At 40.0% G+C, this 501439-nt stretch overlaps 2 protein-coding genes and 1 pseudogene across 15 annotated transcripts; all 3 read right to left on the minus strand.

Moving 5' to 3' along the window:
* Positions 1 to 3921: 3921 nt before the first annotated feature.
* On the minus strand, positions 3922 to 156524 carry ITGB6 (integrin subunit beta 6). 5 transcript variants are annotated; one of them, XM_053655166.1, is made up of 18 exons: positions 156230 to 156523; positions 90015 to 90066; positions 89608 to 89673; positions 89424 to 89499; positions 88627 to 88706; positions 85751 to 85955; positions 84682 to 84928; positions 73321 to 73483; positions 68698 to 68859; positions 65644 to 65739; positions 45847 to 45936; positions 38322 to 38456; positions 37695 to 38112; positions 28900 to 29122; positions 26155 to 26252; positions 20289 to 20408; positions 11636 to 11802; positions 3922 to 6026 (listed from the first exon to the last, which is right to left on the minus strand). In XM_053655166.1, the coding sequence occupies exons 2-18, from the start codon at positions 90027 to 90029 to the stop codon at positions 5928 to 5930; spliced, it is 2460 nt and encodes an 819-aa protein (XP_053511141.1). In that variant the 5' UTR covers positions 90030 to 90066; positions 156230 to 156523; the 3' UTR covers positions 3922 to 5927. The 5 variants fall into 5 exon arrangements, with proteins under 5 accessions (XP_053511141.1, XP_053511140.1, XP_053511142.1 ...); XM_053655165.1 differs by having other exon boundaries at positions 73321 to 73486; positions 156230 to 156522; XM_053655167.1 differs by lacking the exon at positions 45847 to 45936 and having other exon boundaries at positions 73321 to 73486; positions 156230 to 156524.
* Positions 156525 to 177047: 20523 nt separating this feature from the next.
* Positions 177048 to 384912, minus strand: RBMS1 (RNA binding motif single stranded interacting protein 1). Of its 10 annotated transcripts, none has more exons than XM_053655158.1 (15): positions 384426 to 384911; positions 268651 to 268823; positions 221821 to 221879; positions 215105 to 215196; positions 206846 to 207003; positions 204801 to 204880; positions 190567 to 190682; positions 189735 to 189784; positions 189515 to 189608; positions 187056 to 187103; positions 186108 to 186158; positions 183145 to 183255; positions 181924 to 182004; positions 180456 to 180540; positions 177048 to 179724 (listed from the first exon to the last, which is right to left on the minus strand). In XM_053655158.1, exons 1-14 carry the CDS (start codon positions 384498 to 384500, stop codon positions 180463 to 180465), a joined length of 1266 nt encoding a protein of 421 aa, XP_053511133.1. In that variant the 5' UTR covers positions 384501 to 384911; the 3' UTR covers positions 177048 to 179724; positions 180456 to 180462. The 10 variants fall into 10 exon arrangements, with proteins under 10 accessions (XP_053511133.1, XP_053511132.1, XP_053511134.1 ...); XM_053655157.1 differs by having other exon boundaries at positions 268651 to 268826; XM_053655159.1 differs by having other exon boundaries at positions 190576 to 190682; positions 268651 to 268826; positions 384426 to 384910.
* Positions 384913 to 454664: 69752 nt separating this feature from the next.
* On the minus strand, positions 454665 to 455738 carry LOC119045666 (proton-coupled zinc antiporter SLC30A2-like; annotated as a pseudogene).
* Positions 455739 to 501439: the final 45701 nt, after the last annotated feature.

The following is a 501439-nucleotide window of genomic DNA, read 5'->3' on the forward strand; positions in this document are numbered from 1 at the left end:
TCAACATAGTGCTGAAAGTCCTAGCCACAGCAATCAGACAAGAAGAAATAAAAGGCATCCAAATTGGAAAGAAAGATGTAAAACTGTCTTTATTTGCAGATAGCCATCTGTACACATTGATACTGTGTATAGAATAGTATACTGTATAGTGTATATATATACTATATATGTACACCTGTATAGTATATATCAATATATATATATTTGTATAGTATATGTTGATAGTGTGTATAGAGAACCCCAAAGATTCCACCAAGAAACTATGAGAACTGATAAATGAATTCATCAAAGTAGCAGGATACAAAATTAATATCTAGAAATCAGTGGCATTTTTATACACCAATGACAAACTAACAGAAAGTGAAATTAAGAAAATAATCCCATTCACAATTTCTTCAAAAATAATAAAATACATAGGAATAAACCTAACCAAGGATGTAAAAGACCTGTATAATTCAGAAAATTATAAGACACTAAAGAAAGAAATTGAAGAAGATACAAATATGTGGAAGTTCATACCGTGTTCATGGATTGGAAGAATTGTTAGCATTAAAATGTTCATATTCCCCAAAGCAATCTATTGATTCAATACAATTCCTATCACTATTCCAATTATGTATTTCACAGAACTAGAACAAATATTTCAAAAATTTACATGGAACCACAAAATGATCCTGAGAAAGAAGAACAAAGTTGGAGGACTCACACTACCCAATATCAAACTCTACTACAAGGTCATAGTAATCAAAACAGCATGGTACTGGCATAAAAGCAGACATATGGATCAGTGGAACGGAATAGAGAGCCCAGAAATAGATCCACACCGTTATAATCAATTAATATTTGACAGAGAAAGCAGGCACACACAATGGGCTAAAGATAGTTTATTCAATAAATAGTGTTGGGAAATGGACAGATACACGCAGAAAAATGAAACTAGACCACCTTCTTATGCCACACAGAAATAAAAACAAAATGGATCTTTCAAATGATGCTAGGTGTGTGATTAGGACAAGTTACTAACACTTCTGTGCCTTAGTCTTCTCATCTGTAAAACAGGAGATAATAATGCCATCCCACTGGATGGTTGTGAGCTCTAAATGCGTTAGATTATATAAAATACTTGGAACAATAGGTATTACCTATTTTTACTAACAATGTAAGCTATTTAATGCCAGTAAAATAAATACATGTATATAAAAAGATACATTTATTTCATAGTAATAGATACAAATAAATAACAAGTAATAGATGGAAATAAATCTAGTAATATACACGTTAAAACAAGGAATATGAGTGTGTGCTTGTGGGTGCTCAATACATAACTGTACGAAGTATAACAAAGCCAATTAGATGAAAAAAATGAATACAGTGATGTGTGACTCAGTAAGTTATTGACAAACAATAAAGTATCATGATATACTATCTTTATTCTTTAATCTTTAAAAATCATAAAATCTTTTTAAAAAGATTATCCTTTTTTAAATAATTTGTGTGTGTATTTTTAGACAGAGGAGAAGGGAGGGAGAAAGGAAGAGAAATATCAACTGGCTGCCTCTCTCACCCACCCCTAGCCCTCAACTGGGGACTGGCCTGCAACCCAGGCATGTGCCCTGTCTGAGAATCAAACTGGTGACCTTTTGGTTCAGACTGTGGCACAATCCACTGAGTGACACCAGCCAGGGTGTGTTGTACTATCTTTAGATGTTGACTTGGAACAGGATTGGCTGTTATGCAAAGACCATGAATATAAATACACCGCTGGCTGAAAGAGCGAATATTATTGAAGCAGTAACATATACCTAGGAATTACAAAGGTCAAATTAAAATTTCAAATGGAGCTAGAACCACTTGCAAAGTCTTGAAGTTATTAATGGCTCTAGGTGATGTGTGTGGGTAGAGTCTGCATTTTCTGGTACCCAATTTCTCCTAGAACCTGGCTCCAGGACAAGCTTATGTGATGAAAAACTTCTGGGGTGCCCATGCTGCTCTCTCTTTATTGGTTGTGCAGCCAAGTGGGAGAGAACAGATCACATGTTCTACCTTCGCTCAGCCTATGGTGATTCACTTTTAGATGTCTCCAAAGCATAGAGAAGCAGTGTTTAACACCCCAGGATCCAAAGCCCAAAGAATTAGTGTTTTGGCCCGAGTTGCGTGCCCACCCTCCTGGGTGCAGCGGCCTCGCCCAGAACTGCAGGCATGTAGTGCTAGAGCACTAGCCTGAAGTCCAAACTCCAATATCCTGACCTCTTTAAAGAGCCATTGGACAGTTAAGGTGTTTTTGTTGTTATTTTTGTTTTTGCTTTTTAGCTGTATGGGCTCCAGTCTGTTGCACTGTAATGAAATTTAACAGAAGTGAACATTTTTATTTATCATATTTAATCCAATCTGTTTCTCATTCCCTTTGAAAAAGGATTTTTCCCCATTTATATTCCCATAAGATGAGGAGGATATAAAACCATAATGAAGCATGAACATTTAAATAAGTTTGCTCTTTTGGGAGGTCAGCTTTCTCTTATAGTTAAAAAATTATTATTGGTGAGATTGCTGCTCAAATACCATGTCCCTTCAAGAAGTATTAGAAGGAATGGGTGTGGAAAGGTGAAGGAGGGAGCAAATTGGAGAACTCTGAGCTGCTTTGGGAGGATTCGGAATCTGCCATTTGGGTGGTTCCACACGAGTATTTCAGGGCACAACTATTTTTGGTGTTGAAGAATCTTAAAGGGGAATCCAGACCAAGTTTAATCTACCATGTGGACACTCAGATGAAACCCCCATGGAGCTTGGCCTTCTCACTCTTGTTTTGAAGGCCTCAGGGTGCAGGCACGAAGGAGAACATTTGAATGAATAGCCAACCACCCCCATCCCATATAGCTCATTCTCAGTAACACCCATACATAGTCGTACCCCAAAGTCTTTCTTTTTAGATTTTATTTATTTATTTTTGGAGAGAGGAGAAGGGAGGGAGAGGAGGAAGGGAAAGAAACATCTCTCAGTTGTTTCTCCCATGGCACCCACCCTGGCACAACCCAGGCACAGGCCCTGACTGGGAATCAACCTTCCAGTCTGCAGAGAAACATCGATTGGTTGCCTCTCGCGTGCCCTGGCCCAAAACCGGGGACCTGGCATGCAACCCAGGCATGTGCCTTGACTGGCAACATTTTGGTTCTTAGGTCAGCACTCAGTCCACTGAGCCACACCAGCCAGGGCTAAAATATGTGTTTATAACCCAGATCCAGCCACCACTCTGGACTTGGGCACAGAACTTGCTGTGGCCACCCAACCCCTGGGGCTGCTATGCAAAGTGCCACAGACTATGTGGCTTAAACAACAGAAATTTAGTTTCTTACAATTCCAGACACTGGAAATCCCAGATCAAGGTATTGGAAGTGTCGGCTTCTGCTGAGGCCTCTTCCCTTGGCTTGTCATTGGCTGTCTTCTCGCTATGTCTCTACATGGTCTTCCCTCTCTCCATGTGTTTATGTTCTAATTTCTTTCTATAAGGGTACCAACCATAATGGGTTAGGGACCAATCTAATGAGCTCATTTTAACTTAATTACCTCTTTAAATACCTTATCTCCAAATGCAGCCATATCCTGAGGTACTGGGGGTTAGGACTTCAGTACATGAATTTCAGGGTGGAACCACAATTCAACCCAAAACACTGTTTTCACAAAATATGGGGTAATGTCCAGGTCTGTTTTAAAAGGCTTCGTAATGTGGGTATTATAACCATACAGCAAATTACAGCTCATTTTCTGCTGTCTCTTGCGTTCTGGGGCTGCCTCTTTCTGCTCTTCTCCTTGGCCCCAGACTGAGAGCAGCAAGGTGGTCAGAGCAGGTCACACAGGGATCCAGAAATCCAAGAAGAGGGTTTTGTACCAAGTAAATAAAAGGAATTATCACCCATCTAAGGCTCATTGCTTAAATTACCATGTTTATTTATGTCAACACGAAATACAATAAAACAACTTACAAAACCCATTTTATCTTCATGTAACATAACTCTTCAGTGAACAGAAGTACTACTGTTAATGTTTTGGCCTTTTCAAGGTCCAGCCTTGGGTCAAAACCATATTTAGACAAATAGCAAATTCTTCTCTATATATACACAAGAGGAAAACTTATATTTTCTAAGATCCTATTCCAGTAATAATACACAATATCATATGTCAAGGTGAATACTACTGTTGTGTCATCAGAATTGCAACCTCCTTGTTGCTCTTGATTTTCCCCAGAACTTGGGCTTCAGTAAGGAAGTAGAGAGTATGTCAGCCCCTCAGGTTTCCAAGGTGATTGCTTAGTAATTCTTTTAATATAGCTGTGTCCTCCACAAGTGTTTGATTTACCTGAGTTATTGAGAAACCAGAAAAAAGGATCTACAAGTGATTAAGGTCTATAAGACTGATGAACTTATCATAGATTACTCTGTGCCAATGCAGTGGATAAGCATGAAGCCTCTATCACAAAGTCAACTCCTCACCTAGTAAAAGTCATTACATTACAATTTACTCAAAGGTAATAATCATGGCACACAAGTACAAGATTTTGCCTGTATTCCAGTAGTCTAAATGCTATATGTTCAGTCAAGCAAATGATAGTTACTGCTTAACTCACAAAATCTTTGTATCATCTACTCACAAAGGAGCCAGCCTTGTGCTGTGGGGAGACAACATGGTTTGGAGCTAGACGATCTAGATTCTGGACCACTTCTACTTACCCTCTGAACCCTAGATTCCTTACAAGCATTGAAGGAGAAGAAAGTGCTTTGTAAAGTAGTATTTACTTTAAGAAATATTATTCTACAGAGTTCATTTCTTTAGTCTATGGATTCCTAATGATCCATATGTATTTTGCAAGTAAAATCTTACTTTTTAAAATTAATATATGACACATATTTACCATATGCTGCTGAAATGTCAAGTTAGGTTATATACACAGGAAAAGAATATAGGTCAAAAAGCCTATTACTCGTGAGGAACTTTTGTACTCTTGATGTGCTTGATTAGAAACCACTTAAAATTTTGTTTCTTTTTATAATATTGGAGCTCTTCTTAAATAAACTAACCACTTAAAGTGATTCTTTAACAAGAAATTAAAACTTTCACATGATAATAATAGGGGCTAGACTGTGAAACTAAGTAAAATGGATCGAGAAATATGGGAGAAGCTATAATTTAAAAATTCAGAATCAGGGGGAAAGGAGTATAGAGGCATATTTTGGGTAATCAAAAATAATCTACATGATAGGCTTGTTATTTTTATTTTTTACTGGTGACTTTCTACTTTATAAATAACTTCTTCTTCATCTGTAAAACAAGCTATACTTATTTGTGTGCCTGAATTTTAGGTTCAGACAAAGCCATAGAAATCAATACTTCATTTTTATTCTTACATTTGGGACATCTTTAGAAGAGCTGCATTCTTTCAGCTGAAGTAAAATCAGAACCTCACTTTCCGTAAACTAAAAAAAAAATCATCCTTTAATAAAGGGCATTTTTACTAGAAGTTTGGAATAAATCGGCAAGTGTGAGAATTTAATGTGAGCGTATGGACTCATGACTTTGCTGAGACAAAGACTTCAGGTGTTTCAGCAACAAATGAGACCGTAATTTCAAACAGTTTTCCAATGCAAATCAGGCCCCAACAAATAATTTTGATGATTATTTTGAGGCATTAATGCAACAGAATTAGAGTACCTCAAATAATCCCCGAAGTCACCCCTTTGCTAAGCATATTTCTCTTCTTGATTATTTTGAACCTGCCAACATAGTCTCTAACCTTCCTAAAGAGAATGACTGATCTCCAAATGACCTATTATTATCTTAAACCAACCTCATTTTGAAGCAACAAAGAAATAAAAATTAAATAGTACATTAACATTTCATATCAGCAAAACAGACTTTTTTCCATGCGTAAAGTAGTTCTATCCATCTGTGAAAAGGTCCACCTTTTGTTTTTCTCTGTGTTTGTAGGTTACATTTTTAAAGGTGCTGGTGGAGCCTCTGTACAGTGGATTGGTTCCCTAAAAAGTAAAAAAAAAGAGGTTCAAATGAAATTATGTACATTTAGTTATTACACTGTTTTAAAATATCTAAATTTCATGGTACATTACCAATCAGATGAAGAGAGTCAGTCTTGAAAGCCATTTGAATAACTTTGATTAATTTGATGTCAGACTGTTAGTACTTTGAAGTTTATACATCCTCATTTTGTTTTTTTGGTAATGCAGAACTAGTCCCGTATGTTAACCTTTTTGGAAATGTACTAATTTATTGACAGAAAACAAGACTTTAGCTTTTTAATTCACTGTTATTTTACCAGCACTAAAAACAGTGCTTAGCCCATAGTAGGCACTCAGTTATTTAGTGGATGAATAGAATGAACCAATAGGTAACTTAAAAGTGAAATGTAAAATAAAAAAGTAAAAAACAGGAAAAGTGAACAAGTAGAAGCATACAAAGACAAATGACACAGTAGTACATGCCTTTAAGAAACACATTTCTGTTGAGAGGCACTTAACAATGGCACAAATAATTTTGCTAAATATGAGATCAAAATTCACTGTCCCCCCGTTAGACCAGAGGGGAGAGGGGAGGGAATTTCAGGGGGGAAAAGGGGAGGGACTTAGAGGAGCTAGTATAAAGGACACATGGACAACAGCTATGGGGGGTGAAAATGGGAGGGAGGTAAAAAAAAAAGAAAAGAAAAAAAATTCAGAGAGAGGATCAAATAGCTGCTTTGGAGAAACAGGAAAAATGAACACTTGCTCTGGATGGTAAGAGAACTTGGTGGCTTTTGCTTACTAGTGTGTGAATCAGAGAGTCACAAGAATCTGGTGCTTGGTACACTGGGCTCATGAAGGAGCACAGGTCCCAGGGAAGGTGGGGCAAGATGGCTTTGCCCTTGGGGTGGTGTGGAGGTTGTGTGCTGATGCCTGGATAATTCCGCTGCGTGCTCGGGCTGTAGATGTGTTTGCAGAAGGACCAAGGCTCTCTATGTGTTTGGAGAGGTGCCAAGCTTGATCCTTCTATTTCTCTCCTTTGGTTTAACTTCCAGGCAGGCACAAAACATCTGGGTAAGACACAGTTTCTTCTCTCCCTTTTCCCAAGGTTGACCATAGATGCTTTGGTGTTAGACACGCAGTAGCACTATGCTCTGTGACTTAAGTAACTCCAGACTTCCGTGTCCTCATCTATAAGAGGGACCACCAAGGTGCCCACCTTCTCTACAAGGTAATGTACTTTAGCACAGTGCCTGGCACTTAGTCAGTTTTCAATACTGCCTCCTTTTACTGGCTCTTACTTCTAGCTCATCTTCATATTGGGAACTTCCTTTTCTTTTATGTCCTGGAGAGTATAATAAAGATATTTACCTCCAGCTTTTGTACTATTAACATTTCCAAGCCTATTTCTCAGTATGCATGGAGTCTATATAATACCTCAGACCCTCCAAAGTACTAAATCTTGTACATTGGTCTCCTTCTTCCATGAATTGTAGAGATAGTAGCGATTTCTAAGCATGGGTCTGAAAATATACATGATTGTATTGGCTTCCTCAGCACATTTCTCTCATCTCTCAGGAAACCTGAATTAAATTAAAGCCATTCCCTGGCCTTTCCCACCTGTTGCCCTTGGATTCACCACAGTATCTTCACTTTGAGGAGAAATGACATCTGCACCTGTTTCTATGTTTCATAGAGCCAGTGGCCTGACCTCAGACTGAGTAACACAATATCTTTCTTCACGTGCCTCTGGAGAGAGATGCTATCTCAGCCTGAGGCCCAATGGAAAAGAGGCTCCTTGGTGGTGGATAATGAGTGAAGGCCAAATTACTGCATTGTCTATACTCCTGAGGTCAGCCCGCATAATCCTGACAGCCCTCCAGTACTTATTTAGTCCTGCTGTCATGAGAACCTGGGGTTTGAAGGGTGAAGGGCATACTGAGGGGGTCATAGATGCAGGTAGAGTATTATTTGCAAACAAAAATCATATATGGAATTATATTGTTTAAGAGACTCTATGCTATTAAATTTAAGTCGGTTACAGAAGAATAAGGCACTCAGTTGGAGAGGATAGATGGAAAAAAATAAGTGCAGGGTGAGGATAATGAATAGGGCCACTGTCCCAGAGGAAGAGGGTGGCTTAGGGAACAAACAAGACACCCTGAAATTCAGTGTAAACGGCTGTGATGAGGGCCAGCTTACATCTGCCTGCATAGGGCCAGGAACTCTTTTCTAAGCCTCATCCCACTTCACGTTAAACATAGTAAAATCCACCTCCATCTTACTCTAAATATCACTTACGTGCACTATAAAGGAGGTGACTTAAGTTGCAATTGACCGATCGATTGCACTATGTTATTTTGTAGACATTTAGTTGAGTGTTTAATTTTGATTATTGTGGCTTGCATCCTGTATTTCAAAGCAACTTCATTTATTTAGGCCTACAATATTTTGGGGGTGTCTTGCAAAGCTAGTTATAGGGCCTGGGCATGCTAATAGAGGGTAATGGATAAAGCAGACCCCACTGTACTAGGAGGGTAAGTATATACTGGGGAGTGGCAGAAGTATTTGATGATCAGAGCTCAGGAGACTGAGCTCAAAGTGGGCTTTGTTGACAGTGGCAAGTGTCACAATGTCTGATACTGTCTCCTCTGTGCCATGTAGGTGGCATCCTCCCACAGAGGATTTTCAGCTCAGGCGCTGGCTTGTGTCCAACTCCATTTCAGGTCTGTCTACGCTCCTTCACTGTTTAGACAAGGTTGGGTTTTCCCCAACCATCTGGGGTAACCAAGCTAATTCCCCCAGGGAACTGGGGGTACCAATGTAGGTGGAGGATTCTGCAAATGCAATGGCACATTTTTAGAGCTTGAAAAAGTGGTGATAAGGAAGCTCTGTCCTGACCTGCAGCTCACTTAATGATTGCCTAACTGCCCGATGCAGACCTGGTTTGCTCAGCACAGTCCAAAATCAATCCGTGACTGTTAGAAATGTCAGAGTGAACATTTTTTGCCTCTACGTAATGACTTGTCATCCTAGAAAAAATGCCTAATCAAAAATGCATTTAAATATCTTCCCTTTCAGTTTTCGTAACGAATGTGGATGGGGAGATTATTTTTTTAAGTAATAAAGGGCGACCTTTCTTTATGGCTATGAGGAAATGTTTTAGGAGGCAAGAATGAAACTCTTTCACCCTCAGCTCTGTCACCTTTGGAATCCAACAGAGACCCATGGGCGGGGAGACCCTTCTACCGCTACCATCTGTAGAGGTCTCTTGTGTTTTAAAGTCCAGTCGAATTCAGTTCTTCAAGAAGAAATAGATTTTAGGTAAAAACAGAATCAAGTTGAAGACCTCAAAATGGATACACTGAGCAACATTTTAAAATAAGCTATATTAGTGAAATTTGAATTCAATTATTTGAATTAAACCTCTTTTGCATCCAAGTGAATAGTTATTACCCAGTCATTATCTAGTCGAGAACATCAAACATTTGTTATTCAAAGAGACTCAGTTTAACAAGAGAATATCATTTTTCATTCATGCTTTTATCTGTTTAATGCATATTTTTATTCCATTTTAGATGTAGAAACAGCAAAAATTTAGTATTTGAATTTCAGTCATGTTCTACATCCTGAGGGAAACCATTCTTCATGTTTTAGAGAAATTAACTGTTAATTAAAATGTTATTTTAAAGATATTAATCACTAGTCAGTAATCATGTTTTTGTATGAGAACATTAAAATGTGCTGGTTGGTAGATACACATCACATAATTGCCCGAGTGCTTGTTTGTGGAACACCTGCTCGCTATTTCTAGGAGGGTCAAGGCTGTGCTTGGAAGAAGAGGCTGCAGCGGGGACTGCAGTTCCCCCGTGGACCAACAGGGTGAGAAATCTGACTCCTCAGACCCTCCGTTTCCTTCCACTCATATTGTGACAACCAAGGCGACTTCAGAGGGCTGGTGGTCGTTCAACCAACTTCTGCTAGTGGGGTTTTTTGTGCCAGCTTAACCATATTCTTTTGCCTGGTCACCCTTCTGACCACGGCCAGGCATGTGCTTGACAGCTGGTGAGAGCTGCAACAGCCATGGCCAGGGATCAGGTAAAACTGACTGCTCAGCACTTTGGCCTCCTGACTCTGTGTTCTAAGTCGCCAGACTAACCTGTCAAGTTACGTGTGACCTTGTTAGGGATGAATAACTTATATACTTAATGCAAATCCACAATAGACTTTCCTAAAGCATTTTTTTAAATTATAAAAAACCTGTACATACACAAAAAAGAGAAAAGCTGTCTAATGAACCTCTGTAGACCTATCACCCAGATTCAATAATTATTACAATTTTGCCACACTTACTTTACCTATTGCTGTCTCTTTTTTGGCTGAATGATTTCAAATGAGACTCAGCCTTAGTTTTCTTTCACCCCCAAATATGGATTTTTAAACAAAGCTATCATAACATTATACACCTAATTAAATTAACCATAATACATTGCCATAATTTTAATACCCAGTCTACATTAACCTTTTTCCAGTTGTTAAAAAAATGTACTTTTTTTGGCTCTTCAAATCAGGATCAACAGTAGATCCACACATTGTATCTGGTTGTTGTGTCTGGAGGTATCTTTAGTGGGAAGACAGAGGAGATGAAAGTTTTTATTGTCCTTTGTCCTGTACCATATATATGATTATTTCAAAAGAGCTATATAAGACATAAGCATCCCTTATCAAGGTAAATTTATCCAAAACAGAAAATTCCATTTGCTTTAGGAATTGAAGATATCACTGAAGACAGAGAAAAAAATGTTATCATCCATATATTCGGGCAGTAAACCCCAAAGGACCATTGTGTTTCCTTGTATTTTCTCCTGTGATATTGCTTGTTTTAGAATCAGCAATTTAGGATAAATGCTATTAGCTAGCTGGATGCACGATTAGAGATAGAGAGATGAAATTAAAACCATGAAATTGTTTCTATGGGCCTCTACAAATGTAACTGTCTCTCCTGCAGAAAAGAGACACAGAATATTAGAGTCCTGTTTTGTGTTTGCTTACTTTAAAGAGGAGACACATAAATTATATTTGTTGAGTACACGTATTTAAAGGTTGATACCTTTGGGGTTTTTTTTAGGTAGCTATTTGAAATGTATGCTATTCAGAAAAACTGGATGTCATTTTAAAACTCTTCTCAACTGTGCTTTGTAATCTAGTATGAGTAATACCTATTTCCATGGTAATTGGCATGAACTGTCTAGTACTCATGGACCTTATTCCATTATCTATAACATAAATGTTTATAGCTTATCAACAGGGCCTGAGGGGTCCTCCTGGTGGTGAGAAATAAAATACATGCCCCTGATGTCCCTAAGTAACTAACCAAAAAGTTTCATGAGACTCTAGAATGGGGCAAACCCCCTCATTGTGCTGAGAGACAAATGTGAGCTGTGAGGGCTACCCGGGACCCAAGTAACAGACAAAAGCAGAAATCAAAGCTCTTGGGGATCTGGTGAGAGCAGCAGAGTAAGAACATGACATTCTAACTCGCTCTTAGAGAAGAAGAAAGCTGACTTTCCGCTTCTTCTACAAGGCACTTTTTCCTCTAGACACAAAGTCACCCCTAAGAGTTCACATACCGTTTGCCACTTGGCTTTTGACCTTTCTGCTTCAAATTTGGCAACTTCCTTCCGATCATGAAATGACACAAGCAGCTTCCAGATGCACAGTAGGACAACCCCAATGAGCAGAATAGCCAGTGAGACACCCAGCATGATCATGGGGATGTTTGGAGGTTTTGGACACTCTGGAAGCAAAGAAAGTTGTATTAAAATCATGATACAATTAACATTTCAATGAGCATTTCTCATTAAATTTTCCAACTATGGTTTTTCTCCAGTAGAGGGAAAACAGTAACATCTTTTGTTTTGCTGATTTTTAAAAAATGAGTTACTTGTTGTGGGATAGCCCTGTTTTTTCAAAGTAGAACAGATGATAAAGTAAGAGTTCGGTTATTTAAAGCAAATTGGATATCCCCTTGAATGAATGACTCAAAAAGATTTAGAGTGCAAAAGAGTGAAAATTAATACACATGGAATATCTAAAGGGCCATAGACAAGACTGTAGTTTAGTCACTAAAGATGGTCTTTTCTGGGTGTATGATGAAGTGGAAACAGATAAGTGTGCACACACACACTATTTAATGGATTGTTTTGAAACTGTCTAAGAGATTATATTCAAAATTATATAAAACCTGCCCCCTGAAAAAGTTACTTAAATAAATAAGCTGCTGCTTATTTGTTTGTTTGTTTATTATTTTTTAATGGACAGAAGAGAATCATGGCTTTCAGTTTTATTGTACCTCTAATGCCGAGGTCCTGGAACATTCCTGGGCTGGAGTCAGGAAATGTGGGTTCCATTCCCATATGATGTACAGCAACTGTCTAAACCCATCAAGTCCTTCGATCTCTCTGAGGCCCAGGCCCCTCATTCGTAAAACAAAGGTGTGGGGCTTCGGCGTGTCCTTAACTTTCCGGCAATAAGATTAAGCTGGGGGCTCATGCTTATGCAACCCACAGCTTCCTAGACCTCTTTCCCAAGAGTCTGATTCAGTGGGTCACCGATTTTTTATTAGTCAAAGTACCCCAAGGGATTGTTATATTCAGGGAAGTTTGGGGAATTAGGTGTTTTGTATTGTCTGTTTAACTTGAACATTCTATGAAATGTTATTTTGACTATTGATATTAATGTAATTTTGCAATCATAGACAAGAGAATGAGTAATAATCCTTGCAATATGCCTGGGAGATGATACATTTTTTAATGAAACGTTATAATTAGCTCTTCCCTTGCTTTCCTGAGGAAAATTTCATATAAAAATTATCATTAAATATCTGCTTCCCTCTGCAAGAAGTAACTCAAATCCATGATATCTGGGGAGAAAAATAAATCATGCTTACTTTACTTTAACTCTTAGTGCTTTTGGATATTTAACAAGGAGAATTATAGACCCAGGACTACTCAGGCTACTTTCAAGGTAAGAATCTATTGCTGATCTGAATGTGAGCAGGACTAATGACCTCCTAACAGTGTGATGCCTGGTCTCACCCACCTTTGTTTCTTGGCAAAAATACCATGTAAGGAGATTATGCAGAAAGAAGTAAAGGAGCTAATGAAATAGCAACTACAGTATGAAGATCTAAAGACTGTTTCTAGCATAGCAAATGAACCATAGCTGCTTCTAATAGGTTAGCAACACTGCTGCAAAGAAAGCAGAGGGTTCCTGTCAATGAGGATATATACTGGCTACATCTTCGACCACAAACTGTCTGGGGAAGGGCATAGCATGCTCTTTGCTTAAAGCAAGGTGAGTTAGGGCCATGAGCCAGAACGTGAATTAGGAAGGCTCTCCACTAGGGAATAAAAAAGGAGGAGCAGGCATGGCTTGGCAGAGATAATTATTTTAAGAATTTAGAGTCATTGGGAATTATACATTTCTCCAGACAGGATCTTGGCCCAAGTACCAAATCAGGTATTACAAGATAGAAAATCCTGGTAAGTGCTCACCTAATTCTAAGGTCCTGATTTTTTAATGCTGCCAGTCTGGTATCTGCCACATGTGGCTATTGAACACTAGACATGTGACTTTTCTGAACTGTATTGTGTGCTAAATGCAAAATATACACTAATTTTGAAGACTTGTTATGAAAAAATGTAAACCCTCTTATCAATAAGTTTTTATATTGATTATACATTGAAATGACAATATTTTGGATATAGTAGATTAAATAAAACATTATTAAAATTCACCTTTTTAACATTTTCATGCAGGGAGTTGAAAATTTAAAATTATATATATGGTTTGTATTAACATTTCCATCTGATCTAACATACTGATCTAACATGCTAATATAAGATACTGATAGTATTTGGGGGATTCAAATATTTATGATTGTACAGCCAGTAGGAGGCAGTATAGCCCAGTAGTTAACAGCATGGATTCAAAGTAGCTCTCCAGTTCCATAACCAGCACTGGGACATAATTGCAGCATTAAACCTAGCAAATTATTTAAACTCTCTATGCCTCAATTTCATTACCTGTAGAGTGGAAATAATAACAATACCTTCTTTACAGGGCCATTGAGGGTATTAAATGAACTAATGCATGCAAAGCATCTAAAATACTACTACTACTACTACAACAAATTCACTCTACTCCCTTTTCTAACCTCAAGACCTCAAGGGCTTGGAACCTCCAAGCTGGAAGTCATGGGTGTAGCATCCACATACACATCCATGCCAGGAAGGCTCCCCAACTTTTATTCTTTGTTTTAAAGATTTTATTTATTTATTTTTAGAGACAGAAAGGGAGGGAGGAGAGGGAGAGAAACATCCATGTGCAGTTGTCTCTCATGTGCCCCCCACCAGGGACCTGGGCGCAACCCAGGCACGTGCCCTAGACTGGGAGTCAAACCAGCAACCTTTTGGTTTGCAGGTCAGCAGTCGACCCACTGAGCTACACCAGCCAGGGCCCAACTTTCATTCTTAACTGCACCCTTATGATTGCAGCTCTTATACTCTGAAAGTTTTCCCAAATGTAATAAAAAAAAGGTGAGTAAACCTATCCCTACCCCTGATGACCCTTCGCTTTTTCAATTTGTTTGGAGGACCCTGGGAATTCTTAAGCTCCACCTCCTCCTTTTCCATTTTGCCTCTTTTCTATCCAGTCCTCCCACTAGTGACCCCGGGAGTCTCCAGTCTTTAAGCTGTGAGAGGCAACTATGGACTCCTGATTCTGCCCTCAGGCCCTGGGAGCTCCGGCCTGCGTGGGAACGGCAGCACTTGCCAGGAAGGCAGCCGCCTTGGAGCTGTCAGATGACTCCTGTTAAGCCTCAAGAAGGTAACTTGTTCCTCACTTTTCCCTACTACAAAAAAAAAAGCACAGGTAGAATAAAAAGGCATTAGGGCATCTGAGTGCTCTTGGAAAGATGGCATTTTGATATGCCACTTGTGTTGTGTGGAAGAATAAAAGACAAAAATCCAACAGTTCAGTACTGAAGAGGCATTTAACAGCCAAAGATGTCTTTCTCTCTCTCTCTCTCTCTCTCTCTCTCTCTCTCTCTCTCTCACACACACACACACACACACACATACACACACATACAGAAATAAATAACATAAAAATGAAACCAGCTATGTACAAATACCATGAATTAAAAACAGACCCTATTCTGGAAATTTGTTTTTTGGAACTTGTTTTTCCAATAAAATTAATATTATAAGGAATGGTTTTGATTTCAGAAAAACTTGCCAAGGCCCCTGCCATGGTAACAAACACAGGATGAGGGTATAAGCTGAAGAATTTGACTTTATAAAACAGACAATGAGAAAGCAGGATTTTTTTGTGTGTGCCAAAAAGAAATTATTCCTTGTAAAGCAGGATTTGCCTTAACTTTTCTTAACTAATGGCCTCTGTGATGCATTTTATACATTGATTTGAAAGAAGTTGATTTAAATGAGATTCTCAAGAACAAGTCTCTAGGTATGATCTGCTCACCTGAGCTTCAAGGTCATGGCCTTGCATCTTACATTGTGACCACCTCCACCACTCCCTGACCCTTAGCCCTGCAATGTAATGTTTTTCTAATAATGTTCTCTTGGTTGGTTTGCAGTGTCTTTAACTTACCTTTTGGTTACTTTGGGATGCTTTGGTTTTTACACTGGGAGGTGATGGCAGTTTGATACTCTTGGTTTCGAATTCAGGAAAATATTTTCTTAGGACACTGATGAGCAAGCACGCACAACAAAGCATGTGTGCCTTCTAGCCTTCCCTTGCTGCTATTGTCTGGAGCCAGAACTTAGGCTCTGAGCTTTATGGGGGAGGAGAAGGAGGTTGATGTCTAGAAAAGTATAATTTAATGCAGCCATCATTTCTGCTGGGAAAGGTTACGACACATTCTTAACTGAAGATAGAAAAGGCAAGGCACCTGTGAGTATCAAAGAGTGAGGCCAGGGCTGTTAGGGTACAGTCGCTCAAAGGAGGTCTTGAAGCTATTGGTGTCAGAGTTGCCTGAGCTGCACTTTAGGCCTGCTGATTCAGAATGCAGGCTAGCACCTGCCTCCCAGGTGAGTCTCATTCTCACTAAAGTTTAAGAACTTTTCAACAAAAGTACCTTTCCCACTGTTCTATTTTCTCTATGTAAACTTCTAATATAAACTTCTCTCTCCTCTTCACTGAAGAGGTCACTTTTACTTGATGGCTTACTGAGTCCCAAGCTGACTCCATGAGCTGGTGCAGATGAAAAGCTGCAGAAGCAATGCCCGCAGATCACTTCCTTCCTCATTTTCTGCTTCATGTCTTTTTCAATTCAGCAATATCATTTAATGACCCATGACTAAGTTATGAACTGGTATATGTTTTATATGCATACTCCATTTAACCCTTGAGTCAATCCTTATTAGAAAGTATTATTCTTTTTCCCACTTTACGGATGAGGAAATAGAGACTCAGAGAGGCACCTATCTGCCAGAAGGTCAAGCAGCTATTCAGTGGTAGAGCAAGATTTGAGCTTTGCCTCAGAACTCATCCTTGCAGACTGTTATGCTCCTTCTTGTTAGTCTTTTCTAAATATATACCTTTTGCTTACATTGAACTTCACATTTCTATAATTCACCAGCAAGTTTTCTGGGAGAGGATGATTGGTACAAATACATCCATATTGTTATCTGGCCTTAATAAAAGATATTGGACGTAACAAACTCCTTCAGGTTTTTCTTGTCTGGGAAGCTCTTTATTTCTCCTTTAATTTTAAATGATAGCCTTATTAGGTAAAGTAGTCTTAGTTACAGGTCCATGATTTGTATCTCTTTGAATATTTCATGCCAATGCCCTGGAATGTTTCTGTTGAGAAATCAGCTGACAGTCTTATAGGAGCTCCCTTGTAGGTAACTGTTTTTCTCTTGTGGCTTTTAAGATTCTCTCTTTGTCTTTAACCTTTGCCATTTCAATTATGATATGTCTTGGTGCGGGCCTCTTTGTGTTCATCTTGTTTGGGACTCTGTACTTCCTAGAATTGGGTGTCTTTTTCCTTTACTAGGTTAGGGAAGTTTTCGGACATTATTTTTCTTTTATTTAATCTTTATTGGAATTTTTTTCATTCCCTTTTGGTCTCCTCATACCCCACCCCTATCAATTACCACATAGTCGTCCATGTCCATGAGTACTTTTTCCCTTTTGCTTAATCCCTCTACCCGCTAACATCCCCTTTTACCTAGCTGCCATTCTGCTTTTTAGTCATTATTTCTTCAAATAGGTTATTGATTCCTTGCCCTCTCTCTTCTCCTTCTGGTACTTCTATAATGAGGATGTTATTATGCTTCATGTTGCCCCAAAGGTTCCCTTGAACAATTCTCATTTTTTAAATTCTTTTTTCTATTTGCTGCTCTGATTTGGTGTTTTATGCTACCTTGTCTTTCAAATTGCTGATTCAGTCCTCTGCTTCATCCAATCTACTGTTTATTCCTTCCAGTGTATTCTTCATTTCTGACTGGTCCTCTTTTATACCTTCTATATCCTTTTACATGCTGTTGAGCATCCTCATAACCATTACTTTGAACTTTATATTTGATAAATTGCTTGCTTCCATTTCATTTAGCTCTTTTTCTACAGATTTCTCCTGCTGTTTTTTTCACTTGGGGCTATATTTTTGTCTCCCCATTTTGGCTGACTCTTTGCGTTTGTTCCTAAGTATTAGACAGATCTGCTATGACTCCCAGTCTTCATGGGGTGGACTTATGTACTAGGTATCATGTGGGGTGCAGTGGTGCAGTCTCCTTGATCACCTGAGCTGGGTGCTCTAAGAATGTTCCTTGTGTGGGTTATGTGGGCCTTCCTGTTGTAACTGAGCCTTGATTACTATTGGCCCATTCATGCATAGGGTCAACCCCCAGGCTGGCTAACTGTTAGGCTCAATCCAAACCATGGCGTGTGAGCTGCCATGTAAATGTGGACCACATGAAGTGGTCCTTATGAAGTGGAATTTGCCTTATGAAGGTCTGGTGCCTGCCAAAATTGTCCTTTGGGTATGCCGCTTGTGAACTTGCTTTAAAATTTAAAATTAATGTTCTAAATTTTATAAACACTTATTGGGTCCTACTCTGATGTTGTCTAAAGCTGGCCACTGGGTGTATTCATTCTGGGCCTCTTGGGAAGGACTCTGGTGCAAGACGATGTAGATGTTGACTATGGCTTGTTCTCAGCAACCTGTTTGGAGCTACAAGCAATCCACAGTTTGTGACAGCCTATCCTGGGACTTGGTGTGCAGGGGAAGGGCCAAACTGTGCATCAAAGTTGACTTTTACCAACGCCGGGACCGGGGACAGGACAGCAAAAGTCCCAAGGCACAGCATGGTACTGGCATAAAAAAGACATATAGATCAATGGAACAGAATAGAGAACCCAGAAATAAATCCACACCTTTATAGTCAATTAATATTTGATAAAGGAGACAAGAACATACAATGGGGTAAAGCTAATCTATTTAATAATGGTATTGGGAAGACTGAACAGATACAAGAAGAAAAATAAAGAAGAAACTTGACCATCTTCTTACACCACACACAAGAATGAATTCAAAATGGATTAAAGACTTAAAAGTTCAACCTGAAACCATAAAATCCTAGTAGAAAACTTAGGCAGTAAAATTTCAGACATTGCTCATAGCAATATTCTTTCTGACATATTACCTCAGGCAAGGGAAGCAAAAGAAAAACAAACAAATGGGACTATATCAAACTAAAAAGTTTTACACAGCAAAGGAAACCATCAACAAAATGAAATGACAACCCACAGAATGGGAGAACATATTTGCCCGTACATCTGGTAAGGGGTTAATATCCAAAATTTAAAAACACCTTACAAGACTTAATACCAAGAAAACAAACACTCCAATTAAAAAATGGGCAAAGGACCTGAATAGACAAATGAATATGTCCAACAAGGACATACAGATGGCCAATAGACATAGGAAGAGATGCTCAATGTCACTAATCATCAGAGAAATGCAAGTTAAAACCACAATGTGATATCACCTCACACCTGTCAGTATGGCTGGCATCAGTGAATTAACAAAAAACAAGTGCTGACAAGGGTGTGGAGAAAGGGGAACCCCTTTGCACTGTTGGTGAGAATGCAGACTGGTGCAGCCACTGTGGAAAGCAGTATGGAATTACCTCAAAAAATTAAAAAATGAAACTGTCTTATGGTCCAGCAATTCCTCTTCTGGAAATATATCCAAAGAACCCTAAAACACTAATTCTGAAGAACACAAGCACCCCTATGTTCAGCTGAGTTATTTACAATAGCCAAGATTTAGAAGCAGCACAAGTGTCCATCAGGACATGAGTGCATAAAAAAGCTGTGGTACAGTTACACAGTGGAATACTACTCAACCCTGGCCAGGTGGCTCAGTTGGTTAGAGTATTGCCCCCCATACACAAAGGTTGGAGTTTCAATTCCCAGTCAGGGCAGATATAAGAAACAACCAATGAATTCATAAGTAAGTGAAACAACAACTTGTTGTTTCTCTATCTCTTTAAAATCAGTCAATAATTTTTATTAGAAGTTATAAAATGTTGACAAGTACCCCCATCCCCCAAAAGAAAGAAATATTACCCTTTGCAATAGAAGGACCTGGAGAGCATTTTGCTGAGTGAAATAAGCCAGTCAGAGAAAGACAAATAACACATGATTGATTTCACTCATATGTGGAATATAATGAACAAAATGAGCTAACAAGCAAAACAGAGATAGACCTATTGATAGCAGGCTGACAACTGTGGGTGGGGGCATTTGGGGGCTAGCTGGGGTCTGGAAGGAGTGAGCACCAAAAAATAAAAGTGATAAAATACTTATGGACACAGACAATAGCATAGTGATTGCTGGATAGAGAGGGGTGAGGAGAGATCAGGGAGCATATAGTGGGGATAAATGGTGATGGAAGGAGACTTGACTTGGGGTGGTGAACACATAACACGGTGTACAAATGATGTATTGTGAAATAGTGCAACTGAAACCTGTATAATTTTGCTAACTAGTGTCACCACCAAAAATTTAATTAAAAAAAAAGAGAGATTGGAACATATCAAAACTTTCAGTCATTGGGAAAGTAGAGGCACTCATCATAAATTTGGAAATGTCTTTCCTGGCAAGCCTCCAAAGTGTCTTTCTGGTGGTTTTCTCCTCTCTCATGTAGTATTATTACTTACCGTCGACAATGGAAGGCATGCCACTCACCTTTCTCGTTAATGCTGTGAATGATGGTTTTTCCTTCGTTATCTGTGCTTATTAGGAAGGTAATAAGACATTCATTTTCTCCTTGCAGAGAACAGGAAACAGAACTATCCTTTGAGAAATCTATGGATAAAAGAATCATTCATTAGGTTAAATGAGTTTTCAAAAGAGATTATTTTTAAAGCTAAGTAGTATTGAGTTTTAATATGCAAATAGGAAATTTCAACATTGCAGAATAAGAACAGAAAAGACATAGGATTTTTCCCCCCACGAATTGAGGTTTAGTTTCTACTCATATTCCAGAAAAATAGTTCTAGGTGCGATCAATCAGGGCTGACCATCAAATGCACCCATCAAAATAATGGGGGCAGATTTCAATAGAGTGAAATACTTCAAGGCAGGTATGCCTAGCTGTCTTGGGAACAGAATGGTCCTGACTATGGTAATGAGGGGGCTATATGTCCTTTTTGGCTGCAAGCATCTGGGAGGAAGGCTGGATTACATTTCAGAAAGAAACTACGCAGTCCAAGCAGATAATGATACTTCTACGGGGGCCTTTCCCAAAATGGCATAGCCAAGATTGCTGGGCTTGTAAGTCACAACAGTAAATATAAATTAACATTAGGGAATGAAGACTGAAGTATTGTGTAGCTCAGGGACCAGCGGGATAAAGGTAAACCTCAGATAAAAGAAACCTGGGATGGCAGTTGCTTAACATTCAGCATAGCCTCTTTCTTAATAAAAAAAAATAACAATCCAGTTTTCCTTAAATCTTTTCCAAATAGAAATTATTTTCTTACTGAGCTTATTCAAGAGGCAGAAAATGAATGTCATATCAGGAATTAAAAAATAGTAAAGTGGTCAATCTGAGATATTAACACTATTTATCAAAGATTCTAGTGGTCTGGTACTGATGCCAAAACTAGGTAGCATTTTCCCAGTTTAAAAACAATTTACTTAAAGTTCTCCTATCTTATAAGTTAGAAACTTTTCATGATACAGTTACATGCATTTTTACTGAAACCTGTAAATAGAATGATGTTTGTTATTAACCTGAAATTTAAAACACATCCGATCTAAGTGTACTATGGGTCAGAATATTAAAACTGTGACTGTCCCAGATAATCTTGGACATACTCTTGCTAAACTTACAAGTTTTCTCATTAGCTTCAATATTAAAAAGTTTTAATAAAAGAGAATCTATGTGTTACTCTGAATCTAACAAAAAAAGTAGGCTGCTTTTTGGTTCAACAATGTCATAGCCATAGAAAGATAGAAATTTTAAGTAGGTTTGCCTTTAATGTCCAAGATAAAAACTTTATGTCAGGGTTTGTGAGAAATATGCCTATATTATCTATGAAAACAGGGACTAGTAAAATACTTAGTATTATTAATAAAATTTCAGATGATTCATAAACACTTCATTTTAAGTGTTTATGAATCTGTTAGAAGCACTTGTGTACATAGGAGTATTGAGCAATCAAATTACAAATCATTCTAATCTGGTCATTCCCAAATGTTTATGCAGAGTAAAGGAAATAATCAATAAAATAAAAAGACAGCTCACAGAATGGGAGAACATATTCACTGATATATCCGATAAGTGGTTAATATCCAACATTTATGAAGAACATATAAAACTCAACACCAGAAAAAAAAAGCCAAAAAAAAAACCCCTAAATAATCCAATTTTAAAAAGGGCAAAGGCCTTGAATAGACACTTATCCAAAGAGGACATACAGATGGCCAATAGACATGAAAAAAATGCTCAGTGTCACTAATCATCAGAGAAATGCAAATTAAAACCACAACGAGATACCATCTCACATCCGTCAGAATGGCTGTCATCAATCAATCAACAAACAAGTGCTGGTGAGGTTGTGGAGAAAGGGGAACCCTTTTGCTCTGTTGATGGGAATGCAGACTGGTGCAGCCAATGTGGAAAGCAGTATGGACATGCCTCAAAACGTTAAAAATGAATCTGCTTTTTGACCCAGTGATCCCACTTCTGAGAATATATGCCAAGGAACTTAAAACACTAATTAGAAAAAACACAAGCACTCCTACGTTCATTGCAATGTTATTCACAATCACCAAGATACGGAAGCAGCCCCAGTGTCCATCAGTAGATGAGTGGATAAAACAACTATGGGACATTTACACAATGGAATACTACTGGGCCATAGAAAAGAAGAGAATTTTACCCTTTGCAATAGTATAGATGGACCTGGAGAATATGCTACGTGAAATAAGCTTGTAAGAGAAAGACAAATACTTTATAATTTCACTCATACGTGGAATCTGGTGAACAAACTGAATTCACAAGGAAAATGGGGACAGACTCACAGATGGAGAACAGGATGACAGCTAGTGGGGAGCAGAGGGTTGGAAGGATCGAGCAGAAAGGAAAAAGGACTCATGGACATGGACAACAACAGTGTGGTGATTGCCGGGGAAGGGGGTTTAGCGGGGCTAAATGGTAATGAAAAATACAATAAAGATTAAAAAAGTCCCCTTCGCAAAAAAGAAAAAAGAAATCTAACTAAAAACCATTCTCATTTGGCCATTCCCAAATGTCTATGATCTAAATAACCTGGAAGCTCTGAAAATATGGATTGCAGAGATCCACCCCTGGGCATTCTATCTGAGAGATCAGTAGTATGCACAGGTGTTTGTATTTTAGTGAGTTGTTTAATAGTATTTTTAATAAGGTGGTTCTGATAAAGAGGTTCGGGAACCTCTAGGCAACAGTTGATTAATGAAATTTGTGTTATTTCGCATGTTTGATAGCAACAGATCTGCATATATATAATCCATACTTCAGTCATTTTTTTAGATGGCCTTCAACACATGTCCTCCTGCCACGGCCCTCCAATGAACTGAGATTCATCAGGTCTTGGGGATATGCCTTTTCCCGTTTGGCTTATTTTTTCCTTCCCTCCTTCTCTCCACCGTGACAGTGCACACCCACTCTGTTCCTCTCGAACTTACTTAATGGAACATTTTATTGTCAGGTAGAAAATATGTGGAGAGCTTATAACACTCTTTTCAGTAATATTAATCCTGCTTTTTTATTCTGTTTTAAATAGGTACACTGAAGCACAGGAAGGCTTAGTTGACTTGGCCAGGATTATTTAAGTTTTAATGGAACTGCTAATATGACCTTTAAGTCATGACTCCCTTCTTACTTTAATTAATTCACCACTCCTTTTCATGATGCTGACGACTCGAGACTTGGCCTGTTTTACAGTGTTTGGGTATTAAAATGGTATTATTGAATGTGTAATGAAAGGGTCCAGCTTGGGCTGGAGATTTGCATAATTAAGCTGCTAAGGTTTTCTTTTGTTGTTCCTAAGAAATGAAACTTTCTTTTCTACCCACCTTTATGAGCGCCAGCAGTGCTGTTCTAGAATAATACAATGAAAATAAGATCTCAGGCAGTCGGGAAATCACACTTAGATAGAAAGGAAGAAATGTGAGAATGGGGGTGAGGGGGCCTGGATCTAGGAAGGTCCAGGAAAAATGGGAAAAATAGAAATCATCTGTACCAGTGAACCAAGATAACTACGTGTTTGAGACCTTTGCTCCCAGGGCCAAGTCAGTAGTTTTCAGAGAAAATGGTTTCACAAGGAGAAGAAAGAAGGGTTTCTGTGGTCAGATAACATTGAGTACTTAGAAAACTGTGTATTTATCACAGCAACTTCTCTTTGCCTCTCCTGAAAATTTGCAATGCACATGCAAATTACTCTGCATAAGAACTCAAAGGAGTCCTTCAAGAAAACAAAAGGCTTAGCTTCCCATCTCCAAAATGTATATGACCATGGAGATTTGTTTGTTTAGCACTTTTAGAATTAGCTTTAAATGGAACACATGGAATGCACTGTGAGCAACAATGCCCTGAGTACATAGATGTTGGAGTAAATTGATGATGTCTCTTCTAGTAAAATGAATTGGATAAAATTAAACCACACGTCCTCGGAAATGCTCTCACACATCATCACTGAGCAGTTTGGGAGCAATTTATTCAGATTATAAAGTTATACTCATTTTACTCTCCATCCTTGTTGGGGAGGGTGAGCTGATAAAAGACCATGGAAGAGCAAATATGTCGTGATAATTTCAAGGAGATCTGATCAATAGCATAACTGGGCAAGTAACTTGAAATAGGACTTATAAATAGGCTCATTACAAAAGTGACTTTCCAATTCACAGGCTGACAATTATATATCTTTCCCAAATCCATCAAGTTTAGTGCTTTTAAATGGTATTAGTAATCCAATTATTATTTTCAACTTCTGAGTTAGAAATAGTTGCATTCCCCGTTTTTGAAGATAATTTAGTCAATTACACACAAAAAATAATGCAAATATTTTAAATGCCACTTGAGACCTAGTTTTTATCTCAAATCCAAGCATTTACAACAATGTACTGAGAAAACTATGTATTTAAATATAGTAATTCCCTGCTCATGATTTACATGTTTCCAAGAGTCACTCCTTTTTTCCCCTCACATGTTAGATGTCCCACGCTGCTACTGAACTGAGTTCTAGTGATTTGCAGGGCATTTCCTACAATTTTTAGTCAGTTCTTGGACACACCTGGTAAATACCCCAGACGTTTGCTGTAAAATGAAGCCAGAAGGATATGCCAAGACCGTGTACTAGTTATAACGTGGACAGCCCACGAATGCCACTTTACTCAGTGCTTTGGGGCATCGTACCTTCGTTATTAGTATGAGGTATCCACCATTTTATCCAATTTTTCTTTAGTCAACAGAAAAAACACAGATGAGGGGTTTTATGAGCACTGGTCATGCCCTCTCCCTATGGGGTTACTCCACTCTGCACAGTCAGAAATCTCAATTTTGAAACAATGTAGGTAATTTTCAAAACAATATGAATGTCACTTATTTCTCCTTGAAAATGGATTAATTTTGGTATTCTAATTCCATCTATTCCAGACACATATCCTAGAGGGTCGTGAATTAGTGTCCTGATTACACCACTCCACCTGAGGTGTATCTCGGTGGCCCTCTGAAGCCGGCAGAGCAGCTGCTCCCTGAGCAGCATAATAACGCGGAGGGTTTGCGATGATGGGAAAACCAGTTCCCCCAGACTGTCCCTTTAGGAGGAGTTAGTCATCTTCTTGGTTTTAATGTTCACAAATTATCGTTTAAATGGCCTTACCAGCTAAAATACAACCCATTTAAATATTTGAGATGTTAATTTGCCAGTAGGAAAAACCTGCTTTTAAGTAATTACATTTCAAAATGACAGGCAAAAAGCAAGAGCGGGGGACTGCTAAGCAGTTAAAGGTAGCAGGCTCTTCTCGTATTTGGGAGTGAGACAATGGGGAGTTAAGGGTGGCCATGCAATGCTCATGTTTGGAAAGTTGGGAGTGAAAGCACTCAGAGGGGAGGGGAGGAAAAATGGTCCCTAACCAGCAGCTACCTGGTGTCTGAGGACTTATCAGGAAACTCATGTTACACCCTGCACTGTTCTATTTTGAAATAAAGCAATCAGATGATAGAGGATGATTTCAGGCTTGGGGGGTTAACATTAGACATTTCTTCAATGTTCTTTCTAATTCGAAGAATATAGCATTCTGGAGATCTCTACAGTTGCATTTGTTAAGCAGAGGTGAACTTGCAAACAGAGCTGAAGTCAAATGAAATAGTCTTGACTTTAAAATTCTTGTATCCCCAACCATCAAGATTTAGCCTTATAGAATACATTTCCCTTTAATAACTAGAATGAGTGAACTAACACTGTGCTACAAATGCAGTCAAGCTAACAAAAACCCTAGCACAGAGTTTCTGCCTCTCAGGAACTATGTAAAGAAAAGGAAAATGATTTAAGACAAGGAGAACCTTCTTCTTCATTGATGGTCACGCCAGCTAGTTTGCATTTGTCAGCACATTCTTCTCCGGCCTGGACATCTTCAGACAGGTGGCATTCAATGCAGCTCCTGTGAACATCATTCAACAGAGTTTATCAGTTCACGGAGGCAGCTGGGATATTGCTTTAATGCTGCAGCAGCGATTCATGCTATAGGAGTGTCTCATACAGGATGGTGCCTTTTGTACTTTCAGAAGATAGTTGGGTGATGTCCAAGAGGAAGCAGCTTTATTCTGATTTCCACTCAGTAATCAATGTTCCCTGAGCCAGCCTTGATAATAATTACTAACCTCATTTATCTCTAATGATTGCTTAAGTTTAAAAAAAAAAGTCAATTAAAAAGCCTCCTAATTATTTCGGTATTTGATTTAGCTACGTTTTCTTTTTGGATTTTCCTGGGAAGGGTTTAGGCTGGTAAAATGTAATTATAGATTAGACAAAGTTTGAATTTCTTAACAGAAGTGGTCCATATTTTCACAAGAATTCATATATGTCATGAATGACTATTAAAAAAGAAGATTCACTTTTCTGTAACTCTTTTAAGTTAATCCAAACATCGATAGGGGTATTTTCAAAAGCTGGGGATTACAGCCTTGATCCTCATTAACAAAGCAGGCTGTTTAATAAAAGATTGCTACTTACAGAAAAGTGTATTTTAAGCCCAGAAATTAAGTTACCGTAATGATGTCTATATAACAAAGTAAAACTTGGGCTCTGAATTAACCTTATGCTGAAAATCACTTCACAAACAGATTGTATGTGGAGTAAGCCAACACAGCAAAAGTTTTCTTACTGTGGACATACATCATGGTGCCTCTTTCTTCAGCTGGCCATGGAAACATACACTCTTCACAGTGTATGTTCCCCACCCTCACCCATGCCTTGTCACATCTCAGCTGAAACCTCACTTTCTTGGGCAAGTCTTCCACGACTCTTACCAGTTAGTTCCCTTACCGTGGACGCCTCTGAGTTCCTCTGAAGGAAGGGCTTAAGAGCAGCAATCTATGGGAGTGGGGACAGAAGCCTTGTCTGAAAGCTTCCCTGTGTTGTATGCATACGGCATTTATCTAAGTTCTATATTTATTTGGAGTGGCTTTTGCAGGGTGTTGCTGAAAATAGTGGAGGCTCTTAGACCCTCTGCCCCTTTGTGCATCTCACTGATGGCTGCCCAGGCTAGTCTGGCTGGCCTGTCTCCTGCCATACATGTAGTTTCTGCCGTAAAGCACTTTGTGTATCTCCAATTGGAACTGTCAGCCTAGGAATCATCATAATTACTTTTGTTTTTTTTTAAATTTTATTGGTCAATTACTGTTTATATATAATATTATTTTGTATTAGTGTCAGGCGTATAGTATAATGGTTAGACAATCACATACTTTCACAAAGTGTTCCCCCTGATATTTCCAGTACCCTAATCATGATTACTTTTAAAAATATGTGCTTTTTCCCCGCTAGATTCTCAGCACCAGTGAAGGCAGGAGCTATGACAGTTTTAGTCATCACTCCATGCCCATGGCCTAACATGGTCCCTGGCACACTACTTGCACCACCTTGGTGAATGAAAGCATGGACTCGTTTCAGAACTAACATAAGCACCACAGAGATCACTGCGATCAACCTGATTCCTCAAATTTAAACTACTTTGACTATTAATTACTTATCTTATAAACCAGATTTGAGATTGAATCATGTTAACGTGATAACATGTTAACACAGAAAACAAAATAGAAAAATAATAGAAGAAACAACTTAAAAGGACATCTTACATTAAATTCTACTCAGATAAGTCTATGTCCCCATCCTCTTGGCATTTGTCCAGGCACAGTGACAGAGAAGTTTTAACACCTGAATGGTGAGCAACCACTGAGCAAATATGGGTTTTCTTCATTCACATTGGAAATGAAAATGCAAATTTCATTTGGGTACCAGAGTTAATGAAAACATGACCTGTTTAAACATCTTGGCTGCACAATGCATCGCACACTAACATCATAACACAGCCAATTTGGAGACTTGTGTCATTTAACTTACAAGTGTTGTCCCACTTCTACTAAAAACTTAGCTGCCAACCAAAGAAATATTTCTTTTCTGGATAATAAAAAAGTGTGCTTTGTTTTTGTTGTTGTTGTTCATATGGTATAAAAGGAAATACGATCCCCAATAGTTGTACCGAACGACAACCAAAGGAAGGTGCCAAAGAGCTTGAGTGGTAAAAGAAGAGGGAAGAAACTGAAAGCCAAGATTGTCTTTCTGCCTCTGTGCCTCCAAGGGTCTGTAGATAAGAATGAATCAGTAAGGTCAGCCTTATAAACTTGTAGATAAGAAAGAAGCTTATCTGTTTCCCCTGAAGAAGTACTGAATGCAGGTGTCCTCCGTCTACCCCCAGGGTATTCCATAGGTGTGAATGGCTTTGTGACTGAGAGGCTATCTGATGTTATCGGCGTGGGACATCAGCTCAGCTTCCCTTGCTGGTCTTTTGCAGGAACCTGATTTTGTGGTCCTGGGTAATCAGGACTGAGAGAGAGGAAAGTGAAGGACTGGCATTCCAGGCTGACAGTCATGAGGCCTTATGGGCTTATATATTTTGATGGACGCTTGGAGACCAAACCCAACAAAAGCAAGCTGACATCATCTGAGTTCATCAAACGTTATTATTTATGACTTTGATCATCATGAAATATATGGACAAAAGGGACTGAAGAAAGTAGAGACATTACCGTTTAGAGTTGCAGAGATCACCACAAGTAGGACAACGTTCACAGATCAGCCCTGAGGCTCCGGGGTGTGTGCAAACACATCTGCCACAAACGCAGTCCCCTCGCCCACTGCAGAGCGCCCCGTCTTCAGAAGTGCACGAGTCCATACTGGTTGTGCAGTTACAGTACTCGCCGGTCCAGCCAGCCCTGCACACGCATTCACCACAGTCGCAGTCGCCGTTATCTGTAAAACAAAACGCCCCGCATTTCTTAGGGTCAAAACCTCTTTCAGATTTTTGGAACTATCTTTTCTGTTTGCCTTTAAACATCGTCAAAATGACTGAAGAAAAAAAATGAGTGTGTATGGGGAGAAAAAGGCAGTGAGAAGAGATATTTTATGGAATATGTTCTGCTAATTGTGTATATTTACTGATCTGGCCTCTTAACTGAAGACGAACTTGATTACCTGATGTTATATCACAGAGAATTCACAGCCAGATGAAAACAGATGATTGCTTTCACAATATTTTTTTTAGTTAAGGTGCCATAGGATAGAGATATAAGACAGACCTGGATAATACCCCATCTCTATAACACTCAAGCTTAATAATCATGAAAACCTCATCTATAAAATAGAAAGAATAAGATCTATCTCCAATGGTCAGATGAGAAGCTGTGTCCATCTCCTAGCTCTGCATCCACTCGTTAGATGTCCTACAGACCTCTAGTGAGTGCTCAACAAACTCGTTTACTTAACAAACTTTAATTGAACATATATCATGTTCCAAAGATGGTATTAGGCATAAAGACACAAAAATAAATAGACAAGGTCGCTGAGCTTATAGTTTGGGGTTAGGAGACAGACAAATAAATAGTACTATTAATAAGTACAATACAGTGCGATAACTATTATACTCACAGGGGAAGAGTTTCCAAATTAAACTAGAGATTTGAGGGAAGTTTCCAGAAGAAACTCAGCTCAGCTTGAGCTGAGTTTGGAAAATAAAGAGAAGATAGAAGAGGATTATGTGCATTTTAAGCAGAGAAAAAAAGTATAGGTTTACACCCGAAGTTTTTCATTGTGTGATCTGCTTAATACTCATGGTAGTTTCAGGTGGATATGGCCAAGGGTAGGGCAGGAGGGGAGGAGAGAAAGTCTGCAAAAAGTCAGAAATCACATCATGTAAAGCTTTATGGACTGAAGTAAGAACTTTTGTCCTGAAAATTATGGGATTTTAAGCAGGGGAAAGACCTGAACAGATAGTTACGTATCTAGAAATATCCTGGCATCAGTAGAGAGGGTCAAACTAGAGACAGGAAAACCAGTTAGGGAAATTTAAGGGCTTTGGGAATGGAGAAGAAAGGGTATGCCCTCAGGTGAGGAGCTGCTCCGGGTGTGGGTGTGATTGGTGCTGGGTGGAAGGGGAGAGGAAGCGATAGAGGGATAGAACCCTCCCCAGGCGACCAGACTGGGCTGCTAAGTGGGTGGTGCAGCTTTTCACTGACCTAGAATGAAAGATATCTCACACTCTGCCTTATCCCTAGTGCCAGGCGTGGAGTAGTGCTTAATTATTGAATGAATAGACTGTTCTGAAGCAGGGGAGGAAGAGAAGCCTTGAGAGGGGACAAAACGAGGTCACTTCTGGTTCTGTTGAGTTTGAGGGACATGCAGGACATCCTACTAGGCAGTTAAATACAGTTAAACTTTGAACAACATAGAGGTTGGGGATGCCAACCATACCCTTTCCCCCCCCACACAGGTGAAAATCTGCATATAATTTTTGACTTCCATAAAACTTAACTACTAATAGCCTACTGTTGACTAGAAAGAAACCTTATTGATAGCACAAGTAGTTGATCAACACATGTTGTGTATGTTATGTGTATTCATACAATAAAGTAAGGTAGAGAATATAAAATATTATTAAGAAAGTCATATGGAAGAGAAAATACATTTACAGTATTTAGTGAAAAATATCTACATATAAATGAAACCACGTGGTTCAAGCATGTGTTGTTTAAGGGTCAACTGTATATATAGGGTGGGGCAAAAGTAGGTTTATAGTTGTGAGTATGCAAATCACAGGGTTTATTCTTGTATTATTATTTATTAACTATTGTATTATTTTCCATACAAACAACTTTTCCCCCATCCTGTATATGAACCTAAAACGTGCAGTTCGGGATCTACTAAAAATAGATGGCAGTTGAAATTGCTGTGAATCAGGTCATAGGGGATACAGATACAGATAGTCTGAAAAATCCCTGCAGAGCACTAAAATGTGATCAGAGAAAGGGATCCTTGCAAAGGGCCTGAGAGGTAAGAGGGGAAAGAGGGATGTTGCGGAAGCCCAGGGCAGAGGCAGCTTGAAGAAGGAGGAGCATGGAGACTTGCTACAGGCAAGTATCTCATCCAGTCCTGAAAAACTCCTTGTGGATCTGGCCACATAATACTGCAAGAAATACTATGAAATGATAAACAAAGTATTTAATATAATGGCTTGTGTGTTTTCATAATATTTTGGGGGGGTTCTTACCATGCCCAAGATACTAAAATAGGCATTTACCATTCCAAACAAATAACATTTAGTCACAGATTTTATAACTGGTACTTTTCTGCAAGAAAAAAAATGTGTACCAGGCATTGCCTCATAGGTTTTGCTCTTCCAGCAACTTTCCGAAGGCACATAGGAGTGGTGGTGGGGGGTGAGTGCGCAGATCTGGAGCCGGATGGCCAGAATCCTGGCCCAAGTCCTTCCTGGCTAAGTGAACTTGGGGAAATCACTTGACTTTTCTGTGCCTTAGTTTCCATCATCAATAAGGAGGAATTATTAATATCTATTTGATAGGATTATTATTAAGATTACATAAGATAATATATAACAGTATTTGCAATATAGTTTACAGCCCATAAAAGCAGTAAGTAGATGTAAGTTAGTATCATTATTCCTACAAACTATTCAATAGGAAGAACTTGAAAACAAGATTATCCATCAGTAATAAAACTCCTATAATTGTACTGAAAACTAAAATATGTAAAAGAAATCATAAGTGAGACAGGTTTTTACTGATAGAAGACACTACTATGTTCACTGTATAAAGAAGGGTTCTGGGTTTTCTCTTGTAAACTTTCACTTAGTGGGTACTGACTTTCCTGCATTTATGACCTGGCTTTATGCTCAAGAGCTTTGAGGCAGGAAATCATAGTGAGGCAGGAGATAGGAAGGGGGAAACTCTGGAGGTGCCCCAGGGCTAAAATAAAGGACATAAACTCAGGACAGAGATGCTGTTCCAAGACTGGTTGTTCCTGCTTTTTGGAAAAGCACTAAATCATGGTGAATCATGAATGCACCGGCACAGAAGACGCTACATGATCCCTGCTTCATTACAATAGCATAATAATAAATTAACATTGTGGGACTCCCTTCCCTGGTGGCCAGTCAGGGAAAATCATGGGAGACCACATGCGCAGTAGCTTTAAAGTAATATAACTACTTGAACATGTACAATAAAACCCCACCAAAACTGCTGGGAAATATCCTTCCTGTAAGAATAGAATCTCTCTAGCCCCTGAGGTCAGTCTCTGCTCAGAGATGGTCCACTCCCATGTTCTGTGGAGTGTACTATTGCTTAATAAATCTGTTCTCTTCCTGCTATACACTCTCTATGTGATTGGTTCAATTCTTTGTCCATAATCACCAAGAACCTGGTTAACTGTGCCTGCCTGTGATAATAGAACAAAGGAGAAAGCCACAAAGATTTCAAAGTTGGATTCTGATATATGCAAAAATACATATGTAAGACTTCTAGCCAAGATGGAGGGATAGGTAGATATGCTGTGCCTCCTCGTACAACCAAAAGAAGGACAACAAGTTTAAAAACAAAAAGCAACCAGAGCTGACAGAAAATTGAACTGTATTGAAGTCCAACAACCAAGGAGTTAAAGAAGAAACATTCATCCCAATCGGTAGGAGGGTCAGAGCCAGGCAGCTGAGAGGACTCTCAGCAAGGTGGTGCCTGACAGAATGGGAGGTCCCACATTAGTTTAGTGTGTGCATAAGCCAAGAGGAAAAACTGGGGAGCAAGACAAACCACGCAACCCAGGATTCCAGTGCATCAGTACAGAGAAACAAAGCCTCAAGACCTCTGATTGAAAAAACTTGTGGGGGTTGAGGCGGCAGGAGAAACTCCCAGCCTCATAGGAGAATTTGTTGGAGAGACCCTAGTGGTCCTAGAACTTACTCAAACCCACCCACGCAGGAATCAGCACCAGAAGGACCCAATTTGCTTGTGGGTGGTGGAGGCAGTGACTGAAAGCTGGCCGAGGAGGGCCCAGCAAGTGACATTGTTCCCTCTTGGACCCATCCCCAACATATAGCACCACAATGTAGCAATGTGGGTTGCCTCGCCCTAGCAAATATCTAAGGCTCTGCTCCATACTAGTAATAGGTGTGCTGAGACAAAAAAAAAAATGCCCCAAATGAAAGAACTTTGAAATGAAAGTTCAAAGCTCCAGAAAAAATACAACTAAGCAATGATGAATTAGCCAATCTATCAGATGCACAATTTAAAACACTGTTAATCAGGATGCCCAGAGAATTGGTTGAGTATGGTCGCAAAATAGAGGGAAAAGGAAAGGCTATGAAAAGTGAAAAAAGGGAAATACACACGGAACCAACAGTAAAGGGAAGGAAACCAAGACTCAGATCAATGGTTTGAACTGGAAGGAAGAAATAAACACTCAACCAGAACAGAATCAAGAAACAAGAATTCAAAAAAGTGAGGAAAGGCTTAAGAACCCCTGGGAGAACTTTAAACATTCCAACATCTGAGTCATAGGGGTACCAGAAGGAGAAGAGGGAGAGCAAGAAATTGAAAATTTATTTGAAAACATAGTGAAGGAGAACTTCCCCAAAGTGATAAAGGAAATAGACCTCCAGAAAGTCGAGGAAGCTCAGAGAGTCCCAAAGAAGTTGAACCCAAGGAAGCACACACCAAGGCACATCATAATTACATTACCAAAATTTACAGATAAGGAGAGAATCTTAAAAGCAGCAAGAGAAAAGGAGACAGTTACCTACAAAGGAGTTCCCATTAGGCTATCAGCTGATTTCTCAAAAGAAAACTTGCAGGCAAGAAGGGGCTGGAAAGAAATATTCAAAGTCATGAAAAACAAGGACCTACATCCAAGATTACTCTACCCAGCAAAGCTATCATTTAGAATGGAAGGGCAGATAAAGTGCTTCCAGATAAGGTCAAGTTGAAGGAGTTCATCATCACCAAACCCTTATTATATGAAATGTTAAAGGGACTTATCTAAGAAAAAGAAGATCAAAACTCTGAACAGTAAAATAACAATAAACTCACAACTATCAACAACCGAACCTAAAAAAACAAAAACCAACTAAGCAAACAACCAGAACAGGCACAGAAACAGAAATGGAGATCACATTGAGAGTTATTATCAGGGAGGTGGAGGGGCGAGTATGGGGGAAAAGGCACAGAAAATAAGAAGCATAAATTGTAGGTACAAAATAGACAGGGGGTGGTTAAGAATAGTATGGGAAATATAGAAGCTAAAGAACTTGTATGTATGACTCATGGACATGAACTAATGGGGGGAATGTGGGTGGGATGTGGAGTGCAGGGCAGAGGAGATTAAGGGGGAAAATGGGACAACTGTAATAGCATAATCAATAAAATATATTTAAAGGGAAAAATCCATGTATACACTGAAGGCATATATCTCTGTAATGAAAGATAAGAGTTGGAATTTATATGTAATATATATGAGCATAAATATATGTTTACACACACTAAAATGACATATAGTTTGTTAATGAAAGATAAGAGCTGAAATTTATCTGGATGTATAACATTAAGACATATTCCAACTGCATTTTGTAACCTATTTAATTCATAATTGAACTAATTATTTCAAAGCTAAGAATAGGTAGGTGATTTAGGTCAAACCATTATTATATGTAAGTTATCCTCTAAACTACAATTGCTTTTTGTTCTTCCTCAGCAAAGGAGAAAATTTATTTGCATGATAGGGAGTGATTACTGTAGTAAAATTTATCCTTAAATATAAATACGATTTATGAATATTGTCAAGTGAAATGTGCATCTCCAGATGCTTTGGGAATGCCCAAGTGTGTCATTGCATAAGAATTAGTTGGCAGAAATCTAGAAAATCTTTCATGAGCTTTGTTCAGAATTAAGAAACCTTTCTTTCTTTTTCTTTTTTCTTAGCAATTTTTATTTTATTTTTAAAATTTAAATATTTTACTTATGCTATTATAGTCCCAACTTTCCCTCTTTGCCCCCCTCCACCCCGCCTGTCCCTGACTCCCACGGTCAGTTCCCACACTGTGGTCCATGTCCATGGGTCATTCATATATATTCTTTGACTAATCCTGTGGACTTGTTGAAAAAAAGTTGAAGAAACCCTCCCTTCTGTGGGCTGTCTAGAACCATCAGCCTAGTCATAAAAGTTGCTAATTAATATCCACAAGCAGCTAATTATCTTAAATACCTGTTCATAAGATCACCACAACAGAACCTTTATAATGGCTTCATGTAGAAGCAAGATGAAAAGTAAAAATCAAGAAAAAAGCATCAGGCTCTTTCAGAGGAAAGGGTCTTTCTGGAATGCCACTGACCGATAACTCTAAGTGCACACTGGCAGGAAGATTTTATTTGCCTGTTAGAGTTTCTAGCCTCTTACAATCAAAATATAAGAGACTAATGGAATCTGGGCAGGAAATAAAAGGGGTGGAGTCCTGTATCTGTGAGTGCTTGCAGATGGAGAGGAGCACTGTGATGACGGCCCTTTGGAGGAGTGGCACACAGTTCTGAAGTAAGTGAGGTCTACGCACGATCTGAAGCTGTAGCATACTCGGGGCTCTGCTGTGAACAACAGAGTGTCCATTCACGAGGCACATAGTAGGTATTCCATAAGTGTTCATTGAGTTTGGATAATTGTACTTAATTTTATCATACCTTCTAATAAGGGACATTACTAATAATAGAGTAACATCCTGTGCAATGTTAGCAAAAAAACAAAACAACTTTGAGAAACAGTAATGGTTCAGTATCGTAAATTACCCCAAAGAATGAAGGCAATTGGCACTGGTGAAGTTTTGAGTCCAACTGAAGTAATCATTGCATTTTCTAAATAGAATTTCTTTAGCAATCATTGCATCTGCTACAAAATGGCATTACTGTCAGACCTTGTGAACTACAGTGCACAGATCAAGTCCCGGTTTTTTTAGTGTATTTCTGTTTGCACGCATGGTATAAAACAAAATGCAAAGACCATAAAAAAAACTGTAAGAACTGTGTTGCTGAACACAGTTCAGCAATTTGTACTACTCTAGATCTCTTTGATCTAAGATTTAAAGGGTGAAATATAGGTGGAGTTAGTATTGCTATTATATTGTATTAGATTACCCTTAAGATGTTTTGAAAGGTAATTTCAAATGTTTGGAGCACATATATTATCAAAAGATCTTTATTAGAAATGCAATCTGGGGTTCTGCTGAAAATATGCTTTCCAGGATGTGGCAGTAGTCTTTGGCTTTAGATTTTGTCCTGTGTTCATACTGTGAAAAGACTTATGTAGGTTTGGAAACACACCCATTAAATAAAGAAATACACCTTGCAGTGAAAAGGGAGAAAAATGTGTCTCATTCTGGACAGACCCTAAATTTTTCATTCTCTGGGGGAAGAGAGAAGGAGGCCTCAGAGGAACCTATTGCTAGCAACAGCAGCAGCAGGGAAATGAAATGTAAGTACACTTCTAAGGGTATCCTAGGGTTTTCAAAGAGCATGGGATACTTTGTGTGTTCTTTTCTCAGGCCCCCTTTCCTGAAAATCACTCTCTTTCATATGTTCCTGACACTGTGGTTTGGAAAACACAACTTGCTTAGTTTTCTCTGAAGATAATAGCTTTCTGTTTTGAAAAGCTGCCTGCCCACACAATGTGTAAAGGGAAGTCATAAGAGCTTAAATTCAGCACTTACTATTTGGACTGTAATCATTTTAGAGTGTATGAACACATTTCTAAGTCTTGTCTTAACAGATAATCTTTAAATATATACACACGTATCCAAATGATGACATACTAGTCACGATATACATATATATATATTATATTCTGTAAAGTGGTTTTACATCTACAAAGAATACTAGAACATGAGCATTTCTATTTAAAAATTTTCTCAATTTCAAAAAATTTGACAATTCTCATTTTTATCCTATCAAAACCATCTTTATTATACTCAGTTTTTAACTTAGTACCTATCACATAACAGATGTTAAAAAAACATTTGTGAAAATAAAGGCTCTGAAAATCCCTTAAGGTTTTTTATATCCTTTGTTCTTGACATTATGCCCCTTAAAAAGCTTGTTTTCCAAAGTAATAGGCATTTAAGAGTTGGGTCTGATACCCAGTAGACTGATCCAGAAAAGTCTGAAACATAATGAAATTCAAATTATATCCAGTTTTGTGGAGTCTGTGTAATAACCAAAGGGAAGGCATTTCCATCTTTTACCTGTTTACTATTTGGGAAATAATAATAGAGATGCAAATTGAATTGGCAGTGATCTCACTACAAATGAATGCAAGAACCAGAAAAAAATACAAGAAAAGACCAGTTACCTTAGGTCTAAAGATTAACCCACCTCATCTAATTAGCAAATATTTATTGAGCATCTACTATGCCCAAGCAATTGTGGAAGTTCAAAAGATGAGGAGCCCCTTCTTGACACTTGCCTATTAGCAGAATAAGGTGGATTTAGACGTAGCCTACCTCCGCAGAGCAGCCCTTTGTGTCTCACGCAGGAGAAATTGTCACACTGGCAGTAAGGCCCATAAATGTTTCCATAGGGAGACAAGTGGCAGATGCACTGCCCACAGTAGCAATCGCCTCTTCCACTGCATGAGGGGTAATCCGGGGCCTCCTTGCAGGCATTTGTGCTCATAACGTCCTCCCCACACTCGCAGCGAGGACCCATGTGGCCAGGGTTGCAGGCACACACGCCACACTGGAAGGAGCCGTTCCCATTGTGGCATTTGGAGCTGTTCACTTCCACTTCTTTCTGACAGTCACAGATGCATTCTGGAGTGACAAGTATTTCTAGGGCATCCCCCAGCCCTACAGGCTTTATGATAATGTTCCTGCTTCTTTTCTCACAGTTTGGTATACTCACAGTCACGTTGAATGAAGCCTGGAAAAGAAAACGCGAATTATCTCCTATCCACCAAAATGCATGGGAGGAAACCAAGCCACATGGGGATCTGCTTTGCCAAAGGCGTTTACGTGTTAGGAAATCTTTATTAGAAAATTCTTGAAGGGAAAAGTCCAGCTTCAGTGCACTAAGGTAACTCCTGACTTATCCTGATATTTTTTCGGACCACCCATGGGCCATCTACTTACTGTGTCTCCCACCTTCATGTGAGAACATTTCTTTTGGTGTGGGAAGAAGGTGCTGTTGTTACAGATCGCTGTGAATGACAGGTTGAGTCCTTCTGTGTCTCCTAATACTTCCAGCTCCACCTCGGACCGTAGTTCCTTTCATTAAGACATAAAGAGTTAAATTAGGTCACAACTGGAAAACGCAGCCAGAAGAAGAATCTGCAAATCATGTTTATTGAACTACAGAAGAATAAAATTAAACTATACATAAAGGAAATTCACAATACCATCCGTCAAGCAAGCAAGATACACACACACAACTGTATTTTATTAAATCTAAGATGCTGGTAATGATAAGATTCACCATTATTTTATAACAAACTATGACCAAATACCTCAAAGCCATTTTGTACAACATATGAATTAATGTCATAAGTCTGTCATTGCTTTGAAAGTTATTTTACCTATTTTGAAACATCTGGAAAATTCTCCGGCCCTGAGTTGCATCGTTTGGCATATAAGAGGCAATTCTTTCACTTGTACTGAGCAACAAAGTGTAACATCTTTTTCTTATAAGTACCATCATTTTTCAGTTCCCATAAAACAGCTGGTTGTTACTTTGCAAGGAATACAGAACTGCAGTCATTCCTCCAATAATGAATACTCTATTTGCTTCCCCAATATCAAGTGTATACCCTGCAGCTCTGTTTTGGTAAATTTCTGCCATATATAATAACTTCTTATTTTAATATCAAATCAAAGTGTATACTTTTTAAGATATTTTACAATGACAATTATTCTCAACATTTATAGTACAAAGAATAGTCTTAAAATTGGAGTAACAATATATATAGTTATGCCCAAGTACATATATATACATGTACAGGAAATGAAAACTACAGCATGACTTCCACCTACTACCAGCATTTGTGAGACACCATTAATTATATAAAATGTATCCCAGTTTTAGAGATGTTAAAATGTGGGAGAAACTGTGCCTTGAATTCATTGAGTACCTATTTTATATTTAGTGTCGAGTCAGGTCTGGGGAAATGAGTCTAAGTCCAGATTTCTTCAAGTTCATCTGCCTTCAAGATGATCATCATCTTACTCAAAAAAACAAGATGGATAGATGGTCAATCAATGTGCCATTAAACTGAAAAACATTATACAATACAGATGAGAGTTTAAGACAGCCCAAAGCAGTGAAGGCTGAAGTTTTAGAGGACTAGTCCTTGGCAGCTGTTGGATTTAGATGTGTGGAAGGGATGACAATGGTGTCCCAGGGGAGGAGATCAGAAGAGAGAAAGATCAGTGCCAGGAGTGGTACAGAATGAAGACAAAGGGGTTCAGACCAAGCTAACACTCCAGCTGTCCTGGGAGACAACAGAAAACAAAAAGGCCTGCAGTTTAGAGAGATGAGTTTAGACCCATGGTAAACATCATTGACAGCTTTGAAGCAGGGGCTGGATCCACTGAAGATACAGTGAGAAGGTAGTTTTCCAGAAGGTGAGTGCAGAACAGACTAGTGGAGGGGATTGGAAGACTTGAATCAAGAAAGCTGAGATATTGTTGCATTCACCCTGGCCTGAGGCATGCGGATCAGGGACTGAGGCTGCTTGGTATGGATGATGTAGATTGAAAAAAGGAAGACTAAATATGAGGCATATAGGTTACAGGAAAGGGGGAGATAAAGGCAAGGTTTTTCAGGAGAAAGAATGTCAAAGAAAGCAGAGGGAGGGCTCGTTTTGGGGGGGGAGTTAGTATTACTGTTCAGACTTTCTCTGTTCTTCTTTCTCTTAAAAATAAGTATGTTGATATTGATATTAGTAATTTTTTAATATATCTACTTGGGCAATAGAAACGAAAGAAAAAATAAACAAATTGGTCTACTCTACATCAAACTAAAAAGTTTTTGCACAGCAAAAGAAGCCATCAACAAAATGGAAGGCAGCCTTCCAAATGGAAAAACATATTTGCTAATGATATATCTGATAAGGTGTTAATAGCCAAAATATTATATATCAAGAACACATACAAATTAACACCAAAAAACCCAGCAATCCTATTAAAAATGGGCAGAGGACCTGAATAGACATGTCTCTAAAGAGGATGCACAGATGGCTAATAGACATATAAACAGATGCTCAACATCACTAATATTTATAGAAATGCAAATCAAAACCATGAGATATGGCTTCATACCTATTGGAATAGCCATCATCAACAAATCAACAAACAATAACTGCTGGTGAGGATGTAGAGAAAAGGGAACCCTTGTGTACTGTAGGTGTGATAGCAAATTGGTACAGTCACTGTGGAAAGCAATATGGAGTTTCCTCAAATAATTAAAATAGATCTAACTATGACCCAAGAATTCCACTTCTGAATATTTATCTGAAGAAATCTAAAATACTAGTCTGAAAAGGTGTACACATCCTTATGTTCCCTGCAACATTATTTACAGTAGTCGAGATATGGAAGCAACCTAAGCATCTGTCAATAGATGAATGGGCAAAGAAGTCATGCATAGGTACAATGAAATATTACTCACTTATAAGAAGAATGAAATATTACCATTTGTGACAACATAGTTGGACCTAGACAGTATCATCCTCAGTAAAATAAGTCAGACAGAGAAAGACAAATACATATGATTTCACTTGTATGTGGAATCCGAAAAGACAAAGTAAATGAACAATCACCTCTGAATAAGGCAATTCAGACACAGAGAACTAACTGATGGTCCTCAGATGGAAGGAGGGTTGTGGGGTTGCGTGAGGAAGATGAAGGTAACAAGAAGTACAAGTTGGCAGTTACAAAATAGTCCTGGGAATGTGAAACACAGCATAGGGGGCATAATCAATAATATTGTAATAATTATGTGTGGTGTCAGTTGGGTAGTAGACTTATTGGGGGAATCACTTTAAGTTACATGCCTGTGTATAAGTTAAATGTCTTACTATGCTGTATACCTGAAGTTAATATAATACTGAATGTCAGTTGTGGCTGAATTTTTTAATTAAAAAAATAAATAAAAGTGTGTACTTGGGGGGACAAAGCCCAATTATTAAAAATAAAAATAAAACTATAAGTTATGAAATATGAATTGCTATACCTGAATTCATCTAAAAAGATTTGAATTCTTATACTCACTTCATTGCTGGAATTTTGAAAGCATATTCAGCTTCAAATTTTCCTTATGTATAATTTTGCCACCTGTGCAGTAAGATTACTTTCCTCCAAATTCTTAATTGTTGACTGAGTCGTTCCTCTTCCCTCCCTGTTTATTTTCTCATATTGTTACTCCTTCAGCAGATGAACATACGCTAACTTTTCAGAATACGCACAGAGATTGAAGTGGCATTTCTCAGTCATAAAGATTATTTCTATCATGTCTTTTGGATTTTAAATTCTGCTAGTATAGCAATAAAGTTTACTCTTTGAATCTGTTTCATTTCAACTAATTACAGTTTAAGTTTATTCATTCAGAAAATATGTATTGAGTGCCAGACACTGATTTAGGTTCTTAGAAAACACAACCGCTAAAATTGCTGACCTTTTGTAGTTTATATGCCAGAGTGGGAAGACAAGAAAGAAGAAAAGCATAATAAATAAGAAAATTATATAGCATGCTAGCAGGTGATAAACGCTATAGAATAACCAAGGGGGAATGAAGAGTAGGAAAGCGTGTGCAGAGGTGGTAGGCTGCGATTTAAAAAAACTAGCCAGGAGAGGATTCATTAAGAAGGTGGCATTTGAGGGAAGTAAAAAGAAATTAGCCATTCCGATACTGTAAAAAGAGTGTTCCAGGAACAGGGTACAACCAATGCAAGACCCTAAGACATGAGTATGTCTGGTTTGCTCTGGGAACAGTATAGCAAGCAGACTTGGGCTGCTACACTGGAGCAGATAGTTGGAGGCGGGTAACAGGAGGTGAAGTCAGAGAGGTAATGGGGTTCAGGGAAACAGATCTGGGAGGGTCCTCGTGGGCTGTAATAAAGAATTCAGTGTTTATTCAACATGAAATGAGAAAACGGTTAAGGTTATGTACAGAAGAGTGATATGATAGACTTTGTATTTTAAAAAGAAAACTCTAGCTGTTTTGCGAAAACAGAATACAGGAAACTGAAGGTGGAAATGGGAAGTAGTCTTTAGGAGGTTTCTCGATAACTGCAGTGAATGAGGATGGTGGCTCTGACCAGCATGAGAGCAGTGGGGTCAGGGACTGGATCAAGCTCTAAACAATTCTGAAGACAAAGCCAACAAGATTTTCTGATGAGTGAAATTTGTGGTGTAAGGGAAAGAGGGGGTCAAGACTGATTTCAAGCTTTTTGGCCCGAGCAAGGAGAAGGATGAAATTACTATCAATTTAGGAGTAAAGTAAAGTATTAGTGAAGTATGTTTGGGAGAGTTCAGGTTACTTTCCTGATTGTCAACTCACATATCAACTGACTCCTAGAAATCCCTACTTGGGTATACACTACAGAAATACTGTCTGATTGCTGGGACTCGCTTAAGGTCCATCCATGATCATGAATTTTAAGTGAGACTCGTTAGCATGATTCCATGTGTTTTCCATTCCCATTCAGCTGTGCAGAGTGAGTGGACAGTAGGATTTAACCAGCACCATGTTTGGCCAAGGAACTTCAAAGGAGCAATGAGGGGCAGGGGAGTTGACGGCTTGTCTAAGGAGTGAACATAATGATTAAATCTAAGCTGGGGTTCCTGGCAAGAGAAACATGAAGGGGATGAGGAAATATAAAGGGTGGGGGGGGCACCAATTAATTGGAGATCCTGATGAGTTGAAAGAAATATTAAGAGTGAGCTGGAAAGAAGTAGTAGGAGTGAGTTGAAAAGATAGGAAGTGGTGATCAGGAATGGGTTGCATGCAGTTGAGATCATGGAGTTTATTGGCAATGAGAAGGTTTAAAGTAGGACAAAACACTGAAGATACGAGAATGTAATTAAGTGATAAGTGGACAAGATTGTTGTTGGAACAGAGTTCAAGAAACTGAGAGGGCAGTATAGGAAAGATTTCACACACAAATATATACACACACAGGCTGAAATCCTTGAGACAGGAGTAGTGCTGAAGACAGTGAGTAGCACAGTGAGTCAGGAGCTAAATGAGAAATGATAGATATGTCTACAAGTCTGTAGATGACAGAAATCTGGGGTAGGGGGTGACATAATCTGACCAAAATGAAATTCTCATCACTGTATAATTAAAATATCATACCGCAAATTTTACCAGGAATATTTTAATGTGAGTTTCCCAAAGAAAGGACATAAACATTTATTTGTATATATCATCATATTCTTCATCCATTTACTGGACATCTACCATGAACCAAGCAAAACAAAACAAACCAAGTCACTTCCTTTCTGGAGCTTAAATATCAGCAGAGAACTTAGCCTTGGGAGCATTAATATTTCAGTAGCCTTTATTATGTGCTTAGGGAAAGAAGGAAATTAGTGAATGATAGTCAGATGAATGCACATCTGGTATTTAAGGTTTTTTATGTCAATACAGCACTAAAATATTGAGCTGAAGTTCGTCATCATTGGTTATAAACCACAAATACCTCTCCTCTACTAGAAGTCAGTCAGAAGCATTTCCTGTTTTCTTTCAGTATAGTCTCATTCTTTTTCTTTTATAAACTGGAAAGAAATTCAGTCTATGGATGTCACATTTTAATGTCTTTTCAGAATACCTTCAAAAACAACAGAATAGAAAAATAATTTGAACTGGTGCCGAGATCTGTTGCATACTGGATCCAGTGAATCTTGAAGTCTCCATTATAACTCCAGAGCAAGATCGAGACAGTAAAACAAGGACAGGAGATTCACTTCAGACATGTGGTACCTTGATTTCAGTAGTCCTGTAAGTTATGTAAGTGAGTTGTAACCACAGAGCGAGACGTGTCTCTGACCGAGCAAGCAGGGACATAGACCAGGCTAGTCAGATAGGAGAGGGAAATAGTTTGACAATTCACTGTTTTCTAATTTGCTTAATTTCTTTGAAGATCTTAGTGGCCAACACTTTTGAGAGAGCTGGGTTAGGGAAAATAGTGTGTTCTAATTCAGTGAAGGATTGCTATGTGATTTTCTTTTATTCTACACGTTAAAACTTCTAATTACTGCATAAAGGCAGGAGAAGCTTTTCGTATGTTGTTGACAAGCTTTCCTGCCTGGAAGAATTTCAAGCATGAGCTAACGTGGTGATTAATTTTTGATGTGAACTAAGAAAACTGAAGTTTCTGAGAACAGAAGTGAAAAAAAAACCATATTATAATTTTGATGGACATATCTATATTTTATTCTCTGGGGAAGTGTATTTGAGCAGGAATACTTTGCTTTTCCCACTTAAGGTAGGTTTCAAAATTGATGAGGCAATATCAAAATTATTGGGGAATTTTTGCAAGATATGTTGCTCTTGTTCCCTTAAAGTTCTGAGACAGCTGTGAGAGGAATCTGGACACACCTGTTTTTACAAAGCTTCCCAGATTCTTCCCCCAAATTCTGAAATGTCATGTAGTTAAGGACAACTGGTCAGGATATGCTAAATATTGGGATAGAGTGCATATGAGAGTTAAGTGTAATTTTAAAATATCAAAAATTAGAATTTTATTCATTAGGTATTATGTGACTGTCTCTAGAGCAAATATTAAAGCTTAGTTCTTTATAAAAATGTACTTTTTTCATTCTTGTCCTAATTTAGACCTTCCTCACTGTCTTTGTGTGTATGTGTGTGTGTGTGTATGTACTTTTACTTTGAAAGTAAATGCAAGAAAGGATAATATTTCAGATGCAAAATTACAAAGAGTTGGCAATTGTCCATCTACTGCTGATGATCCAAGTTATGAAATGGGACAAAGAAAGGAAACAAAGCAACTCTGTAGGTGTGTACGTCATTTTAAGGGAGGAATTCTGTCCTCAGGTTCAAAGCTAATAAACAAAGTTGAGGCAACAAATACATATGTGTATATATATTATAAAACTATACATATCTATTATATATACAAATATAACATATATAAAATGGAAAATTTCCTTGGTTTTGATAGCAGAGACTCTACAAAGTGTACAAAGTGGTGTTGCTCCTGGTATGCTTTGTGTGTGGGTTTGATTTTGTTTTGTTTTGTTTTTGAGTTATGTTGTAGTCTCATTAAACTTGTGGAGCTGGCAATTGAAACTTGTTTTTTCCCTTTTCTTTTTTCAGGCAAGAAAGAGGGGAGCTTAATTGTATGAGTCATGGATCCTTTTCAGTAGACTTAAAACTTTGCTGTTGCTTATAAAAACATCCTCAACTTTATGATCAGATGTATTATCTTTCTACCTTTGGCCCCACCTCTCAGGAAGACTATCTGCAAATAAAATGAACAAAATTCATATTTAGGCTGCAGTAATGCAGAGATTTTTCTCTGAAAAAGCATTCTCTCTACCAACAAACTAAAGTGCAGTTAACTGCCTAAAACACACCTTAGTTTTTTGAATATCAAAGAAATACAAAAAAACAGAAGCCAACTGTAAAACATCATACTTCATAAGCGGAGATGATCAGCTGCAGAATGTTTCCAGAGTCTTTCTGAAGTAGCCCTACTGTAGCTCCAGGAATAAGTTTTGCATAATTCTGTAAACAGAAAAGAATAAGTCAATCTTTGCTCACTGTAATTGAGAAATGTCGAGTGTGGGGTTCCGCCTGCTGGTTGAGAGCGCCTTTACTTAACCTGCTGGGGGCAACAGGCTCCTTGAGGGTCAACAGGCCTTACTCTGCCACGGTAGCCCTGCCTCCTGCGTGCTGCGTCTGGCAGGGGCGCTGCTGGGGAAATCGAGTGTCAGTGATCGCTTTAGTCTACGGATGTGATTTATTTCACGACTGGAGGCAAGTCTCAAATAATAGTAACACGTATGTCCTCTGTCCAGAAAATCCTGGGCATACTACCAGGAACTATCTTCCCTTTGTTTGAAATGTTGCAAAAACCAAGATTTGGTACACATGGGCCCCTCACCGCCATCAGGTCGCTTTGTAAGTCATTTAGTCCACGGGTGTTAATTGTCAATCACTTGGCGGGGGAAAAAAAGTGAATTATTAGCTGCTTGCTGTAAATTCCCTCCTTCCTAGCGGTAATGGGCGCTCTTCTGGGATGTCAGTAGGCTGCTGTGGTTCTGCACTCATCACCACTGACCAAGTCAGAGCCCAGCTCTAAAGCGGCAGCATTGTCCGCCTACACTGCTTCTCCTGAGATGTGGTTCCCACCTGAGTAGAGCTCACAGTATGAGTTCTTCAGCACTCCAGGTATTGATCTTGGTCAGGGAATAAAGCGTTGCAAAGAAGGGAATTTTCCAGATAGCTGAAAATTAACCCTCCCTTAAGTTTTATGTTTAAAACTATTTTCAGACAAAAAGGTTTCTGAAGTATACTGTATATATGTTATATTCTTAAATAAGGAGTCCAATGCATACTTTGACTTTTTTCTTGGAGAAATAAGAGTCACACTTCTCATATTGACTATAGCTCTATAATCATCAAAGGCTTCTAAAATCCATGACAGATCACTCCCATGCTGAGTGGGTCCCAACCGCTATGCTTTTGCTTCTTTGATTTGTTTTTGAACAGTTTCTATGTTCTTGTTATGCTGTAGGAACCACTTGCCTACCAATTTCCTCTTTTACTATTGTACCACCATCTATTAAGTAGGCTTAATACGCTGTGTGACATCAAGAAGAGACAGTCACTCTTTTTGTCAGATGAGGTCTTCTAAGTTGCTGTGTGCTGTGAAATCAGATAGCTGAATTTATTAAGATTGTACATAGAAAATACAAATAAGCTTTGAGTGAAGGATTCAGAGCATCTCCTGGATAAGCACAATATCCAATCTTGTTCCACAGAAGATTTAAGTAGCTTAGGAAATACATAAAGCTTATTTAGAATTAATAATTATCCTTAGTTATAATTGTGATACTAAGTGAATAAATCAGGACAAGGAGAACCAAGGAGAGGAACCAATACAGCCAGGGTGATGTTGGAATAGGTCCTGTGCACTGGCTAGAGGTGGGCGCCTGGGTTAATCCAAACTTTCTACATCTCTTGTATTTAAAAAGGGGGCTTTTGTTTTAATTTATGGGTTTTGTAATATTCCTCTTATTTTATTGTTCATGATTGGGTTTCAATTTGAATTTGATGGAAATCTGAACCCTTGAGAGTGTCAGCTCTTGCTGTGCCTTGATGCTGTGTTTTATTACTGAAGGAGCTGTGGGCAGTAATCCAGGTAACGTTCTTCCTGTTACCCTGTGCCCTGTATTGCTGCCCGTTGGAGGTGGGCCCCACTCTGTTTCCCTGAGTCAGGTAGAACTTGTCAAATACAAGGAAGGCCCTGTTTTATCAACTTACCTTTTTGAATAAACACATGTCAAAAGGTCCATGAAGCATGAGGCTTGTGGTTAACAGCAAATACCTAAACAGGAACTTGAGTTTTACTCAAGTGGAGCTGGAATGTGTATAAATTAGACTAGTTCCAGAAGAGAAAGCAGAGGGAATCTTCAGAGTTTGACAAGGAAATGTTTAGATCCTTGTGAAAAAGAATGTCAAGGCTCCTAGCTTTGCATAAAATTGCTATCCTTGAAAAATTCTGGTACCCAGAGGCTGAGGTGTGATGGGTATTTTCCATAAGCACTAACTCAAGTGGCCTCCAGATTTTGGGTTAATTCTTGGTTAACAAAGCCAAATCCACCTTCTTCCTAAAGCATAATTATGATCCTGCATGTGCTATGACACTGGGCATTTGGCTATTAGGACAAGTGCTTTAGCACTAATTGTATTTGCTGATTGCCACTAGAGCCAGGGCAGAAAGGAGTTGGCAGCCAGCAGCAGTGCACGGTGATAACACTGACAACTGTGCAGAGGAAAACTGTTAATTAATTTCTGGACCCTTATCCCCATCCCCCAAGCATTGCAAATAACTAACTGGAAACATGGACAATTTGGCTTCCTGATCTAACACTGTAAAAAATTATACTTTAAATCTTGTAGTGTTATGATTACTGTAAATATCATGTGTCGGATGCCTTTCTTTCATTAAATCCCTAAAGTGCTATTATAAATTGTCCTGATTAAACATGTTTAATGTTAGAAAAAGGGTGCTTTTGCATGCCTGGATGGGGTAAATTATAGCACTGGAACTATAAAAGATGATTGTTGGATATTAAAACTGGTGTACTCGAAAAACACGATGTTACATGAGCTGATGAGAAATGCAGACTCTTATGCTTGGGCTTGAATTTCTTGGGTTTGAATCCCCTGTTATCTGTCCAAGGCTTATGCTAATTATGAATTTTCTCCCCTCCTTCCCACCATGCCACCCAGGAGTTTCTGAGGTTGCTTTTTTTACCCATGTTTGCAAGGTTGTTTTTTTTTTTTTTCCTGATTGCCTTAGTCTTTTTAACTTCCTTTGTCAAACCCTATTTATTTGTTCACTCTGCCCTCATCTTGAAAAAGATTTCTCTTTTGTCCAAAAAAAAGTCTACATTTGCTCCCTTGAAATCTCCGGTCAAGGCCAGGTGTTAAGAAATAGGGGGTCACAGAACAGGCAGGCATCCAAGGATAGATACTTAAGGAAGTGCCTGAATTCACACTGCGAGTTCCTCTCAGATGCTGTCTCCAAGTCTCCGTGTCTGGCTGTCAGAACCAGCTGTCAGGCTTGTGTACCTGCTCAGCTGAGGGCGGAGAACCATGCAGACACACTCGCTCCACCAGCTAGCCATGGACAGGCTGTTGGTTAGCTTTTTCCTAACTAAAAACAGACAAACAAACCAACAAACCCCAGGCTGAAGACCTTGGCACACCCTTGGCTGCTTTTGGTGCTCCCTTGGCATTCTTGCCTATGGAAGGGATGGCTCCTGACAGTGACCTTCCTTCCTGCTTTGACCATACTTCCTGTTGGGTTAGCTCTCATCTTCAGTTTCACATGCTGGCTGTGTTCAGGGATATGGTTTAATATTAACTATATCCTTGCCTAGTACTGTTATTGGGTTTCTGCCTTGGATGGTGACTCTGCTGGACCGCTTTGTCTTACTCTTGTGACCTCTCTGCTATTGTCTCAAAAACTTCTCACCACCTCAGACTCATTCATCTTTATTTTATACAGACCTCACTACTCATGCTCCTCATCAAAGGGCAGGAAACAGAATCAGACTTCCCATATGTCTGCAAGAAACATCCTAATAAAGAACTTGTAAAACCAAATATTTAGAGCAATCTGCTCCTTCTCTTTAGGCTGCTTGCTTAACTTTTTCTGTGATGCCTCACTAATATTGAGGGATTTTATGCTCAGCTCTGTTTGTTTTCAGCATTATATTATTAACAAACATCAGTGCTCTGGTCTTAAACTATACTTACTAAGTGTATTTTGAAAAACATGTTTACTAAAAGGTTGGCTTGTCAAGACTCATAATCTATGATACTAAATGATCTGTTTACAAATATTCCTTTAATCTCTCAAAATACTTCTTTTTTTGTCATCATGTTGTACTTCTCTAGTTAGTGGCTCCTGTTTGTGCATTCTTGTTCTCTCTCACAATTTTAAAAGTAGTATATAACATATGCACAGTGTTATAAGCAATAAGTATATAGTCCAATGAATACTTAAAAAGAAAACAAGCACATTTTACTCACCAAGATTAAGAAATAGCACATAATTAGTGCCTTGGAACCCTCCCTTCCTTCCAGTGTCCTTGCCTCCCCCTCATTATCACTTCCCTAAAACCCTAACCACTGTTTTGACATTTATCACTATAGAAGTGGGGGGGGGTATCTTTGTTGCCTGAGGGGAAACAAAAATGAGTTAAGTAGGACACCAAAAGCACTACCTATAAAGGAAGAGATCGATAAATAGGACATAAAATTAAGAATTCCTGTTCTGAAAAGCTGCCTCAAAGAGAGTGAAAAAAGAGCCACTAAGTGGTAGAAAATACCTGTAATACTTGCATTTGATTTGGTACCAGAATAAATAACTTATGTGAGGGCTCAGAGACATATGAAAAGATGCTCAGCATCACTAGCCATCAGAGAGATGCAAGTTAAGACCACAATGAGATATTACTTCACACTAGTCAGAATGGCCATCATAAACAAATCAACAAACAACAAGTGTTGGCGAGGTTGTGAAGAAAAAGGAACCCTAGTGCACTGTTGGTGGGAATGCAGACTGGTTCAGCCACTGTGGAAAACAGTATGGAATTTCCTCAAAAAACTAAAAGTGGAACTGCCTTTTGACCCAGTAATTCCACTGTTAGGATTATACCCTAAGAATCCTGAGACACCAGTTCAAAAGACACCTATGCACCCCAATGTTTGGAGTAGCACAATTTACAATAGCCAAGGGCTGGAAGCAACCTAAGTGCCCATCAGTAAATGAGTGGACCAAAAAACTGTGGTACGTTTACACAATGGAATACTATGCAGCAGAAAGAAAGAAGGAGCCCCTACCCTTTGTGACAGCATGGATGGAACTGAGAGCATTATGCTAAGTGAAATAAGCCAAGCAGTGAAAGACAAATACCTTTAAGTGAACCCTAATCAACAAAACAAACAAGCAAGCAAAATATAACCAGAGACATTGAAATAAAGAACAAACTGACAGTAATCAGAGGGAATGGAAGAGGTAGATAACGAGGGAAAGAGAGAAAGGGTCATCAAGCAACCTGTTTAAAGGACCCAAGGACAAAGCCAAAGAGGGGTAGGACTGAGGGTGGGAGGTGGTGAGGGGGTGGAGAGGGGAAAGGGGTGATGGGCAAATGGAGACGATTGTGTTCAAACAACAATAAAAATGATTAACAAAAGAAAACAACTTCTACATATCAACAAGGAAAAACCATCTCCATAATAGACATGCAAGTGGCAAAAGAATATGTGAAAATGAAGCCTGACAGATAGGAAAATTCCTGGCAAATAGAATAGGGAAACCGAGACATGTGGCTGGGAACAATTTACAGCCAAATACAAAATGTCACCCCCCTAGAGATAACATCCAGGCCTCATCCAGGCCCAGAAAAGCAGAAAACCAGGTGGGAAAGCCAGAACCAGCTTCAGTGACTGAACTGCCTGCCCTGTCACTGACCAATCAATGGAGACCATGACCATGAAAGAGCACACCTGAAAACTGATATTCTGCTGAAACTCTCTTCTGAGACCAGCCCAAAGATCCCCACCTGCAAGAGAGATAAAAGCCTCAAGACAAAGGATCCAGTGCTCACGCTCTCCCTCTGGGGAGCAGCCCCTGACATGCCCTTTCCCTTCTGCTTCCCCCACTTCTTTCTTCATAGGCATGCATCTCCTTAACTCTGCCCTAAACTCTAAGACAATGGGTAGCTGGCAGCTTGACCAAGGATAATCCTCTGACCAAAGCCCCTTTTCTCTGACTTCCCAGTGAGCTAAGGCAGCCCTGCCCAGATTCTTCTGTTCCTTCTTCCATGCTAAGTCCTTCCTTGTTTCACTGACCCCAGCTTTAATAAATGTATCCTCATAGTCATCTGACTCAGGCTGTGAAATCTTTCCTACATGAAGTCAAGAACCCGCACACTACAACTGGCCCTAGGCAGACCCTCGCAGGGCCAGTCCCTGTCTGGCAAGACCAGAACCAAGTCCTCATGAGCAGGTGCCACAGTTACTAATTTAGAGAGCCTCACAACAGGATGCAGAGGTCCTCACAGGCCTCCTGACACTCCCAAGCATCTCTTGCCTTTGGGCACATCCTCAGAAACCTAAGCTCCCAGAGGATATGTTGTCATGGGGACTCAGACCCTGCCTTGGGGAAGTAGCAGGAATGCCTGGGAAAGGGAACCTGTTGTTCTTTATCTCCTCAGTTCCATGTAGCTTGCTGCTCTGGTGCAGTGAGCCCACGCTACTGGTAGGGCTAAAGATACCCAGAACTCTCCTCTTACCATCAGCTGGGAAAGAATAACTCACAATTAGCAGTGTCATCTCTTTCATTCTTCAAAGAAGAATATTATTTAGTTATCATTATATCCTTGTTTTACTGACAAGCTACTGAGGCCCAAAGAATTTTGTTAACTTGCTTGTGGTCATCTAGCCAGGAAGTAGTAAGCTGGACCCACCTGTCAGGCCCTAGAGCCAGGCCTCTTAACCAGGCCACTGATGGGAGATGCCTAATATGGGCAATGGGTGTCATGGTCTGGTGATGTCATAGGTGAGCCTGAGAGAGGTTAACGAGTAAGCCTAAGTTAACTGGGTGTATTTGTTTCTGACAGCTGCTGTAACTAAGTACCACAAACTGGGAGGCTTAAAACAGCACAAATGATCATCTCAAAGTTCGGCAGCCCAGAAGTCAGATTCAGGTGTCAGGGGGGCCTTGCTCCCTCTGAAACCTGAAGAGAGAATCTGCTCTTGCTTCTTCCTAACTTCTTGACTTGACTACACATCACTCTGGTCTCTGCCTCCAGTCACATGGTGTTCTTCCCTGTGTCTCTGTCTCTGAGCCTCTTCTCTTCCAAGTTCATCAGTTAGTCACGTTGGAGTAAGGGGCTGTTCTGCCCAACTGTGACCTCATCTTAACTAATTACATCCAAAAGGCCCTATTTCCAAGTAAAGTCACATTCTGAGATGCTAGGTGTTAAAATTTTAACATACATTTTTCGGGGGTCACAATTCAATCCCTAACACTCTGCTTGAGTTCTTTTGACATTTTAACCTCTAAACCCTTAGTGTGAGCTGGTGAAGTGAGTACCTTGCACCGTCTCAGAGCTAATAAGTGGTAGAAACAGTGCTCGCCCTGCTCCACCAGGCCCTGCCAGAACCTGGTGCAAATGCCAACAGCCATCGAGGGTGAGTCTCATTAAAAGTCACAACCATAATGCCTTGCGTTTATAAGGAGGGACTTAGAGATTATAGAATACCTTCATATCCAAAGCAAAAAGAAAAGAAGTAAAAAGGTGGCCATAATCACTTTCAAAATGAAAGGCTACCTTTTGAAAGAAATGTAGCAAATAATGAAACCATAAAGGTAAAAAAGATTTTTTTCCTGGGGGACTATATTGTGCTGTTTATGTGGTCAAAGGAAAATAGCTCTTTGCTGGTGAAACCTTGTGTTTGTCAAGCAGTGTGCTTCTTTCAGAGCTAGGGACAGGCTGGGCTGGGTTTGCTGAAATAAGCCCTTCTTCTGAAAGCAATCAGAGGGCTTTCTTCCCCTGAGGTCTTTCATTCTTGTGAGGTTTTATTCGGTTGATTCTCACGTTCATTGTTGGTAAATGGGGGGCTTCCAGTATTATGCAAAAGTTTACCCCCAGGCTCGGCAGTGTTACTAGGACACTCAAGATTCCAAAAAGAATATGTAATTGTTTCTGGCATGAGGTATCGGGAATGTCTGTCTCTAGGTTGCCTGATATTTGCTTTGCCTTCAGGCTTTCAATTGTCAGCATTCCGCAGTCAGGCAGGCAGTGATGGGAGTGTGCTAATTAGATCAGGTGCTTGATCTTGAAGCCTGCACCGGCAATGACTAGTAGTCGGCTTCAGCTTTGGAACTTTTGAGCACTACCTGTTTTTTCTCCTAGTCTGCCAGGGAATGTAATTATCTTGTCAGCCAAGAAGCTGTAGTACAGAGCTGAACGAGTGCTCAAGCACTCAGCTGCAGTAACAGAGTGATAAGAAAAGACAAATGGACCCACCGTGTGTGACTGTTCTGAGACAAACAAGTACAGAGAGGCATTGGAGAATAGAGACTTAAAGAACAAAGAGGCTACCTGGAATATTTGTTACTAAGGATTCCACAGATCATCTCTTAATAAGATTACCTGGCCTTTTGAGAGGAATTGCAGACCTTTGTTGGTGAAGGCAAATCCCAAACCTTTAGGAAGCTCTTTTAAAATGGAAGCCATGTTGTGTTCATTGGCATGCTTTTTTACTTTGCAGACCAAATGGCAGGAAATAAAAGTTTGAAAGATGACTACTAGGAATGCAATAAAGGGGAGCAGAAAAGAGAAAACAGGTGTATGTACAAGGACTGCTAATGAGGTACTGGCCCTCCTACTTAAAGTATGGTGGGTGGACTAGCAGCCTCACCATCAGCATCATCAGGGGGCTTGTGAGAAACGCAGAATCTCAGACCCTAGTCCAGACCTGAATCAGTCTGCATTTCAACAAGCTTTACAGGTGACTGGATACACCAGGGGACATTTTGAAGAACTTAATGCCTGGGTCTCACACCCAGAGATGCCAATTTAATAGTTCAGGGTGTGGCCTGGCCATTGGGTTTTTTAGAAAGCGTCACAGGCAATTCTGAACAGCACCAAAGTTTAAGAATTGCTGGTATAGTATGGTCTCTTCAGGAAGGGCCAAAGCTATTTGAAAAATAAAGGTGTTATGTTTTTAAACCTGTATATCCATAATTCAGAATATGTTCTCAATTATAATGTAGTTCAATATTTTGTTGACACCTAAGACATTTATTTTCTATTCACCAATAAAAGTGGTGTTTTTGAATGCCTGTTGCCCACAGAATAGCACCATACTTACTACCCTTGGTCTTCAGGACTGATGGTCTGGTTTCAGCCTACCTCTCTCACTTCCTCTTGCTTTACCCCAGTTCACATCAACTGACTAGCCTTTTTCAGTTTCTCAGACACACTAAACGTTGAGTCCTTTACTCCTTCAGGGCTTTTGCATATACCTTCTCCTCTTGAAAACTCAACCTTCAGCTTTATAATTGTAACAATAATATGCTTGCTTTCTCTGACTCTATCTTAATTCTAGCCTGAATTTCTTACATGGCTGCCAGGCTAACAGGTTCTGATACAGATTTGCTAATTAACTAGAGGAATTCTGCTCAAGACTTAAGTTTTTGGAAGAACAGCTTCTTGCCAGAAGGTGTCCTTTCTAAAGAACTAGGGAAATATGTATAAAATAATGACTGTTTATCGAAGACTTACAGCAGCTTCCAGACTGAACTCTAAGGTGAACTATAAAGGTCCTTGCATTAGAATAAGGAGAAATTAGTTATACAACAAAATAAGCTAAAGATAATTGTGGTTTTTATAACTTTTTGTTGAAAAATATTACTAATTTTTAATCAGTTGTTTTTCAGACATGAGAAAACATTGTTTCTTAAAACGATTTGGTAAAATATACTTTTATAATCAATATTGAGTATTGAGGCATTTATATTTTTCTCCTTACATGATCCCTCTGGAATTTGAAGCTCTTAACAAGTGAGTATTATTCTTTCCATAGGAATATGTTTGCATAAATCCAATAGAAATCTGATTTCTTTATAACAGGACACATAAAGCCAGTTGCCAAAGGTGATTTTATCAACAAAGTCTTCGTCTGTTATGTTATGATCTCAGAAGTCTTGCCTCAACTCTGGATGCCATAAGAAAGCTGTAAGGAGTTAAATTGACTTTGAAGACAATAAAAGCTGCTTGGAGAAATGGCCTGGTACCTTGATTAGTCATGTGGTTTGTAAAAGTCTTTCCAGGTAAGGAGCAAAGGTTACTTTCTTGAAAGGTGGCATGGTAAGAACTTCAAGACATTTTGGGGACCTCAAGAACTTGAAAAACTCACCCAAACCTGCAGGTAGTGTAGGCAAAGCCTGATGGCAGCTGTGTGGCTTGGCTTCCCAGTCCTGAGGGGCTAATTAAAATTCAATCTAGGAATTCCTTATAGCTTTCCAGCAAAGTAAATTTAAGAAAGCCTATATGATCAATTGCTATTCCTGTTGTGTTTATACAAATAACCAGGCCAAACTGAAACTGGACTTAATACAGTGAATGAATTGGGCTTTATTTGGCTCTTTGATAAAAAACAAGGGTGATATTAGGAGAAAATTATGTTTCAATAAAATCTGTTATACGTAATTATGGAAAGTATAATTTAATTAGTGAATTGTCTGTAAAATTTTATTTCTCACCTACAAATTAGACTGGATCCTGAATTTCTCCAGTTTTCTTTCAAACTAGTGTTTAATTTTTCCTTCATCCTTTGGTTTTGCATTATTGAGAAATACTGATGCAGTATCAACCATACAGAATTTACCAGAGCACCTGATGATATCACCAGAGATATTTACACTACAGATAAAGAGAATATATCAGATTGTCACTGCTTAATTTCATTTCATCAAAAGCCTGCATATGGAATTCTCATCTCATACTTTTGCAGACTTAGAAACTGGTTTATGGTTTGCTGTGTTCATTAACCTTTGTGTTCTTTCTGTTTTCATAGAATGTATACTATGACCTTGTTTACTTGGTTTATTTGTCAAGTTCTTGGGGATTGTCTGGTTGGATTCTGCATTGGGGGAATACCTTCCCCCAATGGATGGGAATGCTGGCTGCTAAGAACAACTGCTTAGACTGTTGGGTCTTGTACAGAGTTCCTGACCACAGCCTCTGCCAGCCTGTTATGGTGGATCCACCCTATGAACCAGACATGCTGGGACTGGCTGCAAAGCTTGAAAATTTCTTACCCCCTCTTCAAACAGATGCATGAAAAGGTGTTTTACCTCATGAGAGAGTAGGCTAACCACACCAAGCCATAGGTCACGTATGCAGTTTGGGATGGTGCAGGGTGGCTGTCAGAATTACAGGTAGAATTATGATAGCCCATATGTACTGAATGCAGAAATGAGACTGAAAATGCAACTGCAACTCATGGGGTGGATACCAGCAACCCTTCACAAGAATATTATGGTACTGACTGCTACAGACTGTTGGTGGCATTCCTTCCTCTTGGGTCTCTTTGGCTTCTGTATTCCACTTTTAGTCTTAGGGTATAGACTTTACTGTATCTGTGGTATGTAAATGCAATGTGACAGCATGCTTACCACACAGGTCCCCTATTAGAAGAATTAACAGAAGAATATGTGGTAGAATAGGAATGTTGGGGTAGAGTGTGGTGTCAATGAATATGGCCCTTCCTCCTCCTGTGACTGAGGGCTAATTATGGGGCCCCTGGCCAGAGGAATATGCATTGTTTTGGAAATGGACTATAACTCTCTTCTGATCCCCTTTTGGGAATGGCTTCCTGTCTTGTGACTGCTTCTTGATCTTTTTCTTCTGTATGTGCACACCGACATTATGAAGCTCTGGACCATACATAGTTTTGTGCAACCTGGACCCATACTGCTTTTGTCTGGGATCCCTTATAATGAGCCTCAGACTGGAGGAAGTGCAGTCTCTCTTGCACTGACCTATATCAGTGCACTTTCCTGTTATGTGAGGAATGGCATGTCCACATCTACTAGCCCTTTGGGTGGGTTTTTTAAGGGATATTGCAAACATTAGGCAGCTCCCTAGTTTGGAGCTCCTATGTCATACACACAAACCTTGAATGGCAACATAATCATTTCTTGAAAGGAGTCTTCCCTGAAGATCCAATTGAAGTAAGATCTCCATCTCACCTTTTTCACTATTCTCCATCTCTACCCACTGTTTTTTTTTTCCCAGTTTTCAGTAAAATTTTCAAGTTTTTAGTAAGTATGTCTCAAATATTGCATGGGACATACTTATACTAAATAATTATTTGTTGCTTATTCAAAATTCAAATTTAACTGGGCATCTTGTATTTTTCTGTGCCCAATGTGGCAATTCTATAGAGAAAAATATGCCAACCCTGAATTAGTGAATGAGGTGTGCCCAAATTATTCAAGCTGAATAATATTTTCTTTTTCTAAAATTTTCTCTTTACTTTTTGAACATTGAATATACAGGGGCAACAGAATATTGAGCAATTAAGTAATTAATTAATTACTACTATCCCCTTTGTAGCATATTTCAGGCTCTTTCAGATAATTAGGCACAAAATTAAAATATATAATACTCCCAAACTCTTCTTATGTCCAGGGGGCTATCACTTTAACTTGTCTGTCATGCCTTGATGCCATATGTAACTATTTGGTAGCTTCTGCCATGTGGAGAATGCTTGCTAGACTTCTGCAGTTAGACTTCTGCAGGGTAATCTCACAGAGTGAGCCTCAAGCATAGCTGTAATTTGGGGTGGCCAGAGTGGCCAACTGCAACCCCAGGAGGGGCTTCAGGGAGCATATGAGTATTTGAATCAAATAGGAATGTCTGCATCCTGTGGGGCTCTGAGCACAGAGAAGGGAAACTACACAGCTCTGAAGCCTGTGCAGTACAGAGAGGGGCCTTTGGAGAAACTGAGTCTATTCACAGGTGTTGGAGTCCTCACGAAGCAGGATATGAAAACATATACCAAAAATAATCTGTTGGTCCTATTAAAGTTGCCACATAAAGGTATAAAAAGTAACCGAGTATCATGGGAATATGTAAAAAAAGTAACCTGGTAAGTAAAAATGTAGTAATCATGATGTTCGGGAGCTGCTGGTGGGAGGAGAGCAAGTTTGCTTTTATTTTAAAGCAGCCATCCTGTAAGTACAGCAAACACAATTCTGAATTTGGTGGAATGACCTTGATTTCATTCAGAGTTATTCTTGTCAATAAAAGTGATTGTTTGACATATAATTAAATGCAATTTTTATGCCTTTGTAAAAATGTAAATATATAAACTCATTCAAAAAATGTGAAAATACTTAATATGTACAGTATGATGGCAATTATGTTAAAACATGTAAATGCATGCAAAGAAAAATGAGAAGACTTATTCTAAAATGTCAAGAATGGTTGGCTATGTCTGAGTGGTGAGTTTTGAGTGATCTTTATTTTCTTCTTTGTGCTTTTCTGTATCCCTACTCTTTTCTTTCCTTCAAACAATGTGTTAGTTTTACTGTCAGAAAAAGTCATCTAAAATGTGTGGTGAGTTTCGGGGGGGTGTCACAATCCCACCTTGTCAGTAGGAAAATAACTGAGACAACCACTTTGGAGAGCCACTTGGACACACCCAGGAGACTTGAGGATGCCATTCCCTGTGACCTGGGGACTTCACTTCCACAAATGGATCCTGAGTAGAGAACATGTGAGCAAGTATGTGCATGGCTGCACATTTGTAATGTTGCCCAGTAGAAGAGGTCAGATGCCCTCAGATAGAGAATTAACACATTGCAACAAATACACTTAATGGAAATGCACAGCCATGGAAAGAGTAAATGGGAGCCACGTGTGTCTCCATGGATAAGCCTAAAAAACATAACACTAAGTACAACAATGTGCATGTACTTACTGTCACTTAAACATGGTTAAAATGGTCAATTTTGTTTGTATATTTTACCATAATTAAAAAACATAACATCAAACTGTAGAGATCATATGAAATTAAACTTGTAAGAGTAAAAGGCGGAAGACTGTACTTGAACAACAATTAAAATAAAAAAATTCTACAAAGAAAAAAAGAAATTAAACTTGTAAACCAAAAGGATGTAATTATTTATGGATATACATATAATTTGGTAGCACAAAAAATAAACATGAGAATAGTTAACACTTGAGTTTAGGAACATGGAACTTATTTCTATGGAAAGAAAGAGAGGGTGGGGTCAGATGGAGCTGGACACATTATACAGCAGAGAAGTGCATCTGAAATGCTTTACTTCTTTAAAAAATCTGAAGCAAACATGGAGGCAAAATGTTAAACTTTGAGAAATCTGGGTAGTAGACATATGGATGTATATTGCATTACTCTATTTTTCTCTGTGCTTGAATTGTATCATAATGAACCTACAGCCCTTGTCAGGTCACATGTCTCCTTCCCCTCCTTTGGTTGGAACTGTGGGTAGTGATTACCATAGACAGTAGCTGTTTTAGATGGTTGACCAATGACATCATACTTCCTGGCCTGTTCTTACCAACCAGAGTTTAAATAATCCACAAGGCAGAATCCAAATGTTTCTCTTTTTTTCCACACATTTAAAAATTCTTGTATTTATCTAAATTAACAGCAACATCAAAGGACCCTAGTGTTTACTGGCCTTGAAGGACTCTACTATTTATAAGAATTTCACCTTTCTGTTCACCTGTCAGACAGCTCTGCTCTACCCTTAGGCCCCGGGCCTTCACTGCTCAATGACTTTCAAAGTCAGTTACTTTATTTAAAAGGCTACTTTATATAAAAGTCTAGTGGCTATAAACTACCATGTTCTTTCACTGCAGCAGTTCAGGTCCAATTGTTCCTTAAGCTCCGTGGTTGAACCTGTGGACTCTAACTGCCTAGGTTCAAATCCTAGCTCTCCCATGTAACTTGCTTTGTTATTTTGGGTTCTACAGCCATCAGATGGAGATTAAATGATAAAATGAGTTAAGATACCCCCTTGCTGCCACACAATGAGTCCTCAGCAAACCTGCCCTTTTATTCTTATAATCACAGTTGCATAGCATCTCTGGCCCTCAGTTTCCACTGATGCAAAGTGAAGGAGTGCTTAGTACAACACTGTGGAACTATTAGCATCAAAGGTAGTTTATAATTGCCACTTAACTTGCTGCCCCGTTTAACAAATAGAAAATAGTAAAAATAGAGGCAGATACAAAAACTCTAGCTCCTTGGCAAAATTCTGCCTTAGGTCTCTTTTCAGAATGCAACTTCTAAAATGCCCTTATCCTGTTTATTGGTCTATAAGTCTGTTAATGTTCTATGAGACTTGCGGGGGAGACTCTGTGTCTTATGCTCCTCTATAGTCAGAAACCCTGGTTCTTGAAAGGAGCTCATAAAATGTTGGCTGAATGGATGAATAAATGAATGGATGCAATCAATAGTGTCTTGGTTCCAACCATATGCTAGACATTCTGGGTATTCTGTAAATCTTGATATATGTAGGTCTTGTATTGCTGAAATGCCATGTTGTATTTCTGCATAGGTTGGCTTAGTAGGGCATCAATTAGTATTTTTTTCTGTGTTTCCTGTCTGGATTATGAGCCTTTACATTCTTTGTAAGAAGAAAAGTACTACATGGAATCTAAGGGGTAGCTACCAATGAATTTCATGATTGCAATTTAATAATCAGACTGGAAATACTGCTGAGAACCTTGCCTTGGTAATCTGAAGACATGAGTCTTATGTCAAAATCGTCCCTCCCTGAGAGAGGTTTTGGTTAATAAGGAAAAGTATAGGCAGCTGGCTCGCCTCAGTCTTTGTTCCCACATACCTCAATTAAAGAGAGCTCAAAATCCTTCTCCATTATACCTGAATTAAGAACAATTTATTAACTCCACAGATATTTCTCACAATCCACAATTTTCTTTATATTCTTAGATGATTTTATTTTTTCTAAAAGCATAAATTTGGAATAGTCTATTATAGGATGGAGTTAATGGGATAAAACATAATAATTCTCTACACCATGCCCTAAAATGAACTGCATCAGAGCTAACTCCATGCTATCTGTGCAGAGATCACTGGAATTCGTGGTGATGTTCCCCTCCAGACCAAGTCACTGACCACTAAAGCTGGAAGGAAGTCATTCTGTGTGTGTGTGTGTGTGTGGTAAAAACTGGGGCCAGAGATGAAGGGATTTTCATCTGATCGAAACTGTTTTGATCTTTTCCAACAGTGAACATTATAAAACAAAATAATAACAAAACAGCTAACAAATAGTAAAAGGATCCAATTTTTGTTTTATCTTCCTCCCTAATTTCTCTGCCTCCTTTCAACTCTCTTGCTGCAGTGAAAAGCTCAAAAGATGAGCAAAAAAAAAAAAAAGGAAAGAAGGGGTGAAATAAAAACTGGCTTATTGATTCCTGAAAAATTGAAATTCCTATACGGTCGATACTTTTTGCAAGCTACAACAGAGCATCCGGCTCAGAGCGTACTGTGGCTACTCTCTATGCTTGTTTTTTAGATATAATGACCGTCAGGAGGGTAGTTGCTCAGGGGTTTTCCTTTCATGGCCTAGTAAGGAGGCTCTGAAGCTTTTCCAACCAGTTGGTCCTCAGGCTGATGGCAGAGCATTTGTTTCCTCTCCGGTGCCACCTGTGTCAAAGTTGAAGGGAAGGGAGGGCCTGGGACGGCCAGGGCTGCGGGGGTGGTAGGAGCAGCACTGGGTCAGGCACCCACACCTGTTTCTGCACATGGGCTCCCTCAACCTTAGTAGGCATTTGTCACCCAAAACTCCAAGTCCCTATTTAAAAACTTTCACTCAATTTGAGAGAGATGAGGTACTTACATTATAATTTTTAAAGAATTCATTCAACAAATACTTATTATATATGGAGAATTGCATTTCTGGAGAAGTACACATACTGTCTATGTGCATCTACTGTATATGGAGAATTGGCCTAAACAGAAAGATGAGCAAGACTCACCATTCTCCTCCACGAGTGATAATTGAGGACTTTTTACCTCCACAGAGAGGGGTCCTGCCTGTGGTAACATAAACACCTCCTTGGGTCCCTTGCCCCCATGCTTTGGACACATGACACTGTCCTAATAATTATAGGGACATCAATTAGTGGTCATAGATGTTAGTGACTAAACAGGATGTGTCTATTACCAATATATCTTATTTACTTTCTAAGTGCTGTGTTTCAATATTATATCATAAATACCAAGTCATATAATAATTATTGTTATTAACTTCACAAAACTCATTTTTTCCAGGCAGTTGTAGACATTTCGAAATATATAGGATATTTTAAAGTCTTGCAAATAATCCCAGGTGATAAATAATATGATTTGACAATGTAGTAAAGGACACTGATTTAATTGCTTTTTATCTCAGTATCTCATTTAGAAGGAAAGACTAGTCAAATCAGATACTTGGGGTTTAGTAGCCTGATACGATCTTAATGTAAATTCACAATAAACTTTGAAAACAACAGAAGAGATTAAAAAAATTTTTTAACTTGGATAATTGAATCCTGAATCAAAATGGTATTTAGCACTAGAATATAATAAATATACTATCTGCTTCTCAGTGCATTATCTATCATTATCTTTTGAACCCTGTAATTGAACAAACTGGAAACTATTCATAATAATAAGTTTGTTCAAAATTATCTGTTTGCTGGAGTCTGGGGTGCACGCTCTAGTCAGATTGAACTGAGGGCAAATCATCCTTTTGGTTGTTTACTCATCTCTTATTACCACAAAGTACAGCAATGCCACACACCTGGGCAGTCCAAAAGCATCTTACAAAAATCACTGAAAAAAACAGTCATTTCCCCTGCATTCTGTGAATGGGCAAAATAAATCTTATTGGCTTTGCAAGACGAGATCCATCCCCTGCCTTGGGAATACGCACCTAACACAACCTGCACTTAACACAGAACTGGCACAAGCAATTTGCCCCCTGGAATTTCCGTTACAGTCAACCACTTGGTTGCTTTATTAATCCTAACGCTGGTTTTATTTTCCAGTGATTCTTTGGTAGTTATGTTCTTCTATCACCGCTATCCAGACATCAGTTTGCACAGTTCCTGTATACATAGCGATCCTTCTAAAAGATTTAAGTGGAAAAGCAACACAAGCCATTATTGGTCTATTTTCAGTTTTCATTATCAATAAGGCAAGAGATCAGCATTTTCATGCTGTGTGAAGCCTTCAGGGAAGTGCAATGTCATTGTCATTATTTTTAGACCTGGCTGCACCTGCCCCCACAAATGCAAATGGAATGGAGAGTCCAACAAACTAAAAATAAAATAATGAAAGAAGGGCAGTCATAGAGTGGGCTGCTGACCTGGTCCCGATCTGAGGGGCTCCCGATCTGAGTGAAGCCTGGATGGCGAAGACCACAGATCATAACAGAACATAAATTTGCTTTGTAATGAGATTAGTAGGCAGGCAAAATAAATATCCTGCTGTTACTTTAGAGGCAGGCTGTAATCTGTGTTTTCCATGGAAATGATCATTTTCTTTGCAAAATGGGAGCTGTGGATACAACAAGCTTAAATCCGACAGGCTCTGTTTCACCATGTAGTTATTTTTCACCTTCCTCTGTCTTTTAAATAACAGTTTTGAAGAGGTGTATAAATGAGTTGTGAGTCTTAAAGACTATTACCAATGTGAGTTATAGTTGTCTATGTTCATGATCGTCAGTCATGTTTCTCTGACTCTCCTTTTAAGAAAAGTTCTGTGCAACCCCTCTTCCCACTTCTAAACAGGAGCCCTGGTGAGGAGGAGGTGTTGAGACCCCCAGGGTCCTCTCAAGCTGGCCTTAAGGATCAAAGGCAGAATAGACTCACTATTGTATGTGCAGTATATTGCAGCCCTACTACTTAAAACTACTGGAAACAAGTATCACATACTAAAGAGCCTTAAGAAAATGCCCAGATCAGGTGAACCCACATGGTCTCGGAGTAGAACAAAGGGTTCAAGTATGCAGCTTTATTTCAAGGGACTTCCTTGGTTTTCAGCAGATGGCAATCTCACCTGGAGAACAATACCCTCCTCTCATTAAAAATGCAAGATAGGATCTCCTCCTGAATCCTTTCTACAGAACCTGATGCAAGTTCATGGGCGGCACCGTCCATAGCAGTGAGTGGCATTTAATCAAAGCCTCTGTGAAATAATGTCAGAGTTTCCCCGAGCCCTGTAAATTCAGCAAGCTTGTTAAGAGGTCCTTTCAAAAGGAATAGGAGATCAGAGAGAATTTAGACGTATTTGAAGTTTCTGCATGGAAGTCAAAGACTTTAATATACACCTATTTCTCTACATTATCTAAGGCCCAGGCTAGAGACTCCTTACGTCTCTGTAACATTGCCCATTAGGAGTAGACCATTTGCTAGCAACTCATTTCATGGTATTTTGACATATCGTTTTTCTTAGGCTCAAAAGAAACCACAGAAATCTTTTGTGTATGCATGGGTATCTTACAGTTTAGGCATTGGTGATCAGACATTATTTCATCTAATGAAACCATTCTCTTTCTGCAGTTGGTGCTTCCATTCCAAAACTTGAACTGCAAATTCAGCTGCTTTAAGTGGGAAATTATTTTTTGGCCCAATTTAACAAGCTTTTCACTTCTCAATAGCTGCTTGAATTGTGTCTCTATCTATACATTTTTTATGTATCTAATTTGCAAATGTCTGGGAATTTAAAGTCAATTCTCCCCCAATCCTCATAATTTTTTCTACTTTCTGTTGACTCCTTCCTCATCAGATGAAATAGTTCAAGGAAAGATGGACTACTTTGCCATTAGGCAGGTGGTCCTATGTTTATTGGTAGTCTCTTTCAACTCACCTTTTCATTTCCATAACTTCATCTCCCTGGTCCCACCATATCTGTCCCCCATTCTTCTCTGCACATCCATGTTTATAATTTAAATTGTAAACAGTAACTGACTCCACTTTGCCAAGTGTCCAGTATATTTGGCACATGTTAATGATTTTCTAATGGTTTTCTCATGCATTAAACTCACAGAGTTAATGTTCAAGTTTCCCGTTGAATAATCTCCCTAAAGGAATTTCCTGAATGATGTTTGCTTACCTCATATAAATGAACTTGCTCTCTGGTGACGGCAAAGATCAGTAGTACATTATTTTGCACCAGTTTATCAATGAGTTGTCCAATTGTGGGATATTCCTAAAATTAACATAAAGATTTTAAGTATCATCTTAACAGAAACATGCAAAATAAAGAAAAGAATGTTTCTTTCAAAGATATCTTAATAAGTTTGGCATTTCAATGCTCATAGGCTTTATTGTATCTATTACTCTAATTGTAAACAAATATACTATTAGCATTATTTACTTAATTAGTTTAATAATTGTTTCCTCAGTTTTGTAAATCCCCTTAATTCCTAAGAGTCAGTGCCTATCAACCTGGTGTATTTATGTTCTGGTCTTCTAAGGAGATTACTTGAAATTTATTTAACGACCGGTAGTGTGCCATATTTTCACATTTCCTCTTCTAAGCAACATTTGCCAGCAGGCTCAAGTTAGAGGGAATGTCAGAGTGGAGGAAGGAGTAGTTAGACTGCGATGCATATGACTGGGTGACTCTCGTTGCTCTGAAACGGGTCCTGGAACTGAATGAGGAGGCATGAGGGCTGAGAAAGGGGCAGCCTGCTCATGAATGACACACTGCAATTCCTATCTGATTAAGGACATTCCTGCCCTGGTTCTTGGGTTTGGTCTTATTGCTTCTTTGAAGTCACTAATCAGTTTTACACGATCCTGCAATAGTTTTACAGGACAGTTGAAAACACATTGTACTTCTGTCCCATTGACATGTCATTCCCAAGTGATACAGATACTTTGAAAAATAAAGAAGTCACTTATTATCAAATCTGAAGATGACCTTTATTTTCCAAGGCTGAAAATCATGCAGCAGCTTTGCCTCTTACATGAATCCAAATGTGGATGACATACAAAGAGGAAGCTCAAATGAAAGATTAGCTTGCAAACAACTGAACTAAGACATTGTTGACAATGTCTGAAATCAGCCCAACTGGAGGGACACTGTACACTCATGTGGCGTGTTCACATATTTTCAGCACTTCAGGCAAAGGACCTGACTGCAAATCTGGCTGTGTAATACGCACTTTCCAGGCCATTTGGATTTTTATTAGTAGGTACTGGTAAAATCCAGGTAATATAAATCTTCCTCAGTCTGACATTTTCAATCCCCTCTGCTGTTCAGGTGCCCAAACACTAAGCATCCTTCATCCTTAAGCATGAGTTCCTCCAGTGCTGACCCCTCCTTATCTTCACATGTTCTCAAACCATTCAACTTGTGTGCATATATAGTCAGAATCATGCCATGTAGCCCTCCATAAGTGGGCAAAAATAATTTTCTATTTGATCCACATCAATTGGTTTAGTTCCCACAATGATCTTATAAGTTCCTCAAGGTCCCCAGGGACTATGTCTTATTATTTTGTGGCCCCAGGAACCTGGCCCAGTGTTGAGTGCATAGAAAATGCTTAGAAAACCCAGAGGGCTGTTATAGGCAGGCATGGAAATGGCTCCCAGCTTCTGTGCACGTGTAGAAACTCAGTGAGGATGAATTAAATATTTATTAGATGAGATGGTCATATTAAACAATAGGTAGTGTTTGCTTCTATAGTCCTACTTTTCTGAGATATCTATTAAGGAGCATTTGAATAATTACAAAAAAGAGGAGGTTCATTTCTCACAATTTCTTGTTCCTTGTTGGCCAAAAGACAATATGTGGCTACCGTCATTGATCTTATAATATGGAAAGGCAATTTATATAATTAAATAAGTTTGGGAAATACTATTAATCAAAGTTATAGGAAAATATTCATGTTCATATTTAGAAATTTAGGCAAGAGATGGTGGATAATTTGTGAACCATTAGATTTTTAAAAACTAGCTGGCAACACTGTATTAAGCATTTATACACATTACCTCACTGAATTCTTTTTTTTAGAGAATAGTTTTTTCCAATCCAATATTAGAACTCTCTTTTTCTTTTTATCTTTGTCTTTCTCTTTCTCCTCTTTCCCTCCCTTCCTTTCTTCCCCTACATACACTTTTATAGCATTGTCATTTTAAGAAGTCACATAAAAATCTCTGTACCATATTTTTTCAGATATTAAATGGCGATAATATAACTTTCCCATGTTGCTACCTCATAATTCAACTCTATTTCATTGAGTAGCCAGTGTCCAGTGTGTTCCAGGGACTCCTGACCCTCAGGAACACATATTAGAGAAATAGAGACAGACATGAGCAAACACATTTCTGCACAGCGACGGGCAAGAGACATGAACGTGTGAGAGCGAGGGGAGAGGTGATCACTACCAGGCCCAGCAGAGATCCAAAACGGCTGCTGGGAACAGTCACGATTGAGCTGGGTTTTGAAGGATAATTAAGAGTTTCTCAGCAATCCAGAAGGGAAGGGCATTCTGGAGAGAGGGAATAACACATGCCCAAACATTACGGTCTGCTTAAAGAGAGCAGTTACATACACAAGATTCTGGTGAGAACTGAATGAAATAATGTACATTCAAAGAGCTCTGAAAATTTTACCTTGTTTAAAAAAGTCAAGTGTTTTTTCCTTGCACGTTGGCAGCATTTTTTGAAGGACAAAAAATACACCAAATGTTAATATGCACCAACCAAGCAGTACTTGACTCATCATTTCCTGCATGACCCAACTGTCCATGAAAACATGGCATTATTTAAGAAGCATGCTCTGGAACCATCATTCACAGCAACTCCTAGGTGACTGTGGTTTCGCTCTGAGCCCTCCTTTTTGGGGCTGTGGTCAAGAACAGGACGAGCTAACTGTTCTGCTTTTTGCTGGCCTTTGGCTCTTTGAAAAATTGGGAGGTTATGGGATCCTATGTGCTGCACCAGATCCAGACTTCTCACGTAGCCGCACCATCTACCTGTACTCCTGTGGGAACTTCTCAGGGTGATGAGGATTGAGACAGGGCAATTTGTTAACCTCAAATCAGAAAAGATACACTGTTTTCACCAAGTGTGGGTTATTCTGCTATCTACTACAGCAATCATTGCTTCATTTGCCTTCTTATAGCCCTGAAAACAGTGTAGAGTGCAGATTACACACCAAGACAGTTGACATGGAGTATTCATTCTTGCTGTCCAAGTGGCAAAGCCCATCGTTAGGAATGACAATGCCTGCCAGTTTGCTGTCCATTCCAAAATGAGAATCAGCATCACTCACGAAGACCAGGAGATGGAGGGAGTCATTCCGCCAGCCAATTTTTTCCTACAATGAGAAACACTTGGATTGTATTGGATAGAGGTAAGCATTTATGGAGAGTGAATCAATTATGACTGTACACATTCAGATTATAAAATTATATTGCTGGTCTATTTTAGCCTTTTTCATCTATTGGGAGTTCATACTATTAATGTAGTAAACACACAACATTCTTTTTGTTTATTCATTTTTATTTTTATTGTTGTTCAAGTACAGTCGTCTCCATTTTCCTGCCACCACTTTCCCTCACCCCACCCACTACCACATCCCAGCCTCAATCCTATCCCCCTTTGGCTTTGTCCATAGGTCTTTTACAGATGTTCCTTGAGTAGATCTTTTCCCTTCTTTCACCTGTTATCCTTCTTCCCCTCCCCTCTGGTTACTGTCCATTTTTAATTTCAATGTTTTTGGTTATATTTTGCTTGCTTATTTCTTTTGTTGATTGGGTTCCGCTTATAGGTGAGATCATATGGCATTTGTCTTTCCTGCCTGGCTTATTTCACTTAGCATAATGCTCTGCAGTTCAATCTATGCTGTTGCGAAGGGTAGAAGCTCCTTCTTTCTTTCTGCTGCATAGTATTCCATTATGTAAATGTACCATAGATTTTAAAGTATATTTTATTGATTATGCTATTACAGTTGCCCCATTTTTTCTCTTTATTCCCCTCCACCCTGCACTCCCTCTCCCACCATTATTCCACCCCTTAGTTCATGTGCACAGGTCATACATATAAGTTCTTTGTCTTCTCCACTTCCTATACTATTCTTAACCTTCCTCTGTCAATTTTGTACCTAACAATTATGCTTCTTATTCCCTGTATCTTTTCCCTCATTCTTTCCCCTGCCCTTCTTCACTAATAATCCTCCATGTGATTTCCACTTCTGTGATTCTGTTCCTGCTCTATTGTTTGCTTTGTTTTTTTTTTTCTTTTTTAGGTTCAGTTGTTAATAGTTGTGAATTTGTGGTCATTTTTTGTTCAGAGTTTTGATTATCTTCTTTTTCTTAGATAAATCCCTTTAAGATTTCATATAATAAGGGCTTGGTGATGATGAACTCCTTTAACTTGACCTTATTTGGGAAGAACTTTATATGCCCTTCCACTCTAAATGATAGCTTTGCTGGATAGAGTAATCTTGGGTGTAGGTCCTTGCCTTTCCTGACTTCAAATACTTCTTTTCAGACCCTTCTTGCCTGCGAGGTTTCTTTTGAGACATCAGCTGATAGCCTAATGGGAACTCCTTTGTAGGTAACTGTCTCCTTTTCTCTTGCTGCTTTTAAGATTCTCTCCTTATCTTTAATCTTGGCTAACTTAATTATGATATGTCTTGCTGTGTTTCTTGCTGCTTGCTTGGCTCTTGACTGGTTTCCAGTCACTTCCCTCACTACCCACAAGTAAATTGGGCCCTTCTGGTGCTGATTCCTGGCCGGGTGCACTCGTGTACGTTCTAGGCCCCTGTGGGCCTCTCCAACAGACTCTCCTGTGAGGCTGGGAGTTTCTCCTGCTACTGAAACTCCCAACAAGTTTTTATAGTCAGATGTTTTGAGGTTTATTTCCCTGCACTGGAACCCTGGGTTGTGTGGTATGTCTTGCTCCCCAATTGTTCCTCTTGGTTTATCTGCATGCAAATGTGGGACCACCAGCCACCACATTGCCACACATCCTACACGTGGACTGCCCATCTCAGCCCCTCCTACCAGTCTGGATGAATGTCTCTTCTTTAACTCCTTGGTTGTCTGACTCCCATACAGTTCCATTTCTGGCAGTTCTGGTTGTTTTTTGTTTTAAAATTAGTTGTTGTCCTTTTGGTTGTGTGAGTAGGAAAAGTATATCTACCTATGCCCCCATATTGGCCAGAAGTTCCTGAATCTGTACCAGAGTTTTTGATCCACTCACTTACTGACAGGCACTGAGGCTGCTTCTAGCACTTGGCTATTGTAAATTGTGCTGCTATGAACACTGGGGTGCACAGGTTCTTTTGGATTGGTGTTTCAGGATTCTGAGTATATAATCCCAGCAGTGGGATTGCCAGATCAAAAGGCAGTTCCAGCCCTGGCTGGTGTAGCTCAGTGGATTGAGCATGGGCCTGTAAAGCAAAGGGTCACCGGTTCAATTCCTAGTCAGGGCATATGAATTGATCACAGGTTGCAGGCCAGGTCCCCAGTGGGGGACACATGAGAGGCAACCACACACTGATGTTTCTCCTTCTCTTTCTACCTCCCTTCCCTTCTCTCCAAAAATAAATAAATAAAATCTTTAAAAAAACCTCACAGTTCCATTTTTAGTTTTTTGAGGAAATTCCATATTGTTTTTTACAGTGGCTATACCAGTCTGCAATCCCACCAACAGTGCACTAGGGTTCCCTTTTCTCCACAACCTGGCTAGCACTTATTTGTTTATTTGTTTATCATGGCCTTTCTGACAAGTGTGAAGTGTTTCCTCATTGTGGTTTGAATTTGCATCTCTCTGATGATTAGTGATATTGATCATCCTTTCATAGGTCTCTGGGCCCTCTGTACATCCTCCTTGAAGAAGTGTCTAGACGTTCAGGTCCTTTGCCCATTTTTTAATTGGATTGTTCGTCTTTTGGGGTGGAGTCTTGTGAGTTCTTTATATATTTTGGAGATCAAACCCTTGTCTGAAGTATCATTTGCAAATATATATTTCCCATATGGTTGGTTCCCTTTTCATTTTGCTGATGTTTTCTTTGGCCATGCAGGTTTTTATTTTGATGAAGTCCCATTTGTTTTTTGTTTCCTTTATGTCCCTTGCTCTAGGGGACATATAAGTGAAAATATTGCTGCATGGTATATCTGTGATTTTCCTGCATATGTTCTCCTCTAGAACTTTTATGGTGTCATGACCTATATTTGAGTGTTTTATCTACCTAGAGTGTATCTTTGTGTATTATATAAATTGATGGCCAAGTTTCATTATTTTGCATGTCATTGTCCCTATCACCCAATATCATTTGGTGGGGAGGCTATTTTTACTCCATTTTATATTTTTCCCCCTTTGTCAAATATTAACTGACTGAGTTTATTTCTGGGCTCTCTGTTCTGTTCTGTTGATCTATGTGTCTGTTCCTATGCCAGTACCAGACTGTTTTGATTACAGTAGCCTTTTAATATAGTTTGATGTCAGGTATGTGATCCCTCTTATTTTGTTCTTCTTTCTCAAAATTGCTGATACTGTTCAGGTTGTTTATGGTTCCATATACATTTTTGAAATATTGGTTCTATATCTGTGAAATATGTTGCTGGTATTTTAATAGGGATTGCATTGAATCTACAAATTGCTTTGGGTCATATGGATATTCTGATGATGGTAATTATTCTAATCCATGAACACGGCATATGCTTCCATTTATTTGTGTCTTTCCTAATTTCTTCAGTAAACACACAAAATTCTGTGATGTTTGCTTTTTCCTGGATAACATTTTTAGATAATTAATGCTTCAGGAAAAATAATTTTACTAAAATCAGTATCTACTTGATCTCAACTTTTACATAGTTTTACTGTCCATTTTCTATTTACCAGAAAAATGAAGGGAGGGATGTCATAGATTATCCTAAATCCAGGCTGAAGCAAAACTAGTCAGAAGGCAGCACAAAATGGACTCTGAGTAAGCTTGTTTTATTAAACTGTCACCTAACATTTAGGCACATATTTATCTTTTTTACTGTATCATTCAAAATTTATAAATGTAATAAAAGGAAAAGAATTGCGTATCAAAGTATCACTCCATACTATTGCTAATTAAGATGGTCCATTGGCTGTTCCCTAGCAGAGCTCTCCCATTTAATTAACATTAGTCCAGAACTAGTTGGGCAAAAACTCATCCTGGTTGTACATCCCACCTTATCCTTTTCTTTCTTTCCCTTATTCCTTGGCCCTCCCACCTTCTAGGAGCTTTAGCCTTGTCTATTTCTTGGCATTTTTCATGAAGAGCTGTCAACTGAGGGTAAGAATCATTCCTGTGGGTGGATAAGTGTCAGATTATCAAGGAGGAGGCGTGTTCCTCCACTGCTGCGTGGACAGTGTGGCTTCAGATGCTTATTTGGTTAGTTCCTAACAATGGACATCTAATCATATGTAGAAATTTATACTGATTCAGGGCATTTTTACTTTTTAAATTATTTCTGCCTTTGATATTGTTTATCATGATTAAATAAAAATCCAATTAATCTGATTTAATTTTTTAAAAATTAATCACACATGACTTGTAGTAAAATTTCCCCAATACTTCTAAAATTTTATTAGGATATTCAAATATTAAGAATAAAGCTGTCCCATTATAATATGACTTAATTAAAAATTTTAAAGAAATTCTGCTTTAAGAAAAATATCAATGTAGAAATATGACAATTAAAGAAAAGATAAAGTTAGCCAAGTCCTTCAAAGTAGATGTGGTAATAAGAGATGAAACTTGTGTTATCAGAGTAAAACACTCTTCCCCTCAGCATACCTTACACACAGCAGCTTGCATAATTGCATCAAATCCACCTTCAGGTGTGTCGATATTAGCAGAAATTTTCTGATTCTTTACAATTTCATTGAATCTTTCAGCATCATTTGTCAATGGCAAAATGTGCTTGAATCCAAATGTAGGTAAGCAGAAATATGGAATACTACTGCAAAGGTGAAATATGAAAAGATTCTTGATGAAATATTGGCAGATCCAATAGTTTGGCAACATTTTCTTAAATGAAAATAAATTTTTCTGAAGTGCCTGACTCTGTGACCTGGTTATGAGTCTCACTGCTAAGATTGTTTTTATTATCTCCCACACACCCCTTCCAAATTAACTATATTAGCTAACACTTAGAGCTCACAGTGTCTTACACTGACTCGAGCTCAGGTAGCAGATAATCAGGTGAGCAGACTCCCCACTCCTCTGTGCGTGTGTACGTGTGCGTGTAATCACTACCTTTATTGCCTCTCAACCAAAATCCACCGTTAAGTTTACATGACAACATCAATTTCTTTGTGTTCCGATATCCTAAGCTGTCATCAAGTATGAGTCACTGTGTAGCAAAAACGAGAGTGGAATCTCTCTTTTTCCTCCTCTACTCCCTCCTGCACTCCCAGCACTGCCTGCCAAGGACCCAGAAAACCAGAACAGGGCTCTTGGTTCTAGATCCCTGCTCTACTATGACTGAACAGACTGTTGTGGACCAGTCCAGGAATAAAACAACCACTTAAAACCATTTACATATGGGAAAAATGTCATGTTAGGATATTCACCCCCCAAAATATTGCAGTGGAACAGAAAGAGCCGATCATCAATTCAGCCACATGTTATTCTGAAAGCCAGTTAGTAGCTTTGCATAAGACTTGGCACAGGTTACTCAACCCACTGAATTTTGTAAAATAGAGCAGAGGTTCTCAAAGTGTAGTCCCTAGACCAGTAGCATGATCATCGCTTGTTATAAATGCAATATCTGGGGCACTACTCCAGGCCTACTCAGTCAGAAATGATAGGGCTGGGCTCAGCAATCTGTGTTGTTCTAAAGCTTGAGAAACACTGGTGTAGAAGTAGCGCCCAAATTTGTAGCTCCAAGTGAGGATGTGCTTCCTGGCGAGAGCTGGTTGACCCTTCTAAGAGCAGCTTTGCGGGGACAGAAGCCTGACTTGTCAACACAGAAAAAAAACAGTACATCTTTCAGGGTCAGGCTCCTGTTTATCTGCTTGAGGTATACAGTCGATCCTCATTATTCATGATTCCACATCTGCAAACTCACCTACTTGCTAAAATTGCTTTGTAACCCCCAAATCGATACTTTCAATACTTTCTCAGTCATTTATATAAATGCACAGTGTGGCAGAAAAAAATGAGTCACTTGATACACATGTTCCCAGCTGAGGTCAAACAAGGTTTTGCCTTCTTGCTTTAGCTTTCATTCTGTAAACAGGTATCCTTTTCATGGTCTTTTGGTACCATGTTTGTTACATCCTTATGTCTTTTGTTGGTGGTTGTGCTGTTTAGAATGTCCCTCAAGTGTGGTGCTGAAGGGCTGCCTAGTGTTCCTAAGTGCAAGAAGGCAGTGATGTGCCTATGGAAAACACAATTGTATTTGATATGCTTTGTTCTGGTGTGAGTTATACTGGCTGTCATCTATGAGTTCAATGGTAATGACTTAGCAATATATATTAAATAAGATGTTTTTAAACAGAATTACATATTAATCAGCTGGTGAAAACATGACCAGAGGCTCACAGAAAACTAACCCTGTGTTTCTCTTAGGAGCAACGGTTCAGCATTGGCTAATGCAGGGAGTGCTCAAGGAGACTATACAATGAGACTCTTGTGAATAATGAAAATCAACTGTGCGTACAAATTAGAATGACTATGGATTCACTGACACAGAATAATAGAGCTCCACTGGGACCAGAATGCTACTGTCTGCCAGGGTAGTCATTTTTATACTATCAGTAGACTTTCACAGAAAGCAAGTCATAATCTGATGTGTCCTGGGGGCTCAGAACAAAGGGTATTGGAGGACCCCAGCACTGACTGATGCAGTTTGAGATGTCCCTGTAACAGCCATCTCCAGAATGGATGCTCCTGGTCACACCTGGCTTTACCCCAATCTGTAGTCACTAACAAAAGTTTGGGAAGCTATGAAAGTTCATGAGATTAGAAACTGTAAGTGCCTTGGCTGAAGCCCTTGGATGAATGTGGCCCATACTTGCATCTGCACCCCTTGTTTCTTCACACTCTTCTAACCTCTCAGGCCTGTTCATTCTTTTAGCTCCAACAGGTTACCTAGTCTGGTGGGCCCAGGAGCCAGTCTGTCACTTCCAGAGAACTTTTCATATTTCCTTTCTGATTCATATGTTAAACTTTAGCTCTCAGAAAGCAATCTTATCCCCTCATTTTTAATATCTTACATGGGCTTTCATTGGAACTCTGAAGAGTTGGCCACGGATAACATCTACCTAGCAGAATAGTGGAGAGTCTTGAATGAGATAAAACGTGCAAAATACACAGCACAAATGAGCTTTTCTGGGTATGTGCTTACTAAACGTTGGTGTTGCTTCTTACATAAATCACTTCACACAGAGTCTAGAACTAGCCTAAGGGCAGATCATATATTTGGCTAATGATATTTCTAGAATCAGATGGTTTTCTCCTGATTAAAATAATAATGCCTGTTAACTGAAGAAAATTTGGGTTTTATATAAAAGTGTAAATAAGGAAATTAAAATATAAATTTTAATGTTTGTGAGATGTAGCATAGTTTGACAATCTATTACTGAAAATTTATTTCAGAAAATTTTCTGTAATTAAATAATGTAGTGATCCTTCTACATACATCTTTGCAAACTCCAAAACACATTACAGATTAAATTAAAAAAGGTTTTACAAGTGTAGTGCACAGGCCCATAGAGGTCCATCCCTAAGACCTTTTCAGAGTCCTTAAGGTCAAACCTTTTTCACAATAATAAAAGACATTATGTGTCTTTTTCTTTTTTTTACTGTGTTGACATTTACACCGATGATGCAAAAACCACAGTGAGCAAAACTGCCTGTGCCTTAGCATGGATCAAAGCACAAAACTGTATAGTTGTCCTTATATATATATTTTTACCAGCAAGCATTTACCATAACAATTTTTAAAATGTAAATTTTACTTGATTGTCCTTGATGGAGCAGTAAAAGCTATTAATTTTATTAAGTATACACCCTTGAAAACATGTTTTTAAGAAATATTTCCGTGTGACTCCATTGGAAATATGCATGCGACACTTCTACTGCACAGCCAAGTACAGTGTTTATAGTGGGAAAGCACTTTGTGATTGAGCTGAACTGGCCCTTTCTTCATAGAGTACCATTTTCACCTGAAAGAACGCTCAACAGTCAAGCTGTTATTCAAACTTAGGTATTTGGCAGACATGTTCTTAAAAATGAGTGAAGTGAGCCCTGACTGGTGTGGCTCCAGTGGTTGTTCATTGTCCTACAAAGTGAAAGGTTGCAAGTTTCGTTTCTGGTCAAGGCACATGCCTTGGTTGTGGGTTTGATTTCCGGATGGGATCCATACAAGAGGCAGCCAATCAATGTTTCTTTCCCTTTCTCCTCCCCTTTCCCTCTCTCTAAAAATAAGCAAACAACATCTTTACAAATAAATGAGGAAAGTGAGCCTGCCACTTCAAGGAAAACAATGCTCAGTATTTGTCACCAAAGGTAAAATCTGAGGTAGCTAAAAATTTAGGGTTTTGCAAAACTTTCATCTGCCACCTATGAGATTAATAGTTGCCCAATACATCAAGAATTATCTGATGATATCTATGGTGATATTAACAAATACCATGTTTATAATAATGCATTGTGAAATTTGGGAGATCTGCATAACTCAGTGAAACAATATTTTCCAAAGGGCCAAAGCATTGTACTACAAAATTACGCACATTAGTAAAAGTCATTCAAAGAGCAAGACAGAACAATGGCTTTCAATGTTAACAGAATATGAAGAGTTCATTGATATTGTTTAAGATTCCATACTGAAGCTACATTTTACCTCTTGTTTCGTTTGAATGTAGTGTCAAAGAACATCCACAGCCATGAGAAAAAACTGTTAAGTGCATCTCCCTTTCCTAACTATATATGTGAGGTTTGACTTTCCTCATGGAATTCACACAAAACAAAATATTGCAGCAGATTGAATACTGAAGCAAGTGTAAAAATCTAGTCATCATCTATTAAACCAGATGTTAGGAGATTTGCAAACATGTGAAAACAGTTATTCTTTTAGCAATTTTTGTTTTAGAAAAATATGGTTATTTTTAATAAAGATGTGCTGTAGTAATATACAGTGCATTTCTAGTTGTAATTATTAAATAATCAATAACCAATGATGTTTAAATTTTGTTTTATTTTTATATGATGAATACTGATAAATGTAACCCACACAGATTAAAACTCTTGGGAGGAAGTTTTAATTTTTAAGAGTGTAAGAGAGTTCTGATATCTACAAGTTTGAGAACCACTAGATTAAAATAATTATAGATAATAAGTGTTGATGAGAGGAAGAAAATTAATACTTATTTTGAGTGTTTGTTATGTTCTGAGCTCATTCAATTCTCATGAATGCCCTAAAAGGTAGATATTATTATCTCCATTTATAGGTGGATAGAGTGAGTTCAAAGAGAGCAAGTTTTTGTCCAAGGTTATAATTTAAACCCAGGTCTGAAAAACTCCATGCTCTTTCCTCTTACGTCTTATTGCCTTTCTACTAAATAACATTTTTATTCCATAATTACAAGGTTTAGATTGATCAAAGGATTGACTTCTGTGTTCAGTGTCTGAGTTCTTGGTGTATATTTGTGTGGGGAGAGGTATGTGGACAAAGAAACCAGGAGAATTAAGGATGTAATAGGAGTAAAAAAATACAATGTTGCAGTAAAAAATAACTTTATATGTAGGTTTAACTAATGGTAGTTTTGCAAACAAAAATAAAAGAAACACTTTAGAAAATAGGAAAATATTGAGAGGTCAAATATATAATCTTTTGGGCCCCCATTCACTGTACTCTTGTTAATACTAGCTACCATTTATTTAGAACTTCAAGTTCAAGCCCAATACCAAATGCTTCCATTTATCACCTCATCCAAACCTTACACCCACTCTGTATGATCAGTACTGTTATTCCAAACTGAAGCTTTGAGAGGTGAAATGATTCACCTCGGTTGACAGTGGGAGTGAGTCGGTGAACCAGGACTTATTCCAGGGCTGACTCAGAAGCTCATGATCTGTCTACTACTCCATAAGTCTGATCCTCAAAGAATTTTAGCTCCTTGAGGACTGGGCCCTGATTTTTTTCTTCCAGAGACTCCATGCCTAACACAATACCTGGAGCTCAGCAAGTTTTTATTGAATGGATGAACGAGTAAATGAATGCCATAAAAAGCCAGACTGCTTTTCTTTTCTGGAAGCTGATTAAGGACAGGGTCATATTATTAATTCAAGATGCTGGAATGCCAACTTAGCTGAGCCACCCAAGTTTGTTCATTTTTTTCTGGTAATATTTCATATTTATTGTTTCCCATGGTCATTTTGTATTTTATCTTAGAACATCTTATCTGTCCTGTGATAAAAGGAATGATTTTAAGCAAACCCATTGGGGCAGCTTTCACTTTGTAATGCTAGGTAGAATTGCTCTACTAGACTCTCTACTGAAGTTTGCTGCAGGAGAAAGACACATAATACATACAAATTTCAGACTGGTACGATATTCTCTGATTTTTTTTAAAAAGGCCAGAAGCATTAGAAATGCTTTTATATTAAACAGTTAGGAGTCTCTTAACACCAAGCTTATTTCCCTTACAAGCAAATCAAACAATTAATAACAATAATCACAACTTACTATCTATTATATATAATTTTTGAAGGTACAGTCATTAAATTTCTATAGAAATCTGTTTGGTGTTGCAGGAATTGATAGATGTTACCCAGTACCCATTCTTTATTTTTTCTTCTCTACTGACAGAATTCTGATTTTATTTGAGGTAGCAATGTGCTTCCTTTGCAGCTAGCTTTGGCCATGTTACTAAATCCAATGAGACACTAATATAAGAGGTTGTGTAAATTTTGGGGCAAAAATCTTTAAATTGAGGAAATAAAATTCAACATCCATTTATAATTTTTTTAAAGAAATCTTACCAAACAAAGAATAGAAGGAAATCTTCCTGATATGATCAAAGAAATAAAAAAAACTAATAGCTGACAACATAGTTAACGGCAAAATGTTGAAACTTTCTTCCTAAGATCACAAGCACGAAAAAGTGCCAGCTCTATCCACTTCTATTTAAAACTGTACTAGGTGTCCTAGCCAACATGATAATGTAAGAAAAAGAAGAAGAAGAACAAATATTGGAGAGAAAGAAGTTGTTATTAAAAGATGACATGATTATACATATGGAAAATCCTGAGGAATCTATAAAAAAATTAGACTAGAACTAATGAGAAAATTTCTCAAGTTTGCAGGATACAAAGTAAATATGCAAAATTAATTGCATGTCTATATGTTATTAACAATTAGAAAATAAAATTAAAAAATAACAATAACAGCATTCAAATGTTCATTGCAAGAAATTAAACAAAAGATGCATAGGCTCTCTACCCTGAAAACAATAAAACATTGTTAACAGAAATGAGACTATCTAAATAAATTAAAATATATGTCACGTGTAATTATTGGAATATTCAATATTTTTAAGATGTCTATTCTGACCAAATTGACCTGCAGTTTTAATGCAATTCTAATGAAAATCTCAGGATATTTTTGAATAAATTGACAAGCTGATTCTAAAATTACTATGAAAATGCAAAAAATCTAGGATAGCCAAAATAAAAGAACAACAAAGCTGGACCTACACTCCAGATTTCAAGATTTTTTTATAAAACTATAATAATAAAGATTATAAGGCATTATGGTTACATGACTATACTGGAAGGAACAGAATAGAGTGCCCAGATTAGACTCCAAAATACTCAGTTTATTGCTTTTTATAAAAGGTATCAAAAGAATTCAATGAGAAAAGAAAAATCTTGCTTAACAAGTAGTGCTGGATATTTTCATGGAAACCAAAGTTGAACCTAGGTCTTTTCCCTCATTCAAATACAAAAAACTATTTTGACGTTATAGTCATTACTGTAAGAGCTTCAACCACAAAGCTTCTAAAAAATACATAGCAAAAAGCTTTGTGATGACAGGGTATGCAAAGATATTTTAGGACAAATAAATGAACTAACCATAACATAAAAAATTGATAAATTGAATTTTATCCAAACTAAAATCTTTTGTTTGATCAAAGTCATTGTTAGAAAAATAAAAATGCAATCCACAGACTGAATGAAAATATTTGCAAAATATATTTGTCAAAGAATATCCAGAATATATAAAGAATACTAGAATGTTAAGAAGACAATTTAATTTTAGAAAGTAGACAAAATATTTGAAAAGATAGTTTAGAAAATAAGATATAAGAATTACAAATAAACACATGAAAAGATTCTCAACATTATTTGTCATTAAGGAATGCAAATTAAAGCTATAATGAGATACATACTTATTAGAATGGCTAGAACTAAGGAGACTGACAATACCAAGTATTAGCAAGAATATTGAGTAACTAAAACCCTTACACATTGCTGATAGAAATGCAAAACAGGAACTTCCAGCCTAGAGGGAGGCATAGGTAGATACACTTTGCCTCCTCACACAACCAAAAAAGGACAACAACAAATTTAAAAACAAAACCCACCATAACTACCAGAAAATTGAACTATATGGAAGTCTGACAACCAAGGAGTTAAAAGAAGAAACATTCATCTAGAACAGTAAGAGGGGTGGAGACAGGAAGCTGGGGTGGGGAGGACTCACAGGCAAGCCTGCAGCTGAAGAACCAGGTGAGGCAGCAGCTGGCAGAGTGGGCAGTTCCACATTTGCATTCAGATAAAACAGGAGGAATGACTAGGGAGGAAGACAGACCATGAAACCCAGGGTTCCAGCACAGGGAAATAAAGCCTCAAAACCTCTGACTGAAAAAACCTGGGGGGTTGAGGCAGCAGGAGAAAGTCCTAGCCTCACAGGAGAGTTCACTGGAGAGACCCACAGGGTCCTAGAACACACACAAACCCACCCACCTGGGAATCAGCACCAGAAGAAGAACCCAATTTGCTTGTGGGTAGTGGCGGAAGTGACTGAAAGGTGGCAGAGAGCTGAGCAAGCTCCATTGTTTCCTTTTTGACGCCTCCCCCACATACAGTGCCACCAGCAGTGACCTGGGTTGCCCCTCCCTGCTGAATACCTAAGGCTCCACCCTTTGCTATGTAACAGGAGCACAGAGATAAAAAAAATGGCCTAAGTGAAACAACAGATCAAACCTCCAGGAAAAATACAACTATGTGTTGAAGAGATAGCCAATCTATCAGATGCACAGTTCAAAACACTGGTAATCAGGATGCTCACAGAATTGGTTGAGTATGGTCACAAAATAGAGGAAAAAGTGAGGGCTATGAAAAGTGAAATAAAGAAAAATGCAAAGAGAACCAACAGTGAAGGGAAGGAAACCAAGACTCAAACCAATGGTTTGGAGGAGAAGGAAGAAAGAAACTTTCAACCAGAACAGAATGAAAAAACAAGAATTCAAAACAATGAGGAGAGGCTTAGGAATTTCTAGGACAACTCTAAACGTTCCAACATGCAAATCATAAGGGTGCCAGAAGGAAAAGAGGAAGAGCAAGAAATTGAAAACTTATTTGAAAACATAATGAGTACTTCCCCAACCTTGCAAAGGAAATAGACTTCCAGGAAGTCCAGAAAGCTCAAGAGTCCCAAAGAAGTTGGACCCAAGGAGGAACACACTAAGGCACATAAAAATTACATTACCAAAGATTATAGATAAGGAAGAATCTTAAAAGCAGCAAAAGGATGCAGTTACCTACAAAGGAATTCCCATAAGACTATGAGCTGATTTCTCAAAAGAGACCTTACAGGCAAGAAGGGACTGTAAAGAAATATTCAAAGTCATAAAATGCAAGGACCTATACCCAAGATTACTCTATGCAGTAAACCTGTCATTTAGATAAAATGCCTTGAAGATAAGGAGTTCATTATCACCAAGCCCTTATTATATGAAAGTTAAAGGGACTTAACTGAGAAAAAGAAGATCAAAAATACAAACAGTAAAATGACAACAAACTCACAACTATCAACAACTGAACCTAAAAATAAAAACAAACTAAGCAAACAACAATAGAAACGAATTCACAGAAATGGAGCTCTCCTGGAGGGTTATCATTAGGGATAGAGAGCCAGGAGAATGAGGGAAAAGGTACAAGAAATAAGAAGCATAAATGGTAGGTAGAAAGTAGACAGGGGGATGGTAAGAATAGTAGAAAATATAGAAGCCAAAGAACTTATTTGTATGACCTTGGACATGAACTAAGGTGAGCGAATGATGGTGAGGGGGGTACAGGGCAGAGGGGAATAAAGGGGAGAAAACTGGACAACTGTAATAGCATAATCAATAAAATATATTTTAAAATTTTTAAAAAGATGCAAAATGGTACTTCCTCTTCAGAAAATAATTTGATAGTTTCGTAAAAAATTAAAACTATATATATATATATATACATAATTCAACAATTCCAGTTCTAGGTGTCTATTCAATAGAAATATAAAATTTATTCATCCACACAAAGATTTATATGTAAGTGATCATAACAAAATTTTTCATGGTAGCCAAAAAAATATGGAACAACCTAAATGTCCATCAATGGAAAAATGAATAAACAAAGTGTAGTAAATCCATATAATGGACTATTACTTAAAACAAAAAGGAACAAACTGCAGATAAACACAAAATCATAGATGACTCTCAAAAACATTATTTGGAGCAAAAGAAGGCAGACACAGAAGGTATTATATACTACATTATTCCATTTATTTGAAATCTGAAAATAAGCAAAATCTATCTAAATTATAGAAATAAAAAAGTGGCTATCTCTGAAGTAGAACTGACAGTAATGAGGCCTGAGGGAAAATTTTTGAGGTGATTAAAACATTCTATATCATGTTTTAGGTGGTAATTACATTGGTATATTCAATTGTCAAAACTCATCAAAATGGACATTTCTTATGTGTGCATTGTAGTACATTTCAATTACACCTCAAAAAGGCAGTGGGGGGACAGACACTATCTCTGACACTTGAATGGGAACACAATTCCTAAGAGTTATAATCAGTGATGGGTTCAATTCCTTTCATGGCCAAAGTAGTTTTGGTTATGTCACTGAAATGTCTTAAAATGATATTATAAAACTTGTTTGTCTACACATAGGTTGATGCCTTGGGTGTGTATAAGTATTAAAAGTCCATGGAGGTTTGGAAAGTCATTTCATATATACTAGATTTATAGTAGTAAAAGGCTTGGTTTTGAACCAACCCAGATCTCAGTACAGATCGCTAATTAGTCATGTGGCCGTGGGCAAATTCCTAACCTCTCAGAGCCTCTCTTACTTCCCTTCCATGTAGAAATAACATAATCTGCTTTGACTTGCTGTTATTATAAAGACTGAATGAAGTCATGTATATAAAACCTTCAGCATAAGGCCTGGCACTAAGTAAATGATAGCTCTTTTTCATTACAAGGATATTAAATAATTTTATTTAGGACATGTCATTGACCATACAGTTAAACCATCACAATGCAGCTTGCCTTCAACCATCATTACTGAATGCTACATGATTTTAATAGCTGATTACAGCATATTATAATGGGGTTACTGTCTAATTTCTTACTGAATTAGGTAGAAGTGAAAAGGTTACAAAGGCCTTCTCCAAGCAGTAAAAGAAATCCTATTTCCCAAAGTGTGTCAGAGGAAGCTTCGAAAAGTGTTATTTTGGCAGAAGTCTTTGTAGTGGAAGAAGATATTTTGAGAAAGTGTGGGTTACTGTCAAATTGCCACAGAAAGTGCTGGTCATTTAGAATAGATGGTCTCAAAGGGGCTGGAGATGGGCACAGGTCAGCGGAACCTATAGTAAAAGACTAGGTCCCCTGGTCTGCAGAACATGGAACCAAGTTTGTCATATCTTGACCTACACAGGGCAACAGGTGCTGCAAGGACCCAATGCTAGAACCATGTACTAAGATGACTTCCCCTTGGTTCTGAATAACCCAGGCAACTGAGAAAGCTACTGAGATCCAACCAGGCAGGAGGGAAATGCCGGGGAGTGAGCAAGCTCCTGCCAAGTGCAGCTCAGAGAGGGGCTATCTCTATAGAAAATCAGTGTTCAAAGATGCCAGAGAATCATTTACTTACCTGCAAGGGTTGGCAATTTCTTCTGGTGTTGTTTTTATGAAAGGGGAGACAGGTTTTTCCACAAAAGAGCCGAAGCCCAGTCTAAAGTTGCTCGTTAATTTAGACATCTCCTTGGAAAGCAGGGAACCCAGCTCTTTGATTGTGTTGAGGTCATCATCCATGGAGGCCGAGAGGTCCATGAGGTAATACAAGTCCACAGGATAGTCCTCGGTCTGGCGGACTTGCACTTGCAGAGTCTGTTCACCACCTGCAAATACCCCACAAGAAAAGCAAATCCATAAATATGCATTGAGACTTGTTTGTGCCTGGGCCAGCTGGCTAGTTCATTTCAATAAGAATTTTCTGAAGACACTAATGATTTCATAAACTATGTGGCAAGGTTTATGAATGAATGAGCCCATGAAAATCTTTCAGCAGTGTGTTTAGAGCTACTGAAAGGAGTAAGAGTTAAGGTATTTTATATCTCCTTAGGAGAGCTGGCATCCATTTAGATGGGAGATAAGCTGAATTTTTTGTATGCGGTTTTAGAAAAGGAGAGCAAAATACAAAGGAGTTTAAAGCTACATTAAACTCTTGAAGAAATGTGAGGTAAACCTTAACAACACTGGAGAGATTCAAATGGTTACTATTAGATAAGGCTTTTTTAGTGACACGTCTGGAGTGCAAGTGACTAATACAAATAAAGAAAAGCAATTTTCTTTAAGATGAATGTGAACACATCTTTTTTTTAAACTTATTTTTCCCAAGGTGGGGGTAGAATTGAGGGTGGAAGGTGGGGGTGGGTGGGGCAGGGGAAAGTGGTGGCGGGAAAATGGAGACGACTGTACTTGAACACATCTTAAGAGTGCTTTCAGTTTCTTTGTAAAATAAATAGCCCTGGTAAGAAGTGTTCTGGAAAAAAAAAAGAAAAGAAAAGCAATTTTCTGTTTCCTAAAGAATGAGAAATCTGAGTGATTATAATCAATGATATTGTAATATGTGGGACAAGGTATATTAGCAGAACAGTGATATAACCACGGGACACTAGAATTATTTACATGATCCAGTGCACATGTAAATGATAACATACCTGGTCTCAGTTTAAGAATCAAGCTTTGAGGTGCAATCTGAACAATGTCGGAACTATTTTTCTGTCTGCCTACACTGAGAGGCTTGTTTATAAGTATTTCTACTTGAGAGACAGGGTTTTCGATGAAGTTCAGTTGACATCCTTTTGCAAGAAGATTTGCTGGGGTATCACACCTTTCACCAACTCCAGAAGGCTGGGTAAAATTCTAAAAAAGAAAAGCAATAAAAAGAAAAAAAAGACAAATCTTTATTTCTTCATAAGGTAAAATTTTATTCTGCCTGCTTTTCTAGTTAGGCAGCTTGTCATACTCAGAATATCATATCCCCCAATAAAAAATTTTAAAAAAGAATATCATATCCCTCACAGTAGAATAACCGGTGGAGTCTGCCATTAAAATCCTGAGAAAAACTGCATTCTTCTTTTAATTACATCTAGTTGAATTTACCTAACAGTTTTGTGGTTTTTAAAAAATCCTAGGACTGCCCAAGTGCTCAGTTTGTCTATTACCAAATCCAGCCTTTTCTGTGGATTTCTGCATCGCCTTATCTAGCTCTCCATCCTGGTTTAACTCATGGATGTGTCACCCTTAAGTTACAGCATAACTACATTGATGTTCACCTCTTGGAGACTTTAAACTCGGTGTCTTAAAGTGTTCTGTTTAAGGTCTTTTAGAACTTTCTCTAAGATCTGGAAGTGGGACACAAAATGAAAGAAAATATGGTGTAGGGGATTGCTTTTTGGTGTAAGACTTGGGAGTTGCTCAGTCCCCCTCTGATTCATGTGGGTAGAATGAGACGGAGAGATGAGTATTTCCAGGCAGAAATGTGGCCATTCCAAACTTGCAGTTCCTGGGGACAAGGGAAGTGGAGTGGAGAGAGACATACTTGTCTTACCTCATATCAAAGGCTGCTCTAGGGTTTGTGAACAGGCTCTAGCTAAGCAAGGTCAAACAAAGCCCATCGATTCTCATGTTTGGAAAGAGGCAAGCCAATGCTCCTATTGTTTGTCTCATTCCTTAGGATTCTAAGCCCTTGTTGCTATTTTCACTAACTGGGAAAGTTATATATCTTCTGAAATTGATTTTTGAGACTATAATTTGTTATATATCAGTCAGGCCTGTGCCTATTTGAGACACCAGGCTAGGCGTAGCCAACTACCTTTCATGATGTGTCTAAAGTAAACAGTGATTGGACGAGGCCTCAGAATCCTTCTCAACATGTCACTGCTACCACCTGTAGTTACCAACTCTGCCTAAAGATGAGTTGGTGTTACTCATAGGAGCTGGTTTTCTATCTGCTCAAAGTGGAAGGCTAATTTCTTTTTACTTCGACAGCCTCAACTGATACTACTACTACCAGTGGAGTAACTTTTTAGAATAATCTGGCTTTAAAATTTGACATTAACTGACTACCAGGTATCATCCACAACTAAAGCTATCAGTAGTAACTTAAGAAGCTCTCTTAAATGAATGCTAAAAGATGCATTAAAATAAAAATTCTAGAGGTGAACATTTTGTTAGACTTATTTCTTGTTTTATGTCTCTGACATGAAACTAATATTATCTTTTCCAGGGAGTCAATGTAAAAAATGTGGGTTTCCCCCTTTTTGTATATTCTCAAATCCACTTTTGATACATGCACTCAGAAAAGCATAACTGTCCAGGGGCTGAGTGAAAAAGTGAAGGGATTAAGAAAAGAAAAGGAGCCTCATAGATAGACAACAGTATGGCGATGACCAGAGGAAGGGGGTCGGGAGGTAGAAGAGGGTAAAGGGAGGATGAGGGGTGATGGAAGGATATTTGACTTGGGGTGGTGAGCACACAACACAATATACAGATGATGTATTATAGAATTGTTCACCTGAGACCTATATAATTTTATTAACTAAAGTCACTCCAATAAATTAAATTAAAAAGGATAAAAAAGCATAATTCCCTTGCACTGCACTTTTGTTTGTGCCTCATCAGCCAAAGCCCCTGGGGAGGGAGCTGGGTTTTCGTTCTGTGAGGTCCTCCTCCACAAACACACATTCAACTTGGGAGGCAGGTTTTAACAGTTCTAACCCAGTGAGCTGGGCATCCAGGTCTGTTCCCCTTGAGCACGCTGCCAGTCTTTGCTGAACTTGGCAGTGGCATGTCTTGATTTTTGTTTAGGTTCTACTTATGAGATTTGGTAGAGAAGTATTCTAAATCCATATAAAGCTAAACAGCTTTTTCTTACCAAGAATCATTTACAGGTTGCTCTCTAGTGTCCCAGGGGGCAGTGACTCAGGCTGCTTTGTAACACATTCCCTAGTCCCTCTTACATGACTTCCACATACTTGCCCCTTTGATGATGTAAGGAATGTCTATTCTGGGCTTTCTCACTGTGGTACAGTCACCAAGTTCATGGAAACGTAATATGTAACAGAACTGGATAATGTCTGACCAGTAAAGTTTACCCCAAACTTACAATTTTTCTCTTAGAACATGGCAGTGATTCCAAATGAATCCTGGTTCCCAGATTGAATACAACTATGGCACCAAAATCAAATATGAGTTTAACTTTAGAAAATACCATCTCCATGACCTCTGATGGCATTTGACATATAAGCAGCTAGAAAGGGCTGTAATGTGAGAGGAGGAATCAGCTTAAATAAAATATTCCGAGTTAAATATTTTTTCAGAACAATTTGACATTCACTGCCTCCTCAAATTGCCTTGGAAGGTAATCCTGTCAGTCACTACTTTGATCTCCTAATGCAAACATTTCTCCTTCTCTATTTGTTTCACTTCTATAACCCCATAGTAAACAGGATACTATCAGAACAATCACCAATGAAATCAGCATAAATGTAACTGCAGTTTTTAAAAAACACGTCGAGGTCATTTGTCTTACCTCCTGAGAACACCAGGCACACTGAGGTCCCATGAGTAAGCAGTCTTCACAGGTTTCTGCCCCTCCCATGGCACAGCCACCTGCATGTAAACCCAGCAAGATACGAGGGGTTCAGCACACTCTCAGTCACTGCATTTCTGAGACTTACGGCTCTTAAAATACTTGAGTGAAGCAATATCAAAGTTTATTTGTCTTCAAAGATCAGTCCTCAAAATGTGAGCAATTCATAAAGTTTACATTTGATGTCAAAGTTTATATTTGAAAATATATGTCTTATGAACCAAAATGATCAGTCTCTTTCTTCTTAAAATATGAAAATATTTCAATGTTCACAAATATAGGATTGTCATATTTATTGTCCTCATTCATTCTGATCCACTTTAATTTTTAAAACTTACACACATTTAAAAATACTTCTCTCTTAAATATAGTATAATTTTATTTTTAAAGTAAATCCCCATGCCCTCTCAAGGTTATTACTCTTGTACAAAAAAAAGTTAGTAAAGTTACAAAATGATTGCCACAATTGTATTCAGAACTTCTATTGCATAGTAATGCTATTTAATTCTTCTCATTAAAATGCACATGCAACCTTTGTATTTATTTACCTTAAGCCTAGCGCATTTGCTATGGGAACAGCCCTGTGTCTGCCTGTAATTTGTTAAAGCGTTCACTCAATGGCAAGAAAACAATCAAACAGATCAAATAAAAAGTGACTTCAGATCTAGTTTCTGAACCAAATGACAGGTTTGTCAAGCATACCACGAAAGCAACATGTTGCCGAGCTCAGGTCTTACCTTGTACGTGATCATTCCTTCCTAGAAATAGAAAGAACAGGCAAAGCAGTTCAATCCCCATTCGTTTCAGTTCTCGCTGTGCCGACAGATTAAAAAATGAATTAGCTTCAGCATTACAAGACCAAAGCTGAACATCGTTAAAAGTCTTTCTTTCTCGAAGTGTAAAATTTTAAATACTACTTACACTGTTTTGAAAAGAAACTTGAGATGTAAATAAAAAAGTTGAGACTGAAATGAAAACAGAGGCTACCTGGACAGGTAAAAAAGAAAAGCTGTGTTTAAAAGCAACTTCAACATGATTTACTTCCTTGTTCTCCTTATAAGGAAGGCAGGTGTACAATCACCAAGAAGGTGGAGAAATTCATTCAGTAGAAATTTTTGTGTAAATTCTACTAGTCTGTCTGCATCCTAGAGAGAGTCAGTACCTTTAGTGAAATATTGATCAGTGAAATTTCAAAAGAGGATTGAAATGATTTTAAGTTGTTTCTAAAATAATTTTAATTAAGCAAAAACAGTAAAGTTGATAAATAAAACACAAATATGTAAGTTATAGGTAAGGAGAATTTTTTTAAGTGAACAAAAGAAAAATACCTGAGATTTTTGCATTCCATTTTAAATCCTTTGCAGAGAATTGAAATGAGCTCTGAAAAATATAAATCATTATTTTACAGTCAATTTAGAAGGCAGGCTAGGGAAAGCAGAACATTATGTTCCCTTGTTTCTCAGATTAGATGAAAGATATTTTTCTATCAGTATATAAAATTCTGTATAAGTATATAGAATTCTTATTTTTAAAGTAATATTGGAAATAAATATGATAGATTAAGACTGAATAATGATGCCCAAGATTCTGAGTCCCTCTTCACAGGTACCAAGCGCCCTTTTTAATGGACTGTCCCAGCTCTTAGCTCGCCACTTGGAACATAGGAGGTGCTTATTTGTTGAACGGAAGAGTGACAAATTTAAAAGCTATACAATGTATTGCTAAATTCATTAGGTTGATTACATATATTTTCCTAATGTATTCAAGAAGATATTTTGGGATTTATGAGGACTACAAACAGATAGGAATAAAATATTCACTTTTCTACTCTCCAGACTGAAGTTAGGTGAGCTTTTTTTGTGTCTGGGCTTACATCCTGGGAGATTATCTTTTAAACATGTGTTTCTAAGGAAGCATATGAAACCCATGAGTAAAAGGAAAACTAATTATAAGTTCTTCTCAGAAGGCTATGTTCAATTTTGAACTCTATCATACAGAAGAACCTGGAAGAACATGGTAAGAATCCTGTAGAGAGAAAGCAGAATTATTAAAGAGTTGAAAGTATGCCTTTTGGGAGAAAAACACAGTTATATGAAATAAATTGATTTACTTTGAAGAAAAAGATTGATGCACAAATTATCTGTGTCCCTGATGCCACCTTGATTTTTGTATCCAGTATTAGTTTTTATTCATTTATTCATCCAACAAATATTTATGGAACATCTGCTTTGAGTCAAGTATTGTTCTAGAAGAGAGTATGTTAGTGAACAAACCCAAGCTCTTGCCATGTGAAACACTTGTATATTGTAGGATGGAGAGCAGTGGCAGAGAGACCAGGTCCTTAAAATCAGGCAGTGATAAGGGTTATGAAAAATTATAAAGCTAGGTGAAAGGAAGAGGGAGAGGAATGCTGTGTTATTTTATTTAGGACAGTCAGGGAGGACTTCTCTGCTGAACTGACATCTAACAGAGTCCATATATCCTGGGCAACAAAGTGCAAAGGCCCTCAGGCAGCTTCATGCTGAACATTTTTAAGGACAGTAGAGGATAAGGCAGGAGACAGAGGGTGATGGAAAATGAGGTCAGATCGAGAGGCAGAGGTTACGTTGTATGTAGTCTTGACCTTGAATTTTATTTTAAGTGTGTTGGAATGTTATTGGAAGGTTGAAAATAGTGGGATGATATTATTTCATTTACATTTTAAACAAATGATTCTGGCTGCCACTGAGGTTAAGATTGGAAGGAATTTATGGCTGTTCTCTAGGACAAAAAGGTAGGTAGTTACTACAAGGTAGTTAGGACTAGGATGTTGGTAATGTAGAAAGACAGGGGTGGTCAGATAAAATATAATTTGAAAACAGGATGTGCCTGTGGAAGAAAAAGAGATTTTTAACTTGAGTAACTGAGTATATGATACTTTTTCTTGAGAGAGGTTACTCTGGGGAATGATCAGTTCTCCTGTGGAGGACAGGGCTCAAGAACTTGTCAATTTTGAGATGTCTAGATAACCAAGTGAAGATGTCCTATGGGTAGTGTAATATTGAGTCTACAAATGGGGTGACACAGGTGTCAACTGTAAACTTAGTGTCATCAGCATGGGTTCAAAGATATGAGGCTGATGGCATTTAAATATATAAGGCTGAATGAGACGCTTAGGTAAGGGAATGGCTCTATGGACAGAACCCTGGGGCCAGCTAGTGTCTAGAGGTCAAGAGGAGAAAGATCAAAAAGAAAACTGCTATTTAAAGAACACTCTTATTAAAAAGGAGCCTACCTTTGTTGGAAGACGATTCTCCAAATATCTCTCACATTTCTGCCCATCTTGTAAGCAAAGGCAGTGACTGCCTGTTTTCTGGGTTATCTTTTTAAGCGTGTTTGTAAAGTGAACAGCTTTTGAAGGTAGAGATGATGTCTCTCTTCGGATTAAGGGGCAGATTTGCTTACACATCAGGAAGATAGAGCGTCACCCTCCGGAACCAGAAGCAGCACAATCAGTGCCTATATTATAAAAGATTCAGCTTCCCTAGAATTGGGGTTTCTAGTTTCTCTCTTGTAACACAACTCACCACAAGTGCAGGTGTCACCTCTTCCCATTTGGATCACCCTCTGGGAATTCGCCTTAGGAAACTGGTGAAAGAAAATGCTGCCCCTCAGGCCACTGATATTGCTGTGAATCCTTCGTATCTGACCCAGGAATCTCCTAACTCTGCTAGCATCTATGAATCTGTGATTATCTAACTTGTCTGGCTAAGCAAGTAAAATCTCAAGCCCTTCACAGTTCTTGACAATGTCCTACGTAAAACTTCTCTTTTTCTATAGACTAAATATTCAATTTTCTAATCTCATTTTGGAAGACAGGAAGTCCTAAGACTGCCTGAAGTGCCTTGGTGTGAACAGCACTGTCCTGAGCTCCTTCCTCAGGTCCTGGGTTGCTGGCTGCTCACCACCCCTTCTTACAGCTACTGTCAGACAGTTTGGATGAGCTGGGACCAGGGAGGTCTACATGCCTCTCCATCTGTCCACTCCCTAGAACCTTCTCTGAGGTTCCTGCTGCCATCGAAAGCTCTTCCTCCTGGTAATATGGTTACACTGCCTCTTCCAACCTGTATTGCAGTTAAGAGAACCTCAGTGACTTAGCTCTTGCCAATGGAATGTGAGTGGGAGTGACATATACCACTGTCTGACCATCTCCATGCCCCTCTGCTAACCAACCGGATGCAGGTAGCAACAACAATATGTCACTCAATGTGACCTTCAGTTTAAATCAGGACCTTGTACTGTCCCAAGTGCAGAATTCCACCCTGTTCCTAAAATTATAATTGCACTGCTTTATTTGCTCTCCCTCCCCGTTTGCAGCCACTTCCTTATTTCTAAGCCTTTGCACCCATTGGTGGGCCTAGGGGCCCTTGCCTCCTCCTGATTCCTCTCAGTTGGCTTACTCACTATCTAGGTCTCAGTGTAGACATTCACTGGAACTTTCCAGAAGAGGACCTTTATGGTTTCTCCAGGCTTCTCTTCTGAGACTTCCCCCAAGATAGCTCCTTTCCCTTTCCTTGCAATTGCCTAATCCTAATCCTTCCCTTGAGAGAGGGATTTCTCCACAAGACTGCATTTATTGAATTCTTTGTAGGTATTAGGCACAGACTGTCTTAGCTGTCCTTATACATATGTCTTTTAATATTTGAAAGGGGGTAAGGGATGGAGAAAGAGAGGGAAAGAAACATCAACCTGTGAGAGACATTGAGGAGTTGCGTCTCACATGCCCCCAACAGGGACCTAGCCCACAGCCCAGGCACGTGCCCTGACCAGGAATCGAACTGGTGACATTTTGGTTCACAGGCCAGCACTCAATCCACTGAGCCACACCTCCTTATATTCCCAGCAAGCAGCATAATGCTTGGTACTTTGTATTTAAGTATTCAATTGATGTTTCCCAAGTAAATGGATCAATTTTGTCTTCATTGTCTAGTATTTTACCTGTTACAAAACAAGTACTCCATGAATATTTAGTGTATAGATGGTTAAAAGAATAAATGGTTTCAGAAGGTATATAATGCATTTAGGGGAGAGAAAAGGTGTTCCTCACTCGGGTTGCAATGAGAGCTGAAAAAAGTCTTAAAATGCAGTGTGGAGAAAGGCAGCTGAATTCAAGAGAAAACACAAAGTAGAACAATGCTACAATTAAACATCCACCCACTCTGTTTTCCCGTTGGCACCGTGCTGGATAATTTGCACCAGACTAAATGGCAGAGGGAAACGGTCTATCTCCAGAAGCTGTGGTGCCTGGTGCCCTCTCCTGGAAAGTACCTGTCCATGCCTCTTTTGTTCTATGAGCTGATCAGCACCCGATAAAGCACCCGAATAAAAACTGTATCCCCTTATCCAAGCCAACCAGATTAATTACCTCTGCGTGTGTGTGTGTGTGTGTGTGTGTGTGTACACATACATAACTTGAAACCAGAAATACAGATCAAAATCAGGGTTTGGGTCATTGGGTCTGAAACTGGCCTCGAAAGAGGACATGAGCTCAGAGGGAACATGATGCTTTGTGAGTGAACCTGTGTTAGGAGGAATCTGTAGCTACGAGGATTCAGAAGCCCAGGCTCAGGGAAACGATGATGAGTAGATGAGGTGGTGGATGGAGAGCACCCACAACAAAAGCAGCAGAGAAGGAAGGGGCTCTGAGCCACTTGAACTGAGGAATGCTAGAGTCAGACCCACAAACTCACTCCGTTGACGTGACAGAACATGGCCCAGGCTGAGGGCTGCCTTGGACCCTCAAATACCCTTCCAGATCAGATCTTTCTGAGGCTGGCTCTTTCCGAGTTTCCCCAGCATCCTGTCTTTTTTAGAGCAATATGTATTCTTGCAACAAATTGCCATCACTTGTGGGTCATTGAAGGGGTCTCTATACGCCTTAAAACCAAGAGATCCCAAGTCATACAATCTATATTTTTAGGTAGGCTGCTGAGGCCCAGAGGATAGAATGCTGCCTTCTATATGAGGGTCTGACTCTTCTCAGAGAGGCTGACTTTTTTTCAAAGCGTCTGACCTGGGGGCAGGTGAACTCAGAGTACCTCACAGCTGGGAAAGCTGCACCTCCTGCACTCTGACTTTCAACTGGCCTTCACTTCTGAGATGTAGAAATGTAAAATGACAACAAACTCACAACTATCAACAACCAAACCTGAAAACAAAAACGAACTAAGCAAACAACTAGAATCGGAACAGAATCACAGAAATGGAGATCACATGGAGGGTTATCAGTGGGGATGGGGAGGGAGGATGGGGGAAAAGGTACAGGGAATAAACAGCATAAATGGTAGGTACAAAATAGACAGGGGGAGGTTCAGAATAGTATAGGAAATGGAGAAGCCAGAGAACTTATATGTACAACCCATGGACATGAACTAAGCAGGGGAAGGGGTGGGGGAATATAGGTGGGAGTGAGTATGCAGGACAGAGGGGAATAAAGAGGGGAAATGAGACAAATATAATAGCATAATCAATAAAATATATTTTAAAAATGGCAAAAAAAGAAAAAGAAAGAAAGAAAAAGAAAGGAAGAAAGGAAGGAGGAAAGGAAGAAAGAAAGAAAAAAAGAAAGAAAGAAAGAAAGAAAGAAAGAAAGAAAGAAAGAAAGAAAGAAAGAAAGGAAGGAAGGAAGGAAGGAAGGAAGGAAGGAAGGAAGAAAGAAAGAAAGAAAGAAAGAAAGAAAGAAAGAAAGAAAGAAAGAAAGAAAGAAAGAAAGAAAGAAAGAAAGAAAGAAAGAAAGAAAGAAAGTGGGCTTTCCTCAGTGAAGTCCTGACTTCAGGAAGCCGTGTGAACCCATCTGACTCACTGTGTTTGACTTGGTCTTTCCAGGACCCAGCCACTCATCCACATCAGAGAATGACAACTAGGATCCAGCTGAGCCAGCCCTGGGGCACCTCAGAAGACACCTAGGAGAGTAAGTACTGAGTCAACCAGGTTGGGAGCCGATTCAAACCCTGAGGACTTTAGTAATGACTGCCAGTTCTTGGGATGGCCTTGCTGTGTTTACCTGCTTTATTTCAAGTCCTGGTGACAAGTCTATCTCCTATTGTCTTTCCATAAAAGTGTCTCAGAATGAGTAGCTAAAAAAAGATAGTGGTAATAGGTGCTTTGTGTTTGGGTTTGGCTCTGATGTAACTGAGTGTGTGATGCACTGCACAGTGGGCTGTTTGCAGATGCTATGGCTGACTTGCTGGTGTCACCAGGGAAGCATGGAATCTGGAAGTGGTACCTTTGTTTCACATTTCACTACCTTCAGAAAAAATTCTCTTTACGAAGGCTGCAGAGCAGTTTCCTGTCATCCTGCTGTACGATGCCAACAATGTGCTGCATGCTGGAGAAATTTTTTGTGGCTCAAGTCTCACATTCTGGCCTGGAGTTTACTTTTATTTATTGTGGTAAAACATGCATAACAAAATTTATTGTTGTAACCATTTTAAGTTGTAGTTTATTGGCACTAAGTACATTCACACAGCTATGCAATTTTTACCACTATCTCCCTTCAGAACTTTTCTTCATCACAAAATGAACCTTTGTAACCACAAAACAGTAACTTCCCATTTCCCTGACCACTGGCAATCACTATTCATTCTGTTTTCTATCTCTATGAATTTGACTATTCTAGGTAACTCAGTAAGTAGAATCACACGATAAACCCTTCTGTGTCTGACTTATTTCACTAAGTATCATGTTTTCGAGGTTCCTCCAAATTGTAGCATGTATCAGAATTCCATTCTTTTTTAAGGCTGAATAGTATTCTATTGTGTAAATACACCACATTTTGTTTATCTATTCATCTACTGTTGGTCATTTGGGTTGTTTCTACCTTTTGACTATTGTGTGTGGCATGAAATATTCAAGGTGATGAAAAGTGAGGACCTACAACCAAGATTACTCTATCTAGCAAGGCTATCATTTAAAAGGACATACAGATTTTCCAAGAGAAGAAAAAGCTAAAGGAGTTTATCATGACCAAATCAGTATTACAAGAAATATTAGAAGTGCCAGAGATGATCAAGGCTTGGACAAGGAAGAGAGCGAAAAGTGGTTGGATTCTGAATACTCTTCAAAAATAGACAGAGTTTACAGTTGGAGTGCTTACAGGGAAAGAGTATGCACAATATTCATAGCAGCATAACTTACAACAGCCAAGAGCTGGAAGCAACCTAGGCGCCCATCGGTAAATGAATGGATCAAAAAACTGTGGTACATATACACAATGGAATTCTATGCAGCAGAGAGAAAGAAGGAACTACTACCCTTTGCAACAACGTGGATGGAACTGGAAAGCATTATGCTGAGTGAAATAAGCCAGGGGTTGAAAGACAAATACCATATGATCTCACCTTTAACAGGAAGCTAAACAACAAAACAGACAAGCAAGCAAAATAAAAACAAATACACTGAAATAGAGAACAAGGGGACAGTGACCAGAGGGGAAAGGGGAGGGAATTTAAGGAGAAAAACGGGAGGGATTTAGAGGTACAAGTATAAAGGACACAGGGACAATAACTAAGGGGGGCGGAAATGGGAGGGAGGTGGGGTGCATGGGGGAGGGGAGAGCTGGGATGGGAGAAATAAACAGAAAACTGTACTTGAAAAATAACTAAATAAAAATTAAAAAAAAGAAATGATTCCAAGAGTAACGGAGACTCCTACTTGAGATAGCCCCACCATCACTCACAGGTTTCTCCAGGCACATTAGAGAGACATCATACAACATCTGTCCCTCAAGAGCATGACAGTGAGATCGAGGCAACTCTGATGACTGGCAGAGTCTGGTGGAATCGTAAGTATAAAAGGTATTCTGTGGCAGAACTGGAAATGTCAAAAGTCCATAGGCAACTGCTCTGTGATAAGACTATCTACATACTTCTGTTAACATTCCTCCAGTCTAGTAAAAGACCAGTCAGATGATATCTCTTTTCTGGGATTCCCCATGACTTGGCATTTGGAGAGCAAAGGAAGACATGGAAAATCCCCATGGTCCTATGGTTCCCTCTAGATGTGCTGGGTCAGTTTCAACAGCAAAGGGTCTCCCCTAAAATATATTTTTAAGTGTATTCCTCATTGGGCCACTGCAAGAAAGTACAAGAAATGGGTATATTGTATTTTTTTAATCCTTGCAAAATAGAAGGATTTGAGATTTTTTTTTTTACCTTAGAGATGTAACAGTAGGGAAGGTTGTTATTCTTTAAAAAGCTGGGAAAAATGGTAGTCAATAATTATGTCTGAGGGATACCTTTGAGGAGTTATGTAGAGAATTTATTACTTTCAACTGCCATTTTATGGACTTTTCCTATTGCTGCTGATGGCCACTCACTGAATGCTATCAGTCAGTTTACACAAAATGAAAAAGGGGAAGGGACTGAGTGTGATGCAAACACTTTGTTAAAAAGGCTAAACAATAAATTATTCTAACAAGCTATTGAAATGTCATTGACCTGGTGATATCTCAAGAACTGGAAGAAGAGAAAGAAGAAACGCCTTTCAAAGCAAATTTAGATGTCATCTAATTAAAGATGATATGTTGGATTTTATACAACAGAAGTAATGAATCTGTATATAATTGGGCATAATTTCTGTCACATGAGAAGCAGCTCCAATGAGCTGTGGGATGTGAGAGGCTTGTTTGATGGAGTATGAAAACGACCACCTCTCTTGCAACTCCTAATCTCAGAACTACTTGGGGTGAAGCTGTGCTTGCAGATGGTCCCCTTCTGGCACCAGGTAGCTGTGGAAAGTGTAACGGGGCTTCTTCACCCATTGCACAGTGCCTCTAATGGCTCAGTAGTAGTTTAAAGTTTTAAAATTCCAACCAAAACATATGTAGTTAAATTTTGGACAGAAAAATTGCTTTTACATTGGTGAAACTATGATACCTTGGGCATCAATAGAGTAATGCCCAATAGCATGGAAAATGCAATTGTCAGCCCTGGTCTTGTTACCGAACAAGAGGAGGTCCGAGGGAGGGGCAATACAATATTTGGCCCACCTAGGGATGCCCAAAACTGCTCTACAACAGGGGCCCCTCCCGAAAACCAAAATACTAAAATCTACTGGGCCCTTCTGTCCGCCGCCAATTGGAAAGACATCTCTTAAAGCCAGAGATTTGTGAAAAGGAAACAAAATGTTTATTTAATGCTATTCAGGCCTAATGCCACCACTAAAATATCAAAGTCCTTTAGGGTATACTCCTACACCCACACAGCGCTCCCTTCTCCCACTGTCCCAACTCCGGGTACCGTAAATCAGGAAAAGAGCACACGTCTGTATTGCAGGCTGCTGGCACCGTCAGCTGTGTCACCATGCAGGCAGGATCTCGAGTTAATCCAAAGTACTGTGGTACCCTCTCACGGTCCACTGGCAAGAGTCCTTTGTACCCAGTTCCAGTCAAAGTCTCTTCTGCTTTTCAGGCCCCGCAGCCAAAGGGGGGGGGCACCCCAAAGCCGCGTGGGCCTCCCCCACCAAAGCTACAGGAGTCCGCACTCTACCAAAAGCACGCGGCCTTTCTCTTCACCTGGCTGCAGGGATCTCTATTCTGGCAAAGCTGCGTGGTTCTTCCCTTTTCACCTGGGAAAGAGGGGGTCCGCACCCTGCCAAAACCACGTGGCTCTCTCTTTCACCTCACCAAGAGGGGGTCCTCACTCTGCTGAAACCGCGTGGCTCTCTCTCTTATCTGGCCAAGCGGGGACCCTTCATGTCTCGGAGCCAGTCTTTTCCAAGCTCCCACCCAGGCCATCTCACTCAGGAGTGCAGCTCCTAGTTTCCATCTTGAGTCCTCCTAGTTCCATCCTCAGTCCCTGCTAGTTCCATCTTGAGTCCCTACTAGTTCCATCCTCAGACCCCGTTACTCTCCTTCGGCCCCAAACTTGGGCACTGCTATTTAACATATCTATGAAACCAGTTAAAGTTTATAGATATGTTAAATAACCATTCCTCCAGAGGTTAGCTCCAAAACTGTTGCTATGCAAAATAGCTCTCAATGGCCTGGCTCCATTCATCCCTTCCCCCTGGGGGGGGGGTGGTGAGGACATCTTATATGTCTCTCCAATATTTCTATACACTTTGAATTCTAGACACCATTCCAAATCTTTTTTTGGGGGGCCCCCCTGGCTGCACCCGGTATCAGTCTCACTCCAAACCTTGGTAGATTATTGGACATTCATTGCCTAGCATAAATTAGTTTTAAAATGGTTTAGAGACTAAACTTTAGGCAATCAGGAGTAGGAAGACAAAATCAAAATATTGTCTCTACCAATGGAATGATATATTTTCATGTATGTTATTGGGGGAAGAGTGCTGAATAAAATATGGGCTTTAGATAATAATAATGTATCAATATTATTTCCCAAACTTTGTTCTGAAGAGAACTGTTAATCCCTGTCCTGGTAATGAAATGCTCCCACGTTGTTATAGGGAACCTATCCACATGGCATGCTGAATGTAGCTCAGCTCCTGGTTCAGAAAACTGGCTGGGAGCAAGTCGGCACACAGGACTCAAGCCCATGGATCAGTTTTTCTGGTGGGGAACCAGGCCTGCATTATATCTAGGCTGCTTTGAGACTTGCTTTTTGCTAAAACTCCCTCAGTCTGAATTGAGGCAGAAAATGTTTACTGCATATCTTTAAAATAACTTCCTAAAATCTATGTTAAATCTCCCAAGGAGGGAGTGTAACAAGATCAACTACTTTTTCCTTTGCATTTGCAAATATCCTTTTTCTTTGTGGTAATTAGCAACTTCCTCTCCTTTGTTATCTGTAAAAGGTAACCACTTAAAGCAAACCCCTGCTTAGTAAATGAGGACCATCCTGGATGCAATGGCCCAGAAAAGCAATAAAAGCCTGTCCGGGTAGGGATCAGGGTGCTGTCCCACTCAGAGAGTGGCCATGCTATCTGTCTTTCTCCACAGCACTTCCATAGTCCATGTGAATTTGTTGCAGCCACAACACATGGACCCTGCTGGCCAGAGTCCACACCATGGTGTAGTTAATATAGACTATTAATCTCCCCCATCAGAAATTCATGATGCACATTAACCTATTAAACACTTCAAGCAGCTTCACAGTAAAGAAGATTTGCGTACCTTTGTTTAACAATTAAAAAAGCAAGTATTTGCTTAGGGAAAACCTTTTATTTTTTTCATGTACTTTTTAGCATCCCCAAATCCATTCCCATTAACATAGTTTCAGAAGTGCTGTAGGACAGGTCTAACAAAGGTTTAATGCCCAGAATATATAAAGATCTCACACGACTGAACACTAAACAAACAATCCCGTTAAAAAATGAGCAGAGGACATCTCCCAAGAAGGCATACAAATGGCAAGTGGATATATGAAAAGATGTTCAACCTCACCAGCTATTAAGGAAATGCAAATGAAAACTACAATGAGATACCATCTCATACCCATTAGAATGGCTATAATCAACAAGGCAAATAATAAGTGTTGGAATGGTTGTGGAGAAAAATGAACTTCCATTCACTGCTGGTGGGAATGTAGACTGGTACAGCCACCATGGAAAACAGTCTAGTGGTTTCCCAAAAAATTAAGAATAGAGTTACCATAATACCCAGCAATCCCTCTCCTGGGTATCTAAAAGAAAAACTTGAAAACATGTATTTGCAAAGACATGTACACCCTCATGTTCATTGCAGCATTATTCCCGGTGGACAAGGTAGGGAGACAACCAAAATGTCCTTCAATAGAGGATTATATAAAGACGTGGCATATATATATATATATATATATATATATATATATATATATATATATTATGCAGCCATAAAGAGACAAAACACTGCCATTTGCAACAACATAGATGGACCTTGAGAATATTATGCTAAGTGAAATAAGTCAGTCAGAAAAAGCTAAGAACCATATGATTTCACTCATATGTGGGATGTAAAACTGAAACTCATGGACACAGACAGCAATGTAGTTGTTACCAGAGGGAAAGGGGTTGGGGGTGGGGTGACAGAAAATGATTTGACTGTAGGTGGTCAGCATACAGTGCAATATACCTTATCTAGTGTCATAGAAATGAATGCTTGAAACATATCAGCCTGTTAAGCAATGTCACCCCAATAAATTTAATTAAAAATTTTTTTAAATGAAGTGCTAAAAGGGAGAATAGATACACAGTAAAACCTCAGGTCTCAAACTTAATTGATTCCGGAAGGCTGTTTGAGAATCAACTTGTGTGAGATGGGAGACGTTTGAGAACTGAGGTCTGAATGTACTGAAAGCTTTATGCAATTTGACCTAGCCTGCTGTCAAAAAGACCAAGAATCAAATTTAAAAATTGTTAACAGATTTTTAAAGAAAATCCAAATGTGAATCCATTTGTTTTCTGATGCATTTTGAAGTCATTGTCCAAAGTATTTTCCTAGAGAAAATAGTTTTTCTAAGGGAAGTCAAGAGGGCAGCTCTGTTTAGATAATAGTTCAGATAAAGCACTTGGGGGAAAGGATGACTCATTATAAATCTCTAAACTCAGACCCACCTCTTGACCTTGGTTATTTAAAAAGCCCACATATTACAGTCTTAGTACTGAATGACCCAGGCTGCTTTGCCTTGTGAAATGGATTCCAAGGACAGCTGTACATCGCTCTGACATACTCTTCCCTGGGCAGAGGACCTGGTTGCTGCTTTAGTCTGTCTTTTCCTTGTTCCTTATTATTAAAACAGCCCACCCTGAAGCTCTCATTTGTTTATCAATCAATCAATCTGTTTTGCCTCCAGGAAGTCTGGAGGAGTAGTCCCCTTATGACAGCAGTTCTCTTCTTTGGGTAGGAAGCATCTCTTCAGGTGAGGAGATGTGCAACATTTTGTTCCAAACTTGTTTTTTTATCCCCCTGTTTTCTCAAGCCTTTAGGAAGCACAATTCAGGCAAGGAGGGAATAATATGCTTGAATCTGGATCTCCTCTCTTATAAAACCTCACCTCTTACAATGAACAGTTTTGTGTCATTCTCTAGCAGTACAAGTGTTATTTCTTCATTGGGATGAGAATCAAATGACCATATGAAATAGGTCATTTGTCTACCTTGTAAAATGGCAAGATAGAAAAGAAAGAGTCCTGTAATTCATTTACTTGATTTCCAAGAAAAGAGTAAAATATGATACAGTTATTTAAAAAAAATTAAACCCAGTAGCAAATAAAAAAAGAAGTTATGTTTCAAAGCTACATTTGCAAGCTTTCTCCATGTTTTAACTGTATGCAAGTAGTGAAATGGATCAGAAATTACATTTGAAAAAGTCCATAAAATGGGAGTTGAAAGAAATAAATTCTCCACATAGCTCCTCAGAGGTATTTCTCTGACCTAATTATTAGCCACCATATTCCCCAGTTCACATTCAATATTATTTTGTATTAGTTTCAGGTGTACAACATGGTAGTTAGATGATCATATAGTTTATAAATGTTCCCTTGGTATTTCCAGCACCACACATAGTAATTATACTATTATTGACTGTATTTCCTATGCTGTAACCCTTTGACTATTTTATAACTACCAATCCGTACTGCTCAATCCCTTCACCTTTTTCACCCACTTCCCTAAACCTCCTCCCCTCTGCTAATCTTCAGTCTGTTCCCTGTATCTATGAGTCTATTTCTGTTTTGTTTTTTCATTTATATTGTTTTTGAGATTCTACATATAAGTGAAATCTATGATATTTGTCTTTTTCTGACTGATTTATTTCACTTAGCATAATACCCTCTAGGTCCATCCATGCCATTTTAAATGGTAAGATAGTATTCTTTTTTAATGGCCATCTGTTACCATACTTTCAATCTTTTTCTTCTTATTCTTAAAGGAGATCACTTAACATTTCTTATAATATTGGTTTAGTGGTAATAAACTTCTTTAGCTTTCTCATCTGGGAAGTTCTTTGTCCTTCAATTATAAATAATAGCTTGCTGGGTAGAGTAGTCTTGGTCGTAGGTCTTTGCCTTCCATCGCTGAATATTTCATGCCAATTCCTCCTGGTCTGCAAAGTTTCTGTTGAGAAATCATCTGATATACTTATGGGAGCCCCCTTGTAGGTAACTAACTGCTTTTCTCTTGGTGCTTTTAAGATTCTCTCTTTATCTTTAAGCCTTCTTGTTTTAATTTTGATGTGTCTTGATGTGGGCTTTTTTGGGGTGATCTTGTTTGGGACTCTTTTGCACTTCCTGGACTGGTATGTATATTTCCTTCACTAGGTTAGGTAAGGTTTCCATCATTATGTTTTAAAAATAGGTTTTCAATTTTTTCCTCTGTCTCTTTTCTTTCAGGCACCCCCAGGCTGTGAATATTGGTTAACTTGAAGTAGTCCCAGAAGCTATTTACATTGTACTTATTTTTTTAGATTCCTTTTCTTTTCGCTGTTCTGATTGGGTGTTTTTTACTTCTTTATATTCCAAATCACTAATTTGACTCTTGTCTTCATCTACTCTACTGTTGATTCCCTGCAAATTATTGTTCATTTCAGTTACTGTATTCTTTATTTCTGACTGGTTGTTTTTTATGGTTTCCATTTCCTGTTTTTTTTTTTTTATACTGTCCAAGTTCTCACTGAGTTCATTGAGCATCCTTATAACCAGTGTTTTGAACTCTGCATCTACTAGATTTCTTGTCTCCATTTTGTTTAGTTATTTTTTCCTGGAGTTTTGTTTTGTTTTTTCATTTGGGACATGTTTCTGTGTCTCCTCCTTTTGGCAACCTCCTGAGTTTTTTCTATGTATTGCATCTCCCAGGCTTGGTAGAGTTGCCTAATAGAGTAGGTATCTTTTAGGGTCCAGTGGCACAGCCTCCCTATTCACCTAAGCTGGGTACTCCAGATGCCCTCCCTCATTGTGTGGGCTGTATACATTCTCCTGTTGTAGTTGAGCTTTAATTGCTGTTGGCACATCAATGGGAGGGATTTGCCCCAAGACCAATCAGCTATAAGGACTGGCTGTGACAACCATGAAGGATCAGCTGTGAAGGGGCCTACTCAACAGAATGGGACTTACTTCAGTAAAGCTCTGGTACCTGCTGCATCTACCCTTCACTGTGTCCAATGTGGAGGATGTTGGGTAGTGCTTTGATGTGGTCTAAAGCTGTCCACCAGGTTTACTGGCTGTGGAGCCTACAGAGAGGTGCAGGCCAAGGTCAGCTGCTGCCTGTGTTCTGCCTGGGGCCACCCAGCATTAGCTACACAGTGATTTAATGGCTGCTATTTGTGAGAGGCTTGTGGTGCCCAGGAGAGACCAAGTTGCAAACAAAGGCTGGTTGCCACTAGTTTCAGGCTTGGGGCCATTTAGCAAGAGATATGGGTCATATCAAGGACAGATGTTTCTTCAGAGATTTTAGGAAAGTATGAAGCATGAGCCAAGACAGGCTATTTGTATGGGAAAACTACTAGAAACAGGTTGGGTGGGCTTGCAAATTGGTGAGGAGGGGTCCTGTAGAATCACAATGGCGGAGCAAATTGTGTGAGCTAAGTTGATGGAAACTTAGATATGGCCTCTGCCTACTTGCTCTGTGGGAGAAGAGCTCAGAAAAGGAACAATGGCCTCTGCCAGCAGTTCTGTTGGGGATAAAAACTGCCCCTCCAGGTCTTGACCTGATGCCAGACACTTCAGTTCCTCCCCATATGTCCCTGTTGCCTTTCCAGCAGCTTCCCCAGTACTGGAACTCAGAGCAAGTGAGTCCAAGTAAGTCCATGCACAGGCCCTTTAAAAGAAAATGCCTGAACTCCAGCAGCCATCTGTCTCATTCAGCCACAATCCCCTCTGGCTTTTATAACCATAAATTATGGGGACTTACTTTTCCAGCAATGGAATCCTGGACTAGGGATCTGGAATGGAGCTGGAACTCTTACTCCTCAGGGGGGACCTCTGCAGCCAAAACAACCATCCTAATTTTTATCTGCCACACTAAACCAACCAATTCTACATCTCTGCCTCTCCTATAAGTCCTGATGTGTCCTTTTTTTCTATCCTTAGTGGTAGGGCTTTTGTTCAACTAGATTTTAGGCAATTCTGAATGATGGTTGTTCTGTAGGTTAGTTGTGTTTTTGATGTGGTTGTGGGAGGATATGAGTACTGCATTTACTTACACCACCTTTTTGTTCAAGAATCCCATCTAGGAAACCGCATTACATTTGTTGTTACATCTTCTTGAGTTCCTTTTGAATTCTCCCCAGTACACAAGAGAAAAAAAATGTGGCACAGAGAGAGGTAAATAACTTGCCTATGGTCTCATAGTTACTATGTGGAAAAGTTGGCATCAACCATGCAGTCTGACTCCAGGTGTGTGGTTAACTCTTGTACTACATTATTGTTACACTAATAATATTATTTCAAGTTGAATTACTTATTTGTCAGTTCAGGCAGCAGAGTAGCAGAATAACGAGCATACCTGACCCAGGTTCCTGCTACTCCATTCCCTAGTCAGTGACTGGCCATAGTCATGTGGGTTGTTTTCAATAATAGAGCACTAGGTCCCTGACTCTCATAGTTTTGAGTAGATTCTTGATGGAACTGGGCAGTTTAAAACAATAGAAATTAATTCTCTCACAATTCAGGAGGCCAGAAGTTGAAAATGAAGGTATTGGCAGGTATCTGAAGGCTCTGAAGGAAAATACCTTCCATGTCTCCTTCCTAGCCATTGCAGGCTGCCAATCTTTGGTGTTCAAATATACTTCAAGGGTACTGACTTGTAGACACATCACTCCAGTGCTTTATCTTCATGTGGCCTTCTCTGTGTTTTCTTCCTATCTGCTTGTGTCTTCTCCTTTCTTACAAGGATACATTATTGGATTTAAGGCCCACCCAAATAATTTAGCAGGATGATCTCATCTCAAAATTCCTAACTTATTACATCTGCAAAGACCCTTTTCCAAATAAGATCACATTCACTCACATGTTCTAGGTGAACATATCTTTTGGTGGGACACCATTCAACTCACTACAGGGGCTAGTAATGCACCCAGGGTTATTGTGAGGATTTAATGAGATAAAATAACATATGTACCTAATGCATGGTAAGCATGTTTAAAAAATGGTAGCCATTTTTGTTACTACTATTTTGTACTAAATGAGCTTCTCTCCCTCCATACAAAAGGATTGACTTGTGTAAATGCCTCTGCAGGCATTTATCTGTGTCTACTTCGTACAACTGTTATTCACATAACAATTGTTTTCTATTACAGTCTGAGTTTCTAACACTTAGTCTTGCCAGGAACTTCACAAGGTTGTGTGAATTCCATCCCCCTTATTTCTTTTTTAGATGGTAGGGATGAAGGGATATCCTCAGTGAACACTTTCAGCCAGTGACACTTGTCAGAAACACGAAATGATTTTAAGTTCATAAATGATCTCCTCATCAAGAGAGCTATGAGCCAGGGTCCTGATGAATGAATCTCCTGTTCATTGACCATGCTGATAGACATGGAACTGAAAAAACAGCTGGGCAGCCTCAGCTGTTTCTCTGCCCCTTAGTTATCCTCTGTGGTCACCAGATGGAGTATCCCCATTATCTGTTCTGGATGCTTATCTCAGGGACAGAGTTACAACTCAGGGCTGAGCATTCAAACCCCACCCCACTCCACACCCACTGAGTTGCATGGATACTCTACCCCCTGCCTGCAGTGTTTCCTGTGGTCACTTCCCAGTGGCCACAGAACTCTGAGCTGGCTTCAGTGAATTCCTTTGACATTGATCAGAAAGGCATTGGGTCTCAAAATGTAAGAGCAGCAAGAAGAGCCTTTAGTAAGCTGGGTCCAAATCCACTCCATTTTCTTTCCAACCCTTTCTTCATATAGTCGATCAATAGATATTCACTGAACATCTACTCTTGGTAAGGCATGATGTTAGATGGAACTTATAACAGAAAGCAAGCTTGCTGGGTAGCTTCCCAGAGTGACAGTGAGTCACCTCCACAAGGCCTGAGTGGGTGTGTCTGTATGATCTCTGGTGAGTACTCATAGGTTGTATTTTACTTAGAAACAATTGTTTAATATTTATTCTTAACCTGAGGTCTATCTATTAACAGAACCTAGAGGAGAAAAAAGGGCCTGTGTCCTTGGAAGGGAAGAACAAATTCATCTTTGTTTGCACTAATCCCAGACTGAAATCAAACTTTTCCTTCTATTGATAATGTACACAACAAACCAGGGTTATAGTAACAGGGCATGTAACTCTCCCTATAAGAAATGATGCATATTTTTCACACCACTTTATAGATGGTAAAGATATCTCAAAATATTCTCAGTACTTATCAAAATCACAGTTAATTAGATCTGCCATTGGACTTTGATATTTAAAGGGTTATTAAGAGAGATGGCTTAAAAAAATCAGCTTCAGACCTGGCTGGTGCAGCTCTATTGGTTGGAGCATTGTCCCATAGACTAAAATGTCACAGGTTCAATTCTTGGTCAGGGCACATGCGTAGACTGTGGGTTTGGTCCCATGTCAGCATATGTAAGAGAGGCAACCAATCAATGTTTCTTTCACATTGATGTTTCTCTCCCTCTTTTGTCAACCTTCCCCTCCCTCTAAAATAATAAGCATGCTCTTCAGTGGGTAAAAAAGAAAAAAACAGCATCAGCCACTGGGTGGAATTTTGTTTCTCCAGGGATGTTTGCTTTTATTTTATTTTATTTTTTAAGCATTTTTTAAAGATTATTTTTTATTTATTTATCTTTAGAGGGGAAGGGAAGGAGAGAGGGAGAGAAACATCAATGTATGGTTGCCTTTCATGCATCTCCTGCAGGGAACTGGCTTGCAGGGAACTGGCCTGCAGGGAACTGGCCTGCAACCCAGGCATGTGCCCTGACTGGGAATCGAACCGCGATTGTCTGGTTCGCAGGCCCGCGCTCAATCCACTAAGCTACACCAGCCAGGGCTTGGGATGTTTGCTTTTAAATAGTACTTGGTCCTAGGAGATCAAAAATAGCAGCGAAGTAGGTGGAAGGTACACTTACCTCCTCCCAGGACCAAACTGGAATTACAAGTAAAGTACAGAATAATTAAACTGAATAACCAGCTAAAGAATAACTAAACAGAAGTCTTATAACCAAGGATTTATAGAAGGAAATGCATTGAGACTAGTAGGAAGGGTGAGACACTACAAGGGTCGGCCCTGCTCACACAGGCTGTGGCTGAGATTCCAGAAGGATATCTCAACTGCTAAGGTTCCCCATGAGGAGCATGGAGACTCAACTCCATGCCTGGCTCCACAGCCAGGGATACCAAAGCTGATAAGATGTGCTCACATAACATCTGGCTTTGAAAATCAGCAGGGATTCTGTCTACCAGGGAGAAAAAAGGAGGCTGCTAGGGACACAGGTGGCCTCTTGTAGACACATCACTTCATGTCTTGAGAGCAATGCCCCAAACCTCATTTGCAGACATTCACCCTGGGTTCTGATGGATGGAGGTTGGAGCAGACTGAAGTTGTGTGAGGAGAGACTGGGGCTTGTGGCTCTGGGGAAAGAGTCGAAGGAACAGCTGCCAGGGTCCCTGCACTGAGTCCCTCTCTCACACTGCAGACACTATCTTTCTCCCTCCCTATGACATCAGCCTGGGGTGATTAATGGCCTACCCTCTAGACTTTCTGTCATCCCACCATGTGGATGTACCACCCTGCTAAGTAGTGAACTGCCTGGGCCAGGGTGTAGAGGTCTGAGAAGACTCAGGGGGTGTCAGTGACTGTTTTGTGTGAGGGGTCATTACCCTCAGTTTCCTGTGAACCTGACCAGCATTTCTCCATCATGGGAGACATTCTAGCCCTAATCTCCCAACTCTCAGTGGTCCTGCCCTGCTGAGCTTGAGCTCTTGGCAGAATGTGGGACAGACTGAGTTGAGTGGCTCTAGGACAGGGACCACATTGCCCTCACACGCCAACTGGTGCAGGGCCTTTTCTTTATGTGGCCAAATCTTGGTCTGCCTGGGCCTGAAGAACCCTGCTGGCCTCACTTTTTTTTTTTAAGATTTTATTTATTTATCTTTAGAGGGGAAGGAAAGAAGAGAGGGAGAGAAATATCAGTCAATGTATGGTTGCTCTTCGTGTGTCCCCTGCTGGGAACTGGCCTGCAACCCAGGTATGTGCCCTGACCGGGAATCAAACCATGATCCTTTGCTTCGCAGGCCCGCACTCAATCCACTGAGCTACGCCAGCCAGGGCTTTGGCCTCACCCTTGGGACTCCCTGAGACGCAACCCCACCACAAAGTCTGTGAGCACAAAGTGGTTAGTAGCAGCTATGTTGGTATACCCAGTGACATTTTCTAGTTGGACTCAGACCCATCACTGGCACCAAATTTGAACCTGTATCAATCTGCCCCTTGCCCCTACCTTATGACTCACTGAGAACATACTTCATGCAATTTGAATTCCAGCTGAAATTGATTCAGTGACTGAGCCTTTGCAGGATTTTTTGCAAAATTCTCAGCAATACTTTGTTTTTGTTCTTAAGACCTCCTCTCATCTTACCTGGACTTTATCACCATCATGGCCTTTATAAGTGCTTTGAAATTGTTTTAACAAAATTATGTTTTAGCTAACCAAATCATCTCCCATGAGTTACCTCACTTAATCCCCACTGAAATACTTCTGGTGGGTAATTGTTATTAAGCACAGACTCTGGGGTCAGACTGCCTAGGTTTAAAGCTGGCTGTTACACTCCTATGCTGAGAAAGTGTAAAAAAAAAGTTGTTTAGATGATTAAATGAGTTAATATTGGTAAGGCATTTAAAATAGTGCTTGGCACATAGTAAGCACTGTAAAAGTATTAATAATTATTAGTTATTTTATGTATAAAAACAAGACTCAGAGATAGTCAATACTTGGCCTAAGATAGTTCTTTATGATAAGTTAAAAATTTAAAGCAAAACCCAAGACTTCTGATAGTAAAGGCCGTATATATTTAATAGTGTATAGTACTACTCTCCTATTTAGATCGAATTTCCTTTAAGACTCCTTTCCTCCTCTTTTTTCTCCCTTTCATCCCTTTCTTTCTTTCACCTCTTTCTCACCCTTCATCTTCTCTTTCCTCTCCTCTCCTTCCTTCTCCCAGCCCTACCGTCACCCTTACCACCTCTTCCACTACTGCTGCCACTGACATCACCCCTAGAAACACCAGCAACAATGAAGTAAATTGCCAGCAAATTTGAAAAGAACTTATGTTGTAAAACTTGTTTTTAATGGATGATGAAGAAGAAAGGAAGAAAGAAAGAAAAGTGTACAATAGCATGAATGAGGCACATTTTAGCTGAAAACCACACTATGTTGTATATTCAACTTACAGTAATGTTCTGTGCTTATTTACATGTAAAAAAAAAAAGCTTGGAGAAAACAACCGCATTCACAATAGCTTCAGAAAGAATAAAATACCTAGGAGTAAATTGAACCAAGGATATAAAAGAACTGTACTTGGAAAATTATAAAACGCTAAAGAAAGAAATTGAAAAAGATACAAATAAGTGGAAGCGTATACCATGTTCATGGATAGGAAGAATTAACATCATTAAAATGTCCATTCTATTCAAAGCAATCTATAGATTCAACACAATTCCTATAAAGAGACCAATATCATATATCACAGAACTAGAGAAAATATTCTAAAAATTTATATGGAACCACAAATGATCCTGAATAGCAACAGCAGTCTTAAGAAAAAAGAACAAAGTTGGAAGAATCATGCTACCTGATAGCAAACTATACTACAGAGCCATAGTATCAAAACATAATGGTGCTTGCATAAAAACAGTCATAGTGATCAATGAAACAGAATAGGGATTCCAGAAATAAACCCACACTGTTATAATGAATATTTGACAAAGGGAACCAGAACATGCAATTGGATAGACAGTTTATTCAATAAATGGTGTTGAATAAATTGGACAAATATGTGTAAAAATGAAATTAGGCCACCTTCTCACACCATACACAAGAAGAAACTCAAAATAAGTCAAAGACTTAAATGTAAGACTCAATACCATAAACATCCTAGAAGAAAATATATGCAGTGAAATCTTGGACATTTCTTTCAGACATGTCCTGAAATCTTGGACATATTGCAAAAAAATATGTTGCAATATTTTTTCTGATATATCTCCTTGAGCAAGAAAAACAAAAGAAAAATAATCAAATGAGTCTATATCAAACTAAAAAAATTTGCACAGCAAAAGAAACAATCAACTAAATGAAAACACAATGCAATAAATCAGAGAATATATTTGCCAATGATATATCTGACAAAAGGTTAATATCAAATTTATAAAGAACTTATAAACTCAACACCAAAAAACAAACAATCCAACTTAAAAATGGGCAATGGACCTAAATAGACAATTCTCCAAAGTGGACATACAGATGGCTAATAGACATATAAAAATATGCTCATCAAAGAAATACAAATTAAAACCACAATGAGATATCACCTCATGCTTGTCAGAATGGCTACCATCAATAAATCAACAAACAAGTGCTGGCAAAAGATGCGAAGGGAACCTTTGTGCACTGTTGCTGAGAATGCAGAATGGTGCAGTCTGTGGAAAACAGTATGAAGTTTCCTCAAAAAAATAAAAGTGGAACTGCCTTATGACTCAGTGATTCCATTTCTTGGCATATGTCTAAAGAAATCTGAAACACTAATTTGAAAGAATATATGTGCCCCCACATTCATTGCAGTGTTATTTAGAATAGCCAAGATTTGGAAGCAGCCTAAGTGCCTATCAGTAGACAAAGGGATAAAAAAGCTGTGATACATTCACACAGTGGAATACTACTTGGCTGTAAAAAAGAAAATCTTACCCTTTGTGACAGCATGGTTGAACCTGTAGAGTATTACGCTAAGCGAAATACCATATAATTTCACTTATATGTGGAATCTAATGAACAAAACCAACTATCAACAAAATAGAAACAGACTTATAGATACAGAGCACAGACTGACAACTGTCAGGGGAGGAGTTTTGGGGGGCTGAGTGAAAGAGGTGAAGGTATCAATTTAAAATACTCAAAGACACAGACAACAATATGGTGATTACCTCTAGTACAGAGGTACAGGGAATTTGGGGGGAGGTAGAAGAGGGTAAAGGGGCGGTAAATGGTGGTGGAAAGGGACTTAACTCTGGGTGGTGAACACACAATACAATATACAGATGTCATAGTACAGAACTATACACTGGAAACCTATATAATTTTTATTAACCAATGTCACCCTAATAAATTCAATAAAAATTAAAAAAAATAATTAAGTGTTAATAAAGATATATTGTATTTTATAACATAAATATGTTTTCAGTGTGTTTCCATCCCATGCACTTTCTTTCTAATCATAGGTTATTTTGTTTAATGAAATTAAAACACTTTTTCTGAAAAAGAAACCATAGGCTTCATTAGACTGACAAAGGTGTCCATGACATACCCCAAAAGTTTACAGTCTTGACGTAAGGAAAGGACACTAGTCATGCAGCTTGGAGATCATTTTTCTAGATCTTCCAAGATCCAATGAAATCATCTTTGAATTCTGTCTCTGAAATGAGATCAAAACATTAGATATAGAGAAGTAGGCCACATAACTGTTTCTGGATCACGTACTTAAATGTACAAGTTGGCCCCATGGAAAGTAAAATGTGCATGATTTGTGGTTTCCAGAATCAGGTATAGTATTTACTTATGAAAAAAGGACAAAATTAAAGAATATATTAACTATACCACTGAACACCATGTAAAGGGTAGGATGGAATTAGGGGTATATAGCTCTTTAACTCTCTGGAAACAGAATCTCCCTCACCCCATCTCAATTCTGATTAGCTTTTATACCCTTAACTTCCATACATGTGTTCAGGAAAATGGGACTGTCTGTTTTTGGTCAAGCAACTTGAAAAATTTAGATTTCACTTTCCCAACTCCCACCTCCACAAACAACAGTAATAATTCTTATACTAATAACAACATTTTCATCATCCCCAAAACATTTCCACACCAGGCCAGGCTTCTCGGTTCAAGAATAGATGAGTAAAACAGTCTTTGACCCACTTTGTGAGGTTGTTTAAGTGGCTGTCTCCTCTCAGTTCTTTATTCTCCACTCACATATTACACATAAAACATACTTTTACAGGTGAGCCATTTTTGGTGATTCCCTATAAGCTACAGAATAAAATTAAAAATACTTTAACCCCACATTTAAAGCTTTCCATAATATTGCCCCAATCTATTGTTATAATTTATTGTGCATGGCTGTCCTATAAAATGTAGCTTTTGCCAACTGAGATTTCCCCCATTTCCCAATAACCTACTGTTACCAGACTTTGCTCACTCCTTTGTCCTTGTTGGAAACACCTAAGCTCACCCTCCATGTCTGCTTAGACTGTACAGATCTTGTGCGTCCTTAATTGCCACATTCAATCCTTTCCCAGTACCTTGGCTACAATACCTTTCCCACTTGACATGGATTTCCATGGCCCTGAAAATAATATTCATTAAGAATTTATTATGAACTTCATCGAAGTTATCACATTTAATTTTTAAGTAAATTGTATTTTAATTTTTTTGAGAAACAGCACAATTTCATGCAAACAGTAAGCATTCAATGAACCTGGCTTTGCCATTTATCGATTATTTGGTCTTGGGTCTTTAACTTGACTTATAAAATCCTTAGTCTTCTTACTGATAAAATAAGAAAAATTGTTACCTTACAAGCTTGTTGTTAAAATGAGAAATAATATATGTCAAGGATCTTATAGCATAATATAACAAGGCATCTCCACCCTAAAGCAGATTATCATCTACATTGAGAAACAGATATAAATTAAAAGAAGCATCAAATAATACAGAGGAAGAATAGTAACAAGGAGCTAAAAGACTTAATTTTCCTACCAACTTAGCCTCTCCATAGTGACTTTTCTGTGCATTTTTTCCCTAGGTCTCAATTTCCTCATATCTAAATTCAAAGGATGTGGTATATGTGGAATAGAAAATCCCCAAGGTTTTTCTCCACAGCAATACACAACAATTCTAGAAGAAGAAAATAAAAACAAGAGCATAGAACTGTAATTTGAACTTTGAAAAGTGTAGAAAGTGGAGGAAAGTTATTCAAGGATGTTTTTTGAGGATAAGGTTTGAGACAACTCAAAGAAAATGAATGACATAAACCGGTTGGAAAAGAGAGAGGGAAGGGCCAAGAAGAAACACAAAGAAACATTAACATCAATCAAAATCTTGGAGTAGTTATGAAGACAAGCCTCAGACCCCTGGCTACATCTGAGGAGTTGGGACTAAGTTGGACTTGAAATGAAGGACCAGTTGATGGAAGCATTGAACACCTGGCTGTAGAACTTAGGTTTGAACTGATTGGCAACAAGGAGCTGCTGAAGGGCCTGGGCTGGAGGATGACAAGATGATAGAAGCATTTAGAAAATAACGTCTTGGCAGCTACTTCACTCTTGATGTAATATAGAGACACTAGTGGCAGGGACGCAAAAAAGGATCTGTGGGAATACTTCCTTTGAGGCCAGATTAGATTAGAATTCATCATCCCTGGGATTTAATAATCCAGCTATGAGATGATAGGATCCTTGGCTAGGCTGGTGTGGTATATTGTTTCATTGATCAAAATACTCATTTTATGCATTCAAGACCACTGATGTCAAAGCTTGGTCATATGACTTGCAATTCCCTTAATGTAATGAATATCATACATCTCATCCTACTGAACTCAAAATAAGGTATCCATCTTATCCTATGAAACTCAGAAAAACCATGTGACTTTCTTAGGCCAGTAAATTATGGTAGAAATAATATATGGTATCTCCAAACAGAAGTTTCTAGAGCCACTGTGAGGTCCCACTATATTCTCTTTTCTCTCTGTCATGAAACTAGTAATGTTCTTCAGAGGAGTTGCTTTAAAAGCTTAAATATTGGAGTGAAAAGGGAGGTGAGTAGAGCTGCCCTCGACTCAGAGCCGACACTCACAGATTTGGGAATAAAAATTGTCATTGTAACCCACTGAGATTTTGGAGTTATTCGATACTTGTTACCACAGTTTTATTTTAACCTGAGCTGACTAATGGAGGTAACTCTAAACGAAGACTCCATCAAAGAGAATAAAGAGGGAGAAGGGAGTTTTTGCTAATTTAATGAGGAACAGGAGAGCAGCACCTCCTAAGGTCAGGGCATCAGGACATTACCTTGGCACTGATGAAGACCTCATTAAATATTTAGAGGTAGGTGAGAAGCAAGGGGATCATTAATACTGCTCTTGACATTCTGAATTAGAGCTGACATTAGGTGTCAGGCTTACCCTGACCTCCCTCCCCGCTCTCATTTTTCTAATTTGACCCTAGTATGGGGAGGGCGGTGCCAGATCCGATGGAAAGGAGCATTTCTGCAGCTCCCAAACCAGATCACCGAGTGCGTTGAATGTTAGTCACAGGAAGTTGGTTTTTAACTCGTAAGTGATGGAAGTCTAATGAGATGACAGCAGTCAGTAGGAATGACTGTGGACTCCTAGCAGTGACTTAGATGGACTGAAGGTGTAAGAATGGATCTAGGCCAGAGGCAAAGAGGATCTGATCTACTGCAGGGCCGTGGGAATGAAGGATAGATGTTTTAGAGATTAAATTCATGCGACTAATGTACCAACTTGCTACTCTTTGAGTGCATTTTCTTCCTTTATATTTTACCTGAAATCAGTGAAACTGCCAAAAAGAAATCCAGGAATTAATGTCCAGTCTCATAATCAACCCCTCACAGAGTCTGCCTTATCCTCCATCTAATTGCCAAGCCCACTTATCTATCATAATGATGACAGTGATAATGATAATAAAATAATACTACCAACAATAACAATAATACAATATTTATTCCACCTCCACTATGTGCCTGGCACCGTGCTGAGTATTTTGCACACATTTTTTCATTCATTCCTAACTGCGAATAGGACATTTGTTAAGTTAATGTCTCTGACTTTGTGTCTCCAGCCCCCAGACTTTGTGATGCTGAAACGGAGACTCTGCAAACCACATTTCTGCTTTGCCAGATGGTTCATGTTTGGCTCTGCCAGAGGGAGGCTGCAAGGCTCAGGGAGGGAGAAGGGACCTGCTGCTTCTTGTCTGCTTCCTGTTCCCTGCGTCTCCTGAGCAATACCTCCTGGCCCTGGTAGTGGAACTAATTCCAGCAGCAGAGTGAATCCAGTTTGCTGTTTTGTCAGCACTGATGGAACGGGCCTCGTCATACCCATGCAGAGACCTGAGGGCCAGCCCAGCAGTGCCCTCCTCGGAGGTCTGAGTCCCAACCATGTGCCAACCCTCCTTCAGTTTCTAAATTTCAATAATTCAGATTCTTCTCTTTTTTTCCTCCCAGCCCCAAGGGTGGTAGCCACCTTCCCCAGTGGCTACCTCAGTGGCAGCTTACACAGATCTTTTTACCCTTTCACTTGCCTAGTTAACAACTTCCTACGAAGTCAACAACCTTTTATTGAATTCCTGTCGAAATGACTGGTGTCATTTCTGTCTTCTGCTGGGACCCTGACTGGTACGGCGAGGTAAGTATTATTCTTTCTTTTTCATAAGCAAGGTAACTCACAATTCATATTAAGAGAGATTAAGTAACTAGCACAAAGTCATGCTGATAATAATTGGATTCAAGTCAGAATTTAAATCCCCTTTTTACTCCAGAGCCCTGGTGGTAACTGGTTCCGTCTCTGCTTCGACTCTCGGAATCTCTCTCACTCTGATCGTCTTCTCTCCTTCGCATCTCAGTGTGCGTCATCCCTGGGCTCACTGCTTTTTTCTGTCCTTTCTGGGTGCAGATGGAAGGCCAGGGGCGGTGGTGGAGACATCATCGGCGTGGCCAGGCCTGGGACCAGAGAGATGGCTCAACCGGTGCTGCTGGTGCCCGCACCTGCTGTCATGAGTTCAGGCCTTGGTATCTCAGGAATCACTTTCAAACCTCAGCTGGAAGTTCAGCTGCTCCTAAGCAGAGCGCCAGGGGTGGTGACAGCCGAGTGGCCTGGGGCAAGAACAAGCCTGGCTGGGGTGAGCAGGCGGTGGGATCTGCCTGGAGGGCCCGGTGTTTGGTCTTTTTGGGACAGAAGCAGAGGCTTTAAATCTTGGTCTTCCATTAATAAAGTCTTCCCAGGATAATGTAGTTTTGCTTAGCACCGTCACTGGACTGCCCTTCTTTAAACAAAACAAACAGAACAGTGCAAACAGTTCATCCTCTCAGCCACCTGTACCCGTATCTAACCCTGCGAGTCTCCTGCAGGTCTGAAGTGGCTTCTGCTATGGGTGAGGCCTAGTGGAATGAGAGAGGAGGTGAGTCGGGGGCCAGCTGCTCCCTCTCTGGCTCCAGACAGCATGATCTAAACCTTCCTTGCTGGCTCCTCAGTAGAAAATGCCAGTGTCAGCACCAGGTACACCCCGGCCCGCCCTCTGCCTCACACCCCTCCATTTCACCACAACTGGCCCTGGGTGAGGTGATCTGCTGGCTTGTGAAAGGTGACTGGGAGTGGTGGGGAGCCAGGCCGGACCCTCTTGTCTTTCACAATGGCCTTGCTTCTATTTCATAGATTGAGAGAGAGAGGGTGGGAAGAAGGATCATCTATCTGCAAATGACTAGGAACTGTGGGGAGGGCCAGACTATTCATTCTGCTTCTGATGCTGATGGGCAGTATTCACTGAACAAGCCAAAGTTGCCTATAGTGTGCCAGGCACTATCCCAATTCGGATAACTTGCACAGTAGGGCATTTGTGTGAACACAACTCACATTGTTGGTTGTAGATTTGTCTATTTATTATGATGATCTTCTAGGAGATGGAGGCAAAGTGTGTTGAGGAAAGGGCACCTTCTTTTCCAATTTGTATAAAGGCACCACATGGGCACTATTAATCCACTCAGACCACCTTGTTTCCTCACACGTGCACCCCTGCTCTTGATATCTGTTTGCATCTATAGGTATCTATACATACTAGATGCACAAGGGCTTTCTTTCCTTTTGGAGAGAGAATCGAGGAAGAAGCTGCTGGAGGAGGGAAGAAGGTAGGGAAGACGGAAGGACTGCCATGTTCTTCTCTCTTCATCAAGCCTGGAGGACTCTGAACTGTCAAGGAGCAGATGGCTGAAGCAGATGAAAACTCAGTAAATCTTGGGGAGACGAGACCTATTTAGTGAACTGCTGCAGGGTCCAGTGACAAGACCCCAGGAAAAGACCTCTTTCCCTCTCTGCATGGCACAAGGGACTCTACTGGCCCCTGAGAACTGCAGGCCTCGAAGGCACGCAGCCTGCACCCTTGCTGCAGGAACTCTGCCCCCCAAAGATTGGTGGCTGCAGACAGGTTCCCCACAGCTTTGTAACACGGACTAGTGGGCACCCCAATGACTGATGCTGTGTTTGTGGGCACAACTGCAAACCTCACAGACTTTGGAGACAACCACCTGGCAACAGTAGGGAGACCCATGGGGGGAAGCTGAGAATCTGCTGTTTTTCATTCACCAAATATTCAAGGAGTGCTGGGGGAAGTGTCATTGGCTGTTCTATCCAGTGTTATCAGGGTGGTCCTCTCTGAGGAGGTGATATGGTCTCTCAAGTGACTCTAAAGGAGAAGCTTGACATGGGGGGAGGAGGCATTTCAGGAGAAGGGAACAAGTTCAAAGGCCTTGAGGCTGAAGTGTGGCAGGCTGCTCTGTGTGCCAGGGTAGGGCCAGAGCCTTGGGTACGGGGAGAGTGGTGGAGGTAAGACAGCTAACTAGGAACCAGGACCTTGAAGGTCCTAGAGAGCACTTGGGTTTTCCTCTAATTGAGATTGAAAGTCATGAGAGGGTTTGGAACAGAGAAACACTGTGGTTTGATGGATGCCGACAGGCTCTTAAACCAGCAGCCATTTGAGGTTTGCTTATGGCAACCTCTGATGAAAGTATGATTATTATCCTTGCTCTAAAAGCAGGAAAAAATTGCTTAAAGAATTCAAGAAACCTATCTACGGTCAGCCAGTGTGGATCAGGAGCTGGGATTTGAGTGTAAGCAGAAGAAACCATGCTTTTTATTGCTAACGTCTACTGACTTACCATTGCTGAAATAGATCATGGTACAAGAACCTTTTCCTCCCATAGTAGATGTGACTGAATCCTCTAAGCTGCCAAGTCCTTGCTGACCTCCCAGGGATTTCAATGTGCAATCATCCTTCCCACATGCCTACCTGTCAGTGTTCTCTAGGCGATACAAATGCCTTTAGTTAAGGATCTTATTTGAATTTATTGGGCAACACTCCAGGGTTCCAGAGATCTTGTCCTATTAAAGCCTGCACGTTTATTTCATTAAAAAGAAGTCCAAATGCTGAGGCCTGGGAGATTGCCTGCCTGGTAATACAAATCTATAAATCCCACTTCCTGCTGCTTCCCGGCTGACTGTAAATACCCTGAAAATTCAGCTTCACTGGAAATGTTTGGACTATTCTGCTTCTGACTCAATGGGTAGTAATAAATAAAAAATGAAAAGTGGTAGAAGAAAAACTGGATTACATTTATTTAAAGCTTGACATGGCTCAGCTCAGGGAGAATGCTTAAGGACTTCTGTTTTTTCCTCTCATGTCTGACTTGGTCCTTTCATTCCTGAACCCAAGCCCTCGGGGTCTGGACAGCAAGTTCTTGTTTCTGAGATGACTCACCGTCAGCTCTGAAGGTGGTGGAGAGAGATGAATCAGCATCATTTCAGAAGCAACGGTGGATGGAAAGAACCTCAGTTTTGCTACCATTAAGGCAGTGATATATTTCCAGCCCAAAGCAAGCACCAAGGGCAACTTCATGGGGCAAGTGAACGAGATATCTGAGAAGGAAAGTATTCTAGGAAACCTGGATGTATGGCTGCACCTGTCATGAATTTAAAGTCAGAGTGTTGGGGCAGCATGACTTCTCTGAATGAATGGTACATTGCTCTCCTGGTCATAGCTGCTATGATGCAACAGTGATAACTACAGTACACCAAAGAGCCTCCAAGGCCACTGTCCTAAGGCCTCCTGAGCTTGCCTGAAAACCTCTGGGAGATCCATCTGTGAAGTTAACTCTGAGATAGGCAGACTTCCTGGAGCTGATGGTGAGGCCGTCTGAAGTGCACACGGGACCACTGGGACCAGCTGGTCTGCTGAGTAGCCCCAGAGAGGCTCATCGAAGTGGGGATAAATGAGGTGGGGCTGTGAGCTCCCTACTGTAGTAGATGTGCCTGAAGACATTTTAACCCTCTAGTCACAACACCCACGCTGCCCCAGGGCTTTCTTTTTGACCATTCAGAGGTTCCTGGGCTACTCAAGGATGGCAATTGTTGCTTCTGGGTCAGTCTTTACATCTCCATCATGCCTGTTGAAACATTTTTATTCTAGCTGCTCAGCAGTGGCATTCACAGCGCTCACCTGTGGTGACTGTGGCCACAGACTACGACAATTTCTGTCCTTCTGCTCACATAGCACACACATGGGCATGCAAACACCCTGCAGCCCATATGTACACAGAGCTTTCCAAACAACAGGATGAAACCAAATCTGTGGCTCTTTTCTCAGGTGGGGGTGGCTAGGCCTCTACAAAAAGTAGAATTGTTTCATTAGCTTATTTAATCTTATATGCAGCTCTGTTTAACTATTAAGAATTGTTTTATATATTTCCTGGGAGTATTAATGGAGAAGGACATAATTCTCTCCATGATATTATAAATGCGCCTTCTGCTTCCAGTCAAGATGGAGACATAGGCAAACTCACCATGCCTCCGTGCATAAGAATAGAAAAAAATACAACTAGATTACAAAACAAATATCACCCAGAATGGTCACTAAATCAAGCTGTGTGGAAGTCTGACAACCAAGGACTTGAAGAAGCCACATTCATCCAGACAGGTAGAGGAGCACAGATGCAGAGAGATGCTGGAGAGGCACAGAGACGGGAATGGGTGGTCCTCCATCCACATGTGGCGGATAAAAATTGGGAGGTATCCCAGCCCCTGTTCAGACCACCCATCCCAGGGTCCCTGCACCAGGAAGATAAATCCCCATAACTTCTGGCTATAAAAACCAGTGGGAGTTGGGATGGCAGAAGAAACTGTGGGATTCTCAAAAGACTCTTCTTAAAAGGCCTGCAACAGACTTAAGACTCATGCAGAACCACCAGCTCTGGGACACAACACCAGGGCAACAGTTGGAAGGGCAGTAGTGGCATATGGGGAGAAAGTGAAGTACAAGTGCCAGAAGACACCTTCCTCCTGGGTAAAACTCCAGAGGCCAGGCAGTGGCATTCTTCCCTTGGTGAACCCTCCCCCACACAGCTTTCCCCACCCTGGTGATTACTTAGGGCTCTGCCCCAAACAACTTAACAGGTGCACTTTTCTACAGTAGGCTGCATTATTAAGACAGGGAGTCAAAGCAGCTCTACCTAATACACAGAATCAAACACAAGGAGGCTGTCAAAATGAGGAGGCAAAGAAATACAGCCCAAATGAAAAAACAAAACAAAACTCTGGAAAAAGAAATAAATGAATCAGAGATGAGCAACCTACCGGGTATGCAGTTCAAAATACTGGGTATCAGGATGCTCCAGGAACTCATCTGTTACTTTGATGGCATAAAAAAGACCCAGGTAAAAATGAAATTTGCATTAAGTGGAATAAAGAAGATCTACAGGGAACAAACAGTGGAGGGGATGAAGCCAAGAATCAAATCAACTATTTGGAATACGAGGAAGGAAAAAGCGTTCAATCAGAAGAACAGGAAGAAAAAAAGAATTTAAAAAAATGAGGAGAGGCTTAGGAACCTTTGGGACTTCTTTAAACATTCCAACATCTGAATCATAGAGGTGCCAGAAAGAGAGGAAGAGCAAGAAATTGAAAACTTATTTGAAAAAATAATGAAAGAAAACTTCCCTAATTTGCTGTAGGAAATAGACATACAAGTCCAAGAAGTACAGAGAATCCGAAAAAAGTTGTACCCAAAGAGGACCACACCAAGACACATCATATTTAAAATGCCACAGGTTAAAGATAAACAGAGAATCTTAAAAGCAGCAAGGGAGAAACAGAAGGTCACCTACAAAGGAATTCCCATAAGACTGTCAGCTGATTTTTCGAAAGAAACTTTGCAGGCAAGAAGGGACTGGCAAAAAGTATTCAAAGTGATGAAAAGCAAGGATTACAACCTAGATTGCTCTATCCAGTAAAGCTGTCATTTAGAATGGAGGGCAGGTAAAGTGCTTTCCTGACAAGGCGAAGCTAAAGGAGTTCATCATTGCCAAGCCCTTGCTATATGAAATGTTAAAGGGGACTTACATGAGAAAAAGAAGAAGGTCAAAACAATGGACATTAAAATGACAATAAATTTACAACTATCAATAATTGAGTCCAAATAACAAACTAAGCAAACAAACAGAACAGGAACAGAATCATAAATATGGAGACTATTTGGGGGGTTATCAGTTGAAGGGGGGAAGGGGGAAAGGGTGCAGGGAATAAGAAGTACAAATTGGTACTAACAGAATCAGCAGAGAGATGTTAAAAACAGTGTAGGAAATGGAGAAGCCAAAGAACTTATATACACGACCCATGGACATGAACTAAGCGGGGGATGGCTGGAGGAAATAGGGGTACCAGGTAGAGGGCAGCAAAGGGAAGAAAACTGGGACAACTCTAACAGCATAATCAATATAATATGTTTTAAAAAAGAAATTTGTCTTCTTCAGACCATGCTTATGGGTTTCACTGCTGAAGATAGGCTCCCCAGTCAGAGAGGACACTTATCTCATTGGAGTTCGATTCTTTCATGCAACAGATGCTAAGTACCTAGTACATGCAAAATCTTAGTGAGGCTTTTAAGGATGTAAGAATACATAAATTACAGTCTCTGCTTCCAATAAACAAGAAAAAATTTCTTTGTTAGTGGTATGGGAGATAATTACATATACTCATGTTTAATTTCTTAATAGACAATTTCACAGACCCAGTCTAAATGAGACCCTTTTGCCATAGACCTCTTGATAATCTGCGGCTCCTTTCTGTTGGGGTTACAGTGTCATTGCAGGGCAGGAGACTCTTTTCTGTACTTTGTAAACTTATGCAGAATGTGGCTCTAAGGCAGAGGTGATTACAATTAGTTCCTATTAATTAACTGTGCCTAATGAAGTGCAGAAGCCATGCTGCCAGCAGGCTTGGAACACCACCCCAGAAACCCACGAGGCCGGGTGCCACAGTAGGACCATTGTCCTGCCCATTGCTGCCTTTGGCTCCCCCTTGGCATCGGTACTTAATTGCCTCACAACTGAGTAGGTCTGAACCTGTTTACTGAGCCTCCTTGGCAGGGATGTAACCAAATGTCTCCAGGCTTCACCAGCCTGTGGGGGCCAATTAGGTCACATTTTCACTCAAACTTTCCTAGTTGATTGCTCCATGTTCGTAACTCTGGTCCTCTATGCCTCCCTTTTTAAAAGTCTCTCTACTTATTTTGGGTGAATCCATAGGCTATATCAGGCATGCTCAGAAACCATTTGCAACTCTCAGAGATTCATGGCTTGTTGGTCATTTGAAGCTGCCACTCTGCCAGGGTCCTGCGTGAGCACACTTCTGCATGGGGCCCAGGTCTCTGCCACATTCAAGGGCAGTCTGCTGTTGACACAAAGCTGCCGCTTGACCCCTGCCCCAGATGCAAAGTGTCACAGAGCTTTGCATTTATGCCATTCTTCTACATGCTGTGGCCACATGACGTTCCTTACAGAGGAAGGGACAACACGTTCATCCACTGCGTGCCGGTTTTTATATTCTCAATTCCAAACCTGTGTCTGAGGATCTAACATTCTCTTGTGCAAACAGCTCCTCAGCTTCTGGTTCTGGTTTCACTCCCTTAGGGTTTCAAGCCTTGCTGGGCCTCCATTCATGGCCCCAAACAACATCCCTCCTGGCATTTTTTCCTACGTCTCCACCGGCCATTCACTGAACACTTCCTAGCTCCTTCAGTTGAAAAACAAGATGATGCAAATCAACCATAAACTCTTGGGAACTGTGGGCGGGTCCTAGTCTCATGTGTCTGACCTCTGCTTGGGCTCAGCAGGCCTTGCTGCAAGAAAAGCACTGAGCCTCTAACATGCACACTCCTTTTTCTGGCATCAGACAGAGGGGCGCTCATAGTTTCTTGGCAGCCACGCCCTTTGATTCCTTCTCCTTGATTTTTCCCATTTCCCACAAGGATCATATGAGAAAATGTGGTGAAAGTTATACTTAAATGGATGCTGGTCATGTCAGTGTAATACAAGGTTAAACCATTACTGAATAGCTATTGGCCATGACATTTATTGGTATTTATCTAGTCATCTATTCAAACATATTTATTAAGTACCTACTCTCTGAAAGTTTCTGTTCTAGACACTGGAGATATAGGAGTAAGAGAGTGATATCCTAACGGGGAAAGATGAATGCTAAATAAATTAATTAAATATAATAAGAAAATACCAGCTTATGGCAAGTGCTCTGCACATTGAGGGTGATGCTGTTGAGAGTAACTGTCTACTTGTGAGTGGGACCCCCAAAAAGTCCTCCCTGAGCACTCTGAGAAGGTGATTGCAAGTTGAGATTAAAATGAAAGAGGAACCAACCCTGTTAATAGCAGAGGAAAGAAGATTCCCGACGGAGGGACAGCAAAAGCAAGGGGTTGGGGGTGAGCACCATGGGCTCCGATGGTGGTCTTCTAGGAAAGGGGGGCAGCACCAGAAGAGCTCAGTCTGTGGGCAAGAGAGGGCCTAGACTGCGGAGGGCTGTGCAGGGCAGGAGAGACATTTGTTTTTGCTTTAAGCAGAATGGGAAGCAATTAGAGTTTGAAACAGGGGAGCCCCATAATTTGATTTATGTTCTGCAAAGATAACTTCAACTGCTGTGGGAGGAGCGAGCTCTAACAGAGCAAGAGAGGCGGCAGGGGGACCAGACAGAAGGCTGATATGGTAGGACAGATGGGAGAGGCTGGTGGTCCGGGGACCGTGGTGAACCTGCAAAGCAAATACTCAGAGACAGACTGGGGGTCTTTGGGAGCAGAGCTGAGAGGACTTGCTGATCGAATGGATGTAGAGAACTAAGAAATGATGGATTCCAGAAGGATTCCTAGACTGGTAACAGAGGAAATCAGCTCAGGATGTGGGTGGCTCAGCTAGGGTGGTTACCAAAATGTCTGGAAGGAGATTTATTCTAGAAGCGAGGAGGGGAAACAAGTGTCTATCCCTACCACGTACAGGCACTGGAGAAACATGGAGAAAACCTGTTAGAGAAACTGACTGGTTCCAGATTCTTTTTTTAAAAGCGGGTTTGAAAACAAACCATAGCAAATTGGGTGGGCTAGAAAGTTAAATAACTTTAAAATAACCCAACACACGTAGAGTGCATTAAAGTGGCCAGCAGTTCTGTTTACCCAGTGAAATATCCACAGCAGTGGGAGGGAGAGTTCAGGGACTGGGCTGGTCTTGGCAATTTCTGATAACAGTCTTCATGCTGGAATTTAATTTGTTTTACTTAAAGGGAAACCTGAGTGCCTATTCTCACAAAGACTGCCTGCCCAGCGTATTTGCCGAGGACCTGAAAACGCAGACCCCAAAGGAACATTGCACACCACCAACACCCATTGTGCCCTGGTGTCTGCTGACCTCATAAACACATCTTGATGGAAATATGAAACATCTTGCAGAAAGGATAAACGTATGAAGTAAGGACCCTCTGAGAACTCTGAATTTATAGATCTCTGAATTTTATCACTGTACTTATTTCTTCAATTAAAGACAATAACTGCCCCTGGCAGGTTCTTATTGACAAATAAAAATACCGATGTCACTCAAGCCTATGACATGATAATCTTTCCCAGCACTGTGAGTATCCAGAACTAGCTAGTTATGGGAACATCTTCCCCAAGGTCTGAGGTATTCTTCTCATTCTGTCTTAGTCGCCTGAAGTTACTCATTACCTGGAAGGGCATAAAGAGTTTGTCCACGGCTATAGTACATTTTGTGCTGCTTGGTTGAACCAGGAAAAATGCAGACGGTTGAGTCATAGTTTTCAATTAGTTTTTTAATATCACCTGGAGCAAAGTTCCTCTATAATAGTAATTTTATTGCTTTCCATATTACTCTGATCATATACTTTGTAAGATAATTCAGTCTTTTGCTGGAGGATATTAATAATACATATTGTAAATTGGGAGTAGCATTATGAAAGTACTCTTAAACAGATGTAAAAGTGAAAATACAGCAAGACCTAGTAACTCGCAGTTAAGGCCTACAGAGATGTGACAGGAAAGGGAAGATCATTAAGAACCCGGGAATCATGGCACAGCTTTGTTACCTCTAGGAGAACGACACTGTGTGATTTTCCAATCTAAAGTTTATTTAATTCAGCAGATATTACATAACTATTATAAACCCAGCTCCATTATACAGAATAAGTACATTCAAGCAGCTACTAAATGAAACAGTGGAAGTCCTGCTGACGTCGAGAGCACTGCAGATACCAGGGCCTGTCTTCAAGGAACCTTTTTCCAATTGGGTGAAAGCGCACACGTGAACTGGCTCAGTGAGAAAACAAGGCGGCCTGGGAGGCGGCCTAAAATGGGAGGTGCAGACAATATGTGCTCAGGCCACGAGATGTAGAAACAATGCAGCTGAAATCATAAGATTCCTGACTCCAGCTAATGATCCTTGTAGGGCCAGCAGGATCTGGATGGGAGCGACGGAGGGATGAGGCGCTCGCGGCAAAGGTACCTCACTGGGACGGATGAGGGTGTGTATACCGAGAGGAGGGCCCCCCCTGTCAAAAGGTTTGGTGGGGACACATTGACAAAATTGTAGACTGACATAAATCATGTGTGATGGAAACAATATCCTTTTGGAGGCCGTAATGCCTCAGCTCACCCAGAGTCTATGTGCTATTGCGGAGGAATGGGTCACAAATAATTTTCCTTATCTGTATTTGCAAAAGTCAGGCTGGAGCTAAACAAGTTGATGATAAATCATCTCTTTAAAGGAACTCATTTCCCAAGAAGCAGGAAGAATTGGGCTGGGCTAATATTTATTGAAGTGATTTGAGAAAAGGAGGGGCAGAATCACCAAGTGGTAACCACTTTCCTCACCAGTCCTATGCACTCATTTCCTCTGTTGATGAGACCTGACCTCAAAGGGATTAACTCTTCATTTTTTGAATTAAAAAATCTTAATAATCAGGAAATTCCTTTGGCTTAGAGGGTTCAATTGACTTAAAACCAGAATGACAACTCTAGAGATTGTCCAATTCTAAAATTACCCAGGCCATTAATTTGCCATGTGTGTGATCCTGGGCATAATCATAAAGCCTTAATTTCTTCATCTTTAAAACACTAAAGTGTTTCAGAAAATGAAAGATAAGATCCATTCTCTCACTTGCTCGCTCTCCCTAACTAGAATAATGCCATGAATATAATACAACATATTTTCAAAGCTGTGGCTGGTTTTGCCACTTACTACCTGTGTGACTTTTCACAGATACTTAATTTCAATAAGGCTCAGTATCTTCCTTTTAAAATTGTCATAATAATATCATTTGATAGAGGTATGATAAAGGTTAAGACAGCATGTGCAAAGTGCCTAGCACAGAGGCTAACGTTCAGTAAAGTACAGCTCTTTTCCTTAAAATTATAATTTAGTTACAGTTTGTGGAGCATTTTTACAAATCTTACACTAGCCTTTTAAGGTAAATACACTTATTACCAGTTTTAGAGATGAGAAAACTATAGAGATTAAAAAATACTAAATCTAGGGACATGCAATAGTAGCAGACATAGCTGAGATGCCAGGCAAAAGACCATTTCAATGGTATTTACCCCCTGCTCTAGCTGCCCTTGTTCACGAGACACACAAACTAAAAGAAAACAAATTGTATTCGTAGTTCATATGGTGGGTAGTGAGGCCCCAGGAAATGTGGCTCCTTTCTGAATCTCACTGGGTAGCTAGAAAGCGCTCCAGGTAACCCTGGTAGGGTGATTTTCTTCCTCTGTCCTTCAGGGCAGCAGCTGCATGTAGCAATTGAGCCCTTCCAATATGATGTCTGAACAGAAATGTGCTACAAGTACAAAATACATGCTGAATTTCAGATACTTAGTAAGAAGAAATATGTAAAATAGCTCAGTAAAAATTCTAAATTGACTACATGATGCAGTGGAAATATTTTGCATATTTTCAGTTAAGTATTTCACCCAGTTCTCATTTATTCCTTCTAATGTGGCTACTAGAAAAGTTTCAGTTGACTATATGGCTCACATCTGTGGCTTGCATGATATTTCTATTGTACAGAACAGCACTACCAGGTCCTTTGCCCTTCCTCTCAGCCCTCCTATCTCCTTGCCAAGACTTCCCAGTCTTCCTGTCTGGTGAGCTGTGACCTGCTCACCTACTCCATGCCAGGGTGTTAATGATCCCTCTCTGCAAAAAATAAACTTCTAGAAAATGTACTGAAAGTGGAGGTTCATACATCTGGGGTAGGTAGAGATATTAGGGCAAGGATCACAATTTCAAATTCTTAACAGGGGTCAGGAGGGAACCATAAAGTAGACCCGGTGTTGATGGCAATAGAGAGTGGTGGGGACTGTGCCAAATCAAAGAACATGTGCCTGATCCAAAGGGAAATCCTACCACCCAGCTCTAGCTAATTGTTGCCATATTGAAATTGGGCCCCATGTAGCCAGACATTTTGATTTTTTCAAGAGCAGCCAGAAATCTAGATTCTTATGTGATGTTTCCCCAATTTTTCAAAATTCATAATGAAACAAAACTTTTAACAAGCATTACGAAGGACCTATAAAATCTACATTAAGGCTCTATTTGGTTCAGTTGGCTTCAGTTTTTACCTTTATTACCTGGTGTGTGATAAACTGGACAGGCAGAGCATATCACACTGGCTCTGTCCCTTGACATTTGTAGAGCTGGAGGAGTCCCTCCCTCTACAGATGAGATCCTGAGGTCCAGAAAGGATAAGAACCTCACCCACAGTCACACCATCACTCACTGAGGACAAGGGCAAGAAGTTCCTGGTTCTCTGTCCACGGATCCTTTGAAACAGCAGACAGTGTGTTTTGTCTGCCCCAAAGTTTGCCTTTGAGAAAGGGTCTTGGCTGCAACAATCTACCAGGCGAGTCTTAGGGCAAGAGGTGCTGTGCCCATACTGGCCTCTGGCTGGCTGGGGGTGGTGGGAAAAATGACTGTTGTCCTTTATGAATCTCTCTCACATGTCATAGCACTTATTCTATAAGGACAGACACTAATTATTTACCCGAGTGAACTGAAATCCCCAAAAAACCCAGGTGGAGGAAAATAAGCACAATGCTGAATATTCCTGTTATTTATGAGCAGATATACATTCTAGACACCTGAGTCAGGCCCCAGGGGGAGAAAAGTTCCTTATTCTGCAGTTGACCTGGAAAGATTTCCATCTGGGACATACTTTAAAAGCATGTGCCCTCTTGCCACTTCTAAAGTGAGAGTAGCTCCAAACCCAGTCAGGAAAAAAATACAGGTATAAAATTTAGCATTCACCCCACACAGCAATTGTGGGTTTGTTTGTTTTTTGACTCTCCTTTTGCAAATACGTTTTACAGCACCTAATACTAAACTTCCTGTTTACTTTACTGATGATAGTTCCAAAACAAATATGAGATTCTAAGCAATTTCAACCTTCTTACTCAAAACCTGGGTCTTTCCTGGGTGAGGTAAGAGGATCGAAAGTTTCCAAATTACCGAGGTTATGATAACAACACAGAGATTGCCAGAGTTAACATCTTGATAATTGACAATAACATAGCTTCTAGGACTTTTAAGTTTTAAGAGCAATTTCATTTCTACTGTGTTATTTGTTTCTGTCAATAGTCTAATGACATTGGAAGAACAGATTTACTGTCCATATTTTCAAAGTGAGGAAGTGGGGTCTTGGGCGACTGACTCGGTGACTCTCCTAGATAATGACAGGGCCGGGTGTCACCCTGTCCCACTTAGGTTTCTTTCCCTTAGATCTACAGCAATGAGGACTGAAGCTGTCTTTAGCTTTCCTTTTAGGGAAGAGTTGAACCCCATTAAACACAGTACATTATTACATTGCCTTAGGTATTTTTTGAGCAAAATAAAAATAGATATAAACCTTTATACTCATACTGATCTCATCTTCTGAGTCATAAAGATTACTCACATTAATTTTTTAAAAAATCAAACAACCAACCGCACCCCCCAAAACAAACAAGAGTGTTGAATTTGTCACAATTCCTGATATCTTTGAATGACATGGAAATTTTTCATTCAGTCTGTAGAAATCCAGTCAAGAGACCACATCCCCTCAAATACGAATGGCCAAACAGGTGGTCTCGACAGTCCTCTTCCCAGCTATCCTTTTCTAGTTTAAGCAAAAAAAAAGGGGGGGGAGTTTTTCAAAGTCCATAGTGTTCAAGAAATCGAGAGACATCCACTGTTAAAGAGAAAAGGCAGGAGTAGATGAAGAAGAATACAAGTGGCAAAAGGAAAGAGAAAATGGCAAAAAGTGTAAAAAGGCCAAAGAAAAGTCAAGAGAGGGAAGGACTGGGGGACAAGGGTACTGTCCCAGGATGGGCTATCAGATGTGAGGTCTCTAAACTAAAATTCAGGTTTCCAGTTTCTGCTGAGAAATCCAAAGACCGTTTCGACATGTTTAAACGCTTTTCTCAAGCGTGGTCATCCAAGGTACTTAACAACTCATTTTCTAACTCAATTAGTAATCCAACAGTATTCTTTTCTACAGGTTTTCATCTTGAACTTATGTATGTCAACTTCAGTATTCTTAAATATACTTTTGTGGCCCTGCCTAAGAAAATTTCTCCCATTTATCATAAGAATTCTGTAAGACAATGTGCTCCAAGTTCTATCAGTTGAATTAAAAATCAGTCTTAGGACTGCAACCGGTCTGTCAGCTGGGGGCTGTCTCTGAGTACAGTGATGCTGTGGGCCTGAGTTGCAGAGGTAGGCTGAGCACTTCAGAATCGTTTCAAGAACATGCAAGACGATGGAATTCAGTGTTTTATCAAATTCACTTAACACTGCCTGCTCCCGTAACTCCCATTTGCATATGCACTAACATACCCCTTGTTTTTGTATTTTTAAGAAGTCAAAGAATAAAATACTCATTTTCACATCACTACATGGCCTGCAGTAAGTGTGTTTTTCTGCTTTAAAAATAAATGTAACAAATCCTCTGTAATAAATTATTTAACTTCTCCTAGACCCTGTGACAGTTGCTTATGCAAGGGAAAATCCTTCCTTCATTCCATTAATCTCAATTATGCCAAGCACCATTGCAGGCCTTGGAGATACGAAACAGGCAGAAGTCCCTGCTCTCATGGAGCTTATGTCCTAAAGTGGAGAAGAGAGGCAATAAACTATGTTTAATGTATAATAGATAGTACATCAAATAGCAAACGTTGCTAAGGAGAAAAGAAAACAGCAGGGAAGGGAGCTAGGGATTGTCAAGGAGTAGCATATGAAGACCTGAAGGCAATGATGAATCAGCCATATGGCAGAAGGAGCAACAGGTGCAAAGGGCCTGAGGCAGAAGCATATCAGAGGCGAAAGCATTTCTGATGTAGTCAAGGAAAATAAAGGAGGCCAAAGAGGCCAGCAGAGTGAGGACCAAATGGTGGTTATAGAGCCCAAGGGGTACTATGTAATATGGACCCTATGTGGAGACAAGGGAGAAAGTCTGTTCCAGCCATCTGATATTATTCTCTCATCAAGCTGAAGTTGCCCTTTAGATTTCCTCATCTTCGTAATGAACACCCATCAGAAACCACTCCATCCCCCAAATCCTAAAGATGGTCATCTCTTTGGCTCATTGCATGGCATATTCTATTTCTCACTAGTTATGCACAACATAGGCGTCCACTAGCCCAGAAGGATAAGCAGAACAGACTGGATTTACTCAATCAGTTCTGCTCCTCCATTTCCACCCCCCTTCTCCCCGTGTAAGGCCCTGGTATTTCTCCTCTGGGTTACCGGGGGGCTTTGACTGAGCTCTTGTCCCGCCTCCAGTATCTGTAGGCAGTAGCCCTCCTACACACCCGGCCCAAACAACCCCCGAATACCAAGAGTTCTGAGTGTCCCATGTCTTCTCAAGGAAGACAAAAGATGGAGGCAGTGGCTGGGGCCCTGGGCCCCCACCCCACTTCAGGCAGAGCATCCCTTGTTTATTGGATTTGAGTGTGATGCCTCTGCGTAAGACTTCTTTGTGCTCCCTCAGTTGCAAAGCCACTAACCTAAAAATCAGCTCACATCATATTGCTCGGTCACTCTGTTGCTCCAAAATCTTCAACACCCCCTCGTCTGTGAAATAAAGCCCAAGCCCACGTCACTTCTCATATAAAATGCGAAGTTCTCACAGTGGCCCATTGGGCATGGCACAGTCTGGCCCTTGGGGCCTCTCTGACTTCCTTCCCTCCTCTGTGCCCCTCACACAGCCCACTCCAGCCACTCCTGGCACTTGCTCCAGGACCTTCCAAGTTCGCTGCCTGCTCAGTCTTTTATGCTGACTCTTCCTTCTGCTCGGAATGTAATTCTCCTGCATGGCTTCTTGGCTGACCCCTTCACTTCATTCAGGAATTCAGTCAACGTCCTGCCAAGTGTCATCTCCTTTTAGCCACCCCTAGCCACCCAATATAAAATAGCTCCCATTTACTCTCCATTTTCCAACCCCACTTTATTTTGCTTTATAGCACCTATTATTACCTGGTTTGGTATTATATGGTTGTTTATCTGTTTTCTGTTTCTCACCACCCAGGATTATAAGCTCTATGAAAACAGAAGCTTTGTTTTCTCACTGTTCTATCCCTAAACATTTAGTACAATGTCTGGTGCAAAGCAGGCACTCACTATATGTGGGTTAAATAAATGATAAATGGAGCAGATAAGCATGACCTTCAAAGCTCTCCAAGTCTCGTCAGGGCAATAGCCTCCAGTTCAAACTTGTGGCTGTCGCCGCCCCATCCCCACACACCTCACCCAAAGTCACCGTTCCCCCACCCCATCTGCAGCCAGAATTGTTTCTCTTTTGCCCACTTTTGCCCTTGTGCTGGAAGGCCCTTCCTTTCATCTCCACCCGACATAAGATGCTGTTTTCAGGACAAGCTCAACAAACACCCCTTTCTAAGCTTTTCTCCAGCCTTCCACTCCCAAAGTAGGTTTTTCACCCTGGTTCCTAAAGCTGTTTATTCTTTGCTATTCCCATAGAACCCTTCTCTCCCTCAGCCTGCCTCCATTTGTGGGCACGCTGGCACACCTGGGCACATAAGGCATTCTGCGTCTCAGATCGTGTGTGGGGGATGTAGTATGTGCTCAATAGAAGGTTGATTGATATCTAAAATCAAGCAAATAAAAACTATTGAGTAGTAGCTAACACAGCCTTCTTGTCTTTCTTACTTTTATTTTTTTAGTTGCTCTAAGTTACAGTCTGATGTATCTTCTGGTCATGCTATTTCACAACATTGTAACTTTTGTCCTTCCCAAGCAAATTCTGCCAAGACCTTCCAGGCATGGCCTTTCCCGGAGCTTCTACTCTCCGACATGCCCAACGGCACCTTTCCTACACCCCTGCCTTCCACACTCACGTGCTTCCATAGCCAGCCAGAAAGTCTCGTTGACTTGAATCCAAATTATTTTTCACGTAATCCTAGGCTAGCACTTCCCAAAGGGTGCCCTGGTGACACCACTTCTGGGAGGGAGGGGGTGTGGGGGGGAAAAGGCCTCTGCCTAGAATGTGCTCAGCATGTTAAATGTTCTGCATACTCCTATGGTAATACATGCTTAGTGCCATTAAGCCAAAGATCACATATTTCTTTGACTACTGAACAACTTGTTTCCACAAAACACCTGTTATGCTGAAAAATTATAATTCGGCATAGCATAATTGTACGATGCTATTCCAGATAACATAGGTGTGCAAGAATATTTGTAAAATAAACTAAGGAACCAAGGATGACATTGCAACTCTTGTCTATGCGGAAGTAAAATGATGATCGTAATAAAAAATCAGTGTGCATAACACAGTATAGTAGCAGTTGACATGTGTGTATGTTCCTTGCATACCGGGCACAGCTCTAGAATTCACTTAATCTTCACAAAAGTGACATTATCGTTAGTCCCATTTTACAGGTGGGGAAAGAAGATGCAGGTTAAGAAACGTACCAAATTCACACAGCTATTAAATGCTAGATAAGCACTTCAAGCCAGGGGGTCTGCCCCAGGAGCCCACTTTCAGCCACCCCTCTGGTGAGGCATGCTTCATGGGCCTCCCTATAACTCAGGTTATAGGAGTTTATGTGAAACTTTTCTAAGAGCAGAAATCGGTACTCATTTTGCTCCCACTGTGCATCAAGCCTTTTGTGTACATCATTCAATGTTCTCAGCAACTCAAATCTGGAATCGTGTTCGACATCTCAGATCACCCCATTAGCAAGAGATTCAGCTTGACATTGCCTTTCTGTTGGTGCCGGGGCTCAAAAATGGTGCGGGACCCATTAACATTCTCCTAACCCCTTGTCCCTACCTATGGCCACTCCTTTGCAGCAACTCTTTCTAGAAGCCTAGGGAAGAACTGAGGGAAAAGGCCGCTCCTGGGAACTGATTGTAGGCAGAGATGATAGAGTTGCATACTCATATCTTTTCCATAGAGACTTACAAACATCAGGATACCTTATTCCTTTACAACTGAATTTAAAAGGTGCCCCTTTGGGGAACTCTGCAAAGGGCAAAGGCTCTTCCTGCTCTTCCATCAGCCAGCCTTCTGGACAAAAGTATTTAAGGTTCAATGACAGAGCCCAAGGTAGCCCTTCCCGGAAACTTCGGGCCTGATGAGAAATCCCCAGAGCTCTTGAGAAAGAAGTGAGGTCACAATGAGGTCATCCCACCGGAACGGGAAGGGGAATTCTTAGGAATTCATGCCTGCCAGGAGGAAAGTGTTTCCACCCTCAGGGTTGCCTCTAGTGGAAAAAAACCAAAAAACCAAAACCCTCCCTGTCTGTCCCTCCCCCAAACTTTGTGTCTTTTCTTTTTGGCACCATGAAGCCTGGGTGCCCTGGACGCCTGGGCAAATGTTTTATTCCACTTGACTGTATGCCAGTCCAGGCTGTTCCTTCTCCAGCCCACGGCAGCTGCAGGTGACTCACTGTCTGAGTCTGGTTCCTGCAGATTCACTGCCCTGGACCTGCCTTAAATGAATTGCTCTTTGAGAATGGAGACTGCCTCCTCCTGTCACTACTTGTAGCACTTATCACAAACCCAGTGCATGGCAGGCACTCAAAAAATATTTGTTGAATGTTGAACCAAAGGAATGAATGAATAGTATATTTTATACAGATTTAAGTATATCAGTGTAGGTTCTCCAGAGAAGGAGAGCCAATAAGAGAATATATATATATATATATATATATATATATATACACACACACATATATATATATATGTATATATGTACACACTTTTTTTTTCTTTTTTAAGGAATTGGCTCATAAAATTGTGGGGCTGGCAAATCTGTAAGGCCGGTCAGCAGGCTGAAACTCAGGCAGGCGTTGATGTTGCAGTCTTAAATCAGAGTTTTTTCTCCTCCAGAAAACCTCAGTTTTTACCTTTAAGCCCTGCAGCTGACTGGATAATAATCATGACTATAAAATACCTTCACAGAAACACTCAGCGTTTGAATAACTGACTGGGTACTATAGTTGACACATAAAACTCACCATCATATCCTGTACCAAATTATGTTAATAGAAACAAACAACTATCATTACAAAAAACCTGCCACCAAACAAATACTACATAATACAAGTCTAGTCAAACAGTCAGCCTAAAACCTGTAACTCAGTTCCAACCAGGTGCTGGCAGTACTGAGGTACCACCTCAAGGAGAAAAAAAAATAACTCTAGTGGCAAGTGAGTCATGTAGACAGATAATTACAAATGGGCATAAAAATGCTATTATCAAAATGTGGACCAAACTCACTTCCTGCTGTTTAGAGGTGGGTAATCTTTAAGTGGAAAGAATGACCTTGGTAACCGGAGACAGGCTCTGATGTCGGCCAGGCTAGTATTACAACCTTAGCTGCTCGGTACAGAGAGCTTCAAATACCTTAAATAAGTGGATTGGGAAATGGCCAAAGTGTCTTAATGCCAGCAAATGTCTACACACCCAAGGCAATGTGGGTCTTTGGGGAAAGCGGGGCCAGGCAGCCACTCTTGTTCCATTGCTGAAGCTTTTCTTGAATGCCAATCAGATACCCTGGCCTCGCCCAGCTTCAGATCTGAAGTCATGTGGATACCCCGCCCCCACCCCCACCCCCAGGAAATGGATGCCTGGGAGGGCAGGTTAGAGATGCGGCTCTGCTGCCTGACCTGTGGTAAGTGAGGCCCTGGGCCACCTTGGGCAGCGTGCATATTTCTGGAGGAGCAGCACTGTGTCTTGTTTCCCTTTCCCGGTAGACCTGAGCAGACCACAGGCATCTGTTTACTTCGGCAGCACTGGCGGCTTTTGTAACGTGCAAGTTCTACATCTCAACACTATCTGTTGTCAAAGGGAAGACTGGGTTTATCGTGGTTCGTTGCAGATGCATTGCTAGGACCACGATGGGGTTGTTGGATTTAGTTCTTGTTTCCCGCACACAAACCTTAAGGTTGTACATTAAGTATCAGTGAGTGTCACCTTGTGCTCTTATGCCAGCCCTGTCATTAAATCCAATGCAATGGCAAGACTCCCAAACCAGGGTTGCCGATGTTAAACCTGCCACTGAGGCTTGTGCAAGCAGAGATGCAGAGGATCTTATGGGTACAGAAAAGGCAGCAGGGGGGCTAAACTGTCATGTTAGGACATCCGGATTTGGCTGGTGAGAAAAGTGTTTAAAGACTACAGCCTGAAGCATGGGGTGAGTCCGGAGAGAAAGACCTCGGACTGCGTCGCTGTGCTCTCAGGAGGATGGCGTTGGACGGCGGCACATGGGAGCCTTCATTCTTTACTTTATATACTACATTGCTTAACATTGATATAAAGGAGAGGCTTTACTTTGTAATTTAAAAATATTAAAAATAAGGTTTTTTAGGAGAATTGATTACTGAGCCCTGTAACAACAACAACAGCAGCAGCAACAGTACCAGAGTAGTGTACTGTACCCTGTAGTGTACCCTGACGTAGTACTCTCAACCCCACCAAACTTATACTTTGTAAGGGTAGATTGCAGGTGACTTTGATCTTGTGTTTCTCGATGTGGGTTTTTAAAGCCCTGCCTATCCAGGGTGATCCATTCAGAATAGTGTCGGCCTCCCGGGGTCCCTGTGGGAGGGAGTCTCATGACCCCACCTAAACCCAAGCGGTGGTGGAAGGCAGTGGCCATTTGAGTGTTTATTTGCCATCCCACATCAACTTTAGGACTGACACACAGTTTAATTATCATGCAGAGCTGCAGCTGGAGGCGGCTGGAGTGAGCTGGCATCTGCTTTTGCAGAGCACAATTTCTGCAAATAATTAACCACCAGAACTCTTGATTCTCTCTAATTAATGAAGAGGAAGCCTGGAATCTTCAAAGTCCACGAATGTCATGCTGCCATTGTGTCAGGATTGATCTCCTTTGTTCTAAACTGAAGAGCATGCCTCTCCTGCCTCTCTGAATTCCTTATAAATGGAATTTTTCTATTACTAGTTGTGACAGCTAAGTAACATGACTTCAGAAATTCACCCGCAGTTCATGCGGTATGAGAAGCCTGAATAATAATAATTTTTAAAAAGAACCATCATGGAACAAGTTTTCTGTCTGCCCCAGAATTAATCATTTTGAAGAGACTCCTACCAAAAGGAGAGTTGTTAATTAGCTCTAATGGATCTTGCTAGGTGGAGTCAAAACTACTGGGAAGTCTGCGGATGGAGGGAAAGAAGAGATTCTTCCTTTTCTCTGTCCACCTCCATGGGACAGAAGATAAGCAACCTTGGGGGGAAGGGAGGCATGATGGAGGCAACAGAAGATTCTGTTCACTGGGGGACGCTGGCGTGTGAGCCTGGAAGCCTGCTGACTCTGAATGTCTTGGAGGAAATAAATGGAAGTGGGCAAATGGCCTATTCATATGGACTTATCTGAGCACATAATAAAACTACCACACAGAAGCCAGAGTGTGATCCTTTTAACACCTAAGTTAGATCATGTCCCTTGTCTGCTCCAATGACCCCATCTCTCTAAAAGGAAAGCCAAGTTTATCCACCAGCCCATCAGGGCACTGTTTCCTGTGTTTTCCTCCTCACCACTCCACTTGAGACAAACAGCTTCTTGGGTGTTCCACCTACACTCTAGACATTCTTCCACCTCAGGACCTTTGTACTGGCTTTTCTGTCTGTGACACAACTTTCCAGGTATCCACTTTGTTCTCTTCTTTCTTTTCTTCAGGACTTTGCTAAAATGTCACTTTCTTAATGAGGCTGACATTGACTGCACCATATAAAATGAGACTCTCCTGCCCCTAGCACTTCCCATTCCTCTTACCCTACTGTATTCCTCTCTTACCTCCTAACCTACCATATAATTTCCCTATTTATTATGCTTATTGTTAAATGTTTGCTTCTTCTACATCCCATTGAATCTCACCTCCATAGGAACAGGATTCTTGTCTGTTCACTGCTATATTTCCGGCACCTAGAACTGTGAGAGTTCAATAAATATTTGCAGAATGAATGAATCAGACATCACACTTTGGAGTGTTTGCTGGTATGCATGAGGACTGTGTGTGCCCATCCAAAATGCTTGCTCAGACATCTTATGAAGGTTGGAGTATGAGGTGTTCCTTTTTGTTTCTCAAGTATCTGGATGAAGTACTGTTGTCGCGTTGGCTGCCAAAAGTTAATAATTAAAGCAAACAGTGTGATCTGAGTTAAATATTACTTGAAGTGTTTTTTTTCTTTCCCAATGGCTTCTGATAGAAGAAACCTTGTGTGAGACTATCCAAAAATTGTGCTTTTATGGAGGGAGGGTTGGTTTTCAACCCCAGGGGCCTCTGTTCTTCCTCCTCAAGTCCACAGAATGTGGGATGGCATTAAAGACACTGTGCAGCAGAAAGCATGGCTCGGGGGAGAGGTGTCTCTGGTGTAATTCAACAGTGACCCCATGGAAGGGGAGAATCCATAAGCACCTCGGGAAGAAGGAAGTCTGCTGAGGATTCAGGGCCAGGGCCAGAGCAGACAGCTTCAGGCAAGGATTGTAGTGAAGTCCTCATGTACAGTTTGCTGCCATCTCTATGGATTATTCTCAAACACTCTTGTGCCCTTCTCACTCATGCTTCCCAACAATGCGGCCATACTAGATTCCTGCACTAGATTCTCTTCACTGAAGAATGCCAACTGAGTCTTTCCTGTGGCTATGACTGGCTGGGAGTAGGTTACTCTGGCAAGGGTTGCAGTGTACACAAATTAGAGCCTTGGGAAGGAGATAGATCCAACCTTTCATGCTCTACTTAATTTGTGTCACAAATCAATGCAACCCTTAGCTCAGAGGGGCTGACCCCAGAGGAAAACAGGTATGCTTTTAGTTAACGAGCCAGCTGGTGCTGGGCTGTGCTGAGTCATGAAACATAGGTTCTAGCCCTGATTCTGCAGCTGCTGGTTTAGTGACTTTGGCCATTTATCTCCCTGCACCATGACTTCTAACTCAACCTTCTTAATACTTTACAAAATTCTTTCTCATTTATTCCTCTGAATAACTCTGTCTCTTGATTTTAGAGATAAAGAAGGAAAGGCCCAAAGAGGTCAAGGTACCTGCATAAAGTCAAGCTGTTGTTAAGAGGCAGGATGAAAGTAACTTAAAAATTGAACTACTGTATGAGTCAGCAATCCCACTTCTAAGTATGTACCCAAAGGAAATGAAAACAGGAAATCAAAGAGATATCTGCACCCCTATGTTCATTGCAGCATTATCCACAATATGGAAACAACTGATGTCTTTGCCAAAAATGAATGATGAAGATGTGGCATATATTATTTAGCTGTGAGAAAGAGAAAATAAGATTTTCTTCTCTCTCATGCAGCTATGATAGGTGTTGTCTGTTAGATATCAGTTTCTGGGCTGGTCTTCCTCTTTTTCTAGGTTTATTGGCAACAACATGGATGGAACTTGAGGGCATTATGTTAAGTGAAATAAGCCAGACAAAGAAAAAACCAATACCATATGGCATCACTTATATGTGGAATCTTAAAAAGTCAAACTCAGAGGAACATAGAATAAAAAGTAGTTGTCAGGGGCTGGAATATGGACAAAATAGGGCAAAGTTAGTAAAAAGGAAAACAGAACTAGGACCTGAACTTTACCTGCAAATCCAGCTTCAGTCCACAATGTCCTTCAGGTCAGAATGACACCCTCCCCATTTTCCCCTTAAAGCAACAAATAAAACTGCTCTTATGAGTAAAAAGGGATCTCACTAATGCAAAGTAGATTATTATTAAAGTGGTCTCCCCAATTTAGAGGATGGTCCAAAGTCAGAGCTGCAATCCTGATCTAAGTCTCGTGGGGATCAAAGTATGAATTATTGTGTTTTTAGATATTCTACATTCAAATTCCAAGGCTGACATTTAGAAGAGCCCTTCAAAGCCCATTTTGGCATAGTGCTCTGGTTCTAAATAGTAAAATTGACCTTCCTTTTCAGACTCGTATTCTAAATTATTCTGAAAATTCTTCCCCCTAGACTGCTCCCGACAGCCAACCTGAAGCAGCCTTTAGGACACTGCCGCTGATTTACAACTGCAATCTTGCTAAAAGGAATGGAAAAAAGCCAGGATGACTTTCTGTTAGACAGAATTACTGGCATGAAATACTAACATCGCTACAACTTGGCATATAACTGACTGACTGACTGCATGACTGCCCTCCCTTTCTTATTTCACTGAAATAGGTCATTTGTTAGAAAACTGAGGAAGCCTTGTTCTTCAGCTACCCCACCTCTACACCGCCCCCCAACCTCCACCAAGGATGAAGGAAGAAGGCAGCTTACTACGCTACTTGGTGTGTGCCTGCATGGGGCTCTCAAAAGCCGACACTGGGCCTGCAACCCTTTTCTGGTTAAGTTCCCATGTCAGTGGTTTGTCTTTGATGAGGGTCTGTGACTGCTGTGTGCAAAGCCCTTCTGTTTCCTGCCTTTACTGGAGGAATAAACATGGGGCAGGATGCAAGCAGTAAGCTCCAGCTGTCTCTGCTTAAAATAGGATGATTAGATACGAGCCAACCATTTGGGTTTGGTAAAACATTAATTAAATGAAGAAGATAGTCTTTTCCTTCATATTTTATTCTCTCCCAGGACTCGACCCATGCTATCAATTAGCCAATCAAATGTCTGTGGACACCTCTCCCCACCTAATCTTGCATGAAGTGAAGAGTGCAGAGAGAAGTGAAGCCTTACAAGTTATCAAAGAGTTAACTTGGAAAATGAAGTAAATATTCGTACATCAAGAGGAGAAAACTCAAAGGGCTTCATGGGACAGGTGGGCAACATAAATGAACAAATGAATGAATGAAGCCATTTCATAATAGAATCTTAAGGTACATGTTTTTTTGTACACAGATGTTCTTCCCTTGTATAAGAAGTCCTCACTGAATGTCATCAATAGGTTCTTGGAATTGGGTGAAGTGATGTATAACAAGACCAATTTTACCATAGGCTGATTGATATAAAGAAGAGTTAAGTAGGTGCAATATGTCATGAACGTTATAACACAACAACTTTGAACAAAATGATGTTATCTGAGTATCTGCTGTATATTTAAGGCACAGGAATATTTTTTCTTCTACAGAATCATAGCCCTGCTGGTCTATCTTCAGTTTTCCCATTTTTGATAGAAAAAAAGTGTACCTTTTTGAACTCTTCAACAAGACAGTACAGTAAGTGCTGATTCAAATGGCAACTGACAGCAGGGTTCTGTGTGAAGAGACATTTGGAAGTGCTACACAGAAGTGGTGGGACTGTCCAGTAGGAGAGCATGTGGGTTATCAGAAAGGAGGACCTGCTCACTAAGTGCCATGATGTCTTATTGCTGAGTGAAAACGGGGGCCCTGAATGTATCTTCAAATACTCCTAAAACACTATTCTTCTCTGAACATGACATGGAGTTTGTTGCCATTTCTGTCCCTCAGATATCTTTAGGTCTTTTAAAAAATATATTTTATTGATGATGCTATTACAGTTGTCCCATTTCCCCCCCTTTATTCCTCTCCACCCTGCACACCCTCTCCCACCCATAGTCCCCACCTTTAGTTCATGTCCATGGGTCATACATATAAGTTCTTTGGCTTCTACATTTCCCATACTATCCTTAACCTCCCACTATCTATTTTCTACTTACCATTTATGCTGCTTATTCTCTGTACCTTTTCTCCCTCTCTCCCCCTCCAATTCCCCCACTGATAACCCTTCATGTGATCTCCATTTCTGTGATTCTGTTCCTGTTCTAGTTGTTTGCTTAGATTTTTTTAGGTTTGATTGTTAATAGCTGTGAGTTTGTTGTCATTTTAATGTTCATATCTTTGATCTTCTTTTTCTTAGATAAGTTCCTCTAATATTTCATATAGTAAGGGCTTCATGATGCTGAACTCCTTTAACTTGACCTTATCTGGGAAGCACTTTATCTGCCCTACCATTCTAAATGATAGCTTTGTTGGATAGAGTGATCTTGGTTGTAGGTCTTTGGATTTCATGACTTGGAATACTTCTTTCCAGCCCCTTATTGCCTGCAAGGTCTCTTTTGAGAAATCAGCTGACAGTCTTATGGGAACTCCTTTGTAGGTGACTGTCCTCTTATCTCTTGCTGCTTCTAGGATTCTCTCCTTCATTTTAATCTTGGTTAATGTAATTACGATGTGCCTTGGTGTGTTCCTCCTTGGATCCAACTTCTTTGGGACTCTCTGAATGTCCTGGACTTCCTGGAAGTCTATTTCCTTTGCCAGATTGGGGAAATTTTCCTTTATTATTTTTTTCAAATAAGTTTTCAATATCTTGCTGTTCCTCTTCTCCTTTTGGTACTCCTATGATTCAGATGTTGGAACATTTAAAGACGTCCTGGAGGTTCTTAAGTCTCTCCTTATTTTTTTTTAATTATTATTTCTTCATTCTGTTCTAGTTCAATGTTTCTTTCTTCCTTCTGCTATAAACCATTTATTTGAGTCCTGGTTTCCTTCCCATCACTGTTGGTTCCCTGTATATTTTTCTTTATTTCGCATAATGTGACCTTCATTGCTGCCTGGATCTTTTTTATGCTGTTGAAGTACCCAGTGAATTCCTGGAGCAACCTGATAACCAGTGTTTTGAACTATGCATCTGATAGGTTGGCTATCTCTTCGTTGCTGAGAAGAGAGCTTTGGAGCTTTGATCTGTTCTTTCATTTGGACCATTTTCTTTTTGTCTTGGCATACCCAATAGTAGTAAAAGGCAGAGACAAGTTCACCAGGGTAGGGCACCCCAGGTTGCTGCATTGTGACACTGTATGTGGGGGAGAGGTCTGAGAGGGAACAGTGCCGCTTACTCCGCTCTCTGCTGGTTTTCAGTCACTTCTCTGGCTACCCACAATCAAATTGGGCCTTTCTGGTGCTGATTCCTGGGTGGATGGGCTTGTGTACATTCAAAGACCCTGTGGATCTCTCTAAAAAACTCTCCTGTGAGGCTGGGACTTTCTCCCACTGCCGCCTCAACCCCCACAGATTTTTCAGTCAGAGGCTTCATTTCCCCACACTGAAACCCTGGGTTGTGTGGTCTGTCTCCTTCCCTAGTTGTTCCTCCCCGTTTATCTGCATGCGAATGTGGAACCATCTGCTCCACCAGCCGCTGCCTCCCCTGGTCCTTTAGCCACTGCCTTGCCATGAGTCCTCTCTGCCTGGCTGCCTGGCTCCACCCTTCCTACCGGTCTGGATGAATGTTTCTTTTTTAACTCCTTGGTTGTCGGACTTCCATACAGTTCGATTTTCTGTCAGCTCTGGTTGTTTTTTGTTTTTAAATTTGCTGTTGTCCTTTTGGTTGTGGGTGGAGGCACAGTGTGTCTCCCTATGCCTCCATCTTGGCCATAAGTCCTACATTACCGATATCTTTAGGTTTGTCTTGTCCTTCTCTTTCCTCAGTGAAGGTTGAGAATTTTCTCTCTTTGTCTACTCACAGGGATAGTCTGAGCTCTTTGCACATGGCAGCTGGACAATGATTACTTCACATCATCATTGGGCTTACCATGACAAAAGAAATCCTTATTATGGTCTGGTCAAAATTATGCAGAGTAATACATGATGTATGACTTTTGGTTAAACTGGAGGAATTTTTGAAGTAATACCCAGGTCTAATTCATGTAATTTTGAAAAGGTTTCTGTGATCATTTGCAACATGGCCACAGATACCTTCCTTCCTTATGTATTGACCTCTGTCACTCTCCCCATCAATAAATCTATTTCTTCACTCCTTGATTCTGAGTCTGAGTATGTAACTTATTTTGACCATTGCAATATTGGCAAACTTGACACAAGTTGGGACCTGAAAAACACTGACACTTTGAGGTGTACCAACTCCTGCCACACTAGATCCATGAGGCCACAGTGAAAATAAGCTCAAAGCCCCAGCAGACAACCTGTTAATCACCAGACATGTGAGTGAGGCTCATCCTAGACCAACCATCTGGCTCAGATGAGACTTGCAGAAGGACCGACCAGCTAAGCCTAGCCCCAATCATATCTCCAATCATAGAAACGTGAACTAATAAATGATCATGCCATGCTGGCCTATTGAACTAGAGACAGACTGTCCCCACTGCTCTCTATTTCCTCCATGCTGAGGTAATGGTGACTATGCAGCTACATTGGAAAAGTGCTTGTGAGATGAGATTACAGAAATTCTACCATATCAGTTCCTTCCTTCTATACCCCAAGTCAGCCCTCAGACAGAATGCCTCTGATCACAAGAGTAACCTTCTAAGTCAGCTGCTTTTATATTAGGTCAGCTTTGACTTTTAGAATTGTCTTCTTTACATTGCTCCAAAGTGTTTCCCCTGTGACATCAACCCATTGGTTCTGGATGCAGTACAAGAAAAGCAGGACAAGTCTATCTCTGTACGTGAAAATCCTTCACATTCTTGAAGACAATAGCTACAGCATTCCTAAGATTTCTCTGGCCTAAAGTTCTCTTTTTTTCTTTCAGTGACATTTTATGGGGCCACCCTATTTGCTGTCCTCTGCATGGGCCACAGTGTGTGCCTCCACCTGGTGTTCCAAACTGAATACAGCCCTCTACCGTGGTCTGACTCTGACACAGCAAAACAGACATGACACACTTCTTTGTCCCAGATGACACCTGGTCCTTCATGTAGACTAGAATCGTGTCGACTTTTGGAGCAGGGCCACACTGAACTGTGTGGACCAAAACCCTTAAGGATATTTATTCAGACTGCTGCAAAATTATATCTTTCATATGCTGGATTTAGAACACAGTTCTGATCTTCAAGATTATTTAGCAGCTTCAGTGGTTATATTAAAATATGTTCATAAAATTTTTGAAACTCTTCCCTTCAAGGGGTGAAGCCTAATTTCCCTCTTTTGAGTACAGACTCGACCTAATGATTTATTTATAACAAACATAATAAAGGAGAATTGATAATGTGCGACTTCAGAGACTAGGTCACAAGAGCTACTGTGACTGTCTTCTCTAACTTGGACTGTTGTCTCTGAAGAAAGGTTGCTGCCATGTTGTGAAGATGCTCTTTCAGCCTATTGACAGAAACACACTCTGAGCAACTGAGCTGTCCTGCCTGCTGCCTGGTGAGTGAGCCAGATTGGAAGTGGATCCACCAGCCCTGGTTAAGCCTTCAGGTGACTGTAGCCCTGACCCATATCCTAACTGCAACTACAGGAGAGACCCTGAGCCAAAAACACACAGCTAAGCTGCTTCTGACTTCCTGAACCAAAGAAACTATGAGATAATATGTTTGTTGTTTTAATCCACTCAGTTTTGATGTGATTTGATATGTAGCAAGAAATAACTAATATATCTTATATTCCCTGAGAAGATACTGATGAAGTAGGTGGAAGCTGAGTTCACTTGCTCTTGTCCCCAACTTGGATACTTGGATGGTCTTCTGAAAAATAAACTGATCGTTCAACAGAATCTTAGCTGATATGAAGTTTGGAAGCCAAGGAATACAGAAGACACTTCCCAACAAGTGGAAAGGGAGTTTTACAGGTTGAAGAGGAAGTACCCTGGGCATGGTGCCTGTGGCTACGGAGAACCTGGCCAGAGATTGCAGCTCTGCAGCTCCCTCCCCTTCCAAGGCAGAGAACCCCCAGACCCAGGCTGGGAGTGACCTGGACACACAACATTGGGGAGATCCAGGCTACACACACACACAGAGTGGGATGCACACCCATAGCTGCAGCAGCAAACACCAACCAGGAGAGTGCCAGAGAGAGAACGGGATGCTATCTGCACGAGGGTCAGACAGAGACAGGTTGCAGCCAAGTGTGACTGGGAGAGACTTTTGGCTTTTTGAAGAGGTAACATGTGAGGAAATCTGGACAGTGACTCAGTCTGTGGGAGTGCCTAGAGAGACTTTAAAAGGGGAGCTGAGACATACTGGGCAGGGACCCCATTTACAGCTTGACCTGCCAGCAAGGGGAAAGGATTGAGGGAAAGTCTGCTCCCACTGAATGCAGCTGGGGAGAGAAAGAAGAAAGGTGCACAAGAAGGGAATTCTCAGCCCCAGCCCTGTGCATCTAGCAGGGTGGAGGCTATGCAGAGTAGAGAGTTTGGGACTGAGTTTGCTATGAGGGAAGTGGGCTAGGAACTGGATGGGCAGGAGTGAAGCACCTGAAATTATTTATAGCCAGACAAAACTGCCTTTTCCCTGGGGGAGATTGAAACTCTAGGAAGGAAAGGACACACCCAGCCCCCACTTCCTGTAGGATAACAAGCAGAAGAGGCTCAAGAATCCTCTGCAGGGTGCATGTCCACAAGAAAAAGACAGAAAGAGAAATGCCTGAAGGGCCTATTTTGAACTTCTCTCAGGGAGACAAAATACACTGGTTCCTAGGGTCCTATACCACTGAGGGCAGCAAATCAGGGAGATCAGAAATCATGCAGCAAGGGGGAATCATGGCCTTGCCCAGCCTTAGCTAAACACAGAGCTGCCTTCAGCACCAAGGAGGAAAGAGCTGACCCTCTTACACAGATTGGCTACTCTCTTGAAATGGACAGCTAATTCAGCACAAACTATACATTACAGGAAATAAGCTGGAATGGACCAAGATGGATGGTGCAGAGTCAGGAGGAACACACTCACAACTTTCCCAGAAGACTGCACAGCTCTACCAAGAGACCCAAGAGATCCACCCTCCTGATCATAAGTGAAGCCTCATCTAGAGGCAGGTGAAGGTGACACATGCAGTGCTGCCAGAAGTTGGACCACCCACCCTGGAACCTTGAGATGATAAAAAAACCGGAGGTGGATCCAGAAAGAAAAGACAGAAGGCAAACACCAAACTCTGATGAGACTAATTCCATCTCATTCCTTTTCAGAATTTGTGTTTTGTTTTTCTTTTGCATAGCTTTTTAAGACTTATTCTTTTGTGTCAATTGCATTCCACTAATTCACTATTCTTTGTCTATTACTTCTTTGTCTTTTTATTCAGATTTTATATATTTTTTATTTTATTTTTATTTCAAATCTTATACCCTTCCTTTGTCTTGCTCTATTTTGCCTTCTTCCTACCTTTTCATACTTTCATAGTAAATCTTATTTTCCCCTGTGCTATGCCTTTTTCCTATTCTGCACACTTACTATTTCTTCTCCCTCTATCCTCTCAAAATCATTCTTACTTCCTTCAGTCAGCTCTTATTCTTTTCCCCCTTCTTATGATACTGTTATTTTTCTTCCCACGTTTACAAATTGTGACTTGTTTGGAGTGGGTATTAGGATTATTGCTGTTCTTCAACTGTATTCTTATTTGTGCACTTTTTTTAAAATTTCAAATCTCATAGGTTACTTCCCCCTGTCTTACTCCATTTTGTTTTCCTCCTGCCCATGCTTATTTGAGTTTGGAATTTTATTTTTTTCTTTCTTAGCCTGGGTTCTATTGCTTACTCTCTTTATTTCTCCTCCATCTATCTTCTCACAATCATTTTTCCTTATTGTAGACATCTCATATTCTTTGATCTCTTCCATGTAATATTCTTATTCTCTTACCACCCTTATTAATCTTTGCTCAGTTGTCACTGTTATTGACCTTGTTGTGGTTTTTCTGCAATTTTGTTCCCTTTGGTTCACTACTTTTTAAATTTTGTTTCAAACCTCATATTATACTCTTCCCTTTTCTTACTGTATTTTGCCATCACCCTTCCGTTTTATTTACACTTAAAATTTTATTTTCTCCCTTACTTCACCTTGTTTCTATTCCTTACTATCATTTTTCCTCCCTCTTCCCACTCAAAATCATTTTTCTCTCCTTTTGTCATCTCATATACCCTTTTGCTTATCTTATGTTATTCTTAATCTCTCTCAACCTTTATTAGTCTTTGCTCAATTGCTGTTGCTATTGTTGATGTTGTAGGTGGGTATTTTTTTGCTGGAGAGGGTTTGGTTTTCTGAGTAGCATTGCTTTGATAACCAGTACCTGTACAATGGCATACAAGAAATGGCAGGGGTTGCGACTCTAGTCAGCCAGCCAGAGGGCAGAACCCAACAACAAATAAGCCATCAGTAATCAAAGCCCAATTATAACAAGAAAGTCCACATAAACTTAAAAGAAAACCCTAGAGCATAAAGATCAGAAGATCAAAGAGACTGTACTACTGAGTTCCATAGAACTCCTACCACAGAAATCCATCCCATGAAGACAGGCAGGCAAAGCAGATAAACCTGAGATGCTGAAACAAACAAGAAGAATCACCTAAAATGAGGAGACAAAGAAATACCCTCTGATTGAAAGGAAAGGAGGAATCCCCAGAAAAATAGCTAAATGGAGGTAGGGCAAGCAACCTATCAGATATAAAATTCAAAATAATGTTTATAAGGATGGTCAAGGAACTCAGTGAGAATGATGAGGAACTTAATGGGAGCTACATGGAACTCAGTGGGTACAGTAGAATGAAAAAAGGACAAAGAAACTATGAATAAGAACTAGGAAGAAATGAAGAATACAATAGGGGGAGAAGGTACAGAAAATAAGTAGCATAGATGGTAGGTAGAAAATAGATAGGGGGAAGGCAAGAATAGTATGGGAAATATAGAATCTAAAGAACTTGAGACATGTGGTCATAAACTAAAGGGGGGAATGGGAGGGGAGGGGGTGTGCAGGGTGGAGGGGAATGAAGGGGGAAATAGAACAACTGTAATGTCATAATCAATAAAATATATTTTTTAAAAAGTAAAAAAAAGAATAAAATAGCTGAAATGAAAAATACACTAGAATGAATTAAAAGCTGGCTAGATAAAGCAGAGGACCAAATCAGCAAGCTGGAAGACAAGATAGAAAGAAATACTCAGTCATAGCAACAAAACAAAAAAAGACTAAAAAAGAATGAGGACAGTTTAGGGAGCATCAGGACAATATGAAACATAACATTCACATCATAGAAATATCAGAAGGATTTTAAAAAGAGCAAGGGATAGAAACCCATTTGAAAATAGTTATGGCAGAAAACTTCCCTAACTTGGTGAGGAAAAATGTCATCGAAGTTCAGGAAGCACAGAGGGTTTCCCATCAAGATGAACCCAAAGAGGCCTACTCCAAGACACATCATAATTAAAATGGCAAATTTTAAAGATAAAAAGAGAGCTTAAAAGCAGGAAGAGAGAAACAGCCAGTAACATCAAGGGAGCCTTGAATAAAACTATCAACTAATTTCTCAACAGAAACACTACAAGCCAGAAGGGACTGGCATGAAATACTCCAAGTAATGACAAGCAAGAACTACAACTAAGACTACTCTATCCAGCAAGACTCTAATTTAAAATGGAAGGTGAAATAAAGAGCATCCCAGACAAAAGAAGCCTAGAAGAGTACATGTCCACCAAGCCAGCACTGCAAGAGATGCTAAAGGGTCTGCTATAAAAAGGAGAAGAAATAAAAAGAGAGAGGAACATAGTTATGGAAAAATGGCAATGAATAAATACCTACCAATAATACCATTAAATATAAATGGATTAAATACCCTGATTAAAAGTCATAGATAAAGTGAGCGCATAAGAAAACCTGATCTGCATATATACTGTCTACAAGAGACCTACTTCAGAACAAAAGATCTACACAGGTTGAAAATGAAGAGATGGAAAAAAATATATTCCAAGCAAATGGACATGAATAGAAAGCTAGGGTAACAATACTTATATCAGACAAAACAGAATTCAAAACAAAAGCCACAAAAAGGGACAAAGAAGGTCACTACATAATACTTAAGGAAGTAATCCAACAAGAAAATATAGCCCTTGTAAACCTATATGTACCAAACATAGGAGCACTTAAATATATAAAAAAAAATTTTGGAGCCCTGGCTGGTGTGGCCAAGTAGATGGAATGCCAGCCTGCAAACCAAAGGTCACTGGTTCGATTCCTAGTCAAGGCACATGCCTGAGTTGCAGGCCAGGTCCCTACTAGGGGGCTCATGGGAGGCAACCACATAATGATGTTTCTCTCCCTCCCTTCCCCTCTCTAAAAATAAATAAATAAGATCCTGAAAAGAAAATAAATCAAATCTTAGAGGTCTTTAAGAAAGATATTGACAACAACACAGTCATATAGGGGATTTTAACATGCCACTGTCAACAATGAATATATCTTCAAAACAAAGAATCAACAAGGATATTTTTGACACTGAAAAAAAGAACCAACAAGGGTATTTTTGATGCTGAAAGACACTCTAAATCAAATGAACTTAATTGATGTATATATATGTGTGTGTGTGTGTGTGTGTGTATAACCTTTCACCCAAAGAAGCAAAATACACATTCTTTTCAAATGGACATGGAACATTTTCAAAGCGAGACCATATGGTAGGACACAAAACGAAGCCTCAACAAATTTAAGAAAATTGAGATCATATCAAGCATGTGCTCAGATCATAATGGCTTAAATTAGAAACCAATCTCAAGAAAAAAACTCAAAAACATTCATATACATGGAGACTCAATAACATGTTATTAAATGAATGGGTCAACAATGAGATCATGGAAGAAATCAAAAAGTATCTGGAAACAAATGAAAATGAATACATAACAACCCAAAATCTACGGGATACAACAAGGCAGTATTGAGAGGGAAGTTCGTAGCAATACCTAAAGAAGATAGTAAAATCTCAAATAAACAACCTAACCCTACATGTACAAGTACTAGAAGAACAACAGTAAACAAAGCCCAGACCTAGTAGAAGGAAGGAAATAATCAACATCAGAGCAGAATTAAATGACATAGAGACTAAAAGAAAAATTCAAAAGATAAATAAATTCAGGAGCTTGTTCTTTGAAAAGATATGCAAAACTGACAAACCTTTAACCAGACTCATGAAGAAAAAAGAAAGAGGACCCAAATAAATAAAATCAGAAATGAAAGAGAAGTTACAGCAATACCACAGAAATACAAAGAATTATAAGAAATTACTACAAACAACTATATGCCAAGAAATTGAAAACCTGGGTGAAGTGGAAAAATTTCTAGAAAATAATAATCTTCCAAAACTGAATGAAGAAGCAGAAAGCCCAAATAGACCGAAAATAGCTGACAAAATCGAAGCAGTAATCAAAAAACTCCCTGCACAAAAAAGCCCTGGACAGAATGGCTTCACAGGTGAATTTTACCAAACATTTAAGGAAGAATAAACTCCTATTCTTCTCAAAATATTCCAAAAAAATCCAAGAAGAAGGAAGACTCCCAAACTCTTTTTATGAGGCCATTATCACCCTAATTCCAAAGCCAGATAAAGACACACAAAGAAAAAAACACTACAAGCCAATATCTCTGATTAACACAGATGCTAAAATCCTCAACAAAATATTGGCAATCTGGATTCAAAATACATTAAGAGGATTCTACACTATGATCAAGTGGAATTCATCCCAGGGATGCAAGGATGGAACAATACCACCATTGGTGGTGCCAAGGATGGTGCAATACCAAGGATGTTGCAAATCAATAATTATAATACATCACATAAACAAAACGAAGGACAAAAAACACATGATCATATCAATAGATGCTGAAAAAGCATTTGATAAAATCTAGCACCCATTTATGATAAAAAACACTCAGCAAAGTGGGAATAGAGAGAACATGCCTCAACATAATAAAAACCATATAAGAGAACAGGCAAAACCTAAAAGCTTTCCACTGAAGATCAGGAACAAGACAAGTGTGTCTGTTTTCACCATTCTTAGTCAACATAGCATTGGAAGTTCTAGCCATTGTGATCAGACAAGAAAAGAAAATAAAATGTATCCAAATTGGAAAGGAGGAAGTAAACTGTCATTATTCACAGATGACATGATGGTGTACATAGAAAACTCTGTAGGCTCCACCAAAAAACTACTAGACCTAAAAAGTGAATTTGGCAAAATAGCAGGATACAAAGTCAATATTCAGAAATCAATGGCATTTTTGTGCACAAACAATGAAATATCAGAAAGAGAAACTAGGAAAAAATCCCAGTTATTTATAACAACAAGAAAACATAAAGTACCCAGGAGTAAATTTAACTAAAGAGGTAAAAGACCTGAACTTGGAAAACTATGGAACACTGAAAAAAGAAATTAAGAAATACAGAAGTAAATGGAAGCATGTACTGTGTTTATGGATTAGAAGAATTAACATCATTGAAATGTCCATACTACCCAAAGTAATCTATAGATTCAATGTAATTTCTATTAAAATAGCAATAGTATATTTCACAGATCTAGAACAAATATTTCAAAAATTTATATGGAATAAAAAAAACCCTACATAGCCTCAGCAATCTTGAGAAAGAAGAACAAAGTTGAAGGGACCACAATACCTAATATCAAACTTTACTACAAGGCCACTGAATCAAAACAGTCTGGTACTGGCACAACAGACACATAGATCAATGGAACAGAATAGAGAACAGAATAGATCTTGAAGAATTTTGACTGCCAGGGTAGGGAGTTTGAAATTTATGTTGTGGGGAACCATGGCAGAATTTAAAACAGAAGAGCAATGCATTCTGATTTGTAATTTTGAAACATAACTGATGGCGGAATGTTGGTGAATTGGAGGCAGAGATTGCCTGGTAAGTTATTCCGGTGGTCTAGGCAAAAGTGGATGAAATGTAATGACAGTGGATGTGGACAAGGAAAGAATCAACACCAGGTCCTTAGGCATCTGAATGGATGAGACCTGGCCAAGACTGGAGGTTGGTGGAGGACTGCAGTGTGGAAGGAAGCTAAATAAGCCTGAGGTTTGCAGCTCAGGCTCTTGATTGAAGTAATTTGATGTAGTAGAGCTATATATGTGGATGAGCTTTTCTTGTTAAGCAAAAGATGAGTTTTAATATTTTACTTTGACATTTATCAACCTCATATGAGGGTCTCGAAAAGGGCCTCCTATGATGTTGTGATGGAGAGAAGAAGTCAATATAGAGAAAATTATGGTTCGGAATGGTTAGGTGTAAAATCAAATGCCAGCAGCATGAAGGACAGTTGAGGGCCTTTTCTGCTGGAACTCCAGTTGAAAATAGCCCCTGGGCTGGGTTGGCTGGATTGGCAGACCTATGTGCTCTGGCAAGGTGTGGCTGCCATCCCTGTGAGCCGGCTGTGTGGATCCTCAGATGACCTTGGTCTATAGTTAGCTCTCACAATCAGCTGTGCTCTGTTTTCAAAGTAGCAGCAATGGCAGCGAACAACGAAAGTATATTTTCTTCTCTCTAAAAAGTGCCCATAAGCAATACTATTCCTAGTTTGACTAAGGACTTTTGTGGAGGAAAATAAGCCAATAGTGTTTGTAAGGCTATTAAAAATTAATCACTTTTCTTTTGAGTCAAAATCTCATGAACCTCTTGGGTAACCTAGAAGATTCAAAGTATAAGTTCTACCTCTGAAAAATATGCCAAAGAACTGTCTGTTTGCGTGCTTATTTCATTAATCTTTGCCCCCTTTGTATATCATAATAAAGGCAAGTAGAACATAAGGATTCAAAGGCAGAGAAGGAGTATAACCTGAACAGCAGAAGAAGTCAATGACCCCTCTTGGGATCTGAAGTTGGAATATGAAAATCTAACTTTGACACTCTCAGATAAAAAACTATCTCAGTCACTTAGAATTCATGTCAAAACATCCGGTGGTAAGTTTGCTATAGTATATGGTAACTGGGGAAAACAGAGTTGTAATAATGTTTTTTGTTTGTAAATGGAGCTTTAGTTCCTGTGCTTCATCCAGTAAACACTAGAGGGAGGAAGTCAGATAGAGGAAAAAGGCCACCACAAGAATGAACAGGAATGAAGAGGAGGAAAGCATTTCTGAATTGCACTAAGGCACAGAACTGTGCATAAGTATATACTAATCTTTATACTATGACCAAATGCCTTAATGTCTGAAATCCAGTACTGAAAAATTTTATGATCTGCTGAGCCTGTTCAGAATCGCAAATCATCACTCTCTGACTGGAATCTATATTCTGCTCATTTTAGGCATTTTTGAGAGCCAATATGATATAGCTGTATCAGTGAGTCTTTAATATTAGAAGACACAGTATTTGGATTAATAACCTTTCACAGATATTGGATTTTTCTTTTTGCAGCACTGATAATCATACTTCCATGCTCAAAGTGAATAGTATGATAGCAGGGATTTCCAGACACTTGAAGGAATAAAATGCACTTTTTGTAGATGTGTTAGCTTGGAATCATCCCCTCTTTACTTTCTCCATAGTTCTCATGAATTAGCTCTATATTAAAACATCATTTTACAATCCAGAAACACTGAAGTTAACTGACTTAGTGTCACACACACATCAATGAGAACTGATATTTATTTCTTTTGTTTAAATTCTCAATTCCTTATTCGCTTTGTGCCTTTTGAAAATACTGAAAGAGGTAGTAAAGGCTAGAGCTAAATCACCTACCTAAAAGAAATGAACAATCAACCACTATAATCAAAAAACAGATATCTTAAAAGGCTTCTTAGGAGACTATTCAACTAAATATTAAAATATTTCACTGGAAGATGAACTGATAATTCTATGAAATATTATCCTTAATACTGTAGCCGACATTTAAAGTACAACTGTTATAGTGTGTGTGAATTCACATGTAAGAAAAATCACAATGAAACATGCTAAGTTAATAAGGACCTGCTCTTTTACAAACAGTGGGGTCAGCCTTACCTGGACGTTAGTATCAGGAGAGTAGAAATAACATTATGAACTTCCTAAGGCAGTATGCTGTCGGAAACGATCAATTACACTGACAAGGAAAGCTTAGCTCCAAAGTTTGGGTTTGCGTTTTGTTAGTCATGCATGATACTACTTACCTCTCAGGGCAGACCTTTAATTTCAGAAAGTGCTGAGATTCATTACTGTACCGGCTATCAAAAGTCTTTGGCAGAAATACCATTTATCCTTGTTGTGGTAATGAACGGATTTATAACATTCTGGTGTCACCATTCCTGAAAAAGCACATTCATTTGAATATTTCTTCCACAAACATAGTGAAATATTTCATGAAGGCACATGGGTGTAGAATACTATGGAGGGATATTGCCGGTGAATGACAGAACGTCTGGTTGATTTACATGAAACCCCAAGTGCCTGTATGAGAATAGGTTAGGTTTAGATTGACGAGCAAATGTGTAACCAGACTTCTGGCTGACAAATGGCAGAACTATGCCAGCGCATTAGCTTCTCTGGAGAGAGACCAAAAGTAAGGCGGGAGGATCAAGTTCATTCCATAAAGGGCATTCAAACCTAATGGATAGCAGGGCTGCTGAGATATTAAGCACGTATAGATTTTAATACCCCAAAATAGTACCAGGCAAGTTTAGAGCTGAGCTGGCATCCAAGTCAATGACCAAACTCTTATCAAATTTTCCTGTATCGTGGGTGCTTATATTTACATTCCTTCAGAAGGATCCCGATGTTTTCAGTATAAGTCTATTCTATTGGCAGCTTTGGTTTAAAGTCACAAGGCTATAAAAATGGCTTGTTTGGGTAAACTAGAAAATGAAAATAAAAACTGATGAGATTTGTATTAAAAATGGTGCCAAGCACTAAATGGTGCAGATTGGATTTGATTTATCTTGGTTCAGCACAGCTGAGGACAGACATCCACAGAGCTTTTGTGAAGCAGAATGAAGTGTTGGAATCACACTCTTCCAGGCTGAGGCTGCAAGTTCATGAATTTCAGCCTGCCTTCAAGGAAGTGGTGGGGTAGTGACAGTTGACACTGTCCGTTGGATTTCGGTGGTGTGCCAGGACCTCTGCTCAGCATGTGAGGTGCATGGTCTCATTTAATTCTTACCACCATGTTGTGGGGTTGGGTTTGTGATCTTTCTTTATAGATGAGCCTGAGGTTCAGAGAGATTAGTTGACTTGCCCAAGGTCATGCTACACTGATCCCTGAATGTCTGACAAACAGCACTGGTGGAGGTTTGGTAGCCCTGTGGTACTTGAGTAGTATAGAAGCAAGAGCAAGAAGCCAAGAGGCCTGGGTCTGAATCCTGACTCCACCATTTACTGGCTGTGTGATATCAGAAAAATTCCTAACCTCTCTGAACTGTCTCCTTATCCATAAAGAACATATGTCTTGTGTGTGGTAAAGTATTAGAAGATTTTTAAACCGACTTTCATTTCTAACTTGTAATTGCATAAACCCTCAAGGGGCTTTTCATTCCCTGCAATTGTGGTGCATGATTGCTCTTTTGCTCTTTAAGTGAACTCAGATGTGAGGAAACACTTCTTTTTGAAATTCAAAAATGGACTCGATTTCTGCCATAGAGATATTATTCATTTTCTGCCAAATTTATTTCCTTTAAGTGTTGCCATAACACAGACTATCTTCTGTTTCCAATAGGGACGGCTCCACTGGGTGCTGAGTGTGGTGCTCTGCTCTCGAGTGAGCTGGACAGCAAGGCCTGCAGACCTGCTAGGAACACAAAATGATATTTTATATAATCACCAAAAAGCCACCCATGAAAGTTAGCTTTCGTCTGAAGGCAATAAAAGTTACTTCTAGTGGGTTAAAGAATCAGGTATGCATGTAGTTACCTATTTTTGAATGTTTTGCTGTATTTCTGTAAACTAATGAGGTTTGACTCATTGTACCCCCCTTCTTATGTACAATTCACTATGAAATGCCGGCAAGTTTCCCTTTGAAACTGCTGTCTACATTTACAGCATGCCACCCCTCGCTGGGTTGGCTGGCATCTACGCTTCTGTTGATGGAAATATATACATTGGCTCCCCTGCCATGGGCATCCATCACCCGCTGCTGCTCACTCTCCAGCATTCCTGAGGATCAAATGACGTGGGTCAGGCTGTATTCAGGGAACAACATTGGAAAATTCCTTTGATGCTGCGCCTTGTAACACTCGATGGCTAAGTCTAAGATTTGCTGTTTGACCAAATGCCAAACATGCTAGTTCCTGAATGTCTATGATCTTACAGATAGTTGGATGGAACAATAAGAATAAACCACTGGAAAAAATATCTCAAAACTATTTTGCAGAGCTAATTAAGGTAAAGCTTTGATTAGTTGAAAAGTCAGTTGAACAGAATGTTCTAGTTAACTAGGAACTAAGGTATAACACTTTAAAAAACTTCATTACTATAAAGTGTCATCTATGCATAAAGTATTAGAAAATGCAAATAGGGGAAAAACTTCACATAGTGCTTTTATCCAAAGTATCTTCTGGTTTTCTCTTACCTATTATTGTTGAAACTTTTGGTCTACTTCCTTTCAATTCCTTTAAATGTTAATGTTGGTTTTTTGTGTTTTTTTCAGTACAAAGTTGTAATTATACAGAATATGTATTTTGAACCCACTTTTATTCACTTAACATTAAAAGAATTTAATCTAAGCATTATATAAGCATGTAATAATGTACTGAAACATTTTCTTATTTGCTTAAAATTTAGATTGTTTCCATTTGTTTTTCCATGACAAAAAAAATGCTATGAATAAAATCACTACTCAAAGAGGTTCCCCTTACTATTTTTTCCTATGACAAATTCTTATATGTAGAATTATTAAATAAAAGAAGACAATTTTAAGTACTTATCATTATCAATATGCATTGCAATTGCTTTCTAAAGGAGTTATATTGATTTATACTCAAACTGCCATCGTTAGACTATAAGTTTCTCCTTACTATCTCCATCAATATTAGGCTTTTGTGCCCTGGCTGGTGTGGCTCAGTGGATTGAGTGCTGGCCTTCAAACCAAAGGGTCGCCAGTTTGATTCCCAGTCAGGGCACATGCCTGGGTTGCGGGCCAGGTCCCCAGTAGGGGGCATATGAAAGGCAACCACACATCGATGTTTCTCTCCCTCTCTTTCTTCCTCCCTTCCTCTCTGTAAAAATAAATAAATAAATAAATATTAAAAATACTAGGCTTTTTTTTGGTTTCCATTTTTTCTTATGTAACAGTCAAAATACAAAATCAACACCCATTATCTACTGAATTTACACAGTAACCTTGCAAAAGTCAACAGTTTATAGACAAAAAGATACAGGGAAAGATTATCAGAGCAGGAACTTGATTTTGCTTCTTCTGGGTCCAGGCCTGCTGTGTACTCCACGCACCACAGCTGCCCCATAAATAACCAGAGAGGTCCAAGCTAATGAGGCCTCCAGGACATGCTTGGAGAAGCTCAGTGGTTGGTGTACATAAAGATAGATTTGATGATCAGGATGGCTTTGTGCCCTCTTAAACAAAACATTTCCTCAAACTGAGTAAATTTTTTAAATTAATTTACACATGCTGTTTCACTCTCTCACATGCACATTAAAAAGATTTAAAAAAAAGAATGTTATTTAATAATGCCTGAGATATACATACAGGAGTAATTCCAGTGGAAGTTGTTCATGCAAATCTGATGTAGAATGTGGCCTTTTGACTTTAGCCTGTTAAACACAAGGAAATTCATAGTTAAAATTCCACTCTTAGCTCTCCAGCCAAGATAGGAATGGCCCAGACACAAAACACGAAGTACAAGGCTGCTACAGGCCTAATAATTTCTTGGCATTATAGAATAGCGTAGGCAAACCTCAGTAAATCAAGGCCTCACCTTCATTTTTCAAAAAGCTAAATGGATTAAAGTGTGTGCTTCAGTTTTTACAGTGAGAAGTCTGGCTTTGCTGGAGTGTGGCATGTGGAGTAAATGACAGGTGATGTTATGGACCGAAGTGTGTGTGCCTGATACTTTGAAAGACCAAAACTCAAAACGTCAGTGTTTGGAGTGTGGCCAAAGCTTTTACTGATAGAGAACAGGTATGTGTAAGTGCTGGTGAGGCATTTTAATAGAAGAAACTTGGAACTTGGCCATTTATGATAAAGGGGTGCCAACACTGGATTTTCTTGGACAATGGACTCTTGGCTTCTGAAAGGGTTCTGGTTATTGGAACCCTTAAGGGTTCCATAAATTCCAGTGATGTCCTGGTCCTTCGGTTTGGTTCCTTGGTGGTGGGGGGAGGTGCAGGGTGAGACTTTGGTTCTGGGTGCAGCTCGAGGCCAAAGTTCTCTCCTCTGCACACACCTCAGCTGCATAACTTTCAGTCTTGGTTGAAAAACAATTCAGTATCTTATTAAACAGGATAGGACCCTTTTGACCTGCTTCTGTGGTTACAATCCCTCCAGTTGGAGGGTGTTTGGATACCCTAGGCATCCATTTGGAAGATCATTTTGGAAACATGATTTGGGAGCACTTGACCTTAGTCTTTGTGGGAGTGCAAAGAAGGGAAACCCAGTCTGGAGGGCACAGTTGTGTAAAACGGCAGCATGTGCCAGCGCCGGCTCTACCAAGCTGAGGTAGAGCAGCCTGTGCTGGCGTTCAGCGGGAGGTTTGGGGGATTTAGAAGGGCCTCTGAGCTGAGCAGGAGGCTGCACCATGGAGTTGAGCAAAATTTAGGGATGGGGTTACCTCACCTCGATTACAAAATGCCATTAATTTCTAATTTCTAATCAAACCACCATTTAATGGACACTAAGAACAAAGCAACAACAAACCACTCGTATCTATCTCACAATGAAATGATTGAATGTAGGTAGCAGAAAGGATGCCGTGTTAACATCAGCTGATATCTCCTTTTAGATAATTGCAAGGAAGGCTGGCCTCTTCAGGCACTTAGGTAATCTCCTGTAGAGGCTTCTACAGGGAGACGAAACTGCTTTGGTGCATCCTTCAGTGCTGAGAAGGTGATTTAGAATCATCCTGCCTTTAAGGTGTTAAAGAGAAAACCACAGGCCCCAGATGGCGTCACCAGTGCTAAAGCCCATATCGAATCTAGACATAATACCTGGCCTAATCACGGTTTTGATCTTCATCACCAGAAATGTAATTTTAATCAACCGTCAGGAATTTTCAAGTTAAAATCGATGAGATCATGTGTCACGTGGGCCCTCTCATCTGTCCCCCTCCCACCACCAGTGGGAGGAAGAGGCGATGTGCATGATAACCTGCCTCCCCCTCCCCCACCACCTATAAAAGGTGTCTTGGTCTAAAAGTAATTCTTTTTTCTTTTGTTAATCACTCCCCTCTGTGAATAAAAAAGGGGCCAAATACTAACCTGACAAGCGCAGAAGGGGCCTGTGTGGTAGCCTTACAAACTTAAAGACCTAAAATAAGCACAAAGGATGGTCTGAAATGAAAGCTTATTAACCAAAAATGGTTCATGGAGGGTATTCATATCCTAGGCTTGAATCTTCCCTAACCAAAGTCAGTCTTTACCTTAATTAAGCCTATTTATTATCTTTTTGCATCTATGATAACATACCTTCGGAATGTCAAAGTGCTCCCTTTTCCTGGACTCCTCAAAGCACCAGCACCGCACCAGAGGGAGACCACAAACTGTCTCACTGTTATTTTTTCCTACACCCACCTGCGTAAAAGAAGTCCGTGTCTACTATTGTACTTTTCATCCAGTCTCCTGCTTTGCTTTCCCCCTCCTCCCTAATCTATCATTAATGGATTTCATGTAACCCACTTACATCTTCTCTTTTGATTGTAATGAATAAAATAAGATGCAGAACTACCATTCTCTGGAGCATTTTCTCAATCCGTTGAGAGTTTGTTTCTTGGCAATTGTCATCAGTTTGACTCAAATAAACTCATAAAAATTATTCCAGGTTTGGACACTTCTGACATTGATACCTACCACACCCCTCTTCCTCTAAAAACCTGCTTTTTTGTACAACCCTCTTCTTAGACCACCTTTCTAGTTGCTTGATAGAATGCTGCTCGATTCATGAATCGCCTAATAAAGCCGATTAGATCTTAGAATTACTTGATTGACTTTTGTTTTTTTGACAAAGGAGAAAAGCTGGAAGCAGCAGGATGCACCTGTGGAGATGCGGAAGAGTGAAGTCTCTCCAGGTCCCCTGTTTTGTGACCAGATTTAAATTTTAATCAGTGAGAAATCCTGAAAAACAACAACAATGATAATAGAAAACGGATCGGAAGAAGGGGCTTTGATTTCAAAATCCATCCTGCTGTCTCCACTCCACCAATGTATTTTTATAGCCTTTTGCGAGGAAGGCTAAGCAATAAATATACACATCATCTAGAGCTCTGCCCGCGGCAGGCTTCTTGTTTTGCTGGTGGCATTAGAGAGAAGGCCTGCTGAGCAGAGCTCCAGGGCATTCTCCCCTAGTCTAGTCTAAATGGCTATTGACATAACCGGAGTGTTTTCTGTCACCTCCCAACATCACACAGTGTGGTTTCCAAGGCTCATGCCCTCTGTGACCCTCAGGGAGGCTTGCAAGATGCAAGCAGACAGACTCGGACAAGATGGCTGACCCCTCCCACCCAGGCACAGCCAGGAGGTGCAGCCAGGGAGGAGCTGACCCTCATTTTGCTCCCTGTTGTTTTTGGAAGATTTTCATTTGGGTTTTTACTACTGGGTGGTCCTTTGAGCCTCCCATTACATTCCAAATATTTCCAAAACTGTCTGAGATGTAGCGGTTCAACCGAACAAGCATACTGTTCTCCTGGCTCATGGGGGAGGCTGTGAGGCACTGACTGTCACCCAGGCGAGTGTTTCTCCACTTCTTCCTTTGTGTCCTCTAAAGCCAGTTTGAATAAGATAGAAATTCTAAGGTTCTGGATACAGTGGATTATGTTTTTTTTACAGTCCTTGTACTTTAATATTCTGTGGTCTTCTGGGGTTTTGGGTGGTTCACCAGATGAAAAGATTTTAAGCAGATACTTTCAATAGATGATATTTATTTAAAGACATGCATGTAATGTTAAACTAATATGTATGTTAGTTAAAAACATACAAAAAGAAAATTTTAAAAGATGAAACAGTATCAAGTTGTTTATTTTCTCAGTGGTACAAAACCCTGTTTTGCTTTTACTATCCTAACAATTTTATATGCTCATTTTATATTTATATGTGATCAAACTAAATATGCTTCACTTGAAAAGCTTGCTTCACCACTCTGAGATACGATTCAAAAGTCTGATTCTAAGCATGATACAGGGTGCAGCTAGGGGGGGGCTCCAAAAAAAACAGATTTGGAAAGGTGTCCAGAAGTCAAAGTGTATAGAAATATTGGAGAGACATATAAGATGTCCTCACCCCCCCCCCCCAGGGGGAAGGGATGAATGGAGCCAGGCCATTGAGAGCTATTTTGCATAGCAATAGTTTTGCAGCTAACCTCTGGAGGAATGGTTATTTAACATATCTATAACCTTTAACTGGTTTCATAGATATGTTAAATAGCTGTGGCCAAGTTTGGAGCCAAGGAGGAAGGAGAGGGGAGTAGCTGGGACTGAAGATGGGAACTAGGAGCTGCACTCCTGAGTGAGAAGGGAGTAGCTGGGACTCAAGATGGGATCTATGAGCTGTTCTCCTGAGGGAGAAGGGCTTGGACTCAGAATGTAACTAGGGGCTGCACTCCTGAGTGAGGAGGGACTCAAGATGGAAACTAGGGGCTGCGCTCCTGAGTGAGATGGCCTGGGTGAGAGCTTGGAAAAGACTGGCTCCGAGACATGAAGGGTCCCCGCTTGGCCAGAGAGAGAGAGCCACGCAGTTTCAGCAGAGTGAGGACCCCCTCTAGGTGAGGTGAAAGAGGGAGCCACGTGGTTTTGGCAGGGTGCGGACCCCCTCTTTCCCAGGTGAAAGGGAAAAACCACGCAGCTTTGCCAGAATGGAGATCCCTGCAGCCAGGTGAAGAAGAACGCCACATGCTTTTGGTGGAGTGCGGACTCCTGCAGCTTTGGTAGAAGAGGCCCACGCGGCTTTGGGGTGCTCCCTTTGGCCACGGGGCCTGAAAAGCAAGAGAGACTTTGACTGGAACTGGGTACAAAGGACTCTTGCCAGTGGACCATGAGAGGGTACCACAGTACTTTGGATTAACTGGAGATCCTGCACGGTGACACAGCTGACGGTGCCAGCGGCCTGCAACACAGACGTGTGCTCTTTTCCTGATTTACGGTACCCGGAGTTGGGACAGTGGGAGAAGGGAGCGCTGTGTGGGTGTAGGTGTACAACCTAAAGGACTTTGATATTTTAGTGGAGGCATTAGGCCTAAATAGCATTAAATAAACATTTCGTTTCCCTTTCACAAATCTCTGGCATTAAGAGATGTCTTTCCAATTGGCGGCGGACAGAAGGGCCCAGTAGATTTTAGTATGTTGTTTTTGGGAGGGGCCCCTGTTGTACAGCAGTTTTGGGCATCCCTAGGTGGGCCAAATATTGTATTGCCCCTCCCTCGGACCTCCCTCCTCCTCTTGTTCGGTAACAAGCACAGTTTATTTTGATACTTGGTGTTAGTGGCTCTCATGGCACAAAGATAATACAGGAAGGGCACTATTGTCTGTCATTACCCTATTGGGACTCACGTTTTTGGTCACATCCATCAGGAATGAAAAGATTCTGTTGAAAGTTTACTAATAAATTTCCCTCTTCTTTAGCATCAATTGTTCTTTGTAATCTAAGCAAAAAGTGCTTCCCATTGGCCAAACCCAGGGAAAGTCAAAGGCAAAAAAGTCTAAATAATGCACTGTTTTTACAGATAAGTATATAGATACACAGCTAGATTGATAGATATGTAATAGATGATAGATGTTCAAAGTTCTCTGAAATGACACATTTGAAAGACTTTTAAATAATTTAGAAAAATTCCACAACATTGTTTTCAGAACAAATTTATACAATGGTGGAAACAATTCTAAATTTCCGTTTTCAAAGTGTTCTCTCCTTGGCCATCAGTTACTGTCTCACTCATTAGCACTGCGTCAGCGTGGCCTTGGCTAGATCAGTTACTGCTAGGCTGGATATTCCAGTAGCTTCTCTCCATGGGGAATTTCAGAAGAAATGTTTACACAGTGAGATGGTAGAAGGATTTACCTCACCCGGTGAGCCATTCTGGTCTGTTTTTTCTAGGGGGGGTTGTGTTCCGGGACCAACTCAGGCAAATTGCAAGAGAAAGAAGTGGATCGGTATTACTGCAAGTAACCCATGGTGCCCCAATGGGGTACTTGAAGAGAGTTTAACAGAAGGGCTTAGCAAAGGGAAACCAGCTGTGATATGGCAGCAATAGCAGGGAACCCTTCCTTCCATTCCTGAAGGCTGGGGTCAAGGGCAGGGGGCGGGGAGCATGACCCAAGCCCAGGGCGAGAGTTTGGCTCCAGGACAGGGAGCGTGGTCTATGCCTGTGACTTTTGGTAGAGGGACTGTGTTAGTATGTTCAGAATGCCTGAAGTTCCATGACTAGGCGGCTTGAACAACAGAAATTTATTTCCTTGTAATTTTAGAGGATCTTCCTTCAAGATCCAGAAGCTGACAAAATTGGTTTCCTTTGAAGTCTCTCTCCTTGGCTTATAAATGGCTGTCTTGCCCCTGTGTCTTCACATGGTCTTTTTATGCATCACATCTTTGTCCAAATTTCCTTTTCTCATAAGGACACCAGTAATAATGGATTAGGATTCAGCCTAATGACCTGTTTTAACTTAATTAACGGTGTAAAGGCCCTATTTCCAAATGAAGTCATGTGCGGATGTACTGGGGATCAGGACTTCAACATACGAATGTTATGGGGATGTAATATTCAACACATGACGGAGACACTGCCAATATGTGGCCCACGGGGAGGAAGGGTGGGCCATGAGCCCCAGTCCCTATTTCCTCCAGCCTGCCAGTGGTCAGCAGGTGCCTCTGTGTGGCCACACCCAGGTGAAAACCAGAGCCAAGGAAACCTATCTGATACCGCCCCCAAAGTTCAGTCTCCTGGGGCGCAGAGAGTTAAAAAAGAGCAATCTGGAGAAAGCATCAGCTGCCAGAGTCACTGTGCTGAGCTTAGAATACAGAGGTTTCATTGACCTATGGGGTTATAAATAATTTAACACAGAAAGGAGGGAAGAAGTAATGATTAGATAAGTCAGGGTGTTTGGCTTTGTGGCTCGCACATGAGATGCTCGTTTCACAGAATTGCCATTACTAGGCTCAGCTTTGTGGAAACCATTTGAATATCTTGCACAGGACCAGTCCTTGTGAGAATTAGAAAGAGACGTCCCCCGTGGACAGACAGATTAGAAAAATGAGCTTTCCCCTGGACCTGGCAGTCCTTCTGGCGCCTGGCTTTTGGTGCCCTGCTCAGCCACATGACCTTTATCACAGGCTCAGATTCAGCATCAGCACCACGTCCGGCCCCTCTTCGGCTCCTCATCGCAAACAGCTACAAGGACACACTGTGATGTTGTGGCTGCTGCACTCTGTAAACTGGCAGCTCTCGAGTTCCACAAGGAGAGCATCATTAAGCTATGGCTAATTTCAAATGTATTTTTTTAAAAAATCAATCTGGCTCTTTTATTAAATCAATCAAGATACATTTGCTGACAGAATCTGGCTGACTTGAACTTTAACTATTTGGTAGCTCTTTCACCTAAAGGACACAGTTAATGTTCGTTTAGATATTCGTTCCCTGTTAGTACTTCTGGTAAAGCCATTTATTGGCAAACATGAGATTTGAGGATAAGCATCAGATTCTTTTTATTTTTTAAAGATTTTATGTATTTATTTTTAGAAAGAGGGGAAGGGAAGGAGAAAGAGAGGGAGAGAAACATCAATGCACAGGTGTGGTTGTCTCTTGTGTGCCTCCCACTAGACACCTGGCCTGCAACCCAAGCATGTGCTGTGACTGGGAATCTAGCCAGTGACCCTTTGGTTCACAGGCCATGCTCAATCCACTGAGCCACACCAGCCAGGGCAGATTTTATTTATTCGTCAAACAGATAACACCACGTGGTGGGAAAGCCATGCTTTGCACAACTGCAGAGGGCGCCATTCACATGGTTACTGCAGATTTGTATGGTCATTTTGACATTCTTGGCAGATGGCAGTATAAAGTTCTCAGAACAGGTACCTTTTTTGTCCCCAGTTGCTATAAAGTTGATTTTTGGGTAAGTGGCACTTAGGTACTTGTGTATGTAAGGGACTCTTCTAGGCCCTGGAGTGGGACTTGAGAAAGGGAAGAACCTAATGAAGACTAAGAAATGGTCCCAACTTCTCTGTATGGTGAAGAGGAGGACATATAGGTAACCCCTCAGCCTCAGCTTCAGATTAATGCCCAGCTGTAGTGCTCTCACCTGCCCCACACTCTCAGGTTAGGTTCTGTCAGTGAACGAGGAGTGCAAGACTCAGAATGAGAATGTTCCACACCCTGTGCAGGTGGCGACAACATAAGGCTACTGCAGGCTATTCTTTGGGCTGGAAAGTCAAGACTTTGGGCTGGAAAGTCAAGACTGTGCGAGACCCAGGATAGCCACAGCCAGGCCAGGAGTGGAGAAGTGCTGAGTGTCAGGGATGGAAGCCAGTGGGGACTGGGGTGGATGGTAACGAGGGCTGGCCCAGGAGCAGCCTGGTCAGTTCCACAGCTGCTGTCAGTGTCCGTGAAAGCCATCAAACCAACACTCAAGACACAAGAGCACCCTGACAATGAACTGCATCCTTGATTAGACAGTTCCTCCTTTTCAGGAGAAAAGAGGGGAGCTCTTTTTCAGTGTTCACAGTGGGAAGCCATACAACTCTACATGGGAAGCTATTTGTATGGTACCTCTGGCCCAGTGCCTCCCCTTCCCATGAAGGCTGGGCCCCTCAGCTGTGGCTTATTCTCACTTGTCAACAGTTACCTTTTCACCCCCTGGCTCTAATGACTGCTTTGTTGTTGTGTGTGGTTTTTGTTGGTTGGTTTGTTTTTTATAAATCTCAAATAGAGGTATTCTTTGCAAGAAAGACAGTTATTTTATCTAATCGTAGGGTCTGTGATTTCCACTCTGAAAACATTCTGGCATACTTTTGTAAAACTGGAAAGCAGCATGCATCCCAAATTCCAGTAAGTCTATGACTGAGCATACGCCCTGCAACAATGCACGCACTTAGGCACCCAGTGACACATACGGGCATTTTCATCATAGCATGTTCATAAGAGCCAAAACTTGGGAAGAGCTCCCATCTCTACCAAAAATAAAATGGATACACTTTGGCATATTTATGCAATGAAACACTATACAATAATAAAAATAAATGTTACGGCTATGCAAAAACACACAATTAAAGATAAAATATTGAGCGAAAGAAGCCAGATAGGACAAAATATTTTATGATTTCATTTATATAAAGTTTAAATACAGACACAAGTAAACTCTAGGTGTTAGGGATGCATATTTAGGTGGTAAAATCATAGAGACAAGCAGGAAGGGAACACTATAAAATGTGTGACTGTTAGCTGCTGAGCCTGAGAAGGGCGTTGTGATTGAGAAGAGTCACTGTGGGAGTCTTGAGAGGGAGCTGTGTTCTCTTTCCGGGCTTGGGTAGAGGTAAAAGGTGCCTATTTTGCAACAATACTTATGGAGCTGTACATCTGCGTTTTGTGCACTTTTTAAAGCTTATTGTCAAATAAGCTTTTTAACTTTTTAAAAAGTTAAAAAGAAAGTAGTTTTTTATCACCTTATAATTCTCAGGAAGAAAAGGGACCAAACTGAATCTTCAAGAATCAATAGGAGTTGCCCTGGCTGGTGTGACTCAGTGGGCTGGGCGTCGTCCTCCAAAACGGAAGGTTGCAGGTTCCATTCCCAGTCAGGGCACACCCCTGGGTTGTGGGCCAGGTCCCCAGTTGGGGGCGTGCTAGAGGCAACCAACTGATGTTTCTCTCACGCATTGATGGTTCTTTCTCTCTTTCTCCTTCCCTTCCCTTTTCTCTATAAGTAAATAAATAAAAATTTTAAAAAAAGGTATTCAGGGAAGGAGGACATTCTAGGAGCAAGACAAGAAGGAGCAAAGGTGTAGAGTACAGATTTCTTCTGAGATTTTAAAGTTCCAAATGGGGTGTGGCCGAAGCGGGGCACCAAAGGCTGGAGACAAGGCCACGAGGGAGGTTGGCAGTTAGTCTTGGTGGGTTTGTGAAAGGATTTTAAGCAGGGGAATGAAACTTCAAGAAGCGAACAGCAGTAAATGCAGTGGAGAGTCCATTCAGATAAGGACCAAGAGTTCTTTGACGAGGGAAGAGGAGGTCCCAGTGCCCTTGGGTGGGAGCCATGCAGTGGAGAGCCCACAGGACACCAGACTGCAGGAGAGGGAGGCAGCGGGTGGGAGGTAGGGGAGTGGAGACAAGTGTGTTTGGCAGCACCGACTGATGCTGCAGAGGGCCAACTGGAGGAAAAGACAGCTGAGGGGGTCCGGACTGCTGAATTCACTGTTTCCCCAGGATCGCAAGAGGCCGTAGTTCTTTTCTTTCTCAAAAACTCCAAGGCATTTACTTCAGACCCTTTGGAATTAACTCATGGGTAACGATCTGGTTTAACTGGTAAGAAAGCATCCTTGTCCTCTGCAAGGTTGGAATGGACCTGCTTGGGAGGCCCTGGAGAAATACTTGGGACTGTCAGGAGGCTGGTGCATTGCAGTTTGTTCAGGATGTTGCATTTGTTGCCTCAGGGATGGCAAATCACTGCTGCCCCCTTGGAAACAGCTTTGCTCCCTTCATTGAACTCGCACTGAGGTCGGTGGCCGGGAGCTTGAAGAGCAGCATGTTCACCTGGCGCTGGCGGGCAGCTTTGGGAGGGTGATGTCAGTCAACAGTTCATTTTATCTTTTCTCCTCCACTCAAACTTTCTCGTACCCATTTTCCTACCTGTCTTCATTTCTGAGTGTCTCTTTTCTACTTCCTTTCTCTCTCCCCTTCTTCCACTTGCTCACGTCCTTCTCTCTCCTTCCTGGATTTCCTACTTCCTCATCATTCCTGCTCTTCACCTCCATTTCAAATCTTTCACCATGTTCCATCTGAAAGTGGGAGGTAAGCACACTTCTTGTGGCAAAATCCATGGCATCAGAGGCCCCTTCCTTTGGAGAGCACTTAGCCTGAGCTGGCAGAATTGCTCCCGTTCTGACACGTGCTTCCTGCCCCCTTCTGGGCAGAGTGGGAGGAGAAGCAACTTCCTCACCACCCCAGACTCATAGGACAGCCTGAGCAGGGTGAGCCGGGGTTAAGGTACCCGTATGACCAGGATGGTGATGCTAGAGGTGGAAGGGAGGTTGGTTACATACAGGGGGACTGACAAGTGACTAAATCTATCAAGGATATTAAGAGCCAGGTTTCTTGCAGTCAGAAAAGAGAATTACAAATGTGTAAAGGGAAAATGAACCCTGTGGTGTTGGATTGGAATCGGAGGTATGGATATACAAACGTGTGTTTTTCAGTATCTATAGATAATGTAGGAAATATTTCGATGTAAATGGGTGTGCACACTTGCACCCCCTCACACCACACACACATTCCCTAACCCTGTTCACTGACAGGGCTTGGGAACAGTGACACGTCAGTACAAAAGTGCCCAAACCTTACCTTCTAGATACTGTTCTTCGCTAAAAGGAACCAGGACTCTTTGGAGAAATGGCTGAATCCAGAACTGAGACAGGGAAAATAAGGATGAGCTTGAAACATCTGCAGGTGCTAGAAAGCAAGGAGGGGCTAAAGAATAAGGGGAACATGCCTAAAACACACAGAAGCTGGCTCGTAGGAGCTCACACTCCCAAACTGGGGACCATTTGAGCATCAAAGGCATGATCATTGTAACAGATTAGAACCCATTAAATAAAACAGAAAATCCTGAGTCCATACTCATACAAATAACTAAATGAACAAATTCAAAGTTGGGGGATGTTCAGGGCGTTTATGTGGTTGCAGATTACCTCCCTACAAAACACTTCACTGCAAAGGGGGAAAGAGTGACTTCAGAGTGGAAATGGCCGGACAGGCACCACCTAAATTAAGTGACCAAAGGGCACGGCATCATCGGTAGAGGAACAGACAGCAACCATTCACCTCCTGATGGAATGCAGCGAGAACAAGCTTTCCTTTGGTGATAGTCCTGCCAAAGGTGCAGGGCCAATGGAAACTTCCAGCAAACCAATCAGAGCACACTCTGCAAAATATCTGGCCTGGAATCTCCAACTGTGTCCAAGTCATAATAAAGACTGAAGAGTCATTTTAGAATGAAGGAAGCAACTAAAGAGACATGACAACTGAATGGCAATGAATGGTTTTGAACTAGCTCTTCTTACTACCAAGGACATTTCTAGAATAATTGATGAAACTGGACTCTTGTCTGTGGATCAGATGGGAGTCGTGCACCCGCATTCCTCTCCCTGTCTGATAGGAGAGAGTCCTTGTTTGAAGGGGATGCTGGAGCAGTGGGTCGATCATTTGCTCTCGAATACATCAGGATGAAATTTCTATTCTACTTTCAACGTTTGTTTCAATTAAAAAAGAACTGTAAGAAATAAAATGGCAAAACCACCTTGGGGGGGGAAAGAAAGATGTAAGGTAAACACAAAATTCCCATTCACTGAGGAGAAGATTATAGTGAAGTTTATGTTTATGGTGAGCCACTCAGAACTATCCCTGGAGTTCTCTATGCTTTGTCTTCAGCTCTTAAGAATCCTTTGATGGAAAAGTTATTAGTTTTGAGAGTCCTTGGAAAGCTTCAGTGTTAGGAAAAGGCCATGATCCCAATTCTTAACTCACAGGCCTTGCTGAAGAGGAGCAAGTGCCTGCCCCAGTCAGCCAGTCAGTCCATCGACTCAACCCCACGCTGCCGCTTCCGCTGAAATGGAAAACACTGGATGTGTCGGATGTGAATCATCCGACGTGCTCAGTAGGCAGCAGGATGACTTGTGCCTTGCACCTCTTCACTGACTAGAGGGGCTGAATGTGGAGGTAAAAGGATCTGGAACGTTGGTGACGTTGCAAGGCAGATTCTGTTCTTCAAAATCAGAGCAATGGACTCCGGGACAGGGACGAAGCACAATGCATAGAAAGAGACTTAACTGAAAATGTCCATCGTAAGTCTATAGCCTTCCAGAGTCACTCTCAGGGTGCTTTGGGGTGCTGTCCTTGCCTTCACTGAAGGTCCCAATCTAAAACACCCGTGGGAAAGTGTCATTTTATTGGCAGTGAAATATGGACAGTGCCCATTGCCTCCTGTAGGTCCCTGTAAAACCTAGTAAATACTAGCTTTCTCCAAAGGATCTGGTGGGCTTTGCTTCCTTTGATATTAAGAGCTATAAATGTGTGTACCTCTCTCCCCTTTCACTTTGAATGCCAAGAAACTCAGAATTATTGAGGTTCAAGTGTAGGGACGGTGGAGGTCGTTTGGCTTGTAGACCTACATTCCTTACCTCTCCTCACTGTTAACCTCCAAAACCCTGATTTTTAAATTTGTTTTATTGTAATTCCTGTTAAGTTGCTTCAAAACTTTGTAAAACAAAAATGAAAGGTGAAAGTTGGAAGAAACAAAATCTTCTCTATAAAATTACATGTTAGGAAGAAAATCATGCATAAGAATGTAAGAAAGTCCCCTCAGTATTTAAGAGAAAATAAGAGACAAGTGGGCGAGGAGCAATATTCATCGTCCAGGTACATGTGACAAGGTGGCTATGATAGGGCTCCTGCTGAGACTTTTGTAAACTAATAAATGTGAATGTTTAAGGTATAGTGGAGGGTATCAGAAAACTATGCAGGTGTTTGCAAATCCACCATCTGGCATGTGAAAAACTTTTGACCTAGGGTAAAAGAAGTCAAAATACACTATTTGGAAAGATCCTACACCCCGCTCCACTACAATAAAACAAAATGATACACATTCCATTATTTTCAAAGCAGTAGTGACAAAGGAACGTCAAGTCTTCGGGCATTTTCTCCTCCAACTCTCACTCCGGCAAGACCAGATCTACCAAGGACTCTGCCTGCCTACCTGACGGTTTAGTCTCTGAGAAGGCAGAGCAAGCGGTGAGGAAAACGGCTGCTTGGAGTGATCGCTGATCAGTGAAAAGCAGCTGGTTGGCAATGCGGGCAGGAGAAGCTTCTCAGGAGTGTGAATGTTGTCCTGGCCCCTCACGGAACCCCCAAGCCTCATTTAGGTCATACTTTTGTCACTTTGCCTTACATACTGTCACTCCCATACTTGCATCTCCCCAGAAGAACGTTCCTTGAGGACTGGAACTGCATCATGTCTCCTCTGTGTCTTCCGATGTCTGGTGTATTATCTTTTAAAGGCAAAAAACTAATAAAATGTGAATGGGAATGTAACACACCACCTTGCATGATTTCAAGATGATCTGACCACATTTTTCATTAAAACTTCTTTTCCTGATTATATTTTCCTTGTAGTGAACTGGACAAATTTGGAAAATACGAACTTTCCATAATCCTTCTACACACAGCTAAGCATTCTGAAGCACCTTCTTCTCATCTTTCATAAATATTGCTTCATAGTTATGTGTACTGTACCTGCTATTCTGCACCCCACACTTTTCACTCACTCTGTATCCTATTTTTCATGCCATTAAGATGTCATTTAAAATGACCAAATATTTCATTGTCTTTATTATAATAACAGTAACAAAAACAAAACGTAGGGATTTTAAGTGATTACAAACCTGGTGAAGGTTTTAAGAACTGTGGTGTCCGAGAAATCAAAACGGAAACTATTTCACCTGTAATAGACAAATGGGCTGAGATGGGGGGACAGGTGAAGGCCTGGGCTATGCCTAGAGTTGTGGGTTTTACCCCGAGTCACCTGTGGTGCCTCTGGAGGGTGAGCTGGTGGTGTGGAGCAGGGAACCAGAGCTAATGAGGAACAGTTAGAGCCACAAGGACTGCTCAACCCAGAGATCTGTGGAGCCTGCACTTTTCCATATTTGAAGAATGACTGACTTATTAAAAACATTTATTTTATAAATGGTCATACGGTAAAACTTTTTGGTGTAGAGTTCCATGAATTTTAGCACACAGTTTCTGTAACCACAATTAGGATATAGTTTCATGACCTCCCCAAACTCCCTTTAGAGCTTCTCCTTCTACCCCTTTACCTCCTGGCCATCTCTGCTACGTTTCCTGTCACTGTAGTTTAGTCTTTTAAGAATGGGAATGATCGACGTATTGCACAGCATCTCAGTTGGCAGGAGTAAGGCTGCTAAGTAGAAATCACAGACACAATTTTGACTCCTTCTTCAAGGAACTTTGAGAGCTGTTCCAGAAAGATACATACAGGATTCCAGGTGAGGTGGGAAGTTCCCTGTCGCTGGAGGTAATCAAGCAGAGAAAGTGGCTACAGGGATACTGGAGGGTAGGAGATACCTGCAGAGTACAGTTTATGACACACGTCTTGTGTAAATGAACAATGGAGTAACTGGATCAAATCTCAGTCTCTCAGTCACATTAAAAAAAGAGTAATAGCATTAAAGTTTGTTTAGTGCAAAGCCACCAGTTTTCAATTCTGAGCAACTGAGAGGCCTGTTGGCCCGCTCCTGTGCTTTTGAGCCGTAAGGTCTGGCGAGGCTTTTTGCCTCCTGGGACCTTAAAAATCACCTTGAAGTTACGCCCCAGCATGAGCAACAGTGCTCGTGGTGAGAAAGCTGCCCAATGGGCAATGGCGATTATCTGTGCAGCGGTTCTTAAAACCAGCACCCAACTCAAGAACTCTGTAACCCCAGTGGAACGTGTGCTTGGAGACTGCATATCTACCAGCACCCCTCGAGCCTATGCCATAACTCACGACTGCCCAGGCTCCGCCTTAGAGCTCACAGCTTTAGGTGAAGAAAACAAAATTCTCCCTCTAGTGGCTCAAGCTAAAACATTCTCTGGCTCTATAAAGACCCAAGGGACACTTTGGAGCTATTTCACAGGGTTGAAATTCCACTGCCTGGCAGAGTTTATCCCACTGGGGAAGGATGGGCACATAGTACTGCCTCTCAGCTGTGCCAGGAACTCCTGGCTGGAGCCCTGTGTGCTCACCTCACGGGTCCCACTCCCACTGCCATCTGGCTCGGGCCGAGGGTGGGGTCGCCAGCATGTTCCCTGATGACCGAGGGGTGGTTAGTCATCACATTGCTATTGAAGGGGCAGAAGCTGCTCAGCTCTTCTTAAACCCTGAGCTCTGAGTTTTCCTCCTGCCTCACCTTCCTCCTCTTCTGAAGCTTTTTGCTGGGTCGGGGAGTGCTGCGGTGACAGGACGGACCTCTTCCTTTTCAGCTGTTCTAGTGCAACGAGAACACCCTCAATCAGATGTCCATTTTTTCAGCCACTCTGCCTGGGAGGCACCACCTCTCCCCTAGTGGACCTTTAACCAGCGTTTGTGGAATTCAGGCTCCAGTGGATTTACCCGGTGCCAAGGGCCATAGAGGGCATGGATGGTGGGGAGAAAACAGGCCTCGGCCTTCACCCACCGCTCTCAATCATCCCTGTTGATGTAGAGGGAATATGATTCCAGGGAGCAACTGCCAGAGCTGCTTCCCTCCCTCCTGAACCAATCCCACCTTGGACGCTGGTCGCAGCCCCTCTCTGACGAAGGGGAAAGAAACCCTGGGTCCTGCCCGTGACCTGAGTAGCCATGGCCTTCTGCACGGTGTTTATCCCAAAGGCACTGCAGTTCCTCTTCTATGAGTAATAGCTTTCTGAACCGTCGTCACTGTGATGTGCTCATCTCTTTTACCAAGAAAGGTGATCTTGAAAAACTGTGTATCAGTTTCTATGTAAAGATGTCCCAACTCCAGTAACAGAAAGCCTTTTCAGTATTTTCTTATTGTTGTTCAACTACAGTCGTTTCCATTTTCACCCCACCATGCCCGCCGCCCCCGCACCCACCCCAGCCTCCTACCCTCAAACCCACCCCCTTTGGCTTTGTCCATGTGTCCTTTATACATGTTCCTTGATGGGCCTTCCAAAATATGAGGGCAAAAATCAGGTAAACAAAACCAAAGGTGCTTTGGTCGTTGGGTCATATGAAGGAGCACTGGGACAGCGAGGCCAGGACAGAACATGTGGCTGCAGTTCCCTCCTGTTCCGACATCTTTCCCACTGAAGCATTGGCTATCAGAGGACCACCCCGGCGCCCTTGGCTCTCACCAGGGCAGTGCTCTATACCCTACATATCTAGTTCAGTCCACATCATCCGCATTGCAGGCCAGGGACCCAGAGATGGAGGGGAAGGGTGGGTATTTTTCTTCTCCACCCCTTTCACCACCATGACAGATCCATTGGGCGGCAGAGAAAGAATACTGTACAACTGCCCTAAAACATTTAATCCGCCATTAGTAAAAGGAGTCCATTTCCTATACTAAGTGCCTCCACAAGACACCTAATACGGGAAAGAGAAGTTCTTGCCCTTGAATGCTGCACCACACTGCCCTACTGGGAACAGCCAAGTGAGGCCACTCAAGAGGCCCACGGTCATCAAGGCGTGGGTAAGAGCATCTTGCGATCACCTGGAAATTCTTACCTGTGTGCCTGCTTGATGGGACACAGCTTTCATTCTGTCTTCCTTGCTGGGCAATGACAAACAGTACTCACACTCACAGGGTAGAAGGGGGCTCTTTACGAACAGACCAAAGGTGCCCTTCGGCTGAGGTGAAAGGTGGGGAGCTTAATGGTCGATGTCTGTGGTTCCTGGACACATTGAAATGACCAGAGGGCATGGAAAGGTTTTTCCAGTTCTTTTGAAGAAAATGTATTTCAAGTACCTACTGAACTGAAAAGAATTTTTGACTCACTTTCAAACCAATCCACTGAGCTCAAGAAGGTCAAGTTAAAATTCTGACACAAATTTAATCTCCAAGAAAAAAAAACCTGACAAAAAATAAAATTTCAGATGTTTTTTATTCAAAGGTCTCAAAAGAAATAAAACAGAAAAAGCTAACAATCTGATCAAATGTACAGTTCAAAAATGTCTTTTGGCGTTTTAACAACGAGTCAACAAGTCCTAGGAAAGAAAACTACAGAGTTATCTTGAACCGGACAAATAAGTTACCACTGGCAAGTTTGTGGCACTAGTAAAACAAAATAAAAAATTAACTCTCTTGATCATATAGATATCTCTATGAAAATCTTTTTTTTCAATCTGTACAAAAGGTCTTTCTTCATAAATTAATTTTTTTATAATTTAATGGCTGTCTACTATGTGATGTTTAACTGATTTTTTTTTTTTATGTACAGAGGTCATGTTTCCCAAATCTCACCCAGACGAGTATGGCACTTAGTTCAGACACTTCTAGCAGCAAACTTGCCCTCCCCTCTAAATGAACTATCAAATTTCTGTCTTAACTAATGCAAAAATGTCAAGTAGTGAGAGACCCAGGTTTATAAATGTACTAGGTACAAGGAGGGTGCTGCGTTCAGTCTGGACTTTCACAAAGCAGTAATATTCCAGGGAGCATAGAACCAATAATACCACAACTTTAAAAAAGGAAACAAAAACAAAAAACAAAAACACATTTCTCTTATGACTACGTAATTTTCAATAGAATCTACACTTCTCAGAGCAGCAAGGACTTTTGAAACTATGAAATGTCACTGACATCTATAATCAAATACAAGCATAAAATTTAAGAACTAAAAAAAAAAAAAAACACTTGAAAGACGTAACTGCTTAGGCCTAGCTCCTGAGCCAGGAGGATTTGGTCTGTGGAAACAGGGAGGGCCAGCTACCTGCCCCTGCACAAACGAAAACAGACTCTGAGGTAGATAACTGATCACACACAGTTGACCAGACGAGTACACAGTTTTGGAAGACAACTTAATTTACCGTTGCTTTTCAAACATATGCAATATGCGCTAAAAGAGCTTTAATAACAGTGAATCACCTTATATGCACTAAAGTAGAAACAACTGTGTATTTATGAATCAGGAATTTCATAGTTTCAAAATTGGTGGTTCTTTACACTTAACACTTGTAGTGATGATGTAAAGTGTGGCACTGCTTGGATCCAAATCTTCCTTCACGCTTTTTTGTTTGTGTGTGTCCATACATCAATTAAAATTATAAAACCTAAATGCAAAGGTACAAAAAAGGCACATTCTCCTAACCGCAAACTGGTCCGGCAAAAATAAAGAGCACAGAAGATGTGATGCTGAGACGAGTTGGAGCTACTGGTTACTGGCTCTTCGGTCTTTGGTGAAGTTACCTTTAAAAGTGCCAAGTAATTTTTATTTCTCAAATTTACGTAATAGAGAGAGAAAAAGAGAGAGAGAGAGAGAGAGAGCTAGTAGCCAATCGATTTGCTTCTATCCATATCTCAGCTTACGTTCGAAGATAAATCCTTACTTTTAGCTTTTGCCATTCCGTTGCAATAGCAACACTTTTCAGTTGGCCAGATCTCAGGCAGAATTCTCACTCTAAAGCACTATCATTAGTATAAAGAAAGGACAAAACAGCCGGGGACTCCCCTCCCCCGCCCCCACCCCCAGTCCCAACACTACCTACACTAAATCTAGAACATCAAGTTAGGGTTTTTTTTTGTTTTTTCCTGAAAAAAGGCAAAAAGGACTTTACATTGCATCATACAGCAGATATCCTAAATCAGTCAAACTATCAGAGGAAGCTGTTGGCATACAGCCTTACAAACGATTTACCCTATTAAAAGTTCCCCAGTCAAAATGTGTTTCACACAAAAACATTTTTTCCCTTCTTGCATTTCACTACCTTACACGTTATGTGAAAAATCATTAAAAACACCTACTACATATTTAAAAAAGCCAAAATGTCAGCAACTTTTATTGACTACCTTTTAAAAGCCCTATGCTGCTGTTTTACAAGGCATAATAGACCAGCTCATTTGGTCAAAGCATTCTACATCATTAGTTTGAACTAACTTTTACTGAAACAGCTACAGCATCAAAAGAGTTAAGGCAAATTGGAATTCATAGAAAAGGATAAGACACTTCACACTACGATGGAAGAAAAATGGGAAGCGGAGAGAGACACGGACGGCAACACTGAATCACAGCGACACTCGCACACTGCAAGCACAGGACACCGTGGGGGGAGTCGGACTAGGTGAACGTCAGAAAGCCCAGTTCATACAGCTGAAAGAAACACAAATCAAACACAAAATGAACAAAACCACAAAAATCCGGTCATGCACTTGGATAAGTCTTCATGGTCTTTGTGCATACCCAGAAAATTGAAGTGTTCTTTTTTTTCCTTTTTTCTTTTCTTTTTTTCCTTTTTTTTTGCATTGTAACATTTGATAAAAATCTTTTGTTTTTGTTCTTTTTGTTTTTTGTTTTTTTTTTTTGGTTTTTATTTTTTACTAAAATAAACCTGTTCAGGGGAACAGCTACTAGATGAATTTAAGGGATTTTTATGCACCTCATAGAACTTATAGCAAAAATAGTTTTAGTTGATTTCGTTATAAATAACGTCTTCAAGAACATGTGCAAAACTGTCAATAATTTCCTAAAGCACAATTGATCAGAAAAATCCATGATTGTTCAGCCTTCACACCCTTCTTCATGTAAGAACACCCTTCTGTATATCTGGAAGAGAAAAATAAAAGACAAATGCTTTTGTACAGTTGCTATCACACACCACTGAGCTTTGTCATCTCTTTCTTGTTTTAAAGATAAAGGTGTTTAGAAAAGGCCGTGTTCCTCACTGTGGTAGACCAATAAATACAAACTCTGGGTCACTTCCTATGCTTCGAGTCTACCTCTGAAATCTGGGACTTGCAACATACTTTGCCAGAGCAATGAGAAACCCAAGTTCCACACAACTACTTGACCACAATCTGCATGATAAAGTACAAAGTTTTCAGATCTGTGGTCCAAGTGAGGGTTGGGATGCAACCTTTGACATTACATTCATAGTTGAGATGCTGCTAATCTCACAGTGCTAGGTCATACAAACTCTTATGCTGTATTTCCTTGAGTTTGTGATTATTCAAAGTAGAATAAATGTAAACTACGTGTACTATGGGACAAATTCACTCCCCAGCATTTTCTAATATGTTATGGGTTTTTGGGAAGAGGTAAGGAGGAAGACAGAATAAACATGCATTTGATTTCCATATTCGCAGCCCCCTTTAGGCAGAATACTTCATCTGCCAAATCCACAAAGTCACCAACTTTAACATTTGATAACACCGGCTTCTCTGGCCATGATGGCAGCAGTGGGACAAATCTGAGTTACTCCGAGTTCAATTTTGGTAAAGGAACCATAGACTTCTCCTGGCCTGAGCCCTACAGTTATGGCGACCTTTCTCTCATACCTCACAGTTACTTATTGGGTTGAAAGGTATATGGAGAATGGTCATTAGACGTCTCTACAGCCACCTGCTGCTGACCACTCGCCTCCTACAACAAAGCAGAACAGATGAGACACGTGAGCAATGAAATCCAAATGCTGCTGTCCAGGTCTGACTGAGTCCAACATCTTCAAAACAAGCACTCTTTACAAGTAACGTTTTTAAAAAGTGATTTTCTTTAGCTCATGTAGAGCTTTCAAGTTTACTTCCCTAAGAAGTTCAAACATGTGACAGACTCAAAGAAGTTCCTACCCCAACACTTAGGAGTTGTCTCTTCAAACCAAACTACAATTTATCAAACAAATCTCTTAGCCCTTGGGGCCAGATGTGACTTGGAATGCAGTGTTCTCAGACTTTAGGATCTGAAATACAGCGTGTATATGCAGTTTCTCATTGAATACATTCAGTGGGGTCCAGTGCTGTGCCTCCTAGTCAATCACATTAACAGGGCTACAATGAAAGACATGAATATACCCAGAGTGGAGTACATATTTTTGTCTTGCATCAGTTCAGGTTGGGTTTAGTTGCAGGTCAAGATTTTTGCTGAAGTAGTTACAAAAATAATTTTTATTTTTGTGTTTTTTTGTTTGTTTCAGAATTGCAGATAAAAGATTTTGGGTTCTCGTAACTATGATCGTCAATAAGCTCACAACGTTAAATGAATCAGAAGCAAACAAAACAAGGACCATTGCCCTGCCCCCTCCCCCAACATCCAGACAGTCCTATGGCTTCTTTTGGAACTGGAACCCGTGGGATCTGCCCAGAGGGTGGGAATCCACTGGGTTGATGAATTTCCTTGGAGTTTCAAGGGTACTTTGCTGGAAAACGCTGTTTTGTCCAAGCTTTATTCAAATCTTAAATCAAATGTCAGACTTCTTTCATACCAATATCATATTAGTATCGTCCATAACAAGAATGAAGAGTTATTTTGCTCTACTTATTGGGTTGAGCAGCCTCTATAAAACACACTTTATAAAAACAGGTATGCTTTGTTTCTCACACCTGTTAAAGTTTTGAAATATCAGTTTTTCCCAAGTATCTTAATTATAACTGATGGTGGCTTTTTATTATTGTTATTACCGATACCCTTGACACTTGAATTAGTCTCCAGCCTTATCTGAATTTGCCTGTTAGCACCATTTTATGGGAGAGAGGACAGAGCCTTGAAGGGGTTATGATGTGTGTTACAAGCTTGGGGAAATGTTTCTGGGAGTCTCGAGGCTGTGGGCCTTGGTGTCACTACACTACGTTGTATGCAGAGAATCAGACTGCACTGTTAAAAGTAACTGTAGGTATATGTGTGTACTCCCTCTAAACTCAGATCTTCAGGCAAATGCTTGACTCCTGGCTGATTTTCCTTTGAGTTCCACCTAATTTACTCATTTCTGAAACTATTCATCTTCAGAATGGCCACGGGACGGCCGGTACCGACCTCCACAGGAACTGCCGTCGTCTGCACGTGTGTGTACTGCGGCAGGTAGGCTCCTTGCATAGCTGATGTTGCAGGCATGTACTGCAAAAAAGAATAGGGTCAGAGGGGCCAGGACAAGCCATGCAAAATTCTGAATACTCGGTGAATTTTGAGAGGGGATGACAAGTATTTGGTAGTCTCAAAGGAGACATTTAAATGAGCTCAACATTTAATTAGCATACCTCAGTGCACCATAATGAAAGGCAAAGTGAATGTTTTGTACTTTTTGAATTTGTCAAAGTTGAATTCCCACCTTTCTTTGGGTTTCCTAACAAAGCAGCACATGGGTGAAGATCATTAAGGTTTTTCATCCTTAATAATTCAACATCATTAATGTGCTATTTTAGAAGATGTTTCCTCAAATGGTCTCATTATTTTCCAGCAGCCCCCTGACCTAGCATCCAAAATTGTTTCAGTAAGTAGGAACCCAAGGGCTAAGTGACTTACTGGAACTTCAACAGGTCACTGCAGAATAGAAAATGGACCTGTGCTTTTCTGCTGCTGACAGGCCTCTTTTTCCAAAGGCAGGAGAGCTTTCTAGTCAATCTCGCTGGATGTGTGTGGCCCTGGTTTAGCCTTCAAGAAGCTGCTGCTAGTTTTGAGAGTAAGTGGGGCAAACACACTACCCTTTGTTCTTATAAAGCCACCACAGATGTGGTCTGACTAAAAGCCTTTGGCTGTCACGGCCAGATGCTGCGCATGTCAACCCGGGAGGTTTATCTGGTATGGTGTCAGCTCAACCCCAATACTCAAGGAAGTCCCCTGGACTCTGGGGAAATAATTCAGCACACAGATCATGATTCAATGCCCCCAATTCCGTAACTGAAATAAGTAAGAAGAAATCCCCTGCCTTCACCACCATGTATCACCTTGATCTTTGCCTTCATGAGACCAGGTCTGCCAGTGTGAATGAATCACCGTGGTCATTAGGGCTGGATGTGGTTAGTCATGTATGGATACTATATTCAGGCAAAGAAGAGACATCCAGAGGACCAACTTTTAGGATATCAATTAATCAAGAAATATCTGACTATTTACTATGAAGAAGGCAACCTGGGAGGGTGTTGGGGGTCAGACAAAATCACTGATGTCATACGGCCCGTGACTGATAGGGAAGGCATAGGTTGCATTAATTTACACTCCTCCGTTTGCTGAGACAGATGACATGAATTTGCCACCTACTGTTCCGGTGCCACCTAGGGACAGATGACTCATCTGCTGGGCCAGAGGGTTGATCATAGATGCAGGCTGTAGTGACATGGTGTGCTCCATCGAGGGAGTTAACACGGCACCCTGGGAAGTGGGAGACAAGAGCAACAAAAGAGACCACGTAAAAAGGGAGGGGTTCAGATTCTGTCATCACCTTTTGCAAATGAAATGCCTGTTTGTTGAAGGATATAAAGCAAAAATAAACTTGCAAATGGTATCATAAATAATTTCCTTAAAATCTTCTGGACTGTGCTTCCTGAGACTTTTTAAAGAGCATCTGCTCCACAGAAATCCCTTGCATTAAACATCTCTCCCTTTGCCTTCACTTAACTGTAAGAGTAAGCTCATCCAGCAGGAGGAGCTGTAGCAAAAAATGCAAATTATTTTTGCCTGGCTAGGGTAATAAAAAGCTTAATTATTTTTTAGAGTAAATGACAGTTGATGTTTTATGAGGCCACAAAATAATACACTGAATATTATAAATACAGTGTTTTGTTTAAAAAACGTTCCACATAGACGGTCATTCGATTCAACATCAGGCTATTAGGGTCAAGATCACATTCTTCATTCCCTCAGTATTTCCCAGAATTTTCAGCTACAATTTGGGGTCAGTGGGGGAACCAATTCAGATACAATGAATAAACCAATTTCAGATTCTCTGATTTCATGAAAAAATTCTAGTCATTAAGGCCTGGCTAATGTAGCTCAGTGGACTGAGCGCGGGCCTGTGAATCAAAATATCACAGTTCCATTCCCAGTCAGGGCACATGTCTGGGTTGCAGGCCAGTTCCCATCAGGGGACACGTGAGAGGCAACCACACATTGATATTTCTCTCCCTCTCTCCTTCCCTTCACCTCTAAAGATAAATAAATAACATCTATAAAAAAACTCTAGTCATTAAAAGTTAAATATAGTTTAAGAAATCCAGTGGTGAGCTGATACTAAACCCCAGCTCAGGAAAAAAAAAAAAAAAGAAAGAAAAACACTTATCACCCAACCTCTCTCTGTAGTACCTTACTGTTGGCACCACCAGGGTACTGCTGCCCTGATTCTGACCATGGCATGTTCTACGGAGTTGTAAGGAAGGTGCATAAACAATTTCATGCCCTGGCCTTCTGCTTTTAACTTAATATTCCATTATAAATGTTTACATAACCTACTGCATGACTGTCATTATCATCGTTTTAATGATTACATAGTGGCAGGCACACTGACTGCATAAACCAAAATTTAATTCTATTCCTGGACTTTTACAGTTTCTCTAACTTATCCTATATAATATTCTTATAGATTACACTATCCCTCGCACTTCTGCAAGGGATAGTATTCTCACCCAATTATCTGAGAATATAATTATTCTAACACTGCAAGATTAATGTTCAGTTTTTGGTATCAATGTACTGGACTTATTCCTTAAATGCACTGTGATTACTGATGTTAGGTGCGCAGTTGAGGGCAGAGACTGGTGTGCAGGTGGGCACTGCAGCTGCGGCTGCAGGCTGGGTAGGTCTGGGTAGGAAAGGAAACGAGTCTTCAGACAACAGTTGTGTGCAATGTCCTGCACACGACTGTTGCCTTAAAGATGTTAAACTGAGATATGTGCAGCTCTGTCTCTAAGAGATGCCAAGAAAATATAGATGTGTGTCAGAAAATTTGTTGTTAATATACCTCGTAAGAAATTTTTCTTTTTAAAGGTTTAATGGGCATCATCCAAAGCTGGATGGTAACATGGAAATGATGAAGCAGCCCAGGATGTGCTGAGGAAATGCCCTGCTCCTTTCCCTGTTCATCTGTAGGAACTGCTATTGTTATTCAGAACTTGTCCCTGGACTGCTGTTTCATACAGGTGACCTCAGTGTCCTCGTTAGGTGTCCCAAGAGAAATCCCTGTCTCATCTTAAGGTCAAGAATAGTGTGCTTTTCCCAAACAACTGATCTGTTTTTATCTTGTAAGTGCTGTGAGCTGTCTTGCTTACCAAGACTCCCATTTTGCATTTGTTACTAGAAACCTTAGGGCCAAAGATGTGGCCTTCCCACAGCAAGTGTGTAGGTCAGCGTGTTGGGCATTTTGAGCTTGTGTGTATGTGTGATTCTGTACTCCACCTTTATTTTATCAACTGTTTAAGCCTATGTTTTAATTCAACTAACTGGATTTTCTATATTTTTTAAACACATTAAATATGCTAATAAGGTAAAGTGTAACTCAATTAAATATAATGCATACATAGTGACAAATGCTCATGTCACTAAAGAAATCATATTTATTGACCAAAGGTGTTACTACTTTTGTATTCAGAGTTTCTATGGAGAGGCTAAGTAACTCTTCTAGAAATCTCTGGATCAATCTTGCCTCTGACCAGGAAGTTCAGTTAGTTAGAGCGTGGTCCCAATATGTCAAGGTTGTGGGTTTGATCCCCGGTTAGTGCATATACAAGAATCAACCAATGAAAGCATACATAAGTGAGCAACAAATTAAGATTTCTCTCTCTCCCCACTCCCCCTTCCTCTCTAAAATCAATAAAAGAAATCTGTAGATCAATTTTGAACACTTTACATAATGTAAAAGAAAATGAGAGGCTTCATCCCAAGTACTAATACAATTTTGCAACTAAAAAACCTTACAATTTAAAAAATTTAAAAAGTTGAAAACTCAATTTAACAATCTCCTACAAAACTGGTTATGAGGAAGAAAATGGTGCCCCATCTCCAATGTGATATATTTTAAGCTCTGATAGATTGCAAATTTAACTTACTGTCAACTACCAATTTGTTGGAAGACAAATGTGAATGAGAGTTTTATAATGAGTTTGTACATTCTCATGATACACACTTAAAATCTGCCAAATCTTCTTCAGCAAAGGGTTTTAAGCCAGAGAATGGCTTTAACACACACATGGTTTACTTGCAGAGCATGACGCCATTATGACGAAACTTACAGGGTGCTGTAGGATGTAAGGTTGAGGTTGCATCCAAGAAGGACTTTGCACCTGGAAAAAGGAGGATTTTGAAAGAAACATTGATTTCCATTGGAACACTACCCATTTCTCTATAACTCTTTTAATCATGTTAAGATCTACAGAAGGAAAATAAGGAAACAATACTCTCAGTGATTAAGAAGATTATTAAGGCAGAGTTCTTGGCAAACTGGTCAGTCTGAATAGGATGAAATGATTATTTAAAAACAAGTTCCATTTGCCCACTCAAGAAGTATTTACTGAGTATCAGGCACCAAAGAGGAAAAGGTGAATAAGACATGGGCCCCACCCTCAAAAAACAAATTGACTGTCTAAGCAAGAAAGGTAAGTAAACAGCTCAAATGAATAGTGAAAAGTGCTATATCATCAAGGTATTAACTAGGTGCTTCAGGAATACTGATGAATGAGAATTAATTCCAGCACATCTTATTATGAACTAATCCATAAAGTATGTGGTTATTTAAAAGGTACATTCAAATTTAATCTCTCTTTAATACCAAGGACATTCATTAGGGTCAGAAATCTTGTTTGGTGGTCAGTACTTTCTAGTTAGTGTGGAAAATAAAAATCTAAAACTCAGATTTACGAAGGTAAACTTCACTAACTAGACCTTGGCGTCTATAGTCAGTAGGGCATCCACACAGCAGACCCTCTGGACTGAGAAATAAGATGTGAGAGTCAGATTCTGTGGCAGGAAAGAAAGCAGCCTGCCATTCAAGAGAAAAAAAAAAAAGAAACAGTCTATTTCGTGATGCCCAGAGCTTTCTGGAGACTATGTGGCTTTTAGAGTAAGTTCCAGTCTCTAATTCTTAACAACAAAACCCTCCTGCGGCTTATCCCCTACTGTTAACTTCAAAGGTTCTATAGAGAGATGGAAGAGTCATGGGGGAAGAATGTATTATGATTTACCTTGATAGCAGAGCCCCGATACTTGTTTTCTCTGGGTTCCTTTGCCACCTAAGGCAGACCAAAGTTAAGTGCTTCTGCCTTGTTAACATGTCAGTTATCTGGACTGCAGCCTTTCCCCACTGGGGTACTGATGGTTTCTTGCAGACGCCAATTTCTCAAATTCAATTATAGAAGAATATGGTGGTTTAGTGGAGAAAGGCCCACTCCAACACAAGTACAAGGCCTCCACTGAATAAGTCACGAGAGGCGAGGAGCTCCCTGCAGACCCCAATTTGGCCAGATGCTCCTATTTTCTTGCATGCTTCAGTGATCTTAATAATCTAATACAGCATTATGGGGTTAGGGAGCCATGACATCTAACTCAGTTTTCTTTCTTAAGCAGCAAATCAGCTGCTGTCAATGATAATTCCTCATTTTTCCTAACTAAAAAATGGGAATAATAATTTATGTACTATGCTTTTTTTTTTTACCATTGGTTTTTTACCCTTCTTTGGGTCATGGAGCCTGCTGAAAAACTGTGAAAGAAACAGGCCCCTTTTCCCAACTAAATGCACACACACAAGCAACATTTTGCAAATGATTTGAAGGAATCACAGAAAGACCCCCTAAAGCCCATCTGCCAAGCCTACTGGGCCCCTGAACTTAGTGGGTTCATCAGTCTTTGAGGTTATGACACTGAGTGTCAGGCAAATGAAAAAAGTTCCACATTCTGTGTAGCTCAGGGAAACACAGAATGCCCAGGAGAAGAAAGGCCTCTGAAATGAAATGCTGTTTCCAGTCAGGTATATCAAATCTATTTCCAAAATCAGTCTAATTTCTTTAATTCTATGAAACAGTTCTATGGCTAAACATTCGCTGCTTTTATAGAAAAGAGGTGGTCGGGGGGATGCAGTAACGGCTGTAATCTATCTACAGCAGCACACACTCAGATTAATAGGCGCAACCCTCCATTTGCCTGAGAATAAGCTAACTTAGACCTATTTTTAGTGATATCCATAAATGGCAGGGGGTTCCAAGTTCAGAGAGGTAAGAGAGAAGACTACCTTCAATACCAGATACAGGAGTTGTTAATTGGGGAAAATGCACTAGAGCAGATCTCAGAGTTTTACATAGGCAAGGAAAACAGAAACATTAAGTCCGAAGTGACTGAAGAGGCATTTAATGAGTGAATAGTATGTTCAGCAGATTAAAACACCAGCATAAAAATAAGAGAAAAAAATAAGAGACAACTTACGGAGGGAGGAGAAAAGAACCTAAAAGCTGAGGGAGGCTGTGAATATTATTTTAAAAAACTTCAGTTTCGGTGCACTTAATCACTGGTCTTTGTCATTCAAGGCTACTTTTATGTTTTTAAACTTTGAACATATGGCTTATGTTCACCAATTCATCATTTTAAAAAAGTATAATGAATATATCTGCACCAACCAGCTACTCCTGCACATTAACGATGATGATAATAATCACAGCCAACATTTACTCAGTGCTAATGATATGTCAGGATAACATGCCGCACTCTATACAGACTCTCGTTTAGTTCTCATAACAAGCCTAGGAGATGGAAACTATTATTATCCCCATTTTAAAGATGAGGAAACTGAGGCTTGCAGAATGAAAATAAACACAGTTATTAGATACTGCAACCCCCTAACCCCAGAAATCAGGGCTACAACATCTAATTGAATTGTTTTAGAAACAAGACTACACAAAAGTTTAGTTTAGTCACACAGGATCTGAACAGTCAACTAATGGGAACTATATTCCTACTTGTCTGTAACAGAACTCGCTTATAATGGTCCTGTCTGGGCCGAGGTGGCAACCCCGTCGGAGCCGCTCTGCTAAGGAAGAGAAACGCATGTACCCCTGGGTTCGCGAGGAACAGGACCTAACCCTGAAATAAAACCAAATCAGGATTATAACAAGGTGCTTAATGGTATCTTGGTTCTAAGTTGGGAATTCATTTTAGGATAAAGCTTCCTCACAGAAACCACCTAAACAGGCAGTAGTCTCCTTTTTGTTTTTTCTTTTGGCCTAGTCTCTGTATGCTCACTTAATGTTACCTAGTAAAGCCACATCTATCTTTATTTGCAGGTTAGTTCCTGCTGAGGAACAGGCAAGTGAGCGCACCTGTTCTCTATTTCCCCTGATGGCCAGTTCCCTTCAAGGTACTGAACAGCAGGGCTCACTGTGAGGAAGTAGTGGGGTCGTCCCAACTCTGAAATGCTATGATTTCAAGGACCGACAACCAACACCCATATCCCCCTGGCTTACACCATCACATACATAAAAAGTAAATCGTTCTGTCAAATAGAAAGCAGCTTATTCTACATCAGGTATCCAAGCTGCGTAGCATTTGACTTAAATTTCATTGTAAACGTTCAAAATTTTAAGATACACAAAAATGGAGCAGTGATTCACGGTCAGCAAGCAGCCACGCTCCTGATGAATCCTGACGTACAAACCTGGTAGGCAGATACGGGAGATGCAATGTAGGGGGTAATAGAAGTTTGAGTGATCATTCGGTTTGCAGCAATACTGTACGGTGAAGGGTAAAATCTAGAACAAACACAAAAGCCTTCGTTAAGTAATCCTTTAAGTGAAATACTTCATGGAACATATGTCTGACATTTTCTACCTTTACATGTTCCCTCAAGCCATTATGTATTTATCTTAATGACATACCCGTTCTGTATAGCAGCTGTGGTTGGGTCATAAGTGAGTGTCATTCCGGCCTATAGGAATGAGAAAGAGAGAAACGTCTGCAAAGGCACGATTAAAAAATTCCATTTTGTAGAGTCACGGCAACATAAAACAGCAACAGTCTGGTAGCATTTCACACTCGGAGTTTGTTAGATAAACACAAAGTCATAAACTTGGTATGAGAATTAACCTCTAGATCTGCACTGTCCCACCCAGTAACCATTAGCCCTGTGCAGTTAGTTAAAATGAAATAACAAATCGAGTCTCTCCAGCAAACAACCTACACTTGAGTGTCCCAACGGCTGCATGTGGCTACTGGGTACCACTGGGCAGATTCTAGAGCAGATGTTCACTGGACGGCACTTCCCTAGACATTCTTGAACCAGTATGTTACTTTTAAAAACACAAACAATTCACTGAAAATAAACGTGGGGAAATGGAGGCCCAACATTTTTATTAAGAAACTGAACTTAAAAAAAAAGTAACATTATTCAAAAGAATTAGGCAAAAAAAAAATCCTCAATGACAAATACACGGTTAATTTTAGTCATGTTTACTGAATAATTATAAATGTTAAACCTCTCTAAAAATCCATAACATCTGAAGTGCTCTTTTACTTTGCGTGTAGTTAACTAGTAACCATGGCTCTTTCCACCATCTATCTGTCTACCTGGCAATCATCAGTCTCAGTACCATGTCCAGCGGGCAGAGTTTTGATTTGACATTATCTGGATTAAGTTGTAACACTGTAGTAACTGGTTACACAGGCTTTCACAGTTACACACCCACACTCAAGTTTTAAGGAAGAACTTACAAGTCTCACCTCTCCTTCTCTATGCCATGGTCTTCCATTGGGGATGTATTTGTTTGGATTCTGTCTCTTCTTCTGTCCTCCATCCGCAAACTTACACAATAAAGGTTCTGTAGGAGCTGAATAAACAGAAATAATATGAGACCAAAATTACATGTGCTTATAAATCACAAAATGTAACGGGATTTCTTTTATAATAGGTGCAGTGTGAATGATACAGGGTCTAGCCTAGAGGGGGGCCCCAAACAGGGATTTGGAATGGGGTCCAGAACTCAAGGTGTCCAAGAAATATTAGGATGTCCTCACCCGTTTTCCCCACAGGTGTGAGTTGGGGGAAGGGACACACGGAGAAGGAACAGGAAGAGCTGTTTTGTATAGCAGCAGCTTTGCAGCTAACCTCTGGTGTGGTCATTTAGCATATCTATAACTTTTAACTGGTTGCAGAGATATGTTAAACAGCTGTGGCTAAGCTCTGAGCCAGGGGGATGGAAGTGACTTCCCCCCAAGATGCAACTGGGGGCAGGTCCCCTGAGTTACAGCACCTGCATGAGAGGTTAGACAAGACTGGCTCCAGGACATGGGGCTATGCCTGCCCAGACTCACTATGGCAGCCCAGGAAAGCTGGAAGGATACAGGAGTGCAGACCCCTGCAGCTTAGGTGAAAAGAGAGATCCATGCAGTTTTGCCAGAGTGCAAACCCCTGAAACTCTGGTAGAGAGAAAAGCCACGTGCTTTTGGCCAGAGTGGGGACCCCTCCGATTTAGGTGAAGAGACAACCATGTGGTTTTGGGGTGCTCCCTTTGGCTGCATGGCCTGGGAAGCAGGAGAGACTTTGCCTGGAAGAAGGGTGAAAGAACTCTTGCCAGTAGGCCATGAGAAGGTGCCACATGGCTTTGGATTAGTTAGAGATCCTGCCTGGACAGTAACACAGATGATGGTGCCAGCAGCCTGAAATATGGACATGTACTTCTTTTCCTGAGATACGGTACCCTGAATTAGGGAAGGGGGGAGAGAAGGAAGCACTGTGGGAGTCTATGGGTATCCAAAAGGACTTTGATACTTTAATGAAGCCATTAGATCACTACTTTAAATCTATATAGCATTAAATAAACATTTCCTTTCCTTTTCCCAAATCTCTGGCATTGAGAGCTGTCTTTCCTATCTGGCAGCAGACATAATGAACCTGGTAGGGGGTCCTTTTGGTAACAGTATATCGTGACCCACCTTGGCCCTGTGTGTGTGTCTGCTCTGTAACAGTTTTTGGTGTTTCTGGGTGGGTCAATAACTGCCCCCCACCATCTGTTCTGTAACATGTGTGCTATCAGGGATCTGATAGTACTTCAAGGCAAGTTTACTCAGATCTTCATATTAATGAGTGAAAAATGTATTAATCATTATTTTCAAACCAGAGTGTAATGAAAACATTCAAAGAGCTACTCTGAAGAAGCACAGGGCTCTTCTGATGCACTCCTGCTACCTAAGTGCAGACGTACTTTGTTTTCATCCTGGGCCCTCTGCAATTCCACCTCTATAAATCTCCCAGTGTAAATAAGGTTATGCTGTCCTCTCCTCCCCGCACCTTAAAAATGCTCCCATAGCTTCCCATATAATTTCCTAGAAAGGCCTTTGCAACCCCAGAAGAAAACAAGTTCCCCTGTACGCTGCTTGCATGCATTTTCACTCAGAGCATTTACAACCACCCGCAAACGTGCTGATTTGCTCGCTGTCTGTTTGCCCTCTGCAGTGCAAGCTCCACGGGCAGTGACATCTGTTTTGTTCATCGCTGTATCCCCAGTGCCTCAGGGTCTGGCGCGCTGTAGGCACTTATTACATCTTGGTTCAATGAATGAATGAGTCAATAGGTCCCCTTTGTTTATTTTTGGGGATACAGCATTGAAGATAGCGGCTGTAAAGAAGCTGAAAACAAGCGAACACCCTATTTAAAAGTTCTGTGCCTTACTCATCCCACTCAGTGTTGCTTTACTATTATTGTGTATGTCCACATCGTAAGATGATCCAAAGAACAACTTAAGAAACACAGGGAAGCAAAAGATGCAGACACTCTCACAAGGACACATACAGATTAGCTATTTAAAAAAAAAGGAGAGAGAGAGAGAGAGAGAGAGAGAGAGAGAGAGAGAGAGAGATGACCACAGAGCAGGCCACTCATGATTTTTTTTCTTTTGTGCCTTTCTATAACGGAAACAGCAGTGTACTCCTGAAAATGGTGTATGTTTCTGTATGATTGTAGTTAACGCAATAAAGGCAATCACACCTTCCTGTCTGGTTCTCATTCCATCCTTTGTCTACTACAGAACTGTGATTACTACTTTCAAGTTCTATTTCAAAGTTAAATAACCATGAAGAGAAAAATATTACTTGTGGAAAATTTACTCCTTTCTCCTCTGCCTTTTATTACCCTAATTGATCTCTTATTTTATATCACCATTACCCACCCACTAATGACAGGGTGAAAGCAACAGTGTCTCTCGACACTGCCAAAATACAAAGCACAACAAAAAATCCAACTGCAATTTCTCCTTGGCTTGCTGTCAAGCCCTTTGGCTCCCTCCTCTCTTCTTCCAGGTGGGACCCAGTCCAGAGGACTGATGGATTGACAGATAGACAGGGGTAGGTGTAAGGGGGCAGGGAGGGTGGGGGTAGGGCGGGATGTAAGCACACTTCTGAATGACAATTGTGCTCTGAGTACCAGGAGGTGGGAATTCAGGGCCTGGGGCCTGGGCCCTCCCTTTCACAAAGGGGTTCTTCGTTTTCCTTTGAATTCTAGCCACACCCCACACCTTCCAGGTTTACTTGAACAAGGAAATTCCCTTTAAGGCAAACTGGGTGTGCTGGAAGATGGACTAGGGCCAAAACCTAGACAGTGGATGAGCTATTCTTTTTGTCTTAAAAAAGAAAAAAGAGGATATTGGCTTATGGAAATTTCTACCCTTACCAACAGTCATGGAAGGAAAGTGAATAGATGCAATGAAGCAAGAGGGCTTCCTAGTCACTGATGATGCTTTTAATTCTACACCCAGGCTGTTTGGGGACAGATGGAAACCAGGGCCAAGAGAACACAGACCTCAACGCAAAGAAGGGGATAAGAAAGTAAATCCCACTGAGAGTGAGGCGCGTGTCTGTGGACTATGACCTTGGATATCTCACCTTGACTTCTAAGAATAAGTCGAGAACTCAGACAAAAGGAAGTAAGATCTCACTCTCCAGAGATCAATAAAGGTCCTTATGGCATTAAATGTTTTCTCCAAACGACATCTGAGGTTTCGGGATTTTGCCTTCCCATAGCCTCGTAGGGCAAGAGACAGATAAATTCTGTGGTGCTGGCACTTTCTGAGACTTCACCTTAAGGAAATGTTTTTATCTACAGGCATTATATTGACTAGCTTGTGGACTGAAATTTAACTTCAAATAATAAAAAAAGAGTGCTTACTTGCAGGTAGGTGTGAATGAAAGCAGTTGGTTAACAATCCCTGGTGGGGCAGAAATGCCACATTTGTTGAAAGGACAAGTCTCCCTACCTAAGGTGACGTGCTTCCAACACATGTCCACGCACCTAGACTACTCCCTGTGAGAGAGAACCAACCTCAGGCAACGGCAGAGTCTGCTGAAAACACACAGGAGTGCCCAGTGTCCAACGTGAAGCAGCACCCCATCAAACTCTAACAGCTTCCCTCTACTACCAGTCCCTTTGGACTTCCTAGCAGTTGAAATTTTTGAGTGCCTACTAAGTGTAAGGTAAGGTACAGTGTTAAGAACTAGGAGCCCTGGCTGGTGTAGCTCAGTGGATTGAGCGCAGGCCTGTGAACTGGAGTATCACGGTTCGACTCCCAGTCAGGGTACATGCCTGGGTTGCAGGCCAGGTCCCAGCAGGGGGCGCACGAGAGGCAACCACACATTAGTATTTCTCTCCCACTCTTTCTCCTTCCCTTCTCCTCTCTCGAAAAATAAATAAATAAATAAAATATTAAAAAAAAAAAAAAAAAAAAGAACTAGGGATACAGTGGTGGATACAACAGGCTTGCGATCCAGTGGTGAGAGTGTACCCATCGTATGGAAACCCATTTAATCATTTATAGGACAGGGCACTGCTTTTAGAGACATTTAAAATAAAAGTGCCACCCAGAAGCAAACTGCTTCCGATACAGGAACAGCTCTATTTTACAGCTGCTGCCCTGTGTATGTGGATGACATTATAGGAAACGGCTTAACCCTATAAGTTCGTGATTCCTTATTCACTACACAGATTGTACCAGATTGTACCATATGCTCCAGGAAAGCAAATACAAGGAAATTTCTTTAAGATACATGCTACCATAAAGCTGAACAAGGGCTGGATAATTTGTTTTTGAATAGAAAAACAAACAAAAGCAAAAAAACACATAACCAGATCTATCGTGGCCCACTTGTTTTTAAGTGTGTGCAAGCTTGTTACAAAATGAGATTCTTACTTGACTGGCATATCCTGTGGTTTATTCCCAATCGGGGAATAGTCAAGTTCACGTTTTGGAGCCTAACACACAGATTCCAGGTTAAAGATCGGGAGACACTATGTGATGTTGTGTGTTCTACAGATCAGTCCTCGGGCGGTATCCCTGACTGTTCTTTTTAGAAGGGACACATTGAGGAGCGCTGGCCTGCAGAAAAGTAAGTGCCACGAGTACCAGTAATATGACCATACTCAACAGGTAAGTTTGGGGCTATTAAGTCTAAAAACCTAGTACGAATGTATGGTCACTTTTCTATTTGAACAATTCTGTCCCTTACTGCACAAAACAGTAACTGCAAACAGTTCTACCAAATGACTTCTGATTTAAGATACACTTCTGGGTTAAAGCAATATAAATTATTATATAGAGTTACCCCAATCAATTTATTTTACCAAATAGGCAGAGTATTCTAAGCTGAATTTCCCCTTCATTAACTAGTCTTTGGGGTTTGCAAAGGGAGTGTGTGCTTCAGATTTTGCCCCAATCAACATTCTGCAAAACGCAGTGTCCTCAACAGCAATCTTTCTGTCAGTCGTGGAAAACTAGCCCACTCAACGACCACATCCGCCATCTTCCAGATAAAGTCACCTACTTTGAAAATGCCTCAACTAACAACATGCAAGTAAATACCTGGTGCTCTTCCTTTACAAATTTCAACCCAAGGATCCAAAAAATTTCTTCTTCTTTATATGATATGTCAGGTCAGATTCTCCTCTTATCCACAACAGAAAAGTTATTTTCTTGCTCATCAGAACTGACAGGAGCACATACCTCCAAAAGCATTGCAACCACTGTCGTGTTCCCTTCAGCAGGCAAGGCCACCAACGCAAACACCCTGGCCATTTTCGGCACGTCTTAAGAGCCACCTAGGGTAACTGCGTTCCGGGATTCTCCATAGGCCCTCAACAGGTCTTTGCAAGTGGGAGGATCTTTTACAAATGTCTGACTTGGTGGCACTAGCCACACTTCCCCTAAGGGAACATGAGCCATCCATCTGGGTGATCTGCGTGGTGACTCACTGAGCGGGTCAGGCACGTAGTGTGCTTATCTATCTTCTAAAGTTCAAACGTTACAGTGATTTATGCTCAAATGTCTTCCCTTGACACCCATGCTAAAAGTAGCTTCTAGAATGCCCACTCTGACTGAGCACTGAGCTTACGACTTGACCTGGAAGAGCCCCTCACACAGCTAATCGAGGGGCTCAGAGAACTCGAGTCTCTGTAGTCTGGTAACAGTGGACCTTTCTCTCGCTGTGTTCTAATGGCTGGAGAAGTTGCTACTTCTAAATTCCCATTTTTCTAGCTATGTAGTATTTTATCCCAATCACCATTCTATAAAACATAAACTGCCCTTGATGGCTTTTCCTTCAGTTGTAGAAAACTAGCCCACTCAGCAACTGTAATTAGCTTTCTGATAATGCCATGTACTTTAAAAAATTCCTCAACTAACAACATGCAAGGAAAAATCTGGGGCTCTGGTTCCAAAACTCAACCTAAGGATTCCACAGAAATTATCCTTTTTTTCCTCCAGTGTGTGTGCACAAACAATGACCCCTCCTGTAATTTTAGCCCCTTAGTTTCTAACCAAATCCTGCCGTCCTGCTCAGCCAGGACCCAGGGCTCCAGATTCTCTACAGACGCTTGTCCTTCCACAGGCCTTTGGGGGGTTCCCTCTCCTTTCCTGACCCTGATGCACTGGTCCCATCTCCCACTCAGCTGGGCCTATCCACAAGACAATGATTATTTAACATTGTTAACGTCAGGTTAAATAAAAAACAAAAATGCAATCCTTTCCTATCACGCCAACATAAATACTTTACTACTCTATGTTTCTAAATCTGTATTTTTTCATATTTGCAACATTAGGTCCTTTTCTTCTACTATTTATATGATGGACCTTTCCCTCCCTTTTTTAGAGTTGTTAAAAAAAAGATGACATAACATTTTATTCAAAAAGGGATCACAATCACGTATACTTTCCTTGTTGTGGTAACACTGTGTGAACACTTGTGTGTGTGTATGTATTAATCTCCCCAACCTCCATGCTAGCAGCTGTACAGGTAAGCCAGATTATACAGTGGTCAGAATGCCACCTCTAGATTAGTCTCCCTTCGAAATTTGGCTTTGCCACTTATTAGCTACTGACTCTGGGCAAGCTGTTTAATATTTCTGGCTTCACAATGTGTGAAATGGGGAAAGTAATAGTACTTACTTCAGAAGATTGTTATGATTAACACGCAAAAGTGCTTGAACAGCTCAATGCATATTAGGTATTATTACTATTACTATGGTAACAGGAGGAGCTAACATTTTAATTATGGTTCCTCCTCTTGCCTTTGAATTATTAAGTTCTCAGGGCAGGGGCTTGTGTTCAGAAGTTATAAACACTGCTAGGGACTGGCCTGTTTTCCACGATATCTGATTCTGTGGGATTTAATAAGCTGGTGAGGACTGCTGCCCTGGCTCTTGGCTTTGCATAGAGCGGGAGAAATGTTCAAGCTGTAGTTAATGATGAAGTTACTGGCAAATGCCTTTCACAAGAGTGTTTCATAGTAACACCTACATTCTCCACCCGAGATCCTCACACTTTAATAAAATTTTTCTCCATTATTCATTGTTCCTCCGTGGGAGAACCTGATGGTGAAAAGGTGTCAAACTGATTTGCAGAGTCTGCTGTAGCCTGGATGTGACTGATGGTGGTAACGACCAGAAGACAGCCCCACATAAGCCTGGTGTACTACTCAAAGTGTCTTCAACTACAGTGCTGGCGTCTGGCCAGTTGTGGTCCCTTGTCACGTTCTAAAAACCAGACTTTCCCTCCTTGGTGGAGAACGAGTTTGAACTTTAGACCTGCAAGAAAGATCCAAGGCCATGGGCCACCTGGGACTGGCACAGCACTGCGGCCTTGGTGACAACGCCTGCTCCTGAAAGTGCAGGCGATGGAGACACGAGCAGGTCCCGACCGCAGAGGTCTGACCCCACTGTCCTGAAAGCACTGTACATGTGTTGCAGTACTTTGCCCTACAGCTGCCAAAACTTTATTTATTTTTTACAGAGTAACAATGCTTAAGACAAGCATTCAGGGGAAAAATGGGCAATAAAAACCCTTGAAAGATGTCCAGTCTTTTTACTAGAGTCATAATTTTTCTTCTAAACGGTACCTTTTCTGCCTCCTGGCCCAGGATAACACCCTAATAATATCACCTATATACACAGCGTTATGAAATGTGGTAAGAGCAGTTCTGAAGCCCTGCTGGGCACAGACCCAATCAGAAAAGGCAAAGGAACACAAAAGCAGATGTAAAACAAGCTGGGGCCTTTGGATGGAGTCGGCCGGCAGTCACACGCGCACCTCCCTGGAGCGGCTCCTCCACAGAGGAAGCTTTGGGCGATGGGCAGAGTCATGTCGGCCTGCTCTGAGAATCTAACAAGCACTCATGAATCCAGTGACTGGACACTTTTTTTTTTTTAACCTTCTACCCTTAGCACACAGGAACTTATTCAGACTCCATTAATGTCATGGAAAGGTCCAGAAGGAGCTGGGTGGTCACACTGCCTCCTGTAGCACTGAAAACATGTGTGTCTCCCACAGAAGCAAAATGAGGGGATCAGGGCAGGCAGCCCCGGAGAGCTCCAGTTAATGCACTGCACGCACCGACTAGTGCCTGCACACTTTCTTCTAGGAAGGTGCTGGAAGAGAGTAGTTTTTAGACAAATCCCAGAATCATCACGGTGAATGACAGTGTTTTTGCCTTGGGAATGTTTCCTAATTTGGAGACACTCTACCCAATTAGAATGTCCCAACGCTTGTCTCCAACATTCATTTTGTGGGAAACTACCACATACTAATTCTCTACCATGGAATTTTTATCAAGTAAATATTAAGTAGTTCTTTTAAACCTCTACAGAAAGAACTCGCTGGTTCTTTTACCCTGGTTGGAAACCTTCTAAGCAAATCTGACTTCCTGAAAACCAATTGCCCTTCATACCAAGGTAAATCCAAAGGAAGGAAAATGCTTCAACATTTTCAGGAAAAAATGAGATGAGTGGGGAAGGATGAAAGGGAAGGCCTTATGAACAATTATTTTTTCAACAGAAACTGTGTTGTACATTTAAAGAAGAATCTGCTATAAACAAGATAAAGCCTCTTTAAAAATATGGAAAGATAAGTCTCAAAGGCGGTGGTTTTTAAAAAGCATTTTCAGAATACAGATTGCATACACATTGCGATGTGGACTTTTACCGAAATACAACCGTGCACTACAGTCTGTAGCACGACCTGGGCCAGGTGCAGTATGTCTGGCAGGGGGGCCAGGAAACCCAGCCAGGCCAGCCTGGGACGAAGAGGGTGCTGGCAGAATGACGTGGCACATGAGCTGTGACAACTCACGTGCACAGCTGACCTCCTTCTGCTAAACAACCTACAGACTTTTCTTAAAGAGAGTCCCAGTGAAGATGGGTTCACTGTTCAGTTTGTTAATTTTCATCAAGTGTCTCCTGGAAACTGTCTGATGTGGGTTTCTCTTCTGTACTTGACTCCAATGTCATGGGCAACTTTCCAGTCAGGCAAGAATCTGAGGACTCTGACAGAAACCCTTCTGGACACCTCTGCCTATTCTAGCTAAGCAACTTGTATCATTAAATAAACCATCCTCGGACTGTATTTATGAAATGTTATGTCTGCCTAGCAATGAGATGCATTATTTAAACATTAAAGTGGAGGCTCATTCAATTTACCCTTGCCCGACAATATTTTTATTTGCAGCTGGTTCTACTGAAAATAATCATACGCATCCCATGGAGACAGCCATGTTAAGAAGTAGCCTCCCAGGTAACTGGAGGGAGAGTAGCACCTAATAAAAAGACTGGTAGTCAAAACAGAATTTTCGCATCATGTACACAAAAAAGGGGGACAATCTAGAAGTTGAAAATTGTTTCAAATTCTGTTGTGGGTTCTCAAAGCCACTGGGGACTTGTTTTAGAAAAAAAGTTGGGTTCACTGGGACAGTGTGCTTCCAAGTACCAGACTGTACATTTCAAACACCTGTCCAAAGGGAGTTCAACCTTATTTAAATGCAAAAAATTGTCCAAAAAGACTCTCAGAAGAGCCATGATTATTGTGATGAGCACCGCATGAAAAATGCTCCTAAAGCCCATGTGGAGACCTGCACTGTGACAGGGCGATGCACAGGCTTTCTGTGCTGAGCACAGAATTAAAAACAAGACACAGCCCCTGCAGCCAAAGACTTGTGTTCTAGGTGGGAACCAAGACACACAGGAAAGGTCACTAAACATTAGAAAATGGCATGAAATTAATTCTGATTCATCACAAAGAACAGCTTGACTGCACAGACCCTGCTCCCCGCCGACCCCCCACACGCCCTGGCGATGATCTCAATGTAAGAGGAGTCATCTGTTTCCTGTGTCTCACCTGACACTCGGCACGGCTTGGGAGAAACCATTTTCTACTGGTTGCAAGGTACAGAGAATCCTAGAATCGTTTACACGTGGTTTGGAAATCCAGGTCTTTTTTTTTTCCCACTGAATGGGTGCGACACACAATCATAAAACCCACTTCAAAAAAAAAAAACCCAACCCAAAACATTTAAATGATATAACCATGTTATCCTTTGGAGAAAAAAGGAAACTGTCCAAGGTCCATCTGGGACATGCTGAAATCTCTTTCACTCAGGGAACTGGCGAAGCTTATCTCAGACTGATGACAACAACATCAAAAACAAATGTGTGCTGGGGTGTTCTTCCCCCTAAGACTCTGCTGCGCACTGGGAGAAGCTGAGAAAGTACAGCAATTGTAGGTGGGTGGATAATCAGCCCTTCGAAGGACTGATGCTCTGGGGCCCTGGCTGTGCAAAGGGCGACACAGGGAAGGGAGGAAAATGTGGGGTCAGGTGGGCACTGGGGTTAATGTGGAGGCCCCGCAGGGCAGGGTTTACAGAAAGTTTGGGAGGTGAAAACATTCCCTTTTTTTCTCTTTCAATTCCAGTGTTGTTGATGGAAGAAGAAAACTAACTTAACAAAAAAGGAAGCTTTGACAAGGCTGAGTTCCCTGGAATAGTTTACTTTCGTGTCTGAGTTTACGCTCCGTACTTGTGCCTGTAGGCAGTTCGAGCTTACGTGTGTGTGCTGTGGGGCTTTACCATTACAAGATGAATGGAGTCCATGATATCACATGTACTTACAGAAAGGTTTTCTACGAAGTGAGTGACACTCAACTGGATAAAAAAAATTAAAGTGAATCCTTAATCATAATCATTGGCTATTCAGTTAAAGATGGAACTTTGGAACTACAGCAGAATTAATACCGAACACCAGTTAAACTTCTGGTTTGTGGTCAGCCACTAGCATGCTAGCTCGTGAACAGGAAGTACTGTTTTAAGGTGAATCGTGTAGTGGAATTTATACAAAACCAACAAGTATTCACTGTTGCTTAGTATGGTCTGAATACTATGCCAGGTATGAGAAGAGAAAGATGAGCAAAGAGTTTCTGCCTTAAAGACCCCTCCGTTTAATGGACTGACACATGTAAACATGGTAAGTGCTGTGTGATATACAGGTGGGTGTCCTCAGGGTGCCATGCAAACAGAGGTAACCCAACTGGGTCAGAGGTGGCCCTCCCAGGGGGATGAGAGCCTTGAACAGCCTTGAAGGGTAAGGTGGGACAGCCGGATTAGAGGGCACCAAAGAAACCCGAGGAACTGGAAACCATGAAGGAACTGAAGCAGCATGGTGTGTTTGGAATGCCGTTTGTCCTTCAGTGTCTCAGGAGAAACAGTGAGGCTGGGAGCAGAGAGGGCAGGATGGAGAGTGAGCCAGGGCTAATTCAAGGAACCCCGTCTCCTCCTTCAAGGGTTATGTGTGGGGAGCAGGGGCAGGACTTTTAGTAGTGAAGTGACGCAAGGGCCTGTGGTATTTTACCTAAGTCTCTGTGGCTGCAGTCAGTGATGCCATCTAAGAGAGGAAGGGCCAGATACAGGGCAGACAATTAGGAGGCCACTGGGATGGCCTAGGTGAGAGACAAGGGGTTCAACTGGACGGTGGCAGGAGGGATGGAGGGGAGGCGGTAGATTCTGGAAATAATCAGGGAGAAAATGCAAGGAGTTGAAAGACTTGTTCATGAGAGACAGTAAGTGAAGGGGCTGGGGGAGCCCAGGATATTCAGTCCTGGGTTTCTGCTTGGGTGCCTGGGCAGACACTGGTTATACTCACACAGGGAAGGAAAACAGGAAGCGGAGCAGGATTAGATGGGAAGGGGAACAAATCTGATTTTGAAGTAGGTGGATACAGGGTGACCGAGGCCAGGCAGCCTGAAACTCGGGGAAAGCCAGGATGAGAGATGGATGTTTGAGAGTCGTCTGATGTTGAGTAGCAGTTGGAACCATGAGAGAGGATGAAATCTAGCAGAATGATGAGCCAAAAATGAAATTCAGGGGAACACTAACAATTAAGGAGTAGATAAAAGAAAACAAGCTCACAAAAGACAGGAATCAAAAAAAATGGGGAGAAACCAGACAGACAGATGAGACATCAGTCAAAGGAGGATGCATTTCAGGGACGAGTGAGGGGCCGGCAGTACCAAACGCAGCAGGTGGACCAACCATGGAAGACAGGAAAGCCTCCAGACTTAGTCACCAGGAGGCAAGTCTTCCTTGTTCAATATGTTCCCTTTGGGTATGTGCACAGAAGTTGTAGTTCTAACTGTCAGTGCCTCAGAACACGTGACCTTATTTAGACAGAGTCTTTACAGTAAAATTAGGTCATTACGTTGGGCCCGAATCCAGTGGCTGGTGTCCTTATAAAAAAGCAACATGTGGACACAGAAACAGACAGGCGTAGAGAGATAATGGTGTGAGACACAGAGGGAGAAGACAGCCGTCTACAGGCAAGGAGCAGGGTTGGAACAGGTCTTCCCTCACAGCCCTCAGAGCTCTGAGACCGGGCGTTTCTATTGTTTACGCCAACCAGTCTGTGGGACCTTGTCATGGCAGCCCTAGCAGATGGGGACAGTGGGCTGACCTCAAGGAACTCCAGTTGTGTACTACGGGGGGTCAGATTCCAGGAAGCTGAGGTGGGAGTGGTAAGTGAGGAGGTGGACTACAACTCTGTAAGGTTTATGTGAGAAGGGGCTAGAAAGTGCTTAGTTTAATTTAGTTGCGAGAGCAGAGACCTGAACAATCTTGAACACAAATGGACAGCTTTTTCTAGGAAGTTATTAAAATATATTTGCATAGAATTTCACAGTTTTGTACTTAAAAAAATGTCCATTGTAGTTATGATCAGTTTTTGTTCTTAGTAGTATTTGTGCATTTTCTTCCATTTTCCACTAATTAGTTTGCCAAAGATCTGTTACTGATTAAAAATAAAGGTTTTTTGTTTTGTTGAAAAAAAAAAAAAAAGAATAAAAACAAAAGACAAACAAATCACAGGGAGGGGATAACTAGCAGAGCAAGGCCCTCACAGGATGGGAAAAGGGCACAGCTTTGTACCGCTGGTCCTTGAGGCTTTAGGGGGAAGGTTCTCCCTGCTGGGAGGAAGCAGGAAGTTGATAATGGTATTTCTGCTCACTAATTTCAATTTTACTCATCAAATAGGAAGTGAAGTTACCAGATTACAGTGGAGGGTGGGGTGGGGAAGGGACCGAGTTGGATGGTGAAAACTGAGAAGTGCTTCTAGGGCAGAGTGAGGAAGCTGGTGAGGACCAGCTGCTGAGGGTCTGATAAGGGTGGGCAGCCTTTCCCTGCCTGGATGTAACAGAAGCAGTAAAGGTGGACTGCTGTGGGATTAATCCAAGTTCAGCATTCTGCCAATCCAAGGGATGTGACCAAGGGATAGAGTACAAGGAAACAGGATGCTGCTAAAGAAATGATTTTAGCATTCAAAAACGGAGAGCAAAGCCCTGGCTGGATAGCTCAGCTACTTAGAGCATCAACCCAATATACCAAGGTTGTGGACTCAATCCCTGGTGAGGAGCACAAACAAAAATGCATAGATAAGCGGAACAACAAAATGATGTTGCCTCTGTCTCTCTTCCTCCCTTCCCCTCCTAAAACCAATTAAAAATATACAGGAGTGTGTGTTTGTGCTAGATATATGTACAGACGGATAGACATATATAGAGAGAGACACACACACATGTACCAGATGGGATGGGAAAGGACCAATAAAACACGAAAATGGAAGAATGCCGTTGTATCTCAGATCAGGTTGAATGGGAGTCATCGGGTGTGATGCTGGAATGAAAAGCCACGGACGTGCAGTGTTGTTTATTGGTCATGACAACACGAGGCAGAGCGATGGGAGGAAGTGGACAGAGTGGCCACAGGAATTGAAGTCCAGACACTGTAAGGGGGGGATGGCCACCAAGGGAGGAGGTGGGTCGGACAGTATTGCAGTCCTCAAAGATGCGCCTGAATGACAGATTCGCTGAGGGTGGTGATAAGGTGTATTAGAGAACAGCTTAAATACCCAAGTAAGAGAAGCTTCTTAGGGCTTTACAAGTCTGATCCTTACCAGTGGGCCAGCTTCCATTCACATTTAATCACCCAACATCTGGAGAGAGGTGAATTATTAAGTCCTATTACAGATGTAAAGAAATAAACTTTAAAGAGCTAAATGAAGTTTTTTTTTTGTTCTTCGACGAGTCCTCATGTACTAAAATTATACACATATTATATTAAAAAACTACTAATAAAATTTTAGACAAACAGCATACCAGAAACTCCAGGTGGTGTCTTAATGAATTTCCCATTAAAATGACCAATAACAGCTTCACACTTTTCTGTTGATTCCATTCTATATTTATAAAAAAAACACAAACATTTAGAGATCTCTTAGTTTTCATTTTGTCCTGGGCATGTGAGTACATTCTTACAGGTTCAGTGAGTACAAATGAAGCCTAACAAGATGGTGAGTGGGAAAAAATGGGCCTACCCTGTCCCTTACCTAACTGTGGCTGGCATACTTCCACAGTAAAATACATGTTAACAACTACATTCTGAATCACAAAAGAAGTAAATTACATCTGGAGTGTTTAAGACCAAGCACATCAAATGTATAATTTTTATCTACTTGTTGGAAAGCTGACAATCAATACCCAATAGCTTTGTTAGTCATGATACTGAATTAAACACAAAAAATAGTGTAAGACACCAGTATATTTATTGTTTGCTAGAATATTTTTAAAATGTTCTTTCCTTTCACATAGTCACAAAATGAAAGACTCAAAAGCTGTGATGAGAACTAGTGTCAATCAGAGGATGTCATACTTTACATGGTTTTTACATGTGTTTCAACATTAAATTTAAGTCATTTATGTACCTTCCTTTTACTCTTGGCTTTGGAGGAGTAACTTAAAAGGATGGAGCCTTACTTCACGACTTATTCTACATCATCTGCAGGGGGCTCAAAACATTTGAGAAATATTTCAGGGGAATTAAATTATTTTGACTTGTTTTTCTTTAATGGAAGAAACACTGAATTATCTATTCAAAATGCGCTACACTCCTGGACTACCCAGTTACACACAGGTTTTAATAAATAATAATAGCTTTAAAAAGCAGCAGGATTTAATTGGATTCCATCTTTGGATATAGAAATAAAACTACCTGATCTGCTTTCAGAACACCCACAGAGGTGACAAGCTTTAGACGGCACCGGGCTTTTCCTTGTTTCACTTGGAACCTTTTAAACAATCAAGTGCACACTGGACATGCCAGCCTTGGCGACTTTCAACTGTAGACCATCTTAGTTGTATCATAAAATTATCTGGCTTGACAGAAAGGGCAATGGACTACAAGCCAGAAGACCTTGCCTCATGACTTGGCGGCCCGCCGATAATGAAAGAAGTCCCTTCTTTGCCTCGATCTTCTTATATGTAAAATAGTAGACAACATTTGCTTTGTTATCTCATAGTCTGTGGCAGTACATTGATTGACATCAAATAGGATAATGTATAAAAAAGTAAAATTTCAGCAGTTTTTCCTCCAAAAGCCAAAATCAATACTTTAAGACAGGTAGACATTATCTGTTATTGCACAGTACTAACAGATTCCTAAAGCACCACATAAAATAATCTTTCAGATTAAAACTATGTAACAAGTCAGAGATCCTTCTAATTCAGACTTTTCCTTTAGAAACCAAATTGACCACTGCACTGTCATCCGTTCCGGGGAGGAAGGGACAAAAGTAAGATGAACAGGGAGGGCAGTTTAGATCTGCCTGCAACATTTTACTTCTTAAGAAAATAAGCTGAAGCAAAACTGTACGTTACCACTGGTGTAACAACTGGTGGTTAGACAGGTGTCATACCACTGTCTTACTTTTCTTAAAGTCTGAAATGTTTCATTTAAAAATGCGATTCACTGACTTTATTGATGATGAATCCAAGTTCCATCTAATGAGAAAAACCATACTGATATCTGTACAAAATTTAGGAGCCGGAGATTGTTATTTTGAAGATGTTACAGGCATCCTGATCTAATTAATAAAATATTAAGGGCACATACTTTCAGAACTGTTGTTCATGTAACACTTCCTTGCCTGGAGTCACTAAATAGTAGTGACCTCAGGTCAACCATACTAATGGTCATTCAAAAGATTTGGGAAAATGCACACCAATATTTACACATACTTTAAGTTCATGGTGTATCTAGTTCCCAAAATTATGGCTTAAAATCTCTTCTTGCTCAATATTTATGTTCCAGGAAATTTTGCAGAGTTATTGTTGGTAGCACGATAAGGGCAGGAGAGTGTGCTTACCTAGCAAAGCCAACACCGCGACTTGTCCCACTGGAATCACGTAGTATCCTTGTAGAAATAACCTGTCCAAATGGTTTCAACATATTTTCAAGTTCTTGCTCATCCATGGATAGTGGCAAATTAGAAATATACAGGTTGGTAGGATCTTGTTCTTGTTGCTAAAACAGAACAGAGAATTGCCCATTGATTTCCAATAGAAGGTGAGATACGCTGACACACCTACTTTTATTTAGCCACTCTCTTTGCTCCGTCTTTAAAAGTATCACTAGGAAGATCCTGGAACTACGGAACACACAAGTCACCCTGGACTCCTGAAAACAGGACCTGAAGCTTGGGCAGTCTCTGCGGGTCAGACAGGAGCCACCGAGCCTTTCTCAGCAGGCCCGGGAGTGGAGCTGCTGGCAGGGACCGCTGAGTTGGAGGATGCCCCCGGGGGACCACAACTCCCAGCTGCCTGCAGTCTTCCCAAAATAACCCACCTCTTCTCCACTACTATTTTTAGGAGTCCACTGCAGGGACACTATTGTGCAGAAGGCTGTTACTGCTAATAATTCAATCCCGAGACACAGGTGGGACTCTGGACCAAGTCATCTGAAGCCCAGAGGGTCTCAGCCCCAAGTCTCCTCCTCTGCTCTGCGGGCAGAGTCCTTACTACTTTTGAGTTGTGATCACTTGGGAAAAGAAGAGCCCCCAAGTTAACAAAAACCAAGGAAGCTCAAAGTCATATCAAATGATCAACCCTAGAGTCCACGGGGATGGGGAGTTTTGCTACACCCTGGCTACTCAGAGTGACCCATGAGCCGGCAGTGACAGAATCACCTGCCTGCACATTAGAAATGCCAAACCTCAGTCCCCATCCCAGACCTACGGAATCAAAAGCTGAATTTCACAAGGTTCCCAGGTGATTTATTTGCTTATGAAAATTAGAGAAGCAATAATTAGGTCATTTCCTTCTCATAGCTCCTTTGCTGAGGAAGAATCAGCTAAAACCAAAGATATACTAGTAGAATTTTCTGAGAACCAGTAACAGGTATATTTACGAAGAGTATGATGTTCAAGTCATTAAGGAAACAACATATATGATTACTGGAATATGTCTGACCAAGTCAAAGTTCACCTCTGGGATAGCCTTAATTTTAAACCAGGCTTTCTTTTGATCTTATTAACCAACTGTATCTTTACATATTAAACTATGCAAGCTTATACTACTTCTTTAATAAGCACTATTAGTAAAGTCATTAACTGATGCTTTAGCTTTAGGCAACAAAATAGCACACTCATTATATTTTAGATTTCCAAAATGCACAGTGCTTTAAGAATACATGTGAAGCACACACACATTTGAATTTGCACAGACTCTCTACTTTCAAATGTGTTCTAGTGCTAATGAGACCTGGAGTGAATCTTTTCTTTTTATAGTCCCCTCACGTGAAAGTAAACACTGATTTTTCTGGTAAGATTTGAATAACAATCTGGTATCCTAGAAAATGAAAAATACCCTGGCATTCCCAAGAATTAAAGTTATCACAGTCTGAGAAACAATGAGCAGAAAGCACTGCCCCTGGGACTTCCTGGCTTTGACCGAACAACAGCCCGGAACCAGGCTGGCTCTGAAGGCAGAGGGTGGGCGCCCAGACTGGGGGCTCTAGACTCTCAGGGTGTGTCCGTGTGGCTGGGTCCAAGAAAATATTAAAAAATCTTGGGATGTTCAAGAGCAACCTGAATAGTCACCCTCATTAATCCTTCCACAGACCAAACAAAACGATCAACCATCTTTCCTTGTAGTGGAAAGCAGATAAACTCAATGTGGTCTGCTGAGCAAAACCTCTTTAATGCCAATTACATAAGGTGTGTATCTTTAAGTATAAAAATTGAAAGTGATTTGTTTAATGAATGCATGACAATAATAGATAAAATATTTCAAAATAATGGGAGCAGCTAAATGGTCTTATGTATTAAAGTTTTCAAATTCTCCTGAGATGGATGGATGGGATGAGAACTTCAGCCCATTAATCACAAGCTCCATTTCACGTTGGCCGTAACCTCCCAAATCCCCAAACTTTCTTGCAGCGCAAAAGACTGTATTCGTCCCTGTGGAAGTGTGGTCCTTAACTGGCCAGTGCAGATGGGGTCCTTTCTGTCTGAAGGTGGGCATTTAGGGCGCTGTAGCGTACTACAGCTGACCGGCACTGGCCATGCCTCTCGTCCACTCAGACAGCGAACCACGACCCCAGCCCCGTCTCGCAGCCATGACACTGGGAGATGAAAACACATTTCATGCTGTGACACAGACCTGTACCATGGACAGTGGGAGAACAGACAGCGGAACCTGCCTTGGGAAGAAGCTGAGGGAAGACTTTTTAGAAGGCATGATATTGAGTTGAAATTTGAGAAACAAGCAGAAGCCAGGAGGCTGAGCCAGATTGTGGAAGGGCCACCTAAGGAGTTTGATTCTGTTTTGTCAGTCGCTGCTCCTCCAACTTTCCCACTTAGGCAGGGAGAACGACTGCGGGTCCTGAAGAGTCCGCAGGCCAAGGCCAAAGCGGCGCTGCAAGAACTGGAGTGTTTCCTTGAAGCCTTGTGCTTTATTGGAAAAAAGAGAGGGAAAGAAAAAGCGTGTGGGTGTGTAAATTCTGCAATGCTTAACTCTTCGAATTTGTTTCAATATAGAAACAATATTTCTGACCTAATACTTTTCAAGTAATGTTCACACTCCAGACACGTAAGCCATGCTTTCCCTGTGATCTCACGTACTCTGGGGGGGGGGGGGGCGGAGTAGGTAGGAGGAGAAGAAACTGCAGTGAGAAAGCCACACCCTGAAAAATGTGGAGCTTTTGGAGGCGCAGAGCAGTGTGATCAAACCTATCCAATTAGAAAGATTTCTGAATCACGCTTAGTCAGATTCAGGATAAAGCTGGGAACCCTGTAACTGAACAGATTTAAACACTCCTTGGGCAAAGAAAGATATAGCATAAAAAAGTCACAAAAGAAACATGTATCATAAATATTGTAGGCCAGAATCCAGAAAGAAATGGAGCTCTTAACCTGGTCTCTGATAAACAGTGACACAGAGCAGACTAAATACAAGCAAATATTTTCTATGACTGCAATGCATTTGTTTTCAACGGCAACAACTCAATTAGGTTTCTTCATTTGGAATGACCCTTAGAACTAATGTCATTTATTTTTCTTTTCAAATGGTCAACTTATTCTGCAAATGCTGTTCACACAGTTGTGATAATTAAAAAAAAGGGAAACTTCAAGCTGGCAGCATTGGCCACAGAAATATTTAACTCTCCAAGTGTCCATGCACACTAATTACCATTCATTCATAGGGAACAAAATGCACTGCACTCGTAGTAAGTGGGGGGTGGTTCTTGAATGAGGGTAATTTAGTTTCCTTAAAACCGGTGACAAGCGTAACTGTTTTATTACATTCAATGCTATGTCTGAAAAAACAGTTCTTCTGTAAATTATGGGTGGCCGAACATAAAAATGGGGCCAACAGGCCTCTTTATATCCATGGAAAGGCTTCAATGGCTTCTCTAACAAGTAGAAAACCGGATTCCACATTGGCCGTGAGAGGGATAAAGGGCTACTAATGTTCACTTGAGTAGAAAAGCGGGACTTGGCGGTCCCGCGTGGTGCAGAGCACTCGGTCATCATCTGAAAGCAATGAACAAAAACCTCCCTGTGCGTGTGGAATGGTTCCTAAAATGCAAGAAAGGGGCTTGGCAGGAAGAGCAGACATCTGTTTTCTCTTGTCCTGAATACCAACCTGCAGATCTCACTGCTTACTGGCTTGTGAATGCAACTGCCTGAAGCCCGCTCGGCCTCTGTGAAGAAGGGGAGTTCACTTCCTGCTCCTTCAACTGCCTATTTACTGGGAGGCAGGGGAGCGCAAGCTCACCACCAGCCAATCACACAGGATGACCCGCTGACCCCTGGCAGGCCCAAAAGGCTCTGCTGAAAGGCCTGCACAAGTCTCTCTATTAACAGATGTCACTAAAGCTGACTGGAGTTCTACATCTTTTCAGCTCATTATCTGAGTTTTTCTTCTCTTTTCATAGATTCCGAGTCTTTTATTTTAAAAGTGCATACATTTGAGACAAATGCAGAATGTAACATAAACAGGATTGTCCTCGAGACCTTGGAAAGAAAACCCTTGCCAAGTTTCATCAGGTATTCCATGGACAGAGCTCACTGAATATTGTTATTTATTTATTTTTAAAGATTAAAAAAATTTTTTTTAGAGAAAGGGGAAGGGAGGGAGAAAGAGAGGGAGAGAGACATCAATGTGTGGTTGCCTCTCACGCGCCCCCCACTGGGGACCTGGCCTGCAACCCAGGCATGTGCCCTGACCAGGAACTGAACCAGCAACTCTTTGGTTCACAGGCCAGCACTCAAACCACCAAGTCACACCAGTCAGGGCTCGATCACTCACATAACAAATATTTAATAGCTACTATATGCCAGATACCAATTAAGGCACTGGGAATGAAAACACGAACAAAAAACAATCACTGTTGTCTAATGCTTTTAATGGCAGTTTTGAAATTCAGTTCTGAATGTGTGTGGAATCCTTTCCCACCCAGGTTGCCCACGTGTTAGGCAGTACATTCTCCCTCACCCTCAGACTCCAGCAGAACACCTCTTAGTTTTTTTCTGATTATGTAAGAAAGCAAGTACTTAATATATGACAATGTGAATTTTCAAAACCTTTTATATCCTAATTAATCCACTAGAGGAAAGCGGACAGTGATGTCCCTTACTACCTTACCATGGGGCCAAACCTAAACTGCTTTAACAATTGTCTCCAAAAAGGTATGTGTCAGGTGTACTTTAACTCAGGCAACATGGAGAGCCTGCGTCAACTCCAGATACCCAAGTCCATGGTTCTATGATATATACAATGGACTGTGCCACTTAAAATACCTTTTGTAACTTTAATGATGTAACACCCCCCAAAAAAATCAGATCCAGGAAACTCAGTCATTCTACAAAGACCTGAAGAAATTCATAAGGTGCAGAATGCTGGCAATGGCGCCAGAGTCTCTGAACCTGTGTCTTGTCTTTCCCTAAATATCAGAGATGAAGGAATCATTGTTTCTAGACTAATTTATAGTACCAAGCCTCCTAAGGTCGCTGAACAGTGCTCATCATCAACTCATGGGAGAGCTGGCATATACAAATGCCAATCTACATCCAGTCCAGTTTCAACTGAAGGCACTGTAAAGACTTCTTCAAAACAGAGTATATTTAATAACCTATGCTCCTTAATAGCAGACACTGAAAAGGTGCCTAGGTAAGTCCTACTCGGGGCCAGGCTTCCTACTAAATCAGGCTTCTACATTTGTATCAGGCTGTTCAAATAGGCCTCTTTCTGCATTTCAGTGGAGGACACAAAACAATGGGTGTCAGGCACTCCCACATTCGGTGAGAAACCAGGCCACCTAAAGAGCGTGTGCACAGGAGCTGGCTGAGAACTGCTCCAGATGCTTGGTTGACCACCCACGTCCCCTCCGTCTCTGAGACACTGAAGAGGCTGAGAATGAGTATGGCTGTGGAGAGACACACAGATACGGTCTGAGTCTCGGGGCTGCTTCCCTATCACCACCAGTCAAGCAAGAGGGGCTTCAAGAGACCATGTTGAGGTTTCATCTGTGTTCTGTGGGTTACAGTAGATACAATGGGTCAAGGTCTGACTTAGGCCTGAGGAAGCTAAAAGGTAAAAGCCTGGTTGAAGGGCCCTAATAAATGCCACTGGGAAGTAACTACTGCTGTATGGATGGCTGGCAAAAACACAGGTCAGATATGGGCACACGGGGTAGAGCTGTTGGCCCGGGCCTGTGGTAGATCCTTCCAAGACGGCTGTCTTGAAGGCAAGGATGTCCCAATAGAGAGGGGCTGTGGGAGGCTGAATGACACGTATTCTCTAGCTTCAAGGGACCGTAGAAAGAAGATCAACTGGAGTGACAGTGGTGGTGAGGGATCTCTGACATACTCCCAAAGCATTCTATGAGGGTGGAATGCTCAGGAGAGGTGTCCTGTCTGGCTGGAGAAATCAACACTAGCTGACATCACAGGAAGCTTCCCCATCCTTCAGCCCTGCTCCAGCCCTGGAGGGGATAAGGGACCATTGCCATCCACTTCCCTATAATGAATTAACCAGGGTATGTAAGGTTTTGAACATTCATATTGCTATATATGAAACCACAGCCCAGGAGCTAAATTCAAGTTTGGGAAATAGAAAAGAAACTAACTACACTCCCATCCCATTATAGGCTTACTGCTTCCAGGAGACCTTTTCTGGGAGAAGGGAGAAGCCTATCATTATATGATACACAAAATTAAAAAAAAATTGGACCGGACATTTAAATTACAAGCATCACACATTTAACATCAGTAATGTGTTCTTGAAAATCAGATATTCATCATCAAAATGTGAACTAGAAGTCTGTTTTACATTTCAAATAGGAAAAATTATAATGTATAACATTAATTACAACCGCCAATTTCCTAAAATATAACTAAATACCTTTGTTACATTCCTATCTCTGAGTGTGTATACACACAAGTAATAAATGGTGATGTTGGGAAATAAACCTTTAAAGCATCCTTAACTGATTAGCAAGTGATCAATGTGGTTGTTAGCAGACAACTGTTTTGTACACTGAATTCTTTTAGAATCAACATCTAAAACACACATTCCCTTAGCTGACTCGGCAGTTTCAAAGCATCTCCCCATGATTCTGGCACTTTCCAAATGGTATTTGTAATGCAACAGGGGTCCCCAACCGTGGCCTGTTCGGAACTGGGCTGCAGAGCAGGGGGTGAGTGCGGGCCAGTCGGGGAGGCTTCACCCCACTCCCTATCCCCTGAATCACCGCCTGAGCTCCAGGACCGCCCCTTCCGTGGGCAAACTGCCTTCCACAAAACCGGTTCCTGGTGCCAAAGAGGTTGGGGACCACTGATAGAGCTCAAGACTTTCCTCACAGAACAGATTGTTTAAAATATTGTATTGAGGTTGGTATAAATATATACAGAAACAGCCAAAATGTACTGGAAGATAATTATGTCCCATGAAGTTTGTATATTAGAAATCAAGAAGCATTCTTACAAAAGAAAACTTAATCAGAAAGGCCTGAGAGAAACAACTGAAGGGACTTTCTAGAATCGGGAGAGTGTTCAGAGAAGTTATGACCTGCCCTGGATTTCGTCCACGAGAGGAGGAAGCAGGAGCTTCACAGTGTGAGTTACAACAAATGGAGAGAGGAAAAATTAAACATTCGATAAATCATTATACAATACAGGCATTGCATAATCACAGTGAAATAAGCCTCAAAGTCACTGTTTTTCAACAATGTCATAGGAAGTTGCTCTATGTTATAGACAAATACTCTGAAAACCATGGTACTTAATATTTACGGTTTCTGTTTATTTTAATTTCTTCTGGAGTCCAAGAAAATGAAAAGTAAAATCCAAACATTAAAAATATTAAATGTTTTAGAAAAGTGGTATCTTTCATTAATTCCTAAAATTTGATTTATGTTGCTTCTTTTAGTTAATGTAACACTCTCTCCAGGTAGCTGCACACATGCCCTTCAGTATCCTTAAGCTCCCAGCACGTAACTCATCTCTGTACCAGCGCCCGTGAACTTCCACAAATCCTCGTTCCTGATGGAACGGTGAATGCTCCCTGGGGAATGATGGCATGCTACTACTCAGAGTAGCAGAGGACAGCACAAAATTCCTTTCCTCTATACTTCTACAAGCCAGATAATATAAACTATTGATCTTCTGAAAAGAATGCACAAAATATCAGATTGCTGAGTTTCAGGCTTGAAAATATTTTTCATAGCAATTCCAGGACCAAAAATGGAAAAAGGGACATAATTATATGACTGTATACTACAGGCACTGTGTATGATATAATGCAAGCTCACATTTAGGTGATAAAGACTAGGGCATAAATGTCACTTAACAATATTCCTCATCTAGATGAAGAGTAGATTTACAGCTCATAAATAACCGATGTCTAAATATGTCTGACTTCTCTACAGAAGCAGAACAGCAACTACAGCTTGTATCGCATCAAAACAACTACTGAGGATGTGGAGTTAGGGGACAAGTGTCCAGAAGTAACCATGGCCAGGTGGGATGGAGAGAAGAAATGTGAATGGCTATAGGAGAAGCAATGAGTCAGACTTCAGAACCTAAGTCAGCAGCCAGAGAAGTGATTACTGGCTCTCAACTCACCTTTGCCATTTGAGCTTGAACCCCACTCGCCTTCAGGGCAGACACAGCTTTCTGAGCAGCTGCAGGACTGTCAAAGTCGACAAAACCATAACCTGAAATGCAAAACACATTTACCGTTTTTTAGCCATTGTTTTATGATTATGGAGAGAGGGAAAGAATGACTCCATTTGGTTTCTGATGCAGGCAACAAAAATTGAACACCCTGCGGATCTGATGGGTTTCCAGCCTTTAGAGCAGCAACACAGCAGCACCCTCCTCAGCCCTCACTGCCCTGCGGTCTTGCCTTGCGGTCCATCACAGCTTGGTAAGTTTCCCTTACAAGTAAAGACCCAGCTTTGTCCCTTGCCAGTCCTTTTCTCAGGTGTCTTGTATTTACTGACAAAAATGACATCTAAGTGACCAACCAAGGTTTAAAGACAAGAAAAATCAATTTCAGGGAAATAGCATTTTTAATGATTTGGTAAGAAAGATGAAGCCCATCCTGTGGAGCTTACAAATAACAGAAACAAAATTATGTTTGTTTTATAGACTAAACTTTATTTTTCAAATAAATTAAGTCCAACCATTAAGCTACACAAACTATAAAGTAATCTAAATATTAGTCCCTGATTAAAAACAGCAGTACTTATTTACCTAAAGCACAGCTCACCATGGTCTCCCTTCAAATAAAGACAGGGAGACATGCCTCTAGACACCCAAAGTAGCTGTTCCCACAGTGAACATCCTGAAATCGAAAACATCACAAAACAACAAGTACATGAATAATCTAAGAAAGGCCCTGGTTCAAAGCTTATTTACCCAGAGCTTCACAAACAGTTTTAACAAGCTGCGGAGCTATTTTCCCTGGCCACACATACCAAAGCCAGGAAATTAAAAAAAGGGGGGGAGGGTTGGGTTGAGGGTAGGACTGCTATGAAATAAGCACATGGGTGGGATCTATGTGGCAGCGAAAACTAGTAGCAAGCAGTAAAAAAAGGAAAACTGTACAAAAAACAGGACTTACGCTGATTAAGAGCAACAGTTCCCTAACTGATCTGAGCATCACTGTATTAAAATACGCAATTAATGGTGTTTCACTGCGATAGTGCTTAAGTTATTTAAAAGGTTAAATTATATTTAGCAGAGTGTTTAAAAGATCAGAGTACCAGGCAAAAATACCAACAGAGATTTTCTAGAAACCTCAAACCTATTATTAGATTAATTAAAAAATTTTTTCCTGATTTTTAAAAAAAGATTTTACTTATTTTATTTTTTAGAGAGGGGAAGGGAATGAGAGAGGGAGAAAAACATTAATGTGTGGTTGTCTCTCATGCACCCCCCACCCCTACTGGGGACCTGGCCCGCAAGCCAGGCCTGTGCCCTGACTGGGAATCAAACTGGTGACCCTGTGATTTGCAGGCCAGCACTCAATCCACTGATCCACACCAGCCAGGGCCTTTTTTTTTTTTTTAAATAGAAAGAGAAAAGGGAGAAAAACATCCATTTGTTGTTCAACTTATGTATGCACTCACTGGTGGATTCTTGCATGTGCTCTGACCGGGATGAACCCACAGTCTTGGTTGTATGAGGACTCTTGGTGTAGATGCTCTAACCAACTGAGCTACCCAGCCGGGACTTAAAATTAATTTTAAATGATAAGAATATTTTGAAAAAGAAAAGCACTATTTGGAGGTTGCATAGAAGAGGGGCCAGCCCTATCATTTAGTTACAAATGGTATAAAGATACAGTAATTTAGAGAGTAAGATACTTGTACCAAAACAGACTTATATGAGGAGACCCCCAAAAACCTAGAGTTTATTTATAAAAATTTATTTATTCTTACATGTTTAAACTTCAGTCACCTTCAAAGCACTCTTCATTTGATACAATACACCTACTGAGACAGTTTTTCCACTGCTCAAAAGAGTTTTTGACCTTGTCGATTTTGATGCCTTTTTGTGCTTCTGCCATTTCTGTTTCACCTCTTCCACACTGGCAAAACATTTCCCTCTGAGGACTTTTTTGCATCCAGGGGAAACAAAAAAAAGTCACTCAGGGTGACATCGGGTGAATAGGGATGGTGGCTGCATGGGGGTCACGCTGTTTTGGGTCAAAAACTGGACACTCAGTGTTGCATGGGTAGGTGTGCTGGTAAAACACCCATCACTAAATGGGTAAGTACATTGACAGATCCTTCAAAAAAATGAACTGAAACCGAACGCAGCCTTTCACGACACCAGCTGGGACACTGGTACAGATGGGTCCCTAGAACACTCACTTAGTGGAGGAAACCTGTACTACAAGGCACCTGCCCTCCAGAAGATAACTCAGTTTTTTTGAGGGTTTTCCCTCATATATCAACAAGATTAAAGAGAAGGCTTCAGAACAGTCTGAAGGTCAGTGTGCAACCGTAGTACCCAAAGTACTGACTGGTAACAAAATAAGTTGTAATGAAACGAAGCAGACAATCTAGTATAGAAATAAAAGTCTTAGGAGAGATGAGTGTTACAGCTGAAACAAGAGGCAGCTTCTTTCTATTACTTAGAATTGAATTGAAATAAGGCTTAATTTAATTTAGGCAGTGGAGATACAGCCAGGTTGGAAAGAAAAGAGGTTGACCCAGGTGGAAGAGAATGTTATTCAACCACAAAGTTAGAAATTAGGTTAGACATATTTTTAGGTGTTTTTAGAAATCATCTGTTAGTGCAACCCTCTCCGGAGACACCCACTGGCACACACACACTCACCATCTAACTCTCATCCATATTTTATTACCAGACACAGTTTTAGCAGGTCATAAAAGAACACCACGCTACACTGAGCTGATTTAACTCTGGCTGGTGGACATTTAAGTTGTGGCCCCAATTTTGTTGTCAATAAATTATAGTAAGCAGAAGATCTCAATCTTGATGTTATTATAGTTGAAGTTAACTGCTCAGGTACTGTATTATCTTATCTTTTAAAAAATATAGTAAATTTATTGATTTTGAGAGAGAGAGAGAGAGAGAAACATCAATTGGTCGCCTCCCATAAGTGCCCTGACCAGAGATGGAACCCATGACCCTTTGGTGAATGGGACAACGCTCCAGCCCACTGAGCCACACTGGTCAGGGTTATCTGTTATATTTTTATTAGGAAAAATCTATAATGGTTGCATTTTAGTTATTTACTTACATCCTTTTTTGGCCTCTCTAACCACATTCCAATTGTTTCATAGATATCTGCTGAAAACTAATATAACAGGTAAATATGCAATCTTGTGCTCTTTCATTTTCTCTCATATTATTTTTAATTAAACATAAGTATATAAATCTTTGATTTCCACAGCTTCTATGGGTTTCGTTATATAAACATACATACAGATAGCTGGAAGGTGTGATTCACTAAATAACACAGCAGCCTCTCTCTGGATTCCCGGGAGTTCCTTTCAGGGCTCAGCACCAGGAACAGTTAAGGCGCTCGGGGTTCCTGGACCTGCCTCCACATGGTGATAACTGAGTCAAGGGAATAGCTAGGTGTTCTATTTCTGCATCAGCGTCTAGGAAACTCAGGGCCATTCTGTAGTAACCTTCCGATTCCTGCTCTTACCCCTATTTTCCTTTTGGTCTGACTTATCTTCACTCATTTTACTTGTGTGTGTGTGTGTGTGTGTGTGTTCTGGTCTTACATGCAACCCGTAAGCATCAATAACCAATCAGCATTACAATCAATACTTTACAAGTTTTTCTGGGGGGGGGGCGGGCAGTTCCTGAACATGCCACATATACTCAAACAGTAGTTCCCCTTTACCTGCAGTTTCATTTTCCTTGGTTTTGGTTATACATGTTCAACTGTGCTCCAAACCCATTAAGTGTAAAATTCCAGAAATAAGCAATTCACATGTTTTAAACTACAAGCTGCTCTGAGTAGCATGATGACATGTCATGCTGTCCTGCTCCATCCTGCCAGGGCTGGAATCATCCCTCTGTCCAGAGGATCCATGGTGCATATACTGCCTGACCATCTCAGTTATTAGATTATTAGAGGGAGATCACATTCACATCACTTATAACAGTATATTGTTATAAGTGTTCTACCTATTAGTTCTTGTTCACCCTTACTGTGCCTAATTTATAAATTAACCTATAGCTAACATATGTATGTATAGGAAACTATACTATCTGCAATTTTAGGCAACCACTTAGGTGTCTTGGAACGTATCTCCCAAGCATAAGGGGCAACTATTGTACCAGTGGCGAAAACATCTGAATACCTGTTTGCTAAAACATGATTAAAAACTTAAATGCAGAACCGAATCATGACTTTTTAACTAAAGTACATGTTATTCAGAGCAATGTTTCCTTTCAGCTTATTTTTTTCTCTTGGGTAGAGGCTCTAACATATGTTTTGTAACAAAAAATGATCTGTGATCACTAAGGTCTCTAATTTCCACATATAAAATTCTTTGATCTGTTCAGCCTCAAAAAATTAGTATATAACACAAGCAGTTTCCATTTATACTAATACTCTTATGTGCTATACTAATAATGCATTATCTATATTCATCCATCCACCTACCTTCTCAAGTTATCTATAACACGGTAACATCTTACCTGTCTTCATTAGGAACTACATCTTATTATTTCTTCTCATGTGTTCTAAGACTTTTTTTTTCAGAAGCTCTTACATTCTCGCTTCCGAGATGTTATAAACCCATTCTCTCTCCTTACTTGCTGACCGACAAACCCACCAGGCATCTGTTGACATCTGTTCACAAGGCCTGTGTGAGACAGAGTCCTGAAAGCTTTCTACCATCTTCCCCTCCCCCACAAGGCATTCTCTCAAAGGTTCCAATACATACTGTATATGAAATCAGTTCTGCATGATTCCTACCCTCATTTCAAATCCCCACAAATCTCTCTACTTATCTTTGGACCCTTTCCAACTGTTAAGAATTTGTATCATGATAATATGCTAAGATTTAGCATTAGTATTTTTTAGTCATACTTTTTTGAGACTGTGTTGAGCATTCTGGGAATTCTGATTTCTAAGGAATAGTTTCTCATCAGAGAAGAGGGTACAGTCGGAGTGTTCAGCGCAGGGCTGTGCTGGAGAATTCAACCAGGGAGGCTTCCGAGTTCTCTCCCTCACTCATCCAGGGCAGCTCTGCTTTTCTGCACACTGGCAGATCCCTCCCACCTCCCTCCCTGCCTGCTTCTTCCTTTCTTCCTTTCCTTTCTCCCCCTCTGTCTCTGTTTTTCTCTCTCTCTTCCTCTCTTTCCCTTCCTTCTCCCTTTCCCCCTCTCTCCTTTACTTTCTTTCTTCACCCCGCCTTTCTTTCTTTTTCTTTTTTCGGATGGGGAGGAAAAGTAGGGTAAGGCTATAAAAGGCTCTAAAATCACTTGTCTACTGTGATTTCTCTCTTGGTCTGAAACTGTTTTTTGAGATCAGCTTCTTGTTTTACTTGTAAGAGTTGTTTTTCTTCATAAAACCCAAAGATTTTTTTTCTGTGTCCCTGCTCTCCCAAATCATTTATAAATCTGTTCAATATGACTAATCTTGGCAATGACGTATAAACATTTCAGTCTAGAATTTAACTTTCTCATTTAATTTATTAAAATATTTATTGAGCACATCTCTACATAAAGCTGCTCTATTCACTGCCCCAAGGCAAAACTGCCTGAAGGGGCCATGTTGATTAAACATGGGCTTACATCTCTGCAACAACAGCTCCTTTACATTTAGGAGCTTTGAAGACGAGAGAAATACAATGAACCACTTCAAGTCTAGATGAAAGGAAATGGCTGGCTTCTAAGGCGAGGCCCTAGCACAGGGTTCATTTACGGTCTTTGCCTTTTTCAGATTGTGCTAAGCCACAGCCGCCACCACTACTTGAAAAATTGGGGGTCTAATTAACGAGGAGATTTGCCTTCTCTGCCTATTCCTGTCAACCTTATTTCAATTCAAGGGGTCGGTAGTTAGACTCAAAGTCAGCTGACTCCATTCTTCCCCTTTCCTAGAAATCACATGCCCATTGTCAAGATGCTAGATCATTAAAAGTCAGAACCATGGAGCATCAGGGCTGCCTATTGGAGACGCCTCTTCTTCCAGCTCATGAGGCTGGATGAGCTCATCCTAATTACACAGAAAACTGAAGGTCAGTGCATCAAATTAATGCAGCAGCATATTTCAAAGGGGCGTGTGACCTCCACTCCTTATTACAATTTGGTCAGTGAAAATGCTTCTCTCCTCCCTGCTGCCAATATTGTCAACAGGCATTCAGTAGAGAACAATTCAGAGTATTGAAACATGTAATTAAGTACTGCTTAAAACTACTCTATTCTAATTAATAGAGCCAATTTGCACAATATGTAATCTTTTCAGTTCTTTAGTACAGTCCAGTGGGCTTCAGTAAGCAGCTCTAATCTCCTCAGGCTCAGCAAAGAAAAGCTATTTTCTAACTCTACTCTCCTTTTAAGAGCAGGGGCTAAATGCCAACCAGTATTTTGCATGTGAACTCCACGGGCGTCAAATCTGGGATCCTGGCAAACTGCTAGCTGCTGTTGGGTTTCTAGCCAAAAGCTGACCAGAGACAAACATAAGCAATATGCCGACAATGTGCAAGACAGAAACTGGGTGACACATAAGATGTGGTTTTTAATAAAATGGAGGTAGTCTGGAAACCAGAGATCAGGTTTAAAGTTTCACCATTTTTCTAAAGCTATGACTTAGCAAACCATCCGCCAAGGAAACACACCTTTGCATTTGTTCGTTGTCTTATCCAAAATTGCCTTCGTGGAGACTATTTTGCCATATCTAAAAGACAAAGAGGAGAAAAAAGGTTATAATCAAGGAACCCTTATTAATGTCCAGAAAACACACATACTTTTCCAACATCTGCAAATTTTAAAGTACAAAATGTTCTTGACTATGGGACAGGAAATGAGAACTCTAAACTCAGAACTGAAGTTAAAAAAGGGAATGGCTAGGCCTCCCACCCACTGGAACCTCTGGATTATAGTCTGATGTTTAGATTTGAGGAGTGAGCTACTTACCTGACAATCTTGGGACCAAAAAAAAAAGTGGAACGTGAGCTCCATAGAAAACAATTTCTTCTAGTAGCGCTATGTCTGTGGTCAACTACACAACCTAATGCAAGGCTACAGAATTATTAAAGGAAAGTACTATGTATGATCCATGCAGCCTTTAAAACTAATCATGAGGGAAAAATGCCTGCATTGTATCTATCCATTTAGGTTTGCAGGCAGGCCTGTATCGCTGTGGCTTGTCAAAACAAGGTACATGTGTGTATGCTCAGTGCATTTGATTTAATTCAAAACAGCTCTTTTGATACCTAATATTTCAATAACTTAGCATGTTTATTCACACTTCTTTTAACTCAGTAATAATGGTATACTCACTAATGTGTGTGTAAGAAATGGACAATCAAGAATAGAAAACAATGAAGAAGGAGTTAAGCATTAAGTTTATAATGTGTTCAAATCCTTACTGTACAATGGGAGTTGGGGGAGAGGAGGAGAAAAATCAGAGCACTAAGTCCATTTAGCCCACTGCTACTTGAAATGAAATGGCCGTGCTGCTTAAATGTGGGCACTAATCCTACACCTTCTCACTGCAACCAACCTCAGTATAAAAGCACTGCTGTGTCTGTCTTCTAGAAATAAAGAAAAAACAGCCTTTAAAAACAATTCTTAAAAATTATTGGGACTTTGAGAAATGCACATAACTTACTTCATGTGTCTGAAACTCACTTCCTTGTTTGTAGACTTAAGTTCCAAAGTCTTACACACACACACTTAAAATTTTCACATTTTCTCCAATGCTGCTTTTTTATGTTGATTTGGAGGACTAAAAGGAGTCTTCAAAGTTTTAGACAATGAAAAGTATCTGTGTCACATTTTAAACCATTTTTGAGTATTGTAGGTCTGCTTCCTGCATTCAACAAGCCGAAAGACATTTATCCAGAAGAGACAAACGGCTTGAGCCACCTCTCCCCCTTCGTCAGACTTCACTGTGCGTAACCGTGTAATCAAATCAGTATTAAGGAGGCATGAAAGTAAAGGTAATTTAAGGTTCAAATGACAATTATATCCAAGAGGCATAATGCTGCACAAACACCTTTAATTACCTGTAGAGGTTCTGAGCATTTATAACAGCATTAACACAGGTCACTGAGCTGACACAAAAAAATAATTTAAAAAAATCTGTAGGCCAGGGAAAATACACGATTTAAAGGCCAACTTTAAGCAACTACTTATGTGATTCCACCTAGGTTACTTACATGCTTGATGTTTACCAGCGCTATGATGTGCACAAGTTTTAGCTGAAACTCAAATTGCATCCTCCCTGCCTTATACCTTTCCTGAAGTTAGAAAGTTGCTATAACTCCAATTAGGATAAGGGGTTTGGAAATCGGAGATTAAGAGACTTTGCCTGAGGTTGCAGAGTTCACGGTCTTTTGTAAACCTAACAGAAAAAAAATTTAGAGAAGGTCAGGGGCTGGCCTTCTCTACCTTCGGGTTGCGCTGTGCACTTGGATGATGGGAAAGACGAAGACATGGGAAGTAGAAAAGGCCCTCGCGGCACTGAAGCTACCAAGGTTTCGATCTCTTTGCTACATTCGGCATTGCTTTTCACTTCCACATCTGGGCACCCACCGCCACTCTCTGCCTCTGCTCTCTTCTGGGGTCTCACCCCCCTGTTCAGTGGTTCTTGGCCCATTCTGCTTCCTCCTCTCCCTCCTTAACTAGGAACTTTCATCACGGTTAATACTCAACCCTTCCTAATCCTAGGAAATTTATCCAGTGGCCTGGTTTTAATTAATGCATTTTTGTTGGTGATGCTTGTTTCACCTCTTGGGCCCCCCTCAATCCCATCAAAGTTTTAATTTTCTGATCCATTTATTTACTGACGGGCACCTAGGTTGTTTCCAGCTCTTGGCTGTTGTAATTATGCTGCTATGAACATTGGGGTGCATAGGTTCTTCTGGATAGGTGTTTCAGGGTTCTTAGGATATAATCCCAGCAGTGGAATTGCTGGATCAAAAGGCAGGTCCATTTTTAGTTTTTTTTTTTAGAAAATTCCATACTGTTTTCCACAGTGGTTGTGGAAATGGGAGGTAAGTGGGGAGCAATGGGGGGAGGGGGGCTGGGAGTAAAAAACAGAAAACTGTACTTGAACAATAATTAAATAATTTTTTTAAAGTTTTAATTTTTGCTGCTTCCTCTTTTAACTTACATATCCTAATATCTTATTAATACACTTAAATCCTTAGTTCAATATCACCTCAGGCCCCCGATTTTCTAAATCCCATCCCAAAGAACCCCAAACCCCTCTTTTCCTACCTCCCCTTCATGTCTCTTCTCACTCGACAGCACTGCCACACTCACACTCTTCTCCACCAGGCGTGAGGTCTGTGAAACACCACCAACCCGGCTGTTCCCAAGGCCTGTCAGTCAGTAACTCTGCTGCGCTTTGTCTCTGACATGTGTCTAATATTTGCTCCTCCTTTTCACTGTGCCTAGATGTACACAAACAGCATATAACAGGACCAGCCTCTGGTCCTTCCATCCCTGTCTGCTGCGTGCATTTACCTTGAACATCTTTTTAAACATGTGCCTCGTTTTCCCCTTGCTTAAAACCTGAAAACCCTGTTAAAACATTATCTTTCTATGAAATCATCCCTTATCTCCTCAACCACTTAGTTGGACATTGTGTAGCAAAACCAGAGAGGCTTACACTGACTCACTATGCCAGGCACTTTGTATGGATGATCTTTTTAAACGAACTTCACAACAATTTTTACAGGGCGGGTGCTATTAGTCCCATTTTTGCAAACAGGAAAACAAAAGCTCATAGATGTTTTAAGCACAAGATCTTGCCCAAAACCCCCAGGTTCAAAAACGTATTATATTTAAGTTTTCACTTAATTTATCTATGAAATAGAGAAATTTATCTATGAAATAATTTTGAGAAACAATGTTTCCTTTATACAATCACAGATTTTCTCTCTTACGGAAATGGAAGAGACTTATTTTTCAAGTTGTTTTTGTTTTAAACATAAGAAATAAACATGTAGCTCAGTGCTGAAAGAGGGATGAACGTGGATGGGGGGGTACAGGAGAAGAGATTCTGAAATTTTTCATTTTACTTTTTATTATGGTTTTTATCACCATTTGAGGGTTAAGACGGAAAGGCCAGGACTTTCCGGAAAGTCAGAAAACAGCTTTCTCTCTGTCTGTGGGATGGTCTCATACTGGCCTCTCTGCAATCTAGGGGGGGTCAGGAAGGTGCTCACCTGGGTCACCAAGGGGTGTGGCTGAAGGGCTCCCTCTCCTTACAGCTGCTTTTTGGGGCTGTCCATTCCGTTCTGTCTCTCACAGCACACAGGCTCTCACTAAATGACCAAGTCCCGGAGGATGCAGCACTTTAAATCACTCTGGCTCCCCGGGGGTGCTGCTGCGGCACCACGCTACGGGGGCTGAGTGCAGGACCAGTAGTTTCAACCGTGAGAAGGGATCGAGAACATAAAGGAGAGCGGTCTATCAATGGCACACAAGGAATGGAAAAGAGGTGGCAGCACAAGAGGTCACCATTTCCTTCCACCAGTTTTCACGCAGTCAGATTTACTAACGTGGGGCAAGGGGTGGGCGAGGGGAGGCAAAGCCATGATGATGACTGACATTTAGTCTGATTTGACTGTTGATCACCAGGGCCTCATAGAGTAATAGACACCTGGGTACAAATCCATGAAACAACCAGATTTTCACTTCCCCTTGTTCCTCTTGGCAGCCTAATTTTTAAAATAAGTAAGTAAATAAATAAATATAAATAAAAATAAAAACAGAAAAACAAAAAACATTAATAAGGACCACGGACATACAATGTATTATCAGGAGAAATAGGCCTCTTGACTGGAAGAATCCACACTCTCAAACACCAAGAAGATGCACGCCCAAGAACGCAAGCTAATAGAATTTTATGGGAAAAATGTGAATGTAAAGATTCTTCGGGCTTTACCAGCTTCAGAGTAATGAGGCTCAGACCACAGCCCTGCCCACCTAGAATATGAGAGTCTTTGCTAAGAGTAGATAATCCATTCCAGAGAAAGCTCTGGCAGTAAAAGGATACAAAATAACTGAGATATGTAACTACAAAATACTTAGTATTTCAAAGGAGACTAACAAGTAAAAACTCACATTTAGACCTACTGGCCCAAGTGAACTTGGCTGATGAACCCTTCTCCTAGGCATCAACCAACATTTCTTTTGTTTGCACCTTAGCGTAAGTCATCTCCCCCACTTCCATTTAGAACTCTTCTTTCATCTTTTGTAATATAAAATCTAAGTCTACTTCAGTGTGCATTTACTAAATAAAGCTTAATTTTCTCCTCTACCCCCATCATCTAGTTCCTCCTAAATTCTACCTTTTTGTTAATGTGCATTAATTACAAAAGAAATGCATGTTTATTATAATTTGAAGACACAGGAAAGTAGGTTGAAATATTAAAATCACCTGAAGTGCTGGATATGAATGTTAAGTATTGGTGCAAATCGTGATGGACTTTGTCCAATGTGAGAATATGTGTGAGCGCATGTGCGTGCACACACAGACACACTTGAAGCTTTTGAACATTCCCAGTTAGGAGCCAAGGCTTTGGAGAGTGGCGTCTACTCCACTCACCACCAACAGATGGCGATGATGGTTGATAAGTTATTTTAATATTGGTCATTCCAGGGGTGAATTCATTTAAGGCACATGGAGTCATCAGCAATGTTTGTGTTAGTTTTAGAATATTTTATGAACATTATTAAACCTGAAAAAGCATTACGTGTGGGAAACAACAGTAAGAAGTGCATACTTATAATGTAAACAGAAAAAGATTTTAAGTTTGAAAGAGGGTGGGATACTGCTCATGCATGTTTTTGGTTTTATTTGTTTTAAAAACTGTCTCTGAAAGAGAAAGGGACTCACACATTCTGAGAGATGCTGTGCCCATTCAAATAACAGCAGCAAGGAGAGATGGGGGATTGAAGTGAGAGAAAAAAACAAAACTTCTCAGTATGCAGCTATCAGATCAGTATTAACACTGGAAAGCCCATGCATGCCCTAGTAAGTTAATTCAGGGAATAATAAAAGTAACAGCTTACATTCACGCAGCTTTTATTTGATGCCAGGCCCTGTTCTAAGTGACTTAGGTCATTTATTTTAGTCTTCACAACAACCTTTTGAGTAGGTACAGTATGACGCTCACTATGTAGATGAGAAACTGAGGGGCTGAATCCAGGATGGGACCCACTAAAGCAGCAAAGTTGAGAAGCAGGAGTTCTGCTTTGGCCAACAGTATTGACTGACAGCTGCAGAAACACTGGTCACAAAACACAGACTGCTCCAGATTCAAAGCAACTCCCACCTGGAATCTGCACAGCTCTGAACTAACGAGGGGATGAGGGTGACTCCTAAGACAGATGGTGACCCCAATCAGGAAGGAGTCACTTGACTTTCTGGGGAGGCAACACTGTCTCATCTGGCATTAGAAGCCCACCAACAGAACCTGTGAATAGTATCGGGGAGGAAGAGGCAGGAATGCCTTTAAAGCTTCTGAAGAGTGACTCCTGTATCTATTTGATGGGACTCAAAAGCCAAAACCCCTCTTGCTATTTTCTTGTTGGGGGCAAAGGAAAAAAAAATACACAAACACAGACTCCCATACAAAGATGATACTGTGTAACTAATTTTCTAACTTGCTTTTTCTGCTGCTTTATTTTTTAAATGGCCTCTCGGAAAAGAAGATTTACTAAAATCTGCTTTAGCTCATCTAACAGTGGTTGATTTGGGGAAGGGAACAAAGTATAAATTACATACATGCATTTTGCTAATAGAAAAATCTGTTGGAGAATAAAAAAAATAATAATAAAGTAAAAGGTGACATTCATCCTTGTATTTTGAATCGTCACAACCTTGAATCATTCTGCTGGGTATATTTATTTACTTGATGTAAGAAGTGGTAGCCATTTAAAGATGAGACACAAGACATGGACATTTTAAAATTAGGCAATCAATACCAAGCATATTTTGTAAACATTTATGTTTTTGGCCCTGAAGATTTTCAATGTTTCTGTAAGACTAAACATTAAAAGTATAGAAAGATATTCCATTTCTCATTCTAGTAGTTTTGGCTTAACTCTTCCACCTGATTCCTGCCTGTGCTGAACAGCTGGGTGTGTCTGTCAGTCAATGATTCCTGGGGCCTGGGATACACACAACAGGAAGCGACATCTTATGCAGCTGGAACTGGAGCCCGGGTTTGAGGGAGGAAAATGCCTGGTGGGAAAAGATGCCACAGCCCTAAAGGTCAGAAACAAACCTGATGTCGAAGGTGAATGCAACTCAGGAAACACAAGTATAGTCAAGTAAGAGATCAGACCAAGAAATCAACCCACAAATATTTACAGCATGTTTCCAGCACGCCCTTCCCCTTGGAAAGCCCATGAGAAACACACAAGATGCCAGTCCCGCCATCAGGGAGACAAACTTTTGGGGGATATAAAGAATATTTCATCTTAACACATAACTAAATGCTGTGATCTTACATGACAAATGCTAAATTAACAGGGGAAGAAACACTGGAAGAAGGTCAAGTTTGGCAAAAAAGACTTTGGGGAAAGCAAAAATACTGGTGGGCCAGGGAGGACCGTACACAGAAGAGTCTAATGCAACCTGTGTGTGGGAGGAACAGTGGAAGCTGAGTCCGAAAAGGTCCTTGTAGGACCTTGGGTTCCAGGAAAAGGAGAGAGAACAGAACACGCACGCGGAGGATCTGCAGCCGCAGAGTGGTATGATGAAAGCAAGACTTCAGTAAGATTAATGAAAATGCTGCAGCTAGAAGTAAGAGCGCGATGTCCCGTTTTATGTGATTGTGAATTCTTTTTGGGCTTTGACTCAAGCAATAACGCCCAAGTTCAAGAAAATAGAATGAAGAAATGAGAAGAGGTAGGAGATGAATGGAAAAATTCTAAAGGCCAGAAAAAAATTTGAGACAGAGGGTTTCTTTGACCTCACCTTAAATACTTAACCTTTTTTTCTGAGGAAACCCACCCACCATCTATCTGTGCTCTGAGAAGCCCCCGGGGCTTGTCTCTGGGAATGCAGGGAAGGTGGAGAGCAGGAGCCATGCCACGGCTCACGTTTCCACAATGTCCTGGGAAAGGACAGTGAGTTTCAGCCCCCCTTAGAGACCTAGAGCGTACAGATTAGAGAGGACTTAGCAGAGGCGCAGAGCATACTCAAGTGGTCTAACCCTCTGTTCGGCTGCTTGCCTTACAGCACCTGAGCCGATGAAAAATAAATTCTAGAAATGCTATACATTAGTAACAACTGATGCTGTTTACTGCATATATGCCTTGAATTAAATAATTCATAGAGAATGTACAGGAAAACTACCCCATTAAAAATGGCTAACATGTATTTTTCCCATATTCTATGCAAAACTTCTAACTCTCTTCTAAATAAAAAGCACTCTGTAAAGCATTTGATTTATTACACAGATTTGCTATTACAGTTTAGTATCAAGCCTATTATGGTCTGCAATCAAAACAGAGTATCTTTACACTATTTTATGGGCTTTTAAGAACACATGGCACAAAAGGTCATTTACATTATCAATAGGACACTGTTTTTGCCACAAGTCACTGTTCTGTAGCACTTACAGATACAGTCAGATGGCCAGACCCAAATTAGTGCTCCCAAGAACTAATATGTCAGAGGAAAATGACACATGCTGAATACAGGACCCAGAATTGTGCAAGTAACGTGTAGATTATCTATCATAAAAATCCCTAAAAGTCTCAAACATTGATTAATGTCTAACTTTTAAAACAAAGGTAATTTGATTATAGAAAGTGGTCTTTCATTTCTGAATTGAATGTATGAACTGACAGCGATGGAACATTTCTTAAGTTCTCTTACTCTCCTACCAAAACCTGTAATGAACTTTCTTTTCTTGGACAATGTCACCGTCATGTTTCGGTAGTACTTTGCTTTCCTGTACCAGAGTGACGGTGTTATGTTGGAAAGACAACAGAGTTGCACCCAAAGAGAACTACCCTCAGGGCCCGTGGGCCTGGTGACCAGCTCTGTGACTCTGTGACTGTGGTTGGCCGGCTTCGCTAACCCGTTCTGCAAAGTGTCCCTGTGACACCACCTCACAGGACCACTGCTAAGAGGGCAGCACAGTGCCTGACACATGCCAGATGTTCAATAACTAGTAAACGTTACCCATTTCCTACCCTTCTCCAAATAACGGTCCTTCTAATTCTTATATCACACGAGCACACTAAATTAGATTACCTCTTTCCCTTAATATGGACTTAGTCTTATGCTACCAAATGTTAAGAAAAGGCAGAACTATCATTTTATGACTGCTTCTGAGCACAGGTCTTTGTATAAATAATCAACATATACTAATTGAATGAAACATAAACATGTAATATGAATTTTTCCACAGTTAAGAAAGGTTGGCAGTGATAGGGAGAAGAAAAATACATTTTGCCTTGGAAAATGAACATGCCCTTGTGTTTTATCCCAGTTTAGTTATAAAAACAGATGAGGGAATGGTAATTTGAGAGTTTGACAAGGAATTTAAAATCAGTACCAATAAGAAAACTATAAAGGGTCGAGGGGAAGAACCAAAAACATTTAGAAAAGTTTCTGTTCCTAGATTTTTTTAAGTGTCTCTAAATTTGTTGCTCCTTTTAAAAGAAATCAAAACTGGAAATCTTTTTTACACACACACACCCAAAATGCTCTGTCAGAATCTGTAGCAACTGAATGCATTCATCTCCAAAACTGAAAACCATAAATGACTGCTTCACTCAAAACAAGAACAGCATGACAGAGGGTAAAAGTAAACATGTTCTCTGAGGCAAGACAGTTATCCGAAACTATCAGAATGGACTGTGCAAATTTCCTAGAAATTTCTCTTGATTCTAACACATGCTAAAAAGGCAGGAGTCAAATTGGACATTTCCTAGACTGAACACTAACACTGGCTTTGATCCAAAACACAGCCCCAAAGTATTGATTTCCAAGCGCAGTCAGTCCATCCTTTTGTAAAGTAATAAATCCTGACTGTCCCATGACCTTCAAATGCCAGTCTGAAGAGAAGACTGGGAAGGAAAATAGTGTCTATTTTAGTCACTTCAGCTCTAAGAAATCTGGGTATATAATATACATGTATCACTAGTTAAAAAATACACGTGGACTACATGAGCAAGGGCATGTGGAGGTAGCCTGCCAGCACAGTTGATGTTTCCAAACTTAGGTATTTTGTTCAAGGAGCACTAGTGCCAATGGTCACAGCTCTAAGACTAGATCTGATGGAAAAGGACCAACAGGGCTCCCACAGTGGTTTCCCACTGGTTTGCCTCTGAATAAGACTGCCCTTAGACACTGCAGATCAAGATAAGCAACCCCTCCAAAAACAGAGTAGTGCAGCTCTAAAAATTTATCATCTTAACCCTTACCGATATCAGGGAGGAACTGTCTTTACGCGCGAGGGGGAACCACGTGCTGTAAGTTACTTTAGTATCAGTTTGGCAAAATGACCATACGGATGTCCCAGACGAAAGCGACGTGCCCCACTCTCAAGCTCGCCAGACTGCACGGCCTGTTCCAGGTGTTCGGATTCTCCTTCGCGAATGAGGGGACTGTGCAGGGAGGTCAGGGCTCAGAGTGCTTCACATTCACATGGTCTACTCAGGTGAGGCAGCCAGGGCTGCTTGGAAATGCCACATAATGTATTCGGATTTGAGTTCAATAAAAGTCATTGTTTGCTCATGGAGGATGTCTTGGAAGAGGAAATTTGGTTTGGATGGATCGTAACTGGTTACACAAATAACTGAGTTAGAGTCGGGTCTGTGGGTCAGTGTGGTCCCAGTCAGCACGGAGAAAGGCCTCGGTGACATGCCACCAAGCCCGGTTCAGCCACCACTTTTCAACACTTGAACAATGACACAAATCAGGTAACTGAGAGCATGCTTTTAAAATACATAAATATCCTAAAGCTAGTAGGGGGCATGGTGAATGTAAGATGTTAGAGTTAATACTTTTGAATTATTTCAACAGGCTAGAAAGAATTCTTGGCCACAGCCAACACTATAATATTTAATAGAAGAAATGTAAGTCTTACATATATGTGCCAAAGGGCAGAGGAGGGTATCAACTGTTACAAACTTTGGGAAAGCCTTGGCTTATTCAAATGAAAATATCTGGGCATTTTGATTAGGAACAAGTTAAAGTTCTCTGGGAAAAAAAGAAGAAAACAACACCACACCAGACTCGGGGTCCACAGAAAAACACATGGTCTGGGGCTTAGAAGAAATGCTCTTGGAGCCTCTCTGTTCAGCATTCCCCAACACCCATCATTATGGGCTTTTGTCCCCCAAAGATACACAGAAGTCCTAGCCCAGTGCCTGCGAACACAATCTCATACAACAGGGTCTTCATGCACGTAACTAGGTTAAGATGACGTCATTAGAGTAGGCCCTGAGCCAGTGTCGATAGGTGTCCTTACAAGTGAGCCGTAGGGACACAGGGACACAGGGACACAACGCATGACGGTTGAGGAGGAGGGATTCAGCCACAAGCCGGAATATTAAGGACTGCCAGAAAACCACCAAAGCATGGAAGAGGCAAAGAAGGATTCTCCCCTACAGAATTCAGAGGGAGCTTGGCGCTGCTGACAACTTCATTTTGGACTTCCGGCCTCTGGAACTGGGAGACAATAATTTCTGTGGTTCAAAGCCACCTAGCCCATTGTCCTCTGTCACAGCAGCTCTAGGAAGCTCACAGAGCTCGAGCTCACCTGTATGTCCTTACCCCAGTCCCCACGTCTGCCCTGTTCCATTGTAATTTCCTGGCCTTTAGGATGTTAACCTCACCTGGGAAATGCAGCATCATTCTGCAAGACTGAGCTTAGCGGTGTTCTCTGGAGCAAGCCCGCCTGACCTTCCCTCGCAGAGGAGCTAAGTGCTGCTTCTGCACTACGCTCAAGGCGGCGTGTCCTCACAGAATCCAGTGTGACGCCCAGCACGCTGCTGCGTTACCTGCATGTCTGCATCCCCATAACACGCGTGCCCTTGGCCTGCCTTCTGCTCTGTATATCAGGCTGCAGCAGAGTGCTTGGCAAATAATAAATTGTCAAAATTCAGCAGAAAGGATTAGAGGAATAAATAAATGAGTAACGATAGCCTGCTTTCACTGAGTGCTTTCAACATTGAACACTTTTGTTCTAAACACGTCTTTTGACCTAGTACAAGCTCTTTCAGAAGAGAGTGAGCCCCACAGACGAATCACCTCCTGTGAGGAAGGAGCAGTTGACACATAGCTCGCTGCCCCCGGCAGTGTCCGAGCAGAGCCAGGTGACCGTCTGGGTCGGGTCACGGTGCTGCCGCAGGGAAGTGTTTCACAAGACTCACCTAGAGATGCGATCACAGCCCACTAGTGCGAGACAAAAATACGTGTAGCGCATTTTTCAAAAAGTTAGATTTATTCTAAGATTATGTACTCACATTTTTGCTATGAGAATGGCCTTTTTATGAAATCGTGATGAGAGTGCCCTTTTTGACAAAATAAAATCTTGACTCTAGACTACACTAACTCTGTTTTTGTTTAGTCCAAAAATCCAAAATCCAAAAAGCTGTGACTTGTTAAAACATGATGGACTGTGGGCAGAAGGCTGTTGTCCCTGCTTTGAAAGGGGACTGGACTGGGTAATCAAAACAGAACAGTCCCCTGGGTAATTTACCCAGGAGACCGGGTAAATAAGAAGAGCAGTTACATGAACAGAATGATTGGGTAAAAGAAGAATGGTGAAAACATCTTTTAGAAAAACCACACCTCACAGCATTCCATTTATTTTAAAGTTATAAACTGGACAAAAACAGCTCAGTGAAATTCTATAAAATTATGTACGAATAGACCATGCTCCCAATAAAAATAAACATGAAAAAATGAGAATAGGGAGGTGTCTCATTAGCTCTATTCCCTCTAGTTCTCTGCAGCATGAGCTGAAGTGGGCACTGTTATTGGCAAGGATGCTGCCAGCACCTACCCTGCTGAATTAGCAGAACACAGCCCTCAGCTCCCCAGATGTCCTGTTTTGTCCCTTAACCTTGTATGTGTAAGAAGTCAAGCTAAAATGGGCCCTGAACATAAATGCGTATTTACAGACCCTCAGAAAGGCCCTGCAGAACCTGCAAAAAACAGGATCCTCAAAAGGGAGCCAAGATCCTAGTAATTCTAGAAAACTGCTAAGGACAATGGTGTCAAAGGAAATAACCAGAAAGCTTCATTACAGAGTTTTACATACATACATATATACATGTATGCATACATATACGCACACACATACAATTCTTTCAGGTAAGTGTAAAGCTCTTTATACTTTGAAGAGTAATGAACATCTCTGGCATTAAAATGGGATTCAAACATAAGGTAACCAGGGTGGAAGTGAATTAACTCCTCGTAGATACCCAGGCACTGGGGAGTGGGGATGAGAAGGCTAGGTGGGCTTTTTTTGAACTTGAGAACGGAAAGTAGAAATACGACATGATTATCTCCTTTGTGCTAATCTGATAAATACACATTATATATAATCTACATTATGATCCTAATAATGCTAACTCCCAATGTCTTATAAGGAACATGATACCTATTTTACAATGTAGATAAAAGATACAGTTCTAAATGAAAGGTAAGCACCCTTTCCCACTACTAAACCAAAATATTTGTTTTGCTTTTACCTGGGTTGGCCACATCAGGCCAGTGTCTGCTCCAAACTGTGTCCAGAGGAAGGTGGTAATTGCCCCCTTAACACCCAGGCCTACCCTGGGCGCACTAATTACTCCAGACCCTGCTTATTTCCTCTCACAAACGCCTGAGCTCAGACAGCAAGCAGGAAATGGCCTTAAGCTGCAGCTCACTTGCTAAACCAGAGTCCCAGTCTTCCCAAACATTCACCTCAGAGGCAATAGGGCAGGAATGAAGGCCGAGTGAGGTAGGGGGTGAGGGATGGACAGAAATAAGCACATTTAGATCCACTAAATGACAAATTAAATTTCCTTCTAGTGACTGGGCATGAAACACAAGTAACAGTCAATCACAGAATAATCAGAGAGAAGCAGAATGGAAATTCAGGAGATGATAACCAACCAGTCTCCTCAAAACCAACCAACACTTCAGAGAGATGAAACCCTGTAAGTCTTGGGCATGAATGGTGAACTGTAAGGGAAACAGAGATATAAAGTGTATTCATTTAGAATAAATAAAAACTTGAGGGGTACAGCACCTGTTCCAATACCATATGTAATGAGATGTCAACACTTAAAATCCATTTTGCCAATCATGGTAATTTTGATTATTCAGTTTCTAGAGGGCAGGCCCCTTGTAGTACAGGCTTCCCCTGCTAGGCGACTGTTTTAGGAACCCATCTGTTATCAGCGTGCCAGCTGGTGCTATTGTGAGAGGCTGTGTCCAGCTTCTGTAAATTTTTTTGAAGACTCAACACATTTGCACATTTCACAATGGGTGGTTTTTGAGCACACCTGCCCATACCCTGTTAACACATTCTCACCCTGAGCAACTTTTTTTCCCTTGAATGAAAAGTCCTCAAAGGAAAATGTTTGGCCAATGTGGAAGAGGTGAAACAAACAAACAAAATGGCAGAAGCACTAAGAGGCATAAAAATGGATAAATTCAAAAACTGTTTTGAGCAGTGGCAAAAAAGTCTTAATAGGTGTACTGTATCAAATGGAAAGTACTTTGAAGGTGACTGAAGTTTAAACATGTAAGAATAAACACACAATTGTTTATAAGTAATTCAGTTCTTTTGGGTCCCCCCTCCTATCCATAGTACCTGAAGATTTCCATCTCTCTGAGAAGATATTATAGGAGATTTTGAAGAAATAAAGAAGATGTAGTAATGCCCTTTAGGACCTCAACAAAATATTTTTGAGTAAACAAATGAGCTAATGAATGGGGAATTTGAATGTCTAACAAGTGTACAATGAATGTGTGGGTGGTTAACACAGGAGCCAGGAGAGCTCTAGCAAGCATTTAGTTCCTGTGATAAACATTTAAAGAACTGTCACATCTGACATTCTACAAGGTCTTCCACACATATGTCTTGTCCGAGCCCCATGACAACCCAGAAGAGGACATTAGTCCTGTTCTGTGGAGAAAGGAATCTAAGACTGCGGGGAAAAGTGACTCATCTGCCCACTGCACTGCAGGAGGAACGGAGTCGGAAAAGGAAACCAGGCTATTCTGTAGGTGCTCAGTAAAAAGAACGAGTCTGCGTCAGGTTGCTCCCGAAGTTCAGCGAGTAGCCACTTCCAGTGACAGTGTGTGCTAAGGAAGCTGTTGGCTAACACGGGAACGATTGTTGCCAGAGCCCAGACTGGGCCTGTGCCACAAAGAGCGTGCTGGGCCGAGTAAATAACGCAACACAACTCATGTCTTCAAGAAAATGAAACAAAAACATCCAACCCTTTAAGTCATCATTTCAGGCTAAGTTTAAAATGCGAGTTTAACATTTATACTAATAAAAGTAGAGACCTGAGACAATTTAAGGGGAAAAAAACCCCAAACTGTAGTCATCGAGTCAAAAAAAAAAAGCTATAATGTATACCTAAGACTTTATCCTGAAATGGGGAGCAAAGGTATTTAACTCAGAAAGTAAAGGACAAACCCCTTCAGATAATCACATAACAAAAAGGCAAAGTAACAAAGATTAAAATCTATCACCCATGTGCAGGAGAAAAAGAAAGAAATGTCTAGAATCTAAAGAGTATGATTTATACAAATAAGCTCAGCAAAAAGAAAGAAATGGTTCCTGGAGAAATGACTGGTGACCTGTCACCTGAAAAGAGGAGAAGAAAATGCATGACATCCCTGTGGAAGGAAATATTTTCCTAAATGTATTTATTTCATTATCAAACTCATCAGACAAGTGAAAGAATGCAAAGGTGTAAGGATTAACAGTACCATCAAGCTCTACCGAGAACATGGAGGAGCAGGAAGAAAGAAGGCAGCACAAATGTCTAGGAGCAAGCAATTCATCAACTGGCTGAGCCTCTCTTCCCGTCACAACCACACAGCAAACCTGCAAACCTGCAACACGACAGACATGGCAATTACAGGACAGCAACCTTCTAGGGGACTGTTCCAACTGTTGCGTGTGAAAGTTGTTAATGTGCTGGAGACAAAAGCAACAATCAATTTCTTGACATAAACCAGTTCTATTCCTGCTAAATGAAAGAAGGGAAGCTAACGTGTGTTCAGGTTTTCTTTTCATTTGTTCTCCTCAAGTGCAGAAGGCACAAAACAGATCTTCATAAACTCTGGGCTAATTGGCCTTGCAATTCTGATGTAACTGTACCCCAGGCAGCCAAGCCAATTAAAAACTTCCCAGTCAAGAAGGACTCTTTCCCCCAGGATCTTCATTACGTGCCTCTAAAACTACACATAATGTTGTTAACTTGTTCTCGGTTTCCTTTCACTTCTAGGGCGCAAGTATGGATTGGTTCCCATAAGACTCATCCTGCCAGGTATTCCACGCATTTTAAATTATTTGTTTCTCAGGATCTTCACGGCTGGTAAAGAGGACTAGACATTAATTACGACGACAATGTGGGATGGTCACTGAGCCTGATGTACTTCTGCACAGACTAAAAACAAATTCAAACCTGTGTCTGAAGTGGGTTAGAATAAGTTATCCATCATCATTTTCTGTTATTTTACACTGAGCAGCTCATATAAAGAGTGTCAAATTTAGTTGTTTTTCTTTTTAATAGAGATTACACACACAAACTATTAAATTCGGTATGATGATAACAACCACAACAAAATAAAAAAATGAAAAAACCCAGGATGCAAAGAAGATAGCAAAAGGGGCATATGCCTATCGTAACAGCAAGCGGGCCACACTTGGAGGGCGATTTGGAGCAGCAGCTTAAAACTATTTCTCCTAAGATAATTATTAAGATTGTGTACAAAGATTTGCTGGCAAAGATTATACAGAAATAGTGTAAGTAATCTAAATACTTACTTAGTATTTAGAACTACAGAGCAGCCATAGGATGAAAAACCTGTTAATCGGTTGTGTGCTCTTGTTACGGTAGGGAGGGAGGCAGCCCAGGTGCCCAGCAACAAGGGAACAAACTATTTTATGAGACACAGACTGTGGAGAAATCACATACACATTCCAAAACACTTCCCCACTTTTTTTCTTGAAATACCTAGACCAGCACTGTCCAACAGAAATACAATGCAAACCACAAATGTGACCCACACACGTAATTTTACATTTTACAGTAACCACACTAAAAAGTAAAGAAGAAACAAAATTAACTTAAATATTTTCTTTAACCCAACGTATCTGAAATATTGCCATTTCAACAGGCAATCAATACGAAAATAATACCAAGTTGTTGAACATTTTTTCTATGAAGTATCTGAAACCGGCGCCCATTTCACACACCCAGCACATCTCCGTTCGGACGAGCCGCAACCTCGGCGCCCCACAGGCACACGCGGTGGTGGCTGCCACGTGGCCTGCACAGAGCTGGATGTCCACAGGCAGCCGGGCACGTAGTTCTCTGTTTCTCAGTCCAACGTTTCTCTCGCCGTGGGACATGGCAGCCTGGCACCATGCAAATCATGGTCTCACAGTCGGCAACTACTACTGGACGGCTTATGGCTTTAGAGTGGGAACCAATTAGGATGATACTGCAACTTTTGCACGTCTATATTTTTCTAAAGTTGGCTGTAAGGGAGATAATGATCATTCGGTTTTTTGGACTAATCTTTGGGAATGTCTGAATAGAAAGATAAACTTGAAGAGTTCCAACGACATCTTCCTTTTTACTTATTTGTTAAGGTTTTATGGTTACTCTCACAGGATAAATGAAATCTTGTAGCACTTACACGGCAGAACATTCTACAATTCTTGCCTCATCATCCTTACTCTTGGGGCTCTGAATGAGCTTTATTCATCTACTTTGGGTAGAATGAATAGTACATACGACTTAGGATTGCACGCCAGAATGGTGCATACTTTTGATGACCTTCACGTCAAGAAAAAATGGGGGTGGGAGCAGCCTGTATTTATTCACTGTCCGAAAAACCAGGAACTGACCAAATTTGAAGCCAATCAGCCTTGCAGATCTGAGGCCACTACCTGTCTCTCAGAATTCATATTTTAACCGTGTGCTACCACATGACATTAGGGAAGCAACCAGGGCCACTGCCAGCCTTTATGGCACCTTTCTTGTAGATTCGGTGCCCTCTCTAAGAGGAGGAAATCCCTCAGGCACAGGACTGAGTGAGAGATAAAGGCTTGGGCAGAGCCTATCTTGTGCAAGTGACAATGTCCCTGGTTGTACATGAGGTTCTGGGAACAATTTTGCAGCTGGTATACAAAAGCAGACATGGGTAGCAAGCTCTGGAGGAACCAAGAATGTGACCCTTACAAAATACTGCAAAATGGTGTCAGCTCCTCTTAGGGATACCTGAGGCGGAAAATAAGGTGCAGAAAAGCAGATTTTTAAAAAGTAAAACTGCTGTTGTATGTATAAGTTGGAAATTAAAGTTTCCAAAGTTAAGGCAGTTCTTAATCTTAAATAAATACGTGATGTAGTTAATAAAAATGCTTCCCATAAATCTTTATAAGGTACATAATAAATGATTCTGAGAGAGTCCATCTAATTATATAACTGGAAAAGCTGAAGCTTGTTGGTCAACATGCTTTTTTCATCATTCCTCCTTTGCTACAATTACTTGACTGAAACAGAATACAGAAAAGAATACTCAGTTCGTTTTACACGTGTGCTATAAAAAACATTAGAGTGCCTTCGACTGTCCATCTCAATAGGGTCTAAATGAAAATGTACAGTAATTTCAAGCCGAACTCATCATCTCCCTAACCAAACCTGATATTCTTTCATTCTTTCTATGCTGGGAAGGCAATCATCACATTACTTGCTTGTTTGTTTGTTTGTTTCCTTCCATTTATCCTTTTTCTCATATTTACATATATATATAAAATATAATCTTGTTAAGGGTAGGAATCCCATCCTATTCTCTTATATGTCTTATGCTTTCTACCACAATGCCATAATAGGTGCTCAATTCATGGTGGTTGAACTGACTCATTTAAAGAGTTAGACTATGAAAAGGGAAGACGGTCGCCAGAAGGTGCAGACAACAGGGGGAGCACAGAGAATATCCAATAACCACCAACAGTCAGAAGTCAGAAAGAAAAGGAAAGAAAGGAAGCATATTTGATCCATGCCCTACTTGTGCCAAGCACCGGTGGGAGAATTTTACATATGCTGTTCCACTCAATCCCCCACTTTCTGACTGAGAGCACTGAGGCCAGAAAGGAAAAGCAACTTGCCCAGGACTACCCAGGGGACCAGGACTGCACTTGGCCTGCATGTGCCAAATCGCATCCCTGTTCCTTGTGCCCTCAGCTCTCGGGGTAGAAGCTGGCAAAGAAAAAGCCAAGACACCAGCTGTGCAAACTCTGGAGGAGGAAGCTGTGCTGTGGTAGCCACACGGTTTTCTTTCTTTCTTTTTTTTTTTTGCCTGTCGCAAACCTCATTTTGTTTTATTGAAATGAGTTTCTTTCACTATGAATTAACATTACAATCTGGGCATAAATTCTGAATTGATGACCAAGTTACTTTAATAATAATCAATATAAAATTCCAGGAAAACAAGTTATTTTGAGCCTCTGAAGTTTATGGTAACAATGGTTTTAGCCCATTGTTTTTCCTGGTTTTTGATGCAGTTGGAAAGAAACAGATGACAAAGCTTATGTTGGCGCTCTAAAATTATTTCTGGTGATGTAAAAGTTCTGGGAACAGCATCTGTAAATTAATTTTTCTGTAAGTGCCAGGAACTGAAACACAAGGGTGTACTTATTAGTCACTGTGGACTGTTCTAAAATAAGGTCCTTAGTAAAATGTACAAAACAGCAAAATGAATATATATGCCTGGTGTATGCACATACCCTTACACATATGTGTATGAGTGTGTGTGATGCAGTTAAAATATGTGTATGAAAGCATCTCTGTGACTACAGTAAACTGCAATAAGGTATAGTAAAGCTAGACTAGTTTTTCGTTTATGGGGTCTTTCTTTTTAGACAACTATATTAAAGGCATTTATTTCATCTTCGGATTGGTGATGTTCGAACCACCGTTAGTGCTCATCAACTAGTCACGACATTCACAGAGCTTTGCAGCCCATGTCCTCGGCCTTCGGCAGCCTGTACTGCTGAGGTTCTCATCTCTCATCGAGCAGTCTCTCTCACGTGAATTTGATGCTGCGTTGTAACGACTTAGGAATCAGGTTAGGTTAGCTGCAAATGCATATTTTAAGTACCACTAATAAACTGTAGAAGGGGACTCTTTAGTAATGGGATTACTTTTGAGTCTTAGTATCATCTTTAAACTCCTGTATATTTGTTTTCACTTTTTATGACCATGTATTGTTTTTGAGGAAAAAATATTAAAATGTACCATTTCCTTGGCTGTAATTTATTAATGGATTGGTGCTATTTAAATAATGGTAGCCAAAGTATCAAAATAGTCACATGAGGTAATCATCTGAAACATTTTTAATTCTGCTGAATCCTACTAATGGTAGCTTCAAAGAGGGACATCTTTGGGCCATGTTTTATGGTGAATATGAGATTCTGATATTAAAGATTTCTCAGAACATACTTCCAGGAGGCCCAGCACTGGCTTCTGGTCCCCCCAGGAGTAATCTAGTAATAGTGTAAACACAACAGCGGACCCAAAGGCACATGTGGGAAAAGGAGGAAAGAAAGGGAATCTCTAAAGAAACAATGATAGAAATTATAGGAGGCCTGAGAGCGTGAGGAATTAACAACATTTAGGTAAGATCTAAAGCAGGTATAAATTCATCAATAAAGAAATGTAGATAACCACTTGTGGCTGTTCCTCTTCCCCTGGTACCCCTATATTCAGATGTTGGAACATTTAAAGATGTCCAGGCAAAGGAAATAGAGTTCCAGGAAATCCAGGAAGCTCAGAGAGTCCCAAAGAAGTTGGACCCAAGAAGGAACACACCAAGGCACATCATCATTATATTAGCCAAGATTAAAATGAAGAAGAGAATCCTAGAAGCAGCAAGAGATAAGGGGACAGTCACCTACAAAGGAGTTCCCATCAGACTGTCAGCGGATTTCTTAAAAGAGACCTTACAGGCAAGAAGGGGCTGGAAAGAAGTATTCCAACTCATGAAATCCAAAGACCTACATCCAAGATTGCTCTATCCAGCAAAACTTTCATTTAGAATGGAAGGACAGATAAAGTGCTTCTCAGATAAGATCAAATTCAAGGAGTTCATCATCACCAAGCCCTTATTATATGAAATGTTAAGCCCTTATTATATGAAATGTTAAAGGGACTTATCTAAGAAAAAGAAGATAAAAAAGATGAACATTGAAAGGACAGCAAACTCACAGTTACTAAGAACCACATCTAAAACAAAAGCAAATTAAGAGGACAGCTAGATCAGGAGTGAACCATAGAAATGAAGATCACATGGAGGGTTAGCAACAGGGGAGTGGGAGAAGGAGAAGGGGGGAGAAGGTACAGAAAATAAGTAGCATAGATGGTAGGTAGAAAATAGAGAGAGGGGAGGGCAAGAATAGTAGGGGAAATATAGAATCTAAAGAACTTGAGACACATGGTCATAAACTAAAGGGGGGAATGGTGGAGGAAGGGGTGTGCAGGGTGGAGGGGAATGAAGGGGAGGAAATGGAACAACTGTAATGGCATAATCAATAAAATATATTTAAGAAAAGAAATGTAGATAACCCTAATTTTCTGACTACTACTGCCTAGGAAAAAAACAAAACTATAAAGTCACAGCCAAAGAAATTAGTAGCACGTGTCCATCCCTTAACAAAAAGGGGAAACTTCCAATTTATTCTTTTAAAAAACTGGGGCACTCACAGGTATGTCAGTAAAAGTACAGAATTTTAAAAAACTGGCTATGCTAAAACACATGGAAGTCTTAGAGGAGTGATCAACGCCTTTAAATTAACTTAAAAACCCAATTATTACTGAGACTGTCGTACCCCGAATAATGACCATTAATGATTAGAAACAGTTTCACATTCTACTCTCATTTTTGCTATTACTTCTCCCCTTTTGTAATATGTCCATTTTTTCTTGTTATTTTAGAAAAGATTTTATTTATTTATCTTTAGAGGAGGGGAAGGGAGGGAGAAAGAAGGGAAGAGAAACATCAGTGTGTGGTTGCCTCTTGCATGTGCCCAGCTATGGACCTGGCCCACAACCCAGGCACGTGCCCTGACTGGGAATCACACTGGCGACCTTTTGGTTCACAGGCCAGCACTCCGTCCACTGAGACGCACCAGCTAGGGCTTTTTAAAAAAAGATTATACAATTAGAAAAATTAATTTAAAACTGTATGTGAATGGGTGAAGAGACAACTAAATTTTTAACAAAATTTGGATTATATTGAATATGTAAGTAGTGAATCTTTTCCACTTAATTATATACTGGGATTTTTTTGCATGGCATTAAATATTCTTCAAAATCAAGATATGTAATGCGTATAACATTCTAATGGGCACATTATAAACTCATTAGTTATTTCTGAACATTTGTTGTTCCCAATTTCTCAGCATTACAAATGGCACTGTGATAAACACCCTTTTACCAGCACCATCAGCCCCATAATTACCTTCCCTCTGCCCAGCAGGAACCCTATGTCCCAGCGCTGACACTGAAGCTCCCAACTTGGGACCATTGTCAAGAACAGAAAGTTTCCTTCTTGACACCTCAAAAGGGACAGGGGAATCCCATGTTCACCATGAGGTGGGGAGAGCTAAGGGTCCAGGAAGAAATCAGAACTAAAAAAAAACACCCCATAAATCTAGTTACATTACCACACATTAGATAATACCTGAGAACATTCTTCCATTCTTAGGGCCACCTAGAAAAGGGTTTATCACTAAATACAGAAGGGATAGGGTAGTGAAGCTATAATACCATGTTTTCTGTTTGAAACTGAACCAGCAAGGTACATTAAAATATCCAAATAATTCTATCTCACATCTCAAATTCCCTTCCATTCCAAATCTCAAATAAATACTTGAGCAGATGAATGAATGTAAGGATCTCAAGCTGAACTTTTACCTCCAATGTAGTTATATGTTTTCAAACATTTATAATTAAATTAAAATGCTTAATGTGGTCCACTATGAATATTGAGAAAATGCAATAAAAAACTTACTCTCTAAAAGTTCAGTAAACCTGTTGAGACCTTCGTGAAACCATTTGTTTTTTTCTAACAATGGTATGTGTCCTTTCACAATCTTAATGTTTGATTGTAGCACCTGGCAAAACTGCCTGTGAAATCCAGTGACAATAACGTGTGGTTTAAAGGGCTACTTAAAATGCTCTGAATTCTTAATTTTTTTCTTTTATTGATTCCAGAGAGAAGAGAAATGAGGGAGAAAGAGAGGGAGAAACCGTCGATGTGAGAAAGAAACATCCTCAGCTGCCTCCTGCAGGTGCCCCGACTGGGGACCAAACCCACAACCCAGGCACGTGCCCTTTCCAGGAATTGGACTCACGACCATTCGGTCTTTAGGATGATGTCCAACCAAGTAAAGCCAGACTGGCCAGGACCTGAGCATCTGTTTTAATACTGTTGTTTACAGAAATCTGACTTAAATATCTGACTGTTTCTCCTTGAAGAAATAAAATGGCTTCTATTAATGCTTGGCATAGTATGAAATTTGGGGAGGCAGAAACATCTTATAGCATGATTAAAAGGTACAAATTTCCAGTTATAAAATAAAAAAGTCCTGGGGATATAACGTACTGCATGGTACTATAGTTAACACTACTGTATTGTACCAATATATTTGGAAGTTGCTAAGAGAGTACAACTTCAAAGCTCTTACCACAAGAAAAATATTTTTCTAACTACACACAGTGATGAATGTTAACTAAACTTACTGTGGTGATTTCACAATATATACACACATCAAATCATTGTGTTGTATACCTGAAACTAATACAATGTTGTATGTCAATTACATCTCAATTAAAAAAGTCATCCGAGACGTATGTTTACCCTATATATATTTTTTAAAAAGTCACCCTATACATGTTTAAACATATGAGTAGACATCACTATTGTCCCTTACAATATTGAAAAATGCAGAACGTGTAATGCAAAGAAAACCCAAGCAGAGGCCTTATTTTCTGAAAGCCATTTACGGTCACTTGTTAATGGTGTCAGGTGCCTGCTGACTTAAATGTTCACCCAGTAAAATCTCCTATTAAGATTGTTAAAGCAGCACCACAGCAGAAACACAACTTTCTACCTTAAAGCGTCCACATCAATTTGCTCCTAAGAGAGTCCTTGAAAGGCATGTAACAAACTAGTAGTAAAGAAGGAAAAATAAATTTTTAGGAAAAAGGCTACACTGTCATCACCCCACTACAAACAAATTAGGGATCTTCAAGGGATGTGTGAGAAAACGACGATTTCCCAAGAACTGAAATACGGGACCTGAGAAGCCATCACACCTCATGGAGACTCACTGTGATTCCGGGCAACTTGGTCATTACAGGCCACACCCGGAAGAAGGCCAGCGCCTGGGTCAAACATGTTCACTTCAATCACGTGTTGTGTCCAAGGAGAGACAGAGCACAGTTCTTATGGGGCTGGGAAGTTCTCTTTCCACAGAATCTTAGACAAGACAGAACCTATTTCTAGTGAGGGAGTCAAGATTGTCTTATTATCTGTATCTTCATACATAGCTGTCCAGTATTTCAGAAATTCTCTTTGAATGCCATAAAGTAAAAAAGAGAACCCAAACTGTCAAATCCACATTAAAATGACAAACTGATTTCAGTTAGCACTATAGCTGCATTTTGTCCTCTTCCTGTAGCTGCACCTAGACGGGCTCTGTCCCGGGTCGGCATGTGGAAACTGAACAAGTTCAATGGGCCTCCTGTTTTCTTATTAAACCTATCGGATTCCTGGTTCCAATTAAGGGCTGTGTTACTGGTGACCACACAGTTATTAATGGGCATTATTGCAATTATAGGAAGTTGTGACCTTCTGCTGTGAGTCACCTGCAGTAAAATTTAATTATCAACCAGAGAAAATAAGAGTACTGATGATATAAAATGGCTCCTTATGAGGCATCTGTGATTGTAAAATACTGTTTTATAATTTTTTGCTTTGGCATTAAAATAATTACAACACAGCCCCTTTATAAAACCTAAAAAATAATTCATTTCTCAGGCGGGAACGACTGTGTATCTGTTCTAATTTTCATGCATGCTATTAATTCTGTAAATCCTTTATATAAAATAGTTTTCATAGTACAAGAATAAGAGCTATGCCCTGGCCGAGTAGCTGGGTTGGTTAGACAGTGCCTTCCCAATGCGCCAGGGTTGCAGGTTCAATCCCTGGGGGCACCTTGGGGAATCAACCGGTGTACACATGAATGGCTGGGACAGTGGACTGATGTTTCTCTCTCTCAAATCCATAAAATGTTTTTTTAAAGAAAAAAAAAAGAATATGAGCTACAAAATACTGAATTTACAGAATGAAGTTAGAATGACATTTTAAAGTGTTATAAAATTGATTTGCCAATGTATGTTTTAAAAACTATGCATTTACTTCCTATCCTACTTTGTTACCCAATGCTCTGAACAGCATGGATTTTTTTTTTAAAAGTTGTTACCATTTAATGGAACTTTTTTTAACTTTAAAGTTTTATTTTTCAGAAGTCATAATGAAATCAGTGAAACTAACGTGTTTCTGATATTTTAATTACTAATTATCTCACACAGTCCTCACAACAGCCAGTGAAGCAGGTAAAATAAGTAATCTGTAAGCAGCAACACCGGGTGAGGCAACCAGCATCCCTGAAAAGTGAGAGTTCATTCCTCTAGAAATTTTAAACTCCGATCCAGCACCTACCTCCCTGAGATGCTTCCAGTGTAGCCTTACTCAAAGGCAGAACCTGGGTAGATACATTTTCATATTCTTTCCCATAGCTATGATGTTTTACCTGCACTGATGAGCATTTTGATTTATGACTCTAACAATATATTGAAACGGTAATGTGTTCTACGGAGATGCAAACAAACTATTCAAAAGGAATAGGTGAGATTTTAGGTTTCAAAAGGCTAGTATATGGGAATGGCAAACATTTCACAACTACAGCACTTCACAACTATTTATTTGCTGAGTGCCTACTACGTGCTGACACTCAGCCCAGATGCTAGACTATAGAGGACAGCAAAGAAAACCTGGTATCATAGTATATAACAGGTGGGTGCCAGTCTCCGCTTGTTCAGCTTAGCATCATCCCAGTATGCCTTCACTTTATACAGTGCCTGACACATAGTAGAAGCTCAAATAAAAGTTTATTAAACTGAACCTAGTATACAATGACTCCCTTGGTATAGACAGATGATACATCATTAATCCTTAACTTAAAAAATTATGGCATTAGAAACATTGATCTGCGAAGACCCATAGAGGGTCAAAATGACAGCTAAGATATGTCTCTACCTGTCCTAAAATAACCTTAGAATGTTAGTATTCTACCTCTCTTTTACTAATAAAGGAGAGACTAAGTTTCAGGCAAATCTGTCCAAGATTACACAGTAATTTCAGTAGAAAAACAGAACATAGAACCCTTTCTCTTTCCATTGTAAAACCCACAATGCTGAGTAATCTGTAGAACGTAAGGCCCTACAGACAGACGAGCAGACAAAAACATAAGACAGCAAGCAACTCAGAAGGCTATACCAGACATTTTCATCCCAGAAACAGTTAGTTTAGAGAGCAACAGAAAATACGCAAAAGGGAGGAAAGAGGGAGTTACTATCAATGTTTAACACCAGGAAGAGTTGCCCACAGAGAGGCTAGTAGTGTTTTAGGGGACACAGTGAAGAGTTCTTAACAGGGACTGAAACCGCCCACTTCTGAGGGAAGTTAGGGAACCTGGAGCAGAGGTTAGAAATTCACATTCCAGACCTGGCTTCTGTGGCTCAGCAGACTGAGCGCCGGCCTGTGAACAAAAGGGTTACCGGTTGGATTCCCAGTCACAGCAAATGCCTGAGTTGTGGGCCAGGTCTTCCAGTAGGGGGTGCAGAAGAGGCAACCACACACTGATGTTTCTGTCTCTTTCTCCCCCCCCATAAACAAACAAACAAACAAACAAAATAATTCACATTCCATATTACATCATTTCCATTTTAAAAATGAAAAAACAGGAACAAATATTTAGTGTATGCCTAATGGTCTGCTTATCAGCAGGCACTAACCCTTGTCAGTAATGGGCAGGCAGGTTCAAGGCCTAAGATGAGATCTTTAGCATCTAAAAGGACTCCAAATCATATTGTCTTTTACTTATTCTTTGAGAAAACAGCCCAGCTAAATTGTATGCCTTTAAATCCCTTTTGAAAATTAGGGCAGTTTCCATGGGTGGGCACAATGAGAATAAACAGTTTGCCAGTTCTTATTCTGATTGGTTCAAGTCTGTTCTGATTGCTAACTATTTTGACCATCACTCCAGAAGTAGATAGTAAGCAGTAGTAATAATCCTCCGTCATAATGCCTTGTTTAAAACTTTGAAGGTTGGACATCACTCTAACAGTCCAGGCTATGTCAAGCATAGTATCAAAATTAGTATATTAAGCATAGTGTGACTGTTCAGAGTAAAGGACTATGTTACTCACTTTACCTTCAAACTCCAGCATCTAGTTTAGTAGGCACTCTCAATAGTTATTTGCTGAATTACTTGATAAACTTTCTCCGTATCTGGAAGACTTCTGCAGTTGTCTTCTGGGTCTCCTCAACCATGGGACATCCTCCCACCCCCGCCCATTCACCCTAAAAAAACCATTTAATTAGAGCTTCAGCTCTTGACCTCTTCTGGTGAGTCTTCACAGTTCCAATCAGAGATGGGCTACAATACTATTCACCACCATAATGTACTCTTCAACTCAGATACGCTAGCCCAGACATGATGCTGAGAATGTTTAAGTACGGAAGCTCAACCGACTCAGGCACCGACCAATCAGAATGTACGGCAGCCAGCAGGCACTCCAGGAGCTGAAGGCAAGCCCTGGGCTAGCCTAATCATTCCTCAGAATATAATGAGCTGCTTTTATAAGATACTAATTTATTTACAAAAATTGTATGAAACAATTGCATCATATCCTTAAAATACAGACTAATCACAGAAAGAACTCAGATCTCCTTTATATCTGTTTCTAAATTTAACCTAAGTTAACCTGAGTTCCCATTCATAAAATGGCTTGAAATTCTAGTCTCTGTCCCTTCTTCTTAAAGATACATTAACCAACTTAGGAACAGCATTAGGGTAAAAACAGCCAGGAAGCAAGGGATGCGTTACACATTAACTCTCGTAATGATTAATGCTGTGACTGAACGAACGGTCCTTTGTTTTTAGCCATTCTTAAAAGACTTCAAAGGCAATACAATGCAGGGGAAGAACAAGGAACAGAAGTTAGTGGTCTTGTGTCCAATAATAAAATGCTAACACTATAGAGTTCTGAATAAAATTTCTTAAAGCTATCTTCCAAAAACAAAGCAAAACAAAACAAAAACAAACCCCACCATAGAGAACTCTGATTTTCACTTGGGTTTGTTAATCAATTCAAACTAAATGTAATTATTACATAGAAGTTATTTTTTAAAAAAGGAGATGTTGCAAAAGCATGGTTACAAAAGAAAGTTCATAAAATAGAGCTTTTTCTTGTTAGTGATGAAAAACTAAGTGTAGACCCACTGTCAAGAGTGCTTGTGCTTTAACTTAAATCATGTAAGAAACGGCTATCAGAGGAAGAAGGAATGCTTTCAAATTAAAGGAATAAAATCACTTTTAGTATTAATGCAGAGGTGGGACTACGGATGCCTTTTCCTGTCTAAGGACCAGCAATTAATCTTTTAGAATGCTAAAGCAATATTCTGTTGGCAATGCAGCTACACTGTAACTCAATGGTTTAAAAATTCAAGGAAAAACCCAGAATACCGCTTGAAACGTAAGACGTTTCAAACCATGTAAACATCAAAAGTGAACACAACCATGCATATACATAAGACTCTTAAACAATAATTTTTCATGCAATGTGTTTATTTAAAAAGCATTTTTAAATCTTACTTTTATTTCCAATAATAGCATCCATGTGATATCCAGTGGTAGACGAGGGTAGTTATATAATAGGTTTCACTGATGCAAGAGACCAAGCAAGACTGTAGAGCTGGAAAATTACTTGGACTAGAATAGTGATGAACACGAGACAGCAGCAGCAACCGCCGATTCCTGCACTGGAGGCCGTCAAGTGCCGGCATAAACAACCACCCCTGACTATGTGGGGTAAAACCCCTGTGAGGGGCTGTCCACCACTTTCATCCACAGAATGTGTCATTTTCAGTTACATTTTTACTGTTCACTAACACCATGCAAAAACACTTTCACATATATTATCACATGAATCATACATAACACTATTAAACTAAGAGATTTTGCTGCATTTCATGGGCAAAAATCTCAAATCTAGCCCAACGGTGCACCAACAGAAGCCTGGTATCTTTGATCATGTTTGTATAGATTATTTTAATTCTTTACAAAGTTTGTTCACATTCATTATGCCAGTCTTAATTTACAGTTTATGACTGAGAAAGAAAGCCAAAACAAATGGTACCAAATTAGATACCATCCATCGCATGGAGAGTGGTCCGGAGTAGGACTGCGGAGCCTGAGCATTCTGGGATGGAATACTGGCCTGCTCAGTCACCATCTCTAATTTTATCCCCTGATACAAGTTTTCCTAATTGTGACCCAATTAAAGAATGCCATCGATTCCACTTAAAATATAATGTGAAAGGAAGTCATTATATAAATCCATCGAAAATCAACACTAGACATAGTTTTTGGTTTTTTTTTTAAAAGAGCATACACACTTGACCTTCTAAATTTTCCCTACAAGAATTTGAACAGGTGTCTCATTTAAAATACCTTCTTACCAGCCCTGGCTGGTGTAGCTCAGTGGATTGAGTGCAGGCCTGTGAATCAAAGGATTGTGGTTCGATTCCCAGTCAGGGCATATGCCTGGGTTGCAGGCCAGTTCCCAGCAGGGGATGCACAAGAGGCAACCATACATTGACGTTTCTCTCCTTCTCTCCTTCCCTTTCCCTCTAAAGATAAACAAATAAAATCTTTAAAAAAAACACCTTCTTACCAAAAGAATGAAAAGATTTCTAGTGGTTATTTTTCACTATCTTCCTCATGTAAGTAAAAATGATATTTATCCATCTATGCATTCAAACATAAACTTGTGTGCATGTATGTGTATAAGTGCATGCATGCATGTATGCACATACACAATTGGCCTATCCTGTTCTAAAAGGATTTAGGGTAGTTAATTAAAAGCCATACCCCACAAGATGAAAACTAAAGGTAAAAGTCAATGGCAAGGAACACAAGACAAAGGGAAAACAAGGCAGGAGCAAAATGGCTTTACTGACAGAAGTCCATTGTTTTAAGTGCCTGACTTCTCACTGGTGGCTGAGCCTCAGGAGCCTGTCTATGATGCTCAACCAGCAAATGATGTGGATGCAGATCAAGCACCTGATTCACAAGAAATCAATCTTAAGCAGCTCTTCACCACAAGTACAGTTCAAAGGTAACAACTGGTCCTACCGATGGCTCCAAAATTCAAGAGTTAAGTATAACCTGAATCATGATGGGAGAATATATTCCACTGTATTCTTTGCTTTGAAAATTGACAAATTTGTATGAGATATACATATAGGGTATAATTGTAATCAGAAAACTGAACTAATTAATATAAGCTATTTTTGACCAAACTGAAAAATAGCCCAGCGATTGGTTACCGAGAGATACAAACCCCTGGTTTGTTAACATGCCCCATGCAAAGATATTGAATACCAAAGAAACTAAAACAAGGTTTCAGTTGCCTAGAATGACAGAGTAACCCTTTATTTCTCTTTTGCCTTAGATTACAAGCTAGAATAAATCTGCCAAGGGTTTCAAACAGCTTTCGTGTTATACTCCAACTCTGATGAGTTGCCAGTGGTCCAGCCACCGCAGGGAAGGACTCTGAGGCCCGGGCCCAGCGGGAAAGACTGTTCTCATTTATTTATCAGCAATTCTGCCAGGGAAGAGGAAATGAGGCGGCGTATTGCTACTTCCGTGTTTATTCCTCATCTTGGTTCAATTTTCTGATGTTATCAATGACAGCTGAAGGCTAAACATGGTTAGTTGTTTATTTACCATTTTTCTTTAATTTACTTGCAGCCTGTCTTACTACAAAAAAATTCTTTGATGTTACAGAAACACATATATACAATGATAAATAGATGAGAAAAACTGGATTAGAAGTAAAAAATGCATTTATCATGGGGAAAGATAAAATTTCTCCCTGAGGCAAATTCTAAAGCATTCATTTGCACTGTGGCCTTTCCTGGCACTGAGTAACCCACTTTCCTGGATGTTTTAGGTGCTCATCTCCCAGTGCGAGTATGCGCGTGTATAACAAATATGCAGGGCTAGGTCTTGAGTTTGGCTATCAAGAAAACAATGCTTCTGCAATTAGACACTTGGGCTCATAGCTGGCTTTCGTTTGTGCCATACAAAAAAAAAGCATTTTATTTATTCATTCAAAAATATTTAGTATTTGCTTATAATAATTAAGTAAAAGCAAGCGAATTGCACAGTATGTTAGAGGACAGCATCTACGACAACGAACTAGCTCGAGGAGAGGGGGCTGAGATTAATAATGCCAAGATGAGGCGCAGGCAGGTGAAGGTAGAGTAGCTGAGAAGGTGACACCTGAGCTAAGTGTTAGAGGAGGTGAGCAAGTGAGTCAGGAGGATCGGAGGAGGAGCAATGCAGGTAAAGGAGGAAAAACCATTGCAGGGCTGGAAGCAGAAGCAGGTCTGGTGCGCTTGAGAAACACCCAGGACCATTCAGTGGCTGAAGAAAAGAATCAAGGGAGATAAATCAGAACATAAACAGGAGAGGGGGCAGATGATTGGAGGCTGGTGGCCCCATAATAAGACTTGTGAGTGACCTGGAAAACAAAAAACCATGTGGGCTCAGTTAGCCAGGGCAAGTAAGTTTATCTGGACTTGGGAGACAGGGCCTACCTGTACCTTCTGTGCAGATGTGGGCTGCAGGAGGGAACAGAGATTTTAGGCACATGCCCAGAGATGTTTATCTGTATGGCTCATATTCACCCACAGCATGCAAAGACCTGCTCAAATTGTGACACGCCCTGGCAACTGTGTCAGTATGGCGACGGCACTCCTTAAGAGCACCCTGCTGGGGAGGGTTAGAAAGTAACAGCAACGTAAAATGGGGAGATGAAGGGTGAACTAATTTGCTATAGTCTGAGATTATTTATAAAGTGTCACCTTCCCATGTCTCACCAACGTGATGTTCGAATTCTTCCTGCCTGACACTGGTTAGTGGCAGACCCACAGAGGAAACCCAGGTTCGGCTGCAGCAGAGCCAGAAAACCATGAAGGCTACATAGTAAGACTGGGCTCTATAAAGAAACAGGGCCACTGCTGCGTATCTCAGAGCCCATACATCACTGCTGTCTATGCAAGCCCAGCAAAGGCCGGTGCTTTCAGACATGCAAGAGGAGAAGAAACTAACAACTGCGGTATGATGACCTACTTCTGGACAGAGACTGTGCCTTCAAGTCAATTCTGGGAAGTTTATCAAGGAATTCATCAGGAACTCACCGGAGACAGAGTATAGACACGTAGCTCATAGGAGGTTTAGAAGCTGGAACCAAATATCTTAAATTGTAATTTATTAAGCTACCCACACACAGGGGAAATAAGCTTTTATAGCTAAATACATACCCAGGGAAGTTGCTGAATGCACAGTCTTCAAACATTTTTTTAAAAAAAGGGAGAATTCCAAGTGAGAATGGGTATATATTTTTTAAAAACTTTCCTTTTACTATGGATGTCTATCAAGCTAAGAGTTGCTGAAAATCACAATTTTGCATACTTGCTGATTTTAATGTTTACTGATAGTTCAGACATTGTGTATTCACTTATGTCTCTACAGGGCCATGAAGAGAAGGGACCAGATTTTCCTTTGCAATGGAAATGCCAGTAGATATCTGAACACACCTGCATTTCCAAGTGAGTCCCTTTGATAAAAATGACTGTTGTACAAAATGATAAAAGATGACCAACTAAGAGTCCATCTACTGTGATTTTTAAAGGGCTGGTCAAACAGAGAGCATGAGAAACATTTATTTATATCTCCTTCCAAAAAAGTTTGAGACTGCTGGCAAAATATAAGCAGTATCACGAGACAAATACATATGGAGTCCAACATAAAGGGAAAATAAACCCAGGAGTAGAGTTATTACACAGATACGTGAATCAGCATGCGAGGTCTTGCAGAGCTGCCAACGATGGAAGGAAATTTGGCTCAGAAGGCCCCAGTAGTCAAAATAAGAAGGAAATACAACAATTACGAAACTGAGTGCTCATTGCAGTAAAAGCAAGTCTAGGGCTCAAGAGAAGTTCCGTGTGCCCCAGTTCTAACTAAGGCCAGAAGGAGCTTCCTTCTGAGGGCCACACCCCAGTGTAATGCCTGGTCAAATGACCACTTGGGACTGAGTACCCTGGCGCTGGTACAGATTCCACAGGGCAAACAGCCACGTGGTTAACATCTGAGACTCTCTGCTGACCTTGTGGCATCCAGGAATAAAATCCACACTTCCTGGAACAGTGCTTATCAAGTTAAGCTCTGAAAAGGTGCTTTAGGAGTTCTACCAATTTTTTTCTTTGAATTTTATTTCTTAGCCTTTCAAATATACAAAGGAGGAATGCAAGCAGATACACTGTACAACAAATTTCGACAAGCTCGGAACCGCGTTCATATTAAGTTGCTTCAAGTGTAGGCACCGGGCAATCGCATCCCTGCCATCTCTTCAGGTACATTTCAACTTCACGTAGGTGAGTCAATGATTAGGAACGCTGTAACTCTACATCGATATTCTGGAAATTCAAGTCTGCACAGGTCCATTCATAAGGAATTGTACAAACAACCTACACACACATCACAGTCAAGTAAATCCCAGGCCACAAGCAGGTACAACTGGTTGGCATACTTCCTCACTGTGACTTAACAGCCAGCTGTACAATACTAAGCTGCCTACCATGTTGAGTCAGGGTGAAGTGACGTCATCAAGGCTGATACTATGTGTTTTAGGTGCTCCTGTTCTGAATTTTGTATCAATCATAAAGCCTGTGAATAGTTGTAGTATTTGTAATTCAAAGTCAAAACAAAAAGTTCCTGGTCCTTTCCAGCTTCTGGCTCAGATTAATTCAAGAAGACACTAAGAACAAGATAAAATGAGTTGTTAAAAAATCATTACCTTTTGCAACTACCTATGGATGTGAATGAGCATTTTTTCCAATACCGAACAACTAAAATGGAATACAGAAATACTTAGATATGTTAGGTTGCTGATACTGAATTGCAACTGTCCTCCAGAAGTCCCAATTCCAAATTTTCCAGTTCATCAAAACTGCCTCTTTTCCCTGACAGATTTTACAAATGTTACAAATTTGTATTTATAAAACATTTATTAAAAATACTACTTAGAAATATGGGTACATGTAGTTCTTCTTAAGATTTCATTTGACTGAAGGTTTTTCCACTAAAAAATTACTAAAATCTCCCTGCTGAGGTCATTCTGTTACCAATATAGATATGGATCCCGTGACCCCCTGGAGACTGGGTGGGGCCTGTCCCTGCCGGCACCAAGCAGCCTTGCCAACAGGGGACATTCTCATCTAAGCATCTCATCCGATCCCACTACGAGTGAACACAGACGGTGTCCTCCTGTGTGACCCATGACGAGGCTGGGAAGCTCTGTGATGAACAAAGGTGCTGTGAACCTTTCAGGCAATTCTTCAAAAATACGACTTCTCCCAATGCCTCGATGAGTGCTGGCAGTGGAGGGGACAAAGTTAAAATCTTTGGCAAGAAACTGAAGTTCAGATATTTCATACTCATGACTAAGGGCAGAATTAAGGGCAGAGTTTGTATTCACTCATGAAAAGAGGCAAATCAAGTTAGGTGGGTGTTTCAGGAACCTGCCACCTACTGATTTTGCCTCCAAGAAGGTCAGTTAACTTGCTCTGTGCCTCAGCTCACTCAAGTATGTAACATGAAGGGACTAAATCAGAAGTTTTTAACTAGGACTGAATATCAGCACCTCTTGGAAGCTGTAAAAAATACATAATGACCGCAGTGATATTAGTATATACTAGGAAGTGTTCTGAGTGCTCTATACACATTCACCTATTTCGTTCAGTCCCCACAATAACTCTGTTATAGGTACTATGATCGTCCCGATTTCACAGGTGAAAAAAATGGGCACACAGAGGCTGAGATGTTTGCCAAAGCAAGTGGCAGAGCAGGGGGGAAGCTCCAGAGCCTGTGTGCTCCTTGGTACAACTGCGCACTGCCTTGGCCCTCTCTGTATGTATCTCTCTGAAGCTTCTGACTCAGAATCTGCGGAAGTGCCTGGGCATGCCAGTTTCAATTCTGGCGAGCACTCCTCGTTAACAGCCACTTGACCAGAAGAGATGCAAAGTTCTGACTCAGCCTGAAGATGAAATGAGTGCAATAAACTTTTTAATTAAATAAAGGCTCAAATTCTTTTGCCTCAAAAATCTGAGTCAAAATTAAATGAGTTCAGCTTTTAACAGCTAATTGCATGGTATCAACCAAAAAAAAAAGATAATGAATAAAGACATAGTAGGAATAATTTAAAAAACAAAATGTTATCTAGCCAACTAAGCAAAAGGACTACACAAGGCCATTTAAATAGGCTAAACACTGGAGCAAAAGCTATGCCTGTAAAGGGGCAATACTGTTTCATAATTTATAACTTAGATTTGGGGGTGAAGATGAAGCATTTTGGGAAAATCCCTGGAAAGGATCCATGTTCCTGTCCAAATGGGCTGGCAGCCTAATTTGTTTCTAGGATCACAAATGACTACCTCTTTGTTTCATGTAAAGAAACAGTCCTTATGCTTCAGAAAGTGGCCTTTTAAAAGTTGAAAATCTAAAACTATGCATCAGAACTGCTGATACTCCTAAAAATGCTGGTTTTCATACAGGCTCCTTCAATGACATTTGACACTTAATAGAGGCAGGAAGATGCTACAGCATAAACAGAAAACGAGGAAGACAAGCCATCTGTATTCCACAGCCAATTTAGACAAGGTTAAGCCTGGTATGGCCCCGAGGTCAGTGGGTGCACAGATGGCCAGGAGGAGAAAGAGTCCACGTACCCTGCTAGAGCCATGAACTTGATCGGGTCTGCTTGTGTCGTGTGTGTACTTCCTCCCTAGACATCCCATTTAGAGAAACTCATACTCCTCTCCTCCTCCTACTCAGTCTCATGGCTCTCTTATAAAAATCTCTTCTCAAAAGTCTCTAGTCTGAAACCAAACAATCCTACCAAGGGAGTTGCAAAACAATTCATTAAATGAAAAGCAATGTAGAAAAAAGGTTAAGCCTCTAAAACTGAACTATAACAATTTAAGAGAATAATTAAATGTTGGAGGAATATACATATCTTATTATTGCTGGCCATAAAGGCTATATCAACTCAAAGTTTCTAATACACAGTATTCCAGCTGACAAAGAAGCATGTTTAATTACTAGTCTCTTCTCTGCGCTAAAGATTCACCAGTCTGGAATTGATGCATTATTTCTTTCCATTTAATAACCACACCAAAAGCACACAAACTCACAGAGCAAACAAACAGATATGTTAAAAGTTTCCTGAGAGTGAGTGAGAATTTCCAGGCAAGGATAAAATTAAGCTTTTCCTTCTCATCCCCTTATCTCTGTTAATGGTACCAAACTCCCAGTTTCCTGGACTTGAAATGTCATCTCTGAATCATCTTCCTCCTTGGAGCCGACCTCTTGTTCACATTCCACCAAGGGCGAATCTTAAGGCAATGTGTATCATCTACCTTCCCAGTGAAGTACAAGCCTTCCTCTGGTGTTGAAATCCCTCGTGATATCGTCCTAGTGAACGATATCACTAGGACGAGCCCAGGGCAAGCCAGCCAGGCTCATCCTGGCCTCAAAACTGACCTTCAGCTACTTACCCGTCTGAAGACTTACTCAAGTGCCAAACTTTTCCTGATGCCCCCAATCACATTCAATCCCTCCCTACGTATCTCTCACCCGATAAATCGCACTCTGGTCTTCATGAAATGGAAAGTTTATTTTCTGTATAAGACAAGAACCTCCCTTGAAGTCAGGACATGTGTCTGGTGCAGTGCCCAGCAAAATCAAAGTCATCGTGTTTAATAAATAAGGGAATTCACCACTCACTTCTACTTGTTTAGTATCTCCTCAAAAGTGGTCTTATACTTTAATCACATTTATACTTGTAGTAAAGCTGTCATGCTACATCGTGTCCATTATTTTTTAAAGCAATATTGTCTAGATTTGTGAGATAATGATCCTCACCCAAGAGTGAAAGGTAGGGAGAGAGGAAGAGAAACATGGATGTGAAAAGAAACATCCATCGGTTGTCTCTCATATGGGTCTGGACCAGGTCCAAACTCTCAACCTAGGCATCTGCCTTGAATGGGAATTGAACCTGTGACCTCTTGGTTTATAGGATGATGCTCCGACTGAGCCACATCAGCTAGGGCTAATGGAATGTTTCTTTTTTGTATATGTACTAACCCCCTCGGGCACGAAGGAAATGACAAATCACCTACCTTCTCTATGCTGTGCAGTCTCATGGAGCTGCACGCTAGTCAGCTAACCAGGAGCTGAGTTTTGTAAAACCAGCTACACTAAAAGGGATTACTTTGTTAGATGTCAGGAAAGACGAGTTTCCCCTTTATCCTCCTGCCTTTACTCTGAGCTTTTGATTCTGTGGGCTATTCAAGAGGACTTAAGGGAAGCTGACTTTTCTAACAAAATCGTGTTCAATCTACCATGTCTGAATGTCTCTTTTAGGGTCCTGGAGAAATGACTCTTTTTGTGGCTTGCGGTAAATGGAGGAGCCTGGGTGCTGCTGAGGGAGAATGAGGATAACGAACAGGCATTTCTGAGTACGTTCGGGGGCCGGGGAGGGGCAGAAAGCACAGCGGTTCAGAGCACCGGCTCTGGAGTCAGACGGTCCGTGCTCAAGTCCCTGCGCCCCATTATCAGCTGTATTATCCTGAGCACTAAGAAACCTATTTCAACTTCATTTTTAAAACAGGGATAATAATACTGCTCAGAAAATTGTTCTCAGGATTAAATAATAAAACGTTCGGCACAGTTATGGCACATGGCAAGCAGCTGACAAAGGTGAACTGCTAGTGGTATGCAGATGTTTGCACACATTATACCAGATTTTTTCACACACACACTGACCATTAAATGAAGGCGGGGGAAGATAAAAGGAGAGGCAGTAGGTTGGTAGGATTCATAGTAACTCAGTAAAGAAATTCGAAGTAAAATCAAGCACAATTGCCAAATAAAAATTTTAGAGGCTTTTATTCCTGATACTACCTTCTCCTTCACATAACGGTTAAATACGCCCAAGCTGATGCTACAGAAATCTAAGGTTCATAAGGAACATGAAATGGACATAAAATACATTCCACCTGCTCTCACAGAGAATGGGAAGATGCTCTTTAAAAAATTCTTGTGGTTCTGGCCATCACCTTTGGTGCTGGCTTCCCAATGAGCTTTTGCTCACCTAACATTAAAACTGGTTTGCCAACAGCTTATGCAGTATCTGGGCACTACTGGGGAGGAGACCTCTTAATCATACCTAGGAATAACAAAAAGAAATGCTCAAGAAAAAGGTCAACTGACAATAAGGAGGGTTGGCTAACTCTAAAAATCCTTGCTTACCAGAAGATTTTGCCCTGAGGATAAAACAGATAACAGGCATAACTTAGACTGTCTGCCAAAATACTAAATGCATGCATGCAGTAAGTACTTCACAATAATGATTAATACTCGAGATTTCAACTACTCGTGATACCACTGAAAGTCTCTGAGCTACAGTTATTTTAAATTTTGCTGCAGCATGTATCTGAATCATGAGCAAAGCAGGGCCTACCACCCAGAGCCCACAGTTAGCAGAGGTTTTGCTTTGTGTTTCAGTAACTCTCGAGAAGGAATTAGATAGTGTTAATTTTGATAAATGCCCACCTCCTAATAAAAGCCAACGGACAGTTCTAATGATAAAAGTGAAGAAAGAGCAAAAGGTCTAAGAAAAAGATGGTTCTCTATACAAATGTGGGTAGTTGTGGGGGATTTTTTGATGCTAAAATTATTTTTGTTAAATTCTGGGATTTCCAAGGCTTCAGATTGTATCTTGGTATGTGAAAGGTCTACTGTACATAAAATTTCTAATATCCCAAAATTCGTTCCTACCAAGAAGGGAAACAAAGCAATCAATGGATAAGAAAATCATTCTACATAGCTTACTCAAAAGATGAACAGGACGATTTAGTTAAATACACTGTTGCTCCTAAACTCTCAAACCTGCCTTTACTTCCACTTTAGAAAAGGAGATCACAATGATGACATATTTTGCTTGGTCTTCAACTCACCACATTTTACTCTGTGCAGATCGTTACTGAAATGTTCTACCTGAGGAGTTAAGTCACAATTAGTGACTCAATCAATGTTTTGGCGCAGCAGAGCTTTTCTTAAAGAAGTCTGAAAAATTTCACATTTTAGATCGAAAATGCCCAAGATCCTTTGTCTATGCTCTCACTCAGTTATTACGTTAGCAATGTCAGGAAAATCCAAGTCCCAGAAACTACTGCTATTAGTATTTTGTGTATTGGGAATCTTCCAGATCAATGAAGAACAAACTCCTGAAAGGTAAAAGAAAAACACCTGTAGCTTTTTAAAAAAATCCTATTATTTATGATATAAATAAAATCTGTAAGAACCTATATAATAGCAATAAAAGGAGCAAAATGGTATGCATCTTCTATGATCAACAGTGGACAGTTCATCATCTTAACTCAATTTCACTTTTTGGGAGCCTTGCAAAAATTATGGCAGTCAATAAAGAACAGTTTTGATTTAATAAGAGGAGAAATATTTTACATTACTCTACATTTTCTGATAACTTTTCTTATTCTTTCCCCGTCTTTCAAAGGAATCTGAGAAAAATTCGCCAAATACAGTTTTTGGTACTCTTATAAAATTCAATTTTAAAAAACCTAAAATCTCTAATGGCTTTGAATGACAACACTGCTCAGCATGTCCGGATCTCCACGATCTGAGACGCAGCAGCAAAGAGCAAATGATCTTTCATTGTTGAGCTGAACACGGCACCACCACCATCACACGAAGACACTTCTTCAACTTGCCCGGAAGACAGTGCTTGCAGTAAATTATACCTTTAAGAGAGATCGCGTCCTTTTATCGCTTCTAATTTAACCCTACTTCAAGAGCTCCGTGCTTGTAAGACGCACGGCCTGACTTTGGAATGATGTTAAAGGTAGGCAATAAAATCTATGGTCTACGCCTTTCATGTCTGTGTAGCTGCAAATACTTCAGTGTGGAATCTGTGTGGGGTATGCGTAGGTGTGTGTTCCTTTTCTAAAATAAATGTGAAGTCTGGGTACATTCGGGCTTCTTGAACTGAGTCATTTGGGAATACCTGGATGAACTTGAGTCACCTGGCTCTAAATTAAATTCTCTCTTCGTTTGAAAGTGAAAACCAGATCTCTTTTGGGCGGCATGATTTTTCCTACTTCATCAGAGGATCATTGTTTTGTTTTGAATGTAATGTCCTCCTGACATTCTGTAGTTTCTATAAATTCTGAAGGATTTCACGTTTACCTGGAGTTTCAGGATATCGGGTCTGGCAGGCCCAGGGTCACTTTCAGAATAAACACTGAAGTTAACTCCTTACTTGGGTACAGTTGATTGTATTCTTCCTACTGGAATGCCTTCACTTTCAAAGTTTACCCTACAGGAGCCTAACCACTCTGGAATAGAAGGGATGATCATTTTATTCCAGGGTGGAGGAAAACAACTTTCAATAGGTAGATTGCTAAAGAAATTGTAAAGTTATAGTGATAAACAGAGATGAACAGAGACAGAATATAATCATTTCAAGTTGTCCATTTTCCTGATAGTTGCCCTAATATTTTCCTGTGCCATTTCTCAGCACAGCTCAAGTTTTCCATTTATTCAGAGCTACAACCTTACAGTCATTTTTAATCATGCTGGAGTCCGGATGTTCCCCCCTCCCAGACGACCCCGCCCTCGGTGTTCCCCAGACTGTCTCCCCGTCCCATGTCCTATCACTGCCCAGGGCCAGACACAGCATCTCTTGCCCATGAGTCTCCTTCTCCAAGCCAACCTTCCTAGTTCTGTCAGAATTATCACTCAAAAAGAAAGACAGAGAGAGAACAAAAGAGAAAGAGAAAGAGAGACTGATTTATGCTCCTCTTTCCCAAGGGCTAACCGTTCTGTAACTGAAGAAAAAGTTCTAAACTTTGTAGCTCACTATTCATGGTGCTAACAATATGGCCCCGGCCCCAACCCACAGCCCACCCTCAGCCACGTTCTCCCTCTACACCTGCACTCCCCACTCTGGTCACCGGGAGCCGTGGCTAACTAACAATGGCTGAATGACAGCTGCGGTCCCCAGAAGTGATCTTTGTGCTTTGTAGACACCCAAGCACTCTCACATCTCTTGGGCTCTTTCTGAGGCCTAGAGGACACATGTATGTCCACCCTGCATGGAATTTTCCCTGTCCTTTAAGGTCACAATGTCATCTCCTCACTGAAAGCTGCCCCAAACCCCTGGCATCAAGGTCAACAAAGCCTTCCTCTGGCTTCTCACTAATTATAACATTTACTCTCTCCTACATCATGGTTGGATTTTTTATGTCTACCTCTGGTGACCTATCTTGCTTTTCTATTTCATCTTTTTTAAGAGTTGTACTATATTCAAAAGAATAAGGAAACCTGCAGAGAACAGAAAACAAAGGGATAGGAAATGAAAACATATTGAATATTACAATCAGGGAAACTGATTATATTTCAAAAGCAGTTATTTTAAATTAATGATAATCTATAATACTGTAAGCTAAATCTAACTCACATTTACATTAAAATCATGTTTTACTAGCTCAGAAATAAATTATATGGCTATTGAGTAAAAGGGGAGAAAACATGACCAGGGTTGGTATGGGAATGAGAGAAAGGCCGTATAAAGTAAGAGGACTGGAAATACCTCATTGTGTTTTAATATCAATAGACTATTTCTCCTGTAAAATAAGCCGTTGATACATTGAATTCTTGAGACTTTCCATGTGACATCAATAGGAAGTAACCACTAAGCTTCCTAGATGTGGCCGACAGAGACTCACACATTTGCTCCCAATGGCAAACCAGGAAGAATGTAAACAGTTCTTCCTGCAAACCTGCACACCGACACTGCTTTTAAATCTTCAGAAAGGACAGTTAGGATGAAAGGTTTTCCCTTGCCATGGTCATTGTTACGACAAGAGATAACTCAGGCTCGGGCCGCGCGGCAGGCTGACACTAGGTGTCTGCAAGCGCCCCGCCCAACGGTAAGCCTCAGGGAGCAGGGGATGGGGTTATGCTAACACAACCTACTTCTCTAGCTTCCCCAGCTCTCAAGCTCAGAACGTATTTCCGTTTGCTCCTCAGTTTTACATGTAGGATTATGTACAATGTAAGTTTATTCCGGTAGTTAGGATTCTGAGGGGCACAGGCACACAGGAGATGAATGCTTGTTCAATGACAACTGCGTTCTAGGCAGCAAACCAGTTGCTTATTTGGGTTGGCCAAAATGTTCATTTAGTATTGTCTGTAAAATAAAAAACACATTTTTCATTTTCACCAATAACTTGATTGGGTTGGCTATTCTGAGTGTGTTGGCTATTCTGAGTATGTTGGCTATCCTTCCATGTGGTATAATGTCGATTGTTCTCAGTTAATGTCTCGATTTGATCGCTATTAACTTCAACTGGTCTACCTGACTGTGGAGCTTCGTCCAGCGAGAAATCTCCAGCACAAACTTCACAAACCACTTTTGACACATTCCATCAGTCACAGCACCTTCCCCATACACTGCACAAACCTCTCTTTTGTGTTTTAGTTGCATTTTTACCTTTCTTGAAATAAGAAAGCATAACACGCCAAAATGTTGCATATTTTTTCCCATCTTCAATATTAAAATGCGTACACAAAAAATTTACCAATTTTGATGACTTAAAAAAAATCCACATGCAGATACGACAGCTGCCACAATACAATCTAACAAAACTGTTTCAAATGAAGTTAAAGACAACTAAGTGCTACTAGAGCCATCGTACAGAAACAAACTTTCTAACCAACCCAATCACAACCTCATGATATAAGCATGATTTCACTCATTTTCCGGGCTCTCCACTGAGAATCAGGTATGTGCCTAGCTCTGGGGCAGGTAACTCTTGGGCACCAAAAACTTGCCTCACTGACCACCACGATTTTATAATGTAGGTGAAAAATCTGTGAAGACTCTACACTGTCACAGACAAGCTGCTAAATAATGTATCGGCACGTGGACAGCAGAAATGTATGGAAATAAGATGCTGATTGCAACACATGAAAAGAAATAAGCAGAATTTAGTGTGGTGCAAGCATGAAGGAGGCCAGGTGAGCTTGGACTTGCCTTGAAGAATCAAGAGAGGGACATGGAGAGGCTCCTGAGGTGAGGCAGCAGCAGGAGCAAATGGTGCCCACCTATCATGCTGTAGGAAGCGAGGGAAGAACCACCTAATTCTTTTGGCAGAGAGAAGGAAGGAAAAAAGGCCAATGAAGAAGCTACAGACCTTGGTGACTAAGAGGACACTGGAAAGAGTCAACAACTGCTCCGCAACGTCAAGATGAGGGGAGTGAACCTGGAAAAATGACAGTCTAGAGAGGAAGGAGATCATGTTTAATTTGAGGTGCTATCAGTAGAGAATAACCCTATGACGGGATGGGGCTACACGCCAAGAAAACTGATACCTAAAAAGCAAGAGCTGAGGAGGAAAAGCGGATGAGAGGGAAAAGCCAGAGCAAATAAGGGAGATAGAAAATGCCCTCCCAGTTTCAGTCGAGAACTTGAAGGCAAAATGCAAAGGGTTAAGGTGGCAAGAAAATGGAAGCAATAAAAGCCTTCAACTCATTTTTCCAGAAAATTCACATAAGATGTTTGAATGCAAGAAATAGAATGGTAACAAAGTACGGTATTTGTTTGATTTTACAGAAGGGAGAGAGTTAAGAATGCCCAAAGGTTAAAGGGCAGCAGGTTAATGCTTTCTGTTTCTCAGATTATTCTATTCTCTAAACTTGATTGTTAACTGCACTGATGTACTTTTTTTCCTGAGTGAAGTGAGAGAGAGAAACATGGATTTGTTCTTCCACTTACTTAGGCATTCATTGGTTGATTCTTCTATGTGCCCGACTGCGCATCAAACCCACAACCTTGATGTATCAGGACATCAGGACGATGCCCTGACCAACTGGGCTGCCCAGCCCAGGCTGATGTATATTTTCTGAGTAGATAATTTCTCAGAAACAAGAAGCAAAGTTGCATCAGGCAGGAGTAGTCATGATGTCCCAACAAGATTTCTCATACACATTTCGTAACTTAGAAGTTAGCTAGAGGTGGTCAGATTCGATCATCAAAGGCTCCTAGAAATGTATCTCCTACCAATCCACGTCACCTTGCCACCACTGCCATGGTCACACCCCTGTCCGGTCCTTGATGCTACCCACCTCCTTCCTTCACCTAAACACAGAGCTGCTTTCCTCTCCACGTAACCATGACAATCCACATTTCCCAGTGTCTCTCTCTGACTGGGGTGAGGCTGCTTCTCCACTGTCACCTCTTTTTAACTTCTCATCTCTCATGTCATTACAACGTCAACTTTTTCACTGACACTTCTCCTTACACGGTAACATCTGTATACTCTACTCGCAACAGAGCTTTGTAAAAATATCTTTTGTTTTCCTCTTCAGTTTTCACAGTCTTCACGCCAGTCTTGCCTTTAGACCTCAAGCACTGTCTGTTCGGAACTGGGTCACTATTCCACACATCTAGTCCATCTTCCTGTTAGATAACCCTCTGAAACACCCAACCGCCTGGAGACCCAAATCACTTATTTCAATTGTTTCCCTGCAACCCACGTGCAGACAGGTTAATCTGCGATTACCTTTTCTGAGAAGTTTCTGATACCTGCTTTTCTAAAAATCTCTATGTCCACTGTTTTTTTTAACTACTAAGAGGAGTTACCTTCCCATAAAGTTCTTGTAATTTCCGTGTCACTAACTAGTTATTCTTTTATTGGCAACAATTAAATCCAAAACAGAGATGCCATTTTTGGCTCTCTCTCCACCCATCCTGAGACGCCAAACTGTCCACAAGTCAAATCTCGTATTTATGAGATTCTCCGTGTTACAAGGGATGAAGGATTCTGCAGATGCTGACAGAGCCCTCTCTTACTGTGCAGCACAGATCAAGACAAGCGTCACTGGAGCTAAACGTCAAACCTGGGGTTTTGCAAACGAAAGGGGAGAGGGTGCTACTGGTAACAGCAAAGAAAGTGTTGTTTACACCCCTTAATAAAAACCACATACCGCAAAGAGACTTAACAATAAAAAAGGAACAATTTTCTAGAAAAAAATGATTGAATGCTCTTCTGCATTTGGAGTATGATTTGGTTCAATAAAAAATTTGACAATTTTGAAAATACATAGGTACTGTATATAAAACATGACATCACGCTATTATTTTATGCTTATTTATCTCCCTGATGTTAAAACTGGCACGATTCAGAATAGTTAAGGAACAATTTGTCATCTGAAATTCTTTTCCGTACTCTTATACCTCAAGAATTTGAGGGTTAGCTTCATTCTTCTGTTTTCTACAAAGTTCTATTTTTCGTTCCTTAGACTTTAGGGCATGCTATCTACCTGTAATTATGCTGCAAAAGCAGAGGAACACGCCAGCCAAGGCCGACAGCAGACAAGATAGCAAAGGCCTATTTGTGGTCTCGAACAGCTGCGAGAGGGCCGGGTGTGCCTGGCAAAGTTCCCTCTGACTCTGGGGCTGGGTGTGGCGAACCCTAAGCACCAGACTTGCTTTCCGAACAGTCCCCCGCACAGGACATTATTTCACTGTCCTGGAAGCAAGGGGCGGCTGTGGAAGTCCAAGGGGTGATCCAAAGAGCAACAGGCAGAGCACAGGGACCGAGCTCGGAGCAGAGTGTGCGGAGCTCCTCGGGCCCTGCAGAACCACCGCCACGGCCCCGCCCGTCCCTCTGAAAATGGAAGGAAGCAAAGCTACCACCACCTCCTCATGGAAGGCCAGAGTTACTTTTAGTTCCAAGTAAATCTTGAAAAAAAACTGTTCTTCAAATAAGAATAGATCTGATTATTTTACCCAGGACAACAAAAACAAGATGCTATTAACCAGATGTTTAGACCTCAGAACATTTTTTTCAGGGGACAGGAAATAGTCCTAAGTGAACGTTTTTTTTCCCCAGTCATGTAAAATTCCTTTTGTGAAGGACCGTTACTGTCTTTGGATAAATAAAAGATGCTACTGTATGTGTGGGCTTTTGTAGAGAAGCTCAAAGTGATTAAAGGCTTTTAAGTTTTTATACAGTCACCTTTGCACTGTACAGCACTTCCGGCTCCTTGGTTTACATGCAATGGCAGCAAAATGGCATATTTATGTTCTGTTTATCAACAACATTAGCAAAGAATGCAAATTTACTTCGGAACTTTATATATGTGTGCATATTTCTTCACAAGACTCAGAAACGGTGGTGGTGAGAACAGAACTAGGAATGTGGGGAACAAGAATTCCCAGAGAGATGAGGGTGAACAACTCCACCACACAAGTACAGGGGGCTAATGAAGACAGATCACCATCTCCTGGCTGGAATTAAGAATTCCACACACATTTAGGATAAGGGTTGACAGTAACTACCTTCCCAAGAAACATCGACAACTACAGCTTCTATTATTATGAGATAGATTGGCCCCCTGGAAGTGCTTCCACCCCCAAAATAAGCGCTCCTCCAAAGGATCTAGCCATTCGTTTTTAAATAATTCACACTGTACTTCTCATATGCCAATAAAGTCAAATTCTACTGAGAAAATGCTCCAATTTATTTTGTTATATGGGCTGAGTGAATAAGCACCCAAGGACTTGAAAGTCGGAAATGCTGTCACTGTGCCGATAATGAGGATTCACAGATTTGTCTTGTGCTGAACTTCTCTTATGACACCATTTATATCACTCTACAACATGATCAAAGAAACATTTAGCGGCTAAACACAATGAGAGCCACTGCTACTCACGGCTGGCACAGCTTCACCAGGTCCTGGTCTGTGGTGTTGGGAGGCAGCCCTCGGATGTAGAGGTTCGTTTTGCTTAGCTGATCCCATCCTGAGTTGCTACTGCTGCTACTGTTGTTGTTACTGCTGGTGGTGCTGGGGCTGGGCGGGGCCATGGGGTGGGCTGGGACCAGAGACTGCTGAAAGACAAAGATGGGCGTTAGAAGAACGCTAGCTGGAAGCTATTTGGCACCGTTCAGATGCTGTTCAATCTTCAAAAGAAAATGAGGTCGCCAAGATATAAATACAGATTATCCTAAGGTACTTTAACATATAAATCTTAATATACATCTTAAAAAAAAACTGTTCATTTCACAGAAAACAAAAACAAAAAAACTTTCCCCTTCAACACAAAACCAAGTAGAATCTTCACTCTGTGCACGTTCCTTAAGTATGACTGAATTTATGTAAGATTAATTTATTCACAGATTTTAAGGAACATGTCTACTCAACATTAACTTGCATGAAGTTATGTGGCAAATCATTTTAATATACAGTAATTTAGAAATCACTAGGCTTTTGAAAAGGTTTTCAAAATCTGAAGAACATCTGATTGAAAGTTGCTGATAAATTTTATTCAGATGACTTTGGGGGAGCGGTGAAGTGGTTAGTCTTCAAGGGTGAGAAAGCTGGAGTTCAATCAAAACGCTCAAATGTAGCCAACTTCACCTAGTCCTGGGACAGGCGGGGATCTTCATGGGGACATCTGGGCAAGATTTGCAGGCACGCTGCCTTTCGATCTGGCTAACCTTGTGAAACTTAACCCCTGTGAGACTGGTGGAGTGTTTGGAAGCCTTCCCAAGCCTTGCAGCCACTAATGCCTTTCGTAAAGCCTGCGACCAAGGGCTTAGTGTGGTTTCCCGGTCAGCAGCCACCTTGGAAGAAGGTCTGAAATCACACTCACACCAGATAATTCTGTTAACCAATCAGAAGCAACCACAGTCTCTGTCCCTACGCCACACACGTCTTAGGAGGAAGTTCAATGGCTCAGTTTGAGATGGAAGTGAACACACCCCGAAGTCTTCTTACAGCAAACGCCCAGTTTCACAGCAGAACATAACTTTTCTCACCTCACAGCTTTTAATTAATAAATATACTGAGCTAAGGACATTACTTAGACTAAGTAGTAGTTTGGAAACATAAAACTAAACGGACGGTCAACAAAAACTTTAAATCTTACAGCTTGCTTTTTACTATCAAAAAGAAGAAAATTAGGTATCTCGAAGACACAATTAAATTTCACCCTGGAAAGTTCAAAAAGCAGACCTTTGCAATAAATGTAACCTTGGGCACCTTGTCCATAATCTCAACCATCCATGATGATACCTGGCCCCGCGCCCGGTTTCCGCAATGCCCACCCGGTACTTCCCAGTCTCCCACTGCACTGGGAGCCTCTCAGCCTGACGTGCAACCACTTCTTCACGTCCTATACTATGCAGATTCTGTTTCTCACCGCCCAGGGTCCTTGCTGAGATCGTTAAGTCCAAACACCAATTTACCTCAAGAGGTTCTCTTTTAGAAGGAAAGTACCAAGATGCATTAACAACTGTATAAGTGAAGGCTGAACTTGAACTGGGGACACCAGTATTGCTTAACCCAAGAAAAAAATCTGCCTGAGATCATATCCTATCAAATGTTTTTGATTTATGCCCTTAAGAAGCAGTCAAACTTATTCTTTCCTCCCATCTCTGGCTTTCTCTAAGGGATAATGAATCCGACTTTCTACAAGTAAAACCGCAGATCCCCACCCGCCCCCCTGCCATGCCACACAGAGGCTTGTGTTTCTTCTCCAAAGTCACTCAATACATCTGCTAGTTGCTACCTGAAATTAGCCAGGCATGGCCTACTTGTCAATTCAGTTAACAGAAGCGCTGGAAAGTAACACACAGTTGCCTCCCTTCCCCAAACCTCTGATTTACACAAAAACTTGTAGCTGTAGACAGAACTGGGCAACTGTGCATTTTTTCTTAAATCATCTTGGATGAATGTCCAAGAACCCATCCTTGCCACAAGCTGTGTCTTCATGGCAGGACCCATGGTGTCTGGTGCAGCTGGCAGAGGCTGAAACGTGGTCACCTGAGGTAAGACGTGGAGAAGTCTGGGAGGAGCTGTGGATCGGGTCCACCCCCGCCTCTCAGTGGGATTATACCAACACAAAGCAAGGGAACCAGCACCCATTTTAAAGACAGCACTTCTCGTCTCCACCAGCTCTATCCTCTGCTCTGGGATGGAAAGCGGAGGGCTGGGTGTGGACCTGCACGTCAAAAGAAACATCTGAGGGTATGATTTATTGGGATTCTGCTCGGAGATGAAGGTAGTAGGTTTTTATTTATGTTATTTACTTTTGGCATAAGTAGCAGCATGATTTACATCTCAGAATTTACATAGCTAGCTAAATAGATCTTTGACAGACCTCCATACTTATTACAGTGACATTTTCCACTCTGGAAAGTGGGTGGGGAGCGGGAACAGACGGTCCCTTCCGCTTCCCTTCTGGTTTGCCCTAAAGGGAAAAAAATCTCCTGGTATGCAGATCCCAGGTGGGAAAAAGGGGTTTCTGAACGTGCCCTGAGGAGGACGACTGGCCTCTGGCGAATCCTATATGGAACAGGTTCAAATTCAAGTGTTATCCTCATAGCAACTACTTTTCTTAACTAGCTGAGACAGAGAAAGAGATCTGAGAGAGAGCAGCATTCATTTTCTCCGGGTGTTCAATTTCTTATATCCTGGTGCAGAAAAATTATTCATCAAAGATTAAGTTTTTAGAATTGTTGAAATTTAAAATTTAAGTCCTGATGAAGACTGGACACATATATTCAAAGAAGAAAACTCAAACACAATAAAACTGATGACTCCTAGATATTCAGAATGGGTTAAGGATAATTTAAAAAGTGTGAGCAATAATTACTGCCATTCATTGAATGTTTAATATGTGCCAGACACTGTGTTGATGGCTTTGTGTGCGTTATCTTACTTAATTCAGCGAGGCAGGTATACTATCGTTCTCCCATTTTGCAGATTAGGAAACTGAGTCTCAAGAGGGGTTAAGTAATATTCCGAGATCACACACTTAGCAGGTGGCAGGGCTGGACTGTGAAGCCAGGTCTGCTGGACAACAAAGGCAGAACCTTGAAACGGTGCTCTGGGGCACCGCACACACACTGTCTACTATGCCCTAAGTGCCCACCCTTCCCACACCCTGGTTACTAAATTCAAGTTTCTCTCACACGTGACAGTTAATACCATCAGTGGCTACAGGTTCCTAAGAAAAAGAGTCAAAGGCATCTCTAATGAGCAGTCAGCCTGTGTGTGTGTTTCACAAAGTTAGCTTTAAAAAGGTTGGTTTTTAAAAATCTGCCTTACTATCTTTTTCATTAACAAAAAAATTCTGCAAACAGCTTTTGAATGCTACAGCATATTAAGGCAGAACAGAGTCAGCATTTTAGGAAAGCTCAACTTAACCAGTGAAGAATTAAACCTTCACTCCCAGGCTGAAATGCATTAACTGTGTCTTTACAACTTCAGAACTTGGAAAAACTCAAAGTAACTACACTCTGTAGTTATATCTCAACAGCACAAATGTTAAACTTTTAAAAACAAAAGGAAACAAAAGTTTACAAAGGGCCAACGTTTTACCAAAAAGACACCTCTATTTTCATCACTGGTTGTCCTTTTACATTTTGCCTCTCCAAGTCCCTAAGCTGCTCTAGAATTTGAAAAGACACCTCTCCCTTCCCCCTGCCCTTGGATGATGCCTGTAACTAATTTACATAAATTCAACCGAGTTAAAGGGCTGGGTGGCTAGAATACCACAGGGAAGAGCACCCGTCCCAGTACCAGCCTCCTCTGGCCTGGTTTCACTGCTTCCGGTCTTGCCAACAGGCTACCCATCAAAGTTGTCCATCTGAAGGCAGAGAAGCAAGCTTACTCAGTTTTCATGTTCACATTTATCTGCACTTAATTTGCATGCCATAGCTGACAGAAAAACAAAGTTGGTGGTAAATAAATGGGGTGGCTGGCCCTCTCTGCACTCCCTGCACCAGTGGGCGTGGGCCCCAGCAGGAAGACTGCTTGTCAGCAATCGGGGAGGACGTCCTGTGTGGACAGTCCCATGTTTCCATGGCGGTGGGGCAGGAAGGCCAGCTCGCCTCCTACACTAAAAGACAGGACGACCAACAACAGGCACGTGACAATGACACAGAATAAACCTTCCCCTCTCTGTCACATCACACCCCACCCCAGCACCATAATATGCACTCTCTTCTACATAAATGCAAGTCTTAAAATCTTTTACAAAAAAAGGGGAAATATGAAGTGTGAACTAACAGATATTAGTAATCATGTGTACCGCTGAAGGTTTCTATTCAGCAAAGACAATAAAAAAAGACCTGTCGTTATAAATTCTATTGTCTCGTTTCCTTCCTATTTCTAATAAGCTCAAGAACAGTGCTGACAAATCTTATAGCTGTCCTCTTCCCTCCCCCCCTTATGTGTTAACTTTTCTAAGAATTCTAATGTAGCCCTGACTGGTGTGGCTCAGTGGATTGAGTGCGGGCCTGTGAACCAAAGGGTTACTGGTTTGATTCCCAGGCAGGGCACATGCCTGGGTCGTGAGCCAGGTCCCCAGTCCGGGGGCACGTGAGACACAACCACACACTGATGTTTCTCTCCTTCCCTTCCCTTCTCTCTAAAACTAAATAAATAAAATATTTTTTAAAAAAGAATTCTAATATATTTGAAGGGAAAGGAAACCTAGGATCTGCCTTTGAGTTACCCTCAAGTCTTTCTTAGGGCTATCATTCTTATAGTTTAGGAAGGCTGTAATCCATAATCAATAATCTTGAGGACACAAGAAAAGGCACTCATGGACACAGACAACAATATGGTGATGGGGGGCGGGGTGAGGGGCAGGTGGAGGTAGAAGAGGGTGTAAGGGGATAAATGGTGAAGGAAAAAATACAATATAAAATACGCTATTTAAAAAAGTTCTAAAAAATCACTAATCTCATTCCCACCCTGCCACCCCGTACACACCCACACCCACACCCACACACACACACACACACACACACACAGAAGGAGAGAGAGGAAGAGGGACCATTAGCTCAAATAACCAGGAACCTCCACACATCAACTCTTTCCTTCATTCAGAAGCAAAATAATCACTACAATTGCTCCCGAGAACAAACCCAAGTTATGGAACATTATCATTTACACCAGCATATAGTACAATATCACGCCCGATATAAACTGAGCGCTACGTAAAGGATTCCATACATCGTTCCTCTCCATACGCTTTCAAGATGGGAAAGAAATTTAACAGGCTAAGGGAAAGATCAAACAGGAAGAGCAAAGCATCCAAATGGGCCAATTTCGCCACCGTTAGGATATTTTCTTGTTTCCGTTTGGAAATTTGAGTGGCTCAAAGAAGGCTGGGAATAGTAGCTGTGAAAGATAAAGTTCCTGGCACAGGGAGCTGGGAAAGTACACAAAGCGGAGCAGTAGGAGGTGAACTGATGAGAGATGAGAAACTGGTCAGGAAGCAGATGTTCTTCCGGGTAGGTCAAACCAAAACGACAGCATCTACATTAATGGAGAACAATAGTGCCCCTTCACTCATACAGGCTCTTATTTTTCCATAATAGGGGAGAAAGGGTAAGTGGGCAAATATAATTTAACCCCATTTTGTGTTAGGATATTAAAGCTTAAAACCACATGGCCAATTAGTTAACAAAGCTGGTTTTCTTATCACCGCTGTGCCTTGTTTGGAGACAAACTTTGCAGCCTCTAAGACGATGAAACTGAGAAAACACATTATTCAATATTTTTGGTTGGATTACAACTGTCAAAAGAGAGCAGTCCATGTTAGTATGCTAGCTAGTCAAACAAAATCTAAAAATAAAAACTCCCAACAGATTTCACACTTCATATTCTCAGATACCTACCAAAGTTGATTCTTGCAGGAAAAAGTGCAATCTCTACATAGAAATCTCTTTACCTGAGTCCATGAAGAGTGCATCATTTTCTTAGGCGTCGGGTAAAAAAAAAAAAACACCAAAATTAAGACTTGCATTAAACAGATAATTCATTATCTGTTGAATATAACCTGGCTGACTGACTGGATGAAGACGATATCGCAGAAATGAAAATCAACTTAAACCAAGGGAAAAGCCCTTAAACAAACAAACAAACAAACAACCTTAGACAAGCTCTGAGAGCTGGAGAAAGACCGTTGTGAAGGGGTAAGAAGAAAGGGCAAGGAGGTGTTGAAAAAAATCCAGGTAGGGGCCCTGGCATGGTAGCTCAGTTGGTTAGAGCATCATCCTGATACGCCAAGGTTGCAGCATCCTGACATGCCAAGGTTGTAGGTTCATCCTCAGTGAGAGCACATACAAGAATCAAGCAATGTATGCATACACAACTGGAACAACAGCTCGCTGGTGCCTGCTCTCACTTGTCCCCCCCCTCCCTTTACTTTCTCCCTTTCCCTCTCTCTAAAGTAAATTAAAAACAAAACAGAAAAGAATGGAAGACAGATTGACCGATCCATGGTAGAAAACACCACAGATTCATGCGTGGTTTCTGAGGTCAAATGTTCCACCGAGAAACTATTCAATAGATTTTTTATCATGTAAATATCTTCTAAAGATCTGGTTCTGTGCTCCAGCATGCAAATCTGCTCAATTGTTCTGTTCCTTCCAGAGGTCTTCCCAAAAACCCCACTGGTCTCCCACAAGTTGCCTATTGAGAACTCGCGGCCAAGAAACACACTAGATAGAGTTCTTATCCTATTTGTTCCTTCTAGTTTTTGTAAGAGCATTTATGAAACAGAGAGAAAAAACTACCATGAAACCTCCATAAATATAGTCAACCAATCTTTTAAAAAAAGGAGCAAAGGTAATACAATAGAACAAAGATAGTCTCTTCAACAAATGGTGCTGAACAACTGGACCTCCACATGGGGAAAAAAAAAGAATCGATACACAGACCTTACACCCTTCACCAAAATTAACTGAAAGCTCATCACAGACCTAAAGGTAAGTAAGATGCAAATCTGTAAAACTCCACCATAGACTTGAAGGTAAGATGCAAATCTATAAAACTCCTAGAGGGTAACATAGGAGAAAACCTAGATGATCTTGGTCCATAATGATGCTTTTTCAGATAAAACAAACAACACTAAAAACATAATCCATGAAAGAAAATAATTTATAAGCTGGAGTTCATATAAATTAAAAACTTTTGCTTTGCAAAAAGACAGTATTAAGAGAATTAGAAGATAAGCCACAGACTGGAAGAAAATGCTTGTAAATATATCTCATCAGGCCTGTTATCCAAGACATACAAAGAAATCTTAAGATTCAACAATAAGAAAACAACCCAATTTTAAAAATGGACCAAAACCTTAACAGACACATCCCGAGAAAAGATATACACACATCGTATAAGCATATGAAAAGCTGCTTCACATCATATTTCATCAGGAAATAAAAATTTAATGCAAAATTTTTTTATCCTCACCCGATGACATTTTTCATTGCTTTTAGAGAAAGAAGAAGGGGGTACAGACAAGAAAGAGAGAAACAGAGATTCGAGAAACACCAACTGGTTGCCTCTGGTAACTGCCTTGACCAGGGAGCAGACCCACAACCTTTTGGTGTAAGGGATGACGCTTCAACCAACAAAGCCACACATGCCAGGACAATACAAATTTTAATTTAATAACAATTAAAACAAGAGCTACCACTACACAACTATTAGAATGGCCCAAATCTGGAACACCACCACCACCACCACCACCACGACCACAGAACGACGTAGAGAACAGGGAACAACAACAAAACCCTGCAGTCACTGACAGCAGGAATGGAAAATGGTACTGCTACTTCAGAAGAGGTCGGAGGTTTTTCTAAAAGTAAGAGTTAAGCATACTTTTACCATATGATCCAGCAAGCACGCTCCCTGGTATTTGCCTAAGGGAGTTAAAAATTTCTGCCTACCCCAAAACCTGAACCTGGATGTTTGTAAGAGTTTTATTCACAGCTGCCCAAACTTAGAAGTGACCAAGATGTCCTTCAGGAGCTGAACAGATAAATAAACTATGGACTATCCAGATAATGAAATGTTATGCAGTGCTTTAAGAAAAGAGAGAGTGCGCACCCTGGCCGGTGTGGCTCAGTGGACTGAGTGCCAGCCTGTAAACCAAAGGGTTGCTGGTTCGGTTCCTGGCCAGGACACAAGCCTGGGCTGTGGGCTAGGTGCCCCCCCCCGACCAATACATCCTTTTGGGGATGGTTTTTTGCACATGTTTCTCTCCCTCTATTTCTCCCTCCCTTCCCTTCTCTCTAAAAGTAAATAAATAATAATCTTTTTAAAAAGCTATCGAGCCATAAAAAGACATGGAGGAACCTTAAATGCATATTACTAAGTAAAAGAAGCCAATCTGAAAGAAACATACACTGTAAAATTCCAATTACATGGAATTCCAATTACAACCTGGAAAATGTTAAATTATGGAGACAGTAAAAAAAATTCACTGCTTCCCAGGGGTTGCAGGGAGGAAGGGATGAACAGTTGGAGAACAGGAGATTTTGGGGGCAGATCTGAAAATACTCGGTATGATATAATGGTAGATAAAGTCATTCAACATTTCACTAAACCCATAGTGTAAAACACCAACAGTGAGCCTTAAGGTAAACTATGCCACTCTGAGTGATAATGATGTGTCAATGTATGTTCACCTTTGGTAAAAAAAAAAAAGCACCAAAGAAGGAACCTGTGTGTGGGGACAGGGGTTTATAGGAAATCCCTGTACCTTCCTCTCAACTTTGTGGTAAGCCTGAAACTGCTCTAAAAAATAGTCTCATTTAAAAAAAAAAAGCGCCCAACATGTAAATACCAGAGTGAAGGAGTTAAACCCAAGTCATTCACCAGAAAACTGAAGGGCCAAGAAAGGAAGCGAGGGGATTGAGCAATGGGTTCAAAACTTCCTTACCAGAAAACACACTCATTACGAAGGAAAAGCTTTTAAGAGTGGGCTCCTGGCCTTATCTACACTTAATTGCATCACACGTAACAGTGTGTATGGCACAGTTTCTAAAAATAGTTGAGTTCAACCAAAGGAAGAGGAGGGATGAAAGAGCCGGAGACAGAAAGGTTGCAGAAGGCTTCTCGGAGGGGGTAGGGAGCTGAGTGCGCTGAGTATTACTGACAGGCCTTTAAGAAAGAGGAGGGGCGGTGCTGAAAGGGTGGCTGGGAGGGGACAAGAGGAGACAACAAAGATACGGACAAGAAGGGTCACTGCATGCAGGCCAGTGGCAAAAACCAATCTTGGTTGGCTCAGAGGGTATGCCAGGACAATCTGATTTGGGGGGCGAGGGGCTACCGGGAGGGGGGGAGGGCAACCTAGACACTGAAGACAGAGCATGGACGGGATGTCATCAGATGCTACTGTATAAAGTCTCAGAGGGAGATGTGAGAATTTAAGGTGATAAACAAAGAGGACAGCAGTCAGGAAACATAAAACTAGGGAAATGCTTTCCCCTCTTCTCTATGAAAAGGTACATCAAAAAGAAAAATTACTGGACGGAAGACTTTGAATATCTGGATTCAAATCCTGCCTTGGCCAGTGACTGAAACGTCATCTCTGGGTGATTTCTAAGCTCCCTTCCAACGCTCAAATTCTGACACTGGAATAAAGGCTTCTGGCCAGCTCCAGCTAAGGCATATCAAGACAGAATGCAGCAGGGCCCTTGTGCAGCCAGAGAAATGGAGCCAGAGGCGAATCTGGCAGCCCCAAGAAGGAAGACATGTACCATGTCATGGTGCAGCTGAAGACGGGCAGAAACCAACACGCTGATGCCCCACGTCCCTGCAGCCCTCGGGCCAGTGCGGAGTCCCTGTTTAGTCACAGACGATGACAAGAAACATTATAAATACACGAACTGTACTGAAATCACAACTAAAGCTTAAAGGAATAAAATTTTTATTGACATGATATTCAGAGTTCCTGAAAGCAGAGTGTTCTTTCTCCTTAAGGAGAAAATATTATAGCTGAAATTACCTTAATAACTTAGATATGTTGGTTAATGGCCTGGCTTCCTTTTATGTAATCAGTCAAAAAGTTGCATTTCATATTGTTCAATCTCATATATATATATACAGAAAAATATATATACATATATATGTATATATATATTAAAGGACCATATAATAGCTCAAAACTGTCTTAAAAGAAAACTCAAAACAAGAAGCCACTTACATCCCAAGCAGCCAGCTATTAAAATGCGGTACACATAAAATCCTGCCCAACTTCAGGCACAAAATTACTCTTCTGGATTCTGAACGCAGGTGTGTGAAGAGTGTTTCTCTCCTCTTTCTGAGCCCCATGTGAGAGATTTTCAGATCCACACCAATTTTCTTCCTCAACACACAGCCTCGTGAAAGCAGCAAGACCAAACTCCTCTTTTCCTTTTTGTTCAAAATAAATTGGAAAAAGAAAGCTTCCTACGGGAAGCACAGGATCCCCTGTATCGGGAGAGTTCAGAACACCTCTGCCCTGCTCTGCGACTCCTGCCTCCCCCAGCTGAGTGAGGCTGCCAGCGTCGACAACTTCCTTCCAGCTGCTTTTTAAAGTCCATGCACAGTACAGTTCGCATCTTCTCTCAGTATTTCTCGTAAGGAAAGAACTATCGCTGAGACTGCAAAAGCTTCAGGGTGGAAATAATCTATTCTCAAATCTCCTTTCTTCACATTAACACTTAACTCCAAGTATTGTAAACTGATTAAGTCAACATTAAAGTTTGAAAAATTAGGTGTCAGCTTATTCGAAAATAAAACTCCAAATGAATTTATGCAAGTTAATTTTTTTTTTACAGGCAAAGGGACATGTGAATGAGCTTACAGCGTTATGGGTTTCACATTAGCTCCTAGAGGAAAAAAAAAGCATTATTTGTACTTTCAGGAAACGGAACAAATGTATGAAATGTCCCCATTACTTAAAAAATGAAACCTTATCTGGCAGTGTTAGGATGTGTATATGGCCAAAGTGAAACATCACTGACAACAAAAAGCTGTAAGTTACTATAAAAAATTAATGATTAAATGTCTTTCTCATGATGAAACGCAGTAACATGTATCTGAGAATGTGGGTAATCAGTAGAGCTCTCTATTTTGTATCTCTACTCCCTCTGTGTGACCGTGTCTCTATGTGGTTGTGAGTAAACAGAAGAGAGGAGATGGTTGTCTGTGAGATACAAAACACAGTGGCTTTAAAAAAAACAACAAAAAAAAATTATTTTGCCTAAAATCCACCTTAAAAATTAACTTTTTGCCTGAGATTTCAACCCTCTATATATACATACAGGCACAGACGTTGAAAACTGAAAACAAAAATTTTGTGAGTTATTTTCCTTTAACATATGCAATGTACCCTAATATTATCTTTTCTTGTCTGTATCATTTAAAAAACAAATGCTGATAGCAACCTATTAAACTGACTTGAGATCCCACTAATATTGTGGCTTGCAGGGTAGAAAACAGTGGTCTGCTGCCTTTCTCAAACTTTGATGAACACAGGAATCATTTGCATTGTAAAAATGTTGATTTCAACTCAGCTTTCAGGTGGGGCCAAGACTCTGCAGCCCCAGCAAGCTCTGAGGTGGCGATACCCGTGCACATAGCAGGGCTCAGGGCAGCGAGCACTCGGTGAGGAAGGGTTCTGGAAATGCCCCTTTCCAGCTGTAAGAAGGAGCAACTCCATCTATTCACAAAATGAGGTAATCTTTGTTCATCAGATTTCCAATCAAGTGTATCTGCTCAGAGTCACAAAATGTTAGCGCTGACAGAGACACCATAGCTCACAGGAACCAATGAATCCCAACTGGAAGCATAACACTCTTAAGAGATGGGTCTGAGGAGTGGAGGTGGGGACAGTATTTTTATTTTTATCAGAAGACTTGGCTTTCAAAATACTAAGAAACACTGATCTTATTTAACCCTTAACTTTGCAGGAAGCCCCAGGCCAGGAGAGGTCAAAGCACAGACATACATCCAAGGTCATACAGCTAACTTAAGGCAGAACTAGGTCTCCATTCTCACCCCCACTGTCACGGTGCACCCGCCCCTGTTTGCAACAAAGACTGCAGCAAGGATGAAGGTACATGCCAAGTTTTCTTAATGAGTCTTAAAAAGGAAACTTATATGCTAGTCCTGTTAAGGCATCACCAAAAAAGTATGTATTCTGTACAGCCTCTTTTATACCTTGTGTTCCCTCCATCTCGTATTTCTAGAGGACTTACTTGGATGTCCATGTCTATTCTAGTTTTTTGGCTAAACATCTAGTTTCTTGCTTACCCCCCCCCCAAAAGGGGGGAGGTGGCTTATATTGTATTAGATGTACAATTCCAAAAAAATTCTTATGAATGCTAACATTTGTTTTACACTTATAGTTAAGATGTATGAATAGCACGCACACTCATTATCTGTACCATCTACAAGAAGATACAAAAAAATCAAAAAGATTAATTAGAGCACTCTGGAACCTTTCTGTTGGAAATGTACATTCAGGGTCAACTGACAATTTAATGGGCTTCAATTAGAAACTTTTGAAGAATCACTTAGAATTGTCCACTGACTGTCTTCAACCCTGTTTGCTTACAAAAATAGTATTTGTAAGAATTTTCCTTCCATGTATTCCAGTGCTGGCTATTATCCTGAAGCATCACAGTGACTATACTCACATGAATTCTCCCAGACGAGCTGGTTTCTCCTCCAGAAGTCCACATAGGTATGGAACCCTGCTCCCAGCAGCTGGCCGGTACACCTGGGGAATGGTTTCACTTTTGACCCAATAAGCATTTTTCCATTTTTGTAGGGACAAGTTTTTGGACATGTCAGATGTCTCCCAATGGGTACTAAGATGGAAGATCTACTGCCACCAACAGTCTGGAGATTTCCCTGGAGTTCCTCCTCTCTTTCAGGGAGGCGGCCCCTGCACAACTGTCTAATCACCTCAGGAGTGACAACTATTGTAATGCTTGGCCGGTCCAGTGCCTTGGAAGCTGACCAACCCGAATGCTGGCAGGGTGCACGCCCCTCTTCATCTTTTCTTAGAGATAAACTGAAGAAGAACTTCATTCTGCAGTAAGCAGAATCTAGGGAACGGTTTCAACATTTATGTAAACCAGACGTGGCTTTTATTTTTCTTTCAGTTTTCAAAGTATTTCACAATACTTTTGTTTCTGGGTAGGGAGTTATTGGGGAAAAAAGAAAAAAGAAAGAAAAGAGGAAGTGAAGCTATTGATCTCCCCGAATCCCTTTTTATTTTCTTTCGCTAAAGTTCATTAGAAAGCATCAGTTTCATCCCCTACACCAAAATGAGCTCAATGCATACATGGCTGGTTACTGAAAATTTGAGAGGGACCTTCTTTTCCCATGGAGCTTGGACAGTATAAGTCAAGTCCTGGTCTTCTAGAGCAAAGACCCCAGAACCTCTGTGTGTTTGGGGGGGGGGGGGTCCTGTGTGGGGCTCACCCATCCCACAGTAGCACAGTACTACTATTATACTTCAGTTTGCCCCTTCCTTTTTCTTCTCATTTCATTTAGTTTCATTACAGTATCAAACAAGATATACTTTATCTTCGCTGCCCATCATCAAAATATACAATCCTTCATTCTCAATCACAAGCCCAGATTAACCTAATTTACTAAGGGACAAGTACCCAAACTGGGTTTCGTAAATCTCTGGCCTTCCAAATGCACAAAGCAAGAAAACCAGCCACCCCTTCCCACCCCACACAAACAAGTTTATGACGAAAGTTTTGCCTGAATGGAAACTGACTTTGGGAGACTCCACACTCCATGACCACGAACGTGACCAGCTCTCTGAGCTCACCTCATCTAATCCAAAGCTTAGGAAGCATTTCCAGCCCAGGCAAGGGAACAGGCTGGAGCCCCACACTGCTGAGGACCGCAGCCTGGACAGTGCAGATGGGAGCGAAGATCCAGGTGGGGGCTGCAGCCACGCTAGGCTCAGCCAGTGCCGTGAGCACAAAGCCAGGGAATGGAAACTTCACAGCACCCAACGTTACCAAATCATTCTGCTAACAAAAGAAGACACAGGGAATACAAACGAGTTTTTAATTTCTGTTTACCCAAATTTCTGTTTGATACTTCCTTTACATTTGGTATTAGATTTAATCTCAAAACAGTTACTTTCTGCCCAATTTAAAAATCAGAGCACAGAACAAAGAAACAAACAAAAAAGAATGGTGGACTTAAAGAAAAAAAGATCACAAGGAGGCACTGTAACTTCTAGTACAAAAAAACCCTGAGGAACGAAGGGCAGCTTTTCCACACCGTGGCAAGGAAGCCGGAGAGGTGGGCCCGCACCTCACAGCAGAGAGGAGAGGACACCAGCTGCTGCTTTGCTCTGCCCCCAAAACGAGCAGTTGCTCCAGTTACACAAGAATTGTTCAAAATAAAGCCTTACCCTACTTTTTAAAAAGACCTTCCGTCACCAAGCAAAGTAAGGGAAGACACAAATCTAAAGGATAGTTTAATCCTGCCTGGATTCATTTTTAGAAAGTTCTATGTAAACGGTAATAAATATCGGGGCCGGATTAAGCCCTAAAATCTTGAATAGGTTTTCTTCCCCTGCTGTCCTCAGAAATACGTGCAGAAACTTCACCTGCATTACAGACTCTAACTTCATTTTTATTTTCTTATTGCAAAATCCAATCTTACCTCACAATAAAAGCTAATGTGCAAATCCTTGCTAGCTGTTACCCTTGTAGAAATAGACAAAATGCCAAGAACAGCATTTTTGTTCTTAATTGGAAGGGGTAGGTTTAGCTATTTGCTTACCCATTTCAGTTGGGGCTGCCTACGATACTTAATCTTTCTCTTACTATCAAAGTAATCTCAGCAGTCTAATTTTAATGCACCTAAAAAAGCAAAACCAAAGGGGAAAAAACATTTTAAACCATGAAAACGCACTGAACACAATTTTCCCCTAGAGAACTGTGTGTCACTCACCAACACTGTCGAACACTGTGGAGCATTTACTACCCTGGAAGCCATCTAAGTACTTTGTGTGGCCTCTCTTGTTTAATCACAACGAGGTAGGTATGGTTACCACCGTTGTACATGTAAGGAGACACAAGTAGAGAGATTTTCTCCAGATCACCAAAGAGGTGGCTATCTGGCTATGAAATAAGGTCACTCTGACAGCCTCTTTAGGAGCTAAGTAGAAGAGAAAACAAGAATGGGGGGGCATTAAGTTTCATTGTATTGGGGGCCTTATGGGATACAAAATTGCTCTAATTAAGGTTTTAGAGAAACTAACCTTTACCAGGAACAGTTTACCTATGTCATAGTTATGAAACTCTTCCCAATACCCATCGATAACAACTATAATCAAAAGGTTTTGCTCAAGACACCAGTAGCAAAACAGCGAACTTTGTGACACACCCTTCCTTGCTCCAATACCAACAGGACAGCATTACGATGAAGGAACACTGTCCTTTCTATCTTCTCAATATATGCTATTTTAATCTCCCTAATGCTTTAACAATTTATAATATACCAGTTCCACATTCAAATGAAAGACCAAGTCTGCTCCATGAGCCTGGAAACCCCTCAAGGTTTCCCATGACCATACCCTCCCTGATACTCTCACCCTGCAGAGCAAGGCGCCTGCCCAGCAGCTTCATGTGTTCGGTGAGGGAACACACACAGGCTGACATGTGTTAGAACCCGTGGAACTGATGCAGTGGTCACGCTGCAGGTTGAACAGCTCTGGGGCAAAAGAGGGTAAGAGCAGTTAGGGAGAGTGGGGCCTAAGTATTTTAGGAGTTTGACGTGCAGGGAGAAACGTATCAGTCATCTCGCTGAAATAAGACCGCTACTTCCACTGCAAACCTACTGTATTTCCTCTCCACACGGAAGCACCTCTGGAACAATTTCCCAACTCTCTGACAGGTGGACTTTTAAAATTGCTAGTTCAAACTTTAAAACACCAAGGACACTAGACAAATTATGATTGATGGTGAGAATTATAATTCGGGGGAAAGTATGAGCTGTAATAGTCTTAATCTTATTGCCTTTGGATACATGATATACGTGGGTATCTGTCTTTTCAAAACTGATTAATCAGAATTTAGTATAAACCTTCAAAAAGATGTAATTGCTTTGGATCCTCTGGCCCCTAGTAACGGCCCCATCTGGTCAGGCAGTTGTGTTTCCAGGACGCACTTTATTAAACTCTAGGTTGAAAAATGACACCTCCACTCTGATCTGTTTAGTTGATTTTTAACCTTAGAGAAGTGTAAGACAAAGAGTTATTTAGGACTAACTTCTTAATGTAGTCACTTGAGTGGTTTGATAAAATTCTTTCAGATGAATCACAAACCCACCCATTCTCAACTCTAGCACAGCTTAAAAAAAAAAGCTATTCCTTGAAATGCACCTCATCTCTTTCAAAAGTAAAATTAAATGTAAGTAGAGCCATCCTAGTACAATTTAAATGTGATTAGTTTCTGTCAGGAAATTTAAAGCTTACGGTCTGTGTAGTACAGCGTTAGATACGTGCATCAAGCCACACCGAAGTCAATACGAACGAAGACGCTGTGAAAAACGGCTGCATCAGCTTCCCGGGCCGCTGGAACAAGTCGCCACAAACCGGGCAGCTGGCAGCAGCACAGACTGACTCTGAGCTCAGGAGGCAGAAGTCTGAAATCCAGGTGTCAGCAGGGCCATGTCCTCTCTGGGAGAAGCCTTCCTTGCTTCTTCTAGTTTCTGGCGGCTGCTGCTATTCCTTGTCTTGAGGTGGCACACGTCCAGTCTCTGCCTCTGCCATCACATGGCCATCCCTCTGTGTGTCCTGTCTTCTTCTTAGGGTGCAAGTCATTGGATGTAAGGCCCACCCTGAATCCACTTCTTAATCTTAAGACCCTTAACCAGTTAAGTCTGCAAAGATCTAATTTCCGAATTAAGTCACATTCTGAAGTTCTAGTTAGACATGAATTTTTGGCAGACGCTATTTTACTCACTACAGTGGCTTTCTCTAAAGGCCAGATTTTGACTCTCTTAATCTTTAAAAAATCTGAACCATGCTCTGACCAGTGTGGCTCAACTGGTTGGGCATCATATCACAAAGAGAAAGGTCACCGGTTCAGTTCCCAGGAAGGGTGCATGCCTAGGTTGCGGTTCTGTCCCAGCTGGATCTCGTACCAAAGGAAACCCAACTGATGTTTCTCTCTCACACAGATGTTTCAGATGTTTCTCTCCTTCCCTCCTCCTCCTCTAAGAATAAAGTTAAAAAAAAAATCTGAGCCATGTAATCAAAACATGTATAAAAAATTCCTGTACACAAGCACCCACTAAGCTGTAATACCATGAATTTTTTAACTATAATTAGATCCAGAAGAAACTCACAGGGTGTCTTGCCCGGCCTCACACACAAAGATTTTTCTCTATGACACAGCAACTGGGAGTGAGGTGGGGAATCATTACAACACATCCGATGCCCCAATTTATTTCTAAAACATTTCTAGTTGTTCCAAAACATTTCTAGTTGTTCCAACACAAAACGAGTCTAGTCTCCCCTTCTTTTATCCAAATTTAAACCTTTAATGATAACTATTACCCTACCCCACAAGCTGTATTCCTTTAAACCTCCAAAAAATTGTCATTGTCCAGACAACTTCTTCCATCTAGACAACTTCTAAGGATGCAGTGTACCAAGCTGGCTTGAAAGGATGGATTCTGGCCAAGTTCAGATTGCACCACTGTCATTCACTCACTGTGACCTTGGGCAAATTGTTTAACATCTCCACGTTTCATCTCTTCATCTGTACAGTGAGTGTGATGCTGTCTATTCTACCTCCCAGAGTTGTCATGAGGATTGCACAAGCTAGTTACTGTGGAGCCCTCAGTCAAATGCCAAGCTTGTAAGCAGCACCCAATAAATGTCAGCTGCACTTGAGTTCATCTTTCTCAACATCCCCCTCTAAACTTGGTATCCACCACACGGCCACGAGGGCTGTGCCCAGGACAGGCACTACCAGTCCTAATCTAAAACTGACTCACACAGGTAAGCAGCTTCTCAGTTCTCCTCCTCCTACTCAGAGACTCCTTTGCATAGCCACGGTTAAAAAAGAAAAAAAAAGTAAAATAAAAATGACCCTGTGGATTCAAAAGCAGAAGATGCTAATAAATCTAGGGGAGCTGATTCTCTAGCAAAGACCCCCAAGAAAAGCCAGCCTGATCAAGCCTTTCCTATTCCCTAGACTTTTTCTCTTGGGTTAGTTTCACCACTTACAATTCTAGTTACAGATGCTTGGGTCAGCGTCCCTGTTTAAAAAATCCCACAACTTCCAGGATATGATGTGATACAATAGTCAGTTAGCATGAGCAAGGGACTTTAAAGATGTGCCTGTGGTCCCTCAGAGGTGCCCAACTTTTGTTATTCTCAACCTTCAGAGAGGAGGAAGGGTGCAAAAGGCCACCTAATTTACATTTTTCACTATGATTATCAGAAGAGAGCACGGCATCTTCCTCCTCTACCTCATGTACCTGTACCACGTGATAGCCCTTTGCTCACAAGAGACTCAGCTTCAGGGCTGAAATTCCATTAGCAGACTACGGCTTTGGGGACTGACCTGGGAACTGCTCACAACACTGCAATGAGCAAACCTAGGAACTGACCTACTGAAAACAACGCTTCTATGAAAAAAAGGTGTCCTGACTAAATTTCAATGACAGATGAACTTCTGGATTAGAACTTTCAATATTTATGCAGCAGGATGACTTTATTTCTTAATTTTTGTACTTTTATTAAACAGAGGTAAAATGACACACGAATCGTCTAAGCAGCTGGATCAGTTTGTTAGCAGACACTCATGTATGACCAAACCAACCACACATGTCACTTCACACATCCCATTTTATTAGCTTTTCCTCAGTACTTCTGACTAAACTGCAAGGTTTTATGATTACTTCTTCCTACTGACCCTTCTTTTGTTGAAACTTGGGCCTGCCTTCCATTGTGCTGGTATCTTTTTGCTAATCTTCATTCTATCCGGATCTCCACTCCTCCTGGCTCGATGTCATCAGAAGAACTGAGAAGCATGTTTTATACATGGTGTACAAGCTGCTGTTTTCAACAAATCTTATCACAAGACATTCACTGTCTGGTTTATCACATCTGAAGACTAACCCACCTCTTGACTTCCTGGCTGCCTTTCCCCTCTGACTCTTCAACAGGCCTACATATGGTTGTCCATACAGAAGTTCAACATTCCAAAATCTGGTCTTTAGCTGCAGTGCAAATGGGGCTGGGAGGTGGTGATGAAAAGGAAAAGGCTGAGGCAAATGGGCTTATATTACAGTAACTATTCTTTTTATCCTAAGCATTCTTTTTGTGCTGTAATTCCCTTAGAAGAAATGAGTAAGAACTGGGTAAATCTCTAAATTTTAGCAAGAGCTTTTAATTACTAAATGTTGCTTCCTAAAATTAACAGTAAGTAGCAAGTGTGGTAGAGCATGATGGCTAAGCACGCGGAGGAAGTATACTTGAACATGCAAGGAGCAGGGCACCCAGCTCGCCTCTGGCTGCCCAGCTGCCCGCTGGTTTGGAGCCTCAGCCACAGTGCGAGTCCTGGAAAGCCTCCTGTGTCTGCTGCCAGTGGCGGTCCTGCCCACTCTGTGCACACAGCGGCGACCGTGGGGAAGAGGGCCAACGGAAGAAAGAAAATGGGAACCCACTTTATCACACACTGGGGACTCTGAGACGCTCAGGAACCCTCCTCCCTGCTATGTCCTTCCCCAGCAAGATGCACAGAGCAAACCCTGAACCCACCTACCCTCCCAACCCATATATACACACACATTCCAGGCAGATACTTAGAAAACATACATGGCAAAAACTCAACAGGAAAAAAAAAACATAAAAGCTTTTTGTGTCCTGGATTTTAAAGGTTTTCGTGTAGGCCCTGAGGTTTATGGCTGGCCCTGGCACCTTTGCCGGCTCAGCACATCTGCACACTGCCCTGATACTGTTTCTAGTTTCCTACAGGAACTCAGAGTGGCGCAAATGCAACAGCCCAGCTGCTCCAGTACGTGGACCAACCGTGCTTCCAAGGGACACGTGCTGTGAGCTTTCCTGATGTCAGCCTTAAGAGATGTGTCCCAGTTTTCCTCTGGACCCGATTTTGACTCAGTTACTCATAAGCTGTCATTCTCTATTGGCACCCATGACATTTCCTGCCTGTATCGCCCCTGGACTTAAAAGGCTGCTGCTTTAGAAGACAGCTCATTCATCATCACTGAAAAATTCCAATGGGCAGAGCTTCTATGAGGAATTTTGCACCCAGTGGTCCTCAGACTTCAGTGCGTCTAGAAGCCTAGACTAGAAACCTGAAAATGCCCCTGTTGTGTTGGAGTATTGCTGAGGTAGTGGGACCCAGTAAGTTATACTTTTGATAAGTACCCCGGGAAATTCTGATGCAGATGGTCCTGGGACCACACCTTAGGAAATGCCTATGTAAAGAAGAGAACCGAGATGAAGCAGGTTTGCAATTCAGAGACCCTGGTGTCCCTCCCTCCCTGGTGTTGACCCTGAGGTCTGCGTAGCTGATCTGAGTCTTCAGGGTGTCGGGGCTTCCCCACCCACGTACACCCCAGCACTCTGGCTGTGACTGTGCCACTGACAAAGCAGCTCGCGTCCTGTCCCTTGTTCCCCACAGGGTCTTTCTTTCAACTCTACCAAATGATAGTTGACCTTTTTTCTTGCCAGCAGGAAAAGGCGTTGCCTGGTTTTAAAACTGCACACTCTCTGGCCACAGCCTCCAGATCCTCTTTTGCACAGCTGATCCAAGCAAACAGTTTCCCTGATCTGACACTTCTTACCAACCCTTCTGCAAACTTGACAGATTTCCATGGCTTCTCACTGATTGACATGGAGAGAGTTCAAAGCCCAGCTCTAGGTCAACAACCCTCCATCTTTCACTGGGTATAAGCAAATATAAACTCATCTGCTTGGATGATTCCCCAGGAGAGGCCTTCAAAAGGGTCCCCTCCTACCCGATTACAAGACAAGATCTCTCTGTCCGAGTTCAGCCACCAATTAAATTCCACATGTATTCAATCCTTACTTTAGTTTATGTGCCTCTTTGCAGCCCAAAACAAAAACAAAACATTAAACTAAAAAATTGAGAAACTAGCTGCTTTTGTATACCCAGTGACCTCATCAGGGGCAGAACTGTACATTCTGTGACACACAGCATTGCCACCACTGATAAACTCTTGCTGAAATGACTTGTAAGTATTTAGATGTTTCTGAAAATTCGATATGAGCAAATCCATGTCTTAAATGCAGTAAAGTAAGGAAATAGGATTTTTAAAGAAAACCTGAAAATAAGACCAGCAAATACCGTCTGCCCCACATACTCATACATAGGAAACACTCTGCTGTGCAGAAATCCGGGTTCCAGTGCTCAGAAAGGTCATTACGCAATTATATATAATAATGAATCCTTTTATAAAGAGAAATAATACATAATCTGGCTGTTCAAAAATAAAAAGCTGGGGTCATCTAGGCCTTCAAAAAGAGAGGAAAAAGAAAAAAAAAGCAAAAGCTGAGAATTGAAGTTTCACCTCTACTGGAACAACATATTCAGTAAAAGACTCAAGATGCTTTGACACCACTTCACATTCTTACCTACAGCTCTCTAACAGCCTTCAAAACAAACTTACGAAGGGCAAGAATCTTCCCTGTTCTGAAGGACTTAGCTAATAACTGCAGGAACTCACTGCCACTCCAGGTCCCCAGAGGTAACCTGATGCCTTAATGGGCAGTGGTGCAACGCACTCCCTTCTCAATAAAAAGGGCATGGTTGCTTCCCCAGTCCACCCACACGTGCACAGCCCGACTGAGATGTGGTGGATGGAAAACCATCCAGAATCATCAGAATCTGTTCTAATGTAACAGCAGAAAAGGGAGACCACAGAGATCACCTTCCCAGAAGAGGCAGAGCTTGAACTTCAACTTAAAGAGAGAAATGTGAGCGTGAAGAGGAGGAGATAGAATTCTGTGTCTATTTGTGGTAGGCTAACAAAAAGTTTGGAGGAGAGGAAGGGAAAATAAAGGCAAGACTTCAAAAAGCAAGGAACCAACGTTTGACCAGAGTGGCAGGTATGGATGCAGGCAAAGCTGACGAAGAGTCAGTTATTCAAAGTCCTCGAAGATTAGGACTGAAATGGATGCTTCCATAGCCATACACCTGTGTAAGCTATGTCTATAAAGAAAAACTTTCATCCTGCAGATTAAAAACAGAACAGAACATTTCCTTCTGCTATACATTAACAGGACCACCTGCGTAACATTTTTGATATGAAAGCTAATGTGACTGTGAGTGAGTGACAAAGCATTTTAAAACTATTTTGGGTCCATAATGACTTTTGCCCAGGGTGAATGAATACCTGGTACTTACATTGGTATTTGTTAAATTATGTCATTCTCCCCTCCCCGCCCTAAAAAAATGATACAGTAGAATCCTAATCCTGCTATCCTAGAATGTGACTTTATTTGAAGGCAGGGTTTTTACAGAGGTAATCAAGGTTAAGGGGAGATCAGGAGCGCGGGTCCTAATCCACCATGACTGACGTATCCCCATCACACGGGCAAACCCTGTGTGCAGACGCACATCGCACAGGGAGACTGTCGGGTGAAGACCGGAGTTGGGAGACAGGCCTGAACAGGCTCTTCCCGACCACCTTCGGAGGAGGCACGGCCCTGCCAACCCCTTCTGCTGGGACTTCCACCTCCCAGAAGTGCAAAAAAAAAAATTAATTTCTGTTAACTCAGCCTGTGGAACTTTGTCACGGCAACCCTAGCAAACGAATACACAGGTGCGTGAGCAGTTTGTTTGGGCCAGGTTGTTTTTGATAACAATTAGTATTAAAAAAATTTTAAAGAAAGAATTAACTAACATCTCCTCCTTGATGCTGCTTCTATGTCACCATGGCTCTTTGTCTCAGCACTTCAGATTTATGGCCAAGTCCTAGGGATTCAAAACATAAAAAATGACCAAGGTAGTATTGATTACATGGCTACATGAAGGATGCCTCCCCAAACAGAACGAAACAAAGTATCATGTCAACATTGAGCCTTTAATCCAAAACCTTTTGATCAAAGCTATAAATCAGGCCTACATTCACTTGGCTTTATTCTGTGTCTACTCTATTTTGATAGTGTTAATAAGTATCATTATTATCTGGTTTGAGTTTCATTTTCTTTCCATTCCTTCTGTGCACCTTCTGGTAAAAGAGCCATCAAACAAAGGACTCTATAGATCCAGGGTCTGCCAACTACTGTCCACAGGCCAAATCCCACCCCCCACTTGCTTTTCAAAATAGTTTTTGGAAAACAGCCATGTCCACTCACTTATGTGTTATCTATGGCTGCCTTTGAGCTACAAAGGCAGTGCTAAGTAATTGTGACAGAGACCTTATGGCCTGTAAAGACTAAAATAAGAAGCCTTCACAGAAGAACATCTGCTGACCCCAGCCCACTAAATGTACGAGCAATTCTTACGTGAACCTTTATTGGTTTCTTCCTCCGTCAGCAGTCCTGACTCCACAGGTGCTGTTTGTCAACCCTACTTCACAGACTGGACTAGCAAACAGTGAAAAGAGGAAGGGCCTTGTAGAAAATGAAATAGTATCTTTTTTGCTTGAATTCCTCTTAATGCGCTCTAGTTTTTCCACATTCCTTTTAGAGAAGTAATAAAACCAAATTTGGCAATAAATTGATGCCAATAATGTGGAAGACATACTTTCTTTTCTTCTCTACTCAGCTCTGGCACCTTAATAAGCAGCTGAATACAGTCAGTCCATTAAAGGGCACAGTAACTAAGGTGACAACCAACACAATGGCAAAACTGATCAGCCAACTCAGAATTTTGCATCTACCCTGGAATCAAATTAAATACACCTGGAAGTAAAACAGTCTGCACTCAGGTCCACCAGCGCATGACAGCTAAGATTAGACATATTCTTACTATGTACTTCTTAAACGTCTGCACCTCTTAAGGCACTGATTAATTTCTCCAATACACAATTATTTACACATTTGTTCCACCGCCCCTTTAGAGTACAAGATTGAGAATAGAGTCATTACATTGTTATTACTGTCAAGGCTTATCACAGTGCTTGGCTTATAACAGGCTCTAAAATATTGATTGAGTGCATGATAATCCGAGCTGGATTTTTTGGTAAAGGTCCAAACTATGCTGGTAGTGAGGGCGCATGGGTTCTAGTCCCGGCTTTGTTACAAATAAGTTGTGTGATGTTGAAACATCCTCACCTCTGAGATGAGTATGTGGAAAAGCTGATCTCAAGGCCAGCTCTAATATGTTGTTTCTTTTCAGCACTAACATTTTATGTTTCTTTTGTAATATATATAATATAACATTACTTCCTATGCATCAAAAACACTGAAATCATGTCAAAGGATTCACCCAGGGTAAATATTCATGAAATAATCAGATAGGGTCTTTGATGGACACCCACCCAGTTTTCTTTAGATCAAGTAACTAAGAACCTTAAAATGCATAAAAAGAGAAAGGCTGCAAGTAAACTATTCGTGCTTAAAATGAATCTTAATTGTAACAAAGGGCGGTAAACTGGTCACTCGGATTTTTCAGGAAAACACAGCAGCATATCCTAGACAGGCATTTATCACAGAAGTGTCACAAACTGTTCACTGTGGTTTCTCTGTACAGGAACTTAACCTAGAAACCACAGAGCAAATTTTGCATGCTGTAATAAGTCAAGCAGGAAGGGGCTAAAATATGTAAATGAACCTACCCACAGCCAATTACATGAAAAAGACAACAATTTAGAGGACAAAGGCACATTCATTAATAATTATAATGTGTGGATTTTCTAGATCACTGATATTTTAAACGAGGTTGATTTCCCAAGTCAGTAATCTGGATTTCATAAATGCTTTAAGAAGCAACAAAATAGGTGGGAAAATTAACCTTAAGAGAGGAGAAATTAAAAACGAAAGAGATGACAGTCATTTGTTTTGTCTGAAAATAACATGCAGCACACCATCCCTAAAAGCCTGCTTGTTTAGAGAACCGCTGGGGTGTGCCACACTCGGAAGCACCCAGACGCAGGGCAGGGTAGGGTGGTGGAGCCCTGAGCGTTAGAAGACTCGGGCTTTTCAAGCTGTGAGGTTTTGGACAAATCACTCAAGGTCTCTGGAGTTTAAATTCCTTAATTAAAGGGGCTGGAATATTGAATCTCTAAGGTCCCTTCAAACTCTAAAATGTAAGAGGTCCCTTTAAATAACTGTTCTATAGAAGACATTTAGTAAATATTCTAGATCTAAATGGTTCCACAAGCAAATAATTCTAGGAAACAATGAAACACAGAGTTAGACAAATGTCTTCACTGCAGACTTCTCAGATTTCTACTGCTAATTTTATACTGTTGCGCTCTAAAACAACACTACATAGTATGTGGTGTTTCCCAGGTTTCTTTGAACACTGAATATTTTTAATTCCTGGAACACTTTCAACGTTTAATAAAAGCTGAGTATCTCAGTGAACACAGGTTGGGGAAAGGAACTATCAACAATAAACCCCATGCATTTAAAATCAGACGCCTGGAAGGGGCAGAATGTACACCCAAGGGTTTCAGGTGTCGACTTCAGGACCTGTGACATCTCTCCAGCGTCTCCGTGTTGCAAAACGCTTTGCCTCAGACTCACTGATCCCCCACTCGAGGATGGCAAAGAGTCGTTTCCATTTTACCGATGATAATACCCGAGCTTCTGGTTCAGATCTCTCTCATCACAGAGTACTTTCTGCCACTGAACAGGACGATTGCAGTCTTCGACCACTCTTACCATTTTAGGGTTTCCTGGACTCATCCGCCAAGATCCTCCTGTGTAAACTGACTTCTTAAGCGACACCCCAATAAAGGGGGGATGTACACAGAGCACCTGTGCCAGGTGATGTGTTAGGTGCTGTCACATATGACACAGGACTCATGTAATCATCTCAGTAACTGTTACATCTAGTTTTGCCACTGTGGAAATTAAGGCCCAGAAAGTTTAAGAACTGTTCACGGTAATGAAACTAGTAAATGAGGCAGCTGAGATCAACACCCATGTCCACCTTTTTTTCTTCAAAAGCAACTTTATGAGATCATTCTTGCTAGCCTTCTAGAGGCTGTGGGTCGCAATTCCGGCCCATTTGCTCTGGGATTTGGGATAAACAACTTGAACTGTCTGACCTGGGAAACAGAGAAGAGGAAATACCTCACAGAGGTGTTGTTGTAAAAGACAGACAATGGAGGTGAAGGTGCCCTGACCTATCTCTGGTCCATACAGAGTGCTCAGTAATTATGAGCCCCCCTTCTTTCAAAGAGCTTACAAGTTGGGTGAGGAGAAATAATGAGAAAAGATTCACTTTTTTTTTCTTTAAAAGCAAGTTAAGATGTTTTGAAATAGTCTAAAGGTATATTTTAAAAGTTAAGTTGGCCTTGCGGTTCAATTTTTAAAAAATAATATTTTATTTTGGTTTGTGGTTCATAGTTGGTTAAGGTCTGAAATATGACTTTATTTACACAAATAATATAACAGTAGTTATAAGGAGGTATAAATTATACAAGAGCCACATCTTAATAAATGTAACCACCAGAGCACTTAGGACCTATCAGATGGTCACAGGCGCATGATCTCATTTGATCCTCTCAACAACTGCGAGGTAAGACTCTGGAACTACTTTGCCTTCAAAATCTTGATGAGGCATTTCCTCTGTGATCGCTCACTCCCAGGGACTTTTCTTTTTATCTTATCAGAACTTAATGCCCCTCCCTGTTCTCAAAGTTTCTTCTCTCTCTAGATTTTGCCTGTCTCCTTAACCTGCATAACAATGCTTTCACAATTTTCACACCTAATCACTGCACGGATGTCAAACACAACAGGAGCCTATTACCCAGGTTCTTTCCCCAGCCTTAGTGCTGGGAAAAAGGTCCAACGATCTTGCCTACTCAGACCAGTGAACTGCCAGGGGCCCTCACACACAGAATCCTCCTGTTACCTCTATTTGAATGGGCACCAAATTCTCAAGGGCCATTACTCCAAATCTTTTGTCACACTCATCAAGCCTAGAATTCCATTTTCTTTAAAAAAAAAAATCTTAACACATGACCTAGCCTCTTTACTGAAATGGTGGCTTTTCGAAGTTGAGTTTCACAGGTCTTCGTCTTCCTGGACATTCCCAGTATACCCAGTCTCCTCCCCTTGTATCACTGACAGGAAACTCTCTCAAATCCCTTTCAGTCTTTCTTTAAAAACCAAACAAACCTATTTCCAACTATTCTCTCGGTTTTCTATTACCTTGCTCTATCTACCTACAACCACAGTAAGATACTAAAATAACTGGCCTCAAGGCTGTCTGAAGGAACGCTCTTTCCTTTCTGATTCCTGATTTTTCGAAAGACATCTGCTCTTCACTCATCCACTCTTTAACACTTTAGGACTGTGCTTTCCACAACCCTTGTCCCCAACCCCCTTCCTTGCCCCACTACCCACATGCTCCACGGAACCTCTGTTTCAAGGGCTTTCTAGACCTCCAATGAATACATTAGCCCCCGCCCCTTATTTACAAGGAATACATTCCAAAACCACAGGTGGATGCTCAAAACTCTGGACAGCACATGCCCTACACATACAATGTTTTTCTTATCCATACACACCCAGAATAAAGTTTACCTATTAATCACACTCAGAATAAAGTTTACCTGTTAATAAGCACAGCAAGAAATGAACAAGTAATGAAACAAAATAATTATAATGGAAAAAGTTATGAGTGTGGTCTCTCTCAAAATACTTGATTGTGCTGCACTCACCCTTCTCGTGATGCTGTGAGATGACGCAGGGCCTGTGTAGTGAGAGGAAGTGAGGTGAGTGACGTCGGCATTGCGACACAGCATTAGGCTGCTCCTGACCTTACGATACACAGCACGCATTTTGCAGCTTCTCTTTGGTGTAACTGGAATCTACTTCTGCTCTTTGGGGGCATTATTAAGTAACATAAAGTTACTTAAGCATAAGCACTGTGATATCAAGACAGTCAGCTGATGACTGAGGGGGCCGCTGCATGACTGACGGGCAGGGAGTGCACACAGAAAGGTGGGCACTGGGCGGACACGTGGATGACTGACAGCCAGGGTGGAATGCAAAGAGAGGGCACAGCACTGCATCATGCAGCTCAGAACGGCAAGCAATTGGAAAGTTACGAATTGTTTCCTTCTGGAATTTTTCATTAAAAAATTTTGGACTGTGGTTTAAACTGTGGATTGGGGGTGGAGGAACTATTGTACCTCCAACAGCTTTTTCCTCGGCTTTTGCCTTCTTTTACACCTCAGGGAAACATTTAACAGAGCTGACCGTCTCGAAACTGTTCTTCTTGGGTTTGCCATTTCTTTCCCCTCCCTTGCCAAAGGTTCATCCTTTCCCTTCCCACCAACAAATCTGTGTACCTCCAGGTCTGCCCAAACTCTTCTAAACATGTTCTCTCCTGAAATGCTTTAATCTACTCCCAGTGATGCATCTCTTACATGTGAGAAGGTGCTGAGCTTCCTGCCCAGACCTTCAGTCTTATATTACTAACTATTTGATAAAAATTTCTGCCTGAGATGCAAGGGGGGTGTGGCAAGGCGTGATTCATGTGGCCAAATTAAAATGGCCAAACCAAGCTCACCACTTTCCTCTGAAACTAATTTTTTGTTTTTGTAGTAGGATGAATTTGCGGACACCCTCACCATCCTACCTGGCCACCTTCCATACTCTTGTTGAAGTGAGAGATCTTTTAACATAACCAATACACTTGGTATATTATATTACAGAGGTTGTAGACAACTACATAGTTATATAGATGATGTACACTATCAAGAAAGAAACTGACTGCCTCAGGGCTCCACTCAAAAGAACTCGAGAAATCAGGCCAAAGAGGAAAGTCAGGCTCTCAGGTAGCACAGCCTCTACAATGAATTTAAGGAAACTCCAAAGGAGCAATAAAAAAAAAAGTTTACAACTGTCTCCTGGACCCAAAATTTCTTAAAGAGGTTCACACCCCGGGCGCTGCTAGCACTTCAGGCTGGACAATTCTCCCCTACAAGACCGACGGAGACACGGAAAGGCCTTCTGCATCCCTCACACAAGTGTGGACACCGAGTCTCAGAATTTAGCATTTAGCAAACCCAACCGCCTCCCATTTAACGCTTGAAAAAACGACAAATCCTTGTAAGACACTAGCTGGGCTCTTCCTCCTCAGAGCTCAGAGGTGCACAGTAATTTTTTATTTTCCCAATCATGTAAGACGAGAAACCTTGATGCTCTTGCCAAGACCATCCCCTCCCCACAGTCACCAGCCAGATCGTAATTTTCACCGTATAACACTTTTCTCAGTACACTCCTAAAACAGTCACACTCCATTTTATAGCTTTATTTCAGTAGTGGACTCGTTCACCTTCTGAACTCATGGTCTCCTCTCGTTCATTGCAGCAAGCCCGGCTCTATCCCTCCTGCCCTCCAACCGTTACCATACAGTCCAGCTAACCAGAATTAGTCACTCTCTGCCTGCCATAAAGCCCATGTTTTCTATGTCCAAACCTTTGCTGTAATGTTCCTTCCAATGGAAATGTCACCTTCCATGATATAACCAATGATCCTGGCCGCTGAGTTAGAAATTCTGGCATCATCTCCGAGTCCTCCTTCTCCCTCTCCTTTCGCAGGCGGTCATCAAATCTTTACAGTACACAGGTCCCTTTGGCAAACTGTGCTCTGAACCTCTCCCCAAGAAGGAGCTAAGATATGCAACACTTCCTACACAATTTAGGGGCTTTAGAAATAATACTTTTTATTTACTGATTTTAGAGAAAAGGGGGGAGGGGGAAGGAAAGGAGTGAGGGTGGGGGTGGGGAGAGAAACAGATTTGTTGTTCTACGTATTCATGCATTTACTGGTTCATTTGGATGTGCCCTGCCCAGGGATCGAACCGCACCTTGACAAATTAGGATGATGCTCTAGCCAACTGAGCTCCCCAGCCAGGGCTTGGGGGCTTTTACAGACTAATGTCTACGAAAGTTGCTTGTTTCTCATGTCCACAACTTAACTGTCTTCTTTTGGGTCCTCACCATCTCACAGCTGCTTTAACAGCTGACTGGTTTCCCTGGCCTGCCTGTCCCGGGGCCAGCAACAGTGTATCCCTCTGCAGGCCAATGGTGTACTTCCTACAGCATGATGTCTGCTCCCAAAACCACTTAGCTTCCGGTTACACACTGCATAATTATTTAACAATGTTTCTAAGTCTCTGTTAAACCTTCAGTTAAACAAAAGAACTTAGCCACTCCCCTGATGTGCCTGACTTACAAAACTGAGAATGGAGAGACAAAGTTGTTTCCGGAATATCTGACTAATAGGGTTGGGTAGATCACAAGTGGTCTTCCCAAAGGGTGACTTTTAGGCAGTTCCCTATGGAGAGGCAGAGCTCTTGTCTTAGAACAGAACTGAGAGGATAGTCTAGGTCAGGGGTGTCTAACTCATTTTCACTGGGGGCCACATCAGCCTCACAGTTGCCTTCAAAGGGCCAAAATAATTTTAGGACTGTATAAATGTGACTACTCCGTAACTGTCTGACAGCAACTGCGAGACTGATGTGGCCCCCGGTGAAAATGAGTTTGACACCCCTGTTCTAAGGGACTGGAATGGTATAAAGATTAAAGAGGGGATGTCAGAATCTGAAACACAAAACAATGAAGAGACATATCTGCACCCATCCTACACTGCACCAAAACAGTGAGACTTTAACAGACTTCTTAACATGATGCATCAACTACTGAACAACCTAACAAGACAACACTGCTCTCCTTTTCTTTATTTCACTCAACACCTCTCCCCCCTCCCAACTCTTCCCTCTTCCTCCATCAGTGCGCTCTCCTTTCACTAAAGTCTTGCAGCCTCTTTGGTGCACACCTAAAACTCCCATGACATGCTGAAAATCCCCCTGGGTTACAAAGTAGCAACAGCTTGCAAAGTGCTGACATTATCTGTACAGTGTATTTCTTACCGAAAGCTTCACTGTTGCATAATAAAGACAAAAAGCCACACCTCCCAGGGCACTTGCCCTTTCAAAAAAGTTAAAACTAAGAAGGAAGTAACTATATGATGAAGACAATTCTGAGTATTCATAATAAAACATCTAAAAGATCCTGACGTAAGTAATGGGGCAGCCTTAATTTTCCCCCATTTAATACAGAAATTAAATGTGGAGAAATTTATCCACAAAATAGCTGTATTTAAATGAAGCTATTAAGTGATATGAAAACAGAGAGAACAGTGGTAATTCCTCAATACTTAGAATAGGTACTTTCCTAAAAAGAAATTAAGAATTTCACATATATAGCTACACTTGCCCCTCACTGACTCACACATATAAACTGATGTTCTAAAAATGCTTTTTAAGGAAAGCACGGGCCTATTTAATGTATGTATAAAATAAAAAATACTAAGTTCATCAATATAGAAACTATCAAAAGCAGGTGATTTCCAGAAAAAGTTATTTAGGAGTTTGCAGTAGAAATAAGAAAGAAACACACCGCACAGGAAGAGTCCACCCCTCCGAGCGCAGGCCCAGGAACAAGTGCCTTCTGCGCATGTCCCGGATGCCGTGGGTCTGCACCACAATTTTCAGACGTCAAAATGACAACATTTCCTAGATTTCTTTTCACTAACTTTTTCTTGACAACTAAACCAGCATATGTTCAATGTGTGAAGCCAGGGGCAGTAGAAGGTGGGGAAAAATGTAAAGAATCATGAAAATAAGTCACTTAGGATTCTTTCTACCAATGGAGGGAAAAACTTGTTGAAATTTTGACATATTTTCTTCCAATCTACTTTTAATATACTTTGGGACTGTACTGGACTTACAATGAACAAGTAGTACAGCCATCCCTAGCTTACATTAAACATTGTTGTGAAACTCCTTAAGCTTAAATGAGTCAAGTCAGGGCACTACTTTGGGTAACAAGTTTTGTTGCTGCTGCTGCCATTTAATAAGGGTTAAATAACCACAGCCACACTGATTCATTATTTTAATGCAGAATTTGGTTTGCTCCATTTATTTATTTTTTTTAGCTTGTCCTAACTCCAGGAAAAGCTTGCTTCCTTCCTTACGGTATGTCTATCCTATTTTAAAATTTACCGAGCTTTTAGAATGTGTTAAACAAAGCATTCTCCACAGATGTGAGTTTAAAAACAAACACCCACCAAACACCCACACATATCCAAGGACAAAAAAAAAAAATGTTTATTTTTCTGAGTAATGCCAAGATGGCATTCTTTGAAAACCAAATATACAAACAAGACAAAGAAAAGAATTCAGGAAGTCATCATGCATATACTAATAATCAAATTTGTCCACTTTTAAGCAAATTAAAAGGTAGCATTTTTCATCAACAAGAGTGAGCAATGCTCTTTTCATCCTTCTGCAATCACAGATCAGCATAGATAAAGAACAGAGGATTGAAAGGCTTCACTTTCTCCAAAGAAACAGCAAACTCTGCTAGGAGCACAGTGCAGAAACAGCTGTTTTAAAATATAATGGGATTCACTTTTATACCTTCTTTTGTTCAAAAGATGTGGTAGATACTGTTTTCAAGTCCCAGGTCCTTACCCTTTTGGAGGCTGCCACCACTTTCTAAACACAGCCCATTTTTAGAGGCTGTGTCAGGTTCTCCCAGGAACACACAGCCTCCCAGGACCACCTGCAGCTGCCTGCTCTGTGGGGACATTAATAATAACAACACCTTAGAGGGATTTAACAACAACCACCCTGTGGAATGGGACGGGCCCTGTCACCTTTACTGAACAGAAGCTGAGGCTTAGCGAGCGAACTGAAAATGCACGCGTGTGAGAGAGCCAGAACGTAAGCCAGGGTCTCTTAATTAGATGGAGTGATGCTTGAGGGAGTTAAAATGTGAAATCTGCATTATTAACAGGGCTCAAGAAATATGCGAAGAGGCAAACTTTTAAGTGAAAGTAGAAATAATGTGGTTGATAATTATGATTTTTTTCATAATTAGTTTTTAAAAAGTTAATTATGTTCCCTGGAGTACGGATGCTAGATTTTAGAGTGTGTGTGTATCATGCAATATTTGAGACATTCATATTAAAACGGTATTTGTTTATCTGAAATTCAATTTAAATTGGCTTCCTGTATGTTATCTGACAACCCTAGAGTAAAGGCCTTTATGAAACAAAACACATTAATAAATTACAGAGCTACAGTCCCCGAAGCTGAAACCTGGGGCGCTCTGTGCGCCACAAGTCTCCGGGCGGCCAAGGAAAGAGAAGTGCAGTGAGTAGGGCCACAGCTGTTCTTTGCTGAGCACCCTTCTCCTTCTCCTGGTAGCAGGCACAGCCCTTGGCTCCAGAGACCCAGCTTTCAGCAACCAAGAGATTTAAATTCACTGCCTCAAAATTCCTGATCTTTCTCTACTTCATATGGATGTTATGAAGATTAAATACAACTGAGGTTGTGAGGGGACTATCATAGATATCTTTAAATAAATATTTATTTATTGGCAGAGTGTTTTGGGTAAAAATTCTCAGGAACGTGGACAAGACAGACTCTTCCCCTACTATCAAGAAAGGGCTTGAAAAGTATTAAGATATACGAGACTACTGAGAGGAAGGAAAGAATGAAACCGAGCAGTGTGATCGAAACCTGAAGTGAGTACGGGAAATGTACCAGTGGGATGCCAGAAGGGGTGCCCAGCAGAAAGACTGGGTTACCACCGCGGAAGAATTCTATACCTTTCAAATGGCCATGTACACAGATTTAAACATAGAGTAACCTTGGCTCATAAATTAAATCACAAAGCACACCCAGACAGCCTACAAAAGCAGGACAAGGCCTTACTTATGCATACCAGTTTAATTCTCTGCTAATTTCCAGTAATGTTTACCTTCTTTAAAAAAATAACAATTGGACTAGTTCAGACAGTGTTCACTTAGATATTTCTACGCACGACTTTAATCTTCAAACTTTAACGAAACCCCATCTACTACACACGAGTCGCTGGGAACAGAAACTGCTGGAAGAGAACTAATCAATGGCTTTGTACGCCATCCTCCTCTTAAACTGAATCACTGCTGAGTTCTTCACATGAAGCTACACCCAGCAATCTTCAAGAAAGCAGCACACTGGGGAGATAAGAACTTCACTCACCAAAGTTAGCAACATTTAACAAGTACAGCTATTAGTTGGCAAGAACTTGTAAAGAACGAGAAAAATATATGCACATCCATGAAAATTCTTGCATTCACTCCTCTACCTCAAAACACCATGGGTACACCACCAGAGAAGAGCACTTAGCCAAAAGGGGCTTGCTACATGCCGCGACTGGCAAAAACCAAACTGAGTTTTTACACAACATAACTGAGTAAACTACCTCAAGAAAGCAGTTCCCGTTCATTTTCTGTATTTAAAGGCTTTTCAGCATAAAGCACTTTTTCTTTCAAAACACAATAAATATATTCACAACTATGAAAGCCCTGGTAAATGGTTTTGTTTTGGCTGTGGTGTGCTGTCTTCATACCATCAGACTGGATTTGCTTAAGAAATATCATCATATATCTGAATGTCATGGGCAATAATAATAGGGCATTTTCCCACTAAGACCTGAACCAGCAGTCCTTGCCTAGATACTGCTTCCTGGGTTATCACTCCACTAAAAAGCCTCTCACTTTTGACCTGAGACAAGCAGGTGCCTTTCTAATGCGCTCCAAGGCCCGTGATGCAGGAAAATCCTGTTTATCCTAGATGATGCCAGAGATCAGGGCTCCTGGATGCCCTCGATACGCACTACGTGGGGCACTAAGGGGAAGAGCACCACCCGCCTCTGCTTTGACTGAAACTGGCTGCCTCCTATACTTATGAAATATAAAATTTTAAGAAGAAATTGTACAATCGTTCCGTGATGCAATGTTGCAATTTCAATGCTGCTTCCAAATATCACAAACCCACCATCCCCATCATCACTCCTTTGCCTCACCCTTCACCTCCAACCTCACAGCCTCTGCCCACCCTCCTGCAAAAGAGGGTGGTAGAAACCCCTAAACTGGACTTCAGAGACTGGGAGGGCCAAGGGCAGTGATGCAGATGGGCTCTGGATGAGTTTCTGCTGAGGGGTGCCTGTGAGCAGGCACTTACAGAGTGGTGGTTTGAAGAGCTTGGCTGTCTGGGTCCACATCCGGACTCAGTACTACTTTCCATTGTATAAACTGGGCAAATTACTTAATTAATGCCTCGGTTTCCTTAACTGTAAAAGGGAAATATTGTATTATTGGACTATCAAGATGACTAAATGAGCTAATCCACCAGAAGCATGCAGACCAGTAACCACTAGGCAGTAAGGTTAAGTGCTCAAAGATGGTTAGCTACTACTATCGTGTATATATATACATATATGAATGATACTGACTCCCTTCTTTCCGAAGGTAATTTTTAAGTATTCCTCACATTCAACTCCCCCTACCCCCAGGCTAATAATGATCTGTAATCAGCTCTAACAGCTGATTTTATATTTCTAGATCAAAATTAAAATGCCTTATATTCCTAAAAGTTAGCTATTCCTTTATCAAAACGAACAAACTAGCATGAAGTGAAAGATGCAAACTGAACATCACAAAACTTTATAAAAAGCATTCATTAGACTTCCCACTTAGACTCAGCCGGGATGACATCACAAAGTCACTCGTGGTAACCAGGTCCCTGCGCTGGAAGTGTGCTTTCCCAGTGAATGGCTAAACACTAACAAAAGAAACCTTTGACTCAAATACCACTGGTACCCGGGGTCTTGTGTCTGTATAATGCCTACACATTCATTTCTTTCTTTGCCTATAGAAAAAAGAAAGTCTGTTTGTTTTTCTGATTCAGTCAGCCCTTTTAGTCTCTGAATCTAAGGAGAGCCCCATGAAAAGAAGAGCATCTTATCAGCGTGCTCCAGACCAGCAGGCTGTCCCCCTCCACACACAAAACCTCCAGCCCTCACAGCAAAAGGCCTCGCCCTCAGAGCTCTTTCCCCATTTCAGAGCTAACACCCTGCCGGGTTTTGACAACAAATAAATGAATGCACAAGGCCTTTACATAATTAGCCTTCTTTTCAGGTAGAGTGAGGTGGGTGGGGGAGGAGCGCTCAGGGTAAGAATATTTATTGTAAATTGGCTTCATTTATGAAGTTGATGTGAGTGTGCTGGACCCAGGGCATTTCTTTTAAATAAGAGGCCACGTGAAGTTTTCGAGATGCCTGGTTCTAAATCTTGACGATCTGGGCATATACTTCAGCCAGGTCACAAATGCAGGGTTTTTTTGTTTTTTTTTTATTAAAGGGAAGGGCTTTTCTTAAACTAGGTAAAAGTTTCACTGACTTTGTACAGTGGGGGCACACCGACCAGGATGTGTTTGGTGCCTTTTTAAGGGAAAACTAGCAGGTAAAAGAACCAAAGAGCAGAGAACAAGACTTTTTGACCCCGTCCCTGTTTGATAAAATTAGACTTCCTTCCAGACACACTTATGCTAGGACATAACTCACCTCCCCAAAATGACTTTGAGAACAAAAAGGACTAAACATAATCAAAAACCCTGTGAACACCTTTGGGGAAGCCACCTGGCATCCTGCCTTCTGTCATGATCTTAACAGAGCCATGGTCTGCATGGAAAGATACAGTTCGCTTCTATCATTATTGGGATAATAACTTAATTCATTTGTCTCAGTGGCTAAGGATGTAGGCGAGAGATTTATTATGGAAGAAAAATATCTGCAATCGTGTTTTTGTTTTCTCCAGAAGCATCTTGCCAGTGACCTCTAAATCAGTTTAACCTTTTCTCAACAAACCTGCACGTTTTTTTACAAAATTTAAGGCTAGGTTCTGTTGCTGCTGCTGCTGAAAGGCTCTGTGAGATTTATCACAACATGGCTTCAGTTCGCTTCTTTTAAAAACAAAGATGAAAAACAAAAGGCCATAACTATAAGCTCCTAGCTCCACTCCTTTTCCCGGCAGGGGATTGTGATCTAACCACTAGAGAGCCTTTGGAGTTCAATCTGTTAAAAAATGTATGAAACGGTATTAAAATAAAAGGCATGTGTATGACTCAGGCTTATCCAACTATCTCTGCAACTAGGATGTCACAGGATTTCCCTGTGCTTCTGAAAACTGAAAACCTTAAGAAAGTGACAGTACAAGTTCCTGTTTCTTTTTTTCTCTATTTAAAATATACACGGGAGGGGGGCGCGCGCGGACACACACACACACACACACACACACACACACACACACACACACACACACATATTGGTCTTCCGGGTTTCCCTACGAATCGGGCAGCTTCTTTGAGGTTCCAAGTGAAGATCATTGCAAACCCCTGTTACGCTTCGACACACAAAGGTTTCCGAAAAACAAAAACAAAAACGAAACTTGTTGCGGAGCCGAGCGGAGCCCCCGGCCCGGCGCGCTGCAGCTCCCGCCGCCTCCCTGCCCCTTCCTCCCCCGTCCTCCGGCCCGGCCGCCGCCGGCGCCGGCATCTCCCCGGCTAAGGTCACCGGCCGAGCCACCTCCTTCGGAAACAAGGTCACCGCCCAGCCGGGTCCCTCCGAGGAGCGGAGCGGCGTCCGCCGGGCGCGACCGCCCTTTGTAGAGCGGGGCGCCGGCCTGCGCGCGGCATCCCGCCGCCCCTCACCTGCTTGCGGTAGGGCGTCCTGCAGCCGCCGCTGCCCCCGGGGCTGCCGCTGCCGCTGGGGAAGATCATCGCGACGGGCGGACGCGGGCGGCCTCGCCGCGAGGGGGGGCGCGCGGGGGGCGGCCGCTCCGGGAACTCCCTGTCGCCGCGCGGCGGCGGCTGCAGCTCCGGGCGGACTCCTCCTCCGCCCTCGACCTCCGGACTCGCCTAAAAGTGCGGCGCGGCGGCGGGAGACACTCGCGCAGTTCCGACGGCCGCCGCCCCGAGTGCCATGGACCGGAGTTCGCGTGCGGAGCTGCGGCGAGCCGCGGTCTCTCCCGGCGGCGGCGGAGGAGCAGCGCTGCCGCGTCCCCACCTACCGTGGCCTCAACCACCGCCCCGAGAGCGCGCCGGCCGGGGGCGGGGAGGCGGCGGCGCACCGCCCCGCGCCGCGCCCAGGCCCACCCGCGCCTCCCCGCCCTCCGGCTGGGCGCGGCGCCCGCAGCCCCGCGGGCTGGCCGGCCCGCGCACTCGCTCCCGGGCTCGGGGCTCGGGGCTCGGGGCGGCGGCCAGGGCTGCGCGGCCCGGGGAGCCGCGGGCGCCCCCGCTCTGGCGCAATGGTTGGGTCTGGCTCCCCGCATGCCGCACATTCCTTGGAGTAGCCACCCCCTCTTTTCTTGTTTTCCCCTTAGTGTCTTTGCCAGAGCACCAGCGGCTCTGCACCCCTGCTCGAAGCCCCTTGTAAAGGCATCGTTTCGGGGATTCCTCGGACACCTGGGGTCGGAAGCGAACTGGTCCCAGGTCTCCTCTCTGCTCTTTCATCCTTCCAAACTACGCCCCCCCCCCCCACAGTCCGCCCTCCACTCTCCCAGAAAAGGTGCGGGGAATCACTCCGACTTCAAGGAACAAACCAACTCTCCACCAAACCTCTGCCAATCCCCGTTCCCGCTAAAATGTTAGCACGGAAAACAGGTCCCCACTCCCCTCGCCCTCACCGCAAATGCGCACGGTAAAGTTCCGTACTTCATTTCTATGCCAGAGTTTGCAAGTTTACCTTCAAGGTGACAGTATCAAAGGGTGAAAATCATTTAAAGGTCATCGGTTTGGTAAGCCTTCCAGAAGACTGGAACAGTGTTATCCTTCTATGCATTAATTATTAGATGCTACACAAATGAGTACTATTGAAGGGACACAAACTCTGCAAAAAAAAAAAAAAAGAGAGACAAAGGGAGCAGGTAGTTTCCTTTGTTTCCCGGTTGAAACAATCTCAGGCAGCTCTAGATGCCATTTTTCTGGATCACCTTCGCGTCACTGCATCAAGCCTACAAGGTGTACAATGCAGAAAGGCCTCCACAGCAAGCCCCACTGGCAGAGTCCACCTTCTCTGGATAGGCGACTAGGGCTTGATACCTTTCTAGTTGGCCTGCTCAACTTTAGAATTACAGGGTTATATCACGGCGTAAGTATTGCATTACAGAGTTCTTTCTTGGAATCTGGCCTCTAATACCTTCCTAGAAATGGCCATCTTCCCTGATAATGAAAAATCCTAACTAGACTAAGAAGTGAAGGCTCTCTCAACTGTCTGCCAGAAGGAAAACACAGTGTCCCCTATGGAAATCAAGCCTTCTGGCAACGCTGTGGACACTGGAGAATTTGTCCAAGAGCAAGAAACTGACAAATATTCATCCTAGATATCCTGCTGGTGACTTATGGGACCACCTCACTTCCACACTCCAAGGTGCTGCTCATATTCTTAGGTGAGAGTGGTGAGAACTAGTTAGTCTCACCTAATCAAAAACAACCATATACACAAAATATGCATACAATTCCTAGTTATTTTCATTTAAAAAAGCACAGCAAAAAAATCTTATTCTGGGCACAATACTAGACACACTGGTCCAGTTAAGAACTTGCTAAAATTTACAGAAATATAACTGCCCTTTAAAGTGACTTAAGAAACCCAGCCCAACTAACATTCAGTATATATATGCTAGCACTATTATTTTCTGTTACTCCATGCATTTGCAATGGTTTTGGCTGCTCCTCTGCTATTTCCAGGACACTTTATAGCAAGTTATCAACTCCAAGGATAAAATACAAGGTTTTAGGCAGAACTGTTCAACTCAGAGGTGCATTTTCCTGAGAGCTCACTGCCCCAGATCCCCACAGATCAGACTTGTCCCCTTTGGGGAAAAATCCGTGTACAGTCTCAGTTGTCATGGCTGGTCTCTTAGGAAGCCTCAACTGAAACCACAGAAGAACAGTGTCGACTGATTTTTCTACGGCTTCTAAGGTCATGTTTTTTGGCTATGGTGCTATTCTAGACTGCTAAGACTTGACTTGATACCCTCCAATAGTTTTACAAGGTAAGACAAGATTGTAAGTGTCAATACACTTTAAAGCAGAATATGAAAAGAATTATACTAGATAATATACTACTAATACTAAAGTAATATTTAAAGGACTCTATTTGGGGAATAAAAAAGGTATCTATCAACAAAATGTCATGTTCTATATAATGGTGAATGACATAATAGGAAAGAACACAAGTATATATCTTTAAAAAAAAAAGACAATGTTTGCCAAGCAGGGTTCAGAAGCTCCAGACTTAGGTAGGTGCTACACTCATTACAAAGAAAGAAGATAGATTTTCTACCCTCAAAGACTATAAAACATAATGCAGTCACAAAAGATCAAATAATTCCAACATTAAGAGAAGTAAAAGAAATACAAAACCATGTGCGTGTGTGTATGTATATAATCAATTATAGATATCCACTAGTGCTTTGTTGGAAGTAATTACAAGGATAGATCCTGGTGAGATTCATCTGGGAAGGATTCTTGACCTTTGAAACAAATAGGCTTTCAGACAGGCAACATAAGGAAACATTCTAGAGAAACTGCAAGTTATGCTGTACCTGCTCATCCTCCAGAAAGGGATACTGAGACTTATCTACTGGGTAGTCCTACATCATCCACTTCTCCCAACTCAGCTGATGGGTAAAGATGTAGGGATCTGACCCAAGGCAGCCAATCCCCAGATGAGCCAGTGACCTATGACATGCCTGGGATTGAAAAAGGAGCAGGGCCAATCAGATTCTCACCCCGGGGAATTTGATTCAGAAAACTCCGAGAGCTGAATCAGTTAGGAAAGGGGCAGAAATAGCAAGGATGGGGGGGGAGGGTAGAGTTGAGGTCACAAAAAGCCAAAACCATAAGCAAGCCAAGGTTATGAGGAAGCAGAAACTATGAGTAAACAGGAAGCTGACTGGCAGCAAGCAGAGAGTAAAGCAGATGCCAGCAGCGGGTGAGCTCTTCGCCATTCGATGATGGAGGGAGCCAGAGTCCCTGCAGCTGCTTTTGCTCTTGAGACTTACAACAGCCCCTTGGAGTGTATACTTAGTGCCCTCTCCCCTTCTTCCGATAACTTAAGTGAATATGGGCTTTGTAATCCAAGGAACAAAATTAAAACAGCCAGACAAATCTAGCTTCATATTTCGTCTTCCTACTTCCTAGCCACATGGTTCAGGCAAGTTAGTTAACCTGAGTCCAACACTCCTCACAGATTGTCTTAAGTATCCATACAATAGTCTAACACGAGTGCTGTTACTACTGTTTCTGAAGGTGGTCTGTAGATTTAAGTGGGTGTACTGTGTGAATAACTGATGCTCACTCAGTAAGTCTGTCTGACCATCAAAGAGCAGAAGCATGGGTGTAGCTGGAATTGAAAAGAACTAAAAATAACAAACTTAGGTAAGGGGGTGCTGTCTTCCGATACTTGTTCAATGGCCACAGGAATATGTTTTTTAAGGCTGTTATACCATAGATTTAACTTTTAAGAGGTTACCAAAAAAAAAAAAAAAAACAAACCAGTCTGCAAGCTGTTTTTTAATAGCTTAGGCGCACTGGAGTTTTTCTCTTCTATTTGCTTTTGTCCATTTCCTTTAATGAAGTTACATGTTGGACTAGGGTCGTACCTGTATGAATGGGCACACTTTGCGAGGAGTAGACGAATGGGGATAACAAGATTGAAGCCATCGGTACCTGCAGAAGCCTGCAATCTCATCTGGAGATGAGACCTACAACTTACAAGCCTTTGTGTAACTGGAATTCGAGAATCCGAATGCAGAAGACATTTGTCCCATAGAAACAATTTGAAAAATGAAACTTTCATTTATAAATCTTTCACATCTCATTTCACTTTCACAATAACCCTGTAAGGACTGAAGGATTATTAAATTCTATTTACAGATGACAGAAAAAAAGTCAGACTGACTGAGAGACCTACCCATGTAGCTGGTAAGCAGCAAGCATTAAAATCTAGACCTAGATAGGGTTAAAAAGACTTTGTTGGTGTGCCTTCAATTCTATAATGCTGTGTCTCCAAAAAGCCTTATAAATAATGCTCTCACTCCCATGTGAGTACTTGTAGCCCCGGCAGCACCCGAGCTGCTGTACACTAATAATGCAAGGCATTAAGTGATAAGTGCCAGCCAAGTGGTCTAGACAATTATGTGCTACGGAGTCCGCAGGAGGGAGTGATCGATACAGGATATGTAACTTGGGCGTGGGAAGCTCAGCTGTACAAATGTTTTGTTTGAGGGGCATTCAGAAAGAAGCACTGTGCAGACACCCAGAAAACAGAACTTGAGACAGAGCGCTGGGATGAGAGAATGTACATTTGGGGTGATCCCTACGGAAGTCGTGGCTAATCGCTGGACTCCTAGAGTGGAGTGAAGGGGGAAAAGCCACATAAAAGAAGGCTCCCCCCACCCCACTTCAACACACACATTAGTGAGCCCCATAGAGAGAAGACTTTGAATGAAATTATAAAGCAAGGATGACAGGAAAGCTAAGCTTCGAAAAAAGAAAAAACAAAATGGAGGCGGGTGGAGAAGATGTCCAACGAGATAAGAATAGAACACCTCTAACAGCAGAAGAACAGGCCTATAGCAGGTTCTATCCCTCTGCCACTGCTAACGCATCTCAGGCACCTTTTTTATTTGGGTCACATTGAAGCAGAAAGGAGTTAACAGGAAGATTCGTCCAACGTTATTTTGGATTCCAATCTTTAATGAACAAAATATAACCACATATTATTGGTCAGTTTAAGCAGTTCACACTAAAAAAATAATTTAGAGTCTCTACTGCTCACAAAGCCTCTGGTGCCTTGAATATGAGGCCAGCAGATTCTTTAAATTTGGGCTCTTTCCTGGTATAAAATAGAGTTGATAAAATACCCTATTTCTAAAGTAGCAGAAATATTTTGTTAGTTACTATTTTGCTTTTTAAAAAATTTATGACTCTTATTCTAGACTTAAAGTCTCCCTAGACATATATGAAATGAAACCACTATAATAGAACTATAGCTTTGTAGCTATAATCCTAGAAGGTATAGAGAAAACATAAACATAGACACATACTGATGAGTTTTACCAGAAACAATATTCTGGTGTTTCCTAAATCTATCCTGATGAACAAAAAGAAGAAACAAGCTTTACTCTACTGCGTTTCTCTGCATGAACTAATATGTAACAACTTTCATTTATTCAGTAACTACTATATTCCAGGCATTTTCTCAGCACACCCTCCCCCTAACATGCACCACGCACCCAATGAGAAAAGAATGATTATTGCATTTTACTGAAGAGAAAACTGAGACTCAGAGATTTAAGTAACTTTCCCAAGGCCACATAAATTCAATATATAACAAAGGTGGGGTTTGAACTCAGAAACCTCAGCTCCAAAGTCCCCTGTCTTTAATAACAGTAATTATAATAATTATTACTATTACTTGATCAATAGCTTGATCAATTACAATCCATGTGACCTTGGGCAAGGCACTTAAAAAGGATATAAAATTACATAGAATTTCCCTTCAGTTGAATATAAAGGCAAATTTCCTAATATTAGAATCTATAGTGATAGCAGAGTATATATTCTGGCCCAAATTAGCTCCTAATCTTATTGAACTGACCGTTGTTGAGGTGTAACCTCTCTCTTTCAACCGGCTTTACTTTCTGGGGGGGGGGGGGGGGGGTGGAGAGATGGTGTTGGGGGGAGGCAGAAAGACAATGTTCTAGAAGCCAGGACAGTGGTGGGTGGAAGGTGTCTCCTGAATCCCAAACTGTAACTGAAAACACATTTTCCCTCAAAAAATAATGGAAGACCATGTTACTAATCAGCTTAATTATTTAATCCATAGAGGTCTACAGGTCCACTGATGTCCAAATGACCATTTAGGACATTTCTCTCTCTGGTAAACCATCCTCCAAATTTGAATGAAGTATTTTACACTCATGTTCTTTTGGATATAATCTGCTCATAAATTCTGCTCCTGCAGAACAGTTCATAAAATCCAATGCTTGCTCAGCTTCCCAGCAAAAGAGTTCTGTATAAATTCAATTTCTTTTACTGTTTTTTGTATAAAAAATATGTACACAGGTTTTTATTCTCCACCCCCCCAAAACCCCCAAAAAACCAAAATGAAGGGGGCAGAGACTACATGAATTAAAATTCAAGCTACTTGTTTTGGTTCGGTTCATACTACACTGAATCTGTATTTGTAGATCAGACTCTGTAACTGAGGAAAGGACATTCAACCAGGGATGGACGTCTCCATCCTCCGTATTCCTCAGTTGCCAATCTAGTATCTGAGCTGTTATTCTCCATTCAGACAGCAAGCCTATAAAAAAACAAGGGCTTAAACCAATTAAATCAGACTCTCTGGGATGGAACGTAGGAAAGAAATCAAAATAAAATAAAAAGCTTTTGTTAAAAAAGGAATAAATAAATAAATAATAAAAATAAGGGCTTACTATCAGAATACATAAAGATAACTCAACCAATTGTCCTTGAGTTATAGTAAAGCTTACAAAGTATAAAGATCTTATTGGGCAATTTTTTAAATTACAGCTTACCTAAAGAGATGGGAGCAGCATAATCATCTACTGACTGTGAGCAAATTATAGGTAAAGGGTGAGTACTGGGGTGAGCAAGGGATGGGCGGATGTACTGTGGAAATAGCTAATCACATCCATCTCTTGCTATAGGACCTAGGAAATCAACACCATTTGTAGAAAGCAAAAGCCAAAAAAAAATCTCGACATGAAAAAAATAATTCAAACCTATAATAATCATCTCCTTTCCATGAGTAAGCATGACTGCTGAAATGACAACTCAGTCAACAGAGGTTAAATAACTGTACCTGAGGCAAACACAGCCCTCACATAAGCTCGGAATGACCAAAGGTCATCATAAAGACATTACTAAATGCCTGAGGGACATAAGCAATGTCTATCCAAAATCTAGGATCCACAGCATGTCAGGTTTTAAAGCATTCAAAACACAAAAGAAGAAAGGAAAAAATGGCCACAGTTCTCTGTCTCTTCAGTTGCCACGCTTACCATTAAATTGGGTCTATTTCACCTAAAGAGAAGAATCGCAGAAAAACTAATGACATCCTTTAAGTAAGTGGGGATGCTGAGAAGCTTTTCATTCTCCATTGAATTACAAAGGTTCAAGCAAGAAAATACAGAATTAGAAAGAAATTTCTATTCAGTTGAATATGTATGAAGGCAAACTTTTCAACATCAGAATATTTAGTTAAGAGTTCTGAAATGGGCTGCGCGAGGAGCTTACAAAAATTCCCCACCCTACATGTCTTTAAGAACGACTACTTCTGGGTTATCCAGTATACTTAACACATGCAGCAGCCTGATGACAGACCAGCGGCAAACTGATACTCCCCGAGCGAAGACAGGGCGAATGAGGAAGTTCTGATGTTGTCATGGCAATGTGACTGATCATGACATCAGCAATTCCCAATTCCAAACCAAACAGCACACTCCCAGATCCCTGACAACTCTCCACACAAGCCCTCCCAACAGCACCCTCCCTTCGCCTCCCGATCTGGTATTTGATCCAATGGCAAGTGGGATGATGTCTCTACTAAAGGATTATTAAGCATTAAATCCTCTTAAACTGTTTAAACTCGGAGAAGGTGCCAAGATGAAGTAGGTAACTTCTAACGCCATTTTTCAGAATATATGGCTATTCAGAAAAAATATTTTCTATTTAGAAAATATTTTTAAACGTTTTATATGTGTACATATATTAACATAGAGAAGCAGAATGAATGCATAAAATGATACAATTTACAAAATGCTTTATTGTACATTATCTCATTAAGTCTCAGAAAAGGAAACAGCAGGCATTCTCCCGTTTTTTGGAATAGGTAAGATAGCCTAAGGCAGGTTAAGCAACTTGTCCTAGTCAAAATACTTCAGTAATGGAATGAATGCTACTATCTCTTTGTGGACAACTTGACCAATAATAAATTCACACCATTCATCCATATTTAGCCATATATCCCCTTATATGGCCAAGAAAGTTCTTTGTTAAATGCCCTCCAAATCTGAGCCTGTCCACCAGAGTCCTACCCCAGGACCACAGTCTGTCTTCTGTAATTGTACAGGGCTTCTATACTGCCCCATCCTTAAAAATGAGGGCGGAGTCTGATTCTGAGGCTTAATAATCTTGTAAATATTATTTATACAGTCTGTGAATCTCTAATAAGTTATTTAACCTGTTGTTCTACACATAGTATGGTTTGTTGGGGGCATGAATAGATGAAGAAACTAGCTTTCATATCCATACAGACACAAATGGTAGAAATGACCATTTTCACCCTCTCTTAAAAAATGACAATCATCTGAAGAAACTACAAAGAACTGAACGTAAGCTGTGGAGTGATCAAGTTTCAAGAGTACATTTCACAGATTATATTAAACATGGTGAATTTGCATCCTAATCTTTATATCACTTGAGATCATAAGAGGGGTTGTAATGGTTTCTCTTGACCTCATCTATTACTGTCAGAATAAATCTTGCTTTACTGTTTTGGACAAAGGCAATCGTCCTATTCGTCTCTCTGAAATCAGTCTCCTATAAATATTTGGATATGAACTGTATGTCATAAAATCTAAGATGCTACTGATTATAAGATACCTGACAATTCCTGAGATGTTAACCTAACATTCGAAAAAATGGACAATAGTAATTACACAGCATTGTAAGTTATAAGATGCATCCTGATTTCAGAGATGTTGAAGGGTGAAAAAGGCAAGTCTTAGAACCTGTGCTGTATGGCATACCGGTGCATGAACACATGCATGCAAATGCACATACATGTTCTTCTTATTCACAGCTTCAGCTTGAGAAATATGTTTTTTCAAACCCTCATTTTTACCCTTTTGAAGAACAAAGAGCTACCAAGTGGTTACAAGTAAATGCCTCACACACTCAGTTTTCCCAAGATCTGACAGTGTCTTAACAACTGGGGTGCACGGTCTGTCAGTTAGAATGAGACACCTCCCCTGATCTCACAAAGGCATTCCCTCACTGAGGAAGGCCCTGAGCTGTCTGCTTCCATCCTCACCCACCCCTGCACCCCTCACCCACAATCACTACACATTATACCCATAGTGTTTCAGACACACAATGCATTCATCTAATAGAAAGGTTGAAGGGAGATAAGTTTAATCTGTAGATATTTATCAAACTTCTCCACTCCACACTTCTTGCTATTGTTGTTTTAAAGTTGTCAGTTGCAAACATGACTTGGTAATATCCTATACTGTTACTTCTTCAGCAAGTTTTAGTCACACGCATTCATGCACATGGACACACACACTCGAAAGATCAGCGACTGCTGTCACTCTGGCACACAGCACCAATCCCAACTTGTGAGTCTTACAGACTCACACTTTTTGGCACGATGTGCAGTGCCAGTTCTGTCTTTCTGGGGCTTCAGACGGGAAAAGTTACGTTTAATCAATCAGATAAGTCAGATAAAAGCAACTATATCTAAAATGGTTATCACAATCCTCAAATTTGATATGATACCACAGAGTGAATCAAAAGCAGCAACAGAGCATATAAGATGACCCAGGTATAGAGAGCAATGTAAAAGGTTCACACTGGAAGCAGTGGCTGTTAGATATGAGTTTCTGATAGTTCGTACTTGATCAGGGATGACTAGTCCCCTTCCACTTCCTCTCTCTTCCTTATGTAAGTTCCCTTTTAGTCATCTCCCCGCTGGTGCTGAGATAAAGCTGATGTGAAAAGGTGGAGTAAACTGGTCAATTTATTAACTGACTACAGGATGGTCAAACTGAAGCCTGGCGATTATATTTGAATTTCATTTATCTGTAATGTTTCTCTTTGCTGTAAAATAAAAGTGTAATTGATTTCACAAGGAAAATTATCTTATAGGAATTCAAACCACTAAGAACCCAAGTCCTTAACTCAGGACCTGACACATATTCAGCATCCAAATATTGGTTCAATGAATGTATAACTGAAGGAATAAACAATATTTTCAAAATGCATGCAAGTCCTATTTAGATAGATACTGTTTCATAAAATAAGTTTAGGACTTTGAGATGTTAATTTAATGACAGATTATGAATTATCATTTATCAACCAAACTTCTTCAGTATTAAAGAATATCATTCCAGGCTCTGTAATTCATGACCTCTTGAGTGACTGAAAAACCTATTCTATTTTAGGGGCTCTTTTAAGAAGTCTTAGCATTCATTTAAGCTATTTACCATGGATATCGTTAGGTATATCTGGCTATCAAATATTGCAAATAGCTGTAGAAATTGTTTTTTTCCTTTGTTTCTAAATCTGTCCTTCCCCTTTACTTAAAAAAAAACCCATAATTTGCCCTGTCTGGGTAGCTCAGTTGGTTAGAGCATCATTCTCATATGCCAAGGTTGCAGGTTTGATCCCCCGTCAGGGAACATACAAGATTCAACCAATGAATGCATAAATAAGTGGAACAACAAATTGATGTTTCTCTCTCTGTCTCCCTTCCTCTCTCTCTCTCTCTCTCTCTAGAATCATAAATTTTAAAAAAATCATAATTTGTTTTTGATGATTACCAAAGATTTTTAAGTAGGTGTACAAACTCTTGTAATTGAAAATCATGTAGTATGTTTCATTTTACCATATAACATTTAAAAAATTCTATCATTAAATAGAATGGGCAAATTGTTGAGAACCACCGAAGCTGTTCTTTCTACTCTAGTGATGTGTGAAAACGCCCACAATTCGTGCATTTTGAGACTATGTCGGTGTATACTAGAAGATCTGTGAGGTTGACTTTGAGGATTCCAAAAACCAAAGCCAGCTGAGCCTTGGTGCTCCGACACTTAAAAAGCGACAAGGTAGCTTGGTATGTTTTCTTTAAAATAATTACTTGATCTGCCCATTTTTCCCTTTTCTCCACGTTACCTAAAAAAATTTAAAGTTTAGACATGAGACTACAGTCTGGATAGTACCAAGTTTAACAGTGACTCCATTATTAGATAATGCTAGAAATCCAAGTGATTAAACAGAATTCAGCCAATTTCTACACTTGACAGTGAAAATGCACTATTTCTAAATTAGCAGCATTTCTATGGTTCCTGCTGACTATTCTTTTTTCATATCTTTTATCTATAGTGTCCTTCAGCCAGAACTACCAGAATCTCTTCTGTTTCTTTCTCTGACTGGTTCTTATTTATCCTAAACTGCAAATTGTTGTGTACACGGCTTCCGAAACAGTATTTCATGACCTCTTTGGTTATCACTCTACTTCCTAAAAACTTTCACATCAAATGCACATTTCTGAGCATCACTTAAAAGGCACTCTACTTTCTAACTCCTTTCCCCCTTTCCCTCTCTTCCAGCTATGATTTGTGTTTTGGCTGCCCATGAACTCACTCTTTTCTGGCTCTGACTTCTGCCAGGAAACAGCCTCTGTTTTTCCATCAGCCAAACCACATTTCATCCCTCTCTGTTGACTCTGTTGAAACTGCAGTTCATGGTGCCCCCACCCCCTGTGAGTTTTTCCTACTCCCATCTCTCTTCCAAGACTTCTTGTTATATTTTCTAAAGAAATAGAAAATATAGGTCAATTTAGTTTCTTTACATTAGGAATTCCTCTACTGATAAGACCATGGTCAAGATTTTCCACTACATCAAAAGGCAGGAACTTACTGCCCTGGCTTCACCATAAATCACTGGTCCTCAGACTCCTTTCTAATCTTCCTTCCTCCCTTTCTCCCTTCCTTCATCCTTCCTCCCTCCCTTCCTTCCTTCTTTTCTTCCATCTAAAGAATACTATCTATTCCCATCAGTCTTCTGCATGACTCTGACTCAGATGTGAAGAGGACACACTCCCATCCTTACCTGAAAAACACTGTTATAAAGAATTGGCCAGAGTGGTCACAGAAACCCAGAAAAGATAAGTATTTAACTTTAGCCCTCCTGCACTCGGAAGTGTGATCTCGATCTCTCTGTCTCTCCACACATATAGGCATATACTTAAAACATATATATTATAGACATATAATGCTTTCTTATTAAAAAAAAAACCTTGCTATAAGGTACATGACAAATTAGCCTCTTGACCTAACAGGGCATGAAAATGATTAAATGTTTTCTCCGGGGTGAGCATGTATTTATTAGAACCCAAGATGGAACCAAAATGTATTTTACAATGCTTAAAGCTGCTGAGAATTACTTTTCCCTGGTGACACAACTTCCCCTGAAACCCCAGTGTCAATTCTTCTTTCTTTGCTACACCAAAAAGCATCTGCATACCCCTGACAGGGACTCCATTTCGTTCTGAGACCTAACAGCCCGCCATTGCCATGTATACTGTGGAGCAGTGGGCGGACATCAGCTTTCAATAAAAACTGCCACGCCCTGGCTAGTGTAGCTCAGTGGACTGAGTCTGAGAACCAAAGGGTGGCCGGGCACCAGTCAGGGCACGTGCCTGGGTTGCAGGCCAGGTTCCCAGTAGGGGACACGTGACACATGAGAGGCAACCACACATTGATGTTTCTCCCCCTCTCTCCTTCCTTTCCCCTCTCTCTAAAAATAAACAAAATCTTTAAAAAGATAAAAATAAAAACTGACGTGTTCAAAAGACAATTCTACCACTTGCTAGTTCAGCAATATTCACCTACATCTGTTTAACTGTAAAAGGAAAAGAACAGCATCTCTCTTACAGTATTTTGGGGAGAAGCAAAATAAGACACTTCAGTTTGTTAAATTATAGAGATTATAGAGATTAGTTACCATCATTTACTTAGTTTCAGCATAAATGTGCTTATCTTCAGATAATTCAGCACAGGGCTCAGGGCTTTTCCGAGGTGGTATCATTTCATCTAACCCCAACCTTACAGGTCCTTCAACTCCACTTTGAGAAATCCACTTTGCTTCAAAGACTAACATCATTGCATGTCATCAAGTTCTGAAATTCCCATTCTTCCCTCTCTTCTGCACTCTTATTAATAAAAATAATAGCATTATGTAACAGTTTTGAGTATGAATATGTGCCAGGTATTTTTATAAGTATTTTGCAGGCATTGTTTCATTAATCCTCACACCACCATTATTCTTCCCATTGCGGACATGGAAAGCTAAAGAGAGTGAAGCTTCCCTTCTCTCTCTCTATTCTTCCCTGTCCCACTCTAGCACGTCACCCACCATCACCAACACAGCACCTGCCCACATTTCACTCACTCCCAACAACCTTAAATCCCTGAGTCAGTCAACTCACTTTGTCATATCTAGTACCCGCTGCCCTTCCATTCTTTCACATGAACACTTTTGGCCATCAGGTTTTTCTGCTCTTCCTGCTAAAGCATAACAATGCCTGCTAGCTTCACAAAAGAATTCACTTAAGCCTACTATTCCCCAGTGGCTCCCTACCCCAAATCACACAAAACTAATGTCAAACTTTTTATTTTCCCTTCAAGCTCTCAATCTCACTTTTCACTGTCAAATAAGACAGACATCATTTCACATTATTTGCATAAATACTCGTGTGTGTGTGTGTGTGTGTGTGTGTGTGTGTGTATTTTTCCCTTGGCCTTCTTCTCTACCTAGTAGAAATATTTCTAGTTCTTTTCAAGATGTGTGTTTCTATTTGTACCCTTGATTTCAAATAAATTTTCCTATTACTTCCTCTCTCCATCACCCTCATCTGTCTCTCCACACCTTGTCTCCGGCCCTTCCTTCTTTTCTTCCTTCCTTCCTTCCTTCCTTCCTTCCTTCCTTCCTTCCTTCCTTCCTTCCTTCCTTCCTTCCTTCCTTCTTCCTTCTCTTTCTTCTTGGCTACTTATCATATTTTTACAATAAAAGTAATACATTAATATATTTTCCTTTGAGGAATTAAAACAGATTCAATGGCTTTTACCTCTCTATACCAACTTATTCTAGTCTTCTCTATCTGAAAAAAAGGAAATGCTTCTTAAGCTGTTTTATTACTTTTTTCTCTCATTGCCAGAGTTCCGAAAATTGTAGGTCTTCACCTCCCACTCCAATTCAGACCACAGTAATCTGGCTTCTGCCCCCGCCACTCACCCACAACTGCCTCTTAGCTCCCATCCAGCATGACTTAACTGTAACTCACCTTCATGGCATTCCAATATGTCTATTCTTTTGGTTGTCCTCCTCTGCCCTTTTTTCCTCTGCTGAAGATTATCTTCCACATAAGAGTTCAGCCATGGCTAGCATTTCGGTCATCACCCTGAACAAAGGAGTCCACATCTAGAGAAGCCAATCTTACTTCTTCACTGTAGGGATCCAGACTCATGGTTCTAACATCCTTGAGCCTCCATGTCCCCTGTCAGTAGTCACCATTCTCTCTCTCTCTGTGATGCCACCACTGAAATCTCTACACTGCCTACTAAGGCCACGTGTAGTGTGCTTTGGTTATATTTATCTGTGTATTTCACTGGAATCTAAGCCTGTTAAGAGCTAGAGATCTAGCCTACTGCCCTGCACCCAGTTGCAACTCTATTTATTTTAAATTTATTGACTTATAAACTTACACAAAAGTTACTTTAAAATTACCAACTTAGGAATCCAAGAAAAAAATGTTGCATTTTCATAAAATTAAAGAGAAAATTATCCTTATGCTCATGTAATGCTTATTATCTATTTTGTTTTGTTTTCACACAGAAAGTGTTCAGAATCTGAGAAGCACTTTTTCTCTAATGAGGGACAAACTCTCTAATGCATTTGGGAATGCTCATAATTTCCAAAGTGCAGGAGGAATGAAAGCCCCATTAACTGGGGACTTTTGTGCTCTAAGAGGAAAATGAATATTGGATATTCATGCCCTAAGAAGGAAAGCTCTTCAACTAAATTTTAAACTGCTTTTCAGGTTCTTCAACCCAATTTTTAGTTGAAAAATTTTTAAAGAAAAGAATAATTATGCATTTGGGTCTGCTTATGCCTACCATCTACTCAGAAACCATTATAGAAATGGCAGAATCTAGGAAAGATTTTATAGAATGAGCTTCAGAATATCCCCTTTATATTAAGGGAGGGGGAAAGCTAGGAAAATTTAGGAAGAATTGAGAGATCTTTCCTAGTATTTATTTTTATACCTTGAGCATCCAAAAGCCAGAGATGAGCAACCAAAAACTAGAGATGAGCAGTAAGGTAGGGGATTTACAAAATGAACACACAAAGGATGGTTGCCGTAAGACAACCAAAAATTGATCATCAATTCACAGACATATAATTAAAATCTGACAGCCAAAAAAAGTAGTAGGACCCATATTAAAGATCTTCATCTTGGTTCCTGAGTGCAATAATGGCCAACAAAATGGTGGCTTCCTTTCTTGGCACCTTTAGTTAAATTACCTTCATTCCTAGCTGTACAGTTATCTGCTTACATGGGGCAGCATGAAGTGGAATGATTTAAAGGCACTTCTACCTATTAATGGGATAGTCCAGACTCTCAATTTTAAACACATACACTTCAGTGCCTGTGTAAACAAATAATTTCTACTACTATCATAGTGAATTTTTCTTATCCCAAAGAGAGATGATAATGACTCTCAAAATTTTCAAGATATATTTTCTCTTCCAGCTGCCTTTTAGTTATTTTATACCTCATTACCTCTTTCAAATTTTGACTCAAAGAGAAGATAGGTTACTTTTAAATTTCCGAACAATGTTCCTCATCTATTCATGCAACTTCTATTTACAAGGAGGATGCTACAGTCAAACTGTTGGGTGCTATGCACAGAGGGAGGCCATGAGGTTGCTCAGGGGCTATGACTAAGCTGAGATTGGGAGGAAACAGAAACAATAAGAAGAGGAATCATTGCTCGTAATAGTGACTCACAGGGCAGGGATTTTTCAACAACTATGAGACTCACAGGAGTGGAGGGATGAGATGCTAAGAGATAGCAAGAAGCAAAGTAGCCCAACTCAGAAAACTGCTAAACAAGGCAACTGGTTGACAAATATGGTGGACATTCAAGAGGCAAAATTCAAAATTCCAGACCTTGAACTTGTGCCTTGAACTGAGAACGATCTTCTAGTTGGTCTCCATAAGGCCCACGACCACCATGGTACCTGCCAATCCTGAGGCCTAGGAAGTCAGCTTTTCTGGATCTGACCTCATAACTGAGATTCTGATACCCTTTATATATTCTTAGAACAATCTCATCCCCATGACTTAACACAAAGGGTAGTGTATCTCTACTACTTGCAATCAGAAGCACCTTGCTAAAGAAATGCTAACGCAGTTGTCTAAGAAACTACTCTTGGAAGTTAGCACTTGGCAACGGCAAGTCATTGCGAGAGAAAATAATTTGAGAACAGGCAGCACCACCTGCTTATTATGAGAAGTTACTAAATTATTTCCATTTCTTTCAAACAATTTATTATTAACAAAATTGCCCTAATTGTACCTACATGATCAGCAGGTACTGCATTCATCCTTTTTATCATCCTAATTAAAGTGTTGCCTGATGTTCAAAAAAAACAAGCTTCTCATATACAGTCTGAGGTATCTCCATTTTCTAAAAAGGAATGACAAGATACAGGCTCCTCCGCCCAGAAAAAAACCCATATACAAATTAGACTCTCTTTCATCAAACTTAAAATGTCTTCAATGCCTACATACTTCGATATCTCTAAAATAAACTATTATTTGATACATGAGATAATGTTATTTGTTGCATATTCTTCTAAAAAGTAAGATATATGTTGCATTGATTAAGTCTCACAGATTTGTTTTGGTTTTAAGTGTACCTGTTTTAAATCAAAGGAGGCACTTTTTTGCTATTAGAAACCAACAGAGTTTTAATAAGATGGTCTCAAGGGTTGTGTTATATTTTAGGAATGAGCACTTCCTGTCCAGATTTGTGCTGCTGCCTCATTCCCGGTGACTTCCGAACAATCTAGCGTCACAGTGGCTTCTCTTTAATCAGTATCTCACTCGAGGGAGGGGAGCACGTCGAGAAGAGAACAATGCACAGGACGTTATCAACAAAGGTCTTCAAGGCAACTCAGTGATCTGGTCAAGGAATGAAAAGAAGCCCAGCTTCCTTTTTGTTACCAGAGTAAAGCTGAAAATGGTTTTGGTCCCTACAAATTCAGAAGGCTGTGATTTTTGTATATGTTTATTAATTCTGGTTAATGTGTTAGACTTTCTATTTCAATTATGTACCCTGGACAGAAAATTCTCCATTCATTGTTTAGACAACAAAAGAGTGACCCATTAAAAAAAATTAGTAAAAAAACTTTTCCATCTAAAGCATGATTCCATTAAGTTTTAACACTATGCAAGTTATATTGATACAGTATTTTCTTTTTTTAAAGAACTACTTTAAGAGAGTAAAAGTAACACCTACCTAAAAGATATTTTTAAATAAATATTAAATAGGTAAAACTATACCTCTCATTTTATATAAAATAAAATCAACTGTCTTATGAAACCAGGATCAAGAATTCTATTTAAATTAGGCTTATTACTACAGTAAATGAAAGAATAAATTAATGGACAAAGGAAACTGAATCAGACACAAATTTTGCCTGAAACTCAAGAGTAACATAATGTATTATCTCTATCAATCTATCTTTATATGCACATAGCTATAAATATACTATAGATTACATATAGATCTGCTGTTAGATTCCATACAAATATAATTCCAAAGGGAATCCTATTTTCAAAGTAACAAAGAGTAAAACTCTTGAAAATTAAGACGGTTGTATGTATGAAGAAGCAATGTTTTGAGATGATTTAATCTTCAGTTAAAAACACTGACACTGATGAATGGTTTCTATTGGATACAATTTACAAGAAATCACCTCAGCAGGACGCCAGTGTCCAGTTTCATAATCACATAGTGCATTTGCCCCCGGATTACGTCCCAGGCAAGTCTGTATGTTAAGTCAAATTTCACTCTCTTCAGGAAGTAACTTTTAGTCAAGATTGAATACAGCTGTGAGCACAGACCACCGTTCCAAAAACACTTCTGTAAGAACTGAATTGGAAAACGAAAGAAAACACCATTTTAAGAACTGCAAAATCACTTTCATTATTCCAAATCTAAGCAACTAAATGGGAGGGGCATCTTTCGTCTCAGTTAACGGAATGAGGTTTTTAGAAATATTCACAATAAAACATTCGGAGTGGTTAAAAGATGGCTGTAAGACTTTCCAGGCACTTTTGTAGCCTCTCTATTTTAATAAGCAGATCACTAGTTTATTTATAACAAATTTAGTGCCTCAGTTTCATTTTTAAAAAGTTATACTAACAATTTTTTTCTTAAATTTCCTCTATAATACCACTTGTTTTTTGCTTTTTATATTCACAGAAATAAAGCCTGGCAAATAAAGTGGGGCCTCAACAGAGGAAATGCTGCCAGCTAAAAACACCGGATGTAATCGAGACCACAAGAGACACATACTTGGTTATACATGTCGGACTGCAAAGAGGTATTGGAAAGAAACAAAGTCTAACTTTCATTGGGTGATTTCATTGTTTTCATGAAATCTTAGTAGTTCATAGTTTACTTTCAAACAAAACAAAACCTGTGAGAATTATTCTGATAATCCTAGCTTCTGCTTTCTGGAGTTTTAAAGGACCAAAAAAAAAAAAAATCTACGAATTCTTACCAATTCTTACCACCACCCATGGCCATTCTATCTCTGAAAGAAGAGAGGGATAAGGGCCTCAGCCTGGCAGACAAGACAATGCAGTCAGTACAAGGAACTTGGATCTGCTTCAGCAAGTAGTTGAGAAAGTAGCATTTTATAAGAATGTCTTTTCTTGTTTAAAGAATTGGACTATATCTGCCTGTGAGTGGACAGATAACAAAGTTAATAAGCATTTAACTCTCTTTCATGGTGGGTGGGGTTAGGAAAACCCCATTTACAAAGTCCATAGGAACTGTTTTTCTACTCCCAGACTTTGACATTGTGCTTTTTTTGTCCAGGGTGATGATGATAGCTATGACGAATACTGCTTCCCCACCGGCTACGGGAATCCAAATGTGAACTTTTTTTTTAAAAGAGGAAAGCATAATGCTTTGGCACTCCTTTGGGGGCTATATTAGTGCTTTGCAAGCTTCATATTTCAATAGCTACCTATTATTCTTTCTAGAGATTTTTGCAATTAAATACATTTACCTATTCAAGAAATAATTCTTCAGACAAATTAGAAATTGAATTTACTTTTTGCCTGGAGATCAGGATACTTCAGTTGTCAAAATATAATATTTTTTACTTAAGAATTTGATTGATGGGAGCAGTTAGCAGTTTTTATACTTTAGAAATTAACGAAAAGTCTTTACATTTTCTTCATGTAATATGATCAATGTCTCTTAGGAAGGCGAGCAGCCTCGTAAGAGATGAAAGAATCCCACCATAACTCACACAAGAGGAAGCACACACTTCTAAGAACAAGTCATTTTTGAAACCATGTTGCTGTATTTGTCAGCCATCTTATTATTTCAAGCAAGCTCCTTGAAAAAAATACAAAAAAAACCTTTTGCCACTAGAGGGAGTTCAAAATTCCCTCTGTACCAATAAAGATGTAGAGTGAATTTAGTTCTGAAACAATAAGTATGACTGTAGTACATTTCTCTGTTATTAAGCAGTAAGACTGAATCAGAGTTAGGTTTTTGAGGGATATAATTCCCCTTCAAATAGATGAACTACTGTGAATATATTTGATAATTATATGCACAGCACATTTACACCAAAAACAGCTTCGAAAAGGTTCATCTCTGGAAGCAGTGCAGGTTGAAAGTTTGGTTCTAATTGCTTATCCATTGAGAATGGAATCTTTAAATCATCAAGTCTTACTTAATAATTGTGGCAAAATGTCCCATGAATGTAGAATGTGCCACAATCCCTCCCATTCTGCATATACTTTCCCAGTGTGACTTTGCCCTCCTCAGACCAAAGTTGGAACCTATTATTTTTCCAACATCTAAATGGGATGGCTCAGGGGAGTGCAAAAGTACTGCTGAGTGACTTGCTGGTCTAGGCCATAAGAGGCCTTTAGCATACGACCACTAAGGAACTCAGGGTTGGTTTGCTTACCCAGGTAGAACGCCTACGTGGTGAGAGAGGTCCTGCAGAATGAGGAACCGGGCAGAGGGACAGAGGCACTCCAGCCAAGAGCCTGACTACTGCAAAGCACGTGACTGGCCACGAGAGACATTCCATCTGCACCCGAGCTCCCAATTGTGGGCTGCTGCGTGAGCGACCCAAAGTCACATGGAGCAGAAGATCCACTCAGCTGATCCCAGCCAACCCACGGATTTGTGCAAAATAATAAATCACTGTTTTAAATTTGAGAGGGCTTGTTCCTCAGTAATAGGTAACTGAAACAGTGATACTAGTAAATACATTTCTGTGATGCTCTATAGTTTTAAAAGGCTCTCTCACATCCAACTATCTCCCACAGCCTGACCCTACTGTAGGAAACTGGGTTAGAGGTCAAAGCCCGTCCAAGAGCAGAGAGTGCTTAAAAGCAAACACAAAATTTACATTTGAAAGAGCTGTTTCTTATAAGAAAATGCTGTTTCTTCAGTTTTAAATTTTGTACCTAGTTAGAGTAGTGATTACCGAACAACCAAGCACTGACTAAAAACTATTCTTGCCAGTGTTTCTTTTCAGTAAGAACTGATTGAACCAAACAATGAATTCATTTCTATTAGTTCTAAAGATTTGAAAAGCAAAATACAACCTTTCCGAACTTGTGCCTCTTTATGTATGTACACTTCACGGTTGGTGTTTAGGAAACATTAATCATTTAAAAGGTCTATGTACAAACCACTGGTATCTTCAAACAGTGTTATAAACTAAATTTTTTAATTTGAAAAGATCCTTTAAAAATTTTTGCCTTTCTTGTTCTAACTGCATTCATAGAGTTTACAACTCTCCTGAGTTCCAGTTCCATAAAATGATGACGCCATCTCCAGTACCAGATCCTTTGCGTTTTGGTCCTCCCACCCCACCCCTCCCGCCCTCCTCTAGGCTTACTGGTGAGACTGCTTATGACTGATACGGATGCACAGCTCCCACAAAGGGAAAACGCTGGGATTTTTTCCCTTGACAGCTAAGGGTTTAGGGTGGGGGCCAGTGTTGTGTGTGGCAGGGGGGAATGATTTCAGAATTCAAGAATGACCTAGGTTACCTAGGCAACAGTCCAAGATTAAATTAGAAGGGTGATAATTGCCAGAAATAGGTTTTTCAGAATAAACTGAATAGTCCATGACCAAGACAAAATAAAATTAAAATTTTGAAATCTTTGGACCATATTGGTGATCCTTCTACCTACTAGTCAGGTTCTTTTCTGAGGAGGCAATTCATTACTTTTTTAAAAATGAAATTTATTACATGGTTAATATAGATTAAAGGTGTACATGGTCATCTGACATTTGACAAAGGAGACAAGAACAAACAATGGGGTAAAGATAGTCTATTAAAAAATGGTTTTGGGAAGATTGGACAGATATGAGCAAAAAATGAAACTAGATCATCTTACATCATACACAAGAATAAACTCAAAAGGATTAAAGACTTAAATTTTAGACTCCAAACCATAAAAATCCTAGAAGAAAACACAGGGAGTAAAATCTACGTTACACAGGCAGTAACACAGCAAACATCGGACATTTCTCATAGCAATATTTTTTCTGATATATCTTTCTGGGCAAGGGAAGCAAAAGAAAAAACAAACAAATGGGACCACATCAAACTAAAAAATTTTTGCTCAGCAAAAGAAACCATCAGCAAAATGAAAAGAAAACCCACTGAATGGAAGAACATATTCACCAATAATGTGTCTGATAAGGGTTAATATAAAAAAATTATGAAGAGCTCATAAAACTCAACACCAACCCCCCCCACACACAGTCCAATTAAAAAATGGACAAAGGACCTCACTGCTTTTTGGTAAAGAAGTTTCAATGACCTGTGTGTGCCATGCCACTTCCTCTTCCCCCCCAACAGTCACAGTGCAAATAAGAATGAGTCCAAGTATAAATCACAGAAGCTGGAAGCTGGAGGGGGTAGTTGAAATACATATGTAGATTAAACATTTTTTCTACTTAGTACTTTTCACTGACTGTTTTCTTGATCTTAGGCTAAAGACCAAATCCTTCACGTGGGCCACAAATCCCTCCAAGATCTGACGCCTATCTACTCCTCCAGCAGCATCTTCCACCATCTCTTCTTCACCCACCACGTTCCAGGTATTCTGGTCTTTCAGCTCTTCGTATCTACAAGGCCCCCCACCCATCGACATGTCTCACACATGCTGCTCCCTTGGCACGGAACCCTCTTCCTCTGCCTTATTAATGCCTAGCATACTGTATATCTGCGTGTTTGTACTCATCTAGTTGTAATTTAAATGATTATCTCATGTAGATCCTCTGATAAAAGCTCCTTGGAAAAAGGATGGTTATACTTGTTTTGTTCATTGATTTTTCATCAATGTCTTGTATTATACAATATTGCACAGGTGCTCAATATTATTTATGGAATATGAATCTACTATATTTAACTTTCGTATATATCTATATACATACATTGTTACGCTATTTATAAGTACTTATGAAGGTAAAAAGAAGAATTTGACAGTGTCAATAAGAAAGTGACATGCGCAAATAACCAAATGGTGAAGCAGAATCTCATCAGCAGTAGTATGACAGAGACCTAAATAATACACAGTGAGAGATTTACCAACCTTGCCCAAGAGAAGCCCTTGGGTAAGTCTACATATAAGGAATGCAAAAGGCTTGGGAGTGGGGAAGGAGCATGCAGGCCATTGCAGGCACCATGGGTGGATATGTGTCCAGGAAGGAGCCAGAGCTCTGGGGAAACCTAGGCTTGCTGCAACCCTGCAGGGAAATCTTTGTGACGTGTTGATGTGTCATGATAGTGGCTGGGAAACACTGACGACAAGCATGTCACTGGAATGCTGGGCAGGTATGTCAAGTATCCTGTCCAACTACCCAGAGCAAAACAAATTAGACCTGGGGCATTACCCTCCTTGCCCAGTCCTCAAGCAGCAATTCACAACATGTGGAAGTCCAATGAGGTGAGCTACAAGGGCTCCTCTTTTCTTCTGTAGTTCGTGGCTGCTGGCTAACTGGCCAGACCTCTTGGGTGAATACCAGTGCTCGACAGTTTTGATATGAAGATGGCAAAATAGGCTTAAAACAAGTCTCTTCACCGAATTCAGATTTTTAGCAATGAAATTTCATTTTTAGATTCACAATTAAAGTTACTGAAATTGAGTTCATATAGCAAACACTAAGTGACATTAACTTATACTTTCGTTTCCTGCTTTTGCATAGACTATGTCAATGCTAAGGAGGAACACGGCTCCCATTACGGAAGACACATGTTTGGTAAACTACGCAGCTTTCACAGAAATTCCTGGTTCTTATCTGAAGAAATGACTTGGCTTTGAAAACACTATTCTGTTTTATACCACGTCTCCATTGAGCTATTTTAGTTTTTTTAGTAACTATTCATCACAAATGAATTTTAATTCCCCAGAATACTTAAATATAAATCTCTCAACACGAAACAGTATCATTTAAAAGCAGTTTCGAACATCCAGGAACTTGCCTGTGCAACTGAACTGTGCTTCTTAAGTAGGCAGTTGTGCAATCCTCCTTTATTCTGGGCAATGTGATAAGAACTCAGCTCCTAATCATTTTAATCTCATATTTTTATGGCCCCTTTGTTTAAAGTCAATATTTTAATTGGCATATATCAAGATGTGAACATGTCTTGGATCAGAAATGCTGTTTAAACTGAGAAAAGGGCACATATTACTTCAAATGACCTAGATGTGAGTATAGTGGCCTAATTTCACTGAGGAAACGCAGCCTGTCATGAAGTGAAATTTTTAGAAGTAATGAAACAACACTCAATAGAAAAAAAATGTACTCAGTATCTTATGAGAAGTATTTAGCTAACATATGATTCTAGTCAGCTTAAGAAATAGATATAGCTACTGCTACTACCACTGTTTGGGGCATTAAATATAAATTCAATTCAAAGGCATTTCAAAAATCTCACTCTGGTCTACAGTTCTAGTCTACCCCGTCCCCAACAACGTCATCAACACTACTAAAAAAAAGACACTTTGGACATGAGTTTGATCTCTTCTTTTCCCATTGCTCCAACAAAAGAAACAAGCATGAAAGAAAGAGCCTTTGAGGGAGACCGCAAAGAAAAAACAAGAACTAGAAAACAGCCCACAGTAGTGCTATCCAATAGAATTTTTTGTAATTATGAACATGTCCCACATGTATATTATTCAGTATGGGAGCCACTACCCACCTGGGGCTAGTGGGCACTTGAAATGTGGCAAGTGTTGACTAAGATACTGAATTTTTTATTTTAATAATTTAAATTTAAATGGTTGCACATAGCTAGTAGCTACCGTATTACACAGCACGGACTTATATTTTACTGAATTCCTGAAAAATGGAGAAGCAAACTATTGTATAACCAGCAGTTTAATGTGGCAATTATTTTATGGCCAGCAGGAGTCTACAATTATTTTTATCTGGTGATTACCTAATGATCTTTTAAAATCCTTATTAAATTGGTCATGAAAAGGATCTTTAACCACACATAAGTAAAAGAATTGTTCGGAAAGGCCAGAAATGACAGAATCAGGGCAGAAAGGACAAGCCCAATCCTGAGTCCTATGGTTACTGGTCTGCCACATTACCCAGCTCCTTCCAGGGAACAAAACATTTAAGGAGACTGGTGCTTCGGCCAGGGCAGTTCAGCCTGATCCACACTTTCTGCATAAACTGCCAAACCAAGCAGAACTAAAAAGAAAGTTAGGTCTTGCTAACTCTCTCTGGAAATGACTGGTGTTATTTTAAACCATCTCTGTGCCTTAACTAGATATCCTACTGCAATACTCTCTAATGAGACTTGAGCCTCTTGGGAAATACAAATGTGTGAGCGTACACACACACACACACACACACACACACACACACACGATCTGTCCAGGAGGTATCCAGCCATGTAATATAAAAAATAGAGACATTTATTGAAGAAGATACAAGATATCAGAAACACTGTACATTGGACAGTGATGCCTCTTCCAATGCCTCTCCCCTTCATAGTAGACACTTGGGACCTCACACAGTTCTCCGAATCGCCATCAGCTGCCCTGTCATATTTTCCTGAATCTCATATGTGGTCTCGTGCATTGGTGGTTCAGTGGTAGAATTCTCATATGTGGTCTGAAATCTCTTCCCTTTAAAGATGATTTTAGTTTTGGGAAAAGCCAGAAATCACAAGACACCAAATCTGGGCTATAGGGGAGCTGAGTCACCTGGGTGATTTTGTATTTCACCAAAAAACTCTGCATGAGACGTGATGCATGAGCGGGCACACTATCGTAATGAAGCTGCCAATCACCAGTTGCCTACAGCTGCGGCCTTCTGAATCATCCTTTTATGAGTAGTTTCCACTGAGGAATGTTCAAGCTTAACACAAAATTTGATGCAGATTCGTTGCTCTTCTTGCTCAGTCCTTCTGAATGCGAGGCCGCACAACACACATGCTCACTCAGCAGCATCTGCCCCCACCGACTAGTACAGTGAAGTCATCATTGTTTACACATGCTCATTCCAATAGTCCACTCTCCTTGGCTGCCAGGTTATAGCTGTATCTCAGAAACTGTTCTCATTATATTAACAATGGCTGGGCTTTTTCTGGACCAGCCTCATATATGTATATTTCATTGAGTTCTTTCTCACTTTTTTGGTACCAACACATCTTTTTTCACCCAGTTATCACAATTTATGCACGTCCCTGATTACTTTTATTCATTTCAATTGCACAAACAGTTTTTGAGGTAAGTGGATTAAGAATTATCTTCCATTATTTTCCCTATTTTATGGATTAAGAAAAAGGCTTGAAGTTAAGCAACTTGACAAAGGTGACCTGAACATCCAACTTCTCGTGCCTATTTCACGGCTCTTTCTTCAGAATGTTTAATACACAGCAGTCATGCAGTATATTTTATGGCCCAATAATTACAATGCAATAGGGATAGCAGATTTTTATATTCACCAAGCCACAGACTATCTTTGTATTGGGGGGATATTTACATTAGAATTCAAGACTTCTTTTTCCTTCTAAAAAATGTACTTACTTTCCAGATCATCTCTGCCTATGAGAAAATGGACATTAACTACTCCCTGAGGAAGTAAGAGGAAAAACAAGAAGTGTTACACAGTCAACTGAAATACAATAATGGGAAATCTAGAATTATTTTCAGTACTAGACTAAATTTCCTAATAATCAAGAATGCATTCGCCCTGGCTGGTGTAGCTCAGTGGATTGAGCATGGGCCTGTGAAGCAAAGGGTCGCCAGTTCAATTCCCAGTCAGGGCACATGCCGGGCTTGCAGGCCAGGTCCCCAGTGGGGGACACATGAGAGGCAACCACACACTGATGTTTCTCTTCCACCTTCCCTTCCCCTCTCTCTAAAAATAAATAAATAAAATATTTTTTAAAAAGAATGCATTCATAACAGTATTCCAATAAGACTTTGTTACAATGTGTAAATAAATGTTCCATCAAATAAGTCAAGTTATTATTTGAAAGGCATGGATACATTGAAAGGGAGATAGGGCGGGGAAGGAATCTTGACCAATATTACTGTATTTATAAAGTCATGCCCAGGAAACAATCCATCAAGACAGGTTTCATAATCTTCACTGTAGCACTCCACCTCATTGGTACAAATAAAAATTGGCAATTTTTTTTTAAAACTGTCTCTTCCTATTCAAGTTACATATAGAAATAACTGTGATAGATAAGCTCCAACAGCCACTATCAATTCCTTCCCTTCCTGTACTCACATGCCCCTCCACCCATCAAAAGGTGGAACCTATCTCACTTCATTAAATATGGGCTGGTGTCCTGGCCTGGTGGCTCCATCGACTGGAGCATTGTCCCAGACACCAAGAGGTTGCAGGTTCGATCCCCAGTTGGGGTGCATAAGGGAGGCAACCAATAGATGTTTCTCTCTCTCTCAAATCAATAAAAACATATCTTTGGCTGAGGATTAAAAAAAAATCTGGTCTGGCATGTGACTGGCTTTGACCAACAAAAATGTGGTGGAAGTGATGCTGTGCCTGGCAGCTTCTGCTTTCCCCGCTGGAAGCCACCTACTCTATACCAGGTCCTGCATCTTAAGGCCACTGTCCTGTGAGAACAGTCAAGCCACCCAGGTGGAGAGAGAAAAGGTAAGTGCAAAGCAAGAGGCACTAGCTATTAAAAGTGAAACCTTCACCAATTTCCAGTCCATTCAAGCCACCGGCTGAATGCAGCTGAGTGAATGAACCAAGTGGAATCCATCCCAACGCCCATCACAGCTGATGATGTAGAGCAGCCAAACCCTCTCTGGATTTCCTGAGCCACAGAATCATGAGAAAGAGCACACTATTACTATTGTAAGCTAGAAGGTTGATTTGTTATATATTCCACAACTTATTAACAAACTTGCTATTTATACATTTTATCCTGAATAGGATAACTTGGAAGTTTCTATTATCCATTTTCACTCTAGATTAAATACGGCTGAGCACCAAGATCTGAGGATGTTCGTGGCAAGGAAAAAGGCCCACCCAAACAGAAAGCTCATCTTTGAGGTCTTCTGCTACAGCGGTCTCTCTCTTATTGCCACCACCAGGTAAAAAGAAAATAAAATAAAGAGGGAGCTTTTCAACAGAGTAATCAGTTTCTGGAAAACGGTAGCATACATTTGTATACTGTTTAGAAAGAATGATAGCCAAAGAACCTTTAGCTGAGGCTTTAAATTGAAATTTGAAGGTTAATGAAGAAACACAGCCAGGTAAGACTGAAGTGAAGCAGCCAGGCTGTCCATCTCTGGAGTACATCCTGGAGTCTCCCCCGCCCCTCACTCTACGGCTCATCTTTTCTTGTTTACCATGACCATGTAATTCGACAATGGGATAAGAATTTTTAATCATTACAAGGCATACGTAAATATGTGCTAAGCTTTCACATTCATGTTCTTCAGTGATAAAGAAGACCGCTTGTTTCCCTACAATGAAATAACGCTGGGAAAATATTTATATTAGACAAAAGTAAATATAAATGGTATGAAAAAACAATAGCTAGAAAAGTCTAAAATATGAGGAGATGACCTTTAAGTTGAACCCTGCTTCAGAGCTCCTAATCCTCTTAGACTGAACCCTGAAAGAGTGATGCGAAAGGGAAAAACCTTACAGAAAAATAAAGTAGGAAACTGGCAACGACTGTCTGAAAAGCCTTCATCTCAGACTTTTCATGGTTTACCCTCAGTGACACCTCATTTAGCCCGATCACTGCCACCTCCTTTGTTTTCGTGTCATTTGGGGCTTCCACCTGATCCCTTCCTAAAGGTACTCTGGGGAGGGAGAGGTGCAAAGTACAGACTGTTCTCATTTCTCTTGCAATCTCTCCAAGTTTAGCACAATTAGCAAGGACGGTATATAATCCACAATAAAGTGATACGTAATCCATAAGCAAAGTCTACCTAATGCTTCGATTTGAAAAATTGCCAGTCCTGTCAAAAATACCAACACTCGAATCCACTATTCACTACACAGAATGTTCATCTTTCCATCAGTATGTGTAGGAGTAACAGAGTTGAAATATGACCCATTTTTGTGGCTGACAAATGAATCCTGAAATGTCTACAACCACATGGACAGATGCAGTCCATGAAGATTACACTTCCTTCTTCAAGGGTTTGGTGGACACTGTCTCACAACATATTTGCATCTTTAGAACACTTAACAGGAAACATTCAAACTGTGAGGGCTACCGGTACAAAAGAACAGTCCACATCACAAGCATGCACCCCGCTGTCACTCAGGAAAACCAGGTGCGCTGATTATTAGAGGACCCAAGGGATACTTTCCAGTTTCTCTAAAACCAAGTTCTGATTATAGGCGTATTTGATACTTAAGGTGCATTTAAGGGATTAAGGATAACAAGAAAAGGGCTCTGAAACAATTTTCAAGAGACTGACTTCAAAAATGCAGAATCACCCTCTTCACACTACTCTCACTCCTGTGATCAGCTGAGATTTCTGACAGGATCTGAATAAGTAATAAGAAAAGCCTTAGGTCCTGCTCTTCCTTTCATTGCAGGAAGGAAATAGGTTACTCTGGTGTTGATGCCCTCTCTGACTTCTCATCAAGTCTTCTTTTGCTTTTCAGCAGCACTGAAAGCACTTGGAAGTCAAGAATACTCTTGGACACCATTATAAGGGACTCCACAGGGAAATCAAGTTCTGTGAAGTCCACTGTTCATGAAGAGTTTTGCGAAAGGCAATCTGTGTAGGATCAGTGCTTTCCAGTGACTGGGAACATTAAAGGAATTCTCCTTCTCCATCAAGAAAGCTGACCAGATGGATCAGACCTCCTGCCTGAGGTGGAATTCTACATTGCTGGCCTCAAGAAACCAGGTCCAAAAAAGAATTCTGACACCTTTATAAACCCAATCCAGCATCCCTGACTTCAAGATGCTTCCACCTCTCTTCCACCTTCAACATAACACCCACTAACTAGTCCTTTTAGTCAGACAACTTTCAACCCAAGGAACACCAGAAGTATCCCCAGAAGGATCTCCATGTACCAACTCCTCTTCTGGATGAAGCATGAGAGTCAGCACCTTTACTGCTGGCAAAGACCCCCCAGACCCTGCCCTCACTTCTTCACCAAAATCTGTTCACTCTGAAATGGACTCCTTACAGACGGTCCAAGGTCTGCTGGTACAGAACCTGCCCTTTCCATTTCCATTTGGGTAGTGGGTTGATGACTCCGGTCCTCCTCTAATGAGATTCTTCTGAGGGGTTCTCAGAGGACAGGCATATTTGTACACAACGGAAGCAGCCAATTTCTTCTTCCAAGGAATCTCACAAAATACTTTCTCACATTCTGTAGGCTCCCACTTTGGATTATTCATCAGCCTGCAATCATTTTGATGAAAGAAGACAAATTCTTATTTTTTAAAATGAGGTATTAATGTAGAATAAAATACAGAGATCTTAAGTGTTTAATTCTATACAGTCGTGTAGTCACCCCTCAAATAAGATGTCCCTAAGAGATGAAATGTCCCTCAAGACAAATGTCCCTAGCTCATTTGTGTCCCTAAGAGAATCCCCTCGTGCCCTTTACCTGTCAAACTCTCTCTACAACCACTGTCTAATGTCCATCGCCAAGTCAGTTTTACCTGTATTTAGATTTCATGAAAATTAAATAGTACAATAAGGTTTTCTTTTTTTGTGACAGGCTTCTAGAATTCAATGTTTTTGAGATTCATCAATGTTTCTGCCTGAACCAATAGTGTTGTACTTATGTATTTTTATTGATTTTTAAAGACAGAGAGGGAGAGTGTTTGTGTGTGTGTGTGTGAGAGAGAGAGAGAAACAGAGAGAAACATCTATTTTTGTTCTGCTTATTTATGCATTCATTGGTTGATTCTTGCATGTGCCCTGACCAGGGGTTGAACCCACAACCTTGGAGTATCCAGACAATGCTCCAACCAACTGAGCTAGCCAACCACAGCAGAACCACTAGTGTTGTTTTTATTTTATTGCTGAGTAGTATACCATTATAAATGAATCTGTTTATGCATTTTCTTGTTAATGGACATTTGGACTGTTTCCAGCTTTGGGCTTTATGAATAATGCCGCTATAAACATTCTGCAAGTCTTTTTGTGGGCCTGCATCTTTACGTCTCCTTGGTAAGTGTAAAACTGCTAGGTTATCTGACAGATGTATGTTCAACTTTATAGCACTGACAAACAGTTCCTCAGTGTGGTGGGACTCATTTCACACTCTCACCAGAGACTGAGAATTCCAGGTGCTTCTACATCCTCCCAAAATTTGGCACTGTTTCTTTCTTTCTTTTGTTTTTAATTTTAGTTATTCTAGTGGAGATGAAATGGCGTCTCATTGTAGCTATAATTTGCATTTCCCTCATGTGTAATGATATTGAGCATCTTTTCTGAGCTTATTGGCCATTCATATATATCTTCTTTTGTCTAGTACCTGTTCAAGTCATTAATTGGGTTGTTTGTCATTTTCTTACAGATTTGTAGAAATTCTTTATGTGTTTTTGACTCAAGTCCTTTGTCAGGTATATGTGCTGTGAATATGTTCCCAGTAAGTACTTGTCTATTCATTTCCCTACAGGTATATTTTGGAGAGCAGAAATGTTTACCTTTAATGATGTCCAATTTATCAATTTTTTTTACATTATGACTTGTGCTTTTTGTGTGGTGTCCAAAACATCTTTGCCTACTCGGAGGTCACAAAAATATCCTTCTATGTTTTTTTAGAAGGCTTAACATTTTAATTTACACTTCAGTTTATAATCCAGGTCAAATTAATTTTTTAGTATGGAGATAGGTGTCAAAGTTCATTTTTCCCCAGAGATTGTTTCTTGATACTACTAGTTTAGGAAATATGGGAAGTAGTTGCATTTAAAATATAATATATAAACTACTTAGTATCCATGTGCGCTGAACCTGCCCACAACGACGCTCACTTTATTTCCTAATGCATTCCGTATTCTAGTAAAACTGGCCATCTTAACACTGCAAAGTATTACAAGGACAGATAACTTAAAGTGTACATCTTGCAGCAGTTAAAGCCTGTGCTAAACAAATGTTTCGCTTTAATTTTTTTAAAGCAGGAGTTCAGATGTCAAAACTCTTAAGAATTCTAATTTTAGACAGAAAGTCTTATAATTTGACTTATCAGTATAGCTACTTAGAATGAAATGTTTATAAGTGTGAAATATCCATGACTTGTCCATGTCCTCAAAATGGGATAAGGAGGTGAGCAATGGGCCCAACTCTTACAACGAGAATTCAGAAGGCAGGGAAAAAGAACTCCTTCCCAAAAAGGGAGCTTAGAGAACTCATGGGTATTTCTTTCTTCCTTTTTTTTCTTTTAACCCTGCCTGCCAAATAGAACCTTGACCTTGACTGATGCTGCCAGGAAACATGGCTCCTCCTCTAAACCAGGGCTGTCAGACTTTCACTGGGGGCCACATCGGCCTCGTGGTTGCCTTCAAAGGGCTGAATGTAATTTCAACTCCTTAACTATTAAGGAGTAGTCACATTTATACAGTCCTAAAATTATCCTGGCCCTTTGAAGGCAACCGTGAGGCAGATGTGGCCCTCGGTGGAAAGGAGTTTGACGCCCCTGCTCCAGACTTATAGGCAGGAAGCAGTGGAGTCTATCTGCGAGTGTGGATTGCAGATGTTGACAAATAATTTGTTATTTGAGGATTGGTAAAGTACACTTTCTTCACCCTTTTAATTCCACTTAAATTCCAATCTGTGTTCACTTTAACACAGGAAATAGAATATTGGCCCATAATGAATCAGGGAACTGTACCTTACCTGTAGAGCTACTGGTAAGTTGTCAACTGTTTTCTACTTAGCTTTCCAAGACACTAAATGCATTTTCTTTGAGCCCAAACTCCTTATGGTAGAGACCCAAAATTATTGAATTTCTTGTTACAAGTGAAGTGTCTTCACTCCCACAGTAATAAGGTATGTGGCCATGTGTTCTGCTGTTTACTGTACAAGTAGAAAGCTCTGTGTCTGTGTGTGCATGTGTGTGTGTGGTCAGTAAGAAAATGGGATGAAAAATTCCTTTTTTCCTATGGCTAGGAAAGCCACTCGGCTCTTGCTCTGGCAGAATGTGTGCAATGCCATCCTGAAATCTTTAAGTGATAGACCAGGTCTTCAGTCTGTTTGCAGAGCAGAATTTCTTCAGTGCTGGGGGCAGGACAGGATGGGGAGGAGGTGAGGAGACCTGATCAACACTGATGGGAACAACTTATTTATAAAAATTTTATAAAATAAACTTTATTCTCTTACATTTAAGCATCTATCGAGATTCAGGGGAAACATTTGCAAGACATGCTGTAAATCCCCAAAGCCAGTAGTCATGTAACGTGTAAACATGGAGAACTTGGAGGCCACATACAAAATCACCAAAGTCTTAGCTAAGGCATAAATATCTAGTTAAGATATTTAATAAAAAGAATGAGCACCTTTTTAACCCTTAGTAGATGTCATGCGCTAAGTACTTTGTGTGTCTTGACTTATCTATTCAACATAACAAAGCACCAAAAATTACTATTTTTATTTTCAGTATGCACAAAACGAAGAACTAGAGATGGTGAGGTCACTTTCAAACTCAGGCAGCCTGCCTCTCAGGCTCACTGCTGTGTGCTGCAGATGGCACTGTGTCTCCCCCATGTTCCTGTGCTGAAGTCCTAACTCCCAACGGGACTGTGTTTGGAGATCGGACTTTTAGGAGGGAATCAAGGTTAAACAAGGTTATATGGGTGGGGTCCTAATCCAATAGGATTAGTGGCTTCTCTCTCCATGCCCCTGTGGGCTACAAGGATAGAACACAGCAAGAAGGCAGCCATCTGCCGACCAAGGAGAGAGTTCTCTCCAGAACCCAACCATGCTACCACTCTGACCTCAGACTCACAGCCTCCCAGACCTGTGAGAAAATAAACTTGTTTTTTTTTCTCATAAACCACCCCATCTATGGTATTTTGTTATGGCAGCCAGAATAGACTAAAACACTATGGAAATCACCTTTGCAGAGATTTTCAAATGAAGGAAAATTCAAAAAGAACACAAGATCTAATTTTTGCTTCACCTATAATATCTTCTTATACTAGGGAAGCTTGCTTCTCTTTCATTAGGTACTAAAAGCATCTGAGAAACTGAAATCTTATTGGATTTTATCACTATAAATATTCATAGATTTTTTAAATATATGCATCAATACATGCAGGTTAAGATTTGTTTACTATATTGATCTTTGCAAAAGAAACATAAAAGCTTCTAGTCAATATAAATGTAAAAGTTTTTGGTTGGATATTTAGCATAACTAGATTTCCGGGCAATGACTCTAGGAATGAAACAGAATAAGAATCAACCCCTTAAATGACTACTGCTATGGTGTTCCCAATTTATTAAAAAGAATCACAGGGCATTATTAGCAAGCTAAATCTCCACCATTCAATGCAGTGAAAGGAATTATCAGTGTCTAAAAGGCCTTTGTCAACTTGAACATCTATAAACATTTAAGTGGTATTGAGCAGATTCCATAATCCGATCTGCTTTTAACTGTGGAAATCAATGCAATTATTAAGAAGCCATTTGAATAATTCATGTTGTAAGAGAAGGCCTACAGATTGGTCATAATGTGTTTGCATCTTCATGGTCTTTTAAATAAAGTTGTTGTCTTGCTACAACACACATTTGATAAGCAATCCCAATCAATCCCCATCCATCAGTTCAAAGGCGGCGATGAGAAATTCTGACAGTTTCAGGGGAACAGCTGAGCTATCTGGCTTTGATAAATAAGGGAGTTAAGGGAAGGTTCCTTCCCCCAATATCTCAGAGGAAGATAGTATCTGCCTCTTCATTCACCCCACTGCCTTGTAAGTGGGGGGCTGACATTCTATTGGAGATGCAATTCAGTGATACCACTGCAAGGTCATTTAGCCACATTAATCGGACTAAATGCCTATTCATCAGCCCCAACAAAAAGTATGTATGATGTGTCAAATGATTAGCTCTAGTCAAAGATGTTTGTGCAAACATACTTTCTTCTCTTTAGAAGTTTTCTGACATTATATCATATATTTCCTTGACTTTGAAACCAGGGTGAATATAAGTGAAGACAGCTTTCATAGAATTTAAAATTCAGATAAATATCCGAGAATATGGGACTCTTAGGAAGGACCCCATATGTTATCTAGTCCCAGCTTCAACCAGCACTCGAGAATCATCTTCATGACAATACCTCCAAGCTGTAAAGCCAGTCTGTTTCAACCCCTTCCGTTCATAAAACTCATTGCCATCTCCTCTGGGACTGAATGATTGTTCTTCAGGCAATTCTGACAAAGTTCTTCCTCATGTCGAACTCTTATCTGTCTCTCTTCCTTTCTATCTATTTGTCTTAACTAATCTCTTGGGAGCACTCAGTCAAGTATATCTATCTTCCACTGGCTGTTCCTACTGGAAGGTAATGATTACGCTGTTGTTTCCAACTTCCCTCTCTCAGGCTATACCTTCACTTTTCTCAAGTTCTGTCAATGCCAGGCCCATGTTAGCCTCAATGGAGGTGGTCTATATTCATGAACTTCAGGAGACCATGGATGTGAGAAAACTCACTAAGCATGTCCATTATTTTAAAAGTTCTCTATTATAACAAATCATTTCTATTACTAAACCACTTACCAAATTGGGTTCGCTACTTTTCTTTATTGCTTGAAAAATCGCCATTATACACTCCATGCCTTAGGCTGCTTTTCCTGCAGTTCTAGATGGTTCTCCTTCCTTAGCTTGGCCCACAAAGCTTTCCACGACCTGTCCTTGACTTTTCTTTCGTCCATAAATACTGTCCTTCACTCCTGCTCTGCCCCGGACACACCAAACTACTCTTTCCTGAAAGTCCCCAGGTGTCTCCCTCCTGTGTGCTGCGTTCTACATGGCACGCTCTTTCTCCCCGTCATCGCGTAACTAATGCTTTTGAGGGGCAAGTATCCTGAGGGCACACAGAGTACATTAATCAATGTAGGTTCACTGCTGTGAAAAATAACCTTCAAAATGTAGGGGCTTAACACAAAGTTTATGTCTCATTTACATGACAGTCCAATACTGTTCGGGAGGGGCAATGTCCACAGGTGAGTCAGTCGTCTGCACTCAATCCTTCAAGGACCCAGGCTCCTTCTGACTGGATAATGTCGACATCTTCTACACTTGGTCTTCAAGGTCTTCTCAGAAAGGGAAGAAAGAATGTGAAGGATTTCATGGTCAGGCCAGGACGTGATGACCATCACTTCTGCCCACATTCCACTCACCACAACTCAGTCACAGGCCTCCACCGCTGCTGTGTAAGACACTGGGAAATGTAGATGGAAGAGGAAACTGAGACAGAGCTGCTGAATCGATAGTATTACTTCTAGATGACTCCACTTTGTTCTCCATGAATTCTATGGTTACTGGTCTCACTGCATTTACTATAGTGGATGGGGAAATTAAATACACCGACTTGTGTGTTTTTCCAAATGAACTGTTAAGTTCCTTAAGCACAATGTGGCTTTCACCTTTACATTACTAGCATGTAACACAGGACATTCCTGCCACAAATGTCAGTTTTCTTGCGAGCAAATGAATTAATGAAGGAGGTCCTGGCACACTCTTCCTGCTGTTGCTGACTAGCTTACTGACATCTTGAAGACCCAAAGACTGAGATATACTGAAGCATGGCTCCTCTGTGCTGGGGTCAAGAGATGCTACACTGGCTCTTATAGTATATTGGAAGATGCCCTTGATAATTAAGTCATCTCTTTGTCCCCCTGGCTATGGGGTGTCCAAAAGCACAAGCTAGGTCTTACTGATCTCTGGATCCTCAGCACTCAGCACTCTTAGAAAGTGCCTGTGAAATGAATGAATATATAATATGGTTATAAATAAAATAATCAGATCACAGACTCTATTTAAACTTTAATTTCACACCCAAAGTAACAAAATTTGGTATCAGGACCAGCCACGAAATGGCAACAAAGAGTTAGTTTTACTATGGCTTACAACAATTATCTTTATATCCTTTAATAATACTGTCTATTGTTATATTCTTTTTATAATACTGCCTCTAATATATTTTAGGGCTAAGAAATTTTTTAGAAGGTTGTATTAATTTTTAAATGAAGGGAAATGGTGGAAAGCACTTAACCATTTGAATTTGACAACCCTGACCCCAGCTTGTAATAGCGGTGGTTTCTTACGCAGATACAGAAAGACTGACTTCTCCCTTTGGACTAGTTCATTACAAACTGAAATATCATCATTCGGAAGCTGAAAAGGCAGGAAAGGCTGCCTTCCCTGTCCGGTCTATAAATAAACAGAAGGACAAAGATAAAGACTAAAGGGGCTTCCAAGCCAATATTTTGAAATTGTGTTGACCCACCATAAACGCCTTATTTACTATGACCACTTTTTAAGGGAAAAAAACCTCAACTAGAAAAAAATTCATGTGTGCTTCTTTTCCTGACACTTTGCATTAACTGTCAAGAAGCAGCCAGAACCCCTATATCTATTGTTTTTTAATCAAAACTAATATAAATGTTTGCTTTCTGCAATGTTTATACCCCAGATTAACCTGCTGAAATGAGTGTTCACTTTCTGGTGCCTTCGCAGTTCTTATATCTTGATAAATAAATTAAAGAAGTAACTGGTCCATAACTAATACAAAAATATATTTATCTTAGAATATACAGTGAATCCTACATTTGAATTAAAATGTAAACCTCAGTAATTCATCTTTTTTTGCATTAAAGAAAGCTCAGTTTCTTTATTGGTAATTTTCAAATCGACTTAATCTAATCTGTCAGACAAAATATGAAAATGAAACTTTAATGCAGCATTATCTTGAAAAATCACCTTCCAGGATCACCACCTTTTTTTTCAAGATTATAAAGCCTTAAAAGTTCCATGAAAATCAGACACATAAAACCCAAGGAAAAGCAACCTCAAATGCTTAAAGAAATAGCTCAGAGAATCTGAGCATCAACCGTGGCGGATTCGGAGTCCCTGCCGTCTAGACCTGCATGAGGACGAGATCTAGTTCAAGGCCTAGAAAATCCGACCAGCTGGAAGAAATAAAGAGAACTGAGAGGAGGTGGGAAAGGGATATGCAGAGTTTGAACTAGAGGCCTCTAGGCTTCAGAAACTCCCAAAGTGCTCATATCTCAAGGCCCCAGACTATCACGAAGCCCAGCCAGTAAGTACATCCTTGTAGTGTGGGCACTTGTACCAGGCAGGTGCACCCCAGGCTTAGACTGATCTTACTACAAGAGTAGCCACCACCATCCCTGTCAAGAGGCTGGTTAACGGAGCACCCTACTACGTGTCATGTAATCACAAAGTGAAGCACTGGAGATAAAGCCAGGAAGACATAAAAGGTCCCCTCATGGGGCATACAGTCTGACAGGAAAGGTCCCCCTTTACCAAATAAGGACTAATGTGATCAAAGTCTCCTGGGAGAAATTAGCAGCTATGGACTCACATTCCAGGGGTTCCTAACTCAGTCAGGGGCATGGAAGGCTTCCCTGAGGAAACAATAAGTGGTGCTATTCACATCTAAGTATCCTCATCTACTAAATGGGATAATAACAGTATACACCATATAGCACTCTTGTGAGAATTAAATTAGATAACAAATACAAAACTAACCACAGTGATTAGTATATGTTTCTGCAATTACCGTTAGTATTTTTATGTTTATATTACTACTAGTGTTGGCCTGAAGAAGTCAGCCAGGTAAAATGAAGAAAGGAGGGACAATAAGAGGAGCTATTCCAGACAGAGGCAGAAATATACACAAAACATCTTGGCACCCAAAAGGTTGTAGCCTCTCTAGACAGAAAGAATTAGGACAAGGAAAGAGAGAGAGAGAGAGAGAGAGAGAGAGAGAGAGGGAGAGAGAGAGAGAGAACTAGTTTTTTTGTAAGGTCTGGATCCTTTTCAAAAGTTCCTTCTCACCCTGGCCATCCTAAGAGCATTTTCCCTTGACTCTATTTTCCCTTCCGGATTCCATACTGTACTTTTTAATCTCTTTCTTATAATTTCCTGCACTTTCCAAATTCTCTCTATTATGCATGTATTACTCTCATAATTAAAAAAAAGAAGAGAAAAATTTTTAAAAGAGATCCCGTCATTATTTCCCTTCCCATAGCAAGCTGCCTTCGGCCAAGTCTGGCCGCGATTCACCGCCCTCTTCTGCCCCTCCCCACTCACTCAGCAGCAAATCGTCCCCACTTCACTGCAAGAGCTCCCTTGGAGAGGTCTCCACATAGAACTCTGGCGTCATGTTTCCAAAACGCAGATCTGCTCTCTCGCTCACCTGCTTAAAACATTTCATGGCCTCTTAAGCCCTACATAACATCTAAACTTTTTAGCCAAGTCACCCAAATGACCCAGGACCTAAGCCTAATCCATCTTTCCAGTGTCATTTCCTGCCACTCTTCATTACTCATCACCCTCCTCCCCACCCAATTTCAGCCACACAGAACTACAACTCCTCACTGAAATCCCTGAGCACAGCATGTACTTTGCTGCCCCTCTGTCTCAGTTCGAGTTCTGCTGCCAAGAGCAGCCTTCCAACCTTCTCCGTCTTTCAAATTCTACTTCTCCCAAATCCAATGAGTCTCAATGTCATCTCCTTATTGAACTTTCTCCTATCCTGTCTACCTCTCCCCAAAACACAAGCCCTTGGGAACTATTCTCATATTGCCCTCCAAAAAGTTAGATAAATGTTTACCTCTCTGCTTATATTCCAAGCTCCACTGAAGTAGTAGCTACATCTAATTTACCTCTGCGTGCAGAAGCACCCAGCCTAAGTGGATAAATATTGTGTTGCTGTTACTTAAAATAATACAACAGTTTCTTTGAGGAAATGCCATAAAAAGTAGAATGTTCACACCATACTAGAGGAAGAAAAGAAGCAAAGACAACACATGCAAACCATTTCAATTATTTATCCTTCTCTTGCAATCGTGCCTGAGCACTTATCACTTCAGCACCCTTATTGAGAGCTCCCTATTTGCAGGCACTGTGCTGGAAGCTACGTACACATCTGTAAATAAAACAGATCTTTGTCCTCATAGGCTTACAAATGGCTGGTAAAGAAACAGAGAACTAAACAAACAATTACAGGCTGTGGCAAGTGCCACAGGGAAAAGAACAGGAGATCATGAAAGATGGCAACCTTGAGGCTCCAGCTGAAATCTGGAACCAGGGAAGTCTGCTGTAAGAAAGGAACTGTGACAGTGAAAAGTGAAGCCTGGGGAGGAACAAACCATGCCAAAAATGGGAGAAAGTGCATTCCAAAAGAGGCAAACCGTTCTGGGAGGTTCTGAGGTGGGGGTGCAGGGAACATGGGGCTTTTGAGAAAGTGGAAGACACCCCCAATTTGCCTGGTGAGGAAGCAGGAGTGTGGCGGAAGGGTGACCATTCAGCTGCTCTGAGGTGTGCTGGCTCTGCGAAACACAGCATTTTCTTCAGGGGCATTTTCTTCGAGGGGTGCCCATCAGCCACTGCAGATTTTAGGCAGGCTGGGGGTGGAGGAGTGATGGGATCAGATTTACATATTTAAATAGCACTCCAAAGTGAGGAATTAAAATTCCTTCTAGGTAGAATTACTAGTGAGATGGAAAAGTTCTTCGTTTATTTGACTTTCCAGTACATTTAAGGTAATAGTTGTTTGAACATCCATCAGTCAAATATTATACTCATCAGTCAAATATTTATCTCTGATCATTCTCCAAAGTGAAGCCCAAAACACCCCTGTAGCTCTGGTTTCTTTGAAAAATGCACTTCAGGTAGACAGAGCTACAGTGCAGACTTGGGTCCTAGAATTCCATACTACAAGTGCCAAGGAATGTTCAACCAGAGCTATCATTCCAGCATTTAAAGCCTCTCGTCAAAATATAAACTAATACTTGATGTTGATTAAAACCTGAATTTTTCATTTCGACTGCAGTGGGGAAGAACTTGGTCTTTTCCTTCTGAGTTCACGCTTTATGAACGGCACATAAGAAGCAGTGGAGGCTGCAATGTGTGTTTGTTTAGAAAAGTCACACTCCTCTCTGCTAAGAACAAATTCACTCGAGTTACAATTATGTCACAAAAAGGAGATAAAGCACGTTTTTAGACTGTTCTCGTGACATTTTGTTAAACCAAAAGAAATGTGACAAGCAGAAAGAGGGAGAGGAAGGGGAGGAGAGAGATACCGCTGCGGGTTGCACGAAGATGGACCAGAACACACCTCGGTGCGTTCCCTGTGGATGGCCTGTGGCCAGCGAGCAGCACCATCACGTGGACGCCACTTACGGGTTGGGAAGGAAAACTGAACGTGCACAGAAAGGACGCCAAGGAAACACCCAACACCCAGCCAAGTCAAGAAAGAGAACAGAGGAAAAGGTGTAATTGGTACACACGGTGTAATATGAACTCTCTGCCCAAGCTTCTTATGTTCTCCAACATTAAAAACAGTGTTTGGAAAAATCAACAGAAGAAAAGGAAATCGCACAGAAAGCAAGGAACTCTGGGTAATGTACAAGGAGTGGTACTTAATGGTTTTAGGAAAAAAGTCTTAAAAAGGTAAAGTAGTAGTCGTACATTAGTAGTAAGAACACCAATAATAAGTTCTAACTCTTATTTAGCACATACTTTGTATTAAGCACTGTACTAAGTGCTTTCCATGGGTTATTTGATTTAAACCTCTTACCAGCTCTACGGTGGGAAGGAACTTTAATTCCATTTGGAAGATGAGGAAACTGGGCTAAATCCAGTATCACGAAGCTAAAATGTGAATGTGAGGTCAGCTCTGTCTGACTGGAGCTTTAGCAAATAAATCCCCGGTAAATTTTGTCAGTTTTTCAATCTGGACGATTAAGGCCTAAATACAATATAGATTTTTACCTCAACCTTTAAAAGAAAAAGTTTAAGTTTTCCTTCTTTCTTAAACACAATATCCTAAACATAATTTAAAGTTCTCTTAATAAGTCACAATATACCAAGCAGAATTCAAACATTAGCTATCACATTCTACCTTAATAGCAACCTCAAGAGATACCGACATACGGAGGACTATTGTTCCCACATCAAATGGGAGCCCAGTGCTCTTTGAGCTGTTCTTTTATATACTTGGATGGTCAATTCCCTCACTGCCAGGTTGTCAACCCCAACTCCCAGCTGCTGTCCGGCACTGAGCTCCAGCAGCAATCCACCCTCCCCCCTCCAATTCAGGGGCTTCTCCAGCCTTCTCCTGCTTCATCCCCAGCCTTCTGAATCCCAATGGGTTCGGTTCAACATTTTATCAAGGCAACTTTGACCTGTGTTTGTTCTCAGTGGGCTCTTTTATCAACAGCGATAGCAGAGATACCGTGTCAAACCAAGAAAACTTACACTTCCTTTTAAGCAAACCTCAGCTAGCCAATTCTGAGGGACACTGCAGCTTAACGCAGGTTGAGAAGACTGACAATCCCGTGAATCAGCAGCAGTATCCTCACTTTACAGAGAGGTAAACTAAGGCTCAGGCATTCACCAACTCAGGCATTCACAGCTAATAAGCAGCAGGACTGGGATTTAAACATGTGTTTCTGTGTCCTAAGGTTCACCGCAAAAAAAAAAAAAGGAGTGGAAAACACAGTAATTAAGGTAATACTAATGGCTTCAAAAAATAGCCACAATTTGCTTTATGTATTTAATGTGTGGTTAAGCACTGAATGATAACACAAATCTACATTAAAATTATGAGACAAGATTCAGAGTGTAGACCAGAGGTCACTAAACAAGCAACACACAATGTGTGACCAGCTGGACAGTGCCGCCCTGGCATCAACCTGCCCAGCCTGGACACTGGTCACACTCTCACACAACACGTGGCTTCCTCAGTGATTTCCTGGTACTCTTGGGTGCAACCCACCACTTTCAAAGCAGATTATTCCATAAAAATAAAACTACTACGCAAAGTAATACAAGTTTCTCTAATACACAAAATATCTTAGAATAAACATAATGCTGACATCAATGTTTGCATATCATGACACTCGAACTTGACTGACCACCTTATTCAGATGACTGCTTCAGAAACCCATTTATCTCTCCTATTTAGACGCAATTCTATTTCAGCCTGGTCGTCCAGATCCATTCATTTACTTAACCAGCATGTATTAGGTAGACACTGGGCCACAGATACTCTGTGCTACATATTATGCTAGGTGGCAGGACTGAAGTAGACATACTTATATATATAATGCTGGGTATTTACTTAAGTACAGTGATTGTAACTAATTACTGTTAGTTACAATTAATTGTAATCATTGTTAATTACAGTGAACATGAACCTTCATTTACCCATAACAATCATTAAAATCGTAAATATGTTAAAAGTGGATCAAGAAACTTGTCCCATACATTTCACACATTTAATTGCATTAAAAGCATCTTCTTCCCAACTGACTAATACTTAAAGGTACTAAGGTTAACACGCAGTGGAAAGGCCTTCGTGCAGCAACCAGTGACACCCTGAAGAACTTCCTTAGACCTGTAGCAGGAAGGATTGGCGTCTTAGATCTTAAACCACACGGACAGAAAGAAACCACCAGAGAAACTTTTAAGCCCAAAGGCCAACAATTGCCACTGACAAAGCACGGGGCTGTGGAGAAACGGCTCTTGGATGGCATAAGCCCTCGGTGCCCCGTTCGCTTTAGACCCCCATGGGCTTTGTGTGCCATCTTGACTCTCTTCCACCACAGATGGGAAGTGCCCGAGCAAAAAACACACCAGCTTAAAAAAAAAAAAAAAAAGCTCCTTAGAAGTTCAGGCAGCACCTTTATAATACAGCTTCAAAGACCACATCTAATTGTAGTCTAATTGTTTTTGTGATGCAATTATGTTTTGAGATTGTCTGGCCTGCAGTCAGTCTGCACTGCCGTTCCCAACAATCCTGTTACTGCGGTGTCCACCACACGGTGGCTTCCATGCACCCAGACTCGGGTACTCTCTGCCTACCTCCTACCACTGGCATCTTTCACTCTGTCTTCCATGAGTGCCAACTCTCTCAGGGTTAACTAAGTTGTTGACGCCCTCAGAAAAACACTTCAGTAGCTTCCCAGGTACGTGACAGTTAATTTCATCTTAGAAAAATAAACTAGACACCACACAACGTGCTGCCATTCCTTCTGTGTATAAGATTTACATTTAAAATGCTTTTACTTGATCCTCCATGATCTTTTTAATAGCACAAAAGCTTAAAAGATTAAGTGTTCTTTTGGGAAACCCTAAATCCATAATTCTTAATGGCAGGTTTCAAATAAGTGAAAATGATACATATGTTGATCTTGAAAAATTTCAAACAGAAGTAGAAACCATCATAAGCATGACATTTCTGGCCTATTTAAAAACATTTTTCTCTTTCTTCACTCATTTATCATTATTAACTGTTGACCAAAGCTGTATATTACTTCATATATAATATAGCTAATCTTACTGCCTCCAGTGATCAGGGAACATTTTATGACCAATGTTCTCCTCGACAAATAATTCATTCCATTTTTCCATGACTTGAAAAGTAAAGTTTCAGGACACAGCCTGCCACCACCACTCAAGCAGAGCAACCGACTCACTGGATGGAGGAGATAAAACCCTTATCTTCTTTCTAAGAGATCAGTTCCTCGGTACTGATTGAACCCAGTGTGCACAAAGGCATATATTGGGAGACAGGAACATCCTCCAAATACCACTTTACTTCAACCCTAAGCTTGCTGAGCTATGGGAGAATTTATGGCTTGCCCTACACAGCATCATTAATTGGGAAGAATCTTTAATTACATTCTAACATATAATTAAATCCATTAACTTTGTAGATAAGTTGAAACAAATCTCTGGGCCCAAAGAGCTTCCCCCCAAAAGGTGATAACCCCACTCTGCCCTCAACTGCTCTGTCCTTAACCTGAGGCCAGGCAATCAAGGTGAACGTCTTACTTCGGGTCATAGATTTTATTTTTTAAGATTTTATATATTTATTTTTAGAAGGAAGTGCAGAGAAAGGACAGAAACATCTATCAGTTGCCTCTTCCACGCCCCCAACTGAGGCCCTGGCTCTGAACCCAGCTCTGTGCCCCAACAGAGATTTGGATCCTTCCCTTTTTGGTATGCAGGACAATGCCCAACCCAGTGAACCACAACACTCAAGGCCAGTCATAAATATTGGGGTGCATCTGTTATTTTGTGGGGAATAGGCAGTTGAGGCGACATGATGACTCTGAGAGGCACCAAGTGAGAGAGGCAGAAGGAGGAGGTGGTGACTGTCACTCGGCATGTCCCCGTAAGTTAAGGGGATCAACACCCAGGGACTCCACGAGGGACCACCTGTTGATGAGGACACTGCGTTGCAGAGGCTGAGTCTGGACGAAGGCTATCATAGAACTGTAGGGGTTTGGCCACACGTCTGACAGCGGGCTAGTTACCCAGGGAAAGCAGTTCTGGAGCAGCCGCTGCAACAGTGCTCACTCCCTGTTCTATCACAGGCCATCAGACAACCTGTTGCTCTATTTTTCTTTTTGGCTATTTTGCTCCCCTTTAAGGCTGCCCTTGACTCAGCTTATTCTGATTTTACTAGCATATAATTCAGTGGATATGAGAGTGCACATGTCAGGTGGGGAGGAAGGAGGAACGTTTTCTCTCTGGTCCCTAGGCTCCTTGATCAGTGACCACGTCCCCAGCCACCCCCACTTCTGGTGACCTTGCGGGAGTTCTTAAAGACACACAGCATCCTCTTGTTCTCTTTGGTCTTCATCCAGCCTACTACAATGAGTGAAATGAGCAATGACGCTTAATTTTTTAGAACGTATGCTTTTGGTTTTTGAACCACAGATGACGCTCTGATGAAAGGAACACAGTGCAAACGGTGGCATTGCAAACATCAGAGAGAGGCAGGGTGGCCGGGGCCCGGTCTGCAGTTTCAGAGTTCACTTCACTCCAATTCAAGTCAGTTGGAGGGGCAGAGAGGGACTACCTGGCCCTTTCCTTCAGCTTCTGTAAAGTCGGCTCAATGGTTGCTGAAGGGCCAGAGGCTGCACCCTTCTCACCTCTGGAAGGCGAGCTCCATGGCTGCCCTGGCTTCAGGAGAGCGTTGGGGCTGCGGGCAGTGCACCCAGCCACACAGGCTGTGGAGGACACCCCCTGGCTCCCACCCATCACTGTCACTTGCCGCCTTCCTCCCTCCCTCTGCATGGCTCCATACTCCATTAGGTCCACGTAAGTATTTGCCTTCAGCAAATGACTCAGAAATTCTTCGCAATGACAAATTTCCAGTAGAATATAATAGAAAGGGGTCAGAAAAAGGAGAGTTTAATTTCCCTTGAACCTGCTGCCTATTTTGTTTCAGACATTAGCCATGCGGCCATTTGCTTAGCTATGAAAGAATCCCTCGGGCTTAGAGGCAGCTGAATGGAATCACCATTCTTATCTTCTTGATTTAATAATTTCAATCAATATTCAGTTTTCTATGACAACAGAAGGCAAGTAGCAGAGCAGATGACCCAGAACAACAGATAACATGTTACTATTATTGTTTTACATGCCCTGCTCCCATCAATTTCCTTCCCAAGCTCTCTTGTGCTCAGCCCGGCGGGCCCCAAACTTGGATGTGCACCAAACTCATCTGAGGAAGGGTATTCAAGTGGCCTGAAAGCATGTTGTGTTGTGAGGAAAAATCAATCTGTTTTGTGCCATTTATCACAGGTAACTGGCAGGGGGACACTCAAGAGTTGGTGCTTAATATTTACTGAGTTCACAAATGTGCTAAGTGCTGTACTGAAATAGCAAGGACATGACCCAGGTTTCAAGGTGGCAACCCTGAGATGATCTTCTGCAGACCTCTATTCTAACCTGTGACACTGGTCAGACTGAGGCAGAAAAGGAAGGAGCCGACAAAAGAGGAAAGGCTGGTTTTTTCTAGTAAGGGCAGCGCGTGGCACCCTTACATGGGTGTCACGTATGTCACATACGTATGTCACGTATGTCACATGGGGAAGATGTTACATCCCGGTGATTTTTGAGATCCCAGTACTTAGTAAGCAGAGATGCTACTCTCGGCAATAACAATACTTGGCAAGAAGAATAGAGAACTTGGGCAAATGACGAAGAGCATCGCATTGGCCATGATCATTTGCTAGAGTTAGATGGACATTTCAGTTGAAGGATGAAAATCTGAGATGAATGGAAGAGACTGAAGGCGAAAAAGGCAGTCTCGTACTTGCTATTTTTGTATTAAAGGGAAAAAAAGCATGTCAAGGAAATGGCATCTTCCTGTAGAATTGACAAAATAGAACCTATTCTCAGGACAAAAGAATAAAAAAGATCCATAAAATTACTCATGCTTTTTTTTTTCCTCTTGACAAAAACCTTCATTTCTGCTAACAGTAGCTCCCACATAAAAATCTTTTCTTTTAAAAATAAAAGAGGTTTAAAAATATGTTCCAAGTGGTGAAGATGAGTAAACTGACTGTTACTCCAACTATTTCACTAAATCCAGAACCTTTCATTAGAGATCTGCTTTAGTTCTATAATATGCCTCTCAAAAAGCATCAGTGCAGGCTGCTAAGAAACTAAGTATTTAGGGCTGAGAAATGATTACTATGTCGTCTTTTCAGCCAGGATTGTGATCGGTTGAGTGGCCATGCCTTACACACCAAGATGTGCTTCACGGTCACGCAACGGCAGCCCTGGAAGGCGGGCAACGAAAGGCTTCTCACCTAACGCACTCCTATTTTATTCCGTGGCTACTTCCTGTTTTCATGCCTGAGTGTTTGGTTTCGTAGGTTGTCTTCCGTTCTCCTCTAAGGTCATGAAAAAGAATTTGAATTTCACAAAATTAAACAGCAGTTCAGCCATCCACCATGAACTTAAAAAGAAAACACCCATGTTTCATATTTTAGTAACTAAATACTGTGTAGCGTCTTTGAAAGAACATGGAGGAGAGGTACTCTCTCCTGCCTGCTGGTGGAAGGGTGAGTAAAGACAGGCCTTTCAGGGTGCGCAGAGCACAAGAAGACTGCCCACCCCACTCCCAGAAGCATTCCTCAGAGAAGGTCCCGCACATGAACACAGACAGCTGTATACAAACACTCACAGGAAGATTTCTAGAACAGTGAAAAAAAGTCTGCAACAATCTAAATAGGCATCGAAAAATGAATGGGTAAATTGTGGTATAAGACAAAATTACAGAGCAATAGAATGAATGAAATAGATCTATATGTAATCAACATGGACATTTCTCAAAATCATAACTTTGAATTAACAAAACTGCAGAACAATATTCTAGCATAAAGAGTATGATGTCATAAATATAAATTGAAATAATAATGCAGTACTATAAACTGTTTTGCTGATACACATAAACATAAAACAAAAGCATAATGACATGAACATGAAGAACAGTTTCAAAATTCACAATGGGAGGTGCCTTGAGGAAGGAGGGAAAGCAATAGTTTATTTCTTGAGTTAAAAGGAAAAAAGATGAAGCCTACATGGCAAATGTTAATAATTAATACTTTAAGGTAGATATATAGGTCCTTAAAGTTATTCTCTGCAGCTTTCTGGACATGAAATTGACTCTTTAAAATGGTGTAGCTTTCACATATTTTCTTAAATTCATTCAATTGCCCACTTACTCATGAATTCAACAAATATTTGTTGAACGTGTCACTAATCCTGGGATACAGAGAGTAAGAAAAGATCCTTGCCCTGGTGAGGCCCACACGAATAGACTAATTCCTATTTAGGAATCCTGTCACATCCCCGTGTTTACCGCAAGGAGGGTCTCCATTAAGTTTGAAATGGCTCCAGAGTAACCACAATGTGCTTATGTACAAAACAGCATGCTACCATGGATCCAAAAATATTTGTCAATATTTATCTTTAACTATCTTCTTGCCAAGAGTTTTTAAAAGGGCACTGAAGCAAATGAGTTTTGAAGATGTTCCAAAGTGAATTATTATCAAACAGACAATCAGAATGATAAAAAGTCAAATAAGTTGATCTGCCTTTGAAGGTTTTCCAAAGAGACAGATTAATTGGACAACCTGTCACTACTAATGACAACATATGTGATATAATGAAACTTGAATTTGGCATCATCACCGCAGCACAACAGCACTTCCAACATCTTATGACTCAATTCTGCAGGACTTCCAGACTAAAAGTCTAGTGCATCCTGTTTTTCTCTAAGGTCGCCGTGGAGAGTCTTTGCACAACAAACATACATCGCCACCTGGACTGGAACAAATCAAGCCGCAGTACTGTTGGCTACCTCCAACATCATTGCTTCTGTCCCACTCGATCCTACATTTTCACTCCCCTTTTTTCTTTGATAAAGAAAGGCACCACTTTTCCAGTCATCACCTGTCTGTTTTCAGGCCTGCAGTCCGCCATTTTGACTGTTACTTACTTTCAAAGAGGAACCAGGTCTCCGGGTAAGAAAAAGCCAGATACTAACCAGATCCCCGCCACTTTCAGGAGCAGTGAATCCCAGCGTGAAATGATTAAAGCAGGCTTGGCTCCAGAGCCAAGTGGAACGGAACTCTCTCTCCTCTCTAATGCTTTCTCCTGAGAGCACTCATCAATCACTGAAGTTCACAGTAGAGCCCATCAGATGGGAAGCCTGGTTCAGAATACCCAAAGCTGTGCGTGGGTCTGATCGGGCCTTCGGAAAGAGGATGCTGGGTAAATAAATTAGGCCTTGGTAGGGCTACAGGTATATACACACACACTCCCTCTCTTTCTCTGCCAAATTTCAATCTTTACTTGGTAATTATAAATGCCATCTAGCTTTCATGAAGCCTTCCTCTCTGGGTAATTCTAAGACTTATGAGAAAAGCTCTTGTTAGCTTAAAATGGACCTGTGTATTATTATCACATGGTATATATACATTCAAAGTATATTACTATAATTTTATTACAATTTATTATAATCCCAAGGGATTTAAGATTATGCCTGTCAATCATACCTATACCATTTTCTAAAGTCATTTTCTTTTATGACATTAAATTTACTCAAATTATATTAAGTCCTAGAAATTTTCAGAAATAAATATTAAATAGTTTGCTTTCAATTGACACTTTGTCAAATCCTAAAGGAAAAAAATTCTAAATTGGACATCTATGTGAAAATGAGATACCAAAGCAGATATATGACTATCTGCTAATTGGGAGAAGACTAATTTTAAGATGTTTAACTTTGCGAATTAGATGAACAAGGCCTCAGTTTTTGTTTTTACCTACAGTAAGAGTACTCACTTCTCACATGATAACACAGTAGCCAAAACCAGCACCAGTGTAACACACACGCACTCACAGAGCAAAAAGCCCACATTTCAAGCCTCAAGGCCTACAGCTATGATGTAGGGAAGTATCTGCTTTTAGTTGAATTATACATGTGTTGAATTTTTATTGTAAATAAATCACTTAAATGATCCTTACTTGGGGGGAAAAATAACTAGGTAAAGCTCTTCCCTCAAGTGAAACAATGAGGTGGAGTGAGAAGAGTTTGGCTTCGAAGCCTGACTCCTTTCAAATCCCGTTCAGCTCCTCACCTTCGGGGTGGCTCTTCCTCTGTGGAGCGATGCCTTGGGCAAGCGCTGCACCTCTGGGAACCTCAGTCTGCTCGCATGTAAAATGGGGTAATGATCGTTACCTGCCACAGGCTGCTGTGAGAATTCAACGAAATAATTTCATACCGTACCTGACAATAGTGGGCAAAAAATAACTGTTAATCGTCTCGCACTTGTCTCTTTTCCCAAAGAAGACAACCATCCAGGGACAGAAGCATTAAGTGTTGGCCACACTCGCCACGGAAAGAAACGGATGATCTGCTAACAAATGCAGATTATAATTTGCAAGGGTAATTCTGTTCTGCACATGTGATACCAAAAAGATGGGCAAGGACTAACTGCTATGGGAAATGCCAGAGGGACGCAGCTGACCAGTAAATTTGTAAAGGAGAAACTTAGCCATGATGGAACAGAAAGAGTATTTTGTGAGAGCTAATGAGAAGAAAAAGGATTTCTGATTAAATATCACTGGATTCCTGGTCATGTCACTTGAGTGTCATCTCAAAGTCAATCTCAGGCATCGCAAGGAACCGTGCTGAAGTAACTACGGTGGGACTCTGTTTCCCAAACTCCAAAAAGGCTTAGTAGAAACACTGTTAAGACATTAACTGTCATCCAGACTGACTTCTATCTTTCAATCCGCAAGGGCATCATAACCATCATCTAGATAAAATAAGCTTTCTGGACTCACAGGCAGCCAGCCAATCAGTAGAACCTCTGTCTGGGCCTTCAAATGCTGTGGATCAGCTGGGTAATTGCAACCCTAACAAGAACTGGATTTCGACAAACCCAAGGTGCCATCAACAATGGGATACACCACTATACTATGCATCCCGTAGAAGTAAAACATGCTCCCGAATGAGAAATCTAATGGCGGAGCACTACAGGCAACTGAGACACCAAAGGGTGCCATTCTCTGGGAAGGACAAACAAGAAATAAACTTCCTATGCTGAATGAGACATCAAGGAAATGTACATTTCTCAAGCTTGTGACAGAGTGAAGAGAAGAAAAAAACCCTCCCCGGAGGATGGCCACGGCATCCGCACAACCAGTGAGTTTATAATTTCAAGTGGTCGCAGCTGGGCAGTGTTCTCAGGGGGCTATCATAGATAAACACAAATCCACAAACCCCTTCTGAAGAACTGGACTTTAACCTGGGCTGAGGGCCCCTCAGACACTATGTATATGCACATATGTACACACACACACACACACACACACACACACACACCCCTAGTCTCAAGGATGTTGAAGTATGGGGAAGAAAATGTGTACATTTGTAATTAAAGAAAGGCAGCAGCTGTTTTCTTTCTTTTTAAAAAGATTTTATTTATTTTTATAGAAAGAGAGGAAAGGAGGGAGAAAGAGGAGAGAAACATCAATGTGTGATTGACTCTCACTCTCCCCTAACCAGGGACCTGCAACCAAGGCATGTGCCCTGACTGGGAATCAAACCAGAAACACTTTGCTTTGCAGGCCAGAACTCAATCCACTGAGCCACACCAGCCAGGGCTGTTTTCTTAGAAAGAACAAGATATTATATAGAGATATATATCTATAGATAGACAGATATAGATATAGAGCTATATCCTTAGAAAGAATAAGATATTAGATAGATAGAGAGATAGATTGATTGATAGATTGATTTAGGTCACTGGACAAGAACTTATTAGTATGTGCATAATAGAGGTTTGAAAAAAATTGAAGGCATGGCCCCTGCTTATAAGCAGCTTATTAACAATGGTTCTGGGAACACAGATTCATGTTTTTATGTCACTTACTCTGGGACTATTTTGCCAGCATGGTTGCAGTGCCCTCACTAAATGGTGGAGCGGGGGGGTGGGAATATACACACTCACCCCCTCTTGGGTCTGCTTTTTATGGTCTAGCATTAAAGTCAGCTTAATAAAATAAACTTATTTTAATTCTTCCAGTTCCAACAATAACAACAAAAAACCCATGCAAGCTACTTTCTAATTACTTTGACTAGTCTTCATTTAAAATAACAGTATTGTGGCCTGATAGCTAAGTTGGTTAGAATGTTGTCCCAATACACTAAGGTTGCAGGTTTGATCCCCTGCAACCTTAAACAAGCTAAAATTTATAGATTAAGTATGAATGGTTGACTTCTATCTTGGGCAAGAAAATCTGAGAAAACTTTATCCACAAGGCTTTAAAAAAAACAACTACAATGCAAGGCATCGCAAAAGCAACTTTGATTCATTAATTCAGCTTTGAAAAGTGAGCATCTCATTTACTGGTCAACAGAGATTTGAACTTTTATATGAAAATAGGTATGGGGCTAGTTTAATAACAGCTCACTGAAAGAACGAATTGTTAGCATTAGTTCTAGTTCTGCCCTCACCCATGACAGGGTTAGCATTCACCCATGCGGGGAATATTACTGGATACCTGTACATATGCCAAAACCCAGCCCCAGGGGACCCTTACACAAAAAGTCTCTGTTTGATGCCACCTGGGAAATTTTTTGTCACCATCACCTAAAGGAATACAGGTTTCTCCTCCAAACACAGAGCCACTAGGTTTCATGCAGTTGTACTTTTCTTACGGTGCTTTCCTCCCCACTCTGGGTCCTTCAGCTCTGCATGTTCAGAAAGTCAGTTCCAATAGGAAAAAATGGTTGACTGGTAACTGCTGGCAAGCAAACATAAAAGAATCTCAAGGAATAAACTACATAGAAATTAGACTTAGTATAGGTATACATTCTCAAATTCTATATGGTCTGGCTCATGTTTACACATTAGATCATTCTTTCATAGCACTTTCAGCCACTTTTCCAAGTCTCTCAACCTTAATTCAAACCAGAGTCCGCTCTGTCTGCCTCCTCGGATGTGAAGGACCCAGAGGTTCTTGCCTGGGCCTGCTTCTCACCTCCTGGGTCCTTGCTGCTACCATAGCCCTGACTCCGGGCTTCCTTGGATTCTGCCTTTACAAGTTATGTGGCCCTTAATGGCAACTAGGGTATGCAGGGCCTTGAGAGCTTCCAGCTGTTTTTTATATTCATGCTTTCTCTAGTAGGTTCAGCTTCTACAGAGTTGGACAACCCTCCACTAGAATCACCGTCCAAAGGTTTCTAGTTGCCCACCTTGGTACCCACTACCCTACAGACCATTGTTTTTCATGGAGTCACTAATCTCAGCATTTAGATCCAGACCTTCTGCTTCCTCTCAGGACCTTAGTGGTGTCCCTATCACTCTCGCTGAAGCCACAGGCTTACGTAAACAACTCAGAAAGCATGCTGAGGAAGCACCAAGGGACTACGTGTATAAACACAGGGGATACACATTCCAGAATGTAACCCCGCATGTAAGTTAAAAAGGCGCTCAAAAGCAAATAAAAATAAAGAGACAAAATGCTGACCTCATGGTGAATCGATAAGACAATGAAAAGTGGGGTGAGGGCAGGGCTATGCAATTCTGAAGGAAGGGATGAGAAAGAAGATCCTTAACAAGAGACGCTCGGCCCACACTGGCAGCATCTGAGGCCCACTGCAGATGCCCAGGACGTTCAGGGAGTGTGGTGTGCCGCAGCCCCGGAGACAGAACTGCACGGACAAAGTGTGTAAACCCACGAGGCTGTAGTGTGCGGGTAGACGTAAAAGAAAAGCAAATCCAAGCTGGTATTCTGCTTGGAGTAGCTCCACAACACACTCCCCAAACATCGTTCTGTGAACCCAATTTGTTATTATTTTCTAGCATATGTTAATTAACTATATTACAGACTTGTCAGCATAAAACATTGACATTATTCATTTCCCACAGTGCCTAGAACATAGATATTTTCTTAATTATATAAAAAGACACAATATAGATTAAATTTGTTCTATTTATCAAGCACATCAATTTGTTGTTCTCTTCCCTTTTACCACTGTTTACTCTAACATGAGATAGATACATTCATACTTAACTATGTACATTTTAACAGTAAGAATTAGTATACATATATACTCCCTGAAACAATGGCTGGCACATAGTAAATATTCAATAAATGCCAGTAATCATTATCATTATTATTTTTGCCATTAATGTTAATAACAATTTACTTGGCTACAATGAATACTAATTATATCATAGCTTATATTTGCCAGGAAATTCCTATAGCTTGCTAGATGGAGGAGTTACATAGTGCTTGAGTCCTACAAGGTAGGATTCCACGTTCAAATCATGAATGAAAAATTGGTCAAATCTCTTTTGTACACATCACGAGCACATTTGATTTTGTACTTAGAATTTTTTATGATCACAAGTGAAAAGAGCTGTTAACACTAATTTTGTTTAAAGTACATAGACAGTATCTCATCTGAAGGGGCTTCCAGAAATCTGAGAGCAAGTTCCCACAGAATCCACTTTAAAATACATACAAACAAAGCCTTATTATGGCTAGAGTTTCTTCTCACCTCATTCTTCATGCATACACTGGATTCATCTCTCCAAGATACTGTCATTCCTCATCTGAAAACTTGGAGCGTTTCCCCACTGCCCCATGGTAAGGTAAGAACTTTCCGCCTGCCTAGAGGTCCCTCGGGGCTTTGCCAGCATGTACCTGCGCTGCTCCTGCACCCCACCTTCTCTGCCTCCAACACCTCCCATCAGGACCATTTTCTTTCTTTCAAGACTGAGCCCAAATGCTGTCCCATCCAGAGCTTCCCTGATCTCCCTTGGATGGAAGTGAGGTCTGGTTCTTAAGTTTTCCGTAGAACATTCTCATGTTCTAAGGAACATGAGAGTTCCGTACCATGCACAGCCCTCATCTTAGGCTGCTAATGGCTATTAATTACACACGGCCTCCCCTGGTTGTGGTTTATTGGCCTAAGAGTGGGGACATGTCTTCTGACCTTTGAATCCTCCAGGTGCCTAATTAAGAATACCTGTGCAAAGAACATTATTACAGAAGGAATTTAACAAGAAACCCAATGTAAGAATCGTGACATAATTCTGTTAAGTTGGAAGAATGGTCTCTCTCAAGCTCATGTCTGGCTTAGTTTAACATTTTTATATAGCATTTGAAAGAAGAGGTACACATTAAAATACCCACATCCACACGTTAACAACAATCTACTCGTTAATAACACCGAGCTGACGGGGTTGCACTGTGGAAAAGTGGCTCCAAAAGGTAATGAATTATCCTCAACATCCACAAAAGTAAGCTTAACATGGCCCACTAAACGATCAGGGACAACTAGAACGATGTTTGGGAGTCACCTGGATAAACTCAAAGGGAGCAGCCCAATAGAAACCATAGCCCAAAAGCACAATAACCACTGGGTGTAGAGTTATTTAATGAAAATAAAATTTAAAAAACTGATCTTACCATGTACAAGATTCAAGTGCATCTAAATTGCTCTAGAAAGATGTCATTATTGCCCTTCCAAAACAACAAAACGTAGAATTAAATATCTCAAAGGGCAGAGATATTTCCATGAGAATAATTTTTATTTTTTTAAAGATTTTATTTATTATTTTTAGAAAGGGGAAGGGAGCGAGAAAGAGAGGGAGACAAACATCAGTATGTGGTTGCCTCTCACTTGGCCCCACTGGGAACCAGCCTGCAACCTAGGCATGTGCCCTGACTGGGAATTGAACCAGAGACCCTTTGGTTTACAGCCCGCGTTCAATCCACTGAGCTACAGCAGCCATGGCAAGAGAATGTAATTTTTAAATTAAGACTCTTTGGTCTGGAAAACTATTTATTTGAAGGAGATATATTTAAAGTTTATAAAATCGTTACCAAACTTATTCATCAAAGTATGGAAAATTAGGAACAGAGAAAACATGAAATATGAATTTTTCTTGAAATAAACTAAGAGCCTCCCCTGGTTGTGGTTTATTGGCCATGTTTATTCTTGAAATAAACAAATAAACAAAGTAGTACTTCACAAATGTGTGTGGGTCACATTACTCTCAAGTCCTAAACACACAAATAGGTCCAAGAATGGTCTAGGCGCACGCACAGATGATTAATTCACTTGGTTATTTAAGGGATAGTTGGATCATTTGGTTGACCTCGTCCAACTAATGCTCTGAAAAGTACTCTTTTATTTCCAAAAGTAGGGAAAAAAAACAACATTTAGAAAATCCTTTGGTCTAACTCGATGTTAACTTTCATATATTCTCATTGTTAGTGGAGGTCTACTAGGTGTTTTGATAACTAGGGAGAAGGATTTATATCATAAAGAAAGTAAAGGATGAAAAGTTGTCTGTATTAAAGACCACAAGTTTCAGGCCAGGGTTTTGGGGAGACAAACATTTCATTTGTTTCCTGCATAATCGTATTTCAGATAACCTTTTAATTTTTTTGAGGTACCCTACCAGTCATTCACATACCATGCTGCAAACCTTTCATAAGTCAGGCTGACAGTCTTTCTTTTCCCCCCATATAACAGGTCGATTTTTTGTTAAGCAGCTCAAATTTCTCTAGAAACATGCTTTAACAAATTCCCAAATTTTAGACACCAAACTAGAAAACAGAGGCAAAAACAGCTTAAGTCACTGGCTCCACAGACCTAAATTGAGCTCAAATCTTCCTTTTGGCATTGAATCACACAATATTGCTACACTTTATTTTGGTGCTGCTGTAAACTAATTTTCAGAGTTATAAAGCCAAACATCCCTGGAAATCTGACAGGTAAAATATTATTATAGGGAAAACCAAAAATGTGTATATTACTTATATATATGTATTAAATATATATATGTAATATATATTTATATTACTTAAAGATGGTACTAAAAATCAATTTCTTAAAAATGTCCACTTCCCCCCAATTGCTTCCACTGTGTATATCTCTTATTGTTGCCACTGAGGCTGAATGACCAAACTTTCTGGCCTATCACTCTTTTATTGGCCTAATCTAACTTGAACAAAACATGGATATGGACTTAGGCTGTGTTTGGTTTCATTTTAATCTATGACATTCTCTTGTCTCTTTGCGTTTGTTATTTCAAGTAAATGTCTAAAACAGGGAACCAGGAAGTGCATTTTTGTGTTAATTTCTAGTGGAAAGTTAATTTCTAAACAAATAAACTTCACCTTGTAATAAATTCAAACACAATCTCTCCTATTTACATAAGCTTGCATCAAAGTCCAAAGAGCTGAGTGGTTGGGCTCAGCTGCAAACAAAAGTATTACATTCTTCGACAGTCAAAGAAATAATTCCCATTCAGTGATCTCTTTATTATTGTTATCTTTAGTTTCCATGAGGTTTATAGGAATAGAACAGAATAGAATAAAATAATAAAATAAAATAAAATAAAAACCCTTTGTGCACTTAGATAGCATTACAAATGAATGTTCTCTATTCCTGTTTATACTAGGAGTTCCAAGAATGACTGCCACGTGAGTATAAATGGCGGTCTTGAGCGGTGCTGACATAAAAGGGCTGTTCCACTGTGTTGTTTAATTGTATATAATCCAATGCTAGGCAACCCTCCAAATCTTATTGTAAACATTGTATAAGGTCTGTAAGTTCAGCAAAATAATGGAGTTTGGGCTTTTTATAGTTAACTCCAAGTGACAGCTGACTTCTCTTTCAGATTCTATATATTGTTTGCCATGACTAGAGCAGACTGCTTTGTCACATGAAACAAGTGACATTTGGGAACTCAGTCTAATGTTATGTTCTAAAGGTGTCATTTCGTTCCCCGTGAACACTGACTTGGTGCAGTGTTTTGTTTCCAGGTCGACGGACAAAGGTAGTCTGCTGTGTTAAGGTTGGAAAAGCAGAGACGTGTAATCAATAGCTATTATGAACACATACTAAGAATACTGACTATAATGTGATAGCAACAGACAGATTTTGTTAATTTGATGGAAATAATTATTTTAAAGCAATAACTCATGTTTTTGTACACACAAAGTAGATACTAGTTTCTGTGCAATGATCAAGGAAGAAGGAAAGACAGAGAACCATAGAATAAAAGGTAGTACATTGCAACCCTTGAGTTTTATAAGAATGAGGCTCATTTACTGTTCAAAAGACATTGTTTATACATTCCAGATTTCTAACTTATAATTGCTCCAGGATTTGTAAAAAGGAAATCTCAGCAGGACAGCAAAATTTATTCAAAGCAATAGCTGCACATAATTGGTATAAAATACCAGAACAGGCTGCTCTTAAAATGCTTTTCTCAGCAATACAGACCTCCACCCCTTCAACTCTCTATATTCAAATAAAGTTTGACTTCTCCTCTTCCATTACTTGAGTCTTTTCTTCCTCTACCCAAATAAGATTATCTTTTAAAGATCCTATGAATTTGCAACACAAATTATGTGAGAAACTTTTTGGTGCCCATTGGTTTTATTGGTGTTACCTGCTTATTATGACAACAGGTTAAGTAGGAGAAACCCGTGTCATGGAAGAAAGCTAGTTTTAATTTTTATATTTTCACAAACCTATGAGTTAATTATGTGCTTTATCACACATGGAAGTTAGTTAAAATTTCACTGTTGTGTTAGTATCATCTGAAGAACTCAAATGAACAAAAGAAAGAAAGCTTAAGTCTGGATATAATTATACAAACTTGAAAACTACATTAAAGGAAGGTGACTTAGTCACGAAGCATGGCACACCCCATACACGACAACCACAACCTCCCCTCGTCGGACCGTGTCACGGTCCTATAGCTGCAGCGGAGTTTTTGACAAAAGTCCTTCGAAAGTGAAAGGCAAAGACGTGCCTTGCATCTTCATATTTCAAGTGCCATTTTCACTCAATAAGTTCAGTGTGTATGTTGATGAATAAGTTTACAATACTTTTGCTAATTTACTCCCACTTTAAAATGCCATTTGACAGGATATTAGCAGATATTTTCTTTACTGATATGAATAAGATTTTTATAGATAATTTTGTTCTTCTTCTTGGAAGAGGGAAAAAAAGTCCATGAAACTGGAAACATCACCTTTTAATATTAAGAATTAGAAAGCCTTCCTGAGTGGTTTAACAATATGAATGTACTTACTGCCACAAAATTTCCACTTAAAAATATTTAAAACAGTCATTTTATGTTTTGTACATGTTACCATAATATAGAAAATAAAAACACACTTGAGTTCTTACATCAAGAACTATTTTAAATTTGCTGTAATGAACTTAAAACTTGTTACTTTCAAAGGCAGTCTCCTATGTAATTTTGCCTTATTAAATACAGATCAAATAAAGTGTAATGTGAAAATGGTAGGTAAAAGGTAGACTTCAGTACAATAAGAATAATCAAAAAACAAATACTCATAAACTTACTGCCCCCAAAAGTATTTTCAGTTGCATTACAGGTAATATGTCATATTTATGATGTGATACTCTGTCCTTATGGAATAATTATGAATTCCAAGTGATCATTTTTTCAGATTCTGATCTTAACACAGATTTCTGAAGACAAGCTAAAAGGAAGAAAAGAAGTTATGAAAACAGCCAACAGAACTCAGCTTTTATCATAAAGCTGAATATACAAGAGGGGACCCCCAAATCACCTTCTGGAGGGCGAGCCCCTTGCAGTACAGGCTTCCCCAGCGAGGTGAGTGGTCTAGGAACCACCCGTCTGTACCACTGTACGAGCTGGCACTGTTGTGAGAAGCTGCACTGGGCTTCAGAGGATTTTTTTTGAAGACTCTTTCACTGTGTTTGCCCATTTCATGATGGCTAATTTACAAGCACACCTGCCCACACCGAACTGAGTGTTCAGCAGTTTCTGACCAAAAACAGCTTGACCCCTGTACACCACCCTCCCTATTCACCCAAAGTTGCCCCAAGTGGCATATCTTGGTTCTCCCGGATGGAAAAAAGTCCTCAAAGGGAAATGTTTTGCTGATGTGGTAGAGGTGAAACAAAAAACAGCAGGAACACTAAAAGGCATCAAAATTGAGGAGATCAAAAACTGTTTTTTTGAGAAGTGGGAAAAATGTCTCAATAGGTATATTACATCAAAAGGAAAGTTAAGGTGACTGAAGTTTAAACATGTAAGAATAAATACACAATTTGTATAAGTAAATTTCATTTTGCCCCCCCTTATATATAGTATATATGTATATCCAATAAAGATTAGAAAATAAAAATATAAAACAAAGCCACTAAAATCAAAGTCTTACAAATATATACTCCTTTAATATATCATAGTATTTTTGTCTAGCTGTGTACATTAGATGTCCTATCTTCATTCTTTATAACCAACTGCTTATGCACAAAAGCAACTAGTATGATAATGAAAGATCAAATATTCCAAAAAATTACATCATAGAAGTAAATGTATTTTTAATTGAAGTGGACTTTTTAATGATGAGAAACCTGGACACAATGATCTATTTTTAAATATTTACAACTCTGTCTAAATAAATATAACTATATTTGTAAAGCATATAATTGTATAACATAAAAGGGTTCCTGTATCTTTTCCTTTGCTTTTATTAGCCAAGCCTTAGGACCTGCTTTGTCTTAGTTGCTTTTAATTTTTCACTTTACATTCTAGTCACCGGTATTTGCATGGTTTCTATATATGGAGATTAGCAATCTGAAAATGCAACATCTAATTTCTTACTTCAAAAGGACTTCATACAAAAATCAAATCAGGGAGCATTATTTACTTAACATATGCTCTATAGCTGCACTGTCCATTAGGACCGCCACTGGCCATATATAGCTAAAAATGTGAAATTCAGTTGCCCAGTAGCACTGAAATTTGCCCAGGACTGACCAAATTTCAACTGCTTAATAGCTCCCCTGGGGCTGGTAGCCACATCACATCAGACTGAGGATATAAAGCATTTTCATCACTGCAGAAAGTTCTACTGGACAGAGCTGCACTACAGCATTGCTTTAAAGACCAAGCTTCCCCAAATTTACTTGAAATGAGGTGCATTAGGTTATTTTATGTCACCTCCAAGTACTTAATGTCAACACTTGACTGGTTGTTCTCAGTATCTACCCATTACGTGAAAGAGGTTACAACTCCAGTACCACCTAATTTTCAAAGAAAGTTATCTACTATCATCAACAGGTCTGGCAAAATCCTTTGCATATAGGTAGTAGGCACTCACTATATACTAATGAACTCATTCAAATAATAATGCAGAATTTTTTAAAGGCAATGAGAAGCACTGTTAATTAAAAGAAACAAAACTATCCACTAAGAAAAGTAGTAAGCACATGTGCATTTATTCGACCAATATTTACTGATCCCCATACCTTTCTTTGCCAGTCTACCTTCTTTCTCCACCCTATTCTGTGCCTTGGAGGCTGACTCATAATGCCTTGCATCAAAAGGATCCTCCTCCCTCCAAATTCCTATAGGTTCCAATTGGAGGCACTGGCAAGACAACCCAAGGTAAGAGGAAAGTCAGGGATGCCTGCTCAGCATGGCTTGGCCTTGGTCCTCAGCTGAAGGTCATGGCTCCTCTCAGGCAGGCAGCCATCTTCGCAAAGCAGGTTACACCCTTCTAGGCTCTTGACACTGTTCCCACCCAGAGCTCTAGACCCTGTTCAGTGAAGGTGCCCACCTTCTGCTGGCCTTAGCGTTATTATCCTTTTTTGGTCTCTTTAAGGCCTGCCAACACATTCCCAAATATTCTTGTTTATTAAACATTCCCTAAATACCAAGTTTAAGTATGCCATATGTTTTCTGTCTGAACCCTGACAAAGATAATGACTTATCCTTTCAGATACAGTTCTGGGCCCTTAGTGACCTCCAGCTAATCTAAAGAAACACAGTTCTTAGAAATATAGCCCTTTTAAAAATAAAGTTAATTGCTCTTCAGTATTAATGCCCCAACCGGATGATATTAAAAAAGTTATGCTAACAGAGTAGAAACGTTCATTTTAATGGGCCTCCCATTTCTATGTGCATTGTGTTCACTGCATTTAACTTAAATTAGTCATTGAAAATTTCGTTTCTGTAATACATAAAAGGCTTATGTGACAATGACAAACTAGCCTAAGAGTACTAATAGCCTGCTAGGCATGAAGTAAGAGTCTAAACATAAAGTCAGAGTGAGAGAATGATTTAGGTAATTTAGCCCATTTTTATCCTAATCATGCGTATATTTTAAGAAGAAGCACTTCATCCCTATAAAATTCTGGCTTCATATTTCTGTTTATCATGTTAGAAAACAAAAGATATAAATATGAATCCAATTTAATAAACATTCGTGAAGTACCTACTATGTGCAAAAGATTACAATAGGCATGAAAATGAACAAAATACATTTCTGTGAATCTTACATTCTTATAAAGGAGACCATAAGTACACAGTTTAAAGTTATCAAAATACTACATTAAATTGTTACTAAACACACATATAAGTGCATGCATGCATTTTTCTGCTATCTTCTGACTTTTTCAGTCTTTCCCCCCATCAGGTTAAATTATATTAGGTTACAATGTAAATTTATTATACAGTATGGTCAGGGGTACCCAACCTTTTGGCCGAACCCTTTGGTCCAACTCTCCTCGGTGCCACATTGGAAGAAAGAAGAGTTGCCTCGGGCCACACATTAAATAACTGCAACACATAACCACAAAAAAATCTTACGCTTTAAGTAAATTTACAATTTTGTGTTGGGCCACACTCAGTCATCCTGGGCTGCATGTGGCCCGTGGGCCACAGGTTGGACACCCCTGGATGAAATGACACAGTATAAGTTCAAATATAATAAAAAAAGAAAAAATCAAATTAGTAAACACTCACTGCCTCCATTTTTTAAGCAGCTCAAAAACGAGATTTTACAAGCTGCCTAAGAAGGGGCATATAACCAACAATGAATTTGATATATCTCCCTCAATCTGCCTGCATATTTTCAAAAATGTGGGCAAACTGTGCTCAAAATCTTCATAACATGTTGAGAAAGTTAGATGAAAGGTTCTAAAACCAGAAACTGTAGTTTAGGAAGTAAACTTGGACCAGAAAGACAATTCCCTCTGTTTCTTAGAATAATAATTACTCATGTACTTATTTAAACCCTAGCTTTCCTTTTAGACTTTCTGTCACTCAGGTTAAATACGTACCTTTTTAACTTAAACGAATAATGTACATGACTTCTAAGGCATCAAGCAAACCCACCTTTCACTGTTGAATATTAAGTAAAAGAAACCCAATTACAAGGCTCCTGCTGTGTTTTGGGAGAGTAATTTACACACAAACATTAACAGCAAAAGGTCTTGGATCACCAGTTGTTTAAGATTATTATTCACTGGATCCCACCTGAGAGAACAGTCCAGCACAAGTAATCAATTGCTCTGTAAAAAGTCACCTTAAAATGTCTAGAACGAGTGCCACTCTCCAGTCTTTAAACATACCACCACACGGGAAACACTGACTATGACACTTGTCAACTAATAATGGGCCACAAACAACTTGGTCTCCTTACAGATAACATAGAAACCCTAACACTTTCAGTCACCCACAGCCCTTTCTGTCATTTCCTTCCGTGCAGCCCACGACTTCCAAAGTTCACAGTTACAGTTACACACAGTCACGGGAAAAGTAAAGGGCTGAACCAATCAGTGCAGAGGATTCTTCAAACAGTGGGAGGAAAACTAACAAACAAAGCTAGCTACATTTGCACCTTTACTCCCTCACGAATTCCTTACGAAGTTGGGTGTGAATCAAATATAACAAAATAAACTACCGTATTTCTCAGACTATTAAGATGCACTTCCCCCACCCCCGATTTGGGAGGAATAATGATTGTTAATGCTGCTGTTGAGTTCTGTTTACATTTACTTTGGTGAAATGTTATCTTACTTATGTTATATAATATTTTACCTCATTTTTTTTCCTTCAAGATTTTCCCCCCTATTTTCCTCCTCTAAACCCAGGTGCGTCTTATGGTCTGAAAAATACGGTAATTCTTCCCAACTGACTTAATAAATTATTTCACAAACTGTTTTTCTTAATATCTAATTAATCTTCAATAAGCTGTGGTTCCCGTTGACTTAACTTTAAATTATACTTTCTCTCAAAAGCTTAGGGGCCTGTAATAACCTCTGAAACATGTAAATGAACTAAGGAGGCATTTTTTCGGGTGAATCTTTTTGTAAGCTGTGGACAAAAATCATTCTCTTTAATTTGCTTAATATATCCCAATTTCTCCTGTATTTGATTTCCACAGTGCATAGCCTTTAGCCAGGCATGGTGTTTTCCGTGCACTTAATGAGTATGTGATGCAAACAACATGAGCGAAAAGCCATGTCCAAGTAACGCCGGGGCTCGCGATGCCACATCCTGGGCATCCTGTTTTTCCGAGGCTCTCCACATAATAACCGACTAAACCAGGTCCTGAAGCATGACTGTAGAATGAGTACCAAAGGCTGTCAACTGTGTTCAAATGTCTCATGAAAAAACAAGAGACACTAGAGACAAGTGCGGAGTGCCTGGCATTAGGAGGAAGGTGGTTCTCATCGGAGTGGTGAACGAGGGGGTGGCTTCAACAAATTAAAAAAGGGCTTTAGTCACAGACTCTCTGGATTAGGGTGGGGAGGTGACCAAACAGGTTACAGTGAATGGCGATGGCAGGATGAAGGAAGTTAGCATGAATGGCGCTGTCTGGAGTCTAGCCTGCTGGCATGGGCAAGCTCCAAGCATGCTAAAAACGTGAGAGGGTTTTGGCCCCAGACCCAGGGCTATAAAAAAAAAAAAGACCTTAGGAATGTGGTAAAGGAAGAATCCAGAAGAAGAACAAGGCCATGAACAAGCCAGAAGCCATGGAGAATGAGCTGGGCTCCACTGCAGGCTCTCCCAAATCTGCAAAGTTAGAAATACTAGAACAAAGTAGAATCAGCTCTGAACACCGTTCTGGCAAAGCAGGAGAAGCAGCCACACCCATGGAAGTAACTGCAGATGTCTGGCCGGCTCTACCTGCTGGGATGACCTCAAACAGAGTGACCACTGCTGATTCCTGCACAGACACCAGCTGACCCCAGTTAAACCTCGTGATACATTTCCTGGAATGACTGCTGAAGCTGTATGTGGCCTCCCTTCTCCTTTCTGCCTTTGCAGGCCACTGTATTGAGTAACCCTGTGAGGTCAGGCCTCCACCCTCCTGATCTGTGGCCTTCCTGCCACTCCCTCCAAATCTCTGTCTCTGTGGAGCTCTACTTTCGTTTCTTCACTTTAGGTAGCTTTCCTCATCTGTCAAGTGAGTAGCTTGAACCAGATTATCTTAAAGTTCCTTCCAGTTCTAACATTCTGTGATTCTTGGACGTTATAAATTCTCAGAATTTTAAAATTTAGACTTGAAAGAACTTCAGAAGTTGTCTATTCAACCTCCTACTCAGCCTAAGCTAACCTCGCCAGAACTAATAAGCTTTGAAAGTTCTATGTAGTTGTTTTTGGCTGGCTGAATGTGGCAATAATCAAAGCCTCAAAACCTTAAAGCATGAAATATATCTCTATGATTTTTAGAACACCTAAGGAAAAGTTTGAAGGAGCTGAAGCCCACAGAGCTGCATGTTCTTTTGCTTCAAAGTCTGTATCTAAGTAGCATTCCCTGGCTTCATTTCACAACATCCAGGGCACAATGAAAAAAATCCCAAGGGCTGTCAGCAAATTCTCCAAATACAACTACTTTTTAATTTATTATTATGTTTATAACTATGTAAGACAGGGTGATGAGAAGTCACAGCATTAAATAAACAAAGCCTCAAAAGGAGAATAAAGACTATAAAAGGAGAATCAACCATATTTTGAGATGCATTTAAAAAAAATGAAAGGAATGCCATCTGTTCTTAAACAGTAAGTTTCAGTTGGTAAGCTACTTTTCAAAATTAATTTTGATTTCTGATAATAAATATAGTGTTTTTCTCTCCTTGAAAGAATTTTCTTAACAGAATCTATGCCAATTATACTGCAGATCTTAAAGCAACTATTGGATCTATTTAAGAAATAAGCACTTAAAACAATTTTCCATGTTTTGTTATGAATTACTTAAAAGTGGTAAGTTCATAAATAAATAAGACGAGATATACTTACAGTTTGGATCATACTGATTCTCCCAAAATTGATATATAGATATAATGCCACTCCAATAATAACTGTATCAGAGTTTTTATGAAAATTGACAAATGATTCTAAGATTTATAAATAAATACAAAGGATCAAGAATAGTTAAGATCACTTTGAAAAATATATACCTAATATATTGTGCTGCAAAAATTCAGGCTATGTAGTATTGACACAAAGACACATATAGAACAAAAACCAAGAGTCCAGAGAAAGAAAAGCAAATGTTGTCACCTGATTTACAACAAAGGCAACACTGAAATTCAAAGGACAAAATGAAAAAGTCTCTTCAATGAGTGGTGCTGGATCAATTCTATGGTCATATGGAGGGGGAAAAACAACAACAAAACTGGACCCCATCCACACCCAGCACAAAAATGAATAAGAAATGCATTGCAGACCTGAACATGAAAGGTAAAATATATCTTCTAGAAGAAAATATAGAAATACATCTTCATGACCTTAAAGTAAGCAAAGACTTCTTAAGCAGACACAAAAAGCAATAATCGTAAAAGACTGGTAAATTGGACTTCATTAAAATTAAGCACTTCTGTAAAATTAAGACACTAATCAGACAGTGAAAGGAAAAGTTGAAAACTGGGAGAAGATATTCTGATACATATATCTGATGAAGAATTTATATCCAGACTATATTTTAAAACCTACAAACCAATAAAAAGAAAAAGCCAATGTAAAAAGTGAGCAAAAGGTTAAGTTGTAAGTTATGTGAATTACAGGCAATGTATCTGTTATTTCTAAGAAGTAAGCAAAAAACTTGAAAGGCACTTCACAAAACAGGATAGCCATTTGGCCAATAAATACATGAAAAAGTGCTCAACATCATTAATCATCAGGAAAATACAAATTAAAATCATAACGAGATACCACCTACCAGATGGACTAAACTTAGAAGGACTGACAAAAGTGATTTGTACAGCAGTTAGATTCCTCACGCTTTGCCTGGTAATATCTGGTAATATCATCCAAAGCTGAACACAGACATATCAATACCAATTCCAAAACCTACCAGGTTCCTCTCTTATGAGTAAGTGCACGTGTGACCCAAATGATATGAACACAAATAATTATAGCATTTGGACAAAAATAACCCAAGTACCCAATAATTGCAGGGCAGAAAAATAAATCATGGTGTATTCCATGACAGAATACTACAAAGCATCAAAAAAACTACTGGAGAACAAACATCTGCTCCACGACACAACATAGATGAATCAAACCAAACTGATGCACTACACAGGCCGGACACCAAAGGACACTATAGGATTTCATTTTTATGAAGAACAAGAATAGGCAAAACCAATCTCCAAAGATGGAAGACTAATGGTTACTATGTTCAGGGAGTACAAACTGGGAAGGAGCACCCTGGTGTTTGCCGGCGCTAGAAATGCTATAGTGACCTGGGTGGCCATGACATGAGAACATCCATTCATTTAAAATGTATGCACTGTGCTACACATGTGTGTTCTACCTCAATAAACATTTTAAACAAAGAAACAAGTAAACAAACTTACTCCACTGTGCTCCATGATGGCATAAATCATGTCTTATTCACATATTTGCACTTCCCAAGGCCTAATATGACGCCTGCTCAGTGTTTGTTGAATTGAATTAAATTGGCCAGGTAGTTCCAACTACACAATCTTAACTCGATGATTTTAGTACAATATGTCTGAGTTATCAACAGTAGAACCGTGACCCTGGGCTTGCTTCCTGCAGACTCCTTTTAGATTCCCAATTCATTCATATTTAAAATATTTGGGGGGTGGTTTCCTAAAAAGGGAGATAGGATATTTGCATATTGAAAAAACATCCCCATTTGCAGGGTTTAAACAAGATTTAAATCAAAAAGGCAAAGGAAAAGGAAACAAAGAAAGGTGCTGCGGTGGCGCCCTAGAAAGCAGATGTTCATTAGGGCCCAGACACAGATTCCTATCACAATGCACTTATCTGAGCACGCTCTCATCAGGGCACAGAGTCAAATCAAATTTTGAAGGCTCGGAGGATGTGCACAGAAGAACATCCCGTGCTACTGAAACACAGATGGGGCTTTGGTGATGGAGACAGAGGGGTAGTCAGGAGTAAAGAACACCAGACAGCACCCACCATCCTTCTAAATCCTACTTATATATGAAGATAAAATCAGTTTTAAAAAAACCCTCAAAATGAACACTTAAAATGTTTGCTATTAAAATTAAAATCTGAGGAACTATTTCCAAGAAATACCTTTTTCGGTCTTTTACAAATTAAAAAAAAACAATACTTTTATGATTATTTTTAGATAAAGAGTAGTTTTGTTTAATACTTAAGCATGGGTGAAGAAAAATTGTAAACATCTTATCATTTCACTGTCATAGTTATATTCCAATCTCATTAGAGTATACATTTATCATCAAAATACTTTCTATTATTGCTAATCATGTTCTCTTTTGTTCAAAGTACTACATCACGTCTGCATTTCTGTAACATTTCTTTAACATGTATGAACATTAACAAATAAAATTTTATTTTAAATTTCCATATAAAATTGAATAAGGAGGTTCGAATGGGAGTAAAAGACAGAAAACTGTACATGAACAATTAAAATAAAATAAAAATTGAATACGAAATCAGAAAGAAAATCAAATTCAAAGAGGCAATTGTAGCTGGGAAACTCTTCATCTTAATCTGCAGCATTAGGAGTAAAGACTTCTTCAGCAAAATTAAGCCAGGCATACTTGGTCCCTGATGCAGACAAATACAGCGCAAGTGCTTATACATGACAATCACCCTGGTAGATCCACGCAGGGCACATGCTCTTGCAAAGTCAGTCCAGAGTGGCATGACTCTCAGGGTGCAGGAGAAACAGAGTCTCAGTGGGGGAGTAGGGAGCAGAAGGCAGAAGTGAGGGAAAAGGAAACACACTTTGAGACCGCGCAATCTCAGGGACTCTATCCCTACCCACTCCCACTTGTAGGCCCCTCTATGTGAAATATAGGAAATGAGTTTTTAAAGTGCTAAATAACTGACAAGTGAACTTTTGGGAATAAAACGTGTTGGAAACACAACTCACTTATAAAGTAAGGTAAACCCAATCGTCAAAACAAATCACAAAAAGCCCCAGAGAAATACCATCTGCGCTGCTTTAGAATTTTTGCTCTAGCACTTTGGTAGCCAAATCTTTCTGTGTTGTTGTCGCTGTTTAATGGAAGTATGCAAGTGATCAAGTGGAATGAAATCTATAGAGACTGATTTAGGAACCTTTTTTTAAAGACTTCCATTTTTAAAACAATGAAATTAATCAAAGCCGTGCTTTGTGGGAGGCAGCGAGGCTCTTAGGAGCACTGCAGTTAATGACCGGAAAATAAAAACTGGCAAATTTTTCTTTTTATAAATGTTTGCATTCGTCAAAAGCCTATTGGTGAAAAATCCAAACTGCTCTTGAGAAGACAAAGGTGAAGCTGATAGCATTACAAATTTCTAATGAGATTTACTTTTCCTTATAAACAAAAACTTATGAGACTTTATTTTCTAAACTGTGAAAACACTTCATTGTTATTTTACAGGTAAGAAAGTGTTCAGAGGTTCTCCAATAGTAGAAATATGATTCCAGTGGCAACTCTCAATTCACCATGTTTCAAAAGGACTCAACAGGGAACATAATAAAACATTATTTGAAGAGTTAAGTATAAGATTAATGTAAATTTATTACCTAAAATTCATTTTGGCAACTTTGATTTCCCCCCAAGAAATTCACACTATTCCACGATATATTCAATTCTGCCCATTCTAATCACTGCACTTTTCAACTTATCAAAACACCCAAACAGGTATCATGTAAAATGAGGGCACACGTACTTGCAGAGCTGGGAAGATGATGCTTGTTTCCTTCTAGAACCTTCAAGATCAGTAAAAAATACTTTGGACATCTACGAAATGGTCTGGTTTTGCGACACAAAACCTTCCCCTGAAGCCACTCTATCTGAGGCCCGGGAACACGTGTTTCCACAAGCAGCCAGAGGGATGGGTTCCAGGTCCCACACGGAGGCCAAACAGAGGACAACCTGACTCCTAAAGCACCGCGTTCCGTTTAACAGAGGTGAGTAACAGTTTATTTTTAAAGAATTAAAGCTAGATAATGACCAAATAAAGAGGAGTAGCTATATGCACAAAACATCAGAAATAATACAAGTCTGTCATTTTCTGATGGAACGCCAGCTCACGCGGACACATTGCTAATGTGTAGACTGCAGGCACACAGTGATCTCATGAGCAGCATAACAAACCTCCAAACTTGGTTTTCCCCCTTTGCCACGAGGAAGGCTAACAAATTAAAAGAAATAAACATCAATTCAAATGGTTTAAAACTACAAAAGTAATGTTTCTGCACAAGCATTATGTCATGATTTAAGGATTATAGTCTCAGACTTTTTCACAACCCTAACAGGTTGGCTGTGCACATTTATAAGCATAAAACTGGAACAATAATAATGTAAAATAAGTTAATTGAGTATGAAAGTGTGAAGGGAAGGAGTTCACAGAGAGCATGAAAAATGTTATTCTTTAAAATTCTAAGTACTCATAAGAGGATTACAAAGCAGAAAAAATTTCAAAACATTGCAGATTACCAATTTAAAAAAATTTCATTCAATAATCTAAAGCCCAACTTCTTTCTAAAATGTTCAGGTTTATGGTAGCTTTAATTAGCTAGCACTTTACTTTTTTCTCACAAAACACATGGTGCTGTTTTTAATCCCACATATAGACCTTAGTGCCTTCTGTCATTCAGACCCTTAGGTGCACTATTTTTGTAAATATTCTTCACGTATTTTTTTGTACTGTGTCTATTCTGTATTCCTGGGTAGCTGGTGAGATGCTGAAGAGCAGGGACCAGATACTGCACTCCCTAACCTTTCCCAATGTCAAGTGCAGAGAATGCTGCTCTGGGGTCATTCAGAAAATACACAGTCGATTAGTATTTTAGCCCTCCATGAGCCTCTGCAATTTTCCAGCGAGCTACCAGCTTAAAACTTAACCTAATTCCAGAATACAGATGTTACAACCAACATAGGAAATCATCCACCAGACACTGAACTGTGTGCTAACAGTACAAGATTTATAAGCAAGTTCACTGTTCGTATGAGCATCTAAACTGTTCTAGAATCCAGGTCTTCACATTCATCTTCCAGAAGACTGCTCTTTATCCTCTAAAATGACAAATGCATTCACTTAACAATTAGCCAAAAGACAATGTATGGATAATGCAATGCTCAGTTTTATGCATTTTCTCCTCCAGAATATCTAGGAAGTTGATTTTTGCCCTCCCGTTTTTGTGTCTTTCTCTCAAACTCTGTGACACACTTATTTTCCAGTGCTTGTTTGAAAAATCAAAATACTCATATACTTCTGTTAAGCAGACTAGACACACTAGGCAAAAATCAGGAATTCGGTTCTCAGAGACATGTTCAGTCTGTTCTGGGCTTAGCTGTCAGCATCTCCTTTACACTTTTCCCCTTGTGTGGACCTGATTAAGAAATGTTGAGTTTCTGTTATGGAATTGCGTGTGCACTCTAATCTGCATGTGTGTTTGCACATGCGCTTCTAAGAGGACATTTTGTTGAGTATCATCTGACCAAACTACTGGTAAACGTCTGTTGTCATACAAGGTCTCTTAGGAGGCACAGCCAAGTTCCACCCCGTTTTACTATTTGTTCGTTAAAATGAACAGCACAGTCCATTCCGCATAAAATCCCCAAGCCCAATGTCCAATACTGAAAGCTCTATGGTTTAATTTTATACCAAATATTAGAGCACTGCATTTAAATCACTGCCACATCATTACTGCATTTTCTTTAGAATAAGCTACTTTGCTGAATAAGACACTTCCACTTAGGAGCAACTTGGCGTGTCCCCACTTATTCCTCTCACATCCCAGTGAATGTGATAAAGACCTAGATGGCTGAATGTCATGTTTAGGGTTGTGCAACAGTCAGAAACTGAGAGATAACTATAATTCTGAACACCTCAGTGACAGTTTATATTTTAGTTATTATCCACTAAGTAAATGGGGTTTTTGGTCCTTTTTTCTCTCCTTTTTTAACCAATTCTGAAATATCCTGGAAAAAAGGAGGTTTTTCTTAAAAATGAAGCAGGAAAAGTTTGGATTGTGTTGGTTGGGGCCACTGAGAGAAGGTATAGACAAGCTGAGTTACCAATTCATCATAATATTTCCTCCCCTCAGTCTAACACTATGAGATTTCTTCTCTGGCACCTTATTTTTTAATAAAGATTGCACAGGAAAGCACCTTTGATTCCATAAATGAAGCACTGACCAACTGATATGTGATTCATTTTAGGGATCTTACCACATTCAAAAAACATTTGAAAGTTTGTATTATAGAACAAATAAATCAAAACATAAATCTATATTAAGATTTCATTGGAAAATTAGGCTGGGTTATTATATTTGTAGATTTTGGTCTATGATTTTCTTGCTTGTCCAGAAAAATTTGCAGGTACTTACTCATAATAGTAATAGACACCAACAAGCATTTATTTAGCACCTACTGTTCTGTGAATCAAGCAAGAAAGTAGGGAGGGCGCTGATATCCTTTGAAGAGAGGCTAACAGCAGAACAGCAAGACCATGCTTGGGGAAAATAAACTTTTGTGCACTGAGCATCCGCTAAAAAACAAACTAAACGAGAAACTCATCTTTAAAAAGAATGAACAATATTGAGTGTCCCTATCATTTTTACTAAGCCCTCACCCTTTCATTATAGAGTTTCCTTGCATGAATTTTACTAATTAAGGAGATATAGGAAAAAAATTTTTTCTGGCAACTCCCTCCTGAGTAAAAAAAAAAAGGAAAAAAAGATCCCTTTATTTTTAACTATAAGACCCATAACTTAAAATTTCTGTACTCATTAAGTATGCTGGGGTAATTTTATAGTTTCAATAAACCAGTAGGCAAAATACAAAGTCTGAGCAATAAATCAGTAATGTTAAGAAATTTTTTCCTTAAAAGTGTATTACATGAAAGTCACCCATATCTGAATTTAATGCAAAGCCACGACTGCCAAACCTGTAAGGTAGGTGTAGTTGTACTAATACTAAATGATTGAATACCTTCCTACTTCTCTTCACTTACCTCTAATTAGTACCTCTTCCTGTTGTCTTCTAGCAGCTTAAAATTTTGCTCCCAACTATAAAAAATAATACTCATTATGGAAAATTCCAAAGAAATAGCTGTCCAAGGAGACGGGTGCTAAAATACTGCATCATAATGCATCTTCATTTTCACGGTTCCATGACCTTCATTCTTCCTACAGCACTCCCAGACAGCCACAATACCCCATTCGCCCAGGCAAAATAATGTGTATTCATTGTGTAAAACATTGCATTACTGTGTGGATGCATTTAGGCAAACTTTGTTCACCTCATAAATGTGGTTACTTCTTAACACACAAAGCACTCCAAGTCTTAATATCATGCTTCCCTACCTCCTCCACCTTAAAATGCTTAGTAGTTCTGTGTATCAAATCCTGACCCCTAATTCCTGGAGAGACAGATTGACAAAATATTCATTTGGCTACAACTAAGTAAAAGTTAAGGATTTCAGCAAAACATTAATGCACCCAGAAATTCAATTCGCGAAAACTGTTTTGTTCTCGTAGCTTTCATTAATAGAATCCCAAAGTATATCCCTCATTATTTTCCAGATTTTGAATCTCAGTTCAGGTATGTTCTTTGGCATACACTTACACAAAGATAGTTTTAAAACAAACATTTGTTTAGAAACAAGCATTTCTTTAGTATAGAAAAACAATAATACTGTTGTATACGTAAAACTTAAAAGTCAAGCTTTCATTATATTTTATAGAAATACATTGACAATTATAAACAAAGATCACAAATTCGTCAAATTGTTTTCAGCTGGCACAAAAATTAGGTAATCATGTAAAGTACATTTTTTACTTCCTTTTCTTCAAAAGAAAGAATAAGTATTTCAATTCTCATAAATATTTGCATACATGCAATGGCAATTAGGTAAGTTTGTAGTACCTTTGAGATAAACAGATCATGATTGAAGGGTTGCTCCTGCAATAAGTGAAATTAATATAGCCATTGTTTGAAACTGTGTAACACATCTTTAGGAAAATACACTGAACTACCCCTGTGTAGCTTCAAAGTGGATACCAAACTTAATTTTTCATAACCTAACATAAATCACTTTATAAAATTCAGACAACCCTTTAGAACAATATATGCTCACATACACGAAGCCATATCAAACTACATCTTGGACTGAATGTGTCAGGTGATAAAGAGAACTTGCTGCAGTAAGGCCAGCCTGACAGACACAAAAAACCCAACAAGCGTGTAAAACCAGGTGACTTGAAGTCTATGTTGTTCCAAATGAAGGTATTATGAAAATTTCACAATTTCCTTCATTTCCACCTGTGTGCCCCCCGTCCACAGCTCGTCAAGTTTACTTCATGTTTAATGCAGCTGCATTCATTATTCTAATAATTTTATCTTTCTTTCAAAAAGCAAAACATACTAAGATGGTTCCATGCTATAAGATTTTTTTGTTGTTGCTAATAAAATATACAAGTGAACAATATGTTTTTATGGGGAAAGATTACTAAATACGCTTTCCAAAACAGACTCTGACTGAATGATTGATATAAGAAAAATAATTTGACAAACATTAGCTTTTACAAAAGTATAGTAAGAAAACTCATTTTGAAGAGTCATGTTAATGGGCAACTACTCCTTCTGATGGAAAGAAATCCCATCGGTTTATTCTTCCTCAGTATAAAAACAATCACATCCATCTCTTAATCACATGTTTAAGTCAAATATCACTTGTAAATGACTGTGCCATTCCTCAGTTCTTGATACAGCTTCTGAACAGAAGTTTCAAAGCAACTCTGACTAGTGAACACGTCACTGTACTTTAAACACAATGATGTTTTCTACCCCATACTTCAGGAAGGTGAAAACACACGCACACACAGGCAAGGATCACTGTGGACAGCAGATTTTAAGTGAGTTTATTAACTCTTTAGGTAGATCAGGCAACACTTGTTTTTCAACTAAAAATCAAAAGAAGTATCTGGTTTTTTTTACATGACTCACACTACCATGATACCAACAAATATGCAAGGGAGTAAAAAGGCCTATGTGTTCCCAACTGCGCTTATCCAGAATCTGTAACTAGTCGCTTTACATTTTAGGAGATGCCCCTTTTTTGAGATAATCAAGATACTTTACAGTAGGGAATTTAGATTTAATTATCAAACTTTAATACCATGTTATATAGGTCAAGTGAGTATGTATGTCCTTCTCCGGAAACAAAGAGATTCAGAGTAATAGGATTTCAGATTTCATAATAGAAACCGCAAGATATGTTTTGAGAATGTCATTTACTGTAACACAAATCAATATTAAATGCTTTATGCAGGAAGCACACTTTCAGAAAATGGGCCTTAAAGCTTTCTGGGATCCGACCCTAATTACTAAAGCAGGCTTTTGCCGTTTGTCTCTCTCTTCAATTATTTAAGGGGCAAAAAGAGCCAAATGGCACTGCATTAGCTATATTAAATGCTATGTACTTGGTTTCTAACTTAATGGTACATAAAAATTACTAAGGTGAATGTGCCTGTAGAAACACGGCCTTTTTTCTTCACCTGAGTGTATGTATTTATTATTCATATAGTTAAGTGTTGAATAGGCTGTCCTTTAGCCAGTGCTGCATAATTTAAACAAGTGCATTAAACATATATGATATCTAAAAAGTAGTGCATTGATTACACCTCAAAATTTCTTTGAGCAACTTATATTTACAATATAGCTCGCAAAAATCAGGCATCTCTCTCTGGTCCCTGCAAAACAAATTTATAAGGACCACACAGAACTGAATAATGGATATCCTTGCTGCTACCATCTCGCTGCTTTCAGGCGACTCAAAGTAAAATAATTGAAGGGAGTGAGAATGAGGCCCTTGAGGGCTAGGAAATGTCTGGTCTCTGTGCTGACAAGTGTCCTTTTGGACAAATACTATATTGTAGGTGCATAACATGGACCACACACACTGTAAGCAATAAAAGCTTATCAAGGATAAATCAGAGATTCTTTGCAGCAGGCCAGAAATGCCCTCTGCCAGTAAGAAGGGCACGATTACAACCTCCTAAATAAAGTTCAGACACTGCATCCATACTTGATTCTTTTGTGATCTGGAGGGGCGCCTTGAGTCCTGATAGGAGATGTTAATTGTTGAGCAAGGCTGGTGCAAACTGTCGAAGAAGCTTCCAAAGCAGTGAAAGCCTCACTCTTTGTGGAACCCGTGTTTTGTTTTTGTTTTGTTTTTAATGAGTTCAGGGGCATCCAATTCTTGAAAAAAAAAAAAAGATAGGCCCACTAACCAAGTACCCAGGGTCCCTAGAAAGCCAGTCGCAATCTGCACGGGTCCATGTCATTAGCTGTGTTACCTAAGAGTATGCCAAAGCCACTTTTGAGAAAGCACCGTTGGAAATCGATCTGTGGTAAATGTAGAAGGTAGTATTTTTCTAAACTAAATGCAAAGTCACTTCTCTCTCTACACTGAAATCTGCCCATTGTCCCTCCTTCGCAAAAGCTACACGGACGATTAAAAGGGACATCAATGAACGCTGACTGAACTTTGGCCACTTTCCTACCCAAAATACTAGCGTAAAAGTAGAAATCAGTAACCAGGTGAAGTGCCACACCGCACAAAGATCAAGGCGAGGGGCGGGCGCTTAGGGCCGGAGGCAGGCGGGGAGGGACGTGTCCCGTCCCCCTTCGCCCCCCAATCCCCAGACACCGCGCGCGCGGGAGGCTGAGGGGCGTCCCCGAGGGGTGGGAGGCTCCGTGCCACTCGAGGGAACCCAAGAGTTACTGCTCTCAGGGCGGGGCCCAGGATTAGGGGTCGAAAAGCCGTGCCGCCAGCGGGTCCTAACGCGGGCCCCAGGCGTCGGCGTCCAAGCAGCCAGCGCTCAGCGAGGGGTTCGGCAAGGGGCGCCGCTCAGCCCCGCGACCCTCCCGCCTCCACGGCCAGGAAGGGGCTGGCGGCTCTTTCCTGTCTAGTCTCTCCCCCCGCGGCTTTCTGTAACCCGATCTCCGCACTCCGCTCCCCGGCAGCCGCCGCCCCGCGCGCCGCCCGGCTCTGCCCAGGCCGGCGCTATAGTTAGCAACCTCCCTGCAACTCCGTCGGGGGAGGCGGGGGTCGGTCGGCGCCCCTCCCGGCCCGAGCCGCGCGCGCCCCCGAGCCCCAGCCCCCGCGCTCCTTTACCTTCGCTTGAAGATACTGGGGGTAGTAGTAGGTGGCGTACTGAGGGTACATCTGCTGTTTCCACACTTTGCCCATGAAGCTGGAAGGGAGCCTGCGGTGCAGGGTCGCGGGCACTTTCGGGTTTCCAAGTCTCGATCTCTCCTGCCTCTCCCTTTCCGGCGGCGGCGGCTGCCGCTGCTCCACCTCCCAGTCCGGACAAGACGTCCTCCTCCTCCTCCCTCTCCTCCTCCCAGGTAGAGAAAAAGACACTGCAGAACGCAGAGGGCACCCCGGACAGGGCGCTCCCGAGGAGTTGCCTCCTTGGAGCCCTTCTGCTCCGGGGCTGCCAAGGGCTGGCGCGCTAGCAGCTCCGCTCGGGCGAGCAGGCTGAGCGGGGCTGGGAGGTGATCAATACAAGTAGAAAGTGCGGCGGCAACAGCGGTGGTGGCTGCGATCGGTGCCAGTCGGCATCTGGGGTGGGTGCGCCCGGCTGGGAGAAGGGAGAGGGGCTGGCGTGCGGAGGCCGTGGGGGAAGGGCGCACGGAGGCGGGGCTTGGGCGCAGCGAAGCCGGGACCCGCTGGAGGTGAGGGCTGAGTTTTAAACCACTCCTCACCTCCCCGGCTCGCGGTTGGACGCGCAGAAACCCGGGGGCTCGGATTGCTTTGTGTCGGGGTGGACGTGAATTTTTGGGACCCAGCTTAGGAATTGCAGAGTGGACACCTCGTTTGCTCTCCTGAGTTTTCATCTCCTTAAGGGGGAGAGGAGGTAAGGGTAAAGAGCAGGAAATCTGATTAATCTCTCACTTCCCTCGGCCCGATGATTTTTTTTTTTTCAAAAAGGGAAGAAAAAATGATTTAGTGCCCAATCACCAGGCTGTAGTCGGGACACCTGGGTTCTTTTCACCCCCACCCAACCCCCCAGGCCACAACACTGATTTTCTAGGTGACCTTGGGAGCGTTAGTGTCCTTCGGGTTGGTTTCCCCCACGTGTGAGAGGTGAAATTATGTCCTCTGCATAAGCGGAGGCAAAGCTGGGGGGAAAAACACACAAACACGTACACCTCTCACAACAAATAGATTCCTCTAAAGGGGAAATGCTGCTAAAAGGCAGACTATCATCACTAGAGACCGCAATATAGACATCAGCTTGTCTCTGCCTCTTTCTAATGCTGTCAGTCTGTCAACTCCCACTCAGGCGCAAGGAAACTCCCTGAGTTTGGAATATTTAAGGCCATTTTGAAAGTCACGCTGGCATATTGTTGCAGTGTGCTTCAGTGGCATATAAAATCAATCTCTCTCTTTCCGCCTCTTTCCATCTCCTAATTGTCACAGCTCTAGACAGCCCCAGACGGCAGTGGTTCAGTTCACTACATAACTGGATATAATTTAATGGAGTTAATTGGTCCCTGAAGCTGCCTGTAGAAGACTTTTTATATTCTAGCTCAAAAAGAGATAGTACCAAAATGTACAAACAGGTAGGTGAGAAAGCACGTCCAAGTTGGAGTTCTTGCACATCTAATAAAATGAAATGAAAAATTCATTTGTTATTAAATAGAACTCGATTACTTTGTTTTGTCGTTTGGTTTTCCAGGAATCTGTTTTCTTAACAGCACAAAGGTAAATCAAACTGAAATGGAATGCATGAGATTGTGTTGAACAAGCTCAGCAAAGTGATGTTTTTACATGATTACATTGCAAAACAGACTTAGTAAGATACTTTAAAACAATGAAACAGTGAACTGAAACATTTATGATCTTTATATGATTTAGATAAATTCCTAGGTCATACATTTTGACAAAACTAAATATGAGTTCATATGAGAACATTTTGGTTATGGCAGGAGGCAAATCATGTTCCCTTAAAAAAATTAACAGTTAACCTATGTGAAATCCTATAGGGACACTTGGATCTACTGAGTGTTTGCTACATCATGGATACTATTGATGTTAATGTTAATCTGAAGGTTGGAGCTGTTAACTGTGTAGCTTGGGGAAGTTAAAATAGTTCTTTATATTGTTTCATTGTGGGACCTTTTAATATTTTTAAGCAGAGGACTGACATGACCTAACCTGTGCTCAGACTAGATGGTTTGGAGGACTGACTGAAGGAAGGGAACAAGTTAAGAGCAATCTCAGAAGTTCTAGGCTTGAGGTGATAAGGGAAATGACCAAACTTGGACTGTTCTCCTTGTTTTCGGGCTGATGAAAATTCAGCCTGTTTCAGAGAGCCCAGAAGCATACCCACAATTATGTAGACACTTGATTTATGACTAAGTTGGTATTGCAGAGCAGTGGAGGAAGAATGAGCTTTTCAATAAATGATTCTGGGTCAATTGGCTATTCATATGGAAAAAATGAAATTGGAGCCCTGCCTCACAAAAGGAGAAGAAAAAAGTTCAAGTGAATTAAAGACCTAGATGTAAAAAACAGAACTATAAAGCTGTTAGAAGACTATATAAGGAAATATCTTTATAGCTTTGAGGTTGGAAAAGATTTCTTTAATAAGGTGACTAAGGATGCAAGATTGATCTATTTGGCTATATTAAAATTCAGAACACCGATTCATCAAAGAATTCTATTAAAAAATGAATAGGCAGGCCACAAAAATTATTTGTAATCTACATAACTACAAATGGTTAACATACAGAATATATAAAGGAAATCAATAAGAAAAAGAAAAACAACTTGTTAGAATATGAGCAAAAGGATGAAAGTGTGCATTTCCCAGAGGAGGAAGCACAAGCATCCTTGTAACATATGAAAAGATGCTGGCAATATTAAAGGAAATGCAAACTAAAATAATAAGATACCATTTCACACTCACCAAACTGGCAAAAATTAAGCATTCTGAAAATAGTAGTAGGTAGAGATGTAAAAGAGAAAAATCTTAAAAACATTGCTTGCTGGAGGAAGCATAAATTGGTACAACCACCAATTTAGAAAACAATTTGGCATTACCCAATTTGGTCTTCATTATATGCTATGCCAGTAAGTCTACTTGTAGGTATATCCCTCAAGAAATTTTTTCTATATGTGCACCATGAGAAACATGCAAGTTCATTGATAATATATTGAAAATAACTCAAATGTCTGTCAACTGTAGAATGAATAAAAAGTCTGTGGCATATGCATACAGTAGAACACTTGCAGCAGTGAGAATGAATAAACTACTGCGAAAAGCATCAACATGGATCATTTCAAAATTGAGGTTGAGGAAGGAAGCCAGTCAACATAAAGCATGATTCCATTTGTGGAAAGCTCAAAACGAGAAAATAACAGTAAGTTGTATAAGAATAGGCATGTTAATAGCAAAAGAGATTATAAAGAGAAACAAGGGGGTTATACAAAATTCAGAATAGCAGTTATCTCAGAGAGGGGGAGGAGCAGGCAGATGTTCCGGACGGGACTGAAGGGGAGTTGTAGGGATGGCGATGCTTCGTGATTTGCACTGGGCTGTGGATACGTAGGACTCCTTCAGTATTTTTTAAAGTGGTTCGTAGACTCTTGTATGTTTGTTGTATTTTATACTAACATATTATTAAAACAAAATTCAGCTTTTAATCTTAATCATGATCATTTTCAAACATACAAAAGCATAGAGAATCAAATGATGACCCCTTTGTTCTCAACTCCCAGTTTCAACATCTATTAACATGTTGTCATTTGTGTTTCTCACACACACATTTTTATTTTTATTCAATATTTAAAGCTAATCCCAAACAGTATCATTTCACCTGCAACTATTTTAATATCAACCTCCAACAAATAAGAACTTTAAAAACATGATATTATGATCGCATGATAAATGTGATCATAACACAAATGACAATTTGTTAAGATCAACTAATATCCAGTTCTTATTTTTCTTCAATTACCTAAAAATCACTTCTTGTAGTTCATTATTTTAAATCAGGATGAAACAGTGTTCACATATTAAATTTAGCTGATACATCTCTTAAGTGTCTTTAAGTTCACCCTATACATACACTCACTCACTTTTTTTTTAAGATTTTATTTATTTATCTTTAGAGAGGAAGAAGAGGAGAGAGGGAGAGAAATATTAGTGTATGGTTGCCTCTCATGTGTCCCCTGCTGGGAACTGGCCTGCAACCCAGGCATGTGCCCTGACTGGGAATTGAACTGTGATCTTCTGGTTCACAAGCCTGTGCTCAATCCACTGAGCTACACCAGCCAGGGTCACTCACTCACTTTTAAAATTGCTATTTATTTGTTAAATAAATGAAGTCACTTGTCCTACAGAATTTCCCACATGGCTTTTCGCAACCTTGTGGCGTCACATACAGTGATAGTTCTAGAGGTTTAATTATTGGCAAAGAATACTTCATAGGTGGCATTAAACACACATAGGTGATGTGATATGCATCACATCTCTTCTTTTCTCATTGCTTTTCGAGAGAGAGGAAGGGGGTGGGGAGAGAGAGAAACATCAATGCAAGAGAGAGACGTAGATTGGTTGCCTTTTTGTGCGCACCTGAGGATTGAACCCACAACCTGGGTATGTGCCCTGTGCCCGGACTGGAAATCTAAGTTGCTACCTTTCAGTCTAGTAGACAACACTCCAACCAGCTATGCCGCACCAGCCAGAGCTGGTTGTCTTACTTTTAATGATGTTAAGAATGATAAAAAATTCAGATTGTATCAGTCTGACTTGACCATTAAAAATGCCCATGATTTTAATAGTTATTCATGAGTATTATCTCAATCCATTTTTATTAGAAATTATGAAATTGTGGTTATTATAATTTTGTCATTCCTTAGGCACTTATTAGTTGGATATTGTCTAGGGTGAAGAGCTTTCTCCCCTCTTTACCCATTTCAGAACAATGAGTTGATGCCATAGGAAACTCCAAAACTAACCAATTTTAAAAACGTTCTGAACTTGTGAATTTTTATACATTTGACTTGTTTTAATCTATCACAATCATTATTCTTGTCGACCCTCAAACTGTTCATCCTCAGCCAATAGGAGATCCTTTGAATTGGCTCCTGCATTGTGTCTTTCTTACCAGACCCCAATAATCTTTGATAGTTGTTTTCTTCTTTTTTGCTTTCTAGCATGGTAAGATTTGTGTAGATCATGTTCAAGCCACAATCAAATATTTCTCTAAGAAACCTTAGCTTGCTCTTAAAACAATAAAAAAAAACCAAATTCTTCACATTGTGTTTTCCATACTTAATATGTATGGGAGAAGAAGCTCCTGAAAAATTCTTAATGAAACCTGTGCTAAGATGACCCCTTAGAAGAGCATGAGTCACCGAGCAGTCTTCTGCAAGAGAAGGTATGCATTGATACCTCCAGCAGTGTTTAAGAAGCATCCTGTGTGTGCAGGACACTGTGGATCCAATTGACTTGGAGTTCACTTGTGCAGGGCTTATGATTGAGTGAGAGACAAAGATAAAACAATGATAAATTGTGATAAAGTCTGTGAAGAAAGCAACAGGATAGTGGGAGGAGAGGAAACTCTGGGAGCTGGGTTAGACATTTTCAGCAGAGTAGTTAGGGAAAACCACAGGGAAGAGACATGATGAGTAAGGATGAGTCAGCCACAGAACCTTGTGTGAGGTGAGAGGTGAGGCGTTGTGTGCCTGCAGAAGGAGCGGCAAGTTAAAGACTGAGGCACAAAGTGTCCCATCCAAGATTGGCAATCTGGTTTCAATTATAACCAAAGGTAAACTTTTTTTTATTGCAGTTAATCAGAAGTGGACCAAACAAATTAGCACTGATTAATGCCTTTGTTCTATTGCCATCTGCCTGGGAGTACTGAAATAATTGAAAGATAAAATTAGAAATTTTGCTACAGAAAGCCCCTGTGCTAGACCATCAGTGACTTGGAAATGGCTTTTAGGTCTGTTAGAAAAATGGCACACAAAACTTAGAGAACTATTGATCCGGTGAGTAGTCTTTCTTGCGCACTGGGTAACTAGGTAATATCTGTAATACATTTACTGAACACTTAATCAGAAAGGCCACATAATATTTGCAAGGTATAATTGTAACTGTCACATATGGTGGTGTTCTGAGAGGGTTAAACAAATAAGAATGTAGATAGAAAGGAATCAGTGGTTATAATTTACAGTGAAGTTTCGTCATGAATAAGGGATTGCTTTACAGCCTTCAGGGAAGGTTATGTATAAATCTTCTAGCCTGGTGTTTCTCAGATGTTTGTTCTCAGGCCATATTTTGTGGAGCCCTGTCATAAGAAACTAAAATCTTATTATCTTTGTAAGTAGTAATATACTTAAATGTTTTTCAGTCTAATGAAACACAAATTGTAAAAATTCTCAGAATGTGATCCCTATCCTCCACCAGAGTTTGGAAGCACTGTTTTAAGTCATACTTTTTTTTTTGTAAATTACAGCTCACAATTTCCCTCCTGACCAGACCCTTCCCATTACTGAGATTCATTTCCTCCCACTACCTTACCTCTTGGCCTCCAGTTATTTCCTCCTCTGCGCCTGCTCTGTCCAAGCACCACCATGTTGCTGTACAGCTCTGGCTTTTCTGACCCACCTGCCCGAGCATCTTCTTCCCTTCTTCGTGCGGTTCATTCTTACTCTTTCCTTTAAACGCAGCTCCATCATTTCTCTCCCTCTCTTTCTCCCTCCCTTCCCCTCTCTCTAAAAATAAATAAAATTTAAAAGATAATTTAGTAACTAATTAACTCATCTTGTAAGCATTTAGTAAGCCCCATCAGTATGCGAAGAACTGTTGATGACCTCTAGAGTCAAGTAAGGACACACCCTGCTCCTCAAGGAACCATGGTATCCATTATTTGTACTCATTAGCTCACGTACAAATGTTTGTAAACAGGTTGCTAATAAGTATTATAACAAAATAACTACAGTTTCAACAAAAACTAAGGCAGTAAGCAGTTGAAGAAGGGGAAAATATCTTTCACTTTATTATCTGATTTATTTCCTAACTAGGCCAGCAGTCCTTGAGCTGCTTTTTGTTTAAAATTTGGATTTTTAGAGGCCATTATCTCCTAAACATAGATTTGAATTTTCTCCTCTGCTTTCCAGGTTTTTAAAATGCTTTTGATATAAATCATTTAATGGAATATTTTTTAATGTTTTAAGAGGACCAAGAAAATCATGTCATTAAGCATGTGCCTACTGAGGGTCAGTTTTTAACTGTAATTTCACTTTTTAATTTAGGCTGACCTCTCCCTAACTGGTGTGGTTCAGTGGGCTGAGCGTTATTCCACAGACCGAAAGGTCACTGGTTCCATTCCTGGTCGGGGCACATGCCTGGGTTTCAGGCCAAGTCCCCAGTAGTGGCGCACAAGAGGCAACCACACACTGATGTTTTATTCCCTCTCTTTTTCCTTCCCTTTTCCTCTCTCTAAAAATAAATAAATAAAATCTTTAAAAAAAACCATGCATGTAGATCACTGGAACAGAATAAAGACCCCAGACCTTTATGTTCTGGTCAAAGGTGACCAGAACATAAAATGAGGTAAAGATAGTCTATTCAAATAACTGCTCTGGGGAAAATTGGACATATGCATACAAAAAAAATGAAACTAGACCACCTTCTTAACTGTACTCAAGAATAAACTGAAAATGAATTAAAGATTTAAATGTTAGACTTGAATAAAATTGTCGAAGAAAACATAGGCAGTAAAATCTTGCATATTTCTTGTAGTAATATTTTCTTCTGACATATTTCTTTGGGCAAGGAAAACAAAAGAAAGAAGAAACAAATGGCACTACATCAAACTAAAAAGCTTTTCATAGCAAAGGAAACCATCAACAAAATGAAAAGGCAATCCACTGAATAGAACTTATTTGCTGATACATTTGATAAAGAGTTAATATCCAAAATTTGTAAAGAACTTATAAAAACACCAGAAGAAAAGACACTGCAGGAGAAAAATTAATGGGCTTGAACAGAAAGTAAGAGAAGCTACCCAAAGTGAAAAAATCAATGCAGGGTACTGAACTGTGCAAATTTTATGGACTGAAATCAATAGTTTACATAAAGTTATTATCTAGAAAAATACAGAAGTACTTGGGTAAAAATTATAGTAGTGTGCGCCTTAGAATGTTGTGATAGTGGATAATTTTGTTGCCATTGTTGCCTTAATTTTCAATATTTATTCATTGCATTGTGTAGTACTGGGTGTCTTGACACTGTGGTAACCAAAAGGGCACTAGACATGAATTGAGTATGGTACCTGTTCTTCAGTGGTTCTCAGTCTAATAGAGAAAACAGACGTAAATGTATAATTGCTATAGAGGATGCAGAACTAGATAAGAAAGAAGCACTTTATTTGGAATTCAGAAGTCCAATGAATTTCTCCAAGAAGAGATACTTTTTATCTATAAATTGTGGAAGGAAAAGAATTCACTAAGTAAACAGGGATATAATTTCAGTGGAGTTGGAGTAGAGTTGATAGGGATAGAGAACTCCAAGCAAAAGAGCAGAATGTGAAAAAGAATTATGTGCATGCTTGGAGAACTACAAATCTTTCATGATGGCTCACAACTCCAGTTACATGCAGAGGTGAGCAGGGACTGAGGCCAGAGAAGCTAGGATGAGGGCCCGATCATGATAATCTTATTAGAATACTACTGTGCAACAAGTGAAATTTTCCTGTATTTTCTACATAAGCAACATGTAGAGCCTTGAGAATCACCAAGGGAATTATTGAGGGGTGTTACACAGAGTTGCAATGTGAGTCACAAGGTCAGATTTATAATGAGAAAGATTATATTGTCCTCAGTATGGTAGGTAGATTCAGTGGGGATAGGGGCGACTAGACACAGAAACTCCAGTTATTCCAGGGAAGAGAAGACAGTGGGTTAGAATAGAGCCAGGATGTGTGAGAGCAGTGGGAGCAGTCCATTCTGGGTGCGGGCAATAAGGGGTGGTGAATTGTCTGTGGAGAATTTTAAAATAATAAGAAAGTTAACTGAAAATCACTATGCTTTATGTCACCACTACACACCCTTTTAATTGAAACAATGTTGGCGATAGAACACTGTTCCCTGAAAAGATCTTTTGTTGGGCTAAGCTCCCAGTAATTGCCATGATTACCGTTGAGTTTTAATAATTATATTAATTATCTATTGCTGCTTAACAAGTTACCCCAAATGCAACAACTTAGACAGCAAACATTATCCACGTGGTTTTTGAAGGTAAGGAATGTGGGAAGGGCTTAGGTCAATGATTCTGGCTTGGGGTCTGGCCTGAGATTTAGCTGTCAGCTGGGATTGTAGTCACATGAAGGTGCGACTGGGGCTGGAGGAGCTACATTCAAGCTCTGCATTCACTGTGGCTGTTGGTTGGCATCCTTATTTCCTCTCCATGTGGATCTCTCAAAAGGACTGCCCATGACATAGACACATACACACACACGTGTGTTTGTATACATATAATATGTGGTATGTTATATATGATATAGCTGCAGTGTCTTTTATAGCCTAATAGCAAAAGTGATACATTATCATTTCTGCCACATTCTGTTAGCTACAATGTGGCAACAGACTGACTACACAAGAATGTGAATACCAGGAGTGGGGGTCATTGGGGGCCAGCTCGGAGTCTGACTATCACAATAGTGCACATAGAAGGTTCAAAGGGACACATTCTTACTGCCTATTCTTTTACTGACTCTGCTTACTCAGAATAAACACTGTAGGCTACATGGAAGTTAATTTAGGAAATTACCCATTAAACAATTACTCCCCATTCCCATCTCTTTCCCTGGCAACCTTCTAGTTCTGTGGATTTGCCAGTTCTGGATATTTCATATAAATGAAATCATATGCTGTGTGACCTCTCTTGTTTGGCTTCTTTCACCAAGCATGTTTCTGAGGTTTATCCACATTGAAGCATTTTTAGTCCTTCATTTCTTTTTATGATGGAATAATTTTCCATCGTGTGTATATACCACAATTCAAGTATCTGTTCATCCATTGATGAGTATTTGGGTTGTTTCCATCTTTTGGCTATCTTGAATAGCTGTTATGAACATTTACGTAAAAGTGTTTTGGGGAGAATATTGATTTTGAGGTGTCAGTGATTATGTGAATGAATGTGTGTGGTGTATCTGTGGGTCTCAAGTTAAGGGGAAAGATCAGAGATGAAGATAGATTGGGGTCAGCAACTCCACATGGGTTGTGGTCAAAACCAGGAGAGGAGAGATCACCTAAAGAGAACATGCAGAGATCACCTAAAGAGAAAAAAGAACAGCAGATTTAAGGTAGAAATTAAGTCAAAATGTTTATTGTATAAGAGGGGTCTGTCCAGAAAAAGTCCAGTCATTGTCAACATAAAGAGAATGGTTTGCATGAAATTGATACAACCTGGCAGCCAAGGAGAGTGGACTGGAATGCACATGCATGAACAATGATGACTTCACTGTACTAGTCAGTGGCAGTGGTAGACACCATTGAGTGAGCATGTGTACTGTGTGGCCATCGCATTTAAAATGACTGAGCCAGTAGAACAACAACTCTGCTTCAAATTTTGCAGTAAGCTTGAACATTCCTCCACAGAAACTATTTGGATGATTTAGAAGGATTTTGGGGATGCCACAATGAATCCAGTGCAAAGTGTGGCACAAATGCTTCAGAGATGATCAAGAATCTGTTGAAAGTAATCCACATTCTGGAAGGACTGCAACAATGTTTATGGGCTTGCAATCAGCAGAGATCGGCGACCAACAGTGCAAAAACTCGAAGCTGATCTGGAGGTTCCAAAAATTACTGGGTCTGAGACTTTGACATAGGACCTTGGCATGAAACATGTCACGACAAAATTCATTCCATGGATTCTGCTACCAGAGCAGAAGCAATATCATGCTGTACTTGCTAATGACTTGATTCAAACTGCTACCAATGAACCAGATTTCCTCAAGAAGGTCATAACCAGAGATGAATTGTGGGTCTATGGCTGTGATCCGGAAAGGAAGGCCCAGTTATCCTAATGGAAGTCACCTGGTTCTCTACGCCTGAAGAAAGTACAGCAAAGTTGCAGCAAGATCAAGACCATGTTCACTGTGTTTCTTTGATTGGGAAGGTGTTGTCCATCACAAGTATGCCTCTCTAGGCCAAAAAACTTAATAAGGAGTTCTACCGCAAATCTCTTCATTGCTTGAGAGATGCAGCAACGGGTAATTGGTGATTGGCAGCTTCATCACAACAAAGTGCCTGCTCATGCATCACGTCTCATGCAGAGTTTTTTTGCAAAACATCAAATCACCCAGGTGACTCAGTCCTTCTACAGCCCAGATTTGGTGCCCTGAGATTTCTGGCTTTTTGCCAAAACTAAAATCACCTTTAAAAGGCAAGAGATTTCACATAATTGATGTAGTTCAGGAAAATACGATGGGGAAACTGATGGTGATTAGGAGAACTGTGTGAGGTCCCAAGGTGCCTACTTTGAAGGGGGATGAGGTGTCACTGTCCTATGTACAATGTTTCTTGTACCTTGTATCTTCAATAAATGTCTCTATTTTTCATAGTATATTTGTGGCTGGATACTTTCCGGACAGAGCTCATATAAGACTTAGCCAAAACCTCTAAGTACTCTGGCCTAACACCTTGGGTTTCCTAAGCATCAGATTAGCTCACAATAGGCAGAACTTCTTATTTATCATCAACTTATAGACTGTAGTATCACGTAACTTCTTTTGATAACTTATTCAAGAGTTTAGTCATTTTTATTATTAAGAAATCCATTTTTTCTAGGCGCTCAAAGTGCAATTTATGACATTAAGAAATCACTTCCTGCCCTGTGGAAGATAGATAATGTTTAGTCAGTGCTCTCTGATATAAATAATGTCTCAGGCATTTTTTTATTGACTAAATAACCTCAGGTCTTTTATCTTTCCTTTAAATATTTTCTAATATTTAGATGCATTTTGTAGGTCTCCCATAATTTATTGTATCATGATTCATTTGGACAGGTTAGTAAAACACTGTCTCGTGCTTAGTATAGAATGTGCTCCACCAAGCTCTTACGGTCCACCCCCTTTTTTAAGGATAGTGTTGTAAAAAGGAACAAGACAAATCCATTATTGATTTATCAGTATCTTCAACTTGTGTCCCATTGTGATCTCAAACCATTGGTGTATTTGTCTACAGCATCGTTTCTTTTATTATGTCAGCAGAGAATATTTTAATTCCAGGGCATATGTTAATGATGCCTTCACACTTCTCTATCAGAATTCTTTGTTTATACACATCTCTATAAAGAGAACTTTCCATTTTTCTTATATTATTTTTAAAGTGTTAATCATCTTGTCACATTTGTTGTCATCCTAGAATTGGGCATTTCCCTAATTCCATTTTGTCACTGATAAGGAACTTTGAACAACCGTGGGGCCCTAAAATTCACCCCAGTGTGGTAGCTTTCAATTAGATTGACACTAAGCTGTTCACCTACACTTTGGGGGGCCATTACTTCCCACCAAATTATGCTTCTAGGATTTCATAAACCTTTTCTTGTTTGCAATCTTCCCACTTTAATGGATGTTGGAGCATAAGCAAGACGATAAATCTGTCTGGTGGACTACCTTTTAGCTCCTACGACTCTCAGCGGTTTCCATTCCCTGCAGGTACATTGCAGAAGGCAGCGACTGTGAGCCATCCAGCCTTTGTCAGGACTTTCTGTGTTCGGTATACATTGTGACTGACATAGGAACAATAATGAAATGCGAGTAATTCTGCCCTGTCAAGATGCTTTAGATGGATTTCCTTGTATTCAGGAGATGTCTGGCCTACGGAGAGGAGGAAATCTAATCTAGCATTCAGAGCAGTGCCTGTACCCTGTTCTCTAGGAGGAAGTAAGTTAGACTGGGTAATGTGATTACAGGGCAGTAGTGTTTGCTGCTGTGGAATTATTAGTATATCCCAACTCTTTGAAAGATTGGTCTCTGAGGTGCTCAGAGGTTGGAGTTAACACTCTTGAACGTATGCTGTGCAGGGAAACTAGGTTGCCTCATTGGTCATTGGCTTTGGTGGGGACTGGGCCAAGTGTGGTTTGGTCAGGGCACCGTGGGGCCACCAGGGTCTTACAGAAAAACAGCCATTTTCTGCTGGCTTCCTGGAGGTCATGCTTACATTTAATTTCCATGAATCCTTTTCACTTCATAGCTCTTGCGCTATGTTAACCACTTACTAAATGTTATCTCACTTAATCCTCTCAATTACCCTGCTTTGTAGGTTACTAGCTTTGCATTTGCCCAGGAGAAGACAAAAGGTTATGAGGTTACATCTTGCCCAAGGCTTCAGAGTAGAGGAACCAGGATTTGAACTGAATTCATACAGACTGCATAATGTGTCATTATGAACAGTGTAATTAATTTTATAATTAATACTGAAAATAGTAGGGACATTTATGTAACTTTTCTGTAACATTCTGCTTTATCTACCCTTACAAAAGCACCTTCTGATTTTAATTCAGAAACAATTATAATTTTTATATAGTTGTAATCATAGCTAATCCACAATTTCGAGTTCTTTCTCACGTAATATTGTGTTTCCATGTTTCCATGTAGTATAGGTTTTATAGTTATAATTTTAGTAGCTATACAACAGTGCAATCAATAAATATATATTGATTTAATAATATTTCTATTATTGAAGAAATATTCTTAATGTAGTAATGAGTACTAAGACATTACCATACAAGTGCACTTCACTTTGAAAACCAGAAATATGGACAAAAGAGAAAGCAAAACAGAAGATGAATATTTTCATAACGAAAGGATTCAAAATAGAAGTCCTCTAAATAGTATGCTCCCCTGAGTCCCCAGGAGATTTAATTTCTTAAAATTAAGACTTGCACACTTTCGTGAAGGTCTGCCCCAGGCTGGGCAGTTTGCGACACCCTTTCTGAACGCACCACGGTTGACACACTGATTGGGTCGAATGAGGCCACCCACGTATTCTAGGTGTTTTTCAGTGACGGAAACTTACAGGAGTGAAGGATGTGTTTATTTTTCAGGCCCTGGCTGGTCAATAAAAGTGGGAAGAGTTTTTCTGTCATTTACTCCCACAGTCCTGAGTGCACGTGTTTCTAGAAGCTTAGTGTCCTTCGGATGTCAGGGGCAGTGTGCGGTCATCTATTCTAGGCCATCTTCCTGCCTCCAGTTGGGACCACACCCACCCAGCCCAGACGGAGGAGACGCTGTCCTATTTTTAACGGGATCATGGGACTGGGAGTACTCCTCATTTCCCCAGGAACCCCATTTCAAATTCTACCCACAATTCCAATGTAATTTTCACACAGTTAACGGAGAATTTCCATGTATTTCTCACCATTTTAGGTCTAATCTGAGACATTTTTCATGAATTTAAAATAAGGAAAAAGTGGAAAATAGAAAACAAAATGTCCTGTATATTGTCTGTAACTTGAAATATTCTAGTATTGTGTTATAATATGAAGATGTGCAATAGCAAATATTTCCTAAAAGTCCCAAATTTTATATAAGTGTAAATACATAATGTTAAGTATTTTAAGATATCTGTCTGGGAATATGTGCTTGTATTTAAGGTAGTAGATAATGTTGCACCCTTTGCACAACCCCCAAAAGTATTTTATTCTTTTTTTTTAGTGAATTAGATTATATTTAAACAATATTATATTTGAGCAAGGCTATATTTAAGATACATGATAATGAAAATCACTCTACCTCCTTCCACACACAAAATACAGTTTTATTTTTGTTCAATGATGGGCCAAATTGGTGTTTACCATTCTGCTGGTATTTTGTTAATTGCCTCCCATCAACTTTTATTAGGTTGTTTTAAATATCAGGAAGCTGAAAATTTTGAGGAGACTTAACAAGGTAAAGATTAGTCAGTGATAGAAATGGCCTGGTCAATATCCCTATTTTTATGTTTTCCGCACACCCAAGCTGCTTGCTGGGCATCACAGGGGGATTTTTCTTAATAGGTCAGGACATGCTTTCTTAAAGCATCATGTATTATTGCTATAGTTTTGGCTAGAATTAATTCTACAAAAATAGATGAGTCATTTTCCTCTAATATCAACGCTCTTACAGGCCTGCTTTTCTTATTTTCTTTTTCTTAGAAAATTTCTATTTTGAGGAACGTAAACAATGGCAAACACTCCCACTTGATCCAGTCTTCTTTTGTCTGTTTTCTTTCTTTTTTGGCACTGAGGCTGATATGTAGACACAAGTGCTAGATAAGAATTCTCTATCAGATTCCGCCATTCTGCAGATGATTAATTTTGTTATGGGCAAAACAGAGTGTGTTTTCAAGGTTCCTCTGACAGCCACTGTATAATGTTATGCCTTTACATCATCTTAGTTTGTGGGTACTAAAGTGGAGTGTGTCTTACTTGAAACAATTGTTTTCTTCCATTCATGCTACTGCAACTACTGGACTTTCAAGGGTCATATTTTTATACTTGTGAAATGGTTAATAGCACTTTGACAAGTTGCCTTGGTCTTTTTTATGAATTATAAAAATCCCCATGACAAAAACATGTATTTTTTATGTTATAAATAATTTTGAAACAAGTTTTGTTAGTAAAAAGAAGAAAAAAAGACAACAGCCTGAATTTGGTAACAAAATAAAGCAGAAAACAGTACATGTTTCTCATTAGGCTCTGGTAAAAAAATCTACAAATTCCTCGAGTGCAATACAATTTTGTATTTTACCAGTGTTTAGTAAATATATGTTCAACAAATATTACTGAGTGGTTAATAGGTCTCTAGACTCAAAAATGTAGTTAAAGATGTATTTGCCGACCATGTCAAGTGATAATGCAGTCTCTTCATACATGCAGATGCCTTAGTCGCTGGGATTCAGGAGATAAACTTCAAATTTGAAAGTTTACTCTCTCACTTAATTTCATGTACCTTAGTGTCCTCATTATAAGATGAAGAAGATAATAATTGTTCCTATTCGTAAGTTGTTATGAGTATTAAATTTATTATGAATAAGTAACATTCATATTATGATATTATTCATATTATATGTGTATCCATGATAGACAGGGTATCATGACTGAGAAGGGTACCAGTAGGTAATCAGCACTATATATGTCAGGTGTTACTACCAATTTTAAAATGCAATTATTATACTGCTCTTAGACATTAGTAAAAATTGAAATGAGGAATTCTTCACAGAAATTCCAGACAGTACAGGAACTCCTGGATGATATGCAAACGCCAAGGAAGAATTTACCCTTTTCCTACCAAAGTGCCCACTCTTTTGTAATTAACTAAATTTGAAGGTTCATGAGGAGTCACAGAGACAACTATCACTTTCTCGAAATGTCCATAGCCAGCCTGATCTACTCCAATCAGGATGAGTGGGCATCTGCATCCGCAACTTCTCTTCATTTAGTGGAATCTGCAAACTGCCTTCACTGTATCCTCACCAGCTTCTCTGCTTGCCCCGTGGTGCAGTCTCCAAGTTTTCTCTGAGTGTTCCACAGTTGAGTAACCAGTGGCCAAGTTTCATACTTCTTCAAATGGTATTAGGGCAGTCAGTAAAAATCACTAGATATTCCCATTATGTTCATAATATTTGTAAGAATTGCTTAATTTTAAAATAACTACACACATGGTAAAAATGCTTCCTCATTTATAGTATTCATGAATTTAGTACATGAACATGTATGGAACACTAATATTTGTTAAGCAATTGACAAATAAGGCTTAGTGAGTCATGGTCCTTCGTCACACGAGATTTATACTCAGGTATAACTACCAAGTTCAGTGTTGATTTCTTATTCAGCAGATCCTCATTATCACTTAGTCCACTCAATAAAATTTGTTTGTAATTCCACTAACAAGAGTCGAGGTGCTTTTGTGGCCATTAGTGAACATGCACAGCAGCAAGCAGGTTGAGTCTTCTGTCACTCACTTATCCAGTGGAAGCCAAACAAGGCCATGCTCTGCCTCCTTGTTTCAGCTCTCATTCTGTAAAGTGTTTTTGCAGTCTACTTATTGCCATGTTTTTTTGCATTTTTGTGCTTTTTGTTGGTGATTTTGCTGTTTAAAATGGCTCCAAGTATAGCACCGAAGTTCTGTCTAGTGTTCCTAAACACAAGATTGATATGCCTTATGGAGAAAATACATGTATTAGGTAAGCTTTGTTTAGGCATGAGTTCTAGTGCTGTTGGCTATGAGTTCGATGTTAGTGATCAAAATATTGTACATCCAGTAAAAGAAAGAAAAAATTCACCAATCTGTACTTGAGAATGCTCCAGAAACCGCTACTGTAACATCTACAGTGCATGGATGAAGCTATGAAAAAAATGGAAAAGTGGCTGGATTTGTGTTTTCCTGACATGAAGAATTGTTGTGTCACTGAAAACCAAAGAAATTTACAGTCACATTCCTCAGGGTCAGGAAAGTGTTAAACCTGTCTTGGCTAGTACCCTATTATAAAGAAATACTGCATATAACTATTTGTGGAAAATCTGTATCAAATATGTTGTCTTTAAACAGAATAAAACAAGATTATGTATTGATCTTTTTGGAACCAGAAGGTTGCAGGAACCTAACCCCTATATTGCCACAGTATTCACTAATTCAGTGTCTCCAGTAACTTTATAGAACATAAACTACTGTGATTAACAAGAATCGACCTATGTATAAGATGATATATTTTGGTTATCTACAGCAGTGGTTTTCAATCATGGTGATTTTTGGACCCTATGGGACATTCATGAATGTGGAGGGGCATCCTGATGGCCATGATGAACTGGAGGTTGGAGGTCAGGAAAAGGTGCTACTAGTGTCTAGTGGGGAAAGGTTAAGGATCCTGTTAAACTCCATATAATGCACAGGATATGAGTTATAGTGCTATTGGCTGTTAGTCAATGTTAATGAATCCAAACATTGTACATCTAGTAAAAAGAAGAGAAAAATTATCCCATTAAAAATGTCAACAGTGCCGTTGGCTCTCCTACTGTGAGGCCTGCAAACTTGCTACAAGGGCCAAATAGTATTTTTGCCTTTGTGGGCATGCAGTCTCCATCACAACTACTCAACTCTGCCACTGTGGCATGAAATCAGCAACTGACAGTAACCCAGCTGACAAAGGATGCAGCTGTTTTGCAGTAAACTGTATTTATCAAAACAATCAGCACACTGGATTTGGCCTGGACCATAGTTTGTGGACCAATCCATAGGAGGGATTTTTAATCTTAGGTGTGCATTAGAATAACTAACCCATGAGCTTTTAAACGATGGTATTGCCTGAACTCCTCATGCCCAAACTCTGATTTGCTTAATCTGGGAGGGCCCTCATTCCTGGGATTAGTTAAAACTCGCCAGGGATTAAAATATGCAACCAACATTGAAAGCCATTGCTCTGAAATAGTTGCTGTTTGTGTATTTGAAAGTTGACCCCACACAGTGGACCCTTATCAGCAATTAACAGACCCTTCTCTTTGCAATCTGGCTTTTGTCCAAGACACTCTCTTGAAAGTCCCCAGATCAATGACTTTTTATTAGTGCTCATTCCTCTGAACCTCTAAGATTCAGATTTAGAAACACTTCATGTTTTCAGGTACCTTAAAACTGTGCAATCTTCTGGTTCTCCTCCTGTACTTCTAAATACTCTTCTGCCTCTTCTTCAACCGTTTCACCTTAAATATAAGTGGTCCCCAAAGAGCTTTCCTAGGCATCTTCTCGGATTCATTTTTCCTGGACTGTGTCATGGCTCTACCCATCTATAAACAATGTTCACACAAACATCTGTTGGCCTAATCTCTCCCCCAGGGCTTGTTCTAGTAGCCATGTAGTGACTGTATTCTTGGTTTGATGATAGTTTTCGAATTTAGACATGAAAATTCTTAGTCATGAGGCTAATTTACAGTCTCTTCTTTCAGATACTGACTCCCACTGCACAGGCATTGTTTTGTAGAACATTTTAAAACCTGTAATTCTTACCTTGGAACTATCGTACAGGAGAAAGAAACCCACAGTAAGGCTGTTTGGTGACTTTATAACATACCTTATGTATCTAGACATACCTCAAGCTAAATCGAAAGTTAGCAGTGTATTCATGCAGCAGGGCAGGGAGTGGGTTGGGGATGGGGATGGAGGGACTTAGATAAAAGAAAAAATGAGTAAGAACTCATAGACACAGACAACGGTGTGGTGATTGTGGGGTGGAGGGGAGTAGATGGAGGTAGAAGAGGGTAGAGGGAAAACAAATAGTGATGGGAAAATAAAATTAAAAATACTATTTAATAAGAATAAGTACTGTAAACACCAACTTTGTGTTTATGTTGCCAGAACACTCCTGGAACACAGAGGTTATAATGAGGAGGCACTCACCCACTACCAGATAGATCCAGTAGATCTTGGTAGCAGATCGGTAGCAAGAGTTTTAAAAGGGTCTTTTTACAAAGGTATGAGCAGGTGCATTTGTTTCCTGGGCTGCTGTAGCAAATGACCACAAATTTGGTGTCTTAAAAACATCAGAAATTTATTTTTGCACCTATCTGGAGATTAGAAGTCAAAGTCAAGGTGTCAGAAGGGCTGCACTCCTGGAAACTCTAGGGGAGGATGCTTCTTAGCTTCTTTCAGCTCTCCGTGGCTGTTGGCCTTCCTTGGTTTCAGGGAGTTGTGGCCACATAATCCTGTCTCTGTAACCAATTTTACATTGCATTGTTATCTTCTGTCTGTGACAAATTTCCCTTTGCCTTTCTTTATAAGGATGCTCGTCATTGGGGCTTGGGTCCATCCAAATAATAAAGGATGATCTCCTCTCAAGAGCTTCAACTTAGGTACACCTGCGAAAAATTTTTTTCCAAATTAAGGGTTAAACTGTGGACATATATTTTGGGGGGCCACCATTCAGTTCACTAGAGCGGGGTTGTGGGAAACAAACCAGGGACAGTGAAGCCCTGTAGGTTTTGCTTTACTCAGGCTGCAGGAGAAAGGGAAGGAAACACACAACAGAATCTGTAGAGCCAGATAATTTTTAGAGCAGTACCTTTACCTGGCAGCAGTGAGGCTTTTGAATGATCATTTCAATGTGTGCACTGACATAAACAAAGCTGAGGGAATAAAGACTCAACTTTATTCTCTCCCCACCCCCTTGCTATTGCCTCTCATTGGCCAAATCAAAATGAATGCCAGAGGAGAAGGTGTCCAATGATGCAGTCCCTAACAGAGAAGGGTGGAGAGTGGATCTGGACGGCCAAACAGAAAACATCCCATATATCAGGACATTACCATTCCTGGGTTAGAGGTTCAAATGAGGTTGCTTTTATAAATGCAGCAGAAATTCCACTTTTTCTATACATAAAACACAAATGAGAACATTTTTTTCCTGTAATTCCAGCCCATTACACACTGGTAATGGGAGATACTAATTACTTTTGTGTTTTGGGAAAAGAACTATAAGTAGATTCCAAACCACCATAGTTCTTTTTATATATAGGAATAATCCATTATCACACGCATCATCATTATTATTATAACTTTATTTCCCTTATTTATATTTCTTTTTTTTCTTAAAAGAAATGTAGGTGGCTTATGAAGAAGGGGAGATGTATTATAAGGATGATGAAGTTGAAATAAAAAGTCAGGACCATGGAAAGGAGAAGCAAATATGTCAACCTCAAGGGCTAATGGAGTTGCTGTGACTGGGCATCAAGTTTGCTTCTGCCTTCCTGGCAATCGTCACTTAGGATAACATAGTTATGTCCACTCTCACTCGAACAGCGCTTTGCGTGGGTACTCACGAGAAGCTTTGCACTGCATGATTCCTTAAGGCTGTCTCCCTCTTCCCTTCAAGTAACAGTTGCATTCTATCATTACAAATTATCAGACAATCTGTAAAGCTAATCACCTGTTGTAGAAATAAAAATTTGAGGTTGTGGGGAAAAGACTATAGGGTAATATAGAGGGACAAGAAGAAAAGAAATAATGAAGGCTAGAAAAGAGAACATAGTTAGGTTCGTGCAGCTCTTCTAATTACCAATTATTGTCAAATTTTCTCACCTCTTCTATTTCTTGTTTGTTTTATTTAAAATATATTTAAATGTTTATTATTATTTGTAAGAGATTTTATTATTTTTAGAGACACAAGGGAAGGAAAGGAGAAAGAGGGAGAGAAACATCAATGTGTGATAGAGACGTGGATCAGATGCCCCCACTGGGGACCTGACCTGCAACCCAGCCATGTGTCCTGACTGGGAGTCAAATGGGCGACTTTTCCCATTAGCAGGCAGGCACCCCAACTGAGGCACACCAGCCAGGGCTATTATTTTATTATATTTTTATTATGATGCAGAGTAACATTATAAATTCCCAAACTTTATGGGAATTGTTGACGATTTTTAATAAATGTTTATAGCTGTGAAGCTGTGACCACAGCCACAATATAGAACACTTCTATCACTGCTTAGAGTCCTTCATGCCCTTTTACAGTCAATCCTGTCCTCTCATTGCTGGGCTCTGTACTGATCTGCTTCTTATCTGTATAGTTATGGCTTTTCTAGCATTTTATATATATGTACTCTTTTGTATCTGGCTTATTTCACTTAGCATAGTGCTTTTCAGATTCATCCATGCTGTTGTAGGTATCCTAGCTCATTCTTGTTTATTGTTGAGTAGTTGTCCACTTATTGATTGTGCCATGATATGCTGTCTGTTCATCAACTGAATGGACATTTGAATTATTTCCAGTCTTGGAAAATAATGAGTACAACTGACACGAATACATGAGCCCAAGTCTTTGTGTGAACACACATCTTCGTTTTCCTTGGGTAAATGCCTCTTCGTGGGATTAGTCAGCTGTCGGGTAGATGCAGGTTTACCTTTATAAGGAACTATCAGACTGTTTTGAAAGTGGCTCTACTTTCTCACCAGCAATGTGTATAATTACTTCATATTTTTGTCAACACTTTGCATTGTCAGTCTTTTTAATTTTGGCTCTTTAAATGTGTGTGTAGGTGGTATCTTTTTAATTTTCAGTTTCCTAATGATTAATAATGTTAAATCTTTTCATTATCCATTTATTATTTTTTGGTGAAGTGTCCGTTCAAATCTTTTGCTCTTTTAAAAAACTGGGTTTTGGGGGGGGTCTTATTATTGAGACCTGAAAGGTTATTTTTCATTTTAAAATAAGTTTTGACTTAAAAAATGCTTTAGTGAATGTGTTTTGCAAATATTTTTCTCAGCTCAAAGGGCCGAGAGAGAAATATTACCTATACTGTAGAATTGTTATAAAAATTAGACAGGATAATTTGAAAAATTCTGTACCTAATAGTAGATATGAATTCTCTTCACATGTCCTTTCTTCTTAGCAATAGATTCAAATCCTTTAGAAAAGTTCAGAAGGATACAAGAAAAAGTCTTTCAATGAGGGCATTCTGGAGAGAGTATTTTCAGGGCACTAGCTGCATCATAAGGGAAACTGCAAAGAATTAAAGAGTGAATGGTAAGGATGTAATCAAGAGCAAAGATAATCCTTTCAGAAAATTGGAATAGCCGAGAAGAAGAGAGAAGACAGTAAGTAGTCTAAGTGCGAGACGAATTTGCATAGTAGTTTAGCACAAGAGTCTGCAGCCAGACCACTTGGGTTTGAAGCAGAGCTCTGCCACTTATAAGCTATATGAATATGGGGACGTTATTTAACTTCTCTGTGAAAGAGCAGGTAAGAAGGCATTGCATAGTCACCAGGGAAGTAATAAGGCATGATCCTAGGGAAAGCTCAGGTTTGCATTTCCTAAGGAATAACAGGAGCCAAGACCACGAGGAACTCTGAGGGGTATGTCAAATCATATGCTCTTAATTTTTTCAGTAAAATGTGATCTTAAATCACCTTCCCAGAAAGAAAAAAATGAAGGTCAGCGTTGGGAGTTAAGGAAAGTGAAACAGGTGAGGAATAGTGATTGCTGAGATTCAAGTGATGAGTTGGAAAAAAAAAAGCATTAAAAGATTGCCAAAAATTAAGAAGGATCCAGGTGAGCTCACAGAGCATGAATTATAAATGGGTTCCATCAACAGGTTTTTGTGACTTGTTCTAATAATACTTATCAGCTTGGAAGTAAGAAAAGGAGAAAACAGAACACAACCTACTGAGAGAAGATAGTGGTTGGCAAGTCAGCAACTATTTAAGGGATTCCAGATGAACGCATTGTTGACATGGTCATTTTGCAGATGTATCTATACTATGGAATAGTGTGCAGCTAAAGAGTGAGGTCTGTTCATAAGCATGTTTTAGTTCTGTAAGGAGAAAAAGGTGAAGATTTTTTAAGTGACAAAATTTATTTATTTACTTTAACTTTAAAGACCAGATTTATTTGGAGAAAACAAAAAAATCCCACAACCCAAAACATGGGATTCACATCTCAAGAGATCCTGGTATTAAGTCTACAGATTACAAATAATTTTCATAGAAGATATTTCTGTACAAATTTTACATGTATTGAGGAGTGAGACATACATCCCTGCTTCTGTTTTAACAGGGACAAGGTAGGGATATGGGAAACAAAATCACTTTTTGAATGCAACTATTTGAAAGGGATAGACTCAAAGAGGGCAACGCCTACCTCTATATCATCTACAGCAAATAATTTTTAAAAACCCCAATCTTTCAACCTTGGCTGTCTCTCTCTAGAAGCCCTTAAGTGAGGAATTTTAAATGGCTGCCAAGATGGACCAGACAGTAAGAGAGAAAATTGAAACTGGGGTGGCTCCGGTGTTGCCGTTTCAGTGATAACCAAATGCACATGCAGTTGATGGGTGGGGAGATGTCCAATAGGAGGCCCTTCCGTCAGGGAAATTTTGCAGTGGAAGTTTCCGAGGTAGAGAATTTTGGAGGCTGAAGTACACGGTGTTCTCATGAGTATCAGAGTGAAAATAGAGATGGAAGAAACAGCGAATTCATTGATTAAGAGACTGTAGGCTAAGTATTACAAAGGGTCGTGCTGGGGGCGGGGAGTACATGAAGATGCTCACACACACTGAGAAACACTAAAGTCTCCAGGAAACAAGGAAGACTGCTTTACAGATCAATACATTATGACAGAGATTTCTCAACTACATTATTTTTGTCAATCAGTCCTAAAAACAGGTGGTCGATCTCTATCCAGATGAATATTTGCTTGGCCTTGTCTTGTAACTAAGTCTTAGTGAGTTTCTATATTATCTTTTTAAAAAAGATTTTATTTATTTTTAGAGGGGAAGGGAAGGAGAGAGAGAGAGAAATATCAATGTCTGGTTGCCTCTTGTGTGTCCCCTGCTGGGAACTGGCCTGCAACCCAGGCATGTGCCCTGACTGGGAATGGAACCGTGGTCGCTTGGTTCCCAGGCCCGTGCTCAAGCCACTGAGCTACACCAGCCAGGGCTTTCTGTATTATCTTATAGAATTGATATCATCTCAGTGTCCATGGCACACCCTTGCCTTGCTCCAGAAAACAAGGAGCTATCGAAGCCCAGTTCTCAGCAGCGTTCCCCTCATTCTCCTGCCTGCTGGGATAATTCCAATGAGCTGCCGGTGTCTGGGACAGAACGGGAGGGCTGGAGAGAGTGAAAAACGAAGTATTCTTCCCTTCTCCTTCCTGTGGAATCACCCTAAGCACACGGAAGAGTAGGAGGGACTGCTTACCCGTATTTCAATGTTTGTTAAAAAACAGGTCTTGGCTTTTGACTTAAGGTGCTAATTTATGTATTTTGCACATATATACTCTCAGCCCCAGGGTTCTTAAGTATAAGTACATAGGTATGTAAAAGACCATTTAAAATAACTGGCTGAAATCTCTAGGGGAAAACTCTATTCCCCTTCCTATCCCACTTCCAGCGTGTTAGGGAAAGTTGTGCTTGAAGGATGCCCCAGGGAACAGCAGCAATCTTTACAATTCAGCCACAGCTTATCATACATCACTTACCACACTGAAAAAATTAAACTCACCAGTGTCTACCTCCAACATCTTAAAATTTATTTAAATGAGGTCAATTTCTTCTTCTTTCACTGAAAACAAATGGCAAAATATTGCCATTTAATATCCTCATTCCTGGTAATTGGCAGCACATACATAAATAACTCAGGGGTTGAGGTACTTGTACCAATAATTCAAATTTCAAAAAGGGGTTCTGAGAAAATGTTTTATTATTTATCTGGTATAGACTGACTGTTTTCATTAAATACATTCATTGTATTTAATGTATTGAATGTGTTTAATGTAATGTGTTGAAATACATTCAATTGGATAATTGCTTAACTTTCCAATCTCCTTTTCTGGTGAAATCACATGTCCAATATGTCCAAAGTGACTGGAAAGAATCATGGGATTTATGCATAAAAACATAGCATTGCTTTTCAAAAAGGACTTGATATGTTCAAGAAATAGTTATTTCCAGTGTGTGCTTTGAGTTGTTTATATTATATGTACAGAAAATAATTCATTATGAGCATATCTTACAGTCTATGCCAAACGAAATGACCCTGTGATACTGATATTATGCCCGTTCATACTAGTAGGAGTGACAGATATCAGGAGGACTAATGTCAATGCCGAGAATGCACGGGATGATTTCTGTGATCATAATGCCACAATTGTCCAACGGCATAAAATGGAATAGACTAGAAGTTGGAAAAAAGGGCATGGTGTTGCAAAAGAACTTTATTCATGGATTCAGATTTATGCTTAAAATGAACTGGATGTGATTCATCGTCTTTGGTTTTCAGTCAGAAGTTAGAAACCAGTTAAATGGAGGTGGAACTTTCAGAGTAATCTGGCAGATTGTCCTGGAACTTCATTGCCCCCCACCTCAACTATACTGATTATCAGCACTTCTGTCTTTCTTTCCTAAAGGCTGACAAAATATCCTCCTTTTTTAAACCAATGATTCTGAAAAGTTCCCATCATATCTTTTTTATAGCTTCATGCTACCAATCTGCACATTCCCTTGAATATCTACTATTTCTTCCTACACATTTGAGAAACCCTGTTGGTAGAGTCCGTTCCCAGAAAGAACTCAACCTAAGAGACAATTGAGAAAAAAATTCTTACCCAAGGGGTAATCCAAAACATTTTTTTGTCTTCCCATGAGACCGTGGATTACATTTTCATTCCATTTTATCATTATAATGAACACTTCCTTTGAATTCTTTCAAGAACAGTGAAAAGCAATCAGCAGCTTTAAAATTACTACGTATATGTAAATACTCATCACTTAAAGGCTTTCCAATGGTGTGATATCATGACTTTGGTGCCATTCCAAGGACAGTTCCTTGTGTTAAGTTCAAGTGACCAATTACTTATGCCACCAATTACTTAAAATCACTCCATGGTTAGTTTGTGTCATAATACCTAGTTGAGACAGTTTTCTGTGTGCGAATGTGTGTAGGAGGGTGCTCTTGTTTGCTTGTTTGTTTTTACTTGATTAGCCACCTCACCTTTTAAACCCAGCCAGTCTTCTAATGTAGCTTTTCCCCACTGTGTATCTAAATAGTCGTTCTTAGTCTTTATTACTTAGAATCAATTTTATTCTTCCTTAAGGCTCCAGACTTAGGTTTTAATTTGACTAGTTTCATCATGTGTGGACCAATACTTTGTACTTATCCCACTCCCAACTCTTACCGTGGAGCTCTCTCTCAGAATACTTCTAATAGTATTAAAATTTGGACTAGTTGCTGTCTAGACATGATGTCATTCTAGAAATCTCTTTTTTGTGCTCCTGGATTGGATGGAGCTACTATTTTTGTCTCCTACATCTTCACTTTGATTACTTTGTAACTTGTTTTGCTGTAGTACATTTTCAAGCAACTGCCTATGGAAAGATTAATGCGGTGCAAATGTTCTGAGACATTACAAGTTTGAAAATGTATTCTGCTTTCACTTCTGATTGAGAGCTTGGCTAAGTGTTGAATTTGAAGCTGAAAAAAAGTTCCCTTAAAACTTGCACAATATGATAAATTTATGAATATCTCACAGCTAGCATCTACTCGGTGGTGAAAAATGGAAAATGTTCTCCGTAACACCAGGAATAAGACAATGTTGGTGTTTTTGACATTTTTATTCAACTTTGTACCGGAAGTGTTAGCTAGAGAATTTAGGCAAGAAGAAGAAATAAAAGGCATTCGTAAGGCAAAGGAGAGAAAGTAAAATTATTCATAGATGATGTGATGTTTTTCTTACCTTGTTTTAAATCCTCACTGGGGGATATGTTTATTGATTCTAGAGAGAGAGGAAGAGAGAGAGACATTCATGCAAGAGGGAAACATCAAATGGCTGCCTCCCTTACGCACCCCAAACAGGATCAAATCTGATCCCCAGTTATGTGCCTTCACTGGGGTTCGAATCTGCAACGTTTGGTGTATGGGTTGACACTCCAACCAAATGAGCCACCCAGTCAGGGAGAGCTTATCTTTTATGTAGAAAATCCTAAAGAATTCTTCAGAACTATTAGTACTAATAAATGAATTCAACACATTTGCAAGATACAAAATGAACACACAAAACTCAGTTTTATTTTCATACACTAGCAATGTATGATTCGAAAATAATCAGTACTACAATTCCACTCATGATAGTATCCAAAAGAATAAAATGCTTAGGAGTAAATTTAACTAAGGAGGTGAAAGACTCTCACACCAAAAACTGCAAACATTGCTGAAAGAAGTTAAAGAAGACCTAAATGAGTGGGAGGAGATGACATATTCTGGGATTGGAAGCTTAATACTGCTAAAATAACAATACAACCTAAAGTAACCTACAAATTTAATACAATGCCTACCAAAAGACCAATAACCTCTTTTTTTTTCTTTCCGGAAATGGAAAAGCCAACCATCAAATTCATGTGGAATTGCAAAGGTCCCTAAAGTGCCAAAACAATATTGAAAAAGAAAAACAAAATTGGGGCTTTCACACTCCTTAGTTTAAAAACTTACCACAAACTACAGGGATCAAAAACACGTGACACTGGCATAGGGATGACACATAGATCAATGGAAGGGAATTGTGAGTCTGGAAGCAAATCTGAGAATCTGTGGTCAACTATGTTGACAACGGCGTCCAGACTATTTGATGAGAAAGACTAGTTTCCTCAACAAATGGTGCAGGACATCCAGATGTCCATTTGCAAAAGAATGAAATTGGACTCTCACCTCACTTTATATACAAAAATGAGCTCAAAATAAAGGCATGAATTAGGAGCTAAAACTATAAAAGTCTTAGAAGGAAACTTAGGGGTAAATCTTTATAACCTCAGATTTGGCAATGGTTTTCTTAGGTACCACATCAAAGTTGCAAGTAATGAAAGAAAGATAAATTCGATTTCATTAAAATTAAAGACTTGTATGCATTAAACACCACTAAGAGAGTAAAAGACAGTCCACAAAATGGGGGAAATATTTGCAAAGTACACACACACGTATGATAAAGATCTAGCACAAACTTTTGTACTCAACAACAAAAAGATAAAAGTCTAATTTAAAAATGGGCAAAGAACTTGAATAGTCATTTTTCCAAAGACGATATACTAGTGGCCAAAAAAAACTGATGACATTTTCCCCCAATGTCATCAGTCATTAAGGAAATGAAGATACCAATCAAAAGTATGATGAGAAACCACTTCACAACCACTAAGGTGATCACTGGGAATGGAGTGGAAAATAACAGGTGTTTTAAAAAATGTGGAGAAATGTTAACCCTCAAATATTGCTGTGGTAAATTTTATGTTACATATATTTTACCTCAATGAAAAACAAAAGATAGCAGAGGAGGCTGAAGTAGACCGCTGTGCTTGATAGTTTTGTCAACTTGGCTAGAATATAGTATCCAGTTATTTAATAAAAAACTAATCTACATATTGCTGTGAAGGCATTTGGTAGGTATTTTGTAGATGTCCTTAACATTTACAATCGATTGACTTTAAATAAAGGAGATTACCCTTGATAATGTGGGTAGTCCTCATTCAATCAGTGAATGATCTTAAGAGGAAAAAAAGAAAGTTTGCCCTCACTGCAGCATCAACTCCTGCCTGATTTATCCAGCTTGTTGGCCTGCCCTGCAAATTTCAGACTTGCCATTCCCCACAATTTCATGTGCAAAAAAAAAAACCCACCAGAATTCTCTTCTGGAGGGCAGACCTTGTAGTACAGGCCTCCCCAGCTAGGTGGGTGAGTGTTCTAGGAACCCATCTGTATCAGTGTTACTAGATGTTGTTGTGAGAGGCTGCATTCCATTTCAGTGACATATTTTTGAAGACTTTTTCTACTCATTTACCCATTTCATGATTGGTGATTTATAAGCATACCTGCCCACACTGCACTGAGTGGTCAGCAGTTTTTGACCAAAAACAGCATGATCCCTATGCCCCACCCTCTTTATTGACCTGATGTCAAGTCTTCAAAAAGAAACATTTTGCCAATGTGAAAGAGGTGAAGCAAAAATGGCAGAAGCACTAAAAGGCATCAAAATCAACAAGTTCAAAAACTGTTTTGAGCAGTGGAAAAAATGTCTGTATAGGTGTGTTGCATCAAATGGAGAGTACATTGAACGTGAGTGAAATTTAAACGTAAAAATAGATACACAATTTTTTATAAATAAATGCCAGGTTTTAGGGTTCCACCCATGTACATCTCTCTCTCTCATCTTTATGGGAAAAATTCTCTTAAAATATTAAAGCAATCTTCCAATCTTTGCATTGCTGATGAGAATTCTGATACCGGTCTGATAATCATTCTTCTGTAAATGACACTCTAGTTCTTCCTAGATAATCAGCCCAATTCCTTTAGAGAAGAACCCTCAAATTACTTTGCTTTGCATTAAGTGCCTGACTGCAAGCTCTTCCACAGAGGGGAAAGGTGTGGGATGGGAAAATTGTGAAGCATATTCATTTAAAAAGGATTCCCCAACTTTCATCACATTCCTCATCCTCCACCCTCTGTCCTGTCTGGTTGAACCTCTCCCAGGCTCTTTGGGTACATTTCCTTCCATTGTGTTCTGAGGCGGGACTTCCTTTTTCTGTCTTGACCAATACATACCTTTCTATTATCTTTCCATCTTCTAGAAAGGTATATAGCATTTTGTTGCAGGCTAAAATCTTCTCCCTCTACTTTTCCTCTCCCTTCTTGAGGGATTATGTTTATTAAAAAAAATTCTTATTGTAACTTCACCTCAGGAGAGCAAGTTGTAAAAAACACATGCTCAGTCGCCATTTTGAACCCAAAGCCCCATTTTTTGAAAAGTTCTTGTAATCTGAATTCTGGGTTTCAATTTCCTAAATTGAAAATATTACATTAAATTCACCAGCAACTTTCTGTTCCATTTTTCACAGTAGTGGTGCCTTTAATCTTCTTCTTTGACAAAATGATTTTGTTGTTGTTTACAAAAATCTGGTGTATTGTAGATAAATTAGAAGATTTAAAAAAAATCACAAAAAAAGACAAAAGATAAATCAGCCAGTGTTTGTTTTCCTCTTTGAAATCACCATGTTTCCTCCTCCAGTTCTATTTCTACCCGTTTTACAGATTCTGCGACTCTTAAGGACCAGTGCCAGGTCACAGAGGCAGAATTCTCCCACACAGGCAGGATGAGGGTAGGGACACGTGTGCTGATATTTATCTCTGTACATGATATTATTATAAAGTTGGCAGTGACAACTGTCTGTTTAGCCAAATCTTTGTGAATATTTTTAACTAATTTCCTTAGGACAAGTATCAAGAAGTTAAGACAAAAGAAGTGAGGAGACTTTTAAAAGGTTCTTCATACATATTACCAAACTGCCCTCTGGACTGGTGGTCAATTTAATCAGAGGGAGTAATGTTTGATGATATGTTTTGCTTCTCTTTTTTTTCTCAACACTGTTTGTTATTATTTGATTTTTTTGTAATTTAATACGTGATAAATGCAATCTCGCTGTTGATTTTACATCTAACAAATTACTAGTAAGTTTAATTTTTTCATATATTTATTAGATATTTGTATTTTTTCTTTTTTTCTTAGCAAATTATTCATTTCAATGGGGATTGCTCATCCTTTTTTCCCCTGAAATTTTTTCAACTTTTGCTCAATTTTTATGGAAAACCTATGATGTGCCAGGCACTGTTCTAAGTGTTGGAGATACAGGAATAAGCAGGATTTCAACCTTACCCTTGTGGAGCTTATATTTTAATGGGGGACATATAGATAATAAATTAAAAATACAAATAAAATACATCGTGGGTCAGATGGTGTTAAGTGCTCTGGAGAAAAATAAAGCAAGCGAGGATAAATATGTCTGTAGTAGGGTTCTTTGAAGACCTACCAGGAAGGTGACATTTGAATAGACATCTGAAGGAGATCAGAGAGTAAGAATTTAATGTTGAGTAAGAACTCCCAGGAAGAGGGACTAGTAAGTGCAAAGGTCTGGAGATGGCTGTGTGCCTGTCACATCTGCTGAACTGTGCAGAGCCCAGGGTGGCTGAGCAAGTAAGGAGAGTGTTAAAAGAAAGGATCAGAGAGGTGCGGATACATGTGTGGGGGCAGATCATGCAAACACAGATGAGTTAAAATCCTTGGTTTTTCTTCGCAGCAACAGCAAGTTATTGCAGAAATATGAGCAGAAGAAAGACATGCCGTAATTTATGTTTTAAAAAGATTTCTGTGGTAGCTGTGTGAAGAATGAGCCACAAAGTGCAAGGCAGAAGCAGAGAGACCAGGTAGGTGATATTTCAATAATCAAAGAGACAGGTGGTTCTCACAGAAATGAAAAGAATTAGTCTGAGAATGCATAATTTTTGCATCTATATTCAAGAATGAGAGCTACCTATTCATCCACCCACCTGCCTGTTCTTCAGTCCATCAGTCCATCCATCCAACCATCCACCCATCCATTCCCCAGTCCAATAGTAAAGTTTAGATTTCAGAATTTGGATTTGGAAAATGTCCATATTGTTTATGCTCAAAAGTGGTTCAGATAGCATAGAAATTGTATGTTTCTCAAGGCTCAAAAAACTAGCTCACGTGACCATCTGGACCCTATGCTTTTCTTGTAGATAAGATTTTGATAGCTTCTCATATATCCTTAATGTTAGTGGCCCTTCCAGGCCATCTGTCTCTTCATGAGTCAATGTTGGTCTTTTGTATTTTTCTAGAAAGTAAGTTATTTAGTTGAGATTTAAAAATGCCTTGTTTTGAGTTGTATATATGCTCTTATTATTATTTGTGTTTTGTCTGTTTTTTTAATTTATTATACCAACTAATGGGGTGTCTATTTTATTGTATTTTTTCTTTTCAAAGATTTTGTTTATTTTAAAACAGGAGGCAAGGAAGGAAGAAAGAGAGGGAGAGAAATATCAATGTGTGGTTATCTCCCACTTGCCCCCTTCCAGGGACATGCCCCCAACCCAGATATGTGCCCTGACTAGGAATTGAACCAGAGACCCTTTGGTTTGCAGGCTGGCACTCAATCCACTGAGCCACACCAGCCAGGGCTTTTATTGTATGTTTTCCTCAAAGAGTAAGCTGCTCTTGAGTTTGTCTATTTACTCTGTTTCTTTTTTTAGGTCATTTTCATTTCCTTTAAAATTATTTTCTTCTTCCTGCTTTCCTGATATTTGTTTTGTTACTCTCTTCTAATTTCTTGAATTAAATAGTTCATTTTTTCCTTGTGTTCTGAATGTGCCTCAGATAAATAAATGCTTTACCCATGTGCCATCAATATTGCTATGTCATGTTCTCATTATTGCTCTTTCCTTAGAACTTTGCAATTTCAGATTTGTCCCAAGAGCTATTTCTTAGTGGTTTCTTTTTTCATCTCAAAATGTTTGTCTTTTGGTTTATATTTTTTAAATTAATTTTAGGTTATAAAGATTTGTGGTCGAAAACTGTCTTGCATGATTCCTGTTTTGTTGAAATTCATTGGGGTTTTCTCTTTTAAAATTATGTATTTATTTATTTATTTAGAGAGTAAGGGAGGGAGAGAGAGGGAGAGAAACATTGATCACTTGCCTTTCATATGTGCCCCTGGGGCCAAACCCACAACCCAGGCATGTGACCTGACTGGAAATTAAACCAGCACCCTGTTGCTTGGTGGGACGATGCCCAACCAAACTGAGCCACATGGGCCAGAGCTCTGAGATTTTCTTTAAGACTTAATGCATGAACATTCTTATAGTTTCCATGGGTTTTTAAAATAGAAAGTACATTCTTGTTGAGTACTGAGTTCAATTCGTAGTTGCTAAATCAACTTAATTACATTATTTGTCATGTCTGTTTCATGATTTTTTGATTAATAAATGAAGACAGATATTTAGGTCATTTGCCTTTATTGTGTTGTTTATTTACCTTTTTACTTTATATATTTTACTTGAAACATGGTTTCATGACCATTAACTTTTTCATTAATATAAAATGCCTTTGTGTTATTATGTAATTGTCCCATTCAATGTATATTTTACCTCAAATATTAATATTGTAGTTACTGCTTTCTTTTTTGATATATATAAGAATTCATCACTTGTCTACACCATATAAATTTAGCTTTATTAAAAATCAACTGAGATAAGTCAATATTAGTAATGTAACTTTTTCTTTAAATATCATGTTACATTTTATACATAGCCTACCTATTTTATATTTTCAGAATTATTTTATAAAATTTATATAATTTCATACAATATGATCTAAAAATACAGATTTGGAATGGAAAATAAATATGAAAATAAGATTTTAAAAATTGGATGTGATAAAATAAAATAAAAATTACAAATAGTAACAAGAAGCATGGATGACAGTGTTAGGGGATTGTATGTCCATGGTTAATTATTAGGAGAAACAGAAAAATTTAAAGAGATCAAGCTTCTCCATTATTATTGGGTTGCTTATTCTGTTTGTTTTCTGACACCCCTTCTCTCAGATTCATACTCTGTTCTTCTCTGTCCTGACTGTACCCTGGGAGGATTACCGCATGCACACTGCTTTACCTGCTCTTCCTTGTCAACAGGCTTCTAGAAGAGCTTAGCCAATGAGAGGAGAGTTTGGGGGAAGAGGAAAAACAAAGCTACAGTATTCCTGCCCTGTTCTGCACTGAGCAGCCTCTTCCTTCTTGGCCTCCAGTAATACCATTTCCTAACCTTTTCCCTTCAGGTTTAGAGGTGGTAATGGTGCTAATCTCTGAGTTCCCCAACATCCCTTATTGGTCCCTTAAATCCTTCCCACACCTCTGTAAATTGTCACTTCATTAAAATCTCTTCCCATTGATTATCTAGATGGAATTCTCTTTTCTCCTGAGATCCTGACTAATCAATGCAGTTTAAGCCCAGGTTCTTTATTATAAGCAACAGAAAACAACACAGTTCTTTGAAAAGAAGGAGGAGGAGGGTGAAGGGATGGGGTTGGAAGCATATCAAGGTGAAGAGAATTAATGGGAACTTGAGAAACAGGCTTAAAAGGTGGGCAAGAGCCATCTGACAACTAGGCAACAGAAGCCACATTTAAGATCCCGCTGAAGGAATGATCTGGCTCACATGCTTCTGCTCTTCAGATAATCGTGAACCCTCTCAAAATAATTGTATACCAACTCCTCATTCAAAGTCCAAGGAGAGGCTAGTCACATGCCTGTCCACTGGCTGTGATGAAAAGGGGGAAGGGGATCTTGATCATAGGAAGCATCCTTAGAAAAATAAGGCAGATAAGAAGGAGGGATGGATACCAAACAGAGATGACCAATGCCCACTGTAGATACTATTGTTAATCGTATCTTAAAATTTGACTGTACTTTATATAAATGCTCATCATAGTATATTATGGACTTAATGGGCGGTGGGGTTAAATGACTTCTCTTAATTATATAATTATTTGCTCATTCACTTATTGATCTCTTTTGTATGTCTGCAATTGAACCACAGCCATTGGTTAACTTATCCAGGATGTATTCCTTAGATTTCATTTCTTAAACCCAGAATATTAATGTTCAAATAAGGCAACTATATATGTGGCAATAAGTTCAGAATTTAATGAATCAGATTCACATCAAATATGCTATCATTAGCCTTTTTCAAGAAACAATATTGGCTGACCTTGCTGATAACCCTCACAAATGAATTTCTTCTTGGTTACCAGGATCATATGCCCATATTAAAAATCAATGTTAATTCAAAAATTCTCAGCTCAAAATGCAGCTTGTTCTGAGCACTAGGAATTGTGCAGGAGAAGGAAAGAAGAATGATTTGTGATCCGAGGAATATGCTTTGACAGCCTAAACCCAAAACACATTCAAAAATTTCCACAGGGTCTTTAAAGGTGACCCTGGTGAGGAAGGGCAAGCAGTCTTCACCTGGCGAAGACAGGGTGAGTAACTCTGCCTAGAAAGACACACAGACTAGATTTAAGATGAACATAATTTTGGATTTCACCAGATGAGTGCTTTGGGCATTTGGAAATACAATTTAAATACTGGCATCTCAGCAGTAAATATTGAAGAATCAGGAGACTAAATATCGGATTGGCACCCGCCAATAAGCCTCTAAGAGCAATGAGAAGATTCAGTTGTATAAGGAAGCACCAGTTCCAGCTACCCTGTCACTGAAGTGACCTCCTTGGAAGCTCGTTTTTGAGCTGGTCCACAGGGTATAATTATGAGATTCCTAAGCTCCCATGCCGTTAGCTAGAAATAAAGGTCATCTAACTCACAGGTTAACCAGGAGTGTCTGTCCTGAGTTGTCTGATGGTACAGGAATAGGGAAGCCTTGTACTCCAATTCACAAACTTATTCCTTAAAAGGAAATGGTGGTGGAAAATCATTCTACTTCTCCAGTGTTTAATGGGTATAAAAGTTAAATGTTTTATGTTTAAATATATCAAAAGAAAACCTCAAGTTTATGTTCCGAATAGAACACATAGGCTGTAACTTACGAAGTCACAGTAAACCATGTTGCACAATTCTTTCATATAACTTTGAAATACTTCTACTTATTACTATCTTCATTAGTTTAGCAGCACTTATGGGACAAAGCGGGATACAATGCTGCTCAATTAGTTAGAAATTTTAAAAGACATGTTTCATTTTTAAAATAGCCTTTCTGGTTTTCTAAAGAGAGTATTAGATTGAGATATAAAAAGAGAAATGTATCTTGGGGGAATTTTTCACTTAAAAAAATGAAAACCAGTCTCTGTCAACACTGATGTGAGTTTCAAGGATTGTTTCTTATTCAAAGACTTTTTAAAAACATACGGGGCCTATTAGGAACATTTTAAATGATCATACATGAATGTGCATTGGGGGTATTCCATGTGCATCACACTGTTTTAAGCTATTAAATTGGAAGATGTGATCGCTGCCTTCAAGGACTCACAACTTCCAAATCGTAGACTACAGACAACTTGGCCTCACAGTGGTGGAGGACAAAGAGTACCAGGCCAGGAGACTGCGGCCCTGGCTTTTACCAACAGCTTATCTGAACCTCGTGGAAGTTGACCAAACATTTAGTATCCCTGTTTCCTCATCCTTCTTGTGTAAGGTTGTAGTGCCTGCCCTCCTTATCTCTTGTGTTCTGATATGGAGAATCTAAGATAATAGCTACAAACATTCTTAAAAGTTCTAAAGCTTATTGTTATCTATATTAGGCTTAAAAAGCTACAAAAGAGTGTACTTGTCCTTTTAAACATTTTAAGAAGCATCAATAGCATTAGTACAACCTGAAAATCTCTTTTTAGTCTTGAACTGCAGAACTGTGTTGTTAGTTATGATTTGGGCTATGACTCAAAGGAAGATGTAAGTTATACCTGCTCTAACCAGATGCAACATGCTGATATTTTGAAGAACATTTTGACTAACACAGAAATGTAGAAAGGAGCAAACTGTAACAGGGAGAGAGAGATTATACTTTTAAAACCTGAAATATGAAAACTTGTGGCTTAAGGGGTTTGGGTAACTGACAAAGTACCCAAATTAACCCGTACTCAAAGTACCTTGAATTAACCTACATTATCAGACCTTTGGAATTTGAGGTATAGAATAAATTTTTTAGGAATATGATAACACTTGAATAATCTATTTGAAATTTATAAAAGATTAAAAAAAATAAGTTTTATTCACTCACACTAGATGGCTATTGTTGTGTTGGCTGTTGTCATTTTTTATCTGACAATCTAATGGAAAAGTGGTCACTGCCCCTGACTAAGTAGTCATGTGTTGCATGTTTTAAAAAAATTCTCATGGCAAACTAGTTAAAAATCACTGGAATAGACTGATGGACCCAACCAATCCTCTCCTGGGAAGTTTCAATGTGAAATACTTGGAAACGGAGTTATTTATGGTAACACAAACAGAGGCACACTGATGAGCAAAAAGATGACAAGAAGCCCAAAACATCTTCAACTCTGTGGAAATTCAAATTTTTTACATGCATCAAGGTTGTTAATTTTATCACGAATGAGCCTGGAATTGCAACCAGTACCTTCTGCCTTTAAAGTATCTGTTCAGTTCTCCATACACATGTATTCTTTTCTACAAGTCCACAATATCTTTTTTTGTGTAGGCTCCACATGGCCTGTTCAATGCCAGTTTTGTTAGGGCTGTACTCTATTAAATTTTTAAATTAAATTTAATATAGGTTATATTAGATTGCTGTGTTTCACTTTTTGGACAATCTTTACTTCTTTACTTGTATATACAAATTCAAACGTCTAAACCCTTATACTGAATTGAGATTTTTTGTACATTCACATGCACAAGTACATGGAGAACACTGGGTGCTTTTGTCTATTAGTTGAATTGGACAATTAGTTGACTATTTTACTTTGATCTTTGCCACAATTTTAATGAAAAGCAGAAGTGTTAATATTAATCATGAAGCCTTTCATATGCTTAAGAAAATGTAGATGAAAATACAAACCATAAAGCAAAACAGTGAAAAATTTGGGTCATAGTTGAGCTTAACCTTTATTTTCAATTTCAAGAGCAATAATCAACAAGAAGAAGGCAGAAGTTTATGATTCAAACATGAAGTGAAATTAGGACTTTTATTATTTTTTTTGGTTTCTGAGAACCAGCACCCATTCAAAAGTATGTCTTTTGTTTAACTTTCGCTTTTGTGCACCTTGCTTGGGGGCTGCGCACAAACAGAAACAGGAGGTTGCATGATACAACTGCTTTATGAAAAAGTAGAAATAATTGAAAGTAAAGGTAAAATTGAGTCCAGTACAAAGGGGGTGCCTGACCAGGAGCCCATGCTTGTGGTTTGAGTTCTGTCAGTCCACCAAGTCAGAAGGTCAGGCAGGCCCAGTAGCCAGACAACATGTGACGGCAGCGATGCATCTGGGCTTGAGCACAAGCAGGGCCAGCGCTCACGAGCAAGCTGTGAGAACAGAAAGCCCAGACCGCATGTCTGGAGAAGCACCTTAGCTGACACCTACAGCCATATGGAATTCATTACAACCAGCTGGTGAAAGAAGAAATCATCTAAACTTGACTTATAGGTATATCTGCCCAATTTGGGGCTACAAACCAAGAAGTTAGGAGTGACTTTGAAAGATAATTGTGCAGAAAATCCTCCAGTAAGCCAGCTGTTTGTGCATGATGCAAGATGCGATACAAATAGTGGATCTAGCCTTAAAAGACTGGTAAATTCTCTGCTGTGAAGCAGATTCCATGGCCTGTGTGGGATCCTGTGTCATTGGACTTCTGTTAACCCTCGGATAGTGGTTCTGGCTGGAGTCCTGCAGGCAGGAAAGGCAAACCCACATCAGGGGTGTTTGTTTATTCTTGGTAGGACAAATCTCTGGCCCTTCTAGAATGGAATGGCTCATATAGTAAATGACAGGTTGCTGATGTGAACTGTACAAGTCCTTCTGTCTACTTGGTTGGTTAGTGTCTCTTCTCTGGTGGATGCTGTCTAGTGGGTGCTGACATGTGAAACATAGATCTTCATACTTTGCACCTACTTCCATATGTCTATCCACATACCTCTATCTTAGACCTCATTGTACTTAATCTTCCAGTGTCTTGCTTTCCAGGTGCTGAACATTGACTATTATTTGGCCTCTGGCCAAAAAGCTAGGCCATTTGCCATTGCCTCTGAGTCATATATATTCCAAACCTGGGTCATTGTTTCTATCCAAAGTTGATATAACTCAGTACTAAGAAATATCTAGAAGTATAAAATAGTTGGGTCATATGGTAACCGTATGTTTAACCCTGTAAGAAACTGCTCAACTGTTTGCAAAGTGACTCTATTGCCTTTTGCATTTCCACCAGAAAATATGATAATTATGTACTAACACGCAGTATTTCAGTCTTTAATTTCAGTCATTTTAATATGGATATCCTGTACAATCTCATTGTGGTTCTCATTTCATTTCCCTTGGAACTGGTGATGTTGATAATTATTCGTGTGCTTAATGCTTATTTATATTTCTGCTTTTGTAAGTAGCTGTTCAAATCTTCCCTCCATCTTTTAAAAAATGGACTATTTTTTAAGTTAGTATTGAGTCATAAGATTACTTTGTATATTTGAGATTCAAGAACTATTTTCTCCCAATTTTGACTTTTTATTTCTCGATAGCATTTTTGAAGAGTAAAATTTTAATTTTGATAGTTAAATTTATCAAATTTTTCTCTTATGTTTTATGATTTTTGTGTCCTAGCCAATAAATCTTTTTGCTTACCACACGGTTGCAAGATTTTCTCCTATGTTTTTACCTAAAAGTTTTATAATTTTAACTTTCATGTAGGTCTATACTCCATGTAGAGCTTTGTGTGTGTGTATGTGTAAAGAAATATCAAGATAGGTTTTTCCTTATATTGGATATCCAGGGCTTCCAGCACCATTTGCTGAAAAGACTGCTTTTCACTTTCAGTTACCTTGCCACTTTTGTCAAAAATTAACTCACCCTAAATGTGTGGGTCTATTTCTAGACTATGTATTCCGTGCCATTTTTTAGACCATTCTTTAAAAACTATGAGACTGTTTTCCAGAGGCTGAAACATTTAACATTTCTACCAGCAATATATGAGTGTTCAAATTTTTCCATATCCTACTCAATATTTGTTATTTGTCTTTTTGATTACAGTCATTCTAGTGGATATGAAGTGTTTCACTGTACTTTTGATTCCCATTTCCCTGAGGACATTCTTGATGGGATATTCTAAAGACAAATAGAACTGCAAAGAAAATTTAAATTTAACTCAGTAGTTTACTGTTAATAGTAATATTTTATTATAATTTCAAAACTATTTTAAAGCAAATAAAATAATTTGTTAATGTGATTAGGAATCAACTTTTTAAATGTAAGTGATAGAGATAAAAATAGAAAATTAGGGAAGTTAAGAAGGAAATAACCCTCTGATATTTAAATCTGAATTAAGCATAATAGTATAAAACTTTTGGTTTCATATTAAACCTTACCCACTGAAATTGCTTAGAATCAATGATATTCCAATAGCAACAGTCATACTTAATATCATCATCTTGGTTATTAAATACTTTGGAAAATGGATGATTCTCAGGCATGTTGACAGGAAAAGTACAAAGTGATCCTGGATGTTTTGTAGTCACAGAAAACAAGGAAGTACTCAAAGGCCAGTGGGCATGTGACAAAAGTATGTAAGAACCAGATTGAAGAGTCTCCCACAGGCCAAATCTGAGACAATTTTAGCATTAAACAGAGTATCAGATGTAACTAATTCTATTCATAAATTCATAGTGAGAGAGAGAAGAGAGAGCACATGCCTCATTTGTCACCCTGAAGGTGACTTTTATGTCAAAGGCTCACTCTGAAAATCTGTAATTAAAGGGAAAGAATAACCACTTACCATGTCTTTTTAGAAGATGATAAGGGAAAGCTCTTCTTTACAGAAGAATGTGAGCTAATAAATGTAGAATAAACGAGAGAATTAAAAAACCGTCATTTTGTAATTCCCAATGAAATCATTGATTTTTGCCAGAGTGATCTATGGGTGCTAAATGTTAAAACCATTAGGTGAAAGGTAGTTGTGGAGAGGGACTATATTATAGTGTCTAAATATTCTCTTATTGCTAATTGCTAGGGGAAAAATACAACTGCCTTTACAATAAATGAATCTGGTTGTTAACCCTCCACCAAGTCAACTTAAACAAACTCAGACAATGTCTTTTTCAGCAAGAGGGTCTGTTCCAGAATTACGTGTTGCCCTCAGTTGTCACATTTTTCTAGTCTTCCTTAATCTGGAACACTTTTTCTGTTTATCCTTGAGTTCCATGCTGTTGACATTTTTTAAGAGTATAGGTCACTCCTGTTTCAGAACATGCCCCGGTCTGGGCTGGTCCAGTGTTTCCTCAGGCAGGACCCAGGTCACTCATCTTCTGCAGGAATATCACAGAAGAGATGCTGTGTTTTCCTCACTGCAGACTATCTGGTGTTACATGAAATTTACCTGTCCCTTTATTCATGATCTTAATTTTGAGTAATTAATTAAGAGGTATTCGTTAGATATTTTTATTACAATGTTACCTTTTGTTCCCTTTGTAATTAGTATTCTATGAGAGATACTCTTGAGAGTATGTAAATATTCCTTTTCATTTTATTTTCTCCCACTGGTTTCAGCCCCCCTGGATATTTCTTCTCTGAACTATTACTCTATTGCCAAATGACTTTCTTAGTCCTTCATTTCATCTACATTTTTTAAAACTTTATATGATAAGAAAGCTCTTTCTCTCCTCCCTATTTATTTATTTACTCATTTTTGTCAGTGTGAACTCTGGGATTCCTATTTTCTTCAGTAGCTTGTACTCCGTCATTGTCTATTTACTTTGATCCTCAAATTGTACCAGATTTGAATATCAGAAGGCGCCTCTGGCTGCCCTCCCTGTCTTTTGACACATCCCATTACTCTTTGAGCATTTTCTTACTTTCTGGTGTAACATTATATTGTAGGCTCATCTTGTACCTTCCCTGCACAGTACTGGAGACAGCTATTTCTCCAAGAAGGCCTGTTTCTTTTAGTGGAGAGTGCTCTTTGGAAACCAGGATTTGGGTGCAAAATGTGCTCACGGTAATTGAGGTGTCACTGCTCCCAGACCCTCTCAGTGGGAACAGCAAGAAGTATACAGACAAATCTTTATACATATGTGTATCTCCCTGACTTCAAAAAGCTCCATTTCCAATTCAATACCACAAGATTCAGTCTTTGTTTATACTTTCCATACTTGTATTCCCCAGAAGCTGAGGGCTTCTCTTTCTCTTGCTGGGGCTGATGGTCCAGAGGGCTTTTATTCCTTGGAGAAATTTCCATGTAGACCATGTAGAGTATAAAATAGTTGGGTCATATGGTAACTGTACATTTAACCCTGTAAGAAACTGCTCAACTGTTTGCAAAGTGGCTCTATAGCCTTTTGCATTTCCACCAGAAAAATATGAGAATTATGTACTAACACACAGTATTTTCAGTCTTTAATTTCAGCCATTTCAATTTACGGTCTACATGGAATATATTTTATATATTCCATGGTAAGGAATATATTACCATGGTAAGGAATATATACATATTTTATATGTTCCATGGAATATATTTTATATATTTCAAGGTAAGGTTTAATATGAAACTAAAAGTTTTACACTGATATGTTTAATTCAGATTTAAATATCAGAGGTTTTTTTCCTTCTTAACTTCCCTAATTTTCTATTTTTATCTCTATCACTTACATTTAAAAAGTTGATTCCTAATCACATTAACAAATTATTTTATTTGCTTTAAAATAGTTTTGAAATTATAATAAAACATTACTGTTAACAGTAAACTACTGAGTTAAATTTAAATTTTCTTTGCAGTTCTATTTGTCTTTAGAATATCCCACCAAGAATGTCCTCAGGGAAATGGGAGTCAAAAGTACAGTGAAACATGTAGAATATAAAATATATTTCATGTAGACTATAAAGTAAATGGAAAAGGGAAAAGCAGTTGTATTTTCCCAAGAAAAATATGAGAATTATGTACTAACACACAGTATTTTCTATCTTTAATTTCAGCCATTCATTTAATTTCTATATTCCATGTAAACCGTAAAGTTCACACCCTGTTGCTATAGCCAAATTCATTGTTGTACCATGAAACAAGATTGTTAAACTGGTCATTGAGGGCATTGTCAGCTCCGGCATAGAAGGTGGAGTAGTGGGTATCACTGAAAAAGTAGCAGGAGACAACCTGGTTCTCAGTACAGCCTAGGATGCCCTTGATGGGGCCCTCTGCTGCTTGTTTCACTACTTTTTTAATGTCATCATATTTGTCAACTTTCGCCAGGCAGCAGGTCAGATCCACAACTGACACACTGGAAGAAGAGACATGGAAGGTTATGCCAATGACCTTCCCATTAAGCTCAGGATGACCTTGCCCACAGCATGGGCAGTGCCAGTAGAAACAAGGATGATGCTCTGGGAAACCCCTTGTCTATCACTCCACAGCTTCCCACAGGGACCATCCATGGTCTTCTGGGTCAGGAATCCCTCAAGGTCATCCAAGTTTGTCACGGATGACCTTGGCCAGGGGGACTAAAGCACTTGGTAGTGCAAGAGGCATTGTTGACAATTTCTTGCCATGTTGCCATACTTGTTTTGCACCCATCATAAACATGGGGGTATCTGCAGAAGGGACAGAGATGATGACCTTCTGGGCTCCACTCTTTAAGTGAGCCCCAGCCTTCTCCAAGGTAATGAAGACACTAGTGGACTTCACAACATATTCAACACCAGCATCACTCCATTCATTGTTGGTGGGATCTCCCTCCTGGAAGATGGAGATGGACTTTCCATTGAGAATAAGCTTCCTGTTCTCAGCCTTGACTGTGCCTTTGAATTTGCCATGAGTAGAATTAAATCATACTAGGACATGTAGACCTTGAGGCCAATGAAGGGGTCATTGATGCCAACAATATCCACTTTGTCAAAGAAGCAGCACTGGTGACCAGGTATCCAGTATGGCCAAATCCATTCATCTTGACCTTCACCATGATGTCACAGAGTTGTGGCGAACACTGTACAAGGAAGAAGTGACTGTCTTTCAAACAGTAGGAGCCAACAGCTATTGAAATTTTTTAATTAAATATTTTATTGTTGTTTGAGAGCTGTTGAAATTTTTGAAGGGATTAGTTCTCATGTTTATTTTCATATTTTTTGTTTCAAAATTATTAGTGTATGATTTTGTCTAATTTTTTTCTGCTTTTCTTTGATGTATTTTCTTGGTTTTTTTTCCTGCCTTTTGCTTTAAATATAAACTCATTTGCTTTCTTTTTTCTCTTTTTGATAATTTGGTCAAGGCTCTGAATTGTTCCTCAAAGCATTGTTTATAACACATGTATTCTGATGCGTAGTGTTTTCATTAATATTATTTTCTAAATATCATTTAATTTTAGTTTCTATTACCATTAAGTCAACTTTTAAAAATAGTTTTAATTTTTTAGTAGTTGGGGATTCTTTTTTATTAAAAACAAATTCTGCTTTCTTTACATTGTAATTTGAGAATATGATCTGTACTATTTTTACTTGTAATATATTGAGAATATTTTGTGGTCCAGCATAAACTAAATTTCAAAGGTGAGATCATACAGTATTTGTCCTTCAATGCCTGGCCTATTTCACTAAGCATTAATGTTTTCCAGTTCCATCCATGTTGTTGCAAAAGGTAGCTCCTTCTTTCTCTGCTGCATAAAATTCCATGGTGTATATGTACCACAATTTTTGGATCCATTCATTTACTGATGGGCACCTAGGTTGCTTCCAACTCTTGGCTATTGTAAATTGTGCTGCTATGAACATTGTGGTGCATAGGTTCTTTGAAATTGATGTTTTAGGATTCTTGGGATATAATCCTAGCAGTGGAATTGCTGGGTCAAAAGGCAGGTCAATTTTTATTTTTCTGAGAAAATTCCATACTGTTTTCCATAATGGTTGTACCAGTCTACAATCCCACCAACAGTGAACTAAGGACCCCTTTTCCCCACAACCTCTCCAACATTTGTTGTTTGTTGCTTTGTTTATGATAGCCATCCTGACTGGTGTAAAGTGGTATCTCATTGTGGTTTTAATTTGCATCTCTCTGATAGCTAACGATATTGAGCATCTCTTCATGTGTCTCTGAATGTTCTGTATGTCCTCCTTGGAGAAGTGTTTGTTCAAGTCCTTTTCCCATTTTTTAATTGGGTTGGGTGTCTTCTTAGAGTGGAGTCGTGTAAGTTCTTTGTATATTTTGGAGATTAAACCTTTGTCTGAGGTATCATTGGCAAATATGTTTTCCCATACAGTTGGTTGTCTTTTTAATTTAATACTGTTTTCTTATTTGTGTGTTCTTTAGGTCCTTAGAGATGGCATATTCTTTGTTTTTAGGGTGAAAGGTGTGATATACTTTAGAGAGATTAAAATTTTATAGACTTTATGGAATATAGAATTTGATCTTATAGCTTTACTTTTTTCTGTTTACTCATGGATCAAGTAAATGAGTGAACTTCCCCCCCTTATTTCTGTATTTCTGTTCCTCTTTATATCTTATGCAGTTTTTGCATTAAGAATTTTCATGCTAGCATTTTTGACATTAATGATCCATGACAGATATTCATGTAGATTAACTTTTATCATTATAAAGGGAACTTATTTAATGCTTTCTCCTGTGCTGTGAATTCAACTTGGTTTGATCTTAATAACTCTATTAGCCTTTTTTTTTTTTTGGTACTTGCCTGATATATATGCCCAGTATTTAACCCTGGTTTAAGTGTATCTCTTGCATGCAGCAAATAGTTGAGTTTGATTTTCTAATCTACCTGAGAATTTTTTCCTTTAATAGGTGGCTTTATCCCATTTATGGACCTATATTGATATGCAAATAGTTTGGTCTTAGTTCTTTTATCTTTTACAGTTTCTGCTGTTATTGCTTTTTCTATTTTGCTAAATTACATGATACTTAAAAAAATAAATATGTATTTTCCTTCTGATAATTCAGAAGATTTTTAATGTGTTTTAAACCCTGTAGTGGTTACTCTACGACTTTTCATTATATACTTCAGTTTGCATTTTTTGATTTATGAACTCTTGACACAACCTAGTGCCTCTTTACTATGATAGAAAAATTAATTTACATCCACTTCCACACACCTCTCATCCAACTCCTAATTTTAATTCATTATATGAATTTTTAATTTTTATCACTTTTTAATTGTTGTTTGAATACAGTTGTCTCCATTTTCCTACCACCACTTTCCCCCGCCCCACCCAACCCCACCTCCCACCCCTCATCTTTCCCCTCTTTGGCTTTGTCCACAGGTCCTTTGTACATGTTCCTTTATGACTCTTTCCCTTCTTTCCCCCGTTATTATAATTTTCTTTATAATTATAATTTACATGACTATCTAAATTAGTTTCTTTTTGAATATCAGATTTATTGAGGTATAATTTACAGATAGCAAAAGTCACACTATTTCAGCATATAGTTCTTGGAGTAATGACAAATGCATACTATAGTAAAACCACCACCACAATCAACAAATAGTAAAATCTCCATCACTCCATCAGACCATAAAGCCCCCTTTGTAGGCTTTTGTAGTCAACCCCTGACTGACACCATTTCAGCCCCTGGCAACTGCTGATCTGATTTTTATCTCTACAGTTTTGCTTTTCAGGAATGTTGTATAAATTGAGTAATCCATTATGTTTTCTTTAGTGTCTGCCTTATTTCACTTGACATAACAATTTTGAGATTCATTCATGTTGTTGCATGCATCAGTAGTTTCTTATTTTATGTTGCTAAGTATAGAAATGTCACAACTCGTTTATCCATTCCCAGGTCAGCAGACATTTGGGTTGTTTCTAGTTTTTAGGGATTATGAGTAAAGCTGCTTTAAACATTTGCACACAGGTGTTTGTAAGGACATATGTTTTCATTTCTCTTGGATAAATACCTAGTAGTGGATTGCTGAGTGTATGTTTAACCTCCTAAGAAACTACTTGTTGTCCAAGGCAGCTATACTATTTTACATTTCCAACAGAAATGTATGAGAGATCCATTGCTTTGCTTCATTCTCAACCCTTGATACTATCACCTTTTAAAACTTTAACCATTCTTACAGCTGTGTGGTGGTGTATGACTGAGGCTTTAATTTGAACCTTCTTCATGACTAATGATGTTGAACATATGTTCATGTTTTTGCTTGCCATTTGATTCTTCATTTGGCAAAGTGTCTATTTAAATCTTCTCATTTAAAACTAACTGGGTCGTGTTTCTTATTATTGCATTTTGAGAGTGTTGATATAAATATATGGATGTCCTATTATTTCAGCACCATCACACTTTGTGGTTCATAAGAGCTTTATGAGATGTCTTAAAGTCAGACATATGAGTCCTTCAATTTTGTTTTTCTATTTCAAAACCATTTAATTTTATTAATTAATTGATTTTTTAATTATATTTTATTGATTATGCTATTACCATCATCCCAATTTCCTCCTCTTTTTCTCCCTCCACCCAGCACACGCCAGTCCCTCAGGCAATACTTACACCATTGTTCATGTCCATGGCTCATGCGTATAAATTCTTTGGCTGCTCCATTTCCTATACTGTACTTTATATCCTCATGGCTATTCTGTAACTACCTATTCTGGAACTTCTGATTTTTCATGTAAATTTAGAATTAACTTGCTGATTTCTATGAAAATGTATTCTGTGATTTTGATTGGTAATTGTGTTGAATCTACAGATGAATTTGGATAGGAATGATCTCATAATGATATTAAATCTGCTGATCAATGAACATAACATCTAATCATTTATTACATCTTTGATTTTCTTCATTAATGTTTCACAGTTTTTAGCTTTTTGCCCATTATGGGGTTGGGATAATATAGACTGCAAATAAAAATAGCTTTACTTCCTTATTTTGGATCTTCATGCATTATATTTCTTTCCCTTGCTGTATTGCTCTGGTTAGAATAACACAGCAATACTGCATAGGCACAGTGAAAGTGGACTTCCTTGTTTGGTCCCAGTCTTAGGGGGAAAGCATTCAGTCTTTCATCACTAAGTACAATATTAGCTGTAAACTTCATTGGCTTTCAAACAATGTAATTGATCATACCCTCTTTTTTTTTTAAAGATTATTTATTTATTTATTTTTAGACAGAGAGAGAAAGGGAGAGAAATATTAATGTGCAGTTGCCTCTCACATGCCCTTCACCAGGGACCTTGCCTGCAGCTCAAGGCATGTGCCCTGGCCAGAAATCTAACTTATGCCCCTTTTCTTTGTGGTATGGTCTGACTGTACCACACTAGTGGTATGTACCACCAACCATTCCACCAACCAACTGAGCCACACTTGTCAGGGCTTTCTTATGGCCTTTGTAGACATTCTTCCATTGTTTTCTAGACTTAAGTACTGCCGTGGGGAATCCAAAGCTATCCTTTAAAAACTTTCTTAACCCTTGCAGATGATTTTATTATTATTGCCTTGACTCTCACAGGGATATCATTTTAATCCTCAAGTTTAACTAGCTTACTTACAGTGGTGCTTGGAACTTGATAATCACTCGGTAAATGTTAGCTATCTACTCTGAGTTCCGATTGCATAAAGACTACTGTTTTTCCTAAGTTCTCTTATTTAATAGAGAACTCTTTAGATTATTTTATGGTAAAAATGTGTGCATGTGTGTTCTTTATCTAGTTTTTTGTTATCTCTTTTCCTTGAATTATTTTTATAGATTCTGAACTGATTCTTTTTTTCTTTTTTAGATCACTGATTCCTAAATGAAGGGAATTCTTTCTGAATAAACTATTTTTAGGAGACATGTAGGTGAGGAGCCAGAGGACTAAGCTGAGGTCACAGTAATTTGAGAAATCTTTGTCTTTGGAAACTTTCTCCTTAGCACACTGGCCTGTGAGTATTAGCTGATTTTGAGATAGTGTGATTTCTCCCTGGCTCATAGTGAAGTCCTGTATGACACAGGATATGTGGAGGTGTGTGTGTTTGCATGTGTATGTGTGTGATTTAGATTTTTTCCTTCATATCTTTGACTGGTTTAAGCATGACTAAGTATATGGTTTTTCCTGCTTATCTTCTGTATTTGTTTTATTTTCTTTCAGCAGTTCACTTTACTTGTCTTGCTGCTGTCTAATCAATCGTCTTTGTTTTGTTCTATTCTTCCTTATTGGTCCCAGGGTTCCATTTTTGATTATTACTCATCTTTGGAGGGGGATCATCTGGTCATAAATAGTATGACCTCAATAATTTGAAGGAAAGGGACCCAGGGGGCTAGTTGAAGCAGCAGACAGTTTCAATTTAGGAGATTTAGCCCAGGTAACAGTAATTTGAGAAGTGTGAGAGTTTGTGGAAGCTCTGAAAATCTCAGAACACTTTGCAGCCCTCTCTGTGAAGGGCTCTGCCTGTGAACATGTTTCTTCTCAGCAGCTTCAGTATTCTTTGTAGCCTCCTCAACTGAGCAGGATTCAGTTGAGAATTCTTCCTAATATTGACAAAGGTTTTTGTGTGATAATGTTTCTTTCTTTCATTCCTTCTTTTGTTTTTTCACTCATTCTTATTTCTCTTCAAAGAGGTGCGATAACTCCGTGGTTATGAACATGAAATCTGGAGGCATTCTGCTCAGTCTGATTTCAGGCTGTGTCACCTACGAGCTGTGGCCCTGTGCTGGTCATTTAACCTCTCAGTGCTTCAGCCTCCCACAGATGGTGATAATAATGATACCTAGCGATAGGGCTATCGAAACTGAGTTAAAATTTGTAAGATACCTCAATTTCTAGCTAATAGTAAGAACTAAATATTTATAAAAATAAACAGAATTTTTTGTGATCACCTACTACCAAATATGAACATTTCTTATCACCTCTTTTCTTTTTTGTCACATAGGCAGACTTTTTGTTTAAGTGTCATGAGTAAGGTCCTAGCCAGTGTGGCTCAGTTGATTGGAACATTATCCTGTAAACTGAAAGGTCTTGGTTTCAATTCCCAGTCAGGGCACATGCCTAGGTTGCAGGCTCGGTCCCCGGTCAGGGTGCAGTTGAGAGGTAACTGATCAATGTTTCTCTCTCACATTGATGTTTCTCTCCCTTTCTTTCTCTGCCCCTCCCTTTTCCCCTCTCTGAAATTAATAAGCATATTCTCAGGTGAGGATAAGAAATCATGTCACGAGTCAGTGTTTCTCACCCTGGCTCACATGCCCTACTGCTAGCAGATCAGAGCAGGCGTCAGACACACTCCTGGGCAGACCCAAGACCCTGCTGTTCCACCGAAGGGTCACTGATGGAGACTGTCAGGGCCACCTGCTGCTTTTGGGGAACTTGCCCTCCTGTACAAGACTGTCAATCTGGTGTCTTTTATCCTGGCCTCTTTGAATCTGGTCTGGAATCTGCTGTCTTGTGGTGACTGGTTTGCATACTTCGTGGTCTGAGGTTGGGGTTATTCTACAGCTTCACTGAAGATCAAGTCCTTGTCCCCATTTCTATCATTTTTCTTGTTGTGGGGTGGTCTCAGAGAGAACAGCAGGAGTAGAAATGTCTGTGCTAGGCCACCTAGAACCAGAAGTTGAATCAACCCAACTTAAATCGATTTTACTAAATCAAGTTTTAGATTGCTCTCCAGAAAGTACAAAACTGTGTATTTATTTTCTATATACTAAGCACCTATTCTCCACAGCTCAGAGACATTTCATTTTAAGTCTATACACTTTAGACAGTTATTAAGAACCTTTTATTAACGTGACATAGGCACATATTACAAGTCAAATAAGACAGAAAAGCCTAAGTGATAACCCTTCTACCCCTTCCCCTATGTCCTTGCCTCAACCCCACTTCCCCACGGCAATCACTTTTACTTGCTTCTTTTTTAAGGTCTTCTGGCAGTTAGCTTGATATATTGAAATGATCAGGAATGTCTTTATCCTTAAGTATATATTTTTCTGGATAATTTTGCAATACATCAAAAAGCAAAGTAACCAATAGGCATGTTAGGACATGTTCCGTGGAGTGCTGCCACCACCCCTCAGATAGAGTGGCACGGTCTGAACTTCACGTGCAGCTTCATGAACCCGCTCTCAAACTCCGCCTCCTTATGGATTGCTGTCAGAGTGCAGTTTTATCCTCTGCCACAGAACCGATTCACTGACTCTCAGGTAAACGGGGCCAATTTTTGCTGGAGAATATCAGTGTAGTCTGTTCGAAGATTTGTCTGTTTCTTTTTCATTTCTCTTATGTTTAAGTGAGACATCGCTTCTCTACCCAGATTTACTCAGGGTTTTCCTGAGAACAATTTAATACACTCTTACATTAAAAAAATAGGCCCTTTGATTAGCCCTTCAGTAGTTTTTTAAAACAGAAGTTCAAAATGTGTTATCTACAATCCCAAATGAAAGAACTCTGAAAACCACAAACTTTTTTTGTGTGTGTAACCCATTTGGTTGCAAAAACTTACCCGAACTAACCTGGGGAACTGTTGATTCCCTCAAGTGTTTCCTTGTGTGCTACTGTCTGTTCATACCCATTAGAGCCATTGCACAATTTAATGTATTGAATACATACACTATTACCTTTTAAAAATCGGAAATACTCTGAATTCTGAAACATTTGTGGCTTTTAAAACTTTGAATAAAGCCTTGTTGACCTGTATTATAAAAGTGGAATGTTATTAGGACTGGGATTCTCAGCTTAATTAAATAGGTGAACCTTGTTTGCTAAATATCATCTTGTGTCAACAGTGCTGTTTATATTTGCATCCTTGTTGTACAATCAGGAAAAAAAAACATACAGGTCATTTTTTACTGAGAGAATTTAATCTAAGACCTTAAATGGTTGTTAGAGAATTAAAATGCCAAAAAGGAAAACACTGCATTTAGACAGAGAGAGTAACGATAGGAACAGTTACTACTCTGGGGCTGGAAGGGAAAGGGGGAAAGTCTTGAATTCCTAGTACCTAAGAAGTTAGACAGAGCCTGAGGGTTTGAAATTCTAGCCTGTAAGAGGTGGCACTACCTGCCTGAAGCTGGTATGTTTGAGGGAACATAATGAAGTTGATCTTGGCAGTACCAGAAAATAATTGCTGCCAAACCAGTTGTTGGGGCGAACAGACAGGAACAGCGTGCAAGAAGGAGGAAATAAGTTTTTTCTCCCTCCTGTATCCTTTCTGTCCCCTTCCAGTGCCCTGTGTTAATGGAGCCTGTCAAAGAGCTAGATGCCAAGGAGGAATACAGCTTGCAGATTTTTATCGGCAGGATTCTAAAGCAGAGTAGAGAAGGATGGGTTTGCAGCTGAGAGACAATAGTTGAGAAATGGGGCCAGTCCAAATTTTGGCTACTCGGCATCTATACACACCCTTTTCTGGAAATTTGAGTTTCTGTACAGCAATAACAACAAATGTATGCAACTACCTCCCATATGAAAGAAGTCGTTTTTACCTTCTCCTCAAAAAGGGGAGACATGAAGTCACAAGAGTTAAATTAAGTAATATCTTATCATGCCTAATATTCAATACAGGGATGATCATGATGTCCATCTCTAAGTGATATTAATTACTCTTTAAATTCATTTCCAGTTTCATACAAATATTTTATAATCTAATGATAATTATAAAGTTAATCACTATCAATGATCTTTTCAAAATAAGGAAAAAATTTATTATGTGCAAGAATATGAATATTATAATACATAATATCTTATATAATATATAATATAGAAGATAATAAAAGACCATTATAATAATATGTCATATATCATATATTTATTTATACTTATGTAACATGCAAGGAAGAAAATATACAGAGTTGTGGTCCTAGTTTTACAAGGTTGTAGTGATATTTATAATTTCCTTCTTCCACTAAACATTTTGTTTTCTTTGCCCCTAGCTAGCACTTCAAATGTCCTAAATCCTTTACTTAGTGGGGTGATCCAACTCTTCATTATCAGTGTGTCTGGATCTTTAGTGATCGTGTCTTTTTTTAGATATTATAGTTTTCCAACAACTTTTGTTACTGAAAATAGAAGTACTAGGAGGTACCTGAAAGAATACCTGGTTTCCACCCATTGTCCTTCCTACCCAGTTTGGTAGTGGCAACCTGACTTCCCCTCGGTGATCAGGATCAATCACTCCAGTCAGTAAATGGCCCCTTTATTACCTGTTGGTACAGGAGCATAAGGAACTCAAAATACCCAGGTAGTAGTCTCACACTTCCAGTTCAGTGGAATCATTGTTGAGTTCCTGGTAGAAGCATTCCTCTGAGTCCTCCAGACATGGTGAATTCAAAGTTGGGAGAACAGAAATCAAATTATCTTTGATTGGTGGGTATAAAATTGAAAGGAGCCATTCCCACTTCTAACCCTTGATGATTCCTAGACCAGTCTATTCTGGCTATGGGAGAAATTGCACCATATTTGTCACTGAATTAAAACTTATCCTGTGGCCTGTAAGGGACACTTCAGACCTTTCAGGATATTGTCTCATAACTGGTATTGTAACTGAATCTTCGGTAGATCACTCTGTTGCTCTATCAGACCTGCCATTTCTGGGTGATGGGGTACTTGGTTATATTCCACCAGTCATAAATCACCAGGATCATAAATTTAATTAAGTTTATTGACTTGTTGCTGCAGGAAAGAATCTACACACTGGGGAACCATGGGGTATGTCACAACGGGTGAATCCAGGAAGCTTAAAGGGATTAGGAAGTTGTTTTCATCTCTTTAATTGTCAGGGCTTCTTGCTCTCTTTGTTGGATGATCACTTGTTGTGCAGCTATACAGCAACAATTAAGACTGAAGATCACACATTTGGCTTCTGCAACACAAACATACTAAGAAAAATATTAAAGTTTGCATGTTACTTCAAAATCAAAACACAAGACTTACAAATCTAAGCCACGAAGACTTGTCTTATAATCTGTCTCAGTCTTCCTTAGATAATCAAGTGGCCTTTTCCCTTAATTTGGATATGGATTGTTCAACTTTGCCCGTGTCTCGATAATCAGTCTTGTATCTCCTGACTGTCATGGGTGAGGATCTTAGGAGTACTCTGATTAAAGGTCAGGAATGACTGTGAGCTATTAGAACCTTAACCCAACTAAGAAAGAAGAAATTAACCAGGAGCTAAAACCCAAAAATACAAAGAAGTGAGCTAACCAGAGATTTTTGGCATCTGGAGAGTCTTATTCTAATGGTCTTGGGTGAAATGAGTCTCTTTCTACCAGTCTTTTCTTCTAAAGTCCAAGAGACAGAACAGCTTGTACTGCAGAATGGTTGTGCTACATCATCTTTTCTTACCCTAAGCCCACTCAAAATTTGCAGCCTTAAAAGATTTTTTGTAAATGGGTCAGAGGGAAGCACCCACAAATGTGGTATATATTTTCCTTTGATTCCAGAAATTTGAAGATTTGGTACTGAGAAACAAAAGCTGGTTTTTTACCCAGCACAATACAGTAGTCAGTCCTTATCTTTGGGTGATATGTTTCCCCAAATAGATGTGGATGTGGATATGTGGATGCCTGAAATTACCAATAGTACCAAACTCTATATCTACCATATATGTTTTCTGTACATAATACCAATGATAACCTTTAACTTATAAATCAGAATAAGAGATTGACAACAATAACTAATAATAGAATGGAACAACTCTAACAATACACTGCAATAAAAGTTATGTAAATATGGTCTCTCTCTCAAAACATCTTACTTATCACACTCATCTTTTCAATTAAAGGTAGCACTTTATGGCTTCTCTTTGGCGTATCCAAATTGCCAACATCACTACTCTTGTGATTTGGGACCTTTGACTAAATACATAAGAGTTACTTGAACACCAACAGTGTGATACAACCACCGTAGATCTGATAACAGAGGCAGCTACTAAATGACTAACCGGTGGGGGACGTATACAGCGTTCGGACTCCAGACAAGAGAACGATTCGCGTCCTGGGCAGGACAGAGCAGGACAGCACAAAGTTTCATCACTATTATGAGAATGGCATGCAATTTAAGGCTTATGGATGTTTTATTTTGGGGCTTTTTCATTTAATATTTTTGGACCATTGTTGACCTAAGGTAACTGAAACCATGGCAAGTAAAACCATAGGTAATGGGGAGCTACTGTATTTAACCTTCTTGAACCTTTAAACACTTTAGAGAGAGAAGAGAGGTGGACTTTAAACACCAAGAAAATTAAGGCTGTTGTCATTTAGGCTTATTATAATAAGCATGGTAAAAAGAACTGCTCTCTGCACATGCCAACTCTATGAAGTCTTTTTATCATATATTATTTTTCAATTACAGTTGACATTCATTATTATTTTGTATTAGTTCCAAGTGTAGAGTATAGTGGTTAGACAATTATATAACTTACAAAGTCATCTCCTCGATAATTTTAGTAACCCATCTGGCACCATATACAGTTGTTACAATATTATTGACTATATTTCCTATGCTGTATTTTACCTCCCTGTGACCATTTGGTAACTACCAAGTTGTCTCAGTTCCTTCGCCTTTTTTTACCCAGCTCTTCCAATGCCTCTCCTATCTGGCAATCCTGAGTTTGTTCTCTGTATCTATGAATCTCTTTCTATTTTGTTTTTTTACTTTTTTCTTTAGATTCCACATACAAATGAAATGATATGGTGTTCGTCTCCATGAAGTCTTATATATGAGCATTTAATTTTGACAAAATGACAAGAAAAAGTAAAAGGAATTAAAAAACGACAAGGAAGTAAAATTAGGAAAATTTTCAGGTTTCTCTTTAGGGATCATTGACTGGCTGAAGACACAGATCCGTAATTTACAAACTCAAACATCTTTGCTGATGCTCAGTGAGAACTTGAAGACTACCTCCAGGTTGAAGCTGTTTATATCAGAATCACTTCAAAAGCTTAGTGAAAACTTAGACTTCTGGACTTCGGTCCCAAACAGCCCATTGGTATTTCTAAGGATGGGACCCTGGAATTTTCAGTTCATCAAGTTTCCTAAGTGATTCTTAAGCACATTGAAATTTGAGGACCACTGCTCTACTTACATTCATTCATTTCATATTTCCATTTGGTATGTTAATATCTTAAAAAAGAAATCTCAGTAATCTAGTGAAGTGCTTAAGGAATTCTATAATAAGTTCTTTACTAAGTTTTTGACCTCTTGCACCTATTAATAACACCTTAGTAAAAACAGTTGTATGAGTAAACATATAATGTGCTATATGATAATTCATGCAATTTGTGAGGCTTTATTCCCTAAAAACTCCATAGAAGAAGAATTCACAGGCAAAAAATCTTAGAACTTAAAGGAATAAAGTGGTTGAAGGATTAAGTCTTATGTAAAACTATTATTTTATACTTTCCTTTCTGTGAACCCAAAATTAAAACTATAAAGATACATTACAAATTAATGAGACCATCATTGGGTATTATAAATGTTTCATATTAGTGTTTTAGTTTGGATTCTGTCCACTATAATGGCAGAAAGCCAAACCAAACTGATTTAAAACTTTTTTGAAAATTGGCCTACATCATTGGAAAGTCAGGTTGGTTCACTCAGTGAGACCCAGGTGCGCACACGACACCCTCAGGACTCTGTGTCCTTCCCATTCTGTCTCGCCTGGTGTCCGCTGCATTGTCTTCATTTCAGACGGCCTTGTTCCAATAATGCAGGAGGATGGCCACTACCAAGTCCTGCCCAGAGCACAGTTGGCAATCCCTGGGTGGAGTCTTTCTTTTTGCTAGTAATTCCAGTGAAAATCTCATGGCTGACAGACTTTTCACACATATTGATCAAAGGGCTGCAGATTTTCTAATGGCCAGGCTGGGTCATAGGTCCAGGTTGGAAATGGAGTCACTTCCATGAGAATTTGCCCTGAGGTGGAGAGGGATTTCTCAGAGGAAAACCAGGGGGCTCTCTTCAAAAGACAAGTATAGATTATAGGAGGATGAAAATAACTACAGTGTATAAATTGAGTAGGGTGTGCAATTGATTTCCATTTACTGCCTTAAGATATTTTAAGGAAATCTTTAGAATTCTCCCCCTTCAGAGTTTCGGTAAGGTGCTTATTTGGTTTCTTTGTTGTTGCTGTGGATAACCTTTACCCAAAGAGGCTTCCTCTTCTTTTGCTTCTCTTTCTGCTCCTTGTCTTTTTCTTAAATAATCAATGTCTTTCTAATTTTGACTCAGTTTTGATTTTCTTCTCATCCCAGGCCCAGAGATGAAGAATAGCTAGAAATATTAGTTGTGCAAAAACCTTTATTTAGCTTTTATTTAACCTTTTTGGCATAGTCAAATAAGTATATCCAATTCCTGCCCCAATACAGAGAATTATATAGATTTTCTCACACAGTGTCATACAGTGTTTAAGCCCTCACAGTCTCTGGAGTCAGACTGCTCAGATTCAATGCTGTCCTTGCCATTTGCCAGCTCTGACCGCAAGCACATTTTAAAACTTTCTATGGCTTGCACCTTCATCTAGCAGATGAAGGCTATACAGAGTAAGGCTAACAGTGTCTCTTCAATAGCATTGCTGTGACCATGGATTAAATGATTTGATCTATGTGGTGTATGGCAAAGTTTCAATGAGTGTTGGCAACAGTCCTCATTCGTGCCAAAGCTCAGAATGACTGTCTGTAGCCTTCTCTGAGTATCATATTCTTGCCTTCTTACAGACACACAAGTGTAGCTCCAAATTGGGGTCTACTTTATTGCCACATTCTTTCCTTTTTTTAAAAGCGTATTGCAAAACTCTCTACTCCACTTCTGTCATGTACTTTACCTTCCTCTTCTATTTCTAGCTTGCAGGTTCCCCTTTTTCCATTACCGTCAACAAAACTGACTCATTATTCTCTTACATGGAACAGAGATTCTTGAAGTTGCTAAAAAAGGTATATAGAAGTAAAGCCACATGAACAAAATTTTGGTGAGGTCAACTCCAGTTGTGGGGAGAGTTTGTTCCACGATTAATTTGTTCTATTGGTCTTTCATACATTTCCTAAACAGATCTTGGCCATCACAGACCTGGGACTGCAAGAGGGTTCACACGATGCAATGAGAGGTAAAATGCTAAATGCTGCATAGATCTGGCCCTTAAGGATCAGAGCATTTTGCTTCCCCTTTCCATTATTATGTACTTGAGTTGAACACAAAATCACTTTTACAAAGTGATCTGATTGCAAAAAAAATATTTTTAAAGAAATTTATCATAACTTTTTTTCCATTAAATGAACCTGCTGAGGATAAAGATGATAATCACAATTTGAATAAGTAATTATTGTATTTAACGTATGCCAGGCTCTAAGTGCTTTATGATTATGAATCATTTAACTTCACGACACTAGTCATTTCCATTTTGTAGATGAGGAAATTGAGTCTTTGAGAGGTGAACTTTCTTGTTTAAGGTTATGCAACTATACGTATTTGCTTGGTAGGCATATACTTAAAGGATAATCAGAAACCCCACCAAATAAAATAATGTGGGATTATGATAGCTCTTTGCCTTTACTAATCATTATAATCATCTACAAGATTCTACATTTTAAAAATTCAGGGGTATTGTTTAGCCTCGCAAAATGTGTTTTTTCTCCCACATATCCTTTTCATTCATTTTTTGCCATTGATTTATTCTATAAACACTTATGAAGTGTCTGCTCAATTGCAAATCATGCAGGGTTAAGATAAGTAAGGGACCCTAATTTTCTCTAGAAAAGTAGGCAGTTTTAAATTAATGGCTGGTTGTCTTTGGGAATTATAACTTGTTCTTTATTAAATATTTTTTAAAAATAATTTAAGTGATATCAATAGGTAAAACTAGGGTAAGTTAAACAGTAAGCAAAAGTTTCACTAGCATGTTACCAGCAGGATTTTTTGCAAGTAGGAAAATGTTTTTTTGGGGAGAACTTTTTTTTTATTTTGCCCTGTACTTTGTCCATATCCATATTTGCTGTCAAATTAGTGCATTCAAACTGCTGATGCACTAATGCACAAAGAAAAGGCTAAAGATGTTACCTATCCATTTCAGAATTGTAGAAATCTTTTTTTCTCAATGTTACCACCTTTAGGTGTAAGCTGAGTTTCAAAGGGGTAGTAAGAGTTTTCAAGGTGGCCTGTAATATTTCCAATATTATTACATATAGTTGGCAAAATATTTAGATGAATTTCTTTGTGTTCATTAATCTCTTCTCAAAAGTTTTCCTACTTAAAACAATGCCACAGAGCCCTGGCTGGTGTAGCTCAGTGGATTGAGCATGGGCCTGTGAACCAAACAACTGCAGTTTGATTCCCAGTCAGGGCACATGCTTGGGTTGCAGACTAGTTTTCAGCAGAGAATGCACAAGAGGCAACCATACATTGATATTTCTCTCCCCCTCTCCTTCCCTTCACCGCTAAAGATAAATAAATGAAATAAAAAAAAATGCCACAGAGAAATTATTTGCTATAATAGATCCTGGGCAATACTTCTTAGGATATGTTTGAATGTTATTCAGAAAAACAAATTCTAAAACATAGATCTGTTTGATAATATATACTAGCTTATTTCTGTTTAATACTGCTGTATTCTTATTTTTGACCTTTTCTATCTTACTTCTAATGGGATTCCTCGTAAAACAAAACAAAACATTCCTATATCCTTAATATGATAATAAAGGAGTATTTTTCAATTTCTGAACCTGAAGGCATACATGTTTTCCAATCAGGAATCTGGGACATCTGGTCCAGGATGTGGTAAACTAGAGTTCTGGATCTAAGGTGAAAAATATGAGTGCTGGAAAACAAAGAATCCAATTTCTCGTGTGAAAACATCCATTTTAAACTACTACAAGAAAAAATTTACTGGTTTTCAGTTTCATTTTTTACTGGCTCCTGGAAGCTGTGCTAAATTGGTATGTTCTGGAGCTTGGAAAGAATGGTCTGATTACACTTAAAAACTACAAAAAAAAATCCCTTCCAATCAAGATAAGCCTTTGAAATGTTTATTTCACTTTCTCCTATAGCTAAAACATGCAAACCTAATGCAAAGTCAAGAGATAACATATTCAAATTATATTTCATGCTTCCATTTTCATCTTTGATTGGAAATCACTAATTCTGAATATACTTTTTGGTTATTTAATAAAACCCACAAACCTAGGTGCAGTTGTGTGGTACCAACTTGAAAACTCACTCATGTTTGGTATAAACCTCTTGACGGAGTTGGAGAATGTGGCCTTAACCGAGCAGCAGAGCCAGTCATTGAGTAGGAAACGAGGCACTGCTCCATATAATATGTGAATGCTACTTCTCAGGCTTATAATGAATGCTTATCGATTGCAAACTGAGGCCATGTAGGACGTGAGCAATCAACTTATTAATGTAAGGGAGCCAGAACTAGTAGGCTTTTTAATTTTTCTTTTTTTTCTTCTCCTATTGCATATGTTCTGATGGAATCAAGTCTGGCCACTAATGTGGGCATCTTCACAATTAAAAATTTTGAATTTCTGTAAAGGATCTAGCAGAGAAAACCTTGGTTCTGTATCCAGGTGTCCTTGGCTTTTAGCCAACATATTTGTGCTTCAAATGAGCAGAACAGTTAAAAGATTTCTTCAAGGTTCTGAAAACACGAAAGACAGAGTACCTTTTAGCTTTAAAGATCTGAGTTTCTCATTTCCTGTCCCTGCTGTATTCACCTTCAATATTTCTTTCCTATCAACAGATTTCTAAATAGCTCTCCAATAGCATTCCATTTGAAATGGAATTGATTTTGTCTTGAGGCAGTTAACATTAGGAGCTAAGTGCATATTTCCTGTTTAGTCATTTCAACTTCATGTTCTAAAAAATGAACACACGGAGTACTTTAACCTATTTGGTGGTGGGGAAAAATAAAAGCTACACACCTTTGGCCCAGAGCCTAAAAAAACCCAATAAAAGCTTAAGAGGCAACAATTTGGGAAGCAATTAAGTATGTAATTAAAAACAAACTTGGAATCTTCAGATAGCATTGGATAAAAATCTCAAGGTTTCTAGGGGTCTGTCTCACAAGACACCTAATTCAATTACCCATCTCGGGTTTGAATCATTATACCCTTGCCAAATGGTCACCCTGATGTGTAATGCCTAATCATTGTGGGGATAGGGAACTTGGCACACTCCAAAGCAGTTCTTCCTAACTCTGATCACAAGGAAGCTTTTCATTTTGTAGGCTCAGAATTGGTGTCATGCTAATTTTTACTCATTGGTTTTGGAGAAATCAATAGTAGTCCCACAAAACTAGTTCAAAATTCTATTCCACAGCTCATTAAATTTCTAAAGACACACTGACACCTCCAATTCTGTCAACAGTTACTGCATTACAGCACTGGGTTAAGCAGACTCCAATTTGTTTATGATAGCTTGTTACTATGGCACCCAATCTGAACCCCCTGCTCTAGTAGCAGCCTGCACAGAGCAGAGTAAATCGTGACTTCATTGACCTCATTCCAAGCAGTGGGGTTCTAATTACATAAAGTATTAAATGACATGGTCTCCTTTGACAACTTTGTCCCACAACGTAAATCTATTATTGTAAATGTAGTATCAATTACTAAATCTTTTTCATAGTGTTTACTAGGTAACATTGCTACCAGCATTCCCACTCACACATCACTAATAGCAATCAGCATCTTTTCTCTTCCTCTGTACCAGGGACTATTCCATTGCTTTACATATATTAACTCAAGCTACTATCAGTTAGGTATTATTATTATTATTTCCATTTATTTATGTGAAAACTGAGGCAGTTAAGGGAAGATAATGAAGTTTATACAGGTCATTAGTGGCAGAACCAGAGAATGAACTCAAGCTCTCTAGTAGCATATAGGAGACACTCATAATTAGTTGGCTTTTCTGGACTCAGATGAAAGGCTGGTAGCATATTTCTATTAGATATCAGGTTATATTGGTTCCTCATTCCGACTGACCCAGATCCTGTGCATCTCCAGGTGGCGTCTGGTGCATTCACTCTCACCCTGTTTCATGTCATCAGCAATTATAATCATATGATGTTTTCTAAATCTCATCCAAGATATTGATAAAAATGCAAAATTGAACAGAGCCAAACTAAGTTAGGCCCTCTGGGACATCATGTGGAGTCGCTTTCTAGGTTGACATCTACCCATTAATCAACAACTTTGTGCAGAAATGCTCAGTCACATATGTGGCTTTATAATTATACTATTTTTCTAGCTGAAGGTTTCTCAACTCTCATGTCACAACATATTGGTGTGTTGCAAGCAACTGTGAGGTGTTTCATAACTAATTTGTTTCTTAAAATACAGGACAGATTGAAGATTACCACCAAATGAAAGTCATGCTCATTCACTTCAGTTTTATCACTTTTTTTTAGTATGATACATAAGGTAGGGGTTAGAGCTGACATAGGAATAAGAGTGAATTTGGGAGCACAAGTAGAAAACTCAACTCTCAAATGTATAACGATGAAAAAATGGTGAATGTTACTCTGGCCCACACTTTTGCACCTTGGTACAAAATTTTATTGAGAAACTTTGTCAAATTTATTTTGTGTATTTCCTCCCTTCCTTTCCATGGTCATGACCTTACATCAGGTTCTTATTGTTTCTTTCATGGGTTGTTAGAATGATTTTTGCCAACTTTTTATTCTGAAAATTTTCAAACATTTTTCAATAGAAAAATCAGAAGCATAATATAATGAATGTTACATACCCACCTAGATTCAACACTTTATCATATTTACTTTACCTATACCTATATGTATGCATTTTGTTATCTGAACTGTTTGAAAATAAGTTACAAGCATCATAAAAATTTTTTCCTGCAACAGACATTTACCCACTTGATTCATTTCCTGTTCTTCTACATTGCTCTGTATCTCAGGGAGCTGGTACCTGCAAACTACAGTCCCCAGACTCCCTTGAAGCTGACTTCTGTTTAAGTTTTAGCCAATGGGAAGCAATTTTTGGAAACTGGATGTTAAGAGAGAAGACAGGATTTCTATTGCCCTTGCTGTGCTCTGAGACGCATCCTTGTCAGCATTTTTGTTTATTTCTGTCAAAGAGTCTCTTTCCCCATAGTCCAGGCTTCCACTGGGGAGCCCCTGACAATTCCTAATGGACAGCCCTGGCTCCTGAGCTCTGGTAAAACCACCTTCTCCCATTCTTCCCCCAGCCCAAGGGGTGGCAATGGCTTTCTGTTTTTGTCAACCTCTGGGTGGGTTTTTGCCCTTTTTTTGCCCTTTCAACTCTTCTAACACCTTTTAAAAACAGTTCCTGGTACTAAATCTCTTCTGAAGTCTCTTTGAGTGTGTGTGTGTGTGTGTGTGTGTGTGTGTGTGTGTGTGAGAGAGAGAGAGAGAGAGAGAGAGAGAGAGAGAGAGTTGTTTTCCTGATCCTGAATAACTCGTTTTTAAAGTTCTTTTACATGCTTCTTTTAAAAGGACATTCTTCTAGCAACCTCAGTAAGATTATCATTTAAGAAAATTACTAATAAGTCTCTAATATCATCTAGTACTCCAGTCCATATTAATATTTCCTCGCATGTCCCCAAAATAACTTTCATAGTAGTTTCCTCAAATTAAAAGTAACCTAAGTTCACTCATTTCATTTAACTGCAGTGTCTTTTAGTTTGACTTAATCTGGAACAATTCCACCATTTTTTCCTCAGGACATTGATTTTTTTTTAAGAATACCAGATCATTTGTCTTCTAGAATGTTCCACATTCTAATTTTTTTATTTTTTTCTCTCTTGTTGCTGCTGGACTTATTTCTAAACTCTCTATATCACTTATAATGTGGAAGTTAGTGTAAAGTCTTAATTAAACTCTAGTAAAAATTTTGGCCAGATTGCTTCATAGATGCATCTTTATTTCATATTATGTCACACCAAGAAGCAACATGACAGGATGCCCCATTATGAATGATGAAATATTTATACATAGATAAGATTATGGCTAGATCATTTAAGTAGTTAATTATAAGGGATTTTTCACTTTTGCATTTTTTGAAATTCAAGTAGTTCTGTGTGATAACTACTTGAATATTAGTGCTATATTTCTATTACACTTAAAGATTTGTGTATATGTGATATTTATACTTTCTGTAGACCATTACCTTGGGGATTGTAAATATTTTCTAAATATTTGTGAAATAAATGGCCAGCCATAAATTTTATAGCAAAGTGATTGCTTGCTGTTATAGCCTAGCTCTTCTTTTACTGATCTCTTTCTTTTTTCCTAACCTTCTTTAAAGAAACAAGGAAATATAAATGGGTTGAAACTAAAGTCAACTTGCTTTCTGCGCATTCATATCAGTTGGCTCAACTTGTCTAGAAATGAAGGCATCACCTTTCCTACCAAACTTGCTTTTCTCCCTTTATTGCTTAACTTAGTGATTAGCATCATTCAATAACACCAATCACCAACTGAGCATTCGTCTTTGACCCCTGACTGTCATTCATATTCCTTATCTAATTATTCCCTAAGGTGTGTCCCTTCTGCTTCCCTGGCTGTGTCTTCCTCAATAACTCAGATTGTATTACCGTTACTCAGGTTCAGTTTTCATCAACCTTTACATAGACGCCTTTAAAAACTAGCCTTCTTGCTTCCAGGCTCATGACCTCTTTCACGTTATTTTCAGGAACTTTGTTCACGTGAAAATGTTCTCATCTCAGTCTCCTGCTTAAAATCTATCTTACCACTTGTGATAACATGAATGGACCTAAGGGGTATTATGCTAAGTGAAGTAATTCAGACAGAGAAAAGCAAATACCATATGATTGTGTGTACATGTGGAATCTTAAAAACAAAATAAATGAACAAACAAAACAGAAACAAACTCATAGAAACAGAGGACAAATTGGTGATTGCCAGATGGATGGGTGGAAAAGGTGAGGGGACCAATAAAGTACAAATTGCCAACTATAAAGGCAGTCATGGGATGTAAAGTACAACATAGGGAACAGAGCCAATAATATTGTAATAACTATACATAGTGTCAGATGGGTATTGGACTTTCTGGGGTAATACATAACTTCATAAATTGTACAACTATCTAATCACTCTGTTTTACACCTGAACATAACATAATATAATATTGTATGTCAAGTATAATTGAAAAATAAATTTAATTATTTTTACATCATCACCTACAACCTGGGTATGTGCCCTGATCAGGGATCGAATCTGTGGCAGTTTGCTCTGTGGGAAGATATGCCAACCAACGGAGCCACACTGGCCAGGGCTGAAAAATAAATTTTAAAAATACAGAATGGCAAAAGGAAAATATTTTCATTGTTCTCCATCACCTACAGGATACAAAGCCCTCCATATAAAGATGCTGTTCAGCTCTTCAGTCTCACATCTTGATTCTGTACTTCCTGTACCCTCTACATTGGCCTCCACATGTTACAGTTCCTCTCAGGATGCTGTATGCTCACTATGTTCTCTTATCTACACACTTGTGTCAGGCTGTGCCTCTTCCCTTGAGTGTCCCTCCATGTTGTTCTTACTTGGTTCTCTGCTCATGTTTTGAGCCTCAGCTTAAGAGCCGTGTTTATGTGACTCTTTCCCTGAGTCTGTCAGACAGTCTATCCTTGAATTGCAGTGCCTAGCATGGTGCTGACACAGTAGGGGATTGGTAACTGTCCCCTACCCCAGGGAAGTGTAGCCAGCAACACTTCTCCCTCTAACCCTCAAATGCTTTCTTCCCTGGTCCTTCCTTCCATCTGAATTGGCCCCATCCTCATTAATCTCTCTCTCAGCAAAATTTGCCTTTATTCCTTAGATTTGTGATGGCTACATAGAAAGATATTTAAAATACAAAAAATACCAAAAAAGCCAAGACTCAATGCTTGAAGCAGAGATCCTCAGCCCAGCATCAGGGTCCATTGCTTATTAGGCTTATAAAGAAAGCCAGGGGACAAAAGTCTGATGAGGTCACAGAAATCAGTGGGCCAGAATATGTCATTGCCAAAAGTCAAGGGCCAAGATCCAAATCAGAACGTGGGAACCACAGCAGGGCCAAAGCCTAGAAAAGTAGCCATGGGAATTCCACTGGGCTCTTCCTCACCACTCATCTTTGGGCTGTGCAGGCCAGTGATGAATCTCGGAGTTTACTGTTGGTACCAGCCCTGTGAGTTCATAAGATAGGGCTGACAATAGTTGTAGACAAAGGAAGACTGAGGATGGACCTTAAATTGCAGTACGTTAAACAACCATTTTTTTCCTCCTTGAATGAATCAGTATTTTTCTGCCTTTTTTAAAGCATAGGCAAATGAAAAACAGGGAACTAAAAAAGAATAAAAATAAACCAATGGTGAATTTTAACAAAGCTAATTCAGAAGAATGCAAATACTACAGAATTTGGATAGGAGAGGGAAAAATGTTCAAAGAAAAGTGATTATACAAAGAATGATAAAAATAGCAGTATAATGTCAGAGAAAATGTAACTCATGAAAAATAAGAAACCACTGTTTCCTAACTTCCTTATTTGCTTAGTATCTACTAATCATTTCGCCTTTCTTCCTAAAAATCCCCCAGTGCTTTCCTAATGTATTTGGAATAAAATCCAAAGTCCTTAGCATGACCTGCAAAGTCCCAGGATCTGGCCTCTGTCCACATTTCCAGCTGCAACTCGTACCTCTCTTCCTCTCTGTTACCAGGTTCCAACCACAGTGACCTTCCTTCCTTTTTTCAAATACATCAAAGTCCTTCTTGCCCCAAGGGCTTTGCAGAAATTTCCCCTGCTTCCTAGAATGGTCCCAATCTTTTGCCAGCTGACTCTTGTGCCAGTCTCCCCTGAGCCATACTTTTAGGGGGTTTTGAGTCTCCCCAAAACCCCCTAAAAGACTTTTCCTGATCCCTCCATCCATCTGAATTAGCGCCTATCCCCTTTAGTTTCTCTCTTAGCAAAATTTTCCTTTGTTGCACTATTTAAAATTTATAATCATATTTTCATCTGGGTAGCTATTTGTTTAATGTTTGAAAACTCCATAAACATAGAAACCATGCTTGTCTTGCTTACTGGTAGGCAGTAGTAACTCAAAAGATAAGTTTTGATTGAATAAAGATGGAAATAGGAAAACAAAAAAAATGGATGAGCGTGTTCATCTTTGCAGTACAGACTGCTGTTTGTCTCTCCCTCTCTTTCAATATTATCTCTCCTTTATTAGTAATAGAACCTCAACTTTGACACCACCATCGCATGCCTGACCAGAAAAAGACGACAGATTCCCAGACTCCTTTGAAGCAGAGTATAGCTGTGCAACTAAATTCTGGTTAATGAGATGTGAGTAGAGCTATTATTTGCAACTGAGAAAGATTTTTGGAAGGAAGTTCTGTGCCATTCTTTCACCTCTCATGCTTCCTGTTGGCTGGAGTAAAGACATGATGGTTTACAGTCAAGCAGTTAATTTGACATGAGGTGACATACACAGAATGACAGAATGCAAAGCAGAAGGACCCTGGGTCTCCAATGATTTTGTGGAACAGAGCTCCCATACTAGGTCAGGACTGTGGAACTGTTACAATTGTACCTAATCCTAATAGGTGAGCATAGATAAGGTGCAGTGGAACAGGCCATGAGGTTTAAGAAAGTGTAACCTGTCTTATTTTATCTTTTTATTGCTGTTCAAGTACAGTTGTCTCCATTTCCCCTCACTACTCCCCCCTAGCCCAACCCATCCCCACCTCCCACCCTCAATCCTACCCACCTTTGGATTTGTCCATATGTCCTACGTACATGTTCTTTGATAGCCTTTCCCCTTTTTTCCCGTTATTCCCTCCCCCCTCCCCTCTGGTTACTGTAAATTTGTTCTTTATCTCAATCTCTCTGGTTATATTTTGCTTGCTTGTTTGTTTTGTTGATTAGGTTCCACTTATAGGTGAGATCATATGGTATTTGTCTTTCACTGACTGGCTTATTGCACTTAGTATAATACTCTTTAGATCCATGCATGTTGTCACAAAGGGTAGGAGCTCCTTCTTTCTTTCTGCTGCATAGTGTTCCATTGAGAACATTGGTGTTCCATGGAGGAAGGACATTCCAAGGAGACCAAACTCCATTAATGTTTGTACTAACTATGAGGTAGCTCAGCATATCCTACTCTATTTTGGTAATGACAATTAAAACCCTAAGATCATCAATATGTAAGAGGGATTGCAAAAGCAGTTTATAAATAAACAATTTACAAAAAAACAGTTGTAAACACATCCAGGATTGACAGTATGGTGGAGGCTGTTTCTTATCCCAACAACCATTTTCCCTTAACTGTGGTAAGTCATTTGTCAGATTTACCAAATATTTCTTTATTTTTCCTTTTGATAAATGGTAGAATTACACTTCCCTCTCTCCTTGTAGTTAGATGTGGCCATGTGACATGCTTTGGCCAATAAAGTCAACCTTAAGAACCAGAGTGGGATTATGTTCTCTTTCTCTCTTTGCTATGATGACTGCAATGTTTCTGATGGTCGCTCTGAGTTTCAGAGGGAGGACACTACAGATAAGAGCCCTAACCCTCCAGGAAGGTCATGTAGTGTGAGAGAAAAATAAGCCTTTGTTGTGTTAAGCCTCTGGGACTTTGAGATTGTTGTTGCAGTATAACCTAGTTTATTCTAATAGATGAGCCTCTGGTTTTATTTTGAGTGGCAGTGTACTCAGACAAGATATGATTTCTCAGACTCTTTTGCAGCCCGGTATTGTCAGATACTGCTGTAAGACATTAAAGGAAGTGCTGTCTGTAACTTCTGAGAAGACCAGATAAAGAGAAGTGATGTAACAGGAGAGGATTCCTTTTCCCTCCTGCCCTGCCTCCTTTCTGTTACCTGGAATTTAGAAAATGATAACTGGTATTCAAAGAACTGTCTTGGGCCATGAAACAATGTGTTTTTTTTATAAAACTGAATATGTAACTACCATACAACCTAGCAATTGTATTGTTGGGCTTTAATCCTAGAGAAATTAAAACTCATGTTTACATAAATATCTGTCCATAAATGTTCATAACCATTTTATTCATAACAGCCAAGAGCTATAAACAACATAGAATGTCTTTGACAGATGAATGGTTAAACAAACTGTGGTATACCCATACAGAAAATGCTACTCAAGAGTAAAAGGGAAGAAATTGCTTATTTTTTTCAAATGATAAGGGAAAGTTTATTTAGAAAGTTACAGAGGTAGTAGAAGCGCCCTTGGAGTTTTGGAGAGAAAGACAGAGGTAACATACCTGGGAGGAGGGAGAGGGAGAAGAGAAAGGCACAGGTGCACTGGGTCCTTTATCTTGAGTGTTAAAAACATTTTTACATGTGTTTATCAATCTGAGAGAGAGAGAGATGAGAGAGAGAGAAAGAGGGAAACGTCTATGTAAGAGAGAAATGTTGATTGGTTGCCTCCCATACACGCCCCTACCAAGGATGGAACCCCCATTTGGTGACTAGGCGATGCTCCAACCAACTGAGCCACCCAGCCAGGGCATCTTTAAGGCTTTTAAAGCTGAGAGTTAAGGGCAACATCTCAATAGAATATTAATCAGCTTTATGCTGATGCACCAAAATGAGATTGTTTCCCTCGACTTCATCTGTCCTTGGGTGTGGTTGTCACAAATGGCACTAATTGAATTTTTAATGTCTATCTCCTGGAGTAGGGTGATTTAAACTACCTACCCTCTGATTGGTGAAAAGTGTAAACCATTTACTCTTAAGAATCCTTGGTTAAGGAAGATAGGATTTTGCAAGTTACTAGATGGCTATAAATGGCTTGGCCATTTATCTGTCTCAGTTTACCGATTCCACTTGCCCTGGCTTACTAGCCTGTCTTACTTATATCTTCCCAAACCCCATGACCTCCTTAAATCAGATTGTAGTTTGAAGCAGAGGGGAGGGGGCTCTGTCCCCAGGACTCTTTATAGATTCATTTGGCAAAAGCCAGACATATTGAGAAAAGAAAATGAGCAGGTAGGCAGGGGACATTCAGGCGAGGGTCCCCTCCAGCAGCCCTCATTGTGTCTCATTACCTTTCCCTGAGGCTAGTGTTAAGACAGTACTGGCTGAGGATTAGGCCCAAACTCAGCCCCTCTGGGAACTGACCCAAAAGCAGGAGGAGTCAGGTCATACCAGCTTTACACAGGCTGAGTCTCCTAGGGCTGTGTTTGGGGGACTAGCCCTAGGGTGGGGATCCTGGGGCTGGCTATAGTTAGATGGGGGAGGCAGGGAAAGAGCCTCATTTCTGGAGTGGGCAAGGCTCCTCCACACTGAACATGGAGCTAAGGGCAGGAGAGGAAATCTGGTTTGTAACACAGCCAAGGTAAATGGAGTCCTGGTTGGGCCTGGGGAACACTCAGCCCTGCCATCTGCAGGTCCTGCCTGTGCCCCAGCTGACACCTGGCCAGGCAGTCAGTTCCAGGGGCCCTGGCATGCCTGACAGTCCTTCATGTCCTCAGAGTAGTCCTCGGTCTGGATGGTCATGGTGTGGAAGTGGAACTTCCCTGTTGGCAGGCTCTGGCTTCCTTCAGCACAGCCTGGGAGTCTGTGTTCTGAGTGATGGCAGTGGCCTGTTCAAGGCTCCGATCCACTCCGCTGACTGCAGCAGATCCTGAACAGCTGGGCACCCGTGCCCTATGGGACCCCTTCCATTTGCACCAGGATCGTGTTTCTGAGGAGGGTCAAGGTTGTTCGTCCCCAGGAGCAGGATGGAGAAGAAGGTGCAGATGGGGTCTACATACTTGTCCACTGGTTTGAAGTATAAAATAGAGACTGCCATGAGGACGTCCAAGCCCTGCAGCAGGCCTCTTATCAAAGCAGCTCAGACACTGGGGTTTTCCTGCTGCTGGCTGGCCTCATGGTTATACCCATGGCCATGGCTGTGCCCGTGGCCAGACTGGTGAAGAGTCAACCCCATTTTGACGTTCATTGCCACAGTGAAGCCGGCCATTGCCAGCATGGTCCTCCCCTCCATCTCATAGTCCCCAAGGTCAGCCACTCCACTGCCAGGTACACTAATACCCCAGTTATGACCCAGATGGACAGTACAGAGAGCAGAGCTCCTAGGATCTCAGCTCACTGCCAGTTGAAGTTCACAGTCTTGATGGCTGGTGGTGGCGAGGGCAATGCATCCAGAGAGAGGAGGAGACTCAGAGGCTGATGAGCATGCTGTCAGAGTCAGTGAGTGGATGGGCTGCATCTGTCAGGAGCACCAGGCTATGTGCTAGGTACCCACCAATGACTTCCCCAGTCACGAACACCAGGCAGATAGATGGCAGAGGCCACAGAGAGCTGGCCACAGGCCTGCTCTTTCTTGGGGTCACAGTGACTGCCAAGACTCTGCTGCAAGTGATAGTAATGGTTTTTCTGCACAGCCAGCTCAATGGATGGCAAGTCTGAATCGGGTGGGGACACAGAAATCCAGCCAGCTCCATCCTGCCACAGAGATCCCTTGTAAGACCAGGCTTTAGGCCTGGCGTCCGATGGATGTTACTTAAGTCTGCCCTTCCTGAGGCCTCCACGCACGCCCTGTGGAGTGAGCCCATGAAATTGAGTGTCAGACGGTATGTTGTGCGCACTCACCTGCCGTGCCTCTCCAAGGGCCCCGGGAGTACCCCTCGCTAGGTCGTCATAGGGCTGCTACAGCCAAGACTCCGCCGAGTTCATGTTGGGGAGGTCCCGTTGCCGTTGTCGCACCACTCCAGCCACTCCGTCCGGGCGCCGAGCCCTTTATCCGGCCCAAACCACCTGGCTGAAGAGGTCTGGTGCGCCTCATGTGCAGAAGCTCTCTGGAAAGGGGGAGCATGCGGCCGGCTGCAAACAGTGACCCGGAGCTGACCCCAAGCACTGATCCCCTACCACCGGGCTCTCGAGGAAAAGCCTAATCTCACCTACACTGAGTTAGGACTGGGCCAGTGCTGCAGGCACCGTTAGAGGCGGGGGTGGCAGAGTCCCACCAGAAGTTCTCGCATCTTGGTTTGTAGGAATTCTCTTTGGATCCCCGGAGAGCAGAAATGGGGACACATTTTTTACATATGATATATGAAACAACCCACATGAATCCCCAGAGAATGATGCTGAATGATAAACTTCAAATGTTACATACTGCATGATTCTGTTTATAAACGATCTTGAAATGATAGAAACTATGTACACAAACAGATCAGTGTTTTTAACTTGTGCAACTTGTGTTGATGAAAATGTTCTGCATCTTGAACTGTTGTCACTGTCAATATACTGGTGTGACATTGTGCCTAGTTTTGCAAGATGTTACCACTGGAGTAGACCAGGTAAAGAGTATGGAGATATCTTATAATTACATGTGGATTATAGAATTATCTCAAAAATTGTATAGCCCCCCCATAAAGCTGAAAAAGGAAAAATGTCACAAAAATAAATTTCCCTCAGGCCTCCCCTACCCCAAAGATCTCTAGGGCTGGAACTTGGGGACATAGGTTTTGTTTGGTTGGTTGTTTGTTTTATGCTGTAGGTGAATCTGATGTTCAGTTGGACTCTAAAAAGAGCTTCTAAAAAAGTGGCACAAAAGCTGCCTCAGGACTTACTCCAAGGCCATGAAACAGCTTTATCACCAACCACAAATCAGGCCACAGAGGCAGAATGCTGTGGAAGAGAGAGCAGTGAGAGCAGGAGTGACCAGGATTTTGGTGTTCATCTCCTGAGGTTATCCCTCACCACGACCAAAAGGTGACCTGACCTCTGCCAAGCTAAATATGGAGCTCTGATATTGTGTGTAGACATCCTGATCTTGTAGGAAGATCCCAGTTGGATGTCTCCTTAGGCAGAGGACATGTTGATTTACCTGTCTTCTACCCAAGCAAGGATGGGAGCTTGGATGGGACAGAAATGGCAGGACAAGACAGAGTGTGCAATAGGGGAGTCTGCACTGCCATAATTTGGCCTGAGTGCACCAAGGAGTGGCACACATGTCATTAGGTCATTAGGTTGGGGTCCTTAGGCTATTGTACCACTTATACCCACCCAGGAAAGAGGACTTTGCTTGGGGAACCCCAACAGTAAGGGGTGTGGTGAAAGGCTGATGTGAGAGCTGGGGAACTTTAGCTGGAAGTGGGTCCTCACAGTAGGCTAAGAGGCCTCTATCCTTTGTCAGTTTTCTTTTCTTGCCTCCTCACAACAGAAAACTGGTGTAATGGTTCTCAGTCCTGGTTGCTCATTAGCATCACCTGGGAAAATTTAGAAGTATTACTACCCAGACCTAGACACCTCACCTCAGGTCATACAGACCCTATGAAACCTGTGTTACATTACCTCCCAGAGACGCGGTGCACAGCACCTCCCTTGTGGGGCTTCTTTCCCATTTGGGGTGCCGGTCACCCATCAAAGTTGGACCAGGCCTCAAAATCTGCCTCTATCCACTAGTTCTGTGGCTTCCGTGTGCTGAGTGTAAATATATGACAGCACACACAGAGGTGAGCTGGAGAGGTTACCAAGCAGATTGAAGAGAGTGCAAGAAAAATCTGACAAACGGAAGCCGTAGGATGGGAGGGTGGGAAAATCGCCCAGAGATTGGTAGGGATTATTTTGCCTGTGCACAGGGAATGAGCTATTAGCAACAATGACGATAAAGGGATCTTAGAGGTGGTAGATGCTTTCTACTAAAGAAGAAAGTAAACGTTACTTAGAACAAATCTCATATCATACCTTAATGTTTACAAAAGAGACAGACTATGAGAGGCCAGGAAAGAACAGATTTCCCAGGGGAGGAAATCGCAATGAGAACAAGTAATCAAGATCAAACCATAGCATGTCTGAACTAAAAGAATACCTCAGAACTGAGGAAGCGAAGGATAAAATAGGATTGTACAGAGCTGGAAGCTCTATTAGGTTGATTCTAGACTGGATTAAAGTGGGGGAATGCTAGGGCAATAAATTCCATGAACAAATACTATTTTCTATAGATTTTGATGCTTAAAGGTTTTCCCCAAGTTTAGAATATTTTAGAATTAAGAACAGCTTTAACTTCCAACAACAGGGGGATTGTTGAGTACCATACTTTGCTGTGAATAATGCACGCTCATGTTTGTGTGCATTATACGTAGGATTGTTATGCCCACTATTATACCATGGCATGTAATCATTATACCCATGTACAATTCAGACCTTTATTTCTCCTTTGAAAATTTTGGGCAGATAAGTACACGTTACACACAGCAAAATGTGGTAAATCACAGTCATAGCACATACTATGAGATGGAATAGTATGCAGCCTTTAAAATGATAAAGTAGCCAGTTTGCAGATGACATAAACCTTGGATAATACTGACTGATTAGGTTTTTTAAAAGCAGGATGCAAAGTATGTATGCTTACAACTATGTGACAAATATGTACTTTCTTTTATCGTTTCTTTGCTCTTTGTTTATAAATTTTCTTCAGTGAGTTTGTGTTATTTTAATAATCAGATTTGAAAGATAAATGTCATTTATAAGCTCGCAGCCCTCTTTTATGTTTTATCCCCATTTTTCCCTCTCACAGTAGGAATTTTTGATGCCTCTGCTAGGTTCCTAGCCACTTATGTCTTCCATGGGCGACAAACACTGCTGCTTGTTTTTAGGCTTCCTTTTTACAGCTGGTTTTGCCAATTTTTTTATTTCTCCTTTCTGAACAGTGGCTTTTAAAATATATTTTTTATTAATTTTTTTTGTTGTTCAATTATAGTTGTCCCCATTTCCCCACCACTGCTCTCCCCTGCCCTACCCACCCCTACCTTCCACTTTCAATTCTCCCACCCTGTTGTCTTTGTCCACCGGTCCTTTATACATGTTCCTTGACTTGACCTTCCCCTTCTCCCCTCCACCCCGTTACTCCCACCACCACCCTCTGGTTACTGTCAGTTTGTTCTTTATTTCCATGTCTCTAGTTCTATTTTACTCACTTGTTTGTTTTGATGATTAGGTTCCACTTATAGGTGAGATTGTATGATATTTGTCCTTCACTGATTGGCTTATTTCACTTAACATAATACTCTCCAGTTCTCTCCACGCCGTCTCGAAGGGCAGGAGCTGCTTCTTTCTTTCTGCTGTGTAGAACAGTGGCTCCTGCCCACTCCACCTGAAAATACTCATGTCAACTTCAGGAAAGTCTCAGAATCTCTTGACTGCTAGGTGGGCATCCTGAAATATTTAGCACATGTGTCTTCTGTGGAGTTTGTATTAGTTTTCAATTTCTAAATAATAAATTAACATAAACTGGGTGGCTTAGAACAACCTGCATTTATTATCTCATGGTTTCTGGAATTTAGGTATGGAATGTGGCCAGGAATACAGGTAACGGTTAATGCATCCTCTGCTGAGTGTTTTTGGAGACTGAAATAGTGTCATTTGGGACTGTGATTGGAATTCTTTTCCAAATGCAATGTTTCTTCCTCTTTCTTTTTTTTTTGTGTGTGTGTGCGTGCCAGAATTCAGTATTTTTATTATTTTGAGGATTGATACGCCTCCCCTTTTTTGGCTGTTTGTGGACTGGGTATCACTCTCAGCTTCCAGATGCTGCCATTAGGTCCTAGCCATGTGCCCCTTTTGCAACATGTCACTTAATTCTTCAAGGCCGGTAGAGAGTGGCTGTTGCTGCTTTGAGTCTCTTTTAGAGGCTCAGCTGAATAGGTCAAACTCACACAAGGTAACTTCTTTTTTATTAGAGTAAAGCTGACATACAAAATTATATTAGTTTCAGGTTACAACATAGCGATTCAACTTTTATATACCTTACAATGTGATATTAACCTTTTGAGTAACTCAAAGTTGACTGAAATCCATTCACCTTTTGTGGTAGTGATCACCTTGTAAGTTATATAAATGTCTGATCACAACGTGTACTCCTGAGACATAATACTGTATGCAAATTGTAGTTGAAAAATAACTTTTTTTCAAAATCCCTTCATCTTTGCCGCATGATTTAAACTAATTTTGAGACTGCAATTCCATTACAGGTTCTTCCCACGAGAAAGGGGATGGAATCATAAAGAGTGTGTACAGCATGGGATGGAAACCTCAGAGACCATGTTAGAATTTTGCCAACCACAAGAGTACAGTGGTGAATTAAGGGCACTTAAATATTGGATTAGAATTTATTTAAAATAGACTTCCAGCCAAGATGGAGGTGTGGGTAGACACACCGTGCCTCCTCACACAACCAAAATAAGGACAACAAATTTTAGAAACAAACAAACAAACAAAACAACCAGAACTGACAAAAAACTGAATTATACAGAAGTCTGACATTAAAATAGACACATTCATCCAGACTGGTAGGAAGAGCGGAGTTGGGCAGTGGGCAGAAAGGCGTAGCAGCAAAAAAAAAGCAGTGGTTTGTGAAGCCTGGTTGTGCAAGGCAGCAGCTGACGGACCCCAGGCACAGGGTGGCAGCGGGCAAACCCAGAGAGGCGCTCAAGGTGGCTGGCTGACTGGGTGGTCACACATTCATGCCCAGATAAACCAGGCAAAACTGGGGAGCAAGACAGACCTCACAACCTAGGGCTCCAGCACAGGGAAATAAAGCCTCATAACACCAATTGAAAACAATTGGTGCTGAGGTGCTGGGAGAGACTCCCAGCCTCACGGGAGAGTTTGTTGGAGAGACCCACAGGGTCCTAGAACTTACACAAGCCCACACACACAGAAATCAGTACCAGAAGGGCTCAGTTTGCTTGGGGGAAGTGGTAGAAAGGACTGAAATCTGACAGAGAGCGGAGCAAGTGCCATTGTTCCCCCTCAGACCCCTCCCCTACAAGCAGCCTCACACCCCAGTGATGTGGTTGCCTTGCCATGGTGAATACCTAAGGCTCCGCCCCTTACTATGTAACAGGGGAAACAAGACCAAAAAAAAAAAAAAAAAAAAAAAAAAAAAAGAGAGAGGCCCAAATGGAAGAATAGATTAAAGCTCCAGAACAAATACAACTAAGCAATGAAGAGATAGCCAACCTATCAGATGCACAGTTCAAAGCACTGGTGATCAGGATGCTCACAGAATTGGTTGAATTTGGTCACAAATTACATAAAAAATGAAGGCTACACTAAGTAAAATAAAAGAAAACACATGGGGAACTGATAGTGATGGGAAGAAAACTGGGACTCAAATCAATGGAGTGGACCAGAAGGAAGAAACATCCAATCAGAAAAGAATGAAGAAACGAGAATTCAAAAAAAAAAAAAATGAGGAGAGGCTTAGGAACCACCAGGACAACTTTAAATGTTTCAACATCTGAATCATAGGGGTGCCAGAAGGAGAGGAGGAAGAGCAAGAAATTGAAAACTTATTTGAAAGAATAATAATGGAAAACTTCCCAATCTGGCAAAGGTAGTAGACTTTCAGGAAGTCCAGGAAGCTCAGAGAGTCCCAAAGAAGTTGGACCCAAAGAGGAACACACCAAGGCACATCATAATGATGTTAGCCAAGATTAAAATGAAAGAGGGAATCCTCAAAGCAGCAAGAGATAAGGAGAAAGTCACGCTCAAAGGAGTTTCCATCAGACTGTTAGCTGATTTCTCAAAAGAGACCTTACAGGCAAAAGGGGGCTAAAAAGAAGTATTCCAAGTTATGAAAGGCAAGGACCTACATCCAAGGTTGCTCTGTCCAGCAAATCCTTTATTTAGAATGGAAGGGCAGATAAAGTGCTTCTCAGTTAAGGATAAGTTAAAGGAGTTCATCATTACCAAGCCCTTATTATATGAAATGTTAAAGGGACTTATCTAGGAGAAAGAAGATTAAAAACATGAACAGTGAAAGGATAGCAAACTCACAGTTATTAACAACCACACCTAAAACAAAAGCAAAAGCAAACTAAGCAAACAACTAGAACAGGAACAGAACCACAGAAATGGATATCACATGGAGGGTTAGCAACAGGGGAGTGGGAGGAGGAGTGGGAGGAAGATACAGAGAATAAGTAGCATAGACGGTAGGTAGAAAATAGATAGGGGGAGGGCAAGTATAATATAGGAAATGTAGAAGCTAAAGAACTTATGACACGTAGACATGAACTAAAGTGGAGGAATGTGGGGGTGTGTGCAGGGTGGAGGGGAATGAAGGGGAAAATAGAACAACTGTAATGTCATAATCAATAAAGTATATTAAGAAATAATTTATTTAAAATATGTTTTAACTAAAATTCTTGATGATAAGTATATTTTTGTCTTAAGTATTCTTAAGATAAAAGTATTTTTAAGTATATACCATTTTTTGTGCAAATTTCAGCATAAAACTTCTCTTGCTTAAAGAATTTTCAAAGAATTGAAGGTGAACCACTCTTTTTTTTTTTTTTAAGAAAAAAGTACCATTTGCAATAGGTGTTTCTGGTAATCTGAGGGGTTTTTATTTGTTTTTCATTGGTTTTCATTGGCGACTCATTGGTTATTCATTGGTTATTCAAAACCCATGAATAGTAAAATAATCAATAACCAACCAAACACAGCCAGGAAATAAATTGGATGCCGAGGACAGTAAAAGAATACTTATCATTTTTCTAATTGGAGGAAAATTGAATTTCATATTTCCTTTGAAACAAAGAGGCCCTGCCGTTTGAAAGCCTGCAGCTGAGGTCACGTGGGAGGTGTAGGATGGGTGCTGAGGTAGGAGGGGTGCGGCAGGGCGAAGATGGGTCTGATGCTTCCTAGCTCTGTCTCTTAACACGTGTGCCATAAGAAGCTCTTTCTAGGAAAGAATTTTAAAATCTAACCTGCTCTCTTACCTCATAGCTGAGTTGTACTCCAGTGTTTCCAGCTGAGCTGGGATGGTAACAGTAATTTTGGCACTAACCTCTCAACTCTCGTCTCTGCTTGACTGCGTTTTGCTGCTAGGCCATCTCCAAGAGGACCATCACTAGCTCCAGGTCCGCAGCATCTGTTTTACTCGACCCCTGAATGAAGGGGGCTTCTTTCATCCAGCATGTGAGCATCACTCTCAGGGAAACATCGTAATTCACCTAGTTCAGGGTCAACAAGGCCCTGTGATCTGCACAGCCCCTGTGTGCTTCTCTAAGGGCTTCAGGGGTGGTGGTGGGGCTTTGCTGTTAGGTTCACTGGGAGCATAGGAGGTCCCCAAAGGGAAGAGGGCTGTGTTCCAAAAGGGATGGGGTATCAGGCCATGTGACAAAAAGCATAGTTGCCACTGCAAGTGTAATAGAGAGATGCTCAAACATAACTTTGCCTCCAATAAAGTGTCTAAATAATTCTCTCCCTAACAGTCAGTTTTCATTTATGTGACATGATTTAAAGGTACGGTGTGTGCTGAATGTAAACAGTAGAACACGATTCAGCAAGAAAATCGCAGTGCTGCCTAAGCCATCTAGGGCTTTATGACTATGCAAACCCATAAATTAAAAATTGCTGATAGTGGGTGTTTTCTGTACAAGTACAAGAAGATCTCATTCCAGGAGGGAGAGTGCTGAAGGAGTCAGGGGAGGGCCATGTCGGGCCTCAGGTTCGCACTGGGTGTGTTACTATTTAGGATGGTGAGATACACAGCTGATGCAGAGTCCACTGCGTGGAAAGTGCCCTGGACCTCCCTCCCTCGGAGACATCAGAAGGCCACTTGAGTAGAAACTGAAGGTGTTTCAGTTAGTGACAGAGTTACTTGCACCTTGCTCAGGAATCAGCAAAAAGAGCCAGTGAATTCCGTGCTCCAACACTGAGTTTCGGTACAGTTAACAATCAAGTGTCTGGAGGTAATTTAAGAGAGTGACGTTGGAGCGGGAAAGGTTGGTGGGAGAGACATTTATGAAATACTTCACTTTAATGATTTTGTGGAGAGTTCTGTGATTTTCTCATAGGACTACACCTTGAAAGCCTCCATCTGGGTAAAATCAAGATGAGATATTTGCTGACAGCTTATACCCTAAGGGTGGGGTGTTCTTCCTAAGAGCTTCTGAAATCTTCTTCTCAAAGAAGCCCTTGTCATAAGAAAGACCAATAAGATTTTTCCAGCTTTCTTCCTCCTCCCTAACCCCCACCTTATGCCCTTTCTTGGTAAATTCTGGCTGATAGTAATCAGAACCATGTTTTGCGATGTTTAGTTTTCTTTTATGTAGACAGTGCGGTGCTTGGACATGTCATGAACTTAGTGAGGAAAATGCCTTTTAAAAGATTCAGTACCAGAAACTTGGAACCCAGAAAACTGGATTTTATGAACAATGCACATTTAAATATTTAACATGGTACTTCTAGGGGCTTGGGAGTGCAAGTGTGTGGTGGCGTGTAATTCAAATACCAGCCCAGAGGAATTATTTTGATTACAATGTAAGAAATGTAAGAAGTTATTGTAATGAGGTAAGTTCTAGTCTTTATGTTCTTAGCCGACCAGTGAGGACACAGTTGAGGTAAAACAGAAAATAATTAGAGTATTATGGGGGTTTTGCAATCTGAGGTGTTCAGAAATTTAGCAAAACTAGGTCTGTGTTCTTAAAGAGAGAGAGAGAGAGAGATTACAGAGAGACCTTATTAAAGCACAAAAGGCTCAGCTATTTAAGATGGTGACATACATAGAGGCAGGAATGTGCAAAGAGAAGCTGAAAGGCAGCCAGGCCCTGAAGGAATTTCAGAGGAATTTCTTCACCGGAGGAGTAGTTAATAAATAGAGCAGATTTCTAAGGGCAGAAAGTAGAGCAGCGACTACTTTTTTTTTAAAAGAAGGGAGTGATAGGACATTAGAGAAGAAAATGTTAAAACAAAGGAAAACAAGCTTCTTCCCTGGCAGTCCTGGCCACCTCCCCTGCAAAGGTCTGTTCCCAGACATTGAGAATGTTGTATCATTTCATAATCAGGAAACACACTGTGGAGTTGGCTGTGGTGTTAGTTTTAGATTAATGCTAGATATTATTAAGAACTACATGTAATATAATCCTTTTCAAAAGTCTGAAAAATCATTCGCTGTGTCTGGCTGGCAACATTGCTGCTATTTTTCATTGCACAGAAGGACAGAAACAAGGGCTCGGAGATTCTTTTGTGCTCTGTGACGGTCCCTCTGCCTGTCTTTGATGCAGCTCTTCCTCAGCCGGATGCACAAAGCTTTTTCTGGGGCAGTTTTAACATACCGAGTGCTTACAGATCTGAGTCTCCGAGTTTTATTTCTGTCCCCTTCAATCAGGCATGTTGGGATGGCTACTAGCTTATTGTGCACAAGGCTTTTTCTTTTTGATTGTCAAATGGTGACCAGCATACCTGCAACTTTATCAATAAGCAGACTTCCTCCTGCCTCACCACTCAATTTGTTTTAACCAAGATTCCACTGGGCAAATAGTAACTTTAAATGAGCCAGTTGATTCATTGGAGTGAAACGTACTATTCCTGTTACCAGTTCTCTATTTGGGTCCCTCCCTGTCCATGAAAAGTGAAAGAAATTTGTACTGAAAACCTTGTGATCTCATGGCCCGAGGAGTGTGCAAAGCTACCAGCCCCTGTGAATGGCGAAGCTGACAAGTGTGCGGGATGACTGGAGTTGCCACGCTGTGTCGTTTCCCAGACAAAGCGCCTCGCCATCACCTGGGAGTTTGTAGAGATGCCGATTCCTCCCCTGTACCCCAGACCTACTGAAGCAGAAGTCTGAGCGTGGGGCCTGGGAGTCTAGACGCCTTTCATTCAGTCACACAGGGGATTGTGAGACATGTGGACCTAGAGGACTGGGATGTGTTGTTTGAAGGAGGAGAGATGACAAGGGCTAAGAAGGCAACCTTACGGATAATTACTTTTACTTCCGCCCAACCTCGCTGGGAAGAGTAAAGGCAACAGGCTCACAGTGGGTCCCAAGCAGCAGTAATCTGGGGCTAGTGGCCAGGGTAAGTACAGAATTGCCAGAGTCTGTACAGGAATGAAATAGGGCCGAGACAGGGAGTGTATTAGAAAGTATAAAATAAGCAATGGACAGAACACTCTGATATTAGCACACATTAAGATCATTGGCAGACTCAAGCACAAAGCAATTTACTGAAAGGCTGGGAAGGCACTTGTAGATTGAGGGCAGATCCGGAGAGTGAGCCAGACCCAGAGGAATGGAAGGTAATCGCTTTAGCAGTTTGTTTGGCTAGGAGAGGGCATGACACCTTGATCAAAAATCCCCAGTCTGGGTGCTATGGGAGAGGGCATTTCTTGTAAAGGAACTCACGGTGCTCTTACTGAAAGTAAGGAAATGGATGGATGGTGGAGCAGTTTAAACAAGTGACTCCTTCAAGCAAAAAGCAAGCAAACCAAGGAAAATCAATCTCACTATGTGAAAAGACAGCAAGCAGGGGCCCTACAGTAAGCAGGCTAATGTGGGTGGTCAAAGGACCAGAGAAGAATCAGGAACTTCATAGGAACAGCGGCAGAGACAGTTAGCTGGAGGGTGAGCACTGAGCAGCAAGGGAGACTTGGCCATAATGTTATCCTGCTCAGGAAAGACCTAGAGGGCTGGGCCCTGCTCCCTGCCCTCTGGGCTCTTCCCAGTCTGTGATAGGCCCTTCTCTATGAGCCCTCCATTGGCAGGGGTGCCCTCTGCTCTGCAGCCTCCACCTCTGCTTGGTCGCCCACTGAGGTATGGCTCCATCTTTCTTGCCTCCTCTGCCACTGGAATTTCCTCCGTCATATTTCCCTAGGACTGTTGAATTGCCAGGAGTTTCTGCTCTCTGGCCTATTTCCCTCTGGGTCGACCTCTCAAGACTTAGAGGACTCCATGGTTTAGGACAGTTATGCCAGCACCATCCATGGTTGGTTAAATGGGCCTTTGTGGGTGGGCCTGGGAACCGTACCAGTTTCTCAGTTTTTTTCCTATGGGGAAATTCTTTTCGTTCCAAACACCGCATTGACTGGTGACCTCTTAGAACACAACAGTCCTATCTAGGCTCCACAGTAGGGTGAGATCACCAGGAGTTGTCTGTGCCAAGTTGGGAACAACAAACCAAGCTGGGGCAGGCCCGGGTGGGAAGCCAGTCAGGCATCTGTTGAAGGACAGCAGGTCAGGGAAGGCAGGGGTTAGACAGTGAGTTCACAGCAGAGAGATGTCAAAGTCAAGTGGAGATTTAAAGATCTAAGTATGTGGATAAATCAAAGATCAATTTTGCTGGGAGAGGGTTTGGGTAGGGCGAGAGGGTGGATGATGTGACAGACAGGGAAACCAGGGCAAGTAAGGTGTGGCCAGAATGCCAAGGGGCAAGAGACATACTGGGGCACTGCCTTCATTATTTCACCCCCCTCATGGAGCCTGACTGCTTCAGATTGAAGGGACTTGCTACCTTTTACTGAATATTTCAGTTCTCCCACTGGGTAAAGCAGAATTCCCAGGGATCTGGGGGCAGGGAGGGCTTCCCAAGAGCAATGGTTGTTGGTACATCCCAGGTGGGGCTCTTTCCTTCACCCGGATCCCTCAGGCTCATTGCCCAGATGCCCTGTTGCTGCTTGTCTCTCTTTCCAGGTTCTTTCCTTTCCCAGAGAATTCCTTATGCCCACAGCACTGGTCTCCCAGCCTCTGCATCTGTAACTGTACTCTGCGTGTCCCAGTGCAATGGGTGAGCTAGAATGGGAGGCTGTGCTTTGGCTTCAGACCAACTGCTTTGCTCCTGCAGTAGATCTCTAATTTTCCTTTCATTTTCTCTCCCCCTTTTTTCAGTTGCAGTTTTATTGAGATATAGTTTACACACCACACAATTCACCCATTTAAAACATTCAATGATTTTTAGTATTGGGTTGGCCAAAAAAAGTGTGTATGGTTTTTTCCATAAAATAAAAAACATAATTTTTTCACCAATAACTTTATTGATTTGGATATTTTGAGTATGTCAGCTGTCTCCCACATGGTATAACATGGACTACTCTTAGTTAATGTCTCTATTTGATTGCTATCACCATAACTGGTCTACCCAACTGTGAAGCATCATCCAGCGAGAAATCTCCAGCATGAAACTCTGCAAACCACTCTTGACACACTGGATCAGTGGTGCGACACAGCACCTTCTCCATACACTGCACAGATCTTCTGCATTTCAGCTGTGTGTTTACCTTTCCTGAAGTAATAAAGCATAAAATGTCGAGAATGTTGCTTATTTTCTTCCATCTTCAATATTAAAATGGTGACACAAAAATTCACCAATTTTGAGTTTTTTTTAATGCACACTGATATGACAACTGTCGCACTACAATCTAACAAAATAGTTTCAAATGAAGTTAAAGACAACTAAGAGCAACTAGAGCCATCTATGGAAAAACCAACAAACTTTTTGGCCAACCCAATACATTCACAAGTTGTCAATCATTACCATAATCAATTTAGAGCATTCTCATCACTTCCAATGAATCCTCTATTGATTAGCAGTTACTTCCCATTTTCTTCAAGTCTTACCCAGGCCCTAGGCAACCATTTTCTGTCTCTATAGTTTTACCTATTATAGACATTTCATATAAATAAAATTGTACAATATGTAGCCTTTTATGATGGACTTCTTTTACTTAGCATATTTTTAGTAAAAGGCAAAAGATTTATATGATCTGAAGGGAAACCAGAGTATTACTTAGCATATTTTTAAGGTTCATCTGTATTGAATCATGCATCAGTACTTTATCTTTACTGATGGCCAAGTAATATTCTATTGTATAGATATAACATATTTTATTTATCCATTCACTGGTGGATGAACATGTGTGTTGTTTCCAGCTAATATGGATAATGCTGCTGTGAACACTTAAATGTAACTTTCTATGTGGGCATGGAGTTTTGATTTTTTTTCACTTCTTAAGCTTTTCTGTAGATAAATTATTTCTATATCTAGCAATGGAATTGTTGGGTTGTGTGATAAATCTATGAGTAACTGCTGGATTGTTTTCCAAGGTGGCCGCATCATTTTACATTCTCATCAGCAATGCATAGGAGTTCCAATTTCTTTAATTCCAACTAACACTTGTTTGTAATCTGGCTTTTACCTATAGCCATCCTAATGGAAAAAAACTGGTATCACACTCAGGTTTTGATTTACATTTTCTTCACTTGATCTTCACCAAAAGGCCAAGATACAGCAATGATTCACATCCCTTGATAGCTAATGGTGTTGAATATTGAGCATCCATTCGTGTGCTTATTGTTCATTTGTATCTCCTTTGGAAAAATGTCCATTCATATCCTTTGCCAAGTTTTAATTATTTTTATTTTTTATTTTTAGATTTTATTTATTTATTTTTGGAGAGAGCGGGAGGGAGAGAGAAAGAGAGGGAGAGAAACATTAGTGTCTGTTTGCCTCTTGTGCGCCCCCCAGGCATGTGCCTTGACTGGGAATCCAACCGGAGACCCTTTGGTTCACAGGCTAGTAATCAATCCACTGAGCCACACCCGCCAGGGCCTTTGCCAAGGTTTTAATTGAGTTATTTATCTTTTTCTTATTGGGTTATAAATGTTCTTTACATATTCTAGACACAAGTTCCTTATCAGAAATATTTGCAACTGTTTGGTTCAGACTGCAGGTTGTCTTTCTCCCTTTTTAATGATGTCCTTTAAAGCACAGAAAGTCTAAATTTTCCTGAAGTCTAATTTAACTATTTTTTATTGCTGCTTGTGCTTTTGGTGTTATATCAAAGAAACTATGGCTTAATCCAATTACATTTATGCCTATGTTTTCTTCCAAAGGTTTTATAGTTTTTGATCCATTTAGTTTTAGATTAATTTTGAGTTAATTTTTGTATATGGTATGATGTAGGGTCCAACTTTATTCGTTATACCTTGGTTGAAAATCAATTGACCATAGAGTATAGGTTTATTTCTGTATGTTTCAATTCTGTTCCACTAATTTGTATATCTATCCTTCTACAAGTATGTACTGGACTGTTTCAAGTTTTGAAATTAGGATGTGAGAGTCACCAGCTTTGCTTGTGTTTTTCATGATTGTTTTGGCTTTAGGTCTCTTGAATTCCATATGAATTTAGTATCAGATTACCAATTGTTGCAAGGAAGCTAGCTGAGATTTTGATAAGAATTGCATTGAATTTTTGTGGACAAATTTGGAAGAATATCCCCACTGTAACAACACTGTCTTCCAAACCATAAATGTGAGATGTCTTTCCATTTATTTAGGTATTTACTATCTTTCAAAATGTTTTGTAGTTTTCAGAGTATATGTTTTCAGTTCTTTTGTTAGATACTTTCAAATATTTTTTGATGCTATTATAAATAGAATTGTTTTCTTAATTTCATTTTTGCATTATTCATTGCTGGTTTATAGAAATACAATTGCTTTTCACATATTGGTTTCGAATCCTGCAACTTTGCTGATCTTGTTTATTATTTCTAATATATTTTTAGCTGATTCCATAGGATTTTCCATACCCATACAAGAGCCTTTAGATCTAGATACCAGATCATGTAATTTGCAAACAGATAATAGTTTCAATTTTTCTTTGCAATAAAGATGGTTTTACCCCCACTTTTCTCATCCCAAGAAGTTCAACTTCACTTTTTTTCTGGATGCTCAGGCCAAAAACCCTGGAGTCACATTTGACTCATTTCTTTGCTACATCTCATGTATTAACAAATCCAGTTATCTCTGTACTTTCCAAATTATCTGAAATGTAAATACCTCTCCACTTTCTGAATTGCTAATATAAACAAACCAACATATTTGTTCATCTGAACCCCTGCAGTTATTTTCTTCCACCATTTCTTTCTACAGGTGGTGTTTTTAAAGTCAGATCACGTACCTTTTCTGTATTAACCACTTCAGTCCCTCCACATCTCATTTGGAATAAAACCAATAGTCCTGAGTTTGACCTACTAGACCCTATTTTACCTATGTATTAGTTTTGTTTTGCTGAACAACAAATTATCTCAAAAGTTAGTGACTTCAAACAAAAAATAAAAATTTAATAGACCTCACTATTTCTGTGAGTTGGGAAATGGAGAGCCTCTTCGTTAGGCAGCTGAACTTGGAGCCTTCCTTAGGTTGCATTTAAGATGTGGGGAGATGGTAGCTGGGGCTGCAGTCATGTGAAGACTTGATTGAGGATGAAAGATCTGTTTCTGAGGAGGTTCACTCTTACGTATTAGGTTGGTTCTTGATGGGAGGCTCTTGTTCCTTCCTATGTGTGCTTCTCCTGAGGCCGCTTGAGCGTCTTCACAACAGGGTATGTGGTTTTCTCCAGAATGAGTGATCCAAGACAACAGGCAGGGATAAGCTCTCTCTTTGATGATCTAGCCTCAGAAGTCACATGACATCCCTTTGGTCACCTTCTATTCATTAGAACCAAGTCACTAAATCTGGGCCCCATTCAAGGGGAGAAGAATTAGCTTCCTCTTTTTGAAGGGAGGGGTCCTATAGAATTTATAGACACATTTCAAACCACCACAGTTTGTTCTTCAGATACTTCTCTGATCTCATTTTTTCCACTCACCTCATGCGTGTTCAACCACAGCCATGTTTGCCTTTACTATCCTTAAAACATGACAGTAATGTTTGTACTTCAGGGCCTGCACATTTGCTGTTCACTCCGCCTGAAAGAGTTTTCCTCCTGAAAGATACACGACTCATTTACTCACCTCTCACATCTCTGCTCGGTGCTACCTCATCACAGAGGGCTTTCCTGACCACTGGAGCTCAAACATTACCTTTCCCTTCCACATCTCTATCTGCTTTACTTTGCCTTGTTTTTTCATTATGCACACACACACACACACACACACACACACACACTATATTCACTATCTGGATGAATATATATATATATATCTCCTTTCCCTCACACACCTGCTCTCAAATTAACCCCAGGTGTCTGGCACATTTTAAATACTTTATGCATGTTTTTTAAATGAATGAACACACTGAATTACTCTTCATAATTATCTTGGGGATGGGCATATCTACCACACAACACAATGGACATTTGGGAGAATCACATTTTTGGGAAGGCAAGGACTGATTGTGTGGGTGGTTTTGCTAACAACGTTTTTCTTAAATTCGAGTGGTATTTTTTCTCATATATTTACATGGCATTTTATCCAAAATTATAGTTATAGACTTTAAAATAACTTTTCAAAAACTTAATTCTCACTCTCCCAAAAGGCTTTCAGGATTGATATTAAGTTGCAGTATTCCAACAAAGCATCTATTATATAAGCATTAGAGCCATCATGCTTGAAATTTTCTTTTCTTTCCACAAGCTCCCCTTAATTAGCACTCTGCTATGAAAAATGCTTTGATAGAAAAGATAAAGAGAACTAGCTCAAAAAGTTTGAAAGTATATAGATATGCTCAGTTTGAAACATTTTCATTCCAGGAATCTGCAAGTCAATGACTTTTTGATACTATTTTGCTTCTTTACCTGAATTAAATATTTAGTGAAAAATGTAAGCTTGATATTCTTGATATTTGTCTCCCTGGAAGTATTACTATTTTGATTCTGTTAGGAAACATAAAAATTTTTGCTTGTCCTCCGTGACTACTCATTAGATATTAATATTCTCTAGTTAGTTTAAAGGCTTATTAACAGGCATCACTGTACCATATTAAGCATTGGCTATTTTTTTAAAAATCTTTGTTAGTGCTCAAACGGTATCTTCTATCTTTAAACACCTTTCTACGCCACTTCAACACTTTTTGGTTCTTTTTCTATGTCAGATAAAATGATCTATTTTGTTAATGAAAATTGGTGTCAATTTAAACATTCTTTTGAAATAAACACATTAGCCTACATCATCACCATTTTCTGACTTTTCGCTAGCCAAGAGCTGGAAATGGGATAACCCTTTTAATTGGGGCGTAAAAGACATTGTAATGCTAATCATGTATTATCAAATTATAGAATGCAATGCTTCTGTGTGTGTATGTAGGAATTGTAAAAAGAGATTAGAAACAAAAAAGTGGAAATGGATTGGAAAATTAGGAAATCACTTTCATTTCTAGTCTTTGCTTCTTTCCTTAGGTTTGCCTTATTCTCCTATTTCTGCAGAATAGTTTTAGATGTTACTCTAAATATGTGTCAGAAGGTGGCTGACCCAGAACTCCTGAGTTACAACATCTCCTTCATCTATCAGACCAGCCCAGACTGGTGCCACTTCAACACTCTCAGGAGAGAGAATCTGATTGGGTAGGAAGCTGATCTTCAGCCACTCCACTGTGTCCAGGTGTGTGTAGTGCAGACATGCCTGTTGAGGTCCCAGCCAGTGAACAGCACAGGCACGTTCTAGAGAAGAGGGAAGAGGCGACAATGCAACAGGCGCTCAGTCCTCCTGTTTTGTTAATACATGTGCATGTTTTTAAAATTTGAACAGTCCTATATAGCATAATGATATTGTGGAATTAATTTTAAAAGTAAGCACTGGCCTTAAGCAAATAGATTATTGTAAAGATTCATAAGAATTGGAGGTACTCTTTCTACCCATATCCAATCGGTAAATGTCACTGATTGAAAAACAAATTTTTTTTTAATTTACTACCCTAGTGTGGCTGCCTTCTAATGCAAGCTAATATTTGATGAGTTTGATGTCAGGCACTCAACAGCACAGTTAATCTTTATAGTCCCCCAGGAGTAGAAACCTGGGACTCAATAAAGTTCAGTGTCTTGTCTAAAGATACATTCCTAAGTGATCATAACTTGAAATTCTAACTCTTATTACTATCTCTGATCTCTTATTCACAACTAGCAAGCAGTAAAGCACCAGGGGTATCCAAACTTTTGGAGTCTTTGGGCCACACTGGAAGAAGAAGAGTTGTCCTGGGCCACTGTGATCACAAAAAAATCTTATGATGTTTTAAGTAAATTTGCAGTTTTGTGTTGAGCTGCATTCACAGCCGTCCTGGAATGCATGTGGCTCATGGGCCACAGGTTGGACATCCCTGCAGCTAAACAGCTCCATGAGGCAAATCCAGAACATGGGATGTTGTAAAGAACACCTGGCCTAGTCTTTTCTACAAATTAATGCCTTTGTTTTTAAGGATCAGCCCTGGTAGGGTAGCTCAGTTGGTTGCAGCATTGCCCCATACACTAAAAGGTTGCAAAGTTGCAGATTTGATTCCTGGTCAGGGCACATACCTAGGTTGTGGGTTCCATCGCTAGTAGGAAGACATGTGGGAGGCAACTGATGGAAGTTTCTCACACTTTCTCTCTCTCTCTCTCTCTTCCTCTCTCTATAAAATAATAAATAAATGTATCCCCAGTTGAGGATAAATAAATAAATAAAGGACTCTGCTACATCAAAAGAATCTTAAGAGGTATAAACAAAAACATTCTGTGGTCCTTGAGTAAATATGCATTTAAATGAGTCAACTGTAAATGACACTGTTGGGTCATTGGGTAAATACAGTGTCACGTTTTTATTTTTTATTATTTTTAAAGTATGTTTTATTGATTATGCTATTACAGTTCTCCCAATTTTCTCCCCTTATTTCCCCTCTGCCATGCACCCCCAACCCTCCAGCATTGCCCCCCCCACCTTGCTTAGTTCATGTTTATGGGTTGTACATACAGGTTCTTTGAGTCCTCTGTTAGCTATACCATTTTTTATCTCTCCCCATCTATTTTATGCCTACCAGTTATGCTTCTTCTTCCCTGCACCTTTCCCCCACTATTCCTCCCTTCCCCCTCCCCACTGAAATCCCTCCATGTGATCTCCATTTCTCTGATTCTGTTCCTGTTTCAGTTGTTTGCTCAGTTTTTGTTTTTGTTGTTTTTCTTTTCTTTTAGGTTCATGTTGATTGTGGTGAGTTTGTTGTCATTTTATTGTTCATATTTTTTATCTTTTTCTTAGATAAGTCCCTTTAACATTACATATAATAATGGCCTAGTGATGCTGAACTCCTTTAACTTGACCTTATGTGGGAAGCACTTTATCTGCCCTTCCATTCTAAATGAAAGCTTTGCTGGATAGAATAATCTTGTATGTAGCTCCTTGCCTTTCATGATTTGAAATACTTCTTTCCAGCCCCTTCTTGGCTGCAAGGTTTCTTTTGAGAAATCAGCTGATAGTTTGGTGGTAACTCCTTTGTAGATAACTATTTCCTTTCCATTTGCTGCTTTTAAAATTCTCTCCTTATATTTAATCTTGGGTGACTTAACCATGATGTGCCTTGGTGTGTTCCTCTTTGGGTCTAACTTCTTTGGGACTCTCCGAGCTTCCTGAACTTCCTGGAAGTCTATTTCCAGTCTCAGGTTTAGATAAAAAAATTACTGAAATACTTGAATGAAAATGCAGATTAAAGAACTATTTGACAGTATGATCTTATTTTGATAAGAGTCAATGCATATGTACCTGGAAATATTTGCTGTATGGTGGTATAGTTGTGATTTCTAAATAGTAGAAATACAATATTTTTATTTTTCATGTATGTTTCTCTGAATTTTAAAGTTTTCCACATCATATATGTACTACTTATGTATTAATACATTTTTTTTAAAAGATAGTGCAAGTGCTGGATTTAGAATGTCTTAGCTCTGGTCCATGGTTCAGACCCCGACTTAGTATTGTGATTGTGGGCAAATTATTTTCCTCTGTAAACCTTGCTTTTCTCAACTCTGAATTGGCACTGAACACAGAGCACGTTCAAACAGTTACTGTGAGAATTAGAGAGATAACAAATGCAAAGCACTTAATAAAAATCTGATATCTAGTCATGTCCTAATAAATGTTAATTATTATTACTGTGATCAAATGTTGCCAGTGACCATCTGAGTATAGGCTTTATCTGAGAAACTAAGCCAACTTAGTGCTTAAAATCATGGCTTTGAGTCACACTGAAGCATATTATGCAGTGAGATGTCCATTAATGAGTTTGTTTAAATTAACAAGTTCAGGGCCATTCTCTATAGCTTAACTGCAAGCCAAATAAGGGCCCTGAACCAAAGCACACTCCATTCTTAATGACCTGTGAGGTTCAGATATGTGCTAATATAGGAAGCATCTGACAAACTTAGGAGTTTACCCAAATCATGCTTCTCTGCAATACCCTTAACCATCATTTGAAGGTTTAAATTTCACAAAAAGCAATTTCACCATGACAAGGGCACTACTAATTATTATGTATATTATGTAGCCACACCATCTGTCATAAAAACCAGAATTTTGTAAATTGTTTTCAATGACATATTGTAGGATTCCTCTGTATATGAAGTTCATGATGAAACCTGTCAGTGAGGCTTCTTGAATTAAAAATCAAGACATTAATGACTTTAAAAAAAGGCAACATACACATTCTACTTGATAAATCAAGGATGCAGAATGTACACTTCATGAAATGAAGTTAGCAGATTGAGATCTGGAAACTGTATTAGAATTCTAGATCACTTGAGTCAGGTAATCTTAATTGTCCACATGCCAGTGAAGGACTCTAGGAAATGAATCAAGTTCAGAGGAATCATTGGCTCCACATACCCTTGACCTACTCACCAGCCTCTTAAGGTGTCCTGGCAGACATGAAGAAAATATAATGCAGTAACATGTAGAAATAAATATAAAAAGGGCTCATTAATGGTTAAAAAATGGTGATGAAACTTGTAAATCAACCAATTAAATTGATGTCATGAGAAAGCAAAAACTATTTGAAATGGAATATTCTAAAAAGAAAATGGAGGCGGTGCTCTTCTTTGCTTAATTTAAAAAATTGCTATAACAGATAATCTTTGAAATCTCAGTAATTTAACCCAATAAAAGTTTATATCTTGCTCTGGTCACAGTCCATTACAAGGTTTCCTGGCCAGCAGCCTTCTGTGGAAAGATTCAGGACCCAGGCTCCTCCATGTTGTATGGTTCTCATAGTCATTCACTGTCCACTTTGGTGTGGAAGAGGCCTTATCACCCTCTATGGAGAAGAACTATACACTAAGTATGTAAAGGGGGCTGGGAAATATAGTTCCTGTCTGGGGAGCCATTTAATAGCAACAACTCTGCACTGCAGAATGGAGCCCAAATGTGGGGGGTCAGCTGAACATCTTTGCTCTCCTTCTCTTCTTTGTCTGGTTTTAGGAGCAAATACCTCACATGTGAGGGTGATAGTGATGGTAAAACCTTTTCTGGCATGTCAGTCTAGTTTCACAAGGCACAATGAATGATATGGTATTGACATCACTAAGCATTACCCAATCCAATAAACATGTGTTAAGAATCTAGTACGTGCCAGATTGTACAGGGTACTAAGGGAGAGAAAAATGAATGGACTTGGTCTGTAGGAAAAGTAAGGAGACAGACATATGCATAATTAACATTAACTGAAGGTGAAATAAAAGTGCCAGAATTGAAGTATAAATAAAAGTGTTAGTAAATGCCAACCAGGAAGCTATTAAATTTTAAACAGCGAGCACAGAAATCTGTTCTCTATCTAAGACTCTTATTTTCCAGGAGAAGAAGTCTACTCAAGCTAACTCAGGCTAAAAAAGAATTGTTGAAAGAATATGAAGATCACATGCAATGAAAACACACCCCCAGCCTCAGGTGGAATGGAGCGTGAGGCAGCTGAGCTATGGCACAAACTATGTCTGACCCTTGTTATGTCTGCTTTTTTGGGTCTCTTCTCTGTTTCTGCTGACTTCCTCAACTTTCACTTAACCCTATAGCATTGCCAGCCCTAGCATAAAAGGTCACTTTGAGCCTAGTATTCAGCACCATTTGACTACAATATCTATATTTTTGGAAGGAACCCGATTAGTTACAAATCAGGAGATAAGTAGTCTGGCCTTGGGCCAGCCATTGCTGAGGGGTGTGGATGTGCAGAAAGGTGGGCTCACATGGCTCAGTGAGTTGCCCCTTGCTGGCAGTGACTGGTAAATTAGTGACCAGTATGGAGGCAACTTTTATTTTACCATTAAAAGAGGTATTGTATTTATATGGAAGACATTTCTGCCTTAGGCAGAGCATAAACAAAGGCAAAGACAGAGGAAAGTCCAGGTAAATTCTGGGGACTGTACTGGGCACTGAGAGTGATTGGAGTATAAGAGACATGGGGCAGGTCAAAATTAGTATTATAACGTTGTAAGGCCAGAGCCTGGGCGTTTATAGTCTGTAGACAATGGAGACATCTTAGAAGTGTTTTTTAAGGGAGGTTCTGTACAAAAGATAAAACCACAGTACGCATATAGGCGATGTTGTGAGTGTTCAGCTTGGTTTCTTAATGTATAATTTGTCACTTGGCATCTTAATGGTCACCAAAAGCCTCTTGGTATAGAACTGGTCACTCTAGCAGAAGGAGTCTTGGTATATAGACAAGAAAAGGGATTCAAGCTTTGGGATCGTAGAGATCTGTGTTCAAATCCTGACTTTGACATTTTCCAGATGGATGTCTTGGGTAGTTTACTTTGTTTTTACAAACTGAGTTTTCTTACCTGTACAATGTAATTCAACATTTAGCCAGTATACATGGGCTGACATAGTGACTGGAGGGAAGTGGATAGGTTAAGGGACAACTAAATTGATTAGTCAGTGCCCACTGTTGTAATTGTTGTGGAACCATATGACTCAGGTTCACAGTAAGGATTCAATGGCAGAATGTTTGTAAAATGCTTAGCAAAGAGCCTGGCACATGACAAAGAGGCATTGCACATTAGCTTTGTTTTCTCCTGTCCATTTCTCCTTGAAAATTTCAAATCTTCAATATGATGATAACAGCTTGAATCAACAAGGAGTCCTTGAATGGGCAGCCGTATGATAGCTACTAAAGCACCTGAGCAGCCCCAGCCCAGCACAGACAGGTCAGGAAGTTCCTTGCTGCTCTGTCAGAGGGGTTAACCTTCAATAATGGCTCTTGCCCAAGCTGTGGCTGTAAATACTGCAGATAACCAGTCATTGCTCCTGGGCCCTTTAATGCATCAACCAGGTACTGATTTCTAGAACTCAGATGGGTTACCTCATTTCAGTGATTCCTTAGTTTTGCAGTTGACAGAGGACAAACTCATGGCTGGAACTTAGGTAAGTTCACATCATTGTGATAATTAGCTGTCAGAACAAAGAAAAAAGTGATCAGGAACATCTGATCACTAGTGGTTAGAAGCCACTAGTATTAATTCCAGATGAGAAATAGAAAATGAAATCTGTGATGGGCCCAGACTACAAATAAAGCAAGAACGTGGTCCTCCTAAAGCTATTCAATTTTACAGATGAAAATAAATTCAATAATTTTGGATTTCCAAGCATGAGAATACTTTTCAGATTATAGAAAATGTACATAGGCTTTTGAACCTGCGTTGCTGTAATCATTAGAGTTTTGTGTAGGAAGTGATCCACTGGGAATTCCTGGGGACCCTGTTGTTCGGGGTGATGTTTATTAGTGTTACTGTATAGAAAGTATCATGCGCCCATTTTCTTAACCCCAGAGGCTTGAATATTCCCATTTCTATGGCTTAAAAAATGCTTACACAGAGAATACAGATTCCACAGCAGTATTTGTCAAGAACAAGATTAAAATTTTAAGATGCAGCAAAAATTTAAGTCCATTGTCTTGTCACTTAGAACTCCTCCTACTGCTTTTAAAGTAAGAGAATCAAGTGCAAGGTCAGGAGACTACAGGACTCTTAGGTGTCCCTTGAAGACACAGCTTCTCTCCACTTCTTCTTTTTGTTTCCCCTACATTTTTATTAATTTCTATTTAAGTTAGAGCACTTTTTCTGCTTCTTGCCCCAGGCACAGAGCTCTCCTGGTGACAAAGAGCTTCAGCATTACTTGGTCATTCTTAAGAATTGACTAGACTGTCAGCCTAGCACACTAGTGCATATCAGAAAATGCGGGCAGTGCAAGGCTCTAAAGAGAATCCAGACTGGGCTTGAATCATTCTCTTAATGAGTCTGGTTAAAGGTTATCATCAGTTCCATAGTGAGGCAGAACTGGAGACAGATTCCAGAATCACAATTTTTTTTTATAGTTTACTGTATACTGTATACTGTACTGTGTGTGAAGTACTACATACACCAAATCAAATTTTCATACTGAATGTGGTTTAGTAATTTTCAGTAAGTCCTTCTGTCTTCTCTATAGCAATTCAAAGTTAGAATTCAAAACCCTTCAGGGATTGTTACTTGTGATTCCTGAGTTGTTATATGTAGCTGACCGTGTAATCAATGTTTTAGTGTTCCTAATGAGGAAAACCAGGCGAGGTTCTGGACAAACTGATGTATTTACAGGGCTCATTTCAACATTAGTACATGACCAGTACATTGAGGTGATCAAAAGCACTGTTTTTTGTTTTTGACACTTCATCTCATAGTCTTGGGCTGGACACAGCCAAATGCAAACAAGGAAGCAATGAGGCACTAATTACCTAATATTCAGGAACAGTATTTTGTAAAGCAGAGCTGCACAGAAATTGATTACAAAGTCCTTGTTCTTAAGAAGTTCTACAATTACCACTAAAGGTGCCACTAAAATTTGTGTTGATTGCAAATCTCTTTTGGCTTCTCTTCTACAAAGGAAACAAACCTTTTAATTTTGTCCCTTTGAAGGAATTTACTCTTTTGTTCAGTATTCATTACTGAAAACTTGTCTGTGAATTTGGAAGAGTACCATCAAATGACTTTGCCCTTAGCCCTTTCTCTCTACAAATTCCAGATCATGTTATGCCTCCTCCACTGAAAATTTTAATGTTAGAAGACTTCCCTGAACTATGTGCTAAAGCTGATCAAACTCTGATTGATTAACTGTGTGAAGTCAAATACTAAACCTTAAAATAGATGTGAAGGAAGTGGAATACCATCCTGGGAAATTCAAGTCAATCAACATGTTTTGTCATTCATAAAGGATCTCTTTTATGGTAACCTGGCAGTTATTCTGAGAAACAATAATATTTTTTTAGTCACACTGCTTACAATACATTTAGGAATTATTTTTGTGGAGGCAGACGTTTATCTCTGGACAACAAATTATGATTTTTTATATCATTGTAAGGGAGAGTGTGTATAACACAACCTAAATTGATTGGCAAAAGAAGCCAAAGGCCTTAGTTTTTTCATACAATTGTGAGCATAAAGTCTTGATAATTGATGATTGTCGCATGACAATAAGAATTCCAATGATTATTCAAATTTGGAAGAATTTGTTGATTATGTGATCTGTGTTTTGAAATAGGTAACATTTTGAATGATCTAATCCCAGGTGTCTGCATAACACATCAAGTGTTACTTGCAATACACAGATTGCAAAACATTATACCATCCGGGAAAAGTTCTGCACTTACTTCACGAAGCCTTACAGAGTAAGACTGCAGGATTCCTCCAAGGGTTTCTGTGGCCATTGGTGGGCACTGCAGGGAAGGACAGCTCTGCCCTTTCTGGAGCATCGTGGTTGGATGACCAGGGACTACTTCTGTAAGTAGTTGAAGGAGCACTGACCACGGGAACCGCCAGGAAATTAAGGGACCGCTCCTTTCCTGTTTTGAGGATTCCATAAGCACGTTGGGTTCTGTATTACTCAAAGGAGAGGCTCCTAAAATATGATGCCCTGCTCTCATAAGGGAAACTGGATGCTAGAATTTATTTAATTTAAAGATCAACAAATTATTGGGATGCTTTCTGCTCCCAAGTATTTTTCAGCAAGTTTGTACTCTACACAAGGTTTGTTTGTTTGTTTGTTTGTTTGGCTGGAGAGTTCTCCATAAAAAATCCATTATTTCATACATTTAGGTTTTTAAAATTCATAAACACACTTCCATTAATGCTTATTGTAGTCTTCCAACTTTTTTAGCTCTCTCTTTAGACTTCCGTTTTAAACTGGCTTTAAATGGCTCAAATTTTTGCATTATTCTTTGTCTATTGTTCAGTAACTGGAGTCATTAATTCACTAATAGCTTTGGAGAGGTGCTGAAGTTTTTCAAAACTGCAGATTGACCTAATTAATGTCTTTTCTGAATTGTGCTAAATCCCCCATTAACCACTCTGGGGCCTCTTAAAACTCCCCGGTCTCTGCTGCCATCTCTTCAGAAGTGTTATGTGCTTAGGACAGGTTCTGATTGCCTTGATTATGTGTAAAATCATGTTATGAAAATGTTTGCAAAAGCGTTTTTTATTCTTGTCACTAATTTCTTGGGTTAATCATGTCTAACTCTCACTTTTGACTTTGCCAGCTTTTAACTGTCCTTCATCCTGCTTTGCAGCACTGAGCAAGCTGGGCCTACTACCAGCTACTATTTCTCAGTGGTTGACTTAAGGGGATTAAGCACAGACCTAGATCGGAACTGTTCTCTTAAACACAGTGGTTGAAGATAATCATTTCACAGTGAAGAGAGATTAGAATCATTGTATAACCTTCATTTTTCATTAGTTAAGACCATGTATAGTAAAGTGAGTATAACAATAAATTGTTCTGTCATCTCCATGCTGTATCTTCATAGAGCTATAGTTACATGTTAATACTTTAGGTCAGGTGACCTGACCACGAGATTTATATTTGAGTGCAGAGAATACAAGTATTAGGCAAGCAGCTGTTTTGGCAGAATGATGAATTAAAGTTTATTTCAGTCTGGGTGTCTTCTATGCCACACAAGTACACAGAAAACACAAACCACCATTTCTCTCTCTTTTTAAAAGTATATTTTATTAATCATACTATTACAGTTGTCCCATTTTATTTCTCTCCTTTATCCCCCTCTGCCCTCTACCTCCCCTGAATTGTCATTCCCCGACTTAGTTCATGTCCGTGGGCCATGCATATAAGTTTGTTGGCTTCTCCATTTCCCATACTATTCTTAACCTCCCCCTGTCTATTTTATACCTACCACTTACACTTCTTATTCCCTGTACCTTTTCCTTCACTCTCCCCCTTCCCTCTCCCCACTGATAACCCTCCGTGATTCTGTGATTCTGTTCCTGTTCTAGTTGTAACCATCTCTTATTTTATTTTATAGTGTGGTGCTTAGTCACAAAAATGTGATATGATTTTCTTATGCAAGACATTGTGTCCTGCATGTCAGTCAATTCTGCACTGACAGCTAAGGACTAAAATAAAAAAGTAAAAGAAAACATATAAATGCAGATTCAGATGTCCTTCTGGTGATTTATTTGATAAATATATATTTGTTTTATTTATTAAATTTGGTGATGGTTATTAGCTCCTCATCATTATTTCTCATCCATCGCCTCTTTGATTTTTGGAGGACTGTATTCACCAGGTGTTTCTGATGCTTTGACATCTGGTGTCTAGCCGACTCTGGAGAGACTTCCCCTTTCAGGGCTAGCCAGTTCCAAGAAATAGTAGACATCTGGCCTGTGAGTGCACCTTCCATGTGGAAACCAACAATCCAAAGCCCATATGCCCAACTACCCACTCTGGGGCAATATTCTCCTGCCCTGATTAACCTGGGGCCAGATATCTACACCCCAAACTTGCTGAAATTATTCAAATTAGCCAATCCTAAGCCTGCTTACCTTCTCTCACTTGTTTCTTCTTGTAGAAACCAAAATAAAGGCTCTTGCCCACCTCTTCTTCTTCTTTCTCATGCCTCCTGATTGGCCCTGGTGCTTCCCCATTTGGCCCCCAAGGTGGGGTGAGCCTTCTCCTCTTGAGACTTGTGAGGATAATGATCATCTTTTCAATGGCAGTCATCCCCTTACTTGTTGGCCTCACATATCTGAATAATAATAAAACTACATTTTACAACAGGCAGCTATTACTTTAAAAAACAACCTATGCTATTTAATCATATTATTGATAATTTTCACTGTCCAACTTCTTCCCTCTTTTCTCTCCATCTGCTAGAATACATTGGAAGGCAAGCATTTTCGTCTCTTTTGTTTGGTGATGAATTTTAAGGGTGTAAAATTATGGCATATAATATGTGCTCAGTAAATATTTTTTAAAGATTCTATCTATCTATCTATCTATCTATCTATCTATCTATCTATCATCTATCTATCTATTTTTTTTTAAAGGGAAAGGGAGGGAGAAAGAGAGGGTGAGAAACATCAATGTGTGATTGCCTTTCGAGTGAGCCCTACTGGGGACCTGGTCTGCAACCCAGGCATGTGCCCTGACAGGGAATTGAGCCAGAGACCCCTTGTTTCACAGGCCCGCATTCAATCCACTGAGCCACACCAGCCAGGGCTCAGTAGATATTTATTGAATTGACTTAATTACTTATTTGACTTCTTTTGGTATCTTTTTTCCAGAACTGCTCTGCAGAGATTGACTGAGTTCCAGCTGTAGTGAAGATCAGAGTGAAGAAGTAATTTCTGTCTTGTCTTGTGTCCTTGACACACATAGAAGCAAACAAAGTGGTCCAAGGGGGGGTCTTCCATTCACTTTGAGTTCACAGTATGGCAGCTGCCTTTGCTTGAGAGTGCCATTCAGTGTAATCCTAAATTCTGGCCCTGGCAACAGGCTAAGTGAGGGATCCTGAACAAGACACATAACTTCTCTGTCTCTTGGTTTGTTCATTTATAAACTGAGGGGATGCACTAGATTGCAGTGTACTGTACTTAATAACTTTATGAATTTTCCCATTTAGTAATACAAAGTCATTATTATTTTTGTGTTAAAAATGAAAAACTGAGAGGGGAAGGAATTTCAGGGAAAAAAGGGAGGGATTTAGAGGAACTAGTATAAAAGACATATGGACAACAGCTAAGGGGGGTGGAAATGGGAGGGAGGTGGGGAGCATGGGGTGGGGTGGGCTGGGATGGGAGTAAAAGACAGAAAACTGTACTTGAAAAATAATTAAATAAAAAAGATAAAGTTGGTATTACAAAACAATGAAAAACTGAGATGGAAAAAATTGAATAAATTATCCAAGGTCACACAGTTTGTAAATGAGAAATAAAGATTTCAGCCCTTTGGAGTCAGTCTATGCCTCTACACATATGGTTTCCATCCCTTCATTTATTTTTAAGCTTGATACGCTCAGGAAAGTACGCAAATTATATATGCATAGCACAATAAATTATCACAGAATGATTCCATGTATAAAACCATCACTCTTGTCAAGAAATAGAAAAATCACAGAAGCACCCTGTCTTGAATCCCCTCTCAATCACCATCCCTTCCATTTTCCCCAAAGGTAACCACATATTAAATTCTAAAATCACAGATTAGTTTTGTTTATTTTTTAAATTTATATAAGTAGATTCTTAGGTACATTTACTTGTGTCTGGCTCTTTTGCCCAATAGAATATTTATTAAATTCACTAGTTTTATTGCATGTAGCTGTAGTTTTTCTTACATATGCAATTGTACCAATATACTATTATTTGTTTATCCATTTTACTATTAATTAACATTTACGTTGCTTGTGGTTTGGAGCTATTATGACTAATGCTACCTTGATCATTCTTTTGCACATCATTTTGATGTGCACATGCATGTGGCTCATTTGAGCACCTACCTAGGAGTGAAATTTCTGGGTCCAAAGGTGTCTTCAATGTCCCTATCAGTAGTAGGTGAAAGTACCAGTTACTTCACATCTTTATCACATTTGGTATTAACAGCCTTTCTCTATTTTTGTTTTCCAGTGGATAGTGGTCCTTACTTAGACCCGAACTTTCATTTTCCAGATGACTAATGACATTAAGTATGGCTTCTTACATTGGCCATTGGAGATGTTGTTTCTGATGTTGTCACATCTCTTCCCTTATTTCTATTGAGTTGTCTGTGTTTTTCTTATTGACTTGTAGAAATCTTTGTAAACTCCAGATAGACCTGGTTTTATGCTCTATAAATATTTTCCCCACTACAATAATGTTGCTGTATCATTTGGTTGGTAACTATAATTAATTTCAATGATTAGATGTTGGGCACACACAAACTGACTCAGTAATTACCCCTTTATCTCTTTTGGTGTGTCATTGATAGGCATATTAAACTTCCCAGGGTAATTCTGGGTTGATTTCCTCAGGGTTCTCTCTTTCTCTCATTTTTTTTGGTAACAATCTCTTTATGCATATGGAGATTTTACCAAAAACTAAAAGTCACTTCTTGGGATTCAAATTTTGATAAGATGGGTGAAGAAAAAGTGTGTGAATTCAAAGACCTTGAAATAAAAAAATTCTTAGCTACAAATACCAAGTAATTCCTGACTTCATTTCATGTCTGAGCCTCATTTTCATCTTGACTCTTCTCTCTCTCCCATCTGCACCTGAGATAGTTGGTGATACCCTTTATCAGAGGGTAAATTGAAGGCAATGGTTATAGTATCAAGGATGAAGGGAGTGTCATGGATAAGGATGAAGGGAGTGTGAGGGATGAACATGAGGGTTTTAAAGTATATTACATGTCAATTTTAAAAGCTGAAAGTAATTATTTTAGGTGAAATGTCAAATGTTTTGAAGTTTCAAAACGGTGGTAGTGAGAACCCCACAGCAGAGACCAGCACAGACGCTCTATGGAGAGGGAAGGTTGTGCGGTATGACGGCACTCCATTCGCCTTTATTGAGTGCAGCCTACCTGCACTTACATCTCTTGAAGTGCTGACCTATCTGTACAGGTAATTGTATCTTATTTCACTATGGTACCATTGGTATTTGTTGGACTAGAGTATGTGTTTCTTAAAGCAATATCTCTCCCTACCCATGCTGATGTGAGTAAAGAAAAAAAATATTCATCTTGGTCGGCGAAGACAAGAGCCTAGGAATGCTCCTAAGCTTAATGTCATTATCTCCAGGTGGAAGCTGGTCAAGAAACCAAAATTGTAAAAGGTTTGAAACCTGGGATTCTTCAATTGCTTCTATTGCTTTATTCCTGAGATTGCATGCCACATGTCCTCTGCATGTGCGTACATGTGTTTTTCTGGGGAGAGGGTCCATAGCTTCCAAAAACATTCAAGGAGGTCTATGATTTCTCAACAGTTATACCAAACTGATCCAGTCCAACACCTTCCTTTGGGAAGATGATGAAGCTGTCTTACTTTAAGTCCTGCATGACTCACTATTCCTGACTCCTGGACGGACACTTCAGCCAGACAAAAGATGACAAGGTTAAAGGTGGGAAGTTGAATAGTGACTGTGAAATATCTCCCTATCATGGAACTAAACATTTTTTTTAATTAAAACTCACTTTTGATTGTAATATGATTCAGTGGAAATACAGGATTCAATATACAAAACATTGCTTTCTTGCCAAGGCATCCATTTATTTTGTAACTTGGGGGAAGCCTGTAATTAGAGTTAATAGTAGTTCTGATTAATAAGTTCTCTCTACTCTCATACTGTGCTAGGGTTGCTCAGAGTGCCCTACATGTTTTATTACCATGGAAGGGCTGTTTCAGCTCACCTCTCCTCACTTGAATCAGTTGCCTGCTGGCCTGTTACTCAGTTTTGTGTGGCAGAAACTTACTGGGTCTGCATGATAATGGGCTTTTTAAATCCTAAACAATAAACATTCATTTTGCTACTCCACCCATCACAGAAATGCTTTCTAACCTCAAGTCGGGGACAAATAAGACTTGGAAATCAATTCATTGTGCATCGGCTTCCTGCCTGGTTCATGCTTTGCAGCAAGCACTAAAATATCTGCAGAGCATGTGTGTTTAGAATATGTACAAGTAGAGGTATTGCACGTAATGGGGTCTTCAACCCTTTTGTGACATTTCTGTTTTTATCTGTAGAACAAATTCTATTGAGCAAAGCTAATTTTTATGCATTGCTCACTGGGATTAGAAAGGCCGGAGATGGGTTTCAGGGGGAGAAAAAAAACCCTCTGGTGATTTCCCCAAAGTTTTGGGAGTATTTTTAGCATCAGCATCCTAAAGTTCTCTGGTTTGAAAATTATGTTTCATGGAAAACCAATTTAATATATTTGTGCTTGTCAGATTCATTAGAATATTCTCACGCACAAGGTGTCAGTTGTCGGAGAAGCCAAGATGAGTGCAGTTAGCCTTGAAGAGGATATCTTGTCAGGTTGAGACACCAGATCAAATGGTTGTATCTCAAATTCCCTTCTGCTGGGGTTTGAAGTTGGAGTCCGACTTTTTCCTCATATCTTCTAGGCCAGAGTTCCATTATTTTATCATCTTTCTATGCTCCCGTGAGCTTCCAATTTCTTAACATTCATGAGAACTTAAGACCAAGAAGGGCAAGTCTCAAATGTTTTCGGTTAGAGGACCACTCAGGCAGGCAAAAAGCCCTCGCCTAGCTATTACTATTGTGATCATTCCCCATCTCCCCGCACTGCCCTAACAGCACTGCAATTAGTGGCAAGACTGATGCTGCTTTTGGGAAGTTCAAGAAGCTGATGTGTGTTTTTCATTAGGGTAAGAAAATTAGTAACTTATGCTAGAAACTAAAGCATTAGTTCTGTTAAACTATAATATAAACCTTAATATGCAGGAGATCAACCCAAAACAACATGGGGGTCCTCTTAGACCGCATTAAGATGGATGTTTTAGAGCAAGGTGCAGCCACAGATCAGCTAACCCTTTAATGATATTCATCTATTCTTTTTGCTCCCTCTCTCCCTCTCTCTACATGCACACATTTGCTTTCAGGCAAGGTTTTTCCCTGGTTTCAATCATCCATTCTAATCAACAATGGAGATCTCTCCAAGTTTATTGTATGCTTTTTATTTTATGTTCCGAGAGCTCATCTTGAAGAGCAGGTGCCCATTCAATTTTAAAATCACTGCAATGTATTTGAGATAGAGGCATGATACAATGATTTCCCTTACTGAAGTTATGATTAAACATAATGAGTAGGATCAGTCTACAAGCTTATCACTATTCTGTATCGTAAAATTGCCCAAGAGTAAAATGCAAATACAAACAAGGAGTTTTAATGAGCCAGTGTAATAGAAAGATCCAGGCACCAAGAAGCTGGGGCTAGGTTTTGGCCCCTTCCAATGGCTGGCTTGAACCAAACACCTTTAAACCCTGTCTGCACTGAGGTTAGTCAGTTTCCAACTATACTGCAGATTAGCTGTAAACAGTGTTATTCACTTAGATTATTATTTTATGTGAGAAGTAACATTTTAACTAACCTGCAAAATACCAAATGCTATACAGTCTATTTTCTAACAACACTTTTTTATTTGTGAGTATAAAAGCTTTGCTCATTTTAATTGACTATAAGTGATAACGCTGGGTCAAGAAAAGGTCTGTTAAGACCATTTGGACCCTCACAATCAGGCTGTAATTGAAATTTATACTAAGTCATCATCATAAACTCAAGTTTTTACTTTCTATCTTTCATGACCAGAATACTTAGGATCTATCTTCCTGGGAAATTTCAAGTATGCAATACAGTATTGTTAACTGTAGTCACCTTGCTGCACAACGACTTTCCACTGGGAATCTGTTGATTCCATGTAACTGAACCCTTGCGCCCTCTGACAAACATCTCTCTGCCCCCCTCCCCAGCCAGCACCAGCCCCTGCCAACCACCATTCTCCTCTCTGTTCTACAAAACTCAAGTTTTAAACATACACACACACATAAGATTATATATATATATATATACACACATATATATAGTTATATAGTTATATATATAATTCCAGTGATAAGGCTGAAAGGTATTTTAGTCATTTCTTTATAGAACAACAGAAGTCCTTTAGCTTTCTTCTCTTTGAACATACATACCTCTCTCTGCATAGAAGTATTCTAAAGGTGCCAAAAATGAACTCTTATAAAGGGAACACTCAGGTTAATTCTGCATACGATAAGTTTTCCTTTTAATTTTTGCACAAGAACTGGTTGTGATTTTAGACTTAGACAAAATAGAAGGAGGAGGTGATGTGAGTCTGTCTTAAGTTGTATTCCTCAGGGGCTCTGTTGCTAGTGAAGATTTTGTGATGGGTGAGGATGGGTATTCATTCATTGACCTAGAACTGTCCTTTGGATGGCTCAAGGCTATTCTGGGTATTGTGTATATATAGGTTTTGGAGTGCAGCTTTGGACATCCTCAATGACCTTTTCTGTAGACTTGTCAAAGAATGCTCACATGTTAGACATTTGGATTTCAGGGGGAAACCCTCAGGAAATCCAGATGTAAGCTGTCTTGCTTCACTGTGATATTTAACTTTTGGGAAAGAAAGTTGCTTTCTAGTATAGCTCATGATTTTTTTTCTAAACCTGGATGCACATTCTGGAGCTTTGGGATTTTAACTATCTCCTCTCTTTTGCCCAAACTTTCTGTAGACAAAAACATTTGATACTGTGAAGATGCATTTATCTTTGTGACTATAGAGCTCTTACCAAAAATAGATTCAAAAAATTGAAGGCAATAAACAAAATCACAATTTTAGGAGGTGCAACTCATCCCTCTACCACACTCGGGGGAAATATGTTGTTAAAGAAAACTTCTGGTTTTGATGCTCAGAATACAATTATCACTTGATAATTTATTGGGTGACAATTCTTTTTAATGACATCTAGTAAGCACTAAATTGCTTTAAGGGACAGAGATATTATGTCACCAGCAATTCATTAGAAAGTTACAGGCCATTGTCAAAAAACAGCATGTTTGAGCTCCCTGCAGTGACTTGATAACATTGTGTGATGTCTGTAAAGATTCCAGAGTTGAAGGTTTTTCTGGAATCACTGTTTCCTAGGAACATGATGCTGAAGATCTACTATGAAAGGGGATGTTTGAATGGAACCAAAGGGTGGCTTCTGCTTCAGAGAGATGCCCTTTAAAGCTCTGAAGGATGCAAACCAACTGGCTTTTGGTACATGTTGATCTGACCTTACTACTCACACAATTTCAGTGAATTTTTATGTATCACTTGATTAAAAAAATTCTTTTTCTGCTGTGATCTTTCAACCTTCTGATTATGCCAGCAGCTTCAGAAATGTTAAAAGAATACTTTTCCTGCTGAAAAAGCACACAGTTTTGGAAAAGGAGGTATTTAAGGGATATTTAATGCACAAAAGAGAAGGAAAAAAATCTCTGTAGTGCCAGAAACATCAGAGTTTACCCCTAAAACCCTAAATTTAAATTTTTATGGGACTTAGGTAAAGATGTAAAGGTGTTGTCAGAGAACATTTGACCTTGTAGGAGTGGCAGCTGTTAACTCTTAGCTTTTTTAACCTTCTCTTTTGAGTCAAATTTTCTTTTTTTTTTTAATTTATTTTTTATTGATTATGCCATTACATTTGCTCTATTCCCCCCTCCCTTCCCCTCCACCCTGCATACCCCCCCCCACCATTTCCCCCTTTAGTTCATGAACATGTGTCTCAAATTCTTTAGATTCTGTATTTCCCCTACTATTCTTACCCTCCCCCTTATCTATTTTCTATCTACTGTCTATACTACTTATTTTCTGTACCTTCTCCCCCTTCCCCTCCTCCCACTCCCCTGTTGCTATCCCTCCCTGTGATCTTCATTTCTATGGTTCTGCTCCTGATCTAGCTATCCTCTTAGTTTGCTTTTGTTTTAGGTGTGGTTCTTAATAACTGTGAGTTTGCTGTCCTTTCACTGTTCATCTTTTTTATCTTCTTTTTCTTAGGTAAGTCCCTTTAACATTTCATATAGTAAGGGCTTGGGATGATGAACTCCTTGAATTTGACCTTATCTGAGAAGCACTTTATCTGTCCTTCCATTCTAAATGAAAGTTTTGCTGGGTAGAGCAATCTTGGTTGTAGATCTTTGGTTTTCATGACTTGGAATACCTCTGTCCAGCCCCTTCTTGCCTGTAAGGTCTCTTTTGAGAAATCAGCTGACAGTCTGATGGGAACTCCTTTGTAGGTGACTGTCCCCTTATCTCTTGCTGCTTCTAGGATTCTCTCCTTCATTTTAATCTTGGCTAATGTAATTATGATGTGCCTTGGTGTGTTCCTTCCCAGGTCCAACTTCCTCGGGACTCTCCGAGCTTCCTGGATCTCTCGGAAGTCTATTTCCTTTGCCATCTTGGGGAAATTCTCCTTTATTATTTGTTCAAATAATTTTTCAACTGGTGGTTGTGCCTTTTCCCCCTTCTGGTACCCCTATAATTCGGATGTTGGAACGTTTAAAGATGTCTTGGAGGTTCCCAAGCCTCTCCTCATTTTTCTGAATTCTTATTTTTTCATTCCTTTCTGCTTGATCATCTTTTTCTTCTGTCTGGTCCTCTCCTTGATTTGAGTCCCAATTTTCTTTCCATCACTATTGGTATCTTTTGTATCAGCATTCATTTCAATTAATTTAGCTTCCATATGTTTCTTCTAATTTGTGACTAAAATCCACCAGTTCTGTAAAGGGATCTTTATAACCAGTGTTTTGAACTGTGCATCTGAAAGACTGGCTATTTCTTCATCACTTAGGTCTATCGGTTCTGGGGCTCTGAGTTGTTCTAGAGCCATTTTTGGTTTATTCGTGCTGTTTAGTGAGCGGAGGGAAGCCTTAGTTGTTTACCAGGACGGGGGCGACCCAGGTCGCTGGTTTGTGACGCTGTGTGTGGGGGCGGGGTCAGAGAGGGAGCGATGGCGTTCCTCTCCGCTAGCCCAGCGCATCCAGTCACTCAAACGCCTCGGGTTTGCTTATCGATCCTAATTTTGTGAGCCTGCTGCACCGCGCGGGTTTCCCTTCTCACTGGTTTCTCCGGCACGTAAATGCGCGCGACTGAGCGACCCACCGCGCCTATTCCCTGTGCGTCCGGCAGCCAGCTTGCTGGCGATCAGCCCTCGGTTGACTGCGCGCCCGGGCACTGCCCCGGGATTTTTTCTTGCTAACCTGCTCTGCTTCTGGCCTCGCTCTCGTACCGGTCCAGCCGAGTATCTAGTTGTCCTTTGGACTCTGTATTGTCGATTTTCTGTGTGGCTTGGTTGTGACTGCTGTTAAAAATAGTTGTTCTTAGATTTGGTTGTGCACAGAGGCGAGGTGGACCCTCCACCTACTTCTCCATCTTGGCGGAAGTGAACTGAGTCAAATTTTCTTGATGGCCCTTCTATTCTTCAAGAACTTCTCAGTTGTTACCTGAAAATGTACCTCTGAATGCTGGAAGGTACACACACACACAAATAGCATATGTAAAGAGTCACACAGGTCCTAAAATGTTGGCAGGTGTCTGCAATATTCATCATTGGAGATGCAGCTGAATTTAAAGTGCAATTTTGAGATTGATAAAGATCGAAAGAGATGAGGGAAAAGAGACTGAGCGAGTTCATGTAACAGCTGCAACCATTCCCAAATGTTTTTCTGCATAATCATGCAAGAAATTCATCATGCATTTCCCATTAAATATTCATGCAACTTGCTCCATAGGAGGGTTGTGGTATTTATTAATTCCCAGTGTTGGTACATTTTGGTACATCTACTGCCAGCAATAAATGTGTCATGCCTAGCAAATTCAATTCTTGGCAGAAAAATGTTAGTATATAATACTTACAGGATATTGCGAACTTTAATTATGTCTAAATGATTTTAAAGACAATCTTGAAATAAGCAACTGATTCCCTTTGCTTTTAGATGAAAGCAAGGGTCAGTGCTGCGGGGAAAGGGTGGGTAGATAGCACTTCGCTTTAAGTGGCTCATCTCTGTGAGCTGATCTGTTTCTACAACACACTAGTGATGACTCTAAAAACTGTTTGGGCCATTTGCTCTTTTACACAGTTGAAAGTTCCATTTCTTAAAATTTAATTAATTGAAAGGATGTAATAGGAAAAGCCAACTATCAAAATGTGTCATCCAAGTTTGTTAGCACATAACATTATAAATCTCTAGTTGGGGTGTGTCAACATAGATTGATAAAAATAAAAATGAAACTCATAATGCACTTCAGAACACTTTAACACAGATGGACAGGGTAAGGTGTCTTTTTTTAGTACCACATTTAAACAATTTCTATTTAGTGAATTACACAAAACTTGAAATGGCAGGAAATAAAATGGAAATAGAGGACATAGGCTCTGTCTTTCAATTGTTTATAGTTTCATTGGGGGAGAAAGACATTCACCCAATCAACACCTAGAGAAACAAACAAATATTTGATCATATAGAATTAACTGGCTGTATTCATAATGTGCATATGTTCACTTTTCCAAACATTTAAAGAAATACTTTTTCTGATGACAACTCCATCAAGTAGAAAGAGCAGATAATGTCCTTGTTAAGTAGATGAGGAAAACTGAAGGGCTGGTTTGTGTTTATTCATCAGACTATTGGGGAGTTGTAGTTACAACCAGTTATTCTGACTCTTGGATATTAGGAGGTACCACCACCCAGGTAAAACCTAAAAGATGTTTCTGCTAGTAGCTCCTCTTTTGTTCCACAGCAGTGGCTCCCCAGAACCCATATTAAAAACAATATGCATTTTTGCTTTTGGTCTTGATGAAGCAGTCCACAGCAGACCACTCTATATCTGGAAACAGTTTGAAAAACTAGATGAAACAAGACACAGCAATTATTTCGAGGCATAGGAGAGCTGCTAAAACAACCAGGACTGGGGTGGTATAAACAAAAAGAGGGAAATATCAGGAATTACAGCCAATAGTCTGCATTTATTTCTTTTTTAGGGGGCATTCGCTGATGCTGGGCACGGGGTAAAAAAAAACCCTGAAATTTACATCCCATAGTGAGGGCTGCTTGTGAGAAACAGAAAAAACAGCATTCTGTTCATTTTTATTTGTTTGTTTGTTTTTTAGGAGGAAGGGTATCTAAGGGAAAAACGAGATGAAAAATTAAAATTGACATAAGGCCAAATTTCTCCTTAATACATTTATGAAAATATGAAGCCGTGGCTCAGAAGACTAAGAAACTAAGGAGAAAGCCTACGAACAGCAGGGGAAAGTTCTTAGCAGTCTCACCATGCTGAGGGTAAGGATGGGAGTTCAAGACCGATCCAGAACTGAAGTAAACCAGAGATAATCTGATCTGTACTAAAACTTCTACCGGTCTGAGTCATTTCATTACACTCCTTGATCGGATTAGGTTGATCAGTTCTCACTCTATCTGCCTGTCACGCAAAAGTTAACCTCTCTCTGGATTTAATTAACATTACACAGATCCTTTACTACTATGTCATCCATTTAGCTACATCTATTTATATATTCTAGTACTCCATAAAAGCATTGCTGGATATGCCAAGAAACAAAATCATGTGACCAATTAAAAGACAAAAAATATAACAGAAACAGAGCTACAATCTATGCAAATATTAACATTAGCACACAACTACCTATCTTAACAATGATTAGGATGCTAAGGGAAAGAGAGAAGGGGTAGAGAAAATAGAAAACAAGTTGAAAAATGTTATCAAAAAGTTGCAACCTATTTTTAAAAAATAAATAAGTGGAAATTCTAGACTGAAAAACAATAAACTCAATATAGGGGGTTCCCAGCAGAATAGCTTTAGCAGAGACATGAAGACACTGGAAGACATGTCAATAGAAAAATATTGAAATTGCAGCAAGAGAAAAATAATAAAATCATAGTAGAGAATATTAGAGACACATAAAGGAAAATAGTAAAAAATTCTATCATGTATCAATTAAGCATATAAAGAAAGTTGAGAGCACAAACAATATTTGAAAATATTATTGGTCAAAAATTTTCCTAAACTGATGAACCCACAGATTTAAAACCCAAATGTGATAAATAAATTTAAAAAAACTCAAAAATGGTGCATCACAGTAAAAACTGTGGTAAGTTAAAGATGGAGAAGAAACTTTTAAAGCAACTAAATTAACTAAATCTTTAGAAGAAGAACCGACAAAAATAATCATACTTCGCTGTCACAGAAATTATGGATGCCAGGAGACAATAGAATGCCATCTTTAAAGCAATGAACAGAATATATCTGCCAACCTAGGACTCTATGCTCAGCAAAAATATTCTTTAAAAATAAGCTGAAATAAAGATATTTTCAGAAAAGCACAAAGACAAACTTTTGGTGACAGATCTACACTAAAAAAATAAATGAAAGGGGGTATTTATGCCTAGAGTTTTAACTAAAAAATGACTTTATATGGAAAAACAGAAATGCAAGAAGAAATCAGGAACATATAAAAGGTAAATATATGTGAGTAAATATAAATAAATCTTAATTGTAGAAACCATTAATACTAGCAGCTACTGTGTTTGTAATATATAGACATAAAATGCATAATAGAAATGCAAAAGTTGGAGGAACTCTATGAAAGTAAAGTGTTTCAAGTTCTAATATTGTAAAGGGAAGTTGCAAAAGAAATAATTTGACCTAATTGTACTAAGACAGTGATGCATGCTGGACTCTCCAAGATAATCACTGAAGGAATGTTAGAAAAAACTATAAATACATGGCAACACAGAGAAAAAAAGAAATAACAACAAATGAAAGTGATTAATTGAAAAAGAAAACAGGAAAGAAGAGGAAACAAATAAAACAGATGGAGCAAATAGAAAATAAACAGAAAAATGGTTAACTATAAACCTAATTTATCACAACTGTGCTCAATTAAAAAAGATAAAATGTTTTTACAAAAATAAAGAATTTCAGGTTTAATAAAAAATAAAAACAATATATTTTAAAATATTAATTTTAAAATACATGCCTTAAGTATAAGGACACAGAAAAATTAAAATGAAAAACACAGAAAAAGAAATACCAGGTAAACATTAACCCAAAGAAAGGGGCAAGTTTCAATCAAACTAGACTTTAAGGTAAGAAGTAGGAAAACAGATTGAAAGTAAAAAGGAGTTAAATGCACCAGGAAGACATGCAATTCTAAATCAGTAGTTACCCAGTAACAGAGTTTCAAAATGTGTGAGGTGAAAATTTGTGTAAGGAAAAGAAGAAATAGACAAATCCACAATCATACTAGGGGTACTCTTACTCACCCTTCTTAATGGGAGACAAATGAACAAAACAATTAGTGAAATTATAAAAGGTACGAACAATAAAATTAGTCAAGTAGAGCTAATTGATATTTATAAAATAATGCACCAAAGAACATTAGAATACTCATTTTGGCAATGAGAATACTCAGCAATGTTAGAATACAATTTTAACAAATATTTCATTTTTCCAAAATTGTTCATATGCTGCATCATAAAGCAAGCCTCAATAAATTTCAGAAATTCAATTAATCAGAATATTTTTTCTGACCATGGTGGAATTAGCCTAGAAGTCAACTAGAAAATTCCCAACTCCTTAAAAATTAAACCATAAATATCTAAATTAAGTTGTATTTAAAAATTAGAAAATATTGTGTATTGAATGAAAAGGAAGATACAATTCGTCAAAACTTGTGGGATGTACCCAAAGTACTTAAAAACACATATTAGGAGAAAGACAGAAAAGGCAGACCTGATTTTTTCCTTTCAAGAAACTAGAAAAAAATAGCAATCAGAAATAAATAGAAAAAATAAGCCAGGTACAACAGTGATCAATAGAATAGAAAACAAAGCTAAAAGTTGGTTCTTTGAGAAGATTGGTTAAATTGATTAAATGCTAGTAAAACACAAATTACCAGTATTAGAAATAAAAAGTAGGCCTCATTGTAGACTATGGGGAGATTAAAGAAACAAAACTAGGGTAATATAGGCAACTTTATACCAATAATTTTAATAATTTAAAGGAAAATTGATGAATTTTTTTAAAAACCTTTAACAATTAGATTTTTTATTTAGGACTTTTTTATTTAATTAAAGTAATCAAATCCATTATTAAAAGCCTGCTCACAAAGAAAACTCTAGGCCTATGTCACTTTACTGATAAAGTATTCTAAATATTTAAGGAGAAAAGAATACCAACCTTATATAAACTCCTCCAGAACACATATTACATAAAAGGGAGTATTTTCTCAACTTGTTTCCTGAGATCAGTATGATCTAAAACTTGAAAAGGAGTTTACAATAATAGAAAATTACAAACCAATCTCTTTTATAAATTTAGAAGTGCAAATCCTATACAAAACAGCAAAATAAAGGTAAATATGGTTTATTCCAAGAGCTTAGGGGTTTTCTAAAAGAAATGCCAATAGAAAATGGACAAATGATTTTTACAGGCCCTTCATAAAAGTAGATTTCTAAATTGCCATACAAATGTAGAAAGTTGCTAAATTTTACCAAACCTCAGAAAAATGCAAATTAAGACCATACTGATGTATATTACATACTAAAATAAGGTTTTTGAAGTAATTGGTGGCAGGAGTATAAATTGTTGTAACTATTTTGGAAAGCAGTTTGGCAGTAACTACTAAAACTAGCCTAGTGATTCCACTCAGGTATAACAGAAATGCATATATATGTTCACCAGAAAAATATGTACAAGACTGCAATCCCACCAACAGTGCACTAGGATCCCCTTTTCCTCACAACCTCTCCAACACTTGTCTGTTTCTTTGGTTATGATGGCCATTCTGACCAGTGTGAGGTGTTATCTCACTTTGGTTTTAATTTGTATCTCTCTGATAGCTAGTGATATTGAGTATCTTTTCATGTGTCTCAGGATCCTCTGTATATTCTCCTTGGAGAAGTGTCTGTTCAAGTCCTTTGCCCATTTTTTAATTGGGTTGTTTGTTTTCTTAGAGTGGAGTTGTGTAAGTTCTTTGTATATTTTGGAGATTAAATCCTTGTCTGATCTCACCTTTAATAGGAACCTAAACAATAAAACAAACAAACAAGCAAAATAGAACCAAACACATTGAAACAGAGAACAGGCTGACAGTGTCCAGAGGGGAGGGAATTTCAGGGGAAAAGGGGAAGGGTTTACAGGAACAAGTATAAAGGACACATGGACAAAAACTAGGGGGGTGGAAATGGGAGGGAGGTGGGAAGGGCTGGGTGGGTGGTCTGAATCAGAGTAAAAGGCAGAAAAATGTACTTGAACAACAATTAAAATAAAATTAAAAAATATGTACAAGATTGTTTATATTACACAATTGATAACTCCAAACTAGAAATAAAGTACATGTCCATCAAGATTGAACAAGGTAAATACATTGTGGTGTACTTGTAAAATGGCATGCATATACCAGTGGAAATAAACTATTGCCACAAAAAAACAACAGAAATAAATCTCTCAAATGTAATGCTGAGCTAAAGACAGAGAAAAGTGCACAATAGAAGAATTAATTTATACACATTCCAAAAACAAGTAAAATTAATGTATGGTGCTAGAAACAATAAGAGTGTTGCCTTTCAGAGAGTTAGCAACTAAAGGTGGACAGAAGAAATGATTCTGGGGTAATGGTAAGTTTCTGCTTTTTGATCTGGTGCTGACTGCATGGGTGTGTTCACTCTGCACATATTGTGCTGTTTTTTGGGTTTGCCGTGCTTTAACACAAAGTTTACTTTGAAAGACTGTAAGGAAGCACTTATATAAATTATTGAATGCCCTTAAATAAAGACCAACTCTCTCAAATGACTGAAGAGAATCTTCCAATAAGCATAACAAGGAAAGATAGTAGCAAAAGCTTTCCTTCCTTCACCTTCAGATCCTGTGCACGCACTCGTACAGGAAGAGGAGGCCAGTGTAAAGCAGGTGAGAGGAAGAATTCCAGACAAATGGAAGGTAAATTCCAGACATTGGGAAGAACAGGTTTGAAACAGAGGGCTTCTGTGTGAGGTGAGTTTTCTGCTTGGAGCAGTTTTTGGCTTTCCCCATTCACTGGAGTTCTGTGACAGTGAGGTGTGGGAGGATGGGGGCACTCCTCAAAGCACTCATGGGATTCACTGAAATCATCTATTTTAGGGTGAATGGAAGGTGGGCAGATAATCTTCACTCACATTCGAACATAGATTATTTGTGCTTCTCCCATCCACCTTACATGGGCAGATGAAGAACTAATTTACATATTCTGTTATTTTGGTTTTCCAAGTACTCTTATGTTTCAGCCATAGCATGAAGTGCTAATTAGGCTATAAAAAAGCCCAAATTCCACTTTGAAAAATAAGCTTTTGTAACTTCTCACATCAGCTGAGTTTTCACTATTAGCTTATTTTTTAATCTTAATTGGAGCTCTGATCTGTTTGATGTTGTGATTATGAAAGGTGCATGTGTGTGTATTTATGTGTGTTAGCATACACTGCACTCTGGTAACACAGGGGGTTATTAATTTTTGCTTCTTTCATTGATCATAAAAACATTCTTAGTGTATATAAAGTATAAAATCTGAGTTCCCTTAATCTCTTGGTCAATTTAAATCTTGTTTCTACTTGTATAAGTCCCATGAAAGTCATTGTTCGCTTCTTGCAGAAATAGAGAATGACATGAATAAACTTGTTTTAGTGTAGCCACAAATATAAGCTTATCTGGGTCTAATACTAATGTTTGTATGTTGTTAATACACACTTAAATGACCAGAATGGCCACGTTCAAAAAACCACTTTAAAATTATAACCAAAGATGAAAAGCAAATATATTCAAGACGGTTTATGATTTTAGCCCTCAGAAAATTGTAAATGTTCAGCTGCATTAGATTTTTTAAAAAGATCCCTTCCTCAGTATTTGCTGATAGAATAGTACATTGCAATAATGTATACACCAACTTACCACTAAGAAGTCTTATGTAAGTAAAACAATAAATGGAGCTCAACAATATATGACCTAAAAGTCTTCTAGAAAGGTCTTCTGCAATAACAGTACATCATTTTCGAGAGCTATTAAGTGTTGAGCCAATGCTGGTTTATGAATCCTCACAGTCTTCTGAAAGAAAATAGGTAACAAAGGGAATCCCCGTGGATACTTGTGAGCCCTTCACTACAAGAAAACCAACTGGTGGCTGAACCCAGGCTTCCAGGCCCTGAGCACAGGGCCACACAGATACCACGCTCTCAAGGTGTGGTCTGCACTTGCACTGGCACCACCTGGGGTGCTTTTAAAACAAAAACACACTAACAGCAGCAGAAGCCTTGGACCCATCTGAGTGGCTTTTGGTTTTGATCAAGAATCTCTGGGCGAGGAGGTGTGAGAGTCTGCACTTTTTAACCAACACTGCCCTCCCTGTCACTTGGTGACATTAATGTTCACTACAGTTTGAGTCCTCTTCCATTAGAGGCCATCTGGTCAACCTTCTCATTTTTGGATGAGGATATTGAGGCTCGGAGTAGTGAAACGACCTTCAGAAGTCACTGAGCTGCTTGGCTGTAGTGCCCATATAGATCTGGGTTTGTTAATATTCCCAGGCCAACCTCTTCTACAACCCCTTGTTGTTTCTGACTGATCTGTTTCCTTCTTCAGTGTGAATGTGATAAGCATCCTTAGAACAAATGCTATATACTCTAAAATATGACTCCGGATAATTCTGAATTTCTCTAAACTCACATTTTACTTGAGTTTTCTCTAAACTCACTTTTACTCCAGTTTTCCCAGGACAGTTTTCAAGCCCAGATCCATCTCAGAAAGAGCCTTGCTCACTGAGAAGTTAAGACAACACTCGGGAGCATTACAGGACAGCAGGAGGATTTTGTGGAATTGGTTCAAG

Source organism: Artibeus jamaicensis, unplaced genomic scaffold, assembly GCF_021234435.1.
Source record: "Artibeus jamaicensis isolate MK-2021 breed Jamaican fruit bat unplaced genomic scaffold, CSHL_Jam_final contig_936, whole genome shotgun sequence".
NCBI classification, from domain to species: Eukaryota; Metazoa; Chordata; class Mammalia; order Chiroptera; family Phyllostomidae; genus Artibeus; species Artibeus jamaicensis.

Excerpts from the sequence above, each read along its gene's own strand:
- ITGB6 (XM_053655165.1), bottom strand. Across the intron at positions 88,707-89,423 it reads AAGGAATGATCACGTACAAG|GTGGCTGTGCCATGGGAGGG; the intron begins GTAAGACCTGAG and ends GTTTACATGCAG. Across the intron at positions 73,487-84,681 it reads GAAATTGCCAACCCTTGCAG|TAGTATTCCATATTTCTGCT; the intron begins GTAAGTAAATGA and ends TCACCTTTGCAG.
- RBMS1 (XM_053655157.1), bottom strand. The coding sequence starts at position 384,500 with ATGGGCAAAGTGTGGAAACAGCAGATGTACCCTCAGTACGCCACCTAC. Across the intron at positions 204,881-206,845 it reads CGCGGTGTTGGCTTTGCTAG|AATGGAATCAACAGAAAAGT; the intron begins GTAAGCACACTC and ends TTATAAATATAG. Across the intron at positions 189,609-189,734 it reads ACAGCTGCTATACAGAACGG|ATTTTACCCTTCACCGTACA; the intron begins GTATGTCATTAA and ends TGTTTGTTCTAG.